This window comes from Thamnophis elegans, chromosome Z (genome assembly GCF_009769535.1).
Source record: "Thamnophis elegans isolate rThaEle1 chromosome Z, rThaEle1.pri, whole genome shotgun sequence".
Lineage (NCBI taxonomy): Eukaryota > Metazoa > Chordata > Lepidosauria > Squamata > Colubridae > Thamnophis > Thamnophis elegans.
The window spans coordinates 28,291,421-28,858,662 of record NC_045558.1 but is presented as its reverse complement, the minus strand read 5'-3'; the positions used below and the strand labels follow the sequence as shown (position 1 = coordinate 28,858,662).

The window sequence follows — 567,242 nt, the reverse complement described above, 5'->3', positions numbered from 1 at the left end:
AAATTCTATTTTCCCCAGCTCACTGTGAATAAAGCAACATTTTGTTACCTGAAGTTTCAGCCTATGCAACCTAATATCTATTTGGTTCTCATTAAATTTTGCAGTTAACATATAATGACATCAAAATAAAATACAGTATTAAAGCTTTTACAATGTATGCATTATATCAATCAAAAACATTTTGAAAATGATTGGATTCCATGAAAGAACAGGATTGGGCAACTCCTTGATACACCTGCATTCCAGCTTTTAGAGGCGTCAAAACATATTTATGCAATTGCTGAAATAATGTTTGATGATGACACTTGCCACTGTACTGTACTGTACTGTACAGCAATAAGTTATATACTATTTATCCAGATAAAGTTAAGTTTTAATTCAATACTATTTAGAAAGGTAATTTCCACAATTTTTGTCCTTGCCCTCACTCAGTTTTTGAGTGTAGTCAACAGCAAATTTTGCAAATATGGTGACCTTTGGCCCCCAAATGGTTACCCAGACCTGATATACATATTTACATTATAGTTGTGATATGTGGAATATGTGTCATTTTGGGATGTTTCATAAACTTTATTTGATGCTAGGATATGGTAAATGATGTCTTACTATCGTTCTAAATTATCTGGAAGCAGTGAAAACAGAAATTACAGGGATGAAGAGTCTTTGTTGAGTGATTCAGCACATTGTTCTACAGAGGAAGAAATGGTTAAAATGTTGAATTGGGAAGATCTGTGTTCAAGTCCATCTCTGCCATTGAAGTTCACAGGGTTACTTGAATTATCAGTCAGAATTATACTACACAGTAGTTATAAAAATTGGAGAATATGTGTACATTGACTGACCTTTTGAAAGAGTGCGGGATGAAAATACGTATATGAAATAAATATACATTTGGTTGTACTGTTTTGAGTTAAAATAATCAAAGAGAATACAATGAGATCTTACTTGGCAAGATAAACATAAGGCAATTTATTACACTGCAGTTTGCTTCTATTATTCTTCATATGATACCAATACTATTTTGCTGCTTGTACAGAGAAGGACTGATGAAGTAGCAGCAATAGTTTAGCTGGGCTCCTTCTCACCTAGGAAATAACTGTATTTTTTGGACGATAAGATGCACCAAGATTTTGAAGACATAAATTTTTTAAAAAAGTTTTTGCACTCTGCAGGCCTCCCAAACCCTTTGCATTCCCCATTTTTTGTGAGAGCCCTGAAAAGTGCCATGGGGGCTGGGGCAAAAACGAGCAAAAAATGGCTTGTTTTTTGTGAAAATGGGCCTGATTTTTGTGTGTGCAAAAAACAGGGTGTGCAGAGGCTTTAGGAGGCTTGTAGAGTGTTCCTGGGGGCGGGGGAGGGCAAAAATGATCAAAATGCCCCTTTTTGTTTGCTTGTTTTTGCCCTCCCCAATCCCAAGGAGCACTTTGCAGGTCTCCCAAAACCTCTGCGGGTCCATTTTTGCAAAAAACTGGATGCGTGGGGGCAGGGTTTCAGGAGGCCAGAAATGCTGTATTCAGTGTATAAGACGCACTCAGATTCTCACCCTCTTTTGGAGGAAAAAAGGAGTGTCTTATACTCTGAAAAATACGGTATTATAGTAGATGTGGAGCATGGCCAGTATTGCATTACAAATTACTGCTTATAATTCTTAATGTGGCAGAACAAGAACTTCCATTTATTTATTTATTAGGCCAAGACTGCAGGACCCACAGAATTCATAGTACAAGTGTTAGAAAGACAACCCTAGTTTCAATGTCTGTGGTTTGTGGCTGAAAGTCAAATTACGCAATTCCAAGATTTTGGAACTGGCAATATGAAACAATATCTCCACAATCTCAAATTTTGGAAGATTAGTAGCCCTCAGTATAGCTTCTTTTTACTGCAGAAACCTCATGCATCCATCAAAAGTCATATTTCTATAAAACTTCATTGTAATTTTAGATTATAATTCTATAGCAGGAATTTTGTGGGAGGTTTTCCGCTCTCCTCCATTAGAAGAAAAAGATGCTTGAAGGTTTTCATCTGACATGGAAGCATACAATTATTTCCCTGTTCTTTCTAAACTAATTTAGAAACCATCAGAACCATTAGTTGCCGCTTTTTAAAAACACTTTCTAACTTTTTTCTTGTGTTTGTTAGACCAATAATCAATATAGTAATATATCATGTATTACCTAATGTTTTTACAAAAAGGGCTGTTTGTTTATTGTATTAAATTAGATGCTACTAGTAATAAGAGTACAATTTCTATTATAGAGCAAGAAAGTATTTTATCTACTTCCTCTATCATGAATAGCATTGAGGTGTTGGTTTTTCTGTAATTCATTGTAATAAAAAAGGCCCAAACATGCCCAGAAATCACTATAGTGGGAAACATAGCTTACATTTGTCACTGAAAACCTGGAATTGTTTGGCCCTTTCACTATGAAACAAGTATATCCAGTTTTATTTTGGATGTATTTTGAGAGATATATCTGTGGCGTGGATTTGTATAATATTCTCTGTAATCCTCTCCTTTGGCATTTCTAAGGCTTTAGAATGTTTGCAGTAAATGTTCATGTTGGCAAAAATATCCTCAAAAATTTGTCTTCTTGTGAAAAGGTTTCAGTTTCATTTGTCTGATTAAAAATGTGCTCTTTTTGTTAATCACAAGAGATCATTGAATTTTATTTGTAACTTTTGCTCCCTAAATATATTATTGTATACTCACACATCTTGACTGTAAAAGTTGATTTTGTTCATGATAGAGCTACTACAGATCATTTACACTTGGTAGCATTTGTCTGTATGTGGGCGTGCACGTGTGTATGCATGTATGTGTTCCAGAGGTTTTACACACTTACATAAAAATGGTTTTTCTATGCACAGGAATATTATATTCAATAGCACAGAAAGCCACTAAAAGCTGCTTATAATGCAGATAATATGAATGATGATAAAAAAGAAAAGAAGAAAAAGATTACACAGAGGCTATGGGAGGGAAGGAAGACGGCAAGTGGTTATAACTTCGAAACAAGTTTATTAAAATCTTCTCATACTACCTTTAATTTTATTTTAGTGCCTTTCATAAAGGTTATGTTTACACATAATGTTAACGCAATTAACGCAATTTTTATACTTGATTATTAAACAGCCATAGTTTCACACCTAACGTGAACAGATGGCTTTCCATGTTAGGCTAAAACATAAACAAACTACATCAAAATTTAGCATTACATGTAAGCCAAACTCAGAATTTGTTACAGGAAAACTTTATTCCTGATACCTAAAATTCCAAATGGAGAGCAACAGTTTTTTAAGGTTTTCCTGCCTGAGTACGGGGCTGGATTAAAAGACCTCTAAGGTTCCTTCCAACTCTGTTATTCCATATTCTAAGGTATCATTTTTGTCAACAGTATTCTAAATTAAATATAGATCAACTCTTTTTATATGGTAAAACATGTACAGTAGTATCACTTTAATAACAGGTTATGTTAGCATGAATGTTATATTGTTGATTAGTATCTGTTTATGACTGGATTTGAGAGGACCATTAAAAATTACAAAACCACACTAATTACATTATAAGTACTTTTTAATAGCTCTCCGAAGAGTCAAGATACTCAGTTCTTTAATAGCCCTCCCTCATCTATGATATTTATGATCAGTATCTGTGAAAAAAATATTTTTTCCATATGAGAGAATAATTATCAGAATAAGGGAAATAATAAGATTAATTAAAGAGTTTCCATCTTTTTCATTCAGCTGTAACTATTTCTAAATATCTTTTGGCATAATTTCATTTATTTGACTTAAAACCAGTATTTCTGTTCAAATTCACACGCAAGTACATGGGAAAGAAAAAAAATCCGTTCGGCATTATTCAAACATTTTAACATTTAAAAGCCCAAATTTGAATGCTAATCTTGTTCATGACTCTTAATGGCAAAGGATTCAAAATTAATTCCAGAGGGAACTGAAATGTCAGTTGTAGAAAGAGAGAGAGAAAAAACTCTGATGGTTTAAATTGAGTCTGGCTTTTTAATATGAGACAGACAAGGAAGAAAAGTGGCTGTATTATCTGGCTTCTAGGAGACATTATTCTTCCAAACAAAGGATTCAGGAGAATGCTATAAAATGGGAAAAAAATCAGAGGCCACATCCAAATAAAACAGAACATATTACCGGTATGTGGGAGTAAAATTGGCCATTAAAAAAACTTTCACTAAAGTCAAATGAATGAGTATTGTAGACACTGTTGTAAATGTATGCGATAGAACTGTTGATTTTGAAAATTGTCATCATTTCTATGCAATGCTTCATGAAACAAACATGCACCTCTTGAATAAAAAAATAGACTTCTACAGTTCAAGAAAATCAACATGCCTCCAATTTTCCACAGTAATACAAATTTATTTAATAGAAATTCCTCTGCTCAATTTCTCTAATAAAACATTGAGACAAAAAGTTATTCAGATAAATAACTTTTGTAGTTATGTGGGGGTTGACAATGATTAATATATTTACTGTTAAGAGAACATGGAGTAGTATAAAAGTTGTGCATGTCAACTAGTCTTCTCCATCAAATTGACCTGGATCATGAAGGAAGCTTTAACTCAATGACAAGTCTGGATTCACATGGAAACTAGAATGACCAATTCTCACATTATGTGGGATTTTCTTGCTAGGTTTGGGGATAATTGTGTGCAGGTAGCTATAACACAAGTTAGAATCTTGTTAGGAGGAGGAGATATATGGAACATCTCAATTTTGGAAGGCATCCATTCAAAACACAGTTCTATATTTAAAATAATTAACTGGTCAATATTTTTCATTTATGTCAGTAGGGCTAATGTTAAAATATATTCATAAAAATTACTTCAGTTATTACTGTGTTTATTTTCCTGGGTCACTGACTTTTGGGGAAAAGTTACATAAACTACTGTGAGAAGGTAGCAGTGGAAGAAGACCTCAAATGAAAAATTTTCTTCAAGTTCTTTCCTGCTCAAGGCTTCTCAGTGCACGTTTGCTGAATTCAAATCTATTTATAATAGGAGAAGGAAAGAGAGAAGGAAATGCCTAGTTCAATGCAAATCAAATGGGAGCAGGTTATGCATGTAGAATGAAAATCCCAAATACCCACCTTCCCTTCATCAGGATCTAGAGAATTGTTTTTCAACCTTGATAACTTGAAGATGTATGGACAGCATGCTGATAGGCGAATTCTGGAAGTTGAAGTCCACACATCAAGTTGAAAAATACTGATCTGGATTAATCTTTGGCATTTGGATGGGACACCACCAGAAAATCCTAAAGCTAAAAGCTAATTGGAAAGGAAACACCAACACTAACGCAGCAGAATGCAACAACAAAATTACTTTTGCCACTCAGAAAAATACATTACAGATTATAATCCAAATTACAGAGATTAAGCATGATTTAATAAATTTTCATCAACTTTTTATAAAGTTGTCAAATTGAAGGCAATCAGCATTCTCTTTTTCCATGTATTGGCAATCTTTTGTAATTGGCTTTCTGTAATTGTAACCTAATGTGTCTTGCTCTTTGAGAATGGTGATACAGCAACATATGTGGAAATCATATTCATAAAAGCAGTATAAGAGATGAACTTAAGAGTTCTGAGATTATACATTGACTGGATTCTTAATCTTAAATTTAAAAACTAAGAAATGACATGGTTGACATTTTCTGCTTAGCAGGTTGCGACCAGTTATTTTGGTTCTTAAACTGAAAAATATGCCTTTGTGTATTGTACAAATTCAACAAATTGTATTTTATTATGCTGAAAACCAACTCATGTTTTTCATTGTGGATTAAGCCTAACACATATATTTATATTAACATTAGCATTTTATATGCCTTTATATGTTGGATTGTAACCATAGAGTTATTTCTCCCACCTAAATCCTATTTCAGGCATTACATAATATAGGTTGACAATAACTATAATATTTTAGGGAGGAAAATATAAATTTGTTTTTCTTCTTTTCCTCTTACATAATATTGTATTATGAAAATATACTTTGTTTATTAATAAATTTTATATAGGTGCCCATCTCACAGGTGTGAATTTACACAGTTTACCACAATTAAAATAACAATATTAATGTTAAAAATAAAAACACGACAGCATAAAAGCATCCCAGATGCATTTAGTAACATGATTAAAAAATCAATACTATTAGATATAAAACATGATCCAAACATAGATGTAATTGCATAAAAATGACACAAGGGGGCAGATGCACACTATTTAGTAATATCTATGAAAGAGTGGGAAGATGACATTTTATAGAAGTACAGTAATAAATTATTGATTCATTCAGGGCAGCAAAATAACCCGAACAGATAACATCTTTAGCAGGGATATATAGTTAACTATTGTCAACTAGCACACTATTGCATGCATAATTTTTTTGTTGACATTTAAAAACTAAACTAAGAATTAGAAATTCCAAAGGTGCTTTCTTATTTTTTCTTGAAGATGTTTCACTTCTCATCCAAGAAGATTCTTCAGTTCTGGATAACTGAAAGTCTCCAGACATTCAATATTAGCAGTTTTTCTTCAGAGATGTTGAAAAACTTTGGCAGTTCCAGGTTTCCCCTGAATGATAAAGTTGAAGTTTTTAAAGAGGATTATTTCACAGATTCATTGTTGAAACATGAACCAACAGAAATCAGTACTGCATAATTTATTTTGCCTATTACAGATGGTTTAAGATACATAATCTTGTTCAATAGTTGGTTTGGAATCTTATGGCTTAAGATATATTAATTTCCCCCTTCAAAGTAGAAAGAGTTCTAATCTTAGAGAGAGAAATTCAACATGAGATCCAAACTTCAATAATTCTCAATAGTCTTTAAAGTCAGCTGCTCCTAACTTCTGAAGTTCTGGCTTTGGGAAGATTTATAAAAGACTGTCCAGTTTGAAGGGGGAAACATGTTTGATCTTTCCAGAATATGTTGGTGATCAGGCTACTACTTTCACACTTAGTTCTAATATAGCCAGCAGATAATGCAAAGAGATGTCATAAGAACATATGGATGAGGTCATGAATTGCCATGATACAACACACAGTCCATCCTGATTGGACAGTCAAATGATTATCCAAACAGAAGCAAGTGATGAGATTCCCAGTTAGGTTTCAAAACTGGTTCACTTGGATTGATGCTGTTCACCCTTTAAAAAAAAATCATTTTTTTCATGATACTTTAGAGATGCTTATAAATGACTACAGATTTTCAAGTTATTGTTTGTTTACTTTAAGTTCCTGTGTCTATAACAAAATGTGCTTATTTCCAAGGAATAGTTTTTGTAATCAGACAAGCAGGGGAAAAAATAATATTCTGCCCACTAAATGATAATATGCAGACCACTAGATGGTAGCAAAGAACTAAACTTGTATGTTAGATCCTTGTATGCCATTTGCTAACTTTTACAAGAATATACTTCAGCCTGTTCCCTCACAACATGAATGCCAGAATGCTATTAAAGATCTCTACCTGTCTGTAAACATGTAGACACACACACACACACACAGAGGGGGGGAGGAGGAGGAGGAGGAGGAGGGAGGGAGGGAGAGAGAAGTGGGGGAGTTCTCTAACGTGCAAAGGAGTGAGGAGGATTGGGGTTGCCTGATTTGAAGTTATATTTTGCAGCAGGGTCTGAAGTTTTGATGACATAGTTTATATGTATAGGGACAAAGGAGATGGTGTTAGACTTCAGAAGAAGAGAGAGATAGGAACCTGTCCCACTTTACCTCAAGGGAGGCTGTTTGGGGAGAGTTTCTTCCTTTAAATTCCTGGAAGTCTACCTCAGCGAAGATCTCACCTGGAAAATCAACATGACCCAGGTGGCCAGAAAGGCCCAACAGAGACCTCCACTTCCTCAGTGTCTTGCAAAAAAACTGTAGGAAGTTAACACCCACCCCTCTCCTAGAAAAATGAAATATCCTAGGAAATATTGAAAAGACAGTATATTATATTTCCCTTGATAAGAAATGGATAAACATGTTTTAGGCAGGAAACAGACAACTCTAAATAGCCTCCACCTTTGTCAATTGGCCATTAAAATGCCTGAGCCACTTTATTCTACATAACAAAGATCTACCCCCTTCAGTTCCAGGGTGATGGGATTGAGGCAGGGTGGTGTTGGCCCTTTGCTCATCTCACCACAGGGCACCTGGGAAGAAGCAATGCTCAACCAAGGCTGGACTCAAAAATACAGCCTAGAGGGTTGCCCCTGTATGGCCCCATGAGAATCTGACAACCATTCAGAATATATTTCTTACACATGGAGGAGGATATGGTTGTATGGTCTCAATACTCTGAGACCACAGCCAACACTTTTGCCGCTGGGTGGTCTAAACGGACCTAAACCGTCCCGAAGAGACGGTGAACAGGAAGAATACGTCTTGCTGATCTCAGGGATATCGCAAAATCCCTGAAAGAAGCAAGAGAAGTTCTTCAAGCCAGCAACAAAAAATCCAGTCAAGGCTGATGAAATCGGGGGGGGGGGGGGCTCCAAAATGGAAGGATATGGAAAGAGAAAGTGTTTCCAGTTGGTGAGGAATTTTTATTGTTTTAAAAAAGAGCCTGCCTATAAAAATTTAAAAATCAATTTAAATTGGAGAATAGAAGAACCAAGTGGTGAAATTAAATTTGGAATGGTTTTGGACAGTGGTTATCTTACTTAATTTGAGAGGAAATCTATTCCAAAGGTCAAGATATAGAAGAAGATAAAATTAAAGAATCTGTGGACTTAAAGAAAGTGTGTTGCATTTTGAGATAATCCAGGAACTATAATTGGTACAACATTTTGGAGTGGGCTGTTTGTAGGTAAGAGTTATTTTTGCAATCTAACATATAATTTAACCCATGAAACTATGTCTTGCTTCACTCCTGGTTATCGTAAGGCAGTGTTTCTCAACCTGGGCAATTTTAAAATGTTGGACTTCAACTCTCAGAATTTCCCAGGCAGCATGCTGGGACATTCTGGGAACTGAAGTCAACACATCTTAAAATTGCCAATTTCTCAATCTATCCAGTGGTCCTGGTACTCTTCACATCATAAGCTATCTACATTAATCCTACCTAGTCCCAATGCCAGACAAATTCCAGAGAGGCATATATTTATAAAAAGGAGTATCATGGTTGTTTATTTTTATTACTATTATTATTATGTGATAATGATGATTGATGATGATGATTCCAGATAAAATTCTGAAAGAGGCCACAAATGTTGCTTTCTCATTTCTCAGAAATAATAATATTGTTTGCCAAGTCTATTATTTTCTCTCTTTGTTTCTAGAATGAGATAATTTCAGGATTGATTGGGTTGTATTTGAAGTTGCTAAATGCAGTGCATTTTGGAAAGAAATGGGTACCACATCAATATTGTGGAGCACCAGAACTGACAGTCTAGAAAAATCAGATGTGTGTCTGCTACAACAGAATAACTATTTTTATTTTGGAATAATTTGTTGAGATTCATGCCAACTAGAGAATGAGATGGAGATAAGCCATGGATGACGCCAAAACCCAAGTTGAGTGGGACTATCCATTCCATTTGTTAATTATGGCTCTCCCCCCCACCCTGTTTATTTTTTTTCTCTGTTTCTATTGTCATCTCTTCCTCTTTTTCCCCTCCCATCTAGCTTAAAGCCAGACGAACAACAGATTGCCTCTCCTAAAGCACTGTATTGATTGCTTACAGAGAGCTTTTGAAATTATGCCAAGTGTTGTATTATGTATACATCACATTCTGGTTCCTTCTTTGGAGAGATGAAAGGTAGATGCTTGTCAGATCTACTGTCACGGTATTCCACTCTCCATTTGCAGCTGCTAGCATATTGAATATTTTTCTAACTATCAGGCCTGCTGTTTCCTCTAGCATACCAAATAGAGGATGGGTGGGCTGATGAAAAATGTCACAGATGAAGGAATGAACACTATAGACTGTCAATCTGGACAAGAGTCTACACTTTAATGCATACCCTGCCTGAAATCTACTTTGTTGGTAATGAAAGAGAGAAACAACAAGCAGCAGAAGAACACAGAAAACAATGTGTTGGTACCATATTCAGTCTTTAAATCGCTTCTGAAAATGCTAATATGCATGTATTTTTATTATTTATGAACATATATTGTGCAAATCTTTATTCTCAGTCAAAACATTGCAGATTAAGAATAATTTAAAACATATCTCAATACTGACAGTAATCTTGGAGTTTTAGATGTTGCTAATGTATCCTGATAAAATAGAAGTTTTAATTGAATATCTTGCCATTTTGCAATTTTAAATAATTCTCTTTTTTTTGGCATAAGTTAAATAGTTTAAAAACCTGACTGGCAAACTGATTTAAATTATTAATATTGCTACTTGAGTCCCTCCTTCAAGATAATCTACACATTTCAACTAAAATTATTTAGGATTATGTTTATAATGTGAAGAAACCTGCTTTATATTTTCTAAGGAAGGAGATTGCCCATATGTTTGATGCCCAAAAAATATGACATTTGGGCTTAATAAATATTTTACTTTTTGTAGCATATGATTTGCTTGCACTAATAAAAAATAATTTCATATGGAGTAGTTATTTATTTTCTTGGGTAATAGACCATACATATGATCACAGGATTTGCTTCCTATAAAGTTATATACATTCCTATAAAATTATTGTAGGGAGAAAATGATTTTGATAGAGATATGCACCCTCAGTTGCTGAGTTGATAAAGAGTAAAACAGATTCTGACTTTCCAGATATATTTGGAAATGGCTCAGACAGACACGTTCCTAATTCAGTAAGCTATAAATGGGAGAATGAGGGACAGCATAAATTTACAAGATTGATGTCAACATCATTATGTAAATCAGATCAAGGAATGAGCTCCACGGGAAAAGCTAAAACTAGTTTTACTATGATTGGCTCTTATAACAGAATCCTCTAAGTTATAAAAGAAAAGTGTCATGTTTGAAATTGTCTATTTGTGATAAGCTTCAAGTTTAATTTTTAAGGACAAGAACCACAGTCTAGAAGTCCTGAAATTATCCCCATTGATGTGACCTGGAAGTAGATTTAGTGATCAGCCAACTGGCAACCTGATGTGATTCTAGTGATATAATAGATGGTAATCCCAAAATTATATAATAAGCATTAATGTAAGCAAGATTAGTGAGCAAGCTACAAGATTAGTTGTCTTTTTTGCTTCAATGGTTTTTCTCCTTGAGGGTGCAAATAACATCTAAAATTATTTATGCAGATTCTGTCAATCTTGTGCACTTTCTGTCCTCTATTTCTGATTAATGGTTTGCCCTAGCATAAAAATGTACATAAAGCAAAAATTAATTAGGGCCCTTGAAATATTCCTTACTGAATTCTTCCTTCTCTTGTGCAAAACCTCCATGTCTGAATATTTCTCAGCTTGACAACATTTCTAGATACTATGGTTGGTCACATAGTAATTTAGTTCAAATTAGATCTTATGTACTGTCTTATTTGGAATCTTGGAAACAGTCTGTTAACAGCTATACTGATATTATCTATATTGTTATATTTTAAACATATTATTTAAAAATATAACAATATAGTTTATTAGCATGTTTTTTATATATATAAAGTTTTTTATTTTTCCATTTTCATAACAAATAACCACATATACACTATTACATAACCAACATTGTATTATATTATTAAATGTTTACATCAATTCATCTTACCATCAATTCCCAAAAACAATTATTGGCTCTTCTGCTTTCCATACACCATATTTGTACATTATCCATCACTTTCTTCTCCCTCTCTCCTCCTCCCTACCTCCTTTCTTCCCTCTCTCGTCCTTCTCTTCTCTACTTCCCCTTACTCTCTCCTTCTCCTCTCTCACCTTTCCACTCCTTCTTTCTTTCCTCCACTTCCCCCTGTGCCCTCTCTCCTATCCCTCTCTTCTCCCCTTACCCCTCTCCTCTACTTCACACTCTTCATCTCATTTACTTGGTAATATTTCAACCTCTGAGCGAGCTCCATTTATGTTGATGGTATTTATAATTTCTTTCATATGCATATTTAATTTAACATATATGTTCCTCCTTTTTAAAAGAGAGAGAGAGAAAAAGAATACAAATATAGTAATTGTATTTTTAACCACCACCCCCAGCCTATTTTTGGCTGAGATTGTAGGGCTGGTTCATTCCCAGCTATTCTCATCATTATATTCATATATTATTCATCCTTATACGCCCCAAATTTGTAGTTCTGTCTTTATAATCTCAATAATTTCTCAATTATAAGTATATTTCAGGTTCCCTCTCCATTTTTCCATATCTTGACTTAACTTACCCTTAATAACAATCCTACTGTTCAATGTTCATTACAATTCCCTTAATCTACTACATTGTGGGTTTCTGCCAGTTTGCACCGGCTTGGAAGAACCGGTTGATGACATTTACCGATCCGGTGAGAAGAGGTTCAAACCGGTGGACTCAGAAGTACTCCGAAACGCCTGCCCCAGCCCTGTCGCTTGCTCGCCCTGGCTGTCCTGTCGCAGCTCACTTGCTCCCCCACCTGGCCGCACTAAACTAGCCCAGCCTACCCCTCACTGATTGGCTGGAGTCCAGCCAATCAGTGAGCAGGCTGGAGGCGACCCGTTTAAAAAGTCTTTCTCATTCCCAAGCAGCTGTCGCATTGCGCTTGCTGATCGGTCCATCCTTCGCTTCGATTCGCTTTCCAGCAGCTTGCTGCTTCCCTCAGGTAAGCAACTAAACAAAATGGGGGTGGCGGCGGGAAGCTAGCTTACGCCAGCTCACGGCTTCATGAGGGAAAACCTTCCAGGCCTTGCCTTGCGAAAGCCATGAGCTGGCATATGCCACGTGGCCGAAAGGCACTGGTTGGTGATGGCTCCAGTGCCAGCTTTTGCATGCGGCCAAAAATGGATGGGCGGCAGGGGAAGCAGCAGGCTAGCTTTCAACGGCTTTTGAAAGCCGCAAGCTGGCGTATGCCACACTGCCGAAAGTGGGTGGGTGGCAGCGGAAGTAGCTTTTGCAAGGGAAGGCCTTGAGCTGGCATATGCCACACCATTCTATCCAAAATAAATTAAAATAAATAATTAAAAAATTCTATACTCAATACTTTAAAATGTATTGTGTATAGAATTTTTTAAAATCATTTTATTTAAAAGTATTGAGTATAGAATATTTTAAAATGGTTTATTGTGTGTAGAATACCTTGAAATGGTTACAGTATAAATTATTGTGTGCGGAATACTTAACAATGGTTTTTAAGGATTTTTTAAAATTATTTTTAGGAAATTTTATTTTTAATTGTTTATAAAATATATTTACTACAAGAATATTATTCCTTTTTGCAAATTTTTTCTTTGTGATGCAATATGTTGCTTTTAAGTGTTCAGACCAGGTTTATGTGTCTCAAAGTGGCTGCTTTTCTATGGGCAGGCCAGGTTGGTGCAAGGCAGCTTTGCCAGATTTAGTGTGTTTCATCTCCCCTTTTCAATTTTCCCTATAGAACTGTCAAATGAAGTTTTTTGTCTGTTTTTTATTTCCACATTTCTACCTCTTCAGTATCCCCCTCTTCTTCCTTCACTTCCTGCTTCTCCTCAATATCTGACTTCAAAATTCTATTTAGACTTGATTTTAATGATTTATGCACATTTTAAAAATAATTTTACGTAGTTCTTCAAATTCCCAACTTTCCATAATGTCCAGTACCAATGTTACAGTTAGTTATACAGTTCTTATTTCAGAGTTCAGGTCCACCTTAAATTTAGCTAGTTCAGCTGATGTGGAGGAGAAGAGGGGCAGGAGCCATCTTCATCCTTTGTTCTTCCTACAGCAACAACCCCCCCCCCCCCAGGAAGATTAGGTTATCAGTGAGAAAATAGTGCTTTTTTCTTAATTTCCCCCCCTTGTTACATTCCACCTCTCATTAATTGGTGTTGCTTAAGATATGTTAGTTAGAAGAAACTCAAACGAAGCAAATCTATGTTTTGGTTTCCATTTCACCCTCCTAGTCTCTTTTAAAAACACAATCTTTTCAAATCCAAAACCAAATTAAAGAGTTTGTGTTTGAGTGGGTTTGTCGTTTCTCTATTTTCTCCTTTCTGTCCATATTGTTTCAAGCAAATAGCTCTTTTTGGGCTAGTGATTCAACCCTCCATTTCCCCCCTTCTTTCTTTTTGCCAAAATCCTGATCTGTCCATCAATATTATTATACTCTCAAGGTTCTTTGCCTTTTCCAAATTCTGATTTATGACTGTGGGTTAGTTAGATCTTTTACCAGGCTTTCATCTCACTTCCTGCACGCTATTGCTCAGTTGCTTTGGCCTGAAGTCAGCTTCTTGTGCAGCCATGTTGTCATGCTGCTGCCCCGACTCTGATTCAGATGGAAAATCTCTACGAGGGACCTGTTGCCCTCCCTCGGGTCTGGTGAGACACTGCCCTGTTATATATGCAAATGTTCCCTGTTACCAGCTCTCTGATTGGCTGGTCATTTGACAGTTGCTTTGGGCTCGAGTATAAATACCCTGACAGTTGCAGGGACGTTTTGAATCGCTTGTCATCTCGCAATAACATCTTACTCTCTGATTCCATGGCTCCTGCGTCTTTCCCTCACACATATATAACACGCCCCTTTGTCATCCTCCCCACAGGGAGGTTCTGATCCAGAAATGATCTCAGAATTGGTTTGTCAGACAGAGTTCATGTGAGACTCTTTAGAGCTCACATCCCCTCATCTGTCCAGCTGGAGAATCTCTGGTCAAATCCAGTTCATGGCATTTTTAAATATATTATTTTCTGGCAGGAGAGGAAATTTTGGATACCCCAGTCTAATATCTCAATTTTAACAAGTAAGAGATGGTTGTTTTAAATTATGATACCGTCATTAGATATTTAATTGTAGCATTATCTATATAGTTATCTACATATTTTATATATGTATTTCAGTAGATTTGCAATATTGGGAATGCTTACTACTGCCTCTTCCTACTGACAATAAACTTTACCAAGTTTTTGACATTTTTATTTTTTGTTGCTGTGATCAATTAAAACAATTGTATTGAAGGTAGTGCAAAAAATCAGCTTTAAATTTTATATCCTTAGGGATTTCGTCAAACTTTCCCCCAAACCAACAAAATAATGCCATAGGCTCAGAATGATGGATTTTTCTCTTTCAGTGAAGCAGAGACAACCAACATCTATAAAATGCATACATTTAAATGCATTAGAGGAAATAAAAAATTATTAGCATAACATATGCCATGTCCTTCTAACATCCATAGAAACTGAATATAGAAGATATAGCAGTATAGCATAGACTTCTAGACTCTTTAACACAATTTATCTATCATTATACATTTTTAGAAGTCCATCCAGGATCTCATCAGAGATGAACAAGGAATGGGATATTAATGCAAACTTAATTAGAAGTCCAACTTGCAAACTATTCTAAAAAATAATTACTTCATGCAAATTCTTCAATAGCAACATATAAAAGGCAATACTACACAAATAGTAGAAAATGTTTTCAGCCTTTGCCTTGTCAGCTGAATTTTTGCATGTTTAAATATATTAAAAATTAGAGAAATTAAATAATATGCTTGTATTAAAAGTAACATTTACTACACAACATTACAGGACAGCATGTAAACCTTGATATAAAAGAGCAGAAAGAATGTTGAATGGCTGCTGTAGAATCTGTCCCTATATAGTATCACATTTATTTTAACTACATCTGTACACTAAAATGGTTATGATACTGGAAAATCTAATATAACAGCAGGAAGAAACAGAAGGCAGCAAATCGGAAGCTAAGCTAAATGGTCTATCAGGTTTTGACAGTGGAGAAACTAATAAATATTGTGAACTGAATTTGAATATTTCTGATTTCAGATTTCAAAGAATGATATTTTTAATATAGGCCAGACTTGATATAGCAAAGAGCAAAATGGGAACTTGGCTATGTCAAAGCATGCAGTATATCCCTCATTTTTGGGCAAGGTATTCTGGCATATCAGCATGAGTCAATCAATGCTGCCTTCAGCTGATCAGTAGGAAAATACGAAAAGTAGCATTTAATCTGTGCTCCATATCAAGCGACTGTTTTGCCAGTGCCATAAAAATCACAAACACAAAAGGAAGAAAATACTGATATCTTTCCCTGCTGCATTTTGGAAGATGGGAAAATGGTCTGATAGCAAGCTTTGTAGAACTGCAGAGATAAAAAAACCTGTCAACTGCAGAGATTAAAAATACCTGTCGACTCCACAAATAATGAAAGAGCTATCCCTGCATGTCTGAAAATATAAATGATATATAGATTGTGGTGGAGCATAAAAAAAAAAGAATTCATAGTTGCATGTTTATTCAGTAAATTAGGAACAAAGGAACTTATTTCCTGCCTTTTATTTCTTGTTCATACTTTGTACACTTTTAAATATTTTGCATAATGCTTCTTACTTGAAAATGAATAGTGTGAAAGGTACATTAGTAGTTATTAAACAAAGATGAGACAGGATTGTAATTATTTGGCCATACAGATATGTCCTTCGTCTCCCTGATAACGGGGGATATAATGATAACAAATTAACAAGTCTACTCTGTTTAATATCAGACCTTGTCCTGACAAAGCTACGTGCTATGTTTACAGAAGAAAAATTCCTTCTCCAGATGTCAGCTATGATGTTTACAATTTAGAGATAATGAATGCTGAAGAATATAGGGACACAAGCTGTACCATGGGGCTATGGAAAAGAGTCAGAGGGAAAGAATAAGAATAAAATGTCCTACAAAATACAGTCCTGCTTCAGAATTGAATTCAGAGACATAGACCAAATTCAAGTTTCTGAAACAGCTGGCATATGAGTTAATACGATCAGCAGACATTGCTATGCCAATCTTATTGAGAGAAAATTTGATTTCACAATATATAGCTAAGGGCAGTCAATTTTTTAAACCATGAAATTCTCTGGACACTCTTTAGCAGGGAAGACTGATAGCTGTTCATGCCACTTCTGTATGAGATTGTATACTCTAAAACGAAGGCCCCAAAATAATTATTTAGTTGCCCAAAGGAAAAGAATTTAACTTTTCTAATCCTTATGCAAACTCCATTTCTACATTTCATTACCACTTCGGCATTCAGAATGTTTACACTTAATTGTAAACTTGTTTATAGCAATAGCACTTAGACCCATGATGGCAAACCTAGGGCACACATGCCACAGGTGGCACCTGGAGCCATATTAGCTGACCCGCCAGCTGTCAACTCTGGTGCGCATGTATGTGCTGGCCAGATGATTTTTTGCCCTTCCGAAGGGTTGGGAGAGGCCGTTTTCACCCTTCCCAGGCTTCAGGAAAGCCTCTGGAGACGGAGGAGGACGAAAAACAGCCCCAACAGGCCAACTGGAAGTTCAGGAACGATGATGGAAAGCTGATGAACTTTGGGAATGAACTTCCAATTGGCCCATTCGGAAATGATCCCCTTTTGCTTCTGGAGGGCCTCCAGGGGTCGGCGGGTCGGGGGAGTCTGAGGAGTGGTTGGGTGAACATGTGTGTGTGTGTGTCTTGTGTGCATGTGCAGGTGGGTGGGGAGGATTGAATTGGTATGGGCACTTGCACGCATGCGATTGGGCATGCACACAATTTTGACACACTGTACGAAAAAAGTTTGCCATCACTGACTTAGACTTATATAGTGCTTTACAGCCCCCACTAAGCTATGTAATGAGTCAGCATGTCGCTCCCAACAATCTGGGTCCTCATTATAAACGTATTCCTTTTTTTGTAAATACATGTTCTGATTTTAGAATTTAGTCATCCATTTGTAAGAAAGCCATTCAGTGAAGAACAAGACAAGTGAGTTACTTGCCATTTGTGCACTCATACCAATAAATACCTATAAATATTGATTACATATAAAAGAACCAAAGATCCCAGCAGGATCCAGTTGAACTGCTGATGGACTTGGAAGTGAGGAACTATATGAGTCTGCCATGGAAGATGTGGAGGATCCTTTGTAGGGTTCAGACTCAGAGCAGGGACCAGAGAGGCTGGTTGGCCACAGGAGGCGCCTGAGGCATGGAGCAGTGGGGAGGTTCAAAGGTAGTTGTCCCTGATGCTAGATTGAGAAGGTCTGAGAAACGGAAGCAGCAACTGTGTAGACAGTCTCACATAAGATGATTAAGCTCAGGTGGTTGTTGATTGGCCCCTCCCAAGAGAGATTATAGGTGAGGCATTGGGAGGGAACATTTGCAGGGAACAACCATTTGAATTAGTAGAGAATAAAATCTATCCATGTATTCTAGTCGTGTCTGTTCGTTTGGACTATCTGGGTTGCTTCATTTGAATTATCTGGGTTGCTGTATTGAATGTGAGTTCCCTGGGCCCTCAGCCAAAGGATTTGTTATCTCAGTAATTGAGTAGTGGCAAACAGCCAAGCCTATGTTCTAGTGTATTCACAGGCCGGGCGGGTCAGAACAGGCACTAAAGTAAAAACATGTAGAATGGTACATCTTCCTTTTGATTTTGTTTCTTGGGGAGAAGCTAACCAACTCCCTACCCACCCGGTGAATTTGTAATTGGTTGACAAACCATATCAATGTGCAGTCATTAACGGAATTAAATTCACATGGAGCAAGGTAGGTAGTAGAGTATCCCATGATTCTGCTTCAAGCCCAGTACTCTTCAATATCTTCATAAATGATTTAAATAAGGGAATAGAAGGAGAACTCATCAAATTTTCAGTTGCCACTAAGCTAGTAGGAATAGCCAATAACCCAGAAGATAGGATTCCAAAAGGATCTCGACAGACTTGAACACTGAGAGGCTACCACACAGAAGAGGGAATAATCTATTCTCCAAAGCATCAGAAGGCAAAACAAGAAACAATGGATGGAAACTAACCAAGGAGACAAGCAACCTAAAACTAAGGAGAAAATTCCTAATAGTGAGAGCAATCAACCAATGGAGTAGTTCAGTACATTCAGAAGTTGTGATTGCCACATCGCTGGAGGCTTTCTAAAAGAGACTAAACAGCCATTTGTTTGAAATGGTATAGAGCAGTGATGGCTAACCTTTTTCTCCTCATGTGCCAAAATTGTGTCTGTGTTTGCTGACACCCATAATGCAATGGGCCCCTCCCCCATGCGCATGTGCACATGAACCCATGCTCCCCTAGCCCCTACCCCCACCATGCCCCATTTTGAGCCTATCATGCTTCCCTGAAGCCTTCTGGGACCAAAAATAGGGTGCAGGCGAACACGCCACACCACGTGAGCTCTCCCCACCCCATGCACATGCATGCGAGACCCTCTGCCCTCTGCGCATGTGTGCATGTCTTCTGACAAAGACTCAAAAATCAGCTTGCTGGTGGGAGGCGTGTGCTGGTGATGGCTCATGTGTCCACAAAGAGGGTTCTGCATGCCACAGGTGGCACACGCAACATAGGTTTGCCATCACTGGTATAGAGTCTCCTACTTGAGCAGTGGGTTGAGTTAGAAAACCTCTGGGTCCCTTCCAATTCTGTTATTCTATGTTCTGTATTCTTTCTTTGTCAGCAATTTCCAGCTTCAATCACAAAGACTCCTAAGGAAATTGTTTTTATTCGGGAATGACTTCCTGCCTTGGCTGTCTTTGTTTTTTAAATATATTTAATAATTACCAGAATAATTCACTTTCAGCATAGTAGCCTTGAAGTATAACCTAGAAACTGTATGTGTTGAAATAGGGTTTGCATTGCAACTGCCTCTGCAGAAAGTTACTGATATGGAGGTCTTAGTATTATTTAAAATAATAATTCAGACACAATATCCAGTTATCACATTGCAGAGACAGGAATAACCCAATCTCAGGCAGAAAATTTCATTATCCCACAGGATATTAAATCTTGATATTAATGCTGTCAACATTCCAATAACAAATAGAACTTGAAGAATAATTACTTACTAGAAAATATATTAAAATAAAATTTTGAGATGACAATATTTTATATACTGTGGATGCTAATATTGATTAGTACAGGAGGGAAAAAATGAATGTTAATTATCAGCATGGATGAATATTTGTTAGGGTTGTAAATAATGACATCATTCATAATCATTTAACAAGTGCTGAAAGACAGGCCAAGTTCCTCAGAACCTTCAAAATGCTGTGTGCTTTCCTAATTTCAATCTTTGAATGTTGTATTTTAAACTGAATGATAGAAGATGTTTTGCTTTGATCAGACCAGTTTTTCATATCAATAAAAGCAAACACAATCTTTTCAATTGCAGAAACTGACACAGTGCGTACAATATATTTTAACAAGTTTGCTTCAACCATTGTCCAGTCTTTGTTATTCTCCAATGAAAAGAGCTATAGCAGTCATGTAAGTAATGTTAAAATTTCCAAATTTTGCTCGCAGGACAAGCCAAAGATTTGTCTTAAAGGGTTCTCATGACATCTCATAATCCATGAATCTCTATGCCTTGAAAGTTAATATCCTATTTACCTGGTTGGAAAGAAAGATAAAAGGTAAGTGAGACTAATGTTCCTTGGATTCATATTAGACTCACAGCCTAATATGTGGTCTTTTTGATCTTTCACATTTGTGATCTTTTTTAAAAATAAACCAGTTGAACCCGTTTGGTGGTAGGAAATTAGGACAGAGAAGGTTTCCTCTTCTAAAGTCAAAAGCCTCTCCCTTTTATAGAAGAGAAAATCCCACTATTTGTCATAGGATAACAGCTTAAATCTAAATGCAGTTTACAATATTTACTATATATTTTATATTTTTAACTTTTAAGCCTGCTCACCAATGACTATTGGCAATTTGCAATTTTAATAAGAGAGTAATATATTTAAACCACTAAGAAAAAGATAAGAGGAAAAAGAACTGTGGGCCATTACATGCATAAGCACAATGCCTAATGGCTATACAACTGATCTTTGCCCAGGTTATGAGCCAGGTTTTCAAGGGTTTCTTGAAGAATAGCATTGTTGGAATCTTCAGCTCTCAGGGGAAATGCCATTTAAACTTTTTAAAGAGCATAATCTGCAGGAATTAGGCACTGAAACTCAATGAAGATTGCAATTGGACACTAGAGGGAACCAAAGGACCAGGCAGAAAAGAGTTAACCTGGTACAGTTGGTTATACCTTTTTAATCTTAATGTTTTATTATGAGATAAAATATTAATTACAGGAAAAATACAGATTTTAATGGATAAACTTTTAGAAGATGATGAGAACAATAAAAAAACATTTACTTGACATAGACTATGCGGTTTGAAGACATGGAAGAGAGAAAAATTAAGTATACAAAATGGGAATACAAAAGACAAATCAAGAAAAAAACTGGATAAGGATTGGTTGCAACAAGAAATCCTGAATGATGCCTCTTTATAAAATTGGCTGGTGAAAACTTTGAAGACTCTTCTTAAATGCCAAAGTATGATAAAATGTCAAATATTCTGTGATGCCATGAGAAAGATTGAAAGATCAAGACTGTGCAGAGCAAAAGAAGGAATATAAAGTTGGACTATTTGACCAGGGATAAACTATATATTTGATATTTCCAGTAACTCTGAATGACCTTTTTGCTGAATCAGAATTGAAAAGATGATAGCCTATTCTTTAGATGAAAAGGTAGGCTATGGAGACAAAGAATAATGGATGGAAACTGATCAAGGAGAGATTCAATCTAGAAATAAAGAGAAATTTCTGACAGTGAGAACAATCAACCAATGGAACAGCTTTCCTTCAGAAGTTATGGGAGCTTCATCACTGGAGGCTTTCAAGATGTGATTGGATCTGTCAGAAATGTGTAGGGTCTCCTGCTTGGGTAGAAGAAGGACTAGATGATCTACATGTCTCTTCCAACACTGTTATTCTGTTGATTTTGGATGCCACTTTTTTATTATTGTCTTTGGTATTTTTTTCTTTTTGATGTTTTATCCTCACCCCTACCCCACACCTGCATTTTTTCAGCACTTTCTCCATTCATTTTTCCTTCCAGTTTAATTTGTATTTGTTTTTATTACATTTATTACAGTCTTTAATAAAATTATTTTTTAAGAAAAGAACCTAACTTGCAGGAGGAATACATTTAGCATAAACTGCCCTAAATGTTATCAGTATTTTGGCATTTGATAGAGGTCTATGAGAGTTCAGCTGTTAATGGTTCCATCCATCCTACTCCACCTTCTCCACCTTCTCTGTAGGCTTTGTAAGTGTTGACCTTTCCTTAGCTGGCCTTAGAGATCAAGTAGGAATTGGTTGTTCCAAGGTTAGCTCTTTATTCCCAACACATATCATATGGCTTCTGGGATTAAATCTCTCTATTTCTATCTTTGAGCTTAAATGGACTCCAGAAAATGGTAGAGGACAGGAAGGCCTGGAGGAAAATTGCCCATGGGCTCGCGATTGGTCAGACACGACTTCACAACTAAAAACAAATTTCTATCTTTAGCTTTATTTTTTTCTGACAATTTTATGTGTTTTCCCTAGGGTTTCCATCCGAAACCTCCAAACAATTATGTATTTCCTGGATTTAGTTCCTAAAAAAAAAAAAAAAAAACCCACAACCTTAGGCAAATTAAAGCCTTACGTTGAATAGCTGATAAGACAATTATTTACAATCAAAGGATTCAGTTTTTTAAATTTTCTCTAAGAGAATGAAGGATGGAAGTGATTCTTGATAGACATGTGTTCAAACATAGTGTAGGGATTTTTTTCTGAATATTTTTAAAATAAAGGCATACAGCCACATGATATATTTTTTACAATGTAAGATGCATATTCCGGCAGCAATCTGTGTTTTACCAATAACTTCTAAATCTTTCCTAAAAAGTAGAAAGAAAAAGAGTCAATTACATCCTTTAGGCTTAAAAAAAAAAGACCATTGACTCCATTCTGTCATTCTAGAAGTCATTGCTGTTGAAATGAAGATTTCATTTCATTCAAAAATTTGTATGTACCCATATTATTCTATAGGAAGAATTGTGAATTTCTTTGTAAAAACACTCTCGTGTTGTAAAATAATATACCACTCTTCAAACCACTGGACTTTTTGTTTGCTATTGTGCCAGGATTAAAGGACTTTTCTGTATTTTGATTTAGCATTTGAAAACTTGTCAAATGTCAAGCCTCCAAAATTTTCAACCAGACATAAATATCATATAGTCAGTTATATAGGAAAATTTACAAAACGAATACCATATCTCAAACATCAGTTCTATTTCTTTGTCTGCATAACTGCCAAGCTTCTGTAAAAGATTGGAAAGGGATCCTATTAGTAACCTCTGGAGACAGACAGGATAGTTCTTAAAAATAAATGGAGACAAATGGTAAAAAAAAGTTTTGGAAAGGCTAAAGATGGTGGGCAAGTAAGCTGCTGTTTCAAGGAATATAAAGGGTGCAAAGGAGGAGATCCAGGGGTGAAATTCGGAAGGTTATGGCAGATTCTGGAGAACCGGTAGCACAAATTTTGAGTAGTTCGCAGAACCAGCAAAGACCAACTCTGGCTGGCCCCAGAGTGAGGTGGGAATAGAGATTTTGCAATATCCTTCCCCCAGAAGTGGGGAAGGAATGGGGATTTTACAGTATCCTTCCATGCCCACCAAACCACACACACAGAACTGATAGTTAAAAAAAAAAAAAGAACTTCACCACTGAGGAGATTCCATAATCTTTCAAAGCACTTAGTTCCAGTATTGGATACTTCTTACTGTTGATGAGGTTTTATTTATAATCAACCAACATCTACTTCTAAACCCATCATTTGTCTTTGTCTTTTGGAATCACTTTAAACAATTTTGCTTTTGCTTCCATATGATAGCTCTTTAATGCCACCCGCCATTCGCCATACATTTTCCTTCTAAATCTCTTATCACTGTGATGATCTCCAGTTTGTCAACAGAATGTAGTGTATAAAACTGGATCCAATGTTGTAGGTATATTTAAACTAATACAGAATAGAAAGGAACAATGAGTAAGCATGATCTATACTTTTTTATCCTTGATATAACCTATGGTTGATTTTGTTTTTCTTTGTTCTAAGACAGAACAACCCTTTATTTTTGTACAGATATTCTTATCCATCTACAGCCATGCCTTTCATTTTAATTCTTCAAAGATTACAAATTTTGTAATTTGTAAAAATGTTGCTGTTGAATTTAATCTTGTTGAATTTTCTTCATTGCTCCAACTTGCCAACTTGTAAGATTCCTCCTGTTGCGGCCAGTGCCATCCGCTGCTGCTACTGCCTCAGGAGTATCGCGTTAGCCAGCGCCATTGCTATTCACTGGATCATCTTGCATCAGACGCCATTACTCCGGAGAGGCAGCGTGCTGGCAGCTTGGACTCCCCCCAGTGGCCACTATTGGTACCTTTTCCATCTTTTCGTCGTTGGTTCGTCACCCTTACCACCTTCTTAACTGGCACCTATCCACCCTTCCTGCAACTGCAACCCTTGGATTTTTATATGTACTAACGAACCACACCTGTTCAATCAGCGTTACCCCTCGCTGCCCCAGTGACACCACTGCAGCCACTCAGACTCTGCCCTTTACTACACTTTTGGCAGTTCGGACTCAACATCTTTGGCAGGCCCCTAAACCATCTAGACTCCTGGGACCTTTCAATCTTACCAGAGGGGGGGGAAACGCCACTCTCCCCCCTCTGTACACCCTCAGTGGATTGGAGCTGGGCTCTTAACCATCTTGTCAACTAATTGCCATAGGAAGGGAGAGGAGCGGAGTACCTCTCCCCCCCCCTTCTCACATTGTTCCATTTTAGTTTTGCGCAATTTTTAGTTTCTCCGCATTTTATGAATGAGGTGTGAATGATGTGATTGTTGCTGTATGGGCCCACTTTTTTTAACCCCTATTATTGTTGTAACTTTTCTGTGTTTTTAAATTGTTAGTGGGGAGTGAATGGACTTGTGATTGTGCATGTCTGAGTAGGCTGGGACCTTACCCAGGTACCCTCTGTGCTGAGTGCTCTGCAGAAGTATCAGGGGGACCTGGGCCAATCCCAGCCTCAGGATGTCTGATTCGAAGGGCCTGCCGGAGCATGCGGGGCTTATGGGGGTGGGTGGAGGGACCACAGACACGGGAGTGGGCCGGAGCATTACGGTCTTAACAGGGAGGGGCAGATATGATTGGGACTTTAGGGCTGGCCATTACCGGGGAAGGAGGGCTCGCTACGTCACAGAGATCCCTCCTTCCGGCCCTATGAGTCCCACTCCAAGGCCAGATGGTGTGAGTAACCAGGACCCTGGTCTCAGGCTGCTATCGCTAAATGCCAGGTCTGTAGTTCATAAGGCTCCTCTCGTTCGGGACTTAATTTTAGACAAGAGGGCAGACCTGGCATGTATTACTGAAACCTGGCTGGGCCCGGAGGGAGGAGTCCCCCTCGTAGAGATGTGCCCAGAGGGCTTTCAGGTGCTTCATCAGCCGCGGGCCCAGGGAAGGGGTGTGGGTGTGGCCATAGTTATCCGAGAGTCTCTAGTACCTCGTAGGATCCCTGCTCCGGAGCTTGTCGGGTGTGAGTCCCTGCTGGTGAAGTTGGACCTCAAGGGTCAAATGGGTCTGCTGCTAACGTACCTGCCTCCCAACAGCGTTGCAGCAGCCCTCCCCTCGCTCCTCGAGTCTGTAGCCGAGCTGGCAGTTGAGTTCCCCAGGCTTATGGTTCTGGGGGATTTCAATTTACCTTCGCTCGGTGAACACTCTGATGGAGCGCAGGAGTTCATGGCTTCCATGACAACCATGGGCTTGACCCAAGTAATCCGGGGCCCAGCCCACTTGGCGGGTCACATGCTCGACCTCGTATTTCTCTCGGAGCAGTGGAGTTGTGATCTTGGTCTGAAGGGTAGTGAGATCTTACCCCTGTCATGGTCGGACCACTACCTGCTGAGGCTTGACTTTCGGAGACCAAACCCCCACTGTAGGGAGGAGGAACAGACCAGGTGGTTCCGCCCCAGGCGACTTATGGACCCTTTGGGTTTCCAGACGGAGTTTGGGGTTATTCCTGATACTCTCGCCCGCAGTCCGGCAGAGACTCTGGCTGCTGCTTGGAACTCGGCAGTGACGGAGTCGCTTAACCGGATTGCACCTCTACGGCCGCTCCGAGGCAGTGGATCCCGGAGGGCTCCTTGGTTTACTGAGGAACTCCGGGAGATGAAGTGCCAAAAGAGACGCCTAGAGCACCAATGGAGATCCAGTAAATCCGAATCGAACCGAGCACTTTTAACATCTTGCATCAGAGAGTACATCAGGGCAATCAGGACATCAAAAAGAACACACATTGCCTCTCTGATTGCTTCCGCTGAGTCACGCCCAGCCGCCCTGTTCAGGATCACCCGTTCCCTCCTAAATAGGAGGGACACGAGTGATCCTTTGCAGGGCAGGGCTGAGGACGACGTCCAATTCCTCGCGGATAAAGTTGCTCGGTTTCGGGCGGACCTGGACTCCAATCCTGCAGAACCAGCTGAGGCACTAAGGGATAATCTGGTAAGTCATCGCTGGATTGATTTTCAAGCTGTTACCCCTGAGGACGTGGACAAGGCCATGAGAGCTGTAGGTGCCTCCACATGCGTGCTGGACCCGTGCCCCTCCTGGCTGGTTGTTAACAGCAGGGAGGTGACACGGGGCTGGATCCAGGCGGTTGTTGCCGCCTCCCTACAGGAGGGGGTCTTTCCCCCCCGCATTAAAGGCGGTGGTGGTGAGACCCCTCCTGAAGAAACCATCTTTGGATCCAGCCGTTTTAAACAACTATCGTCCAGTCTACAACCTCCCCTTTGTGGGGAAGGTTGTTGAGAAGGTGGTGGCCTTTCAGCTCCAAAGCTCCTTGGAGGAAACCAGTTATCTTGATCCATTCCAGTCAGGCTTCAGGCCTGGCTACAGCACAGAAACTGCTTTGGTCGCATTGACCGATGATCTCTGGAGAGCCAGGGATGGAGGTCACGCCTCCATCCTGGTACTCCTTGACCTCTCTGCGGCTTTCGATACCATCGACCATGGTATCCTTCTGCAACGACTGCGGGAGGTGGGGGTGGGAGGCACTGTCTTACGGTGGTTCTCCTCTTACCTCTCGGACAGGGCACAGTCGGTGTTAGTCGGAGGGCAGAGATCAACCCCTAGGCCCCTAATGTATGGGGTGCCGCAGGGTTCGGTCCTGTCCCCCCTTCTTTTCAATATCTACATGAAACGGCTGGGCGAGATCATTCGACGGCACGGGATAAAATATCACCAGTATGCGGATGATACACAGTTGTATCTGTCCGCCCCGTGCCAACTCAATGAAGCGATGGACGTGATGAGCCAGGGCCTTGAGGCTGTTAGAGACTGGATGGGGGTTAACAAGCTTGTACTCAATCCAGATAAGACCGAGTGGCTGCTGTGCTTCCCTCCCACTAATTGGCCAGGTGTTCCATCTCTCAGGCTGGGGGGGTCAAATAGTACGCCCCTCAGATAGGGTCCGCAACTTGGGAGTCCTCCTGGACCCACAGCTGACTTTTGAACACCATTTGTCAGCTGTGACCAGGGGGGCATTTGCCCAGGTTTGCCTGGTGCACCAGTTGCGTCCCTACCTGAACCGGGAGGCTCTCACAACAGTCACTCGTGCCCTTGTGACCTCTAGGCTGGAGTACTGCAATGTGCTCTACATGGGGCTGCCCTTTAAGAGTATTCGGTGACTTCAGCTGGTCCAGAATGCGGCCGCGCGAGCGATCGTGGGTGTACCTCATTTCACCCATGTAACACCTATCCTCCGCGAGCTGCACTGGCTGCCTGTTGGTCTCCGGGTGCGCTTCAAGGTGCTAGTTGTCACCTACAAAGCCCTTCATGGTATTGGGTCTGGGTACTTGAGAGACCGTCTACTGCCAATTACCTCCACTAGACCAATAAGATCCCATAGATTAGGCCTCCTCCGAATTCCATCAGCCGGCCAATGTCGACTGGCAACTACCCGGAGGAGAGCCTTCTCGGTGGCTGCTCCGACCCTCTGGAACGAACTCCCCGTGGAGATTCGTACCCTCACCACCCTCCAGGCCTTCCGCGTAGCCCTTAAAACCTGGCTGTCCCGACAGGCCTGGGGCTAAAGACTTCAACCCCACTCGAATGGTATGACTGTTGTGTTTTCTTTTAATGGTGTATTGTCTTCATGTTTGTAACTTGTTTGTTCTCCCCTCCCCCTGAATTGTGAGCCGCCCTGAGTCCCCTCAGGGAAAAGGGCGGCATACAAATAAAGTAAAATCAAATCAAATCAAATCAAATTAATACTATTTTCTAAATTGCTCACTATTTGTCCTTTGTGACGTGCAAATTTGATAATAATGATTCATAACTCCTCATCCTTATCATTCATAAGTATACTGAGCATCATAAACCTCAAATAGAATCCTACAGTAAGTCCACTGTTACTGCTGACACTGCTATCCAGTTGAAAATGAGTCATTGTTGTACATTTGTTGGATATGATTGTTCAATCAGCTATACATACATCTAGTGGACATGTAGACTGACCAAACTTTGTTATCTGTCTTATAGGAGACTTGCTGAAAACTTTGAGCAAGTAATGATATATTCTGTCAAACTGTCATGCTATTAAAAAGAGAGATAGCATGGCAAACCCATGTTGGCTCTTTACAAAACAATGTATTATTTTCTAAATGCTCACAGACTGCTCAAGAATCTATTCTAGATTTTGGCATGATATTGACATTAAACTGATAAGTCTATATTTACCCAGATCTGACTTTTTCTCTTTTATGAAGATAGGAACAATACCTGCAAACTCCTGAAGGACGGATAAAATTTAATAAGTGGGTACTTGTAAGGAACTGCCTAATTATTTCTTTACTCATGTTTGTTGCCACTTCTTTCTTCATTGTACAATTTAATTAATTTGATACATTTTTCCACTGTGAAGGAAAGTAAAGCAAATTGGATACCAAGAAAAATCTGTTTCTCTCTGTTACCATTACTGTCCTACCATCTTCTCCTAACAGCTAGCCCATTGCTTTACCCCCGCACCGAGATAAACTCAAAAGATACAATATTCTTTTAGCTTTCATTATGATTATTTTGCACTTTAGCCTCTCTAACTTCCTTCTGCACATTGTCAGTTCTTATCAAAGAATCTCGCAGGCCCTTGCTTTCTATAACAAGATGTAGGAGAGGCTGTATTCAGAGGCCAGTGTTGAAAAGTTTAAGAACTTGCGCATGAATAGATTTTAGAAACAAGACTCAAACAGCAAAATTTAATGGTTTATTTATGCAGTTTCAATAATGAATTAGCACACATTTCCCCTTTCTACAATCAGGTTGGCCAAAGTCTGATTTGGGATCAGCAGAAGGACAATCTGAGTGAATTTCTTGATTTCATCATTTTTTCCTAGCACTCTTGTTCCCTCCAGCACAATATACACTATTCATGGATTTTATCTTTGGGTATATATTTCCTTCCTCAGTGGAATTTACATTAAACTTAGAACATTTCCCATTCCTTGTCATCCTCAGAATGATTGGTTTTCTACTGTTATTGAGCTAGGTTTCTTCTTTGCCTGTGATCCCACAGAGTTCACAAATATTGTTCTTTCACTCTTTCCTTAGCACTAATGCTGAAGTTTCATTGTCAGTTAGAATAGACATGCTTTCCATAAAGTGACGGCCTTTCCTATAACCATTATATTTTTTGGCTAATCCCAATCAGGATATTATGTGAAAATACAAAATCCAACAGATCTGAGAAACTTCATCTTGGAGAAATTGATGTAAATATTTTGGACAGTGGTCAGTAACTTGATTATGTACTTTTCTTTAATGCTGTATTTTCTTATCTCACAATACAATCATTTATATAACACTCAGACAGTTAAAGTTGCTAGAGTTTAAGATTTCAGCATTTTGAACTGTCTTCATTTATTCTTGGAAGTCGAAAGGTTAGAATTAGAGAAAGAGGCAGTACCTAGAGGGAAGCACTGCTATAGATAGTTGGATTCAATACAGGTCAGAGGTGGTATTCAGCAGGTTCTGACCAGTTCTGTAGAACTGGTAGCAGAAATTTTGAGTAGTTCAGAGAACCAGTAAATACCACCTCTGGCTGGACTCACCCCCATCTATTCTCAGCCTCCCGAGTCCCAGCTGATCGGGATTTTGCCGTAACCTTCCCCTGGAATAGGATGGGAATGGATATTTTACAGTATCCTTCCCCTGCCATGCCCACCAAGCCACACCCACCAAACTATACCATGTCCACCAAGCCATGCCCGCAGAACTGATAATAAAATTTTTTGAATGTCACCGCTGTTACAGGTACTTGTTATTTAGTGATTACCTTGTTTAGTGACTATTTGCAGTTACAAAGATGGTCAAAAACTAATGTTGCAGGTTTATAAAGCAAAGGAAAATTGAAGTAATGTCATAAATACAGCATCCCTTAGCAACCATTTTACTTAATGATTGAGATGCTGTTCCCAATTATAGTAGCTAAATGAGGACTACCTGAAAAACAAAAACGCTGTCCCTGGAAGGCTAAGCAATAACCTTCAAGGTGACCTCAAGGAAAGCAGGAATTTCATTTATGGTCAACTGGAAATCCCTTATAGATTTCTTGTATGAAATGTAAGCAATACACTTATAATTTATGGTTTTGATGACTAGAAAATATTCCATAATAGAAAAAAGCGAGCTTTTTTGTAATTACAGAGTTGGAAATAATTTTGTAATTCTATTTATATTTGCTGCAGGAAACCAGAAGTTTATTCTTTCTATTTTTATTCTTTCTTCCGGCACTTTTTTTGCTCCTTTTACTTATTAGTTTGGGTTAATTATTGTTCTTTGTAACATCAATAGCTCACCAATTCTACCAAGCAAGTGCTTATGGGCACAACACAATGTGGTTGTTTGGGGTGAGGGTGAGAAATGGGTGGGTTTCAGCTGGTTTGTACCGGTTCGGGCGAACCGGTTGGTGAAATTTAGCCTACTTTTCTGTATCCCTTTTTCCAGAGGCCCCATACTGGAATGCTGTCTACGCCAGCCTGCCCACCCCACCCCTGCTTGCTCCCCCCACCCACCCAGTCGCCGCTCACTTGCTCGCTCACTTGCCCTGCCCAACCACTTTCTTTGCCTACCCAGCCGAAGCTCCAAGGCTGCAGGCGGCTGGGAAGATTAGGTGGTGGGGAGATTGCATGGGGATGGACTGAAGGCGGCAGGAAGGGAGGGGTCAAAGCTATGCCCACGTACCCATGAAAAATAGTCCTGGAACTGTGCCACGACTGGTAAGGGAAGCAGGTCTTGGGAGAGACTTTCCCTCCCCCTCCAGAGAGCCCATGCCAAAAGAGAATAAGTAAGTAAATCTTTATTACGGTCAAAGACCAGCAATACACATTAGTTTTTACACTATGTTAAAAAATACTGACATTAAGATATAATTAAAAGGCATTGACGTTAAAGATGGAAAATAACATACATGTTCTCAGATTGTTCGGGTCACTCCCTGGTTTACCTGGGTGGAACGCTGTTAAGTATAGGAGTAAATACAATGGTCCAAAGATTGTTAGAGATATGTCCAGATAATTGGTACAAGAAGACAACTATACTTCTGTAGCCAATTTTTTTCTTATGGACATTGCAGCAGCACAGAACTTTGCCATTGCATACGTGGTAACCGGGTTAGTGTCCTGGAGGAGAAAGCCTAGATAAAAATTGACTGCCCTCCCTGGCAATCTCTCTAATAAGGGAAGAATATGTGCAGACCTACAAGCTCTATATAGCTTGCAGTATAATAGAACATGTGAATTATCTTCCACTTCTCCTTTACCACATATACAAAGCCGTTCTGCTATAGGTGTTCTCTTATACCTGCCCTGGAGGAGTGCTGAAGGAAGAATGTTAAATCTGGCTCTGAAGAAAGCTATTCTTTGTTTTGGGAAGATCAGGTCATTTAGATATCTTGCTGATTCCCACACACCCTGTTTGATTCTGTCCCTACTGTGGAGAGGCAACCTATTTAGTTCTTCTTGGAACTCCACGTCCTTCATTCTATTAATTACTACTTGCTTTGCTTGATCAAAGCCTAGGGACATTAAGAATATTGGTGAGAGCCCATAAGAGCCCAGTTTGTGATCAATTGCCTGTTTCCAGGGGGAGGGGAAATTGTCAGTCAACAATGGTGGGGACAGTCCCTCTGGGAAGAAATGCATTTGAAGCCAATGAATGATTCTCATCTTCCAGGCTCTTACCTGAATTTGAGGCATGCCTGTCTCAATTCTTAATTGGGCATTTGGAGTTCCATTGGATGCAGCTAAGATGGCTTGCAGGAATTTGATTTGTATGGTTTCTAGCAAGTCTCTCTTTGCAAGGATTCCTGTTTGTGCCCCATATAGAATTTGTGCCAATGTTTTGGCCTCAAAAAGTTTTAAGGCAGCACGTACTAACTGACCTCCACCTGTATAAAAGAAATGTTTAATTGCATTTGAGGACCTATTGGCTACTTGCAATGTGTGATCTAGGTGTGATGTCCCTTGTGAGTGGAAAACCAGCCCAAGGTATCTACGCCCTTCTATTTTCCTGGAGTATTGGCTTGGTCTTTTAGCAAAAATGAAAATTTTTGATGTATCAAAATTAAGGACCAGCTTGTTTTGCCTGCAATAGCCGAGTGTTGCCCTAATTGCTCTCTTCAGACCTACAGGGGTTTGTGAAATGATAGCGGCATCATCAGCATATAAGAGAATTGGCACTTTGCGTTGTGCTAGGTTAGAAGGATGGACATCAGGGTTCTTTAAGAGATCAATCAGGGGATTAATATAGAAGTTAAAGAGGGAGGGGAACAGGATGCAATCCTGCCGTACCCCTTTTTGTATCCTTACTGAACCGGTTAAACTCCCTTGGGGATTACACCTCACTTTCAAGGTGGAATTGGCATACAATTTTTGTATGAGGAAGAGAAGGCGTTTATCAATAGAAGTGCATTTTAATTTCTCTCAGAGGGTGATCCTGGATATTGAATCAAAGGCCTGCTTAAAATCAAGGAAGGCCACAAAAAGAGAAGATTTTTTTTTATATGTGTATTTTTGCACTAAATGGTGGAGTACCAAGATATGATCCACTGTAGATCTTCCTTTTCTAAAACCGGCTTGTTCATCTTTGATTATCCCCCCTGAAATTAGCCAGTCTTGAAGTTTATAATTTAGGTGTTTGGCATACAGTTTACTAATAACGCTTAGAAGACTAATTGGTCTATAGTTCCCTGGGTCATTTCTATTACCTTTTTTATAAATTGGTATAATAATTGCTATTCCCCAATCTCTAGGCATATGGCCTGTTTTATCTATAAATATAAAAAGTGATGCTAAAAGTGGAGCCCACCAACTGGCATTCTTTTTGATTATTTCTGGCAGGACATTATCAGCCCCGGGTGTCTTATTAGCCTTTAGGGCTCCAATCAACTGGGATATCTCTTCTGGTGTAACAGGGGCCCAGTAAGGAGTTTGGTCCAAACTAGCTTGGCTCTCCTTGGTTACATAGTCAGGATCTGTATAAATTTCCCTAAAATACTCTTCCCAGGCATGAATCGGAACCTGATTTGTTGGAGGTAGGGGAAGTTTTCCCAATCCCCTGGTGATATACCAAAAAAGGGATGTATTTTTTGTCCTGACTGCCGTAATTAGTCTATGCCAAGACTCCTTCAGAGCTGCACTTTTCTTTTTTTTTAGAAGATTCTTATATTGTACTTTCAGCTGCTTTAAGTCAAAAAAGAGTTGATCTTTTGGTGGAACAGACCAACCTGCTATATTCCAGGTTATAAGGGAAAGTGGGGGCCAAAAGAGAGGAGGTGGGTTGGTTTGAATGCGGGCGAACAGGCAGTTTAGTGGCCCATCTTCTTTGCTACTTTGGGCGGGTGGAGAAAGGAGGCATGTAATAGCCAAGGGCAAAGGTGCTTCCCTTTGCCCTTGGTTCGGGGGCTGCTTTATCACAAGCCTCCTTTCTTTCTCTGCCTGCTCGAATGAGCAAAGGAGATACTGGCCCCAAATCGCCCACTCGTTTGCATTGAAACCAGCCCGCCCCCTTTTCTATCCTGGCAGTCAGTTCCGGCTCTCCCTTCCCTGAGCATGTCCTGTTTCCGCTTTGCTGAATCTGGCGCTGCAGTGATGACAAGAAGCAGCTGCCAGTGAAGGTCTCAGCAATGGCAAGAGTACTGCCACTATGCCGTATTCAGCAAAGAGGCTCCAGCAACAACTGGACATGCTTGGGGAAGGGAGAGCTGGAACTGACTGCTTGGGATTGGGCTTCAGCTGCCACTATGAAAATGTCCGTTTTGCCAGCTGCAGGAGGGAAGGAAAGAAGCCAGTCTTTGGAAAGAACCTTCCCTCCCCCTCCAGAGAGCCCATGCCCTCGGCTATCACAGGCCTCCTTCCCCCCCCACATGAATGAGCAAAGAAGGCAGGCCACTAAACTGCCAGCTCACCTGCATTCAAACCATCCCACCCTGTCTTTCGGCAAGCGCATTAATATGAGAGGAGTTCCACGTGGGGCTTTTCAAATAGCTGAACTCCTCTCATGTTCCCTCTTTTGGTGTTTGTACATGCTGCATGGGGGTGCGCTGCCTTGTCTTTCACAGCTGCCTCATTTCCAATTGGGGGGGGGGGGAGAAATAGATCTTTTCCATCCCTCTCCATGGATCCCTGCCCCAAATGGAAATGAGGCGGCTGTGAAAGAAAAGGCAGTGCACCCTGCGTAGCATGTACAAACAGTAAAAGAAGGAATATGAGAGGAGTTCCACGCAGGGCTTTTCAAACAGCCAAACTCATCTCACACATGCTGTGCAGGGTGTGCTGCCTTGTTGAGCTGCTTTGCTGCCTCTGGATTCCCTCCCAGAGTTTCCACTCTCCAGGGCTGTAATTGTGCAAGCTGTGCGCGCACACCTATGTTTTCCAAGTGGTGGTGCGACTCCAGAGCCCATCCATGACCCCCCATGGAAAACATAGGCACGCGTGCACAGCCTGCACAATTATAGTCCCGGAGAGTGGAGACTCTCAGAGGGAAACCATAGGCAGCAGGGCAGCCAGGTTCCTTGCCCATTCCGAGGGAGGAAGGGCCAGTTGGGAGAGGGGCTTTGGTCCTGTTACCTCTGGTGGATGGAGCTTTATTGTCCCACGGTGAAAATTCCGTCCCTCATCCCACAGCCTTCGTAACTTGTTCTCACTCGCCGGGGCCTGTGCAGAGGCTTCACTCTCTGGGCCTGTAATTGTGCAGGGTATGCGCACTCCTATCTTTTCCACAGTGTGGGGCCATGGCTGGAAGATGAGGAATGTGAGTGGGCCAGTGGGGCCTTATCCTTCTGAAGAGTACCTGTCCCCGAAGAGGGCAGATGTGATGGTATCGGTCTTGGAATGTTCTGCAGAACCTCCCAGGAAAAAACTCCGCTGCCAGGTTCTTTTAATCATATATTTTGGTACTATGACTGCAGAATGCTGCAAAAAAACCACAAATATAGGCCAGTTGTTGAGTGTTTCAAATGTGATTGGAACACTCAACAAGGTGACCACAGTGTGTGTGTGTGTGTGAGAGAGAGAGAGAGAGAGAGAGAGAGTGAGTGAGAGAGACAGACAGAGAGAGGCACAGAGAAAGAGGGAGTGAGAGACAGACACAGACACAGAGGGAGTGAGGAGAGAGATACACAGACAGACAGACAGAGAGACTAGAGAAAGAATGACAGAGAGACACAGAGGGAGGGAGGAAGAGAGAGACAAAGACACAGACAGACAGACAGACAGAGACAGAAAGAGAAAGAGAAAAAAGAAAGAAAAAAGAAAAAGGAAAGAAAAAGAAATTGGGAAGGAGAGATGAAAGAAAGAGAAAGAAAGGAAGAAAGAAATAAAAAAGAAAAAAGAAAGTGGGAGAGATGAAATAAAGAAAGAAAGAAAAAAGGGAGAGAGAGACAAAAGGAAGGAAGGAAAGAAGGAAAGAGAGAGAGAGAGAGAGAGAGAGAGAAAGAAAAAAAGGAGCGTCCTGATTTCATCAGCCTAGGGGCTGCCTGTTTACCGTGGTCTTTAAACCCTTCCCTTGGGTCTATCAGGGATTTTGTGATATTTCTGAGACCAGCAAGGCTTTGTCTTCCTGATCACCATCTCTACGGGACAGTTTAGGTCTCAATGGACCCCCCTCCGGTGGCAAAAGTATCAATGGCAGTCTCAGAGTATCGAGACCGCACGTTGTAACATCCTCCTCCTCCAATTCATTCAGACGTTTTGAAAACTCACAGCCTGTGCACAGCACACACTCTTCTAGCCCCTCTGCCTCTTCCCTCTTCCTGGATTCACTCAGACATTTTGAAAACTCACAGCCTGTGCACACTCACACACTTTCAGCCCCTCTGCCTCTTCCCTCTTCCTGGATTCACTAAGACATTTTTAAAAGAGCGGAAGAGTTTGTCTATATATGTATGCGTATGCGCATGCGCATGCGTATGCGTATGTATGTATGTATATGTGTATATGTGTGTGTGTGTGTGTGTATGTATGTATGTATATATATATATATATGTGTGTGTGTGTGTGTGTGTGTGTGTGTGTGTGTGTGCATGTGTGTGTTCCAGCATAACTCTGGAACGCCTTGAGCAATTTCATCCAAACTTGGTACACAGATGACTTACTTTTTGGAAACAAATACTGTAGGGATAAGACACTTTAAAACCCCTCGAGCTATGTATTCTGTTAAGATACAGCCTGTTGTGCCTTAAAATGGCTTCTACAGTACAGCACAGTGGAGTTGCCATGGTAATGGCTTCACCGTACTCCACAAGGGTCCTCCAATAAGGGGGAAATCCAACATTAGAAATTACATTTGGTCCAGACGTTTTCCTCCTATAAATAAATACCTGGGCAACACCAGATTACAGTGGGGCCTTGGGTCCCGAATGGCTTCCCTGTTCCTAGATTAACTCAGACATTTTTAAAAGAGTGAAGAGTGTGTGTGTGCATAGGCTGTGAGTTTTTAAAACATCTGAGTGAATCCAGGAAGAGGGGAGAGGCAGAGAGGCTGGAAGTGTGTGTTCCTATAGTATCTTCCAGCACTTCTGCTTATTCCCTCTTCCTGGATTCACTCAGACATTTTTTAAAACCTACAGCCTGTGCACATGCATACACACTTCCAGCAGCCCCTCTGCCTTTTCCCTCTTCCCTAACATCCTCTCCCCCTAGCCACTCACCTGTTCTTTCTTCTTCTGGTTCTTCTTCTGAGAACTTTTCGGCAGCATGCTACGGATGGGTGGGGTGAGTGAAAAAGTGAGAGTGGAGGGAGCATTCTGGTATGGGGCCTCCTGACCAATGGGTACGGGAAAGCACACTAAATTTCACCATCTGGTTCGGCCCTACTGGTCTGTACTGGTTAAAACCCATTTCTGATACTGTCTTCCCAACTGGTATTTTCCATATGTGTTGGACTATATTCCCATAATCCTGAAACAACAAACATAGCCCAAAACATATTTTGGGTTTGGACAATCTGAAACAGTGCTGCCTGCAGTCAGACCTAAGGCAGTGACGTGCAGTCAGGGGAGGCAAGGGAGGCAGGGCCTCACCACTGTCATCATGAAAAGAAAAAAATTAAAAGGAAAAAGGCTGAGGTAGTTGCTGCCAGAGTCACAGTGTATGACTCTGCTTACTGCTTAACTGTTTAAAAAAGCCTCTAAAAAAGTGCCCTCTACAGGAGGAGGCGGGAGAATCACATGCCTCATTTAGTCTATCTTTATGATCACTCGAGCAGAGTTAAGCAAGGGTTAAAAGCCGAAAAATTCCTTATGTAGATGAGGCACGTGGTTCTCTTGCCTCCTCCTGTAGAGGGCGTTTTTTAAGAGGCTTTTTAAACAGTTAAGCAGAGTCATTCATTGGGGACTCTGGCAGCAGCTAACCCAGCCTGACCTCAGCAGCTCTTGCCTTTTTCCTTTTACATTTTTACATTTTCATCATGGCAGAGAAGACCAGAGTTGAAATCCTCTGTGAAACAGCTGGAAAAGGTATGTGGGTCAGAGGGAGGGGGAGGAATTCAAAATTAATGTAATTTGTAAGTAATTGTATTATTGTAAGCAATTTGACTGTGTGTGTTTTACCCGCCTCTGCTGGCGTGCGGGCTGGCACTTTTTTTAATGTCAGACATAGTGGCAGGGTTTTTGGACATAGAAGCAGGGCTTTTGGACATAGAAGCAGGGCTTTGGACATAGCACCGGGGTGGCAAGGTGGCTTTTGCCTCTTGAAAGCGGGCAAAAGCCACCATGCCACCCTGGCGCTATGTCAATTCTTAGCCTTGTGCTCTTAATTATTTAATTACAGAAGAGCTGCCCAGGTGAAGATGCCAAGGCGGGCAAGGAAGAGGACATTCACACGTGCTGCGGCTGCAGGTCCCCGTTGCTGCTGGTTCTGATGCAGCTGGTGCTGGGTGTCTCCATCGCCATCCTGGCCTTCCTGATGGCCGAGTTCAGCCCTTCGCTGCTGCTCTGGGAGACCCCTATTGGGCTGGAGCGCTGGTAAGCCTTGAAGGCAAGGCGAGGATCATATGCTTGCCCTCCGCCCCCCCCCAAGCGTCTGCAGGTGCTGCTCTTGGCTCCGGGCTCCGAGGGGAAGGGGCAGTGGGCTGATGGGCTGGAGGGAGAAATGCTTTCTCATTCTCTCCTCTCCCCTGGCACCCCACTGATTAAAGCGCTTTCTTTCACCCGCCTGTCAGAGCTCAGGTGGATGAAAGAAAATGCTTTAGTCAGTGGAGTATCGGGGGAGAGGATTGCCCCATCAGCCATAAACCTCACCGCACATCACTGATTTGGAGTAATAAAAGCATAGCCGTGCAACTGAGTTTCGCTCTTGCAGAACCTGCATCATCTTTTTTTCCAAATTTTTAAAAAAAGCCTTTTAAACATTCTTATTCCTAAAGGCAAAAAAACCCCATGAGGCTTGCTGGAGAATGGAGCGGAGGTGACGTGCGAGGGGAAGGCGGGGTACCATGGTGGGGGGAGATGTTGGTGAAATAATTCCATCTATCAGGAACTCGGAGGTGGAGGGAAGGTCAGTGGGAAGCCATTGCCGGCCCGACGCCAGCCATAGCACTGAAGTTGCTTTCCTTTCTACTGAAGCAACAGATGTTTCCCTTGCTTAACATCGGGAAGGCTTGACTGGCAGGCTCTGCTGGGCCCTCCGGTGAGTCAAAAGACAACTGACAAAAGCCACTTTCCCGGAGAGGGGTGGGGGCTTTTGGAAGAAGGAAGTGGCTGCCGTTCACTGCTTGCCGCTTTCAGAGTCGTTTTGAGGCTGGCCTCTTTGCACACAGAAACCAGGAAAGGGCGCAACTAACGTGTGTCCTTGCCACAAAGTGTCAATGAAATGGCAATACTTTCTGTGTCATGACCCCCACCCTCAATACCGAAGGCAATTTAAACAGATCGATGTAAAGAGAGACAGAAGGAGATAAAGCAAAAGTAAAGTTTGTTAGCGAGTCACTCCCCCCTCCATGTCTTCCTCCTCAAAGCCCTGGGGAATACAGCTCTTCTGAATGATCTCTAGGTCATTGGAAAACTCGTGGTGGAGGAGGGAGTTAGGTTAGGAGGCTGCTTTCTTCTTTTCCCTCTGAATGGAGGTAGAAAAGTCTTGCTTGAAAAACATAGCAATTAAAGAATAGTCTGTTATTCCCCTTGTCTAATGATAAACAAGAAGAGAGATAACTTTAAATGATGTGTTTTCAGTGGAAGCCAAAAACTCTCCTCAGCTGGATCTGCCGCCTGACTTGACAAAGCTCCACAGACACAAATGAAAGCAGAGGAATAAATCCCTAAGAATTTAAATATTTATGGTGATAAAGTTCTGTAATGTAGGAGTTTAAAAGGACAATGAAGAGAAGATTGGAAATTTAATTTCATGTTCACATAGCAAGAATGCACAGGTGCCCTTTGGGGCATTTTTGCCATTTTTCCTTTGAAGGGAATAGTAATACAAGTAATAAGTATTATAGCAATAAAGTAGAAACTTGTTATTCTAGATATCTGTTCTGTTGTAGTATATAGATATGTTATACTGCTGTGAAAGTATTTTCCTTCTAATAAGATGAGCAGACGTCCCGAGTTTGGTGGGACAGTCACGATTTCTAACAATTTATCCCGTGTCCCGGGGCTTTTTAAAAAAGTCCCAATTTTCTGGCTTCATGTTGAAAGCGCAGTGGATTTACTTAAGAAATCCTAACTGGGGCAAGACTAAAGACATCGTCTAACCCTCTCTCTGTCTCAGTACTTTCATTGAAGATATTAAAACATTAAAGCAAGAAAACGGAACCCCCCTCCCCTTTTACTTACTTTTATAAGAAAAGATGACCCAGTACCATAGAGCTCCAGGAAATACTTTGGTTAGAGAAGTAGCGACTGTTCCTTCCTGGATTTCCCAGAGGGGAGGGGCACGGAAGTTGGAGGTCAGCTCGTGTGGGAAAAATGGTGGCAAGATTTCTTTGAAAAATATTTCCCTGGGACTAATTTCACCATTTTAATTTGCTCAGTTCTTTGTATTAACATCTACATCATTCTGGATTGACTTTGAGTGCCTGCCTTCTGGTAAGTGAGCTGGGTTTTTTTCTTTTATTTTTTTAAAATAATATTTTATTTATTGTGCATAGGATTTTTTAAAATAGTTTTATTCTGTGTGGATTCTTTTTTTAAATTGTCTTAGACTATTTTAAAAAAAGATTCTATCCAAAATAAATTGAAATAAACTATTTTAAAAATTCTATGCACAATATTTTGAAATATATTATGCATAAAATATTTAAAAATAGTTTTACTTCAATTTATTCTGTGTGGAATAGTTTGAAATGTTTTACTTCAATTTATTCTGTGTGGATAATTTTTTTAAATTGTCTTAGACTATTTAAAAAAAGATTCTATCCAAAATACAAAATACCAGGTGCAGTTATTCACTTAAGAACTGTGGCAAGAAAGGTGGTATAATTTTAGTGACCAAAGTTACAATGGCATTGAAAAAAGTGACTGATGACCATTTTTCACATTTAGTGACCATTTTTCACATACAAAACAAAGCAAGAGAGTAAAAAAAGAACAACTTTCCTCCATTTCATCAAATATGTCGTTTGGTTACAGGTTTTTGTGTATCAATTCTTAAATTTAGGATTAACATCACATTAAATATAGCTAAATGTTTCGCTGTCATTGAGCATTATACATTCAGATTACCATTAATATTATTTTATTTGTAACAATCCTTATTTCCTTAAATTCATAATTATCTATCAAATAACAATAAGTCTTTGAACTATTATAGTATCACCTATTTCTAAAGAGAAAAAGCGAATATTGGGACAAAGAATTCCCATTGGTTTATAATAAAGCATTCATATTTTCAATTAACTATAATGTCTCCAATCATCCAAACTTCCAGGAATGGTTCCCATTATTAATTATTCGTCCATATAGTAGTTAAGTATTTCAATTCATGTATATATCAGTTATTCCTTATATCATCATTAATCTGTTTAATATACAAAGATCTTTCTAATGTGAAATGGTCACTACATACAATTATAGCAAAGTATTCAAATCATCCCACATTAAAAAAACATTATTGTCCTTTATATATCATAGAAGTAGTTCTCTATATCATATCAGAAAAGATAAAAAAACAAAAAATAAAAAGTTATTACAACATAAGTACCGTATATACTCGAGTATAGGCCGACCCGAATATAAGCCGAGGCACCCAATTTTACCACAAAAAACTGGAAAAGTTATTGACTCGAGTATAAGCCTAGGGTGGGAAATGCAGCAGCTACCGGTAAATTTCAAAAATAAAAATAGATACCAATAATGTTTTTGAATATTTATTTCAAAGAAAAACAGTAAACTAGCGGTGTATTCAATGAAATACTTCACTCACATCATGATGCTGATGTCCCGCTGTGATGATGATGTCCCGTGCAGCCGCGGGAGCGATGTCCCGCCTCCTATGACACACGGCACAGTGATTCCTATCATTGGATCACTGTACCAGAGGAGGTGGGACATCGCTATGTGGCTGCTTGCCATAACAAGGAGGAGGTGGGACATCGTTGCAGAGCGGCAGGAGGGGGAGGAAGGGGAATCGTAAGACAGCCCTGCATTACATTAGAACGTGAGGAGGGGGGATGGTGCGGTGCGCGCTGCGCGGCAAACTGACACAGAGGGAGGGGAAACTCACAGGGGCACTGGGCCATTCACGAGTGTCACCCAGCGGCATGGCCCCGCCCCTTTTTCTCCTCCATTTCGGGCAAATTTTTCACTGACTCGAGTATAAGCCGAGGCGGCTTTTTTCAGCCCAAAAAGTGGGCTGAAAAACTAGGCTTATACTCGAGTATATACAGTAAACAGTTTCATTCCCAGGTTTTTTTATCTAACCACTTTATAATATTGCTCATCCACTTGTTCTCTAATTTCAAGTGTAAGCTTACTCATTTCGGCACATTCCATTATTTTCTGGATAGTTTCCTCCTGAGATGGTACTTTCTCGTTTTTCCAATTTTTGGCAAATACAATTCTAGCAGCTATTAAGATATTTATGATCAGATATTTCAAGTCCTTGATGTATGTTTCTGGTATTATTCCCAATAGAAAGAGTTCCAGTTTTAAATCTATATGTTTATGTATCATTTTCTCCAACCACATGTGGATTTTAGTCCAATATTTTTTTTGCTTCGGTACAAGTCCACCACATGTGGTAGTATGTGCCTGGCTCCTTCCACAGCCTGCGCGATGTTGCTGCCGTAGGCCGAGAGCTGCTGCCGACGCTGCTGCACAGCTGAGGGAGGGAGAGCACAAAAGCAGAGGCAGGGCGCCAAGCTTTGGTTAAGGCAGGCAAGGGAAACCGCGAGCTGAAAGGAAATCTTGCTGGGAAGGTGCGGCAGCAGGGCTTTAAAGGGCTCCCCCCTCCCCAGCCAGCCAGCCCACCCAGCCCATTCCTCCCCCGCCACCACTGTGTCCAACAGGCCAAGTTGCTGGGAGGAGAAAGTTTGGGCTGCAGAGCAGAGTTTGAACTGCGGAGTGACGTACGGTGAGCTTCATGGCTGGTGAGGGTCCCGCTCTATGGCGGATGCGGCGCCGGGGCTTCGGTGGGGCTTTCACGCTTGCCTCACTGGCCATGAAGGTCACTGCACATCACTGGTATAACTAAATACTTCACTTTCATTGTACAGTATATGTTCAATTACGATTAGTATTATTTTCCCCCCAATAAATCATTGTTCCTTTACATTCTTGATTATCTATTTGATAACAGTATACCTTTATATAATCCCCATATGAAAGAAAAGATTTTCTTTACCAACCATTTATATTTATATATCACTATTTTCCATTATACATAATTCCACCAATCAACTATCAAGTATGCTTAGGTTCATTGTTATCCTTGTACCTCATACCTTCAAACAGAAATCTTATTCCTTCATTTTTCAACAAAATATTCTAAATATTCTAAATATTCTAAATATATGGTATGTATGTATGTATGTATGTATGTATGTATGTATGTATGTATGTATGTGTATGTATATATATATATATATATATATATATATATATATATATATATATACCAATTTTTAATTATTCCCTTATTAAAATTATTTATCAACAAGATATGATTATAATATGTTCTTAAGGTTATACATTATATCACCAATCCTCTATCAAGTATACATAAAATCGTTGCTATCCTTATCCTTTTTAAAGCAAAAAATTCTAAAGTATTCAATTCATAGATGTATCAGTTTTTCATTGTATCGTTGTTAATCTATTTCACAGCATGATTGTGTTATCATTTAACTCCTTCAGTTAAAACATGAGTAAAAGATTTTTCATTTCCAAGTTTTTTCCCCCAGCCACTGATAAAACAAGTCCCATATCTTATAAAATTGTTCGTCCTCTTGTTCTCTAATTTCAAGTGTCAATTTACTCATTTCAGCAAAGTCCACTATTTTCCGAATAACTTCTTCCTGTTTTGGTATTGTTTCATTTTTCCAGTTTTTTTACAAATACGATTCTGGCTGCTCTTAACACATTTACAATCAGATATTTTAAATCTTTGTTTTAAATTTCTGGTATGAGTCCCAATAAAATGACCTCTGGTTTAAAGTCTATTTGTTTGTGTGTCATTTTCTCCAACCACATGTGGATTTTAGTCCAGTATCTTTTGTAGGGTTTTTACAGTGAATCATATGGATGGTCCTTAGAACTGAGGTTACACGTGTAAGTAAAAACTGCAGCAATCTGCAGAAAATATTGGTCTGGCAGCTATTCTTTGCTTGCAGTGTTCCCAGGCATGTTCGAGGACACGGGATGAAACAAAGTAATAACCTGCAACATTTTATTCACTTATTTGATAACACTTGATTTACTCAGCTATTACAAAATGAATGTTCTCACGTACACCAATGATGTAAGGACTAACCAATTATTGTGTCTTGGAGACTTTTAGCCAATAATGATATAATACGTAAAGTAGGTAGAGCTCAAAGAAGCTGAAAACACTATAAGAATTATGTTTCATGATTAATAATTTTGCTGTTGATTCTCATGTTAATTCTGGATGCTCAATAAACTTTGGTTGATTCAGCTATCCGTGAGTAGACATTCCTTTCATCTTCAGCCTCGGGAACCCTAAATGCTACATTTTGGCGCCTGAACAGGGACCCATACTTCGTCCAGGGAAGGACAGATGTCGTCAGCTCAAGGGCTCTACAATCTTACTTTATAAGATTTCTGTAAGTATGGGATCTTCGCTTTCTCAGGAGCAAAGGAAGCATGTTAATGAATTGGGTTATCTTCTTAAGAAGTCTGAGTTATGTGTGTCACAAAAAGCTCTTTTTTGGCTGGTCCGTGAAATTGCTTTAAGTTGTCCTTTCTATCCTGTACAAGGCTCTCTGAAATTGTCAGACTGGGAAAAAGTTGGCAAGGTTTTGCATTCTGAGCCGAGGAAAGGTATAGATGTTTTGCATGCTTGGCATTTGTGTCGTTATGCTGTAGAAATGTTTGGTCAGAAAGAAGATTCTGTTTCTTTCTTATCATCCCCTCCTTCTCAACATTCTACTACTGTGATTTTTCCTCCATTGTCTGAAAAAGACATTTCGTCTTTTGATCTTAAATCTAAGTCTGAAATAACACTTTCTTCTGCTTCTTCTGACATTGTGTTAAAGCCTCCTCCCCCTCCTCCCCCTCCTCCCCCTCCTCCTATTCCCTCTCCTCTTTCTCTTCCTCCTATTCCTCATCCTTCTGCTAATATTCTTCCAAGATCTGCTTTTCAGAAAATGATAGGAAATTGTAAATCAGATGTTAATATTTCTGGAGAAGAGTTAGCTGAATTGTTGTGTGTGTGTCCGGTTCAGTACCAACCAGGGCCACAACCAGGTCAGCAGATTGCTGAATGGGAAGGTTTGCCATTTCAGATTTTAAGGGATTTTAAAAAGGCTATTTCTGATTATGGTATTACTGGAAATTTTACTAGAGGTCTTTTGGAAGGAATTAAGAATGGCTATACCATGATTCCGCAGGATTGGAAACAATTGCTTAGAATGATTTTGACTTCTATGCAGTATGTTGTTTGGGAAAGTGAGTATTTGCGTCATTCTCAGGCAGCTGCTATAGGTAGTGGTGGAGTTTACACAGCAGAACAGTTGTTTGGATCAGGTCAGTTTGCAGATATTTTAAATCAGGTTTTACTTCCTCCTGCAACTTTGGCGGTGGTTTCTGAATGTGCATTCAGGGCTTTTCTCAAGGTTCCTCAAGCCGGAGAACCAAAAGTTAGCTTTTCTTACATATGCCAGGGAGTGAATGAACCTTATGCTGATTTTGTGAAAAGACTTTCAAAAGCTTTGCATCAAAAGTTGGATAACCAGGAAGCAGCTGCAGAGTTGCTTCGGCAGTTGGCTATTGAAAATGCTAATGTAGACTGTAAATGTGCTTTGCAGCCTTTAAAAGCTACAAATCAATATACATTAGCAGATATGCTACATGTTCATACAAAATGAATTTGTTGGCTGCTGTGATTCAAAAAGGGAGAAATGTCAGGAAATTGTTTTAAATGTGAAAAATCAGGTCATTTTCAGAAAGATTGTTATTCATCGCCATCTAGTGGTGGTTGACTATTAGCCTGTTCTTAAACAGGATGTGTTTGTTTTAATTTTCCTTTACAGTCACAGGATAAAGAAAAAGAGGTAACATGGTTTTGCTTATTGTCTTTTCTCTCTATTTAAAGGGTCCAAAAAACCTGGAGATTTGGTTTCACTTACTGTTTTGCAAAAGAAATGTCTCCAAGACATTCTAAATGAACGTAAATTGGGATACAAGCTTGCACTCAATCCGGATAAGACCGAGTGGCTGGTGTGTTTCCCTCCCACTAATTGGCCAAGTTTTCCATCTCTCAGGTTGGGGGGTCAAACAGTACGCCCCTCAGACAGGGTTTGCAATTTGGGAGTCCTCTTGGACCCACAGCTGACTTTTGAACACCACTTGTCGGCTGTGACCAGGGGGGCATTTGCCCAGGTTCGCCTGGTGCACCAGTTGTGTCCCTACCTGAACCGGGAGGCCCTCACAACAGTCACTCGTGCCCTTGTGACCTCAAGACTGGACTACTGCAATGTGCTCTACATGGGGCAGCCCTTGAAGAGCATTCGGAGACTTCAGCTTGTCCAGAATGCAGCCGCGTGAGCGATTGTGGGTGCACCTCGGTACACCCATGTTACACCTATCCTCCACGAGCTGCACTGGCTGCCTATTGATCTTCGGATATGCTTCAAGGCGCTAGTCGTCACTTATAAAGCCCTTCATGGTATTGGACCTGGGTACTTAAGAGACCGCCTGCTGCCAATTACCTCCAATAGACCGATTAGATCCCACAGATTAGGCCTCCTCCGAATTCCATCCACTGGCCAATGACGACTGGTGACCACCTGGAGGAGGGCCTTTTCTGTGGCTGCTTCGGCCCTCTGGAACGAGCTCCCCGTGGAGATTCGAATTGACCCTCCAGGCCTTCCGCAAAGCCCTTAAAACCTGGCTGTTCCGACAGGCCTGGGGCTAATGAGCTTTTGTCCCCCCTCGAATGGTATGGTTGTTGTGTGTTTTTAAATTGTGGTATTGTTTTGTTCGTCTTTTTTATTCCTTATTTGTACCCCCCCCCCCCTTGACTTGGGTTGTGAGCCGCCCTGAGTCCCCTTTGGGGAAAAGGGCGGCATAGAAATTTAATAAATTCAATTCAATTCAGTTCAATTCAATATGTTGATAGAATTGTTTCTATAGCCAAGAAAAATATGGTTAGCAATTCTTCCTACGTCACCTTTACCTACTGGTTGTCTTTATTCTAATATGGATGAAAAAGTGATTCATATTCATGAATGGTTGAATTTGTCTGCTTCTCCTCCTAGAAATATTTTTCCTTATCAACAGGCTTTAGAAGAATTGATTATGAAAGCACGACGAAGATCTTTGCAATTAATAGGTCATGATTTGGATGGAATAGCTTTCACTCGTACTAAACGTGAACATGAACATTTGATGACTGTTTCTGATTCATATCAAATTGCCTTTTCACATTACCTTGGTGATATTCAATATTCTTTACCTAAAGATCCTAGAATAGTTATTACAAATACATTGAATCTTTCATTTTCTTCTATTTTTACTTGTTCTCCTCTTCCTGAAGCGTTAACTATTTTCACAGACGGATCACCCACTCGTGGAGTTGTGGTTTGGACGGATGGTCAACAATGGTTTTCTAAATTCACTTCTGTTCAGACAATCTGCTCAACGTTCTGAGTTGGCAGCTGTTATTTTGGCTTTGAGATTATTTTCTGATCAACCTATTAACTTGATTGTTGATACCAAATATGTTTTTCTTGCAATGCAATCTCTTCCTTATGCTTATTGTGCTGTTTCTCTTGACATTACTCTTTTGTCTTTATTTTTATCTTTAAAACATGTTTTGGAAGAACGTGTTTTTCCTTTATATGTTGAGCACATTAGGAGCCATTCTCCTTTTCAAAATCCTTTGACGGAAGGAAATAGACGAGCTGATGAGACTCTCAAAGAAGTTACAACTCTTTTTTCAGATCCTGTTGCTAGTCATTCATATTTTCATCAAAATGCTAAATCTTTGGCTAAACAATTTTCTGTTCCTATGTCTCAGGCTCGTGACATTGTTTGAGGATGTACTTCTTGTCAACAATTTGCTGTTCCTTTTCCTATGGAAGTAAATCCTCAAGGAACAAAGGCTAATCAAATTTGGCAAATGGATGTCACACAATTTGCTACCTTTAAACCATACACTTATTTACATGCATCCATTGAAACATATTCTCATTTTTTGTGGGTCATTGCTGCTAGACATGAGCGCACTTTTGATGCAATGTCTCATTGTCTTTCTGCTTTTTCCGTAATGGGCTGACCAATTCAATTAAAAACTGATAATGGTCCTGTGTATAAGCTACATTAACTAAATTAGTAAAATCTGAATCTGGTCCTTTCAATTTGAGAAAAATTCAAAATTTGATCTCTATTGCTCTTTCTGCATGGAATTACTTAACTTTTCTAGATTCCTTTTCAGACATTCGAGTCAAGTTTTATTTTCAGACGTCCCCAGGTTATAAGTTGGACGTGGTTGCAGTTGAAGATTTGCAAACAAAGCAAGCTGTGTGGATTCCAGGCCGGTGTGTTCGTCCTTATCATGGAAAAACAAATGAAACATCCAAGGATGCAACGTCCTCCAATCTTGCCTTGGAATCACATTGAAGATCAACATCAATTGAAGAAATCCTTCTTTCTCATGTGTTGTTTTCTCTTTTTCTTTTTGTTTCTGGTTTCTACTAGCTCGGAAACAACTCTTGCTTTTCCTCTTAGTCCTAATCTTTGGATTCGTCACGCTCAATATATGTTTTTGATTCATGGTCGTAATATAACTTTATATTATGAACCTCCTATGGCTCTTGGTCAAGTTGCTTTTATTCCTAATCTCTGTTTTCATTGTTTTGCAACTTCAACACATTTCTTCTTCTTGGCTATTTTATACTCTTCCAAATGAATTAAATTTAGTTAGATGGAAGTATATTCGCATTAACCAATTTACTAGAGGCTTATGTTTTTGTTGTTATGCTTGTTATAATTGGTTTAATCAATGGTCTGATTACCCAAAAGCTAAATGTATTCTAGATAAAGTAGGGAATTATAGTTATTGTACTCAGAAATATTGGTTATGGGGTACTATTAAAACATCACAAGGTCATAACACCATACCTGAAATGTATCCTGAAAATTTTCCTATTTTTCAAACTGTCTCTTCTAATACTGGAACAGGTGGATCAATCTGTGCTGGATGGCAATTAAAAGATCCTGCAATGTGTTTTTTCTTTGACAAATATGCAACTAATGTACACCCTCAGAACTATCAATGTGCTGCCATTGGATTTGTCTTTACCTGTACAAGTGGGTGTTTATGGAAGTTCACCAACTAGAAAAAGACGTGCAGCCTTGGGATCAAAATGTTCTGATGAAGTTATTATTGATACTCAATTTTCTTCATTGCCTACTTTTGGACGTGCATTAGTTGGAGCAATAACTGGAACTATTTCTTTGGGATCACACCCAGGAATATTAGCTCAAGAAAATAGACATTCTATTTTAGGTCTCACATGCCGATATCGAGAAATCTATTAATGCTACGGCTGCAATTATTAGAGATTTGCAAAATGAAATTGAAGAACTTAATCAAGATTTAATTCAACAACGCTTTGCTATAGGCTATTTGCTAGCTCGTCATGGTGGATTTTGCAGCTTAGTTGGTCAACGTGCTTGCGCTGTGCATTTTCATTCACTTAATAAAACTATTGAAGATGAATTAGCTAATTTACAAGCTTCTATAAAAAATAATGTACATGATGAATTTTCTCCTTATGCTTGGTTAACTAAATGGTTGCCTGATATTTCTTGGTTAAAACAATTGTTTTTCTATGGTGTGAACATAATCGTATTACTTATACTTTGCTATTGCTGTATGCAATGTGTTCCTTCATTTTTTGCCATGTTTCTCAAGTCTCCTGCACCTACTTTGAATGTGATTCAAATGCATGCTCTTGAAAAATCTCTTTTTTGTCATTAAAAACAAAAAGCGACAAAATGTAGGGTTTTTACAGTGAATCATCTGGATGGTCCTTAGAACTGAGGTTACACGTGCAAGTAAAAACTGAAGCAATCTGCAGAAAATATTTATCTGGCAGCTATTCTTTGCTTGTAGTGTTTGTTCCCAGGCATGTTCAAGGACACGGGATGAAACAAAGTAATAACCTGCAACATTTTATTCACTTATTTGATAACACTTGATTTACTCAGCTATTACAATGTGAACGTTCTCACGTACACCAATGATGTAAGGATTAACCAATTATTCTGCCTTGGAGACTTGTTAGCCAATAATGATATAATACGTAAAATAGGTAGAGCTCAAAGAAGCTGAAAACACTATAAGAATGATGTTTCATGATTAATAATTTTGCTGTTGATTCTCATGTTATTTCTGGATGCTCAATAAACTTTGGTTGATTCAGCTATCCGTGAGTGGACATTCCTTTCATCTTCAGCCTCGGGAACCCTAAATGCTTCAATGCAAGTCCACCACATGTGGTAATATGAGCCTGGTATCTGATGACATTTCCAACACTTTTCTGATTTATTTTTGGACATTCTTGCAATTCTCGTTGGAGGTAGATGTCACCTGTAAAACATCTTATACAAATTTTCTCTATATGCAGTAGATATTGTCATTTTATAGATTTGAGACCACAGTTTCTGCCATTTCTCTAAATCAATCACATACCTAAAGTTTTTCCCCCAAGCTATCATAGTTTCTTTAACGTGTTCTTCTTGTAATTTAACCTCCAATAAATATTCGTATAGTTTTTAAATTACTTTTTCATCAGTATCTGTTAAACTTTTGTCTAACTCAGTCGTTTTATTGTAAAAACCTTTGAATTTTCTATCTTCATTATATCTAGATTGCATCTGTACATATGAATACCAATTCATTTCTCTCCCTTCTTGTTTCAACTTTTGGATAGATTTGAGTTCACCTCTGCATTCAATATTTCAACATATCTAACTGTTTGTTCCTTTTTATATATTATTGGATATGAAAATGCTTCAATCGTTGATATCCAGACTGGAATTTTTAAGTAGTGTAATCTTTTAAACTTTTCCCAGTTTAATAACAAAGCCTCCCTTATATAATGTCTTCTAAAATAGCCATGTGCTTTAGTTCCCTTATACCATAAAAAAGCATGCCATCCCAACAGTAAATCATGACATTCTACATTCAATAGTCTAGAATTTTTTAGTGTTATCCACTCCTTAATCCACATCAAGTTTGTTGCTTGGTAGTATAACTCCCAATCAGGTAAGGCCAATCCTCCTCTAATTCTAGCATCTTGTAACAATTTAAGTTTTATTCTAGCTTTTTTCCCTTGCCAAATAAACTTCAAAACTATTTTATTTAGATCTTGAAAAAAGTCCTTACCCAATCTGATTGGGATTGTCTGGAACAGGTATAAAATTCTAGGTAGAATGTTCATTTTAATTGTAGAAATTCTCCCCATCATTAATAGTTGTAAATTTTCCCATTTCATCAAATCAGTTGCAATTTGTTGTTTTAGTCTAGTATAATTGTCCTCCTTGAGAGTACTGCATCTAGGTGATAGGTATATCCCCAAATATTTAACCTTACTTGTAATTTGAATCTGCAAAGTTTCTGACAACTCTTCCTTTTGTGTTGCTGGCATATTCTTTGTCATAATCTTTGTTTTGTCTTTGTTTATTTTCAAGCCTGCTACTTTTCCATATTCCTCTATTCTTTCTAGCAGTTTGGGTGCTGTTTCTAGTGGATCTTCAAGAATAAAAACTAAGTCATCTGCAAACGCTTGTAGCTTATATTCTTCTTTCTTAATTTTCATTCCTCTTATTTCTTCTTCTTCTCTGATCTTACTATTTAAAACTTCTAATGTTAAGACGAAGAGTAATGGTGATAATGGGCAACCTTGTCTCGTACCTCTCTTTATTTCAATAGGATCTGTTAATTCTCATTTACCATTATCTTTGCTGTTTGTTTCTGATATATCATTCATATGGTTTGAATAAATTTCTTACCAAAGTTCAACTACTCCAGTTGTAAAAACATACATTGCCAATTCACATTGTCAAAGGCCTCTGTGCATCAAGAAACATCAAAGCCATTTGTTTTTCGGGGTGGGCTTCATAATATTCCAAAGTATTCAAAATCATTCTCATATTGTCTTTGATTTGTCTCTTAGGTAAAAAGCCATTTTGATCTCAGTGGATGAAGCTATTTAAATATTTTTTAACTCTCTCTGCTAGTATAGATGCAAATAGCTTATAATCTGAATTTAATAAAGAAAGTTGTCTATAGTTCTTAGTTTGTGTTAAATCGGTCTCCTCCTTGGGTAGCAATGCAATGTATGCTTCTGACCATGTCTTCGGTATTCTACTCTCAGACATCACTTCATTCATGACTTGTAAGAGTGGGAGAATCAAAATTTCTTCAAATATTCTGTAGAATTCCATGGGCAGTCCATCCGGGCCTGGGGCTTTTCTGTTATTTTGTTTTTTAAGTGCATCCATTAGCTCCATCATTGTTATTTTACTTTCTAACATTGTTCTAGTTTCATCTGACATCTGGGGGAGATTGGCATCATGTAAGTACTTTTTGACTCCTCCCTCCTCCACCTTATCTTGTTCGTAGAGCTTAGCATAGTAATCTTGTATAATTTTTTTTCTCAGTATTTCTATACTGAATTTGTCCTTGCTCATCTCTTAATTGGAATATTTTCTTTGTTTTTCTCTCTTTTTTCAGCTTATATGCCAACCACCTGCCTGGTTTATTTGCATTTTCAAAATAGTTCTGTTTAGCACCTCTAATTTTTTATGCCAGTTCTTCCTTTTCCAGTAGGTCCATTTTATGTTTAATTATATCCATTTTTATCTTGACATCTTTTTTTTGTGGCGATCTCTGTAATTCTCTTTGAAGTATTTTGTAATCATTATCAAAAGCTTTATATATTTGTCTTTTCTTTAAGTTTCTCTTCCTTGTCTAGTCTATTATCAGACCTCTAGTAACAGCCTTCATTGTATCCCAAAGATTCTGCATTGATGTATCTTCTTTCCTATTTTCTTTAAAGAAAAGGACTAGCTCTTTTTCCATTTTTTGTACAAAGTCTTTTTCTTTCAATATGGTATTATTTAATGTCCATCTAGATCTTGCCCTTTGGCCTTTCAATTTAATTGAGATTGGGTTGTGGTCCGCCCAAGTGCTTGCTCCAATCTCAATTTCTTGTACATTGCAGATCAATTCTGCTGAAGCAGAATGTCTATTTGAATAAAAAATGTATTGTTCTTTTTTGGCATTTCTTTCTCTCCATATATCTTTTAGATTTATTTCATCTATCATCCTAAAGAAAGATTTCGGCAGCAATTTTCTCTTTAGCTTTTTTGTTTTGTGTGTTTTATAGTCCATATTCTGGTTCACAAAGCCATTAAAATCTCCCATCATACAAATGTCAACATAGTCTAAGTCCAAAATTCTTTTATGTAATTTTTTATAAAATTCATCTTGTTTTTCATTGGGGGCATAGATTCCAGTTAGAAGTGTTTTTTTGATATCCATAATTTCCACCATCAAAATTCTTCCCTCTTCATCTGCATAAATTAGTTTTGCTGGAATATTGCCTTTAATATAGAAGATCACTCCTCTTTTCTTGCAGTTCGCCAATGTTGAAAACATTTTCCCAAGCTTTGGTTGAATTAGTAGATGTTCATATCCCTTTTGGATATGTACTTCTTGTAGGCAAATTATGTCAAGTTTTAACTTCTCTAATTTATGAAATGTTTTCTTTCTTTTAGTTGCTGAATTAAGTCCATTGATATTAATTGTAATCATTTTTCTTTCCTCCATGTTTATACTTTATATACAGGATTTATAGCTCTAGTAGATCTGAGTTCTCGTTTTTCTCTGTAGCTTACACCCCCCTCCCACCACACCTTCTTCTTTCTCAATTCCACCTACAGCTCCTTCTACTTTTTCAGTCTCAGCTGTAGGTGATAGTCCTGTAGGTGTAGGTAGCGGGAAGCAGGAGCCCAACTGAAGGATCACATGTGGGGTACGATGGTGCAGCAGCCCAACTAAACAATCAAGTGTGGGGTTGGGGGAAGAGCAGTAGTCGAATTTACAATCAGTTGTAGGTTGGGAGGGAGCAGCCCAACTGCATGAACAGGTGTGTAATGGAGGGAGAGCAGTAGCCCACAGCAGGATCATGTGTTCAGTGGGGGAAGTGTGGAACAACTGCAGAATCAGGTTTTGGATAGTGGGTAATCCTTTTTGTCTCCTCTTACACTCACTAGTCTTGGCCTGCACCTGCTCGAATTGGAACACCCAATGTAGCATCTGATCACGCAGTTCGGTTGCTGCTCCATCCCACCACATATACGATCCTACAGTTGGGCTCCTGCTTCCCTCCACACCACAAATAATACTGCACTTAGGCTGCTGCTGCCCAAATCTCCCATATCATCCCTCAGTTGTGTTCCTACTGCACCTCACCCTATACCTGATTCTGTAGTTGGACTGTTGTCTTTCTCCCCACCAATCTATACATAATACTGGACTTGGGCTGCTGCTCTCTCCCACCCCACACCTGATTGTAAGTTCAAGTACTGCTCCTACTCCAACCCCATACCTGGTTATGTAGTTTGGTTGCTGCACCATCCCACCTCACATGTGATCTTTCAGTTGACGGAGGTGGGGGAAGCAGCAGCCCAACTCAGTATTGTGTGTGGAGTGGGGTAGACCACGAGAGTAACTGAGGGATCACGTTTGGGGTAGAGGAGGAAGTAGCCCAACTGAAGGATCACATGTGGGGTGGGATGGTGCAGCAGCCGAACTACACTATCAGGTGTGGTGTTGGGGGAAGAGCAACAGTTGAACTTACAATCAGGTGTGGGCTGGGGTGGAGCAGCAAGATCAACTGTGGGGTGAAGGGAACAGCAGCCCAAGTCCAGTATTATGTGTGTGTTGGGGGGGGGACCACAAACCAACTACAGAATCAGGCATAGGTGAGGTGCAGAAGGAGTACAACTGAGGGATGATGTGGGAGGTTTGGGGAGCAGCAGCCCAAGTGCAGTATTATTTGTGGTGTGGCGGAAACAGGCAGAATGGGACTGTTTTGCTCCTACCCATCGCCACCCCTTTTTCGGACCCAGGTTTCCGCCCCAGCCATTAACCTCTTGCTTCCTCTGTTAGGATCCTAGGTGCCTGTGTCGGCCAATGGGACCTGCCTCTTTAGTCCCAGGCCCTTCCTCATGGATTTTTGGGAGAAACAATGTTCACCCTGGGCTTTTGGGCTCAAGTGACAGTTCTCTGCCAGCCAATCAGAGGAAGGGAAGAGAGAAAGAGAGAGAGAGAGAGAGATGGATAAAGGGTTCCACGTGGAGTTTCCTCTCTGGGGGTTTGTTTCACCACCCAGTTTCCTTGGGTCCGAGTTAGAAAATCCTTTGCTTTCCCCGTCCCAAAATACACAACGGCCACAGGAAAGTTAAAATCATGACTTTGTACTTGTCAAAATTCCTCAGACTCCTTCTTTTACTTTTATGCCAAAGCTCTTAATATTATAATTACTTTAGTCATATAATCTAACTACATTGTAAAAGTCAGTCATATACCCTAACATAGACAGATTCCTTTCTGGCAGTGTTTTTCTTTTGAATGGCCTATTAACAGCACAAAAGGATTGTTCTGCCAGTTTGAGTTAGTTGCCAATTCCTGGAGGGAATGGGGATGGCATTTAAAAGGACCCATGAAGGATACAGATCCCAAGGCAAGAAGGATACAACTGACTTGCGGCACATGCTTTCGCAGAGGCACATGTGCCACAAATGCCCAACAACCCAATGCTCAAAAGGAAAACACCTTTACAGCAGCACAACACATATACATATTACAATGGAACAAGTTCCTGTAACATAATCAGTTTCTACTTCATGTGACAATATTTATTACTTTTTATTTATTACCATTTCGCACATTTATCTCCCTTTTTCTGTAATTAAAAATGTACTCAGGTGTAAAGGAGGGAGGGAAGAACAGCTTCAACAGTTGTCGAGCATTCTCTGCTGGCCTCAGGAATATAAAAGAACCAATAAAAGAGAAGACTTTCCAGTTTCCCTTTTATCAGTTCCTCACTTTTAAGGACTGCGATAAAGTCCCAAAGGGCGGCACACAGCTGTTAGGAGAGAGAAAAAGAAAGGGAGTTGGGCTTCTAGCCTCTTCTACCCAAATCATGCCTGAAATGGGAAGCAGAGAGATTCCTCAGGCAGGCAACCTACCGAATTGGGCAGGTGGAAAGAGATTCCCTTTCCCAGTTCCTCCATGGGGGGGGGACCTTGCTCAGCAGGTAAGGGAGGACTTTGGGATGGAGGGAGGCATCGGCAGCCAAGCAGCTCCAGAGGGTTCGGATTTCACTAGAGGGAAAAAAAAAAAGGATCATTTATTTAGGAAATCAAGTTATTTACTAACAACTTCTCAACTGTTTTTTCTTCAGCAAGAAGCTAAATCACCATCCTTGTGACTTCAGTTCCTTTCACCCCCGACCCTCCCTTTTCCAAATGGGAATTTGATCCCAGGATTTTTTACAAAAAAGCAAAGATGATATTTTAATCATTGCTATTTTACAAATAGGGGCTAATGACAGTGACCCAGAAAAATTGGGGAAGTGTATTTTCAAGGAAGAGAATGATGACGACAAATTGTATCAGTAAATTATTTACCAGTTGTCATGGCAGGCACACATCAGGAATAAGTTGACCGATTTCTTTGGTTCCACATACACCAATGCGGCCATGAACCCTCTCACAGCCCTCTTCACTCCTTCATCCTCGCTGCTCCTCAGGATGTAAAACATGCTCTGCAAAATCCGCCCGAGCTAAAGAGATAAAACATTGTAGAGAAAACTCATTAGAAAGCAAGACTCATGGGAAAGTTTAAGACAGTCTTCACCCTTTTGGGATGGGCTTATTAACGTCAGCATATCTTACCTAGTCGTAGAGCGAACTGGCTTGATGGAGCAGAACAAGTTTTACAACGGCCCCCACAGCCTCAGACCAGAGCTCATCCCTCAGGGTTGTGGCTAAAGAGACTTGCACGAAGGCTAGCAGGTCTTTCGGAAGCAGGAATTTCATTATCATCTGTAAGGGAAAAATAAAGTAATTTATTAAACAGAAAACAGACCAGAAATCTCAAGGTTTAATGGGGCAAATAAGAAGGTGGAGTGTGAATGCACTCCCACACAAATGCATGCAGATTCAGGAGGCCTCCTGGGACCAAAAATGGACTGCCGGAGGGGGGGGGAGCTCACCTCACCCCCTGCAGCCCATTTTGGACCTAGCTGACCTCCCCATGCGCTATATCCACCACCAACCCTGGCTCATGAATGCGCATCTCCCGCATGTGCGGCAGAGACCCAAAAATCAGCTGGCTGGCAGGAGGCGCATGCACATGTGCAGTGGAGCTGAGCTGGGCGATGGCTTGTAGCACCTGTGCCATAGGTTCGCCATCACAGGGATAGGGTTTTTTGTTTGTGCAAGGCGTTGGACTAGCGGACCACCAAGGTCCCTTCCAACTCTGTTATTCTGTAATAACCTTAAATCTGTTATTGGAGTCTAGCATGATTGTGAGCGAGGCAGCCATATAAATTGATTAACTAACTAAATTAAGCTAAGCTTCCCTTCTCTAAAAAATGCAAGTATATTTCGACACAACTCACTTCATTCTATTTAATAGTTTATAAATTCATTACAACTCTTTGATGATTTCCCAGGATATATAATGAAAGTTAGAACATTTCATGTGTTTCAAAATGTTTCTGAACTGGCCCACATTCAGTTTGATGATTTTCAAATTGAGTTCCTGTGAAATCGAATTAGTTTTTATATTGCAAACTAAGACCAAGGCAAATATGTTTGATATATGAAGATTTTGAAGAAGTCATTGTTCCCCACCGTTGCGGTTTTGAAAATGATGCTGTTGTCCCGATGCTGCTTCTCATCTATGTCCATATTTGCCAGTTCGGTACTGGATAATGCTGTGGAACAATAAAACAAAGGTATCGTACATTCTGGATTAAATTATTTGCCAAATATTCGGTAGTTTTCCAACAAAAATGTTTTCTTTTCCCATGTTTTTATACGGATAGGGATGATCACGCATATAGAAAAGAAGGCGTGAACAATCTGAACTCTGAAAGAAGTTGCTGCAAATTTATTTGGAAAAGCTTGTCAAGATAGGGCAGATTTGTTGGGACAATGGCACTGGAAGGTTTTTAATTCCACACATTCATCTTCAGATAGACACCTCCATCTGCACAACCAATCTTGACAAGGTTGCCTTGCCTAACCATACTTCTTGGCCAGTATTTTGGGCCCTTTGCCCTGCTAGTCCTCCCTCAACTTCAGCCTCGTTTTTATAGATCTCTGCAAGGGACATTCACACGGTCAGAGCTACTCAGCCAAGCTGATCTCCAGGAAATCCTTAGCACAAACATATTAAATATGGACAGATAGTCCTCAACCTAGAACCATAATGGAGCCCAACATGGATGTTACTAAGTGAGAAATTTGTTAAGGGAATTTCGCCATATCTTACAACTTTTCTTGCCACATTTCTGAAGTGAATCACTGCACGTTTTTAATTGGTAACAAGGTTGTGAAGTGAATCTTGCTTCTCCACCAGTGGTGGGTTTCAAATTTTTTTAGAACCTATTCTGTAGGTGTGGCCTGTTTTGTGGGAGTGGCTCAGCAGTCATGTGACTGGATGGGCATGGCCAACTTGGAAAATGTGATGAAACTCACTTAACGATGCTCTTGCTTAGCAACCAAAATTTTGGCCTCAATTGTCATAAGTTCTCTTTCTCTTTCTTTCTTTCTTTCTTTCTTTCTTTCTTTCTTTCTTTCTTTCTTTCTTTCCTTCCTTCCTTCCTTCCTTCTTTCTTTCTTTTTTCTTTCTTTCTTTCCTTCCTTCCTTCCTTCTTTCTTTCTTTCTTTCTTTCTTTCTTTCTTTCTTTCTTTCTTTCTTTCTTTCATCTCTCTCTCCCACTTTGTTTTTCTTCTTTCTTTCTCTTTCTCTTTCTGTGTCTCTCTATGTACATCTGTTTGACCAATCGGTACGCATGTACCGGGGCATACCTTGGTTCACCCACGTAACACTTTTTTTACTTTTTTTTTTTTTTTACTTTTATTAAACATTTATAGGCCGCCCTTTTCCCTGAGGGGACTCAGGGCGGCTTACAATAATAGGGGAGGGAAGTGCAGGACAAAACACAAAAAGAAAATGTGAGTAAAAATAATTAGCGGTAAAACACAACATTCACTCAACATTCGGGAGGGGCGAGAGTAAAGTCTTATCCCCAGGCCTGACGGGATAGCCAGATCTTAAGGGCTGTGCGGAAGGCCTGGACAGTGGTGAGGGTGCGAATCTCCACGGGGAGATTGTTCCATAGCGTCAGAGCTGCAACTGAGAAGGCTCTCCTCCGCGTAGTCGTCAGTCGGCACTGACTGGCGGATGGGATTCAGAGGAGGCCTACTCTATGCAATCTGATGGGACGAAGGGAGGTAATTGGCAGAAGGCGGTCTCTCAAATAGCCAGATCCACTACCATGGAGCGCTTTATGAATGGTAAGTAGGACCTTGAAGTGCACCCGGAGATCAACAGGTAGCCAGCGCAGCTCACGGAGGATCGGTGTTATGTGGGCGAACCGTGGTGCGCCCACAATCACTCGTGCGGCTGCATTCTGGACTAGCTGAAGTCGCCGGATGCTCTTCAAGGGCAGCCCCATGTAGACCACATTGCAGTATTCCAGCCTAGAGATCACAAGGGCTCGAGTGACTGTTGTGAGGGCCTCCTGGTTCAGGTAGGGCCGCAACTGGCGCACCAGGCGAACCTGGGCAAATGCCCCCCTGGTCACAGCTGACAAGTGATGGTCAAAACTCAGCTGTGGATCCAGGAGGACTCCCAAATTGCGGACCCTGTCTGAGGGGTATAAATTTTGACCCCCCAGCCTGAGTGATGGAACGTTGGCCAAATTGTGTTGGGAGGAAAACACAACAGCCACTCGGTCTTGTCCGGGTTGAGTACCAGTTTGTTAGCTCTCATCCAGTCTTTAACAGCCTCAAGACCCCGGTTCATCACGTCCACCGCTTCATTGAGTTGGCACGGGGCGGACAGATACAACTGTGTATCGTCCGTGTATTGATGGTATTTTATCCCGTGCCTCCGAATGATCTCGCCCAGCGGTTTCATGTATATGTTAAATAGTAGGGGGGATAAGACCGAACCCTGCGGCACCCCATAAGTTAGGGGCCTCGGGGACAATCTCTGCCCCCCCACCAACACCGACTGCGACCTGTCTGAGAGGTAGGAGGAGAACCACTGCAGAACAGTGCTGCCCACCCCCACCTCCCGCAGTCGTGGCAGAAGAATACCATGGTCGATGGTATCGAAAGCCGCTGAGAGGTCAAGGAGAACCAGGATGGACGCGTGGCCTCCATCTCTGGCTCTCCAGAGATCATCGGTCAATGCGACCAAAGCGGTTTCTGTGCTGTAACCGGGCCTGAAGCCGGACTGGAAGGGGTCAAGATAGTTAGCTTCCTCCAAGGTACGCTGAAGCTGGAAGGCCACCACCTTCTCAACAACCTTCCCCACGAAGGGGAGGTTGGAGACTGGGCGGTAGTTATTAAAAACGGCTGGATCCAAGGACGGTTTCTTCAGGCGGGGTCTCACCACCGCCGCCTTGAGCGCGGTGGTGAAGTGCCCCTCCCAAAGTGAGGCAGTAACAACCGCCTGGATCCAGCCTCGTGTTACCTCCCTGCTGTTGGCAACCAGCCAGGAGGGACACGGGTCCAGTATACAGGTGGAGGCACTCACAGCTCGCATAGCCTTGTCCACATCCCCAGAGGCAACATCCTGAAACTCAACCCAGAGATGGTCTGCCAAGTCATTCCCTTGTGTCTCGGCTGGATCTGCGGGAGTGGAGTCCAGGTCTGACCGAAACCGAGCAACTTTGTCCGCCAAGAACTGAACATACTCCTCAGCCTTACCCTGTAAGGGGTCCCCCGTCTCCCTCCTATTTAGGAGGGAGCGGGTTATCCTAAACAGGGCGGCTGGGCGGGACTCGGCGGACGCTACCAAGGTGGCAATGTGTGTTCTTTTAGCTGTTCTTAATGCCCGAATGTATTCCTTGGTGCATGCTGTCAAAAGTGCCCGGTTCGATTCGGACCTATCGGATCTCCACAAGTGCTCTAGGCGTCTCCTCCGGCGCTTTATCTCCCGGAGCTCCTCGGTGAACCAAGGAGGCCTCCGGGAGCCGCTGACCCGGAGGGGCCGTAGTGGCGCAATCCGGTCCAGAGACTCTGATGCTGCCGAGTGCCAGGCAGCAGCAAGAGTCTCCACCGAACTGTGGGCGAGAGTATCAGGAATAACCCCAAGCTCCGTCTGGAACCTTACAGGGTCCATAAGTCGCCTGGGGCGGAACCACCTGGTCGGTTCCTCCTCCATACGGTGGGGGTTTGGCCTCCGGAAGTCTAGCCTCAGTAGGCAGTGGTCTGACCACGACAGGGGTATGGTCTCATTACCCCTCAGACCAAGATCATAACTCCACTGCTCCGAGAGGAATACGAGGTCGAGTGTGTGACCCGCTGAGTGGGTTGGGCCTCGAATTACCTGGGTCAAGCCCATGGCTGTCATGGAAGCCATGAACTCCTGCGCTCCGTCAGAGTGTTCACCGAGCGAAGGCAAATTGAAGTCCCCCAGAACCATAAGCCTAGGGAACTCAATTGCTAGCTCGGCTACTGACTCGAGGAGCGAGGGGAGGGCTGCTGCAACGCAGTTGGGAGGCAGGTACGTTAGCAGCAGACCCACTTGACCCTTGAGGTCCAACTTCACCAGCAGGGACTCACACCCGACAAGCTCCGGAGCAGGGATCCTACGAGGTGCTAAAGACTCCTGGACTACAATAGCCACACCGCCACCCCTTCCCTGGGCTCTCGGCTGATGAAGCACCTGAAATCCGTCTGGGCACATCTCTACGAGGGGGACTCCTCCCTCCGTGCCCAGCCATGTCTCAGTAATACATGCCAGGTCTGCCCCCTCATCTAAAATCAAGTCCCGGACGAGGGGAACCTTATGAACAACAGACCTGGCATTTAGCGACAGCAGCCTGAGACCAGGGTCCTGATTACTCGCGCCATCTGACCTTGGAGTGGGACTCCTAGGGCCAGAAGGAGGGATCTCTGTGATATAGCGAGCCCTCCTTCCCCGGTAATGGCCTGCCCTAAAGTACCCGCCATATCTGCCTCTCCCTGTTATGACCGCAATGCCCCGACCCTCTCCCGTGGATGTAGTTCCCCCAACCACCCTGGTGACCCCCGCATACCCCGCCAGGTCCTCCGAATCAGTCATACCCAAACTCTCACACAAACAGTCCTCACAAAGAGTTAAAACACAGATACAGCAATATTAATAATAAAAAGTGAGATCATTCATACCATCCCATACAATCCCATGCACTCAACATACCTATTTAAAAATAAAATTAGAAAAATTGCGCAGGTTCACAGAGTCCGTACTAGATTTATAATAGTCCAAAGGTGCCTTCCACCCTCTCCTGAGGGGGGGGCACACCTTGAGGGGGGCTCCTCTAAAGAGTTCAATATAGTCCAAGGAGGGGGGGGCTGGGAGACAGGGTGAGTTCGGGTAGCAGCTGCAGTAGTGAAAACCAGGAGGTTAACCATGGTGGGAAAAGTTTGGTGGCTAAGTTCATTCCAACCATACCCCTTAATATCATTTCCAGATCAAAGAGTCATAGGGGGGAGGAAGAATGCTTGTCTCTGGTGGAAGGGGAGAGGGGGGGACGTTCTATTCAGCGATCGGGCTTGGTGTTTTTAAGGCCCCAAGGCGTCAGAAAAAGAGTCCAGGATAGAATCCAAGATGGTCAGTGTTGGCGTCCCTTCGAGGCTGGCAGCTCGGAGAGTGAAATTTTACCGGTCCGCTGCCAGCACTAATCCCAGGGCGTCTGTATCACTCCCCCACTCCCTCGGCTCAGTCCCAGGGGCCAGTTTCCTCTCTCACCAGTTCTCTTTTTTGTTTTATCAGTTTGTAGACTCCACAGGTTTTGTTTATCAGTCTTACAGTCTTGCAGTCTCCACAGGTTCTCTTTTTTTTGGTTGAAGCCGCAGTGTTCGTCGGCGTTAGGCGGCCTCCGTCACCAGCAATGTCGGAGGCCAACACCTATCCTCTGCGAGCTGCACTGGCTGCCTATTGGTCTTCGGATATGCTTCAAGGCGCTAGTCGTCATTTATAAAACCCTTCATGGTATTGGACCTGGGTACTTGAGAGACCGCCTGCTGCCAATTACCTCCAATAGACCGATCAGATCACACAGATTAGGCCTCCTCCGAACTCCATCCGCCGGCCAATGCCGACTGGCGACTACCCAGAGGAGAGCCTTCTCTGTGGCTGCTCCGACCCTCTGGAACGAGCTCCCCATGGAGATTCGAACCCTCACCACCCTCCAGGCCTTCCGCAAAGCACTAAAAACCTGGCTGTTCCGACAGGCCTGGGGCTAAAGAGCTTTTGCCCCCCTCCTCGAATGGTATGGTTGTTGTGTGTTTTAAATTGTGTATTGTTATGTTCGTCTTTTTATCCCCTGTCTGTACCCCCTTCCCTGACTGAATTGTGAGCCGCCCTGAGTCCCCTTCGGGGAAAAGGGCGGCATATAAATGTAATAAATCCAATCCAATCCAATCCCAGAAACCCATCCCTGTTCCCCACTGACTTTGCTTGTCAGAAGGTCGCAAAAGGGGATCACATGACGCTGGGACACTACAACCATTGTAAATGGGAATCCGTTATCCAGCCTCCAAATGTAAATCCCGAGACCAGGGAGATGTTGCAATGGTCATAAGGGTGCAAAAATGGCCATAGGTTACTGAGGGAAACCTACCTGTTGCTGGAGCTGGGAATGACATATTCAGCAGCCAAGAGGTGGCAGTTTGGCCCCAGTACCGGAGGGCAGGTTCTTTATGGACACAGAAATGGACCAACAGGCCGATCCAGTGTCCCTTGTTTTTGATGGTTGGGTTCTGTGGAACAGGCACAGGGTGAATGAAGGGTGACCTTCTGGAACCCAACAGGAAGCCCATCCCATCCAGGGGTAAGAAAGGCTGCTTCCTCCACAAACTCACCTCGGATGGGATCTGCCTTTTATAAATTTGAAGCAGCTGGATCAGGGACTGGGTTGCTCTCTCATGCAAGGTGAGGTGAGGTGACGTCAGCCAGTTCCCCAAGGCCTAGGAAAAGCAGAGAGAATTCCTTTTTCTAGACACATAAATATCTTGCTATGTTTTACAAAAAACGAGCTGAGACTATTGCGGGGGACTCCCCCAGGGGTTGTAAGGTGTGAAGTGGACGGAATGTAGCACTCTTAGGAAAACCTCTGAGACATAGTCACAAGGATGGGTAATAAGCCTACAGGAGGCAAGGTAAAAAGGGATCAAATCCCAGATAATGAATCTAAAACCGGAACATTAAAAAGAAGGGTCTCTGACATCAGTGCCCTCTGCCTGTGTCTCCTTGGCATGAAGCGGTTGGCACTGAAGGGGTAGGAGACTCAGGGAGACAAAAGGAGGAATCAGATATTGGTTAAAAAGAACCAACGGTCCCAGTAGGTGGGGCCAGGAGGAAGGAGACCAAAAAGGTTCCTGAAGGGACAGATAAACTGGACCACACACCCGGCCTAAGGGAGCAGTTGAGGCAGAACTCCAATCACCCCTAATGGAAATTGGATTGCCAGGAGCTGAGGGGGAGCTACATCAGGTGTGGGTGCGTGCTCCATTCTCAATGGCTGATTTATACCATTGGAAAAATCAAACTCCTAATTATAGAGAAAAGGGGTCCTTAGGTCTTGGTACCAAAATAAAAGTAGTATAATTCTGTATCACACCTTGTGTCCGGTGACTTATAGGATTCGACACCAAGCAAGAGGCCAGGTCTGGGGACAACATCACAAATCTCATCGCACTATTCCACAATGATCGTGCCTTGATTATTCTGTTCAGATGAGCTACATCTGTCTGCCACGCCAGAAGGCTCTTTAGAATACCAGAAATCGCCTTGCAAGCAACCGAGCAACACCTCTGAAACAAAGGAAACCAGAATACAGATACAGATTCATATAAACAGAGTTGGAAGGGACCTTGTAGGTCATCTAGTCTAACCTCCTGCCCAAGCAGACCCTACACCTGTGATGGCGAACCTATGGCAAACAAGAGAAATATTTAGTATCTACTACTAACCTGTCGTATGGATTTGTCTCCAGGCTTTGCTTGATGTTCTGGGGAACTGCACGCGTGGAGCTTTAAAAGACTGGAGATGCACAAATCCAGGACAAATTCCCCTTCTTCTTCTAGCGCTTCGTAAGTCCTAGCAGAAAAAAACAAGTTTGTCTGTTAGTTTGGAACAATGGGGCATTTAGGAACAAAGGGATCTGGTACTTAAGAATCATTTAAGAATGATAAAACAGGCATCACAGTATCATCAGGCAAATTTGCTGCTGACATTGGAACTTGCAGGGTCAACTTTCCGGAGGAGAGCCTTCTCTGTGGCTGCTCCGACCCTCTGGAACGAACTCCCCGTGGAGATTCGAACCCTCACCACCCTCCAGCCCTTCCGCAAAGCCCTTAAAACCTGGCTGTTCCGACAGGCCTGGGGCTAAAGAGCTGTTACCCCCGTCTCGAATGGTATGACTGTTGTGAGTTTTAAATTATACATTGTTATGCTTGTTTTTTTTAAAAATTTGTCTGTATCCCCCTTCCCCGGTTTGAGTTGTGAGCCGCTCTGAGTCCCCTTCGGGGGGAAAGGGCGGCATATAAATATAATAAACTGAACTAAACTGAACTTGGGTATTTCACCCTCTCTTGCCCCTCTCATGCACTTTCAAGTTTGGGAATTGAGCAGAATTATTTAACCCTCTGCATGTCTCTGCTTCCTGTGCGCCTCCCTCCAGGTGGTTCCCGAACAACCGTGCATCGTCCCTGAGCATCCGTGCCTGACCACTAGTGGCAGCTGCCGGGAACTATGTGCCAGGCTGCGCTGCGGGGAGAGGCCTGAAAAGGGAGCCGCCCAGATGGTGGCAAGCCGGGTTTGCTTGTTGGCTGCTTCTTCAGCAATTTGGCTGGCCTGCAAAAGCTCCATTCCACAGGAAGCTGGAGGGAGTTGGGGGGTTAGTCTGGGAAGACACACCATCCCCTTCCCAAAACACCGCCCCACTCGTGGCCAATGATCCTGGGTGGCATCTGGTGGGGAAAGGCTCCATTTGCAAGAGAAGAAGGGAGGGGGGTTGGCAAAGGCCAGCTCCAAATCCTGGCTTGTCGTCTGAGATGGACAAGGGTTGGTTCAAGGTTGGCCTGATAGCTGGTCCGGATCCTGGTTTGATAGCTGATCTTAGTTTGATAGCTGGTCCAGATCTTGGTTTGTTATAGCTAGTCCAGATCCTGGTTTGTTTCATGATCTGGCCTGTTTCATGATCTGGCCTGACCTGTATGCCTGTATCTTTGAAAGTTTTAAGAATAGCAAAAGAAAGTGTTTACTAGACTTATAAGCCACTCCGAGTGGACAATGAGATGCACAGCATATCAATTTAACAAAGAAGTAAAATACAAACAAAAGTCAAGACAAGGGAATGTTTTGGGGGGGGAGGGGAAGAGAAGGGTCTACAGAAAAGAAGAGAGAAGGGAGGGGGGAGGTTCATTACAGAAATAAATGTCCTCTCCACCCCCCAGACACCATCGCAGGAATGCCGAGTGATCTTTGTTGGTATTTTTGGCAACTTCAAATTCCAACTAACAAATGCTCTGTCTTACACATTGGCAAAAAAGATCAGAACACCAACTACAAGTTGGGTGGTTTCAACCTCCTAGATGACCCTCACTCTGTCAAGGACCTAGCAGTACTCATCTCCAATGAGCTAAGCCCAAGCTCTCTGTAACAGCATTGCCAAAAAGGCATTAAGAGTCATTAACCTAATTTTGCCAAGCTTTTTCTCTGGTAACACTGTACTGCTAACTAGGGCATACAAAATCTTTGCCAGGCCATTCCTCAAATACCACTCTTCTGCCTGGAATCCACGCTGCAGATTGGACATTAATACAATCGAGCGATCCCAGAGGTATTTCACGAGAAGAATCCTCCACTCCTCTACTCACAACAGAATCCCTCATGCCACCAGGCTTGAAATTTTGGCCTTGGACAATCTGGAACTGCACCGTCTGTGGTCCAATCTAAGCATAGTACAGAAAATTGTCTGCAATAATGTCTTGCCGTGTGAGGTGCAGTCAAGGGAGGCAGGGGAGGCAGGGCCTCACCACTGTCATGATGAAAAGAAAAAAAATTAAAAGGAAAAAGGCAGAGGTAGTTGCTTCCAGAGTCACAGTGGATGACTCTGCTTAGTGATTAACTGCAGAGGGAGGCGAGGGAACCACGTGCCTTCTTTAGACTATCGTTATGATCACTTGAGCAGAGTTAAGCAAGGGTTAAAAGGCAAAAAATTCCTTATGCAAAGGAGGCACGTGGTTCTCTTGCCTCCTGCTCTGGCAGCAGCAGGTCTTGCCTGTTTCTTTTTACATTTTTTACATTTTCATCATGGCGGACAAGAGAAGAGTTGAAATCCTCTGTGACACAGCTGGAAAAGGTATGTGGGTTGGGGGGGAGGGGGAAAGAATTCAAAATTATTGTAATTTAATTTGTAAGTAATTTTTTATTGTGAGTAATTTGTGTATGTGTGTGTGTGTGCATGCGTGTATGTGTTTCTTTCTTTACTTCACTCAAACAAACTCTCTCTCAATTTGAGAGAGAGTTTGTTTGAGAAGAGAGGGAATGGGGAGAAGCAGGAAGGGCAGCCTTGTTTGAGAAGAGAGGGGCAGCCTGCCAGCAGAAGTGGGTCTTTTACCTGTCTCTGCTGGTGGGCTGGCGCTTTCTTTCTTTTGCCTGCTGTGCCCCCCTTCACTTTCTCCTCTCCCCCCCACCGGGAGCCCCATCCTGCTCCCCTCTCCCCTTTCTTCGCTGGCTGCTGCCTCGCCTCCCGCCTCCTCCATCCCTGCTGCTGTGTCCGACAGGCGTCTCGTGTTTATGTCCGCCATAAACGTGAAACGCCCCTGTCGGGAGAACTGCAGGGACACTGTTTCTTGCTGCCTCCGCACTCCGCTGCCTTGCCCCCGCCTTCTCCGTCCCTGTTGCTGTGTCCAACAGAGGTGTCTCGTGTCTATGGTGGACATAAACGTGAGACGCTTCTGTCAGGGACAGCTGTGGGAATGCTGCTTCTTGCTGCTGCTGTGCTCCACCGCCTTGCCCCTGCTTCCTCCATCCCTGCCGCTCTGTCCAACAGAGGCATCTCGCATCTATGGCGGACATAAACATGAGACGCCACTGTCGGGGACAGCTGCAGGGATGCTGCTTCTTGCCGCTGCCACGCTCCGCCGCCTCGCCCTCCACCTCCTCCGTCCCTGCCGCTGTGTCCAACAGAGGCATCTTGCATCTATGGTGGACATAAACGCGAGATGCCTCTGTCCGGGACATCTGCGGGGACGCTGCTTCTTGCCACTGTCACGCTCTTGCCTCACCAACCGTAAACCTCACCGCACGTCACTAAGCTAAGCATAGTACATAAAATTGTCTGCTGCAACATTCTACCTGTCAACAACTACTTCAGCTTCAACCGCAATAATACACAGGCAAACAATGATACAAACTCAAAGAAAACTGCTCCAAACTCGATTGCAGAAAATACAACTTTAGCAACAGAGTGGTCAATGCCTGGAATGTTCTACCCAACTCCGTTGTTATATCCTCAAATCCTCACAGCTTCAACCTTAAACTGTCTACCATGGACCTCACCCCATTCCTAAGAGATTCATAAAGGGGGCATGCATAAACGCACAAGCATCCCTATCGTCCCTGTCCTACTGTTCCCATTCATTTGTATTCATTTCCTTTGTTCATGTCCATGTTCATACTTTACCTGCTATCCTGTACATGTTTGACGAACGAATGTATGTATGTATGTATGTATGTATGTATGTATGTATTTATGTATGTACGTACGTACGTACGTACGTACATATCTGGATCACTCAAAAAGTGCTCCTAAATAATTATTTTATTTTGTGATTGTCCTGCCCTAATCAGAAACTTTTACAGTGCAGTCAGACAAATGTTAGCTTTCATCCAGACAGCTTTCCTATCACTTATTTCTGCCTATTGTTCTTAATAGGAAGAATTAATTACCAGAAAGAAGATAGATGAGTTGGCAGTTGGCAGAGACCTCCATCTGGAAACAAACTGGAAAATGCTGCGTAGCATAGCATAGCAGAAGATAGCAGATGAAGTAGCAATGACATTCCATTTCATCTGCTGCACATATGAATGTTTGTGTTGGTTAGACAGTTTCCAAATACGGAGGTTTGACATCCACATTGTTGCCTGAAAGCCACTAAAAGACCATACCTCACTTTGCACTATCCTTTTTTCAAAGCGGTTTTACCAGTGGTCTTTACCAGTGCTTTGGAATTGGATTTTATACTCTATTAGGCCTTCTAGGAAAAAAATTCTACAGTTTAGGAAGATTAAATCTGTAAACCTCAACCTTAAAATCCTGCAGCAAATAGAAGGACTCTTCAAAATAATAGGCCAGGGCCTGTGTCTCTTCTCTAGCGGCCCATAAAGGTTTCCAGCAGCCTTTTGTATGCTATCCCATGAAATCTGAATATACAAGTCACACATGGGGTTTTAAAAATGTCATTCAAAATAAAATAGTCTTACTGAGCCTTAATTTTCCTTCTTCTTTTTTGCCTTTATAATTCCCAGATGTCTCACTCGGTGAAACCTGTTCTATTAGCAACAGCTGTGCCAAATTTGGAGCAAGAAAGCTGCTTGTTAAATGTTCCCAGAAGTAAATTCTGAGATGGTTGAAACATCCTTAAAGATGGTTATGTGAATTGTACTTGTGTGTGTGGGGGGGGGGGGGGGGATTCTTACTTTGCAACAGGTGAAGGTGTCAGAGCAAAACCCACAGCCAGCAAATTCCTTTCCGTCTATAGTTTGTCTCTCTACTTCTGTGTTTGTGCTACAGTTTATGGATGTCATAAATCCCAAGGAATAAGTGAAGTCAGTTCAGGCTATTAAGTTTCATTTTCTTTTAATACTCCAGTTCCCTCAGGGTATCATTTACTGTAATTGTTTCTTAAATGATTCCCCAGAGTCTAAGCTTTGCTCAGGAAGGCTTTCTCTGCACACACTTAGGAACGGAAACGGAACACAGGACAACTGTCTATGGCTTGTTTTTCTTTACTTTTCAGTAATCATTAAAATCCTTTATCTGTTTTTTATGGGATAAAAATTAATAATTGCATTTGGCATTATTGTAATTGTAGATCTTAAGGTTTTATGTATTTAATGTAAACGTTCTCCGAACACATTATGCTATAAATTTAAGCCACCTACTCCTATTTTACATTTCTCACTCATCTTTGTTGTAAAATTAATTAAGATTTGCCATATGATTTTTGCACCTGCTTATTTATTAATTAATATTTTTAGTCTCTCTTTTATTATTTTATAAAAAACTCAAGGTAGTGAATGTGCCTAATACTCCTTCCTCCTCCTGTTTTTCTCTCAATTTCTAACCTGAGTGGCGGTTTGGCTGAGAAAGAGAGTACTGGACCAAAGTCATTCAGCCAGATTTTCATGCTTAAAATGGGACTAGAACTCACAATCAGTTTCTAGGCCAGTATCTTAACCAACAGACCAGTCTAGCTTATTCTGTGGGAATGTCCTACACCTTCAAAAGAACTTCTAAGCCATATTTTTTTTTTTTAAACATATTTGCTTAAACTAATAGTTTTTAACCTGTGGACTGGGAGGGAGTATATCCTAGATGTCAGTGTCAAAATGATTTTGAATGGCCAAAATCTTAGGGGATAAATATATATGACAGAATGTTATCGCTTTCATCCAAAGTTTTACAAATTTGGGTATGGTATCCTAATATCCCATAATACTTGTATGATCTCATACAATTTTGTGAAAAAATAAATTTAAACATAGTTCTAAGGTTCTGCACTTAACATCTAGAGAAGTTACATATATTCTGGCACATGTGGCTGGCTAATTACTGACTTTAGATGGTGTCAGTGATAATCTAGCAGTTCCTTCAAAGGAAGTACTTGAAATTGTTGCTTTAAACATGAAAAACATCTTGCAGTGGTTTACATAAGATTAATGAGAAAAAGAGAAACCTTGGACACATGTTTGCAGTTCAGAATTCTGTAATTCAGAGGACAACAGAAAAGGAAGGGGAAGTGTGTGTCCTGTTTCTCAACATTCAAAAACTGATCTAACTTAAAACAGCTGAAGGAGAGGTAAAATTAATTCAAATGACCTCTCAGCGAAGCCATCAATATGGACCTGCTTCCTCTCTCTCCCTATTTGGTTTTTCAGCAAAGCTGTTTGTTTGTTGTTGTTTTGTTAGTTTTGTATGCCGCCCACTCCCGAAGGACTCCGGGCGGCTCACAATAAAACAGGGAAAGGAGATAAATAAAACGATACAACAATTTAAAAATACACAACATTCACAATTGAAGCGGGGCTGGATACTTCAACAACCCCCGGCCTGTCGGAACAGCCAGGAATTAGTGGCTTTATGGAAGGCCAGGAGGGTAGTAAGGGTCCGGATCTCCACGGGGAGCTCGTTCCAGAGGGCCGGAGCAGCAACAGAGAAGGCTCTCCCCTGGGGGATTGCCAGCCGACATTGGCTGGCAGATGGGACCCGGAGAAGGCCGAGCCTGTGCGATCGAATCGGTCTTTGGGAGGTAATTGGCAGGACCCAGGTCCGATGCCAATTTGCAGGGCTTTATAAGTAACGACTAGCACCTTGAAGTGTGTCCGGAGACCAATGGGCAGCCAGTGCAGCTCGCGGAGGATAGGTGTAACGTGGGTGTACCTAGGTGCACCCACAATCGCTCGCGCGGCTGCATTCTGGACTAGCTGAAGTCTTTGAACACTTTTCAAGGGCAGCTCCATGTAGAGCGCATTACAGTAATCCAGTCTTGAGGTGAGGAGGGCGTGAGTGACTATCTGAAGTGCCTCCCGGTCCAGGTAGAGTCACAATCTGGGCAAAGATTCTCCTGGTCACAGCCGACAAATGGTGATCTAAAGTCAGCTGTGGGTCCAGGAGGACTCCCAAATTGCGAACCCTCTCTGAAGGGCGTATAATTTCACCCCCCAGACTGAGAGATGGAATAGTTAGCCAATCTTTGGGAGGGAGCATCAATAGCCATTCAGTCTTGTCGGGATTGAATGCAAGCTTGTTCGTTCCCATCCAGACCCTAACAGCCTCCAGGCACTGGCACATCACTTCTACCGCTTCACTGAGTTGGCACGGGGTGGACAGATACAATTGTGTATCGTCCGCAAATTGATGGTATTTAATCCTGTGCCGCTGTATGATCTCACCCAGCGGTTTCATGTAGATGTTAAATAGGAGGGGGGGACAGGACCAAGCCCTGCGGCACCCCATAATTGAGGGGCCTAGAGGTCGACCTCTGCCCTCCAACCAACACCGACTGCGACCTGTCCGAGAGGTAGGAGGAGAACCACCGAAGAACGGTGCCTCCCACTCCCACCTCCCGCAACCGTCACAGAAGGCTACCATGGTCGATGGTATCGAAGGCCGCTGAGAGGTCAAGGAGCACTAGGATGGAGGACTGATCCCTATCCCTGGCTCGCCAGAGATCATCGATCAGTGCGACCAAAGCAGTTTCAGTGCTGTAACCAGGCCTGAAACTGGACTGAAAGGAATCCAGATAATTGGTTTCATCCAAGGACCGTCGGAGTTGAGAGGCCACCACTTTCTCAACAACCTTCCCTACAAAGGGGAGGTTGGAGACTGGACAATAGTTACTCAAAATGGCTGGGTCCAGAGACGGTTTCTTCAGGAGGGGTCTCACCACTGCATCCTTTAGGAGGAGCGGGAAGGATCCCTCCCAGAGAGAGGTGTTAATTATTGCCTGGATCCAGGCATGTGTCACCTCCCTGCCTGGTCGAAACCAGCCAGGAAGGGCATGGGTCCAGTATACAAGTGGAAGCACTCACCGTTCCCATGGCCTTGTCCACTTCCTCAGGCACGACAAGTTGAAACTCATTCCATAAACTCCGCTCAATACCTTCCCCTGGTACCTCGGCTGGTACCGTGCAATTGGAGTCCAGGTCTGTCCGAATCCGAGCGACATTATCCGTTAAATACTGAAAAATTCCTCAGCTCTACCTTGTAAAGCTGATAAACTATTTCTGCTTCCTCCTCCTTGCTCTTAAGTAGACTCATTGAATGGTCCTGTTCAGATAATTTCAGGGGTGAAATGCTCTGAAGTCTGCTGCTAGTTCACTTGCGTGCGCATACAGGTGGGTAAGTAGAACAGCGACAGGGGAGAACAGCTGTGCCACATGATTTAGATTCACTAGAAAGCAGGATTTCCTGCTTTTTAGCGACTATAAATCGTGCGGCACAGCTGATTGTTGGAACTTTTTAAAAAACTTTTGTTAGCATTTTTTTTACTACTGGTTCAGACAAACTGGTAGCATTTTTACTACTGGTTTGGTCGAACTAGTCCGAACTGGTAGCATTTCACCCCTGGATAATTCTATACTAATCTTTCTCAGTTTAGAACCTATGATTATGTTGGGATTGCCAAATTGAAATTCCCAAAGCTTTTATTTTTAATCCATGTACGTACCACCTGTGGAGATGATAGGTTGGGGAAGACTATAAAAGAGGTCTATCACATGTTTTGGAGAAAACTCCATATCTGCTGCTGAAAAGGAGCCTGTTACAATGAACTACAGCCTTTTCTGGGTCCTGCCCATTTCCTCTTAAATAGAAATTGAGTTTTCCTTTAGTTCAGGTATGGATTCAAGCCCTTTGAAATATGATTGTTGCTCATGGCTCATCCTTTTCTTTAAACAGGAGACATTAACTAAAGCCCGCTTGTCCAGATTTTATTCTCTTCTCCATCTCAGAATAACTTCCCAGATTACATGTAATCCTTCTAGTTAATCCCCTTTTCATGGTGATTAGGCAGTGATATTTTGGGGAGATATTGAGGGGAAGAGTGATGGTGGTGAAGAGACAGTACATGCATTGGGAATGCTTGCAAATTAAATTAATATGGTCTGAAAGGAGTCATAGACTATCAGCAATTATCTTTAAAGTCTTGCAACATAAGATGACACAATTGTGGGTTGCTGTTGTTTTTGCTTTCTATTTTGCTGTTTATAAACCTGTCTCTGAGCTTAGACTTCTCCTCTTTTACTTCCCCACAAGCCACACAGATCCTTTAAACAAGACTAGAAAAGTTCCCTTGGTTCATTGACTGCTTTTGCAACAACTCACTATATGATATCCAGCTATGAACTTTTCTTCTTTAATATTCTGGATGAGGAACTCAGGAAGAAAGTCTTGTAAAGTTATCTGGTGTAGCTTGTCCAACTTAATGCACTCCATATGATTAGGACACTGGCAGGTTACTGGAAAGTTTGACCTTACGTCATTTGGAAGGTACCAATTAGGACAAACTAATACTGTGTATTTATGGCTAGCATACAGTTGGAAAACAGGGTTTGACCTTTGTCTTGTAGATATTCTACTGGAAGATCTGATTCTAAAGCTGTATACATAAACATTTCTTGGAAATAGAAAGTGTTTAGTCCTTAAATATGATCTTTTTCACAACCATAAGAGGAGCAAGCTCTGAGAAAGCACGCAGTGGTTGTGAATTTACTAAATCCTCCAAATCCCATATACTTCCCAGTTGATGCAAGGGATAAGAATTTGGCTGACCTCTACTTAAAAGTTATTTTGGTACATCATTGTTTCGTGTTCAGAGAATGAACACTGAAGAAACATGGAAGTTCTTCAAACTATATCATTCTACTAGGGTTTACAGTTTCCTAACTTCTACAAGTTCTTCTTGACCAATATATATATGTGTGTGTCTGTGTGTGTGTGTGTGTGTGTGTGTGTGTGTATGATCTATGTACCAAACATGGTACATAGATGACTTCCAAATATTGTAGGGATAAGACACTTTAAAACCCCTTGGGCTATGCGTTCTGTTAAGATACAGCCTGTTGTGCCTTAAAATGGCTTCTACAGTACAGCGCAGAGGAGTTGCCATGGTAACGGCTTCACAGTACTCCACAAGGGTACTCCAGTAAGGGGGGAGATCGAACATTAGAAATAACATTTGGTCCGGACATTTTCCTCCTATAAATAAATACCTGAGCAATGGCGGATTACAGTGGGGCCTTGGGTCCCGAATGGCTCAGACCATGAACAATTCAGGTGCCAACTGAAAAATCCACTAAATGTTTCACTCAGGTCACGAACACATCCTTGGGTGCTCAATAAACATAACCACACCAATTTTTCCTGCCGTGGTGATTTCCCCTTCTGCGCCATTTTTGTGTGTGCATGTACGTGCAGTCAGTCTTGTTTCTGGTCATGACCAAATCAGGTGCTGATCCTGGAATGGACTATGGTTGGCACCAAAGGTCCCACTGTATTGGCTAGTAAAAAATTAAAAATTGAAACTCATACATCAGGTATGAGCAGAAAAGGGGAAGATGGTTACTTCAGAGATGATAGTTGTATAAATGATAACTGTTTTCACAATTCACTGTTGTGAATGGAAACTGTACAAATTGGGTATTTGCATTTGATGGCACATAGCAGGCAAATCATTGGCATCATGCCTCTATAGATTTCTCTGCCATATGGCAATCAAACTGAATTTTCTTTCGAAGATGAAAGGAAAGATTAATTCTTTTACTCAGAAGGGATTAGTCTTGACTCTATTCTTACATGTCACATTAAGTAATCAGATATTTTGGTTATGCACAGCTTGTTATGATTGGCTTTGCAATTCTGTAGTTTCAATACAATTCTTAAAACATGGTCTTACCATTTTAGATGAGTTAGAGACATGATTTGGAACTCCAGAATAGTTTTCTGTTTTTGGCTTTCTGTTTTTGTTTTTTTAGCTCTTTCTTGGATTGGATCCCAGCTATTTGACTCAGATTCAGTAGCATTGCAAATCAGGATATGGGTGGCCCAGAAAATAGGGATTTGGGCGCATGATATAGTAATAAAGTTATATAGAATTACAGGCTGTGTTGAGTTTATTTACCATTCTTTTTAGCATGGTAGCTAATCTTAGCATTTGAGATCTCTCATTCAGGACACAAATACTGATGATACCAAACCTTGGATGACTTCAACAAGCAGTTTTATGTAGATATTGAATAAAAGTGAAACATGTGGCATCCTTCAAAAGAGGGATCTAAGGAATGACTTCTACTCCTCAATCAACCTGACAGATAGGGATTGTTGTTCCCTATCTTCAAGCTAGAATGATACAGTATTGAAAATTACTGAAAGATTAAGGAGCACAAAAATGAATATATCACCTTTATTTTGGCTACACCAAAAGTCATCTATAAGTACAATTTAGGATTTAGGATTTTAGGATTTTATTGTCATTTATAGGCCGCCCTTTTCCCTGAGGGGACTCAGGGCGGTTTACAATTCGTGGGAAGGGAGTGCAAGACAGAACATGAAATAATATGTGAATAAAAATAAAACAATAAAACACAACATTCATTCAGCATTCGGGTGGGGCGGATGAAAATCTTATCCCCAGGCCTGCCGGGATAGCCAGATCTTAAGGGCTGTGCGGAAGGTCTGGACGGTGGTGAGGGTGAGAATCTCTACGGGGAGATCGTTCCAAAGGGTCGGAGCTGCTACTGAGAAGGCTCTCCTCCGCGTAGTCGCCAGTCGGCACTGACTGGCGGATGGAACTCGGAGGAGGCCCACTCTGTGCGATCTGATGGGACGAAGGGAGGTAATCGGCAGAAGGCGGTCTCTCAAGTACTCAGATCCACTACCATGGAGGGCTTTATGGATGGTAAGTAGCACCTTGAAGCGCACCCGGAGATCAACAGGTAGCCAGCGCAGCTCGCGGAGGATAGGTGTTATGTGGGTGAACCGAGGTGCGCCCACTATCACTCGCGCGGCCGCATTCTGGACTAGTTGAAGTCGCCAGATGCTCTTCAAGGGCAGCCCCATGTAGAGCACATTGCAGTATTCCAGCCTAGAGATCACAATCAAGGTTGTCTCTATACTAAATGCCAGTCTGAAACTCTTCCAAAATGGGTCTAGATAGCTTGCTTTGTCTAATGCCCTGAGACAAAACTCAGATAAAATGTGTCTACTAGTATGCATCAGCCATCTATGACTTGGCATAGGTACCTGATGCCAAGTAGGCTACAAATTTCACCCTGGATTCAAAGCCATTAAATGGCAGATTAAAATCCCTGGCTAAATAAGGGACTTGGTGATTCTATCCCCAGCCTTAGGCAGGATTGATGTTGAGCAGGGAGAAAAATACAACAAACAGCAATTGTAACTGTTCCTTAAGCCCAACTTCAACCAGGCATCTGCAGAGTGTAGTTTCTGAAAGCCTGTAAGTAATTACAGAGAACAACAGCCACCTCTCCTCCCATTCCATTGGTTACCTTATTGTTGTGGCCCGCCAGTGGCCAGCAGAACTGGCAGTAGAGTTGGACAGTGAGAAGGTTGGGGAGGAACATGGACCAGTCCTGGAGCCTGGGGAAGGCTTGGACGAGGGCTCTGCATCAGATGTAGAGATAGGACCAAGGCCGTCTGGCAGTTCTCAGCTGTCTTCGGAGCGAAATAGCAGTGAGGCAGAGGAACAGCGGGAACCTGTTCCCAGTGTGCACATGTGCAGAGCTGCCAGAAGAAAAGAACCACTAAGAAATCAGGGTTGATGGGAGTAAAGCCACAGGTGGACGGTGAATGGCCCCTGCCATTGGAAATAAAAAAGGAGCGAAAGGGGAGTGGGCTTTTTCAGGAAACAATTCATTCATTCATTCATTCATTCATTCATTCATTCATTCATTCATTCATTCATTCATTTGTTTCAGGAGTGTGAAGATCTGTCCGTGAAACTCAGAGACTCTGTGCCAAGTCTTTCCTTTCACAGCACAGCGCTTGGAAAATATTTACATGGCAGATTTCCAAGCTAGATAAGGTCTATGGTCATAACTTCATCTTTGAAAGACTGTTTACCAGGTCTTTGCTGAATGTGAATGAAAGGAATTCACATTAGTTTAATAAAAGGGGTTTTGTCGGGACCAGGAATCTGCTTCATGATTTTTGCGGAAGCTTAGGTCAGAACATTTATATTGTTGTCTGTGGCAAAATGTAAACCTGAGTAGGCACAAGCCAGGTTAGTGCCATCATAAATTAATGACTGAGGACAGCTTTATTACACATCAGTCTGGTATTCTGGTATTCAAAAGCAATGACTGGATCCAAGGGACACTAAGGACAAGACATGTATACAGAGTTCTTCCTTCCTCCACCAAAGTCAATCCAATGCCTCTAGTTCAATCATCCCTGAGCATATGCTCAAGCACTCACTAATCTTTTTAGGGGAAAGAGCAAGTTCCTGCAAAGAAAAAGTAACCATGTACCACCTATCTACACTTTATAAATGGGACCAAATTAAACCCCTAAAAGTATCTACTTCATGTATCTACACTCTATATGTGTTTGTCTGACTTTTATCCCAGCTAAGCCACTGCAAACCCCAGGTATCATGACTCTTCCAATTGACAGTGCCAGCCCTCCATTGGCATCCTTAGAATAGCTGCCACAATTTTCATTGGGTTTAGTAGCTCCATTGGATCATGCTTCACAATCACTGCTGTCCCTACTAACCCTGCCACACTGAATGCATTCAGTCTTGGTAGTCCAGTGCTGCCATCAACTCACAGGAATCTAAGGTTGACATAATGATTCCCAGGCCATTACCATGATCTTTGCAACCCTTGCAACTTTCCCTCTTATATGCCCCACAGGTCTCAGGAGCAGAAAATGGTACTCTGAGTGCCTTCAGGAGCTTTATGGTCACCCAGGTGACTGTTGAGAACCATCCTGGCCTCCTGATTCCCTTTCCCTGCCCAGTACTTAAGTGACCAAAGTCACCCAACAACAACAACAAAAAACCCAGATAGCCACATTAATATTTCCCTTACCCTCAGCAAGAAATCCTTATTTTAGCCATCTTAAATTGTATTTATTTATTATCATTCATATGGCATCAGGCATATGGTGTCAACCATGTGAAAATATTCTGTCAGAATGAGCACAGTGTGACTAATTTGAACAACCCAGGAGAAAAATACAGTAAACAGGTTTGCTTTTCAAATAGTGGTTTATCTACAAGGAATATATACATACACGTATTAGGCAAAGTTAAGCAATCAATCATCAACTACAGCATGGAAGCACACATGAAGAGAGGGACACCTTCACAGGGCCTCTCTTATATATACAGCCTCTTAAAGTCATATCAGCCCAAAAACTTTGCTGACTCATTCCCTGCCTTATATCATTGTAGCAGCTGGTCACCTGTTAAAGTATATATTCACCGTCATGCATAAATTCAGTGAGACAGTTGGTGATTCATCCAGTTAATGTTCCTTGACATGTTGTCAGAAATTATTCAAATTAAGGAGCACATGGAATTCTGTATCATTTATCTTCTGCTCTGTTTTTTAAAGTGTTAGGCTATAACTAAAGGGCTGTTAAAGATGATTTTAAATCCTGTTCCCAGTTTAAACTTACTTTTTCATTTATTTCTCATATATGAAGTAAATGCTATTACTCTCAGGCTAATGAGAATAATTGAGATGACAATATCCTGCCCTCTCCACTTTGACTTTTGGTACCATTCTTGATTAGGCATCCTGAAATGACATAATGAGAATTTGCAGCAGTCAATTAAATGTGTTTCCATTTCATAACACTTCCTTTGAATCTGTTATAAGCTCTTAAAGTACAGCATGATTGATAGAGATGACATCTCTAGGAGCAAGCTGCTCTTGCTGAATAGACAGAGGCCTAGATGTATTGACAGAGTTTAGCAAGTGGTGAGAAGAGGTAGTTCATACTGAAATGTAAGGGGCATGAAAAGGATAACTCTTAGGAGGTTAAGGATTTATTATTATTTTAGGTCACCAAAAAAATTAGCATGCCTAGTTTTAATTCAAAAATAGAAATATAACATTTTCTTGTTTTATTTGCTTTGCTTTATTGTGCTTTGCTTTATTGTGCATTTTTAATGATTGGGACAAACAAGTTTATCAGCACAATTTTTCTGTCTGCTCACTTTGTGTCTCAGATTTGGGTAAACAGTTTTGAAGAATTTGAAGGCATCATGGACCTATGGAAAGCTACAAAGAACCAACACTGGATGGAACCAATGGAGCAGCTGGCCCTTCTGTCTGTTGAAAGCTGAGAAGTATGGAAATCATTGAATAAACTTCACATGAGTGCAACAAGATCCAGAGACACTCTGAACAAATGGGGCTATCTGGTGGCTTCTGCCCTTTGCCACAGTGGGGACATAGAGACAACACATATGTATACCTTCCCTTTGTCTACTGATCAGTGTACATAGATGACCTCATGGCAGCAAGACATAACACAACTAATGTTGCTAGTTTCTGGGCAAGATTTGTTTACATATTTTAATCTTATATTTTATATTATATAGCGTATGTTCATCTAATTGTGATGTTTTTGACATGAATAAACAATTTTGGGTAAATCAATTACTTGTAATTTAAAACTTATTAATTATTATTAATTAGATGATTTGCATTTTAGCAACAAAGCAGGTTTTTTTTTAAAAAAATTGAAAGCTAGTTTGGTATCGTGGGGAAGATACCAAACTGGAACTGGAAACTTGGAGGCTGTAAATTGTAGTCCTGCCTTGGGCACAAAGCCAGCTAGGTAACATTAGGCTAGTCACTTTCTCTCAGCCATATGAGGGTGGCAATGCAAACCATTGCCGAAAAACCTTGCCACAAATTTGTTCACATTCTGCAAATTGGACATGATTGAATGGAATATTTTTTAAAAAAATAAGATTTGTACTTTGTTCTTTTTAGGCACAATGCTATTTCATACATAATACAATAATACAATACAATACAATAGCAGAGTTGGAAGGGACCTTGGAGGTCTTCTAGTCCAACCCACTGCCTAGGCAGGAAACCCTATACTGTTTAAGACAAATGGCTATCCAACATCTTCTTAAAGACTTCCAGTGTTGGGGCATTCACAACTTCTGGAGGCAAGCTGTTCCACTGATTAATTGCTCTAACTGTCAGGAAATTTCTCCTCAGTTCTAAGTTGCTTCTCTCCTTGATTAGTTTCCACCCATTGCTTCTTGTTCTGCCCTCAGGTGCCTTGGAGAATAGTTTGACTCCCTCTTCTTTGTGGCAACCCCTGAGATATTGGAACACACCTACCATGTCTTCCCTAGTCCTTCTTTTCATTATAGACTAATAGAGTAATCTACATAATAGACTACAGCTACTAAGTATAGTGTAGACATAACTTTTATATGCACTGGGCAACCAAAAATGTGGGTCTGGCTCTCTTTATTGTAATACTTGCTTTATTGGGATGATCTGGACTTTCCAAGATACGTATTAAACTGGCATGTTCAGACTCTTCATTAAGAAGCGAATCTGTAAATCTTTTAATAGAGACAAACTTTTAGGGTACCACTTGTTACCATAAGCAGTGGTGGGTTCCGGATCCCGTTCCAACTGGTACGGTTGGAACGGGCCTGGTGGCGTCCACATAGATGTGCACAGCATGCGTGCACACACGTGTAGCACGCACATGCATCTTACCGCCTCCACGATGCTCCAGCTGCTCAGTGGAGCGTTGCGCAAGTGCTGTATGCACCATGCACCATGCACCTGCGCGGAAGTGCAGAAGCACGGAAGCCTTAAAAGACAGGTAAGGAGCTCGGGCGAGTGTGTGGGCCCTCAGGAGGACCATACTGGAATGGTATCTGGTGCTCTGGGTAGGCTCTGGTACGTCTGTACCGGGGCATACTGCCTGCAACCTACCACTGACCATAAGTGATGTTATCTTCAATTTTGGCAGAAGATTGAAGATAGAAATTAAATCAGCCTGGAATTAAATGAACTGGACTTCAACAGAATGGCAGAAGAATGGGACAGCATAAAAAAAAAAACAGAGTTGATGCGATTCTCTAAGTTTGATTGCAACTTCTGTGAGTAGTGAAAATGGGAAGTGCTTATGGCTGGAAGAAGTCAAGTGGGGAAAAAGATTTTGGTGCCAGGAAGTTTAGGAAGCAGCCCTTTGCTAGCATAAAATTCCAACCATCATAACTTGTTTCCTTGCAGCATCAAAGCTTCTTGTTCGCACTTGCTACAGTACTTTTAATAAATTCTAAACCAAGGTGTTGAAATTAAATGGTCAGACCTTAGAAAATACCAATGTTTGAATGTTCAAAGCTGTATCCAATTTGACCATGCCAAGGTTAGAAAAACCATAGATTGTGCTGTAAAGAAGCAATTGAGTACCAAGGTCATTGTTTGGAATTGAACAGGGAAGTTGTAATTCAGGGTCTTAATCCAGGATGCCCTGACAGAAATGAGGTTTGCTATATGATATAAAGTGCCCAAACTGGTAGTGAAATAGTTGTTTCAGGTGACTATGTCCTTTTCTCTGTGCCTTTTAAAAAAGCTCTGTCTTGATCTCCAATTTATGGTTTGCCCTCTGATGCTGCTCATTCTTACAATAAACAAGTCATTTGATACTTCTGAGAGCCTTCCAAGAACTGAACAGCTTGCAAAAATCCCCATAAGAGTGCAGACTAAGCAATTAAAATAAGGCTTTATTGTTATTACTAAAATTCTTGAATGCTGTTTCATGCCCTGAGTCTTGGGTAACTGGGTATAACATCTGTCACTTTAGCTAAAAAGATGAAATTCTCAAGATTAATTGAGCAAAATGTTTGAACCCATTAATATGTTCTCTTTTAGTATAATAGTAATATCACTAACATTTCATCAGTCCAGAGAGGGAGGGTGGGGTGGGTGGAAGTTGAAAAACCGTTTTCAAGAAGTCTTGGTGGAATGAAACCTCCTCTAGTGGTCATGGTTACACACCACAGGAAAATATGAATCAGGGAGCTAATGAATTTCCTATAGAAAGAAAAGAATTTTTCGAGATAATAAAAGAGCATCTATAAAGGAAACCCCAAAGATTTGTTTGAGACATCTCTTTTGTGATGTTTAGAAAATAGTGGTCAACTTGTTAATAATAATAAGATTCCACATCATAAAAACTACCATCACCAAACAAAAGGAGAGAACAATCTGTATTTGTTGTAAACTCAGCCACCTCACCTCTCAACTATTGCAATGAATTCTACATTGGGTTGCCTTTGAAGATCACTCAGAAGCCTGAACCAGTCCAGAATGCTGTAGTGTAGTCCTTGCTCCATGAGCTGCACTCTACCAGTGCTGCTCCTGAGTCTGATTCAAGGTTCTGTTTCTAACCTATAAAGCCCTAAAGGCCATGGTATGTGCTTATCCTAAGGCCCACTCATCTTCTGTTGCATCACCTGGCTGTTATTATCTTTTGGGACTCAGGAAACATGCTTATTTCTTTTGCAGTGCATGCACTCTGGAATGAGGTTTCCTCTAAGATCAGCATGGCTTCCCACAAAGGCATTTTGGAGGATTCAGTTGTTCTTCCAAACCCTTCCAAGTAATTTGTAGGGTGTTTTTGTATGTTTTCTGTGATGTTGGTTGGATCACCATATTGTTTATGTTTCTTGTTTTTTTCATTCATATTGTATTTTATCTTATCTATTATGTTATGAAGTGCCCAGAGTTTTTCTCAAGTTAGCTGGCCCCCAAATCAAATAAATTTCATTTAATTTGATTTTTTAAAAATGTCTCTTCATTTACTGGTGATACTTAAGAGGCTATTTGTATACCACAGCTGCACAGTTGAACTCTTTTTTCTTTGATTCAGTTCATCAAATAGTAGCAGTGTTAAAAGACCCATAGATTAATCACATGGCTCTTTTTTCCTGCAATATGTATTCTCTGATAGTACCACTTGTGTGTGGAAGTTGTCCAAGCAATTTGAAATCTTAACTACTGGTATATGGCTGTCCGTCCCATAATTGTGATTGGAAATGGAATTAGGCTTGAATTTTCCTGGCTACATACCATATGTACTTTAATAGACTATCTCAGGGCAGGGCATCTTTAATACTATAAAAGTCTTCTTGATGTGCTTGCCAACAATGAGCTATATTTTAATATCTGAATATCACACTATATCAACTGGACAAAATGATTGCTCAGTTATATTTGCTAGATGATCCAGATAGGACTGTAACAGTAGTGGGATTCAATTTTTTTTATTACCAGTTCTGTGGCATGGCTTGGTGGGCATGGTATGTCTTGGTGGGTGTGGCATGTCTTGGTGGGTGTGGCAGGGGAAGGATACTGTAAAATCTCCATTCCCTCCCCACTCCAGAGGATGGTTACAGCAAAATCCCCATTTCCTCCAGATCAGCTGGGATTCAGGAGGCAGAGAATAGATTGCGGGGCAGGGCAGTCAGAGATGGTATTTACTGGTTCACTAAACTACCCAAACTTTCCATTACCAGTTCTCCAGAACAGGTCAGAACATGCTGAATATCACCTCCACCTTAGTGGAAGCCATAATAGACTTACTAATTTTGTTCGTGTAAAGAAAATCCCCTCTTCCTCCTTGTCCTCCTTTTGTGGTAATTTCACTGCTTGACTGTTTCTCCATATCAGATAATTTCCATCATATTAATAATTTCATGTGCCTTTAGACTATTATACATATATAATGGATTCAATTCCCAGTTAATCCTAAATTTTAATTATCAAGAATAAAGCAATTTACATTACAAACACAAGTCAAGAACAATTTAGTCCAATAAAGGCATTTATAGAATAAATGTTTCCAGCTCATTAGTAGGCAACGGACAACTATAATAAATGTGTGCTCCCAGAATCAAGCAAATATTGACAAAGAAAATTGAAACAGCTAAAAATGATGGATACTCAGATACAATGGAATAAATTCCATAAACTTGGAGTTGGAAGTTAGCAAACTCTCGTACACCAAGTTTCACAATATGGTTTGAGGAACTGCAGATCCAAAATGGACATAGAGCACATAGCCAGGGTTTGATAGACATGGTTTCGTAAAACCCATGTTTGCTGTGTTCATTCAATATAAGACATGATTTGAAAAGCATCAGACAAGTGTTCATACAACATGGTAAGTAAAGGTAAAATAAACCATGTAAAAACTAAATGTAACCAGTGAAAATGAAAAGCAGTTCAAAAACAAATGTAATGACAAATTCACATGCACACACAAACTGATACCTCATGTGCCCATAATATATGACTGTCTATTTTATGAGAAACCATTGACGGCATTCTTCCTAAACTTGGTGCAAGGTATATTGGACAACAGCCATTCCAAGTAGAAATTCTGAAGCTGCTAACCCAGCACATCAAAGTTGGGAAAGGTAAGGTAAATACTCATGGCAGTGAATATATGCTTTTTCTTCTTATGATTGGAACATCTAAACCAGCTTTCATCAAAATTTTGACCTTGGAGGAGCTTTTGAAATAATTTTCAAGAGTCAGGAAACTCATGTATAAACATTATTTTGTCTAAAACTAGTATTGCAAGACCCAATCTGTATTGACCAGCAAAACCAGAAATTTGTTCTTGCAACAAATCTTGGGACTTATACAGGAACTCATCCTCGGGGAACTTCTCTATCTCCAGGATGTGTGTATTGGGCTGTTCTATGTGTAATATTTATGTGGTGCCTAGTTGTATGTGGCTTTTAGTTGTTGATTGGGATATTGATGGCTGGCTATTAAGTCATTGATTGTTGCTTCCTTATGCTGGTGTGCCTTTGGCTCCTAAATACTAGCTTTACCACCTGGTAAGCTGGTGGTAAATCAGCTCTCCTGTTAAATGATAAGGGGCTCATTTCTCACTCATTAGTAATTTATCTGGCTATTTTTGTTCCTGCTTGGCCAACTATCTTAGTAGCTGTGAAATGAAATGTACAGTATGCTCTGTTGCAATCAGTGACATGCAGTCAGATAAAGCAGGGGAGGCACAGCCTCACCACTCCCATCATGAAAAGAACAAAAATGTAAAAGGAAAAAGGCAAGTGCCGAGGTGAGGCTAGCTAGCTGTTGCCTCACCGTGGATGTCTCTGCTTAACTGTTTAAAAAAGCCTCTAAAAAGCACCCTGTACTATGAGGCAGGAGAACTGCGTGCTTCATCTAGTCTGACTTTTTAGGCGTTTTATGATCTCTTGAGCAGAGTTAAGGGTTAAAAGCCTAAAAAGTCCAGAGGTAGGTGAGGCACACAGTTCTCTTGCCTCATAGTAGAGGGCGCTGGTTCTTCCTTTGACTCAGCGGCAGCAGAGTAAGTGATGAGTCCAGTGCAGTCATTGGTCCCTTCCCTTCCAACTCTGTCATTCTGTTTAAAGATGCAGCTTCGCGCCCACTCTTCCTCCTCTCTTTTTCTGTTTCTGATGCTCCCCATGCTTTCTCTTTTCCTTCAGATTTCCTTTTTTTTCTTTTTTCTTTAATAAATGCAATGCCAGTTGCCATTTGGATTGAGTCTTCTCTGTTGAGTTAACCTTGCATGAATTGCAAAAGGAGGAAGATTGGGGGGGGGGGGAATGTGAGCCTACCAAAGCTTCCAACAAATAAGTGGTTAGGCAGTGGCGTGTTGGGGGAGAGGACAGAACACTTGAGCTCCGCCGCAGGAGAAAGCGCTTTCCACTAGTGAGGTTTTCCCGCAGCCCGAGCCAAGCTACAATGGTGGATTGGCTCAGATCTGGCGCTTCTTGGCAGGCTGGAAGGTGAAGGGAAAAGAAAGTCTTTTGCCATGCCAGGAAACCGCATGGCAAAAGAAGCAGCTGGTGAGGTAGCCAGGAGAGAGCCCGGGAGCAAAGGTGCGCGCATGGAGGAGAGGAATCTAAGGTGAAAGCAGCACGTGGCTCTCCCCAGACAAGCTTCTTTGCCCCTATATGCTTTTCTCCAGTTGCTGCATTTTGTTGGAAGTTACCCCCGCTCCCAGCCTGCCGGAGCATGGATAGCAATAGTGCTTTATTATCTGAGGTGTACTAATAATAGAATCCAGTCATTTCTGCTGAGCTAAGGCTGCACTTATTCCATTTTAATCACCTGAGGTTTCTTTGGTAAGAGGTGGGGATGGCTGCTCTAGCCCCCCCCCCCACCAAGTTCCAGGAAGAACACATTTATTCTTCATTGTTTTCTACCCACCCCTAGCTAAATAATACCTGGGGTGCAAAGCGGGGTGGTTGAGCACACCTGGACGTGAATTACAGTTACCTGCCATTGAGGGCTTTAAGCATACTGCTGAGGGATACACCAGGGGAAAGAGTAGGAATTCCTCCTCCCCCCCCCGGCTTTCATCTCTTCTCCTCCTCCTCCATTCCAAATTAAATATGCAGAAAACTTCACCTGAAGCAGCTTTTGCAGGTCAACATATATACGTCTGTATTAGAAATGTTCCTTATTCAAAGGCTTATGCAAACTTCCAGTGCAGGCAACATATATTAAATTAATTATTAATATTTAACTTGCCTCAAATATATTCCAAAACTTCTACCCAGGGTTGTAGGGGACGATATGTTTTCAATAGTGTATGCTATTCCCTGCTACACTTTATTACTGATCGCTGTTCATTTCCAAGTAGAACTGAAGTAGAATATTCTCCCCATTTTCTATGCAATTGCAAAAAGATCAACGATGTCTCAGTCCTCCCTTCATGATGATCATTTGTCATGCTTTAATAGGAGACAGGTAGTCCTGAACCTATGACCACAATGAACCTAAAACTTTATTTTGCACCGTAAGACAGCTAAGTGAATTTTGCCCCACTCTACCACTTTTCTTGTTGCAGTTGTTAAGTGAATCACTGCAGGTGTTAAGTTACTAACACAGTTGTTAAGTGAATCTGGCTACCTCCATTGACTTTGCTTTTCTATTGTCAGAACGTTGCAAAATGTCAGATGGTTGCACAAAGTGACACATGACTCCAGGACACTGCAACCATCATAAATATAAACCAGTTGCTAAGCATCTGAATTTTGATCATGTGATCGTGGGGATGCTGCAATGGTCATGTGAAAAATGGTCTTAAGTCACTTTTTTCAGTGGTGTAACTTTGAATAGTCACTAAATGAACAGTTGTAAGTTGAGTATGTGTAAAGAATACTGATATGAGACTTTAAACATAACCTGTTAACTGCTGCCAATCAAATATTGGATAAGATAATTTGTAGGATTTTAATGTTTGTAAATCTGATTGTGATGATGTCAGTGCTTCACCAGCCATAAACCTCACCGCACGTCACTGGTTGCAATATGAGGCTACCAATGTGTTCAGGTCTCCTTATTTAAATACTTGTGTGCTTATAATCTGGTGGTTAGATTCCTGTTGTCACAGTGACCTCTGGTTGGACCAGACTCAGATTGGATCCTGCAACATTATCCTGGGACACAAATATTTCCCTTCATTTGTCATAGTTAGTATTATGTGGCATGTAAACTTAAAAAAACAACAACCAATGGTTAATCTAAACTTCAAGTTTTTCACCAAAATACTGATTGAAAAACATGCCACCCATGGATAAACTAATACTTGAAATTTAGTATGTTTTAATTTTCATAATTGCCTGTGTTATGGGTAATCAACGGATTAACCTTTTCATGGTATTTTGATTAAAAATTTGAGACTTGATTTATCTATGAATGGATTAGCCATGAGTATTTGCTGGATATATGGGGACTTAAAAAAATTATTATCACATATACCTTGCCGATAAGCCCATCCATAGATAAGTTAAATGCCATTTTTTGCATTTCTGTATATGTTTTTATTTATGCTGCTAGAGATTGCCTCTTCTTGTGCCCCCTTGTCAGCAGAAAACACTGTAAACAAAACTGATACTTGGATAAAGTGATAGAGGCCTGTTTTTTGTACATTGGAGATGGAAGCTTGAGATGCATTGATATTCATCTCACTCACCTTTCCAAAAGCAAGGCTTAATTTATGCACTGAGATTTTTTTAAAGGATGGCTTTTCTTTCCCTTTTTACAATAAAGATGGTTTTCATGTTCACTATGAAAATGTCTCTTATCTTGTTTGCTGTTTTAGATGTACTTTGTTCACATTCTGTACGCTGTCAGGACTTTTCTGCCACTGGAGAAGAAAGGCTTAATGTAATTCAAAGAACCATTTTTTCTTCTTAGTGCATTCATCTTATTTATTATCTAAGGCAGAAAATGAAAAGAGAAACATTTTTCAAGGGGCATGCTGGCAGCCACGCAGTCAAATATGTTTTGCTGCAGGAATCCTATCAATGGGACCTCAGTGGCAGGCTCTTAAGTAGGAGTTGAATACATATTGCAACAATTTTAAAGGAAGCTTTTGATGGTGAATATGTTTAGTAGTGTTATTTTGTTCATCTTGTCATCTGCTTTGATTATAGAAATCTTTGCATGAAAGAGGATGGCCCTACCAGGGTTAAGGGAAAAAGATTTAACCTCTGCCCCCCTGTGTATTAGGCCTAACATGCAAAATGGCATACCCAATTGTGGATCTTCAAAATCATCTTTACTTTCAAAAAAGAAACCTGCAAGTAAGGTATTTAGAACAGCAGGGCCATAAATAACATGTGCTTGGGGAAAAAGACATTGGCACCGGTCAAGTGCACTAGGAGGTGAGGGTACCAATGCTGCTCACCAGGGGTGGGTTTCAACCGGTTCGCGGCGGTCCCTGCGAACCGGTTGGTCGCCGAACCCAGAAGTAAGTAACTTCCGGGAATGGCGAAGGGCCCACCCGTGCGCCCGCGCTCCTTACGGTTTTGATGAGTTCTGTGCTTCCACGCATGCGTAGGACGCATACAGCGCCTGCGCGATCCTCCAGGAGCAGCTGGAGCATCGCACAGACGCTAGTATGCATGCGTGCGCCGCGCATGTACATGCGGGTGCACGCGCGCGCTGCGCGCGTGTGCGAGGACGCCACCAGCCCCGTTCCAACCGACCCGGTTGGAACGGGGCGAGAAACCCACCCCTGCTGCTCATTCAATTTCTGATCAGGGCCAGGAACGCTGGCCAGTGGTGGGTTTCAATTTTTTTACTACCGGTTCTGTGGGCATGGCTTATTGTGTGGGCTTGGCAGTCATGTGATCAGGTGAGAGTGGTTTGGTGGTCATGTGACTGGGTGGTCATGGCCAATTTAGCCCCCCCACCCATTTTGCCAATTTAGCAGTCCGTTAAGCAATACACAGCAGCCCCCTTTTCTATTCTTTTTAATACTGCATGAAGTTTTTGCTCTAGGTTTTTTTTTTTTCCTAAAGTGGGGGAGAGGTTGGCAATAACTGCAAATTTCTGGGAATTTTTCTTTTGTGTTAGAGGCACTAAAATAACCAGATGATATAAGGTCCTGCTGCAGCAAGGGATTGGACTATATGATTTCTGAGCTCCCTTCCAGACTTGGATTGCTGTGCTGTTTCAAAGCATCCTCTGAAGCTGCATCTAGTGCCAGGTTTGTGGTCCTTCTTCCTCTCCTTTTTCTCTCCCTCCATCCCTCTCTCCATCCCTCCCTCCCTCCCTCCCTCCATCCATATCACATTCACTTTCCCTTTCCTTTTTCTTCCTTCCCCCCTCACTCCCCTCTCTCCCCTTCCACTATTGATTAGTTTAGCCTGAGCAAGGATAGCTAGCTGTACTTTGAATAAGCTCTCAACTCAAGCTCCATGCCAGAGTTCTTCAAACTTGGCAACTTTAAGACTTGTGGACTTCAACTCCCAGAATACTCCAGCCAGCAGACCTGAATTCTGGGAGTTGAAGTCCACAAGTCTTAAAGTTGCCACATTTGCAGACTTCTGCTTCATTCAACTGGAGATCCCCAAATGGTGAGGATTTCTTTCTTTTTTTCTCTCTTGAAGCCTCTCCCCCGCTTTTGCTCCCAGGGGGATGTAGGGAAGCATGCTAGCTCCCCTTCTATTTTTGGCCTACTAGGCCTCCCCAAAGCCTGCTGGGAGCCAAAATGGATGCACCTCCTGTCCCCGCTCTATTTTGGGCCTTGCAGGCCTCCCCAAAGCCTGCTGGGAGCCAAAATGGGGCTGGTGGGGATCCTGAAGGGGCGCGGGAAGGGAAGGTTGCGAGTCTGGTGGGGATGGTGGGGAAGGGGTGAAGCAAGCTCTGGCGGGGGGCTAGAGAGACTTACCTTAGGCAGGAGGAGAAGGCAGCTCAGTTGGGGGGCAGGGCAGGCACCATGTAGCAGCTTAGGCAAGGAAACCACCCAGGAGATGAGGAGTGACTGGGTGGGACGGGTGGGCAGGGATTTGCAGTTAAAATGGTCTGTGCATGCACAGTAAAAAAGGGAAAAATTATCCATGAAGATTGTTCTACGCATGTGCAGAACAGAAAATCAAGATGGCACTACCGCCGAGGATTGTGCCGGTGTGGTCACATGTCTGCTGGAGTTACTACCTATTTGCCCAAACCGGACCGAATAGGTAGAAACCCACTTCTGATGCTGTCCCTAACAAACCCGTGCTCATATTTAACAAGTCTACTGTCATGGTGTAATGGCTGGAGAGGATTGGATAAGAACAATTGTAGTGTAGGCCAGTCACTAACCCTCGGCTTTTTCTTTTCAGAAGAGGACAATGAACATAGGGAAAAGACATTCTATGTGGTCATTTTAAACTTATTATCTATTACTAACCTGAATGGCTGGGAATTGCATGGCATGTAAATTCAATAAATTATTATTACATAGAGGTAAACAGCTATTACAAATACATTGAGGGAAAGAACATGCATTTTACCAACAATTTAAAGATATTCTTTGTAAGAAATATATAAAGTTAACATTTATTTCCTTCTCAAAAAAATGTGTTTGCAAACTCAGCCATAATGCCATAATGTCTGTGGGCACCAACTAATACACAGGAATCTGCTTTCTGTGAATTATAGATTGGGGCTCAAGATGAACAGGTTAGTCATTTTGTTTTTGGGTTCTTATTTTCCCTATTTGCTTGCAGAAGAATGACAAATTAATACAGGCTATAGGTCTACAAGTATATGAATTTTGGAAGCCACATATCTTGATTATGTATGCATTCTTCTGTTATTGATTTCATCTGAGTATTTTGACTAAAGATAACCTAGACCTTATGCAAAGTAAGCTACCATCTGTTCAATTAAATTTAATATAAAGATAAAGGTCTCCTCTAACCATTCATGTCCAACTTTAGAGGGATGGTGGTCATCTCCATTTCTTAACTGAGGGAGTCAGTGTTGTCTGAAGATACTTCTGTGGTCATATGGTCAGCATGACTATTTGCTGAGGTGCATAGAACTTCTAGAGGTAAGTTGTTCCATTGATTAATTGTTCTATCAGGAATTTTCTCCTTAGTTCTAGGTTGCTTCTCTCCTTGATTAGTTTCCATCCATTGCTTCTTGTCCTGCCTTCGAGTGATTTGAAGAATGACTTGACTCCCATCTTCTTTGTGGAAACCCCGTAGATACTCAAACACTGGTAATCCTTCTTTTCATTAAACTAGACATATCCAGTTCCAGCAACCGTTTTTTATATTTTTTAGCCTCTAGTCTCCTAATCATCTTTGTTGCTCTTCTCTGCACTCTTTGTAGAGTCACAACATCTTTTTTACATTTTGGTGATCAAAACTGGATGCAATCTTCCAAGTGGTCTTATCCCAAGGCATTATAAAGTGGTATTAATACATCATGTGATCTTAATTTTATCCCTCTGTGAATGCAACCTAGAACTCTGTTGGCTGTTTTGGCAGCTGCTGCACACTGCTGACTCATATTTGATGATTATTCATTAGGACTCAAGATGCCTCTCACAGTTACTACTAGTGAACTATATACTACCTATGCTATAGTAATATCTAGTATATAGTATAGTGTAGTAGTGTATATATAGCATGTGCAGTAGATTAATGACCATATTAATTCGATAAAAATAATTAGACTATACTATACCATACCATACCATACCATACCATACCATACCATACCATACCATACCATACTATACTATACTAGAATAGAAAGAATAGGAGAGAATAGAATAGAATAGAATAGAATTCTTTATTGGCCAAATGTGACTGAACACACAAGGAATTTGTCTTTGGTGCATATGCTCTCAGTGTACATAAAACGCAAGATACATTCATCAAAAATCATAAGATACAACACTTAATGATATCATAGGGTACAAATAAGTAAATTAAATTGACTTTCCAAGATGACCATAGGAACATGCAGAGAAGCAAGGGTGATACCTTTTTGCATATGTTTCAAAGATAAATTCTATTGAGTATATGGCAGTTTATTGTCAGATATGATTCATATGGCAGATAAATGTGCTGTTACATGATTGCTTAATAATTAAAACAAGATTGTGTCATTTTCTTAAATTTATTCCAATATGCATTTAGGAAAGGTTAAAAAGCAATTAACATATCATGTCTCAAAAATCGTAAGGTAGAAATATTAATCCTAACCTCAGTGCTGTTTTATAGTCCCTACATGAACATTACATTTGGTCCATGAACCTACAATGTTCTACCTATCAAAATGATGATACCATGATACCAATAAAGCAATCAAACAGCAACAAAACAACGACTTGAACATTGGTAATTCAAATAGCCCCTCAATTGGCACCATCCAAATATTTACTGTGACTTTCTTATAGAAAGGAACATGATCCTAGGCACTCTAGTTGATGAAATTCATCATGAGAATATGATTGCTAGCTGAAATTAATTGTATCCCTGTGTTGCCCACCATTCCTCTGAGGGTTATGAGCTTAAATCCTCATCTTTATCATTGTTACCTTACTAGCTGCATTATGACGCAGTCATGATATTATGTAGATAAGTTGTCGATAAGATGATAAAGCTGAAAATACTAGAATTTATTCTGGGTAGGCTTATCTATCAGAATAAATGTAGCATTAAAAACAATACATGTAAAACTTTAAATTCATGAATGTAAATCTCAAAACAATGAAGGCTTGACTTTTGTGTTCTGGAAGATTTTGCAACAATAAAGTAAACATTAAACCCTTAACAGGTTTATCTATAATTAAGTCTGATTGCTGGTTAGAACGCAGATATGGCATAGAATTATGGATATAACATAAATATTGTTACTGAATTTAGCAAAAAATACATTTGCACAATTGTTTTGCAAAACAGAACTGTATTTATTGTTCAAGCTATTATGCAGGCTATCAAAACTTAATGTGTTATATTGGCATATAATTCCTAGAACTTTTAGTCACTTTGACAGGAATTTTGAGAATTGTAGATACGAATGTCTGAAAATATTAGAAGAGTTTTATATATGAGAATTCAATGGCATTTACTTTTAGTATCTCATGAGCTATGTACGTACCTCATGAGAAGGGGGAAATTTCTCCAGTTTCATATTTCAGACAGGATTTATTCTGTTCACTGTTTTAATTACAAGAAAATTCCAAATAGGTTATGATTAAAAAAAGGAATTGATTGGACAAAGGTGAGATCAGATTATTGGTTTCTCTTCTACTACGCTTTTTGATTATGAACCATATAAAATCTACTGATTAGGAAGAGTATTTCTGAATAACATCCACATGGAAGAAATGAGAGGAAGTATATGGATAAATTCACTAGTTCATTATTGCTTCTGAGAGATATGGTCTTGAAAATTTTACAAGTCTGATACTACTGATTCCTCTACTGCCTACAAGATCAATCTACTTGTACTTATGGAATAATATTAAGGCTTAGCTCGCTTCTAGCATTGAAAATGTCTCCTAGTTGGGTAATAAAACATCTGCAAACAAACAATCAAGCTCAGAGACTAGAATTCTTTTTGACACAATTCAACTCCGAGCTACCTTTATTCTCTTCTCTTAATCCCTTATGTACAACAGGAGCTTGGAGAATTCAGCATACTCTGTTTATTTTATTTTATTTATTTATTTATTTATTTATTTATTTATTTATTTATTTATTTATTTCTTTATTTATTTATTTATTTATTTATTTATTTATTTATTTATTTATTTCATCAAGCATGTATTAGATAATGTATATAAGTACAAACCTGATTTTGAATACATAAAATGGATACGAATAAAAGGGAGTATTAGTACAGGGATGGTAGGCACTATGGTGTGCTTATGCATGCCCGTTACAGACCGCTTAGGAATGGGGTGAAGTCGACAGTAGACAGTCTAGGTTTAAAGTTGTGGGAGTTTGGGGAAGAAACCACAGAATCAGGTAACTCACTCCAGGCATTGACCACTCTGTTACTGAAGTCGTATTTTCTGCAATCGAGTTTGGAGTGGTTTACCTTAAGTTTGTATCTGTTGTGTGCTTATGTATTGTTGTGGTTGAAGCTGAAGTAGTCATTGACAGGTAGGACATTGTAGCAGATAATTTTATGTATTATGTTTAAGTCAGACGGAAGGCGGCATAGTTCTAAATTGTCTCAGCCCAAAATTTCAAGTCTTTTGTTTGAATTGACAATGGTGTCACCATTTTCTTTTTTTATAGGAGTAAAAAAACACATGATCTTTTACTATGCTAAATTCTAATTATGAAATCATGCAAATATTTTGAATTAGCCTTGCTGAAGCATAATAAAACAGCATAGGCATAAGAGAGAAAGAGAGACAGAGAGTGACATATAATATGGGATTCTCATGAGGAAATCATTGAATGATGCAGACCCATAGCAGGATCAAGAGAGGAATTGCATCTCACATTATTAATTTCTTTTGATTTTACCAGAAAATATGGCCGGGTTAGTGTGTGATAAAACTGTATAACATAAATGATAAAAAGAATTGTGTTGCCAGTCACAAATTAAGAATATTCAACTGGACTAGAGATGAAAAATATTTATTTATTAAAATTGGTTTATTAAATGTAAATACCCCATACTACTATACATTTATTAAATGTAAATATCCCATACTACTATACAAAGTGATCTAAAATAGTCTAATATTTCAGAAAAAATGTATCGTCCCCTTGAAAAATTGGAAAGCTATTGTCAGTAAAGGTAGATATGTTCTAGTTATTGGTGATTGGTCAGTTTTATAAGTTAGGCATAATGTATAACACATACAACTATGTTTTTTATTGTTAGGAGTCAGTGAAAAAAATCAGTTTTTTTTCAAATTGGCACTTGAATCCTTGCAACATATTTATATTAGAGTAACTACTGAAAAAAAGGTTTCTCAAAGGGAAAGAAAATAAATTCAGAACAAATCTCCTGAGACCTGAGTGAAATTGTTTGAACACAAAATGAGTTTTTATTGGTGAATTTGCATTTTATAAATGTTGCATATGAGACAGTGATAGATGGGTTTCCATAGATGCATTTAAAGGATTTGCAAAGAACAGAGAAGAAGAAACAATGTGAAGAATAATAACAGACCATGCAAAGGAATTAAGGAATAAAATTTGGACCAGATAGCAATTAGCAATTAAAATAGGATAACTGGGAAGCAAAAAGGAGATGTTGGCTAGAAAGATATCAAAGGCAGCCAACTTTAGGAGAAGCAGACTTTGCTCACAAATCTGACAATTAATATTATAAAAAGAATGAAAAAAGTCATGTTAAAACTTTAATAAAAATTGTGAAATACTGAGAAGTATTATACCACAATTTCTGACTTCCAGTGTTTGCTGGAATTGGGCAGCTAAAGATTCAAATTAATAATATTAATACTAATATTAAGGATACACAATGTTATATAACCAATTGTTTCAAGGAACACTGAGTTACATGCAATAAGAAGTCCTCTATGCTGAAGGCGGGGCTTAGCAGTGAGAAGACGGAGTTTCAGGCTACTCCTGAAATTCCCCTATTCCGAATGAATTTTTGGATGGGTCGTCAGACCCTAGCTGTCCCGTAGAGACAGTGAAAGATGAGGGGAGATCCAGTGACCTCAGAGACGTTCGCAAGTCTCTGGGGGGCTTGGAATTAACCCCTCCTGCCAACTTCTTTCTGGATTAGCTGCATGCTAACTGAAACTGCAGGTTGCCCCTAAGAATGGTGAAAGTGGATTCAACTGGTAAGCTGATTTTATTACTCGAAGAGAGACGGTCCACACTAAAATTTAAGCTAATTGAAACCAAAGAACAGAAGAATCTAGCGGCGAATTGGTTTTTTTTTAAAATGGATTTATGGCCGGTGGTTACCCTATTTCTTAAACGCTTTAAGGAATTCTTCAACATTCCCCCCTGACTCTTTCTAAATGGGTTGTAAAGCTAACCTACTACAAATTGGCCCTTTACGATCTGACATTTTTATTGCTTGGCTGTGTTGGTCTAAGATCAGATAAGATCGCACAGCTCCCAGTGTGTCTTTACTTGCAAATATCTTAGAGTCTCTAACTGTGACACAACATGGCGTCGAATTATATCCCCAAGGGCTCATTTCAAATACTTTTTTCTGCATTTCGGAAGCTGTTTGATTCATATCAAAGATTTGGAAAAAAAATGGATTATTTGACATTAAAATATGAAGGAAAAGGTGAGAACGTGGAATGTTTGAATGTTCCTGAAATACAAATGAAAATTGTGAGAAATGATGTCTGGTCTATCTCGGAGGAAGAAAGAAATGCAATGCTGGAAAGGGGGGGAGCTATACAAAAGATTCATTTTAAGAGACAGATTGCAGGAGAAATGAGAAGTATTAAAGAATCTACACTTTATGAAACATCATTGGCAGATTTCTTAATTCCACCCTTGAGAATTAAAGTCAATTTGAAAAGTTTAACAAGCCTGGGACAACATTATTATCTCATCAGAGACATCCTGAGCAAAAAGGTGCGAAGATATCCCTGTTTGGACTTGCTTATAAAAACACTTGGTAAATCTATTCAACGAATGGCAATAGGACTGAGAAGGTTTTGTTATTGGAGAGACATAGGCTGACAGATGGAAGAATACAACTTAAAATTAGCTAAATCTAATTACTCTTATTTGTAATAGACATAGCTGAATAATAATTGATATTGATAGTAATGTATATAATGTGGAGTTGATATGATAAATAATAATTGGATATGAGAAAGGAAGGTTGGTAATACTTTTGGACTATATATAAAGGTTATTAATCACAATAATTACCACTATTAAAAATAAAATAAAATATATACAGTTAAATGTTAATTAATATGGGGAAAATGCTATGATGTACGATATAACTACATAAAGAAGGGAGAATGATAATAAATTATACTGCATGGAAGATGGAGTTTTTGGTATTAAATATTATGGATGTTCAGCTAAAATAGGATATGAGGATTTGATGTTAATAGAGGATTTTACAAACAAGTAAATGAAATGTCAGCATGTGGTTATGGATTAATTCTTTGGCATAGTTAAGGTTGAAGGATGTTTAAATAACTGTAGTTAACTAAAAGTGGAGGTATAATGATGTCAATATGGTAAACATTTGAGTTAAGATATTTGAATTAATATGAATTAATGGAAGAGATGCACCAAAACATGTTGTAACCAGCTGATATACATTATATATATATATAATATATACCTGTGTTCTTTGTGTGTGTGTGTGTGTGTGTGTTTGTTATTTTTTTCCCCCTGCCTTGTCTTTTTTTTTTCCTTTGGTTTTTTTTTTTTTGTTTTCTCTCTTTTTTTTTTTGTTTTTTTTTTTCCCATTGGTGTGGGCATGTATTGTTTAAGATTATTATTATTATCAATATTTTTAAATAATAATTACAGTCAAATGAAAATGGATATATGATGATGGTGATATGTATGAATATTTGAGTTAAAATGCTTGAGTTAACATGAGTTATGTTTGTTGACTGTGGAGGAGATGTACGAAAGTTTATTTGTGACCGACTGATACACTTTCTATAGCATGTAAAGAAAGAGGTTGTACTTGTTTTAAATTAAAAATTAAAAAATTTTAAATAAAAAAAAAGAAAAAAGAAAAAAAAAGAAGTCCTCTATGCAGAGGGCCATGGTATCATGTTTGTTTGTGTGTGTGTGTGTGTGTGTGTGTGTGTGAGAGAGAGAGAGAGAGAGAGAGAGAGAGAGAGGGAGAGAGAGATCAAAATACCAAGGTGACAGTCATAATCACACATTAACCCACTCACCCTTTTTAGATAAGTAACACATATAATATGTGTAAACAATGCATGGGGCTTTGATTGCACTGTGCAACTGCTATCTTGACTTTTCTGATGCCACTCTATGGTTGTCCCTCTATGAGATAAATGAATGTTATAGATTGCAAACAAAGTTTTTTGGTTTTTCAAGCAGTATCTTCATCTTTCAAAGCAAACATCATTTCACTGAATGACAACATCCTGAGCAGTGCACCATTCTGGTCCATAAATTTGCAGTATTTTTTAGAGCAAGGACAGATTTGGCTTCAGTGAAGTATCACCTGGTGCAGGTGATTGGGCAAATGGGTGCGTTCAAAGAGACAATGGTTGCATAAAAACATTTTTTTCAAAACTAGTGATTGTTAGATGTTAGTTTTTCCACATTATTATTTTTAAACGCCATTCACTTACCAGAAGGAACAGAAAAGATGAGAAACAATGCAAGTACTTGTGGTAACCAATATAATCTCAGGGTTTTAGATTATTAGTTGTGACCTAGTCCATCAATTCATGGAAGCAGTTGCTGCAAATACATATTTGTTAATGTACTGACTGCTTATAACCCCAATTTGTTCTGCCTTGGTAATGAATACTATGTAAGAAATACTGTAGGGTATTATTTTATTTGCTTATAGTATTCAACAAAAAAACATTGATATCTTATTATGGACTTTTTAGCCTACTACATTTCTTTTTAAAAAACCCTTGAATTTCAAAAAGTAAAGCCCAAACAGGAGCTAAATGGTGCTTGGATGAGGATGAGGTGCTTGGTGCTCAAGCTCTTTGACATTTGAAATGGATGGTATATTTCCTCTTCACTAAGAGAAAGAGCAATTCAATCAAACTTCCCAGCCACAATGAGCAATCAAAGCTAATAGAAAACACACTGTGTTCCTGAAGTAGATAAAAACATTAATGATATTATACTTTGAAAAAAATGGTTTAAAGGAAAATAATAAGCTTATTTAATGGGTAAGATAGTTTTCATAAAGATGCCAAGAAGGACATAACATTGGGAAAGGACATCCGATTAGGAATAATGTTTGTTATAATCTATAGTAGTGTTTCTCATATTTGAAAACTTTAAAGATGGATGTCTATGGAGATTCTCAGTCATACAGGTCATGGCTGTGCCAAAGATGCTTTTTTCAAGAGCAACTGGACTTTCTGGTTTTTCTTTGAAGGCTCCAAGAAGGCTCCACACCAGTTTGCACTACTCAGGTGACCCTGATGACACAGATAAACCTTAACGACCTGCTAAAAGAATGCAAATGGCCAGCTATCTGAATAGAGTATAAATCCTTCCATTTCCCCGCCATCCAGTCAGAGCTGAAGAAGCTTCCTGGATGAGAAGTGAAACATCTTCAAACAAATCCAGAAAGTCCAGTTGCCTCTTGTTTAAAGATGGGTGGACTTCAACTCCCAGAATTTTGGGGAGGGTGGGGGATGGAATTCTGGGAATTAAATCTACCCAAATTTGTAAGTTTGAGAATTGCTGTGCTATAGCATCTTTGGCTCTCCAGATACTTCAGGTCCCAAATTGTCTTGAATAGGGATATGGGATTAAATAATCAATATAATTTAAAGGCTACAAAAGATATGCCTTGACTATGTAAATAAAATGTACAAACTTCTTTCATTGGAAACTATAAAAACTATGAAAAGGTAGGCATCGATTTAGTGCAATACAGGTGACGCTCTTAAAAGTCTTCTTTGAAGTGAAATATTTTAGTATTCCAACTCCAATCTCCACTTTTATAAATGGATTTTATAAATGTCTATTCTTTGATATCTGACCTTATATTATTTGGAGGAATATTTTTAAAGTAAAGCAGCCATGAATAGACTACTTTATTGTTTCCGTAGGAAGGAAAGTTTGTGTGGTTGTCTATCTAGTAATTAAATTAAAGCAAAGAGATAAGAATAATTCATCCATAAGTAATCAGCCATGATAGTTTGCTCATAACTATTAATTATTTATTATACATAATTTTATTAACAATAATTTCTCACCTTATGGTAGCACACCTTTTAAAAACAAGTCCCTTTAGTAAAAGACTCATGACTCACTATCTTTGACCAACCATTAATTTAGAGTTTCGGGTAAATGCATGTTGAAAATTAAGGAATAGAGTTCATTTGGAACCATGCATAGCATAAGCTGATATTAACACCAGAACTGAAACTCACAAATCTTCCACATGAGATTCTGTTCCTAGTCCTCTGCCACTCAATGTTTTCTGCTTCGTTAATGAAAGAGAAAGGGCTTATGGATCACAATCCTATTGGACAAAATGCATGGACACTTTTTCCTTTTGACACTGGGTTCTGTCTCTAGTTTGCCATTTAGTTTCAAGGGTACAAATAATACTCTTTAGGGTCCAAAGCAGAGGTGAACTCGTAGCGGAAATTTTGAATAGTTCAGAGAACCCGTAAATACCACCTCTCCTGCTTCCCCCCACCCCCCCAATCTATTCTCTGTCTCCAGAGTCCCAGCTGATCAGGAGGGAATGGGGATTTTGCAGTATCCTTTCCCTGGAGTGAGGAGGGAATGGAGTTTACAGTATCCTTCCCCTGCCATACCCACCGAGCCATGCCCACGAGCAATGCCGCACCCATCAAGCCACACCCACAGAACCGGTAGTAAAAATTTTGAATCCCACCAGTGGTCCAAAGCAAAACTTAGACGGGAATAGTCTAACTTATCCCTCAGTAATGGCTTGTTTGGGTGGTGTAATGATTTGTGGGAATCATCTTCAGAAAGTGGGCAAAGGCATGCTGTCAAGGGAACAGTCACAGATTAGGACACAGCCAGATAGAGGGCAGGGCAGGAAGTTCAGAAGAGACCATTTCTGGTTTTTCAGGCTACAAAGAAGATGGGGAGAAATGAACTTTCAAATTTGCAAGATTCTGTCAACAATTATACATTAAAGTAGACTCAACACATCTGATCATGTGTCCCATGGCTTTGCAAACATAAAGCTATTTATAACGAAAAACAATAGTGGGAGTTTCAGTTGATGGAACATTTTATCAGGTGGTAGTGGATATAGAGGTGCTGGTAGTTTATTTCAAAATAAAGCTACCATATATGGGCTGTGTAAGAATCTGGATAATCACTGGCAGATGGCAAAGAGTTAGGATTTTCTGTATCTTTTTGCTGTCATCTGGAGTCACCCTGTCCAGTTAAAGCTAATCATCCTGCCAGACAGTCCCATTGATCTTAGTGGGATATTTTCATGCTACCTAAATATTGAGGATAGAACTAAAGTCTCCTCAGTGTGGACTTTTGTTACATGCTTTAGGAAAGAAGGAAAGAAAAAAAATGTTAATACAGATCTTACAAAGTGCACAACCAAGTTAGGGCAACCTTTGATTCTTGTGAGTTGGTAGCTGAAATTGGTTGCACATCCCTCAACAAGTGTCATGTATTTCTCAGAGCCTGAGAAGGAGGATAGCAGTTGACAAAGCCAGTTTGGTGTAATAGTTAAGGCACCAGGCTAGAAATGGGAAGACTGTGAGTTCTAGCCAGTGGTGGGATTCAAAAAGTTTTACTACCGTTTCTGTGGGCATGGCAGGGGAAGGATACTGTAAAATCTCCATTCCCTCCCCACTCCAGAGGATGGTTACTGCAAAATCCCCATTTCCTCCTGATCAGCTGGGACTCAGGAGGCAAAGAATAGATGGGGGCAGGCCAGTCAGAGGTGGCATTTACCAGTTCTCTAAAGTAGAACTGAGGTGGCGCAGTGGTTAGGGTGCAGTACTGCAGGCCACTTCAACTAACTGTTATCTGCAGTTCAGCGGTTCTAATCTCACTGGCTCAAGGTTGACTCAGCCTTCCAACCTTCCGAGGTGGGTGAAATGAGGACCCAGACTGTGGGGGCGATATGCTGACTCTGTAAACCGCTTAGAGAGGGCTGAAAGCCCCATGAAGCGGTATATAAGTCTAACTGCTATTGCTATTGCTACTCAAAATTTCAACTACTGATTCTCCAGAACTGGTCAGAACCTGCTGAATACCATCTCAGGTTCTAGCCCTGCCTTAGGCAAAAAGCAAGGAGGATGACCTTGACTGTTAGCCTTGGAAAGAAGGAAATGATGAACCACATCTGAAAAACTTTGCCAAGAAAACTGTAGGAATTAAAAACTGAGAATGAAACTCACTGAGAACTGAGAGAACAACTAAGCCAGAAATTTTTTTCAAAAATTAAAAACTGAATTGAATGCACACAGACAAAAATCATACTTCTTTGACTTTACTTCCTCTTTGTCCAATACAGTACATTCAAAGAGAGCCTTTTTTTTTGGTGGGAAATTCTGAAAAAAAACCCAGATTTAACTGGCTTTTCTTTTAAAGTATTAAAACTGCATTTCTTGTTGGCCAATTGCATGTTTCTTTTGCATTACTTGTTTAAAAATGGCTCCAAATGTCCGGGGAAAATTTATTAGGTCTCAGATGTAAGTCTAAAAGTTTTGCTTGAGGAGTATTTGATCTGTGTTTCTGAGAAAAAAATATCCATTTTTAAAATGTAGTTTCAAGTTGTCTTTGGCTGAAAGGAAATCTATAAATTGCTTTTTACTTTGAATAGATGATGAAATTTGCAAAAAATAGAATGATTTTTTTTTATTATTCTACTGTGGCAAAGAACATAAAGCACTTAAAATATAGCAAATTCTTAAGATAGATGGCTTACTTCACCTTGTATTAGCAGAAGTAGGAGCATGGGACTTGGGCATGGAACACAAACCTGCTTTCATAACGAAATGTTTCCCATGTTTATAGATTTTTCCCATAAAGGTCACGAGTGGTAATTTAGATAAGATGCAGCAGCTAACACAGAGGAAATTTATTTCGGAAGACTTCTTTTCTTGCCTGATATTCTCTCATGCATCTTTTAAAATAGTGTATTCACTTCCCAAAGAAAGAACATACAGTGGTTAAAACTACTTTAAGAGCTGATTGAAAAATGGAGGCACTGTTGTGGTTTACATCAGTGAAAATGAAACAAACTTGATAATGTCAAGATTTGGTTTCTGGATTTTAAATTTACCAAAAGAAAAAAAATCAAAGCTCCCAAGGAATTTTAAAAAACAAATGTGACAACATTTTATATCATTCTTGTTTATCAAGAATGATAATGACTAAATGAATCTATGTCAAGGACTTAATACTATAAGAAATGAGCAATATATTTTGCTTGCCATAATTTTAAACATTTCATGATGTCTGAAGCAGATTTCTTGTCAAAATGAAATCCTGACATTTTCCATCAATCTTATCTGGTTAATATGCTTTAGAGACAGAATATAACATATTTCAAAAGAATGTGAGGCTAACCATTGTTTTATTTTTCATGTACTTACTATAACTAAGTAAATAGGAAATGTGATCTCATTTCATGACAACTTGCATTGCTTATCAGGATTATTTATTTAATGCTATAATATTAACTCCTATATTTTCCAAGACTGCAGACCTTTGAACACATTATACACTATATGAACAGCTTAAAGCCATGGTAGTAGTGAAGAAAATGGATTCATATGGAATCAAGATGATTTTTTCTAGTTCAATATTATTGTAGGAGATGACCAGGCTGAGCTGGAGGGAGGGGTCAAATGTGCCATAAATCATGTTGACAAGAAATCTATGTCCAATCCACCCAGTCCTTCCTTAACTCCCACTAATTTCCTTTGACAGTTATAGTTCAGATTCTTATAGAGAGCTTAAGCTTGCAATACATCTTTATACTCAACTGCCTGAATCTCCTGATTTTCCCAGCACTTGACAATTATAAATTAATATAATAGGTTTCCTCAAAAGAAGGAGCCCATGATACCCTCTGAGTTGTATCTCTAGCAAATCTTTGCAAGATGTAGTATTGCTAAAGATAACTCTTCCTTTTTCCATTTTGAGGTGTGGATGGTGAGAGCATCTAGTTTTCCCACCTGGTTGTCTTGGTATGGAGACCTTGCCCACAATCTTCTCTTCTGCATGACCCCTACAGAACTGAATTGCCACTTCTTCTTCCCCCAAATTCTTAAAATATATCTGCTCAAGAAAGGAGCAAAGGATCATTTCCAACATTCATTACTCATGGAGCATATAGGGAAGAAAGGGGAAATAGCAGGTACCCATAATTAAGGTACCTGAATACCTAAGCTGGAGTCCCACCCCTAGGAAGGGAAGCTACTCACTCATTTCTTGGGAGACTTAGCACTGAGCACTCTCTTCAAAGCATCATGAACAATGTTAGTCTTCCTTCCTGGTTTGACTTTGGACTATTTCGCCCAACTGTCCTGGCTGTTAACTAACAATAAAATAGCAATTGGTTGCAGAAACCAGACCAAACTGGGTGGATAAAACCTCTATCTTCTGGTTCTAGCAGCAATATTGCCCAACCTTTTCTGATAATGTGAATGATTGCATAATAACAGTTGATATCTCTGATTCCTTTGGGCCAAAATTAGTGTGCAAAGCTGCACTGTTTTATATTGCTAGAGTTCCTTTCAACACTTCAGATATTAGTCTGGAACTATGTAATCAAAGTGCTATGGGACAACCATGTCCTATGTTTATGTAACAGATATTTTCAAGTGAAAAGACTCTTTTACCAAAATATATATTCCCGGGGAAATGAAGGTGCTAGTTCAGTTACATATCAATTGGATATTAAAAATAACCCAAAGAATATTACAAGACAGTGGAAGCGTTAATTGAAACAATGTTAACTACAACACTTAGGGGAGTAGCAAATATTGTTGGGTGCTCAAATAATGATTAGAGAAATGTACGTTTCTGATACGTTTTCTTCAATTCATTGTTTTAAGTCAAGGGTACCATTGTAATTGGATTGATTACCTCACCTATCTCACTTCATTAATACATACATTACTGTGAATTTGCTATAAACCAATAAATAAATCAGACGCTAATTAAATGTACACTATATTTTTTTCATGTCCATAAAGAAATACTTCAAGCCCTCCTACCTTTAGGCTTGTCTTCTTCTGATGTCAATCAATATACAAATTAGTGCTTCAAATTTCTTAAAACAAGCTACAACACTTCTTCAAGTTTAAAAAAAACATAGCTCAGGTTGGAACCCACAGCTTCATTTCATGCTTCCACTGACTTTGCTTACAGCTCTTCCATTAACCTTAAACAGTTTACTCAGCCTCTTTGCATTTCTGCAAGTTTTCTGGGCAGTGAGGAAATTTCTTAAAGCAGAACAATATTGGATGGAGATAATGAAAATTAGTATCAACTAATTCTGAAAAGTCCCAGACTGACAGAATAAACGTACAATTGCAAGACACAAGTATTGCTATCGAGTTTGTCCTCATTTATCTTTGTGCACAAACTGATACAACTAATGTTTAGAAAGTTGCATGAAATGTGAATAGGCAAAATTGCTGTCAGTGATGGATAGCAAGTTGGAGCTATTTATGATCGATGCTGGACCAAGTTGAAAGTGTGCAGAATGCAGGATCAAATTTGTTTTCACATCCAGCAAAATAGATCTGTATTAAAAACTGATGAGGGGAAAATTAACGAAAGGCTAGAATAAGCAGCTATTTTTGTCTTTTTTTTCTGCAGCAACATAAAATGCAAATCAGGAACTGGGAAGAGCCAGGGTGATTTTTGTACTGAATATAAAATAGACTGCATTTGCAGACTGAGATTTGAAATATTACTTGTCCAAATAAATTCAATGGAGCATTTTGTACAGTCGTATCCCAATAGCAGCACAAAGGTGGATCATACTTCAATGTCACAAACATATGTGCTAAATGTTTTATTTTAGCACATGATGATATTATTTATAAAGTTTATAAATAAGATTGCAGAAACACATTCATTCTTAATGATAATAATTCTATAGCAATATTCCTCTAAAAGAATTAATTGACTGTTAATTGGTGATGAGTGCCCATACTCATTGGATCACAGAAGAAAAGTCAACACATAATCCATTCCTTCTAGGAAGTTAGCAGTTGCAGAAAATTAGAATAGAGGTGTTTCATAAAGTATTTGAATTATTTATAATAGTTCCTCCAATTCTCCAGATATATAAGAACATTCAGAATTCCCAGCGAGTAATTACATGCATATTACATCTGGAGGGCATCCACTTGGAAAAGTCTGATTTCTACTTATTGTGGTTTCCATGTCCAGTGGCAGAATAAGATGCACTTTTCATTATGGTGATTTATTTTAGAGCTATAAACAAAGTCTAATGATCACTGAATTCAGATATGGAAAAATTGGGAGGAAGTATAGCTATTAGGCATAAAATATAGGTGATTAGAATACCACTTTTATTCTTTGGTAAATGGATGCTGCAAATTCATGGTCTTATACTTAGCATTTTCAAAGCCTAATGTAAAATAAATTGTGGGAAAACTCTGTATGAAGAGAGTTTTATAAACAAGAAGATTTAACATTATTGCCAGCATGAGAGAAACCAAGGTCACTGGAATGAATATTAGTTTTTACCTGTAGGAGATGACCAGGCTGAGTCTGGGGGAAGAGTGAAGTGCATCATCAGTTTAGAGTTTTTGCACCCACAAGAGATCTAAGTCCTGTCCTCCTTGAATTCAGTTGATTCTTATCCATCACCAATTTGCATTGACCATTAGTAGAAGTTCAGATTTTTGTTTAGGGATAGCATGGAATAAACTTGCACTCATTTGAACAATGCTGGTTTCTGATTTTGTGAGCCTGACATCATTATCTATTAAAAATAGAACCAGTGACCCACCAATAGATATTTCTTTATTTCAAATTGATTTTTTCACATTTGGGAGATAATCAGAAGCAATTGCCTATCAAGGATTGTTCCATTTCCCCCCAATATTTGGCTTTGGCCATCCAGAAAAAATATTGTAAAATATAGGCATTTTCCAGGGTGCAAGAGGGAGACAAAATGTTGAATCACTATATTATAAAATCTTGTATATTATAAACAATGAACAAATCAGTGGACCTTGAGATAACTGTTAGTAAGCACAACTAAAGAAAATCATCTGCACTCAATCTGCTTATAGTTTTTTTTCTAACCTTTGAGACAACTTCATTTGTACCTATCTTATGCTTGTCTATTCAATCTCTCTATAATCAGAATCTAAATGAATATGTTGGTCATGCAGATGTAATTCTAAGATTAAGGGTAAATTATCACTATCTGGGAAACATACTTCTGCAAAATTAATTACTGATTTTGAAAAGATTATGCGATACTAATATTGTATGTAGTTTATAGCTTCCAGTTCTTATCCAGATTATGAAATCCTTGCATCCATCACCTCTTGCTACCCCATTTATGTAAACTAGGTTGTTGATGATTTCAATGAGGCAATGCCCTCTTTTAATTGCAACATTCATCCTTAGAGTGCGGTAGTGATACCAATTTATGTCCATCACATTCACTACATACATTGTTGTAGTTAACATACAGTATTTGTAGCATTCAGCCCAATCAAGCATGTAAGTCTCTAGCTACACTTACAGGTGTTCCCCCCTCCAAGATTTTGAAACATTTTCAATTGTCTTCCACCTTATGACTTGATTTCTGTATTTTCTGGGACTATTTTGTGGAGAAATTTTCATTGACTTGCAATACATGTTGATTGAAATATTTCTTAACTATATATTAAAATGCATACTAGATTTCATTATTATGGCTAAGTCAGCACATTTATGATTCTAATACAAGAAGAATAAATCCCATGGATGACCTACTCTTTTCTATATATAGTTAATATTTTTTACTAAATAAGTTATGAAACTACTAATTACAAATCCATTTTTGGATATCTTAGAGTACTATAGTATCAAGCTTTGACTTGTAATCTAAATATGAGGTACCAAAAACATTTGCTTTTTCATCTGGCAATATTTCAGAAGACTACTATCTCTTTTGATTTAATATTTTGTTTGAAATGCCCTCTTGTGGGGATTAATTTGTCCTGTTTGGCTTATTAATGTACTATTCATTTGTAAATCCAACTCTGGCAAGTCCTAGCATGTAACTGATGCAGCTGTCCACCTGGCACTATGAAACCTGTTTTGTTATTAATATAAATGTAAATGTAACTTTGAATGAAATAGTTGGAAGACATATTTCTCAATTTCATTTATTTTTTATTTCACCATCCTATAGAAACCTATAGTGTCCAGGGGGTTGGTAGTTTCCATAAACTGAACTTTCAGAATGTGCTTTTAATGAACAACTCATGATCATTGAACTAGATCTTCCCATACACAATATGTAGAATGTTTAATATGGTTACCATTAATTAATGGATTTTAATTAATCTATTCCTTATATAACTATTTGTTAATGATTTTATATGTCTCTGTGTAGTGAAACAAATTGATAAAAAGTTGTGATATTTAAGTAGTTACTTACCAAGCACATCTAAATTATATTAATTGACCAAAATATATCTACAATCCCCAAGTCATGTCACAATTTTTGAGCACTCTTAATGTTTGGAAATTTAAAGGTGAAAAATTTGATATGCCCTATAAAATGTATTTTGTATAGGCCATTGTATATAACATGACCAGTTATGGGAAGAGATACAGTTAGAATATTAAAAGATATTCGTCATGATCTAAGGCTTGCCAGCTCCCCCTCAGATACTGCCATTTTAGGAGTTTCTACTGACATGTCTATTTCCCTTCTTATCTGACTGTTTCCTGCTATGTCATCCTGCAAGAGATCCTATTATATAATCTAACTTTGGCTTTCAGTATTTTAAGCAGACACTTTTCTCATCATTTGCTGTTGCATCTTTGTGATGGGCAATACTATGAAATGAATCTAGGGTCTTCTGCTGTTAACGCTCAGTTCTATCAATGCTCTAATGCAATAGAATATTTTGGACATGTGATGAGACACCCCAAAAAATACACCATACTTAATCCTCCAGGGAAAAGTTGAAGGCAAATGAGGTTTAGGCAAAAGAACATCATAGCTTCAAAACCTAAGGGACAGATTTGGACAAAACTCAGCAGCACTTTTTCATGCAGCTGTTGACAAAAATATGATCACCAACATGATCACCAACACCCGATAACGGATATGACACAAGAAAAGAAGAATGCAATCGAATAAACATAATTGGAAATAATGTTTGAAACCTCAAGAATAATTAAACATTAATAAGAAAGAATTCAAGCTTCTATTTCAAGGACAAAAAATTAAGCATTGTATAGTTTAATATATTATTGGCAGATATGCTCCTGGGACATATTCCTGGGTGAGAATAAAAACATTATTGCCAAAAGCATCTAACAAATACAATATCTTTACTTTCTAAATGTAAGAACCATGTAATGAATGAAGATTATGCCAATTTTTTGCTGCTATTAAGAACAATGCAAGAAACACCCAATAAAGACTAAATATGGCTTAACAAGGGTAAACATGACAATATTTCATTGATTCAGGAAAGCCAAGAACAAGATCAACATCATACTTCATTCTCAGTTATGATCATGTCCACATTCTCAGAGTAGATGATTAACCTTCTCTCCCAATAGCTAGAAGGCTTGTGGCTCTTTGGATCAATTTCCCACAGTACAAGCTGTCCCCAAACTGTCATTCTGAGGGGATCTTCAGACTTATGTTCTGTGAAGTGGCAGACAATTTGACAATTCCCTTTGACAATTCATCATTTTGAGAACTTTCTGAAAGCAATAGTTATGTTTGGCTTATACTGACCAGAGTGAATGGTGTGATATTATCCAGGAAAATAGACATAGGCAGGAATGTGTGGTTATTGGAGAATATGGAACAGTTGGAATAGAACACAGATTCTCCTTTTACTTCAGAAGATTTATCTTCTTCAACCATGACTAACTGTATATCCTTTCCTTCTCAAATGATGTCATTGGGAAGAGTGATTAAGATCGTTATAAAATTGCCACCAGTAAGGTGAAGAGGACTTTTAAATTATAATTCAAAGCAAACTATCAACAGCCTATTTCATGGCATCTCAACCTGAGTATATAGACCTTCTATTAATAGATAGCTTAGATTCAGAAGGTGCCTTTCCTATAGTGTCTGTAATTTTTCAGCTATATATTATTTATTATGCTTATATACTACCAATTCCAAAATGATTTGTGGTGGTTATAAAACTCCATAGTTATAACATTATAAAGAAATATTATAAAACCATGCAGGAGCCTGTGAGTTGAGAAAAAAGTTGTTGTTGTTTCGTACAAGTAGGCAGGAAAAACCAAATGTACAAGCACAGATTATGTGAAACCTGGCTCAAAAGCAGTAACTGTGAGAGGTGTCTTAGAGTCCTAGTGGACAATCTCTTAAACTGAGCCAGTAGGTGCCACAGCAACCAAAAATGATAATGTAATCCTTGGTTGCATAAACAGAGGGATAGAGTCAAGATCATGAAAAGTAGTAGTACTACTTTATAAAATCTTAGTAAGATCACATCTGGAATACTGTATCCAGTTTGGGTGACCACATCATAAAAAAGATGTTGAGACTTTGGAAAGTGTGCAGAGAGAGCAACAAAGATGGGCTTGGAGACTAAAACATATGAAGAACTATTGCAGGAATTGCATATGACTAGTCTAAAGAAAAGAAGGATTAGGGGTGACATGATAGCAATGTTCCAATATTTGAGTGGTTGCCACAAAGAAGAAGAAGATCAACCTATTTTCCAAAGCATCAGATGGTAAGACAAGAAACAACAGATGGAAACTCATCAAGCAGAGAAGCAAACTAGAACTAAGAAGAAATTTCCTAACAGAATAATCAATAGTTTCCCTCCAGAAGTTGTTAGTGCTTTATCAGTGGAGGCTTTTAAGAAGAGACTGAACCGCCACTTGTCTGAAATGATATAGTATACCTGCTTGAAAAAGTGGTTGGACTAGAAAATCTCCAAGGTCCTTTCCAACTCTATTCTGTATTCTGTAAATAGTTAACAAAGACAGGAAGAAGTAATTGCGTGCAGATTGGTGTTGAAACCACAGCTCTTAGGCTGAGAAACAACGGAGTTCTCCAATGCCCTGCTTTGTTGCTGCTTATGTAGTGTGGCTGGCTTCTTTTATGATTTTCCTCAGATAGTTTCTTAATGTCTTCAGCCAAGCTAGGACTATTTTTTTTCTTGATATCTCTATATTTAGTTACAAAAAAGGGAAGAAAATAAGCAAAAGGTGTATACATCTTTGTTTTAAATAGTATCAGTTGCATTTTTATTTACAATCCTGAGATTGCTTGTCACATATTTTGGGAAGCTTATTATACTGCATAATAGGATGTAAATAATAGCAATTAATAATAAACATGCCCCATCTACACACACAAGCCAATCTCACATTCTCCATATGTATTGCCCAAATGGGGACAATTGAAAGTATAAGATTGGTTTGAGGATGCTCTTCACACAGAACTTTATCACAGAGCACCCAGATAGTGACACTAGAACCTGCAGCAGAGCTCTAAAATGTGTGGAGATTGATTGTAGAATAATTCATGCAAGATAATCCATGTAGAAAAGGAAACTAGAACCTCAGTTTCAGGAGCTCCCTGCAAAATTGGGCAGGCTAGATGGTGCCTTTAAATTAATTATATTGAGGATTCTGTTTGGCGTCTCAGTCATTTGTTTTGTTTTATATTTTGCAAACATAAAATAACTGAGCACTTTGTATCTGATGTCTTGTAGCTGTGTTTCATTTATTTAAATATAATTTTAAGGCTATTTAAATTAATCACCAGAAAAAAATTAGGAAAGATCTTAGCATGTCCGGAATATTGTGTAAAGATAATGCTATGTTTTGTATAATTTTTATTAGCTTAGCATTTTAAGTAAAAATACAGATTAGAATTATTTCAATAGAATTAAACTAGGTTTGATTGTCAATTGAATAAGTGTGTCACCCCCCCCCCAAAAAAAAAACATCGATCCAAATATAGCAGTGAAAACAATGGCAGAAAAAAAGAAGACTGCTTTTCATTTTGTGGTAGGCAATGATGAGTACATCCAGTACAATCGGTAAGGTGTTTTTGAGAAAGGGAAATTAAAGTGACTACTTTTTCCCATTAATTATTGGTTATTCATTCTCTACTTGCAAAATGCTGGGAATTCAGAATCATAAAGTATCTGTATTTCAAGATTACAATAAATAAACCTATATTCATGGGTTTCATGAATATTTTTAATTCAAAAATAAATTAAAAACATATAAACAAAAAACAAGAAGAAAAGGAATAATGATTTCTGACTTTTTTGATATAGAAGATTACAAAAATAATAAAACTGGAATTAGACTTCACAACATTTAAAGTTATTTCTACAATTAGAAAATTATTCTAAACATCAAAACCGAAAATCAATGTTTAATTTTTTTCCAGTTTTAAGCAAAAAGTCCAGAAGTGGTTTCCAAGTATAAACAAAGCTAGATACATTCCTTTGTTTAATTAAAACAGTCAGTTTTGCCACCTTTTTAAGCAAGATTCTCGCTGTTGTGTATATGTGTGTGTTTGTGTGTAGTAATAAGGTTACTTAAGGTTCAAGTTCTTTATCCTTTATCCACTGTAATCTTTAATTCTGTTGTTGAGTCTTTAGAACAGCTTATACGTGGTTGCACTTTTATATAAGAATACATTTAATTCTAAGAGCTTATTTTAAGAAAACAATCATAACTTTTGATATAATCCAATCTCAAAGGATTATGCAGAATGTAAAAAGTGTGACACTTATAACCACTTCCATGTTCATAAAATTACAAGTTATTGAGAGAACTGAAATATCTGGATCAAAGGTTTTTTTTTAACTCCATATTTAATAATGGTAGCAATTTTAGTATTACATGTTTTGTGGTTATAAAAAGATGGACAATATTAATTGCCAAGGCATTTTAAACTGGTTAATTAGAATTGTCTATGATTTAGGAGGGATTTGTCTTCAGAGCAGTTATTATACATTATATTCATGCTGACATGAATAGAAGGGAAACATTACTTTCTTCTTGTACTTTTAAACTTATTCAAACAATAATTCTAAAGTCTGGCATATTTATTGTGTATGGAGCAAGTGACTTAATTAATATTTTGTTCTTTAAGCATGGATTCAACTTCTTTTGCTAAAAAGATAAATTTTTCTTTCTCTAACAAATGCATTTAACAGCAGATAATTATGCCAGACAAGTTGCTAAATAATTTAACTGCGGCGCAAACTAAGAACATTTTAAGTTATTAAAATACTTGTTTAAATTGCCTGAAGGCATGTATTCCCTCTATCATTTCACTGAAATGAACAGAAAACTGAAGGGATGACCTTAGTAGTATTGTCATATGTTAATGAAAACTATTAATGGAAATGAAAACTTGTCAAGTCTTTTCAACATGTATTTAGACCATCACCTTTTGAATATTTCTATTTTTGAATAGAAATAGCATAATTGAAAGTATACTTGTTTTGGGGTTATATAGGGGTTTGTATCCTATTGAAAAATTAGGTGAGATAAGGATACAAATGAAATTGTTTTGCATTTAAGCCTAGTCTCAACAGGTTAACCTCAATCTGACCTTGTGTTTTGGTATTCAACTTGAAGGAAGTGTAATTTAGCATAGATCTTGATATAAGGAAAATGTACACTTTAGTGAGTTCCAAAATATTTCAAAAATATTTATGAGCATGAAGCAAAATTAAGAAAGAATTGGTTTAAGATTAGGAGTATCCAGAAAAAAGGATCTGTCATCTGGATATAGAAATAAATACTTTCTAGATATTTATATAGATAGAATTCTTTATTGGCCAAGTGTGATTGGACACACAAGGCTTTTGTCTTTGGTGCATATGCTCTTAGTGTACATAAAGAAAAATAAAATATATTCATCAAAAGTTATAAGATACAACACTTAGTGATAGTCATAGGATACTAATAAGCAATCAAATCTTACTAGGAACAATAAAATGATATAAATTGTAAAGATACAAGCAACATGGTTATAGCCATAAGTAGGAAAAGATAGGTACTAGAAAGGCTAAGAAGAAGAATAGTAATACAGTGTTAGTAAATAATTTGACAGTGTTGTGGGAATTAGTTGTTTAGCAGAGTGATGGCATTCGGAAAAATACTGTCCTTGTGTCTAGTTGTTGTGGTGTGCAGAGCCCCATAGCGTGATTTTGGGGGTAAAAGTTGAAACAATTTATGTCCAGGATGTGAAGGGTTTGTAGATATTTTCACAGCCCTCTTTTTGACTCAGTATACAGGTCTTCAATGGAAGACAGGTTGGTAGCAATTGTTTTTTCTGTAGTTTTAATTAGCCGTTGAAGTCTGTGTCTATCTTATTTGGTTGCAGAGCCAAACAGACAGTTATAGAGGTGCAGATGACAGACTCAATAATTCCTCTATAGAATTGAATCAGTAGCTCGTTGGGTAGTTTGAGATTTCTGAGTTGGCATAGAAAGAATATTCTTTGTTGTGCTTTTTTGATGATGTTCTTGATATTAGGTAAGTCTTGAGAGATGATAGAACCTAGAAACTTGAAGGACTCTACTCTTTATGTGGTGTTATCTAGAGGTAGTAGTATAGGAGGATTTCTCCTACAATCTATCACCATTTCTACAGTTTTTGAGTGTATTTAGTTCAAGATTGTTCTTGTTGCACCACAAGGCTACCCCATCCCATTGGGCCCACCACCTCTGTTGATTACAAAGAATTAGGTGCAAGGTCTATTTCACAGACAAACACCAGGAAAAGCACCAGGCCCAGACAAGATAACTCATTCTTGCTTAAAAGCTTGTGCTGGCCAACTGGCCCTCATCTTCCTCCGCATCTTTAATAAATCTCTGAAGATGTGCTATGTTCCTTCTTGCTTCAAATGCTCTACTATCACCCCAATGCTGAAGAAACCCTTCTTCAAGGAACTGAATAACTTCAGATCAGTTGCTCTAACATCTGTAGCTATGAAGACCTTCGAAAGGCTAGTGCTGGTCCACCTGAAAACCATTACGGATCTGCTGTTAGCCCCCTTGGAATTTGTCTACCGAGCAAATAGACAACAAATGATGGCTCTGCACTACATCTTGAATCTCCAAAGACCTATGCAAGGGTCCTCTTTGTAGACTTCAGTTCAGCATTCAATACCATCATTCCAGATACCTTTCTCACTAAACTAAATCATCTAGCTAGACCTGACCACATTTGTAAATGGATCATAAGCTTCCCAACAGACAGGAAGCAGCAGGCAAAATCACATCAGATACCTGTACAATTAGCAGAGGAGCCCCTCAGGGTGTGTGTTCTCTCCACCTCTCTTCTCTCTATATACCAATGACTGCATCTCAAAGGATCCCTCTGTTAAAGTACTGAAGTTTGCAAATGATACAACAGTGATTGGTCTCATTCGAGACAATGATGAATCTGCATACAGACAGGAGATGTGTCTGAGATAGATAGATAAAAGAAAGAAACTGCTTTTATTTGCATAAATGTTTTTCATCTTCTGGAAAATATAAAGCTGCTTTCTATCAAAGTAAATTAAAGTCAGACAGAAGGAAGGAAGGAAGGAAGGAAGGAAGGAAGGAAGGAAGGAAGGAAGGAAGGAAAGTAATGAAGGAAAGGAGCTAGGGAGAAAGAAAGTGAGAAAGATCTGCTGAGATTTAAAACAAGATGAAGAAATTATGAACAGTGGAAGCATAAGGAGGCAACTGATGATCCCCAAGTAATATGAAAGACTTAAAATGTTGGAGAACATTTGGATATATTTAATATGATAATAAAAAATAAAGAATCTAAAAAAAACCCCAGATGGCATTGAATTTAATTTGAGGTACACTTAGTTTGTAGAGAATGCAATGTCTACACCATTGAATTTCAGTGAGGTAAAATAATATGAAATCCAAATACAAGAAGTGCTCAGTTTGCAAGCAGATTTGCCCATCTACCGTTTGCTCTTTTTCCCCCTTTACTATTCAGTAAAGGAAGATGAGGCTTTGCATAATGTGTCCAAAATAAGATACCCAAAGCCTGGTCATTAATGCCTTGACTAAGAAGTCTGAATGGGTTTGTTCTATGATCTATTTTGCTTGTTTTCTCACTCTTATCCTTCAGGAGTGAGGTTTTGTGTAATAGCCTTTTTTTAAACAGAATATAGAGTTGAACAATGAGGTTTACAAGAATTCTAACTAGATATACTGCTTTGCACTGTTGAGTTCAAAGGGGTGTTAATCTCAACATCAAAGACCCATTATATACTACAAAACATGGGTAATGTAAGAAGAAATAATTCAGAAAATGAAAATGGTGACAGTTATGACTTTGAATTAGATTCATATCCTACTGACTTTATAGAAAAGCATTTGCCATTCAGATCTGTCTCTTTTTTCTCAGTGTTCTTCCTTGTAGCGCTTCAAAATTGCTCTCTTTTTACTGAATTTTAAATAAACCGAGTTACTATTGTACAAAGTAGTTGATGAATTGTTTTCCTGCAATATTTGAATTCTCACTTCTCCAGAGCTTTATTCTAAAAACGTATCCTCAGGTTAAATTGTAAATGTGAGGAATGATGGAAAAGCTTTCCCTCTCTTTAACACAACCTAGAGAAGTCACTGACTCTCCATATACAGATTGTTCTGTGGGAATATATTGTATCCACAGGAAGACTCTCACAGGAATTCTGCACAAATTATATGAAACTATTTAGGTACTTGGAGGGGAAAGTAGATAAAATTTAATCAGTAGATAAAATTGACAGTCAGAACTGTATTATGGTTATAGCATTGGAATAGAAGCATATGTACCAAAATTTGCCCCACTATGAACCACAGCAAGGGAATAAACTAGAAACCAAGAGATAGTGAGTTCTAGACCCATTTTAGGCATTAAGCTAGTTATTTGAACTTGGGCCAATCATTCATACTCAGCATTAGGAAGGAAGCAAACCAATTCTAAAACCTTGCCAAGAAAACTACAGGGACTTTTTCAGGCAATCACCAAAGTCACTGACATTCATTCATTCATTCATTCATTCATTCATTCATTCATTCATTCATTCATTCATTCATTTATTTATTTATTCATTCATTCATTCATTCATTCATTCATTCATTTTGTTGTTTGGTTGTTTTTCAAATATGTACAAGATAACAAGTATAGGTATGAACATGAACATAAACAGAGGAATATAACAATGGAGTCGGGTAGAGCATTTTGGCATTGACCAATCTGTTGCCGAAGTCGTATTTTCTGCAATTGAGTTTGAAACAGTTTACCTTGAGTTTGTATCGATTGTTTGCCTGTGTATTATTGTAGTTGAAGCTAAAGAAGTCATTGACAGGTAAGACTTCATAGCAGACAATTTTGGGTACTATGCTTAGATCGAACTGCAGACGGTGCAATTACAGATTGATCAAACCCAAAATTTCAAGCCTGGTGGCTTAGGGAATTCTATTGTGAGTAGAGGAGTGGAGTACTCGTATTGCGAAATATCTCTTAACCCGCTCAATTGTGTTAATGTCCGATATACAGTGTGGGTTCCAGGTGGACGAGCTATAATCAAGAATTGACCTGTCAAAGGTTTGGTATGCCCTAGTTAGCAATATAGTGTTACCAGAGAAGAAGCTTCGCCAAATTAGATTAACTAGATTTGAACACAGGTGGCTTGCACACATACTCTGCAGTGAGTGACTTTTGATCATTCATTTTTGGTCTGCCCAATATACCTCCCAGGAAAATTATGGTGAGGGGGAAAAAGGAAGACATTTGCTATAGATATTACACTGAATTCTTGGGAGAAAGGCAGGGTATAAATCTAATAGTTAAATACTGTACTCTCAGAATTAAAAAATAAAGATCAATAAGATTTATATGGTTAGTGTTCTGTTTCTAAGGCAATTTATCATGTTATTAAATCCTGAAATCCTGAAGTAGGACTGATAGTACCTAAAAGATGGGTAGGACAGGACAGAAATTTTTCTTAATTGCATTTTATTAAAAACTAAAGTACCAGTTTCATCTTGGTACAGCACAAGATATAAATTAGTCTTGAGAAAACTGAAACTTCATTCCATTTTTAAAATATTACATATTTTATCTTTGGTTATGATCCACAATTACACTTTTATTAAACATACAGGTTTCTAGATTATTATTTTATGAAAAACATTTTACTTTAAACTTGGGTAGATTGGAGATTAATTTTGAGTCAATTATATAAAAACAAAACTTCCCTTCATGAAAATAACATGTATTTTGTTTCCATATGGAGACCGCTTCTCAACTTTGTGCTTGAAGTGGGAAAGAATGAAACTTTGATTTGGGGTTTTACAGATTTGACTAATTGATCTTTACAAAACGTCTGTTTTATATTATTATAAAAAACCAAAAAGTTGTGACTTGATGTTAATGCCTTATTTTATTGCAACAGAGAGAGTCAGAAGTCAATGCTTCTTTTTCTTAATCCTTCCTCACTTTTCTTCATCCCCATTGTTTTCCTATTTTCTTTTGTATTTTGTATTTTATCTTATAACTCAATAAAAATGTTAACAAGAAAATAACAGTGAATTCTCATAGACTCATTATTGCATGGCTTTAAAGGTGACCTTATCTCCTCACAAATATGAACAAGATTATACTGATTATTGTGAAAAATTGATTCTATGCAAAATTGAATGTGTTGTTTTAATGGAGAGAAAAAACAGGGGAGGGTCTAAAGAAGAATTTATTTTTACAACTTCTTCCACACCTGGCATTTTCTCTTTTGTGGTGAGCATTTTTTTTCCATTTGAAGAAAATAAGTATTGCTTACTGCCCAGAGAGATTGGAAGAAAATCTATGCACTTTCAGAAATATTAAGGCACCCTGTGCTGCATCACTTTCCTTTTATCTTCCGCATTCTGAAAAGAAAGCTTTCACATTATTTGAAGCAGAAGGAAAAAAGATCGTTATGCATCTCTAGATTTGACAGTACCTTTTATGTAGAAACAAATTCAAAAACATTTCAGTTCTGGATACACAGGGGATTAGTAGGGCTATACCTAAGGATGTCTGTGTCACTGCACTTCCCTTGGTTGCATGCTATGTCCTTTGGCCTAAGTGACTCAATAATATTTTTTATTTTGTCCCAATATTTATTTATTTTAAAACAATAAGGCAGGAGAGCATAGCAGGTTGAAAAATAAAAGAGGCAGCTTTTAACATTACCTTTGTTGTCAAAAGCTGCCCACCCCCCACACATTTCAAGGCTGTTTGTTGCAAAATAAGACTGGTGAATGACTGTGACAAGTGCTTTTTCTAAAAAAAAAACCATAGTTATAAAACATACCAAGAGAAAGACATGAATAGTACAATAAATTGAGATGGGAAATGATGGGGAGCAACCTTATTGGTTTGCCTTTTGATGAATTGGCCATTCATGTCAGGGCTCCCATATTAAAGAAACTTCCTGTTGTGAATGGAGAAACAACCTCATGACAGTGAGGGATAGTGAGAATATGATCATCATCTATTTGAATTTCCAAATCCATCTTTCAGCTAAAAAATATTTCCCTGGGTTATACAACCTTGCATATTACAAAAGTGAGAAGAAGAAAAAGAACCATATGAATCATTAACAATTTATGTCCAAATAGTAAGACTCATCCACATTAGTATGTGTAGATATTGTTCTTGGGTGGTACAACACTTCTAAGAAGGAATGCTTTAAGTAGTAGATGATGCCTTGTTCAAGATATTTTTCTGGTTGCAACCATAAGAATTATAACAATGCATTAAATTTAAAACAAAGAGGTTTAAATATTGTCAAATGATATTAAAATAAGACCTTTTTGACAATCATCATGAAGAGAGAGAAGTTTAATAACCTCCTTAATAGAGACATGCCAAAATTTAGACAGTGACAGAGTCTAGTATGCTGGCCTTTTTCATCTTATATGAAAGGGATGTTTTACAGATGATATTATTTCATTTAAAAAGAAAAAAGAAAAGAAATTCTACTGTGCTGAATCTGAAGGTATTTATTTTCATCCTATTGAATAGGACAGAATACCAACTTAATACCCCACTATAAGAAGCTCCAGTTATAGAATTGATTGGCTGAATAAGCCCAAATACAATATTACATGCTATTACGTAGAACATTGGTCCCCAACCTTTTTGCAGTAGGAATCAGTTTCTGGAAAAGTCAATTTTTCCATGGATTGGGCAGGGATGGAATGGAGATAGTTTCATGTGTTACCTAGATCCCATGCATACGCAAATGCAGCTTTACTCACTTCTGTGGCCTGGTTCAATAGGTTGTGGCCCAGTACCAGTCTGCAGACCAGGGGTTGGAGAACTCTAACGTAAGTGATTTAACTGTCCCATGAGCTTGCACCATGAAGAGGATAGACTATCAATAGTTCCTACTCACCAATTCCTGAAATACCATCTCTGCATATGATTTGCTCTTTGGAGAAAATAATAACTTTTGAGTTATTTCAAGTGCTATTCTCTGACCAGATTGACAACTGAAATATTTTTAAAAATGTACAGGTGATCCTTGCTTAGTGACCATAATTGGGAATGACAACTTAGCCACTAAGTGCCATGGTCCTCAAGCAGAAAATCACATAACTATGATGGCCGTACAATTTAACTAAGCAAGTCACTATGGCAGTGATGTCTAACCTTTTGGGTGCTGAGGGCTCAACCTACGCAAGCACAAAACTCCCAAATGCAATGTGACTTCCCCCTTTGTGTGCACCCTCATGCATGCGCCCCCTGCATGCACCTGACCCCCCCTTGCTCATTTTTGGTTTTCATGCTGGTGCAGGAGGCTTTCCAGGCCCACAGTGGGGCATGGGGGGAAACATGTGGTCCCCCTGCACCCCATTTTGGCTTCCAGGTTGGTTCAGGGGGTGCTCACGCACATGAACCTCACCTCCCTTCAGGCTTTCTGCAAAGCCGTTAAAACCTGGCTGTTCCGGCAGGCCTGGGGTTGATGAGTTCCCTTCCCCGCTCGAACTGTGTGACTGTTGATTGTTTTTAAATTTTCTCTGTATCCTGTTTGTTGTTTTTGCCTTCTTTGTATTACCCCCCCTCCCCTGGGTTTGTTAGCCACCCTGAGTCCCTCTGGGAATAGGGCGGCATATAAATGAAATAAACCTATAAACCTAAACCTATAACCTCCCAAATGCAATGTGAGTGCCCCCTAAACATACATCTCACCCCACCATGCATGTGTCCTTGTTCCATGTGCATGTGCAGCAGAGACCCGAAGACCAGCTGGCTGGTGGGAGGCATACCCACAGAGAGGGCTCTGCGTTCCACCTGTGGCACACGGGACTATAGTTTCACCATCATGGCACTATGGTTATAAATGAGAATCACTGCAACTTATTATTCTTTTTCTGCATTCTCCATCAACTTACTTGTCATAAACCAATTGGCAAACACTCAGATAATGATCACATGATATGAGATGCTGAAATGGTTGTAAATGTAAGGGCTCATTTCAAAACTCTGATTTTATACTATTTACACCACCACAACTTGGAACAGTTACTTAATGAGGCACTCATTAAAATTATCTGTATTGTTCTTTCCTACTTTTCTGTTGGGCTTTAGGTTGGGGTTTTTTTTGCGGGGGGGAGGGATAAGTCTACCAGTGAGCTATTCCATTATTTTTCTTGAGGTAGAAAGGTTTTATCAGCTCTTAAACAGCCCAAAGTGATTGATATTCTCTTTCTAATCTATATGTGACAAATGCTGTATTTCCAGAAACATGTCACTATATTTTTCTTTTTCCTTCATTTGAAGTCTCACAACTTAAAAATGAAGACAGGTGATTGCTGCAAACAGCATGCCAATAAAAGAGTTCCCCAGGCAATTTATTCTTTTTTTTAAGTTAGTCTCTGTTCTTTCTTAGTTAAATCACAAGATGTCATCAGGATGCATAAAATCACATTGCTTCAATGCGTCTTTTGTATTTCAGTATAAACCCTTCAGGCACTGGGGAAAAAAAGCTTTTATAAATGATCATACATTTCACGTTTACAGTTAGCTTCCACAAAGTTTGAGCATGCCATCTTTTCTGCCTTGAAAAGCCATGTGCTTAATGTAAATGGAGACTTCATCAGTGATGTGATTAAACTATCACGGTGTATCTACAAGCCCCTTCCTCTAGGCCACTATTTGTTTGTCAATCTTGACAACTTTAAGTTACGCAGACTTCAATTCCCAGAATTCATCAACCAGACTTTAAAGTTGCTAAGTTTGACAAACATTGCTTTAGACTCAGTTTCATGGCTTTTTAAAGCCTTTGATCCATGCTATAGTGAATACATAGGCCATGCTGGATCTCTTTATATCCATATTATAAACATCATTCCAATTTAGATGGAACCAAGGACAGACAAATAGCAAATTGCCTGTAAACTTGGATTAATTTGCTGCCCTCAAAACTTCTTTGTGTTATTCCAGAAAGCGGCAGAAGGAAAATAATTCAGGTTATCCTCATACATTTCTTGCCTTTAATGGATAATCACTACTAACTGCTGATTCATATTAGAATTGGAGGATATTGAGTGAAAAGGAAGGACTGATTATCATACCTTATGTGATCCTAATTCATCATTCCATTAACTTCAGCCACCACCTCGCTGAAGTCATCATTGAAATATAATGGGATTGGTATCACCTTCAGTGTCTTCCATTAAATCTGCCTCTATCAGAATTTCTAGGTAATGACCCCTTTGGCTTTCAAGAACAGAAGAAGTTTTATGGTGGAGCCAATTTCCTTATGAGATGATGGGTCTGTCATATCTGAATGCATTGAAGCAGAACCCTCCTCCGCGCACGCCCCCTGTAAGGATGCTTTAGTCGGGATAACGGTTGAGTAGATAGATCTGTCCATTTCTATGCTCTTAGAAACTGATGCTATTTTCATGGAACTGATTTATATTCAGGCAATGCAACTGAAACAGCTCACAAAAATTCTCGAGTCATGCACTTCTTTCAGTTACTGACTGACTCTGCTTTGCAGCATCCGTTTCAAATGTTCTCTGTGCCTGACATCATTGAAATATAATGGGATTGGTATCACCTTCAGTGTGCTACAGTTACAAACAATGCTAATAAAACTAACTCCATGTATTTTTCCATGTATCCACTGGTAAAATACATGAAAAGGTAGCAAGTGCTGGCAGATTTGATTTCTCTCTGTTCTTCCAGGGAAATGTGATTGGTGGTGATGGAAAAGCACCTTCTGCTAAAGAAAGTGTTGTTATTTGTTGATGTATTATTTCCCAAAGGTTTTATCAGGATCAAAAATAGGCATTGTTGGAATAGAAAAGCCCTCTATACTAGATCATGTTATTTGGTCTCTCTTGGGAAGATAAGAACCTAAAAATCTTGGCTGAATTTAAGTAAATTTGGGATCAAGATATTTTAAAAAAATGATAGAGCCAGAATTTTTGTTCCATCTAACAGGACAATTTTTAAAATCACCTCTGGGACTATCACTAAATATTTATTCAATAATCTTACATTTTCCCCCACAGGAGACTTTTCTTGTGATCCAAACTGATGTGCTACTCATTAAGATGACAATGGGCAGACTTACTAGGTTTTGTCTACATTCTGAAATGGAGATAGCATCTCTAGCCCAGGTGTTGCTAATGTGCCCATTTTACATTCAGTGGCATAAGGATCTTATAATTCCAGTAGTTATCTCAAAAGTGTTCTCATGATCAATAGATTTTTTTCATTTAAATACTTTTTAAACAGCCATCTGAAAGGTTTACATCTTGCTTAAAATTCTGACAGAAGTTTATTTCATTCATTGACCATTAATACAATCAATAAAATGAGCAACACAAAACTAGTCCTATCAATAAGAGCTATCAGGAACCACTTACGTGTGAAGATTACACATAATTTAGCAAAATTTTGCTACTTTTAGAGAAATGAATTCATCTTGATTATTTAACAGATAGCTCAGATAAAAGCTATCAAGTATCTTTGATATTTGAATAAAAGTAGGGTAATCAACTGATGATGAATGTCCCCGTAGAATTCGCAAAACAGAAAAACATGGTTTTTATGGTACCTGAATTACAGGAGCAGTACACTATTGGGTTTTATGTAGGGTTTTTATATATTTCTCTTCCATGACAACTGTGGAGAGAATATTAAATCAAGCTATGGATAAAATATCCCAAATTTTGGAACTGTGATATGATATAAAAATGGGGCTAGTTTAGACACTAATGATTTGGTTATTTGTAATTATATTGTGAGAGAAAGCAGCATTTTTTTGTTTCACCTTCCATATTTGAGATCCTTTGCCTCAGTATTGATCTAGCTTGATCTAACTCTAAGGTTTTTTTTCAAAGAAATATAGCCTTACAAGCAGATTTTCAAGAATGCTGTATTCCTTTCCTTGTACCAAAAAGTTGCTCTGATCTTATAACTTCAGTCCTTCCTGTAATATAGCACAAGTAGGGTGAATTTAATTATTTTTCTCTCTTATTCTTTTCTCTTACAAAAATGAAAATGCACAAGAATCTGACACATGTGATGTGCCAATTTCCTAATGAATATCCAATTTTGTGTGATCATTGCTCCTCTGCTTCTCTGCAACACTGAAGTGGCTATCAGAAGATGTTATATAAGAAGAAAATATTTGTATATGCCCTTTGTATTACTAAAAAAGTCTGAAGGTGAATCATAGCACCTGACCTCTTTTCTTTTTTGGTTTGAGATGTTTTGCTGCTTATCCAACTACAGTAGTTTTTTTCAATCTGAACTTCAGACTGAAAAAGCTGCTTGGATAAACAACAAAAATTTCAAACAAACAAACAAGAAGACCAATTGCCATGGGATAATTTTATCTGGATGACTGAGAATCTCCATCAACATATTACTAAGAAAGATAATCCCTGTGTAAATTACATGTCAATGACATCATTTTTCCAATTGCATGCCTCACTCTTTGGTTATCCTTTGATAGGTTACTTTCCATGTTCAGCAAGGTTGGGGATTATTACCATTTCTGCTTCTGCTGAACATGCAGTTGATTTTTTCCGTGCCTCGCATCTGCACTAACATTAAATAATGCATATCTTGTCCCCTATGTTCACCAATATCAAGTAACTACTGTCTACTAGATCAAAAGAATATTTTAGTTATCATTAGCCATTGTGCAGAGTAAATAGAACTTGGAATCAATAGAATAGAATAGAATAGAATAGAATAACAGAATTGGAAGGGACCTTGGAGGTCTTCTAGTCCAACCCCCTGCCTAGGCAGGAAACCGTTTCAGATAAATGGCTATCCAACATCTTCTTAAAGACTTCCAGTGTTGGGGCATTCACAACTTCTAGAGGCAAGCTGTTCCACTGATTAATTGTTCTGTGAGGAAATTTCTCCTCAGTTCTAAGTTGCTTCTCTCCTTGATTAGTTTCCACCCATTGCTTCTTGTTCTACCCTCAGGTGCCTTGGAGAATAGTTTGACTCCCTCTTCTTTGTGGCAACCCCTGAGATATTGGAACACCACAATCATGTCACTCCCTAGTCCTTCTTTTCCTCAAACTAGACATACCTAATTCATTACCATGGTAATGCCATATGCATGTTTGTTGATATTTCTGGCAATCTCAAATGGTGGCATCTTCCCAAGGCAATCATTATCAAGTAAATGGATTTTTCAACCAGTACAACTGAATTTCAAACAAACAAACAAACAACCACCACTTAGTATAACTAAGGAACTTTGCAATATATTTGTCAAGGTGCCCTTTTGCAATTAAATATGAACACAGTTTCATTCTCTTACCTTTCTGCCATTGTAATGTCTATATGCAGATTAAACTCATTTTCCTCCATCTTGCTAAAATGCAGGTTTGCAGACTTTATGTAACTGACCATTTTTGTTTTTTGTGTTTTTTTCTTATATTGTTACCTCACTTTTGTTTCCCCACTGTTGCCTGTTGGTTCAGTTTTTTGATCATGCGCTTTCATATTCAGCACTATCACTATGTTTTTGAAAAAATGCTTTGATTCATGTTTGCATAAGCACTATGTTTTGTTAAGAAATTTAAGATTTTATTTTAAATATTTTGACCAAATTCCTTTGAACCAAATTCCTCTGTCTGGATCATCTGTAGTCAGATATTATTTGGGGTTTGTCCCAATATTGTTCTTCCTCCAAATCAAGCAGTCGTTTTCGAGTACAACCGTTTCCACATGGAACCCATTTTGTCTTTCATGATGGAAATTTTCGGAGCAGTCTCTGGAAAAGACTATTTTTCCCCTAAGGACTCCTGAGAGTACATCTTGGGATGCTTGGTTGTAGATTCACTTTGAGGTGGTAAACAGCTGAATTTATTCCAACTTTAATTGCTATAAAAACAAAATTTGTAACTCTAATCATTGAGATAATATTATCAATCAAACAATCCTTATAAAAATTGTTTGGTTGATAATATTGAATACATTGATAGCAAATATAGCATTCTCTGATAATTTAATAGTAATGGATAAAGAATAACAGTTAAATACTAATATTCAGAGTCATTTCAGGTGAACTCACCAATTTGTAGAATTTGGATGAACTTACCAATTTGTAGAATTATTTATTTTCTGAGGCAGAAAATATGTGTATCACATGGGCACAGAACTGTGCACTAATTTCATGGGAGAGGGAAGGAAGGGAGATTGTTTAACTTTAACTCCATTATTTTGAAGAAATTATGGATTTTAGGGTCAGCTTCCTGGTTTGTGTAGAGAACATAGCATAAATGAAGGAAGCATTTGATTTCTAAAGTCAGGTTTACCATGAAAAGGAAGAGAACTTCTGTTCTTTTGTACCTTAAAGGCAAGTGTGGTTTGGAAACAAAACTTATTTTAATAGAATTTCAGATTAGAAATGATACAATTCACTAAATTGCTGAATAAAATTGCCCACATTTATTCTGTTTATATAAGCAGAAGATTGTACAGGAAATCCGTAATTTTTTTAGTAGTTCTCTTAATGATCATTAGAATGGAATTCGCCTTTTCATTATCTGAGTGAAAGCTAAGTTGCTGTGAAAGCTAACAATCAACCTTCAAAAAGCTGACAACCAGATGACTGCTAAGGAATGTAAATCCGTCCATTCCCCACTATTCCGTCAGAACTGAAGAATCTTCTTGGATGATAAGTGAAACATCTTCAAACAAAAACCAGAAAGTCCAGTTGCCTCTTGTTTAAAGATGGGTGTACTTCAACACCCAGAATTTTGGGGAGGGTGGGGGATGGAATTCTGGGAATTAAATCCACCCAAATTTGTAAGTTTGAGAATTGCTGTGCTATAGCATCTTTAGCTCTCCAGATACTTCAGGTCCCAAATCGTCTTGAATGGGGATATGGGATTAAATAAGTGAAATATTTTCAAGGAAAAAAAAATCTAAGAAATGACAATTGCATTTTGAAAAACATTTTTTGGGACAACATTGTAAGAATTTTGGACTGAATAAGGCCAAATAGGGTCTCCGCTATTTCCTCATTCCTATTAGTGTGTTTGTTTGTACTTTTAAATTCTGTTCACAGTTTTCCTGTGTATTGTAAATAATTTTAACCATTGGTCATTAAAATAAGCTTCAAAATACTAAAACATTTTTTTAAGCACACATACATACTCAATCTTTGGGCAAATGCCATGTTTTATACTCTTCCAGTAAGGACTCTTTTTCTATATCATCTGTCCTTCAAACAGCTTGTAAACCATAAAGGGCTCTTTCTTTTATGTTAGAACTGCTAGATTAACTTTGATAAAAGCTTGATGACAGTCTAAGTAATCAGATCTCTATATCTTTTGGATCAGATCTATTTATTAAACACATAAAGAGATACTTATTTTTCATGGAGCTCTGTTGAATGTTCTTCAGCAAAAGTTGCTATTTATACGCTTGAAAATTATTTTTAATAAAAATTTCCATTAATTTATGGGAACAGATGCTAGACTAATTACCTTCCAAATATATCTTTAATATCATTGGCCACTTTACAGTTTTCTGTCTCTAAAGATAATGTTAAAGTGTGTGTGTGTGTGTGTGTGTGTGTGTGTGTGTGTGTGTGTGAAACAAATACCATCTGGATCCAGTAATTTGCTTATCTCAGTTTATCTATAAGAACTAGAATCAATATCAATGCTATTTCTTTAGTTGCTCATATTTCTCATATTTCATAATGCTTTTCTGCTACCAATCACAATGTTGATTGCTGCCAATACAGTCATATTCATTGTGCCTGGTGTCCTTGAATGACCCAGAAAATAAACTTTCAGAGAAAATGGTTGCAGTTAAATATATCTTGCAAACTTGTTTCCTGTTTTTTTAAGTATACCAGATGGGCCAGTTTTAGGTCATCACTTTTTTCTTTCCACATACTATTTCAATCATTTTTCTACCATGTACACAAGAATAAAAATCAAAGATGAGCAATAATGCTTTGTCCTCCCCTTTCTTCTTTGTGTGTTGATTGATAGGAAAAGCAAAAGTATCAAATAGTTCTTTTTAATATTTTAAGAAGAGAAATCTATTACTTCTGTTCATCATTATGCATGCCTTTGTCTGTCTAGAAAATAGATTTAAACTTTTTGTAAAAAACAAAATTTAAATAGTGTTTGCTCAATTGAATTTATATGAAGAAAATGATCTCTTTTCTATTGTTATTTTTTTCACCATGCTTCTACGTTGCAGCTTAGTTTTAGACAATTATCTTAGATACTAAGACTTTATGCATATTGTGACACCTCTTTTCCACTTGCTAATACAGTTTCTACCCTCTTTCCCCCTCCTTTCTCCAATCTGTTGCAGGTTAGGAAGTAGTTTAGTTGTGCTTACTAAATTTTGAACTACCTCTACCATGAGATAGACTGAAGACTACTGAAATTCACCCAAGAACTATATGCAACTCTAAAACTGCAAATTATCCACTGCTTTTCTAATAGAATTTTTAGTTTGATACTTCTGAATAGGAATAAGTAAAATTCATTTGAAAAATGGCTTCAACAGATTCATCTTTCAATTCCTTTTCTCCTTTTACACTCACTAACCAGTGAACAACTTAATTTTTTCTTCCAAGTTCACTTTGAATCCATCCTATTATTTCACCTGGATGGGAGGAGGCATCTTATGCAAGGTCTCCCCCCCCCCTTTCCTGCGGCAAATAAATCATGCTCCATTAAGGAACTACTGAAGAGTACAGTTCATATAATAACATCACTACACATGCTTGGGTGTCACAAAAGCAGATTCTGTTCATTGCTTGCCAGAAAAAAAACAGGACAGACAATTCTGTCCTGTTTTTTGCTGATATATGTCAGAACAATTTGAAATATTATTGGGTCATAGGATCCACTATGTTGTGATAAGCAATTTAGTAGGTAATAATTAGAATTGATTTCATTGTTTATCTTGCATCTGTTTAGATTTCTTAGAAAGAATGGGCAATAAACCTTCTGCAGGATTGGGTGAATTTTCTCTATTTCTTGAAAAACAAAAATACTTTGAACAAAAGGATTGAATTTGCTACCAGCATTTTACTATGTGTTGATTGGCTTTCATTTCCATTAATTTGTCAGAAAGCTTAAAATTATATAACATAGTATTAATTGAAGACAAAGTGATCTATGAATTATCTTTTAACTTCTTTGGACTGATGTAAAGTCCAGTATAAAGTCCATTAACTTCTGTAAAAACTGTATTTATGTGATTCTGTATTGAAATTAATTTACTTAAATTAAATTAACTCATAAACCTGTTACTGCATCGAATTTAACTTGAATTACCATTTTTGTATCTTTGTTGTATAGATTTTTCAAAGAAAAAAATGGAGCATATAATCTGTAAACAGATTAATTATGTGGTATTCTGCTTTTATATTTTTGTTCCTTGTAATATTTTGTACACGAAGTAAAGTTTATTATATTCCTAACAATATATTGCATTATATTAGGAATAATATATTCCTAATATATTCCTAATAATGTTGAACAAAATAAGTACCTGTATTTATTGGAAAGAAACCCAAGCCCATAACTTTGGTGCTAATTACATCTTCTTGTTGGGAATATAACAAACTTTAGAAATAGATTTTTGTTCTGGAATATATTAATTTTTAACTTAACAAGTTATGTTTCTTTTAGAAATAATCCTGAAACTATTAGGATATATGTAACTATTTAAAAGTCTATGGTTCTTTACTAGCAAATAGCATCATATACATTGGTGGGTTTCAAATTTTTTTGGAACTTCTTCTGTAGGTGTGGCCTGCTTTCTGGGTCCACTGGTGGAACCTCTTCTAACCGGTTCGGTAGATTTGACGAACCGGTTCTACCGAACTGGTGCGAATTGGTAGGAGCCCACCTCTGATCATATATTTAAAGTCTTTATTTAAGAAAACAATTGCTTTACATGTTGAAGTCTTTGCCAGTCTGTGTTAAATATACAAATAAACTGAGTTTAATTGTAAAGATCAGCATTTTTAAAAAATAACTGTGAATATAAAAAAGTAAAGGCTCTTGTGAGTTTGATTCCTGGTGATTACAAGAGTACGTTGATTTATTTCTTGAGATGTATTTATTTTTAACTTTCCAGTCTTGTTTTTAATTCTAGAATTTCCTGGTGATATTTCTTCTAAGCATTAATCAAGTCCAATTCTGGTTAGCTTTTCCAATTCCATGTTTAGTTCTTTTTCTTCTTGCGCCACATGTGTCATCCGATGCTGGTTATCATGTTGGTGATCTTATTTTTATCAATAGCCACACGAAAAAATGCTGCTGAGTTTTGTTCAAACTAGTTTCTTAGCCATTATGTTCTTCTTCTGCCTGGACCTCGTTTGCCTTCAATCTTTCCTTGGAGGATTAAGTGAAATAAGCCGTATTTTTACGGGTATCGCATCACATGTCCAAAATATTCTAACTTTCTTTTTTTTATGGTTTTAATTACTTCCCTTGGCTTTCCCAGGTGGTTTATTACCTCCTCATTTCTGATTTTGTCAACCCAGCTTATATGTAACACCAGCCTGCAAATCCACATTTCAAATGAATTCAGCAAGTAGTAGATTTTGATTAGATAGTACATCTGCGCGTAGGTATGTTTTTATTGAGTTTCTAAATCTTTTGTTTATTATAGAATAGTCAATTTGGTTCCTTACTATATTATTTCATTTATCTGCCGGTGGTCTCCAAGTCTAGAGGCGTCTTTTTGGTAACTTGAAAAAAGTATTCATTACACATTGCCTATGTTCCTTGTAGAAGTCTATAAATCTGTTATCTATCATTTCCAGTTCCTAAGCCAAAGTTTCCAACTACAGGAGCCTCACTTCCTTTTCCCACTTTTCATTGAAGTCCCCCATGGGTATTGTGATATCATTACTTTTTAGGATTTTTAGTACACTGCTTATATCTTCATAGAACTTCTCTAAATCCTCTTCATCACTATCAACTGTGGGAGCATAAACTTGTATAATATTCATATTTACTGGAGTATTATTTTTTTGGATCATCATCACTCTACCGGACACAGGAATAAATGATGCATTTATTTACAAGATTGTTTACGATTATAGCTGCTCCATTTTTATGATGTTTACAATTTTCACCAGAGTAGGAGAATAGTATAATCTCTTATTCTACTCATATTCAGTTAGGTACTCCTAACATGAATCCTATTCATATTCAATTAGGTACTCCCATTTCTGGCATAGTGTAAATAGAATTAATAATATTTATGTTTTTAACAGGATGATATGTTTTACTATTTCTATCAATATCCAATAGTAATATTTTTTGTTTTATATTTAAAAAGCGAAAAGTTTAATAAGTTCAGCTTATTTATGCTCACTCTTTCAATATTATATTTTATTATTGAAATTATTGATTAATAACAGATAATTTATTATTATTTTTGCAGTATTACATGCCAAATTAAAAAAATGTCTTCTAATAATGATCTTTGTGAAATTGCTATAATTTTGTAAAATTTTCCTTCAAAATTGTATTTTTAATGCAGATATTGCATAGTATCCAGCAGCTTAATTCCAATAGGCTGTTTTTTAACCAGTAGGCTACCTTTTAAAATTCCCTAGATTCCTTTCTGCATTTTTATAATATTTGGCAGCATTAATTTTTGCTGACATCTTTGCAATTCCTCTCTGTAAAATTTCCTATTAACGGCACAATAAAGGCTTAAACAAAAGTCAAGAAACAGTTAAAAGCTGTCAATAAATATAAGAAAGCGATGGCAGGAGCCCATGGAAAATCCCCATTGATGTCAAGAGAATTAGAAAAAATGGTCCAGCTTTTCATGTTGAACTAATATTGAAAGTAAACTGAAATTAGTTCTTAAGCTAAATAAAACAAATCTTATCAATAAGGGTTAGAATTTTGTTCCTATCTAAGATATGCATAGGAATGTCAATAGAAACTGTCAATGGAACCTTATTGCAAGTCTAAAGAGATATTATTTAATAAAGTTAAAAATTTCAAGGCTCCTTTGTATATCATTTTGGGAGTTGCTGTCAAAACATTCTATAAGGCATTAAGTTGGAAAGGGCATATCTGCAAATATTAATATTTAAGTTGAAGAACCACCACTTATATTAAATTTGGCCATCCAATAGCCAAAATCTGATTTTGATTAAATATATATTTGCTTCCAAAATGTGTTTTAAATTGTTTACAACTCATATTGTCCAACACATCATATTCTTGGATGCTTCTGCTAAGGCTTTCTATTCTCCACATATTTTGGGAAAGAAGAGAATCCAAAATGAGGAACTTGTCCCATGTTGTTGGAAAATTATTGTGAGTAATTTACTTTGCATCCAGTAGATTACCAGGTGATCCATAGGAAGCACCTATACCATTCAGCCCAGCTAACAAAAATAGAGCTTGATATTTCTTTGTTAAATATCAGCAAATAATTTTTTTAATTTTTTTTTAAATGTTAACTGGCAAAAATGAGAAACAAAGCATGCAAAAACAGGAGAGAGAGAGATACATAAACACCAGACAAAGATTTATATTTGAATTGCTGAATTGTTTTTTTTAAAAATCCACAGACTTTCCCAGAGCTTCTGAAACATTATATTCTACAGGGAATGTCCTTTGGTTGTTTTAGCTTTAATCCATTAATATAATAATAGCAAAACAAAAAGTGGACTATTGCCCCATGAAATAACAATTTAGTGGTTAGAAATGATGCATCCAATATATTGAAGTAAATGTCATGCAATTTAAGATCCAGCCCAATTGGGGTTTTATCACAACATCACAGGGCTGGAAGGAACCTTGGAGCTGTCCTAGTTCAATTCCCTGCCCAAGGTAAGACTCTACATATCATCCTGGACAAACGGTTGTCCATCTTTTCTTAAAAAACACTAGCGATGGGGCACTCCCAACTCTGGGGAGCAAGCTGTTTCATTGTCAGGAAATTCATCTTAGTTCCAGATACTTGCTCTGAAGAGCTATTACCCATTGTGCTTTATGCTCTGTTATTTATCTTAAATCAGCACAAATAGTTCAACAGCCTTGAGCAAATTTTCCTGGTGAATCTGGGCTAGAATGTATGTAACTTTAAACTATGGCTCCATATTGGATTTTGTTTGTTTGTTTAAAAAGTGCAATATTTAAAACTTTAGAGCAACCATTTATGGATATGTTTTCAGTTCACAACCAGAATCTGTTATTGAGCATTTTTATTGCATAACACCTTTATTGTTATTTATCTCCTCTCTTCCATGTAATACATGGAAGAGCACCTGCAAATGCTTTACAATCTGTGCTGAGGATTTTTCTAATACCTGCTTTATGAACATAGGCATATGCGAGCAAATTAAATAAATCTGAGCTCACTGGTTCCATTTGTGGTAATAACTGGCAATTTACATAATTATGCTGTCAATCAAAAGGGAATAGCAGAAGAGGATTTCCCCCTCCCCCGCCCCCACCTCCCAATCCCACAGAATATGTGTCAAGAAATGGCTAACTTTAATCCCTTTCAATTTAGTTTTCTGGAATGGAATTATTTTCACATGAATATTAAAGTTTGTTTCTTTTAAAGTTTTGTATGCTGAAAAAAATACTGTAGACTCAATATATGAAACAACTAAACTGAAATAGACTGAGAATTTGTGTTTGTGGAATTAAGTGAGTGGAGATGGAACTTCATAATGTTACTATCATTCCCAAGACTTCTGAATCCTTGTCTTTACTTACTATCACAAGTAACTCTAGTAGGCTTTTCAAGTAACTTGAACCACACTAATAAATATGAGAGATGAAATAATGTTTATATAATTCTCTCTCTCTGTGTCACACACACACACACATGCACACACACGCACACACAAGCACACACACACACACATTCCCCATCCAATTTGATGATGTTGTTCTAGGCTCACTCACACTTTTACTAAGACAAGGTATTTACTTAGGCCAGAGGGAAGAATATTGGGGTTAGGAGGTAGGGATGAATACAATCAAGGTTGAACCAAATATTTTTCTTTGTTTGACTCCTTTTTAAAGTAAGGCATATTGGTAGGATATCTATGGCATCAGAATTATACCTTACTCCTTTTGAAGCCCCCCCCACTTTTTTTTACAATTGGTTTGCAGTGTCCTGCCATTTCACACAGGGAATCCCAAAAGTACAGTTATGTTCTAAAGAAAGGTTAGCATGTTTAGAAGCGAAATATTATTTTCTCCAACTTTGTGAAAAAAAACCTGCACACTATTGCTTGTCTATTGTGATCTTTGTCTTTTCCATTAAAAAAATATAAAACATGTCCTATGGCCTTCCACTATGTTTTATGATTTTAAAAGTTATCTTTAAGAGTTAATACTCATCTTTTTACAGGGTTGTATATCTTATATCTTGAAGATATAGTGGAAGCAAGCCAATGGAATTCATTTTATTAGACTGCTAAGGGAAAGAAGAAAATATTGAAAACAGTGCATGCATTTCTTAATCGTTTTTCATCCTAGCTAGGCTAGAGGAAAGGAACTAGACAGTAGTCTTCAAATAAAGATTTCTGTCTATTTTGTTTCATAATTTGGTGCAGTAGGGCCTAGCTTACGTTACGGGAATTTTGATTGCATGCAAGAATCTTATTTAACAAGGAAATTATTTAACAAGAAAGGTAGAAAAATTACAAAACCAGGCCAACAATTTGGAAGCTAAAACCTATCCTGTGACTCAGCTGTGTGTCCCAGATAAGTGGAAGAAACATTATTTAAAACTAATCCAGAGGAATTTCTTTGTATTACTGAGCGGCTTTGCTTTTCCATATATCTAGCCAAGTTTCTGTGCCCCAAGAATCTGAAAGTTAGAGCCAAACTTCCTTCACCATTGCTGCCCTTGGATATAAGCTTTTTTGTATTGAATTTTAAAAGCATTTTACATTCAAATATTCTGAAAATGAAACCCATAAATATCTCATCAACACCAACCTGTCTCATGAAAATTTTCTAGACCTAAGCCTGACCATTGGTTTTAGACTAATAACTTAGATCAGTTTTAGAATAATAAGCTTATGGTTCTAAACTTTGAGTTTTAGAATAATAATTTAACTTCCTCTTGCTTGTTGAGAAATTCTGGAAGTCTTAAAGTTGCCAAAGTTGGACATCCCAAACTTAAAATTTTGAATCCAATATTGGACTCATTCGGGAATATTACATACGGCTGTCTTCAAACATACTCACTTAAATGGGGTTCATAACTTCTCTTGAACTTCTCATTGCATTTTGACAGGTCTGTTAGAACAAATTTTGTGTCCTGTTTTAAATGATATGGTGTTTTTATTTGGCCCATGTCTTTAACTTTGCAAGAACATTCAGTATTCCTTTAGTTTTGGGTATTCTGCAAATTTGATAAGCATTCTCTTCATTACTTCAGTGAAGTAGGAATTAAATGCTGAAAATATTTCGCCCAAGACAAATTTCTAATGCCATGCCCCTACCCCAGATACATCCGTGTAGCCTAATGAAGAATTACAGAAGAACAATTTTGGAATATACTTAAAATAATCTTACCTAGTAGTATCTCTTCAGAATGTCTGTTGCTTTCTAGGAATCAAAAGGGACTCTTTTGAAGCAATTCATGGTGAAAATAAAGATCTAATTTGGCATATTTTACAGGGAAACAAAAAGTGCCATGCCATTGAGTTATGTTCTTCAAAATTACTTCTTTTTGAATCCAAGAGCTTGTTTTTTCTATGTGTAGCTTCAATTGTACTGTCATGTCATTAGATGGGGAAATGTAATAAAAAAGTGGAGAACCATAATCATTCTGCTCACTTTTAACTCCACCATTCTTATCTTAATAAGGAGTCTAAATGTTGTTATTGTTGTCAGATATGAAGACTGAAAAAATTGTGATGATGTTGGAAATAAAAAGATCAGGAGACTAAGAAAATATCATGATTTTGTACTAATCTTATATTGTATCTTAAGTGCAATGATTATGTGAATAGGTAGTTCTCCTGTAGTTCCGGTGGGAGGGGCTACAGCAGGGTTTGTTACAGCCTGATTGGTGCAGAGACTGAAGGATTTTTCTTTAACATCTCCTCCTTTCCCTCCTGGCTCCCAGTTTCCCTCAGTCTTTTGGTCCAATCACTTGGCTCCAGCGAGGTTATAGTAATTAGATTGAACTTAGATTGTAATTGAAATTGATTTGAATTTGACTGGATTGAATTGGATACTGTAAAATTCTAAAGTTTGACTCATTGGCTTGGTGCTCGGCTAGAGAAGGAGGTGGGTCTCCCAAGAGACCAAGGCAGCCTCCGGAGGGAGGTCATTTCCCTCCGCGCTCTGTGGAGGCCGTTCCCCAGCTTTTTCAAGCACCAGCGGCTCGAGCGCAGTGCCCAGCGGCCATCCGCAGAGGATCAATGGCCATTCGCACTGTGGGTGGGCCGCTTGCTGCTGGCAATTGCCCCAGCGGCTCAGAAGAGCGCGGACGGCACGAGGAATGCATGCCGCCTTTAATTCAAGTGACGGTGGCTTAAGGAGCCCGGGGGGAGCCAGGAGAAGGAGATTCAGCAAGGGAGGCGACCTCAGAATGCCCAGGAAGACGGCGTAAGGGTCGGAGGACCCAGGCTCTTCGTGAGGCTAACCCCTCAGAGTCACTTGATTCAGAGGCCTGATCCTATCCACGAGGCGCAGTGGCCATTTTGGTGCGACCTCGTGGACAGAGACTTCTACCCATGTTTTCCTGCAGCATCTCAGCAAGTGAAGGCCTCCTCGCAAAACAGAGAAACAGAGGCCTGAAGACACATGAGTGAGGCATGGCCTTAACAAACCCTGATAGGGCCCAGGGGGATCTGGCAGAGGAGGCCCAGGCGAGCTTAGGCCCAGGGCAGAGGCCTCCAGGCCCACAGCCAACCAACGCCCTTCCAGAGCTACAGCCAGGGATGAATCTAGAAGTCAGAAAGCCCTGGAAAAACAGGTGGCCAGAGCAGAGAGACTGGCTCAGGCTTCTAGGCCTGAATCCCCCAGCAGATCCAGATCTCCCATCGAGGCAGGTCCCAAACTTCTGGTTTCCCTACCAGGAGATTCAGCCCCTCTTCTCCCTCCATCTCCCCAGCCAGGAACCAAAGGGGGGTGACTTCTCCTCCCTCTATCTCTCCCAGAGCTTATAGGGGAAGGTTGGAGGATCCGAGAGAGGGGGGATCCCGAGACTTCTTACCTGCTGCACAACTTGCCCCTCAGGAACCCTCCACTCATGGCCCGTCTGATAAGGAACTAGAGGATCTGGATCAGTTACAGATAGTATCTGGAGACTCATCTCTGCTGCAATATCGAGGGGCATTTCCTTGGGCCTTGCTCAGAGAGATAACACTCAAGGAGCATCTAGGCCTCCAGCAGATGTCAGGCGGAGATCTCCCTCTTCCACCAGGAGATGCAAGATTGCTAGACCGCCCTCCCCCTCAGTGGTCAGCGAGGATTCTATTTTGTGGGAGGCCGCACACCCAGAGCTAGGGTTCTCAGAGGACAAGGATATAGACCCTTCTGAAGCCCCAGCCTTTCCGGGGCTCTTTCCTCCCCCTGCCTTTAAGCCAATGTTACCCAAGGCCAAAAAGACTACCCAGATAGGCATGGGGGCCCCACCGATTTCTCAGCACAGGGATTCGAATTTAGCTATGTTCATAAATCCCAATATGGATAAGTAGGAGATCCCAGCTCCTCTACTCTTCCTTGAGGTGGTGCAAAATCAATGGGCTAGGCCTTCATCTTTGCCTAATCCAGGGGGTAATGATAAATGGTACTACAATATGGAACAGGCCTTTGCCCAGGCCTTGCAACTTCCCATGGTAGATGCTCCAGTGGCCCTTTTAGGGCCTGTAGTCTCTGGAGATGTGGCAGATAAACTGAAGCCAGAGGACAAGCGTACCTTATGTAAAAACTTCAACGCTTCTGCCTGGGCCATTAAGGCGGCCGCAGCAGAGTCCTATTTCAACAGCACGACAGTCATGTGGCTTAGTCAGCTTCAGGATCGTATCCCAATTCAGGATGAGCGTCTTCACCAAGACCTCACCAAGATCATCTCTGCCACCCAGTTCTCGGCAGACGCCACCCTGGATTTCATCAAATTCGCATCCAGAGCTCTTTCCACCTCTGTGACGGCCAGGAGACTCCTGCAATTGGCAAATGGACAATAAGTCCAAATTGAATCTGGCAGCGGTTCCCTTCTCAGGCCCCAACCTTTTTGGGGCGTCCCTTGACCCTATACTGGTCAAGAACAAGGATAAGAAGAAGGTCCTTCCTTCAAACACCAAGAAGCCAGACAGTCGTCCATCTTCCTACCATAGGCCCTCTTCCTCCTTCAGGAGTCCAGATCAGGATTACTGCCAGCAGCAGTGTGCCCCCTATAGGTATGATAGGCAGAACCAATGGCCATTCTACCAGTTAGGAATAGGTACCAGGGTCAGTCCAAAAGGCCCTTTTGGGGGGCGCTCCTTCTGCAGGGGGAATGACTTGAACCCGGGTCTCCCCATGGCGGCCGTCTGGCATCCTTCATGGACCAGTGGGATCAGATAACATCAGATGCATGGGTCAGATTGACGGTCAGAGAGGGTCTCCGGCTGGAATTCCTCACTCCTTCCCCGACACTCTTTCGGACTTTCCCATCCTCCAGGAATCTGAAAGCGGCGCCTTATGCTTCTAGCAATCCAACACCTGCTGGACATTCAGGCAGTCGAACTAATTCCCCGGAGGAACAGGGACAAGGTGTCTACTTGAACCTATTCATCGTTCCCAAAAGCTCCGGGGGATGGAGGGCAATCCTGGACTTGAAACGCCTGAATTCCTACTTGGTTTACCGGTGATTCAAGATGTCATCCCTCAAGTCCATCCTGTTGGGGATCAGGCGGGGGGACTTCATGGCATCCATAGACTTGACAGAGGCATACCTGCACATCCCGATCTGGCAGTCACACCGCAAATTTCTCTGTTTCTCACACGGGAGTCATCACTTTCAGTACAGGGCACTTCCATTTGGTCTTACTTGCCCCCAAACGTTCACGAAGGTCCTGGCGGTGATGACGGCTCACTTGTGTTCTCGGCCGATGAAACTCTATTGTTACCTAGATGACGTGCTTTTTCTGGCCCAGTCCCATACGCAGGCGAACTTGGATCTACAGGTCACTGTCCGGTCATTGCAGTCTCTGGGGTTTTCAATCAACTTTCCCAAGAGTCACCTCTCCCTTTCAACTAGAATCCTGCACTTGGGCACGATGATAGATCCGATAACGGGACTGGTTTGTCTCTCACTGGAACGTCTCTCAAGCCTACAGGCATTGGCATGACAAGTCCGCGCAAGTCAATCAGCTTCCATCCTGACCTTGGCACAGCTGCTGGGCAAGATGGTGTCGTGCATAGGGATTGTCCTGTGGGCCCACCTGCACTCCAGTGGACTCTCATCCCATTCCAACAGCGGCAGATGAGCAACTTCGCTGCTCCCTGAAGTGGTGGTTGTCCCCATTCTTGAACCGCAGGGCCCAGTTCTGGGAACCAGACCGCATCTCCATCATGACGGATGCCAGTCTCTTCAGCTGGGGGGCGGTGATGGGGACCAGGCTGGCGCAGGGTCGATGGTCCAACCTGCACCACAATATCAATTGGTTGGAGTTGAAGGCGGCCCGCCTAGCCTTACTAACTTTCGGGACTCCATCATCAACCAACATGTCCTCCTCTTGATGCACAATGTGGCGGCCAAGGCCCACATAAATCACCAGGAGGTCATTCCAGGAGCCTATGGCAGGAGGTTCGCAGACTCGGTCTATGGGCAGAGAGGAACTTGTCATCCATCCTCTTGGAACATATCTCAGGTATAGCCAAACCACCAGGCCAACTGGTTGAGCCGGATGATGGTGGATCACGGTGAGTGGCAGCTGGACCCAGAGATCTTCCACAGGATCTGCCTCTGATTTGGCAATCCACGGGTGGACTTGTTTGCTAGCCCGAGCAACATCCAGCTTCCCTGCTTCTATTCCTGCTTTCCTGCATGCAATGCGGAGGGCACAGATGCTCTCCGGAGCCCGTGGCCCCCCGGTCTTCTATATGCTTTCCCTCCATTCCTCTCATCCAGGAAACCCTGAGGAAAATAGTGTTGGAGGGGGCCCACGTCATCCTGGTAGCCCCTTTTTGGCCGAGGTTTGCAAACCTGGTCCAGCTGTCCATATATCCCCCCTGGAGAATCCCCCAGGAGGAAGTCGCCCTGTGCCAGGGGGTCCTGCTCCACTCGGAGCCCCAGTGGCTCCAACTGACCACAATTTACAATTCGACGTGATCGGCGTTCACGTCCTGGTGTGAAAGGTTCCAAATCCCGCCGTCCTCCGCCATTGTTGCCCAGGTCTTCGAGTTTTTGCAGCACAGTCTGGACCGTGGGCTCTCCCATAAAACCTTGCGGAGGCAGGCGGCTGCCCTTTCCTTGGTCCTAGCAGAGGATGGCACAGTTGCCCTTGGTTAAACACTTCCTAAAGGGGGTGGTGAACCTATGTCCCCCTCCGGTGCGCAGGTTCCCCACGTGGGGCCTTTCCCTGGTGCTTAGGCCTCTTACAGGGGCTCCCTTCGAGCCTCTGAGGACGGTCCAAGTCAGATTCCTAACTCTGAAGGTCATTTTTCTAGTGGCTGTCACTTCAGTAAGACGCATATCCGAGTTGGGCGCTCGGAGGTCGGGGATTATACGAAGCTCCAGGGACAGCTCATTCCAGAGGGAAAGTGCTCCCACAGAGAAGGCTCTCCCCCTGGGGTTGCTAGCCAACACTGTCTGGCCGACGGCACCCGGAGGAGGCCAACTCTGTGGGATCGCACTGTGGGAGGCTTTTCCAGCAAGTTGGCTTTTCCAGCAAGCCAGCCTGGCCTGAACAAAATAAAATAAATGATTGATTATTGTTAATTTTAATCAAATTTTAAATGTTATTGTTAATCTTAATTGGGTTTGTTTTTTTGGATATTTTATCTATTTTTTTTTAACTTTTGTAATATGTGTTTTTTTTAAATGTTGTACGCCGCCCTGAGTCCTTGGGAGAAGGGCGGCATATAAATCCAATAAACAAACAATAAACAAACAAACAGAGTGCGGCCACCACAGCTGCCTGGACTACTAGGGCCCCACTGGAGGATATTTGTTGGGCTGGCACCTGGGCCTCCCCCTCTCCCTTTATTCGACACTATCGCCTCGATTGCTTCGCTTCAGTGGACGCAGCCTTTGGTCGTAGGGTGCTCCAACAAGTGGCGACCCCCCTCCCCTGGGGTCATCTTTCTGCCCTGGGACTTCGCTTCGGTATGTCCCTGTTGTAGCCCCTCCCACCGGAACTGCAGGAGAAAGAACATTGGTCCTTACCTGAACATTTCTTCTCTGTAGTGTAGGTGGGAGGGGCTACGTTCCTGCCCTAGGTAACTAGAAGGGGTCAGGGTGGTCAGAATTATTTGGTTGTGTTTCTGTTCTTGTTGTCCTTCATTTTGGAATGTTGTTTCCTTACATAATGCTATCAGCTGTTCCATTCGACCTCATGAGACTGGGAGCCAGGAGGGAAAGGAGGAGATGTTAAAGAAAAATCCCTCAATCTCTGGACCAATCAGGCTGTAACAAACCCTGCTGTAGCCCCTCCCACCTACAGTACAGAGAAGAGATGTTCAGGTAAGGACCAACGTTCTATTTATTTTCAATTCTATTCCTTGCCTGTTTGTGTGATTATAAATCAGTATTCTGCTAAACATTAAAAATAGAAAATATTTTACCAGATGTAGTGGAAAATTTCAGCGTACAATACAGCTCAAACTCCTTTTCACAAATTCCTCTGGACCTATATACTCTGGCTCCACTATCCTGCTTGAATGTTACTACTATCAGCAGGAAATCCACCTGGTCTTGATGTATGACATAGAAGTCCCTCAGCCTCTATATATTTTTTAAAAAACAATTTTTATTTGTTTTTGAACAAGGACAAACAAACATAAAAACAAAAACAAAAAACCCATCTTCCATTACAAATTGTAGAAAGTGTGTCAGTTGGTTACAGTATTTCCATGCATCTCTTCCATAGTCACCACCTGCTTTTCATATCAAATTTCATATTTGAAATTCACCTATATTCATGTATATCACAATTAATATATCTCAACTTTAATTTGACTATAATTGTTTTTACATCCTTTTATATATAATATTCAAAATCTAGAATAGGATTATATGATAACATTCCATTAAAACATCCTAAGATCATCCAATCACAATACGTCTTTATAACATATTGTAGATAAAACTTTTAAACCTCCTCTCATAATCTCCATGTGTTGTTTATATAAAATTTCATATTATCAAACTAATATATTTATATGTATTGTTAGCATTATTAATTATTATTTAACTATAGCTATTGTCGCTTCATTTTATACATACTACTAGTAAACTAAATGTAGCTTAATTTAGCTTAAAATATGGAGATGTAGCAGGGTTAAAGATTAATAGAGAAAAGGCTAAAAATTTGAAGGAAGAACAAAATAAAGACTTAGAAAGAATAATAGGACTGCAAGTGACAAAGAAAGTTAAATATCTTGGAATATGGCTGAATGCAAAGTGCTCAACTATAAAAGAAAATAATTATACAAAATTGGTGCAACAAATAAAAAAAGATCTAGAATTATGGGGGAAACTACAACTATCATTATTAGGGAAAATAGCAGCGATAAAAATGAATGTACTACCCAGATTATTATACTTATTTCAAACAATCCCCATAAAATTAGGAAACATTTTTTTCACTGAATTGAATAAGATTATATTAAAATTTATATGGCAAGGGAAGAAAGCCAGGATAAAGTTGAAAGCTCTACAGGATGGCAGAAGCAGAGGTGATAATGAATATAACTACTGTTGGAAGAAATGTCCAGTTCCAAGTAGGGAGAAAGACACTAGAAACATGGAGGCTGCTTGAAAGGATGGCTTTTAATAGTGAACAGGACCACATGGTTTGAGGTCTTGGGCGGTTGAGCACATGGGAGAGAATGAGAGATATGGGGGGAGGGAGGGAGAGAGAGAGAGGAGGAGGAGGTATTTATACCCTCTCTTGGGCCCCACCTTGGAGCTTCCTGTTTTTGTATAAGGGCAGGTATCCTGACTGGTTGTCAGACTCCCATGGGGTCATGCAGGGGTAACTTTGTAGATAGTCTTGAGTCCAGGGTTGGTTGAATCTTGGTAAATGATGTAATAAAAGGACCTTTGGGCAATTCCTATTATGGCTTAATGGCTGAGTGAGTGAGGCTAATCCTATCACCGTGGAGTTCTTTTGTCTTGTAGATAAGATGACACCAAAATATCTGCTGGAGCTGACTTTCTGTGTCCCTTAAGATTTCTATGTCTCTTTTAGGGGATATATTCTGCCTTTTTAATATTTCCTAGAATATTTCATTCTTCTAGGAGAGGGGTGGGTGCTATCTTTCTACACTACATACATGGAATACTATTCAAAATCAAGACCTGCCCTCTATTTTAGGAAATTAATATCAGAATAGAATCAAATTTCATTGAAAAGAAAATGCCAACGTTTCTTTTTTATTTTTTGTTTTGCTGACAAAGTCACAGGAAAAACATATGGCAAAATAGATGAAAATGTAGAAAGATAGTGATAACTTATCTGAGCCAAATTCCTGAATAATGCAACACCCAGTTTTGCTAAAATATCTTTTGCACAGATCTTCCTTTAGATATTTGAGTTCAATGCTGAACTATTATAAAAATAAAAGCATTTAACATAATGTTCATTGAATTATTTTTAGATATTTTAATTCAAAGACATTAACAAGTATGCACAAATGGCTCCACTGTCTTCTTGGAAACTATCTTTGTTTTCTTTTTTTTTCTTTTTGCCCTTTTTTTTTTTAGATGCCAAACATATCTTCTGACAGTCTTCTTTTATCCAGGCCAAGCATAACACTGGATCTAGAAATGGGGGATTTGCTTACATCAAGAAAATGGTGCATAAATGTTCGAATTCAAGAAATTAATTAGGCAGTCTGGGTTACAGAGATAAGCCTAGGTATTTGACTCAAATTCCTTTAGATTTGCATAGAATGACACTTTCTCCATATTTTGCATTGCAAATACTTACTTTTTAAAGGCTTCTTGTATGGAACACAGATTGCCTTGTATTTTTGAAAAATCTAAAATATTGTATTTATGTTTTAAACCTGCTTCTTATTATGTATGCTGATAATGTACAGTCAATGTTTAATCAAACTTTATTAGGCCCTACCTAATGTTGTCCTAATATTAGGCTCCTGTATTGAATACAAATTGACTTGGATATGAATACTTTATATATATATGTGTGTGTGTGTGTGTGTGTGTGTGTATATATGTTGTATGTTGTATTTGTGCTGATAAATAAATAAATAGAGACTAGTATAAATCTTTAGGGCTGGCCATTACCGGGGAAGGAGGGTTCGCTACGTCACAGAGATCCCTCCTTCCAGCCCTATGAGTCCCACTCCGAGGCCAGATGGCGCGAGTAATCAGGATCCTGGTCTCCGGCTGTTGTCGCTAAATGCCAGGTCTGTTGTTCACAAGGCTCCCCTCGTCCGGGACTTAATTTTAGACGAGGGGGCAGACCTGGCATGTATTACTGAAACCTGGCTGGGCCCGGAGGGAGGAGTCCCCCTCGTAGAGATGTGCCCAGAAGGATTTCAGGTGCTTCATCAGCCGAGAGCTCAGGGAAGGGGTGGGGGTGTGGCTATTGTTATTTGGGAGTCTTTAGTACCTCGTAGGATCCCTGCTCCGGAGCTTATCGGGTGTGAGTCCCTGCTGGTGAAGCTGGACCTCAAGGGTCAAGTGGGTCTGCTGCTAACGTACCTGCCTCCCAACAGCGTTGCAGCAGCCCTCCCCTCGCTCCTTGAGTCGGTAGCCGAGCTGGCAATTGAGTTCCCCAGGCTTATGGTCCTGGGGGATTTCAATTTGCCTACGCTCGGTGAACACTCTGATGGGGCGCAGGAGTTCATGGCTTCCATGACAGCCATGGGCTTGACCCAGATAATTCGGGGCCCAACTCACTCTGCGGGTCACACGCTCGACCTCGTATTCCTCTCGGAGCAGTGGACTTGTGATCTTGGTCTGAGGGGTAATGAGATCATACCCCTGTCGTGGTCAGACCACAGCCTACTGAGGCTTGACTTCCGAAGACCAAACCCCCACTGTAGGGAGGAGGAACCGACCAAGTGGTTCCGCCCCAGGCGACTTATGGACCCTTTGAGGTTCCAGACGGAGCTTGGGATTATTCCTGATACTCTCGCCCACAGTCCGGTAGAGACTCTGGTTGCTGCCTGGCATTCGGCAGCATCGGAGACCCTTGACCGGATTGCGCCACTACGGCCCCTCCGAGGCGGCGGATCCCGGAGGCCTCCTTGGTTCACCGAGGAGCTCCGGGAGAGGAAGCGCCGGAGGAGACGCCTAGAGCACCTGTGGAGGTCCGATAAATCTGAATCGAATCGAGCACTCTTAACAACCTGCACCAAGGAGTACATCAGGGCACTTAGGGCAGCAAAGAGATCTTATATTGCCACCTTGGTTGCGTCCGCTGAGTCCCGTACAGCCGCCCTGTTTAGGATAACCCGTTCCCTCTTAAATAAGAGGGATACGGGGGACCCCTTGCAGGGTAGGGCTGAAGACTATGCCCAGTTCTTAGCGGACAAAGTTGCTCGGTTTCGGTCGGATTTGGACTCCACCTTTGCAGATCCAGCCGAGGCACGAGTGGACGATTTGGTAGACCATCGCTGGGTTGAGTTTCAGGATGTTACCCCCGGGGACGTGGACAAGGCCATGAGGGCTGTGAGTGCCTCCACCTGTGTACTGGACCCGTGTCCCTCCTGGCTGGTTGCTAACAGCAGGGAGGTGACACGGGGCTGGATCCAAGCGGTTATTACCGCCTCGCTTCGGGAGGGGCACTTCCCCGCCGCACTTAAAACGGCGGTGGTGAGACCCCTCCTGAAGAAACCATCTTTGGATCCAGCCGTACTTAACAATTACCGTCCAGTCTCCAACCTCCCCTTTATTGGGAAGGTTGTTGAGAAGGTGGTGGCCTACCAGCTCCAGCGGTCCTTGGAGGAAGCCGATTACCTGGACCCCTTCCAGTCCGGCTTCAGACCTGGTTACAGCACAGAAACCGCTTTGGTCGCATTGACCGATGATCTCTGGAGAGCCAGGGATGGAGGCCACGCCTCCATCTTGGTTCTCCTTGACCTCTCGGCGGCTTTCGATACCATCGACCATGGTATCCTTCTGCGACGACTGCGGGAGGTGGGGGTGGGAGGCACTGTTTTGCAGTGGTTCTCCTCCTACCACTCGGACAGGTCGCAGTCGGTGTTGGTTGGGGGACAGAGATCGACCATGAGGCCCCTAACATATGGGGTGCCGCAGGGGTCGGTCCTGTCCCCCGTACTATTTAACATCTACATGAAACCGCTGGGCGAGATCATTCAGAGGCACGGGATAAGATACCATCAATATGCGGACGATACGCAGCTGTATCTGTCCGCCCCGTGCCAACTCAATGAAGCGGTGGACGTGATGAACCAGGGTCTTGAGGCCGTCAGGGACTGGATGAGGGCTAACAAGCTTGTACTCAACCCAGAAAAGACCGAGTGGCTGTTGTGTTTCCCTCCCAAAAATTTGGTTAGTGTTCCATCGCTCAGGCTGGGGGGCCAAATTTTACACCCCTCAGACAGGGTTCGCAACTTGGGAGTCCTCCTGGACCCACAGCTGACCTTTGATTACCACCTGTTGGCTGTGACCAGGGGGGCATTTGCCCAGGTTCGCCTGGTGCGCCAGTTGCGACCCTACCTGAATCGGGAGGCTCTCACAACAGTCACTCGCGCCCTCGTGACCTCTAGGCTGGAATACTGCAACGTGCTCTACATGGGGCTGCCCTTGAAGAGCATCCGGCGGCTTCAGCTAGTCCAGAATGCGGCCGCGCGAGTGATTGTGGGTGCACCTCGGTTCACCCACATAACACCTATCCTCCGCGAGCTGCACTGGCTTCTTACTACCTACAAAGCCCTTCATGGTAGTGGATCTGCGTACTTGGGAGACCGCCTCCTGCCAATCACCTCCTCTCGACCCATAAGATCTCACAGATTAGGCCTCCTCCGAGTGCCATCTGCCAGCCAGTGCCGGCTGGCAACTACGCGGAGGAGAGCCTTTTCAGTAGCAGCTCCGACCCTCTGGAACGATCTCCCCGTGGAGATTCGTACCCTCACCACCCTTCAGACCTTCCGCACAGCCCTCAAGATCTGGCTATCCCGCCAGGCCTGGGGGTAAAGAGTATAATCCGCCCCCACCTGAATGTTGAATGAATGTTGCTCGATTTTAATTATACATTGTGTTTATATGTTATTGTATGTTTTCCCCTCCCATACAAGTTGTTAGCCGCCCTGAGTCCCCTCAGGGAAAAGGGCGGCCTATAAATAAACTCAACTACTACTACTACTATTTCAAGCTATTTAGCTCTCATCAGCTAGCCATACCCTTACTGGGATTCAAACCTGGGCTGTATTACATATTAGGCAGATGTGTTAGCCACTAAGCCACAAGGTTCTCCTTATCAAAAAGGGAGGCAGAAGCCAAGAAATTGCTGGAAAAGTGAAGACTGAACAAACATAGAGTAGGTATTTGCAGGCTCTAGATTATAGAGCAACTTTCCAATTTCTGAACAAAGTGCTGCATTTGATATGCAACAAGGTACTCACATTAACTGATTAACTCTTGCAGTACAATGGCTAAATATGAACAGTCAAGGATATCCAAAATTCATGGCCTTCACAGACAATGAAGTCGATCAAAACGATAGCAAAGCCCTTTTGCTCCTTTATTGTACTTAAATTAAGATTTCAATTTTACTCATAACATGCCAATTAAATAGAACACAAAAATGGCCAGACCCCGAAGGCACAATTTCTCCATAAATTACAGACTTAGTTATTAGAGTAGGATAACCAGAATACTAAGCAAGCAAAGAAGAACACCACTAATTGGAAATGAGGAGAAGTGGGGTGGCAGTGGAAATTTTTCACTCATGTGCTAGAGCAGTAATGGTGAACCTTTTGGGCTTGGCCTGTCAAAAAAAATGCTTAACATCTGTCATGTCTCTTTTTCTATCACATACACACCCAAACAAAAGAGAAACAATTCTCTGTTTTCTTCCCCTGAAGGAAAATAGAGAATTTTCAGACCACCTTGAACAGCCACATTTGACAGCAAAGCCAGTGCTGGCCTGGAGTCGAGGTCTGGGACTTGACTTCAGCCATAATGGTTCTGCTGCCATCAAAAGTCTGCCTTTTGTCAAGCCATGGGAAATGGTCCTATTACCTGGTGTCCAATTGCCTGGTGACCCAATGTTCCCCTGGATCTTCCACACGTTGTTTACCTCCAAGGAATTTTCTCCTTCTATTCACAATTCCTGATCTGGGGCTGCTCTGGGTCAGCCTTCATTTTAAAAGCATGCTTTTAAAGCCTTCCTTTTAAAAGCATGCTTTCCCACAGCCTCTGAAAATTGCATGAAAGCATTCTCCTTTCTTACATGACTTTCAGAGGTTCCAAAGGTCGCACTCGAGAACACTATATTCTTACATGGTCACTGCAGCCTCTAAAAATTACACGAGTACTTTGCATGTTTTTAAGAACAGTGGTTGGATGTTGGCAAATGCTGGCATGTTCAATATGTAACTGATTAAGGTATTGTCAATTTCGGGCAACAGGCCAAACTGCTTGGGATTACTAATCAGCTAATTAAAGTCACGAAGCGAGTTTGTTAACTTGAGTTTAGGAGAAAACCTGTTCAAGAAAAGATACTAAAATCATAATCATCCCATATCAACCATTACTACCAGTCAATTGTATTTGTGACAGATCTTTAAATGTTCAGTTGACTGAGTTTCATTTTTAATGAATAAAGTATATGTAATAATAAATAAATAAATAAACTGCGCTATTAGGAACATCATATATTTTAAGAAAGTACTTGGTTGATACCTAGGATGCTGGCAGCAACACGTATCAACCATTAGCACCAGTCAATGGTATTTGTGATGCATTTTTGAATGTTCAGTTGACTGAGTTTCATGTTTAATCAATAAAATATAATATCATCATCATCATCATCATCATCATCATCATCATCATCATCATCAAACAATACTTGATTTTAAGACTGCCTGGTAGATGGAGAAATGGTAGATGAGCTGTGGATATCTGGTAATCCTAACTTTTTGATGGACATTAGGAATTCTCAGGAAGAAGTGTAAATAAACATCTTGTCTAACAAATAATAACAAACTGCCTGCCTTCCTCCCATTGATGCCCTTTAAAGTTAAGATGAATCACCTACAACAGCAACTAATGGCCGAGTCAGCTCTCCTGTGAGCATACTTACTTCTCTGGAAAATTAGTACAGGAGCTAGTATTAGGAATGAATAACTCATTATTCTGGCCTGAGAGATCTCTCTTTCTTCTTATACCCCAAATCTTGTTTCATTGATCAATCTAAATCAACTTTAGACACTCTGCTAAAGGCTAGAGTTTCTTCCTCATGTAATCAATTGTCCCTGATCATGAATTCCAGCTCCAGATAAACTAACACCGGTCACAGCTTTGAAATTGATTATCCTATGGTAAATATTCATCACATGATTCATTCCAATAACGTATCTTTTACAGCTTATACATTGGTATGCTATATCATGGCCTAGAAACTTATACTCTTCAAAATTCATAAAACTCTTGAACATATGCTATTGTCAGTGAGGACTACCTCAGTAGATGTCAACTTTCATCTGCTCAAAAGGGAGTGGAACAGGCTGTATTCTGTCCCCTCTTTTTTTTATATAATGTATATGAATTCAAGACCTCCCCCCCAAGAGCATTCCCGATTTTTCTGTATACTACTAACAAGACAAGTTTTTTTTAAATCCCAGGTAGACCTAAAGATCTCTATTAACCACAGGAAACAGGCTTGCAATAAACTACTCCAAAGCAAAAATAATCCCCCCTAAAGATATCAAATGCTATAAATGTCAATGGCAGATAACAATAATAACATAGATCAGGTTCCATTTTTTACCTATTTTGACCTAATATTCTACTCATCTTGAATCTGGCATGAACAAATTAAATTTACTTCTGAGCATGGCAACAATTGCACCCACACCATATTGGGCTATGAAACAAGACAAAAACACAACTTACTGCTGTAAAAACTTTTAGAATTAATTCTTCTCATAGATATTAGATGGCTTTCAGGTATGTGCATATAATAATGTTAAATCAACACATATTACTCAGTCTTAATTCCTTAGAACATAATTCAGCTTCAGCTCTAACTAAATATTCTTCATTTAGTTTTTTTCTATTTTTATAAATAATCTGTCCCCAAATTTTCTGATATCCTTTAGAACTCTGAATTGAAACACAATTTTATTTCCATTATTTGCAGTCAGGATTCCAGGACTTACTGTTATCATTTGAATTATTTCTTCTGAAGATAATTTCTGATATTTCATATGTATATTTTAATGTTACCCTATTGTTGCAATATTAGCATGTTTAACTTAGAAGTCAATCTTAGAGTCAAATTTAACTTCCAAATCTTTGTATGTTTGCTAAATCATCTTCATTAGATTCTTCTCTGAATTTTTGAAATTCAGATCAAGTTTCTGCTGGAATTTATTAGACTACTTGTGACTAGTTCTCTCATTTGCAATATATAAATTTCTGTGTGGTTATTCTCATAATTAGTGGAACTTCTTTACTCTGCCCCCTCTCATTCATCTTTTAGAAAATGACACATAAATTCCTTTTCATAATGAAACAGGGGACTCTGTAGATCCCAAAACAGGTTTCTTCAAGACCCTTAGTTTCCCCGCCAGGATGTCTAAAATAAGCTGTTTCACACTATCTCTAGTTCTTTTACTGCAGAACTTCCCTGAAGAGACTCAACAGGTTCTTCAGTACTCCCACATCAACGGTGGGAAATTAAAAGTAGAGCAGGCTTACTGGAGAATTTCTACCTTCCTCACACATGGAGAAGACTAAAAGAGAACTATAAGCTAGAAATCTACCCACCAAAATACAGAGGACAAAAAATAAATTATATTTTTATGTGGTTTATAATCTAAGAAGCAAATGAGCATTGTATTTGTAGTAACAATTCTTTTATATTTATTTATTTGACTTAAAAGTCATCCCAAATTCTACAACTCAGGGCAGCATAAAGGATGCAACAATGAAAAAGTAACAAAACCACAGACTGCAGAGTTAAAAAAAAAAAGATTTCCAGAGAAAAACAATCAGTGGTACATTCAACATTAATATACCATCCATTCTAACCCAGACATTCAACATTAATATACCATCCATTCTAACCCAGACTTGGGAATATAGTCAGGTATTAAGGACTCATTAAATAGGACCAAGAAGAGGGCCAAATGAAGTCTCATGGGATGGTGTACTAGAGGACAGGAATCATGACAAAATCTGCTTCCTGAATCCCAATTGTTTAACTGATGGGGCCAAGAATTATATTTGATAATGTAATTTCATAATTATTTGATTCTGACCTGAATTGCTATTTCCTAAAATGGCCCAAATGTAAAATAATTATAATTGGTCACTTTTGAAATAAAATAAAAATGCACCTTTCAAACCACAGAAAAGGCAAATGGTAAATGGCTGAAGTTGAGAATTCATAATAAAAACATAAAACAACATCTTTTAGAACAAGATTACAAAATGTACTATAGCATTTCTATTTTGAATAGCAGGAAGTTTCAAAAGTAAACCTACTTGGTTTTTATTTTTAATGACATGTATTCCCTTTCTGCAAACAAGAAAGAAAGAACATACAGTACATCAAAGGTTCATTCCATAAATAATGGAATATGAAGTTTGAAAGAAGTATTTAAAATTCAAGATATAATATGATTTCCCATTTACTGCTCAAAACAGACTATAGCAACAGAATGATATTATATGAAACAATGAATAAAATTATCAAATAATATGTAGACATTATCTGCCTTTAATTCAGTACGTATTTTTCTGTGCATAAATGAGGTTGCAACCTGAGCAAGTTGAATCTTATATATTTTTTAAAATGCAGGATCACTCTGTGAATTAGCAAGATCTTTTTGCAAAATTTGCCTTTTTTGGATGTTGCATTATTATGCAGCAGGCTAAAGTACATATGTTGATAAGAGATGTGCACCTGGATTTTTGTATCAAAAGATTGCATCGTATAACTTGGCATAAACTTTGCAATCAAATTATAAAAGCACCTGAGTTTTATAGATTAATTATAGGCCTAGATTTTATAAATGACAGAGTTACGATAAATTCATTGTGTTCAGTGGCATATATTTTACTATTAAGTTCAGTGTTACAACTTTAGGCAGTGTAGTACAAAGTAATTTTTTTTTTAAAAAAAAATAAATTTAAAAATACAACAAAATGTGTATGGGTAAGATAATGCCCTGTGGCAATCTGCTAGAGCCAAAACCTTGTAAAAATATTTTTACAATATTTTTAATAGCTTTTTAGTAACAATAGTGCAATAGTTTGCAACAGAGTGCAAATGCAGGAGCGTCAAATACATTTGTAGCCCTTGCAGATGATCTAATACAAAGCAGAAGTAGAGACTCTATTTCTGGCTCCTTCTTTAAACTGAGCAATTCTCATTGAAAACAAGAAGAACAACATAATCATAGCTGCTTCAGGACTTGGATAGATGACGTACTAGTAGAGATTGGAACAAAACCAAGAGTGGATACACGGAAAGCATGACCTCTTCTGGATGCCACATGAGCCACCCTCTTTTGTCTCTGACATACAGGGGTAAATGAAATACCCAATGAGCTATGAAACAGGCTCAATGAACCATAGCACTGCAGTCTAAATTGCCTTAGGAGTGTCACAGATTTTCTTTTTTAGGGTTTAATCTTCACCAATATAAATAATTTCCTACATGAAAGTTGAAGAATATGTGTTAAGACTGTCACCTCCCTTGATATGGTGAATAAATGTCACATTATAGAAAGTCAGATCATTTTCTTGCTCAGGAAAAGAGCTTCTGGGCATACCCCGTTTTATCGTCCCTTCAACATTTATCACTAGAGACTATATTTTAAATATGATACACATCAACCTTGGTGGGAAAAATTCAGATGTTCACAGAAGACATAAATATTTAAATAAAGAAGAATATATGTAATTCAGGGTTGAACTGTGGATTTTGGTTGTTTGCTTGCAGATGTTTGCTTGCAGTACTGGGACAGTACTGATGATGTTATCTAGTTTTGTAATGAAACATCTGCAAACAAACAACCAAGGGTGTTTAAAATGGCTGATCAGAACTGAGTCTCTATGTGTCTGGCCATTGCTTACATATGATTTATTCCTCTAATGGCAGGAATGGGTTCCTAGTGGTTCGGACCGGTTTGGCTGAACCGGTAGTGGTTTAGCGGCCCGGGTGGCTGGAGCCAGCAGCGACCCAGGTGTGCCACACTCCTGAACAGGTTCTCCAGGCAGCGCCATATTGTTTTTCGCTTCTGCGCATGTGCAGAACAATTTTTATTGCACTGCACATGTGTGCCCACAAGTGAACCGGCAGTAGTGTCTGCCGGAACCCACCTCTGTGTTATGGGAACTTAATTCTCTCATACAATTTTTCTTCTTTTTGCATTTTCCAGAGCAAACAGTTATTACCTTACTGGAACAAGTAAAGACTTCATGGACTTTCATTTCAGCCTAACTAGCTTTGCAATGTAACAGAGATAAACTCATTGGCTTTGCTAATATGTTATCCATTAGAGTTGGGTGGCTAATAAATTTAAATAAACAAATAAATAAATAACATAGCATTTATAGGAGTCCATAGATGATGGATTACAAACAGTGTGGGTATACAGCTTGAATAAGAGAATGTGTACAGGTAGCCCCCGACTTACAATAGTTCATTTAGTGACTGTTTCAACAGCATTGAAAAAAGTGACATGACTGTTTTTTCACAATTATGATTATTGCAAAATCCCCATGGTCACATGATCAAAATTCAGACACTTAGGAACTGGTCTATATTTATGATTGGTTGCAGGGTCCTGATATCATGTGATCAGCTTCTTCAACCTTCTGAGAAGTAAAGTCAATGGGGAATCCAGCTTCACTTAACAGCTGTGTTACTAATGTAACAAATGCAATGATTCACTTAAAAACTATGGCAAGAAAATTCATAAAACGGGGCAAAACTCACTTAACAAATGTTTCACTTACTGATATATATTTTGGGCTTGTGGTTGTAACTTTAGGGCCACATGTACAGTGATTTTATGGAAACAACAACAACAACAACAACAACTACAACAACTGTTACCTTAACAGTCCTTGCTTGGACAAATTTGGATTTGAGTACAGCAAAAACCACTGGGACCATCAGGTTGAGAAGCTTTTAGAGACTGAGAAAGTCAAGATTTTGTGGGACTTCAGAATCCAGACTGATAGGCACTTGGCCCACCTGACATAACAATAGTTGAAAAGAAAAAAGTATGGTTCATTGACATTGCAATATCTAGAGATGCACGAATTGAAGATAAACAGCAAGAAAAAAATCACAAAGTACCGGGACTTGCAAATTGAAGTTGAGCGATTGTGGAAAAAGAAATCATGTATTGTCCGGATTGTAATTGGAGCCCTTGGAGCAATACCCAAAGGGCTACCTCGCTATTTGGAAAATTTAAATTTATCAGACTTATTCTGATTCTACAAAAAACCACCCTACTTGGAACAGCTTATATCCTTCGATGTTACCTTAAGAGTTCCTAGGTCCTTGGTTAAGACTCGAGCTGTTGAGTTACCAACCATCCCCAAAGGCTGTGAATCTCACCAAAGATTAACCACATAACCACAGGTCTGCAAAAAAATTTTTTTCGACAGCTGTTTTGGTAATTCCATGTAATCTTTATGGTTTTTGGTGCGCTGAATCCAAAAATGACCTCCATTTTGTCATAGGAAATCATGTTTCCTGACAATTTAGGTAACTATATTAAATAAGGCAATACCTCAAAATAAATGGAAATAGACTATAAAATTAAATTTTTATTACAGTATTTTCATGAAAATACTTTTTTGAACTGAAATGAGCTCACCTACACGCACTAAACTTGATTCTTCTTCTTTATGAGGCTCCTCTTGGTGCATTTACGCTTGTGAGTAGCATCTGAAATGTCTCTCTGAAGCATCCAACAGTAGCGTGCCATCATTGTAATGCTCCATTTTCCCTGGTATCTCCTTTCCATCTCTTTAATGTCTTGGTGGAATCGTTTCACCTTGTTCCTCACTCACAGCTCCCAAATTTTCAGGAAAGTAGTCAAGGTAGGACTGGAGGAAATGCACTTTCAAACTCATCAGGCAGTTTAAAGTTTGAAATGCTTTCAGCATTCTTCCAACTATTTTTTCGCAGTGAGAATCTTTGTTATTGCCTAAAAATTTCTGTACAACTTCTTTAAATGCCATCCACCTTTCTTTTTGAGGATCTGTCATGGTATTGACAAACTCTTGATCAACTATAAGCCTTCTAATGTCTAGTCCAACAAACACACTTTCCTTCAATTTTGCCTTCGGCATGCACGGAAATTTGGAGAGCAAGTATTTGAAGCATTCTCCATCTCTTGGAAATGATTTTACAAATTGCTTAATCAATCCCAATTTTATGTGGAGAGGTGGTAGAGGAACTTTATGGGAAGGTACCAAAATTTCTCGGAGGACATTTTTTTCACCAACTGTTAGCACCCTCGACTGCCAACTCTTCTTGGTCCAGTGATTTTGTCGGTCTTGACTGTCCCATAGACACAGAAAACAAGGGTATTTGGTATACCCAGCTTGTTGCCCAAGCAGCATGCACAAAACCTTCAAGTCCTCACACACTTGCCAACCATGGTCTTCATATTTAAGTTTACAAAGAATCAATTTCAAGTTGTCGTAGGTTTCCTTCAAGTGTACGGAATGACCTACAGGTATGGAAGCGTAAAAACTGTTGTGGAGTAAAACTGCTTTGGGACTTCTTTTTGAAGAATCTATAAAAAGACACAATTGCTCTGAATCATATTGGATTTTAAATTGACCCATCAGACCTTCAACATCATTGCAATAAACCAACTTGTCTTCCTGGGCGAAGTAAGGAACAAACTCTTTTTCATGATGAACCATGAAGATGACACTCCTGGCAACAATAAATTCCTGCTTTTCAGCCTTGATCCGAGTAACTCAGCGGCATCTTTGGGAAGATTCAAGTCTCTTACCAAATCATTCATCTCCTCCTGAGAAAACAATTTTGGTCTTGTATCATTTTCAAAGTCAGAACTTGTTTCATCATCTGGCTCAGATATGACTTCACTTTCATCGGAGCAAGGTATCTCTTCCAAGGTAGCAGGGGGCTTGGGTACTGGTCTATCTGTGCCATGGGGATGGGACGAATTGCTGAGTGACGTTTGGGGTATGAAATGGAATGCTTCTATTCGGAATTAAACCCTTTCACATCACATGAACAAAAGTAACAGTCATCACTATGGTTCTTTTGCTCTCGCCATACCATAGGAATCCCATAATGGAAAGATTTTTTCTTACCCTTGAACCAGTTTCGGAGGCCCTCAACATACCGTTTGCACACTTTATGAGGCGCCCAAATTTTATTTTGATGTCCAATTTTTAGTCCAAAGTATGCAAAGTATACTTTTTTTCACAAAGTCTGTAATATTCTACTGTTGCTTCAACACTGTCTATTCACCACAGATGAAACAGAAACTGTCTGGTGAATTAATACACTTTTGCGGAGCCATAACATAACGGTTGAAGAATGACTAACATGAATTGCGATGAAAAAGTGTGAACAGCCTAGAACCAAGAACATGATGATGATTTGTGCACAAGTGTGGCATGCAGGAGAGAGCAGCTCTGTGTCTGTACACGAGACGTCACAGTGCTGGCCATGCCCCCTGCACTGACTGGAGAAGCTGCTATCTGTCCTGTGTCTCCCTCCCACTGGATTCTTCAGGAAAGATTAACCACTTCTACCATTAGAAGCACAGACTTAAAACTTGCTTAGCTTATGTATATATTGCTATAGTGCTATATTTTTTTTTACATAACTCAGACAAACCCTTTAAGGTTTTTTTTTGGCATTTTATATCTTAAATGCAATTGTATGAATTAATTAATAGTAATTTGGACTTTAAATTTGGTTAAAAACCCATAATATTAAAAAATACCAAAAATTTAAAAAAATGATAAATTTGAAGACAATTTTGCATGTTGTGGCAAATCATGACGTCTAGAAGTTTTTTCAATATTTTATTTGTTTTCAGCACATCAAAATACATAGAAATTAGATGAAAATAATCAAACAGCTTTTTAGTCGCAGCCCTGTATAATAATAATAATAACAACAACAACAACAACAACAACAACAACAACAACAACAACAATGAGCTACATGGCTCAGCTCCCTCTGCTAGGCAATCGGCATGGAGCTGACAAGCTACTGGAAGAAAAAGCGAAAAAGCGAAAAATCTGGACTAGGGAAGAAAACATCTCTATTATTAAAGCTTACTATCAGTCTGAGCCAGCATGAATGTATCAGATTTGGAAGGTGAACCACACGGCCTGTGATATCAGTGAACAAAGGCTAATGGACCAACGACACGTAATTCTAAGCAACAAATTTTTCACTACAGCAGAATTAATAGGAATCAAAGAGAAAGCAACTAATGGTCTGAGTTTACCAACAAAGAAGAGTAACATCAATAATGATTTGCAGACTCAAAAGCAAACTGAGGAAGAAAGGGAGGAAGAGGATGCTGAAATGGATGAAGATAAAGAACAAGGAAACACTGAAGAACAAACACCAATAGATATTGCTCAATTAGCTGAGAAAATAAAGCATCAAATGGAAGATGCTGAAAGAACACATTTGCCAAAGCTGAACCAAGTGAATCAGAAAGAATTGAGAAAGGTACTAAAAAAGGTCAATGAGGCTGTGCAAACCATTCAAACCATTAGCTGAAACAAACCAGCTGATGTACGCAGCAGCCTTCATAACCACCAAAGAATTGGGTTTGAAAATACAAAAGAACCAAAGAGGCAAGAAGAGAAAGCCTAAATGAAAAATTCGGTTGGAATTGAAAATCAAAAAATTTCGTGGAGACGTGAGAAACATGAACAACCTAAGGCAAGGTCAGCTAAAAAACAAGCAGGTCAAAAGCAGCCTGGAAGCAAGATACGATTTAGAGAATAAAGAGATTGCGATAGTAATTGAAGAGCTGAAGCAGAGGGTTGTTGCCATTGCTGAAAAGATTGAAAGATATAAAAACCGAGTAACTCAATTCAAGGAAAACTCACAGTTTAGAGCAAATAAGCACCAGTTTTATAAGAGCTTAGAAAGTGGAGATGGAGTAACAACAAATGAAAAGCCTGATAAAGAGAAAGCTCTAAAATTCTGGAAGAATTTGTGGGAAATCAACAAGAAGCACAACAGAAATGTAAAGTGGATCGAACAGATTGAGGATTCTATTAAAGTGCATAAAATGGAAGATGTGAAAATAACAAAAGAAATGGTGCAAAGACAGTCAAGAAAAGTGAAGAACTGGAGTCCACCTGGACCAGATGAGTTACATGGCTTCTGGTTAAAGGCACTTACAAGTGTGCACAAAAGATTGGCAGGCCAAATGAACCAGATCTTAATACCTGAAAATGATGAATGGATGACAACTGGAAGGACATTTTTGATCCAAAAAGATAAAGAAAAAGGAAAGGATCCTCGAAACTATAGGCAATCACCTGTTTGCCAACAACATACAAGCTCCTTACTGGTATCATTGCAAACCAAATTTATGGATACTTGGAAAGAAAAAACTTGCTTCCTGTAGACAGAAAGGATGCTGCAAAAATTCAAGAGGAACAAAGGACCAACTGCTGATTGACAAACTAATACTAAAGAATTCAAAGAAAAGACGAACCAACCTGTTCATGACTTGGATAGACTATAAGAAAGCATTTGATTCAGTTCCGCGTAGCTGGATCAAGAAATGCCTGAAAATCTTTGGCATCAGCAGCAACATACAAAAATTCATGGAAACTTCAATGAACCTCTGGAAAATGAAGCTTATAGCTAGTGAAGAAGAACTGGGTGAAGTTGAAATTAAACGAGGCATTTTCCAGGGCGATTCCCTTCACCCCTACTTTTTGTACTCTCAATGCTACCACTGACAATCATTTTGAAGAAGATGAAGTATGGATATGAACTTGCAAAGAAAGGACTGAAAATTTCGCACTTGGTGTACATGGATGATTTGAAGCTATTTGGTAAAACAAATGCTGAACTGAATTTATTAATTGAAAGCACAAAAGAATTTAGCCAAGACATTGTTATGTAGTTTGGAATTGACAAATGTGCAACAATGGCAACCAAAGCAGGCAAGGTCATAGAAGATGATGGAATAGAACTTGAGAATGAAGAAATGATAAAGGCAGTAAAACCAGAAGAAGGCTACAAATAATTGGGCATTTTAGAGGACTCTGACTTAATGCATAATAAAGTCAAGGAATTAACTTCAGTCAAGTACATTCGACTAATTCGCAAGATATTAAAGTCCAAACTGAGTGGAGGAAACATCATAAAAGCCATAAATACCTGGGCTATACCTGTGATTCGATACTCTGCAGGAATAATTGACTGGAACCAGATGGAGTTGGATAATCTGTACAGAAAAACAAGGAAGCTTATGTCAATGAATCATGCTTTGCACCCTAAAAGTGATGTTGACCAATTATATATACCAAGAGCAGAGGATGGTCGAAGACTCCTACAAGTAAAACAGACTGTGGAAGAAGAAAAAGATAGCTTGAATGATTACATCCAGAAAAGTGAAGAACCAATGATTAAGGAAGTAAATAAAGGATGCCTTTTAAAAACAACTAAGTCAAAAGCTGAATATCAGAAAGAAGTAATTGAGAAGCGAGCTGAAAATTGGAAAAACAAAGCTATGCATAGCCAATACTTGAAAAAAAATGAAGGCAAAGCTGACCAAAAGCTAACTTGGAACTGGCTAAGACCAGGAGCACCGAAAAAAGAAACAGAAGGCTTTATTTTGACAGCTCAAGAACAAGTCTTAGCCACAAACTGCATGAAGGCAAAAATTCAACATGTTACCACCAACAGCAAATTTTGCCTCTGTAATGAGAAAGACGAGATAGTCAACTACTTGATCAGTGGGTGCAGCAAAATTTCACAAACTGACTACCTACAACGCCATGAGCGCGTGGCTAAGATCATTCACTGGAAATTGTGCCAAAAGTTTGGATTTGAGTACAGCAAAAACCACTGGGAACATTAGGTTCAGAAGGTTTTAGAGAATGAGAAAGTCAAGATCTTGTGGGACTTCAAAATTCAGACTGACAGGCAATTGGCCCACAACATACCTGACATAACAATAGTTGAAAAGAAAAAAGTATGGTGCATTGACATTGCAATACCTGGAGATGCACGAATTGAAGATAAGCAGCAAGAAAAAAATCACCAAGTACCGGGACTTGCAAATTGAAGTTGAGTGACTGTGGGAAAAGAAATCGTCTGTTGTCCTGATTGTAATTGGAGCCCTTGGAGCAATATCCAAAGGGCTACCTCGCTATCTGGAAATTCTAAATCTATCAGACTTGAAAATCCTGATTCTACAAAAAACCACCCTACTTGGAACAGCTTATATCCTCCGACGTTACCTTAACAGTTCCTAGATCCTTGGTTAGGACTCGAGCTATTGAGCTACGAACCAGCCCCAAAGGCTGTGAATCTCACCAAAGATTAAATAACAACAACAATAACAATAACAACAATGGCTCATGATTAATTTCACTGGATTGGTGATGACTGCTGAGAAATAATTTCTAGCCTCCTGCAATCTTCAGATTCGAAGCATTTAAAAAGAAACCTAGGTTCAATTTTTGTCTTTCTTTTTCCTTTTTTTTTTTTACAAATTGCTGTGCTGCCTCCAGGGTTTATGTGCTGGAAGCCACATTCCAATTAGGTGGTGAGTCTGAAGCAAGCTGTAGGTCCAAAAGAATGAAATGTGTAAAGTTTGAGATGATTCTGAATGTAATTGATGCAGCAGAAGAGTTAAATGCTCTGTTTGTAATTCATTCACTACTAGGCTGTGCTCCCTACACAATCACTCTGGAGCAAGGGAACTTTTTAGCAGTTGCCATTGTTATGAAGTATTATACTGTAACAATATATGAAGAGAAACTATTGGGAGTTTTGCACCTCATTTTGTCCTTTCCTGAATACTAAAGCGAAAATTATTAAGAGGCTCTAAGATTCCCAATCATGCATATACTTCACGGGACTGCTCTGATAATGCTCCTCTTTTTTTTTCTTGAAAGTTCTCTTTGCCCATAAACAGATTGAAAGAAAACACTGTTTCTCACTGTTTGTCTGAAGATGCAGATTTCTAGTTTCTGTTAATGAAGGTCAGAGTTCTGCTTCAGTTTAAGATTTCAATCAGCTTGAATAATGAGAAAAACCCAAGCAGCATTATAAATCAAACACTGTGGTAAATCAAGTTTCAAGGACTCATAAAATAAATAACACAAACATATAGGAATACACAATGTCAAAAGAAATTCACAGGTAAAGCTCTTTTCTCAGTTTAAGTGATCCCAGTTCCACAGAAAACAAATAAAATAATAAAATGAAATGGAATAAATCTGGCCCATTTCTGTCTTTCTCAAATGAGCAGCTCTGAGATTCTACTTGTAGCTTTCTCTTGAGGCCTGTCAAGCTCTTGCATCTCAGATAGGAAACCAGCTGCATCTTGAGATAAGGAGCTGTTCTCAGTTATTCCTTGACATTCTCAAATCATATGAGAATTTTTTGAAAGTCCATTTCTTTAAGTCATAAAATTTTCTTGAGAAGAATCAATTTTTCATTTGTTTAATATGAGAAAAGGTGATTCATGCCACATTTGCCAAACGTCTGAACTGATAGCTTGAAGGAGGATTTTGAAATTAGACAAAGGAATGCATGAAATTAGATGAAGGATGTCTAAAATGTACAAGTAAGGGAAGAATATGTATAAGTAACCCACTAACAAAAATATCATGCATCAGTTTATCTCACTATCCCTTTGGCTCCTTGATCCCTCCTTGATCTTCTTCATTTAGGCCCATCTGAATCTGCTTGGCTTTGAAAGTCACAATTCACTGACCAATTCTTTCCCTGGTGAATCCCATCCAACTTCTCATATCCAGACTGAATGAGCTGCCAAACTAGCCAAGTCTTTTGCATCTCTGTATGTTGCCCCCTCCTTGAACATGCAAGGAAGCATGCCAGAGGATAAGATTACCAGAAGGAAAACTCCAAGCTTTCTCTCATTTGTTTTTTTCCTTGCCATTGTCTTCAAGCTAAATTTCTGCTTTTCTTCTTCTTCCTCCTTGAAGCTATGTGTCTTGAAGCTATGTATGTGCTTGGGTCATTTCCCTTTTATTCCAGATCCATTCTAGATTTTATATCTATTTCTAATTTTGGGTTCCATTTCTCTCCAGTCTATGTTTTGGGACAACTTTTCCCAATTCTAATTTCCTTCAAACTCTACTTGTTTTATGAACCTTTTATCAGTTTTCTATATTTAAATTTCCCTATTCTTCATAGCACTTCTGATGATTGTATTTCCTCTAGTGACTATTTCCAGGAATAGACTATGCAACTAAGTCTTTAGCACCGCAGTTAATTTTCTTGCTTCTCACAGCAAATCTTACTAACTTGAACCAGTTTTTTTTCCCCTGGCCCTATTATATACTCTACTTTATGGATTATGCAGAATCTATAGTTTTTACTTTAATGAAGTTCTCAGGATAGCTTATAATAAGATGTAATATCATTTAAAGTACAATATAAAGTATAAACATAAAAAAATCCAGGATGTTGGAGTGCATATATTTCTAATATTTTGGAACTAGCATGTATATTTTGAAAGTTTCATAGAACCACTTTCAAAATGGCTGCCATGCTTGACTGTCTTGCTCATTTATAAAATTACAGCTATTGCAAGCATGAACACTTGCAAATAATTGCTTGGCAAAAAGAAAACAAATGAGGATGGTCTCTATAATTTCCCCAGCATCCAGTTTATTTTTTGATATATAATGAAGAGGTGGGAACTTTTCTAGTTAAATACTGGGGTGTAACTAATTTTAAGAATGCTTTAGTGGAACTTCCAACTCTGTTATTCTATTCTATTCTATTCTGTTCTGTTCTGTTCTGTCTAATTTCTAAAAACTTGCTTAGAAATAAAGATGAGGCTGCTGGTGTCTGCTGCTTAACTTTTCATTTAAAAAATAAAAATCAAAACTTTTAAAAGTCAGGCAGTACTGTTGGAATAACTTAAAGACAGCTGGAGGTTAGCTAAAAGAGACAAGAGAAAATCAATGGTTGAGACTCTATGTTGAACTTTCAGGCAGCAGCATTCAATATATAAGTGTTGAAATTGTCAAGATGGAGAAAGCAGTGTTAAAATGCATACCACAAAACTGCTTTTTTAAGTGTAAGGGAAATGGGGCTTCATTGTGACATATAATTGCAATCGTGCTTATTTTGAAACTCTTTGTAAACACTACTGTTTGCATGTTGTTCCATTGAAATATTTTTTTTACTTCCCAGTGTAGCTGAAAATGCGGGAATTTTATAAATATCAGGTATCCTGGCTATGTTTAGCTTCTTAGCCCAGACAAAATCACCCAGATGCCATCATTTTCCTCCCCCCCCATGCCTTGAAGTCATTTTTTGATTCCCAACAATTGCATGGACTGGTCTCTTCAATTTTTATGGCAATGTTCAGAATTGGTTTGCAATTCCCTCCTTCTTAGGGTGGAAAGGCAGAGATTGGCCCAAGGTCATCCAACTGAGTTTCTACCTTAGGCAGGACTAGAAATCAGTCTCCGGGTTTCAAGCCTGGTGCCAAACTGTCTGTCTGCCTTATACTGAGGCTTAAAACATATAAAGTACCAATAAAAGTATTGGTAAATTAAGAGTAACTTATTAAAAAAAACATGTTATAATTTATGTTATAATTTGATGCAGATTTATCAAATTCAAGGTGCTATCATTTCTAATACTTTCAATTTGATTGTGGGAAGTTGTGGATATTCTTGGTAATGTTCTGGTTTTTTATTTTTAAATTTTGGCTGTTTATCCTGGATTCATTTTATTTTTAATTGGTAGCTGTCCATTCAGAACAGATGAGTGGAGATAAAAATGTATTCAATCAATTGATTAATCAATCAGTCTACATTTCATATCTTAACTGAAAACGTAACTTAAAAAGATGCTTCAAGGACAAGGTACATTGACAAGGAAGAAGCTTCAAAAAGACTTTATATACATCCTACCCTATAGGTAAATATGATAGGTAAATATGTTATGTAAATAACAAATTTGTTATTTGTTGTTCTTTGTAAAATATAATGTATGTTCAATTGCATGTTTCCAGATTAATTTGATGTTACTTCCATTTCTGTAACAAACTATGTAAGGCTAAGTATCAGCACAGGATCAAGCTATCAATCAGGATAATCTGGGATATGTATAACTGAGCACATTGCATGATATATAAGATAATGATACCAATACTAACAGTGATACAATATAAATGTTAAGAGCTTCATGTAAAAGACTGAATTTGGGGCATCTTTGTAATGCAGGTGCACTGATACACACAGCAAACATTTCCATTAAAATTGCAGGTGGATGCCCAGCAACCTGGAATTAACAAGTAACTAGCATCTATACAGGTGAACACCAATTGCTAAGGAATGTTTAATATGGATGAGTTTTTAATGTGCCAAAACAAAAGTATCATTTGATGTCAGTTTTATCCATTCTCCCCTATCTGATAGAGAAAAAAATATCCAGAGATTTCAAAACCTTTTATATTGTACCATGCTTTTTAGTACCTTAATGTAAACTTCATTTTTTGTAATTTTTTTTCTTCCCATGAGAGTATTCAGATATTTGAAATGAGGAAAATATAGGAAAAATACATTCTTTGTGAGCAAAAATGTTGTTAAAAGCCAAAAAGGTAAAAGCTAAAGGTGCGAACAATATGAAAGGTAAATCACAAACAAATCATTGATGTATCTAGAAATGAGAAGCACAAAAACAGTTTCTGAACAGTGATGAAATGAAACATATAGTGTTTTAAAATCATTTGAAAATAGAGACAAATATAATTTTATAATACATATGAAAAATTGTGTTACTTGTTTTTCCAGGTCTGTCTTTTTCTGTTTTCTTGCTATCTTGTTATAGATAGTGGTGGTGCAGTGGTGATAATGCAGTATTGCAGGCTAACTCTGCCCACAGCCAGGAGTTCAGTTCTGATTGGCTCAAGGTATACTCAGCGCTCCATTTTTCTGAGGTTGGTAAAATGTGGTCCCAGATTGTTGAAGGCAATATGCTGACATTTGCATATGCTCAGAGTGTGCTATAAAACACTATGGAGTAGTGTATAAGTCAAAGTGCCATTCCTATTACTATTATATTTTGATTATCTTTCTTTATCTTGGTTTGGTGTTTGGAGAAATTAGACCATGGATTAATTTTATTCAATAGTGAATTTGAATAAAATAGCCAATGAAGAGGAAACCTTGACAGTTGCTCTATGAACCTTCAAAGACAATTCTTCTTAAAAGATTGTGTTGATCAACTCAATATGAAACATGTATTAGATGGTCCAAAAGATTCAGTAAGTTAAAATAAACCAATTGAAATCATTTGCAAAGTGAGTCTGCTTTGAGTTAGATAAAATGTTATGAATTCACTCCAGTGGCACTCCCCCGTGCATGTTGACTAATGAGCAAATACCTGTAGAAACTGTAGTAAAGTGTCATATTCATTATTCATCCCTTTTTCTCTCTAAGCAAACATGCGTACGTTGGAATAGAACAGAGGCCTCAACATCCAGAGAATCTAACCTCAGTGTGGATGTTAGTCACTCCATGTAATAGAATGGCTGATCAATTCAGGCCAGGTGCAGGTTTGAAACATACTTGGTTGGTATAGTATTTTATGAATTACTGAGTTTATTACTGTTCAATCTCTCCTAGTTGTATTAGTGAAAGTAATGTCTGTTGTAATGATGAACTGGAGTGCTATAGGCTAAATATCACGTGCTTGTTCATTAAGCGATTCAGAGATGTGTGTATTATGGTTTCAATGCCTCTTGTGGCCCCCAGGCCTTTCCAAAATTTGTACCTCCATTGTAATTTGTAATATAGGATTAAAGACATAAAATATATAAGTAAATTTTAGTTAAATAATATTTAATATGGTTGATAAGGGTCACGGTGGCTCAGTGGATAAGATGCTAAGCTTCTCAATCAGAAAGGTTGGCAGTTTGGTGGTTCGAATCCCTAGTGCCATATAACTCCCATTACTTGTCCCAGCTTCTGCCAACCTAGCAGTTTGAAAGCACATAAAAATGCAATTAGAAAAATAGACCACTTTGTGGGAAGGTAACAGTGTTCCATGCACCTTTGGCATTTAGTCATGCTGGCCACATGACCAAGGAGATGTCTTTGGACAGCGCTGGCTCTTCAGCTTTGAAATGGAGATGAGCACCGCCCCCTAGAGTTGGGAACGAATAGCACATACGTGCAAAGGGAACCTTTACCTAAGGTTAACAATTAAATTAGTTAAACTTTCTTCAGGAAAGGAAACTGCATGGATATTGTAATTTTCTTAAGTTTTCTACGCATGGAAAGTATATCTGGTTTCCATCACCTCCCTGGTTTCCGAGGATAAATGTTCTTTGAGACTGCACAGAAGCAATTAAGAAGTTATCTTGTCTTTTTCTGAGAGTCAGTGTGAAGCTGATTTCCCGATAGGCATTTTATGGTAGGCTTTATAATCCCATGATTAACATTAGGTTCCAATAGAACTCTGCAGATCAATATACCTTCAGTAGATCTCAAAACAAATTCTGTAGTTGCAGAGAATCAGTTTGATATCTGCCAAAGGTCCAGGGGATGCTGCTAACCCAGAGTTATGTGAGTTCACTAGCAGTACAGTCTAATTGCTACTCAAGGGTACTGAAGCAAAAATGAAGGAAAAGTGACAAAAACATTAACTTCAGTGTTCAAGAAAAGATATGAGTGAAATACTCATACATCCTTTTCAGTGCAATCTCCAACCCTATTTTTCTCCCTTCAATGTTTCAACACTTATCCACAGCTATTTCATAAGATGTATTATTTTTTCCCCCCAGAAAAGTCAATAGTGTTTACATTGATTACCATGCTTCAGAAGTTCCTGTGGGAGGTTTGCAGGGAGACGTTTTCCTAATGTCAACTTATGAATCCAATAAGCAACTTTGCAGCTGAGTGAAATGCTGTAACTGACTGAAGGGAAATTTTGGTGGGGGGTACTTGTGAACATTTCCAGCTCATGGCTTCATATATCTAATCATAATGCAAAAAAGGGGTCCTCTGGCTATGTATATAATGGAGATTGTATATAATTTATGTCTATATATATATATATTTCTTTTTAACATGCATATGGCCTGAAATTTTCCTAGCCACTATGCCTTATTGCCTTTATGGATTGGGATAAACACTAGAAACATGCAAGTTTTTTAAAAAATAAATTATTGTTGCTAATTGGATTGGCTTTGTCATTAGCCCAAGTTAAAACTCTTTTTAAGAGTTTTATTAGGCAAGGATATACATTCTTAAGAGTGGTGGTGGTGCAGTGGTTAGAATGCAGTACTTCAGGCAAACTCACAGCTCACTCCAGGATTTTTGATTCCGAGTAGCTTAAGGTTGATTCAGCAGTTTGAACGCTTTGATCTTTCTGAAGTTGGTAAGACTTTATTTTGAATTAAGGCTTTAAATTAAGCGCCTTCTTGTTCCAGTGCTTCTTCAGTCCTGGACCAACATGTTCTGTGTGTGTAGCGTATTCAGAATCCCCTTTTAAGTATTGCAAATATCAGACGAGGTTGTCAAATAATGTGTAGAATTGCACCATGTCCACTTACTAGATGCACCATACAGTAATAGGCAAAAAACCCTGCAATTTTGTTTAGAATGATGAAAGTAGTATTGTGATATCATGATGCAAGCTCTCTTTAATTTTCCATGGGAAAAGAATGAGAAGCCACAGATTTAAGTAAAGCTCAGATAAGAGGCAGTTTAACATTGTTTTCAGACTTGGAAGATTCTGTTAATATAAATTTATAATGAAGGTAGCGTTATTACTCATGGATTGTCTGGATTCTATCAAATGATTGATATCAGTCTTGCAAGCCTGAAAGACTCCCCCCCACCCGCTTCTAGGGCCCAAGATACTAGGGAGAATTCTTTCTGAGATATCTGCTATACTCTTCTTGCTTCTATAGGCTAAGATGCCTCTTATCTACCATTGCCTAATCTATGGCTGCTTTTCCCACTCAAAGATATTTTCACAGACCATTACATTTGGTCCCTTTGTGTCTTGTGCTTACCTAGATTCAGGGATGGTATTGCGACAACCATCCTCTAACCAGCACAACTGCACCCTCCTTTGCTTTCCAGCCACAGACATGAATGAGTGGTTGTACAGCAGACTACTCCATCCTAAGAAATCTTTTATTCCCATAAATAATGTACTTTCCCCCCAAAGAAGTGAACAGGCATTCAAAACCTTTGTTTTTAAGTTGTATAAGATAATGACAGGGGTGAAATCAACTTACCTTCACTATTGGTTCACAAATGTGAGTGCGCTTGCTTGCTTCACCACCACCGTGCGTGCGAAGGACCTTCTACGCATGCGCAGAGTGTCAAAAATGGGATGTGATAACGTCCAGGTGGGTGGCCACTGCCACCACTACTGGTTTGCCAAACCGGATAGAACCGGCTGAATTGCACCACTGGATAATGGCTATTGTAAGCTATTTGTCAGTCTCTATATGCATGTTTTAGGAGCTTTATTTTTATTTATTCTGCCTCTTTGTTAGATAGTACAATAAAAATGCAACTTGCCCACAAACATAAAGGTTTCTCTTATAAAGTATAATTTGACCAATGAGAATAAACTCACCCTGTATGTACTCCAAAATTAGAAGTTACAGCAATCATTACTATTGGAATAAATACATTCTTTTCCTCTACTTCCAATTTGAACTATTCAAAAATACTTTGGAAACTCTTAGGTATGTTTCTGAATTTTGTTTTAGACACATTTTCTTTTTATTACTGTAGTTACTTTTCTCAGTCCTTTGGAGATAATAATCAAAACTCAGATTTGGCTTGTTCTTTTAAATCAAATGGAACTGAATACCTTTGTTCAAAACACCAACATGGTTTAAATCTAATATGTAAATTTTATTTCTTAAGTTTTCTACTTCCTTGGCCTTTAAAGACCCTTCAAGTTCAAGAAGAAAAGAACACATCCATTTTATAATTTTCACATTTTATTTAATGCATTTAATATTTAGCTCATTGGTTTGTAATAAATGACGACCAATAGAGCGAGTAATATAAAATAAAATAAATAAAAGCAAAGGGTTTTTTCTTTTAAGAAAATTAAGAAAAGGGGTTAAGAAAAAAAAAATGTTTTCCCAACTCCCAGCAGAGGTAGCAAATTATTCGGGATTTTATCTTCTTTGCCCATTTCTTATTTGGTTTTCTTTTTTTCTATTCAATATGAACAGCCTTTATGCAATAAAAATAACATAATTTCATTGAATGCTTCCCTTCTAAATTTTTGTAATTGTATTTTGTACTTAGTCATGGAGACTAAGATACCTGTCTCTTGTTTCTTCATATTAATTTTGGTTCTATTGTTTTATTATCTATATTTCCTAGTAGAGGGAATTCATTCATTCATTCATTCATTCATTCATTCATTCATTCATTCATTCATTCATTCATTCATTCATTCATCTTATATACTTCCCAATTTACCAGAGGTGTCTCTAGACAGCTTATAATTATTACAACTTATTAGTTTTTAAAGTTCACAACACTGGAGAGCAAAAACTACTTCCCCAACATGTGCCCATAATGACAGACTGATATTGTTATTTGAGCTGATATTTTTGCTAACCACTCTCTCTTTGAGGGGTCCTTGATGCTCTCTGAGCTTGTTTTCTTGCAGATGTTTCATTACCTAACTAGGTAACAATCTTTGTCTAGGTTTTCTTCTAGATATATGTTAGGGAGCTTTTAAAAATTCTTTGGCATCATGGCTCACTTTCCAACTTCCAGAAGTATAAACTGCAAATTAGATGGATGAATCACCATACAGCTATTTTCAAGTAAATGCTTCAGCCTGCCTACAGAATGGTAACAAGGAAATGCAAATATGGAAGTATTTATTTGTGTATGTAACAGATGTTATATTGTTACTATAAAACTGGATAAATTTTACCTTTATCTCTGAAAAGAAAACGACTGAAGAGAAATTGTAGTATTTTACAAGTTTTCAATTCTTACTCAGAACAAGGAAATCCTAATTCCAGTTTATTCCAATTGTTCTCTTTATCCATTTTTGCCTTAAAAAGTTTTTTTTTGCTTTCTCTAATTCTTGTTAAATCTGAAATGTTTTTTATATTTTATTGTATTGTAAGCTGCCCAGAGTCACTTTGGAAAGAGAGCTGACTCAAAAGGTATTTTCAAAATTGTCATCTCAAGTCATTAAGCAAACATCTAAATAATGGATTGTTCTCTTGTTTTACCTATTTGATTGAGTGGCCAGTACCTAATTCTAATTGTCATGGCATCAAATCTCACAGGCAGAAGTCATCCATTTTTAAAAAGAAAAAAACCCACAAATTAAGCAATTCAGTTCCATTGAACTACAGATTCCTCTAGCTTGCTTTATTTCCAGAGTGATCCACTAATTGTTTTCCTTTGAAATTTTTGGCCACAAACCATTTTAAGACATTGCTTTAGTCAGATGTAAATTGATATCATTCTTACCAACTACTTAGAAATGCAATTTATAATATCCATCTTGGGGGAGATTTTGAATGACAGATCTTGTGGCTAAGCAATCTGGACTAATTTGTATCAAAATGTGCACACCTGTTTCCAAAGGCTGGGGATTACAGTTTTAATCTATTCACTGATTTGCCTTCTTTAGAGTATTTTATCACATTGATCATCCACCAGATGTGGTATAATTTTAAATAACAACAATAAATGCAACAATAATAGAGCAGTTAACATTGAAAAGGTGACAACCTGCCTGAGTTGATAACACTAATGAATTGTCCCACTTTTGAAATTGGAGGGGCAGATCGCATGACACTTTCTTTGGATTTTGTTTGGTAAAATTTGTAACTTTATTGCAAATGAAAAACCATCCATCTATTGGCATTATTTAGATAGTTGTTTATAGGCCCAATGAAATCTTTTTCCCCCCTGGATTTAAATGTTCTTACTTCTTCCAATCTGATCTTTAGTGTAAAGTTCACTTGGAGACTGGCAGGAATTATTATGGGATCGCTGACTAGCCCAGAATCCAAATACACGGAGAAACATACATTATAATAATTTATATGTAATAAATATGTAGTACATAATTATTAATACAAGTAATTTTTAATTATTTTTGTGTACATCTTTTTGTAGGGAGCAGATGGTTCCTAGGCATTCTCAATAGAAAATTGATGCTCTTACTGTGACTATGGTGCAGGCAGAGAAGATATTGACATATTTTTTCGTGTTATTTGTACTGTTCATGGCAAAAGATAAGAGGTATTTTATCAGTTTGGCAAATGTCCAATGTTATTGAAGTTTCACAAATTCTTGAATGAAATTACTTGTATTGATTAGAACAGCTGAGATTGTGCACAAATTATTAATATAATCATTACTGTGAAAACTCTGTTCCTAAAGCAAGCTGTGTGGATCTCTTTAATGTCTTAAAAGTGGGAAAGCAAATCAAAATTGATATTGCAAATTGTTAGCCAACACCACTCTTTACTTAGGACTTTCAGAACTAAGAACCTTACGTAAGAATCTACTTTTTAATTGATAGGTTTTCAACATAACACGTACTGGATCATAATATGATTAGCTGGTACTTAACTCTAAAATTAAATATAATCAATGCAATGAAAAACAGTAGTAACGACAGTGAATTTCCTTGATATTAGCTCTCTCATACTATAACCACTGATCAGCAACTGTGTCCTATTGTACCACTGATCTTTGCACAAAAGTTCTGATGTTTCTACTGACTGCAGTTATTTCTAGGTATCTGATTATCCAAATATGCACAAGACCAAGCCTTAAGAACAAATGCATACAGAAGTACTACTAAGACAGTGATGGTGAACCTTTTTGTCACCGACTGCCGAAAAGGTCACATGGAAATGTCGCATGCGCACCTGCTTGTCAGGGCTGTGCTCTGGAAAAGCCTAACTTCCAGGTTCTAGCTCGCATGCGCATCTGACGATCTGTTGGCTGGTGCGCATGCACAGGGCAGTTTTTGGCACTACCATGAACATGAAGAATAGCTGATCATCACGTATGCATACACGCCAGAAACCCGGAAGACAAACAGGCAAAGCCCCGTGTGCCAGGCGACATGGCTTCTCGTGCCACTTTGGGCACACATGTCATAGGTTCGCCATCACGGTACTAAGACAACAATAGACAGCAAATGCCGCCTTTTTAAAGAAGCTGAAGAAACAGTGGATCATCTAAGTTGCTGCTGCTGCTGCTGCTGCAAAAAAAAAAGACTGCATAAATTGACTACAAACAATAGCATGACAAAGTAGCAACAATGGTGCATTGGAATATTTGCAAAAATACCATTTGCCTGCAAGCAGGAACTGGTGAGACCTCACCATAAACAAAATAATAGAAAATGAAGAAACCAAAGTGCTCTGGAACTTTAGAATTGTCTTAATAATTGATGATAAGAAAGACAAAGAATCTGGACAGTGGATATTTCAATAGCAATAGCAATATCACTTAGACATATACTGCTTCAGTGCTTTACAGTCCTCTCTAAATGGTCTACTGTCAGCATATTGCCTCCCCCCCCAACTTGGGTCCTCATTTTATCAACCTTGAAAGGATGTAAGGTTGAATCAACATTGAGCCGCTCAGAATTGAATTCTCAGAATCTAAACATCAAGTTGACTGAGCATCCAACCTTAATAAAAATAATTGGCCAAAATTTCCAAAAGAGAATTGTTTCCACAAGCAATTTCAAGAGATATGAGATTCTGGCCATTTAATGTTTAGAAAAATATATTTTAATTTTGTTTGGGGGGTCTACAGTATGAACGTATACAATGGTGCATGAAAGGGTACTTTATTTTTGACCAGCTGTTTTAATTATAACAAAAATAATCAGAGTTACAAGACTACCAGATGTAATTTCATTACAATTTTTGCTTCACAGGAAGAAACAGAATTTAGCAAGCAGTGTAGTAAAATAGAATGTGGATTATATCCAAGTACACTCTGCAATAAATCTATTTCTCAAGATTTCAGATTTGGAATCAAAGGACTCATAGGAATATGTCTATTGGTTAAACAGTATGAACATAAATGATTAATATATTGGCCCAATTCTCAGGTGTTAGCTGCTTTCAATAGGACATGATCTCTCATATCAAATGGAAAGAAAAGAGAGCTAATCTGAAGAACCAATAAAGGAGAATATTTGTAGCTCAGGGTTGAAATGAGAGTTGATATGTCTTTTATTTCTGAAGGAAAGTTGTGATAAACATGAATACATGTTCTGGAGATAGCCCAAAATCCAATTAACCTCATATTTTTTTGTTTTTCACCAATATTCAAGTTTCAAAATATTTCAGTTTTGAAATAACTTCCTGCCGCAAATAACTTAAAAGCAATTTGGGACAGTGACTCATATAATTATAATTTGACCTAGATTTGATTTTTAAGATAAATCAGAAAGGGACAAGATATATTGCCTTGTATTTCCAAAGAAATGAAACTGTTGGGGAAAATGAAAGCAGAATTTCTGATGGCTTCTGTCCAAAATTTTAATCTATTTCTAATTACTAAAGGTCCTTAAAGCCACAGAATTGTAAAAATAATGTGCTAGGAGAGATGATCACTGCTCTGAGTTGGTAGGAACAAGTCTCTGGAATGATATGAAATTTAAATGTTACAAATGTCACATCTAGAAACTATAGATGAAACACCGGCACATTCATTTGTGCTTCTGAATAAGAGCAAGTCAATAGTTTATAAATGTTTCATTTGAAACAATTTTCTTTTAAATTTGTTACATCTTTGTGATTATTATAGAAATTTTCCATTATGTGTTTGTTGCTCTGAACTGGTTACAGTAATAAAAGATTTTCAGATATAAAAGCTATGTTTTTCACATTCAACAGTAACCCTTCTGATAATGGAAAACCTCAGAAAGCAAACATTTCAGCCAAAAAGCTTCTCCTTTGAGTGAGATTACAAGCAGTAAGTTACTATTGTCTTGGAGACCTGAGGTGGCATCAGATCTTTAAGGGAGATCTTATCAAACATTTTCCTCAGAATGTAAAGCGCTTCTTTCCTGAGATTGAACCAACAGATGAGTCATCATCTAACATATCTGTGAAAATCCTGCAAAAAGACATACTTTGAAACATGAGGAAATATTTATAAAGTCACTTTCTTTGAACCATTAAAGTAGCTGCATCTATTTCTAGGCTCATGTAGCTGCTTTTTAAATTACTTCTGTTTCTGTATCTTTGTCCTTTTACATTTTAATCCCCTCCCCCTTCAGTTTTCCCCTTAGTTAAACCTTGGGCAGGCTTTGAGAAGTCAGTCTTTAAAAGTTCATTTCAAGAAATGGAAAATAACTGGAGGACTTGTTATTCAACTTTCCCTTTATTGACTTTACCTTACCACGTTCCTATTTCCTTTTTAAAGCCATTATTATTACCGTTTAGGCTTTGCTTGAACCAGACTTCCCCAACTTCAGTTGTGCATTCTACAACTGTCAATCAATGGCCATGAACTACAAACTTCTAGAGAAATCTAGATTAGGAGGAGTTGGGTTGGATTTTCTTTTTCTTGGTCAGGTGACATTTCATCTTAAAATCACACCAAGTGTACAAAATTGGCTATATGTTTGCAAATCTTTTGTTTAAACTGCACATCATAAGAAATTTTCCTGAGTCTCTTAGAATATAATAAAGTATATGGCCAATTTTTATCCTGAAGGATGGTATGCTATTTGTTAATTAAATTAAATATTATACTACTCCTAAAATTAGAACTTTTCCACTAAACTTGGCAGACACACTATACAGTATGAAATGGAAAATACATCATAATCTTTTGCAGCTTTCTTTCACTAAATTAGGAAAAATATTGGGAAGAAAAGCAAGGCTTTTGAAGTTGCCTACCAACAGGTATAATTTGAACAGGATATTGAATAGGCACACACTTATCTAGTCACAGTTTTTCCTGCCACAGAGAGATAAACTTTATTTTCACCCCTCCCTTTTTTGGTCCCTTTGAGTCAGAGTTTTTGTCAAAATTCTGTGAAGCTACAGTGATGTTTCAACCTATTCATTTTGCTTCGTCTTCTTCTTCTTCTCCTTCTTCTCCAGTGAACTGTGCAGAGTTGTAGGCTTGATGACCACTGCAAAACCATGACTCAATCAATCAAAATTTCAAAACTGCATGGTAATGAAGAGAAAGAGAGACACACACAAATACAGACAGAAATAGAGAGCAATGCTCTTTTGCTAGTTTGTGGAATTTCCTTTGTACAGTTTGCTGTTCAATTAGATTATAAAAAATAAGTAGCTTTTCAGTCTTTCATTCATTTTCAAAAAGAATGCACCTACCTATTCAGGAGCATCCACACAATGTGATTTTTAAATAAATAGTGATAACGATAGTATAATGGAGGTTCTGCCATTTTTTATGTTCCATAAAATTTTTATTTTATGTCAAATAAAAATGGGTGGAACTTTAATCCTACTATCATTGCCACTATCTTGACTACAGCCTTGCACTTGCTCCCTGTATATGAAATTTGTATCTTTCTGTATACACACACACACACACACACACACACACTGTACGTATTTCTGTATAATAATTTCTGAAACCATTCTGAATGAGCATTCATGGAAAGAGCATACTAATTCCAAAATGCATATTTTGCTGCATCATAGCAGTGTAGTAGAATAACATATCAAGAAAATTGATATTATCAGTCATGATGTCAAAATACCCATAATACTTACCATTATGTTATATGAGACCCAACGGGAACTTTATAGAGCTTATCTCCACTTAGATGAAGGATGCCAGTTTTGCTAAAGAACTTCCACTTACATCAACCAGCATGGCCAATGGTGAAAGATGATAGAGGTTCCAGCCAAGTGTTTTGAAGATCATACATTAGCCAATGCTGACTTAAATGCACATGCTTTTAATCTGTGAACGATGACATACTCAAAGCTAAAATAATGAAGTCGTAGTCCCAAAAGAGCTGGAGGGCACCATGTTGAGCAATATTGAGCTAGTTAATCCTAAACTTGAAGAAACATTGCCCTTTCTTTCTTATACCTAGACAATATAGTACAATTACTAATAGGGAGCCTTTCTCAAGTGAACAAGTCTCCTCATGTAAGATTTTGTGGTCAGTAAAGGGAAAAAATTATTTAGAGAGAGAAAAATAATGAAATGAGCTTTAACATTTTCACAACAAAGCCAGTATGGTTTATTTCTAAATTTTTATTATTCAGTTTTTATTTCCATTTTTTAAAATATGCAGTGAACATACCTAATACTCCTGCCTCCTATTTTCCCCATAATAACAACCCTGTGAGATGGATTAGGTTGAGATCAGTGACTGACTCAAAGTCATACAGTCAGCTTTCATGCTTAAACTGGGACTAGAATTCACAGCGTTCTGGTTACTAAACCAATGTCTTAACCATTACTCCAAACTGGCTCTCTATAATAATACTTACAATAATAATATTTATAAATTCTTTTTTATAAAATTTAAAAATATACTCTTGATCACCTTGCTCCAATTGGGTGCCCTCCAGGTGTTCTGGACTACAACTCCCTGGATTTTTAGCAGCCACAAGTCAATGCTCTTGATGAACTGTGACTACATAGCAATGATGTTCCAAACCCTTGTTCCAGGGATAGTCTAGACATTTCTGAAAATTAATCTGAATACAGAAGTGGTTTGCGGTATTCTGAGAGTGGCTCTGCCTTGAAAACAAAAGCCACTTATGTTGTTTTGGAGATGCTATTCTGGCGTTCCATTGCCCAAGTGGTGGGTTTTGCACATTCTAAATACATAGTAAACCAGTTTAAACAGAATAAAGAATGAATACAGGAAAATACATAATCGTATTTTTTACTGAACGAAATAACAAGTAAAAATCATGGTGTTATAGTCTGTTTTTTTTTTTTAAAAAAAAACAAGAACCATAGATGTACTGATATGAAATGTAAACGATTGTATTATAAAGATGCTATCCAAGAAAAGTGACTGAACAATTTGAAACCTGAAGCTGCAGATAATACCCTACCATGAACCAAATACTGTTTCTATGTGTGTAAAAATGCAAATAGTGAATTTTATCCGTGCAAAATGTAAAAACAATCTTAATAATTTTTAAGATCTCAGGGTACATTTCTATTTTCTATTTGAAGAATTATTTCATTGGGACTTTGTAAAAAATATTTTTCCCACTGAGAGTAGGAAAGGTTTTATTTTGTTGCTTAAAGAAAATTTGGCTCTGAAAAGCAGTCAAAATTAGGACACTGCAATTAAATGAACCACTTTCTCTTATGCAACATAAACATTTATTTTAATACTAAGGACTATTTTACAACTCAGTGGAAATATGCAGCAATGCCATCTATTTCCATCATCAGGATGACAAAAACAATGCACTATCAACAGCCACAAGAGCCTGCCTTGTGTTATATGAACTGAAATAGGTTTCATGTTTTTTCTATGGCAGAAGGGCACTGGTGCAAAAATACTGCTCTTGGAGAACTGTGAAAATATGTGGATATACGGAGAGTCCCCCCCCCCCCCCGTGTTCCAAGGCTGTTCTTTTTCCAATATCAATTAAATAGTGACTTCATCTATTTGAGACCACCTTTCTGGGGTATAAATAATGCCCCAAAGATAGCAGTCCAATCCTCTGTGCCAGATTCATCTGCAAGAATATTCTCAAAATGTAAGAGAGTAACTGCAATTATGTGATTGAAACCCCACATCCTTTTACAAGCACGGTGCCTATGGTGTAGCCATCATCTGGACTTTTTAAAAACCTCTTTTCCTAAATGCCCTGTATGTAATTATTCAGTAATAAGTCTCAGTGAGCTCAATGGGATTTATTTCTAACTACCGGTAAGTGATGCATACCCATGCACCCCAGTTTCCCTCTTGTGAATATTTAAATGTTAGTACAATTTCACTATATGTTCCCCTTGGAGAGACTAATTTCATCACAGTGAAAAACATTCTTGCTCCTTTTCTGTTTTCCTAAAGCTTAAAAATCTCTCTAACGCTTTGTCAACTATAGAACTATAGTCGCGATTAACCAATTACAATTTAAAGGCCAACAGAATACAAGAAGCACTTTTTCTGATTATATTTGATAGCTATGTATTAGAAAAATCAAAGTGATAGTACTCATGGAAATACATGTAGTGACTAACCTATCTTATTTGCATCAGGTTGATCTCACTAACAGATTAATCTGTTATAGGATTGCCTTGAGGCATGAAAAAAAAATCCTTATAAGTTAAAAACCAAACTACTTTACTGCATCAAATACTGTGGGGAAACACTTTTTTGAATTAAAGCTGTTGGTACATTTTCTGGCTTATTCTATATTTTTTCTCGAAATAAAAAAAAAACATGGCAAATATATTCTTTATTTTCAGATTGTAGGTGTTTCAGAGACATGTTTCTGAAATATTGTATGCCAGATGGCTCTGAAACAAAACACTCTGTAAAGGGTCATCACCTACTCCCCTTTATGGTTTCTCCAGAAATCCAAGCTATTTTCCTCAGGTTACAGCAGCTTCAAGTTTCTTTTTTAAAAATGTGAGGCAGAATAAACTTCTCACACCAGTAGGCCAGTACTGGTGATTTGTCACAGAATAATCCTAGCATTGCTCTGATACAATGAAGCCTTCCTTCTCACCAACTGGTTCCACTTCAGCATATGAGGGGTGTCCAGATCCTCTCCGAAATTTCATTGCAGGCCATCTGCTTGGGCGACGCTAGAAGAAAAGACATTGTGCAAATAATTCACAGTTCTGGAATTTTTCTGAATAATTGCCACACTTACTCCTATATAGGTGGTCTTCAACTTACAGCTACAAGTGAGACCAGCATTTTGTTGCTAAGCAAGGCAGTTGTTAAATGACTATCGCCTAATTTTAACAACACTGGGACTGCCCTTGAAAAGTGTTCGGAGACTACAAGTAGTCCAGAATGCAGCCGCGCAAGCGATATACTATACCTATCCTCCGCGAGCTGCACTGGCTTCCTATTGGTCTCCGAACACGATTCTGGTTATCACCTTTAAAGCCCTACATGGCCTAGGATCTGGATACCTATGGGACCGTCTTCTGCCGCATACCTCCCTAAGACCAATAAGATCGCACAGGATGGGCCTTCTCCGGGTGCTTTCAGCTGGACAATGCCAGCTGGCGACACCTCGGAGTAGGGCCTTCTCTGTTGCCGCTCTGGCCCTATGTAATGAGCTACCCCCAGAGATCCGGACCCACTCTCATGGCCTTCCGTAAAACTATTAAAACCTGGCTTTTCCGGCAGGCCTGGGGCTGTTGACCTCTTGATTGAGGTCCAGCCCCCCTTTGACTGGGTGCATGTTATGTTTCTTCTTAATCTTGTTGTATCTTATTGTTTTAATCCTTTTTTAATATTTTTCATTTCTGTAAGCCGCCCGGAGTCCTCCGGGTTTGGGCGGCCTATAAATTCAATAAATGAAATGAAATGAAATGAAGTGTATCATTGAAGTTGTTAAATAAATCATGTGGTCATTAAATGAATCTGACTTCCCACTAATTTTGCTTATCAGAACCTTCTGGGAAAGTCACAAATGGTGATCACATGGCTCCAGGATGCTGAAATCATCATAATTATATGTTGTTTGCTATTGCCCAAATTTGACTGCAGGGATGCTGTAAAAGTTATAAATGTGAGGACTGAGGTGTGTGTGTGTATTCCATTGCCGCCGTAACTTTGAAAGTGTTGCTAAATGAATGGTTGTAAGTTGAGTATATGTATACTGTATATATTACAGAAAAAAGAAAATATCTATAGAAATATTTCAACCTTTAAAGGCAATAGAATATTAGTAGTTCTATATACCAGTGGAAAGAATATATATATATATATATATATATATATATATATATATATATATATATATATATATATATATATATATATATATATATATATTAGGGAGGGAAATTCTTTCCATTTTTCAAATACATCAGCAAACTGTATCCTTAAAAAAGAAAAGGCTGAATTGGGATCCTGATGTAAAGATTGTATTGCTAAAGAAACAAGTTTTTCCAAGAGGGAAAAGAGAAATAATTCGATAAATAATTTGAGGAGGAGGGAAGCCACTGAAAGGATGCTGCTATTTTTTGCTTGTTCAATTTTTAAAATGTCTTCCTTCTGTTGATGGGACCAAGTAACATATCCCACATTATCAATTCGTCAATTGCTCTTTTCATCTTACAGATAAGGTAAAGGTGAAGGTTCCCCTCACACATATGTGCTAGTTGTTCTGAATTCTAGAGGGTGGTGCTCATCTCCGTTTCAAAGCCAAAGAGCCAGCACTGTCTGAAGACATCTCCGTGATCATGTGGCAGGCATGACTAAACGCCGAAGGCTAACGGAACACTTACTTTCCCACCAAATGAGGTCCCTATTTTTCTACTTGTATTTTTATGTGCTTTCGAACTGCTAGGTTGGCAGAAGCTGGGACAAGTAATCAGAGCTCACTCTGTTATGTGGTGCTAGGATTCGAACTGACGACCTTTTGATCGACAATCGACATTCTCAGCATCTTAGCCAGTAAGCCACCTGTCCACTTTCTGGCCGTTACCTACATCATATTTTCTACTCTAATCAAATGTCCTAATGCCAAAATATTATTTCTAAAGGTATTCTGTTCCTTGCTTTTTCAGTATTGACCTTAGAAGTAAAATGCACTTAGAACATTTGTCTCTCATAGGCACTCCCAGTTATTCTGAAGAGCAATGTTATAATTCTCCAACAGCCTTGTGAATTGGAATTAGGAGAGTCCAGCTGAACATATCATGAAATCGGAAGATTCACTTCAGAGTGATATAGATTATTTCTATATGGCTGCAGTATGGTACAAATAGAACAACTAAATAAATGTACTAAATTTACGTTTCTCAGTAAGATCATCGTCACACACAGAACTCATGGCAAACTGTTTCCAAGATGAATCAAAGGTGGATTGGGGGGGGGGGGGATTGTTTTCAGTAATCATGCACAGAAACCAACTGTTTTCAAAAGCTGTCTTTATAACACAATGTTCTGAGGATAAGAAATCATGATGAAGTGCTCCATGCTTTACCAGATACACTCCCTGCTACTTATCACATCATTTAACTAAATGACCTCAACCTGTAAATTTAGCACAAATAATAACATGCTAGGCAAAAACAAAGGCTAATATTAATTGGTGTCTGAAAATATTGCACTGTTTCAGGGAAGATGATATAAGCTAGCTTTTCACTATACTGTAGGCTGTAGACCAGAGGTGGGTTCTTACCGGTTCGGACCGGTTCGATTGAGTATTTATTTATTTATTTATTTATTAGATTTATATACCGCTTCATAGGGCTTTCGGCCCTCTCTAAGCGGTTTACAAATTTTTTAGCAAATTGAGTCAGCAACTTGCCCCCACAATCTGGGTCCTCATTTCACCCACCTCGGAAGGATGGAAGGCTGAGTCGACCTTGAGCTGGTGAGATTTGAACCGCTGAACTGCAGATCACAGTCAGCTGAAGTGGTCTGCAGTACTGCACCCTAACCACTGCGCCACCTCGGCTCTAATAGTAGTATTATTACCTACCTAAGAGTAGGTAGTAACTCGGCAGGTCATGCTCCCAAAGTAGTTCAATCGGCAGCACCATGTGTGCTGCCATCTTGTTTTTTGCTTCTGCACATGAGCAGAAGCATTTTTTTTACTACTGTGCATGCACGAGTAGCACGTAACAAGTGTGTCCGCGCGCAAAGTGCGCCCCTGAGAGAACCGACGGAGATAGAAGCTGGAACCCACCCCTGCTATAGACCAATTATGAAAAACACAATTTACCTCAATGAAGAAGAGACTGGCTGCAGAGGTGGGATGGTGATACATATAAACAATCACAAGGATTGCTGCAGCTACTATCAGAACCAGAATGAAAATCCCTACAATTAAGCCAGTGTGAAGAGAGGCACTTTTCTTTTCTTCTGTGCTGTCATCTGTAGAGGCTATAAGAAAAATAAGGATTAAGCTTGGCACAAATTCATTTCAGTTCTTTTATTTTCCTCATATACAATAATCTGTTGCCTTGACAAAATGAGTCATGCCTTTTTCTGTGCTAAATACTCATTATAATATCTCTGCAAAGACAAATTCCAGATGTCCTATTATTTCTAGATTAATAAACAATATTAATGTCCACTTCTATCCATGCCACTTAGGTACTCTTCAAATTAAATCATACCTGATCTTCATAATTTGTTTCCTTATAACAAATTAAAAATTACCTGCAGACATGCATTACTACTTTAAAAGCTAAATGTTATAATCAAATCTCATGGCTCCTGAGAAGCATCAATAAAATCTGAGATGTACAAATTACCATTTTTAAACTTCTGTCTTATTGTGAGCATATGGGTATTAAATGATCTATCAATATTCAGATTCTGAAGAGAATCCAACTAACATAAAAATATTGCTAAAAGCCACAATTCTGCTAAGTTTTATAGTATGTGCCATGCTGTGTATGAAGAAAAAAGAAATACAAACATCTGAGGAAGTTTTGTCCTGCAGCAAACACATCTCTCTCAAAAATTTCCAACTATGGTTCTGATAAATTTGTTTATTGTTTAGTTACTTGGTAGCAGTTAGTTAGCAAGCAGTTTAGTTATTTAGTACTACTGCCAAATAGCAGATGGCCAAGATTAATTTGGATTTGTATAATCCCTAAAACAAGAGTAATATCAAATTTTATTTGTTACATTTTTATAATGCCACAATGAAACATTACAGGATAAATAAATGAGGACTACCTCATTAAATATAACACAAACAAGCAAAAACTTTTTAGGGGATTTTTCATAATAAAAAGCGTAAAGGGGTCATGAGAGAAAAAGTTTAAGAAAGTCTGCACTAACATATACAACTCAAACCCCTTCACACTGTCGAACCACATATAATCAAACCAAATTTACTTTGTTCATTACAGACTAATACCAATTATGCAAAGATTACAGAATTCGCTAAAATAGCACAGACAGCAAATCTTGATAATTTGTTATTGACTCACAGCAATTACTTTGTTTTACTGTTGAGTGGCTAGACATTTTACCCTGAAAATAAGAGATACAGAGAGTACAGAGAGTCTTCCCGCAGCCAGCCCACTACCATAGAGCATAGTCTGAGAGCGGCCGCTGCTGGAAGACTTGGCAGCGGAGCTCCAGAGTTTGGAAGCCAGTTATGCTCAGAGCATGGCAGCGGTGGCGGCAGTGGGGTGGCAGCGTGGTGGCAGCACCGCCGCCCCGGGCCAGCCCTGCAGGGAGAGTTGGGCATGGTGAGGCAGGGAGGCACATGAGCTGGAGGCAGAACAAGTGCTCATGCAATCTCTTTCCAGCTGGGCAGAGCGCCATGTGACTTAACGCTTTTGGGATATTACTGGGTCGGTGAGTGGTGCTCTGCCTGGCTGCAAAGGGGCATTGCTGGTGGCTGCTTGTGAGAGCAGCTGCCCGGCAACCCCCGACTCCAGTTGGGCACAGCTCCACCCACCAACCTAGCGGTATCCCAAAGGCATCAAGCAATGTGAGTGCCTTTGCCCCCCTCCCCCCAGCTCCTGAGGCTTTGAGCCTTCAGGATATCGCTAGGTAGGTGAGTGGCGCTCTGCCTGGCTGGAGGGGCTTATTATTGGGGAAGGGCGTATATTTTGGCCCACAGGAAAAATATGGCATGGTCTTATTATCCGGACATGTCGTAATTTTGGGAAAACATGGTGGATAAGTAAAATAAAATAAAATAATCTTTCAGAATGATCCCTATAATCTACCCCAATCAGTCCAGATACTATGTCGATCTCAACTGAATTATTTTGCTCAAGTACTGTGCCATGTTAAATGTTGTTTTCAAATGCTGGCTGCACATAAGGTAAGTTGCTTTGATATCGAGTTCCCAATGGGTCATTCATTTAGTATATAGACCAAGGTACCTGTCTCTCACCCTCTTACACAATGATGTGAGCTAAGTCTTCTACATCTGTCGCTCCACAAATGCATAGATGTTCATTATAGGGTATATAATGGAATCTCCCATATCCGACCATTACCTCAAGATGTTCAGATCTTACTTGCGCAAATATCCCCCTAAGATGTTTTGGCAATTGTAACTTTAAATAGCTATCTATTTGAAAAGTATGTTTATATTTGCTCATCCATTTCAAGTTACCAACCTTGGTAAGGATAGTTACAGTATATCATTTTGTGCTTCTATATCCTTAATTCTTTGGGCAGCTCTTTTTTTGAATTGTTTTCCTGTTATGCAAGAGACAGGAAGACCAGAGCTTCTTACAAAATTTGTCAGTTTAGTGATCCAAGAGGGTTGTAATTGTGGTTTTATCTACTCTAATAAACATAACTTGGGGAGTCTATCCGTCTATCCATTTCGTTGATTATGTGCCAGTAAGTTATATGCTCTGATTTTAGACAGTGCATGAATTATATAACTTCCCAATTTGGCTCTAGGTGCTGCAGCAAATGTCCTTAGATCTACACCCAAAATACATCTCAGGTGCTGGGATCATGTTTGTTCTAATACTGTAGTAGAATATAGACCCCCAAACTTCTGTTCCATACAAGAACATGGGAGCTTAGCCTTATATACTTTAATTAATGGGGCTAGTGACCTGGGTAACTATGATTCTTTAATTTAAGCAGTAAATTAAAGCATTTGCTCTAAGTGTACTCCATTCATGAAGCCAATACTAAGACCCAGTCTTATAAAAAGTTAGGTATAAATATACAAAGGTGTTAACCTTTTTAATTGGTTCACCATCTAATTGCCACTTGTGTCTCTGATGATGTTTTCCAAAGACCATTATTTTTTTTATTTAGATTTACTAATAAGTTAGAGAGTTATCCTGGCAATTGGAGATAAATCTTCTTAATAGTCTAATAGTAAAGGTGATCTGGCTGCGGCATCTGTCACGCCATTGATTGCCAGGGTTGATTCCGCTTGTTGTTTTGTTGTACACAATGAATAAGTGCTGTGATTTGAATATGAAAATTTGTATCTACATTTATTTGCCTAGGTGAGGATAGAATATATATTCTAAAAAAAATAACATTCAAAGAGGTTCATTTCATTGATACAATGAGTATGGCAAATTATGATAGCTGACTATACTAAGCATTCTCTCAGAATATCTTGCATAGTATTGTAGCATAGGTAAGTGGATAAATTACTAGACCATTTTGGTTTTATGGAATGGCATTTAGATAGCAATATAGCAATAGCAGTAGACTTATATACCGCTTCATAGGGCTTTCAGCCCTCTCTAAGCGGTTTACAGAGAGTCAGCATATTGCCCCCAACAATCTGGGTCCTCATTTTACCCACCTCGGAAGGATGGAAGGCTGAGTCAACCCTGAGCCGGTGAGATTTGAACCGCTGAACTGCTGATCTAGCAGTAGCCTGCAGTGCTGCATTTAACCACTGCGCCACCTCGGCTCTAGATGATCTGTTCATGTAATCTGAATGCAAAAAAATAGCAGCTCTTACCTCCATTATCTTTTAGGTGTAGAGCTATCTTGGTATCATCTAGAAAAAGAAATTCAAAGCTATTAGAGAAAGGAATTTTATCTAAACATCTAATGCTATGTTTATATAGCATTTTACATTTATTTAGCATTTATAAAAGTGTGCTAGAAGTAATCGATCCACAATCATAATGGGTTATATGTTTAAAATAATTTTAAACAAATGTGATACTATTGATTAAGAGTTGGAAGAGTAGTCCTATGAATCAGTGAGGAATTTAAAGAGGTTTTCTATAGCAGTTCACGTTTACATTAAAGATCTGCTCTATAACTATTATACAAAAAATTTAGAGCTGATCTTACACTATTTCAAAGTCATTGGTGAGATTTATCTTTAAAACTGCTATATCAAAATTTTCTGAATTATACTATAGCAATAAAAGGCAATATTACAAAATGGATAGGAAAATATTATGAGCTAAGCTGATGTGGAGGATGTTTTCCTTTTCTCTTTTTCGATTGGGAAGAGGGCAGTCAGGACAAAAATATCTGAATATTGGAGAAGAAATTTACAAATTCTGTGTGTCTAAAACATTGCTGATTCTTCAGTAAAATAAATTTACTTGATTTGATTCTGAGCTGGTCACAAATAAGCACATTGGGCAGCTGCTTGAAGAGGGTTGTTTATTCAACCACATACCATGAAGTATAGCAATCAAAGGTAGGATTTGAAGTTTGGCAAGCTAAGAGTAAAAGTATCTATAGTAATAATAGGCTTTGATCATGAAATAATGGCCTTTGAATTGAAACATTTTAGATCTGTAAATTTAAGCTGTGTTCCTGTTCAGTGAAGTCTGGAGAGAAAGATCATCCCTGGCATTGGGGTCATGAAGATTTTAGAAATGTACATCTTGTCCTAGGGGTGGATTTTTTAAATGAGAGATTTGGTTGGGGCAATTCTATTTTATGTTGTTTTCTGGTGCTAGAACAGCACACTTATTTTGAGGGTTCGCTGGCAGAACACATGGGGTTGAAGTTGTTGTGTGGTTTTGTTAAGGAGTGTGTGTGTGATATGAGTTTTTATTTTCCAATGCTTTTTACATGTGAAGCGATGTAAGTGGATAGGAAGAATGTCCTGTGTTGCTGAGTCTATTTGATGGCCCATCATGAAATAACAGTCAACAATGAATGGTAGAACATCACCAAAGCTCTGATGATTCAGTGGTTATAATACAGCATTGCAGGCTAATACTGCCCACAGTCTAATGAGCTCAAGGTTGACTCAGCCTTCCATACTTCTGAGGTCAAGAAACCAGGGGGCAATATGCTGGGGGCAATATGCTGATGTTGTAAACCACCCAGAGTGTGTTGTAAAGCTCTATGGGTGGTATATATATATATGTCTAAGTGTTATTGCTATAATACAGAAAAGGGGAACCACAATTTGACTGGCTCAACAATCTCAAATGTATATTCCTTTCTCTCCTTGAGAAAGCAAAATGTTTGCTAAGATAAATGAAGAATTATTGGCCTGCAACCTACCTAAGCACAGTGAGCTTCATTGCTTCAAGATGCTGTGTATGTTTGAATCACTTATGATTTGGCTTTGGATGGTATATGCAGGTCTGCATATGGATAGAGTGGGAATACAGCAGCAGCCAGGCAAAAATACTTTGCTGCCTAAGACTAAATTCACTGTGGTTAAAACCGTTCAAGATATTCTAATTCATGAGGCAGAAAATCCTTCAAATATATTCCCCTTTTCCTAGAGGAAAAATTAGAATAGAAATGAAGCAAGCAATTAATTATTTGTTACATTCCCCTGCATGGTAGGACCCAGCTGGGCCAAGCAAGGATTTTGAGAGGCAGGGTGCATGCCAGCGTTGAATTGTATTCCCAACACTTTTCTAAGTAATAATAATACTGAATAGCAAAGCTGATTAGATATTTAATATCATGCAATAATCTTGTATTGCACTTTCTGGAATGGCTGAAATCATATTGTAGTTGATAATGGTATTATCAGAACAGCAAAAAGGGAAATAACAAAAAAGCATAAAGCATAAAAAAGTAAAGACTTTTTTCTTAAATTCTGGGTAATATTTTGCACTCCTGGAACCATTTATTTTCCTCCAAAAATTTCTAGAAAAGAAAATCTGGAACTGTTTTGTGCAGGATATGTGCAGTGCAAAAAATTGGCAGAACTAATTCAGATGTAAGCTTTAGAACATCTTTTCATGTTCCACAGGAACAATATTTATCAATCTACTAATTTTATGAGTTTTGTTTGATTTTCAGAAGATAGGATCATTTTATTACAGCGCATAGGCAACCATTTATGTCACTTTCCCCACTTTGAAAATGTGATACTTTCATCTTTCTACTATTACTTTGTCCACTAAGATCTAGTACTATAGAAATAAAGCTCAAAAGCTTATATTGACAGCGCTTAAACCTTTCTTTTAGGTTCTTGCACTCAAAAATAGTCTTTTGCATTAAAGAGTCTTCTATTTGTGTTATCTTTGCAGGATTGAAAAGCTTAAGGTTTCTATGTAGCTGAAATGCTGTTGAAATGTTCTACAATAACCAATTACATCATAACTATACAATGTCTTGCAACAAACAAGTAAAACAGAATTTCTATTTTATTAAATTAGCATTGACAATTCAAAATTAAAATGATTTGATACAGGTAGTCTTCAACTTGTGGCTCAAAATTTCCATTGCTAAGCCAGATAGTTGTTATGTGCATTTTGCTCCATTTTATAACTTTTCTTGCAGAGTTGTTAAGTGAATCACTGTATGTATTAAGTTAGTAATACAGGTAAATTAATCTGGCTTCCCCATAAACTTTGCTTGTCAGAAGGTTGCAAAAGTGACCACATGACTCCAGGACACTGTAACCGTCAATAAACACACATCAATTGTCAAGTATCCAAATTTTGATCACATGACTATGGGGGATGCCACAAAGCTGTTAAGTGTGAAACATGGTCATAAGTCACTTTTTTCAGTGCTATCACAACTTTGAACAGTCAGTAAACAAATGATTGTAAGTCGAGGACTACCTGTATTCTCTTCTCCCAAAGATGGAGATAGAGGAAAAAAAAACCTAGATAGTTAATATATTGTAATAATTACCACCTCATGGATATACTATTGATCCTTGAATTGAAGCCAAGAAGTTACACTTAAATTAGTACACGTCAAATAAATAAGCTTTATTTTATTTAAAAAAAAAATAGACAAGATTGTACACAACAGCTTGCACATCATGGAAATTGTATGACAGATCTGTTATGATTTTTTAAAATATTATGCAGTTTTTCAAGTACCAATTCATGCTATCCATTTTCTATAGTAGTTCACATTTTCATTACTGTGCTTTCATGTATTTTTCCCTATTCATGAATATTTATACAACATTTCTGTAGGCTCCTTCTTGATGCCTACTTTTTGTATGTTAATTCTTTTAATTTGTGCATGTTATTTAAGTTAGTTATTTAAAAAAAAACATCCTTCTAGCCAGTTTACTAAAGCTGGGTTGTAAATAATATTATCACCATCACATTATCAAAAGAGGTGTTTCATTCTAAATATTGCACACTTCTACAAGATACTGATTTAATATTAAACATGTCAGGAAAACACTACACAGTACCTGTAACTGACACAGTACTATTACATCAGCACTTCATACATTTGGGAAATATAAAGACAAAAACAATACATACCACATGTAATTTACATAGTTTTCTTACACCAGCACTTAATACATTTGGGAAATATATAGCAAAATACTCAACTTTTCATGAAAGCTAATAATCTCCAATAGCATTTCTGATTACTAAGGATGATAAAATACTTCAAAAAAATAAGAGTTTCAATGTAGAAGATCCCAATGACTCCAAATCACTGGTTCTAAAATATTGAGTCAATGTTTAAATAACCAAGAAAGTATTCTATAGTAGCTTTATTGCTACCCATTGATGCTACCTTAATTATTCTGAAAGTCAATTTCAATCTAAAACAGGATTAGAATTAAACTTTTATTATAAATTATACAAAGATTTTATTTATAGAGGTAGAGCGTTTTCAGCCTTGGTCTTTGGTAATCATAATATAATCACATTATTGAAGTACTACTTCTTCCAGTAGGTAAATTTCGTGTGACAGAATCATACTACAAATTTTAAACATTTCTGATAACATATTCAACTCTAGTTTCTTACCTTCCGTGGGTAGACTAGTTGGCAGATGTGATGTAATGGTTCCTTTGGTAGTTGTTAAAACTCTGAATCTCATCGTGGTTTGCTGTTGTGCAGTTGTAATATGAAGAGGCATTTGAGTTGTCTCTGTATTTTCACAAATCTTAAGTTTTGACTGCATAAGGAAAATAATATGAAGAAAGGAAATAATTAGTGATCAGTGAAAGTCATTTGTCTGAGCACTACAGTTATCTAATACAAACACAAGAATATGTCAAAATGGAAATTTTAAATTAAGACTTTGCAAAGTTAGTATATTTTCTGGATAAAAGAGAATTAAAGTCTCAATAAATGGTAGAGAAGCTCAAGCTCTAAACATTATAAGATTTATTTATTTGAAAGAAGAGATTTGACCGGAAGTTCCTCAGCAAGACAGATGGGGGAGGTGTGGGCTCCAAAGAGCCTCACATGAACTCTGCCTGAAAAACCAATGTTGAGATCCTTTTGGATCAGAACCTCCCTGTGGGGGGGGGAGGGTGTGAAGAAGGGGCAGTGTCTCATCAGACCCAGAGGGAGTGCAACACGTCCCTTGAGGTCGGAGATTTGTCCTCCTGAATTGGTGTCGGGGAGGCAGCATGGCAACATGGCTGCACAAGAAGCAGCTGGCTTCTGGCCAAAGCACCCGAGCAGGAGTGTGTAGGAGACGGGATGAAAAACCTGGTAAGAAGATTTAATTAACCCATAAATCAGAATTTGGAAAAGGCAAAGAACCTTGAGAATATAAATAATATCGATGGACAGATCGGGATTTTGGCAAATAGAAAGAAAGAAGGGAAAATGGAGAGTTAAATCACTAGCCCAAAAAGAACTACTTGCTTTGAAAACTTGGAGATAGAAAGGAGAAAGCAGAGAAATGACAAACTCATTCAAACACAAGCTTTGATTTTGATTTGAAAAGACTGTTTGCTAACCAACATATCTTAAGCAACTCTAATTAATGCATTATTTTTTCACTTATAACCTAATCTTGTCTGTGTAATGAATGGAATGTGAAACCTTGATCTGGAAGTTTTAATTAACCAATTGGCATAAATCAGAATTTGGAAAAAAGCAGGAGGCAAAGAGAAACATACCAAGGAGACTTACTGTGTTTGAGTTCATTCTAATTAATATATTTTAAGCAACTCTAATCAATGAGACGTGGAAAGTAACAAGGGGAAAAAATAAAATAAAATAAAGATCTAGGAAAATATGAAATTTTTGGCTGGAGGGAGAATAAAGGATCAAGATGGCTCCCTCTCCACATTAGCTGAACTAGCTAAATTTAAGATGGACCAGCACTCTGAAATAAGAACTGTATAACTAACTGTAATTTTGGAAGTGGACATTATGAAAGATGTGAATTTGAAGAACTATGTGAAATTATAAAAAATATGCATAAATAGCAATAGCAATAGCAGTTAGACTTATATACCGCTTCATAGGGCTTTCAGCCCCCTCTAAGCGGTTTACAGAGTCAGCATATCGCCCCCACAGTCTGGGTCCTCATTTCACCCACCTCGGAAGGATGGAAGGCTGAGTCAACCTTGAGCCGGTGAGATTAGAACCACTGAACTGCAGATAACAGTCAGTTGAAGTGGCCTGCAGTACTGCACCCCAACCATTGCGCCACCTCGACTCTTATAAATCATTAAAATCAAGTCTAAATAGAGTTTGGAAGCTAGATATTGAGAAAGTGAAGGAAGAAGAGGGAGGATAAGAAAGTGGTAGAAACAGTGGAAAATTAAAAACAGACAAAAAAACTTCATTGGGTTTGACAATGGTATAGGGAAAATTGAAAAGGGTGGATATGTCCCAACAAAAGAAAATAAAAAGGAGATAAAAGATTTCACTGAGTTTGACAGTGGCATAGGGAAAACTGAAGAGGGTGGACATGTCAAAACAAAGAAAAGGGAGAAGGCAGGAATAGGGAGAAGTGGAGAAAAGACTTACTAGAAGAAATCTGATAATTAGAAATTGTTATATGGGAAATATAAAGCTGCGATATGTGGTTTACTCCTATGTATGATAATTAAACTGAGTTGCTAACTGATTGAATATGATAATGGAAATATAATTAAATAAAGGTTAAAATATATGGAATATGGACAAATATGAAATTGTTATGTGGAGAATAAAAGTAGAGGTATGTGATTCACTTTTATACATGATAATTAAACTGAGTTGTTAATTGACTGAATATGACAATGGAAGGACAATTAAGTATAGGTTAAAATATATGAAATATGGACACATACAGAACTCTTAATATGATGAACAAAGTGAGGTGTGGACCGCTTGTTACTCTACTTAATAGATTAATGGAATTGCAATGAACATTGAACAGCAAGGGTTATTATTTAAAGACAATTAAGGGTAAGCTAAGTCAAGATATGAAAAAATGGAGGGGAACGTGAAATATAGTGGGAAATTATTGAGATTATAGACACAGAACTACAAATTTGGGGCATGTAATGATATAAATATAATGATAAGAATAGCTGGGAATGGTAACCAGATCTACATCCCAGCTAAAAATAGGCTGGAGGAGATGGGCTTAAAAATATAATTACTATATATGTATACTTTTCTTTTTTCTTTCAAAAAAGGAGGAGGATATATGTTAAAATTAAAGATGTATATTTAAATATAAATACTATCAATATAAAATGGAGCTCGCTCAGAGGCTGAAATACACCAAGTAAATGGAATGAAGAGTGTGGAGTAGAGGAGAGAGGTAAGGGAAGAAGAGAGGGGTAGGAGAGAGGGCAGAGGGGGGGAAAGGAGAGAAAGAAGTGGAAAGGGGAGAGAGGGGAAGGAGAGAGGAAGGAGAAATAGAGAAGAGAAGGATGACAGAGGGAAGAAAGGAGGTAGGGAAGAGGAGGAGAGAGGGAGAAGAAAGAGATGGATAGGGTATAAATGCGGTGCATGGAGAGCAGAAGAGCCAATAATCGTTTTTGGGGGTTGATGGTAAGACGAATCGATGTAAACATTTAACAATATAATATAATTTTGGTTATGTAATAATATACATGTGGTTATTTGTTGTAAACATGTAAAAATAATAAAAAAAAACTTTTTAAAAAAAGAATCGAAAGAAGAATTTGGAATGAAATAGTTCATTCTAGTACTTTTTTATCCCAAACTGAGGTTTGGCTCCGAGGTTAAATTGGTCCTCTTTTTGCAAGACCTTAAAGACATGGTTTTGTCATAGAGCCTAGGAATCTTGGTGTCTGAGCCTTGCAATGGTTGCTGTGATTTGTGCTGCAGATTTTTATATTGGTTGCAGATTATGTGTATTGTATGCTGTTGTTTCCTTTTTTGCTTTAGGCTGTATTTAATTATTGGTATCCATGTACAGACATGAGCGTGAAACAAGTGGCCATATGAATTACTTACTTACTTACTTACATACATACATACATACATACATACATACATACATACACATACATTACATACATATATACATATTCCAGGGTTAAAATTCAGTTCACTCATCTTTGAAAAACTTCACTTATACACAAAATCAAGTTAAGGCTTTCCCATCAAATGAACTTCTGGGTTCTTCAACATCTTTTTCAATACTGACATCAAAGCAAACTAATAAATAAAATAATGGTATATATCAATGCTATTTTTAATAGAAAAAAACAACAGTAAATGTCTCCAATAATTGTAATTTCCTTCCATCATACAATGTCCAAGCTAAAGAAAAACTTATTTTAGTGTGAGATGGTAATTCTGGATTTAGTTTTTCATATTCAAAATATGTGGTTAGGACACAGAGAAGTACATTTGGATTCAACATAGATGCTCATGAGGTAAGTGACAGAACAGATGTTCATCTGCCAACAGTAATTTTCTAAGGGAGAAGGATAAATCTAGAAACTGTCTTTAAATACTGTTCAGAGAGGCTTTATTCCTGTAACAGGTCTGTAGTCAAGATACCCTCTTTTTTTAAGAATCAACTATTCATAATATAAATATAGGATATCTGAATATCACCTCTTCAGGGCAACCACTATCCACCCAGTCTTGACGATGACGATCAAAGCCACTGGAACACCTTAAAAAATAAAAAGAGATTAAAATCAATCAGATGACAGTGAAACATGGACTAGATGGGTAAAGAGGAAGAAAATGGAGAGAAAGCAACTTCACTTCTTTGCAGCTAAATCTGTATGATTAAGAGGCTATTCAGTTCATTTGAAATTATTTTTGACTAAAAATGATTAGTGTTTCCTGCAAGAATTAATTTATATGATTAGACAATTTGGAATGTCATTGCTTTTTGCTCTGCATAGTTAATAACTTCATTGTACTTTGTAGTAAATTAAGGATCGATCCCCAGTCTGTGGATTTAAAATAATTTAATGTATTCTCTTCAGATTTTTTCTTCATTTTCTACATTTAAAATATAGCATCCCCCTCCCATAATTCACCAAGTACATTATAGCTTTCGTTTCATTATTGTAGATGATAAAGTACACCAAGGCATCCATAACTGTCTGCAAAAGATATGGCAGGTGTTGAACTCATTCCAAAGACTCTCAAAGGCAACGGAGAAAATTCTTTGCTTTAAGTTTCATTTTTCATTGCTTGTAATTTGTCCCAATTAACTAAAATTAATGAAGCTACTTTTTGCAAAATACAATTTATGATGTGGAATGAATGCATTTTAAAGACAGCTGGTACAATTATTCTTCATATCAGTACAGTATGACAGAGAGGTTAAAATGTTGGATTAGAACCAAGCAGATCCAGGTTCAAATATACCCTTAAGTCATGGATGCTGGATAGCTTTGGGCCAGTCATTGTGTCTCGCTGACAAATTACCCCATATGTTTGTTGCTATAGGACAAAGTGGGGTAAGGAGTGGGAGAAAAGCATGTCTTTTCAAGCTCTTTGAGGAACAGTTGAGTATAAATCTAATAAATAAAATAGGAATTGCCATAATGAACTTGATATCCTAGAGTGGCACTATGAATCAATTTATATTGTTACATTCAGTAAATCAAGCTTAATATATTTCCAATTTCCAATAATAAAGATTAAACCATCAGAATTTTAAAACAAGAGCTGGGATTATAGCTGGGATTTTTTAATGTTTAAAAGTATTTATTTTCTTGATCGCAAATAATTTTGAGGAAAGCTTGATTCCAACTGAATAGACTATCCCTTTAAAAAGCAAAATTTAGAACTTGCATGAGAAAAATGACAAATAAATAGCAATAGGATATGTATGTGTGTGTTTGTGTGTGTGTGTGTGTGTGTGTGTGTGTGTGTGTGTACGTACAGTGAGTTTAAAAGCATAATTTAAGCAGTTTTAGACTAGCAGATGCAAATTGCACATTCCCATTGAATAGACTGGCATCTTTCAGAAGCTGGTCCACATCTTTGACATCTTAATTGGAGTAAGTTCTGTCTCCTTTGTCCATACCACACACTTTGTCTATTCAGAAGGCTACCCCCAGAGACTAAGTATATAATAAGCTTGGCAGGGAGCTATCTGGTACTGATACAAAAAGGTCAATGGTACACATGGAAAAATAAACTGTGGCTTGAATATTCAGCTATTGATTTGCTCAGCTTTCAAGGCCTATCAGAAAAGCTTGGATTCATTCTGTAATTCAGAAAATGCACATAAAGGAAGTTAAACATGTTGATGACATAAAAGACACTAGACTAATTTTGCAATATTAAAAATGGATTTTTATTTACTCTTTTCTCCTGTTCTATCTACAAAAACTGAAGCCCCTACCGAAGTAGCTAATATTTATTTATTAACTGCTTAGTTCAACTGCCTGAGCAGGAGGGAAAAAAAAATGCAAGAATAAGTTAAAGTAGATGACTCCAAGGAAATGAATGATTTTAGGGAACCTGCTTGTTCAACATTCACTGTTTATGCACTGGTGGGCCTAAATAGCTTATTGAAATGCTGTTTAGAGAAGCAAGATGGCTTTGAAGGTATCCAAATGAAGGTATCTGCAAAATGTTTCCAAGGCGTATGTCACAGACCCATCAGTCACGGAGCATATACTCATTCTTGCGTTTCCAATTTATGACTCCACAAGCTATCATTACAATGCATTTTCTACTTAGAACAGAACATTTAATAAGCCTTTCCATTTACTGGCACAATGATAATTCCCCATTGCCATGAAAACACCATGGCAGATTTGATTAGTGATGCCACTTATACCATCTGTCAACATAGCTGTTTTATAACAACTTCATTCTCAAAGGATGACCCAAGTTTGCTCCTGGTAAAGCAATTAACAGACCACATTCTAGGACATGAGAAAAGAACCTTTTCTGAGATGAACCGAAAATCCTCCGCTTTTCTGTTTATAGGGAACATAGAAAATGTAATTTTGGAAATCGCAGTGGGATGCAAGAAATGTTTACAGACTGTGATAGTTTGATTTGGCTAGTGGCTCTTAGTGGAGCACTGCAGGGAACAAAGTTGATGCCTTTCAGAATGGTGAATGTGAGAGACAAAATGAAGTTGTAAATAATCCTTGTAGGGGGTCATTTGTTCCTATTCATAGTACAAAGAAAAGAGCTGGGTGTCTTTATTTACTAAGCTACCTAAAAGTTCTTGTCTTCCAGTTTTAGAGAGAGCAGAAGAGAGATGTCAACAAATGTTAGTCCAAAATCAAGAAGCTTTTAAAAGGGATCTGCCAAATTAAAATGGCGCAGTACTATTCAGCTTAGAAAGTTATTGACATAGAGGGGGAAAAAAACTAAAGCAAAATCATTTGTTGTGTTTATGCAGGTCTTCTTTGCCAGAATTTAGAATAATGCCCTGATTTCTCTTATTCTACTTTCAGTATTATCCTTATAAAATTCCTGAATGTTAGATCAGGCTGAAAAATAGAAATTTCATAATTGAGTGGATGGGCGGATAGGAGTTTGTGCTAGATCAACCCTCTGTGCATTGCATTGGCTCTGGGAAACACATATTTTATCACTGAAATTCAGCAGCAAGCTTATTCTATCCATTTTATCAAAATGTAGGAAATGTGCCAAATCTTGAATGAATATATTACCAAATATTTGCTGAATAATTTAAATATGTATAACTTACAATTTGAATCAAACACACTTAGCACTAAATTTTTTCCCTTATACAACACATGGCATGTAATTTTTTATGTTTCTGGCAGGAAAGCTGCCATCTTCAATGGAACTGCTCGTGGCTAGCTAAACTACTAGAATTGACTTTTTTATGGGCCTTGAGACATTGCTAATTGTTTCAATGGCAACTCAATATATGAATTTTATCCTTGATTTAGCCTCATTTTTGTTTTAAATATTGTACTCTTTCTTGTGGTAAGATTGAAGAGCTACCATGTTTATGGATTCAATTTTAATTGAATTATGAGTTATTGTTACATAATTATTCATGACTATTGAAACTTATAAACAGAATCTATTTCAGTAGATGAGAATGCCAGTGGTGCATATGCAATATGAATTACGGTGATTAAAAAACAAAATTCCATTTTTGTTCTTGATTTTTAATTTTTAATTTTCATTTTTCTTTAAGTGAGAGTCTTTCAGTGGAATTTATTTATACATAAATATTCAAAGGATTTTAGCTTAAATAATAGTAAAATTAACAGATGTTAAGAATTTCATAGCTGATATAAATTGTTTTTCATAATATGACCCCTAGTTGGTTAAATGTTAGAACACAATTCATGATAAATGACAAAAGGAGTAGTTATCCAAAGCACCAGGAGGACCATAAACTGAGGAAGATTGAATAGTTTGTGCAATACTTCTCATATTTTTGGATTATATTTATGATTTTATAGAGCTATTGTTCTGTTACAAATAATTGTCAAAGATAGTGCTGGTGTTTGACTGACCTTGTCTGGTTTTGCAAAATGTCAAGCAGAGTCAGACCTAGTTAGAATTTTGATGAAAGACTAGAGGGCTACAGAATGGTGGTAGTGGGCACTCTTTCAAGAAAGGTTGGTATGGAGAATCATTCCGTTTTGTTTTCATAACAACCCAGTAAAGTATACCAAAGTAAACAGTATATATGAATTGGGTCTCTCCAGTGGTGGGATTTAAATAATTTAACAACCGGTTCTCTGCCGTAATGACCAGCTAGATGGCTATGTGACTGGGTGGGGTGGCCAACTTAATTGGTCTCATCCTTAGGAAATTTCTCCTTAGTCCAACTCACAATAAGATAGCATTGTTCAAATATTTAGACTAGACTAGACTAGAATGACAGAGTTGGAAGGGACCTTGGAGGTCTTTTAGTCCAACCACCTACTTAGGCAGGAAACCCTACACCATTTCAGATAATGGTTATCCAATCTCTTCTTTAAATCTTCCAGTGTTGGAGCATTTATAACTTCAGGAGACAAGTTGTTCCACTGATTAATTGTTCTGTCAGGAAATTTGAGGGGCCCCTACAAAAGTGAGAGGGTCATTCTATTTTCCATAGCACCAAAAGACATGACAAGAAAAATGGATGGAAATCTAACCAAAGAGATAAGCAACCTAGGACTAAGAAGAAACTTCCTGAGAGTGAGACCAATCAATCGATGAAATAGCTTGCCTTCAGAAGTTGTGGGTGCTCCATCACACACAAGAAGCACAGTTACAAGATAATTTGAAATCTTCAGTCTAATATCGCAATATTCTTAAATGCTGAAAATGCAGGATTAAAATACATAAACATAGAAACAGCATTGCAACCCTATTCCAAATTAATAAAATCAACTCTGCTAATTAGAGCTATTAGAACGTGTATTTAAAAAGACATAAGAATTCTGACAAGAAACTCCTGCTCTGTTTAACATTTTTAAAACTCCTTCCCTGGCCTAATTCTGTCAAGAACAAGGAGAGTCAACCTGGAAATAAGGAGAAATTTTTTGACAGTGAGAACAATCAACCAATGGAATTGCTTGCCTTCAGAAGTTGTGGGACCTTCATCACTGGAGGCTTTCACGAAGAGATTGGATTGCCATTTGTCAGAAATGGTGTAGGGTTTCCTGCTTGGGCGGAAGGTTGGACTATATGACTACAAGGTCCCTTCCAATTCTGTTAATCTGTATGATCTGTAAGTTTCTATTGTTTCTGTGCTGACTGCATTCCTGGGGTTTGGTTATAGCAACTAAATAGTTCTTGACTATCTGCCTGGAGCTATTAACTGAAGGGAGAGAGAATGGGGGAAAAAACTCACCTTTCTTTCACTTTATTTGCCCCCTTGAGTTTTAAAGGGGCTACAACTTTTCTGCTGAGGAAATGGCTATGTGGTTATTTCTTGTTTTTCTTTTCTCTTCTTTTGGTTAATTACAAATGAGAAGGAAAATCTGAGGTGTGTGGGAGCTACTGGAATCCTTAGGCAGACAAGCAGCCTTGACTATTCAGCTGGTTTGCAGAACACCACAAAGAGTTAACTAACGGTTCTCCTGAAGCGGTGCAAACTGGCTGAATCTCAGTTCTCCAAACTGTATGCTATATTCCTTTAAAATCACAGTAAGCAATAAAGTCCAAAGTGAAAAAAAATATCATCTTGATGGTATTCTGAAAATCCTTTGGTCAGCAAAAAAAACAGAAATGTCATCTCAGCTCCAACTCTTAAACTTGCCTAATTATCATTTGCTGTGACCCTTAGAAATAGTACAGTATACAGGATTCACTTCAGGTCTCATACAGAAGAAAGGTCTGGGATAACCACCTAATACTATTTGGAAAATGATCACTGTCTACAATAATCAGCCAAAGATTAAATATAGAGTTATTTGAAATCAGTATTCAATGACAAGACCTAAGCTTTAATGTAAACTTCATCTCTAATGTACCTATCAAAAGCCACCATTGGTTCAAAAGGAAATCAGATTAGAGAATTTACATGGGTTTTTTTTTGCCTCTTTTGATTAAGTTACAAGAATTTGGTAGAATAATGATGATGATGTATTACAGAGATCTTGCTTGAAACAATAACATCTTCCTGTTAAGTAGAGGTTAGCAACTTGAAGAATATATCCTGTTTTATTTTTTGCCCTTCTTAATATCACATTTGTTTTCAGATGAATGAAAGTCAAATTAAAGCAGCCAAATGTTGTTTAGTGACCTACCGCAGAAGATCTGGAGCTCATCAGTTTTGTCATTAGTTATACCCATTAAAACGTATGATACTTAAGTGGTAAGCAACTATAGAATGAGAACATAGTATGGTCAGCAACAGTGAACATTTAGTATTTCCCAAATATACTTTTTATATTTGTTATAGAGTATATTCAATGGCATGACCAACATATAATCTGGATCCCTTTCAGTCGGGTTTCAGGCCTGGTTACAGCACGGAAACTGCTTTGGTCGTGCTGATCGATGATCTCTGGCGAGCCAGGGATAGAGGATATTCCTCTATCCTTGTGCTTCTTGACCTCTCAGCGGCCTTCGATACCATCGACCATGGTATCCTTCTGCGACGGTTATGGGAGGTGGGAGTGGGAGGCACCGTTTTACGGTGGTTCTCCTCCTACCTCTCGGACAGGTCGCAGTCGGTGTTGGTTGGAGGGCAGAGATCGACCCCAAGGCCCCTCAATTATGGGATGCTGCAGGGTTTGGTCCTGTCCCCCCTCCTGTTTAACATCTACATGAAGCTGCTGGGTGAGATCATTTGCCGGCACGGGATTAAATACCATCAATATGCGGATGATACGCAGCTGTATCTGTCCGCCCCGTGCCAACTCAGCGAAGCAGTTGAAGTGATGTGCCAGTGCCTGGAGGTTGTCAGGGTCTGGATGGGAGCAAACAGGCTTGCACTCAATCCCGACAAGACCGAGTGGCTATTGATGCTCCCTCCCAAGGATGGTCCAGTCGTTCCATCTCTTAGCCTGGGGGGTGAAACTATACACCCCTCAGAAAGGGTTCGCAACTTGAATGTCCTCCTGGATCCACAGCTGACGTTAGAACATCATCTGTCGGCTGTGACCAGGGGGCCCTTTGCCCAGGTTCGCCTGGTGCACCAGTTGCGACCCTATCTGGACCGGGAGGCCCTTCGGATGGTCACTCATGCCCTTGTCACCTCAAGACTGGATTACTGTAACACACTCTACATGGGGCTGCCCTTGAAGAGTGTTCGAAGACTGCAGTTGCTCCAGAATGCAGCCGCACGAGTGATAGTGGGGGTGCCTAGGTACACCCACGTTACACCTATCCTCCGCGAGCTGCACTGGCTCCCCATTGGTCTTCGGACACGCTTCAAGGTGCTAGTCGTTACTTTTAAAGCCCTACATGGTTTAGGACCTGGCTATCTGAGAGACCGCCTCCTGCCATTTACCTCCCAGAGACCAATAAGTTCACACAGATTAGGCCTCCTCCGGATTCCATCTGACGGTCAATCTCGGCTGGCGACTCCCTGGGGGAGGGCCTTCTCTGTAGCTGCTCCAGCCCTATGGAACGATCTCCCCGTGGAGATCCGGACCCTTACTACTCTTCCGGCCTTCCGCAAAGTGATTAAGACCTGGCTGTTCCGGCAGGCCTGGGGCTGTTGAGTTTATCCAGCCCCACTCTAAGCTGTATGTATGTTGTGAAATTTTAATGTTTGTTCTTTTAATTTTTATATGCCCCCCCCCCTGTTTTTATCTGTAAGCTGCCCAGAGTCTCTACGGAGTGGGCGGCATACAAATCCTAATAAAACCTAAACCTAAACCATATAAATGTTATTATCTGAGAAGACTTGTACAGTCAGGATTTCCATTAAAACACTTAGATTTGGATGGGCAAGTTCAAAACTTATACTGAATCTTGGAGCCAGACAGCACTTTGCAGTTTATATTTAAAATATGGTTCAGAGTGTGCTTTAAGCTCTTGCAGGTAGGTGCAAGTGAAAAGATAGGCTGGATGGTAGGCAGTGTTGAGCTTCAGGCTTTAGTGATTTGTGGTCTAGACAACAGATTTCCTAATGTTTCACCTGCAACTGTGACTGGCATTTTCAGAGGCAAAAAGTGGTTTGCTATGCAGACTATAAATAACTGAATGACTGGGCTCCTATAGAAAGATAACCTGAATTTTGATTAGTCTTTAGTGGAACTGGTTTCTGATTGTTGAAAGTTGAGGATGGGTAGTCTCTGCTTAGATTGAATTTCCTGGCTGATTATTGTAGGCTAGGAAAAATTACATAAAGCAACACAATAATTTTGAAGAACTGCTGAAAAGATGGCAGATGTAAAGAACAACTCTACTGGCTTTTCTCACAGACAGTTACATGAGCCAACAATCAGGAAAATTGAAAATTTATTTTCGATACTATGTTTATTCAGTATCCATACTTTTTCTTTGGTTGTATCTTTACTTTCTGAACATCTAAAGTACATATAAGGAAGCAATTACCACATTCCTTCTATACTACTTTCTAGATTACTTTGCTTCCACTCAGTTGTCTTGAACCATGAAATGGGTAGCAACTAAATTTGATAATACTGTAATAATAATATTTCGTGTTTTTTTTTTAGTTTTAGTCCCATTTTGGGCATGACAACTGATTGGGTGACTTTGGGCTAGTTACACTCTTTCAGTCACAATGGCAGGCTCAGGGAACAAGCCAGTGAATTAATTCTCATGGCAACCAATGGATCAATACTCAGTTGATAAAAAAAGTGGATCCTGCACTTGTGAGAAAATGATAAAAAGAAGAAAAATGCTATCAACAGGAGCAATACTTCCAGGCATATTTTGGTTTTGATTAAAAAAAAACATTTCAGGTTAATATTTGCTGCAGGAAAGAATCAGCTATAACAGATTTCTTCTATGTGTTTAGAATAGTAATTCTCATAGTCATATAATACAGAAACAAATAATTCTCCCCTCTTTCCAGTTGCCTTTCTCCAACCAGTTGTAGAGAAGTACAACTGATCAACACTGGGTACATGTATACTGTGGTGGCTTGTATTTTATTTGACATTATGCAGAAAACTAACTACATTTATGGATTAACCATCAAAAATAAAAGAACACGCTATTAAAAAAATAAGCCACAGATTCTTGGTAAAGCTTCCACCAAAGCCTTGGAAGGCTTTGGAAAAGATATTTAAATGCTGTGATATATCTACACTTATAAAGATCAGAAGTGTGTAAGCCATGGTATATTCACAGTGCATGGTACAGTCATGTGATACTCTATGGAAGTATCTTTGAAGAAGCAAAATAGGAAGATAATTAATGCCTTTGAATTTTGGTTTTGGAGAAGACTCTGGGGATAGATGTGCAACTGAAGGAGAAATGGGGACGGAGATGTTCACTGTAATACCACAGCTTCCTAGTAGTACATTTCAGACAGGAACCCAAGACAAGTGACTCTGCAGTCCTGAACTCGATAATGGTGGTGGGGAAAGGTTTGGGATAGTAACACCCTAGAATCTCCCAGATACATCCGCTAAAAGACTATAGTTTTAGTTTGACAAAATTCTATTAGGTATGAGCAAATCAAGATCTAAAATTGGGATCTCACCAGGTTATCTTTGTTGCTCTTTTCTGCATTCTTTCCAGAGTCTCAACATTTTTTCTTCTTGATTTCTGGATGTGGTGGCAATTGAGAAGACTATTGTTATTTCCAGGAGTTTAGGGACATATTCTGTGTCTCCCTCATATTATGAAAAGTCTGAAAGTTTAGAGCTCATTCATAGGTCTTTTTACTCTTGTTTATTGGTCTTTTTTAATCTTGTTTATTGAATAAAGAAGGAAAAGAGAAAATTTTCATATAATTCGAAAGTTTTTCTTGCTGTGAAAGTTTCAGACTTTTGATTCCCATTCCAGAGTTGTGTGCCAGCCAGTCAAGGTCAAGTGTTGTCCATGGCAGGGCTATCAAGTCATAAAAACCTTTAAGTTGTTGTTTTGTATGGACCCCAGCATTGGGTAATCTGAAAACTGGCTGCCCTTGGGATATCTCCTGCTGTTGTTATTTTGGAGCTCTTGGCAGCTTGCAAGAGATTTGGTTGTCATTTTGTGTGTATGTATGCTTTTTATATTATGCTTTTCAAATCTAGTTACTAGAGCTAATAGTAATAAAGCTAATGGAGCTAATAAAATTCCTTTATTTAGTGAGGTATTTATTGTCTTTGGAACCAAATTAATCAATTGCCTGAGTATCTGTCCACTGCCCTGATACTTGACAAAACATTGGATGGCTGTGAAGAATATCAATGATGCTATACTTTTGGATTGCCTACAAAGAATGGCAAATTTGGTGTTGCAGCATTTTCCTTCCTTTCTCTATGAAATTCTCTACAGGTCCGGTTGGTGTGGATAGGGGCATGGGGTGTCAGCTCTATTATGAGAACCAATTAAAAATACACAAAGGCTCCATACAAAGTCTAAAGCTACTTTTATACATTTTGGCTATATAATAGAATCTTCCAAATATGGGCTTTACAGTATTTTTCTTCTCTATCTTTATATTCATCTGAAATGGGAAAGTAATTGCAGGAGTTCTTTGACAATGTATTTTGGGCTAAAGCCATGTTTGTCTCCTTATTGTTTTATTAATAGAATAAAGTTACCTTCCTTACTATTTACAGCAGGAGAAGAGAAGAAAGTCTGAATCAGGGACGCTTGACATGTTTCCTGCTTGGATACTCTTACCCTTTCCTGTTTAACAGCTACCTAACGCTGCTGGATCTTGTGTTGGTTTTCGGTCAGATATATCAGAGTGCTGATATATCCTCATATGCCTACTATGACCCCCATGTTAACCAGATAATGCTGTTAATGTCTTCCTGTGTGTCTGAGTCTGTGTGTATCTGGGGAGAAATGGGCTGAAGCTTCATCCTGACCATCTGACCATCTGAACCATCCTGTGGCCATTTAAAGCACTCAGAGCTGGAAATGTTCCACATTTAATCCCAAGCAGGTCTGCAATTCCTCTGCACATTTTTGAGTATATGCAGAACCGAGATTGCAGTGGGTATAGGAATATATGATACATATTAAGAACAATTATATATTTAATCTAATATTTGAGTTCTAAATACTTTTCAATTTCTATAGTATTTATCCAACTTAGCTTATTTATTTTTATTTGGCACAATTTGGACACTAATTAAAAGTAGCCACCCATAGTTTTGAAGCTATATATAAATAGCATCATAGAGTCTGCAGTGTCAACCAAGTATTAATATATTTTGTCAATAACTAATATCTGGCCCATAGATATGCTTCAGTTTGAATATCCCCTTTAAAAAATAATCAGGTGGAAAAATCATACAAATTATCTGAACTATATCTTCAATGATAGACACAATGGGCCATGTAAACTTTACAGTATACATTTACAGGAAAACCTTGTGCATAGCCATCGTGTCTATAACATAAATTAGTACATTGCTCTCCACTGCTAACTCCAAGATTATTTTATTTACTTTTTTAAAAGTATGTTTTTAATTCCATACAGTTTTTTGTCTTGGTAAACTTTGTTTACCATGTAATTTTGCTGAGTAGAAAATTTCACCTATCCTTATTATCATAAACACACATTTTATTATATGTCTTTGCTTATGAGGTTAGATTTAATTTCTTTGTTGTGCAATTAAGTTTAGTTTTAAAGGAACAAATTATTTCATTAGCATGAACAAGCTGAGGAGAGAGTTCATGCCCTTTAATCAAGCCTGCCCATAAAAAGCCTCTGCAGTGACAGATATGTATATCTGCTAGCATATTTATAACAATGTCTGGGATATTAATTGGAAGAAATTCATTATGAATTGCATTAATGTAAGGGTATGATGAAACATAAATTCAAAGTAAATTGTAAATAATATAAAGACATGCTTAGATAGCTACGATCTAAAAGACAACATTTTATCTTCCAAACAAGCGGAAGCATTATAACTAGTAAAAATGCTGTATCTATAAAGGAGAAATCACAATTATGCTAGCAACAATAAACAAATAGTTATTTAGGACTGGAAGAAAATAGGCTCAAATTGAAATCCTAAAAAGGATTTTATTGATTAAATACTAAGAGAATCATAGAGAAAGCCTGTATATCAATGTACACCAGGGTGGGTTGCTCCTGGTTCGGGTGAACCGGTAGTAGCGGTGGCGGGAGACTCGCCAACCCGCCTAGACACTCCTGCGCATGCGCAGAAGCATCACATGCCTGCGCGAGCATGCTTGAGCACAAGTGAACCAATTGTACTGGGATTTGCAACCTATGCTATGCTGGCTGGGGAATTCTGGGAGTTGAAGTTCACTCATTTTCCAAGTTGCCAAGGTGGAGAAACACTGCTCTTCATCGTTTCTAGGATACAACACCTGGAGATTATTATTATTTGTTTATATCCTGTCTTTTTACTATTTTTACAAATAAATCAATGTGGTGAACAAACACAATACTCCTCCTCTCCTCTTTCTATTTTCCCCATAACAATAACCTGTTGTTGAGGAGGATTGGGCTGAAAGAAAGGGACTGACTCAAAGTTTCTCAGTTGGCTTTCATGGCTAAGGCAGGCCTTTAACTGACATTCTTTTGCTTAGCCTGGTGTCTTAACGGCTAAACCAAATTGACTCTCCAAAAATAAAGATAATGTTTTCTACATAGATATATCTTTAGATATGCAAAGGTAAATTTCCTTCTGGTTGGAAATCCCAGGAGTTGAAGTCTACACTTTAAAAAGTTGCCAAATTTGAAAAGCATTGATTTAGATAATCCTTGCCTTTTCCTACACTTGTTCCATAGTTTTCAAGAGCTGTGTCCACGAAGAATACAGCAGAATATTCCAGTCTATCAGAACATGATTCACAGAGCCATCCACTTCCAGGTAGAAAAGCAATTATTTATCAGCTGAAATTAATAAAAGGTGCTTCATGGCACTGATGATGGGCTATCCAATCAAGAAAGACCCTAGATGCAAATGGGATCCATATGGTAGATGGGAGTAGAATTTTATCCAGAACAGACGCTTACTATTATTATGTTTATAAGTATGTTTTGTATCTTTAAATATTAATTTTAATTATGTAAATTACTAATATTATGCAAATTGCCAATATTTCATTGTTCCGACAGATTAAATTGTCATTTTAAAAATTACTTTGAATTGATTGTTTATCATTACTATATGTAGGATTTTTTGTTCATTATATCACAACATTTTTAAAAATCTGGACTTTAATGTTTTTTAAAAAGTCTTACAGAATTGATGTTAAGTCATGGAAATTAGTTGTCAAGGTAATAACGGTCATATGAAATATATTAATATTCATATGAAAATAATACTTTATTAAAATTTACCATTTTAATATATTTACCATACTTTATTAAAGTTAACGATTAAAAATAATAATTTACTTTTAATGGTTACGTTCTTTCTCCCTCCCTCCCCCTCCCTCCCTCCCTTTCCTTCTCCACATTTGGCTCCAGCCCCAAGAGTTTACTTTATGGTAATACAAAAGACAATTACTTCCTTAATTATATTTTTGCCGTTCAAAATAATACTTCTTTGGATTTCTAATCATATCCATCTGTTCTCACCTGATATTTGAAGACATAAATACTTATTGCAACTGGCATTATTCCATATTTTACTCTAACCTGATCTGCCAGAATACTTGCCAGGATATAGAAAATAAATTGCTAGAGTGCCATATGTTTTATACCAGTTAGATTTTATTCCTAACCCATAAATTAACTGTTGCTGGATTTTCTGTTCTTAAAATTTGCGTATAAAGGCCTATATTTTATTCTTTTGACATCCAACAAAGCTTCAGAATTTTAGAAAGGTTGCTTATAATGGCAATTGTTCCCAAAGTGCCAATAATCATACAAGGAAAGCATCTCACCTTGAATACCTATAGAGTGGAGCTGCTAGATATCAAGATGGACTTTCTCTGAGATCTTCTAAACCAGTATTTCTCAATTTAAGCAACTTTAAGCTGTGTGGACTTCAACTTCCAGAATTTTCCAGTGTGCTGTTTGGGAATTTTGGGAGATGAAATCCATGCAACTTAAAGTTGCCCTGGTTGAGAAACATTGGTCTATATCAAGGTGTATTCCTGTAGTGAACAAGCTAATCCTAGACAGGTCGCATAATGTAATAAATAGGGGCTTTCAACTGCCAATGGAAATCTGTACATAGATAAGAATTAAATATCAAGACATCCAATCTGATTTATACATGGCAATGTATTTATTGTAAGTGTGCAAACTGAAAGAAAGAAAAATGTTGCTTACTAGGAAAACTGATTCAATTAGGTTGCAAAAGAAGATGCTTCTATATTTTAGCTTTTTCAAAATCTTAATTACTATACATATCTTTCTTAATATGCCAGAGGGAAACTTGTTCTACAATTGAATATCTGCTTATCTACAAGTAGGTCTCATTCTCCTGCAGTTTCTGATTCTGGATTGTGTAATACATACTGTATGTGAGGTTCACCTATGCTGCTTGATCAGCGTAGTTTAAAAGTGCACTGTATAACATTTCTAGTTTTGTATGTTATTCTACAACAACCTTACTAAACCTTTTACTCTCGCAATGTGGTGTATTTTAACTTCAAAATTCCAATCCATCACAACTTTTGTCTCAATATTTCCCAGCCATTACGGGAAATCTGCTTTATGCAACCTCAGTTCATATAATTTAATTACAATATGTCTGTCAGCTTCCTGGGCTACAAAAGGCCCTAACCTTTACACCATCAAGTAGGCATTTTGTTTTTATTTGTGTAAGCCAATATCACAAATTGCTCTATACCTATGTTGGATCAATTCCCAACACAGATTTATGATGCTTAGGATAGTTGATTTTCAAATACACATTCTAATTTGATATAAAAGCTATATTTTTTCCACAACAGGATCTAAAAATACAAGAGCATATATTTTATTGAAATTTCAATTCATTAAAGCAGTACTATTGGGGATTAGGAATAAAATACACAAATGCAATAAAATCACTATAATTCATTTTTGGACTATTTAGTTCTTAATCCAGATATTAACAAATTAGTCTTGTTATATATTTTTATTGCAATCCATGACAGAATAACAAACTCTGTGAAAATTAAAGTTTAAAACACCCAGCATGCCTTGAGAATATTAGATGTAATTTTCTGGATTTGTTGATTATGTGTATGTAATTAATAAAATAAAACCACCCTGAAATGGAACAAAACAGATTCATCTTGATAACATTGATTCAATTTAATTATTTTATCAAAGTTGGATGCAGAAGCATCACTATGAATGTAAATTTCTGTGGAATGAATACTGGCTAATTCCAGACTGAATCAGAAATCATAATCACTCAGTTAAAAGTGGAGTATATTCCATGCAAAGCATTAACACATATGGATGGGTATGTATGTTTGCGTTTGGGGGAAGGGTTGGGTGTAGAGGTTTTGTGGAATAATCCTCATACTGACCCCATGGGCTTCCTGCATCAACAGTGTCATTTTTTTTAAAAAAAAAAATATGTTTCCATTGTACATCCTGTGATTTTCCCAATTGAACCCTGTCACTTTAAATCTTGAGAAATGAACCCCAATCTGGATAAAGAAGTGTTCTTTCAATTCCACAGCTATATCCACTGACATCACTTATTTTTACTTTTACTGGACATTTATACACATCACTATTCTGAGGAAAGTATCATTGAATATAGCAAGCATTTGCAACCATATGCCAAAAAGAAGAGAGAGAAGTTGCATTAGCACGTACTTGCCATAAGACGGGCCAACTGCTGGAAGATTAGCAATTATATCTTCATTATACCTCCCTTGTGAGCACAACTGATGCCTCAAATTTTTATTTTTTTTCCAGACAATTGAAAGTGAACTTCCCCATTTTATCAATGGGGAGAGAAGATCAACATCAAAGAAACAGTCAGAGAAAAATACTGCAAGCATTTATTTTTGTTAGATTTGCAACTGTAGTCCTCTTATTAGATGCATATTCAGAAGGTATACATAATATTACTCCATCCCACCCACCCCAGTACAGGTAGTCCTTAACATATAATTGGATTGGAATTTTATTTGCTAAGTGATATGGTTGTTAAGCAAATCATCACTTATTGTAACTTAATCCAATTTTGCAATCATTTTACTGCAGTTATTAAGAGAATCATGGGGGTTGAAAGCAAACCATATGGTTGTTAAGTGAATCCAGTGTCTCCCATGGACTTTGCCTGTCAGAAATTGCCTGGGAAATTTCAAATTGTGATCATGTGGCCACAAGACACTACAACTGCTGTAAATGTGATCCAGTTGCCAAGCAACCAGTTGCTCTTGGTTCGGCCCAGATCAGGCAAACCAGTAGTAGTGGCAGTGGGAGGCTCCACCCATCTGCCTGGATGCTTCTGCACATGTGCACCTGAACTGGTAGTAAAAAAATTGGCAACCCACCACTGGTGTGGCCATTGTATCTTTGACAACGGGTCATAATTCACTTTTTTCAGTGCTGTTGTAACTTGGAACTATGGTTGTGAACTATGGTTATGAACGATGAACTTTGAACTATGGTTGTGAATGGTTACAATCTTTGAAGTAGGCTGGGCTAAGAAGACCACCAAAATTCAATGCTGAATTTCTATATCTAAAGTGAGAATCAGATGCTGATCTCCTTGGTATCAGACTAATACTTTAGTTAGCACACCTTATACATTGACTTGTATCCTAACCCTGCCAAGAAAAGCTTTTCAAAGTGGCAGAACAGTGTTCACAACATGGAATAAGAGGAAACACAAATCAGGTCTGCTATTTCCTTATAATTTGTTTTCTTTCAATTTCTATGAATATTCTTTCTGTCCATTATTTCTGCTAAAAATGATAAAATACAATTTTGAAGGGAAAAAAATTAATTGAAAAGACCTATTTAGTCAGAATGTTAGATGTGTTCATAACCTTTGAATGGCAGAAACCTTCTTTCTGTCCTTCATTATATAAGTCCTCCAGAGCCTCATTAGATTGCTGGAAAACCTTTGAAAAGCTGAAGGCCTTTCCTCCCTTCTTTCCTGTTATCCTATCATTAACAAGTAGAATTTCCAACTCTAATTTCTAAAGCTATAAGTACAATAGCATTTAAAACAAGAACCAACTGCAACACAGCCTAGTTTCCATAACAATGCGGCAATTGAATTCATTCATGCTATAACAAGGTGAGAAGCTAAGGATGGTTTTTTTAAATTTTTTTTAAAAATCTATAGAATTATTACTGTACACTTTAAATTCCAATTATTTTTGACTCTCAAATTATTCTTCCTGATACTATACTGAATACCAAAAATATAAATATTATGGCAAAACAAACTAATAGGAAATGCCGAGTAAGTTAGAATAGGCTAACTTGGATACAATGTGGAACGCTGAAAATTTAATTTAAGATTTTTTGGAAGTGAGAAAGATAACAGCTTTCCAATATACACATGCATGTCTAACATGACAATAGCAGGTTCATTGACGAATTGGTGGCACTTTATATGAGATATTGAGAATAACTGAATTGGAAAGATTTACGGTACTCTCTGGGAACATAAATTTTCTTTATGCTCATGCATTGACAAGATCCTTGCATCAGTAATATGAGAAAAGATCCACTGTGTAACCTCTTCTGATCTCGATTAACACATACAACTACATTATGAAAAATATTAAAACTTTGGAAATTTTTCCTGAAAAATTATATACAACAATTGCATAAGAGTTGAACTTTAAACAAGGAAACATAATTGCCATAACAGGCTCCAAAGACAAATTTAAATGTTCTGGAATAGTTTTCAAAATTTTCAGGAATACCATGCGAATATATTAGATGTCAAATTTTTCATGAATACTTAATAGAATTATAGCTTGTTATGATTTTATATGTATACTCCTGATCTTTTCTGTTGCAAGTTAAAGGACAGAGTTAATTCCTGCTAATCATTCTTAATATATCACTGATGAAATGAGACATACCTCAAATGCAAATACTTCACAATATTTAAAGGCATTTATTTCAAACTTCTCATTCCATCATGTGATTATTAATTCATTAATTTTTTTTTAAAAAAACCAATACACACCTGTTATATGGACTGTATTCTTAAATTCCAAAAAGCCTTCTTTTTTATGGCTAAATATGACTCTCCTGTTTCAGTCTTATAGAATTTCATGGAGTTTTATAAAATATGTAAGCATATTGCACTATAAGACAGTTGGAGATGTATTCAAGGACAGATCAAATTAAGATGAGCAAATTCTGTAGTATATCACTGATGAAGACATGATGATGAAAAGTATGATTTATATATAAAATATTCTAAAGCATTTGCTTCATTATACTGAATGCACTTATTTATTACCAGTTTGTGGTCTGTCACATCTGAATATAGGAATGAAATATTCCCAGTGGATTTTCTCAGATGACAGTTCACCTCCAAATTTTATTATTATACAAGTGTTAGATCCAATTGCCTGTATATTAGAGTGCATTTACATGATGCTTTTTTAAATAATCTTTTCCCCCAAAGGTTTAATTTTTGGCACTTATTTTTTTTAACTAAAAGAGGGGAATAAATGTTTGTATTTTGCCAACTATTCAGAATAAATGGTCTAAATGTATTTATTTAATTTATATGCCACTCATGTCACTATCAGGCAACTCTGAGCAGTTTACAATGTTATAAATAATGGCATAAAACTATTAAAAGCCAAAAGATTAAAACATTGGGCAGAAAAGTTAAAATATTAAGTTTACAATAAAATGAATAAAAAACCCCAACATATACATGGAATGAAAGTGAAATCTACTAGTCTAGTAGCCACCTCTAAAATGAGACCTCTCCAGAAATAAAAGGAATATGCTTTTGTTTGATTGTTGAAACTATAATTGGATAAGAAATCCTAATCTCTAGCCATGTATAATTTATGTTCTTAAAGAAAAGAATGCATTTTTTTCAGTCAGTAATCCTCTTTCATTCTACCCATTCCTTAATTTTAGCTACATACGTCCATATATAACTTAATATTTATTTATTTTTAAATGAGCAACATTTGCACTATTTTTACAGTAAAAGCTTGTTTATTAACCCATATAACCACTGTTGACTACTGATTTAATGGACAGCCTGTTGCCCTTTTAATTATATTTCATACCTTCTGCCAAAATCTTGTAATACTAGGGCACTCCCACCAAGCATGGCAAGGAATTCTTTTTTCCTAGTGTTAATTATTCTGGAAGAGTCTGGCTACCAATTAAGATCCCTTGGGAATTTGAGAAAGGAACCTTATAATTTCCTTTACCACAATTGAAAAGGTCAAAAAGAATTTGAGGCAATGAATTAGCTCAATTTAAAGAACCATTTATTGTCTGGGCGAAAGGAAAAACTGATTCATTATGAGGCCATTGTATACCAAAGACTAAGGCTAACAAGCTTTCTTACCTTTGGAGTTTATTGCACCAGCTGCAGTTGAAACCAATCTGAGACATTATACAGGGTTCACAGCTGTTAAACTGAAGACAAGCTGTAAAAACATAATAAGATAAAAATAAAATGTACATGTGCACAGGGGCAAGCAAATAAAAATAAACTGTTCATCTTAATAAGATTTCCTACAATTGATTTTTTTCAGGAACTTATTCTCTTCAAAATAAACGAAAAATGGTTGGAGGACAATAATTTGACACTTCCAGAACACACTACGGAGATATACAAATCTATTACAGACTGAGCTTGTACCATCAATTTTGATCCCTTTTGTAATTGTAATGCCTTTCTATATTTTGTGTATCTCCTAAATCTGCCTTTCTGCTATAAAGTTTTATTTGTTCCTTAATATCTGTTTACCTTTAATAGCATAATGTTTTTGATAGATGGGTATAACAAAAGGTTAGAAAACTGTGAAAGAGCCATAACTGGATTAAAAAGAGTTCAGCTACTGAGATAGTTTCTTCAAATGGGGTACAGGCAATTTCCATCCCAAGCTTGTCTATTTCTTTTGTTGTTTACATTTTCTCACATCAGTATCCATAATGGATGTCCAACCTCTGACAGACATCACTTGATCTGCTAGGTGCATCTACACCTTTTCACTGTTTTAAGTGAATAAACAAACAAACAACTTGCACAGAGTTCTTTAATACAACATTGTTTCGCTCAATGTAAGAAATTTGAGATAGCAAAGTGTCATATATAGATATATATCAATGATATGAGCAGGGCAAGCAGATGGCTATCAGTATCTTAAGACACACAAATATAGAACTTACGGCAATCAATCAAGTAAGTAAACCTATAATAAAGCTGTAAAACAGTCAATCAGACTGTGGAAATAGCCAGAAAATAGATGGGAGAAGAGATCAGCCAGATGGTATCCACAGTTCTTTATTACAAATTAAACTTTAACAATTGTGAGGACCAGCATTCTAATATAATGTTGAAGGCACTGACATCTGAACCAAGTCTGCCTCTTTTTTATGGATATAATTCTTTCAAAGCCCTGCAGTTTATCTCAAAGCGAATAGCATTTCTCTGTAATTCCATGGCTACTTCTCAGCTAAGAAGCATGGGTATCTGCAAGCTCCTGCTGCTTTTGTCAAAATGATGAAAACAATATCATACTGTTAGCTATGACCCTTTTGGTTGTGTATATACTGTCACAACACATGTACAAAAGAGGCAAGGCTTGCATTGTGACATTGATTTTATCACTGTTTGCCTCCTTCCCAACCCTGTGAACATAGCTGCTGAGAAGAACCAGCTGAATAAAAATATCCAAGAGAGTTAGGGGACCAGGTGTTTAAGAAGCTTCAATTGCTATCACCATAATAGAGGAGACCCGATAATGTAAATGTAGCTTACTCTGTGAGACAAGTGAAGTTTATTCAAGATTAAACAGTGAGGTCTATCATAGTGTTTGTATTATGAACTTTTGCACATCTAATTTAAGATCAGCGCTATATTGATTATTCCATGTCACCTCCAAAAAAAACCAGGCAAAATAAGAGCAGATTAGCACATTATATCCACTACTATATTACTGTGCTGGCTTAAATATCAACAGGTATAAGTAATACTCTATTGGCCAACAATAGAGTAAAAATATATCCTTTTTATGTATTACAAATGCTATAAAAGAAAAGTGGCATGTTTTAAATACAGCCTTTAAAATGTAGCATTTTATCTGCTTGTTAAATATAACTTACTGGGCAGAGGAATCATCTCAACTGCTGACAGATTGGTGACCTTTGACATCTGAAGCTCCACTTTGTGATATTCATAGATTGTTCTTCTACGAACATCTGCAAGAAAAGCTAAATTAGCATTGAGTTCTGTTGCTTAAACTTTATTATCATAAAATATTTATGTTATCAAGTCAAAATATGTATGTGTTAAATATATTTTAAAAATTAATGATTTTTATACATTGGACTATTTTCCTCCTTTTTATTGAAATTGAGTTTGGGTAGGGTCACAGTTTAAATTCACATTAAAGCACTTCCCTTAAAGTAAAATAGTCATTGCAAAATCATACATGGCTTGCTATAAAAATATACACTATTTAACAGAAAAATCAAATTACTTCGCAACGTTTGCTGCTTGCTTTACTACATGTTGTTTTGTTTGTAAATTATGCTCAGCGATAAAGATATTGTTATAATGGTAACATACATTTATGTCATTAATAAATTAAGAACCATCGATTATATTTTCTTCTGGATTTCTTGGATCTTGATAGAAATTGACCATTGGCTTACCTGAAGGGTTCTTTTTTGTGTACTGCGGGAGAGTCCAAGCATGGATTAAACTAGTCTGATTGCCCTAGGACTGAGGAATCTTTTTTCCTCCTTAAAGCCAGATTTTTGACCAGTTCTGGAACCAGTGAAGGCTGATGATGTAATGAAACAAAAAAGGGGTCTGAGTTGATGTGATGGCCCCGAATCCCTGGACCTGAAGATCCTGGGCAGGGTTAGACTCTCCCGCAGTGCACAGAAAAGGACCTTTCAGGTAAGCCAATGGTCATTTTCCTATGCACTGTTTGGAGAGTCCAAGCATGGGGCATACCCAAGTTAATTGTCACTAGGGCGGGAAGAAGTTCTGTCTTGGGATGCGGTTGTGGAAACAACCCCCTGCAGAACCTGCCTGCCAAACAATGCCTCAGCTGAAGCAAACATGTCCAATTTATAGTTCCTGACAAAGGGCAATGGGGATGACCACGTAGCCGCTCTGCAGATGTTATCAATTATGGCCTGGGTTTCCCAGATAGTGGTGGTGTTGATGCTCCTTGTAGAGTGAGCGATGATATGTCGAGGTACTGCCTTGGTCTGGTATGCAGCTGCAATGCACGCTCTTAGCCATCTGCCAATAATGTAAGATGTTACCATTTGTCGCATGGAGCCTCGCTGGAAAGACACAAAAAGGGCCTCAGACCTGCGGAATTCTGCTGTCCATTTAAAATATCTCTGCAGGTCTTGTCTGATGTCCAGAGTGTGCCAGACACGTTCCCTCGGGTACCTGGAACACGGACAAAAGTTTGGTAGAATCACCTCTTGCGCCCTATGGAACCATGGGTTAAATTATGGACTGAAGGCTGGGTCCAGGCAAAGTACAACTCTGTCCGGATGTATGATACATAGGTCAGACAGATAGAGCTGCCAGTTCTGATATTCTCCTTGCGGATGTTATAGCAATAAGAAAGACTGTCTTAAGCATGAGGTGCTGGAGAGAAGCTGTACGAAGAGGCTCGAAAGGAGTTGAAGTGAGAGCCTGTAGAACCACCAATAACTGCCAAGTCAGGTACCAGTGGACCACCAGAAGACGCAGATTAGAGGAACCCTTGAGGAAGCACCAAACCCTTGGTAGTCTGCTGAGGGGCTGAGCTGAATCCCCAGACCAAATGGTGAATAATGCAGTGACGTGCTGTCGAAGGGTGTTAGGAGTGAATCCCCGATCGAGGCCCTCCTGTAGAAAGGCCAATATACGGGGTACTGGAGCTGTGACCGGATCAAGCTGGAGGTTGTTGCACCACTTAGCGAAGGTGGTCCACGTGGAGTCATAAATTCTGGTCATTGAAGGTCGCCTGGATGCCTGGATGGTATGTCTCACCTCTTCTGACAGATCATCCCTCCTCAGGAGGTCCCCTTCAAGTACCAGAGGGCCAACTGGAGCCACTAGGGATCCAGATGGATAATGGCCCCCTGGCTGAGGGAGATCTGAGGGATTTGCCATGGGCTGGACACCAACAGACGGATGAGGTTGGTGTACCAGGACCTCTGGGGCCAGTGAGGCGCTACCAGCAGCACCTCGGCCCTCTCTGCAATGAAGGCGATCACTTGTGGCAGAAGCAGAAGTGGAGGAAACACATATAACAGTTCCTGAGGCCACCTGCAGCGGAGGACATCTGTCCCCTCCGCCTCTGGCGAGTGGAAGCGGAAGAAGAAGTGTTGGAGCTGCGTGTTCTCGTGGGTGGCAAACAGGTCAATCACTGGGGTGCCGAATCTGCAGGGCAACTGGTGGAACAGGAGTGGATGCAATCACTACTCTGCATTGTCTATGGTGATCCTGCTCAACCAGTCTGCCTGTATGTTTTCCACTCCCAAGATGTGTTCGGATTGGATGGATTCAACCTGACACTCTGCCCACCTGCCCAGGGCCTCTGCCTCCACCATGAGCTTCCTGGATCTTGTGCCACCTTGACGATTTATATGTGCCTTGGTGGCCACATTGCCCATCATTAATAGTACGTGCCGATGTAGAATGTCTTGCTGAAAATCACTCAGGGCGAGTCTCGCTGCCTGCAGCTCTAGCCAGTTGATGTTGCTGGCCGCCTCAGGTGGAGACCACTTGTCCTGAGTCACACAATGTGCTATGTGAGCACCCCAGCTGGCAAAGCTGGCGTCCGTTGTGATTATTACTCTCGTGGGTTCTTTGAAGAGATGACCCTTTAACAAGGCTGCTGATCGCCACCACCTGAGGGATCTATTCACGGTCGGTGGAAGACGAACCTTCATGAGTTGCTTCTGTTGGATCTCTGATGAGCAGGAGGAACCACTGCCGCTCTCGGGAGTGGAGTCGGGCCCAGGGAACTACCAAGATGCATGAGATCATCTTCCCTAACAGTTGCGAGAGGAGCAGCACAGGGACCTGCCTCAACCCCTGAACCTTGTGGACTAGGGAGCCTATGCTGTCTATCCTGTCCTGGGAGAGGAACACCCTGCAGATGGAAGTGTCTATCACTGCCCCCAGGTGGAGAAGCTTGATGGTCGGAGAGAGATAATTTTTCTCCAGGTTCACGGAGAACCTGTGTACCTGGAGGGATTTCATGGTGACTTGAAGGTCCCGCAAGATCTGTTTCCTGGATGATGACTGGATGAGTATGTCGTCCAGGTGACACTGGAGCCTTCTGAATTTGTGCCTGAAGTGCGCTGTGACTACTGACAGAATTTTGGTGAATTTCCTGGGTGCCGACGACAGGCAGAAAGGTAGGGCCCTGTATTGATAGTGTTGGCCTGCATAGAAGAACCGCAGGAAACTTCGGTGTTGTGGCTAAATTGAAATGTGTAGGTATGTCTCCTTTAGATCTATGGACATGAGGAGGTGTCCTTGGTGAATCCCTGCTAGGATGATTTGCAGGGATTGAATTTTGAACCTCCTGTATGCAAGATGATAGTTGAGGTTCTTGAGGTCCAAGATCGCCCCCCTGAGCTCTTGGGCACCAGGAAGAGGATGGAATAAAATCCCTTCCACTCCTGGCTGGGTAGTACCTGCTCTATGGCATTGATCTCCAGGAGATGATGGATCTCCTGGATCATAAGCTCTCTCTTGAGAGGGCAAGAAGGGGTGGGGCATCAGATGAAATTCCTTGGGGAGCGTGAGATGAACTCTAGCGAGAGTTCCTCCCTCACAGTCTGCAGGACCCAGGCATCCTCCGTGGTCTGTCCCCATTGGGAGAGGAACAGCTGAAACCATCCCCCGATGGGAGGGGACCCTTGGTAGTCACTTGGATTTGTGGAAGGGTCTGTGTGAAGCCCTGCCGCAGTTAGGTCTGCGGAAGTTGAATTGCTGTCTGCCCCCGTCCTGAAAGGACTGCCTGTCCTGGGATCTATTGTTGGATTGATTAAATGATCTGAGGGCCATGGAGGAGAACAAGGAGTCATTCGTACAAAAGGGCTGACTCCTAAAATAGGGAGTGGACTTACGATCCTGCTTCTTAGTCAGGGTGGGAAGGATCTTCCACTTATCCTTAGATTCAATTAGGAAGGGGTCTAAGACCTCTCCAAATAGCCTGGTTCCCTTGAAAGAGCAGAAGTGAGCTTCCACTTGGCCTTCTGGTCGGCCTGCCAGTGGTGAAGCCAGATGAGGTGCCTAGAGGTTACATTGGAGGCTAGCACCCTCGAGGTAAATTTCACTGCATTAAGCAAGGCGTCGGCTGATTACTGGGCTGCTGCAATGCTCTTAGTCACATCTTGGTGGAGGTGAGTGTCCTCTGCTGGGAGCTTAGACTGTAGCTCATGTAGCCAAATTATGGAAGCCCTGTTAAAGAATGATGCAGAAGAAGACGCCTTAATGGCCCAGGCTGCCGCTTGATGGGGTTTGTGGCAAGCCTTCTCTGCCTTTTTGTCTTCCACCTTGAGACCCTCCATCAGGTCTGCTGGAAGAACAGAATTAGACGTGAGGGCTGCTATTGAAGGATCTACCGAGGGCAAGGTTAAAAGGTCCTCTAGGGTTGATTCCATTGAATATAGCTTCTTGTCCCCCACACTGGGCGCAGCTAAGGAACCAGGTTGGACCCATTGCCACTGAATTACATCCATAAAGACAGGAGCCTGCATCTTAAACATGCTATCGTTGGGATTGGCTACGGTTGAATCAGAAGAACCTTGGCAGGCCTGGGCCTTAGTGCCCAGCTGGGTAATGGCCTTGGCCTTGTGTAAAATGGATTTAAACAAGATGGGCTTGAAGAGTCCAGATAAAGCAGGAGCCTCTGGGGAAAGGTCTTCATCCTCCGAGAGTTCCTGCTCCTCTGCTCTGGGTCCCCCAGGTAGAGATCTCACTGACTACAGAGGATTCCAGAAAAGGATGGTGTACCCTGTGGCTAGTGCCAGATGCTTCTTTCCTAACCCAGAGGGGGCTGGATTAGCTGGGGCTTGATCCTTCTTCTGAAGTCCCTCCGCTATGCCCTGGGAGATGGCCCGAGAAATACTGCTTGCATATGGGTGGAAAGTTCAGGCCCCATATCCTCTCCAGGCCTATCCCCGCTATTGGCTCTGGAGGAAAAGAGTGCCCGGTCCTCGGAGGATGGAGCTGAACACCCCCCCCCCTTTCAGGCTGAGCTGCAGTTCCAGGGACAAGCTCAGAGACAAAGAAAGGTGCAGGGGAACCGGGATCTACTAGGGAAATATCAAGTGACAAGAATGCTTTCACTGGTGGGTTTAAGCTAGCCCTAAACTAAACAGCAAACTTTATTTGGAAGGAAGAGTGCTTATCTATAATGGGAAATTAAAAAGAATAATTGTGAGTTTGACCTTAAGCCACATTATGCCAATACATGCCTACGAAACAAGATAAAAACCAGAGCTTTTGTCTGCTATTTTCTGGATGTGGGAGCTTTTGCACATGTAGAATAGGAAAAGTTTTTGGTTTTAAAAAAAAATTAAAAAACCACTAATGACTGCTTGCCTGAACATAGTGCCCTTTCTTTCTTCCAAACACTATTAGTGAGAATCACTATTCCTTATTTTATAATATTTCATTATGTACAAATAGTCCTTGTACCTGGCCACAATTGGAACTGGCAATTATGAAGCTAAGTGAAGCACTTGTTAAAGGACATATCAAATGTCCACAGCAGACTTATGCCCTCAATTCTGGGTTGTTGCTAAAGAATTGGTCATTAAATGAGACATCATGTCACAGTGACTTGAAATTTTACTACTGGCTTCCTTGTTGACTGATTGTTGGAAGCTGACTATGATACATGCAAATGGCTCATGACTGTAGGACACAAACAGTCATAAAATCCCACCAGTTGTGAGAAATGCCTGAATCTTTATCATTTAACTATGGAGAAACTGCAATGGTTTCAAGTGCAAGAACTGTTGGTGAAGTTACGTTCTCAGCACCATTATAACTTTGAATGGTTGAATTTCAGAGCAATGAACATTTCAGCCACATTCAACCCACATGCTAACCTCTTTGAGAGCATTATTTTGAATTCAGGGTCTCCCTAGTTCTACTTTCATATTTTTAGAAGCAGATCAGAATTATTCTCCTATAATTTCTATTCTGGGAAAGAAGACTTGATCAACCTTTAAAGTCAGATTGAGATTGATCTATCTGCATCAAAAGAGCCAATTTTAAATGACACAGTGAAGCTGACACAGAATTGATACAGTAGTGTGATAGTATTTGCATTATTTTATGGTATCATTCATAAGTCAATATATCAATAAACAACTGATATGAAAATCTACACTATAGCATTTTCTTCCAGTTAACAAAATCCAATGTGGTTGTCATTTACACAGGTTGGTAGAAACGGTAGCAAGATTTGAATAAAACGAATTCACTATTTAATTCTATTTGCTTTACACTGAGTAACTTAAAGTTTTTGTTCAATGTTTCCTGCCAGTCATTCTGATATAAATGATAATACTGTATTATCCCACCATCACCTCCCTATCTACTCTGCCAACTGGCTAATTAAAACATTTTACTCAAAGTAGCTGAAGAAATAAATGTTCTTTCGGTCAGCAGTTATTTCTACTGAACAGCCTTCTTTTGAGTAAAGATATCAAAAGACCACTACTTGTGAAGAAATCTCCTATGTGTGAATAGAGTATGTATTAATCCAAATATAGAGAAGCTAATATTCATTACCACGAGTTATGATGTAAAAGGCTTTAACTTTGTGGTACGTAAAAAGATCATTCTCATAATAAAGTTTATATGTATTATTGTACAAAATTGAAATTTCTAATATGTATAAGATTGTTTGAACTATGCTCTTGAGAATATGGGGCATCCCTCTAGAAAGTACTACTTACAACAGAAGCAAAGCAAGACAATTTCTGCAAGTGCTCTACATCTCTCATAAAATGGCAAGATTCATGGGATGACTAGGATGCTTCTTCCCAAATAAGCACACACAGGATAGATATTTCACTCTAAAAGCTCATCATAGCTATTAGAGTACACTATCAGGCTTCCCAGTTCCATGTTCTCTGGCAGCTTGCATTTTGCTTGATTGACATCTTGCCAGTAAACATTATTGCACCATAACCCAGAACAATAATTGTTTAGTTGAGTGATTAGTGGCTGCCTGGGTCTATGTGCTACTGAAGAAAATGACTGTTTATTGGGGTGAGCATGCTATGGAATAACCTTCCCAGAGTGGCTGCATTCCCCATAGCTGTTCAATTAGATTGTTTGAATGAGAGCCTGGCAATCATGGAGGAAGTGCCAAAAAATGCAGATGGTCAGGTAGAAACCTTTCCCAATGTAAAGGATGAAGTGTCAAGGCATGGAAGAAATATTCTCAGGACAGATAGAGACATTAGACCAAATGACTCTGGCTCTCAAGGATGGGGAAAAAAATCAAGTCCATTTAATTGGAAGCAAGGGAGAAAATACATACAATTTAAATCTTGAAGCAAGCAAGCAGGCACGCAGGCAGGCAGGCAGGCAGACAGACAGACAGACAGACAGACATATATGTGTGGCTTAACTTCTAAGACGTGCTGTAGGCAGATTTTGTCTGTATCAACACTGCTTTTTTGTTTGCAATAAAACTAACTATGAACCCATATTAAGTCTGTAAAACCTATGCTATTAGCTGGCTACTGAATACAGGGTTTAGTTTTTGAAAGTCTAGATTTATTGCTATCCCTATTGTGTATACAATAAGCTGTACTACACTGACTACTGCTGTATGGAAATAATAAAGGATATTTTGTAGATGCTTGCAGAGAGAGAGTGGAATTGCTGGATATTTGCACAGCTTGCACAGAGTATAACACACAATCTACTATTACTTTCTTATATTGAAGAAATCTGTATAACACAACCCAAAGACAAGAACCATGTTTTCTGTAATGATCATTGGGTGCCTGTTTTACAAGAAAGGATAACCTTGAACAGCAAAGCTTTATAGAAATTGAGAGCTGCATGGCAGGAAATTCTGATTGGTTGGTGATTTGGGGGAAACTAGGTTGGTCCTTGTCTGTATATGTGAGGTGAGTTTATTAGTTAGGCAAGATGGATCTTTTGGAGGGTTTAGGTGAAAGAAACAAAAGATACCTTGGTTGAATTTAAAATGTGACACATCTAATTGGGACAGCATAATTGAAGCACAAACACATAACTCAAAGTTCATGTTTTAAGTCAACATAATGTCAACATAATTTAACATCTTTATTGTCAGGTACTGATCCATATCTCTATGTAAAAGGAGAACTTGGGGAAAAGGAGTAAGTTCAAATTGTATTATGTAGTATAAAACAGAGAAACCAAATTCTCCTAAACCAAGAATTGACAATGACTTCATTATTAAACATGGAGATAAGATAAGAACTATAAATTCATTTAAGAGAAACCAACAAACTAAACAATGAAGATCTAGAAGTGAATTGGAATAAATGTAAAAATGCAATAGTAGTGGTAACAAACTCAAAGCTAAGAGAGAGATACCACAAGAAACAACAGTGGATGATGGATGAAATTCTTCATATCATGGATGAAAGACGCTCTTATAAAAATAAAGAAAAATACAATGAATTGCAGAAAACAATAAAAGAAAAATTCGACTGGCAAAAGAAAAGTGGTTTGCAAAGTGATGCAAAGAAATAGAAGAGACAGAAGGTATTCATGATAACTTCAACTTACACAAAAAAGTAAAAGAAGCAGCAGGTGTCTACAAAAAGAAAACCAACAACTTAGTTGACAAAGAGAGGAAAATCATCTTGGAAGAGGATGAAAAACTAAAAAGATGGAAGGAATATATTGAATAACTTTTTGAGGATACTAGGGATGATACAGCAATAGCAATAGCAGTTCGACTTATATACCGCTTCATAGGGCTTTCAGCCCTCTCTAAGCGGTTTACAGAGTCAGCATTATTGCCCTACAGTCTCGGTCCTCATTTTACCCACCTCAGAAGGATGGAAGGCTGAGTCAACCCTGAGCCGGTGAGATTTGAACCGCCGAACTGCAGATAACAGTCAACTGAAGTGGCTGCAGTACAGCACTCTAACCACTGCACCACCTCGGCTCTATATGGATATGGGAACTATGACAACAGGACCCAACCTCACTATGGAGGAGGTTGAACATGCAATACAAATAGCAAAAACAAGAAAAGTCACAGTAGAAATTTTAAAATTGCTGGAAGACAATGGGAAGAAATTTTTATTACAGTTTTTCAATAGAATATATGAAACAGGAAAGATACCAAATGATTGGCTAAAGTCAACCTTTGTGACAATCCCCCCAATAATAAATGCAAAGACGTGTACTGAATACAGAACAATAAGCTTAATGAGTCATGGCCTGAAAATGTTTTTGAGAATAATTCACACAAGAATATACAACAAAATTGAGGAGTGTCTAAGTAACACACAATTTGGTTTCAGTAATCTTGGTACATGAGTTGCCCTATTCAGTGTTCAAGTTCTTGTACAGTACTGTAAAGATGTCAATCACAGTGTTTACATGTGCTTCATTGATTTTGAAAAACTATTTGATAAAATAAGACACAGCAAACTATTACAAATCCTGAAACAAGTGGGACTAAATGACAAAGACATCTGAATCATAAAGAATCTATATTGGCATCAGGTAGCAAATGTGAGACTATACTCAGATGATGCAGAAATACGAAGAGGGGTCAGAAAGGGCTGTATTTTGTCTCTGCTGTTGTTTAATATTTACTCTGAGTCAATTTTCAACAAAGCACTGGAAAACATTGATGCTGGCCTCAAAGTAAAAGATGTTCAGATCAACAATTTAAGATATGCTGATGATACAATTCTGCTTGCCAGTAAGAATGAAGACCTTCAGCTCCTCATCAACAGTCCCAGAAATATTTGAAAAATATGGCTTGAAGCTTAACACCTCAAAAACCAAGATCATGGTCATCAGCAAACAACCCATTAACTTACCACTGATAAATTCATAAGAAATACCACTGGAAAAAGTTGAAAGGATCACGTATCTTGTTTTTAATTTACATGAAAACTGGGACATGATTAGTGCAGTAAAGACAAGGATAGAGAGAGCTCGAACAGCATTTTTCAAAATGAAAAAGGTCTTCTATAATCATGACATAAGCTTAACACTGAAAATCAGGCTTGTCAGATAATACATCTTTTATATCCTGCTCTATGGAGTAGAGAGTTGGTCTCTGACAAAAAACCACTTGAAGAAACTGGAGGCATTTGAAATGTGGATTTACAGACAGCTGTTACGTATAAGCTAGGTTGACAAAATCACAAATGAGGAGATGATGAGCCCCCTGGGAAAGCAAAGGGAAATCATCAAAGCCATTAAAAAGCGAAAGTTAGACTATTTTGGACAGGTGATGCAACATCCAGAAAAATACAGCATCCTTCATTTAATCCTTCATGGAAAGATTGAAGGCAAACGAGGTCTAGGCAGAAGAAGAACATCATGGCTTAACAAAACCTAAGGGACTGGTTTGGACAAAAGTCAGCAGCACTTACTCATGTGGCTGTTGACAAAAATAGGATAGCCAACATGATTGCCAATGCCTGTTGATGGACTGTTGATGGATAATAACAAAGATTGAAAGACTGTTGGACGGACAATTTTTAGAGACCTCTGGAGAAATTGTCAATTCATTTATGCTCTACTCCAATACAAAAGAGTCAAATCCCACAGGAGCTTGGACTCTACATGTCTTTAATCTCTACATTATGGAAGTGAGACTATTTGTGCCAGAAAGTAAATCTCCCTTTGTCTGGAATAGTGTTTTGAATACAAAGAGAAAAAAAATGCAAGTTGAGCTTGTATCAAACGCCTATCTTTGCCATGCCCACCATGACCATGCCCATCCCCAGCCACTTCCACCTCTCATCTGAGCAAGGTCAAACACAACCCAGATGAAGCCCTCAGTGAAATGAGTCTGACACCCCTGCTCTAAGATCTCTTAGTGGAATAAAGAAATTGTACATATGAAATCCTACAAGTAAAAATTCCATTTTATAAATAAATGAACAAAATAAATGATTATTACAGTGATAATCTCTTATTATATATTCTTCATTGTTCCTTCAGTAGAAATAACCAAAATTCTGTAAAATTAGTTGCTCTGAACTACAGAGAATCTTGAGGGACTTTTTGAATAGTTGAGAAAAAGTGATATAGAGTCACAGTGGGAGTTATAAGCCAAAAAATATATATATTTAAATTAGTGATCTGAACCTAATAAAACTTCTAGTTTTGTTTAGATAAAACATTTTTAATCTCCTTTAATCTATTTTTCTCTCACAATAAATTATATTGGCTCATGCTACATTCAGTAACAACATACTAGGAATTTGCTGGATCCTGTGGAGAACCACAAATGCATCTGACAGCCCCACTTTAACAGGATGATTAGTTGAACTTATCTGGGTCACTGAGACAGGAATCTGCCAAAAAAGGGAAAAAAAGAGATAGTTTTTCAAACAATCTATTTTTGATAGCAGCTATTTATCACTAACATGTTATATTATAAAATGTAATGAAATATTGAACAAAGTTCAGATATGGTAACCCGATCCTCCTTTGCTTTAAATAGAGTAAAAGGAAAGGAGGGGAGGAACATTTTGAGTGCTGCAAACTTGTGTTAATGTAACCTTACAACAAAACCATAGCTACTATTTATACTGTGCTTGTTTGGATTACCAGAATGGCTAATATCAGGCTTGTTTTCCTGTCTTTCAAGATCATTTCCACATACCATTATATCTCCCTTTACTTGCTAGTGGGGGTCTGTTTTTATAAGAAATGGAGTTTAGTTATAACTGCTCTCCACTGATTGTCTATACAACATTAAACTGATCTTTCAAAAAAGAGTACATTCATTTGGGAATGAGAAAACAATATGAAATAAGCAAGTACACAATGAGATGTGACTTGAAGCTAATATTCAAAGTTTTGGCAGACCTGCTCACCAATTTCCTGTAACTACCTCAGCAATTATGTTTTCAAGTCTGTCAGCCATAGACTTCATTGTCAGATCACTCTAGGAACAAAGCTCATAAAAACTTGAAATACAATAAATATATTTCTCAAACAATTAAATGTGCTTATTGTGTAAACAGCTTTCCCCCCTCCCCAATGTTGTTTCATGAGCACTAATAGAATTCTGCACAAAGACAGAGAAAATAAATATGATGGGAAACATATTCCATTTCTGTTACTGAATATTTTATAGAAATTCTCTTAATTCTGGGGAACAGCAAAACAATAACCTATTTGGATTGTCTAAATCAGTGGTCCCCAACCTTTTTATCGCCGCGGACCAGTCAGCCTTTGATAATTTTACCGTGGCCCGCTGAGCGCGCGCAGGGGTGGGGGGGCGTTGTTCGCGACGACACATTGATTGTTTATATATCACGTGCGTACCAGCGCGGGGCTCTCTTCCCTGGAGCCTTTGCGCACGGCCCAGGAGCTTTTGCGCACGGCCCAGGAGCCTTTGCGCTGCAGCGATCATGTCCCCCGGCCGCTGCAGCGATCATGGCCCCCGGCCGCTGCAGCGATCATGGCCCCCGGCCGCTGCAGCGATCATGGCCCCCGGCCGCTGCAGCGATCATGGCCCCCGGCCGCTGTGCGGCCCAGTGCCAGGTACTCCACGGCCCGGCACCGGTCCGCGGACCGGGGGTTGGGGACCACTGGTCTAAATTAAGGGGGGCATTTGTCTCTGCATTTTAAACATCCAAAGAAAGGCTGATTTTGAAGTAATTTGCTTTTCAAGATTTTTTTTTAATTTGGAGTAAACAATAGAAAGGCTTCTAAGCTATGCTAATGTTCAGCAGTACAACTGTTTCTGTTTCTTTCTTAATCAAATTAATGTCAGTACTAAATTGCTCCCTACATTTTTCTAATTTTGCTTAATGTGAAAGCTTTACCTGCTCTTTAGGCAGGTAAATGAGACATCAACCCTGTAAAAGCTATTTGTTGTATTTGCAAAATGTGCTGGAGTAAAGGTTGGGGTTAGTGGGGGCAGGGTGGTAAAAAGACTAAAAAGAAACTAGACTTGAAGCAGAGAACAAGGAAACTTTCTTGTTTTATGAGATGGACACAAAACAAAAAAATGCAATGTTGACTTCTAGGATTAAATGGCCCAATTTCCCTATTATTTTATATAATTTTATATAATCTTAACTAACACTACAGAATATTATAGAAGTAGTACATTCACATATCCCTTCAACCTATTTATAATTATTAGGACCACGCTAATTTACTTGGACTTCAGTAAGTAGATAAAATAGAAAAATGTGGGTTAGACAGCATCACTACCAGATGGATTCGTAACAGGCTGACCAACCACTCTCAACGTGTAGTCCTCAATGGAGCTGCATCTACATGGAGGGAAGTATACAGCGGGGTCCCCAAAGTCCTGTTTTAGGCCCAGTACCCTTCAACAACTTCACCAATGATTTGGACAAGCGGATAGATGGGAAACCTATCAAATTTGCAGACAATACCAAGCTATCACTTGTAAGAGAGACTTAAGATACAGAAGGAATTTGACAGAACTGAACATTAGGCACTACCTAACAAAATGAAATTCAATGGTGAAAAAAGTAAGGCAAGAAAAGAAAATGCCCAGGTACAGTATATGTGGCATCTCGCTGAATAGTAGTAACTATTAGAAGGATCTTGGACTCCTAGTGGTCAACCATTGAAATATGAGCTAGCAGTGTGCAGCAGCTGTCAAAAAAGCCAACATAGTTCTAGACTGCATAAACAAAGGGATAGAGGGATAGAATCAAGATCACATGTAATGCTAATACCGCTTTATAATGGAAACATTTGGAATATTGCATCCAGTTTTGGTCACCACAATGTAAAAAAAGATGTTGAGATTCTAGAAAGAATGCAGAAAAGAGCAACAAAGATGATTAGGTGACCGGAGGCTAAAACATATGAAGAAGAATGGTTGCTGGAACTGGGTATATCTAGTTTAATAGAAAGAAGGACTAGGGTAGATATGATAGCAGTGTTCCAATATCTCAGGGCTGCCACAAAGACTAGGGATTCAAACTATTCTCTAAAGCATCTAAGGCTAGGACAAGAAGCAATGGGTGGGAACTAATGAAGGAGAGAAGCACTTAGAACTGAGGAGAAATTTCCTGACAATTAGAGCAATTAATCAGTGGAACAACTTGCCTGCAGAAGTTGTGAATGCTCCATTACAAGAAGCTTTTAAGAAGATGTTGGATAACCATTTGTCTGAAGTGGTGTATAATTTCCTGCCTAAGCAGGGGGTTGGATTAAAAGAACTCCACGGTCCCTATCCACTCTGTTATTCTGTTATCTGCTTTGGGCTCATATGACTTCCTTCTCACATGAGAGATGGAGAATGAAAGCTTGTCCATGAAAGCTTCTGGTCATAATTGGTTCCAAACCAGGGTGAACCTAAGTGTCACTTGAGCATTAAAATTAAGCAGGGGAAATTTCTTTAAGGGAAGGAACAATTCTTCAACTATTTTCAAGGGTAGGATTGATTTAGAAGTATAGTTTAAAAAATAAATGAGAAATGGTCTAGCCCTAGGTCTTCTTTAGGGATTTAATCACCAAGGAAGCTGCACACTGCTTACAGATGATTCTTCCATTAAAAAAAATAGGATAATCATAAATAGTTTTGGCTATCTTGTGTTTAAATAAATGTAGAATGTTAACTCCCAAGCCAAGTCTCTTCCATCAAATTGAACTAAAAGGAAAACATGAAAAATATTTCTTTTTTTTATTTTTGATTAAACAAACACAACATAAAAATATAAAATAAAATTATATTTCGTTACATATTGTAGAAGTGTGTTGATTGGTTACAAATAACTTTCGTGCATCTCTTCCACAGTCATTACTTATAATTCATATCACATTGTATATTTTAAATCAAAAGTCTTTCCATATCTTACTATCAACATCCCACAATTCTTATTGGACTATAATTGTTTTAATGTCCTTTTGCATAAAATAATCCAAAATTGAAAACACAACCACATAATGACATTTTATTAATTATTTCTAATATAATCTTTATATTACACCTTTATAACATGTTCTAAGTAAAAATTAATTATGTTTGATAACAAGGTTTCTAATCCTCCTTTCCAAATCGCTGTTTACAATTTATATCCCAATTCCTTTTATTAAACCAGTACATAAAAATTCATTCACCATTTATATCAAATTTCCTCTCATCAAACCAACTCATGTATGTACCTTATTATCCTTATCAATTATTTATTTAACATAGCACTCTATAAATAATTAAATTACTAATCACTAATTACTAAAATTAACTATTTTTTTATTATTAACTTTCATATATCAGCCTGTATCCTTCCAGTAATCATACAGTCTTATTTCTTTTGTCATTTCTGGAATTGATCTTCTATTTATTTCCTTGATAAATTTTTTGTGGACTTCTCTCCGCAGCTTGTTGCTTGTAGCATTACTTAAGTAATCTCGATGCCCTCCATCTGCTATCTTAATCAGCTTATCTTTGGTTGTCAATCTTGTTTCTGAGAAGTTCTCTCTCCTTAAATCCATTGTTTTTCCTCTTTTTTCTTTTTCCATGCCTTGAAATTCGGGATATAGTCTCTGTCAATCTAATTCCCTTTTCCATACTTCCCTTTTCCCACTTTCAACCACGTTCACTCCACTGGTAAAGTAATCAGTTGTCTTATCTTTATAATCATTTTCCCCTTCAATTTTTGTGACTCTGAGCCCATCATTTTTTGCTGTTATAAACTCTATTTTCCCCATCTTCTTCTCAATTCTCTCTGTTATTTCTAATAAATTTTGAATTCCATCCAAGATGTTTTGCAAAGTTATTGTTTCTTTTGAATATTGTGCTATTTTGGCAAGCTGGTAGATACTGCCACTCTGGCTTTCAAGGCTTCTTATATTAAATTAGCTTAAACACACGTTCATTTATGATCTTCAAAAAAGAAAGTTCTGTTTCTTTTTCTCTCCCATTGCCAATAAGACTCTCAAAGTGCACATGTAAAAACAATTCGTGCCCTTGCTTCTTATCACTTTCTATAAACAAGTTGCCAGGCCTCGTGTTACAAGGTCAGTGAGATCAAAAGGGAAAGTACATTGTTTCAAAAACTCAAGCCTCCAGCCTCCAAGTGGCAGTATTGCTTCCCACTCTCTAATGTTATTTCAAAGTTAAAAGAAACAGAGTTCTTAAATAGAATTAATAGCAAGTAATAAAAGTCCTTGTTGAAATAAAGAAGACTTTAATCCATAGGTTGAAAAATAAAACATAAAAAAGATGGAAGAAGAAAAACTGATCCATTCTCTTTAAAGAAAAAAGTTGCGAGCACTTCAATCCACAAGGTAAAATTACGAAGAAAAAGAAACACACTATCCAAAGCAATCCAATATAGGTTAATTTCGCCGCTTATTTTCTTCCACTTTCAATTTAATGTAACTTAAAAAAATTTTTTTTTGGGGGGGCAGTCTTTTCCAAAACAGTAAAGTTTCCTCACCAGATGGACATACTTTCTCTTTCTGCTTCCCTTCTGTACCAAGCCGTCCCAACTTCATCAGCCTGGGGCTGGACTTTTTATCGCCAACTTGAAGAACTTCTCTTGGATCGATCAGGGACTTTGCGGTGCCCCTGAGATCAGCAAGATATATTCTTCCTGTTCATCATCTCTACGGGATGGTTTAGGTCCGATTGGATCAGCCAGCAACAAAAGTATTGGCAGTGTTCTCGGAGCATCGAGACCGCATGTCCGTATCGTTGCGACATTGGATCCTCCTCCCCAACATGAGAAATATTTCTATTTAACACCATATATTTCCTGAGTTGTTTAAGTGAGAACTGATTTACATTAATAAGAGTCATCAAATCAGGATATGAAACTAGTGTTTTAGTCCAATTCTTTGTCCCTATTGATATCCCTACTGACTTCATTTGTTTATTTTTTGTCTTCCAGGATCACTGAATAAAGCTACTATTACTATAATATCCAGATAGCAGAAGTGAATACCTAAGATGTTTTCCCCAATAAAATGTCATATGTTTACCTTTTAAAGCTTTATATTAACTATCAGATTTATTTAACCCATTTGCAACCAAGAACAGAGGATGAGGAGACCAGAAGCTCACTCTAGCACATTAGTATTTCTGATGCTTGTGATAATATTTGTTTGCATCCATTTTGTTTTCCTTGTCAAGAATAAAATCCATAGTTCTTTCATCCAGTGAAAATTTCCCAGAGCAGAACAAGGTATGTTCTAACAAATGAGGTGAGATAATGCAATGTGTTTCAAGAGTGTGTTACAAGCAACTGAGAAATGGTAAGTCATCAGAGCTGGATGGATAAAGGCAGAAACAAAAAGTGTGGAACATTCTAATGTAATGTCACATTGTCACCTCAATAGTCCCACATTTTCTAATTTTTTAACAAAACATTTGCTGTTTGATAGGCACATGAATAGAAGGTTAGGCAGTAGAGCCAGTCCAAACATGTGCATTAAGACTCAAACAATTGACCTGTGATGTGTAAAATTAATAGTGGAGAACCTGATGCGTTCTAGATGTTGATCATCCCAGCATCATTTACAAATGGGAATCCTCATTAGGAATGCTGGTATTTGTTATTCAGCAACAACTGGATGAGCACAGGCCATCTATCTCTGTTTCAATGGTTATGCCTAAAATACAAAAGATACTTTACTTTCCATTACATCTCATAGCACTCTCTTCCTCATACAGAAGCCAAAGGTTTCTATTTTATAATAGTATCTATCTGTAAATCTTAGATCCTAAAAACTAAAAGACTAATGATCTAGAATTTTTACCATGTGAAAAAATTTATTTGATCTTGTATTGATATTTATTACATGTTATTATCCTGAAATGAAATAATTAATTACCTGATCAGACTCACCTCTTTATAGCCAAAAATTATACGACCATCATTGAGAAGAGTTGCCTGAAAAGTGAAACTGCCCAGATTGTAGTTATCTTGTAGATGTACATGATCCCATTGAACAACTAGTGCAGTGCCTATCAAGACAGGAAAAGGAGACAAACATACTGGAGGAAAGTATATGATTGTAACTTAATAAATTAATTCAACTTCCTTGACTTTGATATCTTATGAAATTATCTGAATACCTAGAATCTGTTGTCAAAGTAAGCCATAGCATAGCATAGCCTAGATTGAGGAAGAGTATAATCATATTACTACAATCCAAGTAATAATTATCTTCTAAAACAGACATTATACAGGAAGTGTAATTACACCTTGTTATGACATAGTGAACAAAATAAAAAGAGATAAAATTCAGGATTATTGAAACATTTTCTAAATGATTTATGTAAAAAATCAATTCCCAGTGACCTTCTAGAAGTACTGGAAATATTTTTTTGTATAAAAGATACAATGCAGGTTAAGGGCACTGTAAATTAAATGACTAATGTACAAAAGAGCCGTAGTACTAACAAATACTTCTCTGAAAATGGAAAACGAACAAAGAACATGGAATTTGTACATTCAATATAAGAAACAATTGCTTTATAATTAGATTTGTATATTACATTCTCTATAGGCTCCCTCTAAATATACTACTTAGCTCCCAAGGATCTACAGAATTCTTTTTCATGCAGAGACAATACAGCTGTCTTGCAAAAGGAGCCCTGGTGGCACATGACTAGAATGCAGTATTGCAGGGAAATTCTGCACATAGCCCGGAGTTCGATCTTGAAGATCTCAAGGTTGATTCAGCCTTCCACCCTTACAATATCAATAAAGTGAGGATTTAGTTGTTGGAAGCAATATGTTGACACCCAGAGAGTGCTGTGGTAGCATCTAGGTCTAAGTCCTATTGCTATTTGAGGCTCTAATTCTGCAGAAATATTTAATGCAAGACATATGGTAAAACTGTAGATTCCATGTATTTGGGTCTGAGTCTAATACCAATTACATATTTATCCAATTGTCAATGTATTTTTCAAATTTCTTTAAACACAATTCACAACAATATTTCTATTAGCTATTAGCATCACATTTCATAAATGCTATGGCAAGTTAAAATTGTAGTGTTTAGTTATGGGAACTTACCTCAATGGAATAAATATTATACAGTTTGGATTTGAAATACTAACTACATTGAGTTATGTGACTAACAGTCTGTAAGTCCTAAAAATGTAAGATACCAAAGGTATCAAACTCTATTACTAAAGAATAATTGTCACTTGATTCATGCTTCCCTAGAAGTGCCCAGCTTGATGGTAACAGGAAGCTGATGTTGAAAATCAAATAGGCTGTACCTGGCTAATACCTGGAGGAGAGACTATAGGAAATCTCAGACTGGTTGGCTTGGCCGGAAAATCAGTAAAAGAATATATCTGGAAGATGATGATGGTACAACAAAATAACATGGGGGAATCTATTAGAGCTCAGTTTTCATTCAGCCAAATGTAATTTGCTTGGATTGCTTCTGAAATCTTGTTTTTTGGTCTGATTATAAAAATTGGAATCCAATAAAAATATGAAGAGCTGCAAGGTCCTTGTTTTTAGTGTGTTTATTTATTTCTTCAAGAAATGAGAAATATTATGTGGAGTGCAGTATATATGTAGATATAAATGGATATTGACTTAGTTTTTAATTATATTAGGATTGGTTGGTTTGTGATTTTATCTGTGGTTGCAAGTTTTGCAACTAATATTTTTAATTAATTCATTGATTTAATTTCTAGCTTGCACAATTTCAAAACAACTCTGTGGCTTCACGTTAAAATAATCAATATTATATAAAATCATAACCTATCTTGCAAGGTGTTAAGTATATCTCCTTTTGGAGACTAGAGTTGAGTAGCAGAAGGTAGCAAGGAATGTGCCGCTGAATAGTCACACTATCAATCACAGTCGCCAAAGTTAAAACAAGGATAACTTTACTTGCGTTAACAAAAATAAAGTAGGCTAAACATTCTCCAAAACAAGCGATAAGTAGTCTTGAATTGTCTATGATACAACATGTTGGTTTACAGATGCTCAACTCATGATTCATCATGTAGACAGGTAACTAACATAGAGAGTAGCCACCATCCAAAATACAGTATTCAACTCCAATAACAAGCACGGAGAACATACAGGAACAACCAGGAACAACCAGTAGTAGTTCCTACTCTCTCTTATGGCTGATTAAAGCAACAGCCTGTGCACACGCACACACTTCCAGCCCCTCTGCCTCTTCCCTCTTCCTGGATTCATTCAGACATTTGAAAATGCATAACCTGTGCATACGCACACACTCTTCCACTCTTTTAAAAGCATCTGAGTGAATCCAGGAAGAGGGAAGAGGCAGAGGGGCTGGAAGTGTGTGCATGTACACAGGCTGTGAGTTTTAAAAACGTCTGAGTGAATCCAGGAAGAGGGAAGAGGCAGAGGGGTTGGAAGAGTGTGTGCAAGGTGATCAGTAATGTTGAAGACCGGGGCAAGGACAAGCCATATTTCCTCTGTAAGTAGCTGTTTTATTGTTCTGTATACTTATTGTGTACTTGTTTTGTGTACCCAGTCACAGGACTGCCAAGCCACTCCCACTCAGTCACATGACCATCAAGTCACTCTCACAAAATAGGCCACAGCTACAGAATAGCTTCTAAAAAAATTTGAACCCTACCACTGATATGTAACTATAGAATATGTATATAAACTATTTTATATACATATACTATATACCAGTGATGGCTAACCTTTTTCCTGTTCCGTGCCAAAAGTATGTGCGCAACACTCTTGTGTGCCAGCATCAGTAATACAATGTGTGGCCACTGTGCATGCGTGAAACCATCACTAATCTTTCCCCATGCGCATACACATACCTACCATGCATGCTTCCTCCCCCCCATGTTTTGGACCAACTTTTGCCAGCACAAATGGCCTGCTTTTGCAGAGGCGGCAGCAGCTCTTTCTCCTGCCAGCCTCGCACTTCAGGCAGCGTCCATCTGTCCAGCCAGCCATGCCAGCTGGCAAGATCGCGGAGGAGCTAGCCACCCAGCCTGCTGCTGGCATGCCGTCCTTACAGAAATGCAGTCCGTCCCTCTCAGGGACTGCAAGCTGGCTTGTCCTGCAGGGCCAGTGAAGAAAGCAGCGTCCCAAGTAATGGCGCGATGGTTTGCAATCTCAGAGCAGCTTGAGCCGAGCTCGAGCGTGTCGTCACCACATGCACAGTACCACACCATGCACCCTAGTTTGCAATTTCAGCCCTGAAAATCCCTTAAATTTGCCATGCTGGACGCTGTCCAGAGTGAGGCTGGCAGGAGGAGGAGGAGCCGGTCGGTTGTGTCTGCCTCCCTCCCTGCCTCCCCATGCGCCCAAGCAGCCCTTTCATCTGCAGATATTGCTGCTGCTGCTGCTATTCTGGGGCCTCGCTTCCCTCCCCCCCAAATCACTTCAGACTAAATCCAAATTGGGCAGAGGGGGGGGATTGATAAAGAAAAGCTGGCGGCCGTGCGCACAAGGATTCCTAATGCTTCCTTTTCTCTCTCTGGCATTCCTCCTGTGCAGTTCTGCTGCTCCAGAAGGGAAGCTGCAGCAGCAGAGGGAAAGGCGAGAGTGACTGGCCAGCTCGGGTGCTCAAGGGAGCAAGGCAGCACTCGCTGCCTAGGTGGCCAGCTGCCCCTTCCGCTGCTCATTCCCCTAGCCATGTTGGACTTTGAAGAGTTCAAGTGGCAGCTAAATGAAAACAAACATTGTGACAGTGTGGTTGGGGGCAAGAAAGTCCAACATGGCAAATCCAATGTGTCAGAAGAGGCAAGCTGGCTTTTTAGAGAGTTATCCTCACACGGCAGCGGCTGAGAGAGCCCGCCAGTATGGCCACCTCTCCTGCAATGGAATGGGAGGGAGAACTCCCAATCTTTTTTGACGGGAACATATGATTCATAGCGCTGGAATATTTCAGTTTGGATATGGCTTTGGCGCTCTCTTTTTGGCCTCCCCCCACCCCTTTGAGTGGGGCAAACTTGTTTGGGGAATGAAAATCCAGAGCAGCTCCCCACTTGAAGTCAAGACTGAGGTCTGATCTTCTCCCATTAGGAGAGAGCCAAAGCCATCCCCGTCTTTGGTGCAAGGAGGCTTCACAGGGAGGTCTGCTAGCACCAATACAAGAGTCACTCGTGCATGCCCGGGGGTAGAGTGAGGAAGCATCAAAAATGGGGCATGGGACAGCCATGCCACACCTCCTCACCTCCCCTGAATGTGCGCTCTCCTCCCTCCCCCCACACACGCACTTGCGACCTTCCCTTACTCACCACACATTCATACATGTCTCCTGCTGACACCAGACACTCAAAAATCAGCTGGCTGGAGGAAAACACAGGAATGCGCAGTGGGTCTGAGCTAGGCGACTGCTTGCGTGTCAGCAAAAAGGGCTCCGCGTGCCACCTGTGGCACCTGTGCCATAGGTTTGCCATCACGGCTATATACTGTATGTGTATTGTGAATGTTTTATTGTTATGATTGTAATTCACAGGAAATCTCAGTGATCAAAGATTAACAAAATTATTTTGTTCTTTCTAGGCTAAAAGATAGATAAACCTATTATTTTTTTCAAAACTCAAGCTGTTAAATCAGCAATATTTCAAATGAATGTGAATGCTGTGACTGCAATGCTTGTTCCTCTAACTTTAAATTTTACAAAAAACTATATCTCAGATTAACCAGAAGTTTACAGGAGTGGAAAAGCTGAAATGGGTTCAGAGGAAAGCAAGTAAGATGATGTAGGAAGTAAAAACCGAGCCTTATGAAATGAGCTGAGATGGTTAGCTTATAAAAGAGAAAACTAAAATGAGTTAGATAACCATCTAACAGTACCTAAATGTTAGTCAGAAGAACATGTTTTCCCTGTTTAAAACAAAGATCAATAGGTTAGAATTAAAAATCCAAATTTGAGGAGAAGTGTAAAGAAGGTGAGCATCCTATCTAGAAAGGTGGTAGATTCCTTTTTGCTGAAAATTTTGGCAGGATGGCAGCTGCCAAGAATACCTTACAGTAGTGGATTCTGATAAGTGAACAGTGAGCTGGGCTGAATGATTTACAACATTCTTTCCCAGTTTTATGTTTTGTAAATCTATAACAGAGTGGATGGCTTAATTAACTCAAATATGTATATTCTTTATATGGTTCCAGCAACAAAATTGGATTTTGTTTCTGCATCTTACAATTTTATGTCAGATATTGACCTTTGAGACCAGTAAATAAAGACAGGGTTATTCAAATATTATACAGTACTGACACTTCAATTATCTTTATGAATTTTATTAACCTCTGTGTTTTTACAATATGCCGCATGTGTCTATGTGACACAAAGAAAAAATGTTTTTACTTCATTAATGGATATTTATTATGAAGATGGTACTAAAAAGAAAATACCATAGATTTGCTTTTTTAACAATGCTAACGGAAATTTTATATAATAGCTAAATTTTTTATAGCTTTTATGGATTATAATAATGGATAATACATGCCAAGAGACTCTACCAGCAAAATCTTAACTAAATTAAAGTCTTATATGCAGAGGAATAACTAATTAAATGTACCACATTTTAAAGAGCTAAATATTATGATCAACCCATTGTGTAATTTCCTACAAAGGGAAACAAACAGCAGCTAAACTAAAAGTAATCTGACAAAAATATTCATGCTTACCATTATCAAAGTATCTTACAGTAGAATTTCTCGAAACGCTGGGGTCAAAATTGGCCATCAAGGGTGCAATATATTGTGTTGCTGTTAACATCTGATGCACAACTTCTCCTGTGTAAATAAACCCTGTAAAAAGGAAACAAATAGCAAAATCACATCAGTTGTCATTAAAAAGCTAATATGTACATGATACCCTTAATTAGATGCTGCCAAAGTGTCATAGAACTTGACCAAGAAAATTATTTTCAGTCTTTATGAATGAATCTGAGTTGCTAAAGAACATCAGAATTTCAGTGATGGATAAAATAAATATAAAAGCAAAAAGAAGGATAAATCTTGATAGAGAAAAATATCAACTTCAGGTTAGCAAAGTTTGTGAACATCATGAAAAGAGGGAAAAATGTAAACAATTACACAAAGGGTCTTCTGGATTCACAAGTTTGATTGCCTCTTCTTATGTGAAAACAACAATGCATGTTGTGGCTTTTTAAAGATTGCCACATTTACATAGCATAACCTTTTGCAAACTATGCTAATGCACTGTCATGGATAAGGTGACCAGATTTTCAGATTGGTAAAGAGGGACACAATTGACGGGAGGGGGGGGAGGGGCTTGATTAAAAATTTTATATTTTGTCAAACATGACCCCAGGACACTGAAACCATCATAAATACGAATCTGTTGCCAAACCTCAAAATTTTGATCACGTGACCATGAGGTTGCTGCAACGGTCGCTAAGTGTGAAAATGGTCGCTAAGTGTGAAAATGGTCATCAGACACTTTTTTCAATGCCATTGTAACTTTGGTCACTAAATGAACTGTTTGAAAATTAAGGCTAGCTTGCATTATAATGCCTTATGCTAGCTTACATTTTCAAGAGACAGAAGCTAAACTCCTTGTTAGAATTGAAATAGAAATGAATAGAGTAGAGTAAAATAGAATAGAATAGTTTATTAACCAAGTGTGATTGGACACACAAGGAATTTGTCTTTGGTGAATATGCTCTCAGTGTACATAAAGAAAAATAAAATAGTAAGATAGTGGGATCCTTGCTGCACCAAGCCTTCACTAATCCTCTCACTTTCATCAAAAACAGTAAAAATCAATCATGCTTTTTTTTTTTTTGCTATGGCCACATATGAATATATATGCACATTCCAAACAGATTTTCTTACTAAACAGCCACCATTCTCATCAATAGGCCACTAAATGCATCACCAACATTTTCTGTATTCTTTCATTTCCATCCATCCATTTTATTTATTTAACACAGAGTAGATTAGGCTGTCAGCCTTAGTCATTCTTCTAACATGGCAACAATTCTTACCAACAAGGACGGTATTGGCACATTTTAGCTAATGCAACCTAAACATAACCAAAGCCTATTTCACTTCAAGTATGCTAACTTTATTCTATGCAAGCTGCAATCTCTAATCTAAAGACCACTTTTCAAGCCAACATGCTGTTAACTACAATTTACTAACCAAACTGCTGATAATATTTATTCCCTTTTGAAAAGGGATCCAAATGGTTACCTCTGATCTTCTACTCCCCTCCCTAATAGAGGTCCAGTTCACCTTTTTAAAATCTTCACATAAGGAGCCTTTCTAAAAATTTGCAAGTAAATTTTGCAAGAATCTTGCCAGGAAAATATGGTCCTGTTTTTTTTTTTTATGTTAGCTCTTGAGCCTCACACACCTGCCAAAGCAACGGATGCAGAATCAATGGGAGGAAGACTTTTCTCCCGGAAGCTACCGCTGCAAAGTCGATTCCTACAGAACCGTCCTCTCTGCACTTTGACGATCTCTGCCGCGCAAAGGGGGACGTTCCGGATGCTTTGGCGAAAGGGGCCGGCAGCCTCTCAGCCCTTCCCGGCCGGGGAGACCTCCCCCCACTTCCACTCCGCTCCTCCCACCTCCTCGGAGCTTCAAGCAAGCTAACTGGGAAGGGCGGGGAAGAAGAAGCGGCGGCGCGGTCCCCTGCAGCTGCTGAGCCGGGAAAGGGGTGCTATGGCAGGGCTTCTGCAGCGCCCCCAAGGACCGCCGCGCAAGGTCGGCATCGGTGGCTACTGCTGCTGCTCAGGGCCTTGGACAGGGAGGAGGAGGAGGAGGAAGAAGAAGCGGCAGCGCGGTATCCTGCAGCTGCCGAGCTGGGAAAGGGGCGCTTTGGCAGGGCTTCTGCAGCGCCCCCAAGGGCCACTGCGCAAGGTCAGTGGCGACGGCTGCTGCTGCTCAGGGCCTTGGATGGGGAGGAGGAGGAGGAGGAAGAAGAAGCAGCGGCGCGATCCCATGCAGCCGCCGAGCCGGGAAAGGGGCGCTTTGGCAGGGCTTCCGCAGTGCCCCCAAGGACCGGCGTGCAAGGTCGGCGGCAGCTGCGGCTGCTGCTCAGGGCCTTGGACGGGGAGGAGGAGGAGGAGGAAGAAGAAGAGGAGGAAGCGGTGGCTGAGCGGAATCCTTTTGAGAGGGGATGGGTGCATCCTGGGAAGCGTTGGCACGGCCTCTGCCATTGCCAATCGCGCCCATCGCCTCTCAAAAGAATTCGGCTTTATTTTGGCACTCGCCGGCCCTGAAGGAGCGGGATGAGCAGTGAGCGGAGCCTTGTTTAAAAGCAACGACGGCTGTGGCCACTTGTTCGCTCCACCACTCTTGCGTGGAGGTCTGAGGAGGCAGAGGGGTGGAAGGGGCGCGAAGGAACCAGCGTGGCAGTGGTGATGCTGGGAAGGTGCTGCCCCCGGAGCCCATGGGTGTGTGGGCTGGCAAGCGGGCGCCTTTCTCGCACACAGGGAAGGGGAGGAGGGCGGCTGTTTCACTAACCCCGCGCAGGTTACTAATTCCCACCGGTTACTCACCAGTGAAGCAGCAAAACAAAGCAAATGGCCGCGAAGGCGAAATGAAATGGAGACTCCTGCAACTCATGCAGCGTGCTAAGCAGACTCCAGCCAATCAGTGAGCTGGCTGGGATGGAAAACTTTAAGCACGCTGCGTGCGTGCTTAAAGTTTTCCATCCCAGCCAGCTCACTGATTGGCTGGAGTCCAGGCCAATCAGTGAGTGGCAGGCTGGGCTGGCTTAGATTTTTAGAAATAGATAGTGGAACGAACGAGCAAGCTAGCGGCAGCTGATGGGCGGGGGAGCGAGCGAGCCCCAAAATAAAGCGGGTTTTTTCTAGAACGGCCCGGGACGCGGGAAAAATTATGAAAAGGTGTGCCTGTCCCGCCAGATATGGGACGTCTGGTCACCTTAGTCATGGATATATGTATTGCACAAGGATTCAGAACATTGAAACTGTAGGGAAAAATACATCCAATGAAGTACAGACTGGGATAATTACTTTAAACCTTAATTATTTCAGTACCTATTCACAAACATATATAGCTTTTCCCCATGTAGATTTTCTGTTTTAAAAACTTTTAAAAAGTAAGGAATGTTTGTCACATTATATTTTAAGTGACTGTATCCTACCTGGGGAGTTCCTATTATTGGACTATCTCTCAATCATTCACTTTTTCTCTCATATTTAAATGCTGTTGAATTCAGTTAGAAACACCCGATTACAAAAAGGACAATTTTATATTGCAATTTCCCAATCCAATGCTATTATTTTGATTCATGTCAGATTGTGTAATTTCTTACAGTTGCTACACAGTTGCTTTAGAAAGCAACCACATTCAATGGATACTTTCCAGATGAGTTGGACTGTAATTCACATTATTCCCAAATGATGCAATTTATAGGCAATCCTGCAAACTGTATCCACTAGGCAACAGGCAAACTATAATTTCATCTTTAAATTATATTCCTTAGTAAATATCAATGGATGATTTTAACCTTTTTCTTGAAGAGAGAAAAATAATTACAAATTCATCATTGTTCCAATGACAACTCCAATCAATAAAAGCTAGAAAGCAACAAGATTAATTAGATTTAAATGAATACATATTTATTTAATCTATTTGTATGTCACCTCAATTACGAAAGCAACTGTAGAATTTTACTTGATGTATTGAACATTTTATCATTCCCACTTATACACTGAATCAACCACAAATGTCAGCTAAGCAGATTCTTGAATATATTTCCACAGACATTTGGCAAAAACTAGTTTACATTGTCTAAGATCCAGTTTTCCAATAGTTTTTGCTCTTAGTTGATGCTATAGGAGCCTATAAAAGTGTTTCAAACCTACAGTTTCCTAAAGTATTTAATCTTCTTTTTTGAAAGGCCCTCGAAGCTTCTGAAATCTTCCTCATCTTCAGATGTATTGGACATCAACTCTCATAATCCCAAATTAGCAAGTGCTAGCTGTGAATTATAGGAGTTGAAATTCAACATTCTAAAAAGAAGTACCTTGGAGAAAGCTGATGTATAGCTCAAAACACAGACACTATGTTCTAAACTATTAGAATAAATTAATGTAATTACTAAGTTACCAAAGGAGATTAAAATTGCAATATAGTTTAGAGAATAAGACTAGGATATTTAAAAGCAAATATAGAAATGATTTGTGCAGCTGCTGACATAAGTGCTTTTGTTATAAATAAATATTCCATGACTTAAATATATGTCTCTCAGTGAACTTAGTAATATGGATGGCACACTCAAATAATAAAGTGTGTTATTTATATTTTATAACAGCACTCAGAGGTACTGTGTGTCAAAAGATGGCTATCCCAAATATGAAAATTCTATTTATGAAATGGCACAGGTATTTAGGAAATCCCAATGGATGCTTTCAAACTGTGAGAAATTTTTACGGTAAATTGATTTTTGCTCAAATCTTTACCATTTCCTCCCTCCCAGTTTTAGATGCCATGTGTTATTAATTCAGTTTTTCCTTCTTTATATTGATATCCATTCAGTGATGTAGATTCCAATTCACCAAAAAAAAAAAAAAAAAAAAAAAAAAAAAAAAAGCAAGGAAGAGGTAAGGTAATTCTCCCTCAGCTTTAAGATTTTTGGCACCAATTTACTCACATTGTATAATAGCTGCCATTTTAATACTTGTTCCCCCATTAAAATTATCTTCACTTTAAGTGTATGCCTACTACAATATATTTATAGCTGTTACAATCACTAGAATTGCATCTATCAATATATCATAATAAATACCGTATATTAAACTCTCCCCCTCAACATTGTGCCTTGAAATGTAAAATCCATTTGATTTATTCCAAGCTTTATAGATTCCTGAGCACAGGTTGAAGAAACCTGAATAGGGGATGACTACTGTTTATTATTTCTGTATTAGTCTATAGTCCAATCACATAAGCCTAAGAATGAAATATTATAAAATGTACTAGGCACACTTAAAATGAGGGCAATTTTAATAGGGGAACGAGCATCAAAATGGCAAGTGTGATCCAACATGAGCAAAATGGTAACTATTTCCTAACTATTCATACAAACAAATGAGATCAGAGCTGACAGTGACTGATGAGTAAAGAGATCTTGAAATAATGGTAAAGAGTTTCGTCAAGGTATTGGTACAACGTAAATCTGCTGTAAAAAGGTTCAACAGAATGCTAGGGATAATAAGAAAAGTATTGAAAATAGAGATATCAACATCATAATGCCTTTATATAAATCAGTGGTGTGAAATGCAAGTAGAAGGTTGTGTGCAGTTCTCGTTGTTGTACTTCGAAATGGATGTTGAAAATTAGAGATGGTTCAGAGAAGCCAACTAAGGTAAGTAAGCAGCTGAAGCAGATTCTCTAAGAGGAAAGGTTGTGACATTTGGGGCTTTTTAGAGAAGAGGCAAATGAGAAGGAATTGGAATGAAGTTATAACATTATGTATGCTAAAGAAAAAGAGAAGCTATTTTTCCTTTCCCAAATATTCAGAAGTCATCTAATGAAATTTATTTATTTATTTATTTATTTATTTTATTTACTTTGTCAAACATGTATGAGATAAGTATAAACATGGACATGAACACAGGAAATGGGTATGGATAAATGGGGACAGTAGGACGGAAACAGTAGGCATGCTGCTGCGCTTATGCCCGCCCCCTTATAGATCTCTTAGGAATGGGGTGAGGTACACAGTAGCCAGTTTAAGCTTAAGGTTATGGGGGTTTGAGGATGTAACAACAGAGTCAAGTAATGCATTCCAGGCATTAACCATTCTGTTGCTGAAGTCATATTTTCTGCAATTGAGTTTGGAGTGGTTAGCCTTGAGTTTGTATCTATTGTTTGCCCGTGTATTATTGAGGTTGAAGCTGAAGTAGTCACTGACAGGTAGGATGTTGTAGCAGACAATTTTGTGTACTACGCTTACAGTAGGTCAGACCGTAGTTGGCATAGTTCTCCAAGCTCAAAATTTCCAGCCTGATGACATAAGGTATTCTATTGTGAGCAGAGCAGTGGGGTACTCTTCTTGAGAAATACCTCTGGACTCACTCAATTGTATTAATGTCTGATATACAGTGTGGATTCCAGGCAGATGAGCTGTATTCGAGAATTGGTCTAACAAAGACCAATTGTATGTTCTAGTTTGCAGTACAATGTTACCAGAGAAGAAGCTTCACAAAATTAGGTTAACAACTCTTAATGCTTTTTTGGCAATTTGGTTGTTATAGTGAGCTCTGGTGCTTAGACCGTTCGAGATGAGTACTCCTAGGTCCTTGACAGAGTGAGGGTTGTCTATGAGGTCATATCCACCCAGTTTGTATTTGGTGTTCTGATTTTTGTTGCCAATGTGTAAGACAGATTGTTGGTTGAGATTTGGAGTTGCCAATTGTTCAACCATTCTGACAAATAGTCAAGATTGCTTTGTAGGGCAACAGTATTGTCGGTGGTGTTAAATAGCATTAATAGTTTTAATAGTTTATACAACACACAATTTAAATCTGGAATTCATTACTGCTAGAGGCCTATGGAACTACCACTAGATTTGATGCTGGCTACCAACTCAACTGACTTCAAAAAAGTGTTGGTACAATTCACTGAAGTCATGACGATCAATGACTATTAGCCTTGATAGCAATGTGACTGCCTCTGAAGACATCTGCTAGGAGGCTAGAATAGTTAGCTGGCTACTATGAGAACAGACTGTTGGACTAGATGGGGAAGGGGTCTGTCTAATCTAGCAGGGCATTGCTTATGTTCTGACATGTAATATTCAGGAATAGACTTTCAGTTCCATTACTGATCCCTGCTCTTTCAGAAACTGCCATTTTTGCGTCCTACCTTTCAATCTTCAGCTACCAATCAGGAGCAAAAAAGAAAAAAGAGACAATTTATATTATTATGGATTGTTCCATAACAATCCATAATAATATAAATTATGTTCCATATTATGGAACAATCTCCCCGTGGAGATTCGTACCCTGACCACAGTCCAGGCCTTCCGTACAGCCCTCAAGATCTGGCTAGCCCGTCAGGCCTGGGGATAAACTCTTCTGCCCCTCCCGAATGCTGAGTGAATGTTGTGTTTTAGTACTTTTTAGTTATTTCACATTTTTTTTTTTGTATTTTGTCTTTCACTCCCCTTCCCTTACTATTGTAAGCCGCCCTGAGTCCCCTCAGGGAAAAGGGCGGCCTATAAATGCTAAATAAAATCTAAAAAAAAAAAAATTTATTGCCGTATTTAGTAACTAGGAATCATATAAATAAACATCACATCACCAATAGACCCAGAACAATTTTCTTCCCAACTTTCCCTTAGCAATAATTGAATTTACATATGGACTGAAAATCTGCACATATTTTAGTTGTATAGTGGTTTTGCATCTATATAAGGCATACTTTGGTGAAGCAGCTTAACCTCAGAGTGGTATTTCTCAAGACTACAGAGAAAGATCAGACTGTTTGTCAAAGAAGAGCTCATTTTTTATAACTGAGACAGTGCATGGTGAAACCATATGTTAAAAGCTTAGTGATACAGGAAGTGCTTACAAAGCTAAAAATATAACTGTCTACCAGCAATGATTACACAAGGAATAGTTTTGTCTGATAAACACTTCCAATGAGCACAGATTACTATGCTATTTGAGCATGCCCGTCAATGTGACTTTATGGGACAGATTATTATGCTGAAAGTCAACATTTGTAAAGAGTCCTTTTTAAAAGATAAAATTTTAGGTAAACTCTTCTTCTTGCCTAGAGGGTTCAAAGACAACAGTATTGCTTATGTAATCATATAATATCACACTGACATGTTGAAAATGCAGAGATCAGCACAACAGGGTATAAGATATTTACTCCCACTTGCTGAGGCCTTTAAAATGTGTAAGCTTTCCAGTTCTTATTTAAGCCAGACAAGTATCATGGCTGCTCTACTACTCATTCCCCCTCCCGAAATAAATTCCAGTGAAATTGAAGATGAAAAAAATATAACAGAATAATATGCCATGATATGGCATATCAGTATGTGACATATTTGCTATACTCCTGGAAATTCTGATCAATATTATGCCACATAGCAGGGTTTAGTATAATCTTTAATATTCTAAAATCAGAGTAACTTTTATATATATTACAGTTGTAATAGTAATGATCATCACCACTATCATCCTCATTCTATCCACAACCTGGCTTCAATTTGAGTATCTAAATTTTGTTGGCTACTTCCTACCTTAAAGGCGGACATTTGGTCTTTAGACAGAGTCAAAGCCCTCTCTAACCCATTCCTGCTCATTTCTTGTATCTTTACTACAAGCCTATTTTTTCCCAGGTTGCAACGAAAATTAAAATTCTATGACCAGTGAATAGAGACAAGATCCTCTTTGGTGTATCATCCCATATCTAGAGAACACACCACAAATAACTTCCCCTCAGCCCATTCTATTTTTTCAGCATTTTGCATAATTTTCCTCATACTGATCAACATGTTTTACAGTCTATTTTAACTGCTGGTTTGAGTCAGTTCATGTGCACAAAAACCTATACTGAACATCAGAACAAACACATTTACAAGACCCCGCTGATTTTTTTTAGGCCATATGATTCCTGCAGAATAGCAGCTGCAGTAGCTAGTTTTCGCCAATGCCTGTGAAAGTAATGATACCGTTTAAAGTAAATTAAATGCAAATTTTGGTGATTATAACCAACTCATTACATTTAAGTTTCAACCCTCAATTTTTTTGGTGGGAGGTAAATCTGCTTCCAAAAAGATAAGATTCCACACTAAATAGGGTGTGGTGCATAACCCATGTAATTTAGTGTTGGCTCTTATGCCATGTGATAATCCATGATGAAGACACCTACACAGTGTCTATAGCCATAGAAAAAGGGATAAATTATATTAGAGGATATTCCCCCCCAAATAACTGCATCAAATGCATCATAAAGAAAAAAAATAAAAAGAATTGTAGGATTTTTTTCCTTATATTTTTGCACAATATTGATTAAGAGAATCTTGGAAGGAAGGGATTACTGGGTAGAGTGATAAAATATTCACTAACCATAATATTTCTATTCTACACTACCAATAAAATTTCACAAATATGGAGTGATAATAAAAGCATAAAAGTATTTTAAACATTACTGTTTTTTTTAAAAGACAGTAATAGAAAATCAGAAATGCAGTCAGTTATATTTTGATTGCTAGATTGGTATTTACCAAAGATACCTACAATAATTTAGAACTATGCAAATCCTGGAATGAAACAGCATTCTGAATCTTCAGCCTGTAGATGTAACACAGCTACTCTGATCTTTATATACATATGTGCTTGTGTGTGTGTGTCCGTGCGCGCGCGCGCACACACACACACACACACATATATACACATGTACACATATATACATATATACGTACGTACGTACGTATGTACGTACATACGTACATACATACATACATATCCAGAAGAACTTGAGGCAGCCATAATGTGTTTTCAAACAGTTGCTTTACAGTTCTTCTGTGTCTCATCAAATAATTTGCACAGACTTATTTAATATCTTCTAAAGAAATTTCTTAAACATCAAGAAGTTTTTCCTTTCAGATGTTCTTTAGATCCAAGAATTCCCATCAATGGCCACACTGGCTAAGGATTTTTCAAATTGAAATAAAAACACTGGAATGTATCCATGTATGGAAAAAATGTTTAAAATTGAAATGAAAACTTCAATTTCCATATTTTGACCCAAACTAATAATTATACTATTTTACAGTACTGTTGGGAGAAAAAAGTTTAGGACTTTCATTTCCAGAGTCTTTGAGATCAGCTATGAAGGTTAATGACTCTTCTATTTTATTTCATTGACTAATATACAAATTTAGCTAGGACTGAATGGGGATCAAGAATAAGTATAACTAAGATCACGTGAAGTGTTAATACCATTTATAATGCATTGGTAAAGGCACACTTGGACTACTGCATTCAGTTTTGGTCGTCATGATGTAGAAAAGATGTGGAGACTCTAGAAAGAGTGCAGAGAAGAGCAACAAAGATGATTAGGGAACTGGAGACTAAAACATATGAAGAACGGTTACAGGAACTGGGTATGTCTAGTTTAATGAAAAGAAGGACTAGGGGAGACATGATAGCAGTCTTCCAATATCTCAGGGGTTGCCACAAAGAAGAGAGACTCAAACTATTTTCCAAGGCACCTGAGGGTAGAACAAGAAGCAGTAGGTAGAAACTAATCAAGGAGAGAAGCAACTTAGAACTGAGGAGAAATTTCCTGACAGTTAGAACAATTAGACAGTTAGAACAATTAATAAGTGGAACAACTTGCTTCCAGAAATTGTGAATGCTCCAACACTGGAAGTTTTTAACAAGATGTAACCATTTGTCTGAAGAGGTGTAGGGTTTCTTGCCTAGGCAGGGGGTTGGACTAGAAGACCTCCAAGATTCCTTCCAACTCTCTTATTCTATTCTATAGATAGACTTTTCAATGTCTATATATAAAAAGGCATCAAAGTTTCCAGACCACTGAAAACAATGCTATGGCAATTATCCTGGATAGTCCCCAAAGAGGTAAAGATTCCCCTCGCACATATTTGCTAGTCGTTCCCAACTAGGGGGCAGTGTTCATCTCCATTTCAAAACCGAAGAGCCAGCATTGTCTCAAGATGTCTCCATGGTCATGTGGCTGGCATGACTAAACACCGAAGGTGAACAGAATGCTGTTACCTTCCCACCAAAGGTGGTCCCTATTTTTTTACTTGCATTTTTACATGCTTTCGAGCTGCTAGGTTGGCAGTTGTTACACGGCACTAGGGATTTGAACCACCAAACTGCTGACCTTTCTGATCAACAAGCTCAGCGTCTTAGCCACTGAGCCACCCCAAAGAACTGGTCCTTAAAACAACACCAGAATAGAGGTGGAAAGTGGTGCATTAGGTGATCATTAAGGAAACAATTTGGCAGGAGCAGATGATGTATCCAATTCCACCCATCCTTACGTTTCCCCCCCCCCCCAAATTTCTTTTTGGGGAAATCAGTTGATATACAATTTAGTTGTGGTTCCATCTGTTTTATTTTCTCCCTCTTGTTTCCAGAAAAAAAAAACAGCAACAAAAACCAAGCTTCTAAGAACAATCCCAACAATTTCTCTTTTATATTGGGATATTATTTCTTCAACTATATCACACAATTCTTACTTAGATGCTACAGACACTCTTCCCCCCTCTCTCTTCAAACTTTCCCATTCTGGTGCTCTCTAAATGGTTTGACAGTACAACTCCAATGAAGAAAGAGGCCTTCTCTGCTATCTCCCTCATCCTATCAAACATCTCATCCCAGAGATGAGGTAAGCTCCCATTCTTCTGGTTTTCTGTAAGAATCTCAAGATCTAGTTCTACTAATTAGCATGGGGTTCTAAGAGTGTTATGCATTCTATGAGATGGCTGATTTATTGAGGCCACTCCTTGTAGTTTTGTGAGTGTTTCAGCTTTGATTAACTTAGATTTAAAAAAAATTAACTTTGATTTTAAACTTGTAAATTTTAGCCTTGTTTTCATTTTGCTTTTAACTGTGTTTTTAATAATGTTTTGTATTATTTATTATTTTGTCTGTAAACTCCTCAGTGTTACTTGTATAGGTTATATGGGTGATGTATAAATTCAATACTTAACTAGCCAACTAAATCTATCTATTGATCAATCTAGTCATTCACCCATCCATCCTTAGGATTTGCAGTCAGCTTGATTTGTGCAATGATATATACATATCATATAGTTAAAAGTAGAAAAAAAAAGCAATAAAGCTTGGACCTCAATAAGCTTACTTTTTTTTCAAAGTTTGACTAAGACTATAGTATAGTAATGCGTAAATGCATAAAACTCACTTAAAATTTAATGTTTTATTAAACGAACATCAAGGCTCAGTTTTCTTTGGAACTGCTAAATATTATGGAAACAGACAATTAGATCAGCTCAATTGTCTCTATTAAAACTTCCAAAATGCAGGTTTCATGACATAAATAATTCAGTCTAATTAAGTGGACCCCCCCAGTTAACTGCAATACTGGCTTGATAAATGAAACTAACATAACTTGTAACATCTAGTTTAGCAGGTAGCAGCTCCTGGGATGTATTACCATCCTCAAACTTTCTTTCAGTATTGCTTTGATGGCACAAATTTTCTCACAAAGTTTAACATTCTACTTTACTGAAGCTGATAAGTTAGATAAATTAGTTTGCCAGATGGAGTGGTGCTGAGGAATTTATTACAAATCAATTGCAAACAGTCTTCCATTAACAGGCAGGGATTCATTTGCTCTAAGTCTTAGCTTCCTTAACTCATTGTTGCCTTTTACCTTCAATAATCTTTTCTTTCTCCCTCCAAGAGCTTAAATGGCTCTGTATTTGCCGAGCATGTTGCTTTTCTAACAAAGGCAGATCACAGAACAACTCAGCCAAATAGTCTGATATAAAGAACAACTACTAGAAAAGGGAAATAAAATGTACTGAGAATTTTGCCACATATTTTCATTAGAGAAAGACGATTTGCTATCATTTGGTTTAAGTACCAATACAAGACCAGCGAGCCCATTTAAAAACAAATATATTCCCATTTACTCCTTCCTCCATCTAGACTCCACAAAATTGGTACCTACAAATATACTTAGTATTTATATTACATTATTGGTGTGATTATTATTGTTTGTTGCACCAGCAAAGAATGTTAATCTGAGTTCCATTCCTACCATAGGCCTGAAATTTTTATTCAATAATGTATCTCTGGAGATTTGCAAATGTCTTTATAATTTAATCAAGATTAACATTGGGAAAGAAAAAGATAGCAATGATTCCACATCCTAAAGACAATCTTACATTGTTTAGTTAAGAAAATAAGAAGTTTGGTATTGTACTTGAGTTTGGGAGAGAGATGAAAAAACAATCTCCTACAGCTTTTTATACTGCCTTGGTCCCAAACAATTTAGAGATTTCTTTTGCTTGGCTAGTTCTAGTTCTCCATTTTTAAATTGTCATGCTAGGCAAACAATGCTCACATTTGCAACATCAATGTACAGCAAACACTTGTGAAATTGAGTTTGGGTAAAGATGCTAGCTGGCTGAGAAGAGGTTAGGGGAAAGGCTTGATATGATTCTCTTCACAATCTTTTAAAATAAAATGTCAGGATTTAGCCTGTTATATAACCTATGATTCAGATGTATAGGTCTTACAAGCTTTCTCTTTATCAAACAACTTTCATATGCAGTCACTTTTTTTGACATTTTTGTGATGGGTTTAGTGGCCAGTTTATCAATCCCTTGACGCTTTGAATACATATCAGTGTCAGATCTTTAGTCTAGACTAATTTATTAAGGAAATGGCATCTACGTGGCCAAATATTGAGAAAGAAAGCATGACAGAATTTGTTTAAGAATAATTTATAACTATAACTTGGAAATATCACTATGTACTGCATATGTTCAGACTCCTGTATGTGCCAACTTGAAGGCAATTCTAGGTCTTAAATTTGGCACACATATATGGCAGACATGTTAATCTCCCTTCAATGATACTCAGAGGCATACACACAAATTCCCAGAGACTCTATAGAAACAAAAATATTAAATATTCATATAACACATTCATTCAATATTTAATTTTCTTCAATTCTATCGTGCCCAATTGTTGGAGATTGCTTGGACAATTTCCTGTTTTCTAGGCAAGGTTTTTAGAAGTGGTTTGGCATTTCCTCCTTCACAGGGTTGCAAGAAAGTGATTGGTGACCAAAATCCAAGGCTTTGTGCCCAAGGCAGAACTAAAACTCATGGTCTTCCGGTTCTAGCTTGATTCCTTAATCATGACACCACCCACATTCAATATTGCTATATTCAATAATATATGCTATGCAAAAGCATTTGAAAAAGTATATATTTAATTCTTTAAGTAAGCCTTCAAATTAATGGGAAAATGCAGATTAATTTTAAAAAATATTCAAGGAACAGGAATATAGAAGTCCTAGCAGTATTTTATGGCACCAACCACCAAGTGACCCCTCCATCCTTTCAATGCCAATTTGTGGTTTATATAATCAGATGGTACATTACAAACAGTGGGAAAGTTTCTGTGTTTCCTCCAAGTGAGTGCTATGAAATTACAGGGTACATGTAAGCTTGTTTCCACTTCCCCACCTAAAGGGCAGGTTGCAATGTAGTTATGGCTAGAATTAACAAAAGGTAATTTATGAGATGCAGCTATATCGCATTTGCCACAAAACCCCATTTGCTTTCCATGCAAAGAAAACACTGATTTCCATGAAGTAGCAGAGAACTTTCCTAGACAGAGGCCCTACTGTAAGTGCTGCCAATTTTTAAAGCAGGGACTCTTACTTATGTGTTGTAAAAAGCCTATTTAGGTTAAGGACATATATTTATTTTATTATTTTTATTACTTGCCCCTTAAATACAGAAGAACTCTGAGTGGTTTACATTTCTTCCTTTTCGTAAGAATATTAAAACAACAAAACAACCTCACAAAAGAAAAATTCCCAAGAAAAAGAAAATTATAAAGAAAATTATAGTCCCTGGGGAACAATTACTATCAATAGTTGTAGCTGTTGGACTCTGTGTGGGTCCTCCCTAATGCTATTAATTCCTGGCTGCTTTTTGGTTTAGGATTTTCTTGCATTTTTTTTTTTAAAAAATCTTTATATAGTTATTCTATTGTATTCTGGTCTTTAAGCTTGTCTTGAACCATACTTTGGATTGATTTAAAAAAAATCAAAGTTGCTGAAAATGATAAATGAAGGTAATTGCTGATAGAAACTGGATTTTTCTGCTGCAATTCAAGGCAGCATTGTTATAAAATATAGGTTAACTCTGTTAAGCTTTAAGTTAAATTAAAATATAAATTATATTGTCCTTTATTTCTACTAATACTCCATTTACTAAAGCATTTTTTTAATTCTTCAAAAACATGAGCCTTGGTGGTGCAGTGGTTAAAGTGCAGTACTGAAGGTTACTTCTGCTCCTGCAATTTGGCAGATCAAATTTCACCAGGCTCAACATTGACTCAGCCTTCTATCCTTTTGAGGTGGGTAAAATGAGGACCCAGATTGTTGGGGGCAATATGCTGACTCTATAAACTGCTTAGAGAGGGCTGTAAAAGCACTATGAAGCAGTATATAAGTCTAAGTGCTATGGTATGCTATGACTATTTATTGTTTAAAATGTATACTGTATAACATTTAAAAAATTCTTATTGTTTATTTCTTTAGATTGTATGGGTGCCAAAAGGTTTATTCATTCATTAAACACATGAATATTGTTTCTTTTGTTCTAGCCCCAACTATGAATTTATGAACTATACCAGTGATGGTGAACCTTTTCAGCAAGAGTGCCAAAAAGGTTACGCAGAAAGATCGTGCGTGCACTTGTCAGGGCTGTGCTCTGGAAAAGTCGAACTTCCGACAATCAGCTGGCTGGTGTGCATGCGCACACCGGTTTTCGGTGTTGCAGCAGGGGAAGGACAGCTGATCATCATGCGTACATGTGTGCCAGAAACCCAGAAGACAAACAAACAAGGTGTGCATGCCAGGCAACATGGCTTTGAATGCCACTTTGGGCACACGTGCCATAGGTTTGCCATCACAGAACTATATTATTCTGAAGTCTAAATATTTGTTTTTAATAACTAATCCTTTCTCTATGTTATGGCTGTATTTGAGATCAATGATCATCAATTTTAGATGAGTTCTTTAATGTGATGGTCAAGCCATCACCATTATAACTTTTCTGTGACATAAAATGGATTGATTGATAATGTACTGACTTTTCATTTTGAATACACATAAACAAAGATCCATTAAATGTGTTGTAATTAAAGTTTGTTTCATAATCTACTGTATTTTTCGCTCCATAAGATGCTCCTGACCATAAGATACACCTAGGTTTAGAAGGACAAAAGCAAGAAAAAAAATCTGCCTGTGGCTCCCAGCATCCATCCAGTATTCATCTGGCTAGCATACTTGCAGCAAACAGCCAACAGCCTACTTCCTCTGCATCTGCTGGAATCTTTGCCTCAGAGCAGCTACTCGATGGTTGGATCGGCCTCCAGGAATACCGCTGATCAGCTGTGGCAGGCAGCGGGGATCGCTGCTGCTGTTCGCCGCTGCCTGTCAGCCATATTCGCTCAATAAGACACACAGACATTTCCATCCATTTTTGGGAGGAAAAAAAGTGTGTCTTATGGAGCGAAAAATACGGTATTTTCCTTGTTTACATTTTTAACACACTCCTTCAATAGCAATATCTACCTCCTTCATAACAAAGTTATCTCTTTTATTCTTCTCTTCTCTTGCTCTTTACAATCACCTGATGGCATCTATAAACCAGAATCCAGCAGTATTTTTTTTTTGTCAGTCATCTTTATGTCTTCATTCTCTTTTTTGTTCTTCTGTACCAATCCTACTATTTTTTTCTGTTCTCAGCTAATCTTCCTTTTTTTCAGCTCCCATATGCAACTGTATTAATCCTTAGGGTGGAACTGTTGGCTCAAGGAATTGGGATAAATCTATACCAGATATGCAGTTACAGATTGTTGTTTGGATTGTCTCATAATGTTTACATTATTTTCCGTAAAAGAATATAGGAGGATATATTAAAATAATTTTGTTTACCCATTTGGTGCTATTTTTTATATTTTTCAAGCATTTTTAATAAAGTATTGTTACATCATCTTGTCATGGACTAATTTTATCTGTCAGTTAAGTATACTTAAGATATTAAAAAATAACAAAATAACTAATATTTTCATTCTATAAATCCTATTTTGAAACTGATTTTGGACTGCAAACTTCACAGTTGCAAGTTATATTTTATATTTCGTTCTTTCTTACTTTCACCCCATTCTCTGTACCGTCCCATCTTGTCTGATTAATTCCACTTTAAACTTTAATGGTATTTATATGCTGCCCACTCCCTAGGGACTCTGGGCGGCTCACAGCAAATAAAACAACAATAAAAACATTTAAAACATTTAAAATTACAAAATTAAAATCAACACAGCATCCATTACATCAAATGGGGCTGGAATACTCAACAGCCCCAGGCCTGCCGGAACAGCCAGGTCTTAGTCGCTTTACGGAAGGCCGGGAGGGTGGTGAGGGTTCGGATCTCAGCAGGAAGCTCGCTCCACAAGGCCGGTGCAGCTACAGAGAAGGCCCTCCCTTGGGGAGCCGCCAACTGGCATTGTTGGGTTGACGGCACCTGGAGGAGGCCCAACCTATATGATCTTATTGGTCCTTGGGAGGTAAATGGCAGGAGGCGGTCTCTCAGGTAGCCAGGCCCGATACCATGTAGGGCTTTAAAAGTAACGGCTAGCACCTTGAAGGGAGTCCGGAAACTGATAGGAAGCCAGTGCAGCTCACGGATCATAGGTGTAACATGGGTGTACCTCGGTACACCCATTATTGCTCGCGCGGCTGCATTCTGGGCCAGCTGTAGTCTTTGGACACTCTTCAGGGGCAGCCCCATGTAGAGCGCGTTACAGTAATTCAGTCTTGAGGTGACAAGGGCGTGAGTGACCATTTGAAGTGCCTCCCTGTCCAGATAGGGCTGCAACTGGTGCACCACGCGAACCTGGGTAAAGGCCCCCCTGGTCACAGCTGACAAATGGTGTTCTAACATCAGCTGTGGGTCCAGGAGGACACCCAGATTGCGAGCCCTCTCCGAGGGGTGAATAATTTCAGCCCCCAGGCTAAGAGGTGGAATATCAGGACCGTCCTTGGGAGGCAACATCAATAGCCACTCAGTCTTGTCTGGATTGAATGCAAGCTTGTTCGCTCCCATCCAGACCCTGACAGCCTCCAGGCACTGGCACATCACTTCAACTGCTTCACTGAGTTGACATGGGGCGGACAGATACAGTTGGGTATCGTCTGCGTATTGGTGATATTTAATCCTGTGCCGGGGTATGATTGCACCCAGAGGCTTCATGTAGATGTTAAATAGGAGGGGGGACAGGACCGAACCCTGCGGCACCCCATAATTGAGGGCCCTTGGGGTCAACCTCTGCCCTCCGACCAACATCGATTGCGACCTGTCCGAGAGGTAGGAGAAGAACCACCGTAGGACGGTGCCTCCCACTCCCACCTCCCGTAACCGTCGCAGAAGGATACCATGGTCGATGGTATCGAAGGCCGCTGAGAAGTCAAGAAGCACTAGGATAGAGGAATGACCTCTATCCCTGGCCCGCCAGAGATCATCGGTCAGCACGACCAAAGCAGTTTCGGTGCCGTAACCAGGCCTGAAACCTGACTGAAAGGGATCCAGATAATCCGTTTCATCCAAGGTCCGTCGGAGTTGAAAAGCCACCACCTTCTCAACAACCTTCCCCACAAATGGGAGGTTGGAGACTGGACGATAGTTGTTCAAAATGGCTGGATCCAGGGAAGGTTTCTTGAGGATGGGTCTCACCACCACATTCTTTAAGGGGTGTAGGAAGGATCCCTCCTGAAGAGAGGTGTTAATAATCCCATGGAGCCAACCACGCGTCACCTCCCTGCTGGCCGAGATCAGCCAGGAGGGACACGGGTCCAGTAAACAGGTGGAGGCACTCACCGCTCCCATGGCCTTGTCTACTTCCTCAGGAGCGACAAATTGAAACTCGCTCCATAAAATCCGATCAGGACCTTCCCCCAGCACCTTGGCTGGTACCGTCCAAGTGGAGTCCAGGTCCGTCTGAATCCGAGCGATTTTATCTGACAGAAACTGGGAAAATTCCTCAGCTCTACCCTGTAGAGGTTCGTCCGCATCCCTCCCTTTCAAGAGGGAGCGGGCTATCCTAAACAGGGTGGCTGGGCATGATTCTGCGGATGCGAGAAGAGCGGAAAAATGCACATATTTTGCCGCCCGTATCACCACTAGATAAGTCCTAACAAAGGCTCTTAATTATGTTTGGTCGGATTCAGAGTTACTAGCCCTCCATCGTCGCTCTAGGCGTCTCTTTTGGTGCTTCATCTCCCGGAGTTCCTCGGTGAACCAAGGAGCCCTCCTGGATCCACTGCTGCGGAGAGGCCGTAAAGGCGCAATCCAGTTTAGAGCCTCCGCCGCCGCTATATTCCAAGCAGCGACTAAGGACTCTGCCGGACTGCGGGCCAGAGATTCAGGTATCTTCCCAAGTGCCGTCTGAAATCCCGTAGGGTCCATCAGGCGCCTGGGACGGAACCACCTAATCGGTTCCACCTCCCAATTGTTTATAGAGTTCTAGGGAATTTGGAAGGTTTTTTTCCCCACTGCTTTGGTCATTTCCCATTTATACTTATGTTAATCATAGTTGAAAAAATTGTTTTTACATTTTTAAATAGAATGTAAGCTGATCTAAACCCTATGATATCTGAATTTCACTATTATTTTCAGTTTAAAAGATTAAAAATGCATTCAGCCCGGTTTAATTTGTAGTTTTACACAAAGTGCCAAGTAGATGTTTTTGATGCTGCTTCTTCTTTTAAAGCATTCCTAGAAAATTAAATCCATGAAGCAAGGAAACTGTCTCTGTGTGTCATATCAACTACAGAAACCACTGGTGTGAGAAACTGCCAACTTAGAAATATTATCAGATCATTTCTATCACAGTGAAAAACTAGACACTGTGCAATTTGCTGAAATTGAGTATGCATCAGATGTTATCCAAGTGGTTGCTGTTACCTTGTCGATACCCCCAAGCCTCCTTATCTACAACGTGCTGATTAGAGAATAAAAGTCACTAGGAATCGATTATATTTAAGAATCTAACCATTTCATGTTGTTTCATATCGTTGAAAAAGTTTCTATGGAAAATAAACACACATATGTTCCTTCTTAGTTATACAGGGTTGACAGTTTGCCCCATATAATTAGCTGTGCAGAAACAATCTGCATTGGAGTGTTCAAAATATAAACTTTAATAAAGGCAATATGTGAAATATATTAAAGAAGGAATGGAAACTCATAATGTCTCATGATTTTAGACCATAATTAAGAAATTCATAGAATATTTTTCATATACCGTATTTAATTCAGAAATGTATTTTGAGAAGTGCAATATTTAGTTTGATCTAGTTACTCCACTTACTCCCATAATTAACATTTATGTATTTAATTTTTCATTTTTTTTATTTCCATCACTGAAAAAGTAGTATTTTAATTTTTATCATTATGATTCCATGGAAAATCAGGCTTTTGCTGTATGTGAATTTAAGAGTTTTATTCATACTAGAGTTTTATCCATACTAGATTTTTACTAACATTACTCATTCAAGGCAACAGACTTTGTTTCATAACAGCAAACTGGGGCAAAGTTCTCCATGTTTAGGATAACAAGAATTTCAAATGTGCAAATTCACATTTCATAGAACCCATTTTAGACGGCAAATTTCATTGCTTTGTCTTTTTTTACACTGTTTTAAATTTTCCTCCAAAGAGGAATACATTTTTCCACCTACAAATGAAGAAACAAGCAAAGGGAAAGGAGTGGGGTGGCTTATTCACATCTGCTTGATAGACTTTTGACAGGAAAGGGATTTCAACCTAGAAACTCCTGACTCACACTCAATTAATTTGTCTATCAGGGATGGGCAACCTGGAAGAACTTCTCTATACACAGCAATACATCATATCTACTGACATGGGCAAAACACAGGTGGATGGACATAATGAAAACTATGACTAGGACAATTAATTTCCATTGATCTAGGATCCTTGGACAGCTAGATTTCAGGGGATCTGTGAATTTGTACTGGAAAAAATTACAACTTACATATTTCTACTTTTTAGTTTTTAACTGTATTTGAGCATAATTGGGTTTGTAAGTTTATCAGACTCTCAAAGGGGTCCATAATATAAAACAACTAAGAAAGTATGAATTAAATAAATATGGTGTGTGTGAAACAACTAAGAGTGTCCCTGTTCTTGTAAGCTTTGGGTAATGTAGAATCTAAATCCAGATGTTGTAACTGAACCACTACTTCATTAGTGCCTACATATTTTATAGTGATTCCCATATTTAAATTATCTTTCAATCATATCCTGCAGCTACACTGTTCTCCTTACTCATTCTATTGTCTAATAGAATGAAATATTCTTTTGAAGCAGCTTATTATCTCCTACCAAAGATGTGTTAGTTGGTTAAAGGACCATAAACATTCTGCCAGCCTTTATAGCTTCCAAAAACTGGTGCGTGCGTGTGTGTGTGTGTGTATCTTTTATAGTGACAGAAAACAACAATATATGGACACCATTCATCTTAAGCAACTTTTTGTTCGCTTTTTCTTTTAATGACCCTGTAATCCCTTACATTGGGGTGGAGTTGAGGTTGATAGAATGGAGCTGAGCGTTTACTGGCAGATGCCCTTCTTGACACCTATGTGGAGTTTACAGCAGTTATTTTCTCTTTGCACTCAGACAGGAACATATCTGCCGCTCCTAGGATTGAACTCACAGCCTAGGATAATCACAGCCTCCTGATTATGAGGAGAGAGCTCCACCTCTAGACCACCATGCTATTCTTCTTATACTTAATTAGTTGAATTTAAAAATATATACAAGCAGGAAAATTTGATTAAGCCAAATGTACTGTTGCTATTTCTTTCCTTCCTTGTGTATGAGAAATGATAAACTCTGTGTCGTTAGATAGTTCTTCAGCAAAAATTTTAGTTGCTTTTCCTATGTGCAAAACAATTAAAATTGTTTCTGTCTTTCCTCTCACTCCTAAAGCAATTTTAAAAGCAATCAGCCCCCACCAGTACTTGCAAGTTAGGAAAAGTTATCACTTCCAACTTCATTGTTCTGAAGCAAAGTGCTGCATATTCTAGAATTAGCAGAACAGGAATTGTGCAAATAACAATAACTCAAATATGAGTTGTTTATAAGTTGCCTAATAATTTATCAATATAAATTCTGTTCAGAATTGTTTTCAGGTTATTTTACTTGAGTCTCTGCATACTTTCACACTGAAAGAAGTGTGCTTCCAAAACCCAGGCAAGCATTTCATATACTGAGTCCAGATTCTAACACAAGCGTTATTCATTATCTTCCATAGGACATGTAAGTCTTCAGTTAATTGTACAGTTGGAGAAACTACAGTGTGAATCGGATATCATGGTGGTTTCAGTTTGAATTCAATGGCCTTCTGCATTACATCTTCACTATCTTCCAAATGTTGACAACTGCAAGTTGTTGTCTTTAATCTTTTCCTAGCAAGCAAGATCACAACTCATATGTCAATTTTCAACTGTGTTACTATGGAAACTTCTGAGTGCATGGAACACAGAAATGAAGGATGAAAGCATCTCAAAATCTCTTTCATATTTATCAGCCATCCAAACTGATAGTATTATTTAAGAGCTATTTTACAAGGATGAGAAGGATATTGGTTGGACTAATGGCAACTACCACTTAATATGTTAGTGCTCATCTTATGATACAGGGAAATTCTGCATGTAATTCCTCCTGCTATTATGCAGCATTTTAGAAAAAGAAATTAGTCAGAAGGTATTTGCCCGGGGAGCCTATTTCTGTGTTTTCTCATAAATCAAAGTATTTCAGTGAATCCCCCTAGTTTAAATTTTTATTTGAACAGGAGATTATATGAAGATCTGAGACAGCAGTCTTAGATAGAAATAGACAAAGTGGAGTAGATTGAAAGGAAGACAAGGGACATAATTTACAGGCTAAAATACACTTTATGAGAAATTGGTTGAAAGGATGGAAACTCCAAATTTAGTATAGGACAACTGTAGATAGGAAAGATCTTATATTCAAAGAGGTTCACCTTGAAAGTAAAGCTTAGATATAGTGGCCTTAAATTATAGAACAACAATTTTAAGCTGAATATCTGCAGAAACATTTTGAAGGTAAAGGTAATAGTAGACTTTTTTTGGATCTACAATAGGTCATTCTACAATGATTCCTTTTTTAAAATATAATTTTATTGAAAGCTTAAAAAAGAAGAGTAAAAATTCATAAAACTTAAAACAGAATAAAAAAGAAAAAAGAAATAAAAGAAAAAGCTAAAGTTTAAAAAGAACAAAAAAGATAACAAGTAGAAACGAAAGAAACAAGATATAAAGAAAGGGCTTTCAAACTGCTTTACAGAAGTTATAAGTACAATTGTAAATTTAACTCTTTGTCTGAAGTGACATTAAGGATTCTTACTAATTTATCCTATCTACAGTGTCAAAAACCATACCTCCTGAGTTAATTTTTTTCTGTTTATCCTATAATGATTACTATATTTTTGTGATTTTATGAAATGATATAAACTATCGTTTGTTTTATCAGAACAATGATTGACTGGATTGGAATATTAATACTAGTCAATATATATTTATTTAAATAATTGGAATTAATATTGTTTTAAAAGAATTATGATTTTAAAACCATGTTTCATAAGATAATAGTTCTCCGTACTTCATAGATATAATCGGATCTTAAAAAAACCCTCACAGAGCACTATCAACACAGCATGTTGGTTATAATTATGAGAAGTTCCCAGTTGGAACTGCAATTGAACAATTAGGTTTTATTGCATAATTCATGTAGGAATAGATATATAAAACAGTCTTCACATGACAGTATTTATAGTTTGCAGGGGACAATGTTGCTAAATTTTATCCATTTATATATTTTTTTCTCTATACAAAAATAATAAATAAATTCTAATGTTACTATCAAAGAACCCAGTCAATGAAATAATTTTAATTTCCAACAAAATCCAATGGGGCAAATTTTAATGCCACATGAGGTTATCCACAAAGTAGTTCAGATGAGGGGAATTATATTGGAAACAAGTAAGAGACAACTTTGCTTTGATCTGCATCCTCTCTTCATACTGTCTGGCACTTGTGAGAGTTATTTGGCAGGTACTGGCATATGTCAAAGCAAAGTGTCTATTGAGGCCACAGTAGGGATTGAGTAGCTCCAAAAAGCAACTTCAAGTCTATGCTTTGCATGGTCTTTTATAAAAATAGATCATAGCTTTAAAAATTTAGCTTAACTCACACAGTGATTTCTGGCTACAGGTCCTCAATAGCCTAGGACCAATAAATAAATAAATAAATGGCTCTATTGACTTGCATTACCAGAATACACTTTTTGTCCCTGTTTTTTAAATAAAACCAGTAGAGGGAAGCAGCCCTTTTTTCACACTATCATACTGATAGGGTTTTGGAACATGTTATCAGCCCAGAATACATTGGAATACAGCAGATAAGGATGCAAAAGAAATTCATCAGAGATGTCTTTTCATGGGAAGTGTTCTCACGTCTGTCTTAGCAGATTCTATCACTACAGAAATGTATGCTCATGGAATACAGTGTTGCCAATTTGAAACAGTACAAAATCTGTAAAATATGTTTGTTTGAAGTTATGTACCCAAAAAATCCATGTGCCAATTAGAGGATATTTTATGCAAAGCAGTCCATTTTAGGAAAAACAAATGCAATGTGTGCATTTGATTGGCAATTAGGGAAAAACAAAAATAAATGTAATAATTCTGCTTTGCTTTTACTGTTACAGAATGGACTATATTTGGACTAATGTGCACATACTCTAAGTTTGAAATATATGGCAGGCCCTTTATTTATTTTTAAGATCTGAATAAGGGCCTAGGCAGGTAAGATTACTGAGCTGAATGTCTATGGAGATTCTCAGTCATCCAGGTCATGGTCGTCCCAAAGGTGCTTTTTTGAAGAGGCAACTGGATTTTCTGGTTTTTCTTTATTTCACTTCTCATTCAAGAAGCTACTTAAGCTCTGAATGGTGAGGAATGGAAGGATTTATACTCCTTGAAGACAACTGGTCATTTGCATTCTTTTTAGTGGGTTATTAAGGTTATCTGTGTCATCAGGGACACCTGAGTGGTGCAAATTAGTGTGGAGCCTTCTTGGACTTGTTGAAAGGACTGTGTTGTAGATTGGAGATAGATGTTGTCATATCTCTCCCACTCTGTTGTGAGAGGGGTGTTCAATTTTGACATAGATGATCTCTTTAATCTCTCTTTCAAACCAGCGATCCCCTCTGTCCAAAATATGAACTTTGTTGTCCTCTGTCTTTTAAATGCAGTTGGACTGCTGAATGTAGTCCTGATGTGTTTGGTCTCCAATTTTGTGCCATGTGTTTATGAACTGGTTGTTTTGTTTCCCCAATATACAGATCTGCACATGGCTCACTGCATTGTATTGCATATACCATATTGTTCAGTTTCTGACTGGGTGTTTGATCCTTGAGGTGGACAAGCTTCTGCCTTAGTGTATTTTTGGGTTTGAAGTGTGCACGTGTGTTATGTTGGCTGAAGATTCTCCTGAGCTTTTCCGATATGCCTGCAACGTACGGAACGACAACATTGCTTCATTTATTGTTCTCTATTACTCGATTGTCTATTACAGAGGAGCTCCTGTAGGGTCTTTTTTGAGATGTATGTTGCAAGCATATTGGAAAAGGTCAGGGGAATCTTCAGCCAACATAACATATGTGTACAGTTCAAACCCCTCAGCATGGATGTTAAAACAAAGAAACCTTGGTGCTTATTTCTCCCGAAGTCAGAATCTGAAATTTTATGTTAATAGCCTTTCTTATTATTAGAAAACTTTTAGGCCTTTAGTAGTTTCCCAGTTTTCAGAATTAGCATTCATAGGAATCCCGTATGATATATGCACCTCTAGAACAATTAATTACATCAATAATGGCAGTACATACTGATTTTCGTCAGACATGGGAGTCAAATAACCTTGGCAAAATAAGAATTGAGAACAAGGATACACTAATTGCCCAAATGAGCCAGCAATTAGTGTTGGCTCTCCCCCCCTCCTTTTTCATTAATTAAGGGTCAATTTTTTTTATAGCTAGTAAAAAAAATTATACCGAACAGAGAAATACAGAGCTGATGAAAACAGAAATAAACTTTAAGTTAATCTCATTTTATTTAAATGTTCAGAACCGGACAATTTCCAGCTATAGAAATCTTATTCTAGTAGCAATCCCACTGAATGGTGTGAATTTGGCAAAGAATGAGATAAAAATAGGGTACAGCTATATTCATTGTTGATGTGCCAGCTCTTCAAAGTAATCCAAACCAGGAAACCAAATCCAAGAACATTAGCACTAATTTTATTGTACAGTTACAGTAACAGAATCTTGCAAATCCAAAAGCACTTGCCTCCTCCCCTGCCTTTACATTTCAGAGAACTAGGGAGGGTCAATTCTCTACTCCATTCCTCCTTTGTATTAAGATTTCATTTATGAGACCATTGTGTAAGTTGCAGCTCTTCCCTCCTATCTCTTAAGATTATTCTTACATGGTGTCATCTCAGTCATCTATGAGGGAATGTGACTTTTTCAAGCATATTCTTCCCCAGAGCTGCCCTGCAATACTTGGAAAACATGTAACTGCTTTAAAGCTCTGCAGAAAGAGACAAGGGAAATGCCTCTGTGCGAGCCAAAGCATTGTATTTTTTTGGAGTCCTACTAATAAAAAAAAAAACCACCTTCTCTTTCCAAGGACATATTTGACTATTCAGGCAAAGAAAAAAAAACTTATTCAAAATGATTAGGTGTAAGTGTGTGTGTGTGTGTGTGTGTGTGTGTGTGTTAGAGAGAGGGGCGGGGACATGTTTGCATAAAAGATAGACTGCGTTTGAATGAACTCACATTTCCTTAAAATATGAAAAAAAAATCTACTTGATTTGAAATGTCAGATTTTTGTCAGATTATGCAAAGTGAACGCTAAGGAAGCCACTTACCCCCAGTTGCAACAGTAATTTCACGTAGGAAATGGCCATAAAATGGAAAATCGAAGGACAGATTCACTCTCTGCAAGGAACAACACCAAAAGATAAAATTAATAAAGGAAATTAGAGCAAAGAATCAGTTACTTCAGAACATGATCCAGCTCTCAAAAGCTGCTTCCATCTTAAGGCTTTTTAACATTAGTTTTCCTCATTTTTTTTTTTTAGTATTAAAACTGACTAAAAAGATTTAGCAATATATAAAGCAGCTTTTCAAAATCCTGTAATTCTCACACAGAACGGATATGCTGTTTTGGGATTATTGAAGGTCTCATCTAAGCCACTGGAAGCACGACGGATTGGGAAGCTTCATAAAAAGAAAGAAGTTTAAAAGTGTTAGTGAAAACTGAGTCCGTCATCCAGGTATATTTGATGCTATCCTTTTCAAAGCAGATAGGCCAGGACTGAATTTGCAATTCTCTGTTGCTCATATTTCCCTGAACTAATTTTCTTTTAGTCAATTTTATTATAGTCTTTCCTCTAGGTACGCGGGTATCAAACTGGTGGCCCATGAGCCAAATGCATTATGCACCGACCCCAGCTTCACAAAGAGAAAAAAAATGTTGCAAAACATTATGTGATGGCAACATGGCACCACGAGTTTGACACCCATGCTCTTTTTTCATTGACAACAACCCTATGTCATAAACTTGAGTGAGTTTCCATAGGTAAGAATACTTAGATCCACATACTTAGATACTTAGATAAACTATCAACTCATTTCCTTGTATTTGGCTAACAGAAATATATGAGCACAGCCACTGTATTTATAGAAAAAGTTTATGTTTTATGCTCTATAGGCTCAGTCATATTGTGACTTAGTCAATATATTATTATTATTATGTTGCAGAAAATAACAAGACTTAGACGTCTCGGGATCAAGAAGAAGTTTATTGGCAGCTAGGTTCAGAAAACTAGTCAAAGGCTAGTATACAAGTTCTGAACAACCCTTATCATCGACGCACACATTCTTATACATTCTCAAAAGTAGCATAATACGGAAACACTGAACTTATTTCTTATTGGTTATCTTGAGGAAAAAAGCCTTATAAGTAGATATTATCTTACTTCTCCTTTTGTCTTGTGCCATAGGTATTGACTATGTGTCTCTGTATGAACTTTAGCTGAACTCTGTGGTTTTGGGCTTTTGACATTTTCCTGTTTTTGTATATGCCTTACAAGCAGGTTTTTATCTCTCCCTTGTGCCACGTCTCCCTTTTATATTTTAATTCACATTTTATCCTGCTTTAATTAGCCATGGACGGTATATGAAATACATTTCATTTGGAAAGGATAGTTCTGTCCTGAGTGTCACTAATAGTTCTGCAGAATTGTGCAAAGCGGAAAGAGACCGATTTTACCATTTATGATGCGACAGATAATAAGAAAAGCATATCTTCAAAATTTTACAATTTATCACCATCAGTGCCCTGCTAAAGGTCAAGGTTGAGTTAGCTACATGCTTCAATATGAGATTACAGAATGAGTTTCTTACTATGTAAAGCACAAGAAACTTTGGCTGCACATAGCTTTGGAATGGATTCTGGAAAGATGTTCTGCCATGCAGTCACTGATCTTAAGCTCTTTAAAATGGTCCCTTTAAATGTTTACATAATCTTCATTTAAAGTTATACCCATCCACTTTCAAAAATTTTTCTAGATAAAATACTTAACCTGGTATCAATTGTACTTTGTACTCTAATATTTAAGATTAGATTTCCTTTCTTCATAGTAAAACAGAAATCCTTATTAATATCCGTTTACAATCAAGAGCATTAACTCTATTTTATAAAGATACCATCCCAATCAAAAAGGAATGTACAAAATGCAAGATTTTATATAAAATATTTTCTGATGTGATATTAACAACATTTATATATATCAGTGCTTCAAGGCAAGCTAAATCATGAAATAGAATGTACAAAAAATAATGGAACTCTACAGATAAAGGCTGTAATAGAAATTCGTTCAGCGAAAGGTGGGACATTTATGCCATCATTTAAAATGCATGATGAGTCAAATCCAATTTTAGAGATGTATTTTGAAGCTAATAATTCATTCTCATTCTCATTCTCACTCTCTGTCTCTCTGTCTATGTCTGTGCGTCTGACTGTCCGTCTGACTGTCTGCCTGCCTGTTTCTCTCTCTCTCTCTCTCTCTCTCACACACACACACACACACACACATGCACACACACTCAAGGCATCTGTATGTTCAAAGGTAGAAGGACTTACAAATTTCTAAAATGGGAGAATGGATGGTGAAGATGGTGAAATTGGCAGACATGATAGATTTGATGACAGAAAAGTGGCAAAAGTCCAATAAATTTAATTTATTGGACTTTTGTAAAAAGAAAAAAAAGAAAAACTGGTTTGCGGATTTGATGATTAGAATTATATGAGCTTATCAAAATAATGAAGACAAATGTTAACCTTAGTTTAAGAGTTTGATGTACTCTTATATCTTTATCTCTATCAAAGAAAGTTGGAAATCATTCTTTTCCTATTTTTCTTACTTTTTTTCCCTGCACTTTTATTCTTACCCCCTTCCAAGACTTTCCCCCTTTTTAATTTTCCATTTCTGTTTCTTTATTTCTTATCTTTGTATCTTTTTGAAAAGTAACAAAGCTATAAGAATTCTTACTTTATATACTAGTATAAATAGTCATAAGCAAATAATATTGTGTTCCCTGGGGAGAGGCATTGGAGAAGAAGTTCAACTCTTCTTCATTGCATAAGAAGCTGGGCAGCAGTCATTCTAACTTTGGTTGAGCAGAAATACAATACTGGGAACTATAGTTGAATTCTATAATTATTTCTTTTCTGAAAGTTCCCGAGCTAGCAGAGCAGATTTATCCTCATTTGAGTCAAAGTAAATTGGACAATAGTTTAAAACAAACCCATATTTTCTAGAAATAGTGGTTTGTTTATATTAACACACAAACCATGGTTCATCATAGCTGACCTTAAAAATTACAATAAATCAAATCCAAGAAAACCACATTTTGATTCCAAAGACTGTCTATTGTCTGCTCTTCTCTCATATAACTGCTGCAAATGTTTCCAACAAGTTGAAATTAATTTAGGAAGATTCCATTCAATTTGCAAAAATAACCTTGAATATTTGTGAACTGGGTTACATATAATCAAAAAAAGTAGGCAATCAGGCAAAAAATATGTCATCGGTTAAACAGAAAAGAAAAAACTAAGCCAGTGCTCAAAGCTGTGATTTTTCTCTGTTTGATTAAACCAAGACCACATTTTCTAATTTCCAGAGTAGTGAAAATTATGTTTGCCCAGACATACTCTCATTGAATTCATGGCAGTTGATTCTGAGGACCAGTGTATATAAGATTACACTCTAATTTACATTAAGTAATCCTCTGTAAAGTATTCTTGATATATACATATTTACTTTCCAGTTCCTATTCAAAATTCAAAAACTTAACTTAGTTGCAAGCTGATGATTTAGCCAAAAAATCACTTCTTTATTTACCTTCCAATATTCTACAAGTATATCCACAAATGTTTTCTTATTACTTAATGAAAATAAAGCCAAGGATATCCTTTCTATTTCCCTCTCAACATTTTCTTCCTTATCCTTTACACATTTACTCTTTTATTGCAAATTCCAGACTCTTCCTTTAGAGCTCGCAATCTTGATGCTTCTTTGATCTTTACACTGTCTCACATAATCTACCTCTCCTGCAAAAGCTTTAAGTTCATTTCCCTCCCTTTATTTCATCTTTTGCCTTAAAGGCAACTCCTTTGTACTGTTGGACACAGAACACAATGAGCCTCTTATTTGAAAATCCTCTTTTTCCTTAACAATAGTTGATGCTTTCTTTTCTAAATATGTTTGCACAAAATAAGTTTCACTCCCTTTGATGGCATTGGTTCTATGCAAAAATTCACAGATAAGGCAACTTTCTTATTACAATTTATAATTGATATAAATTTTAGGCCCTAATAGCCTTGGATAAAACATAACCTAGAGCTCCAGTTATGAACAACTTTGTTTTCCACTTACTTTGGGTGGTAAATTAATAATTATACAATAATTCTAATGTACTTAGCTCACTAATAAATACTTTCTACTTCTGTCTAACAATGGCAAGAAATAAATAGGGGCTTAAAATTCCTACCTAGTTTTCGCAAGTAGTTTCCTTAAATCACTTCCTTGTGTGGTTGCTAAAAGAAATAGGAAGATCTTGGCCATTAAAAACTTGCCTTCCACACCTTAAATCATAGCATGGCCTCAGTTCCAAGAGGCCAAATATATTTATTGGTTTCATAGCTAACCATTGTTTATTGTTAAACTTCTTCGAAGTAGTCTTAGTTTTTTGAGCAACTTTTTCTCCTGTGCCTTCCCATGAAAATGTGAATAAATCCAAACAGCTGAGTAACTTCAATTATGCAAATAGACCGTGGATGTTATAAATCAGGAATGAATATCTGTACTGAGTAATTCTCAATTTCCTCCTCATTCTTCTTGTCACTAGCTGACTTTGGTGCCAGGACCTTGGCTTATATTTAAGACCATCGTGTATAATACTGGTTTGTTTCAAAAGTTGATAACACAAATTAAGCTAGAATTGCCAAATTAGAATATAATGGGATTTTATACAGTCCAGAAACTTTAAATCAAATCTGATGTCTTACAAAAGAGAACAGACTGAAATAATTTAAATTGAAGTACTGGTATGATATTTCCTTGTCTCAACTTCTTCCTGTTCTTTTCAGGCCTTAATAAAACATTGAACCCTTTTACATAAAGAGACACAGCTCTTCTTAATTTGGTCTGCTCATTTTTTTTACATTTTGCAGCTAACAAAGTTTGTTCCATCAAAAGTGATTATGTACGCTGCTCTAAGAAAAGCAACTTCCTTCCTTGGTATCTTTAATTCATGGGTGTACAACTTTTTTCAGCCTAAGGGACAGCTTCAGCTATTGAGCAATGTGTCAAGTCTTGCTCTCTAAAGCAAATATGAACATATTTAAGAACTTTATTATTTTTCATTGTTTATTTTTATTATTTTATTTTCCATTTAATGGACTAACTTAGGAGAGAAGGGAATCCCTTCTTCCTGCAGATAATTGCAGCAATACACATACATTGTATTACGCCAATTTGGAAATTGACAGTGATTTCAAGGTAGCTGATTTATTCGTTGCTGCAGAAATCTGGTCCATGAAAGTATGTTGCACTGATACCAAAAAACTAAAACTAAGCTGTACTTTACCTTCTTTATCCTTCAATCTTCTACATTCACAAATGCAGAGAAACTCATTCCAATTCTTATTATTAAAAATTATGCAAGCAGATAGCCTTCAAATCAAAACCATTAGTTTAATGACAACTTGAAGTTACTATGGCACTGAAAAAAGTGCCAGTGACTGCTTCTTACATTTATGACCATTTCTCATCTCCTGATTACATGCTCAAAATTCTGACATTTGGCAATCAACCTGCATTTATAGTGGTTACAACATCCAAAGGTCACATGGTAGCCATTTGTGAACTTTTGGGAAGCAAAGTCAATGGGAAAAGTTGTATTTGCCTAATGTCTGTGATTCACTTAACGATTGCTTAACAACATGCCAAAAATGTCATAAGATCAGAGGTAATTCACTTAACTACTGCCTTCCTGAGCAACAGAAATTCTGACTCCAATTGTGGTTGTCAGCCTAAGACTACAGATACTCTATTATGCATTATTTCCTTTTTAGGTGACTGTCAGACACTGGATCATATAGTCACTAGCTGCCATTTGATACCTTACGCAGCAGGAAAAGCAGACTTTCTTCAACTAAACAAATATTGTGCTTAATTGGATAAATATATACAACACCTACTATTATGAATCAATTTATTTTAAAATGTAACCTATAGCTTATATGTATAATTTCTTGAATTCCTCAAACCTTACAGAATTGACTACATACAGTATTTCCATCATATGTGTACCACAGTATTATGTGCTCCTTTTTATAATTGTGTTACTGTTATCCGTGTGCTCTATGCCACTTGCTAAATAAATAAATAAACAAATAAATAAATACAAACAAACAAACAATTCTGTAAGTAACCATTTAATAATTGAAATCTTTTTTTTTCTATGTGTTCATGTGTGTGTTTGTTTGTGTGTTTGTTCTTTTTCTTAGGGAGCTATCTGTATTTTCTCCACGAATTTCAGCATGATATAACATTATGTACTTCATAATGACAAGATGTATCTCTTTAACAAGGATAAAGAAAACAGGCAAGTTCTGACAAGGAAACTATAAGAAATTTTAACACTTTGACAGTTCTTTTATTTGCCTCCTTCCTACTTTTTTTCAAATTTATTATGTTTGAGAAACTGGAATAAAGCATAAAACTGTGAAACGATGTCAAGTCTAAGAAAAAGCCACATTTTCTCCTTGTTCTTTGAGAGAAAAGGGTTATAATCTAGATTTAATTGTAATTGGTATTCTGGATTTTTTTTAAAAAAAAAAGTTTGAATGAATTTGATATATGAGATTCTTGCATATGAAATGAATTGCCAAGGTTAAACATATTAAATATCTACTTGATTGCAGAGCCACTTCTGAGAAACATACATTAATTTGGTCTGGTAAAGGGTAAAGTTATTATAAAACTATTATTCTATAATGGTTTGCTAAAAGATCCTTTAAACTAAGATAAGTAGAACTAATCGTTTTGGTCAAAAAAGGCAACCATTTATTACAGCAGATTACTATTCTGCCTTTTGGTAGCTTTTAGACTAAAAATATCAAGAAAAAGCAGAAAAAAATCATGTTTCTGCTTTCTAACTTTTAAAATGGTAAAGTGATATTGGATGTTCTCCTGTATTGAAATATTTTGCACAAAACAAGGTTATTTCTAAAAATTATGATTTGCACCCAAGTATTTATATTTATGGTTAATAATTTGAGACTAAGTAGTCATTTCAGAATTCCAATTAAAAAAAAAATTTTTTTGTACATGATCATCCTTATGAAAATTTTGATTGAATTAGCTCAATAAGAAGCAAGTTACCATCGTCATATCTCTTAACCAATTCTCATTTTGGTCTTGAAGTTTCTGCAGCTACTTTCAAATATGGTTCATATGCAAAGAAATTAAAGTACCCACCACTTGAGCATAACTATGCCATTAGGGCATTAATGTTTTTTTTTTTATTTGTCTGGATGAAACTTGCTTTCATATAAACAAAAATAATCTTTAGTTGTCATCCCAAAATTGTTAATTGAAGTACAGCCGTTAATTACCACAACAAAAACTGATTAATTTTAAGCATTAATTGCTAATGCTTAATATTATTTTCATCAAAGCATTCTTCTGTATAGCATAAATCTCAGAGTAACAATTCTTCATATAAAACTGTAGATCGCAAAATTAAGTCAAGTGAAAAGTACCATGAAGTTTATGTAACTTGCTATGTGCCAGCCCTTCAAGTTAAACCAAGTCAAGAAACGGATATCACAAAGAATCCTGTAATATTTCTTTATTGTTTTAGATTAACAGATAATAACAGAATGTTGAAAGTTTGTCCAAATTTGTCTGACCCCTATTATGGTAAACAAAATCAGGACAGTGGTTAGAATGTAATACAGCAGGCTACTTATGCTGACTGTTGTCTGCCAACTGTTCGGCAGTTTGAGTTTCACTGACTCAAGATTGACTCAACCTTCCATTTTCCCGAGGATGGTAAAATGAGGACCCAGATTGTTGGGGGCAATATGCTGATGCTATAAACCGCAGAGGACTGTAAAGTATTGTGAAGCGGTATACAAATCTAAATGCGATTGTGATTTGTTTCCATCTCTGTGCTGTATATTATAGCTTTGTTTAACAATCATTCAAAGTTATGACAGACAACAAAAAAAAAGCTACCTGTCTTCAAAGTTATGACTGCCACTTCCCCCTCCCATATGGTTAAGTGATTGCATATTGAGTGCTCAATATCTACATTTTGTAACATTTGTTGTTGTTTTTTTACAATAGTGAAGTGCAACCCTCCCCACCTATGAGATATGTTGGATTCACTAAAAACCATGTGGCTCACTTCCTTTATAAGCATCACAAAAGTAATAAAAATAGTAACATTGATTCAGATCACATGATGCTTTGCTTAATAACTTATGACCAAAATTCTGGGCTCGGTTGTGACTGTAAGTGGAAGATTACCTGTACTATTTTCTGAAAGTTTCTCCTTAATGATTCACATTTTAAAGGTCATCTTTAAATTACTTTATATTACATGATAATGGAATCTCGTCCTTCTTTATCAAGATTCTGATCTCATCATCAAACCAGAATATGCATTACAATTATGCAACCACAGACTTCACTTAAATGAGTTTGGTGTGCTTAACTGCATGAAAAGTTGGATGTTGGAACAGATCATTTATTTATATCCTGCCATTATTTTTATAATCATTTTACTTATTTTTATAAATAACTCAGGACAATGAACATGTCTAACACTCATGTTCCCTTCCCCCTCACCATAACTAGTTAGGTAAGTTGGGTTAAAAGAGAGTGGCCAAAAGATACCCAGATGGCTTTTTGTCAAACCCAGGACGGAATTCATGGTATCCCAATTTCTAGCCTGCTGCCTTTATTACTACAGTAGACAAAATTGCCTGGTTTTTTAATGCTGTATAATCACTTTCACCATGCAATTTCAATGTGTGTGTGTGTGTGTGTGTGTGTGTGTATGTATGTATGTTTGTGTGTGTGTATATGTTTATATATATTTTATATAAACAAAGAAAATAGCAACTAAAGAAACATACAATTTCTTTCTCTTTTCCAATTGATATTCCAAAGTAAGCCTATCTTAGCCAAAAAGTCATGCCAGTAAGATTCTTTCGGTGCAACCGTTGACTTTCTTTTACCATATAATCCATCATATCCAGACATCTTACAGAAACTTTGTGCTATGTCAGATTTATTCTTTTAACTGGGATCTCTGATTCCACATTCCCAATCCTTTCATAACTCTTTTTTATTGTGTAAAGTAATTTTTATAAATTATATTTTCTAAATCTGGAGAATGCATTAATTACCGTATTTATCGGCGTATAACACGCAGTTTTAAAACTAAAATTGCAAGCTTAAACCCTGCCTGCGTGTTATACGCCGATACTGCGTGACGCCGGGTCCCAAACTGCCTGCTCCAGCTGATTCACCGGCGCCCATGAAAGGAAGTTTTCTTCCCTACTGAAACAGAAGCCGCAGCAGGAGAGCGAGGCTGCTGCCGGCCGTTTCACCTTGCGCAGCGAATTTGACTGGGTCCCGGGGCTTCTGCCGGGCGGCAGAAGCCCGGGAAGGCGAAAGCCTCGCTCTCCATGGATACTTTGACCTTCCCACAGTTGCTTTTCTGAGCAACTGGGAGACAGAAGGGACGCAATCTCCTTTCATTCTCCCTCTGCCTTAGTCACTCGTTCGGGCAGCAGAGAACGAAAGAAAATTGCATAGCCAAGGACAAAGGAGCCTGCAGCCTCCTTCATTCAAATGTTCAGGCAGCGGGGATGGGGGGGGGGCTTTCTCGCATGCCTTCTTTCTCTGAAGCGCTGCAAACCTTGGGATTGTGTAGCAGCCAAAGATCGCCTGGTTAAAAAGGAGGAAGAGGAGGCTCCACTAGTCCGGAGCCCATCCGCGGTGGCAGGGATCCCCCACACACATACACATACACACAAGGAGGGAGGAGAGACAGAGAGAGAGACAGACACACACAGAGAATGACAAGAGAGACAGAGAGAGGGAGGGGGGGAGATAGAGGTAAAGAGCCACACAGAGAGTGAGAGACAAACAGATACAGGGAGAGGGAGGGGGAGAGGGAGGGAGTGTTTATGCACAGAAGGAAGATTTAAAACTTCGGAGTGAATCCGGGAAGAGGGAAGAGATGGAGGACTGACTTTTCACTCCGATTTCTGAGCCCCCAGCTGTTAGTGACGGAGAAGGACGAAGGAAGAGATTGCATTTTTGTTAGGCTGAAAGAGCTGTGGCGTTTTAAAGAAGTCTCGTTCTTTTTATTTAAGCACGAAAGGAAAAATCTCCAAAAAGCCCGGGGCTTGCAAAGCATCACGGTCTCAGAGAATGCAAATGAAGGTGCTTATCTCCCTGCCCGGCTCGGAGTCATGCTGAGTCCTATTCAGAGGGCGGAGGGACGCTGTGCTTTTTTTTTTTGTTTGTTTATGTTCTCACAACCATGCAAAGGTGGGTTTTGTGCTACAAGGATCTTTCTTTCTTTCTTTCCCTGTCTGCGGTTCCTTGCAGTTGCTTCGGTTTAAAGCACCGTTTCTCATTCCTTGCAAAACTGGGGCAGGACTGCCTCTCCTTGCAGCAGGCTCGGTTGCAAAATGTTTCCCTGATTTGGTTTATAAGTTCGCAGCAAGGCAATCCAACAAATAGGAAAGTTTTAATAAGATTTTCTGACTTTATTTGGTCTCTGCTGCAACCCCCAACCCCAACCCCTCCCAAGGAGAGAGTGGGAAGGAGAGGAAGGAAGGAGGGAGGGGGAAGGAAAAGAAGGGAGGGGGGAGAAGATGGAAGGAGAAAAGATGGAAAGAAGGAGGAAGATGGAAGAAGAAAGGAAGAAAAAGAAGAAGGGAGGGAGAAAAGAGGGAAGGAAGTGGGAAGAAAAGGGGAAGAGAGGGAAAGAGCAGAAAGACGAGGAGGATGAAGTTGATAGGCAAGAGGAAGGAGGAAGGAAGGAAGAAAGAAAAAGGGAGGGAGAGAGGAAAGAAGAAAAGATGGAACTAGAAAGGAAAGAAGGGAGGGAGGAAAGAGGAAGACAGGGAAAGAGCAGAAAGACAAAGGTGAAGGTAGATAGGCAGAAGGAAGGAAGAAATAGGAAGGAGGGAAGGTGAAAGGATGGAAGGAGGAAGGAACAGAAGCGAAGAGGAAGAGAGAAATGGAAAGAGCAGAAAGACAGAAAAGATAGATAGGTAAAAGAAAGGAAGTTGAAAGAATGGAAGGAGGAAGGAAGAGAAAAGGAGGAAGGGAGTGAGTGAGGAAAGAAGAGAGGATGGAAGGAGAAAGGAAGGAAGAGAAGAAAGTTTGCCTTTTAAGAGGAGTTAATGTTATAATTCATGTTCTAATGTTATAAATTTTAATCCAACATTAAGTTCCGAGCTTCCAAGTCATTTATTTTTAATGAAAAAAATTTTTACTCAAATTTTTGTGTTAAAATGGGGGGTGCGTGTTATACGCCGGTGCGTGTTATACGCCGATAAATACGGTATCTCTCTTTCCAGATTCTAGAATCTTTTCTATTGCTTCTGTCAGCATGGCATGTGGTTGTTGAGTTTACCAATCATGGAAACTGTTTTAACCTAACAAAGGGCAGAAATCTAAGTGGATTATTTATTTCTCTTTAGTCATCTTCCTTTCTTTCAACTTCTTATATTTTCTGAATATTTACTATTAGTGAAACCCTTCAAAAATGATCTGACTTCTCAAAAACATTCAAGTGCTTCTCTAGTGAGAGAGCTTGAATCAATTCAGTCAGATCAACTGAATTGCCATTTCTACTAGTGAATTTAGATTCCTTTAGGACTAATCTTGGTTTTTCTGGTGGCTTTCAGTACATGGAAAAATGATAGGAATTCTAGTTGGCAGTAATGGGGCACTGAATTATATATATAAATCAGAAGCTTAGTTAATATCCTCACACAAGAATTTTGTGTGGGATCAGAATTAGCTAAGACATATTTTTGATACGGAAATAAAATTACATCTGTCACCTCTTTCTCATTTGACAAGTATCAACAACTCAAAACAATAATATTTTGACAAGGGTTTAATAGCGCTCAGAAATTCAGCTCATACAAATGTAAAGGATAAACATAGGGCTGTTTCTTTCTAGTTCTAAATATGGCAGTTAAGCTAGTCAATTTAGACTATAATTCATCTGTCAAACAAACGCAAGGGCACAGCAACCGCTGACTTGAATGTCACTGAAACTATTTCTTGCTTTTAAAACATTTTGTAATCTTTCTGCAGTTTTTAAAAAAGAAATTCAAAGGCTCATCTGATTAAAAAAAACTTCATGAAATGTTTTACTACAGGTATATAAAATGAGACCATTTCTTCTTTACAAAAAAAGACAAAAATCAGATAAAGATTTTCAGATTTGATTTCTAGATTAATATTTCTGATTACATGCTATGCTATGACATGACATGAATGACATGTAACTTAAAGGTAATTCAAGTATTAGAGAAAAGAATTAAATTGGAACATATATCAAATGTCTTACTGCAGCTTGTCGGTGGGTATTGGAGAGTATTCCATGAATCTTCACCTTATCTTTTTCCATTTTATCAATGTTTACCCACAAATCTCGGCTGGAAGAATCAAATGGCCCATATATCCTTGAAATGTAATAATTGTGATCCATGTCTTCCTGGGAGAGAAAAAGGCAAACATATTGATCTTATTTTTGAGGTTTTTTTGAAATATTTAGAAACAGATACAAAACTGTTATTTTTTTCATGACATAGACAAGCAGAAAATCAAATGCTAGAAAAGAATAACAAATACCCTACTTGTGATTTTATAAATGTAGTTTTTATACTTTAAAAGTTTGAACTAAACTGCAACTACTTATACAGAAAAATGTGGTTTTGGCTTAAAAAATACAGTAATTGGTAAATCTTAACTGAAATCTGTTTTAATGTAGACAATTTACCTTTCATAAATGCTGTGTTTTATATAATATTTAAACTGTGCATTACAAACATGTTGGGCCATTTCTTGTTATTGTTCAAATATTTGTAGCAAAGTGGGATTGCCATTCCCAGTTTTATCTGCCTGTCCAATAATACTTGGGAAACCAGAATCTCTATTGCTCTCAGGGAGAATGTCACCCAAAAAGACCATGGACTTGTTGGTGACTCTTCTCAACTCTCCCTGCATTCCCTCAGCAATTTAAATGATTGCTACTTAATGGTTTCCAGAAAAGCCATGGGGATTTGATCATTCCAGCTGGCCCAGCTTTAGAGATATTGCAATTTCCCCCCTCTGACATTTTACTTGTTTAATGTAATTGATATTCCCAGATAAATTAGGGATAATTCCAAAGTAATTTTCATGAACAAGATCATTATTTTACAGTATTTTAAGAATTACACCAAAGAGTATGTGTCTCATGCATATTTGGGCACATATTTGGACATTCATATGTCAATTTAAAAAGTTTATACATATGTGTGTGTATTTGAATACACACACATTCGCACACACATCGATTCTTTTTTAAAGAATCAAAATAAGTCTTCAGGAAATCATAGTTTTTACAGGTAGTTCTCAGTTTACTACAGCAACTGGAACTGGAATTGCTATCCCTAAATGATACAATTATAAACTGATTGTGTTGCTTAGCCAATAGCAGTTCCAGAAGTCCTAGCAGTTACTGTTAAGCAAGGGCCATACTTAATGCTGAGGACCTCACGTGACTATGACTTCTGACTTCCTGCCAGTTTCCCCACTGACTTTTGGTACAGAATGTTGGAAATCTCGCCACTGTGATCATTGGAACTCTTGAGGACCAATTGTAAATACCAGTTGTTCAGTTCACCAAATGAATGGGAGTAACCCACAGATTACCTGTAATTTTATCTGAGCCAAGAAATGGCTGTTAAATCCTAAGCATATCAAATTTTAATTTCTAGTAATAAATTTTTTTAAAAAAATCTCTTTTTCTGTTTAAAACCAAATATTTTTATGGTTCAACACAAATACTACTGCTGGAGAAAAATGTATGTGAAAACATAAACTATATATAGATCTGTAAAGGCTCATAAGATGTAACAATTTAATTTTAGCAAAAGAAATACCAATTTATATTTTAAAATCTATTGTAGAATGTAATTTCCATTTTGGTGACTAGGAAAAGTATGTAATGCAGACTTTTGTAATGTTATCAATTGCTCAAATTTCTTTATCTTGTTTGAAATTTCACCAAAAGTTCAAACAAACAAAAGTAACCAGCCACCATATTACAGAAAAGAAACTTCTTCAATTTGATGTCTGACTGTAAAAATTACTAAGCTCTATCCATATTACTTTCCATTCCCAAATGTAGTTTGGTAATGAGATTTTTGAAAATTTTATAGGAATCAATTGCAGTACAAAATCCAGATAATACACATTTTGACACAATGTGACCTTAAAGAAACTCTGACATCTACTTTTTGAGAAGCAGTTGTTTCACCCTTTAAATATATCATTCTGAAGAGTTTTGTGGAAGACAGCGAACTGAATAGGTTTCTCATAATGATCATGGGATTTATCTCAAAATTTCTTTTCTTGCAATCTTTCTCGGAATAATGCCATCACCTTACTGCACTATCTGGTCATAATGCAAAGAAGCAGGAACTCTCTGCTATGTACAATGCAGGCAATATGGTTTAATTGTAAGAGAGATAATAAAAATACAAATATTTTAAGCTCTCTTGGCAACTCGCCAGGTTAATCATAATTTGCCTGTCTGTCTGTCTATCATCTGTCTGTCTATCTACCATATTTTCCGGAATATAAGACACATTTCTCGCCCTAAAAGAGGGGGGAAATTTGGGCATGACTTATACACCGAATGTAGCCAAAAATGTGAGGCATGGAAGAGGCGATAGTCTGTGGCAATCCCCACAGCCTGGAACAGCTGATTGGGGGTATTCCAAGAGACTGGTCCACCCACCAATCAGCTGCTCATGCTGAATCAGGCTGCAATAATGTGCGGAAGCTAACCTAGCTGTGAGCTATTTGTTGCAAAGACATGTCAGAGTTTGCAGTAGCAATCACATTCAGAAAGCATAAACAAGTAACTGATTTAGCAGTTTTCTTTATACTTCTCTTTATATATAACATAACACATTAAGTAAATATACAATACCGAAAGCAGATTTTCCAACATGGTAGTTCAGCAGAGGAGAGAAGTTTCACTTTCAGTTTTAGTTTCAGATATCAGCGCAGCAAGAAGCTTTAGTACAGAACAAGCCACACCCTGGCTCCTTGCTGTCTTCTTCCTTGTTGCTCATACAGCAAATACTGCTTGTTTCCAAACTGTCCTCAACTCTCTCAAACACTGACAGGATGCTAGCCAGATGAATACCATGAATGCTGGTAGGCTGGTAGGCAGAGGCAGAATATTTTTTTTATTTTTCTATCCAAAAACTGAGGTGTGTCTTATACTCCAGTGCGCATTATAGTCTGAAAAATTTGGTATCTATCTATCTATCTATCATCCATCCATCCATCCATCCATCCATCCATCCATCCATCCATCCATCCATCTATCTATCTATCTATCTATCTATCTATCTATCTATCTATCTATCTATCTAATCATCTCTTTTCTCTTTGCAAAAATAAGAGCAGAATTTGGCAGAAGAAATACTTTTTTTTCTTTATGGTTGCTCCAGTTTTGACTTTTATACTTCCAGATGATTATCACTAATATTGGAAGTTGAACTCAACCATTCCAGGTATTAGGATGCATAGCAAGCTGAATCTGTCAGTGATATAGTTATAATATGAATTTATTCTACATTATTTTTTGAGATATGACTTTTTCGCTCCTGCCCTTAAGATGAAGATGAATTATCTATCTAAAATAGATAATTCCAAAAGAAGCCAATACAATGGATGTAATTTCATTTCATGTGAATAGTATGTATTAAAAATAGATAAAATTATTAACAATACAATGAATGTTTCTTTAATTTTTGTTTGAGAGAGAGGCAGAATTTTATTTATAGTTTTCTCCAAACCTTGGCATATGATAGTAACCTAAACAATGTTTAATAAAATGTTTGGTTTCGTTATTAAAATTCTGAGAATTCTTAAAAGGTAACTTGCATTTTGGTGCTAGAAATAAAATATCAAATCAATCACATTGAAGTAAAAGAGATACAGTAAAGGTAGTCTTCAAGTTACAAAAGTTTGTTTAGTGACTGTTTAAAGTTACAACAGCCTGAAAAAGTGACTTGTGATAGTTTTTAACACCTATGACTATTGCAGTATCTCCAGGCTGCATTTGAAGCAAGACGTGAAGGATTGTAAAAAGATTATGATGATGGATCACACTGACCTCTGTTGTATCGTGGCACACGCTCGTCAAAATAGCGGTGATTAAACCGCGTCGCTAAAGCCGTGACGTCATCACCGCGCGTCATCACCGCCGCGACAACAGCGCGGCGACAGAAGGGCGCTTTAAAGCCAATTTAAATTAAGGTAAGTGGCTGATACATGCTTCGTTCTTTGCCTCTGTACCTCCAAAGGTACAGCGGCAGCGGGCTGACAGTGGCAGCGGGCATGGGGCAAAGCGGGCTGCCCAGCAGCAGCAGCCCGCGGGAAGGGTACAGCTCAGCTGTGGGGGGCAGCAGCAGGCGGGGGCTCCGCCGACACCCCCCGCCCTGCCTCTTCCTCCGGGGGAGGCACCGGCGGCGGCAGAGGATGCGGCAGCGGCGGCAGCTGAGGCTCTCCCGGGGCCGGCGAAGTCCAAGGAGATGTTGTTGAGGAAGAAGAGGGCAGCCTGCCTCCGCCCCGCGTCGCCGCCCCACCTGCGAGCCCCTAGGTTTAGGGTTAGGTTTAAGTTTAGATTTAGGGTTAGGGTGCTTTGGTAGGTGCGGATTTGCCCTCCGCGGTTATGTCATCGTGGTAGGGTCGTGTTTTTCTTAGCGCTTCGGACGGGCGCGGATTTGCCTCCACACTTATGTCGGCGCGGATAAGGGCTTCCCAGTTTTGTGGTGGAACCCTGTTGTATTTGGCAACTGTTGATTTCAGCATGTGAAACTGATTTGTTTTGTCTTATTTTCAAAAGTATTCTTCAACATTTTAGGTTTTTTACTACTAGGGCCATCATTGACTTCTAATAATAATGAAAGATTAAGTTATATATTTCCAAGTTTCCTGTTGTTTCCCAGGCAATGCAAGATATTCCGGTGTATGTAATTATTTAATCTTTAAAGCTGGGAACTACTCATCCAAGTGTGGTATTAATCATTCAGAACCATTTCCTGAAGAATGCCTTCAGCTACGTTAGCCTCCTGAGTACCAGAGGTCGGTTTCAAATCCCGACGCTACTTATTTGGTCGTGCTCATGTTTATGCGCAACGCTTCTGCACATGCAAAGAAGTTTCTGCACATGTGCAGAAGTGTCCAGGTGGGTGGGTGGAGCCTCCTGCCACTGCCACTACCAGTTCAGTTGATCTGGGTCAAACCGGGAGGAACTCACTGTGCTGCGCACCTATGTTCTTCAGGAAAGTACTTCTATCTGTGTCATAACCTATAGATTATCATTTGGCAGTGACAAAAAGGTAGCCTTCTTGCAGTGGACCTTCTCTTTTGTAGAATAACATGTCTTCTACATAAGTAATCCCATCTTTAGCTGTCCTTTAAAATGTATATGTTAGTCTTCCTGAACCAGGAACTCTCTCTAACACCTATCTTTTCAGGGCCTTTATTCTGTATCTTTCTGGATTATTAGAGGCAATTTTTAAAAATAAAATCTAGATGAGGAAATCAGAAAATTAACAAACTAAATTAAATCTGCCATCTAACTTAAAAGCCTGAAATCTGCAGGGAATAATTGCTCAGTTTTAAAATGAATTTCAGTTCACTAAACATGGAGCCAGTAAATAAGCTATTGGTCTAAAGATAAAACTACTGAAACAACAACTAAAAAACAACTCGATAGCAGTAACCGCGAGAGGGATCTAGGAGTCTAGTGGACAACCTCTTAATTATGAGCCAGCAGTTTGCTGCAGCTGCCCCAAAAGCCAATCCAGTCCTAGGCTGCTTAACAGAGGGGTAGAATGAAGATCACATGAAGTGTTAGTATCACTTTATAATGTCTTGGTAAGGCCACACTTGAAATCCAGTTTTGGTCGCTACAATATAAAAACGATATTGAAAATCTAGAAAGAGGTCAGAGAAGAGCAACACAAATGATTAGGGAACTGGAGGCTAAAGCACATGAAGAACAGTTGCAAGAATTCATCATGTCTAGTTTAGGGAAAAGAAGGATTAGAGGTGACATGATAGCAGTGTTCCCATATTTGAGGGGCGGCCATAAAGAAGAGAGTCAATTATTTATCAAATCACTTGAAGTGCGGACAAAAAACAATGGATAGAAACTAATCAAGAAGGGAAGCAACCTAGAACTAAGGAGAAATTTCCTGACAGTGAAATTATTAACTAGTGGAACAGCTTGCCTCCCAAACTTGTGGGTGTTCCATCACTCAGGATTTTTAAAAAAGACATCGGACAGCATCTTGAATTGTATAGGGTCTCCAGCTTGGTTGGAGAGTTGGACTAGAAGACCTCTGAAGTCACTTCCAGCTCTATTATTCTGTTATTCAGTTGTTCTTGCTATGGTCCTGTGTATCGATCCCATCAAGTCTGAAAAAAAATCTGGAATGATGTAGAATCTCCATGGGCAGGAATTGGACTAGAAGACTTTCAAGGTCTCTTCCAATCTTATTATTGTAAAAATTAATCACTACATGGTTAAGAAGGAATCAAAGGCTGATGTAACTTCCATAAGAAAATTGTTGAATAATATCCTTAAACAGGAATATTCCTGGTTTTGACTCTTTACATAATCTGTACTACACATTTATCACCCAAATGATAGATGAATACAATATATAATAATGTAAAATAAAAGGGTTAAATGTTTCTTGTTCTTAGATTTCCCCCATTGCCCAATGGTGTTTTAGTATAAGAATGGAGAACTTATATCTGTCCATGTGTGGGCCATCATAGACAGACACACTTGATGTTTGTTGGTGGTAGGAGTTGAATTTCCACATCTGCAGAGTAATAACTTCCTTACCCAGGTGGTTTACAACAACAGAATGCATTTAAAAATTCTTAAGAATTAAAACATTTCCAATTAAAAATACCTTAAAAATATAACCCAAGTTAAAATCCAACCAAAACAAAAAAGTCACTAGTATCTAAATGTCTATTGGAATAGAATTGTTTTTACAGCTGTACAAAAAGTTTAAAGCCAGAGGACAATGATATACTTTCCATTCTGGAATTTTACTTCTAGGGAATTATGAATAATCTGCAAAATTACTGAACTGGTGTATTTCAAGTTATGTGCAACTAGGAGGCTAACAGTTTAAATTTTTAACTTTTAAGTAAGATTTGTGGTCATGTTTTATTCATGTATAGTATTAATAAAAAAAACAAATGTCCTACTTTATCTATGCTCCTGGTTTTAGTTTTTATCATGACTCATATTATGTTACCTTTTGATTTTAATCTGTCTGTTGTTTTTTCAGAACATGAAAATTCTGTTTGGCTTCATAAAATTATCCTTTTTTGCAATAAGCCTAGGGGAATAAAGAGATTGTTTCTGTCCTCTCCCTACAGCCTTGTTTTGGGACTTGGAGGTCAATCATTAGACTGCAGTGACAACACTTCAATGAAGACTTTGTTTGGTGTAATCCTATCTATTCACACTGACCAACTATTATCTCCACCCATTTCAATCCAGTATGTTTTGCAATATTCCTTCCTCTCCAAAAGGATCTTGGGTTTTCCCTCCCTTATGTCTAAACTGTACTGCAACTTTCAAGTACTGATAATTGTAGTGCAAATATAAAATCCAGTGAGTTATTGTGATCTAAACATATCAGTTTGGGAAATATAGATCTGATAGATTTATTATAAGTGAAACTCTATTGCAAAACATCTCTCTGACATAGAATACTTAGAGCAGCTATGTACATTATTAAGATTTCCAAAACAGAAAATCTTAATGCTGTTGGAAAAATGACACTGTATAAGGTATTAGCCAATTAGAACCCTGGGAAGTGTTCTCTTTGAAGACAGCTAAACTATAAGCAGTCACAACACAAAGAGACAAACAGCTAAAGGGCAGGGGCAGAAGATTTAGCATCTGCACTTATGTTGTAGTAAAACCTATAAGCAACTCTGATAGCTTATGATGTCCAAAACTTCTTATCTGACATGCACAGATGAATGCACAGAGACAATATGAAAATTTAATATTGGAAAATGTAGACTTCTATTATTTTTTTAAAAAAAAACTTTTTTCACTTGGATTAAATTTCTTATCATTTTGAATCTAATAACCAACTCAAAATAACAGAAGCATGGAGATTTCTGAATATTTATATGCATGCAACTGAGTTATGGTGATAAGCACTGTCCATACTGCTACTTATTCCATATCAATGTTAGACTTTATAGAAAGCAGAAGAGCAGATCCAGTGGCAGTTTTTACATAACGTATTTATATGTTTTTTATCCTGCCTTTATTATCTTAATAAATAACTTAATATGGTGAATATAATAGCCCTTTTCTTCTATTTTTTCCCATAACAACACTCCTGTTAGGTGAGCTGAAGAAATGTTTACTAGCTCAAATTTATCCAGCTGGCTTTTATGCCTAAAATGCTACTTCAACTCACAATCTCCTGGTTTCTAGCTAGATGCCTTAACCACTAGATCAGATTAGTTCTCAACTGAATTATTTACAAATCAAGCTTTCCAATTGCACAAAATCTAGCTTTGGCTAGTTTCAACCTAGGTTGGGGTATATTCAATGGCATAATGATTATAGCCAAGTCAATGGACTAGATTTTCCATGCTTTAAATGCTCTTACTTTACATACAAGGAAACAATATACAATATTTTTAACTGATGCTACTAAGTAAAATTATGCAGTACACTGAAGATGAAAATTGGGCAAGCCATGGTGAATGAAGTCACCTTACTATCTCCCAAGAATGAAATGAGCTATACTGTATTTTTCAGAGTATAAGACGCACCGGAGTATAAAAAGCATCAAGTTTTGAAGAGGCAAATTTTTTTTAAAAAAGTTTTTGCATTCTGCAAACTTCCCCAAAACAACCCATTTTTCGTGAAAATGAGCCAATTTTATTTTTTAAAAAAGAGCATGAATAGCCCTTAGGAGGCTTGTAGAGTGTTCCTGGGAAGATTGGGGAGGGGGGACAAGCAAAAAATGGGCCTGGTTTTGGTCAAAAAAAGTGCATTAGGAATCTTATAGAGTGCTCCTTGGAGCTAGGGAGTGGCAAAATTGAGCAAAAAACGGCCCATTTTTTGCTCATTCTGCCCTCCCCAGCCCCCAGAAACTCTCTGAAAGCCTCCTACAAGCTATGCATGGCCATTTTTAAGGGGCAGGGTTTCAGGAGGCAGAAAATTCTGTATTCTGTGTATAAGACATACCCAGATTTTCAGCCTCTTTTTTGAGGGAAAAAGATGCGTCTTATACCCCCAAAAATATGGTAATTCAAATGTGTCTGGAAAATGTTGAAGAAATCCATTTCAGATCCATCCAAGTATATAACGTTTAGCATAGCATTCAAATGTTATGATACTTTTTTCATTATCGGTGAGACTCAAAGCATAATTAAATTGCAGCTAATATAATGTTTTAATTTGTATCATGTATCATGTAATTAAATCCCAACCACCTTCATGAATAATGCCCAACATTCAGGTTCAAAATGTTACAATCCTTTCATGATCATACAGATCCACCATAGAGGTTTTTGGATGCCCTGCCACTGTGTCCGCCATAGAGGCTTTTGGACGTCCTGCTGCTGTGTCCGCCATAGAGGCAGGATGTGTCCCACCTCTATGGTGGGCAGACACAGCGACAGGGCTTTTGGACGTCCAAAAGCCTCAGCGCTGTGTCCACCATAGAGGCTTTTGGATACCCCGGCACTGTGTCCACCATAGAGGAAAAAGTTCCTTAGACCAAAGAAAGATTTAAAAGCAGAGAGGATCTATGGAAAGCTTCAAAGAATCAATGCTGGATGGAAACAAAGCCGCTCTGCCGCCCCGGTGCTAAAGGCAAAAGCCGCCCTGCCGTATGTCCAAAAGCCCTGCCACTATGTCCAACATAAAAAAGTGCCAGCCCGTGCGCCAGCAGAAGCAACACACACACACACACACACACACACATTACTTACAATAATACAATTACTTACAAATTACATTAATTTTGAATTCCTACTCCTCCCTCTGTCCCACATACCTTTTCCAGCTGTTTCACAGAGAATTTCAACTCTACTCTTGTCTGCCATGATGAAAATGTAAAAAGAAAAAGGCAAGAGCTGCTAAGGTCAGGCTGGATTAGCTGCTGCCAGAGTCCCCAATGGATGACTCTGCTTAACTGTTTAAAAAAGCCTCTAAAAAAGTGCCCTCTACAGGAGGAGGCAAAAGAACCACGTGCCTCATCTACATAAGGAATTTTTCACCTTTTAACCCTTACTTAACTCTGCTCGAGTGATCATAAAGATAGACTAAATGAGGCACCTCGTTCTCCTGCCACTCCCTGTAGAGGGCACTTTTTTAGAGGTTTTTTAAACAGTTAAGCACTAAGCAGTGTCATCCACTGTGACTCTGGCAGCAACTACCTCAGCCTTTTTCCTTTTATTTTTTTTTTCTTTTCATGATGACAGTGGTGAGGCCCTGCCTCCCCTGCCTGCACGTCACTGATATATACAGTCTCTTTTTGGGTGATTTATTTCCTTTTCAAGGTAATTCATAAATTACCTTTTAGATCTGCATGGCTTGGGAGAGGGTTTTTTTTGCATAGAAATCCTCAGTTAGTGATATTTCCTTCACAGCTACTAATAGAAAAATCACAAAACTTGGAAATGTTAATAAGAAAAATCTTGTTCATGTAAAAAGCAGCACTTTTTTACTGAAAATATTTACTATTGACTACAACCCACATGTAAAAACTGCAGATAAATTCTTTAAAATTTGATTTGAAAAATTACAGAATCTGGTATTAATATTCATTTTTCTACTGAATTAGATCAGCTGTCATTAGATTGACCAGTACTTTAGGAAAAAGTTGCAATTCTGAGCTCCAATGTGCAAATTAGATTCATCTCCTCATTGTTTAGATTTTCCATCATATACATTTCCCACATCTGAAATAGGAAAAGGAAAAAAAAGGAAAGAGATAAAACTTCAGTGCTTTTTGGGGGAACATTCTCATTCACCATTTAGTTATTAACATCTATTCAATTTCTTGAGCTGAATTATATATTCAGCTGCTGCACTGGAATTTTGCTACTCTTTCTATTTTAAACAAATTTCTACCCAGAGAGCACAACAGTGAAAAATAAGCACAACCGTGTGAAACTATTTAACCCCTTTTTAGGAAAATATAACACTTTGTAAAAGCATATAGGTACTAGGGAAACAAAAGAACTGAAAATAATATTCACTGGCAATCAGATTGGAAATGCTCCAGAAATACCTTATATGGCGCATAGACTTATAGTGTCAAAAGATTTTCAATTTGGCTAGAGCTTGACTTTGTCAGCTGAGTTTATTTTGTATGCATGAAACAGTTAGGAAAAAACCATAAGCATCTGACCCCTATAAACAGCAGATCTCAATGTCTGTCCTGCCACCACACAATCATGGGATTGTGGTGCACAAATTAAATTAAATACAAGTATTCAAATCAATGATCTATGGCACAACATAAAATATATAACATTCTAATTCTATAAAATCAGAAAATTCAAATGGTAATTAAACAAGGTACCCTATCACTCACAATAGGCTCTCCAGAATAACTTTCAGTTTTTGCTAGATAGTCACTGGATATAACATATCTACATACTACTGTTAGAATGCCAGGTTTTGAGGTGTAAAAAAACCAGACCACGATCAATCATTTTAGAATTGTTTCCATGTTATTGTTGTTTCCATTGTTATTCCATTTTTGTTGTTGTTCTTTTGTCTAAAAGATTTCAGTTTGTTTTTCAATTGACTAGTACAGCTTATATTAATTAGTACAGCTTATATTATATTAAACATTAAAAAATATAGTGATTTACCTTGGGCTGATTTTTTGTACATCTCAAAAATTTGCATTGCAACAAGGATTTTTTTTTACACAACAATCCTATTTCTTCTTCCTTCCTTCCTTCCCTCCTTTCTTCTCTCCTTCTCTCCTTCCTTTCCTCCCTCCTTCCCCCTTCCCTCCCTCCTTTCTTCTCTCCTTCTTGCCTTCCTTCCCTCCTTCCTTCCCTCCTTTCTTCTCTCCTTTTTTTTTTTTAACATTCAATGTATATTCCATCTAATAGCTATTTTGGTCCTGGTTGTAACAGTACATACATTATTTGTGTGTGTGTGTGTGTGTGTATGTATATATACATACATACATATATAAAATTATACACACACACATACACACACACACAAAACACACAGTATTATTATTTAAAAAAATTAAAGATGGAATCAAATGCAAATTAATATAAAGTAAGAAAAAAAACAGAGAAAGCTAAAAGTAAAGAAATGAAAAAGAATGTAAAAAAATAGAAAAGAAAAAATATGCAAGAAAGTAGCTTCTGATCTGTACAGCAATTCAGAGTGCAAATTTAAACTGACCTCTTTATGGTTAAAACATAACTCTTCTTTATATAATCTACCCTGTTCAATGATCAAAACTAAAAAACGCTTATTTTTCGGTTTTGTGCAAAAAGTCTAAAAGGGATTTCTAGTCAGCAATAAGCATATTTTCTTTTCTTTGATCAAAGAAATCAATTGAGCCATCTCAGCAAGTTCCGTATCTGTTTGATATTCTCTTCTTACATTTTTTTGTTGAAATCTTTGCATTCCATTTATTAATCTTGAAATCTTGAAAATCCCTAATGTATCAAATTTTTTCAATTTGTCAATTAATATTTTAATTTTCTTTGAAGGATCTTCCAGAGCCAACACCAAGTCATTAGCAAAACCACTTAAGTTTTCTTGTTTAATCTTTACTCCCACAATCCTCTTATCTCGTCTTATATCTGTTTTCTGTATTGCAAGAACCAAAATAAGAGAGATAGTGAACATATCTCTGTGTATCTCATGTGGTTTTATTTCCTCTCTATTTGTGCTTTCTGTGAAGTATATATAAAATATTACCTGTTTTATAAAGTTCTCTACAATGTCAAGTCTTTTCTCAAACCTTTGAATATAAAACCTCATTCAAATTGTCAAATTCCTTTTTTGTATCTAAAAATGCAGCTTATTTTTATTATGTTGCTCCATATTATTCCAAAACAACTAACTCTTTTCTAATATTTAACTGTCTTTTACTAAATATACATCCTGATCTTTATGAATAAATTGTTACCAAATTATTTGCAAAATTATTTGCAGTTTCTCATCAAGAATTGTTGTGAACTACTTGTTGTTATTATTTGATATCTGCCTATAGTTTCTTATTAAATGTAATATTGTCCTTGTGTTATCACTATTTTGGTCTCTTTCTAACTCTTTGGCATTTTTCTCCCCTGTAGAATAGAGTTTATTGCACTTTGTAAAGGTTGGAAAAGTTCATCCTCAAAATATTTATAACAAGAATCTGATAATCCATTTGATCCAGGCATTTTTCTAGTTTAATCTTTTTTAATAGCTCAAGAAACTTCCCTTATTGTTATACGTTTATTTCATTTGTAATATATGTTCTGTTCCATTTGTAATCCTCACTAAATTTTGTTTAGATATTCATCTATTTTCTATAGAGAGATGTTATTTTCTTTATATAAATTGGAATAATATTAATGGTATGCTTTTTTATGGCTGTATTATTCTTTAAGACATATCTCCTCTTGTAATTTCAAATTCATTTTCTTTTCTTTCTCTTTTCATAATTTAGATGCAAGTTACTTTCCTGGCTTATTTCCCAACTCGGGTTGTTTTTGCTTTACATAATTGCTTTTTATCTTACCATATTTTTAGGAGTATAAGACGCACCAAGATTTTGAAGAGGCAAATTTTAAAAAAAGTTTTTGCACTCTGCAGACCTCCCAAAAGCAACCTGTTTTTTGTGAAAACGGGCCCAGATTGTGTAAAAAGAAAAAAAGGAATGCATAGCCTTGAGGGGCTTATAGAGTGTTCCTGAGGGCTGGGGGGAAATTGAGCAAGAAGTGGTCCGTTTTTTGCTCATTTCTGCCTTCCCCAGGCCCCAGGTGCAGTCTGAAAACCTCCTAAAGGCTATGCATGCCATTTTGGTGAAGGGCGCAGATTTCAGGAGGCAAAAAATGCTGTATTCAGTGTATACGACGCATCCAGATTTTCAGCCTCTTTTTTGAGGGAAAAAGGTACTTCTTATATTCCAAAAATATGGTAATTTTTCTTATTGATAACATAGATAATTAACATTGTAAAGCTTAATTTCTTGATAAATATGTCTCTGGAAATTCTTTAATTCTTTTTTTTTCTGTTTATTTCTTGTAAAATGACTTGCATTGTCTCCTGACTCTTCTTTTTAAGTTCACTGTGTTGTATAAAATAACATATAACTGTATTTGCATCCCAAACAATTGTTAAATCAGTACCTTTCCTTAAAGTATTTTAAAATATATATTTAAAATATATGTTAATTTCTTTTTACAATTTTGCTTCTTTCCGTAGCAACATTTCATTTAGTCTCTATTGATTGTCAATACATGTTATTAAAAAAATTACAAAAAATATAAAAACTAGCACAAATTAAAAATAGTAAAAGGTTACAAAGAAAGAAAAAAATGAAGAAAAAGTGCAGAAAAAGAATAGAAAGAAGTTTCCAATACCTTCTGTAGCGAGTATAAGTATAGTATATTTACAAAATTAACTTACTCTATAATTGCAAACGAATGAAGCTTGCTTTTTTCTAATAATCAAAACCAGAAGTCATTAGTGCATTTTCTTCTGTTTCATGGAGAAAGACTATTCCCAATCATCCATAAAATAGATATTGTTTTTTCTCTAATCAAATAAGTTAATTTAGCTGCCTCTGTAAATTCCATTATCTTCACCAGCCATTCTTCCATTGTGGCAGTATTGAATTTATCTACCTTTCTAAAAAAATTGGTTTTTTCTTACAAATGTTTTGGTTCTCATTCAAGAAGCTTCTTCAGTTCTGGCTAAATGGTGGAGAATGGGAGGATTTATATTCCATAACAGTTATCTGGTTGTTAGCATTCTGAAGGTCACCTGTTAGCTCCCTGAGCCTCAATGACTCTCATAGATCTAACAACTAATCTTCAGAGTGGTAATGATCAGATAACTACTAAGGAATAGAAATCCCTCCTTTTGCCACCATTTAGCCAGAATTGAAGAAACTTCTTGAATGAGAAGTGAAATGTTTTCAAGGAAAAAAAAATCAAGTAAGTCAAGTCATCTCTTGAAAAAGCATCTTTGGTTCACTGAACGTGATAAAGCCCTGTTTCTTGGGTTTACTGTTAGTTGATTAACTATTTGCTGCTGGATGTTTTATTCTTTTAAATATTTTTTATTGTTGTAATTGTTTTTATATTATAAGTGACCTGGAGTCACTGATTGAAATGGGTGGCTATTGAAATGAATAAATGAATGAACAAAAAGCAAATAAATGCCTATGGCAATTTCTATTAGAAACATTCAGTGCATTATCAAAGCGTTCCTAAAAGGTTCATGATGATCATGATTTTAGACTGTGGAAGAAGACACAGCGTATTACTTTACTATGGATAAAATGTAGGCAAAAATAATCTGCCCAATGATCAGGCTACTAATTGGTCTTTATATACCTTCAAAGTTGAGTAGGAACGGTCCTTGTTACATGTCAGCTGTGCCATCAATTGTATTCTTTTCACAGGTAAATAATAATTGCGCACAAAATTCTGATGTTCTACGTCTTTGGGAGACTGAACATAAAAGTACAGACAATAATTAAAGTGCCTAGTCACACTTCTTAAAGAGAAAAGCAGAGCTAATCCTGGCTTCTTAGATTAAGCCTTAATTAAGATAAATACTGCATTGCTTATTGTGCTAGCATAAAAAGAAGCTTCTGTTAAATGAGATTTGGTTCTTAACACCACACAAATACAAGGCCAATTCCCTATTGCATTCCAGACAGGATTTAAGATCTCAGAAAAACTGTTCAGATTTTTAAAAATTGACCTGAGTATACAATAAGGGCCTACACATAAGATACTATTTTATAAATATGATACTACTTTAATGGTCTGCAAAGAATCAGAGGTGAATTATTGAAATAATTTGTTGAATTATTCTATGTTTTCAACATATCTATAGAAGTGCCAAACTTTGGGAACTAGAGGTTCTATAAATGAATATAAGGAGCAAACAGCTAGAGTCTCACATGACCCTGGGTAAAACAGAAGCCTGCCACTAATCTCTGAAGCAGGCTGAAAAGCTGTACATAAATCCTGATTGTTAATAGCCCTTTCTCCTGATTAACAGGCTAACATGGGGAAATCTGCCTTCACAATTCATGAATTGCTTGAATAGCTAATATAGTGTGCCACAGACTTATCAGGACACACAAAAGAAATGGTGAATGACTCATTTCAAAGGAAGCAGTAGTTGATGCACAGTTGATAAAGTAAGGACTACTTATTTAGATAAAATGCTAGTTTCTTAACTTTCAGAATAAAACACCCTCCGCCTTATAATTACTCTGCTTAATTTAAGTTAAATAGCTGGATATATTTCCCATACAAAGAGATGTAAATATGACCAAACCCATTTTTATTCAATTCTGAATATCTGCATTGAGCAAATGGAGATGATTCTTTTTTAAATTAAAAATTTGAATCTCACTGATGGATTAGAAAATAGTTTGGAGTGGGGGAGGATATTTTATCTACTTTACAACATCACATACAAGTTGGGAAGATCATTATAGAGTATAAAAGTTAAGCATTAGAATCCAGACCAGAGTAATTACAATAGAGTAGCACAGATTATGCACTTAAAATTATGCATTATGAATTGATTTTCAATTGTTTCACTTGTAGAAATTTCATTTAGCTCCTAAGACGGATACTATAATTACTGAGTAGAAATGTAAATCAAAGTGGTTGAAATGAAACCACTCGGTAGGGTATCCATTACATTTCTGTTCATTTTTTAGTTTCAAGATATTGGAAGAAAAGTTGAAATGCTTACAATATGTAAGAAAAAGAAATATCAAATTTAGCCTCACTCTCATGACTGAACAATTTACTGTAACAGATTTCAAATGTAATAGCATAATCAAAACAGGGTTCCTAACCATGTTTATACTTATGAATACAAATTTAAGGTTCATAACCTCCTATAAATCCATAATAAAGGAAAACCAATATTATAAACTGGATTTGATAAAGTCCCCAAAACTGGTGGTTTACTGTCTAATCCCCAAATGAACAAAATTGCTGTAAATAGCACTTCACATCACTACCGTATTTTTTGGAGTATAAGATGCACAAGAGTATAAAACGCACTGGAGTATAAGACACACCAAGATTTTGAAGGGGTAAATTTTTTAAAAAATGTTTTGCCCTCCCCGGTCCCCAGGAGCACTCTGCACACTGGTTTTTTTGGGGGAAAGGCGAAAACGTGACGTATGGGGGGCTCAATCTTCCTAAAGGGTAGGGCTTTTATCGATCTCAAACCTACTTTTCTCTACCCCTCCCATGGCAGGGCAGGACTAAACATATCTCTCTGCACTTTATTTTGCCCCTTCTTCCCTCTGACCGGCAACATGGAGCCACTTGGCCCAAGGAGCGGCAGTTGGCTCGCTTCTCTTCAGTGAGGAACACATGGGGGCTGCTGAAATGGCACCTGAATGGCAAAAGGGAAGCCCAAAGGAAACAACCCAGCAAGGCTGCCTCCTTGAACAACCAGGCTTGTTCACAGCCCTCTTAGCAACCCAGCTTCCTTAGTCTCAGGGCAAAAGCAGGTCCCAGGTTGCAGAGAGGCTCCTGACCTGGCACTCCTGCATTCCGAAGTTTCCTTTCCATCCTGCACTTCTTCCACTAGTCAAGATCCCAACGATGCCAATAGCTTTTCCCGGAGAGAAAGTGAAGATCTAGCATCTTGAGAAAAGACTTTGTGATGATGAGATTGTTTCTATTTCCTTCCTCTAACCCCCTAATCTACCTGGATCTGTCATGCATCAAAGAGATACGGTAGGTAGGTGCTACCGTATAATAGCAGCAATAGCAATAAGCAGATCCGGAGAGATTTTTGATGAGGGGTGAAGAATGCTAGATTGGGAAGTTAAAAACCTAGAATGGGACACAATCAAGTTTGATTCAAAGGCTGTGGCTCCTGAGAATCCGGAGAGATTGGGGGTGGGTGGGTGGAGGAAGGAAAGGGAAGAGGAATGATCTCCTTTTCTCAGAATGCTAGATTGGGAAGTTAAAAACCAAGAATGGGACACAATAAAGCTTGATTCAAAGGCTTTGGCTCCCGAGAATCCGGAGAGATTGGGGGGGGGGGATCGGTGAGCTGCCACCCGGAAATGCTATTACCGCGATCTCTGCCACATGGAACCACCCGAGAAGGGACAGGTAAAGCAGGCACTGCAGAAATCATGGTACCAGCATTTTGGATGGCAGCGCACCAATATCAGGAGCCAAAGCCTTTGAATCAAGCTTGATTGTGTCCCATTCTAGGTTTTTAACTTCCCAATCTAGCATTCTGAGAAAAGCTTTCATAAAAAGGAGATTGTTCCTCTTCCCTTCCTTTCCCTTCCCTTCCCCTCCCCCCCAAATCTCTCTGGATTCTCAGAAGCCAAAGCCTTTGAATCAAGCTTGATTGTACCCCATTTCAGGTTTTTAACTTCCCAATCTAGCGTTCTGAGAAATCTAGCACCTTTTGTTTGCAGGAGGAGGAGGAGGGCAACTTAAAGTGGCGCCTCCTTAAACCAAAGCTTCTGAGTAACTGAGAAAGAAAGGCGTGCTTTTTGGGCAGCAATTTTCGGCAGGTTCCAAGCACGGTTTTCTTTCCCAGTTACTCAGAGGCTTTGGTATACTCCACCCTCGCCCTCCTCCTCCTGCAACCGAAAGGTGCCTCAGAGATTCGATGGGCAGCTCAGGGGAGACAATGGGCACAATGACTTCACTCCTCAGCAATGTGAGGAGCCGCTGCCACCGCCACCGGCACCTAAACTCTGCCGGGAGCCCAGCCAAGCAGGAGTTCTGAAAGCAAAACCTCTCTCCTTTCCAGCCATCATGATCTCTGCAGCGCACGCTTCACTTGCCCCTTTTTCAAGTGACCCAGATAGCTACATTCAGAGTATAAGACGTACCCAGATTTTCTCCCTCTTTTTTGGAGTAAAAAGGTGCATCTTATACTCTGAAAAATACGGTAATTCCAATAAAGCAAGAACAAGCACATAGCTAAGACCCCATTTTCTTCATTCTTGTACTTTCAACTACTCTTTTAGTCACATCTTTGTTTACTATTTAAAAAACTTCACAATTCACTGTTAATAATTTCTACTCTACAGTAATCTCTAGAGGTTTCAATGTTTGTAATTTGCTTGTCAGACAAGTCACAATAATATTAAAACAATTTAGAAAAGCATACTTGAAAAAAGTTTAGTCATATATATGAGCATTTCATATTAAACTATTTATTGCTTCACTGGCAAGGGCAGTTTGGCACATCTATTCTTCCAGCCAGGCAATTTTTGTAATGGGCAGATGTCTTTATATAACAATCTTTTCTTGAAGGACTAGATTGATTATGACACATCTAAGCAAAAATTAGTTGAACCCCCATGGAAGACTAGATCTTTGTTTTGTATTAAATCTAGCACTTAGAACTTAGCTGAGTGGATCAAATTCTTAATAAATCAACCAAAATACTAAAAAAAAACTTCCCTTCCCCACCACCCAAGACTAAACACCAGAAGTAGGTAGAATGATAGTATCTAAACAAAAACCCACAGCTGAGAATGATTGACTCTGCCATACATTTGGAGGTGGTACTATTTAAGAGGGCAGCATGACCAGAATATTGTGTATGACAGGAAGGTTGGCAATGAAGCAGATTATGGTGGCCATTTAACTATAAATAATGTTTATTGATAAGCAGTAGAACCTTGAATTTATGCTCAGAAACAAAGCAGGACCCAGTTGATTTTCAGCTTCATAAAAATGCTCATCAATTTTAAACATTCTTAAAACTTTTAAGAAAAATGCATTCTAGTAGAGAAGATGGCAAACATGGATAAAAATATGCTATCATAATTTTAATTCAGAGATGTTGAAGTTATATTCAGTGGTTATATATACAGGTAATTCTTGAGTTACAACAGTTCGTTTAGCAACTGTTTGAAGTTACAACTCAACCTCCTTCCAGTAGTTATGACACAGTCCTGAAATTAAGAATATTGCTGCCCAATGGCATTACTACCGGTTCAGTGCGCACAAATTTTTTGTGTTTTTATAAAATTTTGAATCTTTTCTTCGAAGATCAGATCAAATTATTGTGGTGTTGTTATAACACATCTAAGCAAGAGTTAGTTTAAATCTATGGAAGATTAGATATTTATTTGGGTTAAATCTCACCCTCGGGGCTTAGCTGAGTGGCTCAAATTTTTAATAAATCAAACCAAATATACTGCACCAATTCAATTCAAGATAGAAAAACATAAAATACTAAGGGAATAATCATACCCTAAAGGTCCCTGGAAAAATTAGTTTTCACTTACTTTTCAAAGCCATTACTAAGAGAACTTGCTTTTAATTAATATGTATTTCATTTAATTAAATTTAAATTAAGTAAAGATGCTTGTGTGTTGAGTTGGATTTCCAAAGACTTCAGAGATACACAACAATGTTTTCATGCCAATAGTCCATAAATGATTTGCCATTATGCTTTGTTTTTTTAAATAACTTTTCAGTCTAAGCTAGATCTCTGCCATGTCCCATCCATATATCAACCAAGGCAATCCTGATTAAGTTTCTTATTTCGGAATTTTACACGAAAACTTCAGACAAGTTCAATCAGATGTTAACACTTGTTGAAACAATTCAAATTTAATTTAAACAAAATCAAAATTATTTTCTACCCCTGTCTACTTAGTTGTCCTGGACCAGCTACTTATTGAATAAAACTCCTAAAAGAATAGTGCATCCCTTTTCTATATGAACAGGAATTAAAATGCTGATGGAGATTTTGAGACTTCCATATCAATTTTTACTAAAGTGAATACTCTATTAATATACAACATTAAACCTTGAAGGTTATCTATTAATTAATCAACCTCAAAGATTCCCATTTTTATTTTTATAATAAAATTATTTTTGTGTTATTATAAATTAGTTCTACTAAGCTGTTTTATTATTTTACTCCAAAATGAAGTGTTTAAATGAGATTAGCTGACATGATTTCCCACCAAGCATATTTTTCAATACTATTTTAATTATATGTTCAGTAGGAAAACAAAGCCAATAGGAAAACAAGGCAGAGATATATTAGTGCATTAGCTGCCTAGAAGTAAAACAGAAAATCATCTGGACTGCAAAAACACTTTATGTAAATTGTGATCACAGATGAATTGCGGTTTTAGCACCAACTGTATTTATTTAGTAGCATGATTCAATAAATTTAAGTTTCAGATCTTTGTTTACAAAGTAAAATACATATTGCACAGGCACATTTGGATTTCTCTGTCTCCAAATAGCTGAAGGGTACAGTAGGTAAAAAAACAATTCACATTTCCTTGTGGGTAATAACTTCCTCTCTTAATTCTGTGACAAGGCAAAAATTGTTCTTATTCACTCACAGTCCTTTCAACCCAGCGATGCTCATTTACACCATTCTCACACCTGAGCCCAGGCAATTCTCTTATGCATAGGATAGATTGTATTTTCTGTTTAATGGGAAGGTAATTTTCCGGAATATATTCTTGAATAGCCTGAAAAGATGGTTTAATAGAACATTAGGAATTCTTCAGCAATAACACAACAATTTTCCAAGAAAAAAAGACTAATTTGTTTTTTTCAGCCTCAGGAATAATATCAATAGTGCTTGTTTTCAATTAAAATATGGTTTAATTTATGCTGCTTCTATTCTTCAAAGCATCAATATATTATACTGAAGAACAGATTCCACTTTTCTTACCATTTCATTACTGAGACATCAGTCTTTATAAGGAAAATACTTAATTTCACTTAGGTTTGTATCAAGAACCTGATTATGGTTACTGAATGGATTGCCTTTGTGTGTCATTTCTCATAAAAATATGATGTGAATTGAAAGCACCAACATGGTGATCTAACAGCATGAAGAAGCCACCTGATGTTTTCCAGATGTTTTGCACTTCAAATCAATTGACATGTTCACTAGAAATTGCTCTACAACAAATTGGGCAAGTGACAGAGCCAAAGTTGACAGCACTACTAGATTTTGTTTTTCACCATTTTGAGTCAGGAAACATGAAAATTCTACCATCAACTAGGATAATCTTAGTAAAGTTCCAACTATTGTCACCGTGTCCTGAAAAACATAAAATCTCAGCTGCATCTGCTCTATAACTACAAAACCCCTAAAAACTATTAACTTCCAAAAGGTCATTGTCCAGCTCCATAAATAAGCAAGAATTAAAAGATTAAATTATCCATACTAATTTTTATTTAAAATTAAATAATTATAATTGAGGAACAGCCTTGATACTAAATTAAGTTATAGGTCTTTGGTCCACAATATTCTCTATTTTGAATTGCAGATCTTCTTTACATAATTTAGATTTGCTGCAGGGGTGGGGTTCAAATTTTTTCACTACCGGTTCTGTGGGTATGGCTAGGTGGGGGGCATGTGACTGAGTGGGTGTGGCCAACATGACATCACTCACACACACTCAGTCACATGCCCTGCCACCTAGCCACACCCACAGAACTGTGAAAATGTCTGTTTTGCCAGCTGGGAGGATTGGAAAGAAGCCTCGCTTTCCCCGCTGCTATGGCTCTCGGAGGAGGGAGCCAGGGATACTGGCCCTGTGCTCACTTCCCGTACCATTCATCCTTGCTTGCCCCCTTGCCGCTTTCTTGACCAGCCGCCCAGCGAAGCAGGTGGGGCCTGGGCTGCAGCCGCGGGGAGAGTGCAGTAAAGGAAGTGAGCCCCAAGCCGTGGGACAGCCAGCCTCCCCCTCTGCTGCATCCTCACCCTTCTACGTGGGGCACCTAATTCAGCCTGCGCACACCCCCTCTCCACTGCCACTCCTTCTACAGCACCAAACGATCCATGCCTCCCATACACACACACACACACACCGCTTGCCATGGCGTGAGGTGAGCGTGGCCGTGGAGAAATCAGGGGGAGGGGAAGACTGAGCTTCTGCTAGGGAGATGGGAAAGCGAGCCAGGTCGCCTCAGCAAGTGCCACTCTTCCTCTCAGCCGCCTCTCGAGATTGGCTGGATTGGACCCATGACTGCTCTCGGCCGCGCCACTTCTCCTTCTCACGGCTGATGCCATGTTTTGCAGAATAAAAGCCTGAATGCAGAGAGAACCGGGAGGGGAAAAAGCAGGTTATGAGAGGGCGGGCACCCTACATCCCTGCATTTTTCCCTCCTCCTCAACGCAATCACCCTCTCAGTTCCGCTTGCCCATCCATGGCCAGCTGCACTCCGTCCTGCCCGCTCCCCATGCAAGAGTGAGAAAGTGGCATGGATGGTTTGGCTTGATGACCTATTTTGTCTTGGAAGGGGAAGAAAGGAGGTGGAAGTGCTGAGTAGGAAGATGTCTCCCTTGGCTGCCTTCAGCTGCCTCTCCTCTTTAGGCTTGCTGGGTCTAGGTCCTCGCTTTCCCTACCAGAGAAATCCGGAACTCGCTTTCTGTCTCCCTAGCGGAAGCTCGCCCTTCTCTTTTCTCTGCCCTGATTTCTCCCCGGCCATGCTTGCCTTGTGCCATGGCAAGTTCTCTCTCTCTCTCTGTGTAGGGGGCACAGATTATTTGGCCCTGTAGAAGCAATGGCAGCGGGGAGAAGGCACGCGTGGGGTGAAATGGGAGGTGCCCCACTGGTAGAGGCTCTGCATGGAAGGTGAGAGTGGAGTGGCAGGGGAGGCTGGCCGTCCCCATAGCCAGTTCTCAGAGGAAGGAGGCAGGGATGCCAATGTGGGGCTTGCTTCCCTTACTTCTTGCCACCACAGAAGCGTTGGATGTCAGATTGGTCCCTCTCACCCACTGCTTTCCCTGCCGGCCACCCAGTTGACCAGGTGGGGCCAGGTTGCAGTTGGCGGGGAGGGGGGCTAGGATAGCACGAATGCTGCTTACCTGTGTGCAGGCAGGAGGAAGCAGTTCTGTGGATCCACATGGCAAAGGCGAGGCAGGGCGAGCATCGGAATGGGTGGGGACATGGTCAGCCAGTGCAATAAAAATTGCTCTGTCCATGCGCAGGAGCAAAACCACAAAACCCAAGCAAAAGTCGCTGGGAGAACCACTGTGGGGGCGTGGCAGTACTGAGTCACTGCCGGTTCCAGCGACCCAGGACACCAACTTACTACCTATTCAGCGGAACCAGTCCGAACTGGTAGGAACCCACCTATGATTTGCTGGAACATGTAACTCCCCAAGAAAAAGATTTGTTCAAATGGCTGCCCTCAGAACAATGGAATGTGAAGAATCCGGATTACTATGGGGACAGTCATTCTGCTGATCATCTGGTTCATTTTAGAATAGAGATAATCTGGTTTATGACATAACTGCTCATTAGCACTTTTTACTTACACATAAAGTTTAAAGTTGTTGATTTTCTTTGGAGGTCAAAGCAATGAACTCTGTTCATTCTGAAGTTGTAGTCAAATTCTTTGGAGAACTGAGATGAATTACTTGTTGACTACATTCTGCCCTTGCTGCCTAGAAAAACTAGTTACTTTAGTGAAAGTTTTAAACCTTTCTTTTAAAGAGGAGTTATTTCTTTTAAAATAAACATGATATTAACAGCATTTGATGCCTTAGTTTAATAGAGGGGTGTCAAACTCACATCCTCACGGTGGTATCGCATGACATATCGGGGCTTTTCCCCCCTTCGCTAAATCAGGCATGGCCAGTGTGTAACGCATCCCGCCCATGGGTTTGACAGCCCTGGCCTAATACAATAATTAGTGGTAGTTTCCTGTCTATTTACCTTGCATATAGAAAAATTTCATTTAGATTGATATTGAAATGGGAAAATTGGGTATAAACTGACATATAATTAATTGCCTCTTTTTATGTATGTAGTATATACATCAGTGGTGGGTTGCAAATTTTTTTACTACTTGTTCAGTGGCACTCCCATGCATACTCGTGTGTGCGATGCTTCCATGCATATGCAGAAACTTCTGCACATGCGCAGAAGCATCTAGGTGGGTGGGCGGAGCCTCCAGCTGCAGCTACTACCAGTTTGTCCAATCTGGGCCGAACCAGGAACAACCCACCTCTGATATAAATGTAGGGAAGATATGAAAAAACTGCAGCAGAGGTACATAATATAATGCCTTATTGATGCCTAGGACCAATTGTTACCAATATTCAGCAGCAAGGAATTTTTGAATTTGCAAACCTCATGAATCCATCAGCTAGTAGCAGACTCTAGTCTTTAAAGAACAAAATAAACCAACTTTTGATCATTATAGCATTATGTTGCATTTTCATTTCCCCATCTAAATGGAACGTGTGTTGATAAAATTTGAAGCAACTATATATCTCATTTAAAATAAAATAAAATTGCATAACTGAGCTACTTTGTAAATTGAATTGTGAAGGTGATCTGCAGCTGTTTGCAGTTTTGAAGAGCGAGGAAAGGGTGGGACTAGAAAATGCTTCCATATGCAATTAACTCTGAGATTTTAAGGCAAGAAGGAGATTTTTTTTCTCCCACCACTGATTGCTATCCGTTCCTTCCAATTCTTGATTTCTAAAATGAGAAGTGCAACAGCTTAATTGCCTTGAAGTTATACTCTGACTGCAAAGTCTGCTCTTGATAGATGGATAGGAAGGGAAGAGAGAGAAAAAGAGCTATTTCCTTCTCAGTGGAACTAGTAATTTGCATCTGCTCAGGTTGGCTCTTTTTATTAATAACTCCAGGGGGCTTTCATGTTTGAAATTATCCCTAACAAAAATGGATAATTTATGAATGTCAATATGATCTGCCATAATCCTGCACATCCCAGACTAACCTTCCATAACCTTGGAACTCTTTGCTACTCATACTTTAACTGCCAGCATTATCCACTAATGTCATGGGGGCAAGGAGAATTTTGTGAAGTGAAGTTAAATATCTAGAGGACTTCATCATTGGCAATGGTTGTTTAGATAAATAGGCAGATTACATTGATCTGATTTGCAACTTTTATTCATCTTCAATGTTGCAAGCCAATTTTCAATTTTAACAGTATGTGAAACAGTTCTTCATGTAGTATAAACTAAAATATTTTAATAAATGCCTATCCGTCACATCATAATTCAGAATGAATCTTTCAGTATAAGTATTTTACTCATACATTTTTTAAAAAAAATAAACAATCCCTGGAAAATATGTCTTCAGGAATTTATAATCTAAAAGAGAACATACAGAAACCTTCATGGGAAAATAGGGCAGCATGATCAACATTTCGGCACAACTCAGGTGATAAACACTTTTTTGGAAGTGGCATCCACTATTTGAACCCATTGCCCCTCTTCCGGGGATATGCCTAAATATCCAAATAAGCAGATTTGACCTCCTGAGATTAGAAACACAATTCTATTTCTTCCTTACATAACTTATTCTTTTAAGAGCAATTCTATATTCTGCTCTATGTATATGTGAATGTATGCATGCATATTTATTCATATTTTATCTTTGGAGGTGTGCCTAGAGTTTTCTTGGCAATATTTTGGAAATCACTTGTCCTTGCTCTTGCTATGGCTGTGATATGGCTGTGAGTAAGTGACAGACCCAAGGTCATCCAGGTGACTTTGTGCCTAAGATTGGACTATAATTCACAGTGCGCTGTTAACTAGCCAAGTGACATCAATGATTTCATGAAAACAGGCTCCATATATTATCTACAACTATATGATTATCAAACAACAATACTTTTTGCATTTTCTATTTTTATTTTTTTGCTGAGAGGTTTTTAAAATCAAGATTATTAATGTGTCATAAATCATTAATATTATAATAATACACATAAAAGACTTGAAATATACATTATTTTGGTATAATAAGAAATAGTTTATGATATATCTTAATCTTGTTTTCACTGAATTAACTAATGTTTAAAGTAGCTCCGCTTTCCAGTGTTCTGATGTTACATTGAATTCTGTTTATATAAATGAAAGCAGAATTTCGCAATTCGTTTCCTTTCTTTTCAAAAGAGGAAGAGGAAAGTTGTGAGAGCTTTCACACCCAAAATTTTCTATTGCATATTCAGGAAGCATAGAACCTTGAGTGAAGGGGTTATATATGAATAACATCATAATCCAGAATTTGTTTGTTCTTACCTACATTTATGGATCATGGTGAGGCACAATTTCCTATCATTGTATATCTAATGTTAGGAAATATTTGGTCTGTATGCCAAACTGAACATATACAAAGCTAGTTTTCTAATTCAGATTAGAAAATAATTACAAATGATAATATTGCCTAATCTTAATTTGCCAAATGAGACAGGAAATTAAATTGGTAAATTTAAAATATAACCCGTGTTCTGGAAGATGGTAGAGCTACTTGTTAATATTTCATAGAAGCCAATATAAAATGGTGTGTGTGTGTGTGTGTGTGTGTGTGTGTGTAGATAGATAGATAGATAGATAGATAGATAGATAGATAGATAGATAGATAGATAGATATAGAATATTATTACTTATAATAATATTAATGAGGACCTGGATTGTTGTTGGGGGCAATATGCTGACTCTGTAAAACCGCTTAGGGCTGAAAGCCCTATGAAGCGGTATATAAGTCTAACTGCTATTGCTATTGCTATTACTTATTACATAACAATGTCTTCATATGTTTTCCAATTTCTTATTAATATTCACCAACGGGTTGAATATAAGAATAACAATAAATTGATTAAAAATAAGAACATAACACAGTTACCAAAAAAATTCTAAAACATGATATTACATTTTTGGGAATATAACAGTAATAAATTATATGCTGTCCAGTTTCTAGCAGCAATCTCAATATGTGGATTGACAACTATTTAAAAGAAGAATGTATGTAGCTGAGAGTAACTGGACTTCTTGGTGCTCTCTGAGGCTGACTATTTGCTTGCAGATGTTTCATTACTCAACTAGGCAACATTATCAGTGCCTGAATTGCACTGTTGCAGCATTTTCATTGTCATGTGATCAAAATTCAGGCACTTGACAATTGGCATGTATTTACAACAGTTGCAGCATTCTACTGTACTGATCTGTAACTTTCCCAACTGGCTTGTGACAAGCAAAGTCAATGAAGGAAGATTTGCTTAACATCTACATGGTTTATTTGACAACTGTTGTAAAATGAGGTGCAAGTCATTTAACAAACACCTTCTTAGCAGTATACATTCTGGTCCCAAATCTGGTTCTAAGTTGACTATTCTAGATGGTTTTAGGTATAGCATTTACAGATAACTTGTTAAAATACAATGCAAAGTTTTGTGTATTGCAAATGGAATCAGAAATTAGTTCATGGAATTGTGTGAATTAACCAAACCATCACGGTGATAGGAAATTAATTTAGGTGTACAGAGCAGCAATTGCAATGACGAACAAATTATAATTGTGTTTTCTTGAAACTTTAAAACAAACCATCACATTTCATTAAGCAAATGTAATGTAATTCCTATTCTTTATAAGATTCTAATAATGAATGGAAACAAAAAAATAAAAAAAGAAAAGTAACCATTATAATGAAACCAGGGAATGGAGAAGAGATACCAAAAATTTGAAATGGTTATCTTTTCATAGCGTTTCCAAATAATATTGCATTGTGTTGCATTATTCCAAAGAGTTGATTCTTGTGAATCTCATTTCATAGAAACATTAAATATGAGAAAGGAGAGCAGCTGAAATTAATTATGTCTTTGCAAAACTATTAATGAGCTTAAATCTGTAGGTAAACACTTGTTATTATAAAAATACATTTTTATTATGCACAGAAGCATAACGCACATACGCATTTATACTTCAAGATCAATTTGTTCTGGAATTACTGAGACATAACAGTTGGCATCCATGGATGTACAATAAGCATAATGGAAATGATTTAAACATTTGTAAGATTCTTTATTTTGGAGTTAAGCCTTCAAAAAAGGACAAAGCACCAGAACAAAGTGGATAGAATAATAAGACAGCAAACACTTGTTGGTGCACAGAAATTATTGTACATCTCAGTCAGAGTTTTTTGTAACTTGCACACATTAATGTGTCATTTCTGTCTCACTGGGCATAGAAAGAAAATAGAATTCACAAAATGCATTAAGAGTTTGGTTTATGGATAAGGTCTCCCTCCTTTTCTCTATATATCTTTGTTTATGTTTGTTTGCACAGAGTTTGTTTGGCACAGGAATGAACTAACTTAATCAGATGAGATGAGAACATTGTTGTAATGAAAAGCTATACCCTTGGAGTTGCATTACCTACTGTCTATGCTTCCTTAAGATAGTATCTGATTGGGCCAGATCCCTGCTCTGGTATATAATGTTTTGAAATGCCTGTACTTGCTGGCTGATAAACAGCTTTCTTTTATGGAAAGCTGTGAGAGGTTGATAATGAGTTTTATATCATTGCTCACTGTACAACTATCTGAAGTCAACAACATCAAAAAAGAATAGCCCACTACCTCAATTTGCGTAGTATTATCATGTGTGTCATCAGGAAGTAGATCTGTAAAACCTCCATGTTCTGAGGAGTCCTGTCCTATGCTGGCTCTGTTGGTGTCCACTGATTTGAGCAATTCCGAATGTCGTTTCCATCTGTGGCTATATCTGTAGGAGTCCATGTGCACTTTTTCCTCCACTCGAGGGAAGCTCTGAACCATTTCATAAAATGCACCTATCAGATAAAGAGATAAGATAGGATTCTTAATGAAGATAAAAAGAAGTCAAAGATATTTTGTTTTTCTTATTTTGGGAACCTGGAATCCTGCTAAGGGTTTCTGAAAGCCACTCATGGTGTTTTTCAGAATATGCTACACCAGGGCTGTCAAATTTGTGGCCTGTGGGCCGGATGCGTCATGCCCTGGCAACGCCTATGCCTGGTTTAGCGAAGGGGAAAAAAGTCACGATACATCACATGACACCATTATGACAATGTGAGTTTGACACCCTATGCTATTCCATTCATCTTCCTTCTCTAGTTTTCCAACCCTCCCTATTCATCCTGTCTTTAGTATTTCACAATCACTAGCATTCATTTTCCTGCCTATGAGAAGTATTCAATGAATGAAAATGTGCTGCACTTCAGATTTGAAGCTGAATAGATGATCTGAAGTGGAGATGAGTCAGTATATCTACAAAGAAGCTAAAGAAAATATATAGTGGAGCTTTGGAAGTTGACACAATATTGGCACCTCCTTAACTGAAATATATCTTTTCCTGGGATCATGCAGCCTTTCTCCAACTCTTCCAAAAGGTTTAATAAGGTTCACCAGTCACCCTCTGCTCAGATTCAAAACACAACACCTCCAACTCCCACAGTTTTGAATAATGGCATAGTGGCTATATTAATATAACATGGCCTGTAGTTGATATTAGAACAGCTGATAAAATTCTAGTAGAATTCTTGATTTTTAGAATAAGAATGGCCAGCCTTTTGGGCTTGGGGACCTTAAAGACCGATGAATAAATAACACTGTAATATCACACCTGTGGGAGGAGGCAACATTTTCATTTTTCTTTCTTTCTAAAGATTGTGAAGAAGTTAACCAGCAGTCTTGAAAAATCTGAAAGAACTCTTTTGTCCCTTATATCATTCACGAATTGGAACCAATCTACTTAGGATGGGAACAATTTAGGATTTTAAAAGGGTTCCATTAATGAATTAAACATTGGAAAGGCTTAATGCATCCATTCAGATCCCACCTACTCCCACTCACAAATAATCCAAAATTTCAGAATAGCTACATCTGAATGGAATTTGAGGTGTAGATTATAACTTATCTTCTCCAACTCAGAACTAACCAAACTGACAGACAATGGTTTCAGAGAGAATATAATCGTGTCTAGCCAAGTATGACTATATTTTTCTGTAGGTCTTTTCTGATATCCAACCACAAAGTGTTACAACATAACCTGTGTTTCCTCTTTGTTGAGCCTGTTAATAGCCCTAACACAGCTCACCGTAGTGCATACACTTATGACATTTACTACAAAACTACACATTTTGGTCACATACATTTTTTCTTATGTTCTTTAATTTGATGCATTCCTAGAGAAGACAGATTTATGAACTTTATCATATCCCAGCTCAAATATAAATGAACTTGGTCATAGTTATCCCAAAGTGAGCTCAATTTTCTCCATAACTATTTGATTTTGACTGGTGTAATAGATGGATGTGTGTAAGAATTAATGAACAATATTTCATCATAGATCTGGGTGCGATTATATTTTATGACAAAATGCAAATTAAACTTAATAGTGAATAAACAAACTTTTAGAGCAATCCATGTCAGAAATATTTAATGAAAACAAACAAAGCCAAGCTAAACTAAAAGAAATATTCAACAATTATCGTAGATAAGACTACAAGGACTGAATGCATTACTGGAAGTTCCACAATCTGGGTGTATAAAATAATATACCAGCAAATCCACTGATCATTCAACACTCAAAATAATGTGTTATTTGCATTAAATTCTTTAAAAATATTTTTCACCTGAAAATACTTAACTGCAGGAAATGAAAATATTTAATTGTAAGAAAACTTAGTACAGAATGATTTGGACTAGTATGCAAGGAAAGTATAGGTGCCTTTATGTACAAATAAACTCCACAACTTGTAAGAAGAAAAGACCCCTCCCTGAAGTACAAATTCTGCACTTCTTGCTTTCTTTCTTTGAAGAAAATGCAGCAAATGACCTTTCTTGTTGGAAAGACCTTAGGCTTGTAGGGAAATTAACAAAGGAGCTGCCAGAGTTAATAGAGAATATCTTCAAATCCAGCATTCAATTAGCACAGCAATGTCATTCAACTTCATTGGAAACAGCGAAGACATTAACGAATAATTCAGTCATAAGGGAAATACACTGACTAATTAAAACTTGCCTAGCACCTTATATGGGCTGAGCCAGTGCTTTTATAATACTGCAAGCATTAGGTCAAACATGTACATCATCAGTGTCTTCCCATCACATGAGGAAATACATCATGAAGTTGTTACGGCAAATATACCAGGGCAGTGTCTTGAGAAAAAGAAAGATTAGAAACAAGGGGCACATAATGAATATGTAATTAAGCCTGCTTTTTTGCTCTAATGATTTCAGCAGCTGTCCTTGAGAGGTTTGTATGAAATTAGGAAAGAAAATGATTAGGTGGCAATTTTATTCACCGCTTAGGTTGAATTTGAATTAAGACTGAAGCCCTTCATTACACAAAGAGAAAGAGAATGAGTGAAGAAGCAGTTCTGATCACTTCTTACTATTTTGAGACCAGTCAGAATTAATGAATGAGTTGTTGCATGCATTCTGGACCACTTATGCTTGCTGTTGATCACCCCAGGTCTTTGCAGTCATCGCAATCAATGAGAAGTACTATAGCAAGAATGCACGTATTATAATTCACTCAGTCCAGGAAGCCTTGAAAAGAATATTTTAACAGAGGGGCTGAGGTGAATGGAAAGAAACTGCTATTAAAAAATATAATAGCTGTTGGCAAGGCCTTATTGAGCCTCAAAGGCATTTGTACCAAGTCACTTCCTGCTAAAACTAAAATAGGAATAGAAAACACATAGGGTCAAAGAAAGTGAAATAAACTTTAACTAGAAAACAGATGATTAATTTGTTTTCCAGAGTCATTCTTCCCAAAGCTTGGGTTTCTTCCATTTAGTTACCATTATTGTGATTTTTTTTAAATGGTGCTTTCTTCCATGCTGCTTACTTTATCCTGCTGTTTTTATAGTTTATGGCTTCAAATTACTTTTTTGTTACTCTGTACTGTATTTACTGTACTGTATTTCTATTTCTAAATCAAAATTTAATTTATTTTACATTACCTATTAAACAAATAGTTATATATACATACACACACACACAAATACATAAATACACACATAAATATATAAATAAATACATACATACATAAATATGTCAATTTGTAATTTTTTATTCTCTATTTAAGGACTAACATGAGAGATAAAGAATTGACAATTCTCACAACTGGGAATAAAGAATGGGATCTCTCTTAATTTGTTCAAGAACAATCTTGAGGTGCAAGGAGCAATTAATGACACAATATTATTTAGACTGTTTAAAGCAAAAAGAAGATAAATGTAACTGTGTTTTTAGGTTTTAACTGTTGTGATACTGTCTCTTTATTTATTTTCTATAGCCACCCATCTCAGTTAATGACTCTGAGTGGTGAGTTTAATTCACCGCTCAGAGTCAATTGGATTGAGATGGGTATTATAGAAACTAAATAAATAAAAATAAAATAGATGCTCATATATACAAGAAGGAAATCAAATCGATAATGACTAGCTTAGTGAATAGTTTGATTAATCATCCGGCTCTGGTTTCTACCTTTCTAATGCAACTGGAAAAGATACACAAACGGTAGCAAAAATGATCAGGGTCTGGATCAGTAGTTGTGCAGGAAGAATATATAACTTTCAAGATTTTAAATTTAGTTACAAAATGACATAAGGAATGAATGCAACAGATGTACCAGTTGATGCCAAGGTGCCAAGAAAATAATAAGAAATTCTTCACTATTCAAAATAATTAAGTATGTTTTGGGGAGGGGAGCGAGCTAGAGCGAGAGATAAGGGATCAGAAGAATATAGAACATGTGTGTTGATTAAATTTTAGATTTATTGGTCTGCTTCTTTTTATTACCTTCTAGAACATAGACTTGCTACAGTTTCATTTGAAGAACTCCATATAAATGACAATAAAAGCAAGGAGAGGGTGCTTACTATCAAGAATGATAATTCACTACCCAGGTGGAACTCATCTCACAAGAGTCAATAATTTCTTGCTGGTTTGCTCTTACATCGATAGAATTAATCACAAAACGTATAAAAGGCAAACAGAGCATCACAGTGGAAAAAATAAAATCTACTCCAAATCAGCTATGCTTCCTGGATACATTCATATACTTTTCTCAGCAGTAATATGAAAACAGTTTGCATTGTTATAGGATGTTTTTCAATTTCACAATCTAGCCTATTGCCCTGGTATTCCTTGGTTACTTTCCATTTAAGTCCTGTGCTAAGCAGGTGTAACTTCCTGTTGAGGCAGAAATGCTGAAAGCTGTATTTAGTTTTTAAAATCCAATAATCTGATAAGCAAGGTTACACAGATCATCCTTTGAAAATGTTTTTCTGCAAATAAGATAGGCAGCATTTTTTCAGAAGGTGAAAATTCTGACATCAATAAAAAATATTTATATAATTCTGTGAGGCCCTCCAGGGTTCTATTTTCGGCCACGATGACGTCCTGCAACTCTCTAACAAAAACGGAACTCAGGGAGTCTGTACAAGGCTCTCCTAGGTTCCATTTTTGGCTGCAACAGTCTCCTGAAGCCCTGTGGCAATGAAAATGGAGCCTGTGAGGGCCGCATGCGGCTCTGCCAGACTCCGTTTTCACTGGCAGAGGACTGCAGTTTTTCCAACATGGCAAAAACAGAGCCATGATGAGTGATGTCGAGCCGGCCATGCCCATCCTGGCCATGTCTCCCTGGCTCTCCGAGGTCAAATGCAGCCCTCAATGAAATTGAACTTGACACCCCTGGTGTAGAGGTTAAGGCACCACATAGAAACCAAGAGAACATGAGTTCCAGTCCTGCTGAGGCATAAAGCCAGCTAGGTGACCTTGGCAGAGATACTCTTTCATAGCATTAGGAAAAAGACAATGACAAACCACTTCTGAAATCTTGCCAAGAAAACTACAGAGACTGTCCAGACAGTCACCAGGCACCCACTGTGAATTGAAGGTGTAAAAAATAAAAATAAAAAATTGCATGGTATACTTTTATCTTGGCAAATTTTTTCAAATGCTGCCTTTATGGGAGGAAGCACAAGACAATGAAAAATAAATTATTACAGATTTCTTTGTATCCAGTGGGTACTTGGCTTAAGTTCTATTTCTATAAAGATTGCTTTTTAAATTAAAGGAAAATGCTTCGCTAGTGTAGGAAACGTGATGACTATAAAGACATTGATAAAGCTGGTGGAAAAATAGAGGGCTTTGACTTATTAATCAAAACTTGGCAAGGTTAGCTATTAAATGCTTTTCTACTTCTTAAAATTGAAAAAGGAGCAGCAAAATCATTATATCAAATTTTGTAGGACTGTACTTAAACAGCTAGTATTTTTTACAGAAATTGTTGCTTCCTCTTGTTTAGCCTGATAGCTTCCAGAAAGCCACTGGTTTTTTTGAATCAAAACATAATACACAATTGTCTGGAAATCATGTTCCACTTTTAATAGGTTCCTTGAAATATTGTTTCAATTATAATATGGGGTATGTAAATTATTTTTTATCAACTTACTGTTTTCTAAGTCAATACTGTTTCCCAAAATAACAAAAAAGATCATTGGGCTTACTTGAAGGGTCCTTCTCTGTGCACCGCGGGAGAGTCCAAGCAGTGGGTTATTTCAGTCTGGTTGCCCTGGAAACTGAGGAAGACTTTTCCTTGGCCACGCCTCCTGGTGTGACCTATCCCCAGAAATTTGAGATAATTTGGCCATGAGGATGCAGCTGAAAAACGACCGATGAGTAGCACCGTGTTGACATGACGACTTCGTATCCCTGGATGGACCAGAACGGGTTGGACTCTCCCGATGTGTACAGAGAAGGACCCTTCAGGTAAGCCCAATGGTCTTTCTCCTGTGCACCGCTTGGAGAGTCCAAGCAGTGGGACATACCCAAGTTAATGTCCATCTGGGTGGATAGAAGCAGAGTCCTGGGATACAACAGAAGAAGTCACTGCCTGTAGGATCCGTCTGCCAAAAGCCACCTCAGCGGAGGCAAATGTGTCCAGTCTATATAATGTCTAACAAACAGTGATGGTGTAGACCACGCGGCCGCCCTGCAGATTTCCTCGATCGGGGCTTGCGTGGCCCAAGCTGCTGAGGTAGCAGCACTGCGCGTTGAGTGGGCAGTTATATGTTGAGGCACCGTCCTCGACTGGAGCTCGTACGCAGATGTGATACAGGCCCTGAGCCATCTGCCAACAGTAGAAGAAGACACCTTCTTGCCCAAAGACCCGCGCTGGAAAGAGATGAAGAGGGCCTCGGATCTCCGGAACTCTGAGGTGCGATGGATATAGATCTTCAGGGCTCGCCGCATGTCAAGCTTGTGCCACTTGCGCTCACTCAGATGGGAAGGATGAGGGCAAAAGTTCGGCAAGACAATCTCCTGCGCCGTATGATACCAGGTGTTGACCTTGGTAAGAAAGGTCGGATCAAGACATAAAATGACCCTGTCGGGGTGGATGATACGTAAGTCCTGACGAACCGACAGGGCCGCCAACTCCGATATCCAGCGGGCGGAGGTAATGGCGATGAGAAAAGATATTTTCAGAGAAAGATGTCTGAGAGAAGCTGTTTGTAGAGGTTCGAAGGGTGGTGCAGTGAGAGCCTGCAGAACAATTGAAAGTTGCCATGTAGGGTAGCGGTGGACCGTGGAAGGACGGATGTTAGATGCACCCTTGAGAAAGCAGCGCACCCTGGGAATCCTGCTGAGTGGAAGGAAAGGATCCCCAGACCAGATGGTGGACAAGGCCGCCACCTGGCAATGGAGCGTGGCTGGAGTGAGACCCCGCTCAAGAAGTCCAGCAGCCGAGACACTGGCACAGTGACGGGGTCGAGCCGTAAGTCCTCGCACCACTGGGCTAAGATAGCCCAAATTGAGTCGTAGATTCCCGTTGTCGAGGGACGCCGAGCCACTTGAATGGTACTGACAACGCCATCTGACAGATCTTCAGCCTTCAGCAGGTCCCCTTCAAGTGCCAGACGGCCAACTGAAGCCACTGGGGCTCCGGATGGACAATGGTCCCCTGGCTGAGGGAGACCCGATCCGGGGGAATCCGCCACGGCGGAGACACCGACAGGCTGACTAGGTCGGCGTACCACGATCTTCGAGGCCAATGGGGCACCATGAATAGCACTTCTGTCCTCTCCTCTATGATCTTGAGTAGAAGACATGGAAGAAGAGGAAGAGGAGGAAACACGTAGAGGAGGCCCTGGGGCCAGCTGCAGCGAAAGCGTCCATTCCCTCAGCTCCTGGAGCATGGAAGCGGGAAAAGAAGCATGGTAGTTGAGCATTGGCTTTGGTCGCTAAGAGGTCGACCTGTGGATGTCCGAATCTGTGGGACAGTTGATGGAACAGAGCAGGATCCAGCCGCCATTCCACGGAGTCGATGGTGGTCCTGCTCAGCCAGTCCGCCTGAGTATTGTCCACGCCGGAGATATGGTCGGAGCGGATCGACTCCAGTGCCGCTCCGTCCAGAGTCCCAAGGCCTCTGCCTCCGTCATCAGTCTTTTGGACCTGGTGCCACCTTGGCGGTTGATGTGCACCTTCGTGGCCACATTGTCCATCATCAACAAGATGTGGCGGTGATGTATGGGCTGATGGAAGTGACGAAGGGCCAACCTCGCAGCTCCAGAAAGTTGATGCTGCAACGCGACTTGGCTGGGGACCACCTGCCCTGAACCACGAGATGTCCCATGTGCGCTCCCCATCCGGCGAGACTGGCATCGGTGGTAATGACCAGCCGGTTGGGCTCCTTGAACAGGTGTCCCTTGAGGAGTGCGGGAGATGTCCACCACCGGAGGGACCTCTTTACTGACTGGGGCACGGGAATCCGCCTTGGCAAGTTGCTCCTGTTGGCTCTCTGGTGAGGTAGGAGAAGCCACTGCAGGGCTCTGGAGTGGAGGTGAGCCCAGGGGACGATAAACAGGCAGGAGATCATCTTCCCCAATAGCTGGGAGAGGAGGACAATCGGAACCTGCCTTGCTTGCAGCACCGTGTGGGTCATGGACCTGAGGGCCTCTAACCTGTCTTGGGAGAGGAATACCCTGCAGGAGATGGTGTCTATCACTGCCCCCAGATGATTGATCTTGGTCGTGGGGGTAAGTTGACTCTTCTAAATTCAGTGAGAACCCGTGGTGTCTGAGGGTCCTCATGGTAATCTGAAGGTTCCGCAAGGCCTGCCGCCTGGATGAAGACTGGATGATGATGTCGTCCAGGTAGCATTGGAGCCTTATGGGCCTGCGATGGAGATGGGCCGCCACTACCGCTAGGACCTTGGTGAAGGTCCTGGGGGCCGAGGAGAGACCGAATGGGAGGGCCCTGTATTGGTAGTGGCGGCCCGCATAAAAGAAGCACAGGAACTTCTGGTGTCGGGAGTGAATTGGAATGTGTAGGTAAGCCTCCTGCAGATCGATGGAGGTGAGGAGGTCTCCCTGGCGGATCCCCGCCAGGATGGACTGGAGGGACTGCATCTTGAACCTCTGGTAGGCGATATGCCTGTTGAGGTTCTTGAGGTCCAAGATGGCCCTCCACCCCCCCGAGTTCTTCGGGACCAGAAAGAGGATGGAGTAAAATCCACTCCCTTCCTGGTCTGGGAGCAACTGCTCGATGGCATTGATCTCCAGGAAGTGGAGACCTCCTGGTTCATCTGCTCCCTTTTGATGGGACATGAAGGGGTAGGGCACCTGATAAAGTTCCTGGGAGGGGGAGATAGGAATTCCAGGGACAAACCCTCTCGGACTATCTGCGGAACCCAAGCATCGTGAGCCGTCTGGGCCCAATGGGAGGCGAACAGTTGAAGTCAACCCCCAATGGGCAACGTGCTCAGGAAGTCACTTTGATTTCCAGAAGGGCCTGTTGGAGGCGCCTCCGCAATTAAATTTACGGAAACCAAACTGCTGTCTGCCTCTGTCTCGAAAAGAAGACCTGTCCTGAGCCCACTCTCCCTGCTGCCCTGCCAACCTATTGGGGGGGGGGTAGAAGGAAGTGGAGGTAGATGGTTCTGAGGGCCGAAAGGACTGCCTCCTCACATATGGTACCGCAGACTTGCGGTCCTGCTTCTTAGATGTCGAAGGAAGGACCTTCCTCTTGTCCTTTAACTCAATAAGGAAAGGGTCTAAGACCTCCCCAAATAATTTAGACCCCTTAAAGGGGGCTGAAACCAGTTTCCATTTGTCCTTCTGGTCCGCTTGCCAATGTCGGAGCCAGAGCAAATGGCGAGACGTGACATTCGCAGCTAGAACCCTAGAGGCAAATTTGGTAGCATTGAGAGCAGCATCCACCGCATATTGCGAAGCCACAATAAGTTTGGTCACGTCCTGATGGAGCCGTGCGTCCCCTGCAGGAATCTTGTTCAAGATGTCGAGCGACCAAATGATGGCTGCCCTACTAAAGAATGAGGCAGAGGATGAGGCCCTAATGGCCCAGGCCACCGCCAGGTGAGTCTTGTGACAGACCTTTTCAGCCTTCTTATCCTCCGCCTTGAGGCCTTCAGACAGGTCTGCAGGCAGGGAGGCACTAAAAGTAAGAGCCGTGATGGGCGGATCTATGGCCGGAAGGGCTAAGAGATCCTCCAGGACCGGCTCCATGGTATAAAGTTTCTTGTCCACTCCACTAGGAGAGGACAATGTGGCCGGTTGGACCCACTGATGCTGGATGAGGTCCAGGAACAGGCCTGGAACCGGGACTAACTCCTGTTGAGACGTAGGCGCGTCAAACATAGCTGCATTCGGGTTGATTGGGGCCGAATCAGCCGTGGATGGGGCGGGTTTGGGCTTAATGCCCACCATAGTTCACTTTACGTAGAACTGATTTAAACAAACTAGGTTTAAACAGGCCAGAGAAGGAAGATGCCTCTGGAGTAAGGTCTTCATCCCCCTTTTCCACCGGGTCCAGAGCCTCCAAGGCCAAGGCCTCGCTAACTACGGAGGACTCCAAGGAGGGGTGGTGAACCCTCTTGGCCAGGGCAGGTCCACCCAGATCAGAGGGAGAGGTGACTGGCTCAACGGGCTTGTCCCGCGCCCGCATGGCATCAGCAATGCCCCTTGCAATGGCGCACTCCACCACTGCCTGCATGCGGGGAGAGAGCTCGGGATCCTGATCCGAGTCTGGGTCTAAGTCAGTGGGCTCCTCCCTCTGGGATGGCAGATCCTCCAGCGATCCCCCTGGGGGGGACCTCCGGGGCCGGGTCCTGGTCTGGGAACCAAGAAGGGTCCGGGGAAGGAGGTTCAGAGAAGGACCAGTCAGGGGACAGGTTTTGAGAATCTACTTCCTCTGTCATTAGTGCTGTTAAGTCCCTTTTAGGTAGTGGCAGGACAAAGGAATCCCCTGGGGGAACCTCCTTAGCCGCCAGGCGACGGGCTTTCTCGAATTGTTTGTCAAGCGCACGTTGGCGCCTTGCAACATCCCTGGCCTCAGCAGCAGAGGGGGCCCTAACAGGAGGGGTCTGAATGGGAACCCTGTCTCCGCTAGCCCCACAGCCCATGGAAGGGGGTGAAACCTGATCCAGGCCCTGGGGGTGTCCTGGTCTACTGGTCACAGAGCCCCATTTCTCCATGTCAATGATCGCACTGGATATTGTCAAGCACAGGCCGAAAACAGAAGTAGTTGCAGTTGGTATAGGCTACACTATAAAAGAAGACAAAAATCTTGTTAAACAGGTCATATACAGGAAAAATATCACTTAAGTTATGATAGATAGCACTGTTAGTGCCTGATTCGGAGGATGAGACCTGTAGCGGAAGGCTTGCAGGCTAGTCAGGGATGAGGGGAGGCCCAAGCCCAAAGGCAGGCCTGGATTGAGGGGGCCTCCCCCAGGCCGGTGCAATGGCCTTTGAACAGACCAGAGCCCCAGCACTGCTTGTAGAGAAAAGGTAGAGGGGTGACAGGTTGCCAGTGGGCACCCCCCTGGCTGGCCCCCTGCCACCCAGCAGTCCCTGGTGTAGCGTGGCTGCACAGCCTGCAGCTAGGCCCGAACGGCGCGAAAACGCGCCTAAAATGGCCACCGTGCAGTGAGGGGAACTAGGAGGCCATGTGGCGATTGCCTTAGCCGATAGACGATCGCACGCTCCTCCGCGCAGAGCTAATGAGCAAGGGTCAGGAACGAAAAAAATACAAAAGAAAACAATAACATAATAATTTTGAATTGTGAGCCGCCCTGAGTCCCCTTAGGGAAAAGGGCGGCATACAAATAAAGGCAAAAGGAAAAAAAGAGAATAACAGGGACCACTAGGGAGCACTGGCTCGCTAGAGCCCTCTGCCACCGCACTGCGCCGTTTTAAAACTCAGAGCAAGCCTCCAAGATCGGCCTGAGTAGATCAGGATAGGAGGCCCTCCCCCCAGCAGCACGCTTACCTCCTGGCCTCCTGGAGGCTTACAGTGAATGGATTGGATTAGTCAGTAGAGAAGAGGCAAAAATTGCCTAGGGAAAATTGCTCAGAAAGGAAAAGTCAGGAAGAGAAAGGAGAGTCCAAGCCAAAGGAATTATTTCAGCTGGAGCTCCCAAAAAAGCTTCCGAATGGGCCAAACTGAGGAAACTTTCTGGGGATAGGTCACGCCAGGAGGCGTGGCCAAGGAAAAGTCTTCCTCAGTTTCCAGGGCAACCAGACTGAAATAACCCATTGCTTGGACTCTCCAAGCAGTGCACAGGAGAATGGTTGAATTTTTATTCATGCACTTGTTCATGTTATCTTTGCCACATCTCATACAATTACAATTCAAGTGATTTATAAACACTACTAAAATGTCTTAATACAAATATTTGTATGTGTGTGTGTTTTTAAAGAAATGAGGAAAGAAACACAAAACAATCTATTCAAATTGCATAAACGGTATGCCTAGGTAAGTGTTTTTCAAACTTGAGAGTTTTTAAATATGTCAACTTCAATTCCCAGAATTCTCCCGGCAGCTAAAGCTTATAAGAGATATTACATTCTTTGTCTTGATCAACAGAAGCCCAATAATAGGAGCTACCCACAAAGATCATAGCAAGACAACTGTAAACGCCTACATGAACATCCCATTTACAAGGTGATACTCTGTAGGATCTTTACTCTTGTAAAACACTGATCTTAAAGACTGATCAGGGCTTTAACAGTGAAGCAGTGGTGAGTTGCAGACAGTATGCCACGATTTGGGCACACCGGTGCCTGCCCAGAACACCGGGTACTGTTCTGGTATGGTGCTCCTGAGGACCCACCCACCTGCCTGAGCAGTATTTGAGCTCTTTGGCGCTTTTGCGCAAGGAGCACACGGCACCTGCATGACGCTCCACCAAGCAGCTAGAGCGTTACGGAGGCATCACAAGAGGTAAGGACACATGACCACACTGCGCACATTCATATGGTGGATGCCGGGTCCCGTTGCAACCGTACCAGTTGCAATGGGATACCCGAACCCACCACTGAAGTGAAGGTTCCTGAGTCCACATCATTTAAGATCTTATGTGTCGTAACTCTGAATCTGATTTAGTAGCTACCAGTAACAACCATTGCATCAGTAAAAGAAGAAAAAAAGTACACAGACAGGTGGCTCACTCAGTTTCTGAGCAATTTTACACCAGCTGCAGCTGCTTGACCAAGGAGCAGTGTTATACTACTCAGAACATATATAGTACTAGATGAGATTTATTGTTGATGGACATCTGTGGTTAGCTAAAGTTGCAAGAGTTCTCCCAGAATACAGTTTGTGTGAACTAATCTTCTGAACTTTCCTGATCAGAAAGAAACTGATGAAAACAAAGGACTCAGCAGAAGATGCAAAGTTAGCCTATGCTAATTTTCTAAATAATGAATGCTTCTCAGATTACCCTGGATTAGCCACTGCATAGAGAGAGCTATTTGTCTAATATTAGATCCTTTTTTTTTGTAAACTAATTTTTCATCTTTCCTTTTTCTTTCCGTCCCCATATAGTTACACTTTTTGTGTTCATTACAATAGTCATCCAAGGTCTTTTCTTCTTCTTCTCTTTTTACTCATTCTGCTAGAAGGAAAACAATCTCTCTAGGTATGGTTGTGATTTTGTGTTTGATACAGGGTTAAATTAATTTTACAAATAGGATGCCTTAATATAGAAGTAATTAATTTAATGAGTACTTTTATATTAATATATTTTATATTAATATTATTGTTTTGTCATACACACACACACACACACACACACACACATATAGTCTCCATATATTGTAGTGTGTGTGTGTGTGTATCGAATTATCCTAAAAATATAAATTATAAAAGGAGAGACATTGTGATCTCCAGAACTTAAAATATATTACTCACTTAGCTTTCATTAGCTAACATCGTCAAAGTGTACAAACCACCATTGAAGAGATATCTGCCTTTATACATCATTAATCAAATTGGCCATTGCTCACATGATAGGCCCATCTGCCCGTCACCCATCTGTAATTAGCTTTCTCATTTTTACTTCAGACATGTTTTAATCAATGGAGACTTATATCCTAGGAGGAAGGAATAGGAGCTAAGGCTACATACATACATACATACATACATACATACATACATACATACACACACACACACACACACACACACACACACACACACACACACGTATAGTATATCTATCTATCTGTATAAAAGCCAAATAACACCCACTCATCACAAAATCTCCAGAACCGTAAAGCCTACAAACTTGAAATTTGGCACTTATGTTCCTCTTGGTTTCTAGGTACTTGCTAAAAAAGGATTTTTCAAAATGACCATCAGATCATCAGGATTTCTTATACAGTAATTAACATGCTCTGATTCTAAGGAGTTCTACTCACCTTCCCCACCTGAAAAGAATTCTGTTCCAACTGCTAGTTGCCTCACATTCCGTTATCTCAGTTCAAACTGGCAGATGTTCCACTCCTTCATTCAGGAGCAGTCTGGGACTCCTTACATTACTAAATGTTGATATCTCACCAAGATGTCTATGCCTTCTACCTATGGAACTGTTTCTGGACTCAAGGCAGCCGAGCAATATTTCCTTATGTGTTTCAATCCCCGACTACCATTGAGACAACAGATTGGGAACTGAATTTTTGCTGCATAGCCCAATCACGTAGTTTCATTGCGAAGCCCAGGTATCCAGTATGTGTGTGTGTGTGTGTGTACACCCGCCCCACACAAACTTATATTTTTGATTGCACTACCTCCCTGTTAAGTAATATTTTCTCAAATTCACGGTTCTCTTTATTTCAGATAAACAGATTATAATGGTTAGAGCACATACTTTACAAAATTCATTTTCAAATAATAGTAGCAGCAGCAGCAACAACAACAACAAAACAAAGCCTTAGTAAATAGAAATCTTGAATAGATAGCATTTTTCCTATAGAGGTCCTTGAGCTAATTTTATCTGGCAGAGAAAAATAAACAGCTGTTTTGGAGAAAACAAGAAATCTCCCAATCTATTGTTACAGGATGTTACAGATAAAAATTGGACTTAGGGATCGATCCAAACTTAACACTCCTGTTTTTGCATACTCTAAATTCATCTCTCTTTCCAGATGAGAACAAGGATTTATTTGTTTTGTTTTGTTTTGCACACTACTTAAATCTCAGGAGTTTATAATAGAAACCAGATTTAAAACCAAAGATATTACTGTAAAAGAGGAACAACTTCAACAATCAAAAGCCTGTTGAGAAAAAAAGTGTTTTAAAGGCTTTTTTAAAAAAGCAAGAAGGAAGACAGCCCCCTTAACAAAACAAAGAAGACATTCCAAAGACATTGAATCTGAAAACAAAGATATAGTTTATGCTGGAGGCAAACAAACCTTCACAGAATAGAGGCTGCTTTTTAAAAAAATGTTTTTTGGTCCTGAGGACTGGAGTGGTGAAGTGAGTATGTAAAATGAAGTAGAGAGGACTACATCATGTAAAATAGGTGACTTGAGATTATTCTGCTTCACAAAGAAGCTGATTTTCAAAACATGTTCAGTGTTTAAAACATGTTCAGTACTTAAAACATGTTCAGTGTTATAAATATATAACTATCTAATATATAAATTGAAGGTTTAAGCAATAATTTACTTTGCTGTTAATAAATTTGAGTGGTCATGTCAGAGGGGAATCTGGTGTCTAAAAAAAACAGCAATTTGATAATCACCCATAGTCTGTTTTGATTATAGTATTCCATAAACTCCGAATTGCCCTATTGAGATATCTTAACTGAAACTTGAATTCTATTGAATCAATATATAAGATAAATAACTAAAAAGCCCCAAAGGAGAAGTTGTAATATGCAATATTAATTGTTCAGTCCAACAATTGTCACTGAAACTTGCTCTATGTGCAATAGATTCACACTACAATTTCTTGTAGTAGGTTGCAAGTTGGATACTTGTTCACATTTATGATGGTTGTAGTGCCTTGAGGTCACCTGATCATAATTTACTATTTTCCAGCAGACTTTCTATAAGCAAAATCAATTGGATGATCTAGATTCACTTAATGACCACAGAGATTTGCTTAACAATGGTGATAAAAATGGTTGTAAAATCAATCTGCCACATGATACCTTGTTTAATGACCTTACTTAGTCCCTGAATTTCCAGTCCCAAATATGTTACCTTGTCAATAAGTCAAGGACTATGAAGTCTTCAGAAAATGTAGAAAATCCATCCATCCATCCAGGTATAAATGGTGCACTGAAATAGACTCCATAAAACAATTCCCAATGAATCACAGAATTTGTTTTGCTTGTGCGAATAACTCAAGTCTATGCATATGCCACTGATTCATGCAATATACTCTTATCAAGGTAACAAAATTCAGCATCAGAAAAAGTATTGTTACTTTTATGTAAATAGCAAATACTTTTTGTTGCATAATGTTTTCTCCTTCCAATTCTCATGTCCCCATTTCTAATATTCCACAGGACACTCTTTTAACACTTCTGATTTTATTTGAAAAAAGATATCACAATGCAGATTTATTTCATAACAATTGGAAGTTAATAAATTTGAACAGATGAATTTAAATTTAGCCTAAATTAATTTTGTATTTGTAAAATGTATGCCCATGCATTTGTACAATATGTGCATTTTAAAAGAAATCTTTTTTATGTTTTCAAAACTTAAGAGTGGCATTCAAAATTAATTAAATAAGGTGTCTAGAGCAGTGTTTTTCAACCTTTTTTGTGCAAAGGCACACTTTTTTCATGAAAAAAATCACGAGGCACACCACCATTAGAAAATGTTAAAAAAATTTAACTCTGTGCCTATAGGTTGTAATTCCCCCACATTAGGTGCAGTATAGTTCCCCCACAGACATACAGCCTTCAGCCATACAGTGTATTACTGAAGGCTGTATGCCTGTGTACTGCCCCACTTCGGTGCTCGGAACACCGAAGGAGACGCGCCGCTGGTAACACTTACCAAGTTGACAGCGCGCGTTCTCCTCGCTGCTCTGGTCCTCCGCGATTGTTGCTATAGGCGCACGCATGGGACGTCAGTGATGTCCCTGCGTGCGCTACCTCCCGGCGGTCCCCACGTTTTTAAAGTAAACGCGGGGCCGCAGGGACTTAATAGAGGCATCCCTGTGTCCCGAAAGCAACTTTCGGGACACAGAGATGTCCCGAGGCAAAAACACCCGGCGGGTGTTTTTCCCACGGCACACCTTACACTATGTCACGGCACACTAGTGTGCCACGGCACAGTGGTTGAAAAACACTGGTCTAGAGGGCTGCCATTTATTTAAAAAAATACAAAAAATTACAAGAGATATAAAGGTTTTTCTAGGTGGGTTGGAAAACAAACTAAACATGCTTCTCAAAATGACTGCATTTGATATGACATTACATTCTGAGAGTCAGGACAACAAGAAAAAAAAATATCCCAGCTAGATTATAAAATAAATTATGATCACCATCATGGAAGGGTTTAAAAAGGTTAAATAATAAATTCTAGCTCCCAAGTAAAATAGAAGCAGAGAGTAAACTAATAGCACATATTTAATGTACATAATAATATCAGCTGACCTCTTACCAGACAGCTTACCATAACTTTTTAGAATCATTTACCATTTAATAAAAAGTGGAACCCTCTAATGTTTCATTTAAATGCAAATTCTATTCTGCTCTTGATTTTCTGGAGAATGCCAACTCAACCTTATTTAAACTCGCTGGACATATATTAAGATAGATTCTTCCAGTCAATTGCTCGGTTATAAATTCTTCTGCAAGATCAAGTATTATTATTTAATCAAGATTCATATAAAGCAGGAATACCCATTCTTTTCCTGATAGGAATTTAATCTAAGTTTCTCAAGGATCTAAACTGGTCAGAAAACAATGGAGAAAGAGAAAAGGAAATATTTGAAGGGAAATAGAACTTTCAAAACAACTGAAGCCTTTTATACATAGTAGATAAGCATTGCGGCGTGTTTAATAAAGGGGTAGATATCTATTCAAAGGTAAATAGTTTGTAAGGAATACAAGAAACTTTCGTATTAAAAATATTCTATATATTTTCCATGAGCTACCTTAACAAAGATTAAATACCAAGGAAATATCTAGAGTTACTATAGAATGAAACACAAAATTCTTAAATATAGAGATGGGGAAACTTCAGAATCCAAACATTTTGCTCTCTACTTGTCATGGTCAAAGTAAATTAGCTATTATTATACATAATACATAGTAATTCACAGGAAAAACATGTTGGTTGGGAAGTGGTCTGCTTCATTGGAAGAGGAATAAAATTATCCTACAGTGGAGTAGGGTGGGAGTTTTTTGGTTCCTAATTCTTTTTACCAAAATCTGCACTTTAGACAAGTGTATAGCTATGCTGAACTGACAGAGATTTCCTTCTTCACCAACATATAAAGTCAACAGACTTCTTCCTTTACATCCTTCTGTAAAGCTATAAGAAAGGTAATTTATCAGCCATCTTTAACGATGGGGAAAATGGAAAACAATAATCTTTTGCCTAACTTAGTTTTTCTGTTCTTCTATTTCTTTGCCTTAGCTTGAAACCACAGACTGGCTGACAGCCCATCTTCAACCACTAAAATCACCATCAGGTTTGGAAGCAAACTTCTGACATCTTGTGGTAAAGAATAGATTCTGGACTAATCTGATTTATTGAGTGCTGTGGAATGATTGGGTTTATTGTACTGTATGTATCACTAAACAAAGAATAAGCCTGCTAAACACACTTATCAAATCAGGCAGTATTATTATAATGAGATAGGGGACAATGGCGTCTAGATAATGGGTATTCTGGGCAAGGCACATTTTGATTCAGATGAGAAAAGAGAATAAATTCCAAGTCAGCAAAGAATCAATCCATTCCTGGTAAGCACTCTAATTGTGAATCCATTGTACTGAACTGAATGTACTATTTCCATTAGCCCCATTGTTTATGTTTCTAGTTTGAGTATGTACTGTTAGTGTTTCTATATAGCTTTGTTGTTGTGGTAGTAGTTGTAATTAATATTATTACTTAAATGCATGTTTATGTTAGGACTGGAAGCTTCTATATCTGAAAGAAAGAATATAATAGATAGAGAACTTTAATTGACTATCGAAGCCAGGATACCAGGATATTTTAAACTATGGTATTTATAGTTTAGTATAAATACCAATATTTACATTAAAGTAGCAAGGCAAGGGCAAAATGGGAAAATGCTAAGCTTACATACTCATTAAACAAAGCTTAATCTACAGTTAAGTCAGTAATGTAAATTCTTGCTTTCTTATACTTTAAAATCCCAACTGTTTGATTTGCTGGCTACAATAAGTATTTAGATGTTTATTAATTTTATGATACTTTGTTTATTGTGCATATTTGTAATCTTAACGATCTTAAAATCAAAAACACGGTTCTTATAGTTATAACTTAGCGTCAAAGTTTTACAGTTCTGTATTAGTAATCATTTGTAAGAATATAGATTTGGTCTTAGGGAGATGAAAGAGAACAGTGAATGATCAATGGAGAGAAAAATACCGTATTTATCGGCGTATAACACGCACCGGCGTATAACACGCATCCCCCATTTTAACACAAAAATTTGAGTAAAAATTTTTTTCATTAAAAATAAATGACTTGGAAGCTCGGAACTTAATGTTGGATTAAAATTTATAACATTAGAACATGAATTATAACATTAACTCCTCTTAAAAGGCAAATATGAAATGAAAAAACACCTCTTTGAGCAAAAAAACTTAATCAGAATCACTGCTTTTTGGAAAACCAAAAAACTCTTCCTCATCTTCACTTGTATCCTCAAAATCAAACTGAGCACTGCTTTCACTGCTTTCACTGTCTTCATAGATCAGTTCGTCTTCTTCCCCATCCAAAGCATTGCTTATGCCACATTTCTTAAAAGAGTTGATAACAATATCTTCTTTGACTGCGTCCCATGATGTTTTCACCCACTGACACACTTTTGAAATGCTAGGTCTTTTCATTCGCCCAGAATTTGTAAATTCATGTTGAGTTTCATCACACATGTATTTATTCCACTCTTCACGCATAAAAGCTTTGAAGGGCTTGTTAATGCAAACATCTAATGGCTGTAATTGTGAGGTCAGTCCGCCTGGAATAACTGCTATATCAGTTTTGAACTTTTGAAACTCCGCCTTTGTTCTTTCTGTAAGATGAGATCTAAATGCGTCCAATACCAATAAGCATGGCTTCTTTAACAAAGCACCTGGGCGCTTCCCCCACACATTTTTAATCCAAAGCTTCATGCCTTCTTCATCTATCCATCCGTTTGGATGAACATGCACTTGTACGCCACTAGGAATTCTCTCCTTTGGTAACGTTTTTCTTTTAAAAATTACCAATGGAGGCAGCTTATTTCCATCTGCAGTGCAGGCAAGAACAAGAGTGTAACGATTTTTTTCATGCCCTGAAGTTTTAATTGTTACTGTTTTAGTACCTTTTGAATCCACAGTTTTATTTGAAGGAACATCGAAAGTGAGGGGAACTTCGTCCATGTTGCCGATTTGACCCATTTCAAAATTTTGTCTTTTTCTTGCATTGATAATAAATCTATGAAAATGTATTATCTTTTCCTCATAATCATCTGGCATACGCTGGGCAATCCTTGTTCTTGTTCGCATCCGAAGGTCATGCCTCTTCATAAATCTTTGGCACCATGACGTTGTCCCTTTAAAATCCTGGATTTGCAGCTCTTTGCTGATTTTCACAGCTTCAAAAGTCAGCATTTTTGTTGATAAAGCAATGCCTGCTTTTCTTTGGTTCAGGACGAATTCCTTCACTTTACTTTCTAGTTGTGGCCATTTCGTTATGCCACTGCGCGAAGCACATTTTGATTTTGGTAACATCTTGATTTTTTCGACATTTTTTCGCCACTCTCGTATTGTGCATTCTGTTGGTGGCTCTCCAAAATGCCTTGCTGCAGCCCTATTCCCATGTTGCTTGGCATATTCTACAACTTTTAACTTGAAAGCAGCTGTATATGCTGAACGCTTCTGTCTTGATTCCATCAGGGATATACAGTATTTTACCTATGGCTGTTTAAACAATAAAAGTTACCGTCAGACATGCGGTTCATTTCCCCCTCTGCCACTTCACTTCCCCACCAATGTTCCCTCTAATTTTTTTTCAGTGTGAGCGGAAAAGTATAGTGTTTGAGCGGCACATTTTCATGCCTGAGCACCTGAATTTTTTTCACAGATGTCACCTAAGACAACAACGAAATCAGTATTATTTGAAACTCAAAGTTATGTTTATTCAAGGTACCCGCTTAATTAAAAGTGTTATATAATATCAGTATCACTTAACAACGGTCCTGCTTAGCAACCAAAATGTTGGCTCAGAAACTCTGGCATTGAAGCGTGCAAGTCTTAAAGCTGTCAAGTTACAAGACCCTCGCACCCCTAACCCTTTAGGAAAAAAACCCCAGGGGTCTTCAAACCTGACAGCTTTAAGCCTTGTGGACTTCAACTCCCAGAATTCCTCCTCCAGTCATGTTGCAGCAACGTCATCTGCGTGGATCTGCTCCATCTTCGGTTTTTTCACAGGAGGCAGGGCTGCTGCTGAAGATGCCAACGAGCTCCCGCCGCCACTAGAATATGCATTTGTTTAGCATGACATAGAATAGTCTTTCAACCAGAAGTATGGAATAAAAGAGAGACTGATAAATATTAAAAAAAATAAAACCAAAAAGCAGCTATTTATTTGAGTTCTAGATAAACATTTAGTTCAGAAGAGATTAGAATAGAACAGAGAAAGAATAGAATATAGAGAATACAATAGAAATAGAATTGGAAGGGACCTTGGAGGTCTTCTAGTCCAACCCCCTGCCTAGGCAGGAAACCCTACACTACTTAAGACAAACGGTTATCCAAAATCTTCTTTAAAACTTCCAGTGTTGGAGCATTCCCAACTTCTGGAGGCAAGTTGGTCCATTGGTTAATTGTTCTCACTGTCAGGAAATTTATCCTTAGTTCTAGGTTGCTTCTCTCCTTGATTAGTTTCCATCCATTGCTTCTTGTCCAGCCTTCAGGTGCCTTGGAGAATAGTTTGACTCCCTCTTCTTTGGAGCAACCCTGGGCCCTGAGATATTGGAAGACTGCTATCATGTCTCCCCTAGTCCTTCTTTTCATCAAACTGGACATACCCAGTTCCTACAACCGTTCTTTATATGTCAATATCATTTAGACAAAGTTGATCCCCTTATTCTCCACTCCAGAACCTTGGAGTTTGAAGTTCTTTGGTTCTCTTCTCCCACCCTCTGTGTTCCCACGAGGGGATTAGCATCATAGCTCAACTGCCCCCCTCCCACCCATAAAGACCAGGAGAGCATCGCTGCGCATAGCCAAATGCTACCATAGCAACTATGGCGTTGTCTGATGTCTTTCTTGCACGCTAAGATGGACTGACGGGGTGAAGCATAGCTTGCATTGTCCCTAGTGCGGATTATTTTCCCAGCCTTGGTCACTTTACGAGGGGTGGACTTCAGTTCCCAGAATTCTTCAGCCCTCCCTTATTCCTGTTTCCTTTTCCTTCATTATATTCAATTGTTTCAATATTAAGTGTAATTCTTCCTTCCTAACATTTTTCCATTTTTTCCCTTATATTCTTTTCCATTTCAACATTGTCTTTGTTCCTTCCATTCTTTCTTCCTTCTTTCAATCCTTCCAATATTTTTTCCTTCATTCCCTTGTCTGTTTCAATATTAAGTACATTTCTTCCTTTCTTCCTATACTTTTTTCCATTTTCTTCCTTATATTCTTTTCCATTTCAACATTGTCTTCCTTTTTTCCTTCCTTCCTTCCTATACGTCTTTCCATTTTCTTCCTTATATTATCTTTTCTGTTTCAACAGTCTTTGTTTCTTTCTTTCTTCCTTCCTTCCCTTCCTATACTTCTTCTTTCATTCATTATATTTTCTTTTCCATTTCAATATTAAGTGTAATTCTTTGTTCCTCCTTCCTTCTTTCAATCCTTCCAATACTTTTTCCTTCATTCTCTTTTCCTTCAATATTAAGTGCAATTCCTTCCTTCCTTCCTTCCTTCCTAAGTTATTTCCATTTTCTTCCTTATATAATATTTTCTGTTTCAACATAAAGTGCCTTCCTTCCTTCCCTCCCTCCCATCCCTTTCTTTATGTTTTCTTCATGCTTTCTTTTCTTTTTCCTCTGCTCTTTTTAAATCCCCCCCCCTTCTTCACCTCCTCTACATTTAGGTTGGATTAGTTTGTACAACGGTCATCAAACTTCTGAAGTAAAAATAAATAAATAAATCATATTTAAGAAGAAGAAGAAAAAGGAAGACGTTTTTAGTTAAGTCAAACGTTTTAATAAAAGTTTCATCTTTTAAGATTTGTCCAACACATCCAATTGTAACCTTAACAGTAAAGAATATCACCCCAGCTGCTAAAGGTTCAACCAGTCTGAGAACCATTGAAAAGACAACAGTGCAAAATCCAAAAGACACAACTTCCTCACCCCCATTGCTTTGGTACCAAATCTTTGAGGAAGGGGCTCCAGAAAAAAGGAGGAGGAGGAGGAGGAGGGAACCAAAGAGAGGCTTTTACCGAGTCTGCGCCCCACAGCCAGGACCGTCCTGGCGCCTCAAGCCGCGTTTCTTCCTGCAAAGCCCTTCGGGCAACCCGAGAGTTCCTTTTGGCGCCAGAAGGGCTTTGCAGGAAGAAACGCCGCGTTTCTTGTGTGTGTGTGTGTGTGTGTGTCTGTCTGTCTGTCTGTCTGTCTGTCTGTCTGTCTGTCTCCGCCATCCCCAACCTCTACACCTTGCAGGACTGCTGCGCCTTTGAGAAGCCGGGGTGGGGGGGAGAGGGGGACGGGAACGACGCCTAACCCCCACCCACACAACCCGGTCCCCGGGAATGCCGCTCCCGCCGTTCAGAAACCGAGGGGGAGAAAAGTTCAAAAGCCACCGGAGCCAGCTGGAAAAGGAGCGACTTTCCCCATTAGCCGGCGCCCTCCGCCAATCCGCAACGGCCTCGCAAATTAAAAACCGAAGGAAGGCGGCAAGCTCAGCCAAGCGCGGCCAGGCAGCCAGCGGCGCGCACCGGCTTCCCCGCGCAGGGAACTTCTCCGGCGGCTGGGGGGAGGCCGTCAAGCGGAACTCTCGGGTTGCCCGAAGGGCTTTGCAGGAAGAAACGCGGCTGGAGGCGCCAGGACGGTCCTGGCTGTGGGGCGCAGACCCGGTAAAAGCTCTCTTTGGTTCCCTCCTCCTCCCGCTCCTTCCACAGTCTGTGTGACGCTGCCGCCAGGCTGAGAGCTGCCGCTGAAACAAGTTTGGGAAGGTCCTTTGCAGGCAGCCAGTTCTAGCTGCCTGCAAAGGACTTCCCCACGTTTGCTTTGAAAGAAACCTCTGCGCGGGAGTTAGAAACCTCTGCGCGGGGGTTTCTTGCCACCTTAGAGGGAACAGTGGACCCGGCGTTGGACCCGTATTTATCGGCGTATAACACGCAGTATCGGCGTATAACACGCAGGCAGGGTTTAATCTTGCAATTTTAGTTTTAAAACTGCGTGTTATACGCCGATAAATACGGTAGTCCTGAATAAAAGGAAATCTTGGTAAAGAAGAGCAAAATAAACTTATCTTTATTTTGTTCAGCATAAAATACAAATAAAATATCTGAAAAGCTTTCAAGAGCTTGTTATTCTACTCTACAACAGTAAAGAACTTTCTCAATATAGCCTAAAATTTAAATTATTTTGAAATAATATTAGTATTAATCTTTAAATTCTAATTCCTGTAATTTCAAGTAGCACGACAGAGAATGTCTAATGTCATGAAATCTATGAGATGACAATATAGGTAGTTTCAACTTAAGCCCAAAATAAATAATGTTTGGTGAGAAATTTGTTAAGTGAATCTTGCCCAATTTATGACTTTTCTTGCCAGTTGTTAAATGAATCACTGTAGTTGTTAAATTAATAACACGATTGTTAAGTGAGTCTGTTTCTGATTTTGCTTGTCAGAAGGTTGCATACATGTGACCAATCACATTTATGACTGGTGCAGGACACTGCAACAGTTATAAATGTGAATCAATTGTCGAGCATCCAAATATAAATCATGTGACCATGGAGATGCTGCAATAGTCATAAGTGTGAAAAATAGTCATAAGTAACTTTCTCAGTGCCGTTGTAACTTAAAATGGTCACTAAGCAAACTGTTATAAGTTTAAGATTAATAACTACAATTGTTATATTTATCTAACTATATATATATATATATAAAGTTTTACAATTTTGTTACTAAACCAATATTCATATTGCTAACAGGTCCCTTAAATTCTTATACTTAGAATAGTAATAATGTTACATATTTTATACTGGATTATAGGTGAAATATATATTGACTAACTGAATGTTTTTATTAGACATAAACAGATACTGCATGCTAATGTTCTGATTAACTTCATGAAAAGACTGAAGAAATTTGAGAAATATTTAGTTTTGAATTATTTTGCCCAAAACTCCTATTTTTCTTTTATTAGAGTCTTCTAACCATGAGTCTAGTTACGCTTCTCTAGTGTGCAGTTCCAAAAACCACAGGCCACTTCCAAGACCATGAACACTGCCAATAACATTTGGTTTGACCAGAGTGCTAATGTCCACTCACTCTCTTTCCATTGGTGGTCAACCATAAGATTCCCCACTTCCTGCCATTCAAAAATTAACAACATATAAACAGCACTGTCACAGTTATATTCAAAACTGACTGCATTTAAGAGCAGGCTTCCACATACAATATACTATATTATTATACACTGACTAAATGATACCCATAGAAGTTTAAAACATCTGTTTAAATAACTTTCTCTTCAACATACAGTCCCTCCCCTTTTAATCCTATTGAGAAATGATCTATCGAGCATATTTGACCTAAAGGAAGATGAAATGAGGGGGGAGAGATAGGAGTATATTTTTCTACATCTCTAGGGTGCAGGTAAGGGGCAGGAATACTTACTGCAATGTGTAAATCATCCTATTCAGTCTTGCCTACAAAGAAAAGCTTACTTATAAAAGCTCAATATTTTCATTCTGATGAGATTAAAGATTATGTTTGACTAGTAAACTGGATTGGAACTCAGATTTATACAACAGTTTTATATTTATATTTAACAGTTTTATATTTATTTATACAACAGATATTTTAAAAACTATATACAGTTTAAGAAAATATGTGTGGGTTGGTCTAATGAAAATGTTATCAGTCCTTAAGGATTCTGGGCCTTATTCTCAAGTAAAATTATTGTGAAAAACTTGAAGTTATATAGAGAGCAAGAAATACTGGTACTGTCTCAACTACCTTTTAGTTATTGTTATAATCAGCTATGCTCATGATTTTTTTTCTACACCTGGTTGTACAGGGACTACACATGCAAATACACATTTTATCACTAATCACATTTTACTTATTCAGTATTTTTTGTAATTAAAATGTACTTGCTTTTTAAAAGATAGTTGGATACTTTGTTTCCCTCATAATACCTATCTCAATTTCCCCCAAAATGTTTGTTTGTTTATTTACTTATTATTTATTTATGCAAACAATATAAAAATGCAATTCACAATAAATGAATTGTTAGGGAATCCAGCTAAATATGTACAACTTATAGTGGTAGTTTCATATGCTACTTTATTTCACCAGCTATCTCTTGCTGAACACATTACCACCAATAAATTCTTAGTTCCTTTCTTAAAAAGATTCTGGATACCAGTAGACTGACATTAACCACTACTCATAAGCTTGTTTAAGGTATAGTTGTCAGAAAGTTTGAATGAAAGAAAATGGAGAAAGGAACCCAATTTTCTTTATATTAAGTCTGCTTTTTTATGCAAATTAGAAAAAGCTTAACTTATCTTCCTTAATGCCAAACATTGTGTATTTTAAAATTAAATGTACATTGGGCAAATGTGTTAAAATACTTTTATCTGCCAATTAGCAATAAGCTAATTTTAAAGTTAGACCACAATGCCAATGAATCTTTGTATAATTAAACTTATTTACTCTTATCAGTCTAAAAATAGCAATATAGTTAATACATTACTTGAACTCACAAAAATGTTATTCTGGCAGAATTTCCTTTGGCTTCTCCAGATGCAAAGCATCAGATTTATTTGAGACATTTAAAAGCAGGCATTTTAATTTATTGATCAGTCAACAATATTATTACCCAGCCTCTATCTAACATAATAACCAAGGGCTGAAAAATGATAATTACATTATCAAGCAAACAAAAACATTCCCTTGGAGACTTGTTATTAAAATGTCATCACCTTTGGTTTATCATTATATAGCACTGAAAAAACTAAGTTAACATTATGTACTATAAAATTCAACTAAATTTCATGGGCCGAAAAACAAACTAAGTGGTTTAGATTAAGACATTGTTTTAATATATAGCCTCATATGAGTTGTAAACAGGCAGATGGATTGTAAAGAAACATTCATCTGGATACCCGCATATATAGAAAAAGGGGACATGAAGGGGACAACGAGAGGGAGAGAGAAAGTGAGGGAGGGGGGAGAGAGGGAGATTAGATGCTTATATCAGCCAGTTTGGTGCAGTGGTTAAGCCAACAAGCTAGAAACTGGGAGTTATAATTCCACTTTAAGCACAAAGCATGTCGGATGATTTTGAGCCAGTCTCAGACCTAGGTGCATGGGCACTGGCAAACTAATCCTCAAAAAATCTTGCCAAAAAACCTGTAGTCTAATCCAGAACTCAAAGACATCTCCCTATACCAATGGTTGTCAACCTGTGGGTCGGGACCTCTTTGGGGATCAACCAACCCTTTCACAGGGGTCGCCAAGACCATCGGAAAACACATATTTTTGATGGTCTTAGGAATTTTATGGTTGGGGGGGATCACCACAACATGAGGAACTGTATTAAAGGGTCGCAGCATTGGGAAGGTTGAGATTGAGAACCAATGCCCTATACTTACTGTACATGTGACTCTGTACAGTGACAAACTCAAGTTGCCTGCAAGTAATTCCTGTAGAAATCATTCTAAATGATATAATTCAGGAAGAAATTTAGGCACAAGTATACCCAGGATACTGGAAATTCTAGTCCCACTTTAGGCACAAAGGCAGTGGGATGATATTCTCTTTCACCCCTAGGAAGTAAACCAGTGCAGCACTTCTGAACTTCTGAAGAAAAATTCAGGGATTTGTCCAGACAATTCTTGTAACCTAAAGTCAAGTACGCACAGACACTTATTTAATGACGATCTATACAATAACATTACTTGATAACTGTGGATCATATATGGGAACATATTTGGTGCCTTTAAAAATGTTAATACCTTTTTTATTCAATGATTCTTATACATCATTTCTACAGAAAATATCATAGTGTTAAGAGTAATGTATATACCACCCCCCCTCACTCCACGTGGGATGGAATTTAGTAACCTATGTATCAATTCCACATTGTTAATCTATAACAAGTTTATTATAATAATCATACCAGAGTCAATTCTAATGGCATATTGCTAGTACATCAGAGAAGCTGACATCCATATGCTTCAAAATAAGGTCAAACTAAGCTGGATGTTATTGGATACTGCAGTTTAATTTAAAATGGCCTAAAGTAATAGCAGCTTTGTAATGAGGTCATATTTGTTGGGTTTACTTTTGTTTCTAATACCCAATTAGAATATTACTACTGGAAAAGAGAAACAGAATGATATTTTACAGTTTTCATTATCTACTTTTTTCATATGTTTATTTGTTCATAATACTGATTCCTTGCCTTTGGACTAAATAATCCTTAAAATAGTTTGCAATGATTGGCAATAACAATAGAAATTAATGAATAACCTAGTATTTTCTTGCTGCGCAAAACAATCATACAATTTCAGAAAGTTGTTACATCTCAAACTAAATGCAAGAAACTAATGTCCCCAACTTGTAATACAGTAAAGATTCTGTCATATTGTTTTTTATTTTTTTTATTTTTGCATCATAGACTAGCAAGGTTCTTCTTCTGCACTGAGAGCTTGACCCCTAAAGATTTTCATCAATTATTTATTGACATAAAATCCATTTTTTCCTATGCCATATTTAGCTGGTATCTATCCTAGCTTGGTTTTTGGATTTTTTCCCCTTCTTCATAGAGAAGCTATTCTAATTACCGTATTTTTCGGATATAAGATGTACTTTTCTCCCTCAAAAAAGAGGCTGAAAATCTGTGTGTGTCTTATACACTTAATACAGCATTTTGTGTCTCCTGAAACCCCACCCCCTTCACCAAAATGGCTGTATATAGCTTGTAGGAGGCTTTCAGAGAGCTCCTGGGGGCTGGGAAGGGCAGAAATGAGAAAAAAACAGCCTGTTTCTTGCTCAATTTTGCCCCCCCCCAGCCCTCAGGAACACTCTATAAGCTTCTTAATGCCCCCTTTTTGACAATAAACGGGCCTGTTTTCAAGAAAAATGGTCCATTTTTTGCTCATTTTTGCCGCCCTCACCAGGAACACTCCTCAAGCCTACTAAGGGACTTATACGATTTTTTTGGGGGAAAAAAACGCCCCGTTTTTGGGAGGTTTGCAGAATGCAAAACCTTTTTTTAAAATAAAAATTGCCTCTTCAAAACCTTGGTACACCTTATACACCGGTGCCTCTTCGATTAAAAAAAATATGATATGTTTTTGTATCACAATTTTCATAAGGGACGCGATGGGTCAGTGGCTAAGACACTGAGCTTGTTGATCAGAAAAGTTGGCAGTTTGGTGGTTTGAATCCCTAGTGCCATGTAACAGAGTGAGTGTCAGCTTCTGCTTTGCTGCTGCTTCAGCTGCCATGAAACGGGAAGGGGGGGGGCGTGTATGTGGGAGGGTTTTACTTGGTGTGCTGGAGGACTGCTGGAGGAATGTTCTAGGATGTACCAGTCGTTGGGATTGCGCATGCGTACGTGTTTCCCGCCTGCATCAACGGCCTTCACATTCCATCTTGGCCTGTCTTTTTGAAGTTATCTCACACCTGACAATTGAAGGACTTATGATTGGACTGGAGCTTTGATCCTAAGGGGGGGGAACGGGCTTTGCTATATATCAATTGCTTTCGCGCCATATTATTCAGATTTTGCTTCACTGCTGCTTGCTTACCATTTATAATTAGTAAAAGTACTTTGGATTTCCAACCCATGGAGTCTATTGGTCTTCTTTCCTAGTTATGGAATGGAGTGGGGCGTGACAAGAAGCAAAATCTGAAAATATCCCTTTCCAGGAGATTTTACGTCTACCGAGAAGGGAAATAATGTCTTCTCCGACCAGAGAGGAGGAAGGCGCCGTTGGAGGGACGGATTCCAGTGAACTGGGACCTCCCGACCTTTCTTTACACCAGCCCAGCCCGTCTGACCGGCCGTTGCACGAAGATTTATTTCAACTGCAAATTTCCAGTCAGCCTGAACCTTCCCCCCTACCCCGTTGGTCAACTTCAGTGGGGCAAAGAGAAATAGAGACAAGCTGGAATGCTGGACTCACCCAAAAACCTCCTCAACAGACTTCGCTGGAGCCAGGGGCCGTGAGGAAACCTCAGGCGGGTGAGTTTCATGAATATTGGAGCCAAAGGGGCGATGAAGGGGAATGGAGAAGTTATCAGCACCAGGGCCCTGGGAGACAACCCCCCCGGAGTGAACTACCTGATTATTGGGGTCAAACATTTTTGGAAGAGAGAAGGGGAGAGGAGGACAGAGACTGGAGAAATTGGCAACGTTACCCACGCCAGGATTCTCCCCCACCCCCCCCTCGGCCCGCATCACCCCCTGCGGCTAGAGGCTTTGCTGACCAAAGGGGACCTCCACCCCAGGCTCCCCCCCGAAGACATCGTATGGCTAAAATCCCTCCTTTGCCTGTGCGTTTTAATGGGGCTTCGGCTAGCCTCGCCTCCTTCCTCATGCAGGTTTTTAATTACATGGAGATATATGGCCGGGACTTTGAATCTGACATTTTAAGGGTCAGGATGGTCCTGTTATCTTTGGATGGTGAGGCGGCGGCGTGGTCGACTGCTTTGCATATGTCTGGTTCTCCCCTCTTGGGGAATTTCAACCGTTTTATGGCAGCTTTCCGTCGACGTTTTGATGACCCGTTGACCGAGAAGCGAAACAAATTGAAGTTTTTAACTTTTGACCAAGACGACAGGCCTGTCGCCGAATACATCCAGGAATTTCAGTGTCTGTCTCAGTACATGAGAGGCTGGGGGGAGGATGCGATGCTGGACAGATTTGCCGAAGGCTTAAACCCTGAAATTTATCAACAATGTGTTAATCGTAACCTGCCGAGGCGCTTAATCACTTGGTTCGAGCATGCGGCTGACGCTGAGCTTGACTTGATTCGTTTGCGATATGCCACTGAAGAAAAAAGGAAGCGGAAAGAAAGGGCTGCCAAGGCCCTCCCCCCTCCTGCTACTCAAGTGCTTTCCAAACGCCGAGGCGACGCGAGAGAGCCCCCTTCTGGCCCCTCCAGACCTTTAACATGTTTTCGCTGTGGCAAGCTTGGGCACACCGCCCCCCTCTGTAGGGCGAAAACACCTCTCTCTGCCCAACCCCCTCCCAGACGTGAGGAGAAATCTGCAAGAGGCTCTGAGAGGAAAAAGAAGGAAACGGCTTTCGCTGGAGAAACCAACCCTCCTCCTCTAGCCCAACCGTTGAAGGATGACGCGGATGCTAACTCCTCTTCTTCTGATGACTCAGATGACGACGCTTCCCCTCGCTGGGTGAGTTCAAACAAGGGGCCCCTTCTGCTCCCTATTGTATTAAGAGTTCCTCCTGAGGGACCACCTGCCACCCTCCTAGCATTACTGGATTCCGGCTGTTCCCGGTCCATGATCAATCCGGCCATGGTTGAGAAATTAGGCCTCAAATTGCGCACTTTGAAAACCCCTATTGTTTTTTGCCAGATAGACGGATCGATTGCAGGGGGGGGGCCCGCCCATTTTTTTACTGAGCCTTTGGAAATGACAATGGGTACCCACACTGAATTAATCTCCTTTGTGGTCGCACCTGGCATGGACAGACCACTTATTTTGGGCATCCCATGGCTCCGGAAATGGAACCCCCACATAAACTGGCGGACAGGCCGCTTGCGTATTCGCTCCAAAGTGCCTCCTGTGGGGGAGGGCTCTCCAACCCAGCCTAACGTCACTGACGTTCCTGAGATGGCCGCTAGGGGGCAGGAGAGGATAGCAGGAGAGGAGAAAATTCCGAAAGAATATTTGGATCTTAAAGAAGTGTTCAGCGAGCAATCTTCGGACATTTTACCCCCCCACAGGCCCACTGATTGTTCCATTGACATTTTGCCCGGGGTCAAACTCCCCAAACCCCGCATTTACTCCATGTCGCCCAGAGAAATGGAGGAGATGCGTTCTTTCATTGACAAAAATTTGAAACGTGGTTTCATTGAACCGGCACGACCCAAGGTGGCGGCACCTGTGTTATTTCGTGAGAAGAAAGATGGGTCTCTTCGTTTATGTTGTGACTTTAGAAACCTTAACGCCATCTGTTCTCACAACCTCTACCCACTACCCTTGATGAAGGACTTATTGGCACAATTGGGGAAGGGACGCATCTTCACAAAATTGGACCTGCGAGAAGCTTACTATAGAGTACGCATCAAGGAAGGGGACGAATGGAAGACCGCGTTCAACTGCCCCCTTGGTTGTTTCCAGTTCCGGGTTATGCCTTTTGGCCTTCAGGGGGCTCCTGCTGTATTCATGCAATTTATTAATGAGATCCTACACGACCACCTCTATAAGGGCGTTATCGTATATCTGGACGATATCCTCATTTATACCCGCACTTACGACCACCACGTCAATCTGGTGCGCACTGTTTTGAAGAAACTCCGTGCTGCCAACCTGTATGCCAAGTTGTCTAAGTGTGAGTTTCACCAAACTACTATTGACTATCTGGGCTACCGTATCTCCCCTGATGGCGTTGAGATGGACCCTGAAAAAGTGAAGGCCGTCACTGAATGGGACGCTCCCAAAACTCGTAAACAGTTGCAAAAGTTTTTGGGTTTCGCTAATTTCTACCGTCAATTTATTCCCTCTTTTGCCGACATTGCTCTACCCATTACTAATCTGCTCAAAACAAAAGGCGACCCGAGACCAAAACCCAGTAAGCCTTTGGACTGGACCATGGAATGCCAGGCGGCGTTCGAAAAGCTTAAACGCCTTTTTGCAGCTGAACCAGTTCTTAAACATCCTGATCTCGACCAGCCGTTCGTTGTCCAGGCGGATGCCAGTGATGTCGCCGTTGGGGCCGTTCTCCTACAAGCCAATGACCAAGGTAACTTGCAACCTTGCGCGTACACCTCACGTAAACTCACTGACACGGAACGGCGCTGGGCGGTTTGGGAGAAAGAGGCTTTTGCAGTCCGTTGGGCCCTCGCTACTTGGCGCCACTTCCTGGAAGGCTCTAAGCACCCATTTGAAGTGTGGACTGACCACAAGAACTTGGAAGCGTTGCGCACACCGCGCCGTCTCTCCCCAAAGCAGATGCGTTGGGCCCAATATTTTAACCGTTTCAATTTCACTCTAAAGTATATCCCGGGGGGAAAGAACTTCATGGCTGATGCTTTGTCCCGGTTACCTCAGTATAATTGTTCCAAACTGAGTATCGTCCAACCGCTCTTGGCAGCTCCGGTACTCACACGTCAACAGACCAAGGCTCAAAAGGACGTACCTCACGATCTGCTTTCTGACCTCAAAGCAGCTCTTCCTCAAGACGACTGGTTCCTGAACCATCGGGACGAGTGCACCATGAGGGAAGATCTACCGTGGATTGGTGCTAAATTATACATCCCCGCTTCCCTACGTCTTGTGGTCCTTCGTCGCGCCCATGACTCCAGGATGGCGGGTCATTTTGGATTCGTCAAAACTTTGCACCTCGTGAAGAGACAATTCTGGTGGCCCTCTTTAAAAAAGGACATTGAACTTTATGTTTCCAGTTGCCCGGTTTGCGCTACCGCCAAAAAGCCACCAGGGAAACCACACGGCCTTCTGCAGTCTGTCGCTCGCCCGGTTGCCCCGTGGAAGGAGATTTCTATGGACTTTATTGTGGAGCTTCCCGAAAGCCAAGGGCACACCGTCATCTGGGTGGTTACTGACTTGTTCTCCAAGCAAGTTCACTTCGTGCCTTGCCACAAGATTCCTTCCGCCAAGGTGTTGGCTAAATTATTCCTATTTCACATATACCGCTTGCATGGGGTCCCCGACCGTATTATCTCCGATCGTGGAGTCCAATTCACATCTAAATTTTGGAAGGAGTTCCTCACGCGCATTGGCTCCGCCCAGGGCCTTAGCTCCGCCTACCATCCTCAGACTAATGGCGGCTGTGAACGTACTAATTCCGTTCTTGAACAATATTTACGTTGTTTCATCAATTATCAACAGGACGATTGGGTGGACTTGTTGCCGCATGCTGAAGTGGCCTATAACAATTCGGTTCACTCCAGCACGGGTTTCACCCCTTTCCGGGTGGTTTACGGCCAGGATTTTGTTGCTATCCCCGAACTGCCTACGGCCCAGCCTCAGGTTCCTTCCGTTGCTGACTGGAGTGAACGTCTCAGTCGCCTTTGGCCCCTCACTCTTTCCACCTTGGACGCTGCCCATAAGGCTCATAAGAAGCAGGCTGATAAGAAACGCTCTCAGCCTTATGGGTACCACGTTGGGGATTTAGTATATTTGTCCACAAAATTCTTGCATACTACGCAGAAGTCTAAGAAGTTGGGTCCCAAGTATGTTGGCCCTTTCCCAATTGTGAAAGTTATCAATCCTGTGTCTGTACGTTTGCAATTGCCCAAACATCTCAACCGGGTCCATCCGGTGTTCCATATCAACCTCATCAAACCAGTTCGGGTCTCCGACCTCCGGCCCGCAGATGCCCCTCCACCTGCTCCGTTACTTATTGATGGCGACCGTCATTTTGAAGTCCGGGACATTCTGGACTCCCGTCGCCACCGTAATCGCATCCAATACCTTGTGGCTTGGAAACATTTTCCCCCCTCCCACACGGAATGGGTTGATAAGTCCCACGTTCGTGCCCCCCGCTTACTGCGGAAATTTTATGCTTCGTATCCCGACAAGCCTTGACTTTTCTCCTTTCCCTCTCTTGCTTGTTTATTGTTTGTCTGTCTTGTTTGTTTGTTTTTTTTTCCTTCCAGGCCTGACAGCCTTTTTCCGGGGGACGGCCGGATGTCAGCTTCTGCTTTGCTGCTGCTTCAGCTGCCATGAAACGGGAAGGGGGGGGGCGTGTATGTGGGAGGGTTTTACTTGGTGTGCTGGAGGACTGCTGGAGGAATGTTCTAGGATGTACCAGTCGTTGGGATTGCGCATGCGTACGTGTTTCCCGCCTGCATCAACGGCCTTCACATTCCATCTTGGCCTGTCTTTTTGAAGTTATCTCACACCTGACAATTGAAGGACTTATGATTGGACTGGAGCTTTGATCCTAAGGGGGGGGAACGGGCTTTGCTATATATCAATTGCTTTCGCGCCATATTATTCAGATTTTGCTTCACTGCTGCTTGCTTACCATTTATAATTAGTAAAAGTACTTTGGATTTCCAACCCATGGAGTCTATTGGTCTTCTTTCCTAGTTATGGAATGGAGTGGGGCGTGACAGTGAGCCCCCATTACTTGTCCCAGCTTCTGCCAACCTAAGAGTTCGAAAGCACATAAAAATGCAATTAGAAAAATAGGGACATTTGGTGGAAAGGTAACAGCGTTCCGTGCACCTTTGGCATTTAGTCCTGCTGGCCACATGAGCACAGAGACTTCTTTGGACAACACTGGCTCTTCGGCTTTGAAACTGAGATGATCACTGCCTCCTAGAGTCCAGAACAACTAGCACGTATTTACTTTTTTACCTTATCACAATTTTCAAATTTCCCACAGAGTTGGCCTCCTCAGGGTGCCGTCGGCCAGACAGTGTCAGCTAGCGACCCCCAGAGGGAGAGCCTTCTCTGTGGGAGCGCCTTCCCTTTGGAATGAGCTGCCCCCGGAGCTTCATATAATCCCCGACCTCTGGTCCTTCCGACGCGCCCTAAAAAGTTGGCTTTTCCAGCAATCCAGCCTGGCTTGAACAAAACAAAATAAATTATTGATCATTGTTAATTTTAATACAGATTTTTTTAAAAAATGTTATTGTTAATTCTAATTGGGTTTGTTTGGGATATTCTATTTAATTTTTAAAAAACTTTTGTATTATGTGTTTCTTTTAATGTTGTATGCCGCCCTGAGTCCTTGGGAGAAGGGCGGCATATAAATCTAATAAACCAAACCAAACCCAGGAAATATATTCCACATTCTTGCAATAGTTGCAGTACATTTGAGATAGACTTTTTCTTGACAATGGCATGAGACCACTTGGTTTAGAACAGAAATGGGATTAGCTCATTTCACACCTCCTGCCATGCATGAAGTTTCCACTTGTTTTCATGAACAAATTCTTCTCCTGCTTGTCACTGGCCAAGGGTTCACCAACCAGCAACCAAAGATCATCATTCAAGCCTACCAAGTCTGAAGGGTCCTTGGTGCTTTCTGAGCTCGGTTGCTTTCTTGAAGACAGTTACCTCCCTACGACCAATTAGATCCCACAGATTAGGCCTCCTCCGGATTCCATCAAATAGCCAGTGTCGACTGCCGACCCCCCAGGGGAGGGCCTTCTCTGTGGCTGCTCCGGCCCTCTGGAACGATCTCCCCGTGGAGATTCGGACCCTCGCCACCCTTCAGGCTTTCCGCAAAGCCGTTAAAACCTGGCTGTTCTGGCAGGCATGGGGCTGATGAGTTCCCAGCCCCACTCGAATTGTTGCGGCTGTTGATGAGTTTTTAATTTGTTTTTTGTATTTGTCTTGTCTTCTCGTTTTCTGTACTTCCCCTTTTCCCTATTTAGTTTGTTAGCCGCCCTGAGTCCCCTCGGGGAATAGGGCGGCATACAAGTTTAATAAAACTCAACAAAACTAAACTAAGACATTTAATTACATAAACTAGATAACATCATTAGTGTTAGGTATGATACACTGATGTATTAGCACTGATGATGTTTGGGTAATGAAATAGCTGTAAGAAAATAATTAAACTCAGAGAACACCAAGGATCCCTCATTTCAACCCTGAGCTACAAATATTCTCCTATAGTGGAATGTCTGCTTGCAGATTTATTCACAATTATTCCAGGTTGGCTAACAGTCTACATATGTTCAAGAAAAGAAAATGTGGGTTAGACCTATTTCCTGGAGTCATTTCTCTTTTCATTCTGAAGCATGTTCAGAATGTTTCAATTTAAGCCAAGAAGAGAAATCCAGGCCATTCAGGTGCTGACTGTGCATTCCATGGATGATGCAATAATCCGTTTGGTTTTAACAGCAGCTGATACATCACTACCATCACTGATCCTGATTTTCCATCTGTTCAACTTGTTCAGGGCAGCTGCATTAAAAGAAGATGAGGAAACAACAACTCTTTGGGTCACTTCCCTTTCGAGAACAGGAAATTGTTAACCAATTACATAGGATCAGTTTTATGTAGCATACCTTATGGCAGTACAAGAAACAGAGTTTTGATAATGGCTCCATCAAAATGGTTGGATTATGTTCAAATGTAAATTTTGCCTACCATGGATGTTTTAATTACTCTCTTAAAAATAGATCAGGAGTCCATAACAGATTCTGTGGGATACAAGTGTCACAGACAGACAGACAGACAGACAGACAGACAGACAGACACACACACACACACACACACACGTATCTTAGAGCTATCTTGTGCTTCCTGCTTCTTAAACTCTAAACAATTTAACCATGATCTGCTCTGTTTAATTGACAATTATTTAATTTGCAGTTGTCTAGATTGATTTCACTTTACTTTGTTAATTAGCAGCACACAGAACAATTGGAAAAGAAAAGAAAATTATAATTAAAGTGTAGGTATAGGTAACGTATGAAATGGTATGGTATGTGTAAACATGTATGCATGTTTGCATGCATGCATACACATGCACACATGCACACACTTACACCATACCTTACTTATACCAATAGTCTTCGACTTACAACTACAACTAAACCCAACATTTATGTTTTTATGTGAGACATTGGTTAAGTGTGTTTTGCCCCATTTTATGACCTTTCTTACCACAGTCTCTTCAGTTGATAAGTTAATGACATGGCTGTTAAATGATTCTGGCTCCCCCATTGACTTTGCTCATCAGAAGATCACACAAGGGAATTGCGTGAGCTTGGAACACTGCAACCATCAAAAATATGAAGCAGTTGCCAAGCATCTGAATTGTGACCACATGACCATGGAGATGCTGCCAAGATCATAATTGTGAAGAATGGTCATGTTACTTTTTTTCAGTGCAGTTGTAACTTTGAACACTAATTAAACCAACAGTAAGTCAAGGATATCTATCTATCTATCCATCCATCTATCTTTCATTTATATACCTACCTACCTATCCCAAGAAAAGGCTTCATAGATAAAATGGGATAAAATGTCAAATCCAGCCTAAAATCTGGTTGACTATGAGGCCAACCTAAGTAATTTAAACTAATGTCACATTTGGCACAGTTGATCTAGGAAGTAATAAAATAGTAGGTAGGTGTGTGTGTGTGTGTGTGTGTGTGTGTGTGTGTGTGTGTAAAATTTTAGTTTCAGGAACAGAAAGAACATTGTTTTTTTGTTTTGTATTAGACCAGTGCTTTCTATCCTTGGGCACTGATGATTTTTCTTTGGATAGCAACACAGGAGCCATTTGTTTATATGTTTGTTTCTGTTTGTTTAGCTGCCAATCTGCTTAATTGAGTAGCACCCAATCAAAAATCCAAGCCTCCCATCACAATTACCCCTCACAACAGGGACATTTAAGTTAACTTAAAAGATTGCCCCAGATACTAAAATATATTCAGAAATCTTTCAAAGTATTCCGATGAAGAAATGGTAATCAATTAAATTAACAATGGTAAGTAGTCCTCAAAGTCTGAGTAGGCTTTCTGTTGACTGATTTAGGATAATGGAAGAAATTTTTTTGGAAAGACTGCCTTTCTAAAGTTTTTTTAGAAGCACAAACTATTTTTTTAAATGATAGATCTGTGTTTTTGCTGATATGTGGGGACAATTAGGACTGCCCTTGTTGACTGCTCTCTTTTAGCTCACAAAATTACAATTATTAACAAATAAATTACAGAAACTGTTATCTTGCAATCTATGAATCAACTTTTTTTATTGGAAAGGAAGTTGATAGGGCCATTATTAGTACCTATATAAATACATTGTAATGATTATAGATTAAACAATCCATTTACCCCAAAAGAAAGAATGAACTAGAAATGATTTATATATTTTATGTCCTCTGTGGCACAATAGTATGCCTGCTTTCATAAACTGTCTGAAATTTCATTTTTTCCTTGTGAGAATCAACAAGTGATTTTTGGTACAGAGCACTTATTTAAAGATTGGGGTCAATTTTTCCTTGTAAAGCACATGGCAATTTGTGTCATTTTATAGACGCTTTGACATTTTTGTTTCTTCCAGAAAACGCCCAGCCAAAATACCAATGGCATTACTTCTAGTAAAAAGTCCAAAGGTCGTGTGTTCTAATTTTCAATATGCTAAAACTAGTATAAACAACATTTTAAAAAATATTTCACACTCAAAAATGTGATTTTGAGGACAAACAGAAATAAAGTATATTTCAAAGAAATTAGTCTTGACTAAAATTAAAAAAAAATCCTGTGGCATTACAAAAAGTGCTTCTACTTGTTTTTCTTTTTCTTTTTTTGCTGGCAGCCAAAAACCTCACTACATCAATAAAACTTTCAGCTATGGGAAGACATCTGGCAGGGACCAAACTTTCAATAGCTTCAAAAGACCATGCCAACCATTCTTAACAGTTAACAAAACTGCAGTGACAGTCTGAATATGTGAACTTCATATGCCCTGGAGAGGGTTCTGAACTAATTCCATAAGGATCCCAAGACACATAGTGCCAATGCAGCACCAAGGACTTGCAAATCTTTCAGACTGAATACAAAAGCCATAAGCTTGTATTGACTCATTCCCCGGAGCCTAGTTCCTCTGTGTAAATTACTAGGAAGACCAGGGCAGTGGTACTGGTGGTGGTGATGGTGGAAAGAGGAAATATTCCTAAATCTTCAACAAATACACAGCAGCTGGCTGCAAAGAACTTCTCCATTTCAAAATACTTATACAGTAATCCTTGACTTTTGATCACTTAGTGTTAAATTTCCATTGCCGAACCGTTGTTAAGTGAATTTTCCCCCATTTTTAATATCTTGCCACAGTGACTAAATGAATCATTGCTGTTGTTAAGTTAGCAGCATGATTGTTAAGTGAACTTGACTTCCCTATTGACTTTGCTGATTAGAAGGTGCAAAAGTGACATTGCAACCATTATAAATACATGTCAGGTACCAAGCATCCAAATGTTGATCATGTGAACAGGGGAATGGCTGCAAAGGTTGTATGAAAAACAGCCATAAATCACTTTTTCAGTGCCATTGTAACTTTGAATGTTCACTAAATGAATGGTTGCAAGTTTAAAACTGTATTGTTTTACTCTTCTATCATTTAGCTAACATGTTAACTACCTTTTATAGGAAGCTAATCTGCTCTCTGCAGTTTCCATATCTTTGCTCATTAATCAATTGGCAGTTTTGTGAACTTCATGAGGACAAGGAACTCCCAATCCATAGAATATATGGCCTCATAGCATTTCCCCAACCATCCTTTACCCTTTTTTTGCCTTTTTTGGAAGCCTCCTCTTTTATTTGGATTCCTCTCTCAATTTTCATAATCGGAGTATCTATCTCTAATCAACTATTGCAAACTCACACCTTCTGGACATTGCAGTCCAATAAAGCACAGTACGATCTTTAATTATATCTAGCCCAGTCACTCGGAAAGAGAGATAGGCAGTCTCAAAATCTGATAAATTAAAAAATTTAAAAAGGGCAAGTGGTGAGTAAATTTTTTTAAAAAGCTGATAAAACCATGTAACAATCCAATGATTGTATTAATAAAATCTTATTTTCTGAAAAGGGAATGAGTGATGGCCTCAAACGTACCAATGTCTCTTTGAATACAAAAGAGGACATTCCTGCAAGTTAAATCATTCAACTTCTGACACAACAGATTGCTTTCTATATTTCCCTGAACAGTTGTAAAAAACATGGCATGACCTTGTACATTGTACAACTGTTACAATGTACTCATGTTCACATTATCAAAATATGGGGTGTTGGACAACCATCATATATTTATAATGACTGCAGTCTCTGGAATCACGATTGCAATTTGAATCTTCCTAGAAGTCAACAGGAAGAATCATGATTGAACTCACAGCCCCCTGATTGTGAAGCGAAGAGCGCCATCTCAAGGCCATTGTACCACTCTATGATTCAATCAAACTGATTGCTTGAATCCCACCACTAAAATACAGAATCTAAATGAAGATACAGGTTAATTCCAGAGTGACAAGATAAGGGATTAATTGATGGATTCTTCATCTCTGGAACTTTTTAAGAAGAAGGTCGATACTATCTCTCATACATGGTTTAATTGGGTTTCAGTAAGAAAATTTCTACATTTCTATGATTTTGTGGCTTCAAAGTAAGCTATGCGCTTTTTCAAAGATGTTAATAACGAAGTTTGAAAACAAAGATTGACACAAAACTTGCTATTCTGTGACTGATATTCAATGGATATTATTTATTTACAAAACATAATTATAAAACTCAATGCAATGTCTGGGAAGCTATAGAGTGCTGTGTTAAAAAGATGGATCGAGCCTGAAAAGAATAAATGGGGCCCATAGGTAAAGCAGACAGATCCAGTGCAAGAAAGGCATGGAATGAATTAATATTTAAGAAACCATATGTATTAATTACTAAAACAAAATCTGTCACTAACAGTTCTTCAACTGCACATCTAAGAAATACAGATAAAGAACTGCATATTAAACAATTGAACATATTCTGGCAAATAATCCCAATAGTTTTTTTTCCATTTATATTTGGACAAACAATTCAGAACTACTAATAAATATTGTATTAACCAACCCAATTTACTTTATCATGTGAAAAGAAGAATAGGGCTAACTTTAAAATGTTTGATTTATTAAAAAATATTCCTGATTTAAAATCCATGCTAGATTTTCTCCCATTTTACCAGAATTTATGAATTCTAATCTCAAACATTATAGTGAACAATGCTAAAAAACCCTATTCCTTAAACTTTGGTAACCTTTCCCTTAACTTTCAGCTGCAATAACTATTTCATTTCCATCCTAAACCTAAACTCAAAACAGAAGGAAAAGTTCCCTTTTTCTTCTTTGCTTCAACTGTTGTAGGCTCCCACATCATACTAAATATGTCTTTCTTTACATTGTACAGGACAGAGAAAGGGTCTTCCTCCCAACAAATCATGTATTTATTAGCAGGACTTTTACTTTAAAGTATCTCTTTCTAATTTTGTTCTTTATAAAGTCTGAAGTATCGTCTTATGATGTCATGCTTCCCAACCATTTTATTTCAATACTTTGAGATAGTTTGTCATATGTCGAAGGCTAATTTGCTGTGTATTTCAGTAACCTCCCCCTTCCAAAGTAGTTATTAATCTTCATTTTTACTTACAATGCTAAGTGAAACCTTAATATAACTGGCAGTCTTTGATGAGTATCACTTTATACTGAGACATTCTGTCTGTCACATTTCAAAGAAGGCAGAACTAAAAAGAGGATAATAGTTTCATTTCTTTTTATTGTACATCAAAAAGTAAGACTAGAAGGAAGATAGTTCTGCCCAATCTTCTTGATACCCTGAGCATAAATTTGGAAATGAAAATATATATATTTTAAAGAAAGTAGATTGCACAACAGACAGAAAAAACTTGAACACTGTGCTATTATTCTGGAACTACAGTAAGCAGAAGATTAGGAAAGTCTCATCTTCAATCTATTGTTCATTTTATGTAAATCACCAGGATTTCTGATTCCCAATTATTTTAATGTGTCAATTAAAAAAATTGAATGTCTCCCATCCTAAACTGGATTGTATTCTAGCTGTAATCATTAGATTTCTGTAGAACATTTGTTCATGAGATAAGAATCTTTCTGAGATAAAAATTATTTAGGATATTTTACTTATGCTGCAGTTCCCAAATAGGGTATTGCGATATCTTGGCATACTGCAGGTAACTTACAGAGGCTCCTATAAATATTTTATATTTTTGTGACATCCATTTGTGAAGCAGGGTATTACAATATCTTTTACAAAACTGGAGTGTTTTCAGTTGCCATGATAAGAAGCAAGAACCACATGATCAATGTAGAATGGGGAGGGAGGATGGTGATGTCCAATCCTATACAAGATTTAAGCTATGCAAATATATTCCAATAAATAGTAGTTGTAATCATTTTGGACTGAAATGAATTTCCATTTCTGTGTCTTATTTTTTAAACAGCTACTAAATATCCTTTAGGACATTTTACTTAAGCTGCAGTTCCCAAACTCTGTGCTGTGATATCTTGGCACAAAGGACATAAATATTAAGTTGCTTGGACGTAATTATGTAATAAATGATACTGTTAAACATTTTTTTTTTAGCTTAGGTGCTGTAAAATTAATGAGACTAAAATTCTGTGAAGTGGGGTAATTTGGAAAGCTCTGATCTAAGGTGTTGAAAGGATTGTAATTCAAATACAAGGTAGTCCTTGACTTACGATCACAACAGAGCCCAAAACCTATGTTGCTAAGTGAGACATTTGTTAAATGCGTTTTGCCCCATTTTATGACCTTTCTTGCCACAGTTGTTAAATTAATTCTTAAATTAGTAACATGGTTGTTAAGTGAATCTGGCTTCCCCATTGACTTTGCTTGTCAGATGGTTGCAAACGTTGATCACACGGCACTGCAATTGTCATAAATCTGAGTTTGTTGCCAAGCACCTGGATTTTGATTACATGACCATGGGGATGCTGCAATGGTCATAAGTATGAAAAACAGTCATGTCCCTTTATTCAACAAACTGTTGTGAGTTGAAGACTAATTGTAGTACCAAAGGAGGCTTTGTAGGATGGTATATCCTAAAAAGAATGCCACCACAGAAAAGCCCCACTGAATTGTTCATCAGGTGGGATAGGTTGATTGTCCATTCATACTGCTTACTTGCCACCTCTTGGTCATTTCTGTATATTGGGTGGCAGGTAAATTGTTGAATTGGCTACTCTTGCAATGCTGAAATATAAAGAAGGGAACATAGCTGTTAAATTCCCATAATTTTCTCTAGATGGAATGTTTGAAATGCTTCAAATTTTGTTCCACTAGACATCAAACAAGCCATTTGTGTGGCTCCAACTAACTGGAAAACTGCAAAAGTGTTATTTCCAATGAGTGTCTTTTGTTCTGAGCTCAAAAGGGGCACATCTCTTCAAAGGAAATAAATCACAGTTTCTCCCTTCCTCATTACTTTAAAAAAACCAATTTCCGTTGTCCAGAAACAAAGATTTTGAAGCAGGAAACATAAAACTTGATATCATAGATTAATTTACCTAAATTACATATTCTAGTCCAGTGGTCCCCAACCTTTTTATCGCCGCGGACCAGTCAGCCTTTGATAATTTTACCGTGGCCCGCTGAGCGCGCGCAGGCGTGGGGGGGCGTTGTTCGCGACGACACATTGATTGTCGTGGGGGAAATAGGGGGTGGGAGTATTAGGTATCTTCACTACCATATATAAAAGGAGATACTATCTTAAATAACAAAGTGGGCCCCCACCTCCAAAATATACTAAAAGAAAAAAGATTCCATGTGCTCAACTAATTTTTTTTTAAATCATCACTATATTATGGACTACAGACATATATATATATATATATATATATATATATATATATATATATATATATATATATATATATATATATACACACACACACACACACACACACACACACACACACACATACATACATACATATACATACCGTACGTATGTACGTACGTATATATATAATGTCCAAATAACAGGAAAAGCGCTTCAAGGACCAAAGTATATTCCTTTTTTGCAGCCTTAAGAGAACTCTCGTTTTTTGAGGCTCAGAACCAGGCATTCTCATGGGCTGCAAAAAGGAAACGCGACCCAGGAGCGCAGCCTCCAAGAGTCCATATCGCCAATAATACGCGTGGGGGGAAAGGAAATGTGTTTTGTGAGGAAGAGAAAGAGCGCGCTTCACCGATGCCCGTTGGCGAAATTTTGGAAGAGAGGCAAGAGACTTCAGGCACCAAGCCCCCACCCCTGGCTGCGGCAACTGGAGCGGGCGGGAGGCAGGAAAGGGGTGGGCAAGACCGCCGCTTTTCCACCGTACGCTGCCCCCCATCTCCCCTCAAAAGACCCCCCCGCCCTCGGCTGCCCGACGTTCTCTCTCTCTCTCTCTCTCTCTCTACCTCTCCCGCCGTTCCTTCTCACAAGCCAAGGCCGGGCGGGGAAGCCGCCATGGCCTCCAAGGGCTCCGCTTCCAGCGCATGGTCCGCCCCCTCCTCGCCTCGCTTCCAGGCGAGCCGACTGAGGCAAGAAAGGAGAAAGAGGCGGAGGCGTTCACGGAGGGGACGGCTGACTCGGGGAGGGGGCGGAGGTGGTGTAGTAGCGGGGGATTCTTCCTCCTCGCCTCACTTGCTCCTGTGCTTCCGCGCAGCTCCCCCCCTCCGGCGACAGCGCTGCATGAGTGAAGAGTCGGCCGTTGCATGGCCCCCGGCCGCTGCGCGGCCCGGTGCCAGGTACTCCACGGCCCGGCACCGGTCCGCGGACCGGGGGTTGGGGACCACTGTTCTAGTCCTTATGTTCTAATCTAAAATTGTATCTATGTGAAATAAAAGCAAAAGCAAAACCCTATTTTAGTTGCAACTTACATTTGAATAAAATTATACTTTTATCCTTTCAAGTCAGTATTAAATGTTCATTTATCTAATGGAATAGAGGAACTGCAGTTATCTTCCCAAGTGACAGCCTTATTAAAATTCTTTTAGATACAAAAAGAATGTATCTATTTATCTTTTTCTCCTCCCCATCAATTAAAAACACCAACGCAAGGAAGTTACCTTTTAAGAATAAATTGATTGCTGAACCAGAAAACACATGTCTAAATCTGCTGCACATTTCTGAGTGGAAAACATTTGTCCTCACTGCAATTTTCTTAATAGAATATTCATTGATATTTAGATATTGTGTCATTTAGTCACAATTCCAATTATGGGCCGGATCCAGGTATAAATTTATGGCAAATTAATTTATTTCAATCAATCAATCAGAATAGAGCCAGAAGAGGTCTTCTTGTCCAACCCCCTGCTCAAGCAGGAAACCCTATATCATTTCAGACAAGTGACTGGCCATTCTCTCCTTAAAAACTTCCAGTAATGAAGCACTTACAACTTTGGACAGTGAGCTGTTCAAGTGTGCAAATTGTCCTCACTGTTAGGAAGTTTTTATTTAGTTCTATACTCCTTCTCTCGATTAGTTTTCACCCATTGTTTCTTGCCTGCCCTCTGGTGCTTTGAAAAATAAGTTGACCACCCTGCTCTTTGTGGCAACCTCTTAAAAAGAGCTATCATGTCATTCCCAGGCCTTCTTTTCTTTAGACTAGCCAAACCCAAATCCTGAAATCGTTCATGTTTTAGTCCTCAGGCCTTAAATCATCTTACTCTTATTTGCACTTTTTCCAAAGTCTTAATATCTTTTTGTAATGTGGTGACCAAAATTGGATGAAGTATTCCAGGTGTGGCCTTGCAAAGACTAATAGTTCACAGATTTTGATTCTATGCCTCTGTTTATAGAACCAAAGATTATGTTAGCTTTTTTGGCTCATATTTAAATGACTGTCCGTAGAACTCTAAGATCCCACAGTTAGTGTTTTTGAGCCAGGTTTCTCCTAATCTGTACTTATACCTTTGGTTTTTCCTGCCTAAGTGTAAAACCTTGCTTTTTTTTCCATATTAAATTTCATGTTGTTGTATAGGGTCCATTTTTTAAGTTTGTCAAGATCTTTTTGATTCCTAAGCTTGTCATCTGGGGTCTTGGCTATTCTTGCCGGTTTAATGTTATCTGCAAATTTGAAGAGGTCCCCTTCTATTCCCTTATCTGTCATTTATGAGGATATTGAAATATAGTAATAAGATGGAACCTAAGAAGTATGCCTACCCTATGTAAGTATATCCTCCTTGATATTCGAGTAGATTTGTCTCTGTTAAGACCTTGGGAAGGCCTTGATGACCAGAATGTTACCTTACACACTAGTCCCAGAATACTGAGGAGTTTATTTTGTGAGGTGTAACACAGGGGTGGGTTTCAGGCGGTTCGCGGCGGTCTCCACGAACCAGTTGGTCGGCGAACCCGGAAGTAAGTAACTTCCGGGAACGCCGAAGGATCCAACCGCCCGCCTGCGTTTCTTACCCGGTTTTGATGAGTTCTGCGCTTCCACGCATGCGCAGAACGCATACAGCGCCTGCACGATCCTCCAGGAGCAGCTGGAGCATCGCACAGGCGCTAGTACACATGCGTGCACTGCGCGCGTGCACGAGGACGCCGCCGGCCCCGTTCCAACCGAACCGGTTGGAACGGGGCGAGAAACCCACCCCTGGTGTAACATATGATTGTGCTTCCTGATTGCACATTTTGTTTGTTGCATACTTTTCAAGTTTCAATAAAGCTTGAGCCTAAGTTGAGATAGTATGGGACAGCCTAAAATTGTCTTGGCCTTTAGTTACTGCATATTTTTTGTATTCAGATGATGATTCACTTGTGTACAATGTAATTAATGAATAATTTAATATGTATTAAATAAACAAATAAATTGTATATTGTTTTGGAGGGCAGATGTTTCTTTTCCCCTAATGTAAAAGAGAACATATACTTTAGCTGTCCTACCATGTTTGAAATATTACTGTCCCCTAATGTGAGTATTAGGAAAGAATGGGGGGGGGGTGTCAATTGCTCTGAACTCCATATATGAAGGAGGATCCATACTGTAATTTCTAAATATACTGTTACGTTGGGGTTCCCAAAATAATTGTGATAAGTAGCCATGCAAGCCTAATTTGAAAGTTTTCACTGAGAAGAGAATCTACTACTGTTCTAGGCAGTCTTTTATTATGTCAGCATTTACTATTAGAGCATTTATAATACTAAGTTGAACTTTTCAATCTATTATGTCTTTCTCTTGATTTTAACAGATACAAACGTGTTGTGGCCAAGCAGGAGCCGTTGGAGCTGCCACCAGACTCCGACAGCGAGGGGCCCTATGAGTCAGCTCTGGAGGATGTGAAGGATCCTGGACAGGGTTCTGACTCCGAGCAGGGCGCAGAGAGACTGGTTGGCCACCAGGTGGCGCCTGAGCCTTGGACCAGTGGGGAGGAGACAAGGGAGAGTGAGCCAGAAGCCAGCAGTGAGTTATTCCTGGATGCATCCATCGAAGAGCTACTAGGCATTAGGAACAATTACGCAGTTACAGGAGGTAATTGCGCTCAGATGGTGGTCATTAGGCTCCTCTCCAGACTATAAAAAAGACTGCTTGTGCACATGCCCTTCTTGCAGAAGTCAACTCATTGACTAAAGAGAACTGTCGTAACTAACTTGGCAGGCTGGATTGCTGCCAAGATTTGTCTGAGTTGCTGTCAAGGCCTTATCTGTTTGTTTGCTTGGCTTTCAGCTACCGAGATTTTGGCTTCTTGCTATTAAAAGTACATTCTAGTTAAGCTTGTCTCAGCTTTCGTTACTGGAAGGAGGAGGGGATCAGAACACAAACGCATCCCATCTTACATGTGACAACCTTTGGATATTTATAGAACACTATCATATTTCCTCTTAGCCTTCTCTTTTGCAAGCTAAACATACTCATTCCCTTTAACTGCTCCTTATAGGAACATAAGACTGATTTCCAGATTTCTTTTAAACAGATAATTCCATGAACCTGTTCCAGAATATCTAGAACTGCATAAAGTAGCTCAAGTTTCATTTAATTAGTATATAATTCAATAAAATTACTATATTCTGATATCAGAATACAATACTTCTGTTAATGTATCCTATAAATATTTCATTAGTATAGAATATGGAATAGGAATGCAGATAATGAAACCAGGCAATTGCAACTTAAGGGAATCAGGATAATGAAACATCAGGCTATCATAAAGGAGAAGGAAAAATGAAGAGTGGGCACTGGATCTGAATCCAAAGAAGTAAACATTTCAAAGTTAGTCTTAGTGGCTCAATTCCTTATTTATTCCTAACAATATTACACTAAATCTTTGAGAAGCTTTAACCATGAGCCTACATTGTGATATTGTGGACTGGTGTTTGTAGCTGCTATAACATATTGCTTGTGTTCCAATAATAATTCACTTATGTACCTAGATTTTTCTCATGCCCACTGCTACCAAATCTGTCACCCTAATCCTGTATATATGCATTTTATTTTTCCATCCAAGATGCAGAACATATTTGTCAAACTGAAATCTGTATTGCTGGATATAGTCTAATATTAAAACCTATCAAGAAGAGTTTGTCCAATATGTTATTAGCCAATTCCCCTACTTCAGTATCATCTGCACATATAAAATTTCCATTCCATTCTCTAGCTCATTTACAAAGATGTTGATTTCTCAGAATAGAAGCTAATATGAACAACATTTATGGGCTCCTTTTAGTGTATTTATTCCACTAATTACAAAACGCTGAACTGCAGTATCATTTAGTCCCGTGATGGTGAACTTATAGCACCGGTGCCTGAAGTGGCATGCACATCCATATCATCTGGCATGCATGGGGGTCACCTATTTTTCTTCCAGGTTTCTGGCATGCATGTGTGATAATCAACTGTCCTTTGTGTGTGTGGCAGTGCCGGAAACTGGAAGAGCTGGTCTTTTGTTTTCTGGCGTGTACATGTGCACCCGCCAGCTAATCGTCACACACGCATGCGTGTCAGTAACCGGAAAACTAGCTGGCCATTATGCATGAATGCACCGGAAACTGGGAGTTCATTTTCCGGCGCATGCATGCCCCCTGAGCAACTCCTCTTCTAGGTTATGTACCAGATGAACGCTCTCTTTCAATTTTTGGCAGTCAGTGCCAAAAAGGTTCACCATCATGAGATACTTTTTCAGAAACTTTACAGAGTTTAGGGTCCAGTACATCCACATCATTCTTTGGATAACCAAATTAGTCAGTCATAAAAGAAATAAAGGATTAGACACAATTCGTTCTGATAAATCCATCTAGAATCCTAGTGATTGTAGCTGTTTTTTATAGGAGTGTGTAGTCATGCAACTTGACCATCTTTTCAAATAACTTGCTTAATCAAACATTAAGTTAATCGGTCTGTAGTTTCCAGGTCCTCTCTTTCCCTATATTAGCCCTTTTCCAGTGTTCTTATACCTCATTAATTTTCTGAAGTTTTCATACATTATAGTCAAAGGTTCTGAGACTACTGCTTGCAGTTCCTTCAACATCTTGAGATATAAATTACTGAATCTGGAGATCTGAATTCATTTGAGATAGTAAGATGTTTTTATTATACTGGTACTTCCTTGTTCAGGAACACTTTTTCTTATTACTGAGAAGACAAATGCAAAGATTTAGCAGTTCTGCCTTCCTTGTATCCTTTGTTATTGCTTCCCTAGCTTCCCTACACAATAAACCAACAGATAGTTTTCTTGACTCTCATTTCTAGTTTCCCCTGGGCTCTTGCAGCTTCATGTCAATCTGACTTTCAGCTTCTCAGTTTGACAAGGATCTCACTACACATGCACAAAAGTGTCATAAAACTTTTCTTTTACATGGGAATCATTTGTACCTCTGCTTTCAATATTTTGTTTTATAGGTTCTTCCATCCCTCTTTAACTTGTTTATCTGTTATAATTTCAGGCCATGACATGCTATCACTTTATCTCTTTTTTTCCTTTTAGTTTACCCAGAGGCTTTTAACAGGATCACCATATTCAGAGTTATAAATTATTTCATAGGCATATTGCTTCTTTATTCATTGTCACTCCACATTCCTTTTGGTTGGCATATTTCTTTTGAATAAATAAATAAGTAATAAGTACTATCCTTAAAGTGTTACTCCAATCAACACTAATCCCTCCAGTTTTCCAGGATTACTTTCAGGACTATATTCACTTTTCTCCACCATAAGCTTTCTAGTTGCTCCTGTTTTTCACACAAACACCATTTACTATGACGGTAGAATATGAATGTCACTATTTTCCTTACAACCCAAGGTTGAGGATTTGGAGTGCCATTTCCTACCTTATATCTCCTCTCCATTATGAGCAACCATGTTCCTAACATTCAGCATTTTTCTGCCTGAATCTGTGTATTTTCCCCTTCCAACTTAGCTTAAAGTCCTCTTAATAAGTTTTTAAAATGCTTGATAAATTATTTTTCCTTCCTTAATGCAATGTGGTTCATACGTTCTTAAGAATTCTCCACATTTATAAGTCATAGTCTAAGAACCCAAATATTTCTAAACAATGCAATCTTCTTAAACAGTGTTCCTGAGTCATGCTTTTTCTTCTTTTCACTTGACTGTCAGTGGATAGCTTGTATGAATATGCTACTTGAACTCCAACATCTGTATTTTCTTTTCTTCTCTTGAAATCCTTAGAAGAATTTGCCCTCTTAGTTCACACAAGGACATGTAGGAAACTATAGAGTCTTCTTCATTTGAAGCAGCAAGTTTAATCAGCTAAGTATTATTCCAAAAGTTAGCTCAGTATTTTGGCTTTTTCTATGCCCTTCTATTTATGGGATAACTGACCTCAGTGAATGAATGAATGAATTGAAATAAGGAAGGAAGGAAAGAAGGAGATAATAATTCCTAAGATACAATGAAAGGAAAAATGGGGGGAATTCTCAAATGAATATTTTTTTAAAAACCAACAACTTGTCTGTAGCTATTTAGACATTTCAGGATACTTCAGAAATTGTCTGTCTGTCTATTTCTATCTCCTCTAATCTTCTTTGGGTTTTAATACTGCTGTATTTTACTTTCAGAGTAAATTAACAAAAAGAACTTACTTTTTCTTCGTGATATATAGTCAATCATGCAGAGCAAAAGAAAAGGGAAGAAACTATGTTTTTGATCAGTGAGAAAAAGTCCAGTCATCTATAGTACTTATTTCTGTATTAAATAATAAACTTGTAAGTAAACTCTCAAATTATAGACTTTGGTTTATCAAATATTAGATACAAATTTAGCAAACTATAAAAATATGTTATATATATGGGTGTAGGTATGCTGGTCTTGTTGTATTAGGGTCTTTTCCCGTGTAATCAATTTCAATCTTACACGGGAAAAGATCCGAATACAACAAGACCAGCGTGTGTGTGTGTGTCTGTGTGTATACGCATACGTACATACATATACATACACACACACATACATACATAACATCCCATTTGAATTTAATAGATTCTGCCTTAAAGTACATCCATTTCTCCTATTAGTCCACTAAATTAAGAGTTTATTAGTTCTAATTGGAAAAAACAACATAAATATTTTGCTTTTATTTTTGAGGGAATATGACTAAAGTCATTAATTAAAAAATGAGTACAAGCACAAACTCTTGACTATTCCCCTATATACTTAGTACATAAATATACTTTTTTTTTTAAAAAAAGATCAAACATCCCTCTTATAATGTTCAAAATAAAAATACCATGTGCTAGAGCAAGATAACATTGCTCAAAGGAATTTCTTCTTCTAGCGTTTTTCTACAAGTGCAGGGTCAGCTTTCCACCCCCAAGATCAATCCCATGTTGATCCATTGGTTGTAACAGGAATAGACCAACCAGCTTGCCATCCTAGCTTGATTCAATGGGCTTAGAGTGTTTGACTGGCCCAAAGCACCCAGCCAATTCATGCATAAGGAGGCAGTAGAACTTACAGTCTCCTGATTTCTAGCCTGTTGCCTTAGCTACTTGATTTAACAGATTTAACAAATTAACAGAGCTGGAAAGGACCTTATAGATCATCTAGTCCAATTCCCCGCCCAAGCAGGACATCCTACACCATTTCTGACAAATGGCAATCCAATCTCTTCTTGAAAGTGTCAAGTGATAAAGCCCCCACAACTTCCGATGCCAAGTTGTTCCATTGGTTGATAGTTCTCACTGTCAGAAAGTTCCTCCTTATTTCTAAGATCAGTTTCCATCAATTATTCCTTGTCCGGCCTTCAGGTGCTTTGTAAAATAGTTTTTACCCCCTCCTTGCTGTGGCAGCCCCTCAAATATTGGAACACTGCCATCATGTCTCTCCTGGTCCTTCTCTTCACTAGACTAGCCATGCCCAGTTCTTCATATGTTTTAGTCTCCAGTGAATCTCCTAATCATCCTGCTTGCTTTTCTCTACACTTTTAAAATAATAAAACTACCTCTCACTAAAAGGAACATATATTTTATATAAAATATAACATTTTCTTTGCTTATAATAAACAATGTATTTTTATATCTAGCTAACTGTTACATGCAAATTAAATTCCTGCAGATCACTCTGCCTTAATGGAATACACAGCTAGTAACTTTTGTCAAGCCAGAAATCTAAAATCTTGGGTTTTTTATACTTAACGCACCTCTTATTTAAAGTATTCTGAAAGTATTTGTATATGAAAAGTGGTAGCATGTGATGACCTATTTTATTCTGTTCAACATATTAAAATCTTTCATTTATTTTTCAAAGTTTGTGTAACTTTTAAAGTTCATAATCTAAGCTTCATAAAGATAAAATATCTAATAAGGAAAAAAGAATGAAACCTTTAATCAGATGTTTATTTTGCTGTTGTAGATTAAACATTAAGTATAGTTGTTACATTTTTTTTGGTATGTAATTGCCAGAAAAAGAAAAAAAAGTAGGCATTATTGTACAGACAATCCTTTAGTTGTCACAATTCATCCACTGAGACGGAGGGAAGGAATGAGTGAGGGAGGGAGGGATGGAGGGAAAGAGAGAGGGGGGGAGACGGGAGGTTTAAAAATTGTGGGGCATTACTTCCTTATTCAGGTGAAATTCTTTTGTGCAACAGTACCACTGTTATTCTCACTCTGGTGCACCTTATTACTAGGTGCAGAAAATTGATAAGTATATGCCTTGGTAGGAAAATCATTTTACGACTAACAATTTCCACAAAAATAAGACCTATCCAGAAATAAGCCCTAGCATGTTTATATGTCCGCTTGGTATAAGCCCTACTTTAGAGCTGCCCAACCATTCTGTTTGGTTGCTCGTGATGTCACGACTCTGAGGCAAGGCAATGGATGGCGGAGCTTCCCTATTTACCCTGCATTGGCTTATCTCAGGGCCCCAGCAGCAAAGCCATCCACGCCCCAGCAACTATCTTGCAGTGGCAGCACCATCAGCCGTGTGCAGCAGGAGCCCACATGGCCACTGGTCCACTACTTCTGCTTGCTTGTAGCCATAGCAGAGCAGGAGGTTGAGTGGTGTGTTGGTGCCGCGACCGTGAGACAAGGCAGTTGTTGGGGCACGATGGCCTGGCTGCGGAGGCCCTGAAATAAGCCGGTGTGGGGCATCTCCACCCCCTCCCACCTCACCTTGTGGCTGCGGCACCCATGTGTCTCTCAGCCTCCTGTTCTGCCGCAAGCAAGCAGAAGAAATAAGCCTCCCGTACATGGAAAAAAAATAAGGCACCCCTAAATGCTCATGATGCTTATTTTTGGGCCCAAAACAAAATAATATAATAAAATAATCTTATTTTCTGGAAAACACAGTGTTTATTATTTATTACTCTCAGTTTTGCAAATGGTTGCTAACTGAGGTAGTCTGTTAATGAGGAATGGCTGTATAAGTTATTGTCCAGACATGTTGTTGTTTTCTGGTCTGACATTCCAGACTTCCCCTCTCCCACACTGTATGGCAATCTGAGAAATAGAAAGATGGCTCTGGCAGGCCTGATCCATTTCAAACTTGAGAGTTATATGATGTAAGTGACTAACACTCACAATCTAGCATCACACCATAGGTTAATAAGCCACTGGTTTATCTAAATAGATTTGGAAAACATTTCAATTTCAATTCTGTTATGGTCACTATCTAATAAATAAAAGAGTGATAAAAGAGGGGAAATATAATCAAAATAGATGGATGCTTACTTTGCGGAAAATCCCAGGATGACATTAGCAAAAATAAGCATGTGGGACGCTTGGTTCCACTCAGATATTGAGGAGCACAGGTCTTACAATAAATTTCCATTACCTATGCCAATGAGAACTGATAGAGAGCAGGACTTCAAAGTATTTGGCAAACAGGCTTACTCCATAAACAATGCAAATATATCAGCTGCAAAACTGCAGTGTGATTTGTTTGTTTGATTTTCTGATCGATTTGATTTAAACAGTTGTCATTCAGTTCCAAGATATCTCTGTCCTCCCTCCTTCCCTTTCTCTCATTAAATTTATATGGTGCCTCTTTTACTATTTTGCTTAATGAGACTTCCCCTTTTAATGTGGAACTGTATGTCTTTTATCTGCAGAAACTGTTTCCTATAGAGAGTACAATGAGAATGCCTATGTATAATGGAAAAAAAATTGAGAAAACTGTTTTCACAGAATTTTCAGTTGTAAACACAAAAGAAGGAAACTTGAATACTGCTTTTTCATTGCATGTTGAATGGATAAAGATAATGTCAGATGTACATAACCGGAATTCTTATTCTCTTACTGTCTGACAAGAAAGACATTTCATCACTGCATAAAAAAGCCAATTGGTAGTTGAATGGAAATATGTCTTCTAGAAAGTGCAATTGACAGCAGATAGAAACAACTTTCAGGGTAGCAGGATAAAAAGAAATCACCACCCCAGGCTTGCATTCAAGACAAAGGATGATTCATGGCAGGATGAGCTCCCATCATTTCCATCCCCTGGAAAATGGTGATGGAACTAGCTAATCTTTTCAACCCGGAAGTACCTTATAGTCCCTCCAACACAAAGGGGATAAAGATCACAACCGTTTTTATTTTCTAACTTAAACCTAAAAAAAATAGCAGCACATAAATTGGTATTACACTGGTCAAACATTTATCCTTATTCGTGGTTTAACATGATCCACACTGATTTGAATATTCTTTAGAGTTTCAGATTTATTTATTTTTTTAGCTTGTACACTGGGAGTACCCTCTGCCTGCAGCTGGTCCACAACCATAGAGCATACGCCCAGAGCAGCCAATGCCAGAAGACTCGGTTTGGAAGCCGTCGAAAAAGCCATCCTGGGATGGCGGTGGCGGCAGTAATGGAGGTGCTCTGGCTCTGCGGGGAGAGCTGGGCCAGGGCATCATGAGGCTGAGAGGCACGCAAGCGGGAGAAGAACAGCCACTCGCGCAACCCCCCTCTCCAGTCATGCAGAGCACCATTCACTGTCATTTCAAAGGCGCCAAGTTGCGAGAGCTGGGCGGCGGCGAACAGGCACTCACATGGCTTGGCGATACACCTAGGTCAGTGAATGGTACTGTGCCCGACTGGAAAGGGGATTTGCCGGGTGGCTGCTCGTGAGTGTGGTAGCTTCATGGCTGCTGTGCTGTGCTGCTGTGACAGCATAACACAGCTGTTCGCCCCTGAGGCTGTGCCTGGCTCTTTGGGAGCCCGCTCACAAGAGAGCAGCCACCCGGCAACCCCAAAACAATAAGACCTCCACTGATAATAAGGCCCAGGCCATATTTTGTGAGTAAAAAAAAATGAGACCCTGTCTTATTTTCGGGAAAACACGGTAGAAATCATTTGGAGACTAAAGGATTCATATAGGAAAACCATGTCTTAAATATTTCTGTCATGATTCTAAATTCAAATGACACCATTTTGTTCAAATTCAAACTAAAAAAAATAAAAAATGTTTTCCTGTAATAACTAGACCAAATTTCATAACAAAGACTATCCTGTTCTATTTTAATCTATTATTTTTGTAAAAACTGTTCGGTTTTCCTATATAGTATATCAAAGTTCATAAAGCAAAAAAAAAAAAAAAAGCACTTCAGAGTGCTCCTTCTAAGAGTCAGAGACTGTACAAAAGTGGATATGGTTCCAATAATTGTCTCACTTTGTAATGCAAGTACAATGATGGAAAGATATCAGGGCATTCTTCAAGAGTATTCCTATATTAAGTTGTGTAAAGTTTCATATTTTAATGTCAACTCCAGGTTAACTGTTTGACTAGAGCAGCGATGGCAAACCTTTTTTGGCTCGGGTGCCATAAGTGGGGGGAGTGCAGGGGGGCGTGCGTGGGCGTGCTGCATCCATAATGCAATGAGCAACCCCCCCAGCGCACATGCGTGCATGACAAGTTCCCCCCCCCCATTTTTGCATGCTTTTTTCGCCATCTCCATGCTTCAGAGGAGCCAGGGGAGGGCGAAAACAGCCCCCCTGAGGCTTCAGGAGCTTCCTGAAGCCTCCGGAATGCAAAAACCCAGCCCTAAGGGCAAACCAAAAGTTCGAAGACAGACTTCCGGTTTGCTTGTAGGGCTGGTTTAAGTGCTTTGGCGCCTTCAGAGGCCTTCCAGAGGCTTCCCTGAAGGCTCCTGAGGATGAAAAATGACCCTACGAGCAAACCAGAAGTCATTTCCTGTTTGCTCTTAGGGCCGTTTTTAGTTCTCCAGAGACTTCATGGACCTTCAGGAGGCTTCCCTGAACTCTCCGGAGGACTAAAAATGGCCCTATGAGAAAACCAGAAATGACTTCCAGTTTGTCCATTGGGTTGTTTTTTGTCCTCCGGAGCCTTCAGGGAAGCCTCCAGAAGGCCCTGAAGGGCTTAAACTGCCCCTATGAGCAAACCAGAAGTCCATTCCTGAACTTCCGGTTTGCCCATAGGGCCGGTTTCTGCACTCCGGAAGCTTCAGGGAAGTTCCTGAAGCCTCTGGAGGGCCTCCAGGGGGGAGGAGGCTGCTTTCACCCTCCCCAGGCTCCTATAAAGTCTCTGGAGCCTGGGGAGGGTGAAAAATAGCTTTTAAAAAGGCTGAACTTAGCTGGCCAGTGTGCACACTTTGCGTGCCCTGACAAATGGCTCCGTGTACGACCTGTGGCACGCGTGCCATAGGTTCACCATTTAGGGATTAGAGCATGAAGGAAATACGAAGTTGCCTTTTGCTTTCAAAATGCTGACAAATTAAATGCATTATTTTTTCTTATACAATTAACAGATTTTAAGATTGTGCAATTCTTGAGCAATTTTCCATGACTCTCCCTTCAATGTTACCCTGTGGAACAGGTGGTTGTCATAGTTACTTCAGACACCCTAAACTCTCAATTATATTATTCTCTTTGAGAATAGGGACAGCCTTTAGATGCATGAGAAGTAAAAGGCAGAGGCCCAATTAAAAAGAAGAAAGATTTGAATTAAGATAATGCTGTTGTATAATTTGGAAATCAATTGAAACCAAATATTGAATGCAGCAGTATTTCACTCCAATCTAAGAATTGGGTAATATACTTTATTTCAGGAACTTAGTAGCAGGGTGTGCAACTAGGATTGAACTATTCTTGTTATTTTTAAAAAATGAAGTTGTGTTACAAAAAATAATGCTTGGGAATTAGTGCAAAGCAAATCTAGCTTATTTAAATGTAATTAAAACTAAAGCTGGTTAAAAAACAATATTTCTTCACTGATGTATTGAATGCTTGGCTGGTGGCAATATCTAACCATCCTTGTCTGATCTCAAATAAGTAAACCATTTAGAATTTGGATGAGAGGAACCCCCAAAGCTCTAGGTTAGAAAGGGAATTAAAAAGTATTCCAGGAGATAACAAAGACATATATATTTCATATTGCTGCCAAGAAAATTCCCTAGTCATATCTACAAAAATGAATTCAGTTTCAGTAGTATGTTTACCTTTCCATACATTTAAAGAATTTATAATTCTATAATATTAGAGATTATAATTTGCTAACTGTTGGGCTCTCCGGCAGTACAAAATATTTGGGACATCAGATTGTATAGTATTAAATTAGATTATTTTTCTGTACGCTCTCCACTATAATTTAGATCTTCGGGTTGACCTGCAAGGCCTCTCATTGCACTCTATTCTCATGATCACATTTTAAAATAAATACTGACAAAAAAAAAACAATAAAGTTACAAGATTAAAAGTTTGAACATGCAGTATGTACTTCGGAATGTTAACAGTACTTGGCAATTCTCCTAAAGATCGGGTCTGAATAATTTGTTTGGCAATCTGCTCAGTTTAATGAAAAATATTTTTGATTATTAAAGTACACTCAATTATTTGGTCATATTTGGTTTTTCTAATGTAATGCATTCTAAAATAAAATACATATTTAGTTGGTAGGTGCTATTTCAAAATACTGAATCAAGAATTTTAAACAGAATGAAACAGCTCTTTTATTCTATTGGGACTAGAACTCTCAGTCTGCTCTGGGAATTGTAGTCCTATCATATCTCGAAGACATTTAAATTGCTTCTTTTATTAGATTCCTTATTAATTAAAATTTGTTCATATTGTTAATTTTATTTCTTGTCAGGGGTGAAAGATATAAAGGCGGTTTGTATCAGAATGCTGATCAGGATGGCTGGCAAAGGTTACTGTCAGAAATCCAAGCTCTTGTTTGAGCAAGCATTTCTTGCAATTGTCTTTTAAACTGTGTTATGCATACAACATAAGCACCAAGAATGCTAAAGCCTCTGAAAAGCAGTTCACTCTCTGTAGGAACTTTAGAGTTTAAATAGGTTTTCCAAATCCAAAGTATTATTCCAGCTCTTTTACTGAAATCTAATCAACTGTAATTGGTCAGCCAATGAATTTAAATAAAACAAATAACAAACATATATGTTGGCCTTTCTGTAATGTGCATTAACAATTACTGTTAAATGCAGTAACATTCATCAAACAAAATAAAGCAAACTTATTGTTATATCATAAATATTAACATAAAAGGAAGGTGGTAATCCGCTTCTCTAGCTTGGTAATCTATTCTTAATGCAACAACAGAATTAGAAGTGACTTTGGAGGTTTTACAATCCAACTCAGGGGTGAGCTTCAACATTTTTTACTACCGGTTCTGTGGGCATGGCTAGGTGGGGGCATATGACTGAGTGGCCATGGTCAACTTGATGTAACTCAGACACATTTAGTCACATGTCATCCCCCCCAAGCCATGCCCACGGAAACGGTGGCAAACATTTTTGGGATTCCGACGGAGGGCGGGGGAAGAGAGGGGAAAAACTCCCAAAAATAGACCATTAGAGGAGGAGGTACAATCCACTCATCAGCTGTGGAGTTTGGAACGTGGCCAGAGGCAGCCAATTCTCAAGAAGTGCTTCTCTACTGGTAGGGTGGGAAATTTTGACATCCAGTTCTGCTCTCAGGAGCCCACCCGGCCCTGCTTGGCTGGGTGCCTCCTGTAGCCACTGCTCAACTTACCCATTGCTGGAATTTGATGAAGCCGAGCTGCTCCTTGGCGAGCCACTGATCCAAACTAAACATTTCCAGCAGGGAGCGAGTGGAGAGTAAGGGAGGTATCTCTTCCGGTTTCTCACTCCAGGACTTGGGATGCAACCCTCTCCTGCCACCGCTGCCCTCTTCAGCATGCTGGCCAGTGTGGGGGGCTAGGCTAGTGCAAATGCTTACCAGCAGCAGTTCTAGGGATGCAGATAGCAAAGGCGAGGCAGGGCGAGTGTCGGAGCAAGCCTGTTTGGGGGCGTGACCAGCCAGCTGTCACTACTGGTTCGGTGACCAACACCCAACTACCACTACCGGTTCAGCCGAAGTGGTCCGAACTGGGAGCAACCCACCTCTGGTCCAACTCTCCACTCAAGCAGGAAACCATACTCCATTTCAGAAAAAACGGTTTTTCAATTTCTTCTTAGAAACCTCCAGTATTGGTGCACTCACAATTTCTGAAGGCATTAATTGTTCTAATTGATAGGAAATTTCTCCTTAGTTCTTGTTTGCTTCCCTCTTTGATTAGTTTCCATCCATTGCTTCTTGTCCTGCATTCATGTGCTCCGGAAAATAACTTGACTACCTCTTCTTTGTGGCAACTCCTTAGATATTGGAATACTGCTATCACCCCAGTCCATCTTTTCATTAAACTAGATGTAGCCAATTCCTGCAACCATTCTTCACGTTTTAGCCTCCAGTCCCCTAATCATCTTTGTTGCTCTTCTCTGCATTCTTTCTACAATCTCAACATCCTTTTTTTTTTATCGTGGTGACCCAAACTGGATGGTAAGTATGGTCTTACATTGTGATACTATAAAGTGATACTAAACTTTATGTGATTTGATTCTATCCCATTGTTAATGCAGCCTAGGCTATGTTGACTTTTTTGGCAGCTGCAGCACACTGCTGGCTCATATTTAAATGATTAACCACTAGGACTCAAAGATCCCTCTCATATCACCTGGTGTCCCATCCATTTGAAAGTGGAAACATCTGCAATTATAACCATTCCACCACTGAGCCTTGACCTCTTCTATAGCTTCTGTGAAGAGATTAGCCAATATGTCAACCATTGTTTTGAAATATCTATTCCTCTTGCTGCTCACTGTGGTTGAATGTCTCAAACCTCCTTTTCCCAAAAGTTTTGTTGATCTACATTTCCTACCTCAGCCTCCTTTTTCACTGTGCAACTTAATAGCTTTCATATGTCACCAACTAATTTTTAAGGAGTACCTCTTCCCCTCATCAACCCAATGTGTTTATTGCCTTACTGGCAAATAATTGGGGGGGGGGGTAAAAATGAAATAAGATCTATAGTGACACTTCCTTGTCCTGTAATGTTTTAAGTGTGTGTGATGAGAGAAATAGTGTCCTCTATTTGGGGAAATATATCCAATTTTACAAGGTATAGCAAAGTAAAAACTCCCTTTTAAAAAGACATACACAAAACATTCAGTAATTGAGGAAATAATAATAATTAACTAATTATTAACAAATTTAGTTAATTAATTAATTAATTAAGGCAATTAAACCTAAAACTGAAAAACTGTCAAATGATTGAAAGTATAGATTGTACAATGAGGCAGTAGAAACAGTAGATCATACACTGAGGTCATGTAAGAAGATTCCACAAACTGATTATAAACAATATAATCCAATTACCAAAATGATTCTCTGGAACATTTGTAAAAATGAAAAATTGGTTATATAATTGAACTATAATTGAAAAAGTAATTAAAAATGAGGTTAAACATTGTGGGTTTCTAACTGATAAAGTCTTGGCTGATAACACACAAAATTTAACAGTGATTGAAAATAAGGAAGTTTTGATAATTGATGTGACAATACCAGGGGAAAGTAGAATAGAAAACAAAGAAGATCACAAAGTAGCAAGATCTGAAAAATCCAAGACGAAAGATTATGCTATAAAATGGCCATTACTGGACTTATTGGCACATTGTGTCATACCAGAAATTCTTGAACAGCACTTGGAAAAAATGCCCACTGACAACATCTCTTCTTCAATGGCAAAAGCCCACACTGCCTGGATCTGTATATATATCACACTGATACAGACCAACATACTAGGTTCTTGTGAATAACTTGATTTGTATGAAGGCCATCATCAGCCAAAAAAATGTCAACTGTGATATAATATTTGCCTCTCCAGGATCCATGGGAAGGGCAAGATAGATGGATAAAAATCCCAAATATCTGGCTGACTGTGACTCCTCCTCCTCCTCCTCCTCCTCCTCCTCATCATCATCATCATCTAGACAAAGTAATAGAAAATGAGGAAGCTAAAGTGCTCTCGGACTTTAGGATTGAAACAGACAAGTACCTGCCACATAACATTTAGAACTTAACAACTACTGATAAGCAAGACAAAAAAGTCTGATTAGTGGACATGGAAGTACCTATAGACAGCAGAATTAAAGATAAAGAATTGGAGAAAATCAAAATGCAAAAATCTATGAATACAAGTGGAATGACGGTCGCAAAAAGAAACAAAGATAGTACAAACCGTGATAGGCATCTGGAACACTACTTGAATACCACAAGATTTACACAATTACTGGCAATCATTCAGTTGCAACAGGCAGCTGTACTTGGAACACCTGCAACAAACAATATCTTTAGCACAAGAGTGTCAAATTCACGTTTATCATGGCAGCGTCACGTGACGTATCAGGATTTTTTTCTTTGATTTGATTTGATTTATTGCATTTCTATGCCGCCCTATTCCCAGAGGCTCTCAGGGCGGCTCACAGACCAAAATAAGGGGGGGATACAAACAGGAGGAAAACAACAGACAAACAACAACAACAATTTAAAAACATCAACAACCACACAATTCGAGCGGGGACAGAAACTCGTCAGCCCCAGGCCTGTCGGAACAGCCAGGTTTTAAGGGCTTTGCGGAAAGCCTGAAGGGTGGTGAGGGTCCGAATCTCCACGGGGAGCTCGTTCCAGAGGGCCGGAGCAGCTTTTTAATGAAAGCATCATTCTTTCATTAAACCGGGTGTAGGCATAGGCATCGTGTGACACATCTGGTCTGTGGGCCGCAAGTTTGACAGCCCTGCTTTAGCAAACAACATCTGTCTATCACAGGTCCTTGGGAAGGACTTAACAGATGAATAAAAAGTATAATAATACATAGATGCTAAAAAAAATAGATTGCTCCATCAAAATGTATAAACAACAATTGTAAGGCTTCAAGTAAACAAAAATGATGTGATTCTTTATCTGAAACAAGCAAAATATAAATACAAATTGCAGTTTTATGACTCTGAGATGCCACAATTGGTTGTAAATGTGAGCTGGTTGCCAAGCACTCAAAATGCAGTCACTATGGAGGCAGGCATGGATTGTAAAGCACCTTCTCTGTGTTTGGGGTCATGCAATCATCTTTTGCAACCTTCTGACAAGCAAAGTCAATAGAAAAGCCAGATTTACTTAACAACCCTGTTATTAACTTAACAACTGCACTGATTCACTTAACAACTGTGGCAAGAAAGGTCATAAAATTGAGCAAAAATCATTTAACAACTTCTCTACTTAGCAACAGAAATTTTGAGCTCAGTTGTGGACATATATTTTTATTCTTTGTATTTTTATTCTCTTTCTCTTGGAGATCTCTTGCAGTTTCCAAATGAAGGAAAGCTTTTCCCATGAAAAGGAATGACTTGGAGAATCTCTTTTTGCTATGTATTAAAATTAGCATCTTGCAAGCAGACTCAGTGATTGGAAACCTGGATTACTGATGATGATTGATTATTCTGTATCAATCAACAACCTGCTCATCTATTTATGTTTACAGATATATTTAGCTGAAAAGTGGTTGTCTTTTAGCTATAAAACATTTCTAGACATTCATCCATGTTATTCACAGATGTCACATTGAACAAAAATCTTTGAATATTTATCCTATAGAAGAGAAGATGAAGCAGTAGTAAGAGCCTTTTTCCAATATGTGACGAACTTATCATGCAAAAGATAGAACAGGCTATTTTCTTTATTGCTCAAGACAACAAGGTTGTAACCTAGAAGAGGGCAATCATCTGGAGGCACATCAATGCCTATTTCTTTCCAACAGTTAAGAAGAGGCAAAAATGTCTTTGAAACTCAATTTTCAGTTCAACTCTCAAATATTTTATTCATGTATTTCATAGGTTTATTCTTTTTGTTGTACTGATTTTCTTTTTCTTATCTTGTGCTTCTTTATCACACCCTTATATTCAAAACCAGAATCAAAGTATCGACTGAAAAATAAGTTTTCTTTTTTTTTCCACAGCAAAATATCCAGATAGGGAAAACTGTTGATCAAAGACCAATACTGAACACTCAAGACAAAGCAAAGGTTTAAAATGGAAACCTTTCAGTTTTTCAGAGTGCATTGAAAAAAAACCCAACCCAATCTCAGTGAAAAGTTGTTGCAATGAATCCATATAATACAATTATAACTGTGGCCATTCGTTATATCTAATTTTACACAATCATATTTGTGCATCTTTTAACCAATATTTTAACACACCTGATAACATTAGTATGCCCAAAACATTTTCCCTATGGGGAAATGGGCACCCGTACATGCCCCAACTCTACTTTTTACAGACTCTATGCCCCTCAGAGCATACTCCTCACATGTAGCTGCATAGATTTGGAAATATTTTTAATTAAAAAAAATTAAAAATAGATTAAGATTTTACTATGAGGTGAACAATTACCATGTTTTTCGGAGGATAACCTTTATCCCTCAAAAAAGAGGCTGAAAAAGAATATTGGTCTTACCTGAACGTGTCTTTTCAGTAGAATAGAGGGAGGGGTTATGCGTGGGTATTGTCACAGCCTAATTGGTCCATAGACTGAGGGAAATTTCTTTAATATTCCTCCTTTCCCATTGGATCCCAGTTTTCTTGATGTTGACAGACTGCACTTGTAAAGAATACAAGACAGACCAGGGACCTCCCAGCCCTTCCCCTGGCCTCTCTTTATACTAACTAAGGTGGGTCATAACCCCTCCCTCTATTCTACTGAAAAGACACGTTCAAGTAAGACCATTTTTTCCCCAGTAGAATTGAGGGAGGGGTTACGCGTGAGACATACCCATGCTTAGTCCCAGGGGGAGAAATCTAAGACCCAGGGCGAGGGATGGCTGCCACCCATTGTAGAACCCTGCGACCAAAGCACGCCTCCACAGAGGCAAATGAATCCAGACGGTAGTAATGGATGAAAGGGGTCAGGGACGACCAAGCGGCCGCCTGGAAAATGTCCTCAAACGGGGCCCTGATAGCCCATGCCGCAGTGGTAGAGCACTTTGGGTGGAATGAGCCATGATCCCTGCTGGAGGGGCCTGACCAGATGCCTCGTAAGCTGTCACTATGGCCTGTCGCAGCCACCTGCCAATGGTGCCGAGGACATCCTGGCTCCTAAAGACCCGGGCTGTAAAGAGACAAAGAAAGCATCTGATCTGCACACATCCGCCATCCACCTGAGGTAAATGTGCAAAGCGCGGCGGATGTCCAGTCGGTGCCAGAGTTTCTCCCTTTCGTGGGAAAAGGCCGGACAAAAATTAGGCAAATTATTTCCTGTGTCCTGTGGAATGGAGTGTTCACTTTTGGGAGGAAGGTGGAGTCCAGACGAAGGACCACCCTATCTGGATGGAATTGGCAGAGATCGTCCCTGATGAACAGGGTCCCCAGTTCCGAAATACGTCTGGCTGACGTGACTGCGACTAGGAAGGCCACCTTGAGGGAAAATAATCTAAGGTGGACCGTTCAAAGGGGTTCAAACGGTGCTCCCATCAGTGCCTTGAGGACAAGGGGCAGGTCCCAGGTTGGAAATCTATGTATAAGGGGAGGTCTGAGGTTCGCCGCCCCCTTTAGGAACCGTTTAATCAGAGGGAGGTGAAATAGGGTGGAGGAACCCTCCCCCCCAAGAACGGAGGACAAAGCCGCCACCTGGTGGTGTAGGGTGCTGTGGGAAAGGCCACTGTCCAGACCCTTCTGTAGGAAATCGAGAATGTGGGCCACCAAGGCATTGGTGGGGTTGATACTTAGTGGGTTACACCACCTGATGAACGCCGACCAAGTGGAGTTGTAAATATGAGTGGTCGACGGATGTCTGGAGGCATCAATGGTTACTATGACCTTGGACAACAGGTTAGCGTGTCTCAGGAGTTGCCACTCAAGTGCCAAATGGTCAAGTGAAGCCACTGGGACTCCGGGTGGATCAGAACCCATTGGCACAGGACGATCTCCTCCCGAGGAATCCTCCATGGGGGGATACTAATAGCTGGATGATATCCGCAAACCGGGGCCTCCTGGGCCAATAGGGGGCCAGCATGATGATGTGCGCCCTCTCTGTCACTACCTTCCTGAGGATCCCTGGGAAAAGGGGGATAGGGAGAAAGGCATAAAGGAGGCCTGGTGTCCATCTGGTCCTGAGGGCGTCCGTGCCCTCCACAGTTCGGGTCTGGAATTGGGAGAAGAACCTCGGCAGTTGTGAGTTTGCTGGGGTAGCAAATAAGTCCACCCGTGGGGTGTCGAACCTCTGGCAGATCTTCTGGAATAACTCGGGTATGAGTTGCCACTCGTTGTTGTCAAGGGTTGCTTGGCTCAGCCAGTCTGCCTGATGGTTGGACATGCCCGATATGTGTTCCAACACCCGTGATGACAAGTGTCTATTTGGTCTTCCCTGCCTTCCTTGAAGGCCTCTAATAGGATCTTCAGAGGCTCAGATCTTGCTGCCATCGCAACACTCACATTTCCGGATTCAAAGGCCACTGTAGGTTCCACCGGTGCCTGGGTCTACGGGAGCTGCGAATCAGTATTCAGGACAATGTCCTGCCGGCCTCGATTAGTGGCCGCGATTCAAGAGCTTGGGGGCGGCCACGCGGTTCCTCAGACGGCTTTCTGCATGTGGCACAGTTTAAAATGGCCGCCAAAGCCTCCAAAAGCACTGCTGAGAAGTCTGGAACACCTGCAGATTGCTTTTTAAAAGCTGTAGCTCGTCCTTTAACCCCGCGGCCCCCTGCTGATCTGGGACAGCACGGCAGAAGGCAGTAACTGGGTTAAGGAGGACAACGCGCTGATGAATCTCTGTGCACTCCCACGAGGCTCTCAGCGCTGGGAAAAAACCCCGCGGAGTCTCTTTTTAAATTTTGTGCCTCGCAGCAAGCTCCCAGGAGCTGTGCTTCAAAGCCTGTTACCCCTGCTGATCCAGGGATCAGAGCAGGGGTCCTGGGCCACAGAGTGGGAGGGTGATGACCCAAAGGGCTCTCCCAAGCCGCGTGAAGCAGAAAAGACTGCTCCTGGGGCTGCAGCTGATATAATTTGGAATTTAGAGAAATCAATCAATTGAATCAAATAATCAATTATAATGAATTTATAATTTTTTTCCTACCAAGAGCCAAAACAACAGTGCTTGGACCAAAAGACTGAGAGGAAACTGGGAGCCAATGAGAAAGGAGGAATATTAAAGACATTTCACTCAGCCTATGGACCAATCAGGCTGTGACAATACCCATGCGTAATTTCTCCCTCGATTCTACTGGAAAATCTGGGTCCAACTTACACACTGAATACAGCATTTTTTTGTCTCCCGAAACCCAACCCCTTCACCAAAATGGTCATGCATAGCCTATAGAAGGCTTACATAGTGCTCCTGGAGGCTGTGGAGGGCAGAAATGACAAAAAATGGGCCATTTTTTGCTCAATCCCCCCCACCCAGGAGCATTCTATAAGCCTCCTAAAGACTATGCATGCCCTTTTTTTGACAAAAATTGGGCCATTTTTTGCTCATTTTGGGGAAGCCCCCCCCCCTCAGGAGCACTCTACAAGTGTCCTAAAGGCTATTCATGCTCATTTTTTGGAGAAAAAAAACAGGTTTGTTTTCGTGAAAAACTGACCGTTTTTAGGATGTCTGCAGAGTGCAAAAACTTTTTTTTTAATTTGCCTCTTCAAAATCTTGGTGCATCTTATGCTCCAGTGCGTCTTATACTCCAAAACATATGGTAATTTTCCCAAGGGAAACATGAGAAGTTGGGACTGTTGTGTAGATCCACTGCCCACCCATCCCATTATTGTGGGGTGGACAGGAACAGTGAAAGGATTGGATGTGGCTCCTGGACCATAAAATACTCATGTCCCATCTTTCTATAGGGGTAAATATGGAATAACTCCTCCTGTCACTATAGCACTATAAGGTTTCCTGTAGATCTAGAAAAGTACTTTTAAAGTCATCTCTAAAACATCTGACCTTCACAGTCAAAAAATATTGCTGGATTCAACATTCAAGGGTTTGGGAAGGATTTCAGAGTACAAAAAAGTTTATAGAGCTTAGAAAAGCCCAGTTCAGGTCAAAGCAGGAAGTCTCCATGTCTCAGCTAATTATGATAATATATCAATTGTTCAGCTTTTGTGAAGTCAAGAAGGGTTGGCACTGTCAACTTTATATTATAGATGTATGAGTACATTCAGCTATTATTCAAATTTTTAATGGTACTGAACTTGTAACTGCTCATAGTTGTGGCCATTGCAGTGTTTCTGCTATGATTGTGATTCAGATGTTTGGAGCCAGCATGAAGTTATGATGGTTGCAGTGTGTCATGGTCACATGATAGCCCTTTTTGACAAAACAATTGCATGCATAGCCTTATAGAGGATAAGTGCTGCTGGTGGTTTTGGGGGGGCAAAAATGGCTCATTTTTGCTCATTTCTGCCCTCCTCAGCCCCCAGATCCTCTATGAAAGCCTCTATAAGAGTATGCACAGCCATTTTGGTGAAGGGGTGGGGCTTAAGGAGACAAAAAATGCTGTATTCGATGTATAAGACCCAGCCAGATTTTCAGCTCTTTTTTGAGGAAAAAAGCATCTTATACTCCGAAAAATACGGTAAGTGCTATTGCTATTTGCAACCTTCATTGCTGATTTCCAATGAGCGACATCAATGGGGAACCTCACAGGAGGATACAAATAGTGACTGCATGAATGTGAGATGCTGTGACCTTTTAGGGTTGACCTAATGATGGCAACCTGAAACTGGCGCAACTGCCACAATAAATCAGTTACATAATGTTGATTTTACAACTATTGGCTTAGTGATGAAGTTGCTGTCTGATTTACCATATTTAAGTAAGGATTGCCATACTGCTCACACATAACTCCATAGATTTGGAAATATTTTGGCTAAAAAATTAAAAATAAAGTGAAAGTAATCTCTTGAAATGTGGAAATAGCTTTTGAAGTGAGGAAGCTGTACCTCATGAGGAGACTGCAGAATAGCAGTTTTCTCTAGATTTAAGAGATTATGGTATTTGTCAATTTGTGACAATTGCAGCAGGCTTTTAAGAGACAGCTAATTTCAGAAACCTCACTTTCTAATAACTTTCTGAAATTGCTCAATATCTACTAAGTTTTGTATTTTATGATTATTGATGAATGTATTCTATTTTATTTTATTTTTCTTTATGTATACTAAGAGCATATGTACCAAAGACAAATTCCTTGTGTGTCCAATCACACTTGGCCAGTAAAGAATTCTATTCTTCTATTCTAAGCTGTTAGAAACTTTTAAGATGACGTGTGAAAATGTTGGATGAGGTGCCTTCAATTCCGAGCTATTCACAGAATATTCCCCTCAATCATTAAGTATTTAAAGTATCTGAAATAAACATCAAAAAGTTAAACAAAATTTTGATTTTGGAAATCTATAAACAGACTAAAAGTTCAGATAAAATTGTAACACTGAAACTTTTACAATAAAATTTGGCATTAATTTTAAAGAACTCCTGGGGCAAGCATGGGTTCTGGTTTTTTTATAAGAAAATAAAAATCTTCAATTTCATAATTTAAAAAACTGGACGTTAGAAGGCTTGAGTTTAGATAGGCAAAAAAAATTACAATACTATAAAGTGTTGCAAAATGTTCTAACAATGTAAACACACACAGAGATACGCACACACACAAAGGGAAAGAAGGGGGGAAGAGATATGTGCACATGTAGGTGGCGCAGTGGCTAAATGCAGCACTGCAGGCTATTTCAGCTGACTGCAGTTCTGCAGTTCGGCTGTTCAAATCTCACTGGCTCAGGGTTGACTCAGCCTTCCATCCTTCCGAGGTGGGTAAAATGAGGACCCGGATTGTTGTTGGGGGCAATATGCTGACTCTGTAAACCGCTTAGAGAGGGCTGAAAGCCCTATGAAGCGGTATATAAGTCTAACTGCTATTGCTATTGTTATTCAAACTGAACTGATTTCTAAATAATAATTAAGAAACATAATCAGCAGATCCATCTTATGTTATTATTTTTCCATACTGATTTATGAAAGCATATACTGTATATGTGTGACATTTATGCAGACTTGTTTGAATCATGTTACCTATGCATGCTACCCAGCCCAAAAAGGTTTTATATGAAGTGAATTGGGATGAAAAATATTTAGTAATTTTATAACTCAATTAAACCATATACCAGGTCCGGAAAAAGTATGTAATCCAGTCCTCTCTATTCTACTTTTGGGGCCTTAGCTTTTTGCTATTGACCTGATTGGCTAGGTATGACAAGAACTGAAGTCCAAAGTAAACGATCCTTCTAAACCTTCTCTACCTTTTCTTTATGATGTATAAAGGTACATCTTATGATTCTGAATCCATTAAACTGTATGACTTTCTGTTTAGATGTTCACAACTTTGCAGTATTTTAACAGCAGCTAGCAACTTTGAAAGAGAGAATTTCAGCAAATAGAAATATATAGAAAGCAAAACCAAGAAGAGAAGCCTGAAATCAGAGTAAATTGCAGTTAATATTCTTGTTTTCAGCTAAATGACTGTAGTAGATACTGAATAAAATACTTACACATAAGCATAAACAAACTGTGCATGTCCAGAAATGAACTTTGCTGATGTCTGATACTGTCAAGGTTCAGCATTTCTGAATAAAATTTAATGTATGCATCAAAACAAACTGCTGATAGAAAAATTGGGAAATGTTTTGATGCAATAAAGGAAAGAGCAGCTTGAAAATGCTCACTCTGTTCACATCTAAATTAAAAAATAAAATGGCAAGCACTTAACTTGCTTTCCTCCAAGCTATCTAGCAATTTCCCTACTCTTTGTTTCAAATCTCATTAAGAATTGTATATTTATTTTGAACAAAATTAGGGAGAATCCAAAAAACACTGAGTCTATTAAACAATTGCCTCATCCCATATTAAAAAAAGTTCTAGCCTAGATTAATACAGGCATACATTTTGGTTAGAAGCATTCAGCAGGGAGCTTTCAACTTCATATTCATGCAAAACATTTTATAATTCAAATATATTAATTTTATGTTTTCTCTAAATCAACAATTGTACACTAAACCTTATTTATTACATTCATGCATTTTTTAATTGCTGAAGAAAGGGTGATCTCCACACCTTTTCCTAATGCAATGCTGTATTCCCAAATTTTGCTCACTGTCATCTCTTGTACCCTCTCAATCAGAATTCTGCTAAACATCTTCTCAGACATATTTAACAAACTAATTCCCATATATTTTATACATTCTTTTTTTCTTCTATATAGGGAAAAAATCACAGTATTATTCAAAACATCAGGCACAGATGCAATCTTAAAACACACTTTAAGCAAATTACACAGCTACTCGATAAGCAAACCAAACATATATTTTACCATCTCTCCAGTTATGCCATCTACATCTATAGCCTTAACGTTTTTGAACTTACTTGGCAGCATTTATATACTCATTTTCTTGGACACATTTATAGCATTAGCTTCATTTCTTCTCTTTGAAGTATCACTATCCTTTTCAAACAAATCTTAGAAATACACCTTCCAGTTTTCCCTCATTTCAATTTCATCCAGTGTCATCAACAAAGATTTTTTTCTCTGCCTCTGTTGCATTTGCAGAAAATTGCCTGAGAGGCTGTTCCAAATTGCAGCAACAATGAAAACTTGGTATTTAAACTAAAATATTAAAAGGTAAATTTTGGATTTGCTATCGTATTCAATGAAAAATAAAGAAAGAGGGAAAGGGAAGGAAGGAAGGAAGGAAAGAAAGAAAGAAAGAAAGAAGAGAAAGGGAGAGGAAAAATAGAGAAAAACAGAAATGAGAGGGAGGGCGAGAGAAGAGAGACTCTATTCCCACAGAAAACACTGAGCCATGAAACCTGGGTAGGCATGTCGGGGGGGGGGTTTCATATGATTGGTGGGAGTGATGTTGAGTTGGCCACACCCACCCAGTTTTTGTGGCTCCCGGTGTTTTCTTTTCTGTGGGAAATGGATCCAAATGGCTCTTTGAGTGTTTAAGATTGCCAACCCCTGTATTATACCATGCTTCACGACAAAATTTCATTTATTTGTAATTAGAAATAAATATTTCATAATCTATAATTACATATTGTGTTTGTGATTAATCACTATGCTTTAATGATGTTCAATTTATAACAATAAAAATACATCCTGCATATCAGATATTTACATTACGATTCATAACAGTAGCAAAATTAGTTACATAGTAGCAGCAAAAATAATTTTATGGTTGGGGGTCACCACAACATGAGGAACTATATTAAAGGGTTGCGGCATTAGGAAGGTTGAGAACCACTGCTATAGAGGATGATAACCAAAATATTTCAAGTCCTTCTAGAGGAAACCAATTATGTAGATCTAGTTCAATTTGATTACAGACTGGGACATAGAATATTGTCTTAGTTAGTCCAGATGGATAATCTATTAACAACTCCTGAATATCTTGGTGGCCTTCAATTCCACTATGCATGGTATCAAAATATGGAAGCCTGGCTCTGTTGGGGAGATATTCTAGGAAGAGTATCTGCTTTAGTTAATATATTTGGCTTCCAATTGCTCTGTGTGATAAATTAAAAGTGTCTGTCTGTCTATTTGTCTGTCTATCTACACCCATACACATACATTCATATTTATAAATCTCAAAAGAAATTCCTTCCTTCCTTCTCTCTCTCTTTCTTTCTCTCTCTCCCTCTCTCTTTCTTTATTTCCCTAGACATAAATTCTACAGATAAAGCCTTTTACAAGGGTAACCATGAAAAGAGAAGTTAGGCACAGTTTTTTTGATGTTGGCATTAATCCCTTGAAATTCTTACTCCAACCCAACTCATCAGCCTCTTCTTAACTGTACTTTTAGCAAAATCTTAAATATGTTTATATGTTTACTCCATTGGAGCCATGCTTCTTTGTGGCTATGTTTTTATCTGCTATTGCCAAAGAAACATACAACATATAAATAAACATAAAACAGTAAATTAAAAAAAAAATCATTGTTATATTTATCAGATTAGTTCATAGCTACTGACTTCTAACACCCATCACGACTTTGATCAAAAAGAAAAAAACACTTTTTAGTAAGATCAATAAGATATTGACTAATGTCAGTCCTGGAAGCCATCTTGGGAATTGGCTCTTCAGGCCTGCCACATTTACTCTGTGGGAAACTGGGAGGAGGGATGGGACTGGGGAGATACATAGTCATAATAACATTCTTTCTCCGAGAGTCAGGGACATTCTGCACCTGGAGAAATGTGACTGGGAGGCATCTCCAGCTGGAACGGTGCTTTGATTGGACCATGTGATGGACATGTGGGCGCTGTGTAGATGCTTAGACTTTATTTTGGGTGGGGAAAACCTGGAAACCTTCAGATTCGGGTTTTCCCAGATGTGCCAATATGACATCTCTAATAAAATTGTATGTGGAGGAACTTCAAGCCTTGGCGTCTTCTTTCGTTGGGGGTGTTACTTGGAACTCTGACAACAAATCTATCTTGGTGTACCTCTACAATTTATAATTTGCCCTATTAATAATGTAAGATGACACATTATAACTATATACCTTAAGTGTAACCAAAGTCCATTTTTACCCCAAGTATGCTCAAGCAAATCTAGAGATTATCCTGTAAACCAACATATTGTTGTCCAATCCCTCCAACTGGAGGTATATACCATACTGACACATATTTAGGCTACATCCATTGAAAGGGGGACAAAAAAGCAGATGTATAATGTTGTTGGTGCTGATTTTTGACTATCTCCTGAATGGGAAAGGTGTGAGTGAAGGTTGGGAATAGTTAGGACTACCAATCAGATGTGATAGTTATCACTGAATAGTCATACTTTCATATTGCCTGAAAATCAAAGATGCTATCAATAACAGTGTGCCATACTATAACAATTTGAATTCTGAGTTTAATGTTCCATTTTCTTGCACCTATGAATAATTACGATTAAAATTATATTTCAGTAAATTCCTTCTTGAATCTATTGGTCTTACTTGATCTTGGTGGAGATGCTGTAATTAAACTGTTTCTATCCCAGTTTCAAAATAATCTGAAAAAGTGCATAGTGTTCTAATATAAGAAATATATAAAGATACTCTATTAATTGAAGTAATTTCAATTTGCTTGGATCAAAAGCAAAAAATCATAAAAGCAAAATAATTTTGTTTGGCCAACCAAAATTTTATAACCTTTGGTTTCTTAAAATATCTATCAGACTAAACAAATAAATATGGGGAACGATATAAAGAGTGAATGATGACTGTTGATGATGTTAGAAATCATTCCTGTTCCAGCTGCATTTTTGAACAGAGAGAGAAAGAGAGAAAGAAAAGAGACTCAAGAAATCCAATTTGGATTTTATCTGGTATTGTGCTCTACAAAGTGCTGTTGAATTGTAGCAAGCACTCTCTTAAAGGATCCCAGGAGACAAATAGAAATGCATTTGGTATTTTAAGGCCCTCGTTTTTGTCAATACAAATTTTAACAGTTAAGATCCACCCAGTTTCCATCCAAGAGAAGACAGTCACATAAATTTCTGCCAGTGATATATTGCTAAGTAAAATGGGGGAAAAACATTTAACTGTTGTTAACCTTCTCCAGCCACACAATTATACAGCAATATATTTAACTGAAAAGAAACTTCTAATTTTAATCAGTACACATTACTGAACTATTTTTTCAATTTTTCAGTCCCAGTCTGTTAGGAATTTGCTATGTTTACTTCAGAAAAGTGAGCATGGCATGGATATTGCCATGACTCTTATCTACAAAGCCTTTCCATATGTTATCTAAATATGGAACTCTGTGATTCCAAGGCAAGGAATTCAATTGGCAGTCTGTATGCTTCAAGCAAAATGAAATCAAATAAACACTGAATATGCTTTATCAGTTTAGCAATCAGCATATTCTAAAAAATGAATGCACAATAGATGAATAGAGTTTCAAAAGGTGGATACCATTTTGTCTTCCACTATAGTCATAGCAAAAGACGACTTTCATTTACCACCTGGACCATGCTGGCTGGGAATTCTGGGAGTTGAAGTCCAAGAATTACAATTGACAAATATTTAACACTAATCTAAGACTGGAGAAGAAGTATCTAGAATTTAAAGAAAGAAGTTGATGCTGGCTTATCTTTTGCCACACTGTTGCTCTCCATCTTTGTTGAATTCTCAAGTAGGAGGAAATGGTGAACTTGAGAGTTTCAAGCTTAAAGATTGAGAGAATTAATTAGGGATTCAGGTTGGAATCTATCAATAAGTGGCAGCACTTATTTGACTTGGGATAACTGTAAAATACTGATCACCTTCATTTCTGGGTAGTATATGGATGAAAGACTATCAGGAAATTTTCAGACCTGTAGGTTAGGCTGGGAAGTTGAAAAATGTCAGTGATGCAAGTAATGACTTTTATTTGTGCAGTTCTTGATGTTCTCTGTCCTTGCTTTCTCGTTTGCAGACATTTCATTATCCCTCCAGTATCATTATCAAGGTGAGTGAGTATGGAGTTTGCTGCCACCACTTGCGTTGTTAAATACAGTAGCTGATTACTGAAACAACTGCAAGTAAACAATCAAACTCAAAGCACCAAAACCTCCACAAATCAACCCTGATTTGTATCTTGTACCCTGATGTATCTTCTTCATATTCTTCCACTGATATATTTATTAGTAATTTTTACAGTCCATTCCAATCCAAATACTATAGGTGGGTTACAACAAAGTAAAAAGTAAAAATCATAGATTAAATTTCCAAAGATGGCACTAGTTACCATCAGTTTCATGAGGTCACAATAGAAGAAGTGGAGCTTTCATCTATAGATTGCATTTCACTTTTAGCAGTTATTAATTTATTTTTAAATAATGTTTAGTTATTTAAGCATTTATCTTTGAATCACTGCCTGCAATGTTTATAGTTCTTTTATTCACCAGAGGAATCCATAGAAGTGTCCTGAATCTTTGTTTTGAGAGCAGATAAGAAAGAAAGAAGAAAACAGAATTAAATAATTTATAGAGAAATAAATAGTTAATGTTTATGAAAATGAAAAGTTTATTTATCAGAAGCAAATAAGAGACCTGAAGCTACATAGGGATCTTAAGGATCTATCAGTGGAATCACAAGTGATTCCCACATTTATCATAGGACACCACACAATGCAAATAACAAATTTCTGATAACCATTGTGTAGTCTTCTTTCCTCCATGTCAAAGTTCACCCTCACCTATTTCCAGGGCATCTCTAACTGACATCAAATGTTTTTAGCACACCTAGTATGAATAATAGTTCACACTAAAATGATTCTGGAGCAACTGTTCTCAGCATACATTTTCTAAACTATATCTTGGAAGGCTTTTGTATGTTTATGCTTTTCAGTATTATTGTTCCCTGAAATATGCTCTTTGTTTGGAAATAACAATGAAACTAAAGTACTAGAAATAAAAAAAAAATCAGCCACATCAGAAAAATAGACAATAGTTACAAATTCTCACTGGTGTCACAATAAACCCCTGTTCACCTAACACAAAGCAAGTATAAAAGTAGAAAATGTTGTTTCCTTTTACTTTTGATCTCATGCTGGGAATAACAAGCATATGCCAGTGACTGAAGAAATCAAATGTTAAGGCTTAAAAATACATTTCTTTGTTAGCTACCTTCAGTTTTAATAATACCTAAATACTGTCTGCATGTTTCCAACTTGGGTGGGTGGGAAGAATTCACAATCCTTATATGTACCCAGAACAGCATCAGGATTAAGGATAATGAGAACAGTATTGTGGTTTTAAACCCACACCTGGACTTTTGCTTGTTACAGCAAACGTACGTACTGTAGTTACACTGGCTATATGCTAAATTAAATCCTACATACCAAAGCCAATGAATGCCTATCAAAAATCATAATTGGCAAGGAATGATTATGTTTGACAGTCACTTAACAGCTGGTTGTTGTCACATTTTCCCATGATAAAAATCAACACAAAATATTTTAATGGATAAAAACAGACCCGAGCCTTCTAATACTGGGAAAAAAGAGCTAAATTGAGTGCAGACATCTCTTGGGGGGAGAAAAAAGAAAGAAAGCTAGACAGCAAAGCAAATACAATTGTTTCTAAATTAACCTTGATTTTCATTTTGAGTAAATCTGCTCAAACAAATCAGTCAATAGTCTTCCAAAACATACTTAAAATAATTACTGTCATTTTTATTCACAAAATACTATTTTAGCTGTTATCAGTAGCCCCAAAGGATTTGGATTTAGATGTTTTAAATCTGAAAAACCACGGCCAACAGAAAGGAGGCATCTATTTGACTAGTCAACCCCAGGTGCATTATGAGTTCTACTAGTTTCCAAGGAACTCTGGGGGAGTACTCTGGAGCCATGGCAGGCAGCTCTGCTGAGTTCTTGGCTGACCTCAGGAAGAAAGGGTCAGCTGCAGCACTTGACATAATGGCTTCTGAATGGCCCCTCTTTGATCAATGATCCATGCCGTCTCCTAGGTTTTCCAAGTGGCTTCAAGAGACAAAACAGCTTAAGAAATGCCTAGGTTAGCTAATGCAATCATTACTCAATTACATATATGTTTCTAATACATTTATATAATTATTTTTTAACCTGCATCTTATGTGGTTTTTCTTTGACAACTATGCATACATTAAAAAGTTAAAGAATTATCTACGCAACATTGATATCAAATGAAAACTGAATGAGCGTGGATGACAGCTCAAGTATGAGCTTCTACTGTGGTGATAAGAGTAACAAAATTATTGCAAATGAAAATAGATTCTAGTAACTTTAGTCCTATTAAGGAAAGGAGCTAGAATATTATATATGCTGGGCTTCTAGAATACAGGTAGTCCATGACTTAGGACTGATTGCTTAGCAACATTCAAAATTAGGATGGACTTCCTAAACACTGCTTATGTTCTGATAGGTGTCCCTCTGAACAGTCATGTGATTGCATTTTTGCGGCTTGACAAACTGATCTGAATTTATGGCCATTTGCATCATCCCTGCCAACAAAAGAACGTATAGTCATGGCTATGGTTTTCCCATTTGTATGGCTGTGAAAGTTGGACCATAAGAAAGGCTGAGCGCCAAAGAATTGAGGCCTTTGAACTAAGGTGCTGGTGAAGACTCCTGGCCGTCCTTTGGACTGCAAGGAGATCAAACCGGTCAGTCCTAGAGGAGATCAATCCTGACTGTTCTTTAGAAGTCCAGATCCTGAAGATGAAACTTAAATACTTTGGCCACCTAATGAGAAAGAAGGACTCACTGAAGAAGAACCAAATGCTGGGAAAAATTGAGAGCAAAAGAAGAAGGGGATGACAGAAAATAAGGTGGCTGGATGGAGTCACCAAAGCAGTTGGCGTGAGCTTAAATGGACTCCAGAACATTGTCCATGGGATCACAATAGGTTGGACATGACTTCGCAACTAACAACAACAACAACATGGTCATATGATCATGATTTACAACATTATTTTCTGGAAACAAGCATGTACTTCTGATTTTATTTTATTTTTTTGCAAAAAATGCCCATTGTGGACAATGGGTTCATTTAACAATTGTAATGATTCGCTCAACAACTACTATTAAAAAAGGGCATAAAATGGGCCCAGTCACATGGTGATCTGCTTAATGACTGACACAATTTCAACAGTAATTCCAGACTCAAATACAGGCATAAATTGAGGACTAGCAAAGCATTGTTTCACTTAGAGATAGATGCCAGCTGGACTGTTCCAGCTAAAATGAGTGAGAGACCTTATGTTACAAGATTATTTGAGTTTGTGGACCTTCAGGAAGTTGATTGGGTTCCCTGTGCTCAACTGGCTTTGGAACACAGTACAGTTCTCAATCTGAACTGTGAGTTACAGAACAGGGAAGAAAGAGAGTCAGAAATCTCAACTTGAAAAATAGGTGCACACAGCATGATTTTTGGCTTTCATCACTCTTTCATGATGCAGTAATTTGGGAAGCCACCACAACTGAAGAATAGAGACTTGTTCCAAACTTTCATTTCAGAAACCTTGATAATCATTCAACCTACATCACTAAGTGAATCATAATATGGGAGGAAATCAAGTTCCCAGTTGTAGTTCATTTCTTCCCTTGATTAACAGAGTCAACTTGCATAAGAGGACTATATTGACTGTACTTCCCATGTATGTATCAAGGTGCAGCTTTTATGATGGTTAATAAAGTATCTCCAGATCTTTTTTTTAACCTGATTAATTTACACTGTTTAGCACAACAGCTGATCCATCTGTCCTATTACATTTGGGCAGATGAAGCCTTGTCAGAGAGACACTGTTTTCTTGGCCATAATCCTAGCCCTTAAAGCCAAAAAACCACATCTGTATTCAGTGAGGCTCCATTTTTCTCAGTGGCCCAGCACACTTGGCATTACACAGCTTGAAGAAACCAGAGCCAAAGAATGCAATGCAATAGTCATCGCTGCTAACAAGCTTTCCATCTCCTATAGTACTTCATCCAAACCAGTTGGTTAAACTTCTTTGAAAAAATAAATATGTTTCTTTCCTTTCTCTCATTCCTCTCAACCAGACTTAATCTCAGCCAAATATCAACCAACACTCATGGACTATGAGGTCAAATGCATTCTTAAAACCATATAAAAATGGTGGATGAGATGTCAACAGTTCTAGAATTGTAAATGAACTATAGAAATAGTTGAGAACAATTATATTAAACTGTTACATGTGCCTAAAAAGACATACAAACAAACAATAACGCAAAAAAAAAAATCAATCACACGAAATTACTCATGTGACTAAATAAAACAAGCCCTTAATTAACTGCCTCTATATAAAATTGTTTTAACAAACTGTTACACAATGTCTTAAACTTTAATAAACTGTTAAAACTTTTCTTTAAAAAGTTCTGGCATTTCAATTGTGTATTAATATGGTAAGTGCCAAAGAACACATTTCAGTGGTTGGCAGAGATTGATAACCACTAAGTCAAGGACAGTTGGCTTTGAAAAATGGAAATCGACTAGTTTCTGTTAAACACTGGATGGATTGCTATCATTTCTCAATTTTTTTCTTTCTTTTTTTTCTTTTAGACTACTCTGTACCCAGAACATGAAAATAAACCAATCCATCATATGCTGCTTCTTCTTCCTCTATTTGCAAAGCTGCTAACTCAAAAAGGTCACTAAACAATTGAGAGAAAGTACAGAGAAGTCAAAATAACAAATGGTACAAAAGGCCGTTTTGTTTACTTGAAGGGCACATTAGTGAATTCTGCTTTATCTGGAAAAAGGCACAGTATAGTAATCACAAAGCTTGTTTCCTTATTAGACCAAGAATGAAGTCAGAATCTTGTTATTAGGACAGTAAATAGGTAGCAACTAAAAAATTAAAAATTAAAACATCAGTGTTAAATAATTCCTGTCTGTTATGCATAACTGCATACTGTTTCACAACTTCATCCACTTTGGAATTGTTATTACCAAAATGACACATTCCTTGTCTGGAATGTGTAACAGGGATTATAAATTCCTTCATTTTCTCTTGCCACAAAACAACAGTTTCATGGTTTAATTGCTTCCTCTGTTCATAGCTTTCACATTCTTTCTTTTTTAAGTTCTCTGTGGTGGCTATTTTTCTTCAGTTTATGTTCAACCTGTTCCTATTTAATTTTGCTTTAAAAGAAATTGTGCAAACCACACGCTAGAATGAGGACAAGACCCAATTTATTTTAGTCAATGGGGACAAGATCCAATTTATTTAAATAATAAATTATATAACGGAATATTGTTTGTTAAGATCATAATATACAGTATATTGCTTGAAAGTTCCTATAGGGAGTGAACATTTCTGCAACCAATGTAATTATTATTACTGAAATTCCTCAAAAGCTGCACAAGAAAAAAAAAGTAGGTTGGAAGAAGAAAAAGAATCATATAATTAATATAATTAATTCTGCATTTATCTGTGTGAGCATGTGCTGGAAGGAATAAGGGAAGGCAAGGCGATTACTAACCTATCATACTGCTTGCAATCAATGAAATAAATTAAAGTTAAACCTAATAAAAAATCACAAGGACAGATATTTCACAACTTGCTGCTTCAATGATTGATTGATTTTGTGTCGTCAAGTCTTCAGCTACCATGAAATAGGTGATCTGTCCCTAAACTGATATTTTAACTCTAAACAAACAAACAAATCTTCCATTTATTGCCAAAGGAAAAGATTTTTGGCCCCAAGTAATTTAAGGTTGCAAAGTGTTAAAACCATTCTAGAATTTGGTTCAAGTAGCTGCAGTAATGAGAATGATTCCCAATCTCTATATATTTATGTCCTTTATTTCCTGAACCAAAATTCTAAGTCCCTTCTGCACTCTGAAATTCTGCAGAATCGTATCTCTCTCAAAGATAACCTTAAAAGAGATGAATTATTATCTGACTTGGTATACAGGCGAGGACTAACTGTCAGTTTCACTTTCCCCAACTTGGCCCTCTGAAGTCTCCAACAATGAACCTGTCATTCCCAGGCTGACATTCCCAGAGTGACTGGGAGTTACAGTAAGTGTAGTTCATGTGCATCTAATATAAAAAAGATCATTCCACGCTTATTTAAAGCATCTTTCCATTATGACCATGTAACTCAATAAATCACAAATCACAGAGCTGCTGGGAATTTTTGTAGTGATTAATTATTTTTAGGCCTTCATTCAATTTATGGAAGTGAGTGGCATGGTAGCGTAGTGGTGAAGATGCATGCCTCCCACTCAGAACTTTTCAATTCTAGGTAGCGGCAGATGTTTCTCTCTAAGGGTGCAAAAAGAAAATATCTGCTGTGAACTCTGGGTGGCATCAGGAAGGACATCTGGTCACTAAACGCTCTATCCAATCTCCCTGATTCCCTGGGATAATTAACAGGACTTTTTAAATATTTATAATAACATTTTAGGATATACTGAAGGAATTGTTCCTTCTTATATAATTAAAGCTTGCTTAGAGAGGCCATCTTACAATATTTACTTAAATGTGCCAAGGAATGGCAATAAGTATAGAGAAAATATACGAAAGAAATAGTTTTAGAGATGAATAGTTAAAGGTAAAGGTTCTCCTGCACATGCATGCTAGTTGTTTCTGATTCTAGAGGGCGGTACTCATCTCTGTTTCTAAGCAGAAGAGCCATCGCTTTCCGAAGATGTCTCAATGGTCATGTGGCTGGCATGACTCGATGCTGAAGGTGCATGGAGCGCTGTTAGAGATGAACAGAATTAGTTTTTTAAAAGGCCAATAATAGATAATTATGATTGCAAATTTGATGTTCTTGCATAAGGAATTGTTTTATGTAAAGCAATCACTTTTAACACAAAATAAAACATACCTACAGATTTTGTTACTTCTGATCTAAAATATTGAAACATTAGGAGGAAATTTATGGAAAAATGGAGAGATCACTTGAGAAGCACTAAAATAAAAAACATCCCCCCCTTTTAAAAAATAACAACTGCAGAAATTGACAATATAAAGAGAAACTACAGTTTCTATTTATATGAGAGTTAATTATGTTACTATAGCTACCTAGGGGAGGTTACTGGTTGCAACAAAGCATAATAGAATTGCACAATAAACCACCCTTTCAATTTTCTACAAAGTTCACTGGAATAAGACTGGCTTGGTATCACGTAAGAAGAATCAGTTCAAGACAAGAGACAGGAGACCAGAGGTCAATAAAAGTCTTAATGCAGAAGATCCATATTCAATCCTTCCATTTCCAGTTATAAAACTGCAGTAATGTAAAAACCTGATCACGACTACATTAATTTTACCAGGTAAACATCTTTTCAGTTAGCTATATACAATGTTCTGAATCATTGAAACATCTGTCAAATTTTAGGCTAATATGCTGTGCAAAGATGGTGCGGTTAACTTATGTTTAGAAAGTTGTGCAAATCCAGAAACAGATTCAATGGAGTAAATATTGACAACTAAACATCTTTGACATACATTAAAGTCGGATTAGATTCAATTATTCTTGCAAAAAAAAATGAAAAAGAAATGGATCATTCACTTAACAATCTGCCGTGCCTGGCTGCCTTCCTGCCAACAAATATACACCTACCTCTTGACTTATGACCACTGAAACCACAATTTCTACTATTGAGCAAGACAATTGTTAAGAGAATTACAGCCTATTTTGGAAACCTTTTGCCATGGTTTTTAAACAAAATCCTACAGTTGTTAAGTAAATCATGTGGTCATTAAGTGTATCTGGTTTTCCCTGCTTGCTAGAAGACAGTTGTCACGCTGTCAAGGTCATAAATGGCAATAATGTAACCTTGAGAATATATTATATATAATATTTATATATATACACACATACACATACACATACACATACATACATACACATGCATACACATGCATACATATACATACATACATACATACATACATACATACATGCAACCTTCTTGAATTGAGGACTGAGGACTACGTCCAATTTCTCGCAGACAAGGTTGCTCGGCTCCGGGCGGATCTGGACTCCAATTCTGCAGTACCAGCCGAGGCACTAAGGGATGATCTGGTAAGTCATCGCTGGATTGAGTTTCAAGCTGTTACCCCTGAGGATGTGGACAAGGCCATGAGAGCTGTAGGTACCTCCACATGTGTGCTGGACCCATGCCCCTCCTGGCTGGTTGTAAACAGCAGGGAGGTGACACGAGGCTGGATCCAGGCGGTTGTTACCGCCTCTCTTCGGGAGGGGATCTTTCCCCCTGCTTTAAAGGCGGCGGTGGTGAGACCCCTTCTGAAGAAACCATCTTTGGATCCAGCTGTTTTAAATAACTATCGTCCAGTCTCCAACCTCCCCTTTGTGGGGAAGGTTGTTGAGAAGGTGGTGGCCTTTCAGCTCCAGCGGTCCTTGGAGGAATAGCAATAGCAATAGCAATAGCAGTAGACTTATATACCGCTTCATAGGCCTTTCAGGCCTCTCTAAGCGGTTTACAGAGAGTCAGCATATTGCCCCCAACAATCTGGGTCCTCATTTTACCCACCTCGGAAGGATGGAAGGCTGAGTCAACCCTGAGCCGGTGAGATTTGAACCGCTGACCTGCTGATCTAGCAGTAGCCTGCAGTGCTGCATTTAACCACTGCGCCACCTTGGCTCTTAAAGCCAGTTATCTCGATCCGTTCCAGTCTGGCTTCAGACCTGGCTGCAGCACAGAAACCGCTTTGGTCGCGTTGACCGATGATCTCTGGAGAGCCAGGGATGGAGGCCACGCCTCCATCCTAGTGCTCCTTGACCTCTTGGTGGCTTTCGATACCATCGACCATGGTATCCTTCTGCGATGACTGCGGGAGGTGGGGGTGGGAGGCGCTGTTTTACAGTGGTTCTCCTCTTACCTCTCGGACAGGTCGCAGTCGGTGTTAGTTGGGGAGCAGAGATCGACCCCTAGGCCCCTAACGTGTGGGGTGCCCCAGGGTTCGGTCCTGTCCCCCCTTCTTTTCAACATCTACATGAAACCGCTGGGTGAGATCATTCGACGGCATGGGATAAAGTACCATCAATATGCGGACGATACTCAGTTGTATCTGTCCGCCCCGTGCCAACTCAACGAAGCGATGGATGTGATGAGCCAGGGGCTGGATGCTGTTAAAGACTGGATGGGGGTCAACAAGCTTGTGCTCAATCCAGAAAAGACCGAGTGGCTGCTGTGTTTCCCTCCCATGAATTGGCCAAGTATTCCATCTCTCAGGCTGGGGGGTCAAATTATACGCCCCTCAGACAGGGTTCACAACTTGGGAGTCCTCCTGGACCCACAGCTGACCTTCGAACATCATTTGTCAGCTGTGACCAGGGGGGCATTTGCCCAGGTTCGCCTGGTACACCAGTTGCGTCCCTACCTGAACCGGGAGGCCCTCACAACAGTCACTCGTGCCCTTGTGACCTCTAGGCTGGAATATTGCAATGTGCTCTACATGGGGCTGCCCTTGAAGAGCATTCGGCGACTCCAGCTAGTCCAGAATGCGGCCGCGCGAGCGATTGTGGGTGCACATCGGTTCACCCACGTAACACCTATCCTCCGCGAGCTGCACTGGCTACCTGTTGATCTCCGGGTGCGCTTCAAGGTGCTACTTATCACCTATAAAGCCCTTCATGGTAGTGGGCCTGGGTACTTGAGAGACCGCCTACTGCCAATTACCTCCACTAGACCGATTCGATCGCATCGATTAGGCCTCCTCCGAATTCCATCTTCTAGCCAGTGCAAACTGGCAACTACCCGGAGGAGAGCCTTCTCGGTGGCTGCTCCGTCCCTTTGGAATGAACTCCCCGTAGAAATTCGGACCCTCACCACCCTCCAGTCCTTCCGCGCCGCTGTAAAGACCTGGCTGTCCCGGCTGGCCTGGGGTTGAGATTCTAGCCCAACTCGAATTGTGCGATTGTTGTGTTTTCTGTTTTTTTAACATGCTGTATTGTCTATTGTTTGTCTTTCCCCCTCCCTTTTTGAATTGTGAGCCGCCCTGAGTCCCCTCAGGGAAAAGGGCGGCATACAAATAAAGGCAAAACAAAACAAACAAATAAAAATCAATATAATTGTCCAGGACCTTCCAGTCATCTGAAATGAAACTTCCAGGATTCTTTAAAACAGGAGTGCCATATTCAAGGCCCAGAGGCCGGATTCGGCCTGCAGGATGCTTAAATGTGGTCTGCAGGACTGGTCTGGAAATAGCAAAGGACCAGCCTGTGGTGCCTTTGGCAGCCAAAACATGGTGCTGGGCAATGGTGGGATTCAATTTTTTTTTACTACTGGTTCTGTGGGTGTGGCATAGGTTGGTGGGCATGGCTTGGTGGGCATGGTAGAGGAAAGATACAGTAAAGTCTCCATTCCCTCCCCATTCCAGGGGAAGGTTATTGCAAAATCCCCATTTCCTCCTGATCAGCTGGGACTCAGCAGGCAGAGAATAGATGGGGCAGGGCCAGTCAGAGATGGTATTTACCGGTTTTCTGAACTACTCAAAATTTTCACTACCAGTTCTCCAGAACTGCTGAATACCACCTCTGGTGTGGGGAGGAGACATGTGCTGCTCCCACGGGCTGGTTTTTAGCCTGAACGGCCCGCTGAAGCACTTTGCTAGGCAAAACGGGATGCAGGAGGGGTGAAGCCCCCATGTGGCCCATTTTATCCGGCAAAGTGCTGCATGAGCATGCCCTGGCCTAAAACCGGTTGTGAAAATGCCCCCTCCCCCCTGGGAGCCTGTGGAAGAGAATTAAAATGCTGATTCGAACCTCGAAGAAATCCAGTTTCACACCTCTGCTCTAAAAGGACTTATTGGCTTTGAAATTCTGAAAACAAACTATTGGAAATATTAGAAACAATTAAAAACCTTTTTGCATCAAGGAATAATAATAAAACTGAATTCCTATACAGTTAAAAATCATTTTGTTGATAGTTCCACACTAATACAAATCAATATTTTTATATTACAGATAGTCTTTTACTTACAAACATTTTAACAGCAGCTCAAACTTACAACAAATGGGCATTGGTTGTTACCCGAGATGCTCATTCTCAGGGTGGTGGAGATAGCATTCAGGAATGGGTTAACTCCACCCACCATCCAATCGGACTGAGTCTATAAAAATGTCATGTCACACCTCCTCTGGTAGCTCCTTCCAGCTTTTGATGAAGGTGGTCTGTAGACTGACGTGAGATGAACAACACCAACAATGTCTCTCCTCCGGTACTCTTCCCTAATATCGGTCTGGACCCTGAGAAAAGGATGGAGCTCTGAGAATGGACATCTCAGGTAACAACCAATGGCCATTCTCCATAGTTGGTGGAGATAGCATCCAGGAATGGGACATGCCAAAGCCTGGCCAGTCCTCACGGGAGGGATGATCTCCAGACAGAGGTCCCCTGAGCTGAATGGACCTGTTGTAACACTAGCTTACCAAAGGCTGCCTCCACTGAGGCATACTTATTAAGCCTATAGAGGCGGATAAATGGGGACGTAGAGGTCTATATGGCCTCCCTACAGATCTCCTCTACAGAGGCCTGCATGGTCCACACTGCTCTGGTGGCTGCACTCCTGGCTGAGTGGGTCGTGATGCATTGAGGAGGAGCCAACAAGTGGGCTGTTTAAACTTTAGTAATGCATGCTCAGATGCAATGACCAATCGGGGATGGAGATGCCTTGGAACCAAATGTCACTGGTTGGAAAGACACAAACAATGCTTCTGTGCTCCAGAAAGCTGCAATTCTCCTGATGTAGATGCGGAGAGCGCAGTGCACATCGAGGGTGCGCCATTTGCATTCCAAATTGTGTACTGGATCAGGACAAAAGTTGGGCAGGACCAACTCCTGTGTTCTGTGGAAACCGGTGTTGACTTTTGGAATGAAGGTAGGGTCAAGGTGGAGTATTACTCTGTCTGAGTGGAAAACACAGAGGTCATGCCTCATGGACAAGGCGGCAATTTCCGAGATCTGCCTCACCAATGTGATGACTACCAAGAAAGCCACCATTATGGTAGGATAGTGTATGGAGACAGTCCATAAAGGTTTGAAGGGCGCCTCAGTGATGGAGTCCAGAACCTTGGCTAAGTCCCAAGTTGGATACCTATGGGCGATGGGTGGCCTGGTGTTTGAAGCTCCCCAGAGAAAGCGATGAGCAAGAGGATGATGGAACAAGAACTCAAGGGGCTGAAAGGTAAGGACCGAAGACAGGGCAGCCACTTGCCTCCTGAGAATGTTAGGGGAGAGGCCACTGCCTAGATCCTGTTGGAGGAAATCTAGAATAATTGAAATGGAAGTAATCAAGCGGATGATGTCATGATTCAAGCACCAGGAGGAGAAGGCCCGCCGTGTAGCATCATATATGCGGTTAGTAGAGATGTGCCTTGAGGCTTGGATAGTCCGAATGACATTGGTAGAAATGTTGCCAGGGCTCAGGGCCACCCGAACAATCTCCAAGTGGTTAACTGCAGCCACTGCGGATCTGGATGGATTGACCCCTGGCTGAGCGAAAGCTTGGCTGGAGGAATTTGCCAGGAGGAAGCCATCAATAGGTTCACCAAGTCCACGAACCAGGGCCGACGAGGGCCAGTGAGGGGCCAGGAGCAGAAGCTCCACTTCCTCATCCAGCATCTTGCAAATTACTCTCTGCACAAGTGGTGGTGGTGGGAAGGCATACAGGAGTCCAGGGGGCCACTGACAACAAAGACAATCCACTCCATCCAACCCCCAGGGCTGCATACCTTGTGAAGTACCTTGGCAGTTGACTGTTGAGATGCATATTGAAGAGGTCCAGAACCGGAAGTCCGTAACTGTCGGTTAGCTCCTGGAAGAGATTTGGGTGAATGCTCCACTCTGTGTGATCCACCTGGGAGCAGCTGAGTCAACCTGCTTGGATGTTGTCCATCCCGGGGATGTGCTCTGCACGGAGGAAGAGAAGATGAACCTCTGCCCAAAGACCCAGGAAATTGGCCTCCCGCTGTCCCTGTTGGCCTTCTGATATGGGAGAAGGAACCACTGGGGACACCTGCTGTGGAAGCAAGTCCAAGGAACAATCATGAAGCAGGATATCATCTTCCCTAGAAGTTGTGAGATCAGAAGTAGCTGAACTCAATGATGACTTTTCACCTTGGTTGCCAGTTCCTGGAGACTGGCATGGCACTCTGGGGAAAGGAAGACCCTGCCCTGCACTGTGTTTATGAATGCCCCCAGGTGTTTGTCCCTGGATTCGAACAGAAGTGGCTCCAGAGGGGCCCAGAAAAGGCGATCCCTGGAGAAAAGAGAGGATGTTGATCTAAATAATCCAAAATATAACTGTCAACATTATTATCCACTGTATTTCAAAACCCCTTTTCAATCAGTTTCCATCGTTATCTCGCAGTCACTTGCTGAATTTGCAATCTTTCCAAATGGAAGAAAATGTATAAACCACATCAATCATTCCCACTCTATTCTTTGCTCCTTGTCAGATTTTGGCAAGAGTTAATCAAGACATTAGTGACAGCCCCACATTTGGCACTCAGTTTGATTCCATATGCTGCATAAATGAGTAGCAAATGCATATACACCTACGCAAGCCATATTTAAAAAAATGACTTTTTGTTATCTACAAATTCTTCATTCTGCAAGGTTAATTTGGAAAAGAATTCTAGACTATTTAAAATTATTTATGGTGAGTTATGATTCAACATATACAGTAGTGTTAACAGTTTGTGAACCCCTTTGAATTTTTCAATATTTCTGCAATAAATATAATCTAAAATGTAATTTGTTGTCCACATTAAGTCCTAAAACTAGATAAACAGAACTCAATTAAACAAATGAATTTCAGCGTCTGGTTTGCTGTGGGATGGCCGCTCCAATCTACCATTTTGAAGCAGGCTCAGAAGAATTTTGAATATCTACTTGATCAAAGCTTTATCCCAGCACAATGTCACACTGAATCCCCATACAGTCCTATTATACAGTCAATTTTAATACAATACATCTTATGTTTGAAGTAGCTGGCAAAATTGCCCTATTTTCCAATGTGGGAATTCATAAGAAATCCAAAAAGAAAATAGACAGAGTTTTTATTGTCCTTGTACTATATTCCTAACAATGATTGTGACAGCTTACATACTGTATTGACTATGCCAGAACAGATCCAATGTAATTGTCTTCATTCTGTGGATAGGTTAGTAAAATACATGGAATATACATCTTGCAAATCCTGCACCTATTCCAGCTTGTTCTAGAAAGAGTGTCAACATTTTCCCTTGTGCCTCACTGGAAATTTGGATCAGTCTTTATAGTACCCCAGAATATTGCACATGAATATAAAAAGTTAGCAGAGTTTAGGACTTCCCTCTAAATGTAGCTCTCTCTGAGTGAAGTGGCGGATGAGGGGGATTTCATAGAATTGCAGCCTAAATACAAATAGCCCTTGATTTAAAACCAAAATTGGGATCAAAATTTTCCACTGCTAGTTGGAAAGTTGTTACATGAATCTTACCCAATTTTATAACATTTCCTGCCTGTATTGAATTCCCACCATTTTTAAATGAATCACGCGGCCATGAATAGAACAGAATAGACTATAATAGAATTCTTTATCAGCCAAGTGTAATTGGACACACAATTTGTCTTTGGTGCATATCAGAGGTGGGTTCCTACCAGTTCGCACCTATTCAGTAGAACCGGTTCGTCAAATCTACCAAACCGGTTAGAAGAAGTTCCACCAGTGGACCCAGAAAGCAGGCCACACCTACAGAAGAGGTTCCAAAAATTTTTGAAACCCACCACTGGTGCATATGCTCTCAGTGTACATAAAAAGACAAGATACATTCCTCAAGAATCATTAGGAACAATAATGATAGTCATAGGGTACAAATCTGGCTTTCCCCACTGAGTCTGCTTGTGGAAAATGGCTGCGAAAGTCACAAATGGCAATCCCAATTTGATCCCAAGATGATGTAACCATTATAAATACATACTGGTTGCCAAGTGTCTGAATCACATAACTGAGAGATGCTGTCATGGTTGTTAGTGTGAAGACCATGCATAAATCACTCTTTCAGTGTCAACGTAACTTTAAACTGTCACTAAATGAATGGCTGTAATTCTAGGACTACCTATATTTACTGACACGAAGAAACCCCAAATACAGACAGAACATTTTTCTTAGCAGTTCCTAGTATATTTATCCCAAATTATGATACTTAGAAATATGTGTTTCTATGGAAATTATCACTGATAATTAAGTAATAGTTATAAATCAGCTTTTAGAAATAGTAATCAACGTAATTTGAACAGAAGCACTTTTAACATCTAAGTTTGTTAGCTATTTTCTCAAAAGCAAAATATAAGAAATGGAAAGGTAGAAGAAAAAAGAAGTCCTGATTAATATTCATGGCATATTTAAGGATTCTTAAAAATATGTTTTTCAATTAAAACAATACAGCTTCATTCATATTTATTGTAAACATTGCAAACCACCCATATTTTTCCTGTGTTATTTCCTGTCCTGTGCTAAAACATTGTCTTGGATATCCTCTTCAACATACCCTTGGAGAAAACAATTTTTGATAGTGAAACCAAAACATTCCTGTTCAGAAAAGAGTATAACATTATTTGGTGGCATTATATCTTTTGGAGACATAAATATTGCAGTTGGTAAGTGTCAGCCTTCAAGGTATTCCAAACAACAAGTACCAACCATGAGTTGTAATTATTTAAGATTGGCAAATTTGAAAGCCTCTCTTTTTTTTTAGTCGCCTGAAAACTAGGGAAATGCCTTTTGAAATGCATCCCATACCCTTTTCCTTCTGTGGGTTTAAATGCCTTTTGCATGAGAGTTGTCTAGGTTGTGTTTTCTTCCTCCTATCTCTGAACATCATCCCTATAGACTTTATAGTAAGTTAGTGTGATGGGAGTATTGTGATAGTGAAGACAGTCATAATTTTTTCCTTCCATTTTTGGGGTGTATCTTAGGGTTTCTTAACTATTCAAATTAGGTTAGATCAACTTAGGATCCATTTCCCCATCAAAATGGCGAAACACTACATAACCAAAGTTCAGTAGCTGTAATACCTAGGGCAACATTCCCATTTTCCAGAATATCACCATTCAGAAACATACTACTTTAATGATAATACTATTTTATCGTGATGTCCCAGAGGTGCTTTTCCAAAACATCAACTTTCTTGGTTTTTTCCTTGAAAACATCTTGCTTCTCATCGAAAAAGTTTCTTCAGTTCCTATTTCACCATGATAAAAAATATGGGGTATCACAGCTATCATATTAAAAAATGAGGAGAAAGTTGGCCTCTTCCAAGGATAAGGTAGAATAAGTAACTAGTAAGAAAAATCAATATTCTGGTTCAAAAAGACAATAGAGTATATATCATGGGAAGGGCAGATCATCCAGGAGAATCCTATCAGCAGAAAAAGAGGCCACCACTGAGAAAATCTCTTTTTAGACAGCCAATACTCCGGGGGGGGGGGTTCCACACCAGGAGCAGAGAATCTAAGGATAATCCTATGGTTTAGACATCTTACTTTCATATATGTGTACAGACAAAATCAATATTTATGGACATACAAGGGATTTTGTTATATAATACCCATACTCATTTAATTTGTTTTAGAGACCTTTATGTGACCTTCTATGCAATCTTATAAAATGTTTACACCTAAATACATCCTATTAGCCTTAATTGGATTTATTCTCCCGAAAACACTTACTGGATTACAACCTTAAAGATGTATTGTTTATGTCAGTCTTTCCTTAATCATAGAAACTAAACAAAAAATAATATATGAGGGGAATGAATGTTCAGTGACAGAACCCTTGTTATTCATGCTGAAAGCCCAGATTTAATTCCTGGAGTCTCTGACTTGAACGTTTCAAGAATCCTTGCCAGAAAGTGTCAACAACATAATGTTTAATGGGCTGCACAATGTACATCTGCAATGTTGCATTGTTGTGGTTCTATAGATACTGAAAGAGAATTTTGCCTTGATCTTAACATTATTAAATGAAACAGCCACTAACTGAAGGGAAGAGCAGTCATGGATGCCTGCTTGTACATGTTTTTGTTTCTGCAAGTTTAAAAAGATTACCAAAAATTAGGAGGCATTAATTTTCTTGACCAATAATCTTTAGCTTTAAAATTGTGCAACACCACATTGACTATGCTAATAAGCACTTAGCAGATATTATAATGCAAAGGTATACCAGCTCTGTAGAGGCCTTTAAATTGGACAATCAAATATAATATTCAGTTGGATTTTTCATCTGCCAGCAGTACTAAATGCAACAATCTAGGCTGACTAGTTGTCTGAAAACAAACTAGGCAAAGAGAGATATTTGCAAAAACAATGCTATCTCAGCAGTATTGCTATGTCAGCTGGTAGCTCTTTGTGTGACAATTCCCGAAGAAAGAAAAAATTCTTTCCTTCTGGAAATCTGAGCAGATGTTTTGCCAGCATAGTTTTAGAACAAACATCTGACCTGGCCAAAGTCCTGATATTTTCAACAATCTTTTACATCTGTGTGCTTAAGGTCTTTCTTAAGATTAACATAAATCACACTTCTTTCAAGATGGCTAAAATCAAATGAGGAAGTTTTGGTTGTTAGTTTAATTATCTGCCATTTAATTCTGAAAGATGTTTAGATCAGCAACCTCTTTCTGTAGTTTAACACAGGAGGGTGGCAAAAGGTATCTCTCACAGATTTATCTCCACACAATCTTTACTGTCATTAAGTGAATCATTATGGTTAGTGATGGGTTGCCAATTTTTTTCCTACAGGTTCAGGCACACACACACCCTCCCGCAAGCACAGAAGGGTCCAGGTGGGTGGACAGAGCCTCCTGCTGCTCTATTACTGGTTCACCCAATCCGGGCTAAACTGGAAGCAACCCACCTCTGATTGTGGTCATTAATCAATGATCTCATGTGATTGCCATTTGCAATCTTCTTCAGCTTCTTTATTGACATTGCTTGATGGAAGCTAGCAAAGAAGTTTGTAGATGGTGACCGCATGACTTGTGGAATTGTCATGCAATCTCTACCTGGAGTGGGGGAGGTGTTGGAACCCTGCTATCATGTCACCCCTAGTCCTTCTTTTCATTAAACCAGACTTACCCAATTCCTGCAACCATTCTTCATATGTTTTAGCTTCCATTCCCCTAATCATCTTTGTTGCTCTTCTCTGCGAACTGCACGGGTATCAAATTTACAGTGTCACATTGCTGTCACATGATGTTTCATGATAGTTTTTTCCCTTCATGGAGCTTGGGTGGATGTGGCCTGCACAGGATGCATCCAGCCTCGGGTGGCCAGTTTGACACCCCTGGCCTAAAGTTTCAACATCTTTTTTATATTGTGGCAACCAAAACTGGATGTAATATTCCAGGTATTGTCAATCACAAAGCTAGGCAGTTCAGCGGTTCGAATCCCTATTACAGGTCTTCTGTGTGAGCAGGGGTTGGACTAGAAGGACCTCCAAGGACCCTTCCAACTCTGTTACTGTTATCTGTTATTTGGCTGCCAAAAATTATACCCAAACAACTAGATAGAAATATTTCTGTTCATTAGGAAGTCTTTTTTCTCTCTGAAAGTATGTTAACTTTTCTGACTTTATTCTGGAGCTGTAGTAATTACCAATTAAAATATGAAGTCCTGATTATAGTTTTTTTTTTCTTTAAAGCCTTCAATATTTTTATTTAAAGCCCTTTGTTCCATTGTTAAAAATTAGCAATGCCTGACTAAAATACTTAGCAGGAGAAATGTGCACATTATGACCTGTATTCTTTTTATAAGTAAAAATACTATACAATATAAATGCAGTGTTACCATCTGCTATGTATGCCTCCTGCTACAGCGCTGGTTTTGAGACTAGAGCCAGCCTTAATACACAATAGTTCTCTGATGAACTATTGATCCTGGGAGCAGCAGTATTATTCCAGATAACATTCTTACTGACTTTAAAGTTTCAGAACATTTGCCAATTGGAGCGTACATAGCACATTTTTAAGTTAAAGACTGAAAAGTTTGACTACCTCACATACTCTTTAAAGTAATCAGAATCTTCTCTTCTCCTCACTACAAATTCTTAATGAATTTTTCATCAATTCCACGTGCCCTTTGTATTTTATTTTCCCTGTACGTCATGAATGGGCAAAGAACAGAGAACACAGTAGCATTAATGAAGCTGCCATAAGAATGTAATGAAACAAGTCAGTCTTAAACCAAAAATTTCTACATTCAACGATATCTTTTTCCAGTGCATCCTACCAGAATCTCTTTCCGTTAAAATATATATATTAATGCTCATTCATCTTATAAATGCAGCTATAATCAGGGTCAGAAAATGATTCCATGTTAATCTAATTCAGGTGACAACACCTTTGGCCATAAAACATCTAATTGAAGTCCTTACTTACATCTTACCGTATGGTATTTGTATTCCACAAAATGAGGAAATATGCAGGATGGTTTTCTTTAAAAAACAAACATTGATCTAATCTTCATTCCTTAAGCAAAATAATAAGTAACAGATAAGTTTTCACCAAGGTGTTGCTCTTAAGACTATATCTTGCACTATCTCTAGAGCATGACCAATAATAATTCTGGCTGTGGATAAAGGGAATTATTCACCAATTCATCTAGTGAGCATCATGAAGGAGCAGTTGACCAATAGGATAGGAAGAAAATGAATGGCTTTGTAAATGGCTTTGTAAATTACTTCCTCATTATTCTCTTGCCATATATGAACACACTTAAAAACTGTACAATGTACAGTTCATGCAGCTATGTTTAAACCAGATGATTTGATTTCTTTCATCTGTATGAGGAATAAACATATTTGAAGAAACTATGAAAACTAATCTGGAACTCATCTGGTCTTCAAAGCTATATTCTTCTATCCCTCACCAAATCTTTGTAAAATATAGTTTCATAGGAAATTAAATTTCAGCTCAAGGGAGTAAAGGAAAATCTGAAGAGAAATGTCACAAACAATTGTCTGCTTCTGTTTTTCAAATATTTCCATCCAAATAATGTCTTTTGGGAAAGTCACTCTTTGCTACATAACCTTTGTGAGTCAGAGAGCTAATTCTATTATGCCAAAACTGGTGAAGCCGCAAACTGCTAATTTAAATAAAATAATATGAAATAAAATATTAACTAGGCATAGTTTTGTAGTTTGCTTATTATATGTCTTTCAGGTTTTCCAGTAGTTTGAATTACTTCTCTGCTGAGAGCCTTGGAGAAATTCATGTGGTCCTGTTTATTTCAGGATTTTGATATCTCCTTATTCAGTCCTGAAACACATTGTCAGAATTGGACCATAAGTGAATAGGGAGCCTTTGCAAGCATATACAGACATCCCTCCCTCCCAAATGTTGCTTACCTTCCTGAAAATAAATTGTAATGAAGCTATACAGACTTCCTCACCAAATGTCCTCTAGATGTCAACTGGATTGAGAGGAAATTTTGACCGAATTCATCTGAATGGTTAAGACTAAGAGAGATTAGTGTTTAGGAATTGGCTGGAAACAGAAGGGAGAAAGAGAGACGAGACAGAAATGACAGACTAGTACAATCTAAAATAATTATAATAAATTATAGATTCAATTGTTATCAATTGTACTACAATTGCTATCAATTGTACTGAAACTTAAATATATTATTATTATACAATTGTATCACAGCGGCCAGTTGTTTCGCCGGATTTGGCATTGGTTACTAGTCAGGCCCCACCCAGGGGCCTAGGACGTCGTAACGTATTTTCGTAATATGTGTGCAGATCCAAGCAGTGCGGCTTTTCGCATTTGACTGATGGTGATTTTGTCAATTTTTAACTGTTTTAAATGTAATTCCAGTGCTTTTGGAATAGCACCCAATGTGCCAATTACCATTGGAATTACCACTGCTGGTTTGTGCCATAGTCATTGAATTTCAATTTTTAAGTCCTGGTATTTTGCGTTTTTTTTCATGTTCTTTCTAGGCGACCCTGCTATCACCTGGTATTGCGATGTCTATGATTGTGACCTTGTTTTTCTCAACCAGTGTGATGTCTGGTGTATTATGCGCCAGTATTTTGTCCGTTTGTATACGGAAATCCCACAAGATCTTGACCATCTGATTTTCGGTGACTTTTTCAGGCTGATGTTCCCACCAGTTTGTTGCTGTTTTAATATTATAATTTTTGCACAAATTCCAATGGATCATTTGTGCTACTGAATTGTGCCGCAATTTATAATCAGTCTGCGTGATTTTTTTACAGCAGCTGAGTATGTGATCAACAGTTTCATCAGCTTCTTTGCAAAGTCTGCATTTGGCATCATCAGAGGATTTTTCGATTTTGGCCTTAATGGCATTTGTGCGGATAGCTTGTTCTTGCGCAGCCAGGATTAGTGACTCTGTTTCTTTAATGTACCTGTGTATTATTATTATTATTATTATTATTATTATTATACAATTGTATCACAGCGGCCAGTTGTTTCGCCGGATTTGGCATTGGTTACTAGTCGGGCCCCACCCAGGGGCCTAGGACGTCGTAACCTATTTTCGTAATATGCGTGCAGATCCAAGCAGTGCGGCTTTTTGCATTTGACTGATGGTGATTTTGTCAATTTTTAACTGTTTTAAATGTAATTCCAGTGCTTTTGGAATAGCACCCAATGTGCCAATTACCATTGGAATTACCACTGCTGGTTTGTGCCATAGTCGTTGAATTTCGATTTTTAAGTCCTGGTATTTTGCAATTTTTTCATGTTCCTTCTCGGCGACCCTCCTATCACCTGGTATTGCGATGTCTATGATTGTGACCTTATTTTTCTCAACCAGTGTGATGTCTGGTGTATTATGCGCCAGTATTTTGTCTGTTTGTATACGGAAATCCCACAAGATCTTGACCATCTGATTTTCGGTGACTTTTTCAGGCTGATGTTCCCACCAGTTTGTTGCTGTTTTAATATTATAATTTTTGCAGAAATTCCAATGGATCATTTGTGCTACTGAATTGTGCCGCAATTTATAATCAGTCTGCGCAATTTTTTTACAGCAGCTGAGGATGTGATCAACAGTTTCATCAGCTTCTTTGAAAAGTCTGCATTTGGCATCATCAAAGGATTTTTCGATTTTGGCCTTAATGGCATTTGTGCGGATAGCTTGTTCTTGCACAGCCAGGATTAGTGACTCTGTTTCTTTCTTTAATGTACCTGTTGTTAACCATAACCAAGTTTGTTCACTGTCCACTTTATCTTTTATTTGTTCCAGAAATTGGCCATGCAGTGCTTTGTTCTGCCAACTCTCCATTCTTGATTTTATCACATCTTTTCTGTATTCTTGTTTCGTCTGTTGGGCCTTCAGTAGATTTTTGTTCTTTACTTCGATTAATATATCTTCTTGACTTTCTTTTAAATAATCAGCCAGTGCATGTTTTTATTCTTCAACTGTTTGCTTCACTTGTAATAATCCTCTGCCACCTGATTTTCGGGGCAGGTATAATCTATCAGTATCACCACGTGGATGTAAACTGTAGTGCATTGTCATTAGTTTCCTGGTTTTTCGGTCCAAAATGTCCAAATCAGCTTGTGTCCAGTTAACTATACCAGCTGTGTATCTTATAACTGGTATTGCCCAGGTATTTATGGCCTTGATTGTATTTCCACCATTCAATTTAGATTTCAAAATTTTCCTAACTCTGTTGGTGTACTCTCGCCTGACAATAGTTTTTACTTCTCCATGCTTGATGTTATCCAACTGCAGAATGCCTAAGTATTTGTAGGCTTCATTTTCGTTGCATTTAATTAGTTGGCCATTGGGCATTTCAATTCCCTCACATGCAGTGATTTTGCCCCTTTTTATGGATACAGTGGCGCATTTTTCCATGCCAAACTGCATTGAAATATCGGTGCTGAATACTCGGACTGTGTTTGTCAATGATTGGATTTCTATTTCTGACTTTCCATAGAGTTTCAAATCATCCATATATAGTAAATGCGAAATTTTTTCAGCTTCTTTGGCTGTTTGGTAGCCTAATTTTTTTTTTTAAGATTACTGATAGTGGGATCATTGCGATGATGAAGAGAAGAGGTGAAAGTGAATCACCCTGGAAAATTCCTCGCTTGATATTAACCATTCCGTAGATCTCATTCCCTACTGCCAATTCAGTTCTCCATTGTTTCATCGCCTTTTCAGTAAAGGATGTAATATTTTTGCTAATGCCAGTTGTTTCTAAGCATTTTATGATCCAACTATGTGGCAGTGAGTCAAATGCCTTTTTGTAATCAATCCAGACCATATTCAAGTTCGTTTTTCTGTTCTTACAATTTTCTAATATCATTTTATCAATTAGAAGCTGATCTTTTGTGCCCCTGCTCCTTCTTTTGTTGCCTTTTTGCTCTACTGGCAAGATGTTGTTTGTTTCCAAATAATCCATCATGTTATCTGCAATAATGCCTGTGAGTAATTTGAAGGTTGTTGGCAAGCATGTTATTGGTCTGTAGTTTTCAGGTGTTGTTCCTTTAGTTGCATCTTTCTGAATCAAGTATGTTTTTCCAGTTGTCAACCATTCATCAATTTGGCCCTTTTGTAAAATTTCATTCAGTTGCCTGGCCAATATTGCATGTAAACTGGTCAGATATTTGAGCCAGAAACCATGTAATTGGTCCTTTCCAGGTGATGTTCAATTCTTTACCTTTTTAACTCGATTTTTGATGATGATGATGATGATGATGATGATGATGATTAAAAACAGAGTCAAAATGATTTGAGATTCTGTACAAAAAGGACAACACTGAGAAGCACAAAAAACTGGGGTACTATAATTAAACTAAATCATAGTGAGTCTTCGACCCAGTCTTATTTTTTTTTTTGGCCCCAAAATAAGCACTAAATCTCATTTTCAGGAGATATCTTATCTGCTTAACTTAGTACTACCACAGTCATGCCTCCCATGCTATAACACCTGTCACGCCACTGCCTGACTTCTTCTGCAGACATTCCGCTCATGACTGCTCCAGGCCAGACAGTGGCTTGTCTGGCTTGTCGCACCAGTGACACAGCTCATGGTAGGACACTGTGTGCCTCGTCATGCCATTGCCACTGCGGCAGGGAACCATATGCCTCATTGTGCCAGTGCTGCTGCTCACGGCTGGAGATTGCATGGCATGTTGTGCTGTTGCATACGTGAGCGGCGGCACCAGTGCAATGAGTCTTAAGCCATCCTGCCGCAAGCAGAGGCACCAGCACGATGCACCACATGGCATCTGGCCATGAGGAGTGGCACTGGCATGATGAGCCTTGCAGCATTCTGCCACAAGCTGTGGCACTGGTGTGACAAGCCATGCAGTGTCCTGATGCAAGCGATGCATCACATGGTGTCTGGCCACAAGTGGCTGCAGAAGTTGGGCAGCATTGCGACAGATGTTGGGAAGGCCTGGCTACGGCAGTCTTAAGGTAAGCGGATGTGGGGCGTATGGGCAACTCAACCCCCCACCCACGTCCTAGTTTGATTTTTATGCCTGTGCCTCACCTCACTTCATACAGCCAGATGGTGGGCAGGTGTTAACTAGGACTTATTTTGGGGGTAGGGCTTATATTAGGTTCATGTGTGAAAATCGGGCTAGGGCTTGTTTTTGGCAGGTCATATTTTGGGCGAGAAATGGTACTTACAAATGGGTTACATTCTGAGAGGCTGTTCATATGTCCATTTTGTTGATAAGTCCAACATGTATAAAAAATATACGCAATGCCGTTCTTGCATTGGATAGCCAATGGTCCAGTGGATTTTGGGTGGTGACAGGAGGGGGCATAGATGAGACAGTGGAAGAGATCCATGAAGTTTCTAAGCGATTCAGGAAAAAGGTAATTATTTACTATTGAGATATTAACCCATATTGCAATTTGGTTCCATCAAAAGCCTTTTCGTGCTTTTCTTTGGTGTTACTTACTCATAGGTAAAATTTATAACCATAAGTTTCTCAATCATAGCTTATTGAATACAATTGGCTGGGTAACCACAATTAAAAGCTATGATTTATAAACAAAATAATAGTTTTATAAAATGCTATGCCTAAACCGAATAAAATGCAATTATGACTTGGACTGCTGTGTGAATAAGTATTTATATAATACACTATATGAAATCATGGTTTACTTGACCATGGTTTTGGGTTCATACATTCTAAACGATACAGTAATTTGGCTGCCTTTGGCTTAGTGCAGAGTTGAGATGCCAAGATAGAAATAGCTTCTAAATTAAATATTAACATTTCCTTTTAGTCCCAAAGTTGGCTAGCAGATAATACAAGCGCCACCAACTAAATAATTGGGACCTAGAAAAGAAATTGGGAGGTTACCTGTTTCTCTTTTCCCCTTTGTCTGCTAATACAAAAGCTTTTAAATACTATTAGCAGTTAATATCTAATATTAGCAAGAGAAACAGAAGACATAAACTTGATGGCCATGAACAGAATTGGAGTTATATAAATGGCCTTTCTGAACTATATCCAATACATAAATTATTTTGATTGCCTCATTTTCCTAGACTAGCCAAAAGACAGATTTTAGCATACATCCTAGCACAATTTCAGGTCCTTCTCTGCTGTCTGGATAAAGGTCACTTGCTGCTAGATTTGAAATGAAATACGTTGAGAAGAGTTAAAGCTGCAAGGCTTCAATATACAACTCCAACCTAAGTGTTCATGGACTAAATGAATTTACACTTGATTTATACTTAATTTTTTATGTTTAATTGTACCATTTACAAAACGCACTGCCTTTTATTTGCAGTTCAAATGACATCCAAAATCAAAACACTGAATTGGACAGTGAAGTTTTCCCCCTCAAAATCTGAAATTATACCTTCCAAAACTTTATCTTCCATTCTATGGCTTCAGTAGCATTAGACTTGAAACTTTATTTTTCTGCTGTCTGTGTTTTCTTTTAGTAACATAAGATTACTTTTAGGTTTCTTGTTACTTATTCCTTGGGCTGCTTTAAAAAAAATGATTTTGCTTAACCCAATCTATTATAATCATACATCTTAAAGATATTAATATTTCCAAATTCCACAATCCTCAGACATTACGTATGTAAGTTGGAGATGATGGGAACTGTTGTAAAAGTACATTTGGGAAAGTATAAACAAAAGAACTAACCATTAGATCTTTTGTTCCTTCCCTTCCCTCTCTTCCCACCATCCTACCAACCTATCAACATACCTACCATTATTATTAAGCATGAAAAGTAGAAGGTCAGGTAGGCAATAAAATCAATGTATGGTCACATCACCACTAATGTTCATTGGAGTAAAATTTCAATAATCACCAAGCCTAGAATAAAGATTCAGTTCACATTGGATTTATCTAAATAAATCCAATGTGGATTTGACACCCAAGGGGTGTCAAACTTGATTTCATTCAGGGACGCATTAGTATTGTGTTTGACCCCAAAGGACCAGCGTGGGGGTGGCCAGTGTGGGAGTGGCCAGCTCAACATCACTCATGTTGGGGGCGCCTGTGATGGTCCAAGTGCTCTGCCAGTGAAAAGAGGATTCCAAGCTGCATTTTCGGCTGTGACAGCTTCCTGAAATCCTGTGCTAGCAAAAACAGAACTTGGGAGGATCACGCCTTCGCAAGTTATATTTTTGGATACAATGGCCTCCTGCAACTCTCTGCCAATGAAAATGGAGCTCAGCTCCATTTTCACTGGCAGAGGCCATCGCTGTTGCCAGATTGGCCATACAGGCCAGATCTAAGCACCCCATGGGCCAGATCCAGCCTACGGGCCTTGAATTTGACACTCGATTTAAATCATTGCAACAGATTAGTGTTGCTAAAATTGTACATTCAATAATTATGGTCTTTCAAAAGGTACTAAACTATTAACAACATTCCTACTGAGAGTTGTGATTTATCACTACCCGAAAGAACTCAGGGATAGTAGAATTCTCTCCTTCCAAAAAAGCATGGGAAGTGTACTTTTCAAGAGGGAATTTAAAATCCTGATTTTTGAGTGCCTTTATGTGGTTTCCTGATTTCAAATTCTACTTGAAAATTCTACTGCTCCCAGATATCCCAGAAAATCAAGGACGAGGCTCCACTATCGTCATCCTTTCAAACCGTTGCTTCCTCCCTATGGAGAAGAAAATAATAAAGAAGGAGTGGCCCAAAGGAAACTTCCTTGGTCTGGTCTTGATATTTTTAAAAAAGGAGAGGAGAGCGAAGATTGTGAAAAGAAAAACAAAAGTAAAACTGCCTTTCAATCCAGGAGAATCTGCCTACAGTATTGGATGTCAAAGAACAAATGTTGCTTTGAAAAACATAGCATTGGAAGACTTATTCACAAACATTATTTTTATTCCTACAACCTTGACCCAATACCTATTGGAATTTTGACTAAACCAGAATAGACCAGTCTAGATGATAGTCTAAAGATTACAAAAACCACAGGTTTACTTCTAAAACCATACAAGTTATAATTATCCAAAGTCTTCTAACTCAAGGCTATAGTGAAGAATTGAAACAAAATTGTTCACATCTAGAGAACTGGTACACATTAAGAAGATAGAAATGGCTCTTGTTTTATCCAGAAATGACTATACTATACAATCACAGCTCATCACAGTCAGATCAAATCAAACACTTTTTTTGTAAACTTTTACTTTTTTGTAATCTTTTGTAATCTTTTTGTAATCTTTATAGTAAATATGAGAGTTTGAAACAACAATTTATTATTAGAAAGGGGGAAAACAGGAAAATAAATAACAATAGAAGTTTTGCACATTTGTATAATTTTGTGAATTTGGGTTAGTTATACCTTTAAAAATTATAAACATAAAATTTATGGAGTGTGGACAGCTCATCACAATAATATTTTGAACTTCAGCAAACTATCTTATTAGAATTAATTAGGGCCAAATTTAACTTACTTTTATATTTTAAATGAAATTGAGTAGTTATTTTCCAATTAAAAGATTACATTTTTTGATAATTTTGGAATGGAGCAGCAACTCAATGGATGTCAACAGGGGTCCAAAAAGTCAAGATGGTGACCATGAACATGTGATTGAAGCCCTGCCTCTTTTTTACATGCATGACATATGTGACTGGACTATTTTTAACCTCTCTCTCCAACAATTTCCCTGTCAAGCTTACAGTATTATGCAGCCCTAGATCCCACACAGTCAAGGCCAAGTCCAAAGACAACAAAGTGAATTCGACATGTCCAATTCTTTATTTGCATACATAGAAGAATCTTGCCAAGCTAAAGCAATAACCTTCTAACCTAGCCATATACTGAGATTCTAAAATGTGGCTACCCTGAACCTCTTCCTTCTTCTTCCATTCAACTCAGGACTGAATAGTCTCTTAATTTGGGCTTTTGGAATATAGTGCTTCCTCGATGGGAATTGCAGTGCTTCTGCCAGGATACCCACCACTACTCGCCTGGATATACATTCCATCATATATACATTCATATTGAAAAATAATACTTAAGCAAACTCAGTAATAATTGAGAAGCAAGTTTGGACGACCACACGTGGAAATACAAAAGTGTTTCAGGCTTTACATTTTATTGCATCATCCAGATTGAAACCATCTTGTTTTCTTTTTCAAATTTTACACACCTCATCTTCAAGTGGTAAATGGAAGATTTCTATGTAATTTGAATCCATTTAACCTTGATTCAAAATATGTAATAAAATATATTCAAAACATGGACTTTCACGAGTCTTTTATTTAATTTCAAAATCCTGTTTCCTATTAGTGCTCCTATTTTGTCAAAGGAGATTGTGTTCCTTCCAGTATGGACACTTAAATTTCATATTAGCCCACATTTCAGCCAATGATATTATACATTAACATTTGATAGAAGATGTAGCTATTTAATAGCAAAATAATTTACCGAGTTTAAAAAATTGTACTTTGAAAAACTTTGGATAAGGTCACAGAGCCTTTTTCAACCAATATTTTAATGCTTCAAGCCTGCAGTTCTACACACAGTAAGAGTACAGCGGCCTGCCAACAATCCCAATCCCAATGCAAAAGCAGAAGTACAGTAATCTATTCAAAATCACTTCCATGTCAAAGTGTTGGCATTTGGAAAGGCATGAACAGTCAATGTGTCACTTTAAAATAGTTAAGCTGTCAGACCCACCACTCACTAAATATGGGAAATATTTGTTGAGAACAGGGGATTACATTTCTCAGGTATCAGATTCCTTTTGTTCATCCACTACTTAACTGAGCCAATACAGGCAGATTGTGAAATCAATACTTTCCTGCCTGTTCCTTTTTAAGCAAAGCACAATGGTGTTTTATTAAGGAGATTCAAGAGCTGCTGTCAACATAAAGCAAGAAGAATACAGATGCCATTGATCAAAAAGAATGTTGGGCACACTAGGGCATTCCAACATTCTAACTCAGTCTTTCATTTAAGAGTAATCCCCCACTATAATAAATAAAGAATGGGAGTTGTGGGAGGAAACAAAGGAGATGGTTGAAGTCAAATCCTGTTCAAATTAAATCCCTGTAGCAGGAAGTTTGATTTACTTATGGTGAATCCATGTCTTTTAAGTAAGCATGTCTCTACTATAGGTAGACCACAGTACTGATCCAACGTAAATTCTACTAGGTCTTTAAAGATTATTGAGGTTCTACTTCTGCAATAGATTTTGTATTCAATCTAAAAACTGGGAGAATTATTCTATTTCTCTTATAGTGTGAACTTGTTAAGAACAGTCCAAACAATCTGATTTAGAACAACCAAATGTGAAATCCACTCACCTTGTTTTTTGCAGGATTTTTCAAACCTGAGTTCTCAGGATAAAAATTATGAGAAATTGGCAACATTTTGTACAACATTAATATTCAAAAGTCCTAATGAGTCACCAACTTCATAAATAATTCACAAAACATTTAAAGAAAATAATTAATTGCACATTAGGCAAAAAGTGCCATGCTTTTAACAGGTATGCTACTAATGTCAATAAATTTATAAAATTATAATTATACATTCTATATATGTTTATGTCCACACCTGAAATTCTTACTAGCAGCAAAGAATTTTTTTAAACTAATACTTGTACTTGTACTTGACGCCTCTTCACCCATCGTGGGTATAGGCGACTTCCATGGAAATTTGGCGCCACTGTTTTCGGTCCTGGGCTAGGATTGTCAGGTGGTGTAGCCAGTCGCTATTATATGATTTACGGCTAAGATTGAATGGGCGCATGACTATATCTTCGGCTTTCCGTTTGAAGTGACGCAGAGTGGTTAGATGAACACCTCCTTTTGGCCATTTCCAGGTCGGACCAGGCTCTGCAAGCAGGGAAATTTTTGGGATTCGATTTTCTGGCATTCTCAATGTATGGCCTAGCCAGCGCCAGCGTCTAAGTTCTATAATGGCAGATACATTTTCATTGATATCACATCTTCGGCGGATCTCAGCATTGGATATTCTTTCAGAGTACTTGATTTTCGTAAGTCTACGCAAGCAACGGTTTTGAAATAAGTCCAGTTTGTGTTGATGGGCAATTTTTATTGGCCAGGTTTCACAACCGTATAATAACGTAACTAATACAATAACCCAAACTATACCATGCCTATTATGCTTTCTTTAGCAGAATGTACAGTGTACTATAGTTGTCCAATAAATGCATTTAAGCCAAATGAAAACTCATTATATTAAATATTATTTCTACTTGATCTAATGGGCTTTGAGTATAACATTAAAGTATGGGTAATCCTCAACTTACAACCATTCATTTATTGTTTATTCAAAGTTACACTGCAAAAATATGAATTATTACTGTTTTCCACAGTTACAACCATTGTGGCATCCCCATGATTATGTGATCAAAATTCAAGTCTTTGGAAACTGGAAAGTATTTATGAGGGTTCCATTGTTCCAGGTTCATGTGATCACCATCTGTAACCTTCTCAGCTGGTTTCCAACAAGCAAAGTCAACAGGAGAAGCCAGATTCGCTTAACTGCAGGATTCACTTAACAATTGCAATGATTCTCTTAACAACTGTGACAAAAAGGTTTATAAAATGTGGGGCAACTCACTTAATAACTCTCTAACTTAGTCATGGACATTTTGTAGTTGCAAGCTGCAAACTATTTCTTCGTATAAGAAGAGGCATAGGTAAGGAAACAGTCAGATAAAAGAATGACCGTTGGCTTACCTGAATGGTCGTTTTCTAGGCGCTGCAGGAATGTCCAAGCATGGGTTAACTTCAGCTTGCTGCCCAAGGACTGAGTTCAAATTTTGTTTAGCCACGCCTCCTGCTCCCCATAGAGGCTCAGCTTTAAAAACGAAGGTATCTGATCCAAAGGTTGCTGTATGGAAACGTCCGTGTCATATAGATGCTAAGTCATGCACCCTCACGAGAAACCCCAGGGCGGGGTTGGACACTCCTGCAGCGCCTAGAGAATTACCATTCAGGTAAGCCAACAGTCATTCTCCTAGGTGCTATTTGGAGTGTCCAAGCATGGGACATACCCAAGCTATGTGGTCCCAGGGTGGGAAGAAGGAATGTCCTGGTTAGCAGGGGCTGCAAGGACCTGCTGTAAGACCCTCCTTCCAAATGAAGCCTCAGCCGAGGCAAAGGAGTCCAGTCTGTAATTTCAAATGAATGGAGATGGCAAGGACCAAGTAGCTACCCAACAGATCTCCTCAATAGGTGCTTGAGTGGCCCAGGCAGCCGTCATCGTGGTGCTCCTCGAGGAGTGTTCTGTTATACGAGGAGGAACAGGCCTGGCTTGTTGTTCGTAGATCAACTTGATGCATGTGCGCAGCCAGCTACCTATGGTGTGGAATATGACACTTTCCTGCCCATTGAAGTGGGCTGGAATGAAATGAAGAATGATTCCGACCTGCGAAAGGAGGCCATCCTCTTTTTGTACACTTGCACAACGTGGCACACATCCAGTTTGTGCCAGACACACTCCCTGGGATGGCTAGGGTGCTGGCAAAAGTCGGGTAGGATCACCTCCTGCGTCCTGTGGAATAAGCTGTTAATTTTTGGTAAAAAGGCTGGATCCAATCTCAGAATGACCCTGTCCGAATGTATAATACAACGGTCCTCCCTCACGGAGAGCACAGCCAGCTCCGAGATTCTGCACGCAGAGGTAATGGCTACGAGGCTACACAGTTTTGAGTGACAAATGCCGTAGACTAGCCGAGCGAATAGGTTCGAATGGCAGTGATGTTAGGGTCTGCAAGACAATTGACAAGTCCCAAGTTGGGTAACGGTGCACCATCGGAGGGCGTAAGTTGGTAGCATCCTTCAGGAAGCTGCGAACTTTTGGGTGTCTGCTGAGTGGTTGAGAATCATCTCTGGACAAGATGGTGGCCAGAGCTGCTGTCTGCCTCCGAAGTGTGTTGGCTCAAGGTCCTTGTCCAAGCCATCCTGGAGAAAATCTAGGATTTGTGGAATTGTCGCAGTTGTGGCGATGATGTGATGGGAGTGACACCAGGATGAAAAACTGGTCCATGTCACATCACAGATCTGCACAGTAGAAGGTTTCCTGGACGCCTGAATGGTGTGGATGACCTTGTCAGAGAAAGAACATTGGTCTTACCTGAACATCTGTTCTCTGTAGCATAGGTGGGAGAGATTACCACCGGGTTTGTGACAGCCTGATTGGTCCAAAGACTGAGGGATTTTTCTTATCACCTCCTCCTTTCCCTCCTGGCTCCCAGTTTCATGAGGTCGAATGGATATCTGATCACTTTATGTAAAAAAACGAACAATCCAACAAGAGCAACAGAACAAAGGAAAGGTAAGAGAACACACCCAAGTCCAACCGCCCCAACCCCTTGCTAACTAACTAGGGTGGGAATGTAGTCCCTCCCACCTGTGCTACAGAGAGCAGACGTTCAGGTAAGACCAACATTCTTTCTCCTTTAGCTCCGGTGGGAGGGACTACAACCGGGACATATCCAAGCTAGGTCCCCGGGCAGGAAGAAGATCCTGGGGGACGGGAGGTCAGCACTTGCTGAAGCACTCTGTGGCCAAAAGCTGCGTCCGCCAAGGCAAACCGATCAAGCCGGTAGTGCCGAATAAAGGGGGAAGGGGGAGGCCCCAGGTGGCCGCCCAACAGATATCTTCCAGAGGAGCCCTAGTGGCCCAGGCAGCCGTGGTGGCCGCACTCCTGGTGAATGGGCTGTGATGCCTTGAGGAGCCACCTGTTGGCTGGCCTGGTATGCCTCCTGGATGGCCTGCCTCACCCACCTGCCAATGGTGGCCGAGGATACCCTAACCCTCAATGACCTTTCCTGAAAAGACAGGAACAGGGCCTCTGATCGCCTAAACGAGGGCGTACGCCTGAGACAGATGCGTAGGACACGGCGTACATCTAAACGATGCCAGAGGACCTCCTTCTCATGGGACGGAGAGGGGCAGAAATTGGGAAGGACAACTTTCTGGGATCTGTGGAAAAGGGTATTCACCTTCAGGAGGAAGGTGAGGTCAAGCCTCAGGACCACCCTGTCCTGATGGAACTGACACAGATCATCCTTGAACGACAAGGCGCCCAATTCGGAAATGCATCTGGCGGACGTGACCGCCACCAAGAATATGACTTTTAAGGTGAGGAACCTAAGATGGACCATCCTCAGAGGTTTAAAGGGAGCGCCCGTGAGGGCCCTAAGCACTAGGGAAAGGTCCCACGACGGAAACCTGTGAACTGGAGGGGGACATAGGTTTCCTGCCCCTTTCAGAAATCACTTAATTAAGGGTGCCTGTGCTAAACCAGATCCCACCCCTGCTAGGACCGAGGAGAGGGCAGCCGTCTGTCTCCACAAGGTACTATGAGACAGCCCATGGTCTAGACCGTGTTGCAGGAAATCGAGTACCTGGGCAATGGAAGCTGAAGTTGGAGAGATCTGAGACTGCTTGCACCAGGACACAAATGCCAACCATGTTGAGTTGTAGATTCGAGTAGTGGAAGGTTGTGTGGCAGCTTCAATTGTGGATATGACCTTCACTGAGAGGTTTGCCTCCCTCAGGAGGAGCCGCTCAAGTGCCAGGTGGTCAGCTGGAGCCACTGGGGCTCCGGGTGGATCAGGACCCCCTGGCATAAGGCGATTTCCTCCTGGGGGGAGACAGGGACAGCTGGATCAGATCGGCAAACCAGGGCCATCTCAGCCAGAAAGGAGCTACCAGAATGACATGGGGGCCCTCTAGCACTATCTTTCTCAGGGTCCCCTGGATTAGGGGAATGGGAGGAAAGCCATAGAGAAGGCCGGGAGGCCATGGGCTCCAGAGAGCGTCCATCCCCTCCGCATTGCGTGCCAGAAAGTGGGAATACAAACGAGAAAGCTGGGCATTGCTCGGGCTGGCGAACAAGTCCACCTGTGGATTGCCAAAGCAGAGGCAGATTCTGTGGAAAATTGCTAGATCCAGCTGCCATTCGCCATGATCTATCGTGGCTCGGCTTAGCCAGTCCGCTTGGTGATTGGCCATACCCGAGATGTGTTCCGAGAGGATGGATGACAGGTTCCTCTCTGCCCACAGTCCCAGTTTGGGTGCCTCCAGCCGTAGGCCCCTGGAATGAGTCCCCCCTTGTCGGTTTATGTGGGCCTTGGCTGCCACATTGTGCGTCAATAGGAGGACATGCCTATTGCGAATGGAGTCCTGAAAATGCAATAGCACTAGACGTGCCGCCTTCAACTCCAGCCAGTTTATATTGTGGCGCAGCTCAGATTGTGACCAACGACCCTGCGCCAGGCTGGACCCCATCACCGCCCCCCAGCTGAACAGACTGGCATCCGTTGTGATGGAGACGTGGTCCAGCTCCCAGAATTTGGCCCTCGGTTCAAGGACGGGGATAACCACCACTTCAGGGACCAGCAGAGCACTGGAGAGAGGCGGATGGGAATTGTGGAATTGCTCATCCGTCGGCATTGGTATGGTATGAGAGCCCACTGGAGTGTCCTGGACCCAAGGGACAATCCCTATGCAGGACCCAGCAGTTGAGCTAATGTCAGTATGGAAGCTGACCAACTTGTGCGGACGTGCCATGCTAGTGTCTGTAGATTTGAGAGCCATTCTGGTGACATACGAACTAGGCTCGTGGTGGAGTCTATCACTGTGCCTAAGTGCAAGATCTTCGTTGAGGGGGAGAGGAGGCACTTGGGAAAGTTAATGGAGAACCCCAGGGATTGCAACGTTCTGATGGTGAACTGGAGATCCGAAACTGCCTGGGTGCAGAACTGGGCTAGGATGAGCACGTCATCCAGGTAACAATGGAGTCTCACCAGACGAGAGTGCAGGTGAGCCGCCATCGCCGCCAGGATTTTTGTGAATGTGCTGGGAGCTGAGGCTAGACCAAATGGAAGGGCCCTATATTGGAAGTGTCTCTCCCCATATGAGAATCGTAGAAATTTGCAATGGGATTGCCGAATTGGTATATGGCCCTCGGTTCAAGGACAGGGATATTGTTGCCATGAAGTCCCCCTGCTGGATCCCCAGCAGCATGTACTTCAGGGACAACATCTTGAAACTCCTGTACACCAGGTAGGAATTCAGGCATTTCAAGTCCAAGATTGCTCTCCATCTCCCGGAGCTTTTTGGGACCACAAATAGGTTCGAGTAGAACCCTAGTCCCCGTTCCTCCTCGGGAATTGGCTGGATGTCCAGCAGATGTTGGATTGCTAGGAGCATCAGGCATCGCTTTTCCAGGTCCCTGGAAAGTGGGAATATCCGAAAGAGCATTGGGGGAGGAGATAGGAATTCCAGCCGGAGACCCTCCCTGACTGTCAATCTGACCCAAGTATCCGAGGTTACCTGGTCCCACTGGTCCATGAAGGATGCCAGGCGGCCACCTATGGGAAGGCTCGGGTTCAAGTCACTTCCCTCTGTGGAAGGGACGGCCACCCCCCACCCACCCCGCGAAAGGGCCTCTTGGATTGTGACTCGTATCTATTCCTGTCCTGATAGAAAGGCCATTGGTTTTGCCTGTCATATCTATATGGCGTATACCTGTGCTGACGATAAGCCTGATCGGGACCCCTGAAAGAGGAGGAAGGCCTACGGAAGGAAGAACGGTTATCCATCTTTTTGTTATTAGTGGAAGGACCTTCTTCTTATCCCTGTTCTCCACTAGAATCAGGTCGAGGGATGCCCCGAAGAGATTGGGGCCTGAGAAAGCAGCTGCTGCTAGATTCCATTTGGACTTCTTGTCCATTTGCCAGTTGCACAGCCGTAGGAGCCTCCTGGCCATCACAGAGGTTGACAGGACTCTGGACGCAAACTTAATGGAATCTAGGGTAGCGTCAGCGGAGAACTGAGTGGCAGATATAATCTTTGTGAGGTCTTGATGGAGATGCTCATCCTGGATCGGAATACGATCCCGTACCTGACGAAGCCACATGACTGTCATATGATTGAAGTATGACATTGCCGCGGCCGCTTTAATGGCCCAGGCAGAAGCATTGAAATTTTTACACAGTGTGAACTCCGCCTGCTTGTCTTCTGGCTTCAGCTTATCTGCCACATCTCCAGAAACCACAGTGGAGGCATTGGCCAGCAACACGACAGGAACATCTACTGTTGGAAGTTGTAAGGCCTTGGCAAAGGCCTGCTCCATGTTATAATACCTTATAATATCCTTTTGTCATTCCTCCCAGGGTTGGGCAGAGAAGATGGTTTTTCCCAATGGTTTTGCACAACTTCAGGAAAGAGGGGAGGGGCTGGCACCTCCTCCTTATATGTATTGGGGTTGATGAACATGGCCAGATTAGGGTCCCTGTGTTGGGAAACTGGAGGAGCCCCCGTACCAATTTGAGTGGTCTTTTTGGCCTTATGCAGCATTGATTTAAAGGCCTGAGGTGGAAAAAGACCGGGAAAGGCCGGGGCCTCAGGGGGGCCAGAAACTTCATCTTCCGAGACCCCTAGGTCTGGATGAGCCCCCTCACCCAAGATGGAACCCTCGCTAACAACTGATGGGGAAGAGGGGTCTAGCACTGTCCTGTCTGGTAGAAAGAGAAGGTCTCTGTCTGGTCTCTGATGAAGGTCTATGGTCCCCATGAGCGTTACCCTTCTGAGCCATGCCAGAAGAAATGCCCTTCTGAATTGCCAGAGATATCAGTCTCCTGACACTATCGGGAAGAAGGTCTAGTTCATCTAGTTCGTTCACTGAAAGATCACGTAAGGAAGGTTCTCTGGGAGCTAGTTGGACAGGAGGAAGGAAGTCCCTAGATCCTCCCTCACCTGGATCCTCCAGCCCTTACCCGTAGGAAGGTAGGGGAAATGGAGGGGGAAGGGGATGCCACCTCCCTCTGGTTCCTGGTAGGAGAAATCGAGGGGGATGAGGGGATGAATCCCCTGACAGGGGAACCTGAAGCCAGGGATCTTGACTCTATAGGTGATCTTGACCTGGTCGGGGATTCAGGTCTGCAGGCCTGGGCAAGTTTTTCTGTCTTGGCCACCTGCTTCTCCAAGGCCTTCTGCTTGCGTGACTCATCTTTGGCAATGGCCCTGGAAGGGCATTGTTCAGCTGTGGGCTTGGAGGCCGCAGCCCTGGGCCTGAGCCCACCCCGGGCCTCCTCTACTTGGGTAGGATTAGCAGAGGCCATACTTTACTCACGACACTTTATGTTTTCAGGAACGTGGGCCGGGAACTGTAGATGTCTGGCCCTGATCTGCTGGCAGAGGTGATTGAAGAGGCCTGAGGTGGCGTGGAGAAGGCCTGTGTTAGGCCGCTGTCAATTTTGATGGCTCAAAATGGCCACCACACCACATGGAGCAAGCCTTGGCCTGTGTGCTAAAGGCTCTGAGGGGGCTACCCTCGCGGTGAGCCTGGGTCCTCCAACCCTCGTATGCCAGTGCTCAAAGGCCCTGATCTGCTGGCTTGGGCATGTACTGCATCTTCTATGCCTGGGGTCTCCTTTCCAAGGCTCAGAACACTTTCTGACGGAAAAAAAGCGGCAGCACCTTCGATCTGCTGTGCTAGTCGAATGAACCAGAGGAGCCCCATGAGCGAAGCAGCAGCACTGAGATCGCTGCCAGATGCAGGTGTTGCTTTGAAGTATGCGCCTTGCTCCAGGCGGTCTCCGCTGAGCGCGATGGGAATGACCCCCCCGGAGGCTGCAGAGCCGCTAATGCGCGCCTCAGACATCCAGGAGCTCAAGCCTTCCAATCAGAGCTTCACAACGCTCGTAAGTCTTTTATTATTTTCAAATATCCAATTAGCCAAATTTACAATTCAGATTATTTGCCAGTATCCAATTATTCAAGAAAGGAATTAAATGCTCAAATCTCATTTGGAGCCAACTGATTGGATGAAGAGACTGAGGGAAACTGGGAGCCAGGAGGGAAAGGAGGAGATGATAAGAAAAATCCCTCAGGACATCCTTGGCCAGTGCAGAGCGATGAGCAGTACCTCGGCCCCCTCCAGCAGGCTCTTCCTGATCATCTGAGGTATCAGTGGGAGGAGCCGGAACGCGTATAACAGTCCCAGGGGCCAACAGCACCAAAGAGCATCTGTCCCTTCTGCGTCGGGGCATTGGAACCTTGAAATGAACCAGGGGGAGGGGGGCTGAGTGTTCTCAGGGTTGGCAAACAGGTCTAGAAGCGGGAGACCGAATCTCTGTGTCAGCTGTTGGAACTCTTGAGTTGCTGACGGTCATTCTGCTCAGCCAGTCCGCTGTCACATTGTCTTCCCCAGAGATGTGGTCTGCCCTCAAGGACTCAAGGTGGCATTCCGCCCATCCGACATCAGGGCAATTGATCGAGTGCCACTCTGATGATTGACGTAAGCCTTGGTAGCGATGTTGTCCATCAGAATGAGCACATGATGGCCCTCGATGAATCGACGGAAGGAGTGCAGGGCAAGTCTGGCAGCTCTGAGCTCCATCCAGTTTATGTTGTGGGTGAGCTCCACCTGCGACCACCTGCCCTGTGTCACATGAGTCTGTGGATGGGCGCCCCAGCCATAAAAACTGGCATCTATTATGACCAGGCACTCTGGTTCCTTGAAGAAGAACTCTTTCGCTAGTGCCAAGGATTGCCACCACCCGAGCGACCGAACCACTCTTGGAGGAATGGTAACCACTCTCTTAGAGTTGCTGGCTTTGCGTCGCTGTATGGGGAGAAGGAACCACTGAAGTTCCCGTGCATGCAGCCGCGCTCATGGGACTACAGCGATGCACGAGATCAGCTTCCCCAGCAGCTGAGATAGTCACTAGAGTGCTGACCTGGATTTCCTGATCTGGCGTATGAGGGATGTGATGCTGTCCCTTCACTCCTGCGTGAGGAAAACCCTGCAGGTTCTGGAGTCAATCACAGTGCCCAGGTGTTGAATCCTGGAGGTAGGCTCCAAATGGCTCTTCTCCAGATTGATGGAGAACCCGTGTTGCTGTAGTGCGTGGATGGTGGCATTGAGATCCTGGCATGCCCTCTGTCTGGATGCCAACATTAACAGGATGTCATCCAGGTAACAAAAAATCCTCACTGGACGAGTCCTGAGATGTGCAGTGACAGCAGTCAGGAGTTTGGTGAAAATCCTGGGGGCTGATGATAGGTCAAAGGGAAGAGCCTTGTATTGGTAATGCTGATTTGCAAACTGGAACCTTAGGAACCTGCGATGCGCTGGATGAATGGGGACATGCAGGTACGCTTCCTTCAGGTCGATTGAAGTCAGGAAGTTGCCCTGCCTGATGCAACCCAAGATGGTCTGGAGCGATTGCATCTTGAAGCGCTTGTACACTATGTGGATGTTGAGTTTCTTGAGGTCCAGTATGGCTCTCACCCCTCCCGAGGCTTGGGAACCAGAAAGAGGGTCGAGTAGAATCCCCTGCCTTCTTGACCCCAGGGAACTTGCACTATGGCCGCTATGTCCAGTAATTGCTGGATCTCCGCCAGCATCATTTGCTGCTTGTGAGTCGATTTTGGGATGGGGCAACGAATGAAGGACCGAGGGGAGAGGGAAAGGAAGTCTAAGGTGAGGCAGTGACAGATGGTGTTCAGTACCCAAGCATCCATCGTTGTCTCCTCCTATTAGTCGGCATAAAGCTGTAGCCGATCCCCGATGGGAGGCGATCGGTGACAGTCACTTGGGTCTGCGAAAGGAGTGGTTGGAAAAAAAACCTCAAAAGGACCTGCGGTTCCCCTACTGTCTGGATTTGTCTCTGAAGGACGCCCTATCCTGGCAGCCATGGTCCAAGCACCTGTTCCGCGCTTTAATTAGGAGGGAACTTTCATCCAGAGGAAAAATAAAAAATCATAACACTATGCGCTAAACAGAAAAATAAGAAAAAAGGCTACATTAACTGCTTGGAGAGTACAACTTGCTGTTCAAGGACTGGAGCTCCCCAAATGCATCCTTTTAGGGCAACTGAGTTTTTAAAACTGAGCCTCTGTGGGGAGCAGGAGGCATGGCTACACAAAATTTGAACTCAGTCCTTGGGCAGCAAGCTGAAGTTAACCCATGCTTGGACACTTCAAGCAGCGCCTAGGAAAAAACTGAGTTCAAAGCAAGGATGGAATTTGGGAAAGCATTTCAAATTTGACTTTCTTTCATTTGTTTAAGACAGTGGGTCAGAGAGTCAGAGTTGCAAGATTCTTTTACTGTACTATAATAAGAGGGGAGATGGGCAGTTAAGAAATATGAAGAATCAATCCAATCAATCAATCAAAATAGTTTTAGTATACATAACTCTGATGTTATATCTAATCTATCTTGAAGATCTAATAAGTGAGTATCATCAAATGGGACCTGCCCACCACCGCTAGGTTTACCTGGAAATTCCACAGGGTTCACAGCATTTCTAATGAAGCCTGTATGGTGGGACAAGGATCAGTTTGGAACAGAAGGAAACATTTTTTTTTAAGTAGCCAAAGGCTACCATAGGTTCATTAAGTTTATTGAAATGTTAAACCAAATCAGCAAGAACACACACACACCGCTACCTTTTACAAACCTTCATCCTTCTACTGATGAAACTCACCAATCATGCAAAAATAAGAATTTCTATTATTTTTTACTTATTTTTATTTTCTAAGTAGGACCATTACAAAATAGATTTGGGAAGGTGGGCTGCAAAAAAAGTGGAACAAAATTAGGGTGTGTCATTTTTTTCAGCTTTCAATTTCAAAATATTGGGGGTGCTCAAAAATTGTGATATGCCTTGGGAATTTTGTTTACTTTAATATAATTTAGATGTGCTAGGTAGTAACTACATAAATATCATAACTTTTTAACATTTTGTTTGTTTTACTGGAGCACTAGGGCCCATAGAAAGGGAAAGGATAAAGTTCCATTATAACGACAGAAATTCAGACATGTGACATGTTATTTCATTCAGAGTATATATCACATAATTTGTTTTTATTGATATGGATCACCCAGTCTCTCCTAGTATGTATCCTGGAAAACTATTTGGCAACTAGCTGAAGTACAAAAACTATGTTAAGTGACTACAATAGTTTAGTTTAATTTTGTCTTGAATCATTAAACAATACTTCCATATTGCAATATGTTAAACTTTCTGTGATATGAAGTCAAACCTTTGTTTCAAATCAAGGTGCTAGTAAAGGCATCAAAAAAGTTGCCGGGAATATTAAAATAACAATAATAAATACTTCAGAAAATATGCTTGTATAGTTCTTGACATTAAAAACTTTCCAGTATAATCTTGCAATTTTATGGAAAGATTCTCAAGTCAAGAACTAAACAACCATATTTTCAGAAGTTATCACACCAGGAGATAATTACAGCCTTTTGTTTCTTTTTGTTTCTTTTTAATTCTTTTGCCCTGTTTGTGAAGATGGGAAAAGATGTATTAAAGAAAATGTAGGGAGTAAAAACAAAAAGAAATCCTAAAACTGAATGTTACTAATATTTTTTAAAGAAAATGTTAGAATACATTATGAAACATTGAAAAACGAGTAAAACTAAAACCTAATGCAATAACATCTACCGGTATTCATGCAATACTTATTCTAAATCAATTTTCCAATTTAATTTAATATATTGGATTACAAACTCCAAATTCTGCCAACCAGTTTGCTTTATTTACTAAAGCATAGATTTTATCCTAAGTTGCTAAAGTATCTATAAAGGAAATACTGTATTTCTTTTGGCTATGAGGAAAGAGCTCTGGTGTGGGAGAAAGAAATCTAATGCTTGACAGCTTCTTTCTGCCTCTTGAAGAGGCCTCCAGAGTAGGAGCCATACAATATCTAAGCCACAAAATTCAGGCCCTTCTGAATCATCCATTGTTTCCCTCTATCCTTCCTAGAAATCCAGCATACATGATTTCTCTGAAGCTCCAATTGTCAGCATTCCAAATAGCATCCAAAATTAAATCAGAGTCCAAGGCAAAATATTGCTCAAAGTTCCAATGTATTAAGACAGCCATGCTGGCACATCTGGGGGAAAGCCGAATCTGAGCTTCCTGATTTTCCCCTCACCCAGTTGAAAGTTCATGCTCTTGCCCACACACCCACAAGTCCATCACATGGACCAATCTTCCACTGCCATGCTGGCAGTTCCACTCATCCAGTTTCGGTCAGGTGCAGAAGTGTAGAGACAAAGGATGATCTTGGATTCTAGAAAGGAATTTTATTTTGGCTACATAGCATTTTACTCCGTACTATCCCCCTCCCATTTTCCCACCATAGAAATAGTATAGTAGAATAAAAGAAAGTGTGGCAGTTCAAAGATCCAAAAAGGAATATGGCTGTAGGCCTGACACCAATATTGTAGACCTAAAAGTGTGGACAATCCTGAACAAATATTTTAAAATGGGAATACATTAAGGTATATGTGGAGAGGTTGCTAGAGAAAGTTTGTGATTTTGTATTCAGATAATAAAATGCTCATCTGGTTGAAAAAGTAACCAAACATGTAGACAGAATTAATGGAACAAAACTAATGTGATGCTTTTGCAGTGGGAAGAATAGTAAAAAATTGACATACTAAAAATTATTTCCCTGATGTATACCCTACTAAAGCAAGTCATTTGCTAGCTGATTATTGCTATCTCTGTGCATTCTTCTACCAATAAAGCTGTGAAGAAGGAATATTTCAAATGCAGACAATTCCTTCTCACCAAATCCAGAGAACATCATCATGTACAGAGATAGGCAGTATGACCAATTTGTTAGTGCTGCCACTATACGTTTACAGCTCTGAAAGCTGTCAATTCCAAGCATGATTACAGAGAGTGAAGAAACAGCAAGACTGAGATATTTCACTTGATAACCATTTCCCCAGGTGAACTGAAATTACATGGCTTCATCAAATTGAGCTGCCAGAAAACTGCTAGAAGTTTCCTTCCTGATTATATGGATACTATATGAAGCTGGACTTTTTTTTTTCTTTGAAACATTCACTAAATTAGCTGCTCACAAGTTTCCTTTGAAAGAGGGTGTCAAACAGTGTTGGGTTCCAAATTTTATAGCAACCAATTCTCTGCTGGGTGGGCGTGGCTGGGTGTGTCATGTGACTGAGAGGGCATAGCCAACTCTACATCACTTGTGTGTGTGTGGTACCTGTATCGAACAGTGAGGATTGGGGAGGGAATCCAGGGTCTCCGATAGGGGCAGAGGGCAGGAGAAAAGAAAGATCCAATGTGTGTGTGTGTGTGTGTGTGTGTGTGTGTCCCCGTGTGCATGTGCATGTGTGTGGGTGTGAGAGAGAGAGAGAAAGAGAGTCAGAGAGAGAAACCAAACCTAAAATACTGCCAATATATTTTGCAGCCTAAATGCAACCAACTTTTTCACCGGGGCTAGAAACGGCCCAAAAAACAGACTGAAAACAGTCCAAAAATGCCCTGTTCTGGGGGCTTTTTAAGGCTAATTTTGGCTTGAAAAATGGCCTTGAAAATAGCCCCAAAATGGTGGGACCAGCTGGTGGTCCGATTTGCCAGTTCTCCAAACCGTGACACAATTGGAACTACCGGTTTGGGCGAACCATTCCAAACTGACAGCTTGCCACCTCGGGTGTCAAATCTGGAAGCCATCTTTTGCATTGGGCCTTCAGGCTTGCCACATTTATTGCTGTGGGAAACAGGTTAGGGTTGTTACTTGGAACCCTGACAGAGGGGTGCAAGCTAGGGACTGCAGGTAAAATATTTAAAAGTCAAACAAAAAGTCAATAACATAAATACAATATTGTTAGTACTTTGTTAACTTTTAAGGAAATACTCTTAGAGAATCTTGATCTGGATGACTGAGAATCTCCATAGACATGTTCTTAAAGAGATCCTCCTCTTCCCATATTTCAATAGTTTCTCATATTTGAAGTACAAATAGCCCTTGACTTACAACAATTAATTTAGTGACTTTTTGAAGTTATAACAGCTTTGAAAAAAGGGACTTATGACAGGTTTTCACTTTCAACGGTTACAGCATTCCCATGGACACATGATCATAATTCAGGGGCTTGGAAATTTGCATGTGTTTTTGACAAATGCACTGTTCCAGGTCATATGATCAACATTTGTAGCCTTGCTAGCCAGCTTGACAAACAAAGTCACTGGGAGAAGCCAGATTCATTTAACAACTGTATGATTTACTTAACGGCAGTGATTTGCTTAACACCTGTGGCAAAAAGGACATAAAATGGCGCAAAACTCACTTAACAATTGTTACTTAGACATTTTGGGCTAATTCTCAAGTAGTAAGTCAAGGATTTATATGTAATTCAGGAATATTATAAATTCCTCTCCTTATACACACATCACACCACTCATTCAAGATTCATTCAAGGAACTACATGTAAAAATTGGTTCTCTGACTAATAAGCAATACTGTATGCACAATTCACAGCTGGAAATACCCCCTGTATCTAAGCAGAGGTTTCTGCCCTGATATGGCTATGAAATTGGCACTTGAATATCTCTGTCACAATATTTACATTGCTATATTCGTCTTAAATAGAAATAGTTTACTATCTGGAATTCTGTCACTACTATTTTTATATTAATAAATCTTGCTAAAGAAAATTCTTTGAGATTTGTCTTGAGGAAAAAGAACTTTCAGTTTAGGTACTAATAAAGATCAATTTAGAGTACTAAATTGGATACTAGAAAATATTTGGTTGTGTTCCTATGAATTAAACAGTAGATATAAGTAGCTCTATCATATGAATATATTACATTTATCAAAGATAAGAACTACAGTAGATATTTTAAATATTTATCAATCATTCTTTTTTTAAACTGTTTAAATCCAATTTCCAAATATCAACATAGCATCTTTAAAGTTCTGTTTTCCCACATTATTTTTTTCTTAGGAAAGAAAATGCTGAAATATATCTATATAGTATCCATGGAAGTTAACATACTGAAAAAAACCCATAGGTTTAAACAAGACCAAAGAAAAGCCAATATACAGTAAAATGTGGATATGAAATGCTGATTATGCCATGAAATAAATATTAATGTATCTCAGGCAGCGGTGCCCACATATAAGCTGATAAGTGCTGCATGGAACCGACAAGGGCAGTGTAACCTGTCAGCAAGTATTACAGAATGGGACAATAGGTCTGGAAGGCAAAGCAAAAGCAACATGGCAAGTCCTTGGCAGTGCCTCATAATATTCAAACTAAAGTACTCTGTGACATGCAGACAAGAAGGGCATGGTGATTATAAGCAGCGCTTCAGAGAGATGATGGAGGGCAATGGGTGAAGAAAGGATGAGGCTGTGCAGAATATGACAATCTGAAGAGATTACCTTCTTCTGGCACATTTCTATGGCACTGCAAAGCATCTCATATATGTTCTTTTTTCCATTGCCTTTTGTATCTGTACAGCTCATTATGGGAAATGGAGATGGTGAGTTGAGCTTTAATGTAGAGTTAAGAGAAAAATAATGTCGCATGTTAGATTGCATTTTTGTATGGATAAGTGGACATTTGTTCAGTTTTACGCTAGGGCTTAATCAAAAATCATGCCTTATTTTCACTTTTTTGTTTTAATTAAGTTAATACAAATGTCTCTTTTTCAAATTGGCTAGCAGAATATCTTTTTTTAACTCAGTGTGGGGAGACAAATATTTACATGCAGTCACATTTCTTTTGTTGACAAAGAAAATTTTTTAAATTACTTGATTCAGAAAAACAGGATGCAGATTATTCAACAATAATACATAGGGTAAATGGAAGCTATCTCTTCCTTCTGTGCTTTTAGAGATGAAATATTATTATGACGAATAGTTTTTTTTAAATGGGATTATATAACAAAGTGCTATTGTCATTAATCAAGCATTTCCCCACACACATACACATCTGATTTAAATTTTATTTATTAGATGCTTTTCATTATAAAAATAAGTATGGTGGCATACCAGGAAAAAAAGCTCAGTGTACTAATTGCTCTTTCTGTTTCTGGGGAGAATTTACACGAAAAATGTCAACAGGAGCCACATTACACCTTTTAATTAAATATTTTAAAATATTAGGTGAAATTAACAATTCATTGTTACTATTATACTAAGAAAACTACTAGGCCAGTATGAAAATGAAAAGCTACTTTCAAACATATTTCAGTGAGCTACAAGGAGGGCTCAAAATCAACCTTGCAAGTTTGCATAATTTATTTACTGAAAGATAGTGGCAGTACTTAAAACAGATTTATAGTATTGACTTTCTGTTATGGCTTTACTCTCAATTTCTTCTAATTCAGAAGTAACCAAACCTAAAATACTGCAATTCCTTTGGAGCTAACCCAATATATTTTGCAGCCTAAATGCAACCAGGTTAATAATTCACTCTTACTTGAACATGGGAAAGAATAGGTTAGTTTGGAATAACCAGATTGATTATGTGGCCAATTATCTCTAATATCTAGTTGTGTTCTTTAAAATAGCAATCTTACTTCAGTCTGGCCAGCACTGATTAATGCTTACAAATCAAATTTACAGATCAGTCTACTGTCTTTGACAGTAATATGAAATAAGATCAGAATGGAACTGTAATGGAATATGTGGAATGAAGGGATGAGATGTATACCTAGAAAAACAATCAGATAAGAGAAACAGGAGCCCCATTGGCTTCATAGTCAAATAAAGAAATTTTGGAAGGATCTAACCTAATGGATCAAGTTAGAAGTGGTAGTGAGAAGTTTATACTTTCAAACTTGAACTTTCCTGTTAATGCAGCCTTACAAGAAGAATTAGTTGACTTAGTCATTTTCCTTTTTGGTTGAATGGGTAGGGTTCAATGGTGGGTTGCAATTTATTTTACTACCGGTTCGTTCGTGCATGCGTGATGTTTCTGCGCATGTGCAGAAGCGTCTGGGCAGGTGAGCAGAGCTTCCCACTGCTGCCACTACTGGTTCACCCGATTCGGAGCAAACCAGCAGCAACCCATCTTTGGTAAGATTGGTAGAGACCTAGCAGTAATATATATTTTGGATTTTTAGTTTTTATAACATGTTTTCATGTTTCATTTGTGCAGGTTAAGTTTTATTGGCAATGGCCAGGTTTACAGGTAGTCCTCATTTGGCAACAAAAATAGAGACTGGCAATTCAATTTTTAAGGAAAGAAGTTGCTAAGTAAAACCACGATTGTATGTAGGATTTACCCTTGGCTTTCCTAAGAAGGCCGTACATGCAAGGATTGGTCACAAAGTTATTTTTATCATTGTGTTAACTGCAGTCATTAAATGAGCAGTCATTAAATGAAACCCGAAGATGCACACAGATGGGCAGTGTTAAAGAGCATGTGTGTATAGACATTAATTATCATTATACTTCTACCCTAAATAACTGCTATATGAGCTAAAAAATCATTGGGAAACTATTATTTTTTGCAAGAGAAGAAACCTTAGGAAACTGATGAATATGTTTTAGCATGCATATACATGTGGGTTTCAGTCTTCTGCAAAATAGACCATATTATAAACAGACTTGGAGATCCTGGCCCAATAAAATTAAACTAAATAAATGGTCTCATGGCCAGTTTTCACCTAGTATTTGTTTGTTTTAGGTTTTATAAAGACTTATGTCACAGATCAATGAAAAAGCATACTAATATAGCCTAGCATCACAGGAACTAATTCTGTTAGAACTCCAGGAGAATCAGGTTTCAACCCCCAGTGTCACATTGTAAATTCCTTCTGAGACTTATACTAATTGCAGAATTATTTTGAATTCTGCTATTTGATGAATGGATCTGATCAGGCAAAATTCTTTTTGGCTAAGCCAAGCACCATGTAGGATCTTATGTAAGTCTAGAACTTGGCCAATACAAATTATAATCTTTGAAAATAAGATTATTAAGGGAAATCCCTTTTGCAAAACCAAAACCAAAACCAAAACCAAAACCAAAACCAAGAGGAGAATCATGCTTACTTACGTTATCATAATTGTTCTGCCAATAGATTAAATAGAAAACCACAAGAATGCATATAGTTCAATGAAAGTTCTCTAAATTACCAGTAGAAAGGCAATTTGGCTTTTACCAAAACTACATATTTTACTGGAAAGGAGGTAGGGGAGAATTCAGAGAAAAGCAAAAGTTCATCAAAGATTTGATAGTTTTAGATAACTGATCTAATTCAAATGAAACCAACCAAATAGTAAAGGAATTCATTTTCCTAGGCTTTAATGAACAATGTGGTAATTATAGACCTGAGATCAGAAGCACTTGGAAGAACTGTAATATCTGCATGAATAACATCTGGGAGAGTAAAGATACCAACCTACCAACAGATTAATCAATACAATATTTTTTTTCCAATTGCTACTTATGGCTATGAAACATGGACTCGGAAAAAGGCAGCTGGAAGAAGCCTTTGAACTATGGAGCTAGAGACAATGATTATGAACTGCAAAATAACAAAGGGGTCCTAGACAAACCTCACCAAAAATATCACCTGAACCCAGGATCGCCAAACAAAAGCTATCGTATTTTGGCCATGTCAGGCAAGCTGATTCACTTGAAAAATGAATCATGCTGGGAGTTGCCACTGGAAAAAGAAGGGGCTACCTTACTGGCTGGACGCTGTAAAACAAGGGTGTCAAACTGGCAGCCCACGGGTCAGATGCATCACGCATAGGCCACACCCACCCCAGCTCTGCAAAGACAAAAAAGTCACAATACATCATGTGATATCACCTGACACGATTAAGTTTGACACCTGTGCTATAAAGGATGACATTGGGATGACCATGAGCACTGAATGAACACTGCTATCATGTCTCGCCTAGTCCTTCTTTTCATTAAACTGGACATACCCAGTTCCTGCAAACCGTTCTTCATGTTTTAGTCTCCAGTTCCCTAATCATCTTTGTTGCTCTTCTCTGCTCTCTTTCTAGAGTCTCCACATCAAATATCTGCATATCTTAAGGACCACTGATTATATACAAAATAAATACGGGACTAAGAAATTCCAGATAGCTTATGCTTAAGATCAGGAATGATTTAAATTGTTTAAAGTTAGTTTAGCAAGGAGGAGCTAAGTTCAATGTAAAGATGTTATCAATTTCTTATTCTTTTTTCCAATATATTTTAGACTGTTTTGTTAAAAATCTATACCGTGTACGGGTTCTGGGAAGTCGGGGGGGGAAAGGTTGTGGGGGGTTGTGGGAGGGTGGGGGGGAGGGATATATATCAGGTTTGACGAGACGTGTTAGATTTTAATGTAATTTGACCCCACATGTATACTGTTTTTTCTTATATTTTCATTACTATTATTATTACTATTTTTTCTTTAAAACTAGGATATGTTAAGCATATTGACATGTAGCAGAAATACACCAATGAGAGGAGGAGTGGGAAACAGAAGGGAGAGAAAGATGGGAAGAGATGGATAGGAGAGAGGGTAAGGGGGGAAGATGAGAAGGATAAGGAGGAGTGGATTGTAGAGAGAGGAGCAGTAGAAAGGAAGGGGAAGTAGAGTAGGAAAGGATGATGGAGGGAAGATAGAAAGTTGGAGAACTTTCTAGAAGAAAGAGGTGTATGGAGAGCAGAAGAGCTATAATGGGTTTCTATTTTTCTGGGCATTGTTGATAAGAGGAACTGATGTAATTATTATTTAATACTATATGATACCGGCTATGTATAGTATACACGTGAGTGTGTGTTATGAAAATGAAAATGGAAATAAAAAATATTTATGACTGGGGAAAAAAAAACGAAGATAAAGTCTCCACATCTTTTCTACATCGTGGCGACCAAACCTGAATGCAGTATTCCAAGTGTCTTGGAATACTGCCTTACCAAGCATTATAAAGTGGTATTAACACTTCACGTGAGCTTGATTCTATCCCCGTTTATGTAGCCTAGAACTGTGTTGGCTTTTTTGGCAGCTGCTGCACATTGCTGGCTCATATTTAAATGGTTGTCCACTAGGATTCCAAGATCCCTCTCACAGTTACTACTATTGAACAAGGTACCACCTATACTGCACCTGTGCATTTCATTTTTATTGCCTAAATGTAGAACCTTACTCTTTTCACCATTGAATTTTATTTTATTAGATAGGGCCCAATGTTCAAGTTTGTCAAGATCCTTCTGTATCTTAAGCCTATCTTCTGAAGTGTTGATTATTCCCCCCAGCTTGGTATCATCTGCAAATTTGATGAGTTCCCCATTTATTCCCTCATCTAATTGTGTTTAGAGAGGGAGTACTGTATACTCCCTGAAAAAAACATGTTTCTTATGCTTTATTCTTCTGCCTTTTTTGTATTCACAGTTTGAATCTCTCTAAAGACTGTTAAACCAGGTTTTCCCAAACCGTGAATAACAGAATAACAGAGTTGGAAGGAATATCCAGAGTTGAAAGGGATTTCCAGAATTGGAAGGGATCCAACCCCCTGCTCAGGCAGGAAATTCTATATTACTTCAGACAAGTAATTGTCCAATGTCTTCTTAAAAACATCCAGTGTTGGGAGCACCCACAACTTGGAAGCAAGTCATTCCACTGATTAACTGCTATCTCAGGAAATTTTTCCTTAGTTCTAAGTTGCTTCCCACCTTGACTACTTTCCATCCATTGTTTCTTTTGTTTTCTGATGTTATGGAAAATAGGTTGACCCCCTCTTCTTTGTGGCAGTCTCTTAGATATTGGAACACTGCTATCATGTCACCCTAGTCCTTTTTTTCATTAACCTAGACATATCCAATTCCTGCAACCATTCTTTTAGCCTCCAGTTCCCTAATCATCTTTGTTGCTCTTCTCCGTGAAGAACCTTTATTTGTACTCTGTTACAACAAACCTATTTTTCTCCAATGTTTGTTTATATTATTCATGTGTATTCATTTTGGTATTTAGATATTTAGGGGACATCTGTACATTAGATTACACTCAGGGAACATACGGTGGCAAAAGTTTAGGAACCACTGCTTAACCAAGTTTCCTATTCTCATATTGCTTGTATGTATTTACCATGTTTCCCTGAAAATAAGACCCTGTCTTATATTTTTTGCCACCAAAAAAGGCACCAGGTCTTATTTTCGGGGGGGATGTAGCCACTGACTCACCTCACTTGTGCATGTTACCCCTGGCCTCCTTTTTGCTGTCAGAGGCCTTCAGGAACTTCTGTGGCCGGCAAGGTCTTCCTGAAGGCCTCTGCAGCCAATAACAGAGCTCTGGATCAGGAACCAGAGTCAAATCATCTTCTCCCTGCTGCTCTTTGGATTACCAGAAAGTCTAATCCAGAAGAGTAAGGGATTCTCCAATAAGATATTGAAAATGACCTAGGTCAGGATCCAGATGTCTACTACTATTAATTGTTAACTACTAATAAAAATCACATAATAGTAGCCTAAAAAGTAAAAACAAAGAAATCTTCTTTCTCAAGATGTCCTCCTCATTTTCTTTTTACCCAGTGTGGTACACTGATCTGTTATAGTGTCATCTATCTTCTATTGTCTGGCATAATCCAGCTATACTAAACTAAAAACCCCACTGTAGATTTCAAGATAATTTCAAGACTACTAGATTTATGATTTTAGGGCTAAAGCTTTGACTAGATGTTTTGTGCAAGGTGGCTAGACACAGCAAGCATGTAAGCATGTGTATGTGTGTGTAAACTTCAAATAACTATTAACTTCTGGAAACTACCTAAACAAGTTCCTGTAGTTTTCTTGGCACCATTGTAGGAAGTGATTTGCCATTGTTTGCTTCCTAGAGCTAAGAGTTTGACTTAATAAAATTCATTTAAGTGACTTCAAGGCATAGTGTATAAAAGCATCTTGTTATATATTTGTATTTTTATTAAAGATGGTAACAATTTTCTCTCTTTGTGTTCATTTTTTTTATAATAAAGTTGAAAGTTTTACACTATGCTATATTATTTGTAAAAGGTGTACGGTACTTAAAAGTTCATGGGATCTATTTCTACTAAGTAGTACCATTTCATTGAATGCTAGAATTTATTCCAATTTTTAAATAATACTTATTCTTATAATTATTCACAGTGGACCACATTTAGTAAATGAAAGGGTGCCAAGGGACTATTGCCATTATATATTAGTTGAGTAGTAAGAACTAATTTGAATGACCTTCGTTTGAATAATCATTATTGCAGCTTGTTTCTTCCATCAGTAGTAAACCATAATTTATGGAGGCTGAAATTTCTGGATACTGTGTGGAGTTTTACAAGTCATAATTTGCCTTTCAGCTTTTAAAATTATTTTATTTGTGTGGGCAGGCATAGCAAAATCAGCAGTGTGGGTTCTCAGATGATATACAGCTTCGTGATTTTTATGCATTGATTCATAAAAGTTGGACTAATTGTTTATGGATATGTTTTATTTGTCAAAAGTTAAGTAAAATCTCCCTTACTGGGCACCAAGACTATCAGAAATTATTTTTATTAGATTACCACCCCCACCCCCAAATCCGTCCCCTGCAATACCAGAATGGTGTCCATACAATGAATACTTCCTGTTGCCTTAAAGTGGATATAAATGATGTGTGGATGTCCAGAAGTTGTTGAATGCCAAATGCCATCACTCTCTGGACAGCAGAGCTAAGGGTCAGAGAAGGTGGGAGTCAATAAGATCTGGAAAGTCATACAAATGCCAATAAATACAATTCAACTTACAATTGCCTTTCTGCCCATTTTCTTAAACAATTCTGATCCTCCCCCATTTTTTATCCATAGGTATTTGCCCTAAAAGCATTTAAATAAAGAAAATAAATTCTTCCTGGATTGATGTCTGTACCAGATGACTAGTTACAAAGGAAGATAACAAGCACTCTAATGATTTAAAATGTCATGAATCTATTGGCATTTCTTCTGAAGAAACATTAATAAATATATAGTTCCATCCATCCTTTTCTCTGGAATTTCTATTTTATATGGTTCCCCCAATTTCTTTCCATGTGTTACTCTCAGTAGACTGATACTAGCCTGGCTCTTATATTGTTTACCTTGCACTAATGTTAAGCTACAGTTAAGATGTGGCCATACACATGTTTTTACCATCATCCTCTGCAATTATTATACTGAACAGTAAAGCAAGTTTTTCCTGATAAAACCTTTCCCTGCTTCCTCACACTTTACTTTGTTGGTTCTGATCTTTCCCTCTGGGGCAAAAAGGAAAAAATATATATTCCCTCTTCAGGTTGACAATCTTTAAAACTGCAATCATATCTCCCCTACAGACATATTTTTGGTAGACTAAAACTACCCAGATCCTTCTCATAGCATGATTTTATAATTTTATACTATTACAGCAAAAGGAAAATCTATTCCAATTTTATTAGCCACTGTTAAAATTGTGGATTGTAATATTTATCATAGATGGTGAATAACAGGAGGAATAAATGTACTGCAATAATACCTTAGAAATTATTACAGAAAGGATTTTTTTAAAAAAATAACAATGTTTGATTCTTCTGAACCCTTTAAGTATCCTAGAAACCACAAAATTCCTCCTATTTTTATTTCATGATCAGAAATAGATTGGAAGAGGAAATATCCGATTTTGATATCCAGTGCTTTTATTATAGAGAAAAAATGTAAACCAAAAGACGCAGCCATTAAATAATGATCCAAACAATCATGTTTCAGTTTAATAATTTAATGATGCTTCTACAAACTTCTGTGTCATGATACAGTTATACTGGTATTGTAAATCTTTAAATAGTTTCCTCTTACATCATTCAAGCCAAGTTTGGAAAGTATTGCAACTTTCATATTCACCTAAGACCTGAGTAACAAAATTTACCTCAGCTGAATGCAATGAGAAACAATAATAAACTTTTCCTATTTTAATAATAGTCTTTTTAAAGAAAGCATCAAAGCCAATTAGATTTTATATAATAAAAATGAAAAATTCACTCATAATGAATCTAAATGCTGTTACTACAGATACTATAGGCTTTATCATTTAAACCAATAATGTACTGTCCCTGTGTATAGGTGGAACTAATGAGCTATGTAATATTCTGGATGCTTGGTTTCCAGTCCACAAATTCTTGCACTACAAATAATTAATCTATTATGTTTGTGGCAGTGTAATCAGGAAAGCATGCTCTCTTAATTTATTTTCCTAATGAATTCTGCATTAACTAAGTGCCAGACATGTACAAGAAATGTCTGTCTGTCTATCATTTTCATCTATTATCTGTCTATTTATCAAATTTATATGGCCATTTATTTCACGAACAAAGTGACATAGGAGCAGACAACAATCCTAAACTCAGTTAAAGTGCAATTGTGTTGTTATTATATAACTTAAAACTATAAAAATACTATAAAAGTTCTAAGAAAGGGAAAATGTTACAATGAACCCACCCAGTATCTCACCAGTCCTCTGGTGTCCCCAGGCCCAACGGTACTCCCAGCTTTTGAGGGATTTCCAGAAACTGAGCCAGTCCCACTTTTTTGGGGGTGGAGATGTTCCATAAAGTGGGTGCTACAGCAGAAAAGGCCCTATGCCTAGGATATTGCTACTTATTTAAAAATGCCTTTATTATCTTGTGATAAACTATTTGCCAGAATATTTTCTTTAAAAATCTGAAATAAAAGAGAATTTCAACAGAAAAAAAATTCACAAATATCTTCTGAATTCCTGAATACCATCTCTCCTTTGAATAACATTGGACTAAAATTGATAATGGTAAACAATTAAACAACTGGCTGCCACTTTCTTCGTGACTCAAACCCCAAATATCTATGAGACCTCCTGCTTCCAACAATATCTGTCCAACAAAATCCAGTAGAATCCCCCCCCCCCCATATTTGGATGGCCCTTACTCCCAGTGCTTAGTGCTATTAACACATTATTCCATCAGCTCTTGTGGATGAAATGTCATCTTTCTCTCTATGACAATGGAATTTTTTCTTTAAATTTTTTGCTTATATTGATAAAAGTTCAATAATAATGATTTGTTTTCTTTTTATATTATCTTTTCACCAATTAGCAAGAGCTGGGATATACATTAGTTAGAGTCATTCATAATTGAAGCAGTCAACAAATGTGATAAAACAAACAAACAAAAAACCTCTACCAGATACAAAAGAATCTAAATACATCAAATTATAGGTAGTATTCAATTTATGACCATAATGGAGCCTGCTGATTATGTCCTAAGTTGTGATAGTCATAAAATAGGTTAGTATTTGACTGATCGATTTTACAACCTTTCTTTGTGGAGGCCATTAATTAAACATGGCAATCATAAATTGAATGTAATGGTTGTTAAGCAAATGCCAGTCATTAAGTGAATCCATTGTTTGCTATAGGTTTTTTTTTTGGTCAAAAACTGGCTTTTTTCATGTGCTAAATATTGTAAGTGCCAATAAGGCTGGTAGTCGAGTATTCTAACTTCAAACAATCCCTAAGCAATTGATGATAAGTCAAGAGTCACTTGTATGCTGCATGTTTTTCTTACATCTAATGTGGAAAATGCAATAGAGGTGTAGGGTGTAGAGATGGGAAACTGTGATGCAAGGAGAAATATGCTTGTTATTTAAAGTTAGATGCTTTCCAAATGATTTAAGACAGAATACCATCACTTTGATAAAGTAACTGCTGATACTAAAAATCAATCCAGGATAAAATCTGAATGCTTAAGGCTAAAAAAAGAGACAATAACAGTACTATGCTTTCTTATGAAGTCTAGTCACTACTTTTATATCACAAAAATACAAAATTACAAATTCCATCTATTGTCTTCTCAAGACCTGAATCACTATGATCTCATGAAAAAAATAAGCAATTCATAAAGCCCAAACTGTAAATTTTACAGGAGACAATATCAGAACCTTGGCAAGAGTACTATCGATCAAAATCTGTATTGTGTGATAATCAATCAGTCTATAAGCAGTAATTAACCAAGATTGTATGTATTGTAATAGAATACCTGAAAACAAACAAGTATTTGAGCAGCTATAAGGTGCATTATATACCATGTTTCCCCAGAAATATGACAAGGCCTAAAAAAAGGCCATATCAGATTTTTGGGATGGGCAAAAATATATGCCTCTCTCGAAAATAAGCTCAGTGGACAACCCTTTTTTCAGCCGGGCAGAGCACCACTCACCGACTCAGCAGTATCCTGAAGACACCAAACTGCATGAGCAGGGGAGGGGGTGGACTGGCACTTGCATGGCTTGGCACCTTCGGGATACTGCTGGGTCAGTGAGTGGTACTCTAGAAGGGAAAGTGCACTCCCGGAAGACTCAGCAGCAGGTGGCTGACCCAACCGGCTTCTCAGAAGAAATCATCCTCAGTGCTGGGATGGCTGTGGCAGCAGCAAACCTGGCCCTGCAGGGAGAGATGGCCCAGGTCGTGGTGAGGACTGTGAGGTACATGAGCGGGGAGAACAGTCGCTCACGCATACACACCCGCCAGGTAGAGTGCCATTCACCGACCCAGCAGTATTCCAAAGGCACCAACCCAGGTGAGCCGGTCCCCCCTTCTCCCTGCTTGCATGGCTTTGGTGTCTTTGGGATACCACTGGGTTGGTGAGTGGTGCTCTGCCCAGCTGGAGAGGGGAATTGCCGGGTTGCTGCTCTCTTGCGATCGGGCTCCTGAAAAGACTGGCTCCAAAATAATAAGCCCCCCTCCAATAATAAGGCTATATTTCAGGGGATAAAAGAATATAAGACCTGTCTTGTTTTCGGGAAAACACGGTAGCTGCATTCTATTTGTATCGTATTGATAGGATGAGAGCAACAGTATAGTAGCTTACAAGCTTGCATAAGATGTGCATATTTGTGGCTAAACAAAAGTTTGGTTGTACTTGCAGACAATAATGATTATATGATCCTTCAGCTCCTTCAATGTTACATCTGTCACTGCCCAAGCATATGCCACAATACTATCCTTACTGTTAGCAGCTAATGTTGCATGTGACAAAGGTATGACTAAATCTGATTATTTTTTTTTCTTTATTGCTCAAAAGTCTTATATCAAAGTCTTTATTGACCAAAATCATGATAAGCAGAAATTTCTTGAGTGTGTGTAATTATCTGCTAATCATCATGGCACTTGGATGTTTGTGGCTTTGAATATAACATAATTAACTGATCAATAGCATGAAGGAATGGTATGATATCTTGATGTCTCTGATACTTAAATGAAAGGAGAAAGATTCAATAGGCTTAAAATAAGGAGTCTGATTTGATGGAGTTAATACATGCAAAGAATTGATGTAGGTTTAATTATGAATAAACAATTTCAAATGTATATCAGAAATTATGACATTTATTTTTCCAGCAGGCGCTACCTTATTTCCGTATCATCTAAGCTGGTGCGTTGAATGCAAAATAGAAGAATTATGTATGTATTTTGATGTTATATACAAATCAACAGAAGAGAAGAACATTAGAGTAAAATGATACAACAATCAGTCTCTGTTTATGTTTTTTAACCCTATAAATCCCCTCTCCAAACCATAGCATCTATATCCCCTAAGATAATAAACAGTGACTCTGTTAACCCATCATTCTTAACTGGGTTGAGGGTAGGATGATTAACATGTGTGAATGCCATAATCTGATCAATTAATGCTAAAAAGTAATCCAAAAGAATTATATTTTAGTTTGAATGAACCGTGGGCTGTTTCAAATTAACTCTATAATTAATCCCTTCTAAGGAAATGTGTTATAATTTTTTCTGTAAAAAGATGAAATCCTAGAAAGATCTTGCATCAACACCTAAGGGCTTGGCTAGGTACTATGTCTCTGATTCTTTTTAATTTTAATTCACTGGGCCACATACAGAAGTAGAAAAAAGGCAAAAGGAATCCACACCTAATTGGATCATAATGTTGGCCTCAATAGCAAGCCAAGCTTTGATAGCTTCCAATCTTCTTTGCACTAGGTTGGAGCACTCAAAAAAAATATTGCTTCATGAATGACTAGGTCATCCTCAATCACACACTGCTGGCATAAGAGGATGAGTTAATTACTACAGAGTGCAGATAACTTGGCCCACAAGTCATCTGAAAACTGCCAGCAGGTTTCATTGATCATTTCTTAAATGTTCAAAAGATTTTCTTTCCCCAAGTTTAAAAATGACTGTTCCCAAAGAAACCCCTCCCCCCCCCCAAAAAAGAGACAAGATGATTCAGCTATACATATATGTTAAGCTCATAGATCAGAATAAAGATCATTTCTAGTATCTGGAGATCAAAGCTTTTAGATACAAAACTAAGTGCATTACAAGGAAATAGTCCATTTGAGATTAAGGTAAAGGTTCCCCCACACATGCATGTTTCTGGCTCTAGGAGTGGTGCTCATTTCTCTTTCTAAGCCGAAAAGCCAGCACTGTCTGACAACGTCTCCGTGGTCATGTGGCCAGCATGACTAAAAACCGACAACGCACACAGCGCTGGTACCTTCCCACCAAAGCGGTCCCTATTTTACTACTTGCATTTTTACGTGCTTTCAAACTGCTAGGTTGGCAGAAGGTGGGACAACACTCCATTACGTGGCGCTAGGGATTCGAACAGCTGAACTGCCAACCTTCTGATCGTCAAGCTCAGTGTCTTAGCCACTGAGCCACCGCATCGCTTCCTTTGAGATTACACCTATCACATATACAATAAATACATGGATACAAGGAGTTGTGTCATATTGAGATATGGATGCTTGTAACACACATTTATATTCTACCAAGAGCTCACAGTGCTATAAATATACATTTCTTTTTTTTTCTTCTCTTTACAACAATTCCGTAAGATCAGCTGGTCTGAGATACATGACTGTCCAAAGACAGCTTTCTTAGCTGAAGGTCTCACAATTCTAATTCAACTTCTTAACCACACTGGAACACTATTGCATGGGTTTCTATATAAGGAAACCAAAAACTGAATTTTCAAGTTAGCTGAAGCAGAGAAATTCCACAGCATAATTCTTCAAAGAAATTGAAAACCCAGATATAATGAATACATATTTGTAAGTTACTATTCAAAAATGACTGTGCAAACCTTACAACTCCCCCAGGATAGCTTTGAGGATTATTAAATTCACCATACCCATTCATCTCTCCACAAAATTATTCTACTTGGTGCCGAAATAGCTCTTTTTAAAGTAATACTTATTTTATGTGCACAAGTTTAGTTCTAAAAAATATTTTTCTATTAGGAAACAACTATCTAGCTTATATTTTTTTTGAGTAAAAGCATATATTACAAAACCAAAACAAAACATCTTCTCTGGATTTTTTTATTTGGTTTGTTTATTTAATTGGGTGAATCCTTCAATATTTCCTTAGTCAAAACAACTAGAAGCTATAACTTTTGGATAGACTTCCCAACAAAGATGACTCCAATCAATTTAGCTGGTGTCATGTTTAAACTGGTTAATGGAAAAACTATCCATGTCTCAGATGAGACCTACAGCCTGAATTAGCTTCTCTACATCTCTGTTTTTATAGCTGCCACAGCAGAAGCGTATTTGAGCAATTTGACCTTGTCTGCCATTTGAAAATTCATGAAACTGGTAAATCAGATAATTGTTCGCATAGGTGGAGGAGATCATACTAAGTTGAGAGACTTAATTATTATTCTATTAATAATTATTCTATTATTATAATAGAATAACCTTGGAGCTCTCCTAGAGACAGCTTTTTTGCCCTCTAGTGGACAATACCAGCAGAGCAGACAATTCAGATATTTTGCCACCATGAAATACAATTCAATAAATTTGAGCTCCAAGTAATACTTAACAGACTGAAGACAGGATGGGCCAAAAGTAGATATGATACCTTTACCATGATGGTTAAAAAGATGTATAACTCTTGACCTACCACAACAACAAAACACCTCTGTATCAAATTATTAGAGGTGGAAAATAAGACTACAATTTATTAATTTATATACACTATATTGCCAAAAATATTCGCTCACCTATCCACATAATCAGAATCAGTTGTGAGCAATATTGTATGTGTGTGTTTGTGTGTGTGTGTGTAAGATTGAGATTGTCTTGGCAAAGTCCCACTCACCATCTTCAGGCTGGTGTTTTCGGCTTCGTGCTTGTGCGAGTAAGGCGTGGTCGGAGCTGTCGTCTTTCTATAAATCTTGGTAGGCCAAAAAACTTTGCTGACTCATTCCCTGCCTTATATTGTAGTAGAACTCATAGTATCTAACTGATGCCTTAATTGCTGCACCAAATTGCCTCTCAAGATCATATAGTCACCATTTTATTTTGTTTCTTTAAAGCAGGTCTGCCTGTAACAACTTAGCGCCCTTTGTTGCTGTATTACAACTCCCTTCTGCCCCTGCTGAATGACCAGTGGTATAGAAATATGTAGTTAAGCATCTTTTCTACTCTTGTTCTCAAGCCACAGTCATATTATCCTTCTCATGACCACTATCTGAAAATTATTTTAATAGGAAGTAAATAAGCTCAGGATTCTCTGTCTTTGATACTTTTTCCAAATAAAAAGCAAACATTGAGTATGCGTCAATGTTATTTACAATCTCAGCAGGTACCCATTAAGGTATCTTTTTTCCTTACTGTATTAGTGTTTTTCATAGCACACATTTTATAAGCAATTTCCTTGGACATTCCATTTTCTGCGTGCTTGTCCCTAAACTATTTTAAGTATATGTTTTTAAAATAACTACTAAACTTGTATTTAAAAAATCTGAGAAAGTGCAGATTCTAATGTATAAATAACATTCCAGATCATTCCTAAATTTAGCAAGTAAGATTTGGGTAATCTGGAATTAAAAGAACTACAGGTAACCCTCCACTTATGACTAGTTGCTTAGCGACTGTTTGAAGTTACAATGAATACTACAAAAGCTATCTACAACCCAGTTAATTCTGACGGCTGCACATACCCCTGCAGTCACATGATTACATTTCAGACCCTTGATAAGCAGCTGGTCTTTGTTGCTGGTTGCAGCATTCTGTGCTCATATGAAAATTATGTATAATGTGTTTTGCCAATATCCAGCCTTTTGGGCCAGTTTCCGATACTATGGATTACCCATAGTAATCCATTGGTTCACTTAATGACAGCTGCAAAAAAAGTTGTGAAATTGGGTCCAGTCTCGTAAGTATTTGTCACAATGATTGTCACAATGGAAATTTCAGGCTCCATTATGGTTATAAGTTGAGGACTACCTGTAAATAGCTTTCTCCTGTTTTCAGTGAATACGCTTAAAAATGCTTCACTCCACCACATGAGTGCTTCCCCTCCCAAAACAGACCACGCAGACAAACAATAGCCATGGCTTACTTCAGACACCAAGCGGTATTAAGGTCTGGCTTATTTTACTTGGTTTATAAATATGTACACTGTCTTAACTTGTGCAATGACATAAACCTTGGTTTATAAATTACCATCAGTTCTAACCCATATTTAGTCAAAAACCATCAAAGCACAGTATAGTTTATTTTGATGTAGGGATGCAATCCCACTCTGCTATCATACAATTCTTTATTAAAATATACACGCTGCATATTTTAGATTGCATTTTTAAAAGTTAATTTCCTTTATTCTGAAGATAACATTTCAGTAAAAGGGAACTACTCTCTTCTAAACCATATCATTTTCTCTGCACTGCAGTGTTATCTTGGTGTGGTGATGTGCCAGCACAAAATTTATAATATCAAAGGCAGGAGATAGTGGAACAACAATCCCACCCTCTTAAAAGAAAAGGGAATAGTTGCCATTGATTTCTGTGGGAATATGATTCCATCTCAAAACACAATCAAGAGGCTTGCAAAGTCCTTGCTGCCAAAACTGAAATACTTTTTTCATAGTTCCACAAAAATGAAAAAAATCAATAGAATTTAACAAAGAAATATATTTTATTAAAGTAGCCTGTGCTATTGCAGCAGTAGGTATTATTAAGCTTATTAGATTTACAATTACAAGGGAGAAATTATTAAATTTAGCTCTGTCACTTTTAACTCAAGTGATATATTATCATTGATCTACTATGATTCCACAGCTGTTCAATAACAAAAAGCAAACCAGCCAACCAGCCAACCAACAAAAACACCCCTGCTAGTGCTGATTCAGTCTTTTATCAGCCTCATATTCCCCAAAATCATTTGCATTACAAATTCCAAAATTCCCAACTAGCAGGTATTTGTTGAAAACCTAAGAAATATGGCAAGCACTCAGTTAGAAACACTATGTCAATAAGTTACCAGTGGTCATGAAGATAATATTGTAATAAAGCCAAAATCATTATTGTAGTAATTATCTAACTTTTGAATTTTCTCCTTTAGCTCTCTTTTAAAATCTACCAGAGTAATCTATCATCTGTCAAATCCTAAAATTATATGCCCATTTTCTTCTCTTTCATGTTTCAAGTTTTTACTGTATAGATATTTAGCCTTTCTTTACATATAGCAACTATTCCATTCCTGCCCATCCTGTAAGCAAATTGCTTACCAATTACAATAATTCAATTCTGGAACTGAAAGGAAACACAAAGATCATCTAATCCTTCCCTCTGTATCTCATCAGCCTTAACCCAATCTGGTATTATTTATTCACGAAAAGGACAGCAGTATACAACAGTGTGATAAAATCTGTGTCATCCAATGAATTTAAACACATTTATTATCAAAGTAATGTGCATTGCTCAATAAATAAACAGAAAAACCACTTTTATGGCCATAAAAAAGTTTGAAAGCCTATTTTATGTTGGACACCAAAAACGAATTAGACACATGGTAGGGAGTGGACTCCTAGGGTATACCGGTAAATTTTGAATTAAGATATATATTTTGAGAGTGAGAGGGAGGGAGGGAGAGAGGGGGAAGAAAGTAGGAGCTAATAGTCTTGTTAAAAATTATCATCTCAAAACTTAGACAACCCAAGGCAAGTAATCAAGTATGACTTGATCTACACATTATTAACCTAAGATTACACTCAACAGTATTCATTTCAAACAGCACAAATTTAAGTTTTCAAAACTTGTGAAATTGTACAAAAGATTAAATAAAGAGAAGGGTACCATGCACTTTCCAGATAAAAATGCAAACTATTTTACAAAACATGTTACCATTGAAGTATGCAAGTATGAAGAAAGCATCTGAAAATTAGCCAAGAGCCTGTTTAGATATGCATTTCAATAAATCTATTTCTTCTAATCTGGTTTTTGTAATTTCAACCAATTGTATTGAATTAGAAAGTTAAATAGTCCAATTGATTCAACCTGAACATTCCATTTGGTAAAGGTTATACATGCTTAAATGTTCATTTCATTGTCTCAAGGCACTGATGCACCAAATCAGTCTAAAAAATTGAACATGTTCTGAATAGCAGCAAATTCTCCAAGGTCTTTGGCAGAGAAACTAGCCCTGCTGGTTAAAATCTTCTTGGTGAAGCTAAGGTGGAATATATCTGGAATTTTCTGCACACGTGTCACTTTTCAGTAACTACCAAGCAATATTGAAATGCTATATTTAGATTCGCTGGAGGGCAACATCGGAGGGCTAAAAAATAAGCTAAATCTATGCCCAATATAAGACAAAAGGAACAAAAAATAAGGGTGTAGGTATTAAGTACAGAAGATAAGTAATAAAATTCCAAAAAAAACCATGGATTCAATAAGTGATCTCCATAGTTCACTTGTAGCTGAAATCCTGTAATTCAATCTTCTCTTATATTCACTTTCCAAACATATTATTCTATCAGAGCCCACACAAGATTCTTACCCAACAGTTTATCAGCAAAATTGTTTAACAATGGTTAAAATGCCATGGTTTAATCACAATGGATTGATTCACATCATATAAGTTTATTTCAAATTGCCAGTGTTCAGAGCCTAAATGACAAATAAAAAAATCTTCTGGTTCATTTTATTGTATAAATACAGTCACTTTGTATTTGTTGAATTTCACAGTATTTAACTTTTATATACTATATTAATGAATTTGAAAGAATACACAGCTGCCTTGGAATTATCCCACAACCAATCAGCAGGTCTGCTACTTAAAGTATCAATCTATCTGCTGTATTAAAATATCTATAGAATCCCGTTCTGAAAAATAACTATCTTGGTACCTAATTTCTACCTAACAATTACATGAAAACTCTTGATTCTACAGTATTTTGGTATCTATTTAATTTCTGAGCTATTACATGGGTAGTCCTCAACTTACAACCCCAACTGAGCCCAAAATTTCCGTTGCTAAGCAAAACAGGTGCTAAGTGAGTTTTGCCCTATTTTACAACTCTTCTTGCCACAGTTGTTAAGTGAATCACTGTAATTGTTAAGTTAGTAAAACAGTTGCAAAGTGAGTCTGGCTTCCCCATTGACTTTGCTTGTCAGAAGATCGCAAAGGATGATTACATGATCCCAGGACACTGCAACCGTCATAAATATGAATCAGTTGCCAAACATCTGGATTTTGATCATGTGGCCATGGGTATGCTACAATGGTCGTCAATGCGAAAAATGGTCATAAGTCACTTTTTTCAGTGCTGTTGTAACTTCGAATGGTAACTAAGTGAACTATTATAAGTCGAGGGCTACCTGTAATTTATTTATTAGATACTTTTTGCTTTCTTCTCATTTGGGAAGGTCAGAGCAGCTTCCCAGCAACTTATCAGCCAGGTGTTGACTTGTCTGAATTCTCCTGTTTCCAACAATGCATTTATGTCATCTGCTCAGAGCTATCCTCAGTTTCTAACCAGTAAATGATCTTCAACCAAATATGGCTTGAAGTTTAGCTGAAAAGAAGCAAACACCAAGGAGTATTATTTTTCTGACTCAAAACACATTTCAAAGCACTGAGAAATGTTATGACCGGATGACAATTGTTGGATTCCCCACTCCCCATGCATAGTGATTAGTTGTTCTCGAACAACTAATGATTGAAACCATCCTGAAGGGTTAACATGCTATTTTGGGGGGGAAGGAATGAATGAGTGAAATAAAGGGCGTGCATGCTTACACTTAATTTCATATTATAATGGTCACATGAATGACTGGATGCTGTATTTAGGAGATAAGAGTTTAAATCCCAGAAAAATTCTGCATTTCTCAGGTAGTCTTGTTAATTATATAGGTAGAGTGAACAGAAAGTAACAACTTTAAAGAAAAATCCACTTGAGAAAGCAGCTGTCAATATTAATGGATACAAGGATGCCACACACTGTAGAGGTCTGATGATATTCACCTGTTTATTCTCCCGTGTGATATATGTCATCAGTATTTTCAAAATATTGCTTTCTGTGTTGTCCAAGAATGATTTGTTAATGTAGTCCCAACAGTTCCAGAAAGTGAAAAGGCTGGGGAAGGCCAATACATATCACTTGCCAACCTTCTTTTTCCACTAACCCAACAACTTTCTACAAAAAAGAATAAATTGACATAGATCTGGCCCAAATAGCATAATGCTAAGGAATATAACCGTATTTCACTGAAAAAGCAAAAACATTCCTAAGGGAATTCACAACAGAATTGACTGAACTAGACTATCTAGGCACAAAATTTGCACTCTTGTGGGCCTGCAAAATCCTCAAACAATGGTTTTGTTTTTTTTGCTTCAGAGTAATCTGGAACATCTATTTCAACCCTTAAAAATGTTTCCTAAGAACAGGCTGAATTTTTCCTGAAATGTTTAAGGAGCAAAATACATGCTTAAATCTCTGTAAGGCTTTAAAGAATCCATGTTACCTTTTAAATCCCCTCAACTCCTAAAGCCAAACAAAAGGAGTCAAAAATTCAAAACACCATCAGCTAACAACCAGATTCTCCTGCCACAAACACACGTACACACACACCTTCATTCTTATGGTCATTTTTAAAAAAAATAATATGTGTTTTCTTTATCCATTTCCCAATGGTATGTACAATATTTGGCAGTTGTATATGAGCTGCAGTAGTTCTTGCATTTTACAGTTTTTCACTGCTCACCATTTCCCCTCTCTTTGTGTGCATGCAATACAAATACGACCTATCAAAATAAAATCCTTTTATTCACAAATTCTGTGTTTACCACATTCCTTGAATTTTTGGGTTACCTTTGTTGGCAGCAGACCAAGAATACCATCCAGTGTAATTATTAGAGAATAAATCTGGCGGTACTCAGTACAGTTTGCTTTGGAATAAATGTGGGAAGACTCTGCAGAGTTGCACAGTAACTCAGGAAGATGAGACCACAGGGTATAATCTCCTGTAGAGTGGGTATCACCCCGCCAGCTGTGTGGTTTAATGCTTGGGAAAGATTACATTTTTTTTTATGAAGCTTGCAGCAGACTTTCCTACAACTCTTGTCTCCCATTTCCTTAAACCTCTGCTCCCAATCAAGGAAATGAAAAGGCAGGAAACAGTATATTGCTTTATCTGAAAAGAATGTACAACTTTGTGAAACCACACCACTGCACTGCATATTTACACCAGTCAATAAAACTCTTGTTTGCAACCTAGAAGAACAGGAAGCCAGAGAATGAGATTCTGGCTGTGTGTTTGATAATGAACCCTCTTCTCATCATCTTCAATGGCATGGCAGGTTTTTTTTTTAAGATATGGACACAGACTACATAGAAGAATAGGTGCTCTGAAACGCACTTTTTCATCATCTTAGGAAGGTAAAGATTCACACATTTGGTGAGGTTGTGTGCTTGTAGTAATATGGATTGAGGAATATCACAAGAAATTAAAGATTCTTGGTGTTCTAAGAATGTAAATAGTGCTGAGCTATTTGCCTGTCATATCTTCAATTGCTAGGATTCAATTGCAAGCCATGTTGGTTTTGAATTCTGGGGATTGTAGTCCAACATCTCTGGAGGAAACTGGTTATTTTTAACCAGTCTCCTCCAGCATGGTTCTCTTCAGTCAAAGTGACAGGCAAATGGAGTGAGCCAACTTTATGATACCCAAATGCTTATTGAACAATTGTGTTTATCTTTCCTATCTTTTAGTGGGAGGAACTGGGCTCTTTGGCAGTCAATGTTGAGTTGGAGATGATTATTCCAAATTCTTACTGTAAGCAGGATATCTAATTCCTGCTTCTGACTTTGAATGACTGGGTGATAAGGAGAAGATTCAATAAACAATGCTATTCTCAGCACACAAAACTTGGAAAAGTTAATCCACTCAACTCCTGTTTCACAAATATATTTTAAAATCAAAAGTGGCCATGCTGATTCATGAAAACATAATATTCCTCCCTTCAAAATTGTAATTGTGCTTCATTCACCATTCTTGCTTATAAACCACAAGGCAGCTTGCATAAGAAACCAATGGAGTTTTAATCTCATGATTAGCCTGTGAAGTTGGGTAACAGCAACTAGTCATTAGTCATCCAGAAACTTTCCCTGTGGATTGAGGCTCTGAACCAACATCTTCTCAATTCTAGGTTGCTTTAAACACCCAACAAAGATGGTTTTGAACACTCTTGCTAAAAATATTTCAAGCAGACAAAATTTATTCAACAGGTGCCAAGAAAAAGTAGCATAAATTGCTCCAATGTTCCCACTGGTCAAAGGTAGGGCAACATCACCCTGTTAATGAGTAATCATTCTTGGCTTCAGAGAAATGGTCACCATATTATCCAACTCCTTTCACCTAAAATTACCTTCCTCAGGATGTAAGATCACATCTATACCATTGAGTGGTCTCTTCTACAGAAGAGTGTGTGACAGGAATCTAGCTGAGGGACAAGAAAAGTGGTCCCGAGGAAGTGCCCAGGAGCCTAATCAAACTGTGATTCCATCACACACACACCGATCCTGCCAGATTCAGAAGGAAGCATGTTAATCGTTATGTCATTCCAGAAAGTTCCTAGCTCAGCCCCATCTCAATAACTTTATAGTCACACTTGACAGTCTTCCTGTTGTTGTCCAACAAGATTAAAGAACTCTACACATGCTCCAAAACACTTCAAATATATTACATCAATCCTCCAGTTGAGAGAAATGTTTCCTTTTTAAAACCTCTGTTTGAGATGAAACCCTGGGCTATCAAACAAATCTGGTTAGTAAACCCAAGGTCTCAGATAAGAAATGATTTCCCACTGTGGACAAACACAAGCTTAAACCAGGAAAAATCCATTCCACAGACGTTTGCTCAGGGTCTCCCCCCCCCCCCCCGCCCCAAGAACTCTTCACCACCATCATCTCCCAGGCACGCTTCTTTCCTTACCGAGACTCTGCTTCGGTTTCATGGCTCCGATGAATTGTATCCGATCAGCCAAGCACTGCAAAAGTAAAAGCGCTCCAGCAGCCGCTACCTCCGCTTTCCAAAGCCTCGCCATCACGCCTCTCGGCAACTGCCCCTTTTCAGCCGCTTGCGCGCTCTTTGGTCTCTCGGGTGCGTCCGTTGGGGAACAGCAAAAAGGCGGCCTCTCTTTTCCGCTTGAGTCCCCGCACTTCACTTCCTTTAAATCCCGTCTGTAAAGTCACTTTTTCTCTCGACCCGGTTTCATTCAGACTAGGAGCAAGAGAGACAAGCGCCTGCGTCTCCTCTGCGTCCTCGACTGACTCTTTTCCTACTCGCGAAGCCAAAAAACGAGCTGAGTCCAGCAGCGCAATAACGGGGAAGGGTGTGTGTTTGCATACGCGTGGGGTGGATGCGTGCGTGTGGGAGAGTGTCAACAAGCAAAACCTGGTTGCTGATGCCAAACTCTCCCGAACTGTTCAGGAGAGTCCAGGAGGCAGAAATCAAAAGACCCAACAAGCAGACGCCCACTTCCAACCTCCCTCACCCCCTTGCATGCTCGTCCAGAGCAGAAATCAACGCTAGCGAAGGGTGGCTCTGAAGAAGATTGTGGGTTGATGTTTTTTACCTCTTAGTCAAACGTAACTTAAGTTAAACGAGGGTTTGAGGGAAGGTTATTAGGGAACAAATCCACCCAGAAGGAGGCTTCCAAATTATACGAGCCTCGAATTCCTGCGGTGCGATCCAGTGGAGAACTCCAATGGGCAGGTCTAGGACGAAGTAAGCTCCCGTTATTTTCCAGTTGACAATAGGTTGGGCTGGTCCAGGGAGACGCGGATGGCCGAGGAGCTCTCGAAAGAAGCGAGTCCCGTTTCCTCAGTGGCTTTAAGACAATGGGTAGAATCCTGCGGCGACCAGACCTGGAAGAAGACGGATTATCGACTGCCCCGTTCAGCAAGATATAAACCGAGGGCAAGCGCTTCACCCGCAGACACAGAAAGGCAACTTGCAAGGAGTCATCCGGAGATGCCTTCTCGCCTGGCTAGGCAGTGGGCGAAGCAACCCGGCGGCAGGCGAAAGAGTTTAGCTGCCACGATCGCCGCACCGCCCACTCCCACCACCCAGCCCGCTTTTCTCAGTTTAGAAAAGTCCCTTGTTTGGGGCAAGGCATAAAACCACCCGCTGCCACCGCCGCCTTCTACTTCCACCTTCTTCAGCCGGAAGCCGGTTACCCCTACCGAGGCGCTTTCCCGAAAAAAGAGGGAGAAAGAAAGAAAGAGAGAGGGGGGAGGGGGATAGATGGGTCTCTGGGCTTGCCACCTCCTCCTCCTTGCCAGGAGATGAGCAGCGCCTCCGTGCAAACTCGGTATTTTTTCACTTCTCTTTTGTCCTCCGGCAGAGATTGATCAAATGCGTCTCCCCCTCCCACAGTCTCTCCCTACCCAAAGAGAAAGAGGCTGGAGCTCCTGCTGTGCCTTAATCCGCGGCGGGCAAGGGAAGGGGGGTGTCGCTCGAAGGCACCGCTCGGCCTCCCCAAAACAAACACACGCGGCTGAGAAAAGCCTCCCCCCGGCGCTGAGAAAGGAACCGCGTGCAGCTGGGCTGTAAAGCGCGAGCAAGGGAGGGCACGGGGTAACAAAAAAAAAAAAAAAAGGAATCATACTTAAAAGCGGATTTATGCCGAATCGGGAGGAAAAAAGTATCTAGAGGAACTGTAGCGTTCACGGAAACCCATTCCGCCAAAAGTGTAGTTTACGTGGTTCTTGCCTCTTAGGTCGCACCGCCATCTAAAGCATGAGGGTAAAAAAAAAAAAAAACTACCGTAGAATGGGGCTCAATTCATGCCGACTCTTTTCTCAAGCAACGTCACTCCCGCTTAGCCCTCGAGAGGAATTCTCAGCCTTTTAACAGCTCAAGAATGGAAAATACAGTAGAAGGAGGGAGCAACGACGAGGCAATAAATCATGGCTGGATAAGTCGTCTTCCCGCGCACGGATTCAAGCACTGCATACCGCGCACGTTGCCGATGAAAGTCTGAATTGTTTCTCCAACCCGTTGCTTCAGCTGTGCACGCCCCCTTTCAAAGGTGTAAGCTTCACATTCAGGGCTCAGTGACTATTGCTGATTTAGGCATCTGGTAAGTAATTATTTCAGATGCCCAGGATACCAAAGAAACACAGTTTAGTTAAAGGAAAAGCAGAAGAGGAAAGAGATCTCTTTATCCACTTGTGAAATGTTTTGGGTCCAGTAGAGTTCTTTGAAATAATGCACATCCACTCAGACTTGGTGTGAAGATAAGCAATAAGTACCAGGAATTAAAGCTCAGTCTCCAGCATTTCAGAGGCATAATATTTCTCGCACATAAAAATCATAAAGATTTTTAATATTTTAAAAAAAAGCTGTATAATAACTTCTGATGGATTTCAGTAGATTCTTTTTCTCTTGTAGGTACTTAACGCAAAACTCCTTATTTTAGATACAAATTACTGGATTCACTCACATTTTTTCTGGTTGAATGGCCACTTTCATTCATTTACATCCCACCCATCTTTTTTTTAGTAATTTTAATATGGATAGTAATTAGTCCAGCAAATTAATTTATCACAGCTCAATACTCATTCACATAACTTGGAGGTTAGAAACGACTTAAAAAAATGTTTATTTTGTTTTAGTTCTCTATGCTAATTTAAGCTCTTTATTTTTTGTAAAAGGGAAATGTTGCTTAAATAGAGGAATGTTATAACATCATGAATATTTATTTTAAAAATAAATAAAGAAGAGAAACATTCCTTATCAGCAATATTTTAAGAAATAAGTATAATTGGTAATTGTGAACAAGCATCTATTAAATTAGTAATAATAGAAAATTACAAATTACAGTATGTTATTGCATGAGACACTGTAGTTGGAAGCTTTAAAAAAGGTTGTTAGGATCACTAAGCTACGCTAAATATATGAAGATGATTATGTGATCTGCACATTTTCAGTGTATTTTTAATGATGAATGCTACCCCCAAATCGGAAATGCTGGAAACTGTAGGTCTTCAGTTGAAGCTTTAATAGCTTCATGCTTAGGATACTACTTGAAGCCTTAAGGGCTTCAAGTAGTATCCTAATTTTCCAATCTTGAGCTGGTTTCACCAGTATTGAAAAGTGTAACAGTATATGGTCCATCATCTATAATGAAATAAGAGCATCATTTTACACTTCTGTGTACCAAGTCTTAGTTCTTTTGTGGATATCCAGCTTTTTTTGCAATTATATAACATCTAAGTTCTTTTGGAAATGATTCCATTAATGCTATCCCTTTTATCATGCCTTCCCAAGAATTGAGAATATTTTTCATAGCATCTTGTAAAAAATCTGATTAAGGAAGTAAGTTAGTTATAGAACAACATTAAGAGTTCCAAGCAATGTTCCCTCTAATATTTTTTCAGTGTGTGCGGAAAAGTATAGTGTTTGAGCGGCACATTTTTATGCCCGAGCACCTGAATTTTTTCCCCAGATGTTTCACAGAGCAATTGATTTATAGGATCTGAATTGGAATGGAGAAAAATGGTTTTGTGCGTGCTTCAGTGTGTGTGTGTGTGTGTGTGTGTGTGTGTGTGTGTGAGTGAGCGAGGGATCCGGTAAGGGAACGGCGCCTATTTAGAAAAGGTAAATTATTGCAAACATGATCAGTCGAAGATAAGTATGGGGACAGGTTGGGCGGTAGAGAGAAAGTGATAAAAGAGTGGGAGAGAGGAAAAGAGGAAGAAAAAAGAGGGAAGAGCGACAGAAAGATTTAGAGAAGGAGAAAGTGGGAAGAGTGGGAAAGGAGAGAGAAAGAGGGTGAAAGAGACAGAAAGAGACAAAGAGGAGAGAGAAGGGAGAAGAAGAAAGTGACAGAAGAATGGAAAAGAAGGAGAAAGAAAGAGAAGAGAGACAAAGAGAAAGAGGATGAGAGAGACAGAAAGAGGCAAAGAGGAGAGAGAAGGGAAAAGGAGAGAGAAAGTGAAGGAAAAATGGAAAAGAAGGAGAAAGAGGAGAGAGACAAAGAGGGTGAGAGAGACAGAGAGAGAAGAGAGGAAGAGGAAAGAGTAAGAGAGAACATCTCATTTCAACCTGAGATGCAAATATTCTCTTTGATTGGTAATTTTATTTGTCCATTTACTATCCAATACTCTTATTTCTCCTTAAGTTCATCAAGAATTCCCTTCTTTTTATTGAATTTATCACAATACCTTGAGAACAACTTTTTCAGCACAGCTTTATAGCTATTTAAAATATATAGTAATTTAGGTCAGATTTTCAGAACATTACTCTATTTATAAGTCAGAAAGTTGGCTTCCCTTTTTGTAATTGCCTATTGTCTGCTTAATTTTCTACCTACATTTTTGATAACTGATATTCACTGTTGACCCAAGAAGCCCATCATAGAAAGAAATCCTCCCTATGAACTTTGTTGGGTTTCCATGGAATGAAGTTTGATCTTTTTCTCAACCATTCAGTAGCATATTCTTTCTAAGGAGGATATAATCAAGATAGTCCATAATTGCCTACCAATCTAACAGTATGGCAATTGACAATCTCTTTATATTTCAACTCTAACTCTTTCAGTCTTAAAGGTTTGGTGAGGAGAAATCCAAAAATACTTTTAGAGAAGAAAAAAAATGCTTGCACAATTGCATCCATGGAGACATGTGTATATATATACACAACACAGAGAGAAACAAACTTAACAAAATGCTAAGTCTGCCCACTAACTAACTAACTAACTAACTAACTAACTAACTAACTAACTAACTCACTCACTCACTCACTCACTCTCTCTCTCTCTCTCTCTCCCTCCCTCCCTCCCTCCCTCCCCCCCCTCTCTCTCTCTCCTTCAGAGAAAGAAATAGTTAGTTGAAGGGCAGACTTAGCACTTTGTTAAGTTTGTTAGAGGGAACATTGGTTCCAAGGCTTTGGAGCACATTGCTAATTACAGTTATTTCATTTATTTATTTAATGGACTTATATGACTGCCTATGTCACTTAAGTAACTTGGTAGCTCACAATATTAAAAATAATAAAGACATAAACAAAAAAAATATAAAGCCAATAGCAGCAAGAAAATAAAATTACAATACCAGAGTCCAGCACTCAGCATAACCAAGCTATGGGCCCTGCCCACAACCCACAGAGCACAGAGCCATGTCTTCAGGGGCTTATGGAAAATCAATAGGAAAGTGCCAATTTTGTGAATCCATTAGAAATATATAACCATGTGGTGATTTGTTGTGCATTGCAAGTAGAAAGTAGTGGATTCTATAGACTACCCTTCAGTAATTGTTAAGAAAAAGTCTACATCCATATTGCACATTTATTATTTTTTGAAAGCAATAAACCTTCAGATGCTCAAGAGGTCAGCGCCACCACATATCTTTGTTATACAGTGTTGAATGTATTTCTTGAAATACGACTTATAGATGATGCCACTGCTATAGCACTTCGTTTACTTAATGCACCTTTAAAAATGTTATCCTTGATCATTAAGAAGACTGTTCATCTTAAAAATTGTAATTCTATATGCAAGATTATAGGATATAAGATATATCTGCTAAAGTACAAATTTGCTCTGAAGATAAGCAGCAAATCAGATTTTAATCTAAATAAGGTTCTTAATATTGTACCCTAATAATTCTTTTTTTTTCTTTTTACTCTTTCAAACAGTAATATTCTAGGATTTAGAAACCTAACTCTTGTCTCAATCTATATTGTGCTGTTATGAATTTTTCTATCTTTTCTGTGGCAGAAGATGATTTTTTTTCATGGTGTTGGATGTAAGAATAATAGTAATACAGTCTTAGTAAATAGTTTGACAGTGTTGTGGGAATTAGTTGTTTAGCAGAGTGATGACATTCGGGGAAAAACTGTCCTTGTGTCTAGTTGTTCTGGTGTGCAGTGCCTTATAGCGTCATTTTGAGGGTAGAAGTTGAAAAAAATTATGTCCAGGATATGAGGAGGTCTATAGATATTTTCAGGGCCCTCTTTTTGATAATCTCCTCCCACTTATGACTATAACATTGTTGCTTATATCTTGCTGTTGATCTTTAGTCCATTAAATAGGAGTGTTTGGGAAAACCAACATAAATCATGGGGTGATATTTACACAAATCAGTTTCACTATCCTGAATGAAAAGTAGCTGATCATTTTAAATAGCAAAGCAAAGTTTTTCTTGGAGCTATAAGAGATGATAGAGATGAGAAGATAGCATATAGCAGGGATCCCCAATTTGTGGGCCATGGCCACTAGTGGGCCAGGAAGGGATTGCAACTGAACTGCAGAAACTGCTGGTGAGTGCATACACGCATCCTCACTTGCACAAGCAGTGTATGTACATGTGCTCCATTTGCATGAGCAGCAGGCACATATGCACACCACTTGTAGAAATGGAGTTGGATATGTGTGCTCATGCTTGCCAGCTGCTTATGTGGAACATCCCGTCTCACACACACACACACACACACACTGGTGCACAAAACTGAAATATTGGGGAACTCAGGCAAACAGAATCTTGAAAATAGGGGAATTCAAAAATATGTAATTTTACATATTTCTTAAAATAAAATATTTTTAATAGCTTACATTCCTTCTACAGGATGTTGCTGTTCAGTTAATATTGTTCCTATACAAAGAATGCCATGGATACTTCCTCTACAGTTGTTTTCTAGTCTGGAAAGAGGAATTTTTAGTCTTCCAGATGTTGCTATCTGTAATTCCAGTCTCTGACATTGATGCTGACTGATTTGATGTCAGTTGGAGTCCAAAAACATCTGAAAGGTCAGAGATTGTCTATCCTGATAGCTTTCCTTGCGATTCCGATCACATACATTGTATTACCTGAAACCATAGCTTGTTAATGATTCATAAAACCATCAACAAAGGGATTGTTTATCTTCATTGCCTTTTAATATGCAGCTGTTAATGGTCTTGAAAAAAAAAACCTTTAGAAGCACTAATTTGTTCCTTTATTGTTTATTTAGCAGTTGTACCATTGCACAAAAGAAAAGAAAGTGTATAATAATGAGCTTTTTTATTGAAGAAGAAAATTGTTTAATGGTTTGGAATCTGCCAAAGCTAAGCTGTCCCTTCATGTACAGTAATTTGACTATTTTTGCTAGCAGATTGAAGAGAAGAAACTATCTTCTCTACTTTTTGAAGTCTTGTTTGGACTATTAATGCAACATTAGCAGATTTATCATCAGGCAAGTGAAATTCTTTAAGTGGGAAGTAATTGGTTTGATATGTTTGAATAACACCTGCTGGGATAATTATCAATCTCTCTCATGTTAGAGATAAGAAGATGAGTGCAATAAGGATTGAAAAGGCTTTATGGCACAGTGCAAGATTAGTATTATTTGACCCAAAGTCAATCTCATTGGGAGATCAAGAGAAAGTTCTGTGCCTATTACAGAAATTAAGACTGCCTGAAGATGTCAAAGGGTTTTATTGCATTAAAATTAAGAAGTCAGCTTGCAAGAGGTTGAATTGCATATGTTGTCCAGCTTTTGCAGCTGATTTAAGAGATTCCCTGGGAACAAAATGTATGAAGGCAAATGTTGAAGTGCAGAACTCACCATGGCAGCCCTCATAATCTCAGTTTTTTTAAAAAAACAGTTCAGACTAATGCTCACAAATTTTTGAGCATCATCAGAAAAAAATCATAGAATAATAGGGTTGATCCCATTTTCTGATTTTCTTTGAATATGTCACAACTAATAGCCCAACAGTAAAAGCTTGCACAATTAGACCACAACTTATAATAGATTTGTGGCCCTTTGGAATTATGACAGACCACCCAAAAGCTACTTATGACCTGGTTCCAAAGTTCTAATGGCCATCCCCCTCCCCACAAGGTCATGTGAATGCATTTTGTGCGCTTGACAAACAGTCCACATACACAGCCTATTGTAGCATTCTGCAGTCACATCATTAGAATCAATATATTTTTAAAATCAAAATCCAATATTTACTTCTGGCTTTAGGTAAAAATGTTTCATTGTGAACAATGGGTTCCTTTAACGACTGCCTCAAACAATGTCACCGTAGTCACATAACCCACTTTACGATTGTCAAGATTTTCAACCATAATTGACAGCCTCCATTAAGGTTGACAACTACCCATAAACATTAGGCGCTAACTTGCTAGTAACATAATTTCTCCTGTTCCAAATGATTTCTATTTCCCTGAATGTTGAGTATAGAATTAGTAAAGAGTGAGAATCTTAGGTTCGATTATTCATTTCATGGGTGGAGAATTATAGCTTGAAGATCTAGGGAGGGCTAGGCAGAGATGAGGATAAGAAAAAAAAGCTAAGATCATGTCTGCACAATCAAAGTGCCATACCTTTTCATGCACCATATATGTAACATATTTTAAAAGGAGGAGTGCTTTGATCATGTAGGAAAAGCCACCACAATCTTGATTTTCAGAGCTACCCAAGAATATCCTTGGATCTAGGACTGCTGGTGGTTCCCAGAAATTTGTGTGCAGCCTCAAACCCACTCAGCAAGTGGCTTCCAAGCTGGAACTTAATGTAATTCAAAGGGAAATAAGGATATTTACTTCAGAAACACCCTCCCCCTTTTGAAACATATTTGTGGTTATAGCCAAACTTAGTTTTTAGACTGCAGACCAGAAGTGGGTTGCTGCTGGTTTGGCCCAGATCGGGCGAACCAGTAGTATCAGCCGCGGGAGGCTACATCTGAACGCTTCTGTGCATGCACACGAGTGCATGTGGGAGCATGCTCAAACCGGTAGTAAAAAAAAATGTCAACCTGCCACTGGTGCAGACCTTTGCTTACCAGTTAAAGACCAAATGTTTTTCAGGTCCTTGGTTGAAACTACTGTGGCTCCCATTCATAGAAAATGGAAGCCTGGAAGTTGCTGTGATTAGGCTGTCTTTGAAGATTTATCTTGCTTTCTTACAGTGTATAACTGGCATCTTGAGTATAAATGGACTGAGGAGGAGTGCTTACCAACTGAGAATGCTTGTTCTCTGTGTTGTTAAGGAGAGAAAATGCTGCTTCCCTGCTCGTGTGGTTAACATCAATCATCATGAGGTGGGGAAAAAAAGCCGCCTCACCAAGTTCGGTGTCTGTGCGTCCAGTAAATGTTCTTCCTTTTGTGTCATTATGCACACTGACACTCTCCCCTTAAGTGGCAATTCTTCTTGGTTGCAATTTTCTGTCTTCTCTATTTTCTTCCGACTGCAACAAACTGCAATATATTGTTTGGCTTTGTACATATTCACATAGCCTGAACATTAAACATTTCCATTCCTGAAGTGAGTTTCTGCCAGCAGATTTGGAGTATATGCAACGAAACCAGCTGTATTAGCAGCAACCAGGAAAACTGGACTAGAAATTGGAAGTGGAATCCCTCCACATGCAATTGCTTGACAGGGCAGAAGGATCCAATGCAGAAGGAAATTACAGCCCTCTTGTAATTCCCACTCTTGATATAAAGCACTGGGTGTCCAATCAGTTAATAGTTGATGGTAATGCATCTCTTCACCACTGCTTATTTAAAAATAAGGAGGAGAATTCCTACCCTGACTTTGTTTTCTGTGTAATAAACCCTACATTTCCCATAATTCTCAATCACAGATTTGAACAGGCCACTTTTATAATGTTACAATTTCCTGATTGGTCCCCACATCAAAGTAAATCATTCTCAACAGATGGCTATCCAAACTTACTTGAATACATCCAATGAAAAGCCACCAGTTCAGTCTTTCTAAACCTTGGCAACTTTCAAATGTGTGTGGAACTACAACTCCCAGAATTCCCCAGCCAGCATTCTAGACCATTAGCTATCCCACCGAGTTGACCAATCTGAGAAACATTATTCCTACTACTCCATCAGAGCCTTTAATATATTAAAATCAAGGATAAATAAAATATTTGGTGTGTAATCATTGGGTATGGCTGCCACTGCAAATGCCAACAGCTTCATCCTTACCTGTTTGTTCATGAGCAATTGGCTGGCAAATCTTTTTACTCTCTGGTAGTGTTACATATGGATGCTATCCTTTAGCATTTAGGTAGCGGGACACTTTTAAAATGTATGTTTGGGAGGAGAGGAATCTAACAAATTAGCCACAATGGGAGGAATTGAATTCTGGAAATGGAAATGGCTGATGGACCAATGGCAGATCCCATCTCTGCATCTTCTGCTCCCTCCATTTTTTTGTATTTATTGATTTGATTTGTAAATTGTACACAAGATAATAGGTATAAGAATAAACACGAATATGAATAAAATGGGTACAAATAAATGGAGACAGTAGGACAGAGATGATAGCCACAATGGTGTGCTTATGCACGCCCCTCCTCATCCTTTAGTCACAATTTGTACTTTTATTATTATTAGACACATTTTCTTTTTGTTTTTAATGTTGTAAACTGCCCAGAGTTCCCCTTTGATGAGATTGGTGGAAAACAAATTTAATAAATGTTACTACTAATAATAACAGTTAATTGGGACCTTTATCTGTCATGGGCCCCGAACTAAGACTGTTAGACACATCCTTTTTTTATAGAGCTAAACACAGGCTGTAGCTTTAAATGTAAGAATTATTCCTTTTGTAAGGTTAATCCTAGGTTTAGAGAGCAAAAGGCAGGGACAGTCTAAGGAACAGATCATCAATCAGAATTTGTCTTCAGAGTCTAGTTTTTCACAACATCTCCAGGATTGTTTATTTAAGTGGTTATACTACTACTCTCTTTTTAAATCGCCTTTCTCCACAATAACACCACTTCTTAATGTCACCTCAATTTAAAATAAATGCCATAGCATTTAAATAGAACATACAAGATTTTTGTTTTTTATTTTAAAAAATGAACTAAAGTTACCAAATATTTAAAAAATCAGTATGAAATCAAATAAATAAGTTACTCCTGGAAGTAACTTATTAATTTTTATAATTAAAAAAATCCTTCTTTGACCAAAGATTTGGTTTCTGCTTTGTGAGCAGACAAATGCTGCTTTGAAAGTAAAGGAAAAATGTTGGTAAAATCTCCAACTTGAAGTCAGAGTAAATCCATCAGCAGGGGGAAAAAAAGAAAAATCAGCATGGCAGCCATGACCGCACAATCAAAGGGGCAGGGTTTGATCACACAGTTGTCATCTTGGCAATCTACAGATCAGCTGAGTAAGAAGTCTGTCATTACAATGCAGATTAAAACAAAAAATTGAAAATGGATTCCTCATGTCCTTACAGTTTAGCCATACATTTTATTAACTACTTTACTCAATATGATAGAAAGTCTATAATTATTACACAAACAAAATTGCATCACTACACATTTCCCCATTCTTTTGAGTATTGATTTTGGCCTTAACAAGGTAAATCAAAAGCTCATAAGGTTTCATTAGCGCTTCCTAATTTAATTGACTCCTCTCCAAAGTGTTTGTCAAATATAGAAGTCTTGCTCCTTGTTTGAACTGTTTAAGTTAAGTTTACGGTAACATTACCATTGTTGTGTTATTTCACAGCCTTTCTGCCAAGCAAGTCCAGAGGGTCCATATCCCTTGTTAGTAAGGGCAAACAGAGAGTAACAGCTAAGAGTGGGTCTTTTTACTTCAATCAATTACAGGTTACCCTCCGGATATGAGGGTTCCTTCAATGAATTTTCACAAGAATTAAAAACGTTAGAAATTCAAAACTGCAATCAAAAACAGGCCTCTGTAGCCATGTGACTTGGATTCAGTCACTGCTCCAGTGGATGCCATTTTTAACTCGGTCTTGCCTGGACCAATTTCTAGAAGCTGTCAGTTTTGTTTGTTTGTTTTGTTCCTGGTCATATCGCCAAACAAGATCTCAGGTTTTTGCAGCCAGCCTTGCTCCCAGGTTTGTTTGTTGGTGTGTGTAGGATCTGCTTCTGCCTTGGCTTGAGAACTGGGAAGCTGGAATTGCTTTTGTAAGTATTTTAAAGTATTCTTTTTTGTTGCTCTATAATCCTGTACTGTTTGTAAGCACTTTGCGAACTGTTCTGCTTCTTTTTAAGCGCTGTACTTATTTACGTAAGTAAAGTACATACTTTGCAAACTACAGTATTGTTTTTGTAAGTGCAATTCTTTGCAAAGATAAAGCTTGTTTGCATTTGCTTTGAAACTACTTGTGGAAGTGCTAGCCAGCATCTGCACAAAACATTCTATGATGTTGCGTGCTGTATCTCTTCTCCAAACTGCTGATTTTCAAATTTGCAAGCTATTTGTATGAGATTTTTGATTTTGCCTGGAGAGGCTTGTGCTGATCAGGACACTTTTTTTTAAAATAAGAGGTTTTAAATCTAAATTGTTTCCAGAGGTTTTGGTGCCCTATCAGAGAAGAAGAGATCAGATGAGGCATTTATCAGAAATACTCTTGTGAGAGCAGTGGGTTAGACTACATGACCTCACGGTACCTTCCAACTCTGTTACTATTGCAAGCCAAGAGTTCTGTAAAACCCCTCCCCCATCTTCCACTGGGTGGCTGGCTGGAAACTGTTAAGCTACGTGGCAGGTGTTGTTGTTTTTTTAAAGCAACTGCAATGGAAGATGCTTGAGCAAATAATTTTATTTTATAAACTTGAAGCAGAGCTCCTTGGAGGCAATTTAGTTCCTACTTCTGCTGTACCGGAAACAGCTGATCAGCAGAGGTGGAAACAGCTGATCGGCAGAGATGGAAACAGCTGATTGGCAGCTGGCAAGAAGTAAGTCAGATGTTCATTTATATAAGAAGCCATTTGATTCAATTAATGAATTTAATAATAATAATTTGCAAAATTGGTCTGATTCATTTGATAAATTTTTTGACTTCCGAACCTAATGGACAGGCTCTATTAGGTTCGTGCCTCAAACACTACTGAATATCTTTTTAGTAAAAAACTTATAAAGCAATATAGAGAGGAGGGGAGACAGAAAAAAGAAGATTGTTCCTCAGAATGTGTTCCTTTTTTAACTTGGGATGCTTAATCATTACAATTATTTATTTCAATCAGTGGTCCATTCATACATAAAAACAATTGCCAAACCTAAAATTCTAAATCTGAAATACAATACAAATGTTCTGTTTCACCATCACAAAAAGTTGAGGAAGTTTCTTTATAGATATCAAAGAGAACTCTAGTTTCTCTTCAACACACATAAAAATGTAATTTTCATTTATACAGAAGGAGCTGTCATGAAGAAAGTAAGGAAAGTATAGGTTGTTTTGAATTCTTCTTAATGTCTTTATTAGCAGTGATCATAAGGGGCAACTATACAGAGCCACTGTGTCTGAAACAAGATGCAGTTCGCAGAGGTGGCATTTAGCAGATTCTGACCAGTTCTGGAGAACTGGTAGCAGAAATTTTGCTGATCAGGAGGGAATGGAGATTTAACAGTATAGTATCCTTCCCCTGGAGTTGGGTAGGAATGGAGATTTTACAATATCCTTTCCCTGCCACGCTCACCAAGCCACCCCCACAGAATCGGTAGTAAAAAAAATTGACTCCCACCACTGGCAATGATGATGGCAATTGCAGAATTCCTGTCAAAACCCCATCCCTTTTGGACATGTGCCTATGTTGCAATACATACAGAGAGGCAGAGCTTTGGTTACAATGGTGCCTCTTTTGACTGCAACACATCTGTTTTGTCCTGTACAGTAGGGTGAATTAGAGAAGATCTGAACCTATGTATATTTCTGTTCATCTCTTATATTGCTTTGTTCTATCTGTCAATGGGCATTGACAAGCATTAGGTAGATGGAAAATGCTCCATTCTGGTTTATGACTGGGAGAATGAAGTGGTTGGCAGAAATCCACTGCCTAGGTGCATTTCTCTGCATTGGGGAAAATGTAAAGATGTTCTATTGTCTTTGAAAGAATATAAAGATTTGCAACCACAGCAGAAGTGGAAGAGTGGTATATTAGAGCAACGTTGAATTTGTAGCACTAATTACAGTCGGGGCACCCATGATGTATTGTATGCAGAATTGATGTGAAGTTTCCTCTTGCAACCAAAAGAGGGATGGCGTTGCTAAGCCAGTCCATTAGTTCTTCTTGTGGCATATCTTGTCATTCAAATTGGTCACAATCAGAATTTTATAGTTTAAGAAGTAATTCCTGGAGTGCTGTTTTTCCTTGTCATTTTTAACTTTGGAGCAGAATATGGGCAATGTTGCACAATATTTTTAATAGTTTGTATATCAACACCAAATCACAACAAGGGGAAATTTCAGTATGTGCCTCCTATGCTGTTTAGCTTCTCTGAGATAATCAAGGGTCAGCTAAGTTCAACCACCTGCTGTTACACACTAGTTCAAGCCCATTGTGAGGCAGGGAAATGAGGGAGGTTTGCCACAAACTGTCTTACAATATGGAAAGAATATATCCTACTCAAAGATTAGATTGGAAAAAATTGCTTGGAAAAATACATTTATATTGACCAAAATAGAACCAAAAGTTTGTATTTTGATATACCAAACATTTGCCACATCTTTCCTACTTTTATCAATCCAGATTATTATTCTGGGAAAATTGATCTCAGAAACTGATGAACATATGAGATTTACGTTAGTCAATGTTACATGTTCATTCATTTGTTAAATTTACATCCTGTGTTTCATTCCAGGACTCAAGGCAATCGTCATAATGTTCTCTGTTCCCATTTTTTCCCACATAACAGCAACCCTGTCTAGTTAAACTGGAAGAGCAGCAGCAGATGACATTCTGCATTTTAATCTAGAAATTATATTAATACTTTATATATTTTTTCTATTCCAGTCCTAAAACATTTTTATATGTACTCTACACTACAAAAATATAAATCTTGGTAACATGAGAACATTTATCCCGTTTATAGAATATTTCCCATTTCTTGTTTAATTATTTCCTTGTGTTGCGTCATATCCATTTGCCTCGTGCAGAAGAGTACTTTAAAGAGTATAATGCTTATTTTCACAGCCTACCATTTGTAACTTTGTCAAATACGCTTCAAAAAGAGCTGCAATCTTTCAGTCATTAAAGTGAATTGTTAATGGCTTTATCAATTTGATAGCTGCAAAAGGCTGTCAAATACATCCCAGCAAAGTATTTGTTGAGTTGTTGCATTCTTTGACCCTTTCCTCCCTCCCTCCTTCTCTTCCTTCTTTCCCTCCTCCCCCTCCCCCTCCTCTTCCTCCCCTTCATCCTCCCGTTGTCATTTGAAGGACCTGACTATATGCCAGGCAACAGTGTTGAAGTGGATTATCCATTGACTTCTTCAGGATTGTTGGCATTTACTTCACAGTCTAGCAGACCATTCTGGAGGTCTCATATCCTAATAAAGCTCACCTTTGTGTAATTTTTTGAGTCAGCAAAGTTTCTGTAAAGGCTGCTTGTTGTCTTGCGGTCACTAGGAACTGAAAATGACTTAATGGCATTTTGCCTTGGTTGATTGGAAGTAGAGTACTGTAACAAAATATTAGAATTCTTTTTTTGCTTCTTACAGCAGAACAGGTAGTCCTCAATTTATTACTGTAATTTAATGATCATTCAAAGATACACTGAACATCCTCAGGGTTCCAAAGGTCTGAGAGCCGCCCCTTGTGATGACATGTTTGCATGTTTGACATGTTTGCAGGTGCTTGGCAATCAGCTCACATTACATTTGTTATCAAAAACTGACATTCCTTTGGATTCCTTTCCTTTTCAGCAAAACTGGCCCATAGTTGGTTCACTTTATGAGTAGGCATTCACTGAACGACTGCTGAAAAAAAGGTCATAAAATAGCACATGGATGATCCACGTTATGACTATCATCACTTACCACTCTGATGGATGTGTTCCATTACAGTCAAATATCAAGAACTACCTGTACTTCAGATTAAGATTCCAGCCAATCTGAACCAAACGTCCTGCAGCAGAACATGGAAAACAGGCATCTTTCATAGACCTTTCCAAATCTCCTGAAGAGTCTGGACAATGTCAGGGGGATTGGAAGGTGCATTCTTTGCTAGCTTGAGACTTGAGAACTTAGTTGGGACCAAGATTATTTGAAGAGCTTTGTGCCGGTATAAATTTAAAATAGCATTTTGGGCCTTTTCAGGGGTCGTTCTATTTCTTTGAACAACATCTTCTAATAAGTGCATACAGCCTTCTTGTCAGTATTTAGAAGGATTTATTTGTCTTAGTCTTCATTTGATTAATTTTTAGCATTCTAAGCTTTTAGCAGAAGTTTATCATCTACTGCATCCTAATGTTAACAATGCATGCGCTGAATGGTGATTATTCTTTATTTTTATGTGGTATTTCAAAGGCAAATTGGGTGACTTTTTTTAACTATAGAAGAGGCTAGAAAACTAAACTAGAGCAACAACAACCAGTACTTGTGCTAAATATAAAGATGAGAAGAGTTCTGGAATGACAATTAGTGTAATGGCTATGTGGCCCTCACATCCTTCAACATTTCACTGATAAAATTGTAGACAGAACATTGCTTCCCAATGAAAGCAGAAGCCTTTTTCTGGACCACATACAAAATAATTTCCACAAATTGCATTTCCAAATTAGCTATATAAAATAAAAACCACTGGACTTTTAACAATGTATTCAGTAAGTGCCAATTTTAGGATTTCAATAAAAAAAAAACTGCCTGGCAATGCGACAAATAATCTTCACAGTAGGTAAATGGAATAATTTTGTGCTTTAAATTGTTATATAAAATGTACTAATTTTGAGTATATGTTTATATGCACATATAACAACATTTTTTGGCAACCTGAGTTTGTGATAGTACAATGCATAGATGTATTTGGTAGATTAAATTTGGTACCATGCCAGTTGACTATTGCCAATCCTTACCAACTTTAGAGAGCACAGACCATGTGTCGTGGCTAGGAGTGTGATGTGTTGTGTTGGGATGTGATGCAATGTGATATTTGTTTGTTTGTTTGTTTGTTTGTTTGTTTGTTTGTTTCCCCACATCTTAAAACCAAGTTTGGACAGCTCCCAATCAAAAGTTAAAACAGCATAAAAGCGATATTAAAATTATACAACTAAACATATTAAAAGCAAGTAAAACTTCTGATGTGCAGTCACCTGATCTTATTCAAGAGTTTCTTTTTCTCTAATCCAGTGCTGGATTTTCTTCTGTGCAGGAGAGGATAGGATGAAAAAAGGAAGCTTGATCTGAGATATTTTTCTCCAGCTTGCCACTGGATTTCCTTTCTGTGCATGGAGAGAAGAGAAACTCCTGTAGGAAAGGAATTCATGACCTGAGTTCATAGCTTCATGGTCTGAGCTTCTTTTCTCCAATCCTGCTCGAGTTTCCTTCTTACACACAGATGGAGATGAATGCCCTCCATTTAATTAATCACTTAACAACTGCATCTGAAAGAGATGGGATTGTAGTATTTGAGTGAAGCAGTAGACTCTTGGTTTGAGTTCTGAGCTTGGCAATTTGGTTGCAAAAGTTTCATCACCATTCGAGAAGACATCATCAGTGTGTTTTGAGTTGTGCTCATCCGTTAGAACTCAGGTCCTTAAATATCTTTTTATGAGATGCAAATTATCTGACTGTTGTTTGTTCAGATATTTCTGGTCTGATTTTGGATTGTTTGATTGGTTGGCTGCTTTTGCTGGTCTATAGTTGTACTGTCTGGGTGATGCAGATTAGGATTAGAGTTGTATATCTGGGTGCTTCTGTGTCATGGTCTGGTTTCGATTTGTTTAATAGTTTGAATGGCTGGCTGTTACTGAGACGTGGTCCAATTTCTTGTGAGCTGATGTCATAATTTTGTTGCTGTTTGCTCATTACCTTCAGGGTCATGGTTGATACCGTTCTTTTGTTCTCAGAGGTAGACTGTGTCAACGTCAATGTTATTGGTGGAAAACCAGACTTCAAAGAATTCTCTTTCTCTCCGTGTTTTCAACTGGGTTACAACTGTGGTCCTGATTAGATCACATTTGTGACTTTCTGAATCTTTGTGGACTGACATGAGGGAGTCATGTCTTTTGATAGCACAGACACCCCACTACTCAGCAACAAAATTATAACCCATTTATTAAATCTTCAGGAATGAGACAGAGGCTCGTGTCCGGTAACTCTGTAACCAATTTATTTTAACACAACTTGTAACAGTAACAGGAAACAACCAGGCAAGGGTGCTGGTTTAACAATGTAGCAAACAGAAGGATGATCTGTGTAGAGAGAGGCAGCGAAGCTTGATTGATGTTAAAACATTCGTCTTGACGCTGAGCAGGTTTCCGCTGCTGCGAGCTCTTCGGCGGGGGTGGAGGAGGACCATATGGAGGAGGTGGCTCGATTGCTGCAGAAGGAGTAGGAAGTGAGGCTTTGCAGACATGGGCTAAATGTCCTTTCTTTCCGCAGCGGCGGCAAACCGCTGCCTTGAAGGGGCAATTAGCCCGGGCGTGCGCTCCGCCACAGCCAATGCAAGCAGAGGAGTTTGAAGGAAAACGGCTGATGGCTTGATTCTGTCGAGGCTGCTGACGGCGGGGTTGTGCCCCGAGTCTATCTACCTGAAGTTGTTGTAGATAGTCAGGCAGGGGGGCTAGCTCATCAATTAGATTTGTAATGTAAGTTGGCTGCTGGAGCGGAGGAGGCGTGGAACGGTTGAGGCTTGAGTGGCAGGTAACCCTCCAGCAACTGTCATCTGCGCGAGGTAGCGTTCTATTTCGTTGGACGATGAATCTGCCAACTCCGCAGCGCGAGCCTCGTCTATGGCATAGGCTAATGTGACCTTAGGCTTGCCCAAAAGTCTACGCCTGAGAAAAATATCCTTTAGGCCACAGACGAATTGCTCTGCGAGATTTGCCTCCAGATCTGGGAACTCACACTGTGCTGCAGCAATTCTCAAGGCTTGCAAAAATTGATTGACCGTTTCTGCAGGCTTTTGGACTCGCCTGCGGTAAGCGAAGCGTCTGGCTATTTGAGAGGGAGTAGGTGCATAGTATGCCTGCAGTCCGTCTGTTAGTTCTTGCCAGGTGAGGTTGTACACCGCTCTTGGGGCGGCAAAGGACCTTGCGGTGGCAAACATTTCCGGACCGCAAGCCGTAAGGAAGAACCCACATTTCCTCGCTTGAGAATGACCCTGACGGTTGTTAGCGATTAAAAAACATTCAAACCATTCAAGAAATGCCTCCCAGGTTTCACCTCCAACCCCAAAAGGGGCAAACGTTGGCATTCCGGCCATGGCAGTTGGTTGGAGTGTAGACGATGTGACTAGAAGTGGCAGTTGATTTCTTTTTCTTCTGGTTACAGGTCCCCAGTCCTCGTCGCCAGTATTAAATCTTCAGGAATGAGACAGAGGCTCGTGTCCGGTAACTCTGTAACCAATTTATTTTAACACAACTTGTAACAGTAACAGGAAACAACCAGGCAAGGGTGCTGGTTTAACAATGTAGCAAACAGAAGGATGATCTGTGTAGAGAGAGGCAGCGAAGCAGCTCCAGCTGGACTGGAGAGTTCGTCTGCTCTGGTGCTGAACAACTGACAGTTTGAACGAGTCTGCCTTTTATAGTTCCGCAGACTCGCGCGCCTGACAGCCCGGCAACTGACAGGCGCGTCTGATTGGCTAAGACGCGCCTGGCTGCTGCCGAGCTGTCATTCGTAACAGCGAGGACTAACTTTAACTATACAACACCATTAGCTCAGTAGAAACCAACCATGTCTCAGTAACAACAGTCAGCCGCTCAAACTATCACACAAGCAGAAACCAGGCCATGACACAGAAACACCCAGATAAACAACCCTAATTCTAATATGCATCTCCCAGATGGTACTTACCTATTGCCCAGCAACAATAACCAGCCAATCAAACAGTTCAAAATTAGACCATTACTCACATTGTATGTTTGCTTTTACACAATAAAACATATCCCCAGCTCTTGCAGCAATATATAAAACTCTATCTTGTAATGATATCAAGAAAAGTTATAAGTGATAGCTATAATATATTTATTATTCTTTTTAACATTCCTTAAGAAGCCTTCCCTGGACCCAGCTTCTTTAGCCAACTATCATCTGGTCTCCAACCTCCGCTTTGTAGCAAAGGTTGTTGAGAGTGTGGTAGCACATCAACTTCTCTAGTACCAGGATGAAGCTGCCTACCTGGATCTGTTTCAGTCGGGGTTCAGGCCCAGATACAGCACGGAGACGGCATTGGTCATGTTGGTTGATGGCGGGCCCAGGACAGGGGTTGCTCCTCTGTCCTGGTATTATTAGACCTCTTGGCAGCTTTTGATGCCATCAACCAGGTATCCCATTGCGACGACTTGGGGGGGTTGGGGGGGCACCGTTTTGGGGTGGTTCTCCTCCTACCTCTCAGATTGATCACAGTTTGTGTTGACTGGAGGGCAGAGATCGACCCCGAGGTGCCTCACTTGTGGGATGCCGCAGGGGTCAGTTATCTCACCCCTCCTGTTCAACATATCTATGAAACCGCTGGGTGAGATCATCCGTGGTTTCAGGGTACAGTATCATCAATATGCTGATGATACTCAACTTTTCATCTCTACCCGAAACCATCACAACGATGTCCTCGACATGATATTCCTGTGCCTGGACGCTGTACAGATCTGGGTGGGGACAAACAGGCTCAAGCTTAATCCCTCCAAGACTGAGTGACTGTGGTTCCCATCAGCCCAATTTGTGCATCACGTACCATCTTTGATGATAGGGGGAAAAATTTTAGCCCCCTCAGAGAGGGCCCGCAATCTGGGCGTCCTCCTGGATATGCGGCTTAGTTTAGAAGAACATCTTATGGCTGTGACCAGGGGGGCCTTCTACCAGGTCCGTCTGGTACACCAGTTGTGCCCGTTCCTGGATTCGGGATGCCCTGTGCACAGCCTCTAACACCCTCGTCCTTTCTCGCCTGGACTACTGTCATGCTCTCTACATGGGGCTGCCCTTGAAGAGCACCCGGAGGCTCCAGCTGATCCAGAATGTGGCCGCGTGGGTTTTTATGGGGGTACCTAGGTGCTCCCATGTTACACCCCTTTTAGGCGGCCTGCACTGGTTGCCTGTTGTTTTCCGGGTGCGATTCAAGGTGTTAATTATGATCTTTAAGCGCTCCATGGCTTAAGCCCAGGGTACTTGTGAGACCGCCTACTGCTACTGGTAGCCTCCCACTGTCCAGTAAGATCCCACAGAGTTGGCCTCCTCAGGGTGCCGTCGGCCAGGCAGTATTAGCTGGCAACCCCCAGGGGGAGAGCCTTCTCTATGGGAGCGCCTTCCCTTTGGAATGAGCTGCCCCCAGAGCTTTGCATAATCCCCAACCTCCGGTCTTTCCGGTGCGCCCTAAAAAGTTGGCTTTTTCAGCAAGCCGGTCTGGCCCGAATAAAATAAATTACATTATTAATTTTAAATTGTTAATTTTAATTTAATCCTAAATTTGATTTAAATTGTCAATTGAAGGTTATTGGATTCCTATTTAATCTTTTTTAACTTTTGTCATATGTGTTTTTATGTTGTACACTGCCCTGAGTCCTTTGGGAGAAGGGCGGCATATAAGTCCAATAAAACCAAACCAAACCAATCATTCATTGTCTCAAGAATTCATCAGCATACAGGGAGATTTAAAAGTATTGATTTTCTATGTGTCCAATATCTGACAATATCTATATGCTCCTGTACTCCCACCAGTAGTGGGATTCAAATAATTTAACAACTGGTTCTCTGCCCTAATGATCAGCTGGGTAGGCGTGGCTCAGTGGTCATGTGACTGGGTGGGCATGACTCACTCAAGTCAATAGGTGCTTCGCCTTAGCAGTTACAATGTAATAAGGGTTAACCGGGGAGGCAGTTTCTTTATGCAGGGCAATAAAGTTTAGGCTAGAAACAACACCAGAATGTTTCCTTCTTGCCTTTTTTATAGGATTAGCCCTGTAAAGTGGAAAAAAACAAAAGGAGATTTCTTCTAACAACCAGTTCTCCCAACTGTTTAGAAAGTTAACAACCAGTTCTCCCGAATAGGTGCGCACTGGCTGAATCCCACCACTGACTCCCACTCTGGGATATTGTGGAGACCCAGTAAAGATATCACCAAAACTATACAAGTTTCTTTTATCTGAATGGTTTAGGAAATTTTCTGCTGTGTTCAGAATATAAGACATTGTTTGCGCATAGTCCCATAATGTTTTTGTCTGGAATTCTAGTTTCATATTTTTTGGCACAGCACACTAATTAGATTTTTTGTGGGGGGTAAATGGTTCTAAAAAGCAATAAGCCTTCAATTTGTCAAATGTCAGATTGACCAACAGTGTTTAGCAGGTGGTAGCCAGCATCTTTATATTAGGGCTATACAATGTTTACATTTAAATTGGAACAGGTCCTTCAGAATGCTTGGGAAATGCAAATGTGGTTCTTATCTGCAACTCATGAAAGCAGTGTGATTTTTTTCTGGGGCTATGCAACAATAACCTGGATATTTTATTTTTTTTAAAGCTGAGATTTACAGAGAAATGCTGTTTTTGTACCACTAGCACTGCACTATCTGAAGCATCTCTTTCAAATGGAATCCAAAGCATTGCACATATCAAGGATCAAGGTGCCAGTTCAAGATTTATAGGAATGTTTTTTTCAGGTGGGATGACCTGCTGAAACCTGTTATTATCTCAGCCAATCTGAGAGAGTTGACAGGCATATGACTGTATGTGGGTTTTTGCTTTATTTGTTCCTTCCGTTCAAATTGCTGTTTGATTGACAACAGCTACAACAAGAAGAGCACTATTCTTAAAATATAGACGGAGAAGTAGTCTTTCAAGCTTTCAATGCCATTAGAAACTTCCACTTTTCATCTTCCTTATTCAAATGTAAACTAGCACTGTAGAGAGATGACAGGTCATTGAATATTTGACTATGATCTACTCTCTTTTTTATGTAAGCATTGCCAAAGGTTCCTAATATTTTTTTTCTTTTCTTTTTGCAACTATCAATATGCATATACACATGCCTTACAATAATAAGTATTATGTTTGTGAAATAAACAAATTTAGAATTGCCTAAATGTAGTCCTCATTTAAGAACCACAATTGGCATTGAAAACACTATTATTAAATGAAGCAATTGCTAAGTGGGAAATCACATGACATAACTATATTTTCTTTTTTCTTTGGAATGCTTATCCCAGTACTGGAAAATTAGTAAGAAATGAATGTTTTTATTTACATTCAGTGGAGAAGAAGGGATTACAAAACAGTCACCAGGCACACAATAGGGAATACACTGAGCAGCTTAAATAGCATGCTTGAAACTTCTGGTGTGACCACATTCCTTTCCATTTATCTTGTGTGCCTGCTGACTCTCTTATAATCCCTTCCTCTCCAATTTCTCCCCTCTGCAAGGCAGGAAGGGTGGGGGGAGAAAAGATCAGGCACAGGAAAATGCATACTGGTTATAATAGTGACTGAAAGACAATGTATCATAAATGTGTGTCTTGATCATAACATTATTTTTTCAGCACATAAATTTATTTTTTTCAATTTAATGGCAATAAATAAAGTCTACTTATATTTTTAACATTTTATGTCCAGAAGAAATTGAGAACATAATAGAACTTGGGAGACAGAAACTTAACATGCTGGAAGAGAAAACACAATATCTGAATTTAAATATCTGTGAAACAAGAACAAAAACTTTCTAAGCAATTCATCCTGCATAAGTGTACAGAATGTTTCTTTGGAATATTTGGGCTATTCTATTAAAAGAGAGACACAGATAGAGAGAAGAAATGTGTATGTGTATCTCTGTAGATGCACTTTAAATGGTCCTGTTTTGATTGTAGTTGTTTCTTTTTTTCTTGCACCCTCTGTTCCAGTTCTTCCATCTCTGTCCAAACAGAAAAGATTACACAATGTTTTGCAAAGAGATAAAGCTCATGAAAATGCTGCCTATGGGCAAAAGGTGTAGTTGGATTGCATATGAGTGGAGAACAAGAAAAGGTATTATTTTTGTAACCATCCCCTTGTTATAGGTAACAGATGTGGGGAGGATGATGAGGATCATCCTCTTTGAATAACATTTTATGCACTTCTTATATTGCAAAGGGTGCAATAGTGTTCTGTCCTCACTACACGTTAGTCTCTGTGCAGCATGGCATGCAGCTAAACCAGTGGTGGGTTTCAAATCCCGTTTGGTCCTGGATCCTCATGGATGCTCACAGTGCGCGCATACATCTGACTGCCTCTGCATGCTCCGCAGCGCTCCAGCTGCTCCACAGAACGTCACGCAGGCACTGTACCTTCCATGCACATGTGCAGAAACCTTAAAACAGGTAAGGAGCACGGGTGGGCCCTCCGGAGCACCGTACCACCTGTAACCCCCCACTGAGCTAAATCCACCTATCCTCCAATAAAACAGACTGTGTGCATACAGCTGAATGCTTTATTGAAAGAACAGGATATGGTGAAACTGGGGAAAATAGGAATGCATACAATGAGAACCAAATACAAGATAGACAGCATTGAGTTACTGCTGAACATAACAATTAATAAATACAAGCAATTTAAATCTCACTAGCGATACTTTGTGTGAGGGATGTAGGTTTGTCCTTGGATGACTATATGCCACAGATTAAGATGGATTCTTCTTTGTGCTTCTACCTTCTCCAAATGCTAAAAGAAATGGAGTCTGGCTTCCCAGCATGCACTTGGTTTGAGATTGTGGGATGATGGGTAAATGGGTTGGGCCAGCTTCAAACAATATACTAGGTATTTATTTTTCCAGCCACTAGTTGGGGCTAGAGAGCAACAACAGTATATAAAAGTTATATGCTGGGGCATGACAAATAGTATCTTGGTTTACAAGACAATTCTCTAGATTAGAGACCTCAGCTTGCACAGAAAATATAAACATAAAACTAAACTTGGAATACAACTTTGGTTACCACAAAGACTGTCAAAAAATATTGATAGATTGTTCGTGGGGCATGCTGCATAAGTTAGACTACTTTCTTTTGTTACAAGAAACATTAGTTCAGTCAGGGGACAACCCTAGCATGTGGAAGATTGGGTCTAGGAAGAAGAAAAAAGAAAAAGATGATGAATTAACAAATGAAAGAAAGGGGGAAATGGGTATTTTCTTTGTTTTTACAGTGTAACTAAAGCAAAACAAAGAATGTAATCAGAAGAAGGGACTGCACTATTCAAAGAACAAGAACAGGGTGGGCATTGCCAGCTCGATGTCATGCATTGGGGAAAAGGGCTGTGGTGGCCCAGATGGTCTGCTGGAGAAAATAAGCTCTTGAGATCTGTTTTTGGCTGCAATGGCTTCCTGCAACCCTCTGCCAGGAAAAACGGAGCTTGGGAGGGTCACAAGCAAACGCACCGCATCTGGGGGGCCACCCTGAATCCAGGGTGGCCCCGCAGGCCAGAGCATCTTATAGGCCGGATCCGGCCCACGGGCCTTGAGTTTGACACCATTGGTTTAAACAAACCAGTCTGTTTTTGGATCAATGTGCAATGTAACCAAGACCTTTAGGAATGTGGAATCTGCTTACACCTCTAACCAAGGCATCTCCTTTGGTTCCCGTCCACCTGAATTTTTAAAAGATCATGTCTGTTAGTCTGTTCTTCTATCTCTATCCTTGGCATCCTTTTATTGCTTTGCTAATCTGCTTTGGGGCTTACCAAGAGATCTACGGAGCATCTTCCATTGCTAGGATTGCTTTTTGGCTTTGTTCATCATGGTAGCTATTTTTATGAACAGGAAAAACTTCCCTAGTAACTATTTTGTGTGTGCTTTCAAAATTCCAAATGTGCACCTGATGAGAAAGTTTGCCTAGCCCATCTTACAGCTTATTCAACAAATGATAGTTAACAAAATAGTGTTTTAGTAAACGTATGATCCAAGCCTCAGGCTAGCCTTGTGCAGACTTCCCTTAACTTTCTCATATGAGCTTTATTAGTTATTTAATAACTATTTTATTAGTGTGAAGCAGAAATGAATTTCATCTGCGAAAGGCAGAAACCTGTAAAGCAATGGCTGCCCAAAGGCCTTAAATCTAGCAGGAACCTTGCTCAATTTGCTTGACATCATTTCATTAATTACAGAAGAAAATTGGATCAGGACTTAAGTTGCCACCTAAATGACTTAATAATATTTCAGGACCAGACAGAAAAGTGAGATGGTTGCATAAATGATATCTACTAATTTTCTAAACTATGGTGCATGTCAGTTTTCAAACCTGAGGTGCATAATGATTTTCTCATGGCAAGGCAGACTCAGAATTACAGCAGGTAATTCACAATGGAAAGGAACAGTATGGCTTGTAATATAAATTTCACTTGAGGAGCATAAAGGGATAAAAGAAATCAGAACCATGAGGGGAAAAATAAGGGAGAATTATCCGTTGTATTTTCTCAGTAGTAATTGCTAAATCTTGTATGCTACTTTCAACAAAATGTTTCATGTTCATTATATTCTTTCGACATTATAATTGAGCATTAATAAATAGCATTGACATGGCTGAAACTAAAGTTAAAGTGGTACTCATGACATACATATGAGATTAAAACCTAAAGATTTCTGGATTCATAGTTTAACCCTTTATTGTGCTGCTGAGGATTCCTTCCGCTTAACGTCTTCTGCCTCATACCTCCCTCAGACCAATAAGATCGCACAGGGTGGGCCTTCTCCGGGTGCCTTCAGCGGGACAATGCCGGCTGGCAGGGCCTAGGAGTAGGGCCTTCTCTGTTGCCGCTCCGGCCCTATGGAATGAGCTGCCCCCAGAGATCCGGGCCCTCCCCACTCTCATGGCCTTTCGCAAAGCCATTAAAACCTGGCTTTTCCGGCAGGCTCGGGGCTGTGGACCCCTTGATTGAGGTCCAGCCCCCTCTTGATTGGGTGTCTGTTGTGTTCCTTTTTAACTTTGTTGTGTACCATTGTTTTTAATAATTCTTTTTAATTTTTTTTCTTCATTTCCTCCGGGATTGGACGGCATAGAAATTCAATCAATGAATGAATGAATGAATGAATGAATGAATGAATGAACGAACGAACAATATTTTCTTAATGATCAGCCGGATTTATTTTTATTTTTATTTTTTGTATTATATCCTAATACGAAGGCTGAATTTTTAACTTAATATTATTTTACTTGTTTCAACACAGATCAACTGGGAGTGGGTTCCAATTCCAGGGCACTCATGGCAGAATGAATGCTAGAGAGGATAAGATTTAGCTAATGCTCATGGACAGGAGGTTTTCTCTTCAGAAGTTGATTTTCTTCTTTTTCTCATAAAATGTCTTGGGATGTCTGAATGACCACACGGCATCATGTTGTTGTTGTTGTTGTAGTAGTAGTAGTAGTAGTAGTAGTAGTAATAATAATAATAATAATAATAATAATAATAATAATAATAATAAAACAGCAACAAACTGGTGAGAACATAAGCCTGAAAAAGTCACCGAGAATCAGATGGTCAAGATCTTGTGGGATTTTCGCATACAAACAGACAAAATACTGGCGCATAATACACCAGACATCACACTGGTTGAGAAAAATAAGGTTACAATCATAGACATCGCAATACCAGGTGATAACAGGATTGACGAGAAGGAATGTGAAAAAATCACGAAATACCAGGACTTAAAAATCAAAATTCAACGATTATGGCACAAACCAGCAGTGATAATTCCAGTGGTAATTGGCACACTGGGTGCTATTCCAAAAGCACTGGAATTACATTTAAAACAGTTAAAAATTGACAAAATCACCATCAGTCAAATGCAAAAAGCCGCACTGCTTGGATCTGCATGCATATTACGAAAATACATTACGACGTCCTAGGCCCCAGGGTGGGGCCCGACTAGTAATCAATGCCAAATCCGGCGAAACAACTGGCCGCTATGATACAATTCTGTTGTTGCGAATAATAATAATAATAATGGTTTATAGAAAAAAAGATTTTTAAAAACATCATATGATGAGAGCACAAAAACCAGAACTGGTGTTAGAGGTATAGCTGCCATGTGAAAACAAAGCAAAAATGCAGCAGAAACAGCAGTTGGTTTGTAATAGAAGCAGACAAGACCTTCCAATGAAGAAGCAGAAAAAGGATACTTAAAGGGTTAGTTCGGTATCAAGCAGTAATCATGTTTTGTTTGTTTGCTTTTTATTGATTATATGCCATCAATTTAGTGTTAACTCTTACTGACTCCATAGATAAACCTTCTCCAAGATGATGTTACTCCAGCCTGGCCCTTCAGATCTTCTGGTGGTGCACTTTTCCGCTCTGTAATTAAATCCACCCACATTGCTGCTTGTCATCCTCTTTTTTCTCATTCCTTCAGTTTTTCCCAGATCTATAAATTCCTCAAACACCATGTATTCAGATTCAGTTCTGTAAAGAGGAAAAGCAAATTTACCAGCATACATTCACCTACATCAGATAGGGATCTTTTTTTCTGTTGTAGGTCGCATTCTTCCATGGCAATCTCTTAGAACTTGAATGTTAATGGTAAACAGGATGGAATTAAGTAGGAGCCGCAATACGGTTGAAGACTTTGTGATACTTGCTTTCCTGCTAAACAGGAGGCCACATGGGGGAAAAAAATAGATTAGTCCTGTTAGTAGTCTCAAATGCCCGTCAGATACTTTTGAGAATAACCATCAAGCTTCTTTGTGAATGCCCTTTCACATAGTTGTTTCTCTACTATTGGTGGAGCTTTAAAGAATTGGAAAGGAAAATATTGATAAACATATTAAACACTCAGAGGGTATTAGGGATCACATTAAATTATCCTGGGGCCCATGATCTATTGGTTGTCTTCCTGTGAAAGAGATTTTAATGGATTGTATCATATACTACTCCTATCCCACTTAATGAGATGATTATGTCAGTGAAAATGCAACTGTAATTTGGAAAATAAAATTGATGTTTTTTATGCCATAAGTTATTGAACAAGATTTTCAGGATGCAAGAGCTGGATGGGGGAAAACATCTATCACAGTTGATTACTTGATAATATCATATGACCTCCTGAAGTTCTTACAGAAGATAGAGGTAGACTCATGACTGGAAAGCGATCATAATACAATACTCCTTACTCTCACATTGCACCAGAAATCTCTAAGGGCAGGCACAACCTACCTACCCAGGTTAGAGATTCAAAATACCCAGGTAAAAATTAAATGGAACGAGAAAAACACTAAGGAAGTTACCAAATGGATGTTAGCTCCTGTTACGTACATCTCTACTAAGAAATAAGTGTGGAGGATCTTACCTAGAGGGGTTTGAATCCTTAATTTTAAATTTGAATTTGGTTCTCAATAACAGATCACTAGCTCACTCCAAAAGGCCGGTTTCAAAGAAAAAAAAATTGTTTGATAGAGATTGCATGCAACTAAAAAGGATATATAATATGGAATACAATACCCCCTTTGAGGATCACACTTACTACTTAAAGCAGCTGAAAGCACAATATAAAAACCTTCTAAAAGAAAAGAAAAGTGCGGCTCTGAAGGACTCTTGGCATAGACTAATTACGGCAGTCAGGACAAAAAATACATCCCTTTTTTTGGTACATCACCAGGGGATTGGGAAAACCTCCCCTACCCCCAATAAATCAGGTTCCGATTCATGCCTGGGAAGAGTATTTTAGGGAGCTTTATACAGATCCTGACTATGTAACCAAGGAGAGCTGTTGTGGCCCAGCAGGAGCCGTTGGAGCTGCCACCAGACGCCAACAGCGAGGGGCCCTATGAGTCGGCCCTGGAGGATGTGAAGGACCCTGGACAGGGTTCTGACTCCGAGCAGGGCACAGAGAGACTGGTTGGCCACCAGGTGGTGCCTGAGCCTTGGATCAGTGGGGAGGAGACAAGGGAGAGTGATCCAGTAACCAACAGTGAGTTGTTCCTGGATGCACGCCATCGAAGAGCTACTCTGCGTCAGGAGCAATTATGTAATTACAGGAGGTAATTATGCTCAGCTGATGGTCATTAGGCTCTTCTCCAGACTATAAAAAAGACTGCTTGTGCCACGCCCTTCTTGCAGAAGTCAACACTTTGACTAAAGAGAAACTAACTTGGCAGGCTGGATTGCTGTCAAGGTTTGTCTGAATTGCTGCCAAGGTTTGTCGGACTTGTTGCCAAGGTCCTTATCTGTTTGTTTACTTGGCTTTCAGCCACAGAGATTCTGGTCTTGTTATTAAAGAATACTCCATTTAAGCTTGTCTCGGTTTTCGTTACTGGATGGAGGAGGGGGTCAGAACAGAGAGGCAAGCTAGTTTGGACCAAACTCCTTACTGGCCCTCTGTTACACCAGAAGAGATATCCTGGTTGATCGGAGCCCTAAAGGCTAATAAGACACCCAGGGCTGATTATGTCCTGCCAGAAATAATCAAAAAGAATGCCAGTTGGTGGGCTCCACTTTTAGCATCACTTTTTACATTTATAGATAAAACAGGCTATATGCCTAGAGATTGGGAGGAGCAATTATCATTCCAATTTATAAAAAAGGTAATAGAAATGACCCAGGCAATTATAGACCCATTAGTCTTCTAAGCATTACTAGTAAACTGTATGCCAAACACCTAAATTATAAACTTCAAGATTGGCTAATATCAGGGGAGATAATCAAAGCCGAACAAGCCAGTTTTAGAGAAGGAAGATCTACGGTGGATCATTTGGTACAAAAATACACACATTAAAAACATCCTCTCTTTTTGTGGCCTTCCTTGATTTTAAGCAGGCCAGGCCTTTGATTCAATATCCAGGATCACCCTCTGGGAGAAGTTAAAATGCACCACTATCGACAAACGCCTCCTCTTCCTCATACAAAAATCGTATGCCAATTCCACCTTGAAAGTGAGGTGCAATCCCCAAGGGAGTTTAACCGGCTCTCGCAAGGGACATGGAAGGCACACCTGGATCACACATTGCAAGTAGCCAATAGGTCCTCAAATGCAATTAACATTTCTTTTATACAGGTGGAGGTCAGATTGTACCTGCTGCCTTAAAACTCTTTGAGGCCAAAACATTGGCACAAATTCTATATGGGGCATAAACAGGAATCCTTGCAAATAAAAACTTATTAGAAACCATACAAACCAAATTCCTGTGAGCCATCTTAGCTGCATCCAATGGAACTCCAAATGCCCAGTTAAGAATTGAGACAGGCATGCCTCAAATTCAGGTAAGAGCCTGGAAGATGAGAATCATTCATTGGCTTAAAATGCATTTCTTCCCAGAGGGACTGTCCCCACTAGTGTTGACTGACAATTTTCCCTCCCACTGGAAACAGGCAATTGATCACAAGCTGGGCTCTTATGGGCTCTCACTGTTATTCTGAATGGCTTTGATCAAGCAAAGTAAGTAGTAATCAATAGAATGAAGGACATGGAGTTCCAAGAAGAACTAAATAGGTTGCCTCTCCAAAGTAGGGACAGAATCAAACAGGATGTGTGGGAATCAGCAAGATATCTAAATGACCTGATCTTCCCAAAACAAGGAAAGCTTTTTCAGAGCCAGATTTAACATTCTTCCTTCAGCACTCCTCCAGGGCAGGTATAAGAGAACACCTATAGCAGAACTGGTTTGTATATGTGGTAAAGGAGAAATGGAAGATAATTCACATGTTCTATTACACTGCGAGCTATACAGAGCTTGTAGGTCTGCACATATTCTTCCCTTGTTAGAGAGATTGCCAAGGAGGGCAGACAATTTTTATCTAGGCTTTCTCCTCCAGGACACTAACCCGGTTACCATGTATGCAGTGGCAAAGTTCTGTGCGGCTGTAATGTCCATAAGAAAAAAATTGGCTACAGAAGTATAGTTGCCATCTGGTACCAATTATCAGGACATATCTAACAATCTTTGGACCATTGTATTTACTCCTATACTTAACAGCGTTGCACCCAGGTAAACCAAGGAGTGACCCGAACAGTCTGAGAACATGTATGTTATTTTCCACTTTTAACATCAATACTTTTTAATTATACCTTAATGTCAATACTTTTTAACATATTGTAAAAACTAATGTGTATTGCTAGTCTTTGACCATAATAAAGATTTACTTACTTACTTATTCTATCACCTTTTAAAAAATGCTATCTAAATGCAAACTCTTTGGGAGATTTTAAGTAAAAATATTACTTTGCTCCAGGAGCAGCCCAGAACACAATAACACTACTGTCCCCATATACATAACTAAAATAGCATTAAACAAAATGGTCTCTGTGTTGTGTGTGTGTGTAATTCATTGTTCACATTTCTTGATTACTGCTTATCCCCAACCCAAATTCTGTGAAATATCTTGGTGCAATGAAGACAGTTACTTACTTAATAAGAATGGATTCAGTTTTTTGCCCCTTTGGTAGAACTACAAAATTCCCATAGTGTTTCAACAAAATGAAAATTGTGTAAACCCCATAAACTGTTCCAATCTCATCTTCACAACAAATCTGTGACACAAGTTAGCAAACCCAAAGTCATCTTGTGAACTTCATGTCTAAAGGGTGATTTGAAGCTGAATGTCTTAATATGATATATGGCAATACATAATCTTAAATTCCCTACTATTTCAAGAAGCACTGAAATTTCAAGCAGATCTTGTGCTCCATTAAAAAAACAAATCCGAAACCAATCTGGGGTAGCTTTTCATGACAGTGAAATCAAGGATTACTTGTCCATTCAAATTTCTTTTGGGCTGACACTTGGATATAGCTCTGACAAAGCAAAACAAAAGGGATGAGAGTTGATTCATCTCAAGTATGCATTAAGGTGTTAAAATAAAATCACTTCATTAATGAATTCATATGAATAATGGTTTCTTCTTTTGTTTTAAATGCAGACTTTCATATTCTAGAGTTTAGAATTATGTATATTTTAAGCCATCATTTTTCAGTAAGAAGCAGTAAAATTACAATGCCAAGAAAGCCCAAATCCTGCTTTTGATTAAATGAAATTTTGTTTTATGAAGACAGTGGAATTTGAACTGTGCAGCCATGTAGCCAGTTCCAAACTAGTTACCAAGACTGTTCCTTGCCAACATAAATATCGTGTAAGATTCTGCTTTCCCATGTGGGTAAATGCTAATTTTAATGAAGTTATTTGTAGAAAATAATTATGTTAATATGAAAATAAATTCATTTTCATTCAAGCTACTAACACTATTCCATTATTCAGTTTTAGAAACCGAAAACATCACACTAGATGAAACTTCATAAAACGTCTTCTTCTTTTATCCCTATTTCCACTGAAATTTGTCAAATATCACCAGTTTTCTTGTAAATGGGCCAGAAAAAGAGTTGGCAAGAGAAGCAAGTATTACATCATCTGTTCCAAAAAAGTTGAGTGGAATAGTCAGAGTAGGAATAAGATGTTATTTCAAAAGAAAATATTACTTCAGTAAGGTAAAACACAACTAAGATTTCTCAGAAAAACTAGATAAACTGGTCTGGATAGGCTTTTTTTAATCAAAGATTGTTCAAAGCATTGATTTGAAACTATGATTCAACAAAGTCATCCCATTTCTTGCTTCAATAAGAGACCATGTTCAAATGCACAAACAAAAAACTTTTTTTCCTGAAGATAATTGTATAAGGCTAAAAATTAATTTTCACAAATATGAGACAAAAATCAGAGAGGTTGACACCTAGGGATGCCTTTGAAATATATCCAGTTCAAAAATATATCAGAAGCTATAAAATCCATACTTGGGCAATTAGGACCAACTAGAATTACACAAAGAATGTTCTGGTTTTGCCTGAACTGAGCATTACTGACTCCTACTTCACTAGTTTTTAAACCCCTATTGTTTGTGAATTTGGATTTTTTTTTAATGGATTCTATAATTAAAAGAATTTGGGCTTCAGAAACAATTTGGTATTGTCAAACTATTTTTATTGAAAATAGCCTTGTGTTTGGAATAAGGAAAGGATTTCACAATCTTTTTATTTTGAGTGAGTTGAGCAAAAGGCCATGTGCCTTTTAAAAATTATAGATCAGTATTTATCAATCTTGGCAACTTTAAGTTGTGTGGAATTCAAGTCCCAAAATTCTCCACCCTTGTTGGGAAATTCTGAGAGCTGAAGTCTACATATCTTAAACCAGGCATGTCCAAAGTCCGGCCCAGGGGCCAATTTGTGGCCTGTTTTCAAATTTCGAGCAGCCCGCAGCCTCTTCTCCCCACCAGTTCAGGCTGTCACTCATCCCTGCCGGCCAGTGTTTTTTTCCTTCACCACACATTAATGTTAATGGTTCTAAGAATGTCAGGCTGATTGGTTGGCCCCACACATTTTCACTTCACCAAATCTGGCCCTCCTTGCAAAACGTTTGGACACCCCTATTTTAAACTGTAGCTTAGTGAAGTACTTGGTATCAACTCACCTCTTCTTGGCTTCTACTGTCATTTGTAAGAGCTGGAAAAGGGTTCTGTGAAAGGACCACACATGTGCATAAATCTTTTTACTTTTTGTAAGTGCTGGAGAATTTCAGCAGAAGAAGGCAGCAAGGATTGTGAAGAGAATAATAATTCTTCATTGTCAGTTCACAACATATGTACAATGAGATTGGTTGAGCACACCCCCAACACAATACAACTCACTATGAAGGCAAAAGAAAAAAAATATCCCTAACCCAATAAATCATATTAACAAACACCCAGTCCCATTACACTAGTGTGAACATGTTACACATTGCACTGGCCCTGCAAGTCCATCGTACTACATAGTTATGATGTTACTTCGCATTCAGGAGTCTGACAGCCCATGGATAAAAACTGTTCTTTAGCCTGTTTGTGTGGATGGCTATGCTTCTATATCTCCTTCCCGGCGGAAGGAGGGTAAAGAAGTGTTGACCTTGGTGTGAATCATCCCTGACGACATTCCTCATTCTTCTAAGGCAAAAAGCCTAGCAGTCTCATCAAGTGGTGTCAGGGGGCAGCCCATGATGTTTTGTGCTGTGCTTACTACCCTCTGTAATGTTTTTCCATTCACAGCTATCAAACCACCATGCCATACCATGATGCAATAAGTGAGGGCACTTTCTATTGTGGACTGGTAAAAGGAGGTCATCAGTTGTTGTTCCACCCTGTTTTTACACAAGACCCTAAAGAAATGGAGAACACTGCCTTGCACCCTTTCTAAGTGTTTTCCACTGGCAAAATCTGGAAAAGGCAAAACAACATGAGTCAATCTTTGGTCTTAAAAACATGAAAACCAAATTACTTAAATTTTCACTAAAAGATCAACAGAGATTTGAGCAGTTCTAAAATCTAGTCCAAAATTAATTCACAATGTTTGAAATCCTTGCTGCAATACCCATCAGGACAGTATTGGTCAAAGTGACAAAAAATTCAGTAATGCCGCTTTGTGCCTATGTTGAAGGTCAACAAACAAACTTTGGAACTTGAATTATTCCAACTCCATTCCAGTCCAGATTCAACTAAGTAAATTTGCTGCCTGCAAGGGAAAAATTCTCTGTTGCTACTATAGCAGAATCAAAACATGATTCCAGGTTTTTTTATTCTACTGAAACAAGATTCTTTGTTCAAGCTTAATCTTCTGTGCCCCTTTCTTAATTAAGTTACTGGCTGCTTAATATTCCTGAAACAAAAATTATAAGGGAAAAAAAACTGTTTTTAAATAATAAGTGTGTCCTCACTGTGGAATAATGGAATAGAATAATTTCAGCCACCCACTCCAGGGTAAGAAATCATCCAGAAAGTCTTTTAAAAAAATTGTAATTCACATATACCTCCAGCTGCGGCTGCCACACAGAAACAGTCTATGAAGTCCTAGTGAGGCAGCATATTCTATAGGTTACAAAAAAGACAAATCCTAGAATAATATTCCCTTTCTTTTTTCTAGAGTGAACAAAATAATAACAATAGGTTATTATTATCGACCCCAAATCTTATAGTTTGGAGAGAGAGAAAAAGTAGTTTCAAGGGGGTGGGAAGGATTTTTAGAAGACAGAGGCCAATGAGTAGGCAGGATAGTTCTTTGAGTGCATATATAACACTGGGTTATAAAAAAAAACTGGGTTACCATGCCCGTCCATTCAAGGCTCCAAATGATTAGCTTTTGCTTATCCGGAAAGTAAACACAGGGAGTATTTCACAATGAGCTCTATTGGCAGTCAAATAATGCCAATGTATCCCACACTGGGAATTGTATTTCTTACCTGCTTACTCAATAATCAGGATTTAGAAGTAAGAAAGCTAAGTTTGCTGAGAAGAAAAAGGGAAGGAAAGGAAAGATTCAGATGACATCTTCAAAATAGAAAGTAGGGTCAGCTGAAACCTTGGCAGGCTATATTAACAAAATGGGTCGATAGTCAACTTTAATTTAAGCATAGAGAAAAAAAAATGGTTCTAAGATTATCTTGTTTTTCTTCTACAATCTGTTTTTAAAGAAGTCAGATCTGCACCTGTGGACTAACATAGGGAAACATAGAAGGATAGGCTTCTTCAAACAAAGCATTAAAATTGCAATGAATGAATCTGATCCTAAATCCAACATGAGAGGCCTATTACTGAAAGTAAATGACATGCCATGGTTAATTTTATTTAAGAGTCAATGATGTCTTTTCACATATTCATGGACAGATAAAGCAAATGTTATGTGCCATTGCAACCTAGCACTGAAATACTCATTGGAACAGAAAACACAGAGATAGGTTTAATAGGCAATAGGTTTAATTTGCTTCTTCATTTCAAACTTGAAGTTCTGGATATAATCCTTTGATTAGTTGTTTTAGGTATTTCTGAGGAAACAATTGCAAACCTATTGCTTATTTCAAGGTCATGGGTTGAATGAAGAACTTAATTGATATGCACCTGATTATTTCCACTCGATAGATATTGGAGGGCCGTAAAGTTGACGAATGAACTTTCAGCTACCCTTTATTCTTTTCTGATGCTCCTGGACAGTGAAAAAAAACATATTCTATCAATGTTCTTATAATTAGCTATTGACATAAAACACTGCTTTGTCCATCTTGTGACCGAAAGATCTAAGATTCACAGCAATCCATGATTTCAAAATCAGTTGTGCTGCATTGCCACTATTATTTCAGAAAATAATAGAATTGCCATTTATGATGTCAGTACAGATATTAACACCCAGTGAATCAGAAATATTTTACTTGCTAGTGATAATTTGTTATGCATTCATATTCATATACATAACAATCTGTACATGACAACATTTTTGACAAAACTATTTAAAATCTATAAGAGTAAGAGTAAGCATTAGTTATTGAGTATTTCAGTTATATAGAAATCATTTTTTTATGTCAGATTTTTTTGGGTTAGCAATCCTCTACTAGTGGAAATTTTACCCTATTCATTTATAAAGTATTACTTATCTTACCCTTTCTTTGAGGTTTTTTAAAATGTCCCCACATTTGATCATGCATATTCATTAATTCACTCATTGTATTAGGGGAATAAATCCTTTTAAATTTAGAAGGGCTTAATCTGAGGATTGTGTTGTCAGAGTCCTATTTGTCTCTTAAGCACTGTCAGTACTGGGAGGAAAAACAAAACCCTACTTGCCAATATTGCAAAGGATGTAATTTAAGATCAATCCTTAAGCCCATTTACAAATCAGATTTATTGTCAAAACTATCCATTTGGAACTGTAATAAATATCCATGTATTGTTAGAAACCTTCAGTTGTGTAAGAAATTGCTTGCTTGTTTTAACATTGTGGTTGCAACAAAGTTACTTTAGAAATTTAATTACAGAGTTAGAATTCTAAAGCCACATATCCCAGAGCTGTCCTGCTGACCTTAAAAACCTTTTCATCCGCTAAGCTAGTCAACTCTCCATTAATAGCAATGAATAAGTAATCCCCGAATTTCACCTGATCATCTAGTCTTATATAGGGGTTTTATGCATATTTACAGAAGAATTAATTCCATGAAACATTGTAGAATTATTTTGAAAGCAAATCATGTAAGATTCTGTTTTAAACTACAATCCATGCAAAAGATTCATGTATGAATTTTCAAGATGTACTAATATACTATATACTCTAGCTTTTTCCAGCCCAATGATCTCCTGAATACTGAGTATTCTGGGAATTGCATTTCTAACATACATTGTATGTGCTAGATTGGGGAACACATGTATGTAGCTTGCAATTGTTTCTAGTTGACCAAGAGCACAATAGCATATGTTGCATCACAATTCCTATCATATCCCTAGAGACCAGTGTCTCCAACCTTTCCAGTTCTGCAGACCAACAGCAGCAGTGGAGGGGAGAGGAGATGAAATTTTTATGTCTGCATATGTGCCACTTGCACAAATGCAGTTTCCATGCTTGTATGCTCCCCCGTTGCTTGTGTGGCCTGGTCCTCAACAGGCCATGGACTGCGGGTGGGGATCCCTGGCATAGACAATGTATCAAGAGGGCTCTGGGCTGGGACAGTACTATAAAGAGAGTCAGATTGGTGCAGTGATTAAGATCCTGACTTAGAAACCAAGAGATGGTGAATCTTAATTCCATCTTCAGCATGAAATCCACTTTCTCTCAACCAACTCATCTCACAGAGTTGTGGGGCAAATAGGAGAAGGAACAAATATTATGTCTGTTTGTTGCATTGAATTTATTACTTATAAAGTAATAAAGGCAGGATAGAAATCTAATAAATAAATATACAATGACTACCTTTGGTCTTATAGCATTATTTTTCTCTGAAACTCCTTTTAGGGTAGCAATAGCAATAGCACTTAGACTTATATATTGCTTCATACTGCTTTATAGCCCTTTCTTAGTGGTTTACAGAGTCAGCATATTGCCCCCAACAATCCTCATTTTACCGTCCTTGGAAGGATGGAAGGCTGAATCAACCTTGAGCCAATCAGGATTGAACTCTTGGCAATCAGCAGAGTTAGCCTGCAATACTGTATGGATGGAGAAGGTGATGGAAGAAAGCCAGACTAAGCCGTCATTTCATTACCACAAGAGAAAAAAAGCAATACTCTGCATAATAAGTTGCTGTCCAGCTCTGTAAGAACACAATTTCATGCAAATGTGTACTTTGAGAAACACATTTAAATGTGTTAGGGAGAATTGGACTGTGGGGGAGTCAAGATGAGGTAGCTGCAGTCAGGCAGAAATGCTTCCCATCCCATTTCTCTCATACATACATACATTCATTCATAACTTTACTCACAAGCATCCAAGCTGGCATTTCAGCTGCCTGTAAGAATAAGGTATTTTCAAAGGTGTGCTGACATTCAGAGGCAGCTTCTCCCCATCCAAGCCCTAGCTTACAAAAGTAAATACTAAAGTAGAGGAGAGAGGGGTTTACAGGAAGAAAGGAGATGACAACTGCCATGCAGAAGCAGAGGTGATGGCTGGAGATTGTAGCTATTACAAGCAGGCAAGAGGACTATTGGTCAACTGCAAGGACCACAAGTTATGGTGAGCAGTGAGAACTTTGCTGGGAGCTTGGTAGCAACTAAAAAAGGAAAAATCAAACAAGACAGCATCTCAACCCAACTAGTGTAAGAACATTTAGAAAGAGCAAAATGTCACTTTGAAGGCTTTGACACTTTTGGTTGAACTTAGTTTTAAAGAACTGAGTACTAGATGTATAATATTTACATGGCAATATCAACTTTCAAGTCCTAAAAGGGTGGAGAGAATAATGTTATGTGTTGTAATAAAGGTGTGCTTTGATAAAACATGAAAGGATTTCCTACAACTTGATACATTCAGCCCCTGGAAAGCAAAGAACCCTGTCTGACATGGACCTAATTATTATTTTGATGAGAAACAAGAAGGCAATGTTAGATCTGTAGGCTAGTCTAGGAACTAAAAAAACAATCTTTAAAGAACCAATTAGAAACTTCTTTCATGTTACCAAGAAAACTACCTGGATGTAAGTAATTATTTCATAGTTTGGGTTACAAATGGAAATGATGATAACATCTCCCTGGCAGATTTCGTCCCCCAAGAGTTTCCCAATAAACATAATTATCAATAATAATAATATAAATTATCCAACCTGCAGCCAGTCAGACATTCCTTAGCCTTAGGACACTTCAATTCAGTTATAGGAATATAGAGCACACAACTACATAATTTACAAATCTTATGTGAGTCTTGAAACCTAAGAAGTAAGTATGTATTTTCCCCTTGTTTATGGGAAAAAAATTAATGAGGAATTCCCCTCTAAAACCAATAAAATGAAATATGTAATTGGGAAAAGAATTTTGTGCGGAAAATGAAAATAAAGAGAAAACAAGGAAAGGGAACAAATACATACACAAGATTCCTGATAAAATTACTTTAGTCTAAACTTTGTAGTTGCTGATTATCTTCTGCAGCATTTGTTCTTTGAAGAGAAATGTCAGGGCCTTGAGTTAGGCTCTTCAGATCCTTCTTTCTGCTTTCTTATTACTCTTTTCTCTTTTCTAAATTTTACAGAAAATTTTATAGAACATGGAAGAGTAGTAAAAGCCTGTCCCTTTTGGAGAAACTGATTATTGCCTTGTTCAATGATGGATAATGCTTCACCCATCTGTGATATCCTAGTTTTAACCACCCAGCAAGTCAACAATTATGCAAGGAGGAGCCAATTCCATCTTCCAAATGACACTGAATGGATGGCTTGGGGTTATACTTAATATTTTGGAAGGGGCTGAGCTACAAAACAATCAAATAAATGCCACATATATGGTCAGAACCTGAGTTATTTTCTTTGAGCTTGTAGGGCTTTCTTTTTCTCTTTGAAACTACGCTAAAATTAATTTAAGACTGCCATTACAGTTTTCTACGTTTCCTACATCCAAATGGCAAAAACCCATATCATGGTTATTAGGATTCTTTTCAGAAAACTTATAAAACCACCAGTAAATATTGTAGTGAGGTTTCTGCAGCTCTGGGATCCGCTGTGGCTTTTTAAAAATAGTTGGCAATCTTTGTCAGATTTTTCTTCAGGTTAGGAGCTTTGTTAAATAAAAATAACAGGAAACAAAATGAGGCTTCTCTGACAGCAGGGGTGAAATTCAGCAGGTTCTGGCAGATTCTGGAGAACTGGTAGAGGAAATTTGGAGTAGTTTGGAGAAGCAGCAAATACCATCTCTGGCTGGCCCCCGATTGGAGATTTTGCAATATCCTTCCTCCAGGAGTGAGGACGGAATGGGGATTTTTGCCGTATCCTTCACCTGCCACTCCCACCAAGCCACACCTACAGAATCAGTAGTAAAAAAAAAATTGAATTTCACTACTGCCTGAGAGCATGTTAAAAACACAGAAAACATCAATGGTGGATTCCTACCGGTTCGGACCGGTTCATATGAACCAGTAGTGGTTTGGCACGGTTCATATGAACCGGTAGTGGTTTGGCAACCTGGGTCACTGGAACATGCCCCTGAACTGGTTCTCCCGGCAGCGCCATAGGCACTGCCATCTTGTTTTTGGTTTTGATCATGTGCAGAACAATTTAATCACACTGTGTGCATGGGCCATCCATACAAATGAACTGGCAATAGTGCCTGATGGAACCCATCCCTTGAAACACCCATCTGTGATATCCTAGTTCTTCTAAGAGCTATCAACTTCAATGTTCAAGCAAACTATAGCTGAAAAGTAGTTTGAACTTTTAGAGGAGCTATTTCTGCTTTCCGGTTTAATTATTCGCCTACTTTATGGCTGTTCCCACTCACAGACTACTAATTAGAATTCCATTCCTTTCCTTTTCTCCCATTCCCATTCCATTTTTAAAAAATTAACAAGTACATTTCTCCCACACTAACGAAAGGCTTATTGTTTTGGTAATATCATTCACATAATGTCTGTTTGTTGTCTGGCGTAACTGAGAAATTACACCTACATGAAATGATAGCTGATAGTTAAAACAATCAGCAGGGCAGTCTTTTAAATCTCTGACAATGAGCATGAAGTTGTTTTGCCAGTTGATAGAAAGAAGTACGCCAATCTGCTGTTTGCAAATTGTCCAAAATAATCAAAAGATAGGCCAAAATGTTGCACTCATATGATCCTACTTTGCCTATTAAACTAAAATAGGCTGAAGTTGCACAACAGTAATGTGAAATCTGGGCTCCATATTTGACAGTTGAGTGAATATAGAAAAGTGCCAGGATTTCCAGACAAAATAAAATGTTTAGTGAAAGAGCCCAGCTTTCTACCTTAGGCATAATCAAATACACTACTGGTGGAAAAGAAACAAATTAATAACCTTGGCTCTTCAAACAAAATCAAATGGAGAACGTATGTATGCTAAAATTATCATAAAATTCAGTGGGGAATGAGAATGCTTCATAACATCCTTAAAGATGGATTGCTAATGCAGAAAATAAACAAATATTTATTTCAAATTAACTAAATGGGATAGTATATATATAAATTCTCCTTTTTCATCTTTACATCTCTTACATGCTAGGGTTCCCATGATAAATCACCAAGCTTAGTGAACCACTGCCAGTCAAAAATGAATTTGATAGAGCAAACTTTGACTCAGAAAAAGACAGCCCTTCCTGTATTACAAGTGCACCCTATAATTCTAGGAATTCTCTGTGTGTGTGTGCGTGCGTGCATGCATGCGCACACATGCATGCACACACACACGCACGCACGCACACACAAACACAAAGAAAATCAGAAGAAATAGAGTTTCGGAAGGTAAGTGGTACAGATGAACTATAATGAATGCATTTTTTAAAATTTATATCAGGAATCCTATCACTAATAAATTCTTTCATAGAAAATCTGTATCTCCTGAATCAATGTCTTCAAATACGACAGTTCAGGACCTACAATAGTAATATTACAAAACACATTTGGAACACAGAGCTATGCTTGGCATCTACTCCAAGCAGAGACAATGGATTCCTGAGTGATTTGTCCTTGTCTTGATATTGTTGATGGATTTCACAAAAACAATATGCTTTGCCATGAGATTTGAGTGCTTTTTTTTGAAGACAGAGTAAAGAATGGATATATTCGTATTCCATTCAACTTAGAAAATAAAGTAAACCACAAGCAAATTTGCTGCCTTCTTTATTATCTCTAAACTTAATACAGTCCTGATCCAGCATGCTGGAGCATGTCACCACTCCGTGTTCCAGTCCTTTAAATGGAAGAAATCTTAGTCTCTATTGGGTGGGCTATTTGCACACATGAGCTCTCCATACATCTAGTTGCAAAAAGCTCTTTATAACAAGGTGAGAAGAAGGTGTTGACTTTTACTTGAGTATAGATTAAGCTATTTTCTCACTTGCATGAACATGAATTGGGAAAGTGAAAAATGTCCCTTAGTTATCTTGATTCCCTTAGATATTTGGTTTAAAATATATTTAAATGAATACATACTTATACACACACACACACACACACACACATTCCTTGCTATATAATGCTTGATTAGGTCCTGAACCTATAGCCATACTATCTACTGTAGTTCTACACTTCATTACATTCTCAGGCCCTTTCTACAATTCAATTTAATTTCTCTATATATAAATCATCTTTATCACATTCAAATACATCTAATAAAAATAGTTTTACTCTTTTCTTTAGAATATCAAAACATGCAACTTTTTGCATGGAGAACATATAGCCAACACTACTGAATTAATATTTGTGTGTGTGTATGCACGTATGTGTGTGTGTGTGTGAGAGAGAGAGAAACAGAGTGTGGGGCGGGGGGGGGGGGAGACCAGAGTTTTAAAATATGTAACATGTTCCTTTTTGTTCAGATTAGAGGAAATAACTCTGCAGATGCTATTGAATAATTCTTTCTGGATGACAACACTGATTACAAAAAGAAAAAGTACATCCTTTGACAAGTATGCATTGTGATCTCTCTTCCTTCCAAGAGAATCGTCTTACATTTTATGATCTACCCAAAGAGATATAAAGAAAATATTTTAGAAAAGCAACACCTTTTGTCTTCTCATTAGCTGAGTCAAGTAGATTAGGCTAAGTTTAGAAAAGGAATTTAATCATTGGGGATATAAAGTCATATTATCCATATTTAAAAACCCATTTAGTAGAGATATACTGTTGTCCCATATATCCCTACTCTTAAACTGAGTAAAATATATTTGTTTTGGATTCTTAAGGTAGAATTCAACTCTCAGGTCAGATCAGATCAGGATGTTCATAAATATTTTCTTTCTACATAGCAATCAGCAGAAAGTCAGAGCCTTTGCCTCGCAATCAGAAAGGCAGCCACCAGGGAAAGAAAGAAACAGGTGCTGTTGACTGTTGGCAGCTTGGGCTTTCTGGGGGAGGAGCCTGTCGCCGACGGGAGCTCAACGGAGCTCCTCTCAGAGTTCTGGTCTGTATATCTTATAAGATCTATAGATATCTCCCCTTTCTGGCAGAAAGGGGCAGGGAGAAGGTCAGTTGTTAGGATCTCTTTGTAATTCACAGCCTTTTTTTTTCACTGTGAATGGAGAAGAGGTTCAACATTAGCTGAGCTTTTACTCCAGCCAGTTCTTCGCAGCTGCTTTTTTGCAGCCCTAGGCAGGTTGCCCCCCCCCCCAGGACAAAGCTAAGCTATTTAAAAATTAATCCGGGCGGGGACCATTCCTGAGGAATTTCTTCTATTATTATCCAAAATACCAGCTTCAATTTTGTAAAAGGCTCCCTTTTCTAGCTGCGTCACAAGATGGCGATCTTATAGCTTTTGTGTTTGATGTGACGTACTTAGTCAGCCCTACTCTCCTGAAGGCTTCTCCGTATTAACTGTTAAAAGATTAACTGAGGGGAGCAGAGACTTTGATTGTTGGCTTGCTTGATTGCTTGTTTTTATTTTTTATTTTTTTGGAATGGCTCCCAAATCTAAGCAGAAGCGCTTCCTTAATAACACATCTCAAAAAATTGCTATGAAGTCGCTGCCCTTGCCTCCTACACCCTCCACTGGAGATTTGTTAACACAAGAATTTCTTCTCAAAACGCTTAATAATTTCAGACAGGAAATTAATCAACTGATATCGGATTTATATGATCAATTTGATGCTAAAATTGCTCAAGCAAAGGAGGATATGATCGGAGTAATGACAGTTATGACAGATTATATTGCTGAAACGGAGGATAAATTGGAACTTTTGGAAGAAACCAACTCTAATTTGACATCCAAAATCCAAACGTTACAACAGGAAATTGAAAATGCTCAAAAACAACTTGTCATGATAAATTATAATAAGACTGCGTTTGCAATAAGAGTTAGAGGACTGCGTGAAAAGGAACAGGAGAATTTGAAACAGATCTTCTTTGAGGCTCTTAGCCGTTCGGTGGGAAGTCCGGGACTTAACTTTGATTGGCAGATCCAAAAAATTTACCGCCAGAATTCGTGGGTAGCAAAACAGCGACAGCTTCCGAGGGACATAATTATATATTTCACCACAAGGGAATCCAGAAATGTGATAATACAGAGGCTTTACAACAAGAGGCTGAGAATTGATGGACAGGACTTGATTGTTTTTAAAGAAATACCATCTCAAATATTAAGAGCAAGGAGAGACTACATTTTCTTAACTGAAGAACTCAGAAATTCTCAGATTCCATACAAATGGGAAGTCCCGGCTGGCATTACAGTTACATTTGAGAATCAAAAACATCGCTTTAACTCTGTCTGTGAAGCCCGAGAATTTTATTACAAGACTTTGAAGGCGGGACTTCCTGATTCATCCGGACCTGGAGAGAGACAAGGAGAAGGAGAAGACAAGCAGCGGGACACGTGGCCACAAGGCAGAGGGTGTTGCTTTCCTCTTCCGGAAGGGCAGAAGAGTAAAGAATAAAGACTTAGCGAGGCTTTTAAAACTTCATGATTTCTGCCTGGTATAAAATGGAAAAGTTGTACATCGATGATGAGATATGGAGGCTGAAAGAAGCGCTGCTGATTGTGGACATATATTGTATATAAGATTTGTTTGAACTCTAACTCAAATTGCGCATGAATTATTTTCCTAGGCGAGGAGAGCGGAGATCGCGATCTTCTTGAGTTGTGGTTTGGGACGAACGGAGTTGGGAGCTGCCTGGGAGATGGAAGGGTAGCGAAAGCTTAACTAGACTACTTGGGGCTAGAATGCAAGCTGATGTTTGTATGAATTGCTATTTCAATATAAGGTTAAGAAAGATTAGTCAGAGAGTCTCCAGGAAGGTGGAGTAAATATGTGAGGAGCAATGGACGCGGATAAAATATATATGTGGACATGGGTAAAGGCAGGGTGGAAGGTAAAAAATTTACACGTGGATGTGGGTAAGGACAGAATGGGAGGTGTTGGAAATGAAAAATGAAAGAAGTACTTGAGTTTAATGGTTTTATAGAAAGGTTTGGATATTTGGATAAAAAAGAGATAAATTAAAGGTCCGAATAGATAGATAAAGCAATGAGACCTTTAGTTGGAGAACCCCAATTGATTAACTTACCTGGCTCTAATAGAGTTTGAAACCCTGCAAGTAATAAAATAACCGAAATTTGGAATGAGGCACATTGTTTAAGATTTACAGAGGATGGGAAGCTGTGTTAATGTAGCGGGTTTATTGATCTTTCTTGTTTTTCTTTTTTTTTGTGTGTCTTTTTCTTTCTATTTTTTTCTTTTAATTTTAAAGTTAGTTGGTCTTATTACACTCCAGTGCTTGTTAAAGAACTATGCCGGGTATGGGACCTGGGAAGCCGTAAGGGGGTTAGGGAGGGGGGATTATAGGGGGGAGGGTGGAGGGTGGAAATACAGTTTCAATTCTTAGAACAATAAGAATGCACTTGTATACTGTTGCTCGCTTTTCTTTTCTTTTTCTTTCATTTTCTAAAAAATAAACTGAATAGATTAATTGTAGGGATACACCAAAGTGAGGAGTAGAGGGAAAGAAGAGGGAGAAGTAAAGAGGGAGTGAGAGGGGAATGTAAGGAGGGTGAGATGGAGGGAGGGGGAGATGTCTGAGGGGGAAGGGAAGTAGAAGAGGGGAATGTTGGAGGGGAGAAATGAAAGTTGGAGGGGGAGAAGAAAGGGTGTATGGGGGATTGAAGTGTTATGTTGGTTTTTTTATGGTGGATTTTTTTCCCCCTTTTTTTTTTGTTTTTTTGTTACGCACAGTATATAAGTGATTGTATAAAATGAAAATGAAAATGAAATGAAATAAAAATATGGTAATTAGAGACTGTTGGCAGCTTCTAGTATTTTGTTCCCAAATGAAACTTCTGAAGTTTAAATGTCATGAACATGCCATAGGATCCATTGGGACCACTGCTTTGTTAATGCTCTGCCTTACATAATAGCAAACAGATTTCTGCTTGCCAAGTCACATGGTTGCACAGCGCATATGGTTGAGCTATATCACCTTCTTTCCAGAAAGAGTTCCAGTCATGCAAATGACTTTTCCAGATGATTGCCTGAAATGCCACAGTATAAACATGTGAAAGTTTTTAGGAAGCAAAACTGTTGGCTAGGCTATTAAAAATACTTGGCATTCAAATCATCAGTATTTGAATAAGTAAAACCATGAGCTAGATGAAAAACTCTGCCATTTCAGAGTCATTCCTCAATCACCAAGCCTGCAAGGTTAAGCTAATGCCTGGCTGAGCTTTGCCTCCCAACATTCATGATATCCAGTATTTCCTGTGAAAGAGGCATGTTTTCTCCTGCCCTTTTATAAGGAGTATAGTAGCTTGTACAAATTTATACAATGTAAGGAGAGGTTATCGAACCATGAAGTTGTAGGTTAGAGCAGGTCAGTGTACATAACTTCAAAAAAAATTGCAGGAGGGTCGGTAAGAAAATGGTGGTGATGATAAATATACAGTCTGAAATTGAAAATATACAGTCTCATGACCAGAGGTGGCATTCAGCAGGTTCTGACCAGTTCTGGAGAACCAGTAGCGGAAATTTTGATTAGTTCAGAAAACTGGTGAATACCACTTCTGACTGGCCCGGCTCCCATCTATTCTCTGCCTCCCAAGCCCCAGCTGATCGGGAGGGAATTGGGATTTTGCATTAATCTTACCCTGGAACGGGGTGGGAATGGAGATTTTACAGTATCCTTCCCCTGCCATGCCCACCAAATCATGCACACCCACAGAAACGGTAGTAAAAAATCTTGAATCCCATCACTGCTCATGATCAATGTACATTTAGGAAGTCAAATTCCCTGTTTGTCATTTTTAACCTAAGAAACAAAAATTCCAGCTATTAAAAGAATATCATCATCATCATTATCTGTACATTGCCAAATTTGAGTGACTATGGGCAGCTCACAACAATCAAATTATTATATAATAATAAAATATAAAGGCAAAAGATGGAAAGCATAAGGAAACAAAAGAGATGATCTGATAACAATATGATTCATTCTTGCAAACTTAAATTTTATACACTGGAGATATAGAAATGGAGCTTACCTCAATGTACTCTGCTACTAAGATATCAGGCTTTCTTAGATGATAGCTTGGTCAAAGTGAATTGGGATGAACTCCAGGATGTTGTTAGCACATGAATCCAATTTATGATAGTTTATCAGTTATTCAATCCAATTGGTTCAATGTTGAAGCCTTTTATACATTGTGCAAAATCATTTTAACAAAAAAAAGCCAAAATCAGCAATGTAGAATACATTGGCATCAGGGAGTATTTTTTTAAAAATAAAGGATTTTAAATGTTAAATAGTTTTTTTATTTTATATTCAGTTCTGTTGCCAGTAATATTAAGAAGTTCCCAGAAATACCTATGTAAGGTGGTATTCATTTCACCCTTGTAAAGTTTTTGTTAAAAACTACAGCTCTTCCCTGAATCACTGAATTTCTACTAATGTTGAATTGTATGTGTAATGTTTTTCACATCAGATTGTCTGCAGCCCTAGATGCAATTTCCTATATTCTGATGCTTGTTTCCATTTAAAATCATCTAGGACTGAAACATTTTTCATGTGCTTCTTGTTGATAGTGAGATTTAAAAACGTAACCAAGTAAATAGGTCATTTTCTCCCTGTTTTCTTCCATTCTAGAACTTGATTGAACACAATACAAGGCTTTATTTGTGTTCTTGGCAATTTCTACTTTGAAAGGATAGTCATAACAATTTCAATCAACAAAACTAAACCAATCCAGCCAAGTACCCACAGAGACAAGTAAAAGAGTGACGACAAGCAAACAAACATTTCAACAAAAATGGCAAAAATTATTTTACTGATTTCATTGCACTCATATTTTCTTGGGAAAACCTTCCACTTTTCTCATCCAAGTTCTAATCAGATTTCATCCTACTTTTACATCAGCCAATTATGTTTGGGTTTTTTTTTGGGATGGTATCATACTACAAGGACTTCAATATGGGTCTGCTATTAGAAGTTATCTTTATCTTAAATGCCTCTTCAGTATCAAGTGCATAATGTTTTGTAATTGTAAACTTTTTTGGTTAAAGATACTTCATTTGTTGCGTTACTCTAGGAACTGTGTGACATACTGGCTACATGAATTGTAATGTGTTACAAATACTGTGGCAAATATATTTTTGACCAGCACAGGAGTATATAAAATATTTTTTCCAATATTCATAAAAATTAACTTGATGTCCTATTTATTTCCATTTATCATTCTTGAATTATAGCTTGTACACTACTCATATTTAGCAGGTTATTTTTAGGGGGAAAATAGTGATGGCTATTTTAATAGCAATAGCAATAGCAGTTAGACTTATACACCACTTCATAGGGCTTTCAGCCCTCTCTAAGCGGTTTACAGAGTCAGCATATTGCCCCCAACAACAATCCTCATTTTACCCACCTCAGAAGGATGGAAGGCTGAGTCAACCCTGAGCCGGTGAGATTTGAACCGCCGAACTGCACATAGCAGTCAGCTGAAGTGGCTGCAGTACAGCACTCTAACCACTGCACCACCTTTAATTGATGAAGCCCAGCAAGAAGCCAATGCTCTTGGAGCAATAGTTGCAAACTGAGAGCATCCACAAAGAGATGATAATAGTGATGATGACAGCGATTATTATGTAACACGTAAGCTCATCCCTTTTTCATTCCTGTTACAGTAGAAAGCAATGGGCAGGTGGACTTAGGAGGAAGGCTGGGGTATTTCTTCTGTCCCAGAGTATGTGCTGCCTGTGATCTCTTGATTTGCATTGGCAAAATGGCTAGTTATGCTTTCTCTTAAGTCCCAAAGGGAATGCCTTGAGATTCATCTTAAAAAGAAGTAAATAAAATAATGCTGTGCCACCTGGCATTTTGAAGTATTGAATAAAGAAAAAAAACAATTATCTAAAAAGCCATTGTAATCTTCTTATCCTTCAGGAGAAAAACATCTCAAATTTTGGATTTTATTTTCCAATATAATAATTTCACTTCCTTGTCCTGAGCTGTCAAGCTTAATAACCCTTGTAGAATGTAACATAGTTTTTTCTCCCTTGAAATCATAGCCTGTGGCTTCTGGCATTATATAAGAGATATTTCCAAATGGACTAAAGTTAAATTTCCATTTTATCATAGGGGAATTTAGGAAATGAACTAGAAAAAAAAATAACCAAGACATTTTTCATTTCTCTGTTTAAGTATTTTGAATTCTTGCTGCCAGTTGTTTTCCTCCAATGTTATCTTTCCATACCAAAGGTTTATTCCTGTGTAATAACAAACTCAGTAATAGTCAAAGCATTTTTTCCCAAAGAAAATTCCATTATAATGTATTTCCCTGCAAAGCATAAAAAGAATGTTTTAGAATGCAGAAGATGTGGCTGAATGAATTAAAGACTAAGCAAGCAGAAAACGACAAAAGTGTAGTTCTGGAAATTGGCAAGAGAAGCAAAGAAACAGTCTCAGGAGGCTGGGTGGAACAGTGATGAATCAGGGAAAGAATTACAGGAAGGGCAAAGTAAGAGAAGGCGGATGCTAAGGGAAAACAATGGGGGGGAGAGAAAATATGGATGAAGTGGGTGGTATTTCAGGAGGGTGGAAGAAAGCACACACACACACACACACACACACACACACACACACACACACACACACTTTCTATCAGCGAATAAGTGTTCCAAACAGGCAGCAATATGTAATTATCATCTTCAGAAACAAATAGAAGGGAGGGAGGGAGGAAGGAAGCAGGAGGAGACAGGAATTTAATTAATTCAGACCTGTATTGCATCCCTTAAATGAAGATCATGAAATTGAGTTATTAGAAAATAATGTTACATATTCCTTGTCTTTCCAAGCAATAATGAAATATATTCTTTCAGCATATTACCTTCTTTGCAAGATAGTTCATTGCAGATCTAGGATTTCTCTGAGATATTAATTCATTTAAATATATACAAATAGCCTATTTGCAGGGAGGGGAAAGAGAAAAGATAACTCTAATGGCAATTTCACATCAAATCTTTAAAGAATCTTCCTAGTCCCCAAGATCTCCTAGTTTTTTTCTATTGTTGGTTATTATACCATGTCTTATTTGTTCCTTCATACATGTGGAAACGGGCATAGATTATTTTAGAATGCAATTAATAGAGATATGATAAATGTATGACATTTGTTTGATCTATGTAGAGCTGCAGACTAAAATGACAATTGCTCTACATTAAGATGTATCCAGAAGCTTTTACGATACAACAGTTGAGCAATCAGTTCAATAACTCACATTTCCTTCCCTTATCATGGTTGGTCAATGTTTGAAACCCTTCATCCAAAAAGAAAACAAAAGTTTCTTACCCATCACTTAGGTATTGTTATTGTTGGGCTGAATTTTTTTTTACATATGAGTCCAATAGCACATAAATATTACAAAGAACTTCCAAGTAGATGTTCAAGCATGTCCCCTCTGTGGAATCTTTTTAACATTACACGTAGGAGGAAAAAGGAGAAGTTCCTTAATAAGCTTTGCTCTCAGCGTCCAATTTATTCTGAAGGCAGGCTGTTGTCAAAAGTTCTCAGAGAAATCCCTCAGGCCACAAAGCTCTCAAATTTCCTCATTAAATACTATTAATTAATTTGCCTGGATTAGTTGCTTTCTGACTACAGTAGCAGCCATGCAGTTTATATAACTATATCTTACAGTATCGATGCCATCCACTTGTCATTTGAAGTTATGAATTTTTTTTGTATTATTATAATTATTATTCCATCAACTACAGCATTTACCACAATGACACATAATTACAAATCAAATCATATAACCATATAAATCACTGACTCACAGATTCAGTAATAAAATCTAAACATTTGAATCAACAAAAACAAAAATGTGTATTCTCCCCGCCCACTGTTACTACACAAATGACCACTTAAAGAAAATTGGTTTCATAGCCTCTCAATTGCCTCTCATGGTGGGGTCCAATATAGCTTCAGGAACTGAGATATTCACAAGGTGAAGGCTATAACCGAAAAAGGTTGCCAATCTCTTTATTAGGGTTGGTCTATTGCTATTCCCTGCCTTGATCGCTGCACCACAGTATAGAACTAATTTGGCAAGAAAGTAACCAGGAGCTGAGCCATGCAGAGTTTTATTGGTTAAAACTATCTCTCTGATTTTGACTTGAAAACTACTGGTAGTCAATTCACAAGTATACTATTGGTGTTATGTTTTATGCTTGTTAGTAGAAAGACTGCAACAATATGATGATTGTGTAATTTGTAAGACCTCCAAAAGCAGGTTCATGCAGAGTTCTAAATACATAGAGCTATGGGTGTGAATTGCTGCTTCAGATTGTTCACAAGGTTCCCTAGATACTTGAACAAGAGTTATGATAAATATTTCTGTGATGAATATACTTCTGTCTTTCAACAAGGCCATAGTAGATGAAAGAAAAACTAGCCATTGAAACATTTTTATCATTAACTTTTTCTTCATTTTCTCTTTTATCCCTTCAGGTGTCAAGAGAGATACAAAGTGTTGGTTCTTGCTCTTCCGGTGGCTTCAACCGGTTAAAAGATGCTTTTTATCATTTTTTAAAATCATTTATGATTGTATCGTTATGATATCTATAATGCAACAAGCTATCAAAATGGAATTTATCCCAGCAGAGATGTAGCTGACTCATTCCAGACATGAGATGCTGTGCAATTTTAAAAAAATAAACTAGCCAGATTAGATTATTGACTGGACCAAGTATTATTATCATATGAAGTAATTTTCACACTAACATTATTACTGCCAGTCCATTTGAGAGCCCAAAACAAATGGTGACTTTCTTATAAGATACAAGGATTACTTAAATAATTGCAAGGCTCCCATTAGTTGAACAATGACATTAAAAAGGGAGTCTCTTTTGCAAATGGCTACTGTAAACAGGACCTTCTTGGTGGTGTCAACTGAATCATGAAAATGTTTTCCCAAATACTGTTTTCCTGGCTGTCACTGAATGGATTTTCTTTTTGGACACTTTTATTTTTCTGAGGATTTCATAGGAAATGGCAATATGCTGCTTTTTGTAATTTTGTAAAATTCATTCATTCAATATTAGCATTTTATTTGTTTTAGCTTTTCTGTAATTCACTCCAGGAAGATCTTGGGAGAGCAGCCTGAAATTATTTACAATGAACTGATGAAATAGGGAAGAGGAGTAACATTAAAAAGCAGAACAGAATGACAATGAGTGTACACTGCCTTGCCAATGAACATTTGAAAGATGATCTTTAATTTATAAGCCCAAGGAAGAATTTTGTACAGTATGTTTCCATGCTACATCTTGGCAAAATGTTGCTCTCCACAAAGTCTCATAGATTCTTGAGGATTTTAAAGTTGCAGCTTCTGTTCTCAGAAGCATAAACATAATGGGAATAAAGATCTGCATGCAACCACAGTAGCCTGTGCTAATAAAACTGTCATATAAAAAATATGACTTCTTGAAGAAATGTTTAAAGTCAGCCATTATGAAGTAAGTCCCTTAATTATCATGGAAAAAGTTTTCAACCTACCACATGACTGCTCAAGACCATTTTTAAAAAGACTAGTGAGATTGGTAATTTGAAAGATAAGCATAAATCTCTTAAGTCCCAAACTATTAAGAAATATAAAATATAGAACACATCACAAACCTAAATCACAAACGAGGCTGAAACAATTACAATGCTAATGTTAAATGAATGAATAAATGAACACAACAGAATTACAAAAAGCACCTTTCTCTGTATTGACTTTAAGGTAGAACAGCCTTTGCAAATTAGAGCCCTTCAGATATTTTTTAAATTGCTATTCTCAAAAGGCATTAGGTAGACAAAGCCTAATGAAGAAATTTGCAATAATATAAAGCACTTATTCCTTCCCCATCTATGTAAACATTGTTTTGAGGGAAAACACACTTTAAATGAAGGACCAAAGTGCTTAAAGATAGATGCAATAAACTATACATTTACTAGCATGCATAAACTGAAGAAATCACGTCTGTGTGTGTGTGTGTGTGTGTGTGTGTGTGTGTGTGTGAGAGAGAGAGAGAGAGAGAGAGAGAGAGAGAGAGAGAGAGAGAGAGAGATTGAGATTACTATTCTTTCTACTATCCTTGCATTCTTTCACACTACAAGGATTCTATCAATCTGCTCCATAAACCATAGTGTTTTTGTATCAGCATACTTCCCCTTTCACAACATTTCATTAACACTCTAAGGTCACAGAAAGCCACTTCAATTGAGACATTCATGATTGCTTTTTATATTCCAATCACATGATCTAACTTCCTTCAAAATTACAAGGCAAAAGTTTTATAGATACATTTACCACAAAGTCAATGGAATCCAGGTTGTAAAGTAACACAGTACTTTGGATGATGTCCAGAAGCTTATATGTATAAAGGCAATTGCTGATAGACCATTTCTTCTTGTTACTGACCATGTCAGTCGTATGTTCACCAGCTCCTGGTTACATCAGACTACCCCTTTAGATATGGCAAAGAAAGCATGCTGTGATATCTGTCAGCTGTCCCTGGAAACAGGCATTCTCTCTTGTGTGCCTGCCATATGGAACATTCTTACTTCCAAAATTAGATTAGCATTATCTATGTTGATATTCTAGAAATCCTTCAAAACCTGGAAAGGAAGGTTTTGAAGTTTTGGAAGTCTCTCAAGACTGGGGGTTCCCAAGGAACTGGAGATATGCTTCGATGGCTGGCCTGCTGGAGCAATTGTTTTTATTCTCTTGGGTTTGTATTGTATTTTATTGTCTCGCCAAGGGTTTGTAAGTATATTTAATGTGGATTCTTATATTTTTACATTGATTGTTTTATATATGTGTTTTATTGGATTTTTTATGCTATACAATGTTATTGTTTTTGTAAGATAGGCAGCTATACAAATTTGATTAATAGTAATAAGCTGCCATCCATATTATGGTTTTGATTACATCACCTTACACAATATTTTTATAATCTTGAGTAGCGCAGAAATTTGAAGGTGATGATAAACAGATTAAACATAGCAATAATAGTCATGTAAGCTATCTAAGAACAGGAAGCAGAATAGGATCCTGTTTAACAGGCTTTGTGTTTGTATTACATTTGGTCTTGTAGCCAGTGCAGCTCCAGCTGATGTGATAGCTATGATGTCTTCATAATCTATTGAGACTCCTATAACTGCTACTAGGTAACTTTCCCTCTGGCCAAATACACAAACATGGAGTTGTTACCAAACTGGAAATAGGTAGTGAATTTCACATTGAATCATTCAGAAAGCCAAGTATATGTATATTTTTTTCAACTTCCTAGTCTTGCCTTCAGCCCTGAAATTTCAGTCTTCCCTATCTAATTAAATGCTCCAAGCTCTAGGCTAGATTGAGAAGAAAATCTAATAAAATGGAATAATTTCTATATTGTTGTCAATTGCCCCAGTCCCCTACATGGTCTGAAGTTGCCAGAAAATAACTTATTAATTTATCAAGCTGCCATATTCTTGTTATTAAAAATCAGTGTAGTCATGCAAGTAATGAGAAGAGATAGCTAGCTGTTTGCTTCCACCTGACTCAGCTACCCACTCATCCTGGTTAACAAATGTTGTGAATGATATTCCAATATAGACTATAGCTCCACTCTTAGTTCATTATGTGCCAAGTTCACATCAGTGATTTTAGTTATAACACATAATTGCCTTTTATTTTAGTTCAATTTACAAGTAGCTGTTTGTCAGGTTGCAATTTTATTGACATGTTAACTTGTACTTATTGGTTTCCCAAGTATCATGTGTCTTGTGGTTGGCTACCAGTAAAGCAGATAGCAAATAGGGTGCTTCATTATTTAAACACTGCTTGTCATATCTGTGAAGAGGATTCGGGAAAGCTGAAAAAGATAATTTATTTCAGTCATGGATCTATTTCCCAACATTAGTTACCTTGTGAACATCTCTCCTGTGGATGACTGCAAAGCTGTGATAAAATTCAACAGTTATTTCATAGGCTTCAAAAAGAAAGCTTTCATTGTATGCACTTTGCCACACTTCTCCTAAAACCAATGTTGTGATGAAATTCTATGCTTTTCCTCCCTCCCTTCTTTCTGTCTTTCCTAGCATGGTACTTTTATCACCGGAAATTCTCTGCTTCCCATGCATCTTGCCAGCACGGGACATTATGGTTAGCAAGTAGATTGCAATGTTTATTGGAGAGAATAAATCATGTTGTTATTCTCTGCAAATACAAATTCCTCTAACCTGTAGAAGACAACATTACACAATAGCATCTGAGACTGCTTTTGCTTGGGATAAAACATAAGACAAAGGAAAGCTTATCTTCCTATTTTTTCCTTGTAATTTAGAATTGAATTTTACATTTATTGGGCAAGAGGAGGGAGAAAGAATGAAACAGACCTTTGGGAAGCATCAATCAAGCATTACCTGGTCAAATGCCAAGACAGAGTCTGTTCTTTCTTGAAATTAAAATAACCATGGAAGAAAGATCCCAGTGACTTCAAGAAAGAAGGGATGCTCACAGCAGCCTAAAAGGTGGCAGCAACCACATAGTAATGAATCATGCTAGATTGATGGAAGGTCAGAGAACACTGTTTTGAAATTTTAAATACCTAAGTTGATTTTAAGCTACACTGGTTGAGTGATGAAAGCAACATCAGAACATAGCATTAAAAAAAATACTAGTTACTGAAGCATGTTCATGTTAAAATTATGCAAAATCTCCTTTAATTTAGAGGGTTTCTCCCAGTAAAGTATTGCATCTGATTCAATCAACATCTTTTAATAATGGGCTACTGACATAAGAGAGATCTAACCTTGTCCTGAAACCAATGGGTTATTCTGCAAACTGGATTTGCAAAACTTGTGATCAAAGGTAAGGTAATTATTGGCAATAATTATGATCAAATGCAAGGTAATTATTTATTAAAATGCCTGAATGCTGTTATGCAAGGGGCAAAAATGTGATGCAGTGACAGTGTATGAACATCTCCTGTGGCTTCAAGACATGATCCAGTTTCAAGGAATCTCCCCAAAAGTGTGTGTTTGGGTGGGGGGAGATTAGTAAGAACTCTTTCCATATATGATTGTTATTTATTTATGCTATATTCAGTCAGCCCAGTTCAAGGTTTGATGATAAGGAAGAAAAAGTTGAAGAGGGTGCTTGAGCTCCCTTCCTCCCTCCCTCTCTCCCTCTCTCTCTCCCTCTCCCTCCCTCTCTCTCTCTCTCAATACACACACACACCCCCCCCCCCCACACACAGATAGATATAGATATGCTGGTCTTGTTGTATTTGGGTCTTTTCCCATGTAAGATTGAGATTGTCTTGGCAGCGACGTCTCACTCAGCATCCTCAGGCTGGTGTTTTCGGCTTAAAGTGTGATCGGAGCTGTCGTCTTTCTATAAATCTTGGTGGGGTGTGTGTGGAGTTCTGGCGTTGTTTCAGTAAGTGGATTGATTGGATGTGTGGCTGTATCATGATTGGTAGATTGGTGTTGATTGGTGCTGGCTGTGTGTCCATTGCTGTTTTGTGTTGTAACAGCCTGGGTGGTGGGTGAGGCTCGTTTGTTTACCAGGGCCGGTTTCCAGATGTCTGGTAGGTGGGAGGTATCATCACGTTTATTAATGTTTTGGGGGTGTTTCTCTATTTTGATAGCTTCCATAATTATTCTCTTGTTGAAGTGTTTAGTTTTGGAGATTAACCTGGTTCCTTCAAAATTAATTTCATGTCCTGAAGCTTTAAGGTGCTGGAAAAGGGAAAAAGTTTTTTCTTTTTTTCTTACTGCTTTCTTGTGTTCTGCGATGCGGGCATTAATTCTCCTGTTCGTTTGTCCTATGTATGTTGCAGGGCAGATTTTGCATGGTGTTTCATAGACTCCTTGGTTTTCTAGCTGGATTTTGTCTTTGGGGTTTCTTAAGATATTGGCTATTTTTTGGTCAGTGTTGAAGGCTGTCTTGATATTGTGTTTGTGGAGAATTGTGCTGATTTTATCTGTGGTGCCTTTGGTGTAAGGGAGGAGGGCGATGCCATTGTCCTGTTCTGTGTCTCGGTTCTTGGAGGGTGTCTCACTTTGGATTAGGCTGGTAATTGTGGTTTTTTTGAATCCGTTGGAAATTAATACATTTGTGAGAGTGTGTAATTCAGTTTTCAGTTGGTCTTTGTCAGCTAAGTGTTTGGTTCTAGAGATGAGGGTCTTGACTATGGAGTTGATCTGTGCAGGGTGGTGATGGGATTGTGTGTTTAAATAGCAGTTGGTGTGTGTTTTTTTCTGATAGATGGTGTGTCCTAGGGAGCCATTGGGTTTTTTATAGATTAGGATGTCCAGAAAGGGAAATTGGTTGTTAGTTTCTATTTCCATAGTAAATTGTATTTTGGGGTGTAGGCTGTTGAGATGTGTGAGGAAGTTGTCCAGTTTTTCTTTCCCATGTGGCCAAATTATGAAAGTGTCATCTACATATCTAAGCCTGAGTTTGGGTTTTGGAATCCGTTGGAGACTAATATGTTTGTGAGAATGTGTAATTCAGTTTTCAAGTGGTCTTTGTCGGCTAGGCATATGGTTCTGGAGATGTGAGTCTTGGCTGCAGACAAACATTGCCAAGACAATCTTACACGGGAAAAGACCCAAATACAACAAGACCAGCAGACCTACACCCGTGAAAATCTGCAAACACACACACACAAACATGAGTGTGTGTGCGTGTGCAGGTGTGTGTGTTTTAAAGTAGTTATTCAATATTTTTATGTTCCATTTTAATGCCAATCACAATATTATTTGAGTTTACATAGTACTGCCTTCTTTCAACCTCTAATATTTCCCTCTTGTTATTGCTTTTATTCTATTGCATGAAAAATATATGTGCTAATATTTCACCTGTTTCTTATTTCTGCCTCTAATCTGGCTTCTAGTCAGGTCACCATTACTAATCCTAGTGTTAATACACTTGTTTATATGAAGACATAGTCTTTCATTATTTAATTAGTCGATGTTTCAATGCGCCATTCTAGTGCCAAACCATATTATTTAAACATACTTAATAATACCATCTTTCAACCTCTAATCTTTCCATCTAGCTATTATTTTATATTTTAGGGGCTTCCACAAAGAAGAGGGAGTCAAATTATTTTCCAAAGCACCTGAGGACAGGATAAGAAGCAATGGGTGGAAACTAATCAAGGAGAGAAGCAACTTAGAACTAAAAAGAAATTTCCTGACAGTTAGAACAATTAATCAGTGGAACAACTTGTCTCCAGAAGTTGTGAATGCTCCAACATTGGACATTTTTAAGAAATTGGGGGTTGAACTAAAAGATCCCCAAGGTCCCTTCCAACTCTGTTATTCTATTCTATTCTATTCTATTCTATTCTATTCTATTCTATTCTATTCTATTCTATTCTATTCTATTCTATTCTATTCTATTCTATTCTATTCTATTCTATTCTACAGTGTATTCTTATTTCTACCTCTATTCTAGTTTTTAATCAGGCCATCATTATATTAAAAAAGAAAGAAAGAAATGCCTTTCTATCCATCATTTCTTGCCCATTTTAATACTTCAATTCTTATTCATTTTTTAGCTTGCCTTCCATACTCCTCTCTTGGATTCTTGTCTCTATCTACACCTGTATTTTCACTGTTTAGTCTAAACATTTCTCCCATCTCTATCCTTCTATGCTGCCAGGCCTACAAAATATATAACCAAGCCCCTATCTCCCTTTCAAAAGTATCTTCCTGCTTATCTGATTCTATTTTTAAACCTCTTAAAGTACTTTCCTCTCAGTTTATTTCATCATTAATTATTATCTTTATTTTTTTCTCCTTCTCATCTTCTTGCTTTATTTGCTGGTTTGTCTGTTCTGTCTTTTCCTCCATTTTTTTCCTGTTGTCTCTTTCCTGGAATATTTGGTCTTCCTTCATTATCAGTCACAGGGTATTTTCTATTTTCCCATTTATGTCTTGCAATAGGTTCTTTATCTCCCTGTAATTCTTTGTCATAGTGTCCTTAGTGCTTTTGAACATCAACACCATTTCTTTTGAAATTTCACATATTTCCCCCTGATGGAGCATCTTGTCTTATTTTAGTAAGTCCCCTCTTACTCAATAATCCAGAAACAATATATTCAAGGCTAATATTACTCCTTAGAAAGTACACTGGTCACGGTTCTTTATATTCCAGGATTATCCAAACAGTTCCATTTAAATAGACAAAGAAGCTTTCCAAAAATCAGAAGTCACTTAACTTTGCTTAAAAGTCTTCCTTATTCCCACAGTTGAGTCTTCAGTAATCATAAACTGGATAATTATAGAACAGTAGGTATTACCACAGGCCTCCAGATAAGTATTGTTTATTTCTCTTATCAGAAGCTTTCCCAGGCTTGTATGGGTATAGTATATTTTCCATTCATTAGTAGGTGGTGCCCTCATCTTAGGTGTCAGTGTTGTTTCAAATGTAAAGTTTTTAAATCCAATTTGTAGAATCAAAGTCAATTATTCAAATAGATAGTTCCAGCATTATAAGATGCCTTTCCAAAATAACACCTATCCAGTTTGAAAGTCCAATTTTCTATGTTTTAAAAAGTATTTAGTATCTTTTCCCCTTAGTTCCTTTCTTTGGGGTCTAAAATTTTTCTCTGTATAATTGCTCAACAAATAGTTGAGCAAAGAGTCTCTTTTCCTGGATTTTTTCTTTTTTTTCCTTTTAAAGTTGGGGTCTAAAGAAAGGAATTTTCTCATCCAGCTCCAGTTACTGTCCATCTACACAGCTCCTGCACTTTCTCTGTCCAGCTTCACTGCAGCAATGATGGCTGCCTCTTCTCGTTGTGGATGAGAGGTAAGAAGCCCTTTCTCAAGCAGGAGATTTGCATCTCTCCACAACCTGCAGGGCAGCCCTCTTTTCTTCACCATCCCTACAGGGTGACTTTAGCTCCCTTCAGAGCCCTCCAACAGGGTTAGCGTGGGACCATGGAGACTGGTTCCTCATGTTCGAGTTCGCTGCAATGTCAGCCGGAAGTCTCCATCAAGCAGCATTCTTAATTTCCTTCAGCCTACATCAAAGAATAATATTCCTTTTTAAGCAATATAATTTTATGTCTTCTGTGTCACTTGAGCAGCAGAATGTGTGTCCCCATTATTTTCTGCTACTGAATTTTTTACAGAGTAGAATTATACCTTTCCTAGCCCCCTAGGAAGGCTCTATCTCTTTTTTAAATTATTATGTGGGGTTTTTGGTGCTGTCTGAATTTAGTTGTTTTCTTGCAAACATTTTATTATCCAACTAGGTAACATCATCCTAGAATGATGCTAGAAGAGAGTGGTGTTTGCTTTATATTTTATACAATTGTAGACAACTAGCTTGCCTCTCAGTGTTGGGGACAGGGGTCTTGGTGGTTCTGATTAGGCTGTTGTTTCTGTTTGATTGCTTGTCTAGTTTGTGATTGGAGTATTGTTTACTTCTGTTGATGCTAATTTGTATACATGCCTGGCTTCCAAGTAATCTCTAATGTTTTGGACATAGCTTGGTCGAGGATACTCACAGTTTCCCAATCAAAACTATGGTGGAGGCTGTCCATGTTTGTGCATTAAGCATTAAGAGGCACATATAGATAAAGAACATTTATATACCATTCAAAAGAGTCAATTAAAAAATTAAAAAGAAAATGAAAAGACTAAAACATTTCCTCACGAGCAATCAATACTTAGAGATTAATAATAAGCAGAGATTAATAGCAGACGAACAATCAAGCAGTAAACAATATCCCAAATAATCAAGGAACTACCAACTCAGACAAACAGATAAACAACAGCCTAATTAAGGAACCATCAAGAACGCTCCCACCTAGATTGATAGAATAAACCACTTGTATATTAACAAAGAGCAAACTGCATTTTTCTCTAGCGCTGATTATGTTACCTACTTGGGTCATGAAATATCTGCAAGAAAACAATCAAGCTCAGAGAACACCAACGACCTCACAGTTCAGCCATGAGCTGCACACTTTCTTTTTAAAATTATTATTTGTAGAGAAAGACTGGATTCAGCAAATCACTGGACAGACCAGAGAGGATAGATTCATTGTAATCTGTAACACGTTCTTTCTTCTTCCAGACACTGAAGCTGGATGTGCACAACGCAGAATTAGCTCATCCTTTTCACAAATGTCCAGATATTTTCTGTAGATAGTAGCAAAACTAGGCCATCAGAAATATTACAAAATAATTGGGCCATTTTCATTCTATGTGAAGTGCTCTTTCATAAAGGGAAGGCCAAATTAATAATATAGAAACAAGTAGTGAATTCTGCAACCATTATGAATGTAGGTTAGTTGCCAAATGCTTGAATTATGATCCCATGATTAAAGGGATTACATTGTTAAGTGTGAGGAACTGTTGTAAATTACTTTCTTCAGTGCTGTTATAACTTCAAATGATCAGAAAACAAATGGTCATAAGTCAAGAACTATAGTAACTTACCTTGTCTGAACAAAGTTATCTTCCTTTGAAATAAAAGTCAAGCTCCATTCTTTTCAGTTTTCTTAAAGAGTAGAAGTGTGGTTAGATTATGAAGTCATATGACTGTGAGGACACAATGTATGGATAAGATATCTTATTGTCTTCTAGATACTAAGGCAATTCTTGCCTTAGACCTGAAACGTCACTTAAATCTGTAAAGCTAAAAGATAGAAGCATAGAAGCAGCTGGAGAATTTCCACAACCCAGGTTTGGAAATCTACAAAGCAGCTGCAAAAGAGAAGACTTAAATGCTAGACAAAGAGGAAGGAAAACATTAATACTGCAGGCTTTTAGAGAAGAAATGGAAAAGTTTTCAAATGTAAATGAATTGTGTTTGGCTGCAAGTGCTAAAGACAAGCTCAGAAAAGTACTATCTGCTGCCAATATCTTTTTGATATTAAAAAGATAATTAAAATGGAGAACCTGCCTGTCCTGAATAAGATTCCACATAAAGAATAAATGCATAGTCCTAGAGTCATCACTGTCACTAAGGCAGTCTAGGTCATCTCTGTGATGAACAGTGCCCATCATCAGCTATACTTTTTCTTAGATGGGGATTTTTAGCTACAAAACTTCTAGTAGCATAACCTCATTTTCAGACAACTATATATAGAAGTTATCTGGATTGGAATCTGCGGTGGTATAAAAGGCAGAGCTAGACTGCCTTGAGTGGGATCCCTGAACAAGGTTAACATCTGCAAAGATTAACATCTTTTGAAGCAACTCCAGGGTTGCCAATCAGCTACTGAACTAGATTTAAGGTTTGCTTTTGACATATAAGATTCTAAACAGCTTGGGAGAAAGACATTTAATAGTTCTTTTGACATTAGAGACCAAGTTGTGGTCATCTAATAATGACTTTTGTGTGTGTGGTGATAAATAGCAAAAGCACTTAGACTTATATACTGCTTCACAATGCTGTACAGCCCTCTCTAAGCAATTTACATCTTACCCCCAACAGGAAATGAGAATTCCTGGAAGCCTGGCACTCAGACATATCAGCTACATATTAACAGACAGAAAGATAAACAACATTTACATATCAGATTACAGATTACAAATTAACAGAGTTATAAGGGATTTTGTAGGTCTAGACCAGTGGTTCCCAAACTTTTTCAGTCCACTGTCCCCTTGGTGCTACAAACTGATCCTTAGTGCCCCACACCCAGTGGTGGAATTATTTATTTTTTTTACTACCGGTTTTGTGGGCGTGGTTTGGTGGGTGTGGCTGGGGATCATGTGACTGGATGGTTTGCATGACGGAAGGAAGATAATAACAGTAAAATTCAAAACTGTAACAATTAATTGCACATTTATTCAAAATCCAATTTAAAAACATTTTTAGTTACTGTTAATTCAACAAAATTGTTGAACATGATCCAGTGATACCAGGTTTTCAAAGTCTGATAGTCATTTATCAAGAACCTTAGTAACTAGTAACTTAGTAAACTCAGTAAAATTTAGTAACTACTTAACTATTCAGTAAATTATGTGTAATACAGTACATTCACACACACACTACTGCCTTTTGCTTTTTTCAAAATAACAGGGTGGGGTGGGGGTAGAGGAGGAAGAAGAATTTGTTCGGTGGTATCTGCCATTTCAGAAATGTTCATTACACTGCTCCACGTGATCAGTCTTTTTGTATTCCTCAGTATATTGGTGCCCAGCAGCTGATCAAAACCCTAGTAGTACTTATGGGGCTGTAGATGATACTATGGCAAAATACAAGCCTTGCAACTCATGTATACTCATACAACATAAGAGTGATGCCATTATCCAGATTTATCTGTGACAAAGGTCTCACTATGCATAAATATCAAGATAGGAAGGGCACTTTATTAAAAGAAAACTGCAGTGTTTTGACTCCATTTTGTTATAAAACATCTTGTTTGGCATACTGGAACATTTAGACATCATTTTTCTTCTAATGTGGGACATTGTTCTATCATAATTTTGTTTGGCTTTGCTTTTTTCTGTATGTGACAATATCCAACTTTAGACAGTAATTAGACCACTTTTTATTTACTTTATAAAAAAACAGTATATGTTGGAAATGCTTATCCGTTTTCGACAACCTCCCCTATATTTCAGCCTTCAATGAGATTACTTTGCAACTCAAAGTTTGAGAAACCACCACAAGTGCCCTTCCTCCCACTCTTCACTTTTAAAGGCCACCTCTACGAATGGAGCGAGGAGGCAGAGGTGGTCTAGCCTCTATCCCCCCCACCACATGTTTACCTGTGTTGCATTTCTAAGGTGGGAGGGGTAGAGATAGGCGAGAGTGGCACGTCAGTGTGGAGCGGAGTGCCGAGACGCAATCCTCGCAGAGGTGGCTCGCAGCGCAGCCCCGGAAAGGGAGTCAGAAGTAAAGCCATTTATAAAAGTGCGAGGTAGACAGGCAGATGAGTTGTCTTGTGCAGTGACATCGGACTCGCTGGGTAATGTAGTGCCAATTCCCAATCCCTGAAATGCAGGCCCAAGGACAACCCCGTTCAATCCCGCATCTCTTCTTCATGCACAGCACACGCAGAGTCGTATCAAAGGAGAAATTCAGGCAAAAGGCTCTTCTTTGTCTGCCCCCCCTTTGCCCCCCACCTGACATGCTTGTATGCCTCCTGAATGAGCGAGCAAGCAGGCAAAAAATCCTTCCAGTCTTTGGGACGTTAGACTGAATTTCACCCCTGCCAGAAGTGCTCAGCTGACTGGCAGCCAACAGAGCCCCAGGCAGAATTGCGCCCTGCGAGGGGGCCACCTCCAGCACTCCTCTGCTACTTTCCTTGCCTCTTAGCACCCCCTTGCTGCCCCCTTGCCTCTTAGCGCCCCCCCCGCTGCTTCCCTTGCTTCATAGCACCCCCCTAAGTCATCCCACTGCCCCCTAGGGGGCGGTACTACCCACTTTGGGAACCACTGGTCTAGCACAACCCTCCACCCAAGCAAGAGACCCTACACCATTTCTGACAGATGGCAATCCAGTCTCTTCTTGAAAGCTTCCAGTGATGAAGCTCCTACAACTTCTGAAGACAAGCTGTTCCTTTGGTTGATTGCTTTCACTGTCAGAAAATTTATCCTTATTTCCAGGTTGAATCTTTCCTTGATCAGTTTCCATCCATTATTCCTTGCCTGGCCTTCAAGTGCCTTGGAAAATAGCTTGACTCCCGCCTCTCTGTGGCAGCCTCTCAAATATTGGAAGACTGCTGTCATATCACACCTGGTCCTACTCTGCACTAGACTAGCCATGCTCAGTTCCTGCAACTGTTCATCATATGTTTTAGCCTTCAGTCCCCTAATCATCTTGGTTGCTCTTCTCTGCACACTTTCTAGAGTCTTGGAATCTTTTAATATTATGGTGACCAAAACTGGATGTAGTATTCTATGTGTGATCTTACTCAGGTTTTATAGGGTAGCATTAGTACCTCACTTGTGATACAATCACTTGAGGTACAATTTAGGATTACATTGCCTTTTTTGGCTGCTGCTGCACATTGTTGGTTCATATTTAATTGGTTGTCCACTAAGACTCCAAGATCCCTCTCACCGTTACTGTTATTAAGCATGGTTTCACTCAGTCTATATGTGTACTTTTGGTTTTTCTTGCCTAGGGAAGCCTTTACTGTTCTCTACATTGAATTTTATTTTATTAGATAATCACTCAAAAGAGAAAAATTGCAGGAACTGAGCATGGCTAGTCTAGTGCAGAGTAGGACCAGGTGTGACATGACAGCAGTCTTCCAATATTTGAGGGGCTGCCACAGAAAAGCCAACAAGGAAACAAAAAGACCCAAACAATTCCTTATCAGCAATCAACACCCAGATAAGCAGAGATTAACACAAAATTAATACTAGACTGACAATTAAGAATTAAGAAGTAAACTAATCAAGGAACTACCAACTCAGAGAAACAAAAAACTACTAAGGCCATTCCCATCAACACTGACAAAACAACCTACTAGTATATTAAAAAGAGAGCATTTGTTTCTGTTATTTAACCATAGATAAAATGAACCCATGTTTCAAAATATTCCGTATCTTCCTTCTCTTTAATTTCAAGTGTTAATCTACCAATTTCTGCACATTCTAGGTTTTTTTTAAAAATTATCTTCTCATCTGTGCGGATCTCCACACCTTTCTAATATTGTGCAAATACAATTCTGGCCACTGTTAACATATGTAATATTAAATACATAGTCATTTTATCATATTTTTCTGATATAATACTCAACAGAAATATTTCTGGTTTTAAATCTATATACTCTTTTTTTTCATTTTTTCTATCCAAGTATGTATTTTTCTCCAATATTTTTTTGCTTTTGGGCATGTCCACCACATGTGCTAGTACAAGCCTGGAATCTGATTACACTTCCAACACTTAGCTGACATACCTTTATACCTCTTGGCTAATCTTGCTGGTGGGACGTGCCATCTGTAAAACATTTTATATAAATTTTCTTTGTATGCAGTAGACATTGTTAATTTATAATTTTGATCCCACAACTTTTGTCATTTATCCAACTCTATAGAATAATCAATGTTTTTAGCCCAGAAGTTAGAATATTTAAAATTATAAATGAAGGATTGATTTTACCATGAAAATTTATTATGATATGTTTATTATCAATATGACATTAACAATTTAGTATTAATATTATGTGGAGAAAATACTGTTATTATATGATCACTACTAATGAACATTTTTATTATGAGTATTGTTCAAACTAACTGTAACCAGACAACACAGTTTATATAGACATTGAAAAAAAAGAGAGCATTTGCATTCTTTCTGCCACTGATTGTACTACCTACTAACTGTACTACCTACAAACAACTGTGTGAAAATCACAAAGCTCAGAGAGCATCAAGGACCTCACATTTCAACCCCAAGCTATATTGTCTTTTATTGATATCTCTATTTTTCCTCAAATTCCTTCCTATTTTTCTTCAAATTCTTCTGATGTCTGTGATTGCATCTCTTAGGTATCTGTGAAACCTTTATAATGCTTTTCACTTTTTTCTCTTCCCTTCATTACTCCAAATTAATAATTTTATTCAATTTCAATTCATATTTTAATTACAAATGAAGGCAAATATATGTATCCCACGATCGTGCATATTTTAATTATTGAATGTGAACTACTCTGAGATTTGTAACAGGAAGAAAGAAAAATAATACAATGCTTCAGACATAGTTAGAATATGAGTTGCTAATAAATGTTCCACAGCAGTGTTCTTAACTAGACCAAATAGCAGTTTTGTGTTGAAAATATATTCTACATTTAGACAACACTTTTTTTTTTGCTTATTTTAATGTAACACATAAAACACAATGTTTAGATCAGGCTGGAACTCAGGAAATAGAAAAATACAAATATCCTGGGAATTTTCCATGTAAGATTGAGACTGTCTTGCCAAGACAACAAGACCAGCATATACATACGTACATATATACATACATACATAGACACACACACACACAGAAACACAGACACAGACACAGACACAGACACAGACACAGACACAGACACACACACACACACACACACACACACATGCTGCTCTTGTTGTCTTGGCAAGACAATCTCAATCTTACATGGGAAAAGACCCGAATACAACAAGACCACCATACCTACACCTGTAAAAATCTACAAAAACATAAAATCAGACTTGAAGTCACCAACGTCCTCTGCTCCAGCAATCCACCCAGAAGCAACTTACAGCAACAAGAAGAAATAGCACTCACCAACCTGAGGAAAGACAACAACATAATCATTCTCCCAGCAGGCAAGGTAATGCCACAGTGGTGATGAACATGTCTGACTACCAAGTCAAACTATCCAACCTACTCCAAGACCCTGCTTACAAACCTCTAAACACAGACCCTACCACCTACCTGGAAAAAACCACCAAATCCAAAATAAAAGCCTCTCCCATGAGTGAAGAGATCCAGCAAAGAATCATCCCAAGAGAGAAATCTTCCAGATGCCCCAAACTCTATGGCCTCTCCAAGATACACAAAGAAGGAACAACACTCAGCTCCATAGTCAGCTCCATAGGCTTACCTCCACAGAATCTTGCCAAATTCCTCGCCAAACAACTCCAACCCTATGCAGAATCTATCACCTCATGTACAAAACTCACTCCACTTCATAGAAACAATAAAAAAACAAAACCTACAAACCAACGACCTACTCGTGAGTTTCGATGTCATATCCCTCTTCACCCAAATGCCTATAAAAGAAGCCTTGACAGCTATCCAGAACAAACATAACCCCCCTAAACACATCTTGGACCTGACCAGCCACTGCCTAACAAACACATACTTCATCCATAATGGACAAAGATACAAACAGATAGAAGGAGCACCCATGGGATCACCACTCTCACCCGTCATCGCAAACTTATACATGGAACATTTTGAAACTAAAGCCTTAGATAAATCTGAACCCAAACCCAAACTCTGGCTTAGATATGTTGATGACACTTTCGTGATTTGGCCACAAGGGAAAGAAAAACTGGACAACTTCCTCACACATCTCAACAGCCTACACCCCAAAATGCAATTTACTATGAAAATAGAAGCTAACAACCATTTTCCCTTTCTGGACATCCTAACCTACAAAAAACCCAATGGCTCCCTAGGACACGCCATCTACCTGAAATAAAACACACACCAACCACTACTTAAACACACAATCCCATCATCACCCTGCACAGATCAACTCGGTAGCCAAGACCTTCATCTCCAGAACCAAACACCTAGCTGACAAAGACCACCTGAAAACTGAATTACACACTCTCACAAACGTATTAATCTCCAATGGATTCCAAAGAAAAACAGTTACCAACCTAATCCAAAGGGAGACTCCCCCCAAAAAAACCGAGACACAGAACAGGACAACGGCATCACCTTCCTCCCTTACATCAAAGGCATCACAGTTAAAATCAGCAAAATTCTCCACAAACACAATATCAAGACAGCCTTCAACATTGACCCAAAAATAACCAACATCTTAAGAAATCCCAATGATAACATCCAGCTAGAAAATCAAGGAGTCTACGAAATACCATGCAAAATCTGCCCTGCAACATACCTAGGACAAACAAACAGGAGTATAAATGCCTGCATCGCAGAACACAAGAACGCAGTAAGAAAAAAAGAAAAAACTTCCTCCCTTTTCCAGCACCTTAAAGCTTCAGGACATGAAATTAATTTTGAAGGAATCAGGTTAATCTTCAAAACAGAACACTTCAACAAGAGAATAGTTATGGAACCTATCGAAATAGAGAAACACCCCCCACAACATGAATAAACGTGATGATACCTTCCGCCTACTAGACATCTGGAAACCAGCCTAGTCAACAAACGAGCCCCACCCACTACCCAGGCCGTTACAACACAAAACAACAATAGACACAAAGCCAGCACCAATCAGCATCAATCTACCAATCATGATACAACCACACAACCAATCATTCCACTTACTGAAACAAAGCCAGCACTCCACACACCCCCCACCAAATTTATAGAAAGATGGCAGCTCTGATCACACTTTAAACCCAAAGCCCAGTCTGAAGATGGCGAGTGGGACCTCGCTGAAATGTTGCCAAAACAATCTCAATCTTACACAGGAAAAGACCCGAATACAACAAGATCATCATATATATATTCTTCAGGTCTTATAATGCATGTCAGAGGGAAAGCACTATGTTTTTTTCTAAGATTATGATTGGACCTCCACATGTAATTCTGTGTGTGAATGTGTTGAAGTCCTCCTTTGAATGAATATCATTTCTATTAAGGCAGTTTACTTTGGGAAACGGCAAAAAAGAAAAATGAATCATTGAGCCAAAATAGCCATGTCTATAATACTGTGTGAGAATCATTTAACTGGAGGTGGGGGTGGAGCAACAGGAGAAACAGTCCTAAAAATCCAGCTGTAGCTTTTACCAAAATTCACATTCTAATAGGTGACTCTGTTTTTTGCAGTTGTTCAATTGCTTCTTGAACAGGCTGGTTGCTGCATGCCCCTTCCCCACCCCAGTTTTACTAAATCCAGTAAAAGTCTTTGCTGAGATAACACAATTTACAGAGCTTAATGGAAAAGTGAACCAAAAGATTTTTTTTGTCTTTTTTTCTTTTCTTTTTGTAAAGAAAAGAGAGAAGGGTTGTAAGTTCAGCAGCTGGCAAGTTGGGAGCAAAAGGACTGAGTACTGATTTGCTGGCAGTCTCAGAGCTCAGCTCTTAATTAGTAATTAGAACTTTGGATTTGACAGGAAAGATGTGATTTAAAGCACATGGTGACACACACATAGTGCCCACTGGGCAACACCTTATATTTGAGAGGTCTTTCCCCAAGATTTCATAGCAGCTATAGAAGATAGCTGCGTGACTCCAGGACAATGCAGACTAGTGCTAAAGGAGAATTCTGAAGTATATTTTTCTTTTCAGATCTGTGGCTATGCTAAACCTTTTTGGGGTCCAAGAATGGTGAGGGCCAAACAGAAGAAATCACAAGTTGGATATAAAACATGTTGAGAATCATTTGCAATTGGCTGCAGCTGGCAGAGCTCAAGAATAACAAGTGCTTCATTTGTTACAAAAGTATTTTTCTAGAGCTCCAAGTATTTTACATAAATTTCTTAAGAACTACTTATAAAAAGCTGAAAGCCAGAAGCTGTCTGCCTTCCAGGCCACCATGTTATACCTGCACATCTTCTGCTGTGATTAGTTAATTCAAAAATTTATTCTCCTTCACTTGTAAGATTGCTCACATTCCTTGCTATGCTCCAGGGCAATTTCTTTTCTCAGTGTGCAAAATGAGAGAATGTGATGTGTAAGAAAGAACGGGAGATCGATTAAATGCGAGTGACACAAAATTGTGGGAAAGATAAAGATAAAAGGAAGATAGAGGAAATGGGAGGAAGGAAGAGATAAAGGAAACACTAGCAGCACAGAGAAGATTGCTTTGGAAACATCTCATTGGACTTAAAAATATCTGCTCTAGAACATTTCATGGAGAAAGCTATACTGCAAGTTGAGTGGGAATCAAATGTCTTCAGCTCTTGGTGTGTGTACCAAATTAATGTTACAATAATTCTTTCTCATTTTAATCATACTTGTTAATGTGGCTGAGAATTCACTTTAATAATTAGTCCTGTTTAGGAAAGTATTGATAAAATATTGTGGTTTTTCCATGAACTTTTTCTGAACTCTGATTTGTTTAAATAATTTAAATCATGACAAATTCTTTACAATAAACCTGTAATTACATCAAAATGAAAAAGGGCAGCCACAATTTTTTGTTAATCACCTCTCAAAAGATGCTAACGGATGTATTATGATTTAACACTCAAGTGCAAAGTTTACTATTTTTTTAACAAAATCAAAAACATTCTTATGAAACGGCAAAATAAAGTGGAAGAATAACACTTCATTCTGCCATTTGAAGAATAACAAGTAGCAGCATTTCCTGACACCTTTTTGGCTCAATTTCTACTCATGCTTCGTTTCCTTCATTCTCTTTCACAAATACAAAATCAATTCAGGACCACTTTCAATAATTTATTTATTGATCAATTAAGTAAAATTTACTGAACTATAAAAGGCCAATAGAATATTCATTTATGTGTTATAAAAGCTTGGTTAATGAGAAAAAAACAAGAAAGTTCATCTGTACTCTTCGAAATTATCCATGTCTCACTTGGCCAATCTGGAATTTTTCACATCACAACAGACTTTGTAAGGATCCAAGGGATAAATTCTTTGCAACAGAGTTCTCTAACCTTTCCGGCTTTGCAAATGGGGGGGGGGGGTTAGTTTCATGTAAATGGAAGGCATGCAGACATGCGGCCCACTTCTTCTGCAATTGGAGGTGAACTCATGCATGCACTTGCCTACCATTTCTGCACCCCAGTTTTGAATGGCTCAAGGACTAGTAGTGGACCATAGCCTGGACGTTTGGATCCCTGTCTTACAGCTTCCCTATTCGTTCATTACAAAGCAATGGGTGATGATGGGAGAAGCAAGAAACATTTTGGAACAACCTTTAACATGCGGTACATTACTTAATTTCAGCCAAATCATATTCCATGATCCTATCCATCAATTTACCATTATTTTATCTTAGACTAATTTTGCAGAACAAAATCTTTCTGGCAGCAAAAATACATGATGAGAACTTTATATTCTCCACTAGTTTCCTAACCGAACAATCTGAGACCATTTTTAATTTGATCCTGTAGATTGTTTTAGATCTTGATATTTTTCAGGAATCTTGCTGAACTTTTGAATTTAAGTGAACACTTTCAAACCTCAAGCTCTGTAATTTCACACTGATGTTGAGCAATTACCTGAGAAAAACTACCGGTATATAGATTTGTTTGGTCTAATAAAGGGATCTGTTCTAGTATAATTTTAACTGATATTTCAGTACAACTAAAAACAAATCTACAATTTAGGTGGTGCTTTGTTTTGACATCGGGCATAATGAAGCTAGCTGTAAACAAATTAATAGTTTGACTAATTGTGCTAGTGCACAATTTATCTGTAAGGTAACATATACTTTTGTTTGCCTGAAAAATCTCAATCTCTAACATGTCAGGGCCAGTTTAGTATAAAGGTTAAGGTACTGGAGCAGAAGATGGAAACCTGAGTTTTAGTCCTAACACCTAGCTGACTTTGGGTCGGTAATTCTCTTTCAGCCCTAGGGAGAGGGCAATGACAAACTACTTATAAAAATATTGCCTAGAGAATTGCATGGACTTGTTGATGTAACCTCCAGGAATTACATCTGAATTCAAGGCAAAATAAATATACCGCTACAAGAAACAACAATGGCACATAGCATTGGTGAAGAATATACATATACATATACATATACATATACATATACATATACATATACATATACATATACATATACATATACATATACATATACATATACATATACATACACATACACATACACATACACATATAGTGTATGTATGTGTGTGTGTATTTATGCATATATATATATACACACACACACACACACATACATACATACACATACACATACACATATACAGTATACTATATATATACACACACACATATACACATATACACACACATACACATACAGTGTATGTGTATACATATACACTATATATACTATATATACACTGTGTGTGTGTATGTATGTATGTATGTATGTGTGTATGTATGTATGTATGTATATATATATATATATATATATATATAGATATAGATATAGATATAGATATAGATATATATATATATCCTTCACCAATGCTATTGCCATTGTCATATATATGAGAAAAATCCCAGTGTTACAGCTTTTGTACTAACAGATAGCTCATTAGCTCAATTTCACAATTATAAAACAGTATGTCAAAATAATGAGAAACGTTCTCTGTATTTATGTGTGTATATATAAAACCAACATTCAAAAGACCTGCATCAGTCTGTCAGTATGATAATCTGTTGGGAAACGTTCAAGACATTTTGCTTAATTTGCTAGAGTTTGCACGTATTGGGATACCTTGGTCACATCATAAGCAACAACATAAAGACCTGAATTCTCAGAATGTGGGGCACCTGCTGTTTAAGCAGGAAGAATGGTAAAGCAAGATCAGAGAACGGCAAGAAGCGTGCCAATCCTGAACCAACAGAGACTCTAATAAGGGCAGACAGGCTGTTCAGAGGTCAGCATTGTGGAGCCATAAGCTTACAGCAGAAGATAATACATTTCTTGCTTGGTACACCTTCTCACTTTTTCCTCCATCTAGTAACTGGTTATAAAGAATAACCAGGGCTATTCAGTCTGCCTGCAAAATTAATATACTATTACTTTCAGAATTAACTGCATAAATCAGCACCTTTCTGTAAATTTGTTTACATAATAATCTTGAACTTGTGCAGCAAGCAGGGTACAGACATTCTAAAATTCATGTTAAAGAAACAATAACAAAATACATAGTTGGTATTTTCAAAAATCTAAGAATCTCAAAATTCAAGAAAAAAAACAACTCTGACTCATGGAAGAATGCAAACATAATAAATATATTTTCAATTCTACATAAAAGTTTGCCTATAAAATTATCACATATCTCTAAACACTAAAAATAATCAGGAAAAGTGACTCAAATTTAAATCTTATTGATAGTTTCGGAGTGAAGTGTGTTAGGGCATGTGATTAATTGATTATAGTGATGATATCTAAGCATATCCAAATGCACACTGAACAAAATCTAACTAATTTGCCCTGCCTATAGACATTCAGTGTTGATTGGCTTCATGTATGAAATACACGTAAGCAAGGATAGTAGTAGATGAGATAATTTTTAAAAAATCAAGTCGACTGTCTTGACTGTATAGTTGAAATCCCTCTCCTCTTGTGCATGTGCTGCATATAATTTGTGCATTTAACAGGAACAAGACTGGATTACACAGTCCCGGCCACAGCCTCTGACCTACACCTTGAAAGCCTTGTATATTTGAGGCTTTGTTTTCAGAGCGGTTGCTATGAAAGTCATTATATAGAAAAACATTTGTGCTTTTGCAGTTCCTGGGGTTCTTCTCAAAGGACAATACTATAATTAATAAAACAAAACATGTAGCTCCTGCCTCCTTTCTTCGTTACTAAATTCAAAGAAATTTACATCTAAAGAAAAAGAAGTAAGAAGAAGTCAAATGGTATATGATTATTACTTAAAAAATTATTAGAGGTAACACATGAAAATCATCAGTATAGAGTAAACAGCAACAGTTCTCCATGGCATACTGCAGGAGAGATCACTAGTGGGGATATCATCAGTGCTGATTGGTCCAGAGACTGAGAGAAAAATGTTGAAGCCATGCCTCTGCTCCTGCTGTCCCAGTTTTCCTTTTAGTCTTTGGTCCAACAGACTGGTATTCTTTAATTCCTAGATAATTGAATTAATCGGAAATTAGTTTGTCAATTGGCTATTTTTTCAAATTTCAAATTAGTTGCAAGGCTGCTGGCAATTTAAAGGATGTTGTGTTAACTCTGCTGCCTCTTGGAGCACTGGGCTGGAAACTCTTCTCTGACATCTTCAGCCACGGAGGAGACGGTTGCCAGGGGAAGCCAGCTCATTTGCCGGTGAGAGCTTGCTTTGGCCCTGGTCCGTTCATTGGGAAATATTATTTCCTTTTTGCGAGCAACCAAACTGTCCAAAGCCATTAGAATTTTCCGGGTGGACATTTTGTTTGATGGGCAGCTATTTTAGTGACACCATGAGGCGAATGGCTACAAGAATTCGAAGAAGCAATTTTTGGCTGCAAAAGGCTGCAAAAAGCACAGTCAATGCCATCAGGACTGCTACATATGGAAAATGCCGCCTGTCTTCCTCTGAATCAGTGCAGCAGACCACGGACCTCTTAGCTCCGTGTGTGCTTTCTAAGTGTCAGCCCTTCTAGGGACATGGCTACAGATCTCGCCCCTGACATGTTATAAGAAGTGAAGGGTCCTAAACATGGCGGATGCCAGGATTGAGGCCCAGGTGGCGGATTAAGTACCCACAGAGCATCAGGGGGCAGAGGAAAGGTCCTTCCAACGGACCACCAGGGTCAAGGCCAATAAAGGATTCGCAGCTTCCTCTCCTTCATTTTCACCCAGAGTGATTAGGGATGTCATGGGAGATCCACTCAAGGGAGATCCACTCAAGGACCCGGAAGGCTCCTACACAGGCTCAGCCAGTTGAAGCTATGCCAGGTGATGAGCAAAGAAAGGGCTCTCCATCTCTGGTCAACGAAGGATCGATGGTGGGGAGGAGAAGATACAGAAAGATCTAGAGTTATCAGAGGATGAAGAGACATTAAAACTAGACCCTCTGGCCTACGTGGGCCTTTTCCCTCCCTCTCTATTTAAGCCTCTTCTGGCCAAGGCCAGATCAACTACCAAGTTAGGCAATCCAACTTCTAGGCAATCTGGAGACATGGCCAAAGATCCTTCTCAGGCCATGTTTTCCAAAACCACAACAGACAACAAGGAGATTCCTGTTTCTCCCCTGTTCCTGGAAGTGGTAAAAAATCAATGGGCTAAACCTGGGACAATTCCAAACCCAGGAGGCAATGACCATCGTTATTACAACATGGATCAAGACTTTTCTCAGGCACTCCAGGTCCCAATGGTAGATGCCCCAGTAAAGGCCTTGATGACATCCTCTGCCTTAGTGTCAGGGAACATCACAAACAGGCTCAAGACTGAGGACAAAAGCTCACCTTGTGCAAGAGTTTTCAGGTGTCTGCGTGGGCTATGAAATCTGCAGCATCTGCTTCATTTTTTAATTGAACCACACTCTTGTGGTTGAAGCAACTGCAGGACTGCATCTCTCCCAAGGACACTCGTCTGTTAAAGGACGTTAGCAAAATTATGGTGACAACTCATAATTCTCAGGGGATGCCACCTTAGGCTCTGTCAAGTATGCGTCTCAGTCCTTGTCAGCCTCAGTGACTTCTAGGAGACTCTTATGGTTAAGGATCTGGCAGGTGGATAAGTCAAAATGGCATTTGGCGTCTGCCCCGTACATGTTCTCTTTTTGGGGAATATTTACAACCCATCTTTGTGGAGAACAAGGAGAAACATAAGATGCTCCTAATGGCACCCAAGCACCAGGATATCTGAACTACTCCTTACCACAAGTGACCTTCTTACTGCCATAATGAGTCAGATTACCATCAGCATAGGTAGTTCGCCCCAAGGGCAGATAGCCAGCAACTTTGCCCCTTCTATTAGACAGGAAAAGATTCCAAGGCCAATCCAAATGACCTTTTCGGGGGGGCATTCACTCTTACTGCAGAGGGAAGTGACTCAATTCTGAGTCTTCCCATAGGCGGCTGTCTATCCCACTTTGCGACTCAATGGGAACTCATAACAACGGATGCTTGGGTCCTCGCCATAATATACGAGGTGGCGCAGTGGTTAAATGCAGCACTGCAGGCTACTTCAGCTGACTGCAGTTCTGCAGTTCGGCTGTTCAAATCTCACCGGCTCAGGGTTGACTCAGCCTTCCATCCTTCCGAGGTGGGTAAAATGAGGACCCGGATTGTTGTTGGGGGCAATATGCTGACTCTGTAAAACCACTTAGAGAGGGCTGAAAGCCCTATGAAGTGGTATATAAGTCTAACTGCTATTGCTATATGGGAGGGGCTCAGATTGGAGTTTCTCTCTTCCTCTCCGAATCTCTTCAGGACCTTCCCTCCCTCAAGGAATCTGGAAAAACAAAAACTCATGAAACTAGCAATCCAACACCTGCTAGATATGGGTAATCGAACTGGTTCTAGGAGAGGAACAAGGCTGGGGGTTTTACTCCAACCTTTTTGTGGTCCCGAAGAGTTTGGGGTGGTGGTGAAGGGTGATCCTTAATCTGAAGCTCCTCAACTGTTATGTCATCTACAGACAATTTAAGATGGCCTTCCTGAAATCCATCTTACAAGGGGTCAAGAAGGGGAATATCTTGTGTCAGTAGACCTCACGGAGACATACCTCCACATCCCAATATGGCCATCCCACCGCAAGTACTTCAGGTTTCCTCAGGCGGGGTCCCATTATCAATACCAAATATTTCCTTTTGGCTTAGTGTCAGCCCCAAGGTCATTCACCAAAGTCCTGGCAGCATCGACGGCTCACCTATGTTCCATCCTGGTGAGACTCCAATGCTACCTGGACAACATCCAGGTCCAGGTGCAGTCATGCAAACGGGCAATCAACATTTCACAATTCAGACATTGCAGTTGTTAGGCTTCCCAGACAATTTCCCAAAGAGCCATCTCACTCCTACAATGAGACTCCTACACCTGGGAGTTATAGACTCCCAGCGCAGGACTAGTCTTCCTCAGACGCTGATTCGCAACATCCATCCAAGCAAGTGGCACCCTTTGTAGAACTCTCAAGACTACTTGGCACAATGATCTTGTGCATAGGGATAGTGCCCTGGGTGCGCCTACATGCCAGAACATTGCAATGGGCTCTAATCCCAAACCAATGAGCTCAACTAAGCTTCATCTCCAGATACCTGACTCGGAAAGCAGAGAGCACAAATGTGCTGTGCAGCAAATGGCTGAGTGGACTGCTTTATGCTCCCCCCTTCCCCTTCTCCAGGAACCATCTGGAAGATAGAGTCAGAGAGGGGGGAGGTCATTCTAATAGCACCAAATTGGCCCAGGAGACTGTGGTATGTGGACATAGTGCTCATGTCAGCATCTCCTCTGTAAAAGATCCCTTGGGAGAAAATCTGCATGTGTCAGGGGGTCTTGCTCCACCCAGAGCCCCAGTGGCTACACCTGTCTACCTAGCACTTGAACGGCGTCTTATGAGGGATGCCAAGTTCTCAGCCAGAGTCATTTCAACCATAGATGTGTCCAGGAAACCATAGACACTAGAATCTATAATTCAACGTGGTCATCATTCACCAAGTGGTGTAGGTCACAGGATATAAATAGGATTCTAGCACCACTAGTGCTAGAATTCCTGCAGGACAGGTTTGAAAAAGGGTTGTCTCATAGTATGCTACGCCGCCAAGTAGCAACACTCGCAACAGTGTTCCCGGGTGAAATTCCCTATCACACCTTCAGATTATTAAGAGGTTCCTAAAAGGAGTGCCGAACCTTTGCCCCCCTACAGTCCATCGGTTTCCCACTTGGGACCTTCCAATTGTACTTCAGGCTCTAACAGGACCACTCTTTGAATCAATCTGCACTATTTCTCTCCAGTTCCTCACCATGAAGGTGGTATTCCTGATCGCCGTAACCTTGGCCAGGCACATCTCAGTACTGGAGATGATTTGTGCATGTTCCACCAGGACAGGCTGGTTCTTAGATTAGATTCAGCTTTCATCCCTAAGCTCAGGAGGTAATCTTATTCAATTTTTGCCTGGCTTCTTCTCACGACAGGGAGCGTCTCTGGCACAGGTTATATGTATTTCAGACATTATGGACTTATCTCAGATGCACAGCTTCTATACAAAAGTCAGAGCCATTACTGGTGTCATTTCAACCATCAACTTTGGGAGTGAGGGTCACATTAACCATTATTGGTTGCTGGCTTAGGAAGACCATCTCCCTGGCTTACGAAACTAAAGGGCACTCCCCGCTGTCATGTATAACAGCCCACTCCATGAAGACTGTGGCTACCATGGCGGCATGGTCCACTAGAGCACCATTCAAAGACATATGTAGGGCGGCCACATGGACCTTCTCTACCCCATTTATTAGGCATTACTGTCTGGATGCTTATGCATCGGCGGAGGCATCATTTGGACACAGGGTGTTCCAGCAGGTAGTGGGCACCCCTCATTCCCTCCCTGTGGACGATAGTTTGGGTACATCCCCACTAGTGGTCCCTCCTGCAGTGTGCCATGGAGAATGAATGTACTTACCTGAACGTCGCTTCTCATGACATATGTGAGAGGGGCCACATCCTACCCTAGTTATTTGTAGCAGACTAGCGGGGAAAGGGGTGGCCTTGTTGTGATTTCTTGCCATTCCAGATATGCTATTTGACACAATCTCGAGGAAACTGGGACAAGAGGAGCAGAGGTGTGGCTGCAACACTTTTCTCTCAGTCTCTGGACCAATCAGCACTGATGATATCCCACTAGTGGCCCCTCCCACATATGTCATGAGAAGGGGACCAACATTCATTTTGTCTACTGGCAACATTAGTCATTTTCACACAACATTCACTCAACATTGAGGGTTGCACACTGGCTTAGTAGGTAAGACACTGGAATTGTTAGGTGGAAAGCTGACAGGCCAGGTTCGAGACCATGATGGAATAAGTTCCCGTTACTCGCCCCAACTCCTGCCAACTTTACAATTCTAAAACATGCAAATGTGAGTACATAAATAAGTATGCTTCAGTGGTAAGGTTATCATGTGTCTGCTGGCCACATGATGATAGAAACATGTCTTAGATAATGCAGGCTCCCCTAGCTGAGAATTGGAGGTGAGCATCACTCTTTGAGTCGGTCATGACTAGACAGGGAAACCTTTAATTAACCCTTAATTCTTAAATCCAGTAAGACTATTATAAATTAGTGAGTGGGTTTTTTTTATAGAAATGGTTATAGTCTGTTGTCTTATGCTTCAGCAGCTACACATTGTTATTATCCCCTCCTGCCAATTTTGTGTTCCTCACTGGCACATTAAACATTCTGAGACTGAGAGAGTTAATTGCATTCCACAACTGTTTTTCTGATACTGCTAACTTATATTATTAATATACATTCAAATTAGAAACTCCAGCTAAGATTCTGTTCTTTACTGACTTGTACTGATCTTCAAAATTATCTGTGCTTCTGCTTACAAATATGAGAGGTGGTGGATAAATAGAAGGATGAAAAACAAACGGCAAATTGAAATAAATGGCAGAATGCTTAAATAAAGCAAAATGATCTATATTTGGTTATCACATTGGCTATGTCTGTAATGGTATATGAGAAGAGGGAAAAGACATACTGCCTAGGGAATGATCAAATAAAAGATCTGCATAATATGTAGAATAAAAGGCTCAGAAGGGACCCTTCCTAATTTTTCAAACTAAAAAGGAAACAGTGAGAGATTTGTACTTGCAAGTTTCAGTTAAAGTAGAAGTAGATCATCTGGTCTGTTTCTTCTTTGGCATACCTGGGAACAATGATAGGTTTAGTCTCAAATTCCCAGTTTGAATTTCGTTTTCTTTATAAGCATGTGTTTTTGACTGCCTTCTCTCCAGGTTTCCTGGCTGTCCTGACTGTCAATAGGAAATCCTAGGGATGTTCAGACCACAGAGTCCTTCCTTGGGACCTGCCAAGTTGCCTGAATTTTAAAATCTTAAGAAAATCTTTAAAACCAGGATTCCTTATCTTTTCTTTAAAAATAAAAATGAAGGGGAGTCACAGCTCGGTGTTCTGCCTGTAAGTTAGCCTGCTTGTTTAGGGTTAAAAATTAAAGATTCAGAAAAGTAGAATGAACATGAAACTTTGTAGGAGTGGATGTTTTTACTAAACAGCATCTTGCCCATCATTGTTTCTTAACTATGCTCACAATGTTATTCTCAAAATTTCAAAAATGCAAATCATTCCGCAAATCCTGGGACCTATGCTCTGTCCTACTGTTTTAAAACATCTTTAAATCAATTGTTGTTGGACTAAATCAATTATATTAAATAATGAATATGTCTTCATTCCCTGTGTATGAGCAGCCCTTCTTCCACATAAAACAATCTCTTTCTCGTACTTAGCCTTTGTTCTTCTCAAATTGTAAGAACTCTCTTTTCAACATCACAAATCATTACCAATACAATACAATATAATGGCAGAGTTGGAAGGGACCTTGGAGGTCTTCTAGTCCAACCCCCTGCCTATACCGTTTCAGACAAATGGCTATCCAACATCTTCTCAAAGACTTCCAGTGTTGGGGCATTCACAACTTCTGGAGGCAAGCTGTTCCATTGATTAATTGTTCTGTCAGGAAATTTCTCCTCAGTTCTAAGTTGCTTCTCTCCTTGATTAGTTTCCACCCATTGCTTCTTGTTCTACCCTCAGGTGCCTTGGAAAATAGCTTGACTCCCTTTTCTTTGTGGCAACCCCTGAGATATTGGAACACTGCTATCATGTCTCCCCTAGTCCTTCTTTCTACCGTAAAAACTATCCTTTATATGCAATGACCAGTAGATTCAGTGCAATATCCTTCCCACCACACTTAAGTTCAGGGAGATCTAAGAGAATGCCTCTAAAAATGACCATTTTTAAGGCAGTCCTATGCTTTTATAGATTTACTTGCCACTTATGTCTTCTTTTAGAAAAAGCCTGCCTACCTTTTGAAATAGAAGTGGCTTGCTTGTTTCATTGATTGCAATTTCAGATTGTGAAATTCCAAGCAAAATTGCAGGTGCTTATCAAGCAGCTTACGTTTTGCAACCTACCCAAAAAGTCTTATAAAATGATTTGTAAACTTCAGCTTTGCAAGATATATCCTTCTGCAAGCATTTTCCTTGGCTTTCCCATCACTCTCATTTCTGGTTTCTAATGTTTTCTTTTCCTTGTCAAACAGCATTGCACTAGCTTTGCATTAAGGATTCAATTATTTGGATCAGATGCTAAAAATAACTGGCTCTGATACAGCATAATCTAACTGAACTGATAAATACAAGCAGGAGCTCCTAAAGAAATATTTAGTATTTGCTGCTACGGTTACTTTCCAAAAAGAGGCTAATGCCTCTCCCAGCTTCCAAAACCTTAAAAGAAAAAAATGTCCAGTGCTTTAATGGAATTGACTCTGAAACTACTCAGGGGTAAAGAAACCCCCCACCCCAATAGCAAAACACTTTTATAGTGAAGAAGCAATTCTTGTAACTATAAGTACCATAACTGGGTCATGGCACAATGTCTGAATTGACCAAATGTTGACTAAATGTGCAGCTCTGCTCAGATTTTTACCCCTAATGGGAGAAGGATTAATGAGAGTAATCATAAGTTTGAAAACCTCTATTGATTTTTTCCTTCTACCAATTATTTTTTTAAAAAAGCCCTATCAAATCAGTAAAAGAGAATAAATATGTTCTGATCTTAACATTTATTCAAGAAATGTACTCTTCTATTAATTATAAGTTGGTGGCAGAATGATAGCTTCCTCAAAATTTAATCATTATTTGAATTCATTCAATGAACCTTTCTGAAAATGTGATTACATGAAATGACTACTAAAATGTGTTTCATGAGTATCTGCTGTTGGGTATTACATTCTTAAGTATACTATAAAATAAATTGTACTGATATTTAATACTGTTAATGTTCCATCCCATCTGTTAAAACTAACAGTGTTATCTCTGCCTTTACTGTAGTGTACTTTCATTGTACCACAGCCTGGTATGAGATACAGAAAATATATCAGAGTACATTCCAATAATTTCACAGGGATTATTTGCACAAATTGTGGGATTACAGTATGACTTGCATAGTTGTACAGGGTTTATGTCTCACATTTCTTGAATGTGCAATTTCATACATAGTTTTGATCTTCCTAACCTTCCTTAACTGGCAAAGCAAAAAGGAAGGAAGAAGGAGAAGATAAATATTTTAAATATTACTTTATCATTAAAAAAAAGTATTTGATACATTTGACAAATTCCTTAAGGCAGACTTGGGCATTTTACTGTCCATGGGCCATTTCCAGTCTTTCAGATATCACTGTCCGGCCAGCATGAGGTCAATCAGAAATCAGAAATTGATTGTAAATAAGAGTATACCATGCACACAATATAACTGCATTACTTTTATTTTGAAGGTGAGTGCTACATACACACACAGATAGAGGTGGGTTGCTACCAGTTCGCACTGGGTCGCTGAACTTGTAGGGATGGTGGGCTTGCCACGTCCCCAGTCACCGCAGCATGTTTTTTTTGACATTTTTAAGGTTCTGCATATGCACAGACCTATTTACAGGCAATTGTGCATGCAGGTGGAGCAAACTGGTAATAATGCCAACAGAAACCCACCCCTGCACACAGACGTGCATGTGTTCGTAAGCACCTTCACAGTAATGTGATGGTCCTATTGGTTCAGCCCTCCACAACAATTCCAGTATCTCATGAAGCCTTTGGAAAAATTAATTGCTCACTCCTGCCTTAAGGTTATCTCTTTATTTAACTTTCCTCTTGTCCAATTTCAGTGTACAGATAATAAGTTAGAAGGAATCTCAGAAACTCCAAAGAAAATAAAATGATTTCATTCATTTTTACCCTCTATCCAATCAGTGTTTTGCACTTCATCCAAAGGGCGTCAGTGGGAATTGTCATGCAACTATGCCCATATGTGGTCTTTGCATATGGGGTGTTTGCATATATTTTAAGAGATACATTTTGTTTTGCTTCTTCTGATATGATGCAGTTAGCTATCTTTATAATCTCTTGACACCAGCTTGACCCATCTTCTGGTTTTCACTTTCCACCCAGAATTTTGCAGGGGTCAATCTGAAGACATTCAGTTTCTAGATGATAGCACTTTCTCACCTACTTCCATAGCAGCAAACAGTTATGGAAAGAAGTCTTGAGAAAAGATTTATAGGGCAGACTTCAATCATACTGATAAGACTGTCATTTTTGATTCCTCCTGTAGATGCCAGTGCTTGAAGCAATCTCTTTAAATGATATGATTTTATATTTCTAAGGTAAATGTGGATAAAAATTTGTTAAGGTTTTCTAATCTTAATCTTGCATAATAACCTTTTATATTGACCCAAATGAATTCATGATGGTTTTCATTATTATTCTGCCAAATTTCTATAGAGATGTAGTTATTTCTTATATATAGCACAATTCCACCCCCTCTTTTATTAGGTCTGTTTCTTTTAAACAATTTAAATTCCTCTAGCTGTACAATCCATTCATGGGTTTCATCCAACCAAGTTTCCATAATGGTAACAATATCATATCTGCCCTAATGTATTTGGATTTTCAGTTCCACCTGTTTATTCCTCATGTGCATTAGTGTTCGGGCATTTGAACCCCTTTTGACTATGTTTCCCCCCCTGCATAACCTCTTTGTGTCTGCATTCCCTTTCTTCCTTATCATTTATTAATTAGTTCACATGGTATAGCACACCCTATCAAAAGCTTGATATTAAGAAAGCTTAATATTTTTAACTGCACAAATATTTTTATTATAAACATTAACAATTCTATTAATTTTGGATTTCTAGGACATAAATGTTCTGTATCAATTAGCTGTCCCCATTATTCAGTTTAAATGATTCTCCAGAAAACCCTGAATTAAATACTAAGTAGGTCAGTTCCTTTCCGTGATGGATGCAAACCATTTCATTTATATAGCTTTTCATTAGACCAACTGCAAACATCATGACTAACATAAAATTGAGGGTGGCTTTTTCCTTTTTGCTCTTTATACACAGGTAAAAACCTCTGAAAAAGTAAGACTATAGCCTATCCTGTGAAATTCCTGCCTTTCTCTGGAAAAATCCTTATGCAGAGAAAGTAAGTCTTTTTTGAACAGATCATTAATACCAAGATGTACAAGAACATCAACATCACAGTCCTTACTAGCATTCTTGAATATTTTAACAATGTGCCTCTTTTTTTTTGCTGGTAATAGCACTACGCAGACACCTCTTCTCTGTCAAAATCTCCATAGCCTTTCCTAAATTGACACCTCTTACAATGGCTTCTCTTGTTATATCCTTACTGTCTTCACATGGCTGATTTGCAATGCCTGATTCACATCTTCCCTTATTCAAAACAAAATCTTCCTCATGGACCACAATCCCTGCTCAATTGATTCATCTTCGTCATTACAAACAGCAGAATCTGCTACCTTATGTAGTATCCTTATTAAGTTCAGCAAGGAGACTATATTTATTATTCAGGGATGCAAAAACAGCTTCACGTTTATGATCCACAGCTCTCACTTTGCCAGATCCAACAATTGTCATTCTGCCTTCTACTGCAGGGTCTTTGTGGAAGAGGGGGTAGGGCTGATAGCAGGACAGCTCAATAGAACTCTTTATTTAGTCATCTATGGAGATTCTCAGTCATCATGGATGTCCCAAAGATGCTTTTTTCAAGAGGCAACTGGATTTTCTGTTTTTTCTCTGAAGATGTTTTACTTCTCATCCAAGAAGCTTCTTTAACCCTTTGTTTGCTTTTTAAGTATTTTTTTAACACAAAATGATGCCATTAAGCAACCCATTATAGAAAATGCGACTGCAGAATTCTATATATTTTGATATGTGGAAAGCAAAGATATTTAATTGTTTCTTTCTCTCTGTATTTGACCCGTCTTTGAGGAGTTGAGCTTTAAGTTCAGCATTCAGGACTGAACCCTTGCCATGCAGCACTGATTAGATTTTACCTGCTTTGTTTTGCCTGGCAGACTACTACAAACTTGCAATATGAAATAAAACATATGTTTTACAAGGTTTTCAAAGGGGCACTTTGCAAGACATTGGAGTGCATGTAAAACACAATTATACTTTTTAATTCTGTGTAGAAAACAAAGCACATTGATTTGACTCTTTCCATATATATATATATATATATATATATATATATATATATATATATATATATATATATATATATATATATATATATATATATATATATATACATACATACACATACATACACACACACACAAATACACACACACAAACACACACAATATTAATTAGATCAGACATTTTCTAATTGGGATTGATGGACAAAAACTAGGAACAATCATGGTACTAGGAACATCTTTGGTAACAACAAGAAGATTCCTATATAGTCAATGCTGGAAAGATTCTAGTATACTGATAATGGAAGAATGATTAGTAAAACATGGTAGAGATGACATAATTAATGGTTTTCATTAGAGAAAAGATATTGACAAAATTTAACTCTAAATGGAAGCCTTTTGTGGATTTTTTTTGCAATAACAAAAAACCCCACAAATTGTGACATATGGATTTGATATTTAGTAAAAACTATTGACCATTTGAAAAATGGATGCTACAGTATAGCCCTAAACTAAAGGTTGAATTTAAATTTCAATTATATCTTTCGTAAAAGAAGTTGGAAGTCACTATCTTGTGATACTTTTCTGTACTTTTATTTTTCATACTTCTGCCTTATCCATTCTCTTTATTATTTCTCTTTATCTATGCCTCTTCCGCATAAGAAAATACATTATCCTAAAACTAAAGTGTGTATCATCCCATAAACATTGGTGTTCTGTACTGTACTGATGTACATAAGTATACAAACAGAAAGAGACAATTATATTTTTAAACATATTTACCAACCTCACAACTGTACCACCCCGTTGTATGTGTGTATGTGTACCTTAGAGTCAATGTTGACTTCTAGTGATTGTCTGAATTAGTTCCTGTAGTTTTCTTGGCAAGTTTTTTCCCCCCTAGAAGTGGTTTGCCATTGCTTTCTTCCTTGCTCTGAGAAAGAGTGACTGGCCCAAGGTCACTCAGCTGGCTTCATACTGAAGAAGGGACTAGAACTCACAATCTTCTGGTCTCCATCCTGGTGCTTTAACTGTTACCCCAAACTGTAATGGTTGACGGCATTGCAAATATTACACTGTGCATTTTTTGAACCTTTTGTTCCTCTACACACTTTGATTCTCTTTTTATTCATAAAACAAAATACCTTCCATAAAATATCACACTGAAATGGCTTTTTAACTAATTTGTTGAAGCAAATCCTCACATCTGCTATCTTTAGGCTTCAGAAAAAGAACTCTCTGGTTTTTTTCTTTACTTCTCTACTCCATACATTTTTCTACCTTTGATATCTACTTATTACCTGGAAAGACACGGTGAAACAAAAGTAGATGTTTCTGTTTCTTCTGCAGTGTACTTGCTAAATGGCATCTTCCTTTTAAGCCAAACCAAGCAGGAAAGCAGCAGGAAAGCCAAGAGAGCAATAGGAGAGGAGAGAACTCTAATGATCCACTGCTGGAGTTGACAGATGACCAATTATTTCAAACTCTGTTGCAATTCAGACAATTCAGTATTTCAGATGGAAGAATGGTAGATAAAATACTGCTCACTTGCCTGGAACCCACACTGCATTTCAGACATTAAAACATTAGAGAGGGTCGAGAGCAGGGGTGGGTTCCTGCCAGTTCTAACCTCTTCTATAGAAGAGGTTTCACAAATCTACCGTGCTGTTTAGAACTGGTTCCAGCTCCCTCCCCTCACCCATCCGCACCATGCTTGCCCTGCCCGCTGCTCACTGATTGGCTGGCTCACCAATTGCCCCACCCACCTCTAAGAGTCCTATCTAAACTTTAAAGTCTTAAAGCTGTCAAGTTTGAACACCCCTGGGGTTTTTTTTCTAAAGGGTTAGGGGTACAAGGGTCTTGTAACTTGACAGCTTTAAGACTTGCGTGCTTCAAATGCCAGAGTTTCTGAGTCAACATTTTGGTTGCTAAGCAAGAGAGTTGTTAAGTGAGTTTCACCACGTTTTACAAGTTGGCCACTCCCACCCAGTCACATGACTGGCAAGCCAATCCCACCTGGTCACATGCCTGGAAAACCACTCCCACAAAGCAGGTCACACCTACAGAAGAGGTTCTAAAAATTTTTGAAACCCACCACTAGTCCAGAGGTATTTTACAAGAAGTGTATTCAACTGTTCTGCTCCTAATAAAATTCCTTACACCACCAGGCTTGACATTTTAAGCCTGGATAACCTTGAACTATGCCGTCTACATTCCAAGCTTAGTGCACTAGCTAATTTGCCATAACATTCTACTTGTTAATGACTACTTTTATTTCAACTGCAAGAAATTTCAACAAGAGCTATCAATAGATACAAACTAAATGTAATCCATTCTAATCTTGATTACAGGAAAAATGATTTCAGCAATAGAGTAGTAAATGTGTGGAACACCCTACCTGATCCTGTTGTTAGTTTCTCTAAGCCCCATACCTTTTACCTTAAATTGTCTACCGCGGACCTTACACATTTCTTAAGAGGTCCCTAAGGAGGTGTGCATAAGTGCACCAGCATGCCTACTGTCCCTGTCCTACTTTTCCCATTTATATGTACTCTTTTTATGTGTTTATGGATATGTTTTGCTTATTTATATCCATTTATTTGTGCCATTTTTTCATGTGTTTTCATACTTGTTTCCTTGTACTTGTTGACAAATAAATAAATTAAATAAATAAATACATTGTGGGAAGCAAAAGGGCCCCAGTGGTTATCAGACCACTATGTGCTATAACACATTTCCATCTGACAATTGCAAAAGGCACATTGCTTGTATACACACATATACTATGCTAATACATTATGAATTCCTGTTCTTGGAAAGAACTTGATGCATATGAAGCTCAGCACCAATTAAGAACTAGCAACTATGACTTCATATTGTTTGTGAATAGATGATAATATTAATAATAAAAATGCCAAGTTTACAATGACTTTGGAAGTTGCCTGCCACATTGTGTATTTAAATCACGTTCCATCTAGCAAAATGTAACATCTCTACTTGAAATCTGCCCCTCATTCTTTCTCTCTTGAAAACAGCAGAGGTTATATATCTGCTTTATCTTGGTTAAATTCAAATGTGTTCTTGTTATATAAACCATATATATTTCATATAGATTGTTTCAAGCTAAATAGAAATATTTGTATTTTTTAACAATGAAACTTGGACTAGCCCAAAACAACTACAAGAGCAGCTAGCTCCATCATGAGCAAAATCAATGCAATCTCTGTTACCATCTCAGTGCTGGGAAAGTACAATAGAGCTATATGTCAATAGATGCAACTGAAGCAATTTGTTATAGCGAAATGAAAGAAGCAAATGACATGATTAGAAATTCTTACTAGTACTTAATGATGAAATATCACAGTAAGATACGTATATAGATGCACACATATACTATATATACATATATAAAAATGTTTTTCCTGAATTTACACTAAAGTGTAATCCCCTGTGTTTTTTTTTTAATATTGACCAAATGAATCCATGGTTAGATGTGAAAAGAGCAGCCATATCTGTGACAACATACAGTGCTGTCAAAATGACAGGTGCGTCATCACACATAAGATACACATATATAATTTTGATTTAATGCATATAATATGTTCTGTTCTACCATATTTTTGAATGATGAACTCATGACACATGTGTTAGTGTTAAGACAAAACAAACAATTGTTTCTATCAAGGACTAACTCCCCACAGCTTCTTCTTAAGTCAATCCACTCCAGGCGTTCCTTGGGAAGATGGGCGAGGCGACCTTGTCCTGAGTAGTCTCACAGTCTTCCCTGAGCTTGCCTATGCTCTGCTCTCCATGTCCTCGGATCGAGTGGGGGAGATAGCTGTTCCTTATAGAGAGGATCTGCCAACTATCGGCACCACTGCCTGCTAGCAGCCAATCCTTCCCTGTGTCTGAGAGGGCAGACAGCTCTCCATCCTGTTGTTCATCTTTCCCAATGCCTGAGGAGTTTGGGACAGTATTATCCTCAACCCCTGGCTTCTCTACACATTACAAGAGATTTGTGCCATCCCCATCATATGCTTCCAGTTCCAACTCCTCCTCCTCCTCCTCTCTGAAACCAGCTCCGATGGGTCCATGACACTTACAGATCTGCTTGGTAAGTATGTGCTTATACTTCTTGTACATTCAGTAAATAAAAATACATCAATGGGACAATTTATACTGTATCATTTAAATTATGTCAGGAGGTACGTAACATTAATCTATTTAAGAAGAATTTAACATTATTTTAAGTGCTTTAGTTGGACTACTCAAAATGAAGTGAGCTGAACTCTAATTTGAAGACAATGTCTAGATGAAATTTGGTCTGTTACAAACAAAATCTCCCAAACGGCTAAATTCACTGTATGTGAATGCACTGTTATTTTGTATCATGCAATTCCAGTTTTTCAAACATTTAATCTCAAATCATTAGAAGGATATTTTAAATATCGAAACAATAATCATGTCCCAGAATTTTATTTTTCAACATGGTTTAAGGAGCTATGGATGATCTTTTTTAAAAAAAGAATATTTTTTAAAAACAACAACAAAAAGTCAAGTATATTCAAGTGTTTTTCACTCATTTTTCCAACTATCTTTTTTAAATTTCATACTTCTGTGTGAATGTATCAGTGTATGATATATTACCAATGTAGAATAATTTAGTGATTTCCAACTGAACAAAAGTATTTTGGAAGAGTTTCTAGGGAACTCCTTTACATTTCTTATTTTATTGCTTGAGCTTGCCTCCCAAAATGGACTTTTACTTCAATACTTTTGAAGTGAGATCAATTTTTTTACAGTATATTATTAATTATACTATCATTTTGATTAGTTTGGCTAATTCACTTGCCTGTAGCGCTAGTCCAACAACCTAGCAATCTTTTACTGAGCGATGAAGATTATTTTTTAAAAAATACTTTAGATTTGTCATCATGTAAATTTAATATATGCAAATGATATGCATGCAAAATTATACAATTACATAAGCATGATATCTTATAATATTCACAACAACATTTACTCCCTTCTGACACAACTGCTCTATATACAGAAAAATCTTCCTCTGTCTGAATATAGGTAGTCCTCATCTTACGACCATTTGTTTAATAGCTGTTTAAAGTTACAACTATTGTAGTTTCCATACAGGAAACATTATCAAAATTTGGGTGCTTGACAACTGCTATGTATTTTTGATGGATTTGCAGTTTCACATGAACACTATTTTTGACCTTCCCACAGGGTTTCCACATAGCAAAATCATCTGGGTTTCCTCTGAATAAATGCAAGAGATTCTCAATTTGCGTCCACAATTGGGACCAGAATTTCTGTCTTTGCAAAAGAAGTTTCAAAATCAGTGTGACTCACTTAACAACTATATTAGTGACAAGAATTCTGGTCCCTACTGTATTATAAAGGACCTGTCACATTTACTCACAGGAATGTCCAAGAATTTTTACTTATGCTTAAACTGATGGCAAAGTGTTTATCTATAACTTGAGTTTTAATGCATGGTTCTTCTTAAGTTGATTTATTGCTTTCCTGTTAATGAATATTGCATGCAATCCAGGTCTCAATAATTAAAACTGACTTTTGTAAGAAGCAATTAATATTAATCTATTAATGTTTCATGCTGCTGATATTAAATATACTGTATGTACAATCATGAATGTTAAAACATTTTTACAGATAGGCTTACCCTTCTCTGCACCATAGAGAAAACAACTTTTATTCCTTTTACTTTTATTTCTTCCTGGGGTTACCAGGATTCAGTTTGTTTGGACTGTAAAAATAAAAGATATAAAAATAATTTCTCACCCGAAACTGAGACAAATATGCAATAATACAAGCATTATTTTTAGAATTGGGGTGGGTGGGTGGATGTGTTGGGTTTGTTTCAAATTATGCATTTTTTAAAAAAATAAACAACTAACAATAGATTCTCATTACCAGAATATGGAATGATAGAAAGATTATGTTAGTGCTGCATTTGTGATAATGTATAATAATTTTATGTTTCTAAAAGATAGAGCAGGAAACAAAATCCACTATTTTTGTAGCTAGCATGCAACATCAATGTATATAATCCTATTATTAGACTGCCAGAAACTTCCTGTGCAGATAAATTCTTAAATTAGAATGCCAAGAATGGTATGATGGCAATAATGTTAGATATTAGGCTTCTCAAATATATGAAGGATTGATTTTCTGATTGCTTCACTTTTTACTCTGGATTTATTTTCTATCTTTACAGAACTTATTTCTTCTCAGCTTATTTTCTGGGGAAAGAGTTTTCACTTTCAAAACCAAGAGAAGAAGTTGACTGACATGCAGGATATTTATTTATTTTTATCCCACCTTTATCATTTTTATAAATAACTCTAGATGGTGAACATATCTAATACTCCTTCCTCCTCCTATTTTTCCCACTCTATGAGGTAGGTTAGGCTTAGAGAGAGGGGGGGGGAGGGAGGGAGAGAGAGAGAGACAACCAGCTAGCTTTCATCCCTAAGGTGGGACCAGAACTCACAGTCTCCTAGTTTCTAGCCTAATGCATTAATAAAAAAGAAAGAATGTTCCTAAAATGCCATTGCCCACTTTTAAAAAGTCTACATAATATAAGTATTTTGTCCTGACCATATTCACATGTTTTACAGTGTCCTTCCCTCCTCCCATCCCAAAGTAAACTGGAAAGGCCACATCACAGCAGTGGACCACTAGAATCTCTCATCACATTGTGTATAACGTTGTGATGCATATATGAAAGGAATGTTCTTGCATTGTGACAGGGACATCCATTCATGGGTAGGGAAGGCCTCAGGACAGCAGTCGCCACTAAATTATCAAAGTCCTGCACATTTTTTGTTTGTGTTGCAGATATGTGCTAATCTAACATTTGCTAAGTTGTGATAATATGGTTGTTATTGCTATCTTGATTTTCAGATATCTAACCATCTGCAGATGGCACTACATCTTGACATAATGATCCACATTTCATTATTTTGACAACATTGTGGTTAGGAACAGACATCTTATGGATATATTTTTGTAGGAGTTTTTTTTTCCACCTGATATTTTTCTGTGTTTCACAGAGTTCATATCCAATTCTATAGTCTTTGATGGTATCTATGTACCATTAATCTGTATCAAACTGCATGAATTTTTAAGAATGCAATGTTACATCATTCCAGTTTTGTATACAGTGAACTTTAAAAAATGTAATCTGAAATAGGTACATGTGACTTAGATCAATGTTCTTATTTTCTTTGAATCACTAGTCAGTCCCATCATCACATCACAAGAATAACGGTACTGAAATTTTATTTCCTTGAAAAGACAAAAATAATCTATTGTGGATTTCCCAGTAGAACAGGCTATTTCATCAATTTCATGGGTTTTCATGATTTCATGGGATGTTAGAGATGGAACAATAGATTTATTTGTTAGAATCATGTTTTATAAAAAAAATCTTAAAAATATCATTAAATGGAAGGAACAGTATTATGAAATTTAGCTATTGTGCAATTTTGATTATTTTTATAATAAACTGATTCCATTTAGGGGTACTACAATTCTACACAAATCTATTCAGACCTCATTGCCACTGCTTCTGTAGAGCTTATTTAAAAAGAATATTTAGAATTGAACCTAAACCCTTATTCTGGCATTGTACCTTTCAATTTTTGAATGTAATATTTATAGTTCTAAAATGGAAAGGGGAAAAGAAAAAAAAAGAAAGATGAATTCATTATCTTGTGTAATGAAAAGTCTTCAAAACCTTGGGAGAATTACAGCCTCAGTATTTATGACTCACTGACACCTCAATTGTTGGAAAATATGATTATCAGAGGTCAACATATAGAAAGATGAAGTCTGTGAATCAAACAGCCAGTGATATCTACAAGATCTAGATGTTTTAACAAAGTTTGAACAAATAACAACATTATTTAGAAGCTATTTCAGAAAGAAATGAACAGAATCAAATCACAATATTTTTTTGAATTAATATGCTTAAGAATTTTAAAAAAAAACTGTGTTCCTAGGTAATGTTTCATCACACTTTTATGTTCATTAATTTGATTGCATTCTAAATATCTTGAATCAGTGGAAATACTCTTAGAATTACAAAACCTTTTAGTATAAAGCAATGGTGAATTGCCAACTAGTAAACAATTAACAACAAAAGCCCATATTTTTATTGCAAGCACTTTTCATTATAATGTGCTATTAATATTAATGAATCAGTATTTTTCTTAGCATTAAATGTTATTTGCAATTTATTACATCTCTTAAACTGACTCAGATGTATACTGGACTATCATTCACTTTCTTGCATGCATGCAGAAGAAGCAATAAACATACATAGCACAAATGAAAAGTTTCAGTTCAGAAAATATTGTGAGTACGGGATATATTTATTTATTAGAGGAGATAAATGGAATTTTCCCCCGCAGAGAGAAGAATATTGTCTTAATTCACACTGTTAATAAAAATATTTCATTCTAGAATATTAGTGCAAAACAATACATTTATTCATTTTTCTTAATAACACCAGCTCTTATTTACCCAGCTCGTAGTCCTTGGCTTGTCTAAGTACTTGAGCTTCTCAGGGCTAAAAAGTTAAGCAGAGTTTCGTCTGTTTTCTTCTTGGATGGGATACTGACAGGAAAAAGCAGAGATGCAATCTAGCTTTATAAGTTAACAACGCCTTTAAGGAAGACAAAGATAAACTGCTTCAGAGTAATGCAACTTTTCTTTTGTAGTCAAACAATCCTGTTTGATCAGGATGAAAAGAGTAAAAAAACATCACTCAGTAATCCTTATGACTAAATGGAGTTATATTTCCCTTTTTTTTTTTAGCTCACCAGTGTCTGCACTATGCTGTCATAAAAACACTACATCTGTGGGTCAGAAAAGGGTTTCTCTGTAATGGAACAAGCTATGAAGTTAAAACAGAAATGCAGGGGAAATGCAGCAGGCCAACAGTTTTAATAGGACTAGTGCACTGTATATTCTAATGTCCCATTAATGTCAGTTGGATTAAGTATATTTTATGTTTCTATTGGATACCAAATATATATGTTTGGCATCCAATTGATATACATATACATATACATCATATACATATACATATACATCATATACATATACATATACAAATACAAATATAAATATACATGGTTCATAAATCCACTCTGGGACAAATCCAAGCAACTAGCCCTCTGGAGAGCCGAAACAGAAATCTCCCACAAGACAGACACACACACCAACAAATTCCACAGACTAGAAAAATGCCAGAAGCCCAACCCCCCTCCACAGCAACTCATGAAACAAACAGTACATAACGTATCAGACAGGACCCTCACCATAGCAGAAACCAATGTCCTTTCCAAAGGATTCAACTTTGCAGTCGCCCCTAAATGCATCCCCACTGAAAACATCATATGCGGAGTTGAAGCTACCCTAACCAATATCAACCCAGATGAAGCCAATAAAATCAGACTTGAAGTTACCAACGTCCTCTGCTCCAGCAACCCACCCAGAAGCAACTTACAGCAACAAGAAGAAATAGCACTCACCAACCTGAGGAAAGACAACAACATAAGCATTCTCCAAGCAGGCAAAGGTAACACCACTATGGTGATGAACACGTCTGATTACCAAGCCAAGCTATCCAACCTACTCCAAGACCATGCTTACAAATCTCTAAACACAGACCCCATCACCTACCTGAAAAAAAAAACCAAATCCAAAATAAAAGCCTCTCCCATCAGTGAAGAGATCCAGCAAAGAATCATCCCCAGAGAAAAATCATCCAGATGTCCCAAACTCTATGGCCTCCCAAGATACACAAAGAAGGAAACCACTCACACCCATAGTCAGCTCCACAGGTTTACCTCTACAGAATCTTGCCAAATTTCTTGCCAAACAACTTCAGCCCTACACAGAATGCATCACCTTACACGTACAAAACTCAATCGACTTCATAGAAACAATAAAGAAAGAAAACCTATATCTCAGTGACCTACTTGTGAGCTTTGATGTCATATCCCTCTTCACTCAAGTGCCTATTAAAGAAGCCTTGACAGCTATCCAAAACAAATACAACCCCCCAAGCACATCCTAGATCTGACCAAGCACTGTCAAACAACACATACTTCATCCACAATGGACAAAGATACAAACAGATAGAAGGAGCACCCATGGGATCACCCGTCTCACCCGGCATCGCAAATATGGAACACTTTGAAACCAACGCTTTAGATAAATCTGAACACAAAACCCAAACTCTGGCTTAGATATGTAGATGACACTTTCATAATTTGGCCACATGGGAAAGAAAAACTGGACAACTTCCTCACACATCTCAACAGCCTACACCCCAAAATATAATTTACTATGGGAATAGAAACTAACAACCAATTTCCCTTTCTGGACATCCCAATCTATAAAAAACCCAATGGCTCCCTAGGACACACCATCTATCAGAAAAAAACACACACCAACTGCTATTTAAACACACAATCCCATCACCACCCTGCACAGATCAACTCCATAGTCAAGACCCTCATCTCTAGAACCAAACACTTAGCTGACAAAGACCACCTGAAAACTGAATTACACACTCTCACAAACGTATTAATTTCCAACGGATTAAAAAAAACCACAATTACCAGCCTAATCCAAAGGGAGACACCCTCCAAGAACCGAGACACAGAACAGGACAATGGCATCGCCCTCCTCCCTTACACCAAAGGCACCACAGATAATATCAGCAAAATTCTCCACAAACACAATATCAAGACAGCCTTCGGCACTGACCAAAAAAATAGCCAACATCTTAAGAAACCCCAAAGACAAGATCCAGCTAAAAAACCAAGGAGTCTATGAAACACCATGCAAAATCTGCCCAGCCACATACATTGGACAAACTAATAGGAGAATAAATGCCCGCATCGCAGAACACAAGAATGCAGTCAGAAAAGAAAAAACCTTCCTCCCTTTTTCAGCACCTTAAAGCAACAGAACATGAAATTAATTTTGAAGGAACCAAATTACTCTCAAAAACTTAACACTTCAACAAGAAAATAATTATGGAAGCTATCGAAATAGAGAAACACCCCCACAACATGAATAAACATGATGATACCTCCCACGTACCAGACATCTGGAAACTAGCCCTAGTTAATAAACGAGTCCCAGCTACAAAAACTGACACAGGACCCAGAACAACACAGGATACCATCACCAATCACCCTCACCAAACATCAATTCCATCAATCAATCAAGATGTGACAATACAGTGAACCAATCTGTTTAAAGCAACAAAGCCAACATCCCACACACCCCCACCTATATTTATAGAAAAATGGCAGCTCCGAACATGCTTTGCTCACAAAAGCATGAAGCCAAAGGCACCATCCTGAAGATGATGAGTGTAATAATTCGTGGTAGTGGTGGTGGTAGGGTAGTGCTGGTGTAGAAACCATGAAACTAAATTTTAGACATGAAACATGGAAGCCAGATGGATGGCTGGATCAAAGTCTTTTAGCCAAAATAATCTCACAGGACCATTGTTGTGTGTAACAGGAGTATTAGATACATTTGCAACCTTTTTTAAAAAAGTAATCTTTATTAGTTATACATTTTTTAAAGAATAAAACATACAAATACAATTTTAAACATACAACCCCCCCCCCCCCCCACGGTGACAGTCATTCACAGCCCAACTTTTTTTTCCTTCCTCGTTGTTAGGCCTCTAAGCCACATCTTCTCATTACAAAATTCAGGGATCTATTACAATACCCATGTTCACTTTTAGTTCCCATTGTTAACAACTGCTATTTAACTTTCCCCGTTTTAAGTCCCTGCTGTTCTCCTTGTCGCCCACATATACCATAAGTTCCAGCTAAGATAATGTTCCGTTTCTCCTTTGTCTCTCAGCCAACCCGTCATTCTGTCCATTTCTGCACATTCATAGATCTTTTTAATTATAGCATCTTCCGACGGCATGGTAGTGGATTTCCAAAATTGTGCATAAGTTATTTTTGCGGCCACAATTATATGTAGGCTCAAATGCCATATTGAATTGCTCATGTTTTCTGGTTTAATGCTTAGTAGAAGGTTCTCGGGTTTCCATTCCACACTTGCCCTGGTAACCTCTTTTAGCCATTTTTGAATCCTTCTCCAGTATTTCGTGGCCTCAGTACAGGACCACCAAATATGGTAGAATGTGCCATCCTTTCTTCCAAATTTCCAACACAGTGGAGATAACCCAGGAAACATTTTGGCTAACCTCGTTGGGGGGAAGTGCCACCTATAAACCATCTTGTATATGTTTTCTTTGAATGCTGTAGATATTGCAAGTTTAATGGTCTTACTCCATAGATCCCACCATTTGCCCATTTCAATCTCATAGCCAAAGTTTCTCTCCCATGCTATTAGAAGGCTTTTGTCCATCTCTTCATTGGCATCTTGGCAAGTCAAAAATTGATAAATCTTAGATAACATTTTCTTGTCTCCGCCAAACAAAATCTTATCTAGCCCCTGAGGGTTTGGGTAGATCCCAAACAGTACCTTATCGCTTTTAATCCTGTTTCTAACCTGTAAATATTCCCACCATTCCAGATTCCTGCCCTGCTGCTCTAATTCCATCTTTGTTTTCATGTTGCCATCTTCTGTCATAATGTCTTTATATGTTATGTTTCTTGTCCAATTAAATACACTGGGATGCGTTAAGGCCTCTAACGGTGCCAACCAGCACGGAACCCTAAGATAGTATTTTTTCCTCATCTTTCCCAGAACCCCCATCAAAGTCTTCCGAATATAATGTCCCATGAAGTACCTATGGGGAGTGTCTCTTTCTTGCCAGATGGAAGCATGCCATCCCTGGGGGAGGTCATGTCCCTCTATAGCCAATAGGCGCCTTCTACTCAACATCACCCAATCCTTCACCCATGTCATAATTGCTGGAAGCATTATAATATGCTTCCCAGTTGGGTACTCTGAAGCCTCCCAGTTCTTTACGTTTTTGCAATATTTGGGTTTTAATTTGTGCTTTCTTGCCTTGCCATATAAATTGAGCCACTATTGTCTCCAAAGATTAAAAAAAAATTTTGTCCAATTTAGTTGGTGCCGTTTGAAACAGAAACAAAAATTTCGGTAATACACATGTCTTAACTGTCGCAATCCTGCCCATCAAAGACAGTTGTTTACCACTCCAATTAGTCATATCCTTAGATACCTGCTGTAGCAATTTCATGTAATTATCTACCTTGATAGAGGAACATCTCTCCGTAAGCCAAATTCCCAAGTATTGTATTTTATGGGCCATGTTAATCCCTAACAGACTTTGTACTTCCCTTTTCTGGTTCAGAGTCATATTCTTAATTAACAGTTTTGTCTTCTCTTTGTTTATACGTAGCCCCGCTATCCTACCATACTCCTCTATTTTATGTAAAAGTTGTATCCCAGAAGCCATAGGATCCTCCAGGATAAAAACAAGGTCGTCAGCGAAAGTCTGGACCTTAAATTCCTGAGCTTTAGCTCGTAACCCTTTAATTTGTGTATCACTCCTCACTATTCTAAGAAGGGGTTCTAATGTGAGGATAAACAGTAGGGGGGATAACGGGCATCCTTGTCTTGTGCCTTTACCAATCTCAATATCACCCGCCTCTTCTCCATTTACCAATAATGTCGCGGTTTGTCGTACATAAATTGCCCGAATTGCATTTAAGAAATTTTCTCCAAACTTCATATTTTCTAATTGTGACAACATAAACTTCCAATTTACCCGATCAAAAGCCTTTTGTGCGTCAAGAAACATAAAGGCCACTTGTTTATCCGGCCGGGCTTCATAATATTCTAAGGCATCCAAAATAATTCTAACATTATCTTTCAAATGCCTTGACGGCAGGAAGCCGTTCTGATCAGGGTGTATAAATTTTTTAAGGAAGAATTTAAGTCTATCTGCCAGTATAGCTGCAAAGATTTTATAATCCACATTCAAAAGTGAAATGGGCCTATAGTTTTTAATTTGGGTACAGTCAGCTCCAGCTTTAGGCAAAAGGGTTATATAGGCCTCAGCCCATGATTTCGGTGCGATAGAATCCATCAAGACAGCATTAAATATTACTATCATCTCTTGTCCTAAGATTTCCAAAAAAGTTTTATAGATTTCAACTGGCAAACCATCCATGCCAGGAGTTTTGTTGCTTTTCATTTTTTTGACTGCCTTTTCTAATTCATCTATTGTTATCTTTTGTTTCAGTATCCCTTTCACTTCATTTGAGATCTTGGGTAGATTTGCATTATCTAAAAATTCCTTAAATTGGTCCTCAGAAATTTCTTCCCTACTATATAGTTGCTGAAAAAAACCTTGGATAATTTCCTGTTTCTCCCCCTTGGTTTCTACTAATTCCCCTTTACTATTCTGCAGTTGAGCTATACGTCTGCTCTCTCTTTCTTTCCGAAGTCTATAAGAGAGCCAACGACCCGGTTTGTTAGCATGCTCAAAAAAGTTTTGCTTAATCACCCTAAGTTTCCGAACAACATCCTCCTGGTCTAGAAGAGAGATCCCGTGCTTAATTCTAGCCATTTCTTCTTTTTTCATATTATCTAATGGGTCCTGTTGCAAGGCTTTTTCTACACCTCCAATTTAGCTACCCATTTTGCCCTCTCTTCTAATTTTTTCCTCTGTGTGCCTGTTGTTTATTTAATAGCTAGGCCTCTCATATAAGCCTTGGCCATGTCCCAAAGTATTTGTGGAGTTACTCCCTTCCTATTTTCTTCAAAAAAACCCCTCATTTCCCTTTTAAACATTTGCTGAAATTCTTGTTCTTTCACTATCTCTGTATTCATCATCCACCTTCTCTTCCTCCCCTGCCTTACTCCTTTCCACACCAATAAGAGTGGATTATGATCGGCCCAGGTATTAACCTCAATTGCTGCTTCCTTAATCAAGTCCCCAATTTCTGGTGTCAACCAGGCCATGTCGATCATAGAACAGGATTGATGTCTATGTGAAAAGAAAGTAAATTGTTGTTTCTGTGGGTGGAGTTCACGCCATACATCCTTTAATTCATATTCCTCCCTCATGTCTTCAAAGGTTTTGGGGAGAACTCTCCTCCTTTCTCTTAATTTCCCCCCCTTTTGGATGTTTCCTGGGTTATAATCCATGTCCTATCTGCCACAGCGTTATAATCACCCACCACACATTTGTGGTCATAGCCTAACTCTGCAATTTTTAGATGCAACTTTCTAAAGAAAGTACTTTGGTTGTCATTCGGTGTGTATATGACCACCAGCAAAATTTTATATCGACCAAATTTCAATTCAACCATTAAAAGTCTCCCCTCCCCATCAGTATACACCAATTTAGAATCGATATGGTCTTTAACATATAACACGATGCCCCTTTTCTTTTCATCTGCTAAACTTGTATACATTATACCCAGCCGGGGGTAATACAACACATTTTGCTGGTGGTTCACTATATGTACTTCTTGCAGGCATGTCAGATCACAATTCTTTTTCCGTAAAGCATTCAGTATTTTATTTCTTTTTTTTAGTGAATTCAAACCATTTGTGTTTAAAGAAATTAAGCGGAGTTCATCCGCCATGTTTATTTGTGTAAGGCTTTGGATTTTGTTGTCTGCCTCGTCTGCGGTCTCTCATCTCTGCTTTGATTCTCATTTCCCCCGTTCTCATCTCCCGGGACACTATTCTTTTGCTCCTCTCCTTGGCTCTTGTTATCTAATTCTCCATTGTTATTCTGAGTTCCCCTCTTCAACTGGCTTTCCATAAAGTCATGTGCATCTTGCAATGATTCAATCCGAAACCTCTGGCCTTGCCAGAGGGAAGATACCCCTTCTGGGAAAAGCCACATATATATCACCTGAAGTTTCCTCAATTGTGTTGTTAGGTCCTGATATTTCTGCCTCCTTTCCCTCACTCTTCTTGGTATCTGTTTTAGTACTATCACCATTTCCCCCGCATACATGGTATTCTGGTCACGTGCCTTCTGGTAAATTTCTTCTCTCAGTGATAGTTTACTAAACATCACGTGCACTTCACGTGGCAGTTTCTGTCTCCTAGTATAGGAAGTATAGACCCTATATACGTCATCAATATCACTCTGTATCAACAGTTTATCTTTCTGGACGATCCCTGCTATCATCTCAACCATAACTTCCTTCAGTTTCTCCCCTTTTTCCTCTGGAATATTTTGAAATCTGAGAAAGAAGGCTGACTTTTCTAATTCCAACATAGCAATCTCATCTTCCAACCTTCTATTAATATGTAGCTGCCTCATCTCCCACCTCGCCATGTTCCCTTCACTTTCCTTCATTTTTACTCCTAAATCTTGAATTTGACCCTCCTGTTTCTCCATTTTTGCCCAGATCTCCTTTTGCTGTGAATACAGCTGTTTCATTTCACCCCTCATGTCTCCAATTTCATTTTTAATGTCAGCCAGGGATTTTTCGGTGATCTCTTGATTCCTAGCCATATTATTTTGTATCGATAGCAAAGTTGTCTGTATATTTTGCAGTGTGGGTGCCTTCTCTACCCCAGCCATATTTTCTAAAGGTCTGTGTATTGTTGGAGGGGTTGTAGATGGGGACGACTGAGTAGGTAATGCCGAGGTTTTTCCCCCCGCTTTGCCCAGCTCATATCAATTAAGTTAAGAATATCCCACTGCTTCATAAGCTATCTGCTACCAGTTTAAGCAATGTTCCAACTTATTTTGCTGCTATCTATAAGGAAAAATATATATGAATATAGTCCCATAGAGAGATTTTAAAAAAGTACAAGAGGGGGCTCATATCAGGAAAGAAAGGAAAGAAGGGGGGGCAAATACATCAACACAAAAAAAAAGAAATCAAACCTCAAAGAAAAGAGAACAAAAAGGAAGGGAAGTTCAGCTCGAAATATTCCCCTTTCAAGTGTCCAACTCCAGCTCCAAAAAAAGGAGAAAACAATGCGCACAGTAGATATAATATTGATTGTCTCAAATGGAGCCTTAAATCTCCTATAGCAGCACAAAAGTTTTCCAAAAATCTTGGGAGCAGGCAGGGCAAGTCCGCTGACTACTATCAGCTGTGCCTCAGGGTAAAGACTTCACTCTTCTCTGTTTCCACCACCTAGGCCGCCTTCGACGACTCTTTATGATGTAAATCCTTCTTCAATTGTTAATTCATTTGCTCCTGTTTGTCTTAATTGCCACTAAAAGTCCCATCAAAGAGGGGAGGGGAAAAAAATTACCAGAGATGCAGTAACCAAATAGTAAATCCAATTTGCTCTTCAAGAAAGTTTAGGGCATCCAGATTCACACCAAAAATCCTACGCCAAACAAAAGTGCTGTGTCATGGCTTTGGGACTGCCGTGCATCCCTCTTCAGACATCTGGGATCAGGGATAACCCTCTGCTTTGCCGAGGAGATCGCACTTCCCCCCGCCTGCAGAGAAGCACCTCTGTTCTTCGCTGAGTCCCTCCGAGACCAGCAAATGGCTGCTCTTTATGCCGCCAGACCCCTGGTTTGTCAGCTAGTTTGGGTGCCTCATAAAGTGTGCAAATGGGGTGTTGAGGACCTCCGAAACTGGTTCAAGGGTAAGAAAAAATCTTTCCATTATGGGATTCCTATGGTATGGTGAGAGCAAAAGAACCATAGTGATGACTGTTACTTTTGTTCATGCGATGTGAAAGGGTTTAATTCCAAATGGAAGCATTCCATTTCATACCCCAATCTTCACTCAGCAATTCGTCCCATCTCCCATGGCACAGATATACCAGTACCCAAGCTCCCTGCTACCTTGGAAGAGATACCTAGCTCCGATGAAGCTGAAGTCATACCTGAACCAGATGATGGATCAAGTTCTGACTTTGAAGATGATACAAGACCAAAATTGTTTTCTCAAGAGGAGACAAATGATTTGGTAAGAGACTTGAATCTTCCCAAAGATGCCAGTGAGTTATTCAGATCAAGGCTGAAAAGCAGGAATTTATTGTTGCCAGGAGTGTCATCTTCATGGTTCAGACACCGTGAAAAGAAGTTCGTTCCTTACTTCACCCAGGAAGACAAAGAGCCGAGGTGGCGCAGTGGTTAGGGTGCAGTACTGCAGGCCACTTCAGCTGACTGTTATCTGAAGCAGTTCAGCAGTTCAGCGGTTCTAATCTCACCAGCTCAAGGTTGACTCAGCCTTCCATCCTTCCGAGGTGGGTGAAATGAGGACCCAGACTGTGGGGGCGATATGCTGACTCTGTAAACTGCTTAGAGAGGGCTGAAAGCCCTATGAAGCGGTATATAAGTCTAACTGCTATTGCTATTGCTAAGTTGGTTTATTGCATCGATGTCGAAGGTCTGATGTGTCAATTGAAAATCCAATATGATTCAGAGCAATGGTGTCTTTTTATAGATTCTTCAAAAAGAAGTCTCAAAGCAGTTTTACCCACAATGGTTTTTATGCTTCCATACCTGTAGGTCATTCTGTACACTTGAAGGAAACCTATGAGAACTTGGAATTGGTTCTTCGTAAACTTAAATATGAAGACCATGGTTGGTAAGTGTGTGGGGACTTGAAGATCTTGTACATGCTGCTCGGGGAACAAGCTGAGTATACCAAATACCCTTGCTTTCTGTGTCCATGGGACAGTCGAGACCAACAAAATCACTAGACCAAGAAGAGTTGGCAGCCAAGGGTGCTAACAGTCAGTGAAAAAAATGTCCTCCAAGAAACTTTGGTACCTTCCCATAAAGTTCTTCTACCACCTCTCCACATAAAATTGGGATTGATGAAGCAATTGGTAAAATTACTTCCAAGAGATGGAGAATGCTTCAGATACTTGGTCACCAGGTTTCCATGCCTGTTGGAGGCAAAATTGAAGGAAGGTGTGTTCGTCGGACCAGACATTAGAAGGTTTATAGTTGATCAAGAGTTTGTCAATACCCTGATGGATCCTCAAAAAGAAGGGTGGATTGCATTTAAAGAAATTTTTAGGCAATAACAAAGATCCTCACTACAAAAAGATTGTCGGAAGAATGCTGAAAGCCTTTCAAGCATTAGGTTGCCTGATGAGTTTGAAAGTGCATTTCCTCCAGTCCTACCTTGACTACTTTCCTGAAAATTTGGGAGCTGTGAGTGAGGAACAAGGTGAATGATTCCACCAAGACATTAAAGAGATGGAAAGGAGATACCAGGGAAAATGGAGCATTACAATGATGGCAGACTACTGTTGGATGCTTCAGAGAGATGCTACTCACGTAAATGCACCAAGAGGAGCCTCACAAGGAAGAAGAATCGAGTTTAGTGTGTGTAGGTGAGCTCATTTCAGTTCAAAAAAGGATTTTTGTGAAAATATTGTAATAAATCTTTAATTTTATAAGTCTATTTCCATTTATGTTGAGGTATTGCCTTATTTAGCATAGTTACCTAAATTGTCAGGAAACATGATGTCCTATGACAAAATGGAGGTCATTTTCGGATTCAGTGCACTAAAAACCATAAAGATTATATGGAATAACCAAAACAGCTCTCAAAAAAATTTTTTTTTTGCAGATCTGTGAATCCATATGGCACCGAAGGGAAATTTCTTTATTTATTTCAGGCATTATTATGGCCATCTGGAATGTTGAGGCCTAATTTCTGGCTCTTGGTTGTTTAAAAATCAAGCAAAAAACTAATTCTTCAGCACTAACAGACATGAAATGTAAAAAGGAGTAAAGGAATGAAGGAAGCTCACAGTAATCAGCAAATTTTGTGCGCAAGACTTGTAACATATAATTTAATATAAATTAGCACTTTATACCTAGCTGATCGCAATGCAGGAGTAATATGTATGTATGTATGTATGTATGTCTGGAAACTTCTTAACCTTTGACATTACAAAACATTTAATTGAAGTCAATTCCATAATTATGCAAATTATGTACATCAACACAAATAATATTAATTTGAATTTATTAGCTATCTCTTCCATAAATGATCCATTATACTAAGGTTTTATTTTATATTAAAAATTGGCATAGTTTCATAAGCCTTCATGCATTCATAATAGCTATTGCTGTTGATAAAGTATATGTTATCTTGGAGTGTTTACCGATATATTTATAAAAAAAAAAGAGTATAAATATTGGGTGTAATACTGAAAGCTACTACGGCATTCAAATATAAGGTTTCATTTGCAGTAATGGTAAGTTACAATTCTTGAAAGTAAAACTCCTTTTTATCTGATGACAATTTTTGTTGTTACAACATTTAAAGCAATGGACGTGTATTAGACCAGAATGATCTAAACTTTAATTTGATCCCAAGGCTTTCAATACTGGGGAAATTACATTTGTTTAGATATAACATTTCAGGTGAAAACAATCGCCATCTGAATGACTGCTAAGTAAGACATTGCTGTCAGTCCTGACTACTTTCTAATGATTTCTCAACTGTTGTCTTCTAACATACAGTAGGAATGATACTTTCCCTCCAAAACAAGAGTAAATAACAGTTTAGTTCAAACTAATAATTGTCCCCAGATCAACTTTATTTCAGTTCATATGCCTACAAAGTAAGATTAAGACTGCCTTTAGCTAGACTTGATCTGAACTGAGTTGATCCCCAGTGACTTCATATATTCAATTTCCTTGGCAAGGTTATAAAAATGGCTTCCCATCATTTTCTTTCAGGACGCTATTTAATTTACCAATGTAATCAAGGTTCCTATCCAAACATTAAGAACTGACCCTGTTTAATTTCTGTGATTAGCCAAGGTTGACTTGCTAAATTAGTATTATTACTTTCTTTTCTATGACATCAGATCAAAGAAGCATATTATATATTCAAATGTGATCTACATAATCAAAAGCTGTGCTGTAGTTCATGAATGTAGATCTTTCTCTCTCTCTTGTTCTCTCTACTATCCATGTTTATTATCTGATCTCATCTTCTTCTAGTTCTGAAACCTGTCTCTTGATTTGCCAAGTTTCTTTTCAGGCACGTCGTATCTATACAAATTCATAATTTTGATGACATGAGTGTAGTGATTCTATAATTTGTATATTCTTTACATTTTCATGTAGATTTTAGCTATATCTTTCCATTCCTTTTTCTTAATTTAGTGTTTTTATATATTTCACATGGATTTCCTTATTGCTCTATGTTTGCTGACATAAAGCTTGTTAGAACTTCAACTGTCTTTTTTTCCAGCAGCTTGAAATAGTTCATTGGGCATCTCATCTGTTCCCAGTGCTTTTCTATCTGAACAGCTGGTTTATTGGCTCTTGGACTCATTTTAAATCAGTTCTTTAATATTTTCTCTAAAAGTATTTCTGTCAATCAGTAAGTGCTCTGTTTCTTTCTTTAATCTTTTCTGCCTCTGTTAGATCTTTTCTACTATTTCTACTATTCTACTACTTTTCTACTTTGAACTATTAGATCAAGAACAATCTTCTTGTTAAGCCCCTGCAAGTTTTTTGCTTGCAGTCAAAAAAACAAGATTCCCATAGTCTTCTTTAACCAGATTTATTGAAAGGATAAGTGATTAGCTTGTAGCAAACTTAATTAATGGGTACATTTAATGGGTGCTTACATCTCTAAGTTCACTTGGGCACAGACTTTTGATACTCTTACTAACCAATTGAAAATGGTGACTAACGTACTTATTTTTCTGATAAAAGAAAAATGTGTAATGCTCTGTCTATGTAATATTTGGAAACCATCATCTCCTTTCCCAGGTTGTAGAAAACTCATTATACTATCTTACCTATAAGCTACCTGCTTTCATAATAACTCCCCCCCCCATTTTTTAATTTTCTATTGTTATCTATTTGTTAGCATTTTTTTTTGATTGAGAACTTCTTGCTTCACATGGAAAATGCTCATTCAAACATTGTATAACCTTCTTGTAGATCAAGGATTTATGTTTTGTCTGCTTTGATTTTTACAGTATCTCTTACAGCTTCCCATAATTTTTAGATATTCCTTCACATAAATTAAGTACTAAACGAATTTCATTCATCTTGCATTCTGACTATGCATTCTCATCTGAAATTTTGCTGACAGAATTGCTCTTTTACTCTTTTTAATTTTCTATGCTTAATTCATATATTTAATAGCAATAATTGATAAATTATTAAATTATTGTGGATATGCACCTAAAAATGCATTAATGATTAGTTTACATCTCTTTATCTTCTTATTATGTAGTCAGATTATTTTATATTAGAGGGAGAACAATTGGCTTCGACTGAACCCTGTCAAAACTGAATGGCTTTGAATACACAGAGCTCCATGATCTTAGACTTTGTCATGTTTGATTCTGGATGGGGTGGCACTGTCTCAGACAGATTCGGACCACAACCTGGGGTTCTCCTGGACTCATGACTCCTACTCAAGGAGCAGATGGTAGTCATGACTAGGGCAACTTTTGCAACTGCTGTTGTGTCCCAATTTTGGCCTTTTCTGGATTGGGAATCCTTGCACTCAATTGTTCAGTACTAGTCATTTCATGGTTGGACCATTGTAATGTGGTTTACATGGGCCTACCCTTGAAGAGCATTCAGAGGCTACATCTGGTGCAGAGTGAAGTAGTGCAAGCAATTTTGGGGACCTGAAGAATAGTTCTAACACCACTGTTCAGCAAGCTGCATTGGTTTCCGGTTGCTTCCAGGTGCAATTCAAGGCGTTGGTGATCACCTTTAAAGCCCTTCATGGAATGGATCCTGGTTACCTGAAGGTTATCTCATCGCACTGGGATTGGCCCATCATGCCAGCAGAGGGGGCATACTGCAGATCTCATCAGCTTGATTATTCCAGCTAGCAGGATCCAGGAGGAAGACTTTTTCTGCTGTTACACAAGCCCTCTGGAACATCTTGTTCCCTGATGTGAGGTTGACCCAACCTCCCTGTCCTTTCATAAGGGCCCAAAGACCTGGCTCTGCCATTTGGCCTGGGGCCCAGTGAGGAAATTACATACTAGAAGTGGTTAATGGAGTCATTTTGCCCTTGTCCTCCTCATGTATCCTTGGATTTTAATCTTTTAATTTATTTATGTTTTAATGTAGATATATATTTTTATGACTGTAAACTGCCAGCTATCTTATGTTAAGCTAGGTAGCCAATAAGATAGATAGATAGATAGATAGATAGATAGATAGATAGATAGATAGATAGATAGATAGATGATAGATAGATAGATAGATAAAGTCAATTTGGGTAATGGTAACACATATAGCATCTGAATTTATGATGCTTAATGCAGTTATTAACAATGAACAAAGAATTATTTTCACGAAACTTTAATAACTTTTTTCTTGAAATACTGCATTTACTCAATCCAAATCTTCCTGCCATTCCAGATATTTTTTCTATTTTTTCAGTGTTTACATTTCCACCACATATCAGTGGTGCAACATATTTTCCAGAGATAGTATTTAGTTCCTTTTTAATCTACCATAGAATTATTTAATGGCTTCCATCATTGCATATATAGTAGGGACACAGCTTGTTGAATACTGATATTTTGTGCACAGTAATCTTAACTGGTATGATTACATCAATCATTGAGGTGTCACTGACTTCAAATCTAGTTATATCCTTTTTAAAGCATCATTACTATTCTGTTTCTTTGTATAGTCTCAAGGCCTGAATAATATATAATATAATCTTTTGATATAAAATAGACCATTGCAGCCCATCTAATTAGTCTTAAAACATACAATTAATATGCTTCATTTCAACTTTGACTTCATTGGTATTCCTCCTATTCCACATTCTAGTTTTATGTGTCTCTATAAAATAAAGAGATTCTCTTTCCATACTAATACCATTGGTTAGTTTAGTTAGTTTAGTTAGTTTATTAGTTTTGTATGCCGCCCACTCCCGGAGGACTCCAGGCAGCTTACAATAAAAAGGGAGGGGTGATAAATAAGACAATACAACAGTTTAAAAATTACACCAACATTCATAATTGAAGTGGGGCTGGATACTTCAACAGCCCCAGGCCTGGTGACCAGACTTCCTTTATGTGTTGACCAGGCCATATAATCTCCTTCAGTTTAACTCATGAAAGTTCTCCCTAATATTTAGAAGAGTACTTTCCAGCATTATCTGCCATCCAAGCGTATTTTAATGTTTCACCCAGTCCAGTATTATTTTAATGACAAAACAAAATAAAATTTCCAAGATTTAATTAGGTTGTTCCCAAGTGTGGGATTCCAAATTTTTAGCAACCAGTTCCCTGCCCAGTTGCTGGATGGACATAGTCATGGTGGACATGGCCTACTTGACCTTCTGCACCATGGTAGCAGGGGGTTGTTTTTGCCCTCCCCAGGCTCCAGAGGCTTTCTGCAAGCCTCCAGGAGGGCAAAAACATCCTACCCCTGGGCTCCAGAGGCCGTCTGTTTCTGGAACTTTCAGGAGGACCATTTTTCTCCCTCCCAGAACCTCCACATGGGCCCTGCACTTACCTGGCATCCAAAATGGCCCATGTGGAGACTCATGGAAGAGGAGGGGAGAGGAGGGGAAGGCTGGCCAGGACCAGCCAGTCCGTGCAACTACTTGTTTGGCAAACCAGATGTAAAACTAGCATCCGATTCTCGAAAACTGGTTCAAACTGACTGAATCCCACTCCTGGTTGTCTAGATAGATTGGTTGCTGAAGCTCACTTGCCTTCATCTTGTAAGTTTTATCTATTGCCTTTTGTCAAAATATATCTACACAAAGAACTCCTACCAGCATCCCTCTTGGAGTCTTTGAAGCTAAAGATAAAGATTAGATGGCTCATGTTAGTTGTATAATGGAGAAAGCAAGTTAATATAGTCACTTTACCGACTATAGCAAGGCCTTTGATATGATAAATCTTGCCAGAATGTCTTCTTAATTTGTTTGAAGAAACTTTAAAATAATAACTCATTTTGGTAAAACAAATAGTTTAGAATACATATCACAATGAGTCAAGGATGGATATTGTTCTCATTTTTTTTAAAAAAAGTAAGCAAATCTATTATAATAATGCAAAATCACTTGAAGAAGTGACAGCTAAAATTGAAAATTAGTGTTAATGTACAACAAAATATGTATATGACACCACTTTGTCAGCCAAATGTGAAGAAACTGGGAACAGCTCTTACTAAAAGTTTTAAAAACTGCAAAAAATGTGTTATTGACATTAAGGTAATGTTAACTAACATGATTCATGAAGTATATTTAACAGCGAAAATGTTAAGGCAGTACTTTGTTTTCTTGGGTTCAAGAATAGATAAAAATTACAGTGTCGTTTAGATAAGTCAAGAGGAGCCAAAGAAAAAAGAAAATATAGATCTAAAGGATAAGGCTATTTCTGTAATATTATACTAATGGAATGGTTTTACAGTGATAATACATGCCTGTTGAATCTGGATACTGAGAATAAGAGAAAGGACACAAATGCCTTCAATTTGGACCTGAAAACAATTACTAAGAGCCCTGTGGCCTGCAAAAATTAATCAGTTGATACAGGAACACACAAAAACTGATTAAGGGGGTGAATAACAAGAAGGAATTCACATACTATAGGCATATAAGGTTAGTGGATGATGAATCAGAAAAAAAAATACTATGGAAAGTTCAAAAGTAGAAAGGAAAGACAATGGATACATTGATGAATTTGATCAAGGACATCATTGGAATGTCTTTCAAAGAACCATGGATTACAGCTGATAATAGCTCAAGAGGATGGCCTTTTGCCATTACATTCAGCTATTAGGCAACTCCATAGCTCAGTATATAAATGAAGAAAAGATGCAAAAACTCTGGGAAAATTATTTGAAAATAAACACAATCTCTGAACAAACAAATGTATTCTTTTAAGGTAGCATTTAGTAACTATGTCAGCTTTTTTTGGTACTCCCAAAAAACCAACCAAACAAAAAA

At 38.7% G+C, this 567,242-nt stretch overlaps 1 protein-coding gene across 2 annotated transcripts; it reads right to left on the bottom strand.

Moving 5' to 3' along the window:
• Positions 1-178,854: 178,854 nt before the first annotated feature.
• On the bottom strand, positions 178,855-454,940 carry PLXDC2 (plexin domain containing 2). 2 transcript variants are annotated; one of them, XM_032237801.1, is made up of 14 exons: positions 454,511-454,940; positions 309,931-310,142; positions 280,593-280,739; positions 268,274-268,343; positions 241,163-241,285; positions 235,403-235,521; positions 228,808-228,907; positions 217,466-217,561; positions 215,703-215,784; positions 196,315-196,375; positions 192,292-192,442; positions 188,082-188,120; positions 184,383-184,543; positions 178,855-181,275 (listed from the first exon to the last, which is right to left on the bottom strand). In XM_032237801.1, exons 1-14 carry the CDS (start codon positions 454,620-454,622, stop codon positions 181,159-181,161), a joined length of 1,590 nt encoding a protein of 529 aa, XP_032093692.1. In that variant the 5' UTR covers positions 454,623-454,940; the 3' UTR covers positions 178,855-181,158. The 2 variants fall into 2 exon arrangements, with proteins under 2 accessions (XP_032093692.1, XP_032093693.1); XM_032237802.1 differs by lacking the exon at positions 188,082-188,120.
• Between the last annotated feature and the right edge of the window lie 112,302 nt (positions 454,941-567,242).

Coding starts and splice junctions, on each gene's coding strand:
- PLXDC2 (XM_032237801.1), bottom strand. CDS start 454,622: ATGGCGAGGCTTTGGAAAGCGGAGGTAGCGGCTGCTGGAGCGCTTTTA. Junction 310,143..454,510: donor GAAACCGAAGCAGAGTCTCG/GTAAGGAAAGAA, acceptor TTTATCTGATAG/GTGCATTTTATGAAATGGTT. Junction 192,443..196,314: donor ATAGTGGTTGCCCTGAAGAG/GTGATATTCAGA, acceptor TTCCTTATGCAG/TCAAAACTTAAGATTTGTGA.